Source organism: Vicugna pacos, chromosome X (genome assembly GCF_048564905.1).
Source record: "Vicugna pacos chromosome X, VicPac4, whole genome shotgun sequence".
NCBI classification, from domain to species: domain Eukaryota; kingdom Metazoa; phylum Chordata; class Mammalia; order Artiodactyla; family Camelidae; genus Vicugna; species Vicugna pacos.
This window is the reverse complement of record NC_133023.1, coordinates 85,747,863-86,324,578: the sequence shown is the minus strand read 5'-3', so window position 1 is coordinate 86,324,578 and position 576,716 is coordinate 85,747,863. Positions and strand designations below refer to the sequence as shown.

Genomic DNA, 576,716 nt, shown 5'->3' with positions numbered 1-576,716 from the left:
GCCAGAAAGTGGGAAAGTTTCCATGGAAGAGAGTTTGTCTATCTTTGAATGAGAATTCCCTAGGGCCAAGTGAAGTGATCTGGGAGGGAGAGATGCAGTGGGAATTTGGGTAGGTGAGGAAGTACAGAGCAGGTGGAGATGAAAGGAAGCGAGAGGATAGATGATCAGAAGGGCTTCGTCTTGGATGGTGGACAAGTGTGATAGGAAGGTATTAACGTTCCTCAAAGCTAAGGCAGGCTGGGGTCCTTGGCCATGGTAGGGAACTGGGATATTTGGAGTCATATGTTGAAACTCATCAGGGAGGGCTCTGGAGCTATCCAGGTAGGAAATTGGTGGTTACAGAGGTAAAATTGAAACCATCTGAGTGATTAACTTGGCAGGTAGAAAAGGCAGGGATAGGAAAGTGAGTAATGCCTTGAACAGGCTGAAGGGTGAAAGCCTCTTACACACTGGCTGACTCCAGGTGAAAAAGAAGTGTGTTCTCAGAAATCAATAGGTGCCCCACAAGAAGTGCTATATTCTTAACCTCACAGACCTTATTGGGCTCCTTCCTTGTCTTCTGATTTCAGTATCTCCTTGGATGACAGCTTTCTGAACTTTCTTGGCAGGCTTTTGGTGCTTCCTTTTAGACACCTCTTGTTGATCTGCATGGACTTCATTTAGGTCTGTGCTCCTTGAGACCATGGATTGACCATGTCTATCTCACAGATGCCCCTCTGTTTCTGTCTGCCCATTTGACATGCTTTCATAATTGGAGTAAAGGAAATGAAGCAGTTGAAGATCCAGAGAGACTTTGAGGTGAAGAAGAAGGAAATTGGGGAAGCTTATTTTGATGTCCTCATTCTTTTCTGTACAATGGAAAGCATGGTCATCAGCTGAAGGAAGGCATGGTCATTGGCTGAAGGCAAGGGGGGGATAATTCATACCTAATATGGTTGTTGTGAGCATTAAACAAGATAGTGGGTGTGAAGCACTTAGCACAGTGTGTGGCTCAATAAATCAGGGTTTTAAAAATCTCCCTGTGTGGAAGTCAAAGTCCTGGCTGGGCATGGCAGTAGTTAAGGCAAATGACAAAGGTTGGGCAAGGTTCAGCTCGAAGCAATGGACTAGTGAACAGACAGAAGCTGGGACCTGAGCAAGGAGAGACCAGCAAGCTACTAAAGCTCAAGGAATAAATTGAGGATCCATCACATCGTACAGCCTGAAGCAGTGAGTTTTAAGTGACGCGTGGATCCTGGCAAACCATCTGCTGGCCAGGGCCACCTTAGACCCAAAGGTTATACCTTTCCTGGGTTGGACTTCAAGGGCCATTCATTATGACTCATTAGGGTGGCTTGAGACCCTGACTTTGTACAGAATCCAGGCAATGTGATTTAGAGAGTTTCTTCAATAACACCTAGTAGGAAGGAAGAGGGAGTAGAGAAATTGGGACAGGGCAGGGGACTGGCAAAAGGAGACATGAATGGGAGAATTTAGGGTAGTAGAAGGCATATCGTTGGAGTGTTTGATAGTGGGATGAAGCAAAAAGAGGGAGAATGTTTTGTACGACAGCAAATAACTATAAAAAAGAAGGGAAGGGGATGGAATAAAACATTATATATCTGGTTTCCCTCCAACATATATATGTGGTATTTTTCTTTCTCTTTCTGGCTTACTTCACTTAGAATGACATTCTGCAGGTTCATCCATGTTGCTGCAAATGACATTATTTTATTAATTTTTATGGCTGACTAGGCTCTATCATATAGCACCGAGACCCAAATAAGCAATTGCTAGAAATTTAATTCTAAATAAGAACACAATAACCCTCAAAATATGAAGTGAATTTATTTATAAAAATGGATTAAAACTATACTATTAAAATTAATAAGATGAAAGAAAAAACCCCAGAGCAATCAGGATTGATGAAAGACATTTCCCTAGGAATTTTAAGAATTCGTTCCCTCTTAGAATAAAAGACTTTCTGTGCTTTAAATCAGTGGTAAATTTAAAAATTCACTTGTTATGCTGTAAAAACAATCTTGGTCCTATTTTAAATAGGTACCACTTAGCTAACATGCACTGGTAATATTTTAGCAGTGACAGTTGCTTGACAGATGTAGATGTTTGATGAAATCCAGTTGGCTAAATTACACTCACTTGTCCAAAGAGGAACATACTAAAGAAATTAAAAGAAATCCTGACATTTAGACAGCGTCTAACCAAAAAGAATTGGAAACAATGTGCATTAGTTTCCTATGGCTACTGTAACAAATTACCTGAAAGGAGTGGTTTTAAACAACAGACATTTATTATTCTCTGACAGTTTTGGAGGCTGAAAGTATGAAATCAGGGTGCTGGCAGAGCCATGCTCCCTCCAAAGGCTCTTGGGAAGAATCTTCCCATGGCTCTTCTTAACTTCTGGTGGTTGCCAGCATTCCTTGACTTGTTGATACATCATTCCAATCTCTGTCTGTCTTCACATGGCCTTCTTCCTCTCTGTGTGTTTCTGTGCGTCTGGATCCAAAATTTCCTCTTCTTATAAAGACACAAGTCATACTGGATTTGGGGTCTATCCTAATCCAGTATGACCTCATCTAAACTTGATTACCTCTGCAAAGACCCTATTTCTAAATGAAGTTACACTCACAGGTTTTGGATGGACATGAATTTAGGGGATCACCATTTAACCCAGTACACAGGGGAAATGTACTCTCTTGAAAGCTTGGAAACTATCACTGGGGATGGCACAGGTAGAGAAGGTGGCAGATGATAGAGAAGCTAGAGGAAAGGCAAAGAGTTCACGAGAGTGGTGGAAGGGAAGGTCCTCACTACGTGTTTGTTATCCAGGTTCCTTAGTCTATGGGCAGAGTGAATGTTTGGGAAGACACCCTGGCCCGCAGGCAAGTTGAAGCTGTTGATGTGACTGATGTAGGGAGAATCAAGTATCGTGTGTGAAAACCATAGTTGCTTCAGAATGGGCCTGCTCTATGGAGGAGTGGGTGATGCTATTCCAGCAGAAATTTAGGGTGCAGAAATGGGCAGCTTGCTGTACTGCTGGTGGGCTGTGTAGCACCCACCCAGACAGGGACCCATATCCTGCCACCACTCAGCATATTATAACATGGCCCCTTCCTGGAGCCGGGCCTATAGCTACACCACTGTTTAAAAAACCATGAGGCTGCCCCCACCCAAACTCAGACTAAGGCTGACACACACATAACACTGCTTAACTCTCTAGGATCAACTTTGCACTGTATCTCACGGCTAGTCAATACATTGCCAGGCAGCCCATGTGGTGTCGCTAGCACTACTCTGCAAACCTAAGTGAAAGGTCATGCACTGGCCACATATGTCACCTTTCACCACACGTGGGGATAACCATATCTTGTCAAAGCCTAAACCCACTCAACCCTCAATACACCTTGACAAAGTGTTGCTCAGATCGCCATTCACTGCTCAGACCCACACATTACTCAGCAAATCGGGAGCCAACTCTTACCTGAAAACCAGGCCTCCCCCTGCATATCTTCAAAGGTTTCCATGAAGTAGCCATCTCCCAAGCCAGAACCCATTCTCATACCAATGCGTAACACACCAGGGGACAGATTTGAACCCAAGCAAGAACAAGAGGCAGGTGGATGATACAGCCTCAGAGGGTGTGTAGGGCCAAGGCCACATGCCCCCATTTGGCAGGCTAGGAACCATCAGGACATGAGTCACATGGAAGCCGTTGCTCAGGATAGTCTGAGAAGGGCCTCCCCAATCAGACCTGGACATGGATCCCTGCCTGGCTCTCAGTAAACCGAGAGCCCCAGTCATGCCCCATGCCACCACTGGCTCAGCAGAACAGCACTGGCAGAAACAACTGCCTACAGGACTGGACCCTCCCCGGACCCTGACCCAACTAGGCACAGGACAATCCTGCTTAGCCCAGGCTCTGTGCACATGCCACCCCTCAGAAGAGGGGCACCGTGTTCTCAGCTGCTCGGGGTAACAAATGAGAGACTTGGTTCAGCCTGGGACCTCACCGTCAGCACCTTGCTGCCTGCCTGGCCCCAGCCCCCAGCCAGAACCCTCTGTTCTTTCTCTTCATTCCTCATCTGCTCCTTTTCTACTAGGTCCTTCCCAATATTCCCCTTATAACCTGTGACACCTCTTCCATCCCAGACACCAAAGCCAGTCCTTTCTACTCCTATTTCTATTCATATCAGAGCCAAGCTTTAGAAGAGCACTCTGCAGTTCCATCTCCACCTCCTTACCTGCCATTCACTCCTCTACCCCTGGAAGCTGGTCTCTGCCATCAGGCCTCTCCTGAGATCACCAGTTGCCACATCCAAAAGTTGCTTTTCCAGCCCGCATCCACTGGACCTGGTTGGGGGCTCAGACACTGGGTCTCAACTTCCTCCGTGAGGCGCTCTCTTCCCTTGAGTCCCTGGATTCTGCTCCTGCCTCTCCCTGCCTCTCTGCACACCCTTTGTGCCATCTCATGCCCCCCTACCCCCCACCGTGGATACTGTTCTCTGGGCCCCTGAAGACCGCCCCCTTCTCTGCACACCTCTCTGGTGCCCCCTCCCCAAGGAGCCCTGGCACACCCAGCCCTAGCCCAGTGTGACCTGCATTTGGGGCGATCACCTCTCCCCATCTAGATCTTAGGTCCTCACAAGCAGGAGCCCCCCAGTTTCTCATCTCTGGGTCCTCACGACAGGGCGGGGTGCCTGGCTCTGAGCCAGGGCGGAACAAAGCCAGGCACCTCTGGAGTGGAGGGCTGGTGTTTGGAAGCACAGGGAGCAGCGGGGACCTGCGCGGGCTTCCTGAGCTCCCAGGAGCAGGCAGGAGAGGAGCCTCCGCCGGCCTGCACGTGGCTGCGGGACGAGCTGCGGGGGTGGGAGGGGGGACTGTCAGAGCAGGCCAGCCCCCAGCGAGTGGCGGCGAGGGCCACCTCTAATCACTCCGCTAAGCGCTCAGTAAATGTGTGTTGAATCAGCTGAGAGGCGTCGGTGCAGACTCAGTCATCACGAGAGGCATGAAGGGCCCTTGAATTCCCGCTGTTAGTGAAGATAATTTGGCAGGCAGAAGAGCGCCAGGCTGCGTCGGCGGCTCGGCTGGGCTGGGCTGGGCTCGGCTGGGCTCGGCGGGAGAAGCGCCCAGCTGCAGCAGGATGAGCAGCAGTGGCCCTCCAGTTTCAGGTCCAGTGCGGGGCTCCGATGGCTTCTGGGCACGGAGAGGGGGAGCCAGGCCCCTCCCGCCTGCGGAGCCGGGCACGGGCCATCCTGGGGGTGAAGGCTGGCTTCCCAACTTCCCGGGACTGGACTGGGGGATTTCTCCAGAAGCCAGACTTCCCATTTTCAAATGGGGACAGAACCCTGGGCAAACCAGGACAGATGGTCACCCTCGGTGGCATTGGAGGGAGTGTCAGTCTCAAGCAGGGCTCCCTTCCCTTCTGCTGTTCAGAGCAGAGGAAATTTAGGGGGCCTTGGTCTGAGCTGCAGCCCCACCAAGATGTGCCCAGTGAGATCGTGGGTGTGCATCAGGGTGGGGGTGGGGGGCGCGGTGGTGGCGGGAGGGCTGCCTGTAGGTGGCACGGGTTGGGCCCCCTTCTGGAGGCCTTACCCTAAAGGAGTTGGGTCTCAGCTCTGGTTTGGGGGTCATTGTTCTTGGTAGATGGATTCAAAAGTGCTTGGAACTGAGCTGGGTCCGAGCTCTGTTTGGGGAACCATATGCCTGACAAGTGCACACATCACGTCCTGGGAGTAAGCTGAGACATTTTGCATTGTCTTAAGCTGGGGTCTGTGTCTGAGTATGGTCCGAGTCTGTTTTGAAAAATTCCTAATCTTGCACTGGGTTAGGCAAGGATGGGCTGAGTGGGGAGGTGTCCATATCCTGGTCTCAGCAAGGCCAGCGCCTTCAGTGGCAATCTGAGCATGTATCTGAGGGGCAGCCGTCTCACAGTATGTCTAGCTGGTGGTGGCCATAAACCCTGGTCTGAGCACAAACTGGTTTGGGAAGTGCTTCCTGTGGGGATGTACGTGGGTCCTGTCCTTGGCAGTGATGTTGTACCATGATGTCATCCTGGCCGATGATGTCTCCTGGATGCACTAGAGATAATGGTATGGACTTTGGCCATCCCCTGGCACACTGGGAAGTGGTAGTTTTCAAACTGGCCCTTTTTTAGACAGTGGCCTTCTCAGCTTGTGTCTGGCCTCTACCTAACTAATGACTGACTCATGCCATTATCTATAATAGAATTTGTGTGGATTCCCTGAGTTCTGGGCAGGTTTAAGTGTCCTAGTTAGTGCCTTTCTCTATCTCCTCAGTAAGGATGGAGAATTTTCTCAAGTAGCAAAAGATGTGGCTGAAGCTAGACTGTTTTTAGCTTCTTGATAGGGAACAAGTCCTGAGTCTTGGGGTAATTCAACTGGAAGGTCACAAGCAGAATCTACTTAGAAAGGCTGGAGATGTGGTCCCAACTTGTGTTATGGAAACATACTTTTCCTTTTTTTGAAAGGAGACAGAACAGGTTTTGTAAGGGTCTAACCAGGGTCTAGGAATGTGCACTTCTCTTCCCAAATAGCCTAGGCCATCCACCATTCTGAGAGATAAGTGAAGTGTTCAAGCATTTAAAATATTCTACAGAAAGAGTTGACACACTGCAGCCCACTACCTGTTTTTATGAATAAAGTTTTAGTGGAACACAGCCACACCCATTTGTTATATATTGTCTATGGCTGCTTTCTCACTACAACCCCAGAGTTGAGTGATTAAGATAGAGAGCATATGGCCCATGAAGCCTCAGATGTTTACTATCTGGCCCTTTACAGAGAAAGGTTGCCAATCCCTGTGCTAGAGAACTGTTGCCATTAGTTCAGCTTCTCTGGGAGAATAATAGCATAAAAATAGCATAAAATTCAGTCTGTGGCCATAGTCCTCTCAACAACCTCTTGACATAGGTTGACATTCTCATCCCATTTTACAGATGAAAAAACTAAGATATAGAGAGGTAAAGTGACAGAACCCGTAAGTGCCCAAACCAAGATGTGACCCCAGGCAGGCTGGCTCTGTCAGACTGGTCCTAACTATTACACGGAACTACCTCCCTTGGAGAGCAGAGCTAGGAATACAAACTTGATCGGGTCTCCAAACTACTAGTGTCACCATGATTCCAGAACCTTCATGAGGCCTCGGCCTGTGACTGGGATGAAGTAACATACTCCCAGAACACCACTGGGACCCTAGCAGACAGGTCATTGCACTATTTACGTCCTGTCTGCTTTCCTTGGTCACGTCTGTGGTGTAGGCCCCCCGTTCTCCTCTCCTCAACTGTACTCTCCAAACAAAGTACAAAGAATTTCATAATTAGCAATGCACCATTCACCATTAAATTCCAGCATCTTCTTATATTTGCTTCAGGATTTCAGGTATTCAGAAATCAGGGGTGAGGGTATAGCTCAAGTAGTAGAGCGTATGCTTAGCATGCACAAAGTCCTGGGTTCAATCCCCAGTACCTCCTCTAAAAAATAAATAAATAAACCTAATTTCCTATCCCCCAAAATAAATTTAAAAAATTAACAAGTTCATACTGTGTAGCACAGGGAACCATATTCAATATCTTGTAGTAACTTATGGTGAAAAGGAATATGAAAATGAATATATGTGTGTTCCTATATGACTGAAGTATTATGCTGTATATCAGAAATTGGCACAACATTATAAACTGACTATACTTCAATAAAAATATATAAAAAAAGAAATAAAATAGAGCCCCAGTTGGAGCTCCCTCTGTACCTCTGGATCTCTTTTCTTTCCCGCTCCAGAGGTAGCCACCACACTGCGATTGGAATTATCTTTCCCATACATGCCAGAATGCTTTATTAGCCTGCCTTTTAAAAAATGTCATCTTCCAGCATGGGCAAGAAATACTAGTTCTTCAAGTTCATATAGTCTTCCCCATCTCTCCTCATCCCACCTCTGATGAGGCATCCTTTGAACATTTGTTTGGAGTCCAGTGTCTTTGTTCTCAATGATCCTAATCTATTCAAGGGTGTGGTTGTCAGGCAAGAGCTGGGGTGGGTGTGTGGAGGTGAACAGAACTGAACTGATGACTGACTTATGAGTCTGACACAAATAAGTGCTTCCCGTCTCATCTGTCACATCCAGTCGCCACTCACTGGGCCGAAGCGCATGTAGTAGGGGCACTTGCTATGAGGACCTTTGCTCAGATAGTGGTCCAGCGTGTGTGCCAAACTGGGCAAGGTCATCCAGAGAGGATAAAAACTTCTCAGTTTAAGGGATGAGGGAGGAAGGGAAGCCGGAAATCACAAGAAAGAAGGGGTGACAAGTATTGGCTTCCAAAGATGATCTTCAGTTTTACATAAGAAAGGGGGGTTATGAGATGGTAAGGTCAGAAACTGGTCAGAAAATAAAATGTAACATAGGTTGAGGCAAACAGTTCAAGGCCTAGGCTGTGATTGGAAAAGAGTACTTAGGACCCACACTGCAAACCCTTTAAGGCTGTGCTCCCTGAGGTCCGCTCCCTGCTCTGCTCTGTACTGACCTGTATATAGACATTTGTGGGCTCCATTGCCTCTGGCTTCCAGTTGGGTTTGTCCAGTGGCAAGAAGTTGCAAGGATGGAGGAGAATGAAGTTGGGGTACTTATTTCTATGACTGTTTTTCAGACAAGTTTCTGGAGTCTCGCTGGCTGGCTCCTTCACCTGAAGGTCGTAGCTCTTCCTGTCAGGTAGCCCTCACCACGTGGCACTTGCTCTCCCTTCAACCCAAGTTCAACAAACCACTCCCTCCCATTGCTGCTTCAGGTATAAGAGTGTTAACAGCTTATACTAGCCTTGGGTTCTGGGTCCTTTACACCCTACCTAAATTTTGTAAACAGTTGCTTTCTTAAATGCTTTCAAAAAATTTGAGTGTGCCATCTGTTCCCACTGGATGTTAATTGACAGGCTTATTCATATATTACTGAGAAAATTCCCAAAGAAGGGGTTCCATTACTTCTATCAATGACAAGTCAACAACACTAACTTTCAATTCAAGGAGGCGATATATAGACTCTCTAAATGATAACTTTGTGAAACCACAGAATGTATACACCCAAACTTCCTAAAGAAGTCATTTCCAGGAACATTCAGCCTTAAGCCCAGGAATCTGTTATATCTTTTTTGAAATGTTGAATTTTGCAAAGGTAATCTCTGATGTGTTTACTTGTCTAATGTCTCCTACTGGACTGCAAACGCCATGACACCAGGATATTGTTTTGTTCACTGCTGTATCCTCAGTGACCAAGACAATACCCTTCAAATAGGAGATACTCAACAAATTTTTAATTTAATGAGTGATTGAATTTTGGATGCTTGAAAATAGTCAAAAGCAAATAGTAAAAACAATTAACCATCATGGAATACTGATGAGTCATTCTCTTAATTAGAGGCAGATGTAATGAGGCAGGTACATGTTTAGATAGTTTCCTCCGTGAATCATGTGACCTCTTTGGGGTTTACAATCACATCTTTTTGTGAAGGTGGTATGTGAGTATTCACAAATTTTTCAGGGTGCCTGCTCAATTGTACAGATAACAGGAAACGGTAAATTTCAACACAGCCTGCACAAAATTGTTTGGGCTTTACTTTAGGAAAGTCGCCACATATTCAGAACTGAGCAATCCAGAACACATGCTTTGCAGAGGGATGCCTGTAACTGAAACAAATCCCTGAAAGAAGGAGCCAATAACATGAAAAACCTATAAATGCTTCTGATAAGAGCACGGGCAGAGATTTCGTAACTTGCTTGACCCTCTAACACATCACCCAGGAGATAACCCTCATCAGTCACCCTTTGCACGGCATTTATTTGCGAATGTTTATGGTCAATCAACAAACATGCACAGCACACCTACTATTTGTCCTGATCTGTGAAGGCACCCTCCCTGGTGAGGATGAATCAGACTTAGTCCTCATTTGCCATTGCTCACAGACTAGTGGAGCCACAGTCACAATATCAAATGATAAGTACTCTGTTTAAACTTGTATTTGGAGATAATTTCAAACTTACAGCAAGAATGCTAGAATAAGAATAGTACAAAGGCCATCTATAAACCCTTTTGTTGGTTCAAAACCTCAAGAGTTCACCAAGTGAAATCCAAAACTGGCCCCTGTACTCAGAGGGCAAGGAGACATCAAATAAAGAGGCAGATCACCCCAGATTGGTAGGTGGTGGGCTCAGTAAGCAAGGGAACTTACATACGAGGCTTGTCTTGAGCGGCTGTGGGACAAGCAGATCTCTGAACCTGCCTGCCAGAATCTTAAATGTTTACATAGAGGCCTTAACTGGGTTCAGTCATGTATTCAGTCCAGGTTGTCTCAACACTTCACTCTCTCAGGGCCTTGAGTCGCCTCTGGCTATGGGAGCAGTGGGCAGAATGCACATTCCAAGGATCCAGGAGTGGGTGAGGAGCCACCCGTTGCCGGGTCCAGCCCCAAGGCCAAGCCGGTGGTTGATGACCTCCTCCAACACCTTTACACCAAATTCACTTAATGTTAACTTTTTAACCCAAGTGCTTTATCATTTGCATGCGCTATCTATCTACCTATTTTTCTATCTACCCATCTCCTGAACTATTTGAAAGAATTATATATCATTGCCCTTCACCCCTAAATATTTCAGTGCATATTGCCGAACTATAGTAATATTCTCTTACTTTAACCACAGCCCAGTTATCAACTTCAGAAATTGACTTTAATCTATCATCTCATATTCCAATTTTAGCAGTTGCTCTAATAATGTCCTTTACAGCATTTTCCCCCCCACCAGTACAGGATCCTGTCTAGGGTCAGATATTGCCTTTAGTTGTCATGTGGTGGAGGAGGTCACCAAGAAGATGTGACTGCTGGTTGACTGGCAAGCCTGTCAAGGTCAACCAGTGTCAGGACTAGGGTGAGTTGAGTAAGGCATCTGAGCCACAAAATTTAAGGAGACACCAGTGAGTTCCATCTCGAGGAGTTTGACAGGTGAATAGGAATGTACCTAGCAGAAAAGAGAGATGAAGTCATTTGGGACAAAGGGAATAGCAAGGGCAAAGGCAAGGAAGCACGAAAGAGCCTGGTGAGAAGTTCAATGTAATCGTAGTATAAGGATGTTTGTTAGGGAGGGCCTGGAGACGAGGCTGATAAAGTAGGTTGAGACCAGGTTGTAAATGGCCTTAGCGCTAAGAGCCTGGACTGGACTTTACCCTACAGGCAATAAAAACCCTTGAAGATTTTTTTCACATCCTGGATTGTTTAACTCACTAGGTCATCGAGTTACCATCAACTCCACTTCTACACTGGCTTCCCTTGAAGGGTTTTAATCAGAGGAATAACATGATTATAATTTCCTTGTCATGAGATGAAACTGGCAACATGGTATAAACTAGACTGGCAGGATGAGTGATAAGAAAGGTGGAACCTGAGGCAGGCAAGGAAACTCATCAGATGAGATGTGATAAAGAACTGAATTGAGAAAGCAGTAGCAGGAAGATTGAAAAGGAGGAGGGAAATGTTTATGAGAGGGAATTAGTAAGATTTGGGTACTGAGAAAGGGTTTCAATCTAAAATGGAACCAAAGGATAAGAAATGGAGAATGTCACAGATGTGCCCTCAGAAGAATAAAACTTAAGAACCAAGAGACTGATCTCCCATAAATGCTGATTTACAGAAGACAGAGACTTATCTCCTGACCGATGAACATCTCTCCCCATCCTCAAACCAGTGAACTTACTGCCTGGACTCTGGCTGGTGCACCCACCATCCTCCTCAATAAAGCACCTATCGAGAGTCTCATCCTTACTGTAGCTACCAGTGTCCATGGTCAAAGTATAATTTTTAGGAAGTTAAAAATACGACTTTATTTTTTAGAAAGTTAAAAAATAAAATAAAATAAATATTTTATTTAACACATTAATGAGAAAACAGCAGTATGGTAAGTTGGTTCCAAGGAGAATTTGAAAGAAAGGGCATATAGGCACACAAAGAAATAATTCTAGAATAAGATCACTAAGTTAGATTTAGATACAATACTGGTTAATGCCCTATAGGGAAATATAATTGTTTCCTTTAAGGCCATCTTTTCTACTGGACAGAATTATTTGCGTCTCCACAAGTAGACATCTGCAAGTTAACAGAGACCTCAGAGAGACTTGGCTTTAATCAATAGTAAATAGTAAGTTAAAAAAAATGTATTTCCCTAGAGAATTCAATAATCTTTGGGCAGGCCTGTTAAACAATGCTCCGATATGACATAGAAAGGCCATCTTTTTGCCTTATTTCCACGTTTTGCATAATTTTTCACCACAAAAACACCTGTGTCAAGAGTAGAGCCTCCTTAAATCACTGAAATTGCAAATCATTGAGGTGTCAGGAGAGTGCTCCCTCCCACGGTATCACACCTCTGCTGGGAGCCAGATCCATCGGCTTATGCCAGTAGCCTCTCTCTATATAGGGCTCAAATATGTGTCTCTGAGGCTGGGCAGGGAAATCAATACCCAAGAAAAATAAGGTACCATCTTCTTTATTTTCCTGTCTCCCCAGGTGCCCATGCAAACCTCCTTTACACAGGTGCCCTGTGCAATTTGATACTGATGCAAAAAATATCTTTGTGTTGCCTGCCCCTCCAGATATGCACAGACATGGTTGAATTCCGGCCATGGGAACAATTAATACAAACCAGGAGACCCACAACAGTCATCTTCTTAGCTGATTACTGTCATTCCCAGAGGTCATGAAGGATGCCATATACCTGGCTGGGGAACAGTGCAGGCAAAAAATAAATAAATAAATACCCAGTATTCACACTGCCCTACTAAGAACTAAGATGACATCTTGATTTATCACTCTCTCTGATTCAGATATGATTGTTTATTGCTATGAAGTCTGTGTTTGAGAGCATCTGACCACCGCCACCCCTACCCCACGAGACAAGCCAATGTGTAGGGGAAAGCAGGAATGGACAGTGATTCTGTACTGTCGTCTTTGTTTAGGGGCTGGTGGTCCTCACAAAGCCTTGCCTTCTTACCTCACTTTTTCACAAAGGTCCCGAGAGACTTATAAGAAAGAATAAATGTCTTTTGCACCCATGCTCCAGGCTTGTATTTGCCTATTTTTCTAGGACCCAAGCCCATGACTCTGACAAGTAATCTCACTTGATGGGGAGGAGAGCCCAGGCTCAATGCAAATGGCACTGTCCTGGCTCCAGTTCTACGGCAGCTCCTCACCCTGAAAGGAATTTCTTGTCCTGGCCAAAAACAGGTGACACACTCAAAGGATTTATCTGAGATGAGTTGAATGGAGATGTGGGCAAGAATAAAGGAAGCAATAAGGGATGCTTAAGTGCTCAGGGAGGAGCAACAGAGGGAAGTCATTGTCACCCCTCGACCAGAAGAGGTGGCCGTTGAGGAATGAGGCCCTTTCCAGAACCAGGGCCAGGCAGGGAGGGGACAGAGAGAATAAACTCCCTGACTTCTCTTTCTTCCCACCCTCCAATCTCATGTCAAGTGCCTGCCACTGGCCAAAACTAATCAGAAGCCAGAGGGCAAGGGAGCTCATGTGATACAGACCATGGAAGGGTTAGCCTCCTGGGGCCCAGGGCAAGGTAGAAAAATGTGGAGAATAGATTTAGAGGGTAAGGAGATCCATGGAAAATATCCATCATTTTCCTCTGGTGGACAAAGCTCTTGATTTTCTGTCTCACTGTCTGTAAGGTACTTGTGAGGTGGTCCATGCCCTTCCAGCAATGCTGCTGGCAGGAGGCTAAGATGAATCTTAGGGTCCAGTTTTTTCAAAACATTGTGAAGTAGTGGGTTAACTGAGGTTTCTTCCCAGGGCTGCAAGATGACAGCACAGACAACGGGAGAAACCCAACAGTAGATGAGGTGGGAAGGAGAGAAGGGAGGAAAGAAAGAAGAAGGGGGAGAGGGGATGGAGGGAAGGAAGGAAGGAGATAAGAAGAAGGATGAAAGAAGGAGGGAAAAGGAGAGGAAATAAGAAGGGAGAAGGGAAAGAAGAAAAAGAAAGAAAGGATGGGAAAGGGGAAGGAAAAAAGGAAAATAAATGAAAAAAGGGAAAGAAAGAAGCAAGGAAGAGAGAGAAGGCAAAAAGGAAGAGGGAGAAACTAAGGGCAGGTAGGGAGCAGGAGAGGGAAGGAGGACAGAGGGAGGAAGGAAAAAACATTCCAAACAAATCCCAAGAGAAAAAAAAGAGAAAGAGAGAGAGAGAAAGCTATAAAACAGGAAGACTTTCTTTGTGACAGGAATCTCTAGCAAAGAGAAAGAGAGGAACTACAGACAAGTGATCAAAATGTGGGCTGTGCTCGCTTCAGCAGCACATATACTAAAAGTGGTGATACAGAGATTAGCATGGCCCTTGCTCAAGGATGACCGCAAACTCATGAAGCATTCCAAAAGGAAAAACAAACAAACAAACAAAAAAAAGCATGAGCTTTGGAATCAGACAGCTCTTGGATCTCTCTCATGTCTAGATGTCTAGACGTCTCGTGTTTAGGTGGCACCTTACAGTTCTTTCATAATATGCTGGTATGGCTTCATTTTACAGTTCTCCCACTTCCAAAAATCTCCAGGCAAGAAGCAGCCACAACTCCCCCTACTTGAAGGTCCCAATAGTTAATAGGTCCCAGGGTTGGATTGCTAAAGAAGACTCAGAGGACCCAACACAACAACGCTTACAATTGTACGATTTACTGCAGGAGAAAAGTATAGTGGAGCAAGAAAGTAAGGATATGCATCACAGGCAAAGGCTGCTTCACAGAAAGGAATGTGGAGAGGCCAGGTGCAGTCTCCATTTAGCCTCTGTAAGGGTCAGGCAGGATGCACTTCCTCTCTCAGATCAGGGACCACAAGAAGTTCAGCCCTAGAGCCCTGGGTGGGAATAAGGTATGCAGCATCAAGACCGGGCGAAAATCATTAATCTCACTATAATGAAAACTAAATGCTCTAGTATCTACAATATATAAAGAACACTCACAATGCAACAATAAAAAGACAAATAATCCAATTAAAAATGGCCAAAGCACCTGAAAAAACATTTATCTAAAGAAGACAGACAAATGGACAATTAGCCATGAAAAAATGCTCAACATCACTATTATTAGGGAAATGCCAACCAAAGTCAGGAGATACTACTTCACAGCCACTAAGATGGTTGTAATTTTAAAACAAACAAAAAACAATGGAAAGTAAGTATTAGCAAGGACCTGGAGAAATGGGAACCCTCAGACATAGTGGTGAAAATGTAAAATAGTGCAGTTACTATGGAAAACAGTTTGGCAAACCCTTAAAAGAGTTAAATACAGAGTTGCCATATGACCCAGCAATTCCACTCCTAAGTATATACCCAAGGAAATGGAAAACATACGTTCACAGAAAAACTTGTACAGACACAACTCACTTAGTTGTGCTTTACCTTATTACACTCTGCAGAGACTGTGTTTTTAACAAATTGAATGTTTGTGGCAACGCTGTGTCCAGCAATTCTGTTGGCGCCATCTTTCCAACGGCACTTGCTCACTTCAAGTCAGAGTCACATTTTGGTAATTCTCGCAATATCCCAAACATTTTCATTACTATAATAATTGCTATGGTGACTTGCGAGTAGTGATCTTTGATGTTATTATTGCAAAAAAGATTATGACTCACTGAAGGTTCATATGATAGTTGGCATTTTTTAACAATAAAGTATTTTTAATTAAGGTTATATATATATAATTTTTTACATAATACTACTGCACACTTGACAGACTACAGTAGAATGTAAACATGACCTTTATGTGCACTGGGATACCAAAAAGTCATATGACTTGCTTCATTGTGATAACTGCTTTATTGCAACGCTCTGGAACTGAACCTGCAATATCGCTGAGGTGTGCCTGTACGTGAATGTTCATAGCAGCATTATTTATAATAAAAAGGAGGAACAATCAAATGTACATCAACCGATGAATGGATAGACAAAATATGGTATATCCCCAAATGGAATATTATTAAGCCATAAAAAGGAATGAAGTACTGACACATGCTACAACATGGAGAAACCTTGAAGGTGTTTTCCTAAGTGAAAGAAGCCAGTCACAAAGGTCACATACTGTATGATTCAACTTATGTATGAAACATCCAGAATAGGAAAATCCAGAGAGACAGAGAGGAGATCAATAGTTGCCAGGGTATGGAGGGAGAAGGAATTGGGGACCACAGGGTTTCTTTTTGGGGTGATGAAAATATTCTGAATTTAGATAGTGCTGTACAATATTGTGAATACACTAAAAGCCATTGAATTGTATATTTTAAAATGGCAAATTTCGTTACATGAAGTTATTCTCAATTAAAAATAAATAAAACAATGCTGGCAATGTAGTGCTCTAAAATTCCTGGGATCCATGGTCACAAAGCCACACTAGTAATTAGCCCTTTCAGGGTTACTACATGCATCACTGCCAAGGAAAGTGACCGCAAACCAGAGCTGAGACCCAACTCCTTTAGGGTAAGGCCTCCAGAAGGGGGCCCAACCCGTGCCACCTACAGGCAGCCCTCCCGCCACCACCGCGCCCCCCACCCCCACCCTGATGCACACCCACGATCTCACTGGGCACATCTTGGTGGGGCTGCAGCTCAGACCAAGGCCCCCTAAATTTCCTCTGCTCTGAACAGCAGAAGGGAAGGGAGCCCTGCTTGAGACTGACACTCCCTCCAATGCCACCGAGGGTGACCATCTGTCCTGGTTTGCCCAGGGTTCTGTCCCCATTTGAAAATGGGAAGTCTGGCTTCTGGAGAAATCCCCCAGTCCAGTCCCGGGAAGTTGGGAAGCCAGCCTTCACCCCCAGGATGGCCCGTGCCCGGCTCCGCAGGCGGGAGGGGCCTGGCTCCCCCTCTCCGTGCCCAGAAGCCATCGGAGCCCCGCACTGGACCTGAAACTGGAGGGCCACTGCTGCTCATCCTGCTGCAGCTGGGCGCTTCTCCCGCCGAGCCCAGCCGAGCCCAGCCCAGCCCAGCCGAGCCGCCGACGCAGCCTGGCGCTCTTCTGCCTGCCAAATTATCTTCACTAACAGCGGGAATTCAAGGGCCCTTCATGCCTCTCGTGATGACTGAGTCTGCACCGACGCCTCTCAGCTGATTCAACACACATTTACTGAGCGCTTAGCGGAGTGATTAGAGGTGGCCCTCGCCGCCACTCGCTGGGGGCTGGCCTGCTCTGACAGTCCCCCCTCCCACCCCCGCAGCTCGTCCCGCAGCCACGTGCAGGCCGGCGGAGGCTCCTCTCCTGCCTGCTCCTGGGAGCTCAGGAAGCCCGCGCAGGTCCCCGCTGCTCCCTGTGCTTCCAAACACCAGCCCTCCACTCCAGAGGTGCCTGGCTTTGTTCCGCCCTGGCTCAGAGCCAGGCACCCCGCCCTGTCGTGAGGACCCAGAGATGAGAAACTGGGGGGCTCCTGCTTGTGAGGACCTAAGATCTAGATGGGGAGAGGTGATCGCCCCAAATGCAGGTCACACTGGGCTAGGGCTGGGTGTGCCAGGGCTCCTTGGGGAGGGGGCACCAGAGAGGTGTGCAGAGAAGGGGGCGGTCTTCAGGGGCCCAGAGAACAGTATCCACGGTGGGGGGTAGGGGGGCATGAGATGGCACAAAGGGTGTGCAGAGAGGCAGGGAGAGGCAGGAGCAGAATCCAGGGACTCAAGGGAAGAGAGCGCCTCACGGAGGAAGTTGAGACCCAGTGTCTGAGCCCCCAACCAGGTCCAGTGGATGCGGGCTGGAAAAGCAACTTTTGGTGCTGAATAGAGGGCACTACGGAAGCCCGGTCCAAGTGCGGATTTCTTGTATGGTCAATGATGACATGATGATCCGTCTGCCTGGAGGTTATCACATTCTGTTCTGACTCCTGGCCTGTGAATGGTTCTCCTGTGGAACAGCAGCTTCCTTTTCACGTGCTGGGCAGTGGCTGTGCATGGTCTCTGTTCTCAGCCGTGGCTGCCGTGTAGTTTGTCACGTTACAATGAAGGTGTGTGTTTGGGCCTCAGGCCTGGTTTTCCCATGCTGTGCTTGGCATATGTATAGAAGGTGCAGGCCCAGTCTTGGGGAGAGGCTGTCTCCTGGTGGTGCTTGTGTTGGCCCTGATGCAAACCATGTAGACCCTGGCTGGCTCCTGTTTGCTGAGCCATGGGGTAAGAATAGGAGTTGGCCTGGTCATGTTGTAACTCCTTGTTTTTGGAGCGTTCTGTAGGCATGGGCTTAGATGTGAGTAGGGTCTGTCCCCTGGTTCACAGGCTGATGTGTGTTTGTTTATGAACCCTATTATAGGCAGAAGCTACACAGGAGTTTGCTACTATAGATACACCTGCTTAGAGATATAAATCCTCATTTGAGAGCTCCTCTCTTAGTGTGCTGAAGGCTGCTCTGCTCTGAGGTTTGCTGTGAAGCAGTGGAGAGTTGTCTTTGATTTTAGGTGCTTTCAAGGGAAAAAGAAACAATTTTAAAACAGGGTAGAAGCACACAGTGTTTTTTCCTATTCTTATTAATGGGACAAAACTCACCACTCCCAGCTGCTTGCATTGCCAAGAGAAACCAGGCATGTGGAGATTCCACTGATAACCCGTGGAAGCCAAAATGGCTGGGTTTGCAGGATTCAAGGGATTGAGGGAATGGGGACTTCATTATCCGGTGGTGAGAAGGCATATATCCTAAGGACAGAGGTGAGGGTAGGTTTGGGGGAATGACTGCTGAATTGGGAACAGCTTAAAAGGGGAGAGCTATGACCTGGAAAGAGGAAAGAAGGGAAGATTTAGGAAAGGGTTTCCTAAATTATGTGTCCCTGCACACAGGTATGCCCGTTCTGGCTTCTAGGGGTCCTGAGGTGTCGCCCTCCTGAGTCCTCAGGACGACCCTGCAAGGACTATTGTGGCAACGCCTTGAGGTTGATCATTTTTGGCCATGAACTGCCTATCCATTTACTACAGTGTGCCCTACAAATCAGTTTCTATGAGTAAGTTCCATGACAATAAAAAGATTGGGAAGCATCAAATTAGGAAATAAGGAGTGTCCAAGGGACCACTCCTGATCCTCCCACCAGCCTGACTTTGTACAGCTCTGAAACATGCACCTGAAACCTTAAGTCAAGAACTGCTTAAGGTCTTCCATGTCTGGTGAAGGCAGACTAGGTAATTCAGACCAACCCTCCTTCTGAAGACAAGTATAAAAGGTGGACAAAGCATATAAAAAGATATGTTTAAAACCATCAGCGAGCTACTAATGTAGTGAGCAATCAATTAGTTTAAGATCTAGAAGACATTTAGATAATAAAAGGATATCGTGACCAACTTTATATTGCACATTTTAACACTTAAATAAAATGGATAAATTATCTGAAAACACATTTTACCAAAACTGATACAGACAAATATTAGAAAACTCAAATAATATTAAAATTTCAGACACAGAGAGCTTCACAATTGAGTTCTACTAAATATTTGAAGAAGTAGTTCCAATCTCTTCCAGAGACTAGAGATAAGATATTGCCCAACTCATTTTATGAGGCTCCTATAACCTTGGTACCAGAACCCAACAAGGACAGTTTGAGAAATGCAAACGACAGGCCAATCTCATTCATGAACATAGATGCGAAAATCCTAAATCAAATTTTAGCAAACTAAGTCCAACAATATGTAGTGGAAAGGATAAAATATCTTGAATAAGTTGGGTTTATTTCCAGAAATGCAAAGATATTTTGATATCAGGGGATCAAGTGTTTTAATTGGTCATACTAACATATTAAAGGGGAAAATCATGTGCTAATCTCAGAAGATGCAGAAAAAACCATAAAATTCAATATCCATGCATGACAAAAACTAATAGCAAAATAATAGAAAGGAATGTCTTTTTAAAAACTTTTTTGGCTGTGGAAGATAATTAGGTTTATTTATTTTTAGAAGAGGTACTGGGGATTGAAGCCAGGACCTCATGCATGCTAAGCATGTGCACTACTGCTTGAGCTATACTCTCCCTGTGAAAAGAATGTCTTTGATAAGGATCTTGAAAAAAATGTATAGGCATCATCATATTTGAGGTGAGCAATTGAAGGCTTTTCCTTTGAGGTCATGAACATGATGAAGATGCCCACTATCATCACCATTTCTCTTTAACATTGTAGTGGAGGTCCTATGCAGTGCAGGAAAGGGAAGAATGATAGAAGGTTTTAAGTGGATAAACCAGAATTTTTATTCTTTGCATATGTCATGACTGTGTATGTAACCATTCCAAAAGTGTATAGAGATCAATGATTAGAATTAAAGAGACTGTTCAACAAGAATACTGGATAGAAGGTATATATATATATGAAATTAATTTTTTCCCACATAATGGCAACAAACAGAAAAGTGGAAATTAAAAAATAAAGATACAACCAGTAGCATCACAAAAGAGAGAAACACTTGGAAATAGTATGTTGAAGAATTTAGGGGTGAGTGTACTAATGTCTGTAATTTACTTCAAAATACACCCAAAATAACAGGACTTAATGGATGAATAGAAGGATAGAGAGATGAATAGATACACGATAAAGCAAATGTAGTGAAATGTTAATGGTAAAATCAAGGTGGTGTGTATTCACTGGAAAATTCTTTCCCCTTTTCTGTATTTTTGAAAAATTTCATAGTAGAATGTTGGGAAAATCTTAAAACAAGTATAACAGGAAAAGCTTACATACTCTATGAATAAAAATATAAAACCTTATTAAGAAGCATTAAAGAAGACCTAGACAAATGAAGAGATATATTGTGTTCAGGGATTAGAAGACTAAATATTTTTGGTGGAGGAGGTCTTTGAGGGGATGTGACCGTCAGCTGGACCCAGGCAATCAGATGCTCCTCAGCCCTACCCTGGTCCTTGGAATGTATGTTCTGCCCACCATTCTCACAGTAGGAGCTATTTTCAAGGGCATACCCTTGAGAGAGCACTGTGTTGTTGAGGCCATCTGGACCGGTATACGTGACTGAACCCAGTTGAACTTTTAAGATTCTGATGAGTGGATGCAAAGTCTACTTGTCTCACCCAAGACAAGTCTTCTATGTAGATTCCCTTATTTTCTAAAACTGCCACCACCAATCTGGGGTGGTCTGACTCTTTCCTCTGTCTCTCCTTACCTTCTGGGTACAGGGACTAGTTTTGAATTTCACCCAGGGTACTCCCCAGGTTGCAGACCAACAATAGTAAAAAAGTCAACTAATCCATAGATTCAATGCAATTACAGTTAAAGCCCCAGAAGGTTTTTTGCGGAACTTGACAAACTGATTAAAAGACTTATATGGAAATCCACAGGGCCAAAGATAGCCAAGGCACTCTTGAAGAACAGAGTGGGAGGGATTGCTTGACCAAATATCAAGACTTATTGTAAAGCTATGTTGATTAATAGTGTGATATTAATGCAAGGAAAGATACTTAAGTCACTGGAACAGAACAGAGAGCCCAGAAACAGACTGCTGCATATGTGCACATGTGCATAAAGATGGTGTTACAGAGCAGTGAGGAAAGGATGGCGTTTTCAACAGATTATGCTAGTACAATTGACTATCTGTATTGAAAAAAAAAAAAAGAAATTGGACCCCTACCTCATACCGTACACAAAAATCAATGCCAGTGGATTAAAGGTCTAAATGTAAATGACTAAACAATGAAGATTTCATAAGGTAATAAAAGAAAAATTGGGGAGCAAGGAAAGAGTTCTTTAAAAAGACATGTAAAACTAACCATAAAAGAAAGTATTGATGAGTCTGAGTGCTTTAAAATTAAATTCTCTTTCTCAGAAAATACCATAAGATGAAAAGACAAGTCTCCTACTGTATAGCACAGAGAACTATATTTAATGGCTTGTAGTAACCTGTATTGAAAAGGAATATGTAAAAGAATATATATATGTATACCTGAATCACTATGCTGTATACCAGAAACTAATACAACATTGTAAATCAATTACACTTCAATTAAAAAAAGTTTTTAAAAAAGACAAGTCACAGGGTGGGAGTAGATATTTGCAATAAATTTAGTAGAAAAAAAGCTATTTTCCAAAATAAATAAAGAACTATAAACAAGAAAAAAGATAGATAATACAATAGAAAAATAGGCTAGAAACTTAGTCACTCCAGAAAATTGTAAATCCAAATAGATAATAAACATACAAAAATTTGCTTAACCTCATTAGTAATTAGGGAAATGCAAATTAAAACCACAATACAATACCATTACATACCCACTTAACTGGTGAAAATTAAAAGCCTGACACTAATAATGGTTGGCAAGAACACGGAGCAACAGTGAGACTTTTAAACCATTGCAACCATTTTAGAAAATCGTGTACTATTATTTACTAAATTTGAAGATACACATTATTTCATGATTGAGCACTTCCACACAGATATATATCTTCAGAAATACACTCTTATGTACCCTGGGGTATATGTGTGTATTCATTCATTCATTTATTTATTTATAGAAGCTGTCCCTCAAGAGTGAATAGTTAAACATGCCATATTCATCCAGTTGAATACTATGTTTCAATAAAAATGAATAAACTATAGATATAAGCAAAAATGGTATGGAGAATTGAGTTGATTGTTCTTGCTTGGGCACTTACCTGGGTGAGATTTGTCTCATGGCTTACAAGGGCAGAGATAAAGTTAAGGCCATGGTCTGAGGGGCCTTCCCAAGTGTGCTTAATGGTGGTATGTGGCTAAGCTATTGACATATGTGTAAGCCAAGTGCTTAGGAAAGGGTATCCCATAATTGCTGAACAGTGGTAAAGATTCAGGCTTGGCTTTGGCCTAGGGCTGGTGTGCTAAGCTCTGGTATGTATATGGGTATGGACCCTACCCCGTCCTTGGTGAAAGCTGTCCCCTGTAGAGTCCTAGTGTGGATTTAGGCTCTTTGCTGAGAAGGTACTTAAAGGCACTTAATGTATGTTGAGAGGCTGTATAGCTATGAGCCTGGTCTAAGATGGGGCTGACTCTTGGCTTGCTAGATCTAGTTGCCGGTATGGTTAAGGGACTACCTGTCAGAGTGCTGTGGGGGCTACTTTAGCACAACGCCTGACATATAGTAGATGTTCAATAAATATAGATTTAATGAATGAAAAATGAGTGAATGATTGGCTGAAGTGGTATATACTTATATGAACCCTGTTCTTGGCACATGCTTGTCTCTTGATTTGATGACTAGTGGTATGCTCATGGTTTAGATTTGAATTCTAGTGTGCTTAACTATGGTTTTGGAATAACTGTTGTCTAGTGGGAATCATAGCATAGATTTAGACTTTCTGGTCCAGTGCTAGCTCCTGAGTGGGTCATGTGTGTTGAGCCCTGTAATGCGTAGGGACTATCCTTTGCTGAACAGTGGTATGGATATAAGCCTTAATCTGGACAGGGGAAATCCTACTGATACGGTATGTGTTGGAAGATTGTCTGCTCAGCGATTTGGGGAGTGGAGGTCTGCATAAGGGTCCTGAACTAGGCAGAGGGCCATCTCCCAGCTCACTGGGTACTGTGGTTAGAGAATGGGAGCTGTATGAGGGCTCCTTTGTGCTGGGCTCAGCCATGGTATAAAAAGGAATCCTAGACTGGGCAGGGACCATGCATGGTGCCGGGCTGTGGTATGTAGATAAGCTCTGCTCTTGATAGAAAGAGATGATTTGGTAGGAAAAAAAAGTCAGTCAAGAAAAAGAGATTGTTCAAAATAAATTTGATGAGGGGAGGATATAGCTCAAATGGTAAAGCACATGCTCAGCATGCATGAGGTCCTGGGTTCAATTCCCAGTACCTCCTCTAAAAAATAAATAATTTAATAAATAAACCTAATTACCCCCCAAAATAAATTAAAAATTAAAATAAAAAACTAAATTAAAAAATAAATTTGATGAAACATCACTTAAAAATATTGCTACAAAAACTCTGAGATACTAATAACAGACTGCCGTCATGCATTAACCATACCAAGTAGTATTCATTCGAGAAATGTGAAGATGCTTCAGTATGATGAAATATATTAATATTATAATATTTATTTTATTAATAGGTGAAAGGTAGAAAACATATGATCTTCTTGATATGTGCCCCAAAAGGCATTTGAGAGAATTCAGTGTTTCTTTATGATAATATTTGGTTAAACCTTAGTGAAACAGGGATAGATGGATATTGCCTTAACATGGTAAAAAATATTTTGACCTCGAACTAAAAGCCAGCATCCTCTTTCATATTTTTTTTCTGAACTACCTCCTGTCTGCTCTTTTATGGTTCGAGTATCAAGCGACTGAGTGAGCCCTAAAGCAAACTATTACAGCTTAGAATTTTAAAAACCTTTAAATTTCAACAACCTCCCAGAATAGAGAATAACCTTTCAATATCTGGCTCTGACTGAAGGCAGGGATGCTGCCCCTGCAGACGATTGTGTTGTGTAAAACTGTGTAAATAAAGCTGCCCTGGAAGCTCTTTGGCAGGCTGAATTGGAGCTGGATTCCCTGGCTAGAAGTGGGGCAGCTGGCTGAGCAGGAAGGTGAAGTATTTCTTTTTTGTGGGCTGAGAATGTGAGAGTGTCACCATAAGATTACAAAACATGGAATGGAGAAGTGTTATGTAATGAATGGTCTGGGCTGGTGGCTGTGTGTGCGTGTGTGCGTGTGTGTGTGAGAGAGAGAAAGAGAGAGAGAGAAGGGGAGGGAGAGAGAGAGGAGCATGAAGCCTATTTAATACTTGAAATATTCAAAATATACCACAAGACTCACAGCACGAAGAAGCCATACTGGAATAGCTAAGGATCTCAGCTTTCAGTCCCCGTTTTCCTTACCACCTAGGTTTCTACTATTTGGTTTGCTAATTTAAATGATATCCTTTGGCTCCCACCTATAACCTAGGTAGCAATCATTGAGCTTATTCTACATTTCCTCCTTTGCTCCCATTTTGAGTTGTATTTCTACTTTGTCAGCAAACGTTCTTCAATTCTCATCCTCATATTTGTCTTAGATGTATAATTAAACCTATCCAATCCTCACTATCTGTTCTCCTGCCAAAATTTTCCAATCATCTTTTAGTGGAATGAAACTTGACCCTTAGTGGAATCCTCAGAAAGAGTTCTTGCACACATTTAAAACTGAGATCCTTGGCTTCTACTTTTTTCTTTCTTTCTTTGTTTTTTAATATGGAACACTTCACAGATTTGCATGTCTTCCTTGTGCAGGGGCCATGCTAATCTTCTCTGCATCGTTCCAATTTTAGTATGTGTGCTGCCAAAGCGAGCACTTCCTACTTTTTTTTTAACTTAAATTTCTTTAAAATGTTTCTTCACTCTTGACTTCCTTTCTATAATCCTGGCAAGTAGTGTGTTGCCACCTGATTTCTTTTCTTGTAGGTCACTCATTTTTTGTTCATTTGTTTTTTGTTTTGCCTGTAGGCTCAAAGGAATTTTTTTTTATTATTAATGTCTGTTTTATTAGACTGTGTCTCAGAGTTGACAGTCAATTTTCCCAATTACACAATGAGCTCTAGAAATATGTAGAATCAGGTGTTGTTTTATTTATCTCCAGAAAGTTTTGTTACAATTACACTATTAAATATTGGTTCTGTTCCATTGTTGGCTTTTTCTTTTTAAGAAATTCCAGGTGTATCTGTCAGTTTCCTCTTTACCTCTTTATTTTGTTTTGGTTGACTTAGCTCTTTTTCACTCTCATTCTTTCTTTCCTATACTGAATGTTTCAATCTTCGATGCTTTGTAATTTAGTCTTCTGAGATGATTCTGTCTTTTTCTTCAATTTCTTTCCTGAGTTCAGTCAGCACTCACTTCACATCTTCCTGTTTGCTTGTTTCTATTCTGTTTTTAAATTTCTGATTCATAATATTCTTTCACATCTGTAATTGCTTGTTTAATATATTTAATTCATGCTTTTCTCTGCTTTGCAGTTGTTTTTATTGGGGAGTAATTATTTCTATCAGCTGAGAAGTTTTGATTCTTTTTTTTTTTTTAGAGTAGCTTTGTGCGGATGTTGGGTTCCTTTTCTAGTCATTATAAACTGTGCTAGAAGTTCCTAGTTCAGCAGTAACTGCTGATGCTATATGGAAAAAAAGGTTTGGATGCCTTGTTTGGTTTATTGGTTCAAGAGCACCCTCTTCTGTTGATACACGGAAGTACAATTTCTTTAATAAATGGTGCTTTTGTAGGGGCATGGTCATTGAATTTTTGATTCTATAATGCTATTCCTCCAATGGATACTTCTCCCTTCTCAGTTACTGTGTTCTTTCTTCTCAAGCCTTCTGTTGTGTGCAATTTTCAGGTCCCTTTCTTTTGACTTTTAGTGCTCTGATCACCAGGTCTCGAATCTGTTCTTAGTGTTTACTTAGTCAGGGTGGGACTCTCTCCTGAGTGTGAATTCTAAGTGATGTTAATCATGTTTTACCACTGCTGCTACCCTGCAGAAGCCCCTTGTCTTCCTCAAAATTCACGGAAATGCCTGACATTTCATATTAATGTAATAATATAATATGTGATCCTTTGTCACTGGCTTCTTTCACTTAGCAAAATGTCTTCAAGACTCATCCATGTTGTGGAAGGTATCAGTACTTTATTCCTTTTCATAGTGATTAATACCCCATTGTATGGATATACCATAGTTTGTTTTTCCATTATTCACTTGATGGACATGTGGGTTATTGCCACTTTTTGGCTATTATGAATAATGCTGCTATGAACATTCATGTACAGGTTTTTGTGTGAACATGTTTTCATTCCTCTTGGGTATATACCGAGGAGTGGAATTGCTAGAGCTTATGGGAACTCTCTGTTTAACACCTTGAGGAATGGTCAAATTGTTTTCCAAACTAGCTGTACCATTTTACATTCCCATCAGTAATGTATGAGAGTTTCCATTTCTCCACATTCTTGCCAAAACTTGTTATTGTCTTATATTTTAAAATTATAGTCATCCTAGTGGACGTGAAGTGATATCTCATCGTGGTTTTAGTTTGCATTTCCCTAATGATTAGCGATGTTGAGAATTTTTTCATGTCCTTATTGCCCATTTGTATAGTTTTTTTGCAGAAATGTCTATTCAAATAGCCTTTCCCCATTGGGCTATTTTTCTTTTTATTGTTGAGTTTTAAGATTCTTTATGTATTCTGGATACAAGTCCCTTGTATCCAGATATATGATTTGCAAATATCTTCACCCATTCTCTGGGTTGTCTTTTCACTTTCTTGGTGCTGATTTATGTTGCACAAAATTTTAAATTTTTGATAAAGTCCAACTTAGCTATTTCTTTCTTTTGTCATTTGTGTTTTTGATGTAGTGTCTATGAAACCATGGCCTAACAAGGTCACAAAGATTTACTCCTGTAATTCTTCTATAATTTATTTTTGAATACTCATTTTGTATCCAGCAACCTTGCTAAACTCTCTAATTATAGTAATTTACTGTATTTTCCTTTTGATCTTCTATGTACACATGAACATATCATTTGAAAATAATGACAGTTTGAATTTTTTCATTCCAATCTTTAAATCTTTTATTTCTTATTGTTGCTTTCTGCCCAGCATAATGTTGAATAGAAATAGTGATAGTGGATATCATTGTCTGATTCCTGATATATGAAGAGAAAGCTTTCAATATTTCTCCTTTAAGTTTGATGCTTGTTATAGGTATTTTTTAAGATTAAGGAAGTTCCATTCTATTACTATTTGCTTACAGTTTTTCTTTATCATGAATTTTGTCGAATGCTTTTTCTGCATCTATTGATATGATCATATAATTATTCTCCTTTCATCAGTTAATATGGAAAATTACATTGACTGATTTTTAATGTTAAATCAAGCTTACATTCTTGGGATAAACCCAATTTACTCATTACTCCTTTTTTATATTACAGTATTCAGTTTGCTCATATTTTGTCCAGGATTTTACCACAGTGTTCACGATACAAATTAACCTGTAGGTTGTCTTAAACTACTTTCTTGGGATTTGGTATCAAGATTATGCTAGACTCAAAATGAGTTGGAGAAGGCACCCTTCCCCCTCTTAACTATTCTCTGGAAGACTTTGCATGAATTGCGATGTTTTCTTCATTGACTATGTGGTAGAAATCACTTATGGTGCCATCTGGGTCTGAAATTTATGAGAAGCTTCTTAAAATTACTGATTTTATTTGTTTAATACTTACAGGTCCATTTACTTATCTATTTTTTCTTGAATTAGTTTTGGCAAGTTATTTTTTTCTAGGAAATTATCAACTTCATGCAAAACTTAAAGTTTATTGACATAAAGTTGCCTATAATATATTCTTCTTATCTTTTTAATATCTGCAACACTTATAGTTTTGGAATTTTGACTAAAGCTCAAAGCTGAGAACAATAGGCAATACATACCTCTACTTTCTAAAGAGTGGATCAAGGCTCTGTTAGGCACCATCTCCAGCACACACTAAAATATAGAATTGATTCTTCAAGCATCATTGCTACCACCGCACCAAGTCCATGTGAAGAGAAGACCAGAAATCTGAGGCAAATTCATTGAAATACAAATTAGATGCCAGATTGAACAACTGATAGCCTAAGGTGATGAATGCTACGGTTTCCCCCTTCAAATGCAGGGGGTCCAAGAGAACTCTTCCAAAACTAGGGTGGCTGCTGAGCTGTAGAAATTTGGAGACCATGTTGTTTGGGTCCTCTGGGTAGCAGATGCTGAGAGTGAGTTAGGAGTGTTAGAAGCTTACTGGGTAGGTAATACCTGCGAAAGATAAAAGGAGGGGAAGCAGAATTGGGCAGGGAAAGCTTCAGATGCTGATACAGATCTGACACCTGTGAAAAGAAATGGGGGGAATAGAATTGAGCAGGGAGAGCCTGCAGATTGTGATGCGGATATGACACCTATGAAAGGAAAGGGGGCTGAAAGTAGGGTTGAGCAGAAACAGGCTGAGACTACAGTGCAGATCTGACAGCATTTCAGCCAACCCAATTGTTAGCTCCAGAGGAAAGACTGCCTAGCAGAGGAATCACATGTTGAGCTGGGGGAAGACACTGATGGGTGTGGTTAGAAACAAAGCTGTTTTCTGTTTACACACCACCAGTTAAAAATATTTAATAAATCAATAACACATAGTAGATCTAAATATGCATTGGAGAAAGTCCGGGAAGATACATATTAAACTGTTATTCTTGGTTATTACTAAGGATTTAGAGGAAGTTAAAGGTGAAGCAAAATTTTACTTTTTCTTTATATGTTTCCTTATGAGTTTTGTTACAATGAGCATTAATTAGTTTTATAGGCAGATAGGGTAGGGGGGTCCCCCAGAGAAAGAGAACCAGGAATAATTTTCTTGACGTAAGGGAAGCCTTTTTTTTTTCTAAGCCATTTTGTGATCTCAGTCTGACCACAATGCTTACCCTTGAACAAGTCTCAGCAATAATAATCTTAAGGGAACAAAAGGACAATCAGGCAAGAGAGGTAATAATAGCAAAGATAACAAATCAGGTGTAAAGACTCCAACTTCTGTTTCAGTGGTAAAGACTAGCCTGAAGCAGTGTCTTAAGCTGTTTTGCATAATTTAAACCCTCCTCGGGTGCTCAACCACCAGATCCACTGGAACCTAAGGGATGATGATGTTGATCTCTTTTGGCCCACATGACTTCAATCAGCTAAAGTTTGGACTACGCCCAAGTCCCTTCATGAAAATACATGTACCCTTAGCTTAAAACTTCCCCAATATTGTTGTACAGAGAGAGACACTGCTTTGGAAAGAGTCCCAGTGTTCTCCCTACTTGGGGGGAGTAATAAATCCTTCCTTCTCCCCATCTTTGGCTTGGCTGTCTTTTGGCTCAACACCCACCAAGAGGCAGACCTAGTTTTCAGGTAACAGTTTTATAATTAACCAGACTAAGTTAAATGAAACAAGTTGTTTGAAAAGAACTAACAGAAAGGGATTTGATTTTAAAATATTTGAATTAATTTTGTACACATTCATGAAGCTCAATGAATCTCAAGTAGGATAAAAATAGAGAGCCACAAATAAGACACAGCATAGTAACAATGTTGAATATCAAAGAGGAGGAGAAAATCTTGAATGTATCAAGAGAAAACATGACTTGTTACTTATAAGGGAATCCCCCGAAGGTTCAATCAGTTGACTTCTCAGTAGAAACAATAAAGTCCAGAAGGCAGTGGGAGCACATATTCAAAGTGCTGAAAGAAAAAACTGTCAACAAAGAAGCCTATATCCCAGAAAGCTGTATTCCAAAAAGGATGTAACAAAGACTTCTTCAAATAAACAGAAACTGAAAGAATTTGTTGCTAGCAGACCTGCCTTATGAGAAATACTAAAGGAAGTTCTTTAGGCTGAAAGCAAGTGACCCCAGATGTTAATTTGAATCCACACACAAAAAACAAAGAGCATCAATAAAGGTAATTATTTATAAAGACATTCTAAATGCATATCTTTCTCTTTTCACCTCCTAACTGATTTGAAAAGCAATTGTATAAAATTATACATATAAAATAATAGAATATTTATTATGTATGTAATTTTATATAAATATAATTTTATATCCATATAAATCTATATATCTGTAAATCTATAAAGCTATCTGTATGTGTCTATATTATATGTAGATATAAAACATATCACTGGGCCTATAACATGTAGAACAGTAACATGTGTGCAGTATATTTGCCAATGACAGAGGAAGTGGGTGGGAGCAAAGCTGTATTGGGCTACAGAGGGGAAAGTAATAAGTATAACAATGTATCCTTGGGTTTGTAACATTAAGAGATGAAATATGTATCGTAACACAGGAAGGGGGGATGGGTGAGGGCATAGAATTATCTAGTTTATAGGAGTATCATTTCTATATATCACTAAAATTAAACTAGTATAAATCTGAAGCTGATTCTGATAAGTTGGTAAACCTTTTAAGAACCACCCTGTGCTTTGACCCTACAGCCTGGGGAAAGTATTTGCTCCCTGCTATTCTTAATCTCTGGGCTGCCCCTCATTGTTTCCTTTTGGGTTTTTCAGTTCTTCCATTACCAGTGTAATCCATTCCTTGTATTATTATATTCCCTGTATTTTAAATACTCAGAGCAGTTTCTATTTTCTGGTTGGACACTTACAAAGAAAAATAAACTAGGATTGGATTTTTCATCTATGACCCAGAAAGCTAGAAAAAACTGGGATACCATCTACGGAATATTGGGACAGGAGAACTGCTAGCTAAAAATGTTATACCCAGCTGTGACGGGCTGCTTCTAAAATGGCTCCCAGTGATCCTCATCTCCTGGTATTCACTCTTTCACGTAATTCCCTCCCTTCGTCTCTGTGTTGGTCCTAGTGACTTGTTTATAACAGACTATGGCAAAAGTGATGGGATGTCACTTTCCTAATTTGCTTATGAAAGACTATGACTTCTGTCTTGCTCACATTCTCTCTCTGGCTGTTTTTGTACTGTGATATAGACAGCCACCTGGCAAGGAACAACAGCCAACAAGGAACTGAATCCTGCCAACAACCATGTGAGTGAGCTTGGAGTGGGTCCTGCCCCAGCTGAGCCTTGAGATGAGACTGCAGCCCCAGCTGACACTTTGATTGCATCCCATGAGAGCCTCCATGTGGACAACACTGTAATTGCAATCTCATGATGGATTCTGAAGCAGATGAACCATTTAGGCCATGCCTGTATTCCTATGACCCACAGAGACTGTGACATCATAAATGTGTGTTGCTGAAGCCACTAAGGTTTTTTTTTAAGTGCAATTCAAGACTAAAAGCAAGAAATAAGACAAAAGGGGGCATACTTTTTCAGTCCTTGATGAAGGGATGAGCCATAAACATTTATGTACTAAGTTATTACAGCAGCTTAAGATTTAAAGCAAAAAACTCTTAGAAACACAAAAAGATTTTGATAAAAACCACAACATAATAGGAGTTTATAATATACTTCTTTCAGAATTTAAGTGGTCAAGTAGACAAAAAGATAGAGAATAGATGATTTGATTAATATAACTAACAAGTTCAATGTATATGTCCACATGCATCTAAAAATATAAATTATTTTCTAATGTCCATTGATTGTATGCTTCATCACAGAGGAGAAGCCTCATGAATTTAAGAGATTTTAGAGGCTACACTTTCTCATAACCCAGTAAAATTAGAAATAAATAATAAAAGATGGTCAAAATAACTTTACTACTTGGAAACTGAGAAACATTCATTTAGTCCTAGGTTAAAGAGAAAATCAAAATGGAAATTATAAATTTTTTAGGAAGTAATAAAAAGGTAAATGCTTTATACCAAAACCTGCGGGATCACCTAAAGCTTTATTTAGAAGAAGAAAAGTTATAGCTTTAAATCAGGATTCACAAATGTATTCAGGGCCTATGTATGTGATGTAGATGTAGGAAGCAGCTAGGTGTAAAATTGGAGGTGGGGCCTGTGCAGAATTAAAAGGTACACGACTGGCCTAAAAGCACTGAAGTCTACCCGTTTGCAACACCCATTTTAAATGCTTTTGATCTTAAAAAAGAAAGAAATGGAAAATATGTAAACTAAGCAACCTACTAAGAACAGAGGTGCAAAACGGTAAAATTATCTAAAAGAAAACATAAACAGGGAATTAGTAAAGACAATGCTCAAATTAGTGAAATAGAAAATAGTCACAGGTTGGGTTCTCTGGGAAACGGACACTGAGGGATTAAGGGTCCAAAAGCTTTACTGAGGAGTAAACATCTGTGAAGAAGGGGCGGGGAGTGTTGTCAGACTGCAATGCAGACCCGACGAAGCCCCTGCCCGCCCACTGGGGCACTCCATAGCAAAGACCACGCGTTAGAGGAGTCCTGCATTGGGCAGAAAAGGCTCTGCTCCAGTACCACCACCCTGCTAGGTCAGTAGCTGTGGGCGTCCGGGGAGGAGTGTGGCCCCCAGCTCAAAGTCTGAGGCAGACTCTGAAGGTATAACAGCTGGCAGGCCTCTTTGCAGCCAGACAGTTAGTTCTCCCTTGAAGTGGAGTCTGAGCGGCATCTCTCTACGTCTGCCACAAAAACAAACAAAAATTATATTAAAAAAATTCATAAAACCTCAAACCAAAAGCTGGCTTAAAAAAATTAGTTCAATTAATTAAAGGTTCCACCTTTTTCTCTGTGTGTGTAATTTGCAAAATTGTTCTGTAGTAGAATATATGTGCACGAATCTGCAAAGAGTGGACTTTTTGGATTTGTGAAATGATTTATCAGGCAAAAACAAGTAGCATTCAAAGAACTGTATTCCACGGTGGGGCCTTTAAATCACTCATCTTTTAATGTCAAACTTCAGATGCCAGCCTTCCTTTCACTGCCCCCGGAAACAAGGAAGCACTTTTTAATGACTTGAAATTAAGAAAGGGCTATTCATACTAGAAAACAGGAGAGAAAGGTCGAGGTTTCAGTATCCCTTGAGATCAGGAACAGTATCTTGGGGAGGACCAGGCTGGGTATGTGGGCATGCAGTGGCACCCTGGAAGACCCAGAGCTTTGGTCGACCCAGAATGCTCCAACTACCCAAGTCACTGAGATTTCCAGCCAGTTTCTACACTGGCCTGACTGGGTGTAATTCAAACAGGAAAAGCTCATAGTTGTTCCAATCTTCTAGAGCTCCATGATAATATTTAGTAACAGCTGATGGGATATATTCCACACACTGTGTTAAGGAATTTCTTCAAGGAATTGCCCAAGTATATGGGGTCCAATTTTTCTGTTAGTACTTCCACATGTTTTATCTAGATTAGATTCTAGATAGTCAAAGGATCCATAAATTGCCCCCGGAGATTCAGCAGACTGACTATTCAGAACCTTTGACCTAACGGCAGAAATAGAAGAAACTGCACCGTCCTGTATGGTTAGTACTAGTTACGTGTGACTTTCCAGCACCTGGAATGTGGCTAATCTGATTGGAAATGCTCTGGACCTGTAAATATGTGCATGATGTCAAAGACTTGGTATGAAAAAGAAATAAGAACGTGAGACACCTCATAATTTTCACACTGATAAATAGTGAAATATTTTGGATATATTAGAGGAAAGATACCGAGATTTATCTGATATGTTTCTTTAAACTTTTTAAATGTGGCTACTAGAGCATTTAAAATACATATTTAGCTTACATTTGTGGTTCACGTTATATTTCTATTGGACAGTGCTGCACTAGATATTTACTGTAGTTTCCTGAATTCCTATTCTTTTGACTCATTCCGAGTTCCAGGCAGCACAGGAATAATGGTAAACCCATTCTTATTGCTTGCTATGGCTTTAACAGTGTAAGACTAATGTATGTCAATACTGCGTTCACCTTCAGTTTTCTAGCAATCTTCTGATTAATAAGGAGGTCATATAGAGGTGTCCTGTGTCTATCCACAATGAAACGTGCACACAGGCAGAGGGGCACATGATAGGAAGGCCCTAAGCCCGGGCAGCAATAAAACCTGCAGTAAGTTATCCTGCGCCGGGTATGATAATGGCTCCAGCGTGTCTTTTTGTTGACCGACCCTGTGAAAGCCAACCTTCTAGCTGTGCATTCATCTGAGGTCCTGCGGCTGTGTACCACTGTGTACCGCTGCATCACTCGGTTGGACATATGGTGCAGGAGGACAAATTGAGCGGCGGCGGCGGCGGCGGCAGCAGGAGCGGCATCAGGGGCGGCATCAGGACGGACTAGGCACCGCGAGCCGGGAGGGGGAGGAGGAGAAGGACGAGAAGGAGGAGGAGGCGGCGACAAAGGAGGAGGAGATAGCATCCGGGGCGGCGACGCCGGAAGCGGGGGCTCGGGCGACTTCCCCAAACCCGGAAAACCCTAGTTCGGGTGCCCTGGTTGCACCGAGCCGGCCCCGTCGCCCTCTTCTCTCCGCTCCGAGTGAACCCCCGGTTCCCGGGCTCCGCGCTCGCCCAGCTCCCGCCCGTCCGCTCCCCAAAGCCGGGTTTTTGTTTTTTGTTTTTTGTTTTGAAAGAACCAATAAAATAAACTCCTGGCTAGCCAGACGAAGGTACGAAGGAAGAAAAGGAGGAAGGGAGGGAGGAAGGCGGGGTAAAATGTTAGTAATTTTAAAGTCAGTTAAAAAACCCGCACAGATACGTAGGATATTAAAAGACTTTTAAGAGAATATCGAATGTGAATGCATAGAAGGAATGATTGATTTCCTGGCAAACCATAAACTACCAGAATTGACGCAAGAAATAGAAACCTCGAAGAGAGCAGTAACTGTAGAAGAGAATGGAAAGTCAGCAGGTCCGGTCGTTTTTGCAACTAAATTCTAGCCAACCTTTAAAAAACAAATAATTTTAATTAATCTACCAGTGTTTTTCAAAATATCTGAATGAAGGACGAGTTTTTTTTTTTAATTTACAATTATTGTGGATATAGGCTTTTGTAAAATTCAATAAAAATAATTAGATAAACGAAATAATAAGCAAAGGAAGCCCAACTTTTCAATTTTTAAGCTCATCAAGAATAAATTACATTTTACATTTCAATAAATATAATCAAAACAAATTTAACACAGGGACAAAAGATAATTATAAAAACTGAATGCATTATTTATTGATGAGTCCACTGATCACTGCTTGGATGTCATAAGGCTGTCAAACTTCTATAAAGTTCTCTAAATCCTTTGTTTCTGTACTTATCTCTTCATGGATTGGTAGCAAGCAGTCTAGGGACTGGCACCAGTCCTCAGACCACAGAAAAGATGGAAAGATCCCAAATTCATTTTGTAAAGCTAGCATAGCCTTACATATGGTAATATGATATTTAAATATGATAATATTTATACAAAATATACACATAGACATTCCAAATAAAAGATTAATAAACGGAATCTAGCAGTGTGGCTAAAGAGTAACACACCATGACCAAGCAGGTCTATTTCAGAAGTACATAAATGACTCAACATTGGGAAGTCCTTCAACATAATTCATGACATGGAACAATTAAAAGAGAGAACCCATAGTATTGTGTCAATAGAAACTGAAAAGGCATTTAAAAATTCAGCAGCCTTTCCTAATAAATATTCAAAGTAAAATAGAAATTAAAAAGAAACTACTTAAATATGATAAAGATTACATACCAAAACTCAATAACAAACATGTTAAATGATAACTAAAAAGTCATTTTCATTAAAATCACAAATGAGAGAAGGATGCTATCATCACTATTATTCAGCATTGTTTTGGATGTTCTAACTAATCCAATAAAATAAGAAAATAAAGTAATATGTGTAGCAGATTGCTAATTATTTTCAAAAATCTGTTCTTTCTGAGAAATACAGTTTTAGCTAAGGACACGGCTGAGAGAGTACATTTCTGAGTTTCTCTTAAAGCTAAGTGCAGCCACTTGGTGTGTTTGCACCAGCAGAATATGCACAGACGTGGTGAGGTCAACGTACTCCTCAATTGCTTAAAAGGAAATTGCTTACTCTAGACTTCTCTTCCACCCTACTTCCCACAGGCTGGAATATAGAAATAACTGTCACTCCATGCCAACCATGCAGATGAGGACAACATCCCAGTAGATGTCAGGGCAGTAAGATGAAGGAACATGGGTCACTGAATAACCTGGAGGAGCAAGGGTGTTCCCCCAGCCTGGACTAGTCAACAACTGTGTAAGAAAACAAAATCAACTTCAATTTTATTTATACCACTGTATTTCTCTCTGTCCCTCTCTCTCTGTCCCTGTCTCTGTCTTACAAATGTGTTTAGCTTTTACCACAACTAAACCAGTAGAAATTCACGTTAGAAAAAACATGGCAAATTATTCTATTTTAAAAATTATATTCATAGAAAGCTTAATAGACTCTAGTATTACAAAAACTACCAGATGTAATACAGGTTTTTGGTAATTTAGCTATATGAAAATAAGCAAAAACCAGTAGTGATGGGAAAATACTTCATTCACAACACTGACAAAAATTTAAAATACCTACGAATGAATGGAAGAGGAAATGTACAGGATTTATATGAAAAACATTATAACTTCTTATCAAAGAACACAAAATAAGATCTGAACAAATGAAAAGGCAAAATATCATAAGAATATGAGTCTTCCCCAAATGATAAATATAATGCAATTCAAATAGTAATCCCTATAAAAGTCTAATTGAAATGGATAGAATAATTTTATATTTTAATTATTATAAAAATTCATATTTTATTTATTCTTTTCAATGAGTTAAATATTCATATGGTTCAGATTCAAAAGTTACCAAGAGGCATGCAGTGATAAAGCTCTCTTCCACCCCTTCCCTCAGCCACATAGGCAAGTTTGGTCACCAGTTTCTCCCATATACTTTCAGAGATATTTGAATCTTTTTTTTTACACATTTTATACACATTATTCTTCATATTACTTTGTCTTAACAATGTACCTTTGAGATGTACACAAAGAGCTTGCTTCATTGTTCCTTTGTGTATACAGAGCTTCACTTTATGGATATACCCTTGTTTAACTGCTCTGCTGTTAATGGACAAAATACTTTTTTTTGGACCAACTGTCTGCTGTTAAAAATAATGTTTCTATCTGATATTGGGGAAAACTTCCCTAAGCTCCATGACTTTCAGGCCAGATGTACCTAGATTACTCTCACCAAACACCATAAATCTCTGCTTCATGATACTTAAATAATAAAGCAATTTCACATTAAAAAATGTTTCAATGAATAACACTGTATACAATTTGTGTATTTCTAAGTATACGTAAGATATTTCTAGATAGAATTTCTGAGTCAAATAGCATGTACATTTAAAATTCTTATAGATATTGGCCAACTGCTCTCCATAAAAGTTGTAACAATTTACTCTCCCACCAGCAATGTATGAAAGTGCCTATTTTTCTAACTCTCACAAAAATAGCATTTTATTAAACTTTTTGATCTTTACTTATCTATGAGGTGAAAAAGGTATTTCAGTATGGTTTCATTCTGCCTTTTTCTAATTATGACTGAGTTTGAACATGTTTTCACAAGTTTAAGAGCCATTTGTATTTATGGTTTTATGAATTATATGCTCATCTTGTTTGCCTATTATTCTACTGGGTTGTTCATTTTCTTATTGATTTTATTGTAACTCTTTATATATTATGGAAATTTGTCCTTTGTGATATTAGTTGCAAATATATTTTACCAGATATTGAAAGTACCATAAAATATTCATAATCAAAACAGTATGGTATCAGTACAGGAATAAAACATAGACCAGTGAAGTACAATTGTTCAGAAACAAAACCCAAATATGCATAGTAAATTAATAGATAAAAAGCAGCAATTTAATTCAATGATTTGATAAATTGATGTTGGCACAACTAGCTATCCACATGAAAGAAAACACAGCCATGCTTATATATCATACCATATAAAAATATAATCTACATGACTGAACAACTTTTTAAATAAACTTATTTTTAAAATAATTTTAGATTTATAAAACAATTGTAAAGATAGTATAGTTTCCATATACCTGACACTCAGTTTCTTTTATTAACATCTTGCGTTAGTATAGATGGTATTTTTGTCATAATTTGTTCACAATTAATAAAGCAATATCATGCATTTTTGTTAACTAAAGTCCATACTTTATTCACATTTCCTTGGTTTTACCCTAATGTCCTTTTTCTGTTCCAGGATCCCATCCAGGATACCATATTATATCTAGTAGTCATATCTCACTGGACTCCTCTTGATTGTGACAGTTTCTCAGGCTTTCTTAATTTTTAATTACCTTGATGGTTTTAAGGCATATTGGTCAGGTATTTTGTAGAATGCTCCTCAACTGGGGTTTGTTTTCTCATCATTAGACTAGGGTTACAGATTTGGGGGAAGAAGACCACAGAAGCAACATTCCATTTCATCACATATCAAGAGGACATATTATCAATATAACTTTTCACTGTTGGTATTAAACTTTGATCATCTGTTTGAGGTAGTGTTTGTCAGGTTCCTGCCCTGAAAAATGACTACCCCTCTCCTTGACGTACTGTGATCTTCGGAAGAACATCACAACGCACAGTCCACACTTCAGTGGAGAGTTGTATGCACCTCCTTGATGGCAGAGTATCTACATAAATTATCCAGAATTCTTCTGAATGGGAGATTTGTCTCTTCTCCCCTATTTATTTATTTAATCGTTTCTTTTTTTTTTTAACATTTTTTATTGATTTATAATCATTTTACAATGTTGTGTCAAATTCCAGTGTTCAGCACAATTTTTCAGTCATACATGGACATATACACACTCATTGTCACATTTATTTCTCTGTGAGCTGCCATAACATTTTGTGTATATTTCCCTGTGCTATACAGTATAATCTTGTTTATCTATTCTACAATTTTGAAATCCCAGTCTATCCCTTCCCACCCTCCGCCCCCCTGGCAACCACAAGTAGGTATTCTCTGTCTCGCTTCTTTGTAACAGTATGATCCATGGATACTTATTTTATACTTTGCGTTATAATGCTACTTTGTTACCTAGGTTGTTTCAGCTTTGGCTGGTGGGAGCCTTTTCAGTTTGGCTCCTGTGTATCTTTGATATACCTTCATTGTTGTGAATTGTTTTGTTTTTTTGCTTTGTTTTGTTTTGGATCACTTTCTTACTTTGGGGCACTTCGGGCATATCTTGTATATTTCCTGCTCCAGTTTTAGAATCGGCCGTTTCTCCCTGGTTCCTTTTATTGGAGGATGGTATCAGAAACCAAGATCTGAGTGTTAGGTGTGCCCATTGCCTCTGGGATGTGGTTACTTCTAGGCCGTCTCAGCTGACAGAGCAAGGAGATACATGTGGGTATACAAACAAGAGTGTATACTCATATTTATAAATATTTTATATGTAATTATCCATATCTACATTAAGCTAAACATGGGTTTTTTTTACAGATGTCTCCAACTCTACTCCATTACTGCATGAATCATTCTAGCTTCTTCCCACTTTACTGATCTACAATGCTGGATGAACAATTTTACCAAAAGAAATTTAAAATATTTGATGAAAATTTGGAGAACATTTATTGGTTCTAGAAGAACATTTTGAGGGGGTCAGGGAACCTTTTTAAATGAGATGCAGAAGCCTTTAAAAAAGATAAACATGATTGACTATATAGATTTTTTTAGAGTTTTTATGTTTTGAAACAACATAAACAAAATCAAATGACACACTCTAGACTTAGAAAAAGTATTTGCAACACGTACAATCCATATAGGAGTGATATTCCTAATACACAACGAATTCTAGGAACCTAAAAGCCTAATTAAAAAAAAAGGTGAAAGATATGAATAAACAATTTGCGAAGAAAAAATCTAAACAGCTAGTGAATAAAAAGATGTTTAGCTTCCCAATTACAGTAACAATGAGCAACTCTTTCCATCCTTAAGATTTAAAAATTAAAGGAGTAACAGCATTGTTTGCCATCAAGGACTGGGGAAAGGGTCACTCTCAGCTTTCCTGGTGGGAATTGAGTTACTGGAACCCTCTTAGAGAGAAATCTGGAGGTAGATTTTAGAAGCAAAATACACCTACCTTTTGACCTAGCAGTCCTTAATTTCAGAGTCTGTCATATGTAAACAGAAGTACTGGTTCATTAGGTTGTATGTCCAAGAATGCTTATGGAGCATGGTTTGTGGAGGCAAATCTGGAAACTACCTGAATGTTTAGCAATAGGAGAATGGTATACCTATACTATGGAATATGACACGTCTATTAAAATATTAATTAGATATACAACTTATTGGCCTGGAAGAATTTCCATAAAGCATAAAATGAAAAAAGATTATTGCAGAATAGTGTGTATGACACGATCTTTTTTGGGGTAACAACCAGCAACAATGACAACAACGAAAACCCTTTATAGGTATATTTTTTTCAGGATAAACAGATGACAGAAAGAAGATGTGTTAGGTTGGATTCTCCCAGAATTAGACCCTGAGGTATGGATTTGAGTACAAATAATCTCTTTGGGAGGTGATTCTACGAAGCATCGATAGGGAAATGAAAAGTGGGGCAGGGAAGGATGGAAAACAGTGCAAGGTGCATTAGTGAGCGGGTATGGCTGTGGACAACTTGGGCTCAGACTTCCTGGGGATTTCTAGGTGACGGTGGAGCACACCTCAGAATGTCTTGCCTGAGCAGGAGGTGAGGAAACTGGCATTACTCACTGGCAGCCCGGTCAGGATGTGGCATCGCTTCTTATTTTGGCTGGGTGAGGGAGTTTCAGAAGCTTCCACTTAGCCATTTCTGTCCTAATGGCTTCTACTTGTTATGTGAGGGAATAATTTGAGGATTCTTCTAACTGCTCAATATGTCTCTTCCAAGAATACACTCAAGGACCAGAGAAATGACCACAGAATGGGTATGGATCCATTGGACTCACTGTGAAATTGGGCCAGGACTCCATTTCTGACTAGGCCTCCATCCATCCTGCTCTGATAGGGGGCCCTGAAGTATCAGTATTTGTCTTTCCCCACTATACAGTTACACTGATAAATAGCCTAAGTTCTCTTGAGGTAGAGTTGCTGGAATCATAACTATGTGTTTGCCGTGGCATTGCAGGGTCCCTCTTCAGGGTGACCCGGCCTTTTCTTTACTTGATCTGCTCTGGATCTGAGCACTTGATTGGGGATGGAAACTAGGCAAAGGATCATGATTTTTCCATTGTGGTAACTGACATCAGTTTACCATTCAACTATTCTTATTTTTTGCCCCCACCTTTATATGCACTATCCTTGTTGAGTTCTGTTAGGGGCTGAATTGTGCCCCTGCAAAATCCACATATTAAAGTCCTAACCCCCAGGACCTCAGAATGTGATATATTTTGAGATAGGGCCTTTAAAGAGGTAATTAAGGTAAAATGAGGTCATTTGGATAGGCCCAAATCCAACATGACTGGTGTCCTTAGAAGAAGAAGAAATTAGGACACAGACAATACACAGACTGAGGGGTGACCATTTGAGGACACAGTGAGAAGGCAGACATTTGCAAGCCAAGGAGAGAGGCTTCAGAAGAAGCTGACCCTGCCAACAACTTGATCTTGGACTTCTAGCCTCTAGAACTGTGGGAAAATAAGTGATGGTTGTTTAAGCTACTAAGTCTGCGGTATCTTGTTATGGTGGCCCTAGTGAACTAATACAGCTTGCCATCTGTGTCGTTCCTAGGAATGCCAGTTTTTTAGCCATCTCTACAGACCGCTACAGGGGGAAGCCCCATCTTTGCCATTCCAGACTTGCTGTCCATTATGGTTATTGCACTCACCTTGACTCTGATAGTTGACTCTTGCCATCTGACCTCTGCTAGTCTAGATTCCTATCATCCCCATTGACAGCAAGGAGCCAAGTTAACATAGCAGTCTACCCTATCATGAACCCCAACCAAAGACGACAGCCACCATGGAGCTTTCCAACATGGTAGGGAACACATTTCTTATTGCCTTAACAAAAGAAGTGTCCGCTGGGCCCTCCCAGGGGACACTGTCAACTGGCATGTTCTCTGGTCTTACATAACAAAGCCATTCCAGTTTGCCCACCTCTATGAGCTTTTGGCCCTTCTCTCAGTCAAGGCAGTTTCAACAACTCCACTTCATTTACTATATAGGCTTTGTTGTTTCCAAGTTTCAAGGAGCCATCCCAGCAGCATACTAGGACTGGCTCCAGGTGGCCTTGCCAGGACGTTAATCCTGAGTCATGGGAGAGTGTTCCAATATCAATAAACTCTCCCATATCCAGCTTTATAGTCCTCCCTGGCTCAGTACACTCAAGATCCGTTCCCAGGTTTATTCTCCCCATTCTTACAAACACATAGTCACCAAGTAAATAGTCTCTTTTCTCTCATAGCAGAAACATATTTCCCTGCTTCAGCCATGCTAAGCTTCCCACCAGCACCTGCCACTCTCTGCTTGAGGACTTTCTGCCACGGGAGTGTGCTCAGCCAGTGTACAGTGCAGGCCAGAAGGTTTCCATCTTTCAAGTGCTAGAGCTACTGCACAAACCAGTGCACTTCCTGCCATCTGTACACTATCCCAACCCAGCATGGGTGAGAGTCTCTCTCAGTCGTGAAGTGGGGGTTTTGGTAGTGCAGTCCCCTGATGCTGTACATACTGGGGATTTCCCCCCAAATAGGAAGAGGAATGGATGTTGAACAGAAAAAAGTTCCACAGCACACACCTTTTGTGCTCAGGTTAGGTCTTTGTGACATTGTCTCGTAGCCCCTTCTATTTTTACCTGCTTGTCACTCAGGGATGCTCGTGTCTGCACGAATCTCTGACTTTATTTTTCTCACAGAACTGGAAGGCAGGAGGTTAGGGGCTGCTGGCATTTATTCAGCAGCTCAACAATGTCACGGCTGATGGCTTTGCAGTTCTTGGGCCTTTTCCTTGATGTCACTAGATGATGTTTCCATCTCTGCATGCAAGGCAAACCTAAGGAAGACGAGGAAGGGACAACAGCTGTATCGGGAAAGAACCCATGCATTGGTTTCGTATGAGTGCTGTAACAAATCTCTGCAAATTCAGTGGCTTACAACAACACAAGTTCATTATCTTACAGTTCTGGATGTCAGAAAGCTGGAATGGGTCTCACTAGGCTAAAATTCAGTGTCAGCAAGGTTGCACTCCTTCTGGAGGCTCTAGGGGGAGTACCGGTTTCCTTGCCTTTTCCAGCTTCTGAAGGGTGTCCGTCTGTATTCCTTGGCTGGTGGCTCCCTGCCGTCTTTACAGCCAGTAATCACATCACTCTGACTTCTGCTTTTGTCACCATATCGCCTTCTCTGACTCTGGCCCACAGTCTGGGCACATTTAAGGATCTTTGTGATTACATTGGGCCCACCTGGATAACCCAGGCTGGGCTCTCTATTTTAAGGTCAACTGATTAACAAGGTTAATTCCATCTGCAACCTTAATTCCCCTACTGCCGCATAACTTAACATCTCCATGGGTTCTGGGGATTAGGACACGGTGTGTGTGTTGGGGGTGGGGTGGGGAGGGCCATCATTTGCTTACCACAAACCACTTTGGCTCATTGGCCAAAACTCTGGCTGAAGTGGGAGTTGGGTTAGCTGAACAATGGTGTCTGCCATATCTTGCTGGCCTGTCTCACAATTTGCAATTGCCTATTTGTTGTATGATTTTCTCCCCCCGAGTAGACCTTATATTCCATGAGAGCAAGAGCCATGTCTATTTTGTTCACCGTTGTATTTTCAGCATACAACACAATACCTAACACATAGTACCAGCTCAGTAAGTTTTTAGTGCTTAAAGGAATGCACGAACAAGTAGACACACACACACATATGAAGAAAACATACTACATCATTTTCTGGGTCATAGCCAAGAACTGGAAACAATCTACATGTTCATTTATAGAAAATTGGTGATACTACAAATCATTGATTTAAAAAAAGTAAATCCCTGATACATTTCTACAATGAAATATTCAGCCTTTGTAAACAATGAGGCTGATCTTAAATATTTTGACATGAAAGAATGTTCATGATTTATCATTATGGGAAAATGCAAGTTACAGAACAGCCTGTATTGTGTGACCCTGTTTGTGTGATAGAGAATAAACTGAAGCTTATTGCCCTGGGGAAGGAAGAACACAAAGAACCAGAAAGAACAGAGTCAAATTCTTGGCTTTAAATTGTTCCAGGAACACACATCAAGCACATTCCTGTCTCGTGGTCTTTGCACTGACTGTTCTTTCTGCCTGGAATACTCTTCCCTCACATTTTAACATAACATGAATGAACATGAATATTAACATATTAATAGCTTGCTCTCTCCTTTCATTAAGGTCTCTGTCCAATGCTGTCTTCTTAAAGAGGCCTGACTTGACCACCATGTCTTAAATAGCATGCCCTTTCACGCTCCATGCCCTTACTCTGCTTTATTTTATATGACATTATGTATCTGTTTTTTTATTATATCACTTTTCCACTCGAACGTAAGCCCCATGAGGCCAGGGATCTAGGTGATTCTGATGCAGATTACTGAAGTGCCTCAGCTTAGTAACCACTTCTAACTCTTAGGGCAGCAGTTCTCATAGTGTGGTCTCCAGACCAGCAAAATGACCATCACCTGGGAACTTGCTAGAAACGCAGATTCTCAAGTGTCACCCCAGACCTACTGGATCAAACAGCCTGGAGTAGGCAGTGGTCTGTATTTTTCACAAGCCCTCCAGGGGAGTCTGATGCATGCTAAAGTTTGAGACCCACTGACTTTGGTTTTCATTTTTAGTTAGCATTCCCCCAGCTCTCTTCCTAGCTATCTTTTCCAGGTAGAAAGACATCAGTTCTTTTCCTTAGTCTTTCCTCTGTGCTATGTCTAAGAATGTTCTGAATGAGCTAGGAATGTTGAAATGCTGTGTTTAACTTACCTTAATTTTAACTTAAAAAATTTTTTAAACTTTACTGTCTAGAAAAGGAGCTGACAGTAAGTGTTGTTGGCTTTGCAGGCTGCACAGTCTGAGGCAGCTACACAGCTCTGCCACTGTAGTGTGAAATCAGTCGTCGACTATATGTAAATGAATGAGTGTGGCTGCATCTTAATAAAACATTACCTATGGACACTGAAATTTGAATTGTTGGTAATCTGGTGGCATCATGTATATAGAATATGATGTTATTTTTGCATTGCTCTGATTACATTCATCTTGCCTCCTCTGTAAAATGCTGGCCCACTTCTTTTGCCCTTTTTCCTATCTGCCTTAGGGAAATCATTCCAGTGGGCAGCACCCTTGGCCATTCACTTTGTGTGGAGGAAGGGGAAGCCTGATATATGGACATACTGTGAATCCATAGAAGGAACAATGCTGGAATACCAGTGGCAGGAATCTGTGCAAGGGATATGTGGATAGACCTCTGGGAGTGGGCTCAAAGTGTGCAAGTTTTGTGTTTCATGTTAATATCCACCAAAGAGCATTCACTGCAGAGGATATTAAAAAGCAGCCAAGTGGATAAGCCAACATTTCGCCTTAGCCACTCATTTCTCCTGAGCCACTCAGTACTCACGCAATGGGCCCATGAGTGGGTGGTTATGACAGAGGGGAGGGAGGCTATGTCTGAGCCTAGCAGTGTGGGCTTCACCTTTTCAAGGCTGATGTAGCTACAGCTACTGCTGAGTTCCCAAGAAACCAACGGCAGAGACCAACGGTGAGTTCTTTATACAGTACCAGTGACTGAGGGGACACTAGCCAGCCACCTTATGGCAAGTTAATTATATTGGACCCCTTCCACCTTGGAGGGGACAGTGAGTTGTCCTTAATGGAATCAATACATACTTGGCATATGGGTTTGCCTTGCCTGCCTGTACTGCCTCTGCCTTGTTCTACCGCCTCCTCATTTCCTTTAGAGGTTTCACTCTTCAGTGAACCGTTTGCACGCCTAACTCGGTTTCAGCTTCTGTCTCCTAAAGAATGCAATCTGTGACAACCTCTTTTCTAAGGGAAATAGGACACTTGTAATGCGTGGCATGCACTGAATGATGATTACTCAAATTATCACCCACAGTGGCTTGAAATGAAATACAAGTGGAGGGCAAAGCTTTCGGAAATCAAGTGGCTAGAGCACTTAGTCCCTATGGTGACAATGACGATTGCAGTGGATGTGGCTAGGGCTAACTGCTTCTGATGCTCGTAGAGAGCTTACACAGAAAAGAGGACAAATGAAAAGCCTTGAATGTATAACTCAGATCATAGTGGAAAATCGAAGAGCCTGAATTCCACCATTAAAGTGGTCTTTATTCTCTTGGAGCTGCAGGACAGGTATGAAGATCATGCTCAGGGACTGATTACACATATTGCAGAGGTACAGCATCTGTTATGGTTATAGCCTTGCTAGGACTCCTAGGCTAAAGTTATGGGCACTCCTGGGGAAAGAATAGGATCCTAACACACTGGGTGAAAATATCTGGGCATAAACAGATGAAGCTGAGAAAAATGAAGACTCCAAGTTCTCTTGAACTTTCCTTGCCAGTAGAAGCAGTCCTATATCCCTTGTCTAACACTACCAGCCTTCCTCAACATAAAACTATCTAGTGACTTCCACTAGAGTGTTTGCCTTACAAGGAATGCTGATTCTCCTTAGGATCAACCCCCCAACACTTCATTGCCTCCACTCCCATAAGAATTGTTAAATTTTGGTGTAGCCTGTAATGCCCAAGGAGAAGGGAATGTTAAAGTGGATCTATTACATGTGACTGTCTCAGTGACCACTTCCAGACATGCATAGGACGACTGTGCACTAGAGTTTCCTGGGTTGTAGGATTTTCAGTTTTAAAACCATGACAGTCCCAGGAAAATTGGGACAAGTTGGTTACCCTACTGGGAGGATACTCTACAATGAGGCATGGAGAAACACATTGGTGAGAGGAGCACTAGCACTATTGAAAAGCTCTGCAGAATATCCTCTGCAGGCCAGAGACGATGGTGAGAGACGCTTCAAGAGAACTGGGCTCCCTGATTTCAGTAGGAATAATAGGGTCTAAATGGTAGAGTGCAAGCGATGGCACTTAACTGTCAGAACTAAGGTGGGTGCAATTAACGTAATAAAGCACAGGGATAGAGTGGTGTCAGAGTGTTTGGCCTCCATCTGTTGGAGTGGATGATTGTTTATGGAATTCCCTAGGTATAAAATAGATGTGACATGTAGAAGCAGAAAAATTCTAGGTCTGGTGGGCAGAAACTTTGCAGACGCCTGAACTCTTACTCTGTCCCCAGATCTACTAAGCCAGTTTGTAGACCTGGAGCCCCTTGATTAAGGGGGAGGCCAGATCTCTTTGAGAAAGGACCCTGCTGCAGTGGTATCACAGATATATTCTGCAAATTGTCCAAGTCCTTCCTCAGACTGTGACCTGTGGTCATTTACTAGGGGACCATGACCAGGGAAAAGGAAATATCCAGAACCTTCTGAAGGTTATCAGATTCTGGCTCTGAACTGATGCTAATTCTTAGAGACCCCATATGCCACTGTGATCCATCTCCAGGGTGGGGATGTATGGAGTCAGGTGACAAATTAAGTCTTGGCCTGAGTTCAATTCACTGGAAACTTGCAAAATTAGCACACTTTTTTTCTGACCCACTGATCCACGGAGAGCGGGCTCTTATTATAGGAAGGGTCAAGTAGCATCCCCTGGATCTGTACCTCCCTCTCTTTTCACCCTCTACTGCCAAGAAAGTAAACCAAAGTGATACCAAATTCCTGGTACAATTGAAAAGATTAGAGCCACCACCAAGGACTTGAAAATTGGAAGTATGATAATTCCAACCACATGCCTCTGTATAATTTACCTGTTTGGCCTATGGGAAAAACCATATAAGTTTTGTAGAATGCTTCCAGGTTAGTGTTAATTTAATCAGGCAGTGACACTGATCACAACTGTGGTTCCCACTATGGTATTTTTCCTAGAGCACATCAACACAGCTTCTGGCACCTATTGCCCTAGCAAATATTATCAGAAAAGATAATCAGAAATAGTTTGTTCTCACTCGTACCTCAGGGTTATCTTAAACTATGCTGTTTTCTGTCATAATCCACTCCAGAAGGAAGTTGATTGTCTTTTTATCCCACAGACATAATACTGGGCCAATACACTGGTGGCATTATGCTAATGAATCCGAGAGGCAGGAGGAATCAAGCACCCTAGATGCCTTATGGCCAGAAGATAGGAGATGAACCCCATGAAATTTCAGGGGCCTGCTATAGGGATGACATTTTTAGGGGTCCAGTGACCCAGGCAATGTCAGGATATCTCTTCTAAAGAGAGAAGTTGTTTTTAACTTGCACAATCCATCACAAAGAAAAAAACCAGTACTTGGTGGACCTCTTTGGATTTAGGAGGCAACCCATACCATATTTGGTCATGCTGCTCTGACCCATTTACTGAGCAACCTCTAAGGCTGCCAGTTTTGAGTGGGATCTGAAGCAAGAAAAGCTGCTGCAGCCAATCTGGGTTGCAGTACATTCTGCCTTTTACTTGGGCCTTAGGACTCTGCAGATCCAACGGTTTTGGAAGAGTTTGTGACAGAGATGTTCTATGAAGCCTCACTACCAGCGGCACAGCACAGTCCTTTGGGGTGCTGAAATGAGGCCGTGCTTTCCTTACTTGACAGTTATTCTCCATTTGAAAGATAATGCCTAGATGGCTACTAGGCCCTGGTAGTCACTGAGTTCCTGGCCGTAGGACACCAAGAGACTATCTGACTTGAACTGCCCATTATGAACTGTGTGTTTTCTAATCCACTCAACCGTCCAACAGCCGTGTGCAGCAGCATTCCATTGTTCAATGGAAATTGTGTATGAAATCAGATCCTAGCAGATAAAAGTTAAGTGAATGAGGAAGTGGCTCAGACTCTCATGCTGCTTGCTCCTGTGGCATCACTGCCTCTCCATCAGCCCACACATAGGGCCTCAAGGAGAGTTCTCTCTGATCATTTAACAGAGCAAGAAAATGCAGGCCTGTGGGTTTATAGATGGGTCTATGTGGTAAGCTGGCATCTGGTAGAAGTGGGTTGCAGTTGTCTGACCGCCTACTCAGAGATGGTCCCTGAAGACAGAGGCAAAGGAAGATCCTACCAAGTAGTATATTTGATTGTCTATTTGGTGAAAGTAGAAATGCCCTAATAAACTGATATAGACTGACCCAAGGGCAGAGACTAACAAGTTTGCTGGATGGTGCAGAGCGTGGAAAGAAAAAGATAGGAATTTGGTGTTAAGAATGCCTAGTAAAGAGGTAGGTGGATAAGATGAACCATTCTGTTGATGTTCAGCCAGCCTAGTGCCTGGTCTGTAGGCTCGTGTACAAAATGGCCATGGCAGCTGGGATGGGATGTATATATAGGGTCTTCCCTCACCAAAGCTGATGTATCTACTACCACTTTGAATTGGCAACCTGCTTATTGGCAAACCAAACACTAAGACATTAAAGTGGCAGCATACCCAAGGGGACCAGATAGTCACCTGGTGGCAGATTGGTTACATTAAAGCCCTTACATCACCAAGGAAGCACCCACTGTCTTCACAGGAATAGATGCATATTCTGAATATGAACTTGCTTTTCATGCTTGCAGTGCTTCTGCCAGCACCACCATGTGGACTCACAGAACGCCTGATTCATCACCATGGTATCCCGTTGAACGTTTGCTTCTAACAAAGGAACTCAGTTTAGCATAAGGGAAGTGTGGCAATAGGCTCATCCCCATGGAATTCACTGGTCTTCTCACGTGTCCCATCACCCAGAAACAACTGGCTTGGGAGAATGGTGCAATTTCCTGTTGAAGGCTCAGCTGTGGCACTATTGCCTGCAAGTTTGGGGGTACCGTCCTATGGAATCTAGTATATGCTTCAAACTAGGGCCAATATAACAAATCATCTCCCTTATAGTCAGAATGTGTGGGTCCAGGATTCAAGAGGTAGGGGTGGGAATGACCCCTGCATTTGAAGAAACATTTGCTTCCTATCCTTACATCTTGAACTTAGTGGGTTAAGAGGTTCTCATGCCCAGGGGAGAAATATTTCCTCCAGGGAACATGTCAGGATTCCGATGTTTTAGAAGCTGACTCCCCTCCCACCATTTTGTGCTAGTTATATTGTTGAACTGACAAGCAGACAAGGGGTCACTATACAGATCAGGGTGGCCTATCCTGATCACCAAAGGCAAATGAGGTTGCTGCTATACAATGGAGGCAAAGAGGACGAGGTCTAGAACCTAGGGGCTTCAGTGGAGTGCCTCATCATTCCCTTGTTTAATAGTACTGGTCAATAAAAACTTGTAACCTTGTCAAGATAAGATTATAAGAATTCAGATCTTGTGGGGTGAAGGTTTAGGTCACTCCACCAGGTAATGTGTCCTGTCCTACTGAGATGCTGACAGAGGGCAAGGGAAACATGGAGTGGGTGGCAGAAGAAGGAAGCTATGATAATCAACTTAGGGCTTGCTTCCAGCCACAGAAGCAGGGACTATGGCAACTGTTTTCCCTTCTGCTGTATATGAAAAGCATGCGTGGTGGCTGATATTTTGGATTTCACATAGGAGTGTGAATGAATCGACATCACCCTGCACTGATACAGTAGCTGATGGGAACTTCTACATTCTGTTTGAGGGCATGGGCTTTTAATCTGGACAATAGGCAAGAGGAGTGTGGAGGAGCACAAAGAATGAACAGGGCTAGAAATTCTGTCTTCCCTTTCAAGATCAACTTTCCATCCTTCTCGACCCTGCTCTGTGCCCTGACCCATTACTAACTGCGTTTTCCAGGCTCCCATGCATTATGGCTTCCAGCAGCCACCAGCCAATGGGAGGTATCATCAGGAGATAAAATGGCAGAAGGAAAGAAGGGTCAGGATATTTATTCCCCAGACTCCCTTTCTGTTGGCAGTGATTCTTCTACAGAAGGCCACAGTTCCTGTTGAATGTTCGTTTCCTTATTTCTTTATTTTACTTTTCTTTATTTCCTTAGTTTTTGGTAACCACTCCCGCCCTTTGCCCATTCAGGCTTAGGGGTGCTAATGTCTCCCAGTATTGCTAGAGCCCTGAGGTGCTTCTCCATTAGTTTTTTGGTTTCCCTTAATCCTGCCCACACTCTTGTGCATGATTTCTTTATTAGACTCTCTTTAATTATCCCCTTTGAGTATGTCACGTTTTCCTGTCATCAACCTAACTGACACAGTCCCTAATATTTATTTATATGTACTTTCTCTCTTCTTTTTTATAATCAGTCTTGCCAGAGGTTTGTTAGTTTTATTGAACTTTTCAACCAATTATGGGTTTTATTGTTTTTTATTGGATAGTTTATTTTTATTAATACTTTTTATTTAAAAGTGTCCTTCTTTCTGCTTTCTTTCATTTACTCTGTATTGTTTTTTTGTAACTTCTTAAATTGGACTCTTAGCTTTTTAATTTCTAGCCTTGTTTCTTTAATAATACAAAAGTTCAAGAACATAAATTTCTTTCTATGATGCTACTTTAGCTGCAATGCATCATTTTTCATTAGTTTTGATATGTGATATTTTCATTTTTGGTCTGTTCTAAGTATTTTCTAATTTTTCGTATGATTTTTTCCTCCACCTGTGATTTGTTTCAAAGTATGTTTTTACATTTTCAATCATAGATGTTTTCGTTATCTTCTTGTTAATGATTTCCAATTTAATTGCATTACAGTCAGAAAATATGAACTGTATGAGATTGATTCTTTGAAATTTGTTGACATTTGGTTTATAAAATCTAGTATATGATTAATTTTCATAAATGTTCCATGGGCTGGGCCACCACTAGATGACACATTTCCTTTATGTGAGCTAGGAAAACGTGCCCTTTCTTCCAGGTGGAAGCAGCAGCACACCTGAACATGTGGTTTGGCAAATGGAACATGGGATGGATTTTGACCCCTACTTGTCCCTTTGGCTAAGTGCTTTTGATCAGTGAATGATCTGTACATGGTGGCCTGTTCATGTGTTCTTCTAAAGGATGTTTATTTTCCAGTTGCTAGGTACCACCGTCTATGTGTATCTACTAGATCAAACAGGTTGATTTGATGTTCAAATTTTCTACATCTTTACTGATTTTTTTGTCTGCTTCATTTATCAATTTCTGAGAGAGATGAAGACCCTCACTGTGGTGGTAGATTTGTTTATTTCTCTTTGTAGTTCTGTTAATTTTTGTTTCACATACTTCAAAGTGGTTGAGCACATTCAAAATTAGGATTGTTACACTTTCTTGGTGAATTTTTATCAATATATAGAAGCCTTCTTTAAATCAGGTAATTATTTTTCCCTTAAAGTCTGTTTTGTTTGATATCAATCTAGCTATTTCAGCTTAATTTTTGTTGATCTTGGCATTTGCCTGGTCTATTTTTCCCATTGTTTTTACTTTCAAACTTTCTGTGTCCCTGTGTTTTAGGGATGTCTTTTAAAAATATCTAGACTTCTAAAAACCCAGACTGAAAATCTTTACTTTTAGCTGGAGCATTTAGTTTATTTACATTTTATGCAATTATTGATACATTTAAGCTTAAATTGGTAGATTTAAATTTCTTCCTCTATTCTTTCTGTTCTACTTCTCCAAAATATTTTCCCTCTTCTCTTGCCTTTTTGGGATTGATTGATTTTTTTCTCTTTCTCTTTCAACTTACCCGCTTTTGGTAGTTTGGAAGATACATAGTATCCTTATATGTTTTTAGTGGTTATCCTAGAAATGTAATATGTATATTTAATGTAACTAAGACTTTAGTTAACAAAAATCCATTACCAATACGCAGCATTCACCGGACAGTCCACAAAGGGTACAGCTTTTGCATTCATTCTTTGATTATTTTGTGTATTTTGTCTTATTTTGCTTTTATGTGCTTCCTTCTTGGTCCCGTTATTTGTTGTTACTGAGATTGTAACAAGATTGCTTGACCTTACAATTACCTAAAATCAATCACTTCATGCATCAGACTGTCAATATTGAGACTACCCAAACCTTAGCCTTCACCACAGACCTCAGTTCCTGCCTAGTTCATTGGTACCCATGAGCCAGGGAGATCACCAGGGAACTATACTCCCCAGCTGCTAAGACAATACCAGATGCTAATAGCAAAGGACATGCAAGCCAACAACAAAGATGCAAAAGATATGATTGCTTTGCAGTCTTATAGAGCAAAGGCCAATTAACTCTGAGCAATTCCTAAAGGAGTCATCATACCATGTAAAAATAGTTCTGCAGGCTCTGGGAGAAGGGAAAACCAAGGCCTCAAAGGGCACCACTGCAGTCAGGTCATACCACATTTGTGGCATACTGAGTAGTAGGCATTCTGTGTTTGGAAGAAGAAATCACTGTGATACAGTGGCAAGGTAAGCCACAACACAGCAGACTATTAGAGCTCAGTGGCTTTCAACAGGGGGCTATTTTACACTCCAGGAGACATTTAGCAATGTCTGGAGATACTGTTGTTAACAACTGGTGTGTGAGGGGGTGCTACTGACATCTAGTGGGTCAAGGCCAGGGATGTTGCTAAACATCCTACAATGCACAGGGTCCCTCCTGCCCTCTGCAAAGAATTATCTGATCCCAAATGTGGATAGTGCCCACTGCTGTAGATTATACAGTGAAGTATGCATAAGCAGCAGGATGGTGCTTCTTGTATCACAGAAGCCATCCTGTAATAATGATTTTAAAATTTATAGGGAGAATGATGGTACAATGAAGATTCACTATACCATTTTGTTCACTTTTGAAATATTCCATAATAATGAAAAATAGAAAGATTAGAGGGAACTTATACCTCTGAACCTCCTTGAAGTGGCAAAAGTTTCTTCTTGAGATGTCACTGAAACTAAACAGTGTATGTTTTCTAATGGGTGGCTTTAGAATTTCAGAATCAGATAGGACATTAGGAGACTAGATATAGCTGAATAACAAACAATGCAGCATTTCTCCAAAAATTATTCTGAATACAGCCTATTCCCTGAACAGATTTTCAATGCAAATAAACCTGGTCCATTTTGTAAAACTTGCCAAATTTAGAAGACACTAGTTCTAAAGTTCATACATTAATATATATGTGGTAGGATTTCTTCATTTGGTTTGTCTGTATTTACTAAATTTGCTGCAAAACAGGTATTTTAAAAACTTTTTTATTTTGAAAAGTTGCACAGATAGAACAGAGAATCCCTGTATGTCCTTCATCCAGATTCCTGAAATGTTAATATTTTACATTTACTTAATCATCCTATCTTTTTTCATGAAACATTTTAGAGTAAGTTGCAACATAATGCCCCATTAACTCGAAATACTTCATATTTTCTTAAACAAATACTTTCACACAACCACAGTACAAGTATTCAACTCAAGAAATTAACATTGATACAAATATTATTACTTAATATACAGATATTCAAATTTGGTAAATTGTCCCAATAATGCCCTTTTTAGCAAAATTTAAAATTTTTTTTTTCTGGCTGAGGATCAGTTGTTCTGTTGTTTTCATTATTCTGGACGAGTTCCTCAGTCTGTCTTTGTTTTTAGTGACCTTGATAATTTTTGAGGAGTGCAAGCCAGTAATTCTGTAAACTGTGCCTTAATATGGGCTTGTCTGACAATCTCTCACAATTAAATTTAGGTTATGCGAATTTTGGCATGATGAATACTACAAAATTGGTTATTGTTTTTAGCACCTCATCAGGAGGCGTATGACCCCTACTTACTTAATATCTACGGATGCTTATTTTCATCAGAATTAGGAGGGTGTCCGCCATGTTTTCCGAATGTAAAGTATTCATTTCGCCCTTTGAAATAGTATGTATCTAGCCGAGAGATACTTTGAGACTATGTGATGTAAACAAGTTGTTGCTCTTGGTACTTGCGCCCTCTAGTTTTGCCTAAGGTTACAATGACAGCGGCCGACACAGTAGGGTGTCAGCGATGGTAACTGCAAGTGTTTCCCGGGGCCGATTTCTCTCTTCCTCGTTAGATGGTAACCCCGGTATTAGCAAAATGCCTGGCATATAGGAATCGGTCGTCTTTTCCCCGATTAACTTGTTTGATCTCAGTTGTTAGCAGGGTGTATTGTAATTGATCAGCGTGTGTTTGTCTTCCCCACAGACTGTGAGCTCGTTGAGGGTAGGCATCTAGGTTTATTGTTTCTCTTTCCTCAGTGTCTAGCACACATTAGGTACTTTAAAAACACAAGTTTGAATGAGTGGTCTGGAGTAGATACTACGGAAGAAGATAAAGGCTACGAGTTGGCCTGGGGATGGCATTTTTCCTGTTCTAAAGGGAAGGAGGGCTAGGGTTGCAGAGGGGGCGGCCAGCGTAGTAACTCTGCGACGGGACCCACGGGTCCCAGCCACCTAGTTGGCCGCCGGGCCTCGGGCTTCCTCAGGGTGGGGTGGAAAGTGGGGCGGGAAATCGAAAACCGAACTCGCAGCTCCCGGCATTCCCCGTGGGCGGTGCTCCCCTTTGACCCCTCGCTCGCGTGCTACACATCCGGGCTTCTGCTACTAGTGAGAGGAAGATGGCGGCCGCAACTGTGGTGCTTCCCGTAGAGTGGATAAAGAACTGGGAGAAATCAGGGAGAGGCGAATTGTGAGTGTCCCAGTTGGAGGCGGGCGCACGGCCCGGCCGGGCTTGGGCGTCAACCGTGCTCTCACAATTGGGGGGAGGTGGGGGGGGAGATGTGTCCCCTCCCCCATCCGGGCGGCGGGTGTGGATGGTTGGCTAGGAGTTTTGAACTCGGGGAGGAGAGGTGCTGGTAGCCGCCGCCGACCTCCTGCTTTCCCCGGCCTCCCCGAAGTCCCCGCTGCACGCCGTAGCTTGCCTTTCTTTAGCCTCTTAGCAGAACTCCCGTTTTGTCCCTACGGGTCACTGCGCTCTTGCTCCGTCTCTTTTTGTCCCCCTCTTCGTTGAGCTCACTTGGCTCCTTTCTCTTTACGGGGCCGCGCCAGGGGAGGGTTCGGACTTTCCATCTCTCTGTCCCATTTCTTCACTCTGCACCCGTTCGACTCCGCAGTTTGGAGCCCGGCGCCTCCTCTGCCCGAAGTCCGAACCGTCCCGGACTCCCTCCCCTCCTCTCCGCCCGCCGCCGCGAAGCCCGGGGAGTCGGGAAGAACCCCGTTTGGCACCTCTCGTCCTCCCGGGGAGCGGTCTCTCGGACTGTCCCGGCCTCGCGCGGCGCCTCTGGCCGTGGGAAAAGCGTAGCAGGGATTGCCGCTTTCCCCGAAGACCTGCCGGCATTTCTTTGCTCCTCCGTCTTTTCACCTTAGAGGCATTTCGGGTTGGAGTCAACTTTTGTCATTAAATGTTTCCTAAACCCCATTTTGTCCTGGGACTGCAACTAATTTTGGCAACTCTCCACGGTTCTCGAGTACCTAGAATAACGCGTTTCCTTTGGTCGTAAAACTTGGGTGGTTCCCCCTCCCCGCCCCAGTAATACAGAAAACAGTAATTTGCCATACGCGCGGTTTCCTCGCCCCAATTTTCAGTTCTCTGTCTTGAGGAGGGGGGAATTCGTTTAAGCGGCGAAACAAACCCCAGATTTTAAAACAAAAAACTTCGAATTTCTTTCTCTGAATCGCTTTATTAGTTAAAGCTCAGTCCTGTATGAGATTAACTCTTGCTAGCCATTTTTGCTGTCGTTGCGCGCGCCCGCCGCCGCCAGTTAGTCAGTTTACGGTTGCTGGTGCGAAAGATAACGAATCTTTGGAACTTCGTTGCTTGAAACGAAACGCGGGGAACGCGCTGCCAGACCTTGCGCGTGTGATAGCGCCTGCCTAAACGGCCCTCCCCACCCCCCTTCCGCACTCGCGCTGCTTTACGAAGTCTTAATGTCCGCTCTGGAAATGGATTGACTGGGTAAGCGGCAGTCTTAGCCACTTAACTAGCTGAGTGACCTTCGGTAAGTTCCTTAACCACTTTGACCGTTTCCCCTTGAGTAAATTGGGAATAATAAGCACTCAAAGGATTGTTGTGAAGACTAAATAATGCCTCTAAAGCACTTGACTTATAGTAAGTGCTCAAGTGATAGATATTAAAAGTAATATTATTCCAATCTTTAGATATTTAAACTTCTCTGGACAGCTCTTGCACTTAGTCTGTACCACTCAGGTTATCAATTAATGAGTCCTCTGACTCTTTCATATGTAGTCTTGTACTCTAACGAATTGAGAGACCCTTGAAGAGTGGGGACTGTCAAATTTCTTCTGGTTCAGTCTTCCCGTCCCGCCCCCCCCCCAGCCTTTCTAGCATATGCTTAGAGAGCTTATTGGTTTATTAACTGACAGAGAAGTCTATTTGATAAACATTCATTTTTAACTGTTAGAAACATTTTCCAAATCCTTGTATGTGTTAACAAATAGCTATTAAGTCCCTTGTGTGCAGGGAAGGCAGGATAGGGAAGTTACCAAACCAAACCATCATTTTCATCTATATTAGATGAGGATAACCCCTCAGAACGGATAAATCAGTTCATTGTTGTTTACTTTTAAAGTCAACTTAGTTATTTAGGGGCTGTCATCTTCATAGATTGCTCGACTTCCTCCTTCCAGCTAACTGTTTTTGACAGTTTTACTATTACTTCCACCTTAGCATGAGTGGTATTAGAGCTAGGAGGTGAAGTTCTCCTTGGCTTCTCATTGGCAGTGGTTGGAGAAAAAGTGATGTAGGAGGTTGAAATATCTAGTTAAAATGGAATTTTGGACTCATTTTATGTATATTTACATGATCCATGCTACCCATCATAGTTCCTGTTTGAAGAGCTGCTTCAAAACTGTTATTAGGACTTCTGTGTATGTAGTTAATTGCATGGCTTGTGGAATGTAGTTTGAATTATAGTAGAGCCAAATCAGTATAATCAGTTTTATAACTGTATTCTATTACATGAAGAGAGTTTAAAGTTCTTAGTTGTATGACATAATGAAATATTTTAAATGGTCAAACACATCACCATCCAGTACTTAGTCTTCATTTATTTGACCTCTTTTCCCTCTTTAAAAACTTTGTTGCATATAGTCTAACAAGAGTTTTTGTATCTTGTTAAAGGTAAGAGTTAGCATTTTCATTTTATTGTTACATATCAAAAGATCCTTTCCTTTGTCTGAAAAACAACTTCTTACATATAAACCAACAAACTGGAAATGTTAAAAACCAAGCTAAGGTGCCACCAAATTATTAGTGAATCCATTTATAGATTTGGCTTTTAAGATATGACTGATATTTATATCTTGGGTGGAGTTTCCTTTTTAACGAGATTAATTAGATGAGCTTTAACTTGACTGAGAATTACCTTTTTAAAAAGAATTCATGATGTATTTCAAGAGGTTGTTAGTTCATTTCTTGTCTGTCACTTTTTAGTGGTATAAGTCTGTATTCTGGGAGTTGTAGTCAACTTCAGCATCATAGTGTTGTTAAAGCAACATATGAGATTTATGGGGCATTTTATAACTTTCAGAGAGGGTAAATTCTTAATTGTGTCTCACGAAAAGCAGCTGTCTATTAAGATGGAAAGTCTTGACTTTGAAGAATAAATTTTGTTAGGTAATTAAGGAGAAAAGGAAAATTGTATTTTGCCTGTCTAAATGGTCCATCACATACTTAGCTAACCTTTTGTTTCCAGAGATACTGATTATGTTTTTAATGGTAAAGTATAGAACTCTTAAAATGATCTTTTTTAAGAGATAGCAGAAGGACAAAGGACTACCAAAACATAACTGTCCTTTCCAGTAACACTCAGATCTACTCTTTTTTTTTTAACATTTTTTATTGATTTATAATCATTTTACAATGTTGTGTCAAATTCCAGTGTTACTCAGATCTACTCTTAAAGTTTTACATCTTAATACAGACTCTTTGAAAATCTCAGCATATGCAAGGTATGGATTTAATCTCTTTAATTTTGGAGTTAGAGGTTTAGTTTCTTGATGATTTCATATTAGCATAGGACTTGCCATGATTAACCTAATAAACTTGCATTTACTGATAGACCCAGTGGAGAATTTTGTTTTTAGTAGGAATTATTAACACAGTGAGCTCAGCATTTCTTTGTGTCACAAGTAACCCTAATGGAGGATTTATTTTCCAAGCTTTTAATCTGAAGATGTTAGCCTCATGTCAATACTTAGTCTAATTTTGAAATACTTAAATTTGTTGAATATCATCTATTTGTCTGTTTGAAGAACTTAATTCTTTTTCTTTTTAAAAATTTACATTATCAATTTGAAATTTTTTTGGGGGTCTTACCTTATTAGTTATTGGTAGTTATAAAGTTTTAAAATTTGATTGTCAAATGTTTTGGTTGCCGTTCTTTTTCTTCTGTTGCTACGAAATGATTTGACATATTCTAGAAGTATATTTGACCTGAATTTTTTGGAGGGAAGTAGAAGGACGGGAGTGTATGGCAAAATAATCATTCTAATAAATTTTAGTTTTGGTAATGAAGTCTTTTTTTCCCTTCAATAGGTGCTCTGAGTTCAGTTGAAGCTTTATCTGAGACCATTTCTTCATGTCTTAGTTTTTATTTGGCATTTATTTTCTCATTTTGACCGTGTTCACAAGTTAAGTATTTAAGTCTTGGTCTTTTTCCCTGGTAAGAGAAATGCAATCTTCTGAAAATATTGTAGCAATATCAGATTTTCCAAGCTACTGCTTCCTTTCTTAGAAAAATTAAATTAGTCTTTAATTGAGGTAGATTGAGTGCTATTAATGTACTTGTATGCAGGAACTTCTGTTGTCTTTTTAGACATTTCCTGTCCCCTTTCCTCCTCATAAGTGCATATCTTAATTTTCATAAATGCATATTTCAAGATAAAACTACATGTCCCAATATTCATTTTTGTGGGTTATATCTCTTTTCTCTCTGATAATAGAGGTAGCACTTCCCTTAATCAAATTTAGCCTTTAGCATAATCCTTCAGTCAGTTTTGTTGTTTTGTTTTTAAGAATTGTGACACAGATTGACGTCAGTTTTTTATATGTAGAGCCAACTTTGAGAAGTTGAACATAAATAGTTCAGGCTTGTGTTGTGTTTCTTTTCTTTTCTTTTCTTTTCTTTTCTTTTCTTTTCTTTTCTTTTCTTTTCTTTTCTTTCTTTCTTTCTTTCTTTCTTTCTTTCTTTTTTTTTTTCTGGAAAACAGGATCAAGTAAGGTAGAAAGCTAAATACTCATGTTAAGAAGTATTCACAAAATACTTAAGTTCTTGGAAGAATCTAAGACATTTTATTCAGTTTAAGTTTCACAGATCTTTGACAGAAATTGCATTCCTTGTTCTCAGGGACCTGAGATAGCATTTCTACATTAGCACCAGACTGCTATAAAAATGGAGAAAATGGTAAACTCTTATTTGGGGGTTACTAAGGGACTAAAATAATCATTTGAACTGGTACTGAGACAGAATATTTGATTATTTTAAAAGCCACATTAAAATGGGCAACTGTTGGAGGTAGTTCCCCTTATAGTTTAGAATTGAGTATTAGAGGTGAGTAACAGGTGTAGTAAGACATGCAGTATTCAGAGGCAAAATTGTTTCTTTAAGGATGCTTCATGATTTTCTGTTAGTGGATTACTAAGGGAGAAGAGCACGGACAAATCTGATTGGAGGAAAATTCTTAATGATTGCTTTTAGTATCCTACAACTAAGAAAGAACTGTTTTATATTAGGGAAATAAAAATATCTATTACACAAGCAGGTTGCCTTATCATAATAACCTATCAATAATTTCTTACACAATATGAACAAATATTTGAGATGCTAATTAAGCTCATGATGACATTATCTCCTGCATCCTGATGAATATGTTTATGGCCTTGTGACAGACAAGATGGAATTATATTTCAATTATTTCTTAAAATTATGTAACAATGACTACCATTAGATTAAGTGGGATTTGGAACACTGACATTCCCCCCCTACCCCCTGGAAGGATTATATCAAAAGACGTCTGCATTAAGCTTATTAAAACAAATAGAAAATGAAGCTATTGAATTGTGAATAAGCAAACACATTCACAATAAGAAGGAATATTTGACCTTGCTTTTTAGTAGCCTTGATACAAAGGGAAAGATGAGTTACTTGATTCCCTTGCATTCTTCCATCAAAGATGCAGTATTTCCCGCTACTGCATTCTAAAGGGAATTGAACTTATGGGGACAGTGAGAACCACAGGGGGACTTGTTTTAGTACCTGATAGCAAATTGAAGCAGTCTTGATGTATTTACCCTCAACAGAAAAGGAGCTAGATATCAGACATTTTTAGGTTATATTCTCTGATGCTAGCCTGAAGCAGATATTTTTGTGTTGCCTATTGGAAGGGAGATTGATTTTTGTTTTATATTTGAGATAAGCTTGTGGTAGGTTTAACTTATTTTGAGAAATTAGAAGCTTAACCACTGTTCTGAACACATTGGAAGGCCTGTGTGAGACCTAGAAGTGAATTGTTGACCAGAAGTTAATTGAATTTTAACAACCTTACCCTGCTCATCCTGATGATGGAGTATTGAAACAATTAAAAGACAGAGGTGAGGTGCAAGGGCATGCATAATCTGCAAAGTAGATAATCTGTCTGTGGATGATTGTAATGTGGCATATTTCACCTTAGATGTGATATATAAACATATTCTACAAGTCTCAAAGTTATTTTACTGACTATGGAAAAAGGATTTTTAGACATAAAAGAGTAAGAAACATACGCATTCATTGCATTAGAGGTTTGTGCAACTTGTAATAAGAATGTTTCTTTTTCTAAATTGTGAAATTAAAAAAAATATAGAAAAGTGCATAAAACCTAAATGCGGAGCTTAGAGAATCACTATAAGTTGCACACCCATGTAACTCATACCCAGGTCAAGACAACATAATCCCCCTTCTTGATTGTACCCTCTTTACCTCCCCTGTGGTAACTGACATTTGTGACTTTCTCTTCCTTGTTTTTATTTAGTTTTGCTACCCAAATAAGTTTGTTTGTTCTTCTTGAACTTTGTATAAATGGACTCATAGAGGGTGTGTTCTATTGTATCTGGCAATCTTACTCAACATTATGTCTTTAGGATCCATTCATGTTTTTGCAAATATTTGCAACTCTTTGATTTTCATAGTTAAAAGATGTTTCATTGTGTAACTATACCACAATTTGTTATCTCTTATGCTACTGATGAACAGTTACATTGTTTTCAGTTTTTGGCTGTTAACAGCAGTGCCAATAGAAACATTGTTTTTTTTTCTTCCTATATTTTTTAATTGAAGTATAGTCAGTTTACAATGCTATGTCAGTTTCTGGTGTACAGCATAATCCTTCAGTCATACATAAACATACATATGTTCAATAAAACATTCTTATGCAAATATCTTGGTGTATGCAGGCATGTGTTTTTGTGGGATATATACTGAACTGTAGAACCGCCCCCAATTTTTAATTGAAGTATAGTTGATTTACAATGTAATATTAGTTTCAGGTGTACAGCATAGTTTTTCAGTATTTTTGCAGATTATGCTCCATTAGAGGTGATTACGAGATAAGGACTACAATTCTCTGTACAAGGATATGTGGTATATCCTTGTTGCTTATCTATTTCATAGTCCGTTTTTATTTTTTTTTTAAGAATTAACTTTTTTTTTAACACAGATGTTTTAGGTTCACAGAAAAATTGAGAGGAAGGCACAGAGATTTCCCATTTACCTTCTGCCCCCACACATGCACAGCCTCCCCCATTATCAACATTCCCCACTGGAGTGGTACATTTGTTAGAATTGATGAACTTGTATTGATGCATAATGATCATCCAAAATTCGTAGTTTACCTTTGGCTTCACTCTTGGTGGTGTACATTCTTTGGGTTTGGACAAATGTATAATGATGTGCATCCATCATTATAGTATCAAACAGAGTATTTTCACTGTCCTAAAAATCCTTTGTGCTCTGCCTCTTCATCCCTCCTACCCTCAACCCCTGGCAACCACTGAACTTTTTACTATCTCCATAGTTTTGTCTTTTCTAGAATGTCATGTAGTTGGAAACATATACTATGTAGACTTTTCAGATTGGCTTCTTTCACCTAGTAATATGCATTTTAAAGTTCCTCCATGTCTTTTGATAGTTCATTTCTATTCAGTGCTAAGTAGTATTCCACACAATGAACAGAATATTCACACAGTGTGAATGTACCAGTTTGTTTATCCATTCACCTACTTGAAGGACATCCTGGTCGCTTCTGAGTTTTGGCAATTATGAGTAAAGCTGCTGTGAACATCCATGTGCAGGTTTTTGTGTGGATGTAAGTTTTCACCTCTCTTAGGTAAATATCAAGGAGTGGGATTGCTGGATTATAAGGCCAAGAGTATGTTTAATTTTGTAAGAAACCACCAAACGATTCCAATGTGGCTTTACCATTTTTCATTCCCACCAGCGATGATTGAGAGTTCCTGTTGCACCACATCCTTACCAGCAATTGGTGTTGGCAGTATTCCAGATTTCGGCCATTCTGATAGGTGTGTGTAGTGGTTTCTCTTTGTTATTTTAATTTCCATTTCCCTGGTGATATTTGATGTGGAGCATCTTTTCATATGCTTATTTGCCATCTGTCTATCTTCTTTGATGAAGTGTCAGTTAAGGTCTTTTGCTAATTTTTAAAATGGGTTGTTTTCTTATCGTTGAGTTTTAAGTTATTCATATATTTTGGATTATAGCCCTTTATCAGGTGTCATTACTGGTTTTTTTGTTTGAGTTTTTTTTTTTTTTATAATGACCATCCTTTCAGATGTGAGGTGATGTGGACCATCGTGGTTTTGATCTGTGTTGCTCTGATAAGTGATGTTGAGCATCTTTTCATACACTTAGTAGCCATTTGTATGTCTTCTTTGGAGAAATGTCTATTCATTTTCTTTGCTCATTTTTAAATTAAGCTTTTTTTGCTATTTAATTACAGATGTTTGTATATATATATTGGATATTAACCCCTTATCAATACATGGTTTGCAAATATTTTCTTCTATCCCGTAGGTTGCCTTTTATTCTGTTCGTTGTTTCTTTGCTGTGCACACAATTTTTAGTTTGAAGTAGTCCTACGTGTCTGTTTTTGCTTCGATGCCTGTTCTTTTGGTGTCATATTCAAGAAATCATTGCCAGGACCAATGTCATGAAGCTTTCCCCATGTTTTTCCTAGGGTTTTACAGTTTCAGGCCTTATTTTTATGTATTTGATCTATTTTGAGTTGATTTTTGTGTATGATGTAAGTAGTGTGCAGTTTCATTCTTTTGTATGTGACTATTCATAATGCTGTTGAACCTTTGTAGTGAAATTTTCAGTTTAGTTATTACATTCTTTAGTTCCAAAGTTTGTTTGTTTGGTTCTTTTTAAAATTTATTTTCTTTTGTTGAAATTCTCATTTTGTTCATCATTTTCCTGAGCTCATTGACCATCTTTATGATGGTTATTTTAAATTCTTTGTCACATAATTGATATACCTTTAATTCTTTAGGATCAGTTTCTGGAGACATTTTGTTCCTTTTATTGGGCCATTTTCCCTGTTTCTTGTAATTTTGTGTTGTGTCCTTGCATTTGAAAAAACACTCTTTTATCCCAGTCTTTATGGGCTGCTTTAGTTCAGGGAAAGGCCTTTACCACAGCTTGACTGTAGATTCTGGGGGCTTCTCAAACCTTTTCTCTGGGTGTGTCTACTCTGGATTTGTGTGTAGATTACAAATTAAAAGGATTTTCGTTTCTTTTTTTTTTCTCTCCAGAAACTTGCACTTTCTTGCATCCTCTGGTGTCCATCTGTTGTACCGTGGGTCTTCTGAAGCGGCAGCACACCACCCAGCTCTTTTTTGTTCTTAGTGGCTCCCAGGCAGCTAGAGAGTATGCAGGGTACCGTCAGCATCTTAAGTCAGGCTAGACAGAAACCAGTCCCTCAGGCAGTCCCCCCAAAAGCTAGAATATTGGACACACGCTCCAGTCTTTTTCCCCCGACGGGGAGATTGCCAAGCTACCCCTCAACCCCCAAGTCAGGATATTAGATGTAAAGTCCAGTCTTCTCTTTCCCTTCCCAGAGAATTTGGGAGCTGGAGTTCCCTTCCGCTTGTGTGGTGCTGTGCCAGGAGGAGGGACTATGGTGAAAGGGTGTCATAAATTTTCCTATGGGCTTTGCAGCTGGCTTAGTGTTTGCCTGGGGTGCAGGAGCCTCTTAACTGGTTTCTGAATTTCTCATAAAGGGAATTGGTACGTGTATTGTTGATTCCAGTTTCTATAGGAGGAAGGAAGGCCTGGGGCTTTCCTATTTTGCCATCTTGCTGATGTCACTCCCATCAAGGACATTCTTAAGTGAAACTGGCTTTTGTTAGTGAATAGTCATGAAAAATATAATGAAACAGTTTAATGACGTCTTGCATGAGACTGGCTTTATTCTTTGATTTCCATTTCTTGATCATGAAGAATTCAGTGAGACAGTTTGGTGCTACTACCTTGATATATGCTAAGGTGCCAGCAATTTTACTTTCCGTTGGTTTTGAACTATTAGTGCAAATGTCAATACATCAAAAGAAGGGGAATGAAGTCTTAGTATTATTATGAATATAGTTTTGACCTTGCAGAACTGTAGAAAATGTCTTGGGGTGCAGGGATTCAGTAACCACACTATCAGAACTGCTGCTTTATTAAATTATAACAGTTTTTTTTTCTATTCCTATTTTTCTAAAGGTCTTTTTAAAAAAAAATAGTGAATTGATGTTGAATTTTGTCAATATCTTTTAGGCATCTCTTGAACATTGAGTCTATAAAATATTCCAATTGACTCATAAATGTTAATTTTTAAAATATTTGTTTAAGACAGGATCCAAGTAAGGATTCATACATGTGATCCATCTCTCAAGCCTTTTTTACCCTGAGGATCCCCACCATCTTTTACTTTTCCTTGTAATGTATTTGTTGAAGAGGCTGACCATTGACCTAAAGAGTTTCTCGCAGTTTGAATTTAAGTTTATTCTCCCCACCCCTTTAAAGGCAACTTCACAGGTGGTGGTGTATTCTTTCATCAGGATCAGGAGGCACATAGTATCTGATAATCACTTCTTGTGATGTGAACAGCCATTGATAGATGCCTAGATCCTTTATTAGGAATCTTAAAATAGTAATGTTCTAATTCTGTTATTCCTTCTTTATTTGTTAACTGAAATACTAACAGAGGCATTTCTTATGAACTGTTGGTTCATATACAAAAGGCAGAATAAGTGTTTGGTTTTCATTCTTTTATTTGCCAGTTTTCAAAATAATGAATTGAAGGAGTTGGGTATAGCACAGTGGTAGAGAGCGTGCTTAGCATGCAGGAGGTCCTGGGTTCAATACCCAGTACCCCAGTTAAAAAAAAAAATAAACCTAATTACTGCCAGCCCCCAACCCCCCCCAAAGCCAAAATAATGAATTGATTCACTAGCATCCTCCAGTTCTGACCAGTTAGGGTTTTTAGGTTTGTTTTATTTAAATTCTAAACTAATGAATTTCAGAATATCTGATACATTTCCAAGTATTTTTAATTTTATTTTTTAATTTTATTTTTTCTAATTGAGTTACTGGGTATTAAACCCAGGATCTTCTGCATGCTAAGCTTACACTCTGCCACTGTGCTATACCCTTCTCCCCTCCTGCCCCAGTATTTTTAGTTGATAAAAGTATAATTTGCTCTGTAAGGATTATGTATATTAGGATTAGAAATTAATACACATTTGTTTTATTCTAGTTTACATTTATGCCGAATCCTCAGTGAAAATAAAAGCCATGATAGTTCAACTTATAGAGGTAAGACTTTATTATTTTTGGCTTGGTCAAAATTAATAAATATCCTGTTTTCCATTAAATTCTATGAATAAAAACAAAAACATGTATAAAGCTTTTATATGAATGTATTACAGTTGGGATTTAAACTATAGTTTTAGTAAAACTGTATATCTGTATATGGGTGTTTTTGACCAGTGTGATAGTACTATGATATTGCTTGGCTTTTATAACTGTAACATGGTATATTTGGCTAAATTTCAGCAGTTCCTCACAGTAGTAAAAATTAAACAGGCTAGGTAAAAGAGAAGAGCTACCATGGAAAGAAAAACTATTCTGATCTTGTTTGTACTAGGAAATTTCCGGAAACTGAGGTTCAGTGTTTTTACTAAAGCTGGTTATGTTTAGGTGGTATCTGGGGATCTTATTAAAGGCAGTTGTCATGGAAAACATTAAGAGCAAAGGAGTTGTTTACTATTGCATATTGCAAATATGTTTTATTAAGTAAAATGTTATGTAATTTAACAAGATGTAAAATTTCAGATTAAATTATTTGAATTGTAAAAGATTTTACTATTTAGTGTTCATTAATTGAAAATGAAATATGTGGATTTAGAAAAGGATGGGTGAAAACAAAAGCAATTAATGTCCAGTAAATTTAAAGTAATTTTCTTACGTAGCTTTCATTAAGGGCAGAACCCATAACATTTTTTTCAGTCTGGAAAAATAATGTATAATCAGTATCCTATTTTAAATAAAAGATTATTAGATAAAATTCATAATGGTTGTTTAAATCATGCCTTTGTGGATAGATTAAGAACCAAATTCTATAGATAAGTTTACTTTCTTTTATCAAAATTAAATATTAATATGAGAATTGTACTTTTTAAAGAACATTTGGATTTTTGAGTGGAAGGCATTTTTAAACAAATGAGTGAGCCTTTTTTCCTTTCGTTAGATAAGACTTGTTTTAAGACGTAACTTTCCTAGTCCACATCCCTAAAGTTATTTTCCAGTTCATCCTGCTTATAAAGCTGCGTAATCATTCATAAATGAGGTCGATATAATGCCTTCTTATTTGAATAAGTCAGTTAACTGTCAGAAGTGTAAGAAAGTAAAAAAAAGACTCCTTTTTAAAAGCATTTGGATACTTACTCCCCCCCTCAGTTAAAACAAGTTTTTAACTTCTCCATTAAGTTTGCTCTTGTTTGCGATTGAAACCTTAAGTGGATAAAATAAGAAAAAGGACTCTCAAAAAAGCTATAAATAGCATAACAGGGTGACTACTCTTTGGGTTTTAAATGGGAATGTGTGGATAATTAATAACTATCAGATTATTGTTAATTTGCACAGTCGTTCTGATTTGTGTATGAAACAAAAAATAGGAGTGTGGCCTCATTGGCTGAATTGCTGGTGCTTTCTTTTGCTAGCTCTTGCCTGCTTCCTTGACACATAAACTCTGGCTGGTATCTGCCAATAATCAAGCTTTGGTCTGAGGGCCCCAGTTGGTAATCCGTGCAGCAAACTGGCTGTCATTTCTTCAGAATTTCCTTTGTTCTATCTCAGGGGGATTGAGTTTGGGTAGTGTTCCTTCTGCCCTTTCCCTTTCTATCCCTCCCTCACATTGATTTCATTTCAGACAGGTAGTTTCCCTTGCACACACTTCTCCTTGTTCTTTTTATAAGTCCCTTCCCCCCAACAAAATGACATTGTAAGGAGAGCTGATAAACGTGAGTAGTCCTAGTGATATTCCACATAACCAAGAACTGGTGCCTAAAATGTTCAAATCCCACCAAGAATGTTTAGAGTCTCTAAAGTCTCTTTTACTTGGGGCTGTTCTTAAACCTGCTTTTTCTGAAATGTTAACATTAAGATAAAAATCTTTTATTTATTCTTTTGTGTGTGATAATAAGAGTTGTAAGTTTCCTCCCCATTGTAAATGTAAAGTTTTTCAACTTTAATATAGATTTTGCAGGGCTTTCTGGTATTAGCCTTGGTAGTCCTAAGGCACCACTTACTGTTTCTATGGATAAAATAAAACAGGAGTTCCTACCCACTTAAACGGACATTTAAGTAACATGTCAATTGGGACTATCTTTGCTATTTTGTAGATTACATTGTGATTGTTTTTATGTTACATAGTGTCAGCAAAATGACCTGGGCCATTTGTTCTCTACTTCAGTCTCCTTTGATTAAGATTAGAATTCCCTCAGCCCCCATGAGCCCGCATTCTAATGGGAATTTAGTTTATGATGCTCAGCTGTTTTGTCCTTCTAAGAGTGATTGCTTTTTAAAAAAATCTTAGTTATCTGGAGAACTTCAAATGAATATTATTTGTTGTAAAAGCACTTTATTAACAGAAATAGAAAGCATGAAATTGACTTCATATTCCTATCATACTAACAAATAGAATTTTTTTCCTTTGCATTTTAGCTTTTATGTAGTTTATAATAAGCATAATGAAGGGATATTTGTCAGAAAGGTAGCGTATATTTAATGAATCCTTCATAAGGAATTGGGATAATCTGGCTATATTTCTTTTGTGAATAATTTAATGGACAAATTCATTTCATTGTAAAATACTATTTTCATTGTTTAAAGAGGGATTGATCTAGGTTTGCTTTTTTGTTCCTTTTTTTGTGGCTAATAGTCAAACCAAAAGAGGAAATTTTTAAACACTTGATTTCTTACTTGCTATTTTGCCCTAAAAGATTTTTTTTGATTCTCTTTAAAAGGGGCTTATAAATTGACTATTTTACATTAATGTTTTTAGAGCTACTTGTGTCCTTACTTTTAATGAGAGGAAGGAGGTAAAGATTTTATTGTCTGGGACTAAGGAGAAAGATGACTGGAAGGAGGTGTTCACTTGACCATTAACTCCTCCCCCAACCCAGAATTCCTTCTCCAAGAAAGAGGTCTATGTTAATTAATAGTGAGTGAGACTACTGTACTTCTGGTTGACAGTTTTCATAGGACTGCTGTTTTATGTGTGTATGAACATATATAATTACAGTCTTCTCTCAGTATCCATAGGGGATTGGTTCCAGGGGCCCTCTTGGGTACCAGAATTCAAGGATCTTCAAGTCTCTTGTATAAAATGGCATAGTACAGCAAATAAAGTTGGCCCTCCATATCTGCAGTTGCAAAACCTGCAGATACAGTGGGCAGAATGTATTTTAGTTTGAATTCTGATGGAAATAGAAGAGAAAATGAAATTTAGGATATGGATAAAAGTTAAATTTTATATTTACTGCTATTCCTTACCTGTTGTCAATGCAGCCCTAAGATTAAATTGACTATAATCTGAATATAGCTAGAAAAATCTGTGAAATCTCCTGGTGAGAGAAATGGTTAATTTGGTTTATATTCACTTGTTGGCATTTTATGCAGTCATTTAATTTTGGAGACTTTTGTTGAGAAAATGCTTTTAAAAGTGTTTGTGGGGGAATCAGAATACCAGATGATGTGCATTGTGAATGCAAGTATGTAAAATATGTAGACATACAGAAAGAGGTTGGAAGAGAATGCTTAAGCAGTAGTTATAGTGGTGGAGTCAAGGTTAACTTTTTTCTACTCTTTAAGTACTGTGTTTTTGTGAAAATAAAAGAAAAAAGTCTGCTAGAGAAAAGCATTATTGATGTTTATAATAATTCTAAGAAGTAGGAGATAAACAAATCTTCCCCTAGAGGATCTACCTTCATTTCAAGAGACTGTGTCCTTATATGTTTTCTTTTATGTTCAACAGATTTCCAGCAAGCTCTTTATGAGTTATCATACCATGTCATTAAAGGAAATCTAAAGCATGAACAGGCGTCTAATGTTCTTAATGACATTAGTGTAAGTATATATATGTTTTTAAATTTAATAATTATTTTGTATTTCTTTTTGCCTTTGGTACAAGGATCTCTGAAGTGTATAACTTGCATTTTATTTTATTCAAAATTAGTGAATATTTTAAGGTAATATTGGTAAGCCATTGTTGCTAGTCAGAAATAAAGATATTTTAATCTTTTTGTCTGGTTGTGAGTAGAGCAGAAAATGTTAGGTAACCTTGGAGGGCAAAAGAAAGGCTACTATAAAAAATAATTTGACTAGAATATTCTCCTAATAAAGCATATGAAAGCATTTTCTTTTGTTTGTGGTTATGTTTAGAAATTAAATATACTTTAAAAATTGAAGATTAAATTATTTTAAATTGAAATTGCATATCTCTAACATTCACTTGATGCTAATTTTCATCTGTTTACTGTTTGTTTTAGAAAATAACTAGATTTTTTCCCCCTAACTTTTAAGTGGTTATTCTGTTTCACTCTTTTATTTATTAGGGAACTTAGATTCAGACCAGATACTTTTCATGATTGTTTGGTATTTAAATTGAAAGATAAGTTTTCAAATTGTAAGGATGTTTATTGTAAATCAGTAGTTAAGTTTCATTTTTTAGAAGTAATATGTTCTATTATTATTAGGCTGGGTTTTACACTTGTATAAATAACATTATCTGCCCAGTTGAGAACAGGTTTCATAATAAGCATTATTGAGGTGGGACCTAGAACTTCTTGATATCAGTATGAATTTCCCCTGTGCTGCTTTAAGCTTCTGTAGCCTTTTTCTGTTAGGGTTGGTAATCTCCTTTGTATGATTTTTACGCTTTCCTGAGGATAGTCTTAAGGAATTTCTGTGTTTAGCTGTTGTGATTTTTTTTCCCCGACATGTTGAGTTGTATTTGAGCAGTAGAGATTCAATGTGAGTTTTTCTTTTATCCCTAAACTGTCTCTATCTGATAGTAACAACATTAGTTCATGTTGGAGTAGTTTGTTTCTTAAACAACTAGTATTCCATGTTTGAAAACTCTTGTCTTGCTGTGTTGTTTCTGGTCTTCTAGTAGCCTGAGCACTTACATTCAAGAAGACATAGCCAGAGTTTGTAGCCCTTAAACTTGAGACTAAAGTCTGGTTGACAGTTAAGTTTGTTTTATTCTGTAAATTGGGCATCAGTATAGAGTTTAGTGTGTTAGTGGAATTTGATTCTAATCCTTTTCCCATTTATTGAAAATGAATAGTCCAAATGAACTTAATGTGTATTTAGTTCTTATTTAGCTTCCCTTTCTTTTGAGTCCTTAGTGATAGATGTATATACTTCTGCTGCTGGGTTGTCTTTCTCATGGCTAGATTCTCATAGTTCCATATCTCACTGTACCATGCTTTAGGCACAGAAACACATCTTGCATCTCTTACAGTTGCCAGTTTTTTCTTTAGAATTATACTTCTTTCCTTTAGTCTATGAAACTAGGCTAATTTTAGAGTTGCTATAGTGCCAGCAAACTAATTGTAATAATTGAACTATGATTCTTACTAATGGAAGATGGCTCTAAAATTGGGCGTAGGAGTGGAAAGTCAGGAGACAAATCTAAGATAAATGCTGAAATTTTCATCCAGAAATGAGGGGAAAGTTTTGGGTCAATTTCTCCAAAGGCTACAAACATCAGTGCATAAAGAAAATAAAGATCAAGTTTTGGCAATTATTTTTGTCTTCAGAGAATCTTGAGTTATGAGACAACAGCTTGTAAATGTTATTGTGTTTTTTAGATTTCTGTTCTTCCGATAACTCTGTGATTTTTGCTTTGATCAGTGTTGACTCAGGCATGAGGACAACATTAAAGTTTTAAAGTGTACCATTTTTAACAGTCTTGGTTTAAGTAGGTGTGAGGTACTCCAAATTCCGGTGGTTTCTAACATGAAATCTCATGGGAAAAATGTTACTCATTTGTGCTCTTTATTATTTCCTAAGGTGCTTGTTTAAGTTTCTATTTTTTATTGTTATTTCATGGTAGACATTTAAACATTTTTTTCCTAACCATTATCTCCCTCTTTTTGTTTACTCTATATTATGAAACTTGAAGAATTTTATTATTTGTTAACATAGTGGTATTAGGGTTTTGTTAGTTTTCAAGTTTTACTAAAGAGTGTTATTCTGAAACCATAATACTTGCTAGTGGCATTTACTATAAATAATTGTGGTTTTTTTAAATTAGGAGTTTCGTGAGGATATGCCCTCCATTCTTGCTGATGTATTCTGCATATTAGGTAGGTATTAATAAGCCTTTATTTCACCTGTAAAAGGTGTTGTTTGGTAAATTAATGTACTGTTTTATATAAAATGTTCTTCAAACTAAGGATTTTACAAATGTTTCTACAAATCTAGAATATATATATATTTATGTATGTATGTATGTATGTATGTATTTATTTATTGGGGAGGGGGGGTAATTAGGTTTTTATTTATTTTTAATGGAGGTACTGGAGATTGAACCCAGAACCTTGTGCATGCTAGTAGCCATGTGCTCTACCACTGAGCTATACCCTTCCCCCAAGAATATATGTATTTTTTTACTTATAGAGGAGATAGTATTATAAGTCATGTGAGTATAATCACTGTTTATAAACTAGCTTTAAATAGTTTTAGTTTGTAATTCAAATACTTTTGAGTTTTTCAGAATGTCTTTTTATATGAAATTGAGCTAAATTAAATCATTTCAAGTAAAAAAGGCAAGTTTTCTGAAGTTGTTAGTCTGAATTATTTGAGTTTTAGTAACTGCATAATTAATATTATTCAGTGTAGGTTATCAATGAATATCAGAATATCAAACTTAGGATACTCAAGAGATATTTACTTTGTTATTGTACTCTTTTGATTCTTCTTAATTTTAGAAAGAGCAAGAAGAGCCAAAGTAATCAAAAGTACTTTTGTTTTGAGGATGAGAAACCAGCTTTGGACATAGCAACTTCTCTATTTGTCCAGAATAAGTAAGAATTCATGCAAGATAAGAAAGGAATATTTCTTTGACTTAGAACAAAAGGTAGTGTCCCTCCATGGGAAGAATGGATTTAAAAAATAATGTATATTACAAATTTATATCTCTGATTTTAAATCTGAATTAAAGTATCTTTGAGCACAGTTTTCGTCATCAGTCTTATGCTTTCTATAACTTGGATCTAATAGAAAACATCACCAGACGTTATAATATTCACTTTAAAATAAGACATCCTCTGAGAGTTTGTCAAACTGGAATGAATTATTTTAGCTCACTAATCTTAATTCCTAGAATTAGTTAGATTACTTAAATGTCTTACTGAGAGTCCAGAATTTGATTGCAACAAATCTAAATACCTAGTGCTTGATCCTTCAGGACATTTAAGATTTTATAACAGCAGTAATGTTGGGAACAGGTCAAAATGTATATGGATTGTGAATGATAAATGAAAAGAGCAGACCATTGATGGGGTGACCATATGTCCCAGTTTTGTTTTTCCCTGGCGTAATTATTAATTGTGCCTTCTTTCAATCTTAAAACTGTCCTGGTTTGGATGATAATTTCTTCATGCTATCTATTGGATTGATTGATTTATGCCAACAACAATAAAAAGTCCTTTTATGCTTAATTGTTAGAGTAGACACTAAAGATATTACAGTATGTTACAAATAACTATAATATGAAACAAATTTCAATTTAAAAAATTGTTTGCTTTTACTATAAATTTGTAAGGCTGAAAGAGTGATTCGTAGGTACCATTTTGTGGAAGCTGTTGTTCCTTGATAGTGTCAGGAGTATATCTTGTCTTTCTTTGGGTAATGATCAATTATCAGCTTACTAGTAAGTTCTAGTAATTTCTTTTTTTTATTGACTTATTTTATTAGGATATATTTTCCCTTCAGAGTTATTTAGTAGTATGAATTATTGTTACAAGTCATTGCTTTTTACTAGTAACATGAATTCATGAAGATGTTTGGTTGTTCTTGGGAAATTTCTTTTAGCCTATCCAGTCCATTTTTACAATCAAGATTAGGACAGCAACCTTGGAAAGGGAATTTCCCTCACCTGCCCCCTCACTCACCCACCCCTACCCTTGGCAGGAAAAAAAATGATCCCAGGGTGACCCCAGACCAAGGTAGGAGAATAGAAGTAAGAACGTGGGCTATCTCTAATAATGATGATGATAACAGTAATAATAATGTAGGTGCTATTTTGGAGCACCATCTTATGTGTTAAGCATTTAATTTCATTTTAATCCTCATAGCAATTTCTGTAAGGTAGGTGTATGGATCAGAAAAATCAAAAAACTCAGAAAAGTGATTTTCAAGGCTGCACAATTAGTAAGGCAGGATTTGAACCTGGGTCCTTTTGGTTCTAGAGTCCATGATCTTTTTACTACATCATGTTGTCTTTCTAATATTTTAACAGTTTTGAGAAATAAGTACTGTACTTTCCTGGTTAAGATGATAATTTCCTTTAAAAGACTAATCATCTAAGCATGAGGGGGCCTGAGAGCTATATTAACTTGAAAGGAGAATCTGATGTAACTTGATACACTGATGGGACCTCTGAGCTGTGTTACGTGGTTGGTGATACTGGGTCTAGAGTTGGAAACGGCTGAGGGCTTTTTAGTAAAATCAGAGGAGAATAAAAGAGAACTTATTAGGTGCTGATTCAGGGTTGAGGAGTCAGGAATAATGAATGAATTTATTAGAATGGTTTCATGAGTTAGAACAAAAAGAATAAGGAAAACAGGGAAAGCATAATTGGAATAATAGAGTCCTATATTGATTATTGAGATAGTTCAGCTAAGAAATTTACTGAGGTCCCATTAAACATTTCCTAACATGGCCAGAACCCAGAGGGTGGTATCTTAAACAGGTCAGATGGCTAATAGGAGAGTAGACTTGATGTGAAGAGGATGAACCAGCTACCCAAATGCTCTGTCTGATCTTCGGGACCTTGGGGGTAGATCTTAGGGACTGTAGGGGCTTGGAGGGTAAATAGATGTTGATTAAAAGAATAGGCCCAATTTAGTCTTGACTCCTCAAAATTAGTATCCTTGAAGTTCTAGGCTGAGGAAGGACCTGAAGACCAGGTAACAGGGAGACAACTAGGAGTCCCTGGAAGGGATAGATGAGATGCACATGGATTAAAAGTTTTACTGAGAGATTGAGATTATACTGTAAAATACATTGCATGAGTTACACCCCGAAATTCCCTTAATACACTTGAGCTGACTGAGTGCTTAGCTATAGTGGCCAGGATATTGGGAAATGGCACCATCCAAGAAGGGAAAGTGGGGAAGGACCAGGAAAATGTGGATGTGTTTAATGATAAATCCTCTCCTGTTTTGATTCTCAGTGATGGCAATAGAAAGTAAAGGGAAGCAAAGCAGTAGTAGGATGTCTGTTTGGAGAGAACCCTAGAACTCTTAGGGGACAGTTTTTATTACATCACTAAAATCAGTGCCTTTTTCCATAGCACATTCTAAATGAGTTGACCTTAAAAATAGGATAATAGTGTGTAATCAGTTAACGCAATAGTCTTAGATCAGTTATGTAATCCTGCCAGTCCTGGTTGAAGTTTTTGATGCTTGGCATTTAGAACTAATTGTTTTATTTCCTCCATACTTTAGATCAGTAAATTGTTGACAAATTTTCTGAATAATTTACTGAAACTCAAAGAGGTCTCAGGTTTTTTTTTTTTTAGTATTTCATTAGGAAGAAAATGAAAATCTTGGCTGAGTTTTTATTTGCTGACTAGAATTGTAATTCAAAGTAGGTTGTTAAAAATGTCTTTTAATAGTGTCTTCATAAAGTTGATGGCCAGGTAGCTTAGTTAGAACATGGTGCATGGTACCAGGGTGGCCAAAGTCAAGGATTTGATCTTCATGATTAATAGTATCTTTAATGTTAGAAGAGAGCGCTGTTGTCACCCAGTTCAACTCTCCACCTAAGCATCTCTGCCATGTGGTCATTTAAAGCTTGCTTGAATGTTTCCATTTTTGAAAACAATAATTTTTGGAAGCTTTGTTGCTTCCAGTGCATAGTACGTAGCTCCTGTGTAATTGACTTACCATTTTGTGGATATGATATTGGTCACAAGGTCAGTCTCCAATATCAGGAGAAATTAATTCTAAGTATTCCTATGCATATGAAGGACAGCTTATGCTATTCATAGGTTAAAATTATTTCCCCCAAATTCAGATGAGGCATTTTAAAATTACCTAGTTTTGAAGAAAATAGGTATCTTACTGTAGTTCTGGAGTCCAGAAAAAACAATCAACTTTCATCTTTGTTTTTTCCTTCTTTATCACTGTAGATATTGAGACAAATTGTTTAGAAGAAAAAAGCAAGAGAGACTATTTTACACAATTGGTATTAGCATGTTTGGTAAGTTTTAAAAAATACTTTCTGATTATAAATTTTAGATGGCATGATTAATAATTAGTTAATCATGTTAATGGAGGAGGATCGTAACATTCAGTTGACTATTCGTTATAAGGTGAGATTTGGGGTTTGAGATGTAGTGCTTTGTAAAATTAGACATGCTAATTATTTCTGTGAAATAAACATGCTACCATATCACTTAAACTATCTGTACATATAAAACCTTTGGTGATATTCCTGACCTAGTAAGTTCCTAACTAAGGAAAAGGTAAAAGGTAAGCACCTATTAAATGAGTAGAAATGATGTGAAGAGTTTTTAAACTGAACAGTTTTTTGTAAACTATTAGGCAAGGAGAAAAAGAATGGAGGTAATTTAAAAATAATAAATTCTAGAACTTGTGATAATCATTGTCTAGTAAACGATTTTATGTTCATGAACTTAGAACCAAGGAGAAATGCCATTACTCAGACCTGGAGGAATGTCCTTGTCTTTGCTGCACTAGAATTTGACTTAAACAGTAGAAACCAAAGAAGATTGAAGTACTGTATTGCCGTAAAGAAAATTCAGTTGACAGACTCAGTTTTAATCAGAATTTCATCTGTTGTTCTTGTGTATAGCATTCATATAATTTTTAGTGAATGTTTTTTGAAGAGCTGTCTGTTAACATTTTTTCAATATCTGGAGTCATCATTTTGGTTAAATTGAAGTTCCAAGTCATTTTATAAATTATAAATTGTTGATTGTGTGTATAAAATGCATTTTTAATATTCTTATTTGGGAAAATTATTTTGAGTGTGTTTAAGATTGTGGATGCATAGTTGGAATGCTAAGGAATAAATGGCCTTTAATATTTTTTAATACAGTATTTAGTTTCAGACACAGTTCTAAAGGAACGCTTGGATCCAGAAACATTGGAATCGTTAGGGCTTATCAAACAATCACAGCAATTCAATCAAAAATCAGTTAAAATCAAGACAAAACTCTTGTAAGTACATGTATATTTATGTTGCAGATCAAGTATCTGAGTATGTTTTTTCATTCTCTTGTTGAATAATAGAAATTTCTAAAGGCCTTTTTGAAGATTATTTTGTTGCTATTAGCATGTGTCTTGTGTTTTTTCCTTTTAAGAGTAGCCTATGGTTATTGAGTCAGCAGTGAACTTTACCTGTTTGAATGTTAATATTTTTCCATATTAGAAGTTAAAAATAATATTTAATGCTTTTATTACTACCAATAAAATAATTTACAACTATGGCTTTACTCTAGGGTATATTCTTGTCAGTGATAGAAATAGGGGTATATTTTTTTCCTTGAGATTAGCAATATCCCTTCCTTGTGTAGCTGGTTTTCCCTGTATAATTAACATTGAGGTGTCTCTTATGAATCACTGTTATTTTCTATCCTAAAAGATTCACAAAGAGGTAAACTTTCAACAACTGTTCTTATGAATGTTTTATATAAGAGAGATAAGAAAATTCAATGAGAAGAATACATTACTCTTATGCAAGCTTGTTAATTGAAATTAATTTTATTTGCTTTATGATGTTTATCTAATTTCAGTTATAAACAGCAAAAATTCAATTTGTTAAGAGAAGAGAATGAAGGTTATGCCAAGCTGATTGCTGAATTGGGGCAAGATTTATCTGGAAATATTACTAGTGATTTAATTTTAGAAAATATCAAATCTTTAATAGGTAAGACATATTTATATATAGTGTGTATTAATAAGATAAGTTTTTTAAACTGTTGATGAATATCCATGAAGACAAAATTAGTGCATTACCTATAGGTTTTTTTTAAATTAGGAAATGAGAGCAGTGTCCAGCTTGTACTTGTAAGATTTTATCAGTAATAATAAAATTTAGGTTTATATTTATAAGAAATCTTTTTGTCACTATTATCTTTGTGTTTGTATTAATTTCTGCTCTCTATTATTTCTATCTTTAATTTTTGAGTATATCTCAATAATTTTATGGAGGGCAGAAAATAAGTAAATGTGAAACTTTAAAACTTTAAAAATCTTTGGTGAACTCTTGAAATGTGGAGATGTTTAGTTCTTTTGAACTTGATTTTAAAAATATCAACCAACTTTGATAACACATCTTATTTTATCTTTACAACAGTCTGTTAAGGTAAGTCCAGCAGATGTTATAAATGTGTAACAAATAGGAAAGTGTTATTTTCCCTACCTTTTAAATAGAATTTCTTTAGCATTATTCTTTTTATTTTTATTCAGCATTTGGACGAAATAGTTGGCTTCTATAGAAGGGAAGAATGAGTGGTAGATAGAGTACTCCTGATTTTTCAAGAATGGAAAGAACTTTTGCTCTTTGTTACGTGTACTGTCTCGGGGAAGATTTTACAACACCTAGATGCCTTAAGTTTTGAGACCTGCTGGAGAAGTCATATTTTCTGCTTCACTGGTTGTATTTTCAGGGATGCTTATGCTCAACTTTTTAGTTCTTCCTCTGTTTTTGAAATATATCTATGACTAAGAGAGAGAAAGTGTCCCAATCCTTATCCCCTTCCTCCAGTGCTATGTATAGGGACCCAGGTAAAACGAGGTTTACTACAATTATCTTTGTTTTTAGCTTATGCTTTTGGTGGCCGACAGGTATAGAGGTAAGGAGCTTTTAGTTTAAATGTACCCTTTTTTCTTTTTGAAGTAAGTCTAGTTCTGGCAGCTGATTTACTCTCTTTGCTACTTCCTCCCATTATCAGTTTAATACCAGACTGGCAGCCCCCTAAGCATGCAGGGCTGTTGCTTACCTGTGTGACTGTGACCTATTTAAAAAAAATCCTCCTGTAGGGTTTCCTTTCAGTTCTTTCCAGGGTAGGCGCTGCATTTTTCCTGCAGCATTTCTGATCTAGTTTGAGACGTTTGTCAGTACTGCCTTGCTATAGGTTTGTCTTTCCTTATATCCTGCCATGTGGTCTCAAGGTGGTGTTCCCCACATAAAAATTCTGCACTTTGTAAGGTTCTCAAATTTTTTTTAAAGTTTATCTGCCTATTTGTTGATATCTCTTCTCTGTCCTTATTCTATTTTTTTTGTCCTTGGGAGTTTATACCTTTTTAGTCCTTTGTTGTTTTGGGAATATTTCAAAGAGGAATTTTCTTGAAGGTATGATTTTACCTAACTGGGAAAAATACACAGTATGTACTTTCTTTTCTTGAACTTTGTCCCTATAGAGAACAGGTTATGTTACTGTCTCTGAAGAACAGTGTGGCAATCACAGTTGCAAGCTCATAACACACATGGATATTTCATGAGTGTAAACAATTTTATTTTTGGGGCTGAATCTCTATTCTAGTCCATCAGGTGTACTACAGAGTAACCTGGAAGCACTGAAATGTCATCTCTGCGATGCAGCCTTCCCTGGCAACCCCCCTCAACACTCCTATCATTCACTATTTTTCTTCTGAGCAGTTATCACTGTATAATATGCAGTGTATTTTATTATGCACCTCCACTGGAAAATAAGTAAATTCCATGAGGACAAAGGTTTTTGTCTAGTACTTCTAACCTCAGTTCCTGGTATGTAGGTGCTGAATAAATACTTGTTGAAAAATGAATGAATATTTCTCCCTTTCTTGTAGAATTTATAGTGATTCATAGGCTCTTTTGCCTGACACGGAGGATTTTAGAAAGTTCATCTCCCTGGCTCATTGTTTCTCTCTGGCTAGCTGACACCCTCCTCCGTTGTCTGAGAAAGGAATTTTTCATTGACATTAAAGTTGAGGTTAAGGCTTCAATTCCAGTGAGTACTCACTCTTTCAGTATTAGAATTTATTGGAATCCCCCTCAATGCAGACTTCACGCAGACCTTGTCTCATCTGGCCAGAGTGGTTCACTAACATAACATCTTGTTTTTCATGGCATCTTTGGATGAATTTCTTCTTGTTTATTCTCACTGTTTCCTCTTTAGGAGCAATCTGGACAGATAGTACCCCATCCAGAGGTATCTCAGGTCTGATCTCCTTCACCAGCCAGTGGCAGAACCAATATCTGGCTTGGGAGGCATGCATTTTAGAGACACTTTTATTTTAGGGTACTTGGTCTGAGCAGGAGAAATCCTTATTTATTATTCTGTAATTAGTAGATAGTCATTTATTCCCTAAAGATTCTGGCACATGAAAATGTTTATGTCCTAAATATAAGAAACAATATTTATATCCTGTCAGATAGCCTGGGGCTGTTTACTGCAAGCAAGTAAGCAAGCAAGGAAGAAGAACCATATGATTCTGCCTGGTGGTTGTGATGTCAAGTCGGACACTGAGTTTGAAAAACTTAATAGGCATGCATAGTGATTATTAGGCTCTTGAGCTGCCAATTCATAGACAACACACAAATGATCCCTGCATTGAGATGGCAAAAGGCATCTTTTAGAAATTAGAGGAAAAGATAATCAGAGATGGAGTCCTTTGATTGCTGAACCAAACTATAAGCACTCTACTCTTCTGAATGCCCTTCGAAGAAAGTAATAGCTAAGTGTTCTTTCCTTTCCTTTCTTAAAAATCAGTGGTCAGCAAACTTTTTCTGTAAAGAGTGAGAGAGTAAATATTTTTTTTCCTTTGTGGGTTATATGGTTTTTGTTACAACTAGTCAGTTTTGCCATTGTAGTGTGAAAGCAGCCATGGACAATATGTAAATAAACAAGTGTGTCTGTGTTGTAGTACAACTTTATTTATAAAAACCAAATGGATTTGACCCACGGGCCGTATTATGCTGATCCTTGCTCTAAATTGAAAGTTCTGGCTGAAAATTAGTCATAAAGCTAGCTTACTCGTCTTTAGTTCTGGAAAATGACAGTGCTTCTTCCTGCTTTTCGGGTTTAGTGGTCCAGGATCTTTTTGGCCTTGGCTCTCTGACCCTTTCCTTCTCACCCAGAATCAAAGCCCTCTTCAACAAACCTCAGGACCTTCACTTGTTGCCTGGTGTCCAAGGTCACAGATTTGGCTGGGGATGGTGAAGGGTGGGGTGAAAAGTCTTTCCTCCTTCCTGTCTCACAAATCCTCTTGGTTGCTTGTTAAGTGACCAGAGAAACATTAAAAACCAAATGAAACTCCAAGTCAGATGATCTTATTCTTGGACAGATGGTGGGACATTTAACCCCCTTGACTACATTATCTTGAGTGTACTTAGTGTTTTATCTTTGAATCAGTCTGGACATAAGAGCCCTTAAACCTTGGAGCATCTTATTGTGTCAGCTCTCTCCTATCTCTTGGAAGGGGAAGGCAGTTGATGGCTTCCTGTACCTAATGTTTTGCTTTTTTGAAGTTTTTTTTACTGTACACTAGTCAAGAAGTTGTTTATCTTTACTATGAAAAAGAAGATAGCAGTTGGTGTTCTTAAGCATAGGTTTTTGGGTTTTTTTTACAACTACACTTTTATTTTGTTGGGTGCATTTCTCTGCATCTTGGTTCTCTGGTGGTTCTTGTCTTGAGATGTACAGTTTTTTTGCGAATAGTCTAGCATAAGTTTTTATTAGCCCGTTTTAGTCCATTTGGGCTTCTATAACAAAATACCACAGACTGGAGGTTTATAAATAACAGAAATGTAATCCTCACATTTCTGGGGGCTAGAAATCCAAGATCAGGGTGCCAGTATAGTGGGTTCTCGTGAAGGCCCTTTTCCAGGTTGCAGACTGCTGACTTGCTATATCCTCACATGGTGGAAGGGGCAAGGGAGGTCTCAATTTTAAGGGCATTAATCTGATTCGTGAGAGCTCTGCTCATGACCTAGTCACCTCCTAATACCATCACATTGAGTATTAGAATTTCAACATGGATGGAGGGGGACAAAAAACATTTGGACCATATCATAGTCTGTTCCTAAAGTAATTCTACATGCTAGATCATGTCCTTTTATTCAAAACATGATTTTTCTCTTGCAAGGTTCATTCTTTAGGAACATGATTATGGAAGCTATCATTCTGTTTTCTGAATGTACAGGCTGAACATCTGTCCTGGTCATGTTTATAGTATTATCTTGGTCTTTTTTTTTTTTCTGAGAATCTCAAACCATTGTCACTTTAATCATATTTTTTGCCTCCAGTTGAAATCACTTACTCTAATATACTGGCCATCTTGAGTATCTTTGGGGAAACTTCAGTTACTTTTCAGTGCATTTCTTCAAAGATGTATCATCCAAAAAAAGTATGAACTCTCCTTAAGAGTAAGAAAGGCATTTTGTTAATCGCTGTATCACAAGCACCTAGCACATAGTGGATAGTTATTTAATGTTAATTTAATGAAAGAATGAATCCATGGCCATTACAGGTCTGCCATTTAAAAAATTTTCCACTTCAAATATGATTTACTGTTCCTCAAAAGGCATACGTGTGTATATATTCCTTAATGTAGCTGGTGGTAGAAGTACGGAGCTAGACTTATGATCTGTCTCAAGATCACATGAGTATCAGTGCTTGGACTGGACAAAAGCTTTTCTAAGATGTTCTGTCATGGGCTGCCATTAGGGAAAAAAGATATTTTGGACATTTCAAGCTTACTTTTACTAGAATTTCATTGTATATGAAATAGCTTAACTGTTATTTGGCAAATCTCTAAGGTTTTAAAAATGATTTTCTAAACCCTTGATTTGGTTACTTTTTCCACATTATGTAGCTAAGGTCATTCCAATTGATTGGACTAACTTATGACACCTGAGATATTTAATACAAAATTCATAAGCCAGCTTTTCTTTTGTGAAAGATGGAAAGGTTGTTATCTGTTATAAATAAAAGTGCATACGTCTTCTAGATTCCTACCTTAAATTGCCTCTAGAAAGAAATTGGTAGTTAGTTGATAGTACAAATCACTGATAAAATAGCCTTCATGGAGTAATGCTGTTAAACAGAACATGTCAGTGGTTCGTATTGTAACATATTAGAAATACAAACTTTTTAAAGCAATGTTAATGAAACACAGTATTTCCATGTAACATGTTGCTGTTCTAGTCCTTGTCACAAGTTTTCTGTATGTAGCTTAAGGGGTAATTATAAGCTAGCCATTTTTTTTTCAAAATTATATTCAATGTATCTTTTGTCCTCTCTGATAGAATAGAGCATTATTCATTTTTATTTAGTGATTCAGTTTTTTATTTTAAAATATAAATGTAGGAGCAGTTTTAAGGTTGAAAAATTCGCTAGACTGTAATTCCATAATCTATTATCAGTGTTACAGCAGTTTGGAGGCTTTTTTTTAAAGCTTTATTCAGGTATAATTGACATGCAGTAAAATGCGCATATTTAAAGTGTACAGTTGAGTTTTAATATATGTATACACCTGTGAAAACATCACCACCGTCTAGATAATGCACATCTCTGTCACTCCCCCCCAGATTTCCTCTTGCCCCCTTGTAGTTCATCCCCCTTCACTCCCACTCCCTCTTTCCTCCTCCCCAGGTAACCATTGATCTTTCTAAACTATAGATTATTTTGCATTTCCTATACTTCTTTTATAAATGGAATCATATAGTCAGTATTCTTTTTTGGTCTGGCTTGCTTCATTCAGCATAATTATTTTGTGGCTCATCAATGTTGTTGCTTGTATTAAAAGTTCTTTCCTTGTTATTGCTGAATAGTATTCCATTGTACATTCTACAGTTATACTATATTACAATTTGTTAATCCATTCATGTGTTGATGGATATTTGAGTGTTCTGTTATAAATAAAGCTGCTATGAATATTTGTATACAAGTCTTTGTGTGGACATAGACATTTATTTCTCCTGCAGTAAATACTTAGGAGTGAAATGGCTGGGTCATATGGTAGTTGTAAATTTAGCTTTTGAGGAAACTGCCAGTTTTACAAAGTAGTCGTACAGTTTTATATTTCCACCAGCAGCATTAAAAAATTCCAGTTGCTGTCTTGGAGTCACTTGTACATTCATAGGCCATACTTTTTGGGGGTACAAGGAGAGACAAAAATATTTAGAAGTTTTCTTCCTAGAACTTTGGGTAAACATCTCTGGAGAATTTGTAAAAGTCTGGAGCTCTTTTCAGTAAGAGATGATCACAGTGTTGGTCCTTTATTTTCTTAGTATGAGAAGTGGAAGAAAATGTGTTCTTAACTTTGGATTTCATAGAAGAAATACTTCTATATTTGGAGAGTCTGGTTTTCTAAGTGATTGCTAATATTCTACGAATTAGACATTAGTTTTATAGCATTTAATATACTTAAGTGTGGCAAATAATAAAATTAACTCTGGAAATCGCTAACAGGTTTTATAATAATTTTCTTTGAAAAATCCCCCGAGTCACCATAGGTATAATGTTTAGACCTAATGTTTCTACCTAAGTTCAACACAGTTCTTTTTTTCTCTAGCATTAGAAGAAATCAGTGTTTATTTACTTGCCCCAAATGAAGTGGTTAGCCTGCAGTTAGGGACCATGTCTAATGAAAAATATATAATTAAAAATACTAGAATTCCATTCAGCTTGATGCACAAGGCACAAGGGAACTGATACAAACTGAAGGAACAGCAGATTGATATGCTCACTCTGGGTCATAAGCATACACTGTATTTAGAGAATGATGAGTGGAATTGCCTACATCATTAAATTATTTCTCTTTTGTTTGTTTGCTCTGTGTAAATGGTTGCATTCTCATAAATGCACATATGGTGTGACTTGCTATAATATAATTATGGTAACAGCTGAAGCTGAGTGGAAATAGATGTAATAATAGGGTGGCTGATAGAAATGTTTATTAAATTCATGTCTGTTGGCCCTTTTTAACTTACCCTAGGAGATTAGCAAGGATAAGTAGCTATCAGCACCTATTCAGTGCTTCTTTCCCTTCCTGTTCCTGCTCTACCTAGATTATCTGTTTTCTTTCCTCTCTTTGCTTATGTTTTGTCCCCAACTCCTTGGTATTCTCTCATTTCTTTTCTATCAGTAGTATACCTGTTTTCCTTTAGAATGCTGCCAAAAACTAAATATAAATCAGTGGTACAATTATATTTTGTAGCTCTGTTGTATATGTAAGATAAACTAAAAAGCGATTCTAAAAATGATGGTCTACTTTCATGAACCTGAATTTTTAAGTTGTTTAACATTGCAACTATTTCTGCATAAATCAGTTTAAAAAAGCCCCTTTAGTTGCCCATCTTCTAAAATGCATTGATTGATTTTCAAATTTTGCTAAGAATTAAAAATGTGAAACTCTTTCACTAGCCTTGAGTAATCAAGAACTGATAAGATAGTGTGGCATAAAAGAAAGTTCGGTTGACTTAGTGTCACAGGTCCTGGGCTCCAGCCTGAGCCTTGTCATTAACCCATTTTGTAATCCTGAGCAGGTCACATTTCTCATTTGTAAAATGTGGGGAGTGGACTTGATGACCTTGAAAATTATGAAGATTTCCCTTTGGGGCAGGGGAAGCAAACTTGTAGAAGAAGTTGTTTCTGAAAACATTTTCATTTTGTTATGTAAGTTGTCCCTGAAAGTTAATGACTTTACTAGAAATGATGTATAATCACTTTTGAATTTGTGTATATCTCATTTGTCGCAGGATGCTTTAATCTGGATCCCAATAGAGTTCTGGATGTCATTTTAGAAGTGTTTGAATGCAGGCCGGAACACGATGACTTCTTTATATCTTTATTAGAATCTTACATGAGTATGTGTGAACCGCAAACACTGTGTCATATTCTTGGGTTCAAATTCAAGTTTTACCAGGTAAAAAAAAATGTGTATATATATATGTATGTGTATATAAATATATGTATATATAGGTTAATTTCATGATTTTAATTATATAATTTAATTTGAATTTTATTTGTAAATGATTGGTTTCAGCTCAGCCATTCTAGCAGAGGGGATAGATAAATAGATAACTAATAATGTGATGTGATAAGTACTATGTTAGTGGTATGAATGTTGTGATGTGAAAGCCTGGAAGAAAGCATAATAAATTTTTGCCTTGGGAGAGATGGAGTCTGGGAAGACTTTACAGATATAACCTTTTTTAAACCTTGTCCTTGAAGGATGAGTAGGAGTTTGTTGAGACTTGTCTGTGCAGAAGTAACAAATAGCTTGTGAGTGAAGACATGGCAGTATGCATGTTCATAACTGATTGAAGAAATGGTGCATAGTCTGATGTGGCTGGATTGTAAGATGTGGCAAAAAGAAGGGACAGAAAGTGAAGTTGGAAAGGTAGGCACACTTTAGATCGTCAAGGACCCGTCAAGGACCTTGAATACTGTGTTGAGTTAGACTTTAATAGATAGGTACCATTGAAATTTTTTATGGATGTGAATAAATTCTTGAGGCATATCTCACATCATTTTTCACTGAAATCACTACAGTAGTTACAAATCTATGCCACTCATTATTTCCTTTTTGATCTGTCTTTCATATTATTACTGCTGTTACATTCTAAACAAGATCTAATTGACACGTTGCTTAAAAACCTCTGCCTGCAAGATGAAATCCAAACTTCTCAATGTGACAGAAAAGGCTCTTCACAGTCTAGCCCCATTCTTTCTTTCCAGCCTCATCTTTAGTGATTTTTTCCCCTCAGACCTAATACTCTAGTCATATTAAATTATTAGCCTTTTCCTGAACTTAGGTATGGGCATTGCTATGTATAGACAGACCTCTGTTTACATGTTGCAGTTCCTTACAACTAGAAAACTGTTCTTACCTACCCCCTCTCACCTGTCCTTTCTTCGTCTTGTGAACTCCTGTTTATTCTTTTAAGAGCAGGTGCTACTTGCTCTGTAAAGTCTTGGCTGACACTTCACCCATGCAGAATTAGTCACTTCTTAAACTCTGTTCTTACAAAACTTGATGGAGACTTCTAGCACTTATCAGGTTGTATTAGAATAAACTGGCTTTCTCCTTTGCCAGATTGTGAGCCATTTAGGATAGGGTCTATGTTTTACTGATTTCTCTGGATTAATTTATTACTTAGCCTATAGTAAATGTTCACTAATTATTACAAATGAGTGATAATGCATTTTAGGAAGATATCTCTCTTGGTAGCATGGAGGCCTCTGTTGTCCTTTTGTTATAGCTTTCCTAATATGTCTACCTGCCTGGGATACTTGACTAGTAAAGAAATGCTCATTTATTGAGTTTTTATGGTATACTGCTGCTTTGATAGGCACTGGGGATACTTCTGGTAAAGAGTGTCTATTTCTGTCCTTTGGATAGTAAGACAGTTTCTTTTTAGGATTATCAAATATATACCACCTACTGCCTCTACTTATCTTCTGTTTTCCATTTCTCTGGAATGCTCCAGAAGAGGAATCAGATCAGACTAAAAGCTTATAGATTTTCAATACCAAACAAGATACACGGGAGAGTTTTGGGACAAGAACACTTCACCTTTGTTCAAAAATTAGTGATAACAGCTATTTCCATTCCTGCTGGCAGCCAAGGAGTCCACTCTTAGTTCAGAGAAAGAGAAGTTCAAGTAGTTCATCACATTTTAAGAGGCACCATGATTGTTTTGGGTTTGAGAACATGAAGCCAACTACTGAAGTAACAGGGTAGCTGAAATTTAACTTGGGCATGATTAATTAGAATATAGTTAGGGATTTGGAGACTGAGGGTTTCAGAGCATATTGCAGTGAATGATGATGACCTGCTGCATAATAGCAAATATTGTTGATATAGTTGAATATGAGTTTTAGAAGTAAATTTTTGTATGAAAATATTCCTCATAATGGTAGCTGAATTAAAATATCCCTAGGGGTTTGACCAATGTTAGCATGATCCCTTTTCTTATATAAGAAATACCCAACCAAGAAACATTTGACTTAGAAATAACCTATTGTTGGAAAGAGTAACCCTCGTATTGCTGTTATAACACCATCTTTTATTTCTATTGCGTGAGCCATCTTGTTTTGAGAACCTGCAGTCTTAACAACCACTGAGGGTAGGGGAAAAAAAGAAATGTCTGAGAGTTTAGATAATTGTGGTCTGGGGATGTAAAGTAAGGAAAGCCATGAAAATCAAGAACTGCTCAGGGCATGTAATTAGGGAATTGGCCCCTAGGCATGTATGGTTACCCTGTGTATTGCTCCCTTACTGAACTCCACCCTTCCCTCTTCGCATCACTACCTGAAAATGTTTACTCCCCTTGACCACAACCCATATTTTCACCAGTTGGGAATTATTTGGATTAACAGGCTTCTATTATTTTTTTTCCTTACTGCTGAGACTTCTAGGCAAAGCTAATTATTTCTGCTGTGAAATCAATGAGAGTAATTTTATTCTAGTTTCAACCTGTGATCAGCTGTACTGGGTGTTTTGACTTGGAAGACTGGTGGGGATGTAAACAGTTTTAGGATACATGACCGCTTTGGAAAATGGGGCAGGCATATCTGTTCAATTCCCCTTACAGGGATTGCTTCAGTAGAGGGTTTAGGGACAGCATGAAGGTCAGCACAAAGACAGGAAAAAAGTGGTACTAGACAGTGTGAGGTACCAAAAGACAAACTTGACTGGAGTTGTCTTGGCACCTTTATTTCTGGATTCAAAACACAGTAATAGTAGTAATAGTGGTGGTACCATAGTTAGGCACTATTATAACCCAAATTTATTCATTTAAGGAATATTGATTGAGCCCTTCTTATGTGCCAGATAGTTCTAGGTGCTGGGGCTACATCTGTAAACAAATAGAAATCTTTACCTTCATAATGCTTACATTCTAAGTAAATTATATGGTATACTAGAAGGTGATCAAAGATGGGGAAGATTGGGAGTGCCAGAGTGGTAAATGGAAATTTTAAATAGAGGACTAAGAGTGGACCTCATTGAAAAGGTGAGATTGTTTAAGCAAAGAAAGAAAAGATGTGAGGATGTAAACTGCAAACATATGTGGAAGAGCCTCCAGGCAAAAGAATAGGCAAAGAGAACAGGCAATGCAAAGGTATGAGCATGCTTGATTTGTTGAAGAACAACAGCAAGGAGGCCAGTGTGGCTGGATCAGAGCGATTGAGTGGGAGAGTGGTAGAGGATGAGGTCAGAGATGATGGACCAGATCATATAGAGCCAGTGCAAGGTTTTTGGCTTTGATGCTGGGTGAAGCCAGTGGAGGTTTTCAGTAGGAAAATGATATGATCTGACTTAGTTTTTTCATTTTATTTTTTACTTTTTAATTTTATTATGAACATTTTCAAACATATAGGAGAGTGAATTGTGTGAATACCCATAACCCCATCACCTAGGAGGATGTTCATTAACATGTTGGTATACTTTTTTGGAAGTATTAATGTATATTACAGATATCATTAACATTTACTTCTAAATACATTAGTTTGTACTTTTTAGAAGTAAGGACATTTCCTATACATCCGTGATACTAATTTCATACCTAATTAGATTGCTATCATATAATAATCTCAGATCATATTTAGATTTTTCCAAATTGTCCCCAAAGGCATTTTACACCTGGTTTGTTCAAATGATGACCCAGTCAAAGACCCCACATTGTATTTGATTATTAGGATTTGTCAGTCTCTTAATTTAGAATAATGTCCCCCACCCCTTCCTTTAATAGCACTGAGTTGTGGAAGAGACCATTCCCATAGGAGGCTCTATCTTTTGGATTTATCTAATTGCTTTTTTATGGTTGGTTTAATTTGTTCTTTGTCCCCTGTCTTTTTATATGCTTAGATTTAGGGCTAAACGTTTGACTATGTTCAGGTAAAATATTTAATGGCAAAAATACTTAATAGGTTGTGTTACACGTTTCATGTTGTATAGCATCTAGTATCTGCCTGACTTCTAATGTTCCGGTAAGTTGATGACAGTTTAATCCCTCTGTGACTTTTCCTTGCCTTGTCAGTAGCAAGTTATCTGCAGATTGATACTTTGGTACCATATTAATATCCAGTTTTTCATCCACTTTACATTAAGTGATTTAGAATACATAGATGATCCTTTCCTGAGTCACTTATTTTTTTCAGAGTTCCTAATTGTTGATTCACTAGTTTTATCATACCCTCTACATTTATTAGCCATCAGTTGTCCCTTACCAGCTTAGTTTGTTTGGTTATCCTGAAATATAGTTCCCACTGGAAAGGCAGACGAATACTTCAGTTTTTTTCCCCAGTAATTACTAACCATCAGAGTAAGGAATTCCTTTAGTAGCCACGTCTGAGGGTAATGATATGAGTAGTGTGTGTGTGTGTGTGTGTGTGTAAGTGTGTAAGAGACAAGAGAGAGAAAAAGTGTGCATGCACTTCTGACTTTGATTTTCAAAGGATCAATATGGTTATGGTAGTAGTGGGAGTTGATGAGGTTCTGAATACATTTTGAAGGTACAGCCAGTAGTATTTGCTGATTGATTAGATACAGAATGTGAGAAAGTAGAGTTAAGGGCTATCCTAAATTTTTTTTGGACTGAGCAGCTAAAAAGATGGTTTTATCATCAACTGAGATAGGGTAAATTTTAGGTAGAATGGGTTTGGATGCTGTGAGTAGGAGTCAGGAATTCAATTTTGGGCATGTTAAGTTTGTCTGTTAGAGATCCAGATATCCGAGTGGGGATGTTGGATATACGGATGTGGTTTTCAGCAGAAATGATAATGCTAGAAATAGAAATGTGGGTGTCAGAAGCACATAGATGATATTTAAAGTTGTGATACTGGATGAAACCACCAAGTTGGATATAAAGAAATAAGAGAAGGGAACCAAGGATTGAGCCTTGGGGTGTTCTGATGATAAAGGGCATGGGAGAAGAGGAAGAACCAGCAAAGGAGGTATAGAAAGAAGAGGTATATAAGGTAAGAGGAAAACAAAAAGAATATAGCATCTTGGAAGCTAATGGAGAAAGGAATGATCAGTTCTGTTAAATGTCCCTGATAGGTCATTTCAGATGAGGACTGAAAAATTGTCCCTGGGTTTATCAGCAGGGAGATCAAAACCAGCCATTTTGGTTTGAGTTGGGTTAGTGTTATGAGAGAATGGAGAGGGCAGAATTGGAGATAATGAGAACAGACAACTGTAAAAAGGAGTTGCTACAAAGAGGCACAGGCAGATGGAGTGGTAGCTGGAAGGGGAAGTGAGCTCACGAGAGTTTGTATTATGAAGATGGGAGAGAGAATATGTTTATATGCTGATGGGAATTATTGAATAGAAAGGAGGAAAACTCATAGGAGAGAGAGGAGAAGAATTATTGAGGTAGTGTTCCTAAGTAGGAAGTTTATGGTATAAGTGATGGATGACCTTTAAATAGGAGCATAGAGAGTTCATCTGTAACAACAGGTGGAAAGATAGCATATATAGGTACAGTTTTGTTGGTAGGTGGGTAGATCTGATGGTGAGAGTTTGTAGAAGTCCTATTGATTGCTCCAGTTTTCTTGCTGAAATAGAAAGTGAGGTTATCAGCTGAGAGAGAGGATGAGAGAGGAAATATTGGAACATAGGAGAGAAGGTAAGAAATAGTTGTATAGGAGAGTGGGAGCGTGAATGGACAAGAGAAATAGAGTATGATTGGCCAGCAGCATAAAGGACACAGTTGACAGTGGATATGTAAGATTGACACTTTGGAGGGATTCTAATATTAAAGTTTAGGATATGGAGTGAATGGCTGAGATAGGATAGAGGAGATCTTTGGAAGAGAGGAGTTCAAGGAACTGAGAGACCCGCATGATGGAAGTGTCACTATAACATGTATATGAAAATCTCCAAAAATTAAGAAAGGAATAAAGTTGGAGAGAGTGACAGTGAATCAGAAGCTAAGATCATCGCTGAATGAAAGGCAGTGACCCAGAAGTCCATAGATGGCAACAATAGGACATAACTGAAAATGACAGAGTAGAGAACTCCAGAGCTCTGTCCCTTCGTAAAAGCAACTAATAAACTGGCAAAAAACTGTCAGTCAACTTTTACAGAACTCTGGTGTTTAGTAAAAAACAAGACAAAACAAAACAAAAACTTTTGAACAACCAAGGAAAGACTTGGTGAAGAACGATGCTTCTGCTTTGGGTTAAGAGAGCACTGTGATATTTTAAATTGCCTTCCTACTGTCCCTCACACCCAGATTGATGGTGGCTGTGAAGATAGAAGCCTGTACTCCTAGTACAGTTTTCTAATGCCAGAGGATATAAAGAATTGTTCTCAAAGAATTTGGCCTGTATGGCTGCTCACTGAAGGACTGGTGCAAGGGCCTGTCTCTGTTTTGTCTGACTGGGAGCATCTGTATGGCTGGGGTAGCTTTTGCCAAAAGCATTTGAAGGCACAACTACTGGCTTTAGCAGCCTGGAGTAAGAGACAATAATTGGACAAGCAATATAGAGACTGAACGCCTGGGAAGAAAGAAGTTGGATAAGGAGATATACAGGGAAATAAAGGCTTTAAAAAAGCTGCACATACCACAGAATCAGGGAAAAAAAATGCCTAACACATGCCAGGACTGGATACATGCACAGAAAAGGAATGAGAAGACCCTAAGCTTTTTCCTCTGGCTGGCCTTCAAGTTCTTCATGAGCAGGAAGTGAAGACTAAGGAAGGGTTGTAAATGGCCTGGCTAAGTGTTGAAAAGTCCTCTAACATAGAACCAACGTGCAAAGATTGGAAGAGTATTTTTTTTTCCTTTTCTCTTCAAGCCTTTAAGAAATTCAAAACACTAGCTGATTACTAAGCTAATAGAACACAGATTTCAGTGGCAGCAAACAATAATACAGACTTTACAAAATGAGTTTAGAGAAGTCACTAAACAAGCAAACAGTAAACCCACAATAAGCAGCATCAACAGGCCCCAGAGAGGGGGCAGAATCTGATTTTCATAGTTGCCACATGATACTGAAAATACTCAATTTTCATCAAGGAATATGAGGTATGTAAAGAAACAAAGTAAGGCTCATTCATTAAAAAAAAAAAGAAAATTAATAGAAACTATCCCTGGGGAAGCCCAAGAGATGGACTTACTAGATAAATAATTTAAATTAACAGTCCTAAATATGCTTATGATCTATAGGAAACCATGAGAAAAGAATTAAAGGGAACTAGGAAAGCACTGTCTTGCCAGGCAGAGAATATCAGTTAAAAAAAAAAGAAATTATTTAAAAAGGAACGGAACAAATTCTGGAGCCAAAAAGTATGATAACAGAAATGAAAAATTTACTAGATGGGTACAACAGCAGATTTGAGAAGACTGAAGAAACAATAAAACAACTTGATAAATGAATTGAGGTTATTCAGTCTGAGGAGCAGAAACAGAAAAGAATGAAGAAAAATGAACAAAGCCTAAGAGACCTATAAGACACCATCAGATGTACCAATATGTGCATTATGGAGTCTCAGGCAGAGGAGAGAGAGGACAGAAAGCATATTTGAAAAAAAAAAAAAGGTCGAAAACTTCCCAAATTTGGGGAAAGATACGAGTCTACACAGCTTAAGAAGCTCCATGAACACCAGAAAGGATAAACTCAAGAGAAATCTACACTGAGACACATTATATAGTCAAATTGTTGAAAGAGAATCTTGAAAGCAACAAAACAGGCATGACCCATTATATACAAGAGATCCTCAGTAAGACTCGAGACTGACAGCTGATTTCCTTTCAGAAGGCAGTGGAATGGCACGTATAAAAATACTGAGAGAATTCTGTATCCAGCAAAACTATCTCTGAAAAATGAGAGGTTATGACATTCCAAGATAAACAAAAGCTGGAGGAGTTTGGCACTAGTAGACCTGCCCTACAAGAAATGCTAAAGGGAGTCCTTTGGGCTGAAATGATAGGACACTAGACAGTAACTTGAAGCCATATGAAGAAATAAAGAAAGGTAATGGTAACTACATAGGTAAATATAAAAGCCAATATTACTGTATTTTTTGGTTTTTAGCTCCTCCTTTTTTCTGGTATGATTTAAAAGACAAAGGAATAAAATAGTAATTATAAATCTAATTGGTGCACAATGTGTAACAATGTAAAAGGGGGAGGGATAGAGATGTATAGATGCAAAGTTTTTGTATAATATTGAAACTAAGTTGGTATTAATTCAAGCTAGGTTATTAAAAGTTCAAAATGTTACTTGTAATACTCAAGGTAGCCACTAAGAAAATACCTAAAAAATAAATGGAGAAGGAAAGAAGGGAATCAAAATGACACACTACAAAAAAAATCAGACACAAAAGAAGGCAGTAATGGAGGAAATGAGAAACAAAAAATGAGACATACAGAAAACAAATAGCAAAATGGCAGAAGTCATTCCTTGTCAGAAATTATTTAAATGTAAATGTTGAACTTTGTAATTAAAAGGCAGAGTTCGGCAGAATGTATAAAAAAGCATGCTCCAACTGTATGTTATCTATGAGACTTACTTTAGATCCAAAGATACAAATACGTTGAAAGTGAAAGTACGGAAATAGATATCCCATGCAAATAGTATCCAGGAGAGAGCTGAGGTGGCTTTTCTAATATCAGACAAAATAGACTTCAAAACTTGTAATAATAGATAACGAAAGACATTATATATTGATAAAAGGGTCAACTACCAAGAACATACAACAGTTATAAACATAAATGTGCACCAAACAGAGCCTCAAAATACATAAAGCAAACATTAACAAAACTGAAGGGAGAAATAGACCGTTTTACAATAATTGTTAGATATTTCCATACTCCACTCTCATTAATGGATAAAACGACTGGACAAAAGATCAGTAAGGAAATAGAGGGCTTGAACAACACTGTAAACCAATTAGACTTAATAGACATATGTAGAACATTCTACCCAACAATAGATAACATATTCTTCTCAAGTGCACGTGGAGCATTCTCCAGGATAGATCTTTATTAGACCACAAGACAAGTCTCAATAAATTTATAACATTGAAATCATACAGAATATCTTCTTTGACCACAGTGGAATGAAACTAGATCACAACAACAGTGAGGGATAAGAAATTCAAAGGTGGGTGGGCTTTAGGGAGCGTGGAGGGAGAATAGTCTGAAAACAAACACAGAAAGCAAAGATGATTCATATCCCACCTCCAGGCCTAGTAGCGTAAGGGGTCTGGGGGAAATAGTCACCAGTTGACTGGTTTATAGTGAGAGTGGTGTTCCTAGGGAGTGCTAGGCTCTGTTGAAGCATAAAGGTGAAGGGAACATTTAGTGAGAGGTTCAGGAAATAGGGGGTTTTGCTGAGGATGGATGATGAATTCCAGAGGATTCCATGGAAGGTTTTCAGGAATGCTGTTAAGTGGGATAGGACAGAATAGGGATTGTGCAGAATAGTATGAGGATCAGAGTACGGGAGTTGACTTTTGCCCTGAGAGTTGGAGGCTTCTTATGGTGACCCATTTAAACAGAGATAATGGGAATAATGAGAGTATTCCTGGTGGGTTCAAGTCAGGTAGTGAGCTTTTGTGGGTTTACTTTGAAACCTTGGCAACCATTTATTTTTCTGGGAAAATATTTTGCTACTAAATGACCATTTAAAAACATTTAAACTTGTTAAAGTTGAAGACTTAACTATTGTTAAGTTGAAAATTACAGTGAAACGATACTTTTTTGTATGATATCTGTTAGTTTGGTTAGCTTCATATGTTATGTGCATAACACCTATCACAATGTGGGGAAAGCCTTACTTTTTTAAAAGATCTCATTTTCAGTTATTTTGTAGAAGCAGAACTTAATGTATTGTCACTGTTTGCTTTTTATTTGCATTTTGCTGTTTAGTAATTGCCAGTTGTCCTCACTTTACTCTTCTATTCACCTAACCCTAAGCAGTTTAAAAATTAGGGAAGTCTTCTTGATAGCATTCATAGATCCTTCTGTTTCTGTGTAGAGTCCATAGGGCTAGCCTGGAATTGGCCGTTCCTTGTTTTGAAATGTTGATTTATCTGTGTGTAATAAGTATAGACACTTGTTTTGAAGGGGAAATCAGCTGACAAGCAGATATACTTAGCACAAAACCCAGGAAGTAAAAGAATAGGGAGAAAAGTGTAAAGCAGATACAGATGGTTCTGTACTTCCAAATTTGTCAGTCTTGTCTACCAGCATCTCCACTGAGAAGTACTTGAAAGAGCAAGAAAACACACATATAAACAGAAATCCAAAGTAAATATTATGCAGTATAAAATCTTATTCAAGTTTCAGATTTTAGCCAAATATTAGCATGTATTGTAAAATGTGTCCATTTTTGAAACTGCTTTCCTTGTGTTCATCAGGTGTTCCAATGTGAAAGGGATGTTCACACAATTATCTTTGCCCTAAATTCAGATATTATTTATGATCAGGAAGAGCAGCAAAATTTATTGTTGACCTAGAGTTATTTGATCTGATTGTTCTTAATTATTGATAGATAAAGGATATGATTTTAGTTGTACTTTATGCACTAAATAGAAATTTTTCTTTTGTTTTTCAAGGAACCAAATGGAGAGACTCCTTCATCTTTATACAGAGTTGCAGCAGTACTTCTACAGTTTAATCTTATTGATTTAGATGATCTATATGTACATGTAAGTTAAGTGGGCTGCTAAGAATATTATCCATCCCAGGGGTGGGGAAGAGGAGTAGGCAGCCATATAGCACTCCAGGGTTGGTTCTAGACTCTCAAGTCTTAATTTTTGAAGCCCTAATGCATTATTGCTTTGTGTTTACTTCATAAAGTGAATGAATTTAGTTCTTTGACAAACTGTGGAAATCCAGTATCTTGTCACTGTTTACAGAGTTCAAGGTTTGCTTTGGAGTTAAAGTTGTTAATTATGACCAAGGAGAGGGAGGCCAAGTTCTAATCAGTGTGATTTTAGACTTCTTTTTATACACAAATTATGGAAAATATGGGATTACCTAGATAGTTCTTCCTTCTCCCCCAAATATTAATTTTAGGCATTCAGGATGAATGGGAAGTTTTTGTGTACTTTTTCCCTTCTGTTTTTACTGGATAATAAATAACTAGTATTGTGCTTTTATTGCTGGATCAAGGATATAAGGGAGTGTGTATGTGATTGTGATTGATGACCTTTAGTTTAGCAACAGTGTAGCTTGTCAGTTTGAAAACACTAGGTTTGTAGTATAAAAATTCCTGTTTTCTTAGGTTGTGCATTAGGATATCTGAGAACATAAACCTTAATGTCCAAAGCTGACATCATCTTCACTGCGTTTGGAATCACTAATTTCCTTGCCTGTCATTACATATGGTGGTTACAGAGTTTAATAAAACTTGATCACTATCTTGGAAGCAGTCATAGTCTAGAAAGGGAGAAAACATTTTGTATTATATAAGAAATTCCAGGTATTCACAAAATGCTCTGAGGGCTCAGAATAGATAGTGACCATCTCTGTGTTGGGGGGACTTTGGAAAGCTTTCTCACACTACTCATGTTGAACTTGGAGCTTGATAGGTTAGTAGATGTTGGCCAGGCTTAAAAGGTGGGGAGCTTTGTAGGTAGAATTAACTGAATGTAAAGGCAGGAGGTTTGAAAAGGCTTCATTATCACCTTAGAGGAATATCAGGAAGCTCAGAGTGGTTAGAGCCTAGAGTGGTATGTAGGGGAAATGAAGATGGAGAAGGTTTGGGCTAAACTGTGAAGGACTGTTAAGTGCCATAGTAAAGAGTTTGAATTTCTTTCTTGTTGAGAGTAGGGAGCCATTCATTCAAGATTTCGAGTAGAGAAGGGATGTACAAACTGAGAACATGCAAAATTGGTCAGCATTTGAGAAGACATAGATATGAGTTTATAGGCAAGTGTAGGCTCGCAGGACAAATGGAAAGTACAAAGAATGATGTTAGATTTATTACTGATATTTTTGAGTTTAACAATAAATGCAAGCAGATTTAAGTGTTCCTTTTAAGATGACAAGGATTATCAGATGGGGTTAAAAATCAGTTTATTGTTTACATGAGACATCTAAAACCTATGGACAAAGAAAGGTTGGAAGTAAAAGGGTGAGAAAAATATACCAGGGAAATTATTATTGTTAAGCCAAGTATACTTTTTGGCAAAAAAGGCCAGTCACTTCATAATGGTAAAGTTTTGTTCACTAGGAAGATATAATTGTTGTAACTTTATATGCATCTAATAACATTCTCAAAATACACAAAACTAGAAATTGAGAGAACTGTGATTAGAAACTTACAGTTAACTCATTGTAATGGGAGATTTTTAGAGGCAATTGCAGTAGTCTAGGTAAAAGATGAGGGCCTATGGTAGACATGTAAGTAAAGCAGTAATGGGTTTGATTGCCAGTGGAGAGAATAAAGAATGAGAAAATCTCACTTACCTCCTTGCATTAGTCCACAGTGAGTTTTCTCCTGCTCCCCCTTTTTGACTAATGGGATAAAGTCTGTAATATGTAGTTTAATATTTCACTGTATCTCTTTTTATTATTTACTGATTGTTTACTTTGCATTAGACTTAGCTACTGAAATAGATTATATATTTCTAGGGGTAGGAGTGCTTCTTTTATAGCTCACCATGGTGCCTAGCAGAAGCTATTAAATAATGGTTTGTTGGCTGTATTTTTCTGCGTGTCTGGGTTATCCTATGAAATGTCTACATTAACCATCTTCCACTCATATAAGATGGCTGTACTTAAGATACTTGATCCTTTTTTCTTAATGGAGGCCCGATTATCCATATTACTTTTTCTTTTGTAGTAAACTAGAAACTAGTTTGTGACTTAAGTCATATAGGTATCTAGAAAATGAAAAGTGAGATGTCAAGCTGTGCATAATTTTTTAACTTGAAATTTTTCATTTAGAGGAATCAAATTTACCCCTTTATGTAAATCAATAGTTTACCTTTTCCAAATTGGATTCGTATGTAGTACTTATATTTAATTTGGAGTTTGGCCTTAAGAGGGGAAATCTGATTTTTTTAATGGAACAAGTATACATTTTCTTGGACAAACTAATAAATTCAATAGTAAGCATCATTGTTGTAGTATTGCATTAATTTAGGACCTCTAACAGACAGAAGAGATGAAACTTTGAACTGCTCCCTGATTTTAAAAGGTGTACAAAATTCAGGTACTTAACCCTGTAAGGTTATAGGAAAATAATGGAGAGAAACTTATTTAGAAGAGAAATTATGATCATGAATAGACCAGGCTTCTTATTTACAGTTTTATCAATTGAGAGGACATAGTGTTTGCTTTTTATATGTGCAAATAGTATTAGCTGTTTTATGAAATTTAATGAACCATTTTTAGCTTCTACCAGCTGATAATTGTATTATGGATGAACACAAACGAGAAATTGTGGAAGCTAAGCAAATTGTTAGAAAACTTACAATGGTTGTATTGTCTTCTGATAAAATTGACGAACGAGAGAAAGAAAAGGAAAAAGAAGAGGAGAAAGTGGAGAAGGTATGTAATTTATTCTAGTAACATTGTCTTCTAGATTTAGAATTATGTAGTTTAACTTGTAATGGTTAATCAGTTTATAGAAGATTAATTTCTTAATTTTGATTGTAGTGAAATCTGGTTTTTGGAATACTAATTTGCAAAGGTGCTTTTGGTTTTAATCTGATTGGCATTGCCCTGAAAGAGGCTGCTATGTTTTTTCTTACATAAATTTCAAAATATATTCTAAATAAAACCACAAATGTGTTGACTATATGTGTACTCTGCATACTAATGTCTTTTAAATTCTAAAGAGATTCTCAAAGATGAAGGAATTCTAGTTCTCTGTGGCACACTAAAACATTAAATAGAACCTAATTTAATTCCAAGTCTATAAACTGTCATGCTGTGTCTGCTAAATGAAAAAGCAGATCCTGTGCTCCTCACCCTCCTCCCCAGTAGCTAAAAATCCTGCTTGTACTTTCAGGAAAATACTATTGCATTTCCTGTGAATGACAGCTGTTGTTGACATAACATTGTTGTGTTTTTTAGCTTAATTTTTTAAATGAAAATATACAAAGATTTATTGGTGTCTGTTCTGAGTATCTTTGCTGTAATTGTTCTTTTTTAGCCACCTGACAACCAAAAACTTGGTTTGTTGGAAGCCTTGCTAAAGATTGGTGATTGGCAGCATGCACAGAACATTATGGATCAGATGCCTCCATACTATGCAGCTTCACATAAGCTAATAGCTCTTGCTATTTGCAAGCTTATTCATATAACTATTGAGCCTCTCTATCGAAGGTATGTTACTGTGCTTTACTAACCATTGAGGTAGAAATAGTTTAGGACTACCAGAGAAAATCTGCATATTTATCTTGTCTCCTCAAACCAAGCATATATTTCAGTATGTTCTATCAGATTAGTATGTTTTATCAGAAGATAAGGACTATTCACAGAGCACATCAGTCTAACAGGTATTAACCAGTGACTTATCTCCTCTATCATCTAGACCAGGTGTTACAGAATGTGTGATGCAATGTAGTTCAAAAACTGTAGGTTAGACTTCTAGGTTGGGTTTGCTCCATTCAGAGTGAAAACTCCATTCTTCTGTTTTTCATTTTTCTTCCTCTCTTGGGGGGCAGAGAATTCCTAAGGTTTTTACTTAGTGTAATTCTCCTCTGTCCTGGGTTGAGTGGCTCTGAGTGAGGACTTTGCCTCTCTGCTTGCCTCATCTCTTCTGGCATATAGGCTGCTGTTCTGGAAATTGCTAGTGCAGCCTCTCTCATCATCCCTAGTTACTGTGTCAACCAGTCCTCTAGCCCTCAGCCTACTTGCAGGATACTTAGAAGCAGTATTGGCAGCAGCTCTGGCTTCAGCCCCACAGATCAGAGCCTGCCTCAAAAGCCCCAGCCTTGTGACTCGTGCATAGCTGCTGGCTGCTGCCTTCAGTGCCACCTGGGCTGTGGACCATGAAGGCTTCTTCTCAGAGAGTGACCCCTGTGACTCCACAGCGGGACACCTGCTCAGCAGGTGAGAACTCTGGGCATGCTTTCCTTTTTAGTGTGACACCCTCTTTCATTATGCTGCTCACCTTCCCTACCACCACCTACCTCATACTCAGTCTAGGTAGTGGAACCCAGATTGAGAAATGTTTATTGACTTGAATCAGTGTTGTTATATCCATATTTTTCTGTTTCATCTTTCAGTGTCTCTGAGGTCCATCTCTTGTTCCCCATCCCCATATCCAAATTCCTGATACTGACCAAATTTAACTAAAAACAAATCATATGATGTGTGTTAAATGTTACTTGGAATCTGCATTTCTCACATTTCCTTTTCTTATGGGCTTAATTTGGAAGAGTCTCCTCTGAGCTCTAATTTTTTTGAAATGAGTATTGTTTTTGTCTTTTTCTACCAGTTAAATTATCTGGTATAATGAAGTTAGGCACAGTTGGAATATAGAAAGCAAATATGAGAAAGAAAAGTTTTACTTACTGATTAATATGACTGTGTTCACTTAAAGTGGGGTATTGTATAGTATACATATAAAGTTTTCTTCTTTTTGTAGAGTTGGCGTTCCTAAAGGTGCTAAAGGCTCACCTGTTAATGCTTTACAAAATAAGAGAGCACCAAAACAAGCAGAAAGCTTTGAAGATTTGAGGAGAGATGTCTTCAATATGTTCTGTTACCTGGGTCCTCACCTTTCTCATGATCCCATTTTATTCGCGAAAGTGGTGCGCATAGGCAAGTCATTTATGAAGGAGGTTAGTAAGATTTTCTTCTTCCAAGCAGAAAACTAAATTTTGGAATGAAAATGTTCTGAGTATATTTGTGTTTATGTGTATCTCTAGAAATAAAAAGAAAGTGAACTTAAAATGTTACGTTGAATAAGGTTTGAGGAAAGTCAATTATGTCCTAACTATTTATATATAAAATTTAAATCCAGCCAGATTAGTCACATCCCCCAAATAGGAAAAAGTGCTTTGGACAAGTGATTGCTTTTTGAATCCTCTTATAATTAGTAATTAATTCAACATTCTTTCCCCTTGCTGTTCTTCTGCTCAGTTATTTTCTTGGCTGCAGATTTGAATCATTGCTGTTATTTGTGTGAAGTCCCTTCAACCCATCCTCCTGTTGAGGATCGATCTATCTATCTATCTATCTATCTATCTATCTATCTATCTATCTATTTATTTATTTATTTATGTAAACTCTTTATTGAAATAAAACATAATACAGAAAGTACACAAACCATAATTGTATAGCTCAGTGACTTTTCCAAACTAAACACCCATGTGTCCACCACTCAGATCAAGAAATAGAAAAGTACTGGCACCCCAGAGTTCTCCTTGTATGTCCTAGTCATTACCCTAGGGGTAACTGTTTATGTTATTTTTTTGCTTTTAAAATCAGATTTGAGTTAAAATTTACATACAGTAAACTTCACCCATTTTAATTGTACAGTTTGGTGAGTTTTGACAAATGTACACAGCTGTGTGTCCACCATCACGCTCAGGTTATAGAATATTTTCATCATCCCGGCAAGTTCCCTCTTGTCCCTTTGCCATCAGTTCCTTCCCTTCGTTGCTAGTTCCTGGCAACCACTGGTAGGCTTTCTGTCACTATGGTTTTGCTTTTTCTAGATTTCATGTAAATGGAATTGTATAGAATGTACTCTTTTCTGTCTGGTTTCTTCCACTTAATGCTTTTGAGATTTCATCTCAGTTGTTGCACGTGTCAGTAGTTCCTTTATTGCTGTGTAGTATTTCATTATGTAGATGTAACACAGTTATCCATTTGCCAGTTGATGGGCATTTGGGTTGTTTCTAGTTGGGGGCTATTATAAATAAAGCTGCTGTGGATATTCTTGTACAAGTCTTTTTCGGGGGGGGGGGGCATATGTTTTTGTTTCCCCAGGAATGGGATTGCTGGGCCATATGGGTAAGTGTATGTTTAACTTTTTGTCAAACTTTTCCAACCTGTGTATTCCATTTTGCATTCCTGGGAGCAATGTATATGACTTTCAAGTGTTTCACATCCTCACCAACACTTGGTGTTGTCAGTCTTTTGAATTTTAGTCTCTTGTGCTTTTAATTTACATTTCCCTGATGATCTGTGATGTTGAGCATCTTTTCATGCCCTTAATTGCCATTTGTAATCATCTTTATTGAAATGTCTATTTAAATCTCTTGCCCATTTTAAATTCAGTTCTTTGTCTTTTATTCTCAGTCTGATTTGCCTTGTCATTTTGTTTACTGTCTTGAAAACCAAAAATTTAAAATTTTGATTAATTCCAATTTAACAGCAATTTTCTTTCATAGTTTGCTCTTTGTATTCTAAGAGATCTTTGCCTAACTAAGGTCTTAAAGCTGAAAAGAATACATAATTTCTTTTCAATTGTAAAACAACCAGAAGAATCTAGAAATTGTTATAAGCACAAATGCAGTTGTCTCCAGTGTTTGGTGATTGTGTCTAATTTTAATTTTTGACAACAGTGACTGCGTAGAAAATTTAACAGCGGTTGTATATTAATCCCTTGTCACCTGAAATATTTGACTTGGCTTTTAATACTTAGCTGGTAGATTTTTTTTAATGTTCACAAATTCATATTGTGTAAAAGTACTCTAAAGAAACCTGCTAAGTAGTTTATTACTATATATAACATTTATTATATAGCATATATTCATATAAAAAGGAAGTATAACAGTATTTCATTACCTTGATCCTTATAGTCTGAAAAGGATGAGTCATGTTAACTAGTGCCTATTCAAAGAACAAAGGGTTCTGTCTTTCCCAGAGCATCATACTGGGAAGAATGTGAAGTCAGTTTGTCCCATTACTAGTGATGTTAACACTGATCACTTGGTTAACGTGATGGCTCCCAGGTTTCTCCAGAGTACAGTTATTCGTTTTCCTTTTATTGTTAATATGTATCCTGGGGGGAGATACTGTGAGACAATGTAAATAGCCTCTTTCTCATTTTACTTCTACCCACTATTGCTATATTCTTTTTTCATTGAAAATCTTGATGTTCATATATCTTGTTTGAAATTCTTTTTTTTTTGGCTACAAGTATCATAAACTTGGAAGCAGGAGACCAAACATCTAACTTGTGAAGTCCCATACATAGACATATGTATAAACATACACAATATTGTTATCAAGATACACATGTGCTAGAGCTGTCATCCTTCCACTCCGCCATCTCCATTGCAGCCCTCCTATATCTTCGTTCTATCACAGTTGTATTTGGTGCTTGCCCCTAACTCCAGTCTCTATTTTTACAGAGGTAAAGGGCAGAAGGGAAGCGAAAAATGTTTATTTTGATCACAGTTTGGGAAGAAATCTGTCTTCTCTCATTGCTAAGGTTGTGGTAGGAAAAGTGAATCTTTCTAATGATATCATATAGAATTTTGGTTCTTTTTTTTTTTTACCCCAAAAATATTTCACTGTAATAAATCATTTGTGATGTGTTTTTAGGCTTAGGCTTTTGTTCCAAGCTAGGAATTTAACCAGATTTATAAGATTGCTTCTAAAGAGGGAATGTGACCTTAGTTCCAAATAATGTATTTAAAATTAACAAATCTTTAACAGATCTCTCATTTATAAGTTTTTGGTTGCTTATTATATAAATTATGCATATTTAAAAAAACAGCTTATATACTTATGCCAGGTATCACTTAACAGAATAGTCTTCCAGCCTACAGTTACTTGTAATGATTTATCTCTCTGTGTGTCTGTGTATGTATTTCTTAGACTTGAGGTATGTAGTATAGGACTGTCTAGTAAAATTTTGTATGGAGCAGTTTTACCAAGTTCATTGATGCGTTCTAGGAGGTTTCTGGTAGCGTCTTTCGAATTTTCTATGTATGGTATGTCATCTACAAATAGTGACAGATTTACTTCTTCTTTCCAGCTTGGGTTCCTTTTATTTATTTTTCTTCTCTGACTTCTGTGGCTAAGACTTCCAAAACTATGTTGAATAAAAGTAGCAAGAGTAGACGTCCTTGTCTTGTTCCTGATCTTAGAGGGAATGCTTTCATTATGATGTTAGCTGTGGGTTTGTCATAAATGGCCTTTATTATGTTGAGATATGTCCCCTCTATGCCCACTTTCTGAAGAGTTTTTATTGTAAATGGATGTTGAATTTTATCAAAAGCTTTTTCTTCATCTATTGAGATGGTAATATAATGTTTATTTTTCAGTTTGTTAATGTGATGTATCACATTGATTGATTTGTGGATCTTAAAAAACCCTTGTTTCCCTGGAATAAATCCCACTTGATCCTTTTAATGTGTTGTTGAAGTCGATTTGCTAGTATTTTATTGAGGATTTTTACATTCATGTTCATCAGTGATATTGGGCTGTAATTTTCTTTTCTTTTGATATTTTGGTATCAGGGTGATGGTGGCCTCATAGAATGAGTTTGGAAGTGTTCCTTCCTCTGCAATTTTTTGGAATAGTTCCTGAAGGCTAGGCATTAACTGTTCTCGAAATGTTTGGTAGAATTCACCTGTGAAGCCATCTGGTCCTGGACTTTTGTTTGTTGGGAGTTTTTAAATTACTGAATCGGGGGAGGGTGTAGCTCAAATGGTAGAGTGCGTACTTAGCATGCACAAGGTCCTGAGTTCAATCACCAGCACCTCCATTTAAAGAAAAAAGCTAATAATAAATTTAAAAAGTAAATTACTGACTCAGTTTCAGTACTGGTAATTGGTCTGTTCATATTTTCTGTTTCTTCCTGGCTGAGTCTTGGGAGATTATACTTTTCTAAGAATTTGTCCATTTCTTCTACCTTGTCCATTTTATTGGTGTATAGTTGCTCATAGTAGTCTGTTATGAGCCTATGTATTTCTGTGATGTTGGTTATAACTTCTCTCTTTTCCTTTCTGATTTTACTTATTTGGGCTCTCTTCCTTTTATTCTTTTTGTTTGTTTTTTACACATGTTTATTACTTTTAATAAATGTTTTATAACTTTCATTTTAAATATTAATATATATATAAACCCACATAAGCAGAAGGTCTTGAGACGAAAAAGACTGAGAACTGCTCCTTCCAGCAGATGTCCAGCATCCACGAACATTACTGCTAATAGGCATGACCACTTAGTTCCTTGGCACACTCAATGTATATTTCATTTTAACTATGATTCAATAGATCATGTGTAAAAAAAAGCTCCTTAAACTTATTTTCAGGCAAGGGGATTTAATCTGACAGTGAAATACTGAAGTCTAACCAATTTTAGTTAAAAATCTAAGATACAAAGCATGTTTTCCTGGGTGACATAATATGACAAATAATCCTTTAATATATAAACACGCTGACTGATATATGGAATAGAAAACCATACTTTACAGGATGCATTAAAAAATATTCATTAGTAATATGACAACACAAGCATTAAGTTCTCAGTGAGTGATGGCAAACAACCAGCCCACTCCAAATGTCAGCTAAGAACAAATCCCTAATTTCTGAAAGAAAATAAAATAGGGGATGAACTGGGGTTTCTAGAGAAAAAATAATTTTTAAAAGTTTATACGTTTCAAAAATGCTGAAATGTGGGTAGGCAGATTGATACTGACATTATACTAAGGTACACAAATTTATTCTTAATGAAAATACATCCCAGATACTGTTGCCAAATTAATATTTGAGTGTATCTTAACATTACAGAATGCAAATTGGGAATACTTTGAAGGTTTACGCATAGCTGTGGTGAAAGCAGTTCCTTCCAGCCTTTTGATTGTATATCAGATATAAAAAAATTATACTGATGTTTTTGACCTGCCATGTACAACTTTTTTTTAATGTATTGCTATTTAAAAAAATCTGAGACAGCTAACATTTAAATAAGTCACTGCTGCTTGGGAATAATGTTTGAATGAAAGATGCTGTGAACCTATTTGCTAATGTATACCCTATTAAGATTTTAAATGATATAGTTATTTAATATATCTTATATTGAATTATTGGTATTTGAAAATATGTGTATTTTTCTGGGTAGCTTTCTGGAAAAAGTTCACAGAATACAGTTTCCAGTCATAGTTTAAGTTCCTAACTTGCACTTATTTAAAAATCTTCTCATCAGGAGGGAGCTGAATAGTGCCAAGCCCAGCAAATCTGACTTTCCCCCATTTTGGTTTGCACGTCCACTTACAATCATTTCTCTGGAAACTCTCCACTTAGTGTATCAAAAACCAATGTTATGAACGTTCTTTAAAAGGTTCAGCAATTTTTTTGAGTCTCTGAATGATCACAGTATTCTGCAAAGCTGCTTCTTCCAGTGTGAGTGTTTCATCTAGCAATTTGAGAAAAGGAAGAGCTGTTGCCAGGGAAAAGGGAGGACTTCTTTGAGATCCTTGGTATTTTTCGATGAAGTCTTTGATGTGGCTTATCCTATGAGAAATGTTAAATTTCTGGACAGTCCTTTTCCCATTGGCTAACCAGATCTGTCCATTACTGATGGGTTCCAGATTGTTTAGTGGAACAGTAGACAACTTATTTTTATTCTCTACTTCATTACTCTTTGCTTTAGAAACAATTTTTGGTGTGGCACTTCCCAGTCTGTGACTCTGTCCTGAGAAGGGCTGGAACACAGGCTTCGTTGATATACATACTTCATTTTTCTTATCTTCAACTTCAATATCCACCTCCTCTTTATCAAAGACTCCCTGTAATTCTAAAGGTAATTCCCCTTTTTTGATGGAGTTCAGAAACTGCTGACTTGCACCATCAGAATAACTTCTGAAATCATCATTGACTGTGAATCTATTTTTCCATAATTTTATGCTTACATCCACCTGTTTCTTTTGTTCAGTGGGGGTCAAACATTTGGCACCAACCTTCTGAGCTTCCTCAGAAAGGCTGTCAACAAAATATTCACAATTTTTTTTTTGTCGATTATCAGTAAGATGTTGGTGGTCAGATCCTGTTTCACAAACCCATTCTTCTTTTCTACCTTCAAGATTATCTACTTCTTTCATTCTCTTCTGCCTTACTCCAGGTGCGAACGCTGGAGGGGGCCGCGCAGCGCCATCGCCTCGCGGCCTCATCCTCAAATCGTTCTGGGGCCGCGGGCGCCTCCACCGCCGGGCTGGAGCCCCTCAGAGGAGGCGCACCGCCACCTCCACACCCTCTCAGGCTTGGCCTCTTCCTTTTATTCTTGATGAGTCTGGCTAACGGTTTATCAATTCTGTTTATCTTTTCAAAGAACCAGTGTTTTAGTTTCATTGATCTTTTCTGTTGTATTTTAGCCCCTATTTCATTTATTTCTGCTCTCATCTTTAAGATTTTTTCCCTTTTGCTACTAACTTTGGGTTTTGTTTTTCTCTAGTTGCTTTAGGTATAAAGGTTAGGTTGTTTATTTGAGATTTTTCTTGTTACCTGAGGTAAGCATGTGTTGCTGTAAATTTCCCTCATAGAATTGCTTTTGCCTCATTCCATAGGTTTTCGGATTGTCGTGTTTTTGTTTTCATTTGTCTTTAGGTATTTTTTGATTTCGTCAGTGATCCGTTGGTTGTTTTACAGCATGTTGTTTAGCCTCCATGTGTTTGTGTTTTAAGAGTGAAGTCTCTATTTCTGCTAGTCCTGTGGAGCTCCTGCAGTCAAGCCCCGCTGGCCTTCAAAGCGAAATGCTCTGGGGGCTCCTCTTCCCAGTGCCAGACCCCCAGGCTGAAGACCTGACATGGGGCCCAGAATTCTCACTGCTTTGGGAGAACCTCTGTAATATAAATATTCTCCAGTTTGTAGGTTGCCCACCCAGGGAGTATAGGATTTTATAACATCACAAGTCCACCTATCTTACCCGTATTGTTGTGTTATGTCTTTGGCTGTAGAAAATCTTTTCTGGTGGGTTCCAGTCTTTTTCATCAGTAGTTGTCCTTTAGTTAGCAGTGATTTTGGTATACTTGTGAGAGGAGGTAAGCTTAAAGTCCTTCTACTCCACCATTTTGGTCCTGAGCTTTTCTTGTTTTATCGAGTTCATTCTTCATACTGTTTTCTATGACTGGGCAGAAACTTGTGGAAAATCTGTCTCTGACCTTTGTCTTCTACTTTCTCCCAGGCTAAGTTCATTTGTCTGTTACATGCTTTTTGGGGGACTATTTGTATTTCCATAGTAGCTAGTGTTTCTCTTTATCTTAACATGAACAGCTCTGCTCAACTTCTTTCTAATACAGTGTGACTGAATCCTCCCACCCTTCCCACCTTATTTATGACCAGTCCTTCTACCTGCCAAGCTATGGTTTGAGTATTGGGTTCTCTTTTCACAGTCTTGTCTGTAGTCTAGAGTAGAGGAGTGAATGAGCTTGGTGAGGCTGAGTATAGCCCTCATTTAGGGGACTTCTGCTTTCTCTTCTGAGATCCTATTACCCATCCTATACTAGGCATGCCCAGCCAAGTGGATATCTAACTCCCTTGGGCTTTGATTCCCTCACCCATCTGAGCCCAGTTCGTTTGAGAGAAAGCAAGCCTTGGCAGCTGGTTCTCCCTTTGACAGAGTCCTGTTGGGCTTCTACTCACAAGGGCTTTTCCTCAGGCTGCTTTCTTTGCAGGCCGTGTTGCCTAAAGGATTTTGGCAATTTACCTTCCTTGCTCAGTACTACTTCTGGGGATTGAGTTAAAGGCCGGAGCACATACCGCACAGTGTGTAGTACAGAATCTTGTGTGTATGTGTGTGTGTACATATGTGTTTATCCCCTTTAAGTTAATAGTATAGTTTCCTCTTTTCTTCCTTGGTCGGTGGTGAATTTGGGGCATTAAAAAACAGGAAAACATTGTTCATTGCATTAGGGATTGAGGGAGAGAAATTCTGTTTAAACTTCACTCTGTCATCTTAATTCATTTGTCTGGCTAGTCTCTTTATATGGCTATTTCTTATATTGACCTTTGGTAAAAAGCCAGAGTGCTCTAAATTGAGTCACAGGTAAAGCTTAGAGAAACCTAAAGTTAAAAAGGGTCAGAATGTACTTTAGATTGGGTATTAGATGATATTAGGGATAGTTGTGATAATGGTAATGTGGAAGAATGTCCTTATTCTTAGGAGATGCATACTGAATTATTTTGAGATGAAGTGTCATGTCTGCAATTTTTTTTGGTCAAAAAAAAGAATGTCAGTTGTTGAATCTACAAGGTAGATATATCGATATTTATGGATGTTATGCTATCCATTCAACTTTTATGTAAACCTCAAATTTTTGATAAAAATTTGGGTTGCTAGGGAGAGAATGTATTTTAGACCATTGATTCTGAAACTCTAATTTATGAACCAGCTACTTTAGAATTTTGGCTTTTTTTCTTTGGTCAGTTAGAGGAGGGAGAGTCTGTGATCCTGCTTCACTTTATTTGTTTCTTTTCAAAATTTAAGAACTAGCCTGGTTGTGTAGATTAGAGTTCAAAATTAATATTCCTTTGGGATGAAGGTACAGGGTTCAAGTACAGTGAAGTTACACCATACCTGTACTTAGTTTATGTGAGTGTGGCCAGACTTGTTCCATCAAAATACTCTGTGTATGCCTAGGAGTAAGGGTGAAATTGGAGAAATTTTTTCTTTCATTTTGGTTCAGTTTCTCAGGTCTCTTAGAGCATGTCTCACTTCATTCAGTTAGTCTAGTATTTAAACTAATGTGTTTTCATGTGATATGGCCCCTAAATGCAAGCCAGTCACTATCTTATTTTCATATGTTCATGAAACAGTGTTCACTTAATAGTGATTTCTCCTAGTACTAGACAAGGAAAACAGTCTTGAGTTGGACTTAAATGAAAGATAACATATATATGTACTTGATAGATGATTTAAGGAACTTTTTAGGGTAATTGTGAATGTATGTAATTTTCACTTTATGTATTGACTTTGGAACCTAACTTGAGCACAGATTCTTCATTTAAGCCTGTCCCCCAGAGTAATTAAAACATTAGCAATTGATCGTTAGGTTAACTAGTTTCATCAGGATGAGCTGCTAGCTACTTGCTAGTTATGTGACCTTAAGTTGGCCACTTATCTAAGCCAGAGAAAGGTGGTAATAATACTTGCCTTATCTAGCTCCTGGGGTTGCAATAAGGATCAAATGACATTAATTAGATACTAATAATTAGGTATTCAATTTTAGAGTGTTAAAAAAATACTTGTCATGAATTCCTAAGTTATCACTTATGTAAGTTATTACTACACTGGCTTTTGATGATTTGTTTTAAAGTATTAATATACTTTAATCTGTTTCTGTCTTTAAATATAAGATGCCACTTTAAAGTAGCAGCTTCATTTCCCTCAAGAGCATACTTGGTTTTATATAGGAATGCCTTTAGCTTCTTTATATGGTAGTGATAGTCAAAATTTTTTCCTCTTTTATTGTTGAAATTTGTTATGCATTAGTAACAAATACATCAAGGAATTTTTATCAAGTAAAGGAAATTTTGTTGCTAGGGTTTTGTGAGTGAACTAGTCAAGGGTAGTTATGGACATGTCTCCATTTTTAACTACAAACAAATTTTTAAAATATTTTAGACAGTCAGAACCTTGCATTGTAATTCTTACTGTCTATAAGTAGAAACAGACACTGCTATCATTGGTGCCACTTATTAAGCTTCCCTATGTACGTTTGCTATTATGAGACTTATACAAAGCAAATGAAGAATTCTAGAGTTGGAGACCAAGTTTCATCTACAGCACCCTTGCTGTTTAATGAGCCTTGAGCAGGGAAGAACTGTTAGGATGTTTATATTTGCACTTGTATTATCCCTATATAATTGGTTTGAACTCAGGGCACTTTAGCTATTATTGAATATATTCATGTGATAATTCTAATCAAGGTGTAGAATCATAGTTAAGGTAATAAATTACAATAGGATTTTAATTCTTCCCATTAGCTGTGCTTTTTACCTAAGAGGTATATAAACATACAAGGATAGGCAGATATTCAGTCTATTAATAGGCAAATGTAGGCTCTGTGCGGACTGTAATTTTAAAAAGTACATTTTATATGAGAAAGAAAAGTAGAAATTTTAGTATAGAACACATGCATGCTTTAAACAACTGATTCAACCCCTATACCTCCTCTCAAAGGCTGTTTCCTGAAATTGAACCTCATTGTTCATTTTCTTAAAAAGAAAAAAGTTCGAAGTTCGTTAAAGAGGTATCATTTAAGAATATTTGTGAAAACGCTCACCTCTTGGAGGTTTGGCCATTTGTCTATGCAGGGCATAGCAGATGCTATCAGATCCTACGCTTATTCCTTTGGCTGGCTCTTAGGCCAGGTCCTTACCATTTCAGTGTGTGCTGGCACAATTTTCAACTGCTGACACTTGTATCTCTTTTTATGAGGGCTTTTCTGGCCCTTAGGAGCCTGCACAGGTAGTACAGGAATTTGTAGCCTGGAATTGCTGGGGAACTGACTTGCCTTGTCCCCTCTCCTGAGCTCTCAACCAATGAAAAGACAGGAGTAGGTTTATAACTACCTTGTCCTCAAATGGAATAACTCTAAGATGTATTTCTACACAGACCCTCAGAGTCTCCAGTGGCATTAAGCTTTGGCTACCCACAGGAACAATTTCCTACTGGTGGTTCCTAAAATTATTTCCCAAATAAACTGTGCCTGCACTTGAATAGGGTCTGCTTCTGGAGGAATCTAAACTGAAACACAAGGGCATATTACATTAAATTCCGTATGAAAACCTTAATTTGCCTTAAAGATAGATTTACAGGACAATTTTCTGTTTTACAAAAGACTATTATGAGCTCCTTTTATAAAGAGAATTCATTTAAACAAACCACATACTCATTAAGTGCATTGAAAATACTCATTTTTTACATACAGCTTGTTAGAACCCTGCTTGTGTAAAAACAAAGCACACTTTTATAACATGACCAGTGTTTTAACCATAGTAATTCCTTTTGGGGTAGTGAATTTTAGGAAGTTGAGCATAGCTATTTAGCAGGTTGTTTTGTTTGATATATTTTAATATTTAAACCACTTCCGCAAGTTGTTTATTGTAATTTGAATGCTACCCATGTGGTAGTTAGGGAGACCACATACTTTATTGTCTAAACCAGAACTCTCAAGATCGAAAGGTTGTGCTGTTATTTACCCTGGGATAAAAAGTGTGTGTAGGTGACCATATTACTTGTTCTTTGGCATCTTAGTACAGATTTGTATTAACTGAAAATGAAATATGGTGGAAGGTAGTACTTTTCATTTATTATCTCTTCCTATGTTTTCATAAATGATACAGTATCAAAGTTGAGGTGATTTCTAAGTGTTTCACAAAGTCTTTTAAGTTTCTGACTGAAAGATAAAAAGGCTTTGAACCAAAACATTGGAAGTCGATTCATGTGTCTCTTCTCCAGGCTGTAAACTCAGGTTCCTGTAACTTTTAACACAGGTTATATTTTCCAGTCTCTAAGTTATTTTGCTCTTATTTAGATTCTTTATAGCAAAACTATTTTCCTCATAGAGTAGTTTTAAGACATGAATGTGAAATTCTTAGCCTATTATATGGCCCATAGCGTGTACTCAATAAATGGTAGTTAATAAGAACAAGAAAAATAGGTGAAAATAAATGCCATAATTCTTAGATGTAGCTTCAGGTTCCAATCCAATCTAGTCACAAGGCTTAAATATTTTTCTTTTCTGAGATAAAGTATAGTCTAAAGCAGCATTTGGAATGTTCATGGGTTAGAGGTACTAAAAATAGCACACTAATAACTAAAAAGTAATTAGTTATATCTACAGCTTTTCGCAGCCTTTATTTCTCGATTCCCCAAAAGCCCCCTCTTGATGGACACCCACCCTTTTGTGCTCAGTAGTGTTATGCTTGCCATCATTTATAACTGATGGCCTGTCTAGACATAATTGTGAGTGCTCAATTTTATTCAGACTTAAAAAATCCAGTTCCTAACAGTACATTGATAAGTGTAGTCTTGATCTTAAAGAGATCCTCAAAGTTAGGAACTCTGTCCTGTTCATCTTTGAATTCCCAGTTCCTGGCACATAGTGAATGAATGAATGTCTTTTGTCCCTCCCCTTCTTTTCTTCCTCCTATTTTTGCCTGGCAATTCAATAAAACTTTGAGTATTCTACTGTGGGAATGGAGAGTTTTATATGTGCTCTGAGTTAAAAAGCAAATTAAATTAAACTAAAAGAAAAAGAAAGCATTGAGGGAGGCAAATGTGTCTTTATATCTTACCAAGTAAAAGGAAATACTTTTACCTGTATGTTCCTCTTGATTTATTTTTTGTTCATCTTAGTTACAATTAGCCTTTGATAGAAAGGTTTTTACTGCTCTTCTAGATCTATTGTGCTTTCCATATTTGTTTTCTCTTTTTCAAATTTTCCTGCTTATGAAATCTAGAGAATTGACATATAGACATTAGAAATTAATATAAGTTTCTAGTAAGGGAATTGGGATAGCTTAGTAACTAGAAAATGTTTTATTTGTATGGAGAAAACGATGTGTAGCTTTATTAGTTTTGTTTGAATCACAGTATTACGGGGAAAGGACTTAACTGTCTTTATTTCCAGCTCATATAGTTCTTCCAATTATGACATATCCTATTTCTTATTTCATACCTAATATGCCACCAGAATTACCCACCTCCCCCAAACAAAACAAAACGAATCTAGTTTGTTTTCTGCCAGGCCACTCTGTAACCTGACTCCTTATTTGCTGACTAGGATATATGTTGACTTAATTGTTTCTGTGAAAGGGAACCCTATCTTTTTAACCTACAAATTAAAAAAATAGTGATTGTGTGTGTTTTCCCATCAAGGTAACATGGCAGTCCCTGAATTAGTCTTATGTGAAAATGTTGCACAGAAGTTAGACTTCCCTGTGGTAATATCCATTAAATTACTCAAGCATGAAAACATACATGCACAAAATACCCTTATCTACCAAGAAAATAAGAAGCCTGCTAGCTGCATATTATCTTTTCCCCTTCTCACACTTGGTATTCAGCTAAATCCTTTCCAGAAATCTAGATTGTCCTTGACTATCAGTGCTTCAATTGTCCTTTTGGCTTTTGCACACTCCCCCAACGCTCTACCTGCCTACACACACATAAATGTTGCAATTTCATTTTCAATGAATAGACAACGTTGTCAAGCATGGCACTTCGGCAGCCCACCTGCAAATCACTGATAAAATAATGACCCAGTTTTTTTTCATTCAGTCTGTCCAAGTTAGGCAGTGGTTTGCTCTTTGTCAGCAATGTTATTGATATTTTGGACTTATTTCTTAGTGAAGGCTTAAATAGTGATGAATTAAAACATAGCTTTAAGTTTCTTTAATTTTTGTTGTTGTTGCTTTAATGTTAGATTTTTACTAATTTTGTAGAGGGAAAACTAGAACATCTGGATAGAAAAATGCAAATGCATTATTACGAAATTGTGCTGCTACAGTTTTATAATAAATACTCAGATCAGTTTTAGGATGCTTTGGTTTGTGATAATGAAGTTGAGAAAAGACTTGGCTTATAAAACTGATATTTAAAATTCATGAATGTCACACATTATTTGTAGGTTAGAGATATAGATGAAAATTTAAAATGTTAATTGGTAATACTGGCTATATTTAAAATCTACATGTGTGTAAAAAGTAAGGAAATAATTCACAGCCATGTGCAAGTTAGTTTTTTTCAAATTTAGTAACTAAATTGTGACAGCATAATCTTAACCTTTTTGCATTTTATTTATAGTTGTTTTTTAATTTTAGTTTCAGTCTGATGGAAGCAAACAAGAAGATAAAGAGAAAACGGTAAGAGACTAGAAAAATCCAGTGTGTCCGGTGTTTGTCTAGGTACGATATACTGCAGATTTTACTGTGAACAAGCTTTAACCACCTGTGTGAATAATGATTTTATACTCTATATATGCTTTTGGCATATCATACAAAGTATCTTTTAAGATTGACAGCCTCCTGTTTTGGAGGATTACCATGTTGAGAAAGGAAAAGGGATAAAAGCCCCTCTTTCTTGCAACCTCTTTCCTTCCCTTGCCTCATTTGCTTTCTTATATGGAGAAACACAAATAACCATTGTGAGAAATACAGTGATAGTGTGGGGAATTAGAGATGGTGTGCTATGAAATCAAGGAATTGCAGTTTTTCCAAGGCTTACATAAAGTTTTTTGGGGGTGGGAGGGATTAAAATGGACCTCTTACTGAAATTATTATTTCTCTCTTCTTCTTAGGAAGTTATCCTTAGCTGTTTGCTTAGCATTACTGACCAGGTATTACTTCCATCTCTTTCTTTGATGGACTGCAATGCTTGTATGTCTGAGGAACTGTGGGGAATGTTTAAAACATTTCCATATCAGCATAGGTAAATACATAATATTTTTGTATTTTTAACTATTGTTCTAGTGCATTAACCTCTAAGTGTTTGACTTTTCCTAATTCTTCATCTCATCGTTTTTAAAGATATCGCCTGTATGGCCAGTGGAAGAATGAAACTTACAACAGTCACCCACTTTTAGTAAAAGTTAAAGCTCAAACAATAGACAGAGCCAAATATATCATGAAGTAAGTTTTAATTTATTTTTCTTCTTATTAATCTAAAATATATCTGGATTTAATTTACTTTCTTTCAACCAGCTTATGTCTGAGCCTCAATTTTGAGGAAGCCCAGGAGTGTTTGCTAATGGTATAGCTGATTATATACTGCAGATAGAATGACTATTTATTTTTGTGATTTTTAGCTCATTTTGACTACCAAGTTAGTTTTTGTAGTTGTCATGTTTGCATAGCTATAAATCCTAATAAAAATTCTCTTTAATGCATCATATTATAGGATTTTACAGGTTGAGTGTTTTTTTTTTTTTGTTTTTAAAGGGGAGCCTACTGTGGCCTTTGCTCAGTTTGCATAATACATTCTATGGCTTGTACAAGGCTGTTAAAGTTCTAGGAATTTCTTCTACTGAAAGTTATAATAAAATTTTTTTTTTCTTTTTGGAAAATCTAGTAGAATTATGCAGAACCATCTCCATAGAGAGTCAACTTTTGAAAAATTTCAATTTTTTATTTGTGTGTTTTATTTTCATGTCATTAAAAACATAAGAGTGATATTATCCTACTTCCTGGTAAACTGCTTGAAGTTTAATTATGAAAATTATATACTTCAGATTAGTATAGGTTTAGATACTGGATACACTGCTGTATTGCAAAGATTTTCAGCAAGGCTGTTTATTGGCATTTCTTTTACATTCATGCAGTGATATGATTGTTCTAACCAGAAGTAGTGTGTTCTCTAGTTTAACTAGATTTAACAGTAGGCAGTGATACTTTTCTTTGCCTAGTGATACTGTCCCAGGTCACTGTCTACCAGTGAAATAGGTGTGTGAACAATCACAATCTGGTTTAATAGGTGCTGTTATACAGTATGTATAAAGTTCTATGGGAGGATAGAGAAGGGGATGAATTATTTCACCCCATGGAAGTTGAGGAAGGCATGGAAAGAGATAATATTAGAACCGATCCTTCTTAGAGAGTTCTAGTCTTAAGAATTCCTCAAATAGGGTTTCTTGCTTAAAAGCAACTAATATTTATGGAGACATTACTATGTGTGCCGGGCACTAAACTGAGTGCTTTATGTGGATTATTTAATATTATTAAATCTCTTGAATCTGTCTTTTCCACTCTCTACCACCACTAAACTTAGTTCTTTTATCTGGAGTATTATAATGCTTTATATTATTCTCTTTCTTCAAAATCCTTTGGTGATTAACGATTGCTTGCAGGTTATATGTCAAACTGTACGACATGGTGATGAAAGAGAACCTCCATGATCTGTCTGTTCCTGTTTTACTATTCTCATTTCCTGCCAATTTTACCTGAGCCCACTTACATTTTCCTGAATATGCTGTGAACTCCTTTTCCTTTGCATTTAGTTTTTGTTTCTTTTGTTCACACAGGTTTTCCCTTACCTCTTTTTCCTTTCTCTGTCTGGTGACCTCATCCTTCTGAGGTGGCTCCAGTGTCACCTCTGTGAAGCCTTCCATAGCACATACCACCAAGCATAATTAATTGCTCTTTATTTGTGCCACCACTATCCCGTTGTTGCATATAATACTTTCATACCACTTAGATATATTGCTATGATTATTTTTCTTTTTTAAATTATCTAATGTTTTTCAATAGTTTATGCATTCACATGGTTTGCATTTTGGTAGATGTAAAAAGGTAGACAGTAAAAAGTCTTTCATCTTATCCACTCAATTCTCTCAAGGGGGGGAAAAAGTGGCCACTGTTTAGTTTCTTTTTCAAAAACCCTTCCAGGTATTTTTATGTATATGCAAGTGAATACAGATGTATTATTCCCTCCCCTTTTATACTTTTGATAGCATTTAATAAGTATTGTTCTGTAATTGGCTGTATTTGTTTAAGAATATAAAAATTTAAATAATGGTGTTAAATCTGTTTCCCCAGCTGGGCTGAGCTTGAGAGCAAGAGCTGTTATTCATCCTTGTATTCCAAGTGTTTAGCACTTTGCCTGTTATGGAAGACATTAATATGAATTAATTAATAAGTAAATTAATAAAAATGTTTATCACGGAAGAGTATGTGCAAAATTTTTAATATACTTTTATTTCTGTTATATTTGTAAGCTATAACTATTTCACCAGACTTAAACAATATGATTTTGTTATTGATTGATCTTTTTTATGTTGAGAATGGAATGTATTAATTTGTTATTTGAGAATTTCATAAGTTTTGATTACTGTTTAAAACACTCATTTGCTATAGGGCATCCAATAATTCATTCCACAAATGCTCATTGATTATGTTCCATATGCTAGACACCATGGTTACTTGAAGGGAAGACTTAAGAAGATTTTCCTTTTATTTTTGTTTGTTTTTCCCCACAGTGTGGTGGAGGCAGAAGGGAATGAGATGAAAAATATGCAGAGGAAGTGTTGGCTTTGGCAAGTAGGAGGGCCACCTGAAATAGTAAGATTAGAAGAGCAGGTGGTGGTAACCTTGAAAGCGGAATAGCGTTTAGCCAAAGTTTAAAACTGATGGGTCTCTCTTTTTCATGAGGGAAAAAAAGAAACTGGGCCATGGAAAATGGGAAAGGGAAGCAGTTGTTGATGAAATAATTTTGATTGATGGATCAGTTTTGTCATGAGATGCTTCTGAAGATTATATCAAGTTTGTCACTTCCAGAATGGTCACATTCCTTGAACTATCAACTGAATTCATTATTTGCTTCGTTATATTTTCATTCTAGAAAGCTTCCCGTCACTTGTAAGCTTTTCAAGTTTTAAGTGTCTAGACTTCTTATGTAATAATCTCATCAGAAGAGTTTAAGATCCTGTGTAATAATTGTTTTGAACTTGCAAGCATTTCATAGATACAAATTTCCAGAATGTTAGAGAATACCGATTAGAGGGAGAATTAAAGAGGAAGGAAAGTAGTAGAATTGAGTTTTCAAGAATTGTTTACTTTGACTATGAAAACCAGATAACTTCTTCTATCAAGGAGTTAGCTATTACTCTGTTAGGGTCACTGAGACAGATGGCATGAGACATTTCAGGGTATTACACCAAATTTGATATCTTAATCCCTAAACTGATAATGAGCCCTTCAAAATCTGAAATAATTATTCTCTATAAGAAGAGTTTTATGTACTTGAAGAGTACGTTAAGAGTTTTAATGCTTATTAGACTATTACTATAAGATGAAGATGTCTATACTATAAATGTTAAGCATTAATACAAAATCTTAATACCTTCTGGGAGAATGACTAATCAAAGTAGCCCAGTCCTACAGTAAAGTATATGATGAATGTTGTTGTTTACATGGATCCATTTTGGATATTTGGGAAATAATTTTTTTTTCATGATGTAACAAAGCTACCAACATTATGAGGGAAATTACTTAAGATGATCCCTGCCACCTTTTTCTCCCCTTGTAGGCGTCTAACCAAGGAAAATGTGAAGCCTTCTGGAAGACAAATTGGGAAGTTGAGCCACAGCAATCCAACCATTTTGTTTGATTATGTATGTTTTGAGGTTAATATTATTTTCAGGGATTTTTTCTTTTCATTGTCTTTAAATCAGCACAAGTGGAAATGGAATGATGTAGTTTTAAAAATACTTGGTAGTTTTAGGGGAAAAAAGCCTTTAGCAAATAAAACATTGTCTGGTTATTCTAGAAACAATTTAGTATGCAAACACTTAACACATTGATCTACTTTTCTAGTAATATGTAACAGTGCTACTGTTATAAACAGGCTATCTAACATTGCTTTGTGCACCACATTTTGAGTTATAGAAACATTAATAAAGAGATGTATTATTTGTTGATTTTATTTTTTAGAAACATTTGAACAGCATTTCATTGTGATTCAGATGTTACACTTCCATATTTAGAAAGTTCTAAAACACATTTGACATAAGACTAGCCTCTATAATTCCAAAATTATAGTTTGGATGCCCTGGAATTACTTCCTAATTGGAAAATGTAGCCTAAGAAAATATTTTCTAAGGAAATGATAGAATAGTAGTTTTTATATAAATACACAATGGAAGGAAACTAATTTTAAGCATTATTTCTTTTGAAAAATAAAAAGACTAGCCATTATTTAGTTAGCACAGTAGTTCTTTTTTGATTAGTTAATGCCTTTTATTCTTTGTTGCTGTCTTCCAGATCTTGTCACAAATACAGAAGTATGATAACTTAATAACACCTGTAGTAGATTCATTAAAATACCTCACATCGTTGAATTATGATGTCTTGGCCTGTATCCTTTCAAGTGAAATAATTCATAGATTTTACATTTCATAGATCTTAATGGTGAATGTTTTATTTTCATTCTAAGTTCCTTTAGTAACCATCTGAAGTTGATTCAGTTGGCTGATCTGAAGGTTGGCCAATTAGGGCTTTGTGTGTGTGTGTGTGTCTGTGTTGTATGTAGGGAGAGACAACGTTAAGTTTACTAAACATCTTTGATATAGGTAGAATGTATCTTGCTGAAAGATGGAAAGGAGGCTAAAAAAGATAAGTTGGTACTACAGTGAATGTATTTTTCAGTAATTTGTAGTAGCCTGAAACTAACAATTTTTTCCCAATGGGTGGCATTTTTTGTTGTTCTAGGGGTCTTTGTTAGAGACATACCAACTTAAAGTTTTTTCTTAATGTATGAAAGATTGTATCATTGAAGCTTTAGCTAATCCAGAAAAGGAGAGAATGAAACATGATGACACAACCATCTCAAGCTGGCTTCAGAGTAAGTATTTTTATTCTTCCAAGGATGAAATTTCCATCTGTTGTAACTGCCATGTTATGTATTTTGTTACCTATGGTAAGAGCCAGTTTGTCAAGAGTTCTCGAGAATATCTAGCCATTCAGCTTGTTCTACAGAGAGTCCAAGTCCTTGGCTGTTCAAGGATGTTCATGTGCTTACTGCTTTTCCAACTCAAGAGGCCATTATTGACTGTGATAGAATTTGGGCATGGATTACTGGGGAGATGAAAATTCCCATCCATTCTATTATGTTATAGGAATTAATCTTAAGGGAACTATTCCCCTTTCTCTCTTTTCCATCCTGAGGTTCTAGTCTTCTTAAAAGAACAAAAACTCGGTTGTTTAACAAAAAACCCTAGCTTTTTTTTTTTTCTGTTCCTTGTACCATGGATTTCTAACATCCAGTTCCCTTTTCTTTCAACCTGTTGTATCTCCGATAGCTGAATCTTGCAGTAGTTCCCCATTGCCCTTTGAAATCTGAAATAAATCATACAAGTAAGTTCTTTTGGAATCAGGTCCACCCTCATCTTTTGCCCCTCCTTAATATTTTAGGTTCCATTAATGCTGAACTTCTTCCACTTTCCATGGTCCTTTTACATGTTAATTCCTCTACTTGGGATACCCTCCCATGCCCACCCATCTCCTCTCACACGTTTTCTACTTATTCATTAGAGTTCAGCTTAGAGATGTGACCTGCAAAGCTTTCCCTGTTAACACTTCCACCCAAAAGTCAGAATAAGGTGCCCATCTTCTGTACTTCCATAGAACCTTTTATGCATCATAGTTATTTTAGTTTACTTTTCTGTCTCTCTCACTGGTCTGTAAGCTCCTTGAGGGCAGAATCTGTTTTGTCCATTATCGTTTAGGTGCTGAGCAAATAATTGTTAAAAAGGCTGCAGATAACTTGTTTTACTAGGACCTCCTCCTCTTGTCTTAACTGGGGTTTTCTCCCTACTCAAGATATGATAAGGACTGTTGACTAAAATTGGTCTTTTATTTGCTTCGTGGTCTGGCAGTGTTTCTTTGTCCCTCCACAACTAGTGACATGTTCCTAGATAAAAGATTTTTTTTTGTGACTCAAACATTTGAAAGGCAGGTGTTTTGTTGATCATTCAGGTTTACTGAGTGATCTGTAAGATTTTATTGTGGCTAATTAATGTCACAGGCTATAGAATTAGGCTTTGTAAATTTGAATCATTGTTCTACATCATACCAATTGTGTGACTGTGAGCAAGTTACATGATATATCTGTTCTGAATTTTCCTCATTGATAGGTTTATACCTACCTGAGATGATTATTGCAAAGATGAAATGAGATAATTACATAAAGTGCTTAATAGGGTGTTCAGCATATGTATGCTCAGTAAATATTAGCTATTATTAATTATAAAATTTCATTCAGTGGCATCAGCAATACAATTTTTCCCACCTCATTTTGTTTTGGAAATTGAGTTGAAGAAATGATACTTAATGTTGTGCCTTTTGTTTTATGAACTATTTTTTTAAAAGCCCTATTTTTTTTTTTTTATTTCATATAGGTCTGGCTAGTTTCTGTGGTGCAGTTTTTCGTAAATACCCAATTGATCTTGCTGGTCTTCTTCAATATGTGGCTAATCAGCTAAAGGCAGGCAAAAGGTATTCATAGCAAATGATATATAAATGAAATTCAATAATTAGAGTACTTCTGGTGGTATTGGGATATTGAGATTGTTGTTATCTTAAAAAACTACTTGTTGGTTGTAGGCTTAAGTACAATATTTTTTCACTTATTTATATGGAATTCTTTAATTAAAAGAAATTATAACTTAATATATAATACATTTTTGCAGAAAGAAATGTAATATTGGGGTATATATGTAATTCATTAAAAAGACTAACTCATTTTGACTACCTGTTAGGCTTTTGAAAAAATGGTTAATATGGTATATTGTGTCTCCTCTTATGGTAAAACATATTGCACTATTGATTATGCTACTAGACAGTAATTGGCCTTTACATGGAGCATTTGGTAGGAATGTGTTTATTTTGAGGGTGTATATAGTATCTTTAAAGCGTGATTATTTTTTGAATTTAAACTTTAGAGCTATGTAAAGCTAATTCACCTTTTGGACAGTGTCCTTTTCATACTGAATTTTTAAATTTTGTTCTGGACCAATATCAGAGGCTTAGAGTTTGAATTAGAATGTATATGAAACCCCATCAGCATAGACTAACTAGAATCAAAGAACTGGAAATTGTTTTCCAAAGCTTTCTGATAGAAGCGAACAGAACTTTGTAAAGCTATCGGGTGCCACAAACAAGTATTACCTAAGTAATTCTTGACAGATTATTTTGGTTTAGGGAAAACTTTAAAAAAAATAATAATTAGGTTTAGGCTTTTATCAGCATCTATCACTTGTGTTATACTCATCTATTGACCATTCCTATACATTTTACTCTTCTGTGTCTATATATGCCAGGAGAACATCACATTTATTTTTAAGTCTCTAGCTCAGTTTTCTGTATTGTGTTATATAGCTTTTGTGATCATCTAATTAAAAGATAGTTTAAAGAAAAAATAAAATACTTCACTGATACCTGCTGCAAACTGATTTGCCTGAAAGCCCTCTTATTTTCAAAAACTGTTTAGGGAAACAAGGCAAGTTGAGAGTAAGCACTCAATAAGAATCTTAGAAAGCTATTCCTTTGTCCATTAACTTGTGTCTTGGGTATTCCTAGCTTTATGTTTGGAAAAACATCTGTATTTGTTTTGTAGGAAAGAGTGTTTTCACTTTATCTTCATTACTTAACTAATAAAGGAAGATCTTGAAAGTTAGAAGGTGTTATTTCCATAGACAGTCCTAAACTTTGAGAATTCAAATGCATAACTGTTGGCACAGGAATAAATATGCTTAAGGCTGGCCAGTAAACTGTCATCTTAGACTCAAGTACCACAACTTGGAACTTGGATTCCCTTTCTTTTTTTTCTTTCTTCTCTTCTTCCCTCCATTCCTTCCAAGTGTGTGTGTGTGTGATTGTTTAGAGAGGTGACTCTATACCATCAAAAATATATATTGACCATCCTGCACTGGAGGACTAAAAAAATGCTGTGAAGGACATTATAGGGTTGGTTGGCTGATAAAAATGAAATATGACCTGTAGATTAAAGTATTGCATCAGTGTTTGGTTTACTAAAGTTGATAACTAAGCTGTGGTTATGTAAGATAAGAGAATAGCTGTATTCTTAGGAAATACATTCTTAGGAATTTTAGGGGTAATTAGGAATTTAGGTACCTCTAAAATGATGTTACTAAATAAGTTACTCTCAAATAGTTTAAAAAATTGTATGTGTGTGAAGATAGGGAGAGAGAGAAAACAAATGATTGAACAGGAGTAAAAATGTTAATACTATGTGAAGTAGTGGTAAAGGGTATGAGTGTGCTTTGTACTGCTTTTACCTTTGTATCTTATCTGTAAATTTGAAATTATTTCCAAGTGAAAAGTTAAAATAAACATACTACATCGCCAAATATTTCTCAGTATAGTTCTAAGAATGCAGTTTTTCCTTAGAAACCACTTCAGCCCCTTCTCTCCCGTATTTATATAGAAATGATTTAGGGATTCTCAGTACATTAATTATAGTTTATTTTTACTTTTATGTTTGAAGTTTCAACTATAGGCTGTTTCTTATTTTTCCTAAATAGTTTTGACCTTCTTATATTGAAAGAAGTGGTACAAAAAATGGCAGGAATAGAAATTACAGAGGAAATGACAATGGAGCAACTGGAGGCCATGACTGGTGGAGAGCAACTAAAAGCTGAGGTGAGAGTTGCTATTTTTGTTTATTGATTTTTAAAATTCAAAATGTATGCATGCTCATAGTAAAGAATTTAAACAGCACCTAAGTACATAAAGCTAAAGTCAAAGCCATACATACCCTCCTTAAAATCGCCCCTACCTCACTTTTTAAAATTGTGATATATTAGTTATTTAAACCTTTTAAAAAAGCTGAAACAAAGTATAAAAGACAGTAATACATCTGTAAGGGAAATAAGTATCAAATCTTCTGTGGTCCTTGATATTCTAACTGGCATGAATCTGAGCACATCTGTTGTTGAATCTGCTCCACACTGACTAAAGAATAATCCTTTATAAGGGACTGCAAGTTAGGAAATGGAAAATATGTAGAAATTTAAAGACAATTGACATTTATCTTTAAGCCAGTGGCAGTAATAGTGTCAGTACAATAAGTTTGTGAAGAGAAGGAAGGAATGTAGAGTGTATCTTCAGGATTGTAACTAAACTTTTTCTGTGTTGTTTTTCAAATCAGATGGCATGTGGTAGGCTGGTAAATTTATGTCTTGTCTTTTGCAGGGTGGTTATTTTGGCCAGATCAGAAACACTAAAAAGTCCTCCCAGAGATTAAAGGATGCACTATTAGACCATGACCTTGCTCTTCCTCTCTGTTTGCTTATGGCTCAACAGAGGAATGGGGTAATCTTTCAGGAAGGTGGAGAGAAACATTTGAAACTTGTGGGAAAGCTCTATGATCAGGCAAGTTAAAGTGGCCTTTGTGTTTCTGTGAAATTTTTAATCCTAATAATGGAAAGTATAGAATGTGGTGTAATTTGAATGTGTCATTTTTGCACATCATGTGAATACGAAACAGCCCTAATATAAAATAGACATTCTGGAAATAGAGGTTGTTTCTTTGCCAGTTATGATATATAAGAGATGGCTCTAGGAGATGTAATGATATGTATAAGGTTTTCAGTTAGGTAGATAGCTTCATGTTGTTTGCTCGTATCTTTTCTGGTCTCTGGAAATCTGGAATTTCAGTCACAACAAAGTAGATATGATCTGTATTTATAAAATATATTTTAAAATATTAAGCATCAAACCTAGGATTAACGTACAAAATGTGCTTAACTTTCACCAACTATATTACAAGGAAATAAAAAACATATATTTTATAAATAAAGTTTATTTTTTAAGGTAAGAGAATTGACTTGTAAATACATAAAATTTTTGTATGTGAGTTAGGTGACTATATTCTGCTACTAAAAGTCATGAATAATAGCTTGGAACTTGAGACCTTGGTTGACTATTAAGATCTTAGATTAGTCAACTTTTCAGGACCTTGGTGTCTTTTTTTGTAATATGACTATATGATTAAATTTGTAGATTGTCTCCAAAGTTCCTTCAAGTAGTAAAATTTGAATTCTTAATTGTTAATCAAAATATTGTTAAAATGACATGTTTCAATCATTTTGGAAAATGTTTTATTGCTTTTGTAAAGTGGTAGTACATTTGTATTTTTTTGTCTTATTTTTTCAATTTAGTGTCATGATACCCTGGTACAGTTTGGTGGGTTTTTAGCATCTAATCTAAGCACAGAAGATTATATAAAGCGAGTGCCTTCGATTGATGTGCTCTGTAATGAATTTCATACACCCCATGATGCAGCATTTTTCTTGTCTAGGCCAATGTATGCACACCATATTTCGGTAAGTATAAGTATCTTTGGCCATTCATGAATGATTCCACATTATTTCTTAGCTGTTTTATTTGTAAATATGTTTTAGTTTGACATCGATATAGATAATGTCTTTTAGAGAGTTACTCTTGTTAATACTCAGCTCTGAGCAGTGGACAATGAAAATACCCCTTTGAAAAAGTAAGTCTTACTAATTCTGTAATTTTACTGTTACTACACTACCAGTTGTCCAAGTTGATATCTTATGAGTTCTCTAGAACTGTAGTTCACAAGCATTAATTTAGGTCACCAGGGAATTACTAAAGAATCACCAGGGAAGCATCTTAGAAACTCAGCCTCACGTCCACAGATTCTAACTTAGTAACTTGAATGGTACCTGGGGATTTTTGTTTTGTTTTTGTTAGTGTGTTTGTTTTTTTTAATCAAGCACTAGGTGATTCTGATGCAGGCGAACATATGTCATTGTGAGAAACAGTCCTGTTGAATACAGAGAATCCTGTTTCCTCAGTGACAGTATCCCTGTCAGATACTTGACTTGCTCTTATGCGTACTGCCTTGAAAGAAAAAAAAAATAGACTGACAGAAAGACTTAACCACCCCCAAACGCTCTTGCACTCTCTGCTATATAACTTCTAGGAAAGGAATATTCACGTTTCTTGTTTTATTTCTCTCCACCGAATTGAAACAACTGAAAACAAACAACAACAACAAAAAGCAAACTAGAGCCTTCCTGAGCAGGTTATCTCATTAGTGACTGTACTGAAGTTCAAGTAAGGATGTGGGGGAAGAGGAGTCACTCTGCCTCCTCTATCTGCCACCTGGACTCTTCCCTGCAAAACAGTGACCTCTAATAGGAATTTACTTTAACTTTTCACCCAGGGCCATGGTCAGAGCTGTGATTGGAAATGATGGTACTTCCCCACTCTGACTGGAACCCCAGCATATTCTTCATTTTTGTGTAGGCTTCGATTCTAGCCCTTCTGTTTATTGTTGTTTTAAAGTCTGTTCTATGAAAGGCTTTCACTAAGATTTTGGGGGAAGATCTTGGTCCTTTCTCCTAAACTAGGATCCCTTCTTTGTTCCCAGTAGAGATATAGGGCTGTGTGGTAGAGGTGTGGAAAAAGGCGCTGAGAAATTTGGGGTCTAATTGATCATTTAATCAACCATCAGCTGTTAGTGTTTACATATCAGCTGCTGCAGTCTCACACTTACCTCTAACAACTAACCGTTAATTGATTCAGTTATCACTTTATTAGCATTATGCGGCAATACTGTGCTATACTCTCTAGAGCGAAAAAGGGACTAAGAGAGTAGGATTGGGCCTCTTTTACCCCCTTTAGAATCTCTCAATCCAGAAAATTGTTTTGCTCTCCTTGTGTAGTTATGTCTTGTGTTGTCGCCCCACCCCACAGTAGATCAGTCTCAGCTATATAACAGGGGACCTGATTTCTTGAAGGACTGAGGTGGGAGAATTGCTTCATCTCAGAAATTCTGACCTGCCCTGTGCTGTACTGAGAAGTGAACACACTAATAAGCGATACTGAACCCTAGCAAACAGGAACAGCTGGTTGCCTGAGGTTGGCTGAACTTTTCCAGGTCAGAAATGGAGCAGGCCATTCATACCAACAGCTCCCTTTTCTGTAGCCTATATAAAATATTGTCTTTATCATTTAAGAGGTAAAAATATCTAAATAAAGAAATATCATTTCACTCTCAGGGTTGGGGAGGAAAACAGAAAACTATACAGAGGTGGCTATACAACCAAGTCAGCAGTAGGCCACTGTCTGGAAAGGGAGTTCATTGGCAGCCTTGGTTACACAGGATTGGGCATCCAGGCTTCCCCAGGGATCCTTACTTTTGCTTCTTGGGTGAAAGCCTCTCAAAGAACCTTCAATGAGAGAGTATGAGTATTGGAGGGCTGCTCGGTCCCTTCTATAAATTGACTACCAGCAGGCTCTCATGGGAGCAATTAAGCCAACCAAACACTGCTCAGGTTATTAGGCCAACAGGAGCTTTTTGAACAGTAATTAGAAGTACAATACTAACAGTGGATATCAATTCTATAGATCTAGTTCCCCAGGTGTCTTGAGATGTAGACCTGTTATGGTTCTCCATTTGACTGAAGATGTGAGCTTGAAGAGGGGTTAAACTCACTTTAGACAAGGAAATATTTATCCTAGGCAAGTATGAAATGTAGCCATCTTTTCTGATCAAGCCTTTTTTTTTTCCCCCCAACCAGATAGGAATTATGGGTGTGCCTAGCAGTAGAAGTCACAGATTGAGAACCAAAGGATTGGGGAGATTGGGGCTATCATAAGACATTTTCATACCTATAATCTAATTTTCAGTTTTAGTTGTTGAGACCCACCTTGCAACACTGGTCTGAAAGAAAGGCTTTCCCCCCATTCATAGTCTAGATATTGCTCAAATCAGGTAGCTTAACTATCTTAAACAGGTAGTTTCAGCATTGTTTTATTCTGTTTCATTAGAACCTTAGCATTGTCATTCCGCTCACATAGATTCCTATTTATTGTTGTCAATAGGACCCATCCTCAAAATTTTAAGTCTTTCTTATTCCAGCTGCTATTCTCTCAGGTCTTTGGTGTAGTTGAATTGGAACCTCTCTCATAAGTAATATTTTTTGTAACTTGGTCACTGGTGTGATCTCAGTAGTAATCAGCATGCTCTCTAAAATGGTGATAACAAGAGATAAATTGTTCCACTTCTAAAATAATTTTTATGGTTCTCAGAGCCTGCTTGAGATACTCTGTGGGACAAAGAGTACTTGGTGTGCCTTCAGTCCAGTGAGCCTGTGGTATAGTGTCACTCAGGAGGGATGGCAGCTTGACTATAAGGACCCAAGACTCTTTTGCCTATCATGATTCAGAACTGGAAGTGGAACCTTTGACTTCTGACTTTCTAGTTCTGGGTTCCATGTTTAGCACAAACTGTGAATGATTTAATTGCTTTCCTAACATAAAGAAGCAGCTAATTTTAGATCTCCTCTTAGGTTCATGTTCAGGGATGATGCCTAACCCACATAATTTTCTGGATGAGTGCTTTCATCTTAAAGAAACTGAAAGACATTAGACAATTGTAGCATCTCCATTTTGTATTATTTTCTTTTTTACATTTCGCATACATTGTATGAAATAATATGTACTTCCTCCCATTGTGCTTTCTCCCATTAAGGGTATGGCATTCCTCAAACATTCCCCCAAATTAGGATGAACCAATCAGGCCAAAAGGGCTGTAGTAAGTCAGTTCCCACATGCTTTAAACTCCAGTATACCATAGCAATTCATAGAAAATCTTATTTAGCTTAGCAGTCGGGTGACCAATTGGTCCTGATTTGCCTGGGACATTCCCAATTTTAGCACTGCAGTCTTGCATCCTGGGAAACCCCTCGGTCACTGGCAAACCTAGACAGTTGGTCACCCTACTTAGCAGTCTTATGGTAATGGTCTCATAACCTTCCTTTATGTTGATCCAGCTTCTTAATTCACAAATCGTAATAGCTGATAGGAGCTCCATGTAGTGATAAAACATTCTGTCTTGGTTGACTGTTACTAGTTCCATTCTGCCCTTTACTAGTGTTAAGACCCTCTACCTGATTCCCTTGAATATCTCAAAAGCAGGAGTGGAAACTCTACATGTTCAATTCTTGATGCAGCAGTGAGAGAGAGTAGGGTGGGGGGAATGGAGAGGGGGCACGCACACACCCTATTCACTTACTCAACAGGTCAGATGCAATAAGAATCTTCTGAAAAGTTCCTAGTGAACACACAGGACTAAATATTGAAACAGCTTCCAGGGATGATTTATCTTAAAATATATGTTGTTGGTAGGAAGTTAGAATTCCTACAACAGGTTTGATTTGTCATCCTCTGATTCTTGGAAAAGGATCCTAGGTTTCTGTATGTACAATGAAAATAAGTGCTATAAATTATGTTGTGTGTGTGTTTTTTTTTTTACTTTTTATCTCCAGTCAAAGTATGATGAACTTAAAAAATCAGAGAAGGGAAGTAAACAGCAACATAAAGTTCATAAGTACATTACATCATGTGAAATGGTGATGGCTCCTGTCCATGAAGCGGTGGTTTCCTTACATGTTTCCAAGGTCTGGGATGACATCAGCCCTCAGTTCTATGCCACGTTCTGGTCATTGACAATGTATGACCTTGCAGTTCCGCATACCAGCTATGAACGGGAAGTCAATAAACTTAAAGTCCAGATGAAAGCAATTGATGACAATCAGGAAATGGTAGGTTTTTATTCTACTAGGTCAAGTACAACAACTTCATGGTATTCAGCATTATCCATACTTTGGAATTGTATTATCTTACGTTCCTATCTTGTTGCTATCTAATATTTTCCTAAGTGGGTTTGGAGGTGACCTCTCTCAATGGGTGGGGATAGCAGGCTTGGTGAGTACATGGAAGTTATGATCAATCAAAAGGTATTTGACCCTGTCTGTCCCAGGTATTTGAGTTTGCTTTTCTACTGAACGCTGTGTTAGCAACTTGAAATGATCTATGTGACTCCAATTGCAGGAGCAATAGGAGTTCCCAAAAGAATTCTTTGGGAGAAAGCTTTACTGAAGAGGCAAATCTTAGACTGGATAGGCCTTCAGAGTAAGTTAGGTTTGGAAATACGGAGGCAAATTGCCCACTCTAGAGCTTCAGCAAAGGTGTGACGTAGTCTAAGGTTAAAAAACCCCATTTTTACTGTAGTGAATCTGCTTAGTGATAAATTTGAGTGGTTAAAGAATGGGGCCAGATGATGTAGAGTAGTGATAGAAAAGAAGACTTGATGAAACTGAGAGCTATTTTAGATTCCTGAGTGGGGAAATGATAATGGTAAAAATTGGTACTTAAGAAAGATTACTCATAACAGTGGTATGAAGTATGTGTTCGATAGGGGAAGGGACTGGTATTAGGTTGGACACCAGCTGGGTGGCTTTTTGGGTAATTCATTGTGAAGTACGGAGAGCAGAGACTGGTAGAGGTAGCAGGACTGCAAAAGACTTGTAATTGGACTGTTGGGAAGGTGAAATAAAGATCAAAGATGACTCCATGCCTCAGACTAAAAGTACCAGTGTTGAGAAGGCAGCCGGTTTTGATAATGTATGAAGGCCATCTTTGTCTTAGATTTGTTGAATAGAGGTAAAAGCACATTCAAGTGGACTCCTAACCACCCTTGTTGAAGTAATTTGTTCAGAATGTCAGCATATGTCTCTTTGAATTTTTTAATGAAACGAAGGGGAGGTAATGTGCCTCTAGTTAGAAAAGTATCTAACTTATACTTTGTAGCCTCCAAATAAAAAGAAAAAAGAGAAGGAGCGGTGTACTGCCCTTCAGGATAAGCTTCTTGAAGAAGAAAAGAAACAGATGGAGCATGTACAGCGAGTTCTACAGAGACTGAAACTGGAAAAGGACAACTGGCTTTTAGCAAGTAAGTTGTTGGAATTGTTACATTCCTGCTGCTGCTCAGTTACAAAAGCAAACCTTTATAACTTTGGCAGGTGTTGAAGTGTATTATGTTGTATTTCAACTCAGTATTCACTATCCCATTCTTTGGTTATTCATCAATGCAGAGTTGGCTTCACATGTTCACTGAAGGAACTGATTTAATTTGCTGGTGAAATTAATTAACTTATAACTACAACATTGGCAGCTTATCATTCAACTTTTCTGTATAAAATCATATTTCTGGAGAAATTATAGGTAGAAAAATGTCCACAGAGTGAAAATGAAAGTCTTATCCCAGGCATGACCTTTTGGTTACAAACTATAAATAGTTTGTGGTTTTATAGCATTCTCTACACTAAAGTTTATGTTGTCATGTTTAGTGGCCTTGAGGCACTTGAGGAAGAAGTTTACCACTTAATATATTCTTCCCTTATTTTTAGAATCTACCAAAAATGAGACCATCACAAAATTTCTACAGCTGTGTATATTTCCTCGATGTATTTTTTCAGCAATTGATGCTGTTTACTGTGCTCGTTTTGTTGAATTGGTACATCAACAGAAAACTCCAAATTTTTCCACACTTCTTTGCTATGATCGAGTAAGTTCTTTTTATTGCAACCTTTAAAAAAGTCTCACACAAAGATAGCTAAACATTATAATCTGTAGAGGTATTATTGTGTGTGTGGTTAAAAGCATGAACTCAAGAGCCAAGTGCCTGAACTTGAATCCTAGCTCTGCTACTTTCTAGCTATATGATCTTTGGCAAGTTTTTTTTTAACCTCTCTGTGCCTCAGTTTTCTATCTGTAAAATGGGATGATAGTATCTGCTTCATAAGATTGTTTTGAGGATTAAATGAGTCACTACACACAAAAGCACTTTGAATAGTGCCTGATACATAATAAACACCCCTAGTTAATCCGTTAACTCAATGTTTGGGTTTATATGTTTGTGTAATAGATAGAACTCTCCTCTCCATTCTTAACCTTCACCCCCCTCAAAAAACAACAAAAAGCTTACACTTTCACACATATATAAAAGCAGGGATGCTTTTCAGTGTGGTCATTCACAGGTTTTTGCATCTGGCCTTTTTCTTAATAATGAATTTACTGCATTTTGTTGTTTAAAAATATAATATGTGTTACAGCCTATCAGCTGCCTATTTCTGGTTTCTGTCAGCCTCGCCTCTGCTTACTTTCCCCTTAACCCCAGTAATACCTATGGCTGAATCTTTGTTAAAGAAGTTATGATGTAATAATAATAATGTTAGTTTTTTCTTCTGTCATTATAAAGCAGCTTTCTTTATAAAAGTGTTTACTGTTGTTATTGTTGCTTTATGAATGTGCTGTTTCCTCACAAAAGCCAAAATCATTGAAGGTCTCTGGAATTGTGAATATAGAAAGGGAAGATGCATTTTGACTAAAGTTACTTGTTTAGTTGATTATGATTTGCTATAACATGATCTTTTAATGTTGAATTAATTTTGACCTTGATTTATTTTTATTTTTCAAACATTTTTTCTGTAGGTTTTCTCTGATATAATTTACACAGTCGCAAGCTGTACTGAAAATGAAGCTAGTCGATACGGGAGATTCCTTTGCTGCATGTTAGAGACTGTGACCAGGTGGCACAGTGATAGAGCCACATATGAAAAGGTATGACTAGTAAATACTTTTATATTTTGCCCATGTATATAATGACCACTTCCAGTAAGCTCTGGGTGGTTCAGTTTTAAAAGAGAAGCTGAGTTTAAGATTCAGTTGTAAAATAATGTTTAAAATTTAAGCACAATTTATTCATTTTTAAAAAGTGCTGTATTTTTTATCTATCTCAAACTAACATTCCAAATTAATATCCTTGAATAAGCTGAATCTTTCTGAGAAAACTACCTATCATTCAGATACATAACATGTTTTCACATGGCATCATTAATCTAGTCTAAAGTTTCAGCTTCTGGTATTTTGAAGGATGGAATTTTTCTTTAAAAGTGACAGCCTTCCCTCCCCTCCCTTAGGAATGTGGAAATTATCCAGGATTCCTTACTATATTACGGGCAACTGGATTTGATGGTGGAAATAAAGCTGATCAGTTAGACTATGAAAATTTTCGACATGTTGTACATAAATGGCATTACAAACTAACCAAGGTAAGAAAAAAGTTATATTTCTCAAAGATTTTTTTTCTCTTCATACTTACACTTTCATAATAACAAATCTTATGATGTTTGTTGTAGGCATCGGTACATTGCCTTGAAACAGGCGAATATACTCACATCAGGAATATCTTGATTGTATTAACAAAAATACTTCCTTGGTACCCAAAAGTTTTGAATCTGGGTCAGGCTTTGGAAAGAAGAGTGCATAAAATCTGCCAAGAGGAGAAAGAGAAGAGGCCAGATCTATATGCATTGGCTATGGGGTAACACAATTATACTTTAATGTGATTTATGAGATTAGATTACCGAAGGATTCTGAAGACTTTAAAATGTTTTACAGTGTTGAAGTTTATCTTCTGCCTTACTTCAGGAGATTATGGGAGATTATGCGATCATGTTCCCACAGGCTGGTGAGAGTTGTCACTTCTGCTTATCAGCTTCCGGTCTATACTGGATGATAGTTTCAAAAGTCATATATAATATGTCTTGGTTTGGAGAAAATATAATTTTATCATCAGTTGAGTTATCAGATCTTCAACAGTGAAAAAAAGGCATCTTAGTTGAAGGATTAGTTAACATTGAAGTTTTTGTTTTTAAGAAAGCATCTAGAGTTCTCTATAAAGCCCTTCAGGAAGTTACTGAAAATTAGTATGTTTTATTCTCTGGAACCATGTAGCAGTGTGAATAACTTGCTAATTTTATTCTTTTAAACCCCATGTTTGTGCTTTTTGATTTGTATTTGTATATTTAAACACTTTGTGCGACTTTCAGCTACTCTGGGCAGTTGAAAAGTAGGAAGTCATACATGATTCCTGAAAATGAGTTTCATCACAAAGACCCTCCTCCGAGGAATGCAATTGCCAGTGTACAAAATGGGCCTGGCGGTGGGCCTTCATCATCATCGATAGGAAGTGCATCTAAATCGGATGAAAGCAGTACTGAGGAGACTGGTATGCTTATTTGTAGAAATTTATAAATAATACATTTTGTTTCAACAAACTGAAATGTTTTGTATCACATGACAAGTAAAATGCTGGCTTAGTATTACTTTTTTATTCCATAAGTAAGAGTATGTAACTGTCAAGAAGTAATCAGCCCTTTGTTTCTAACTAATCTCTAATCATTTTGCTGTGAAATTGTTGTTTATTTACATCTAGGGGCTTGTCAAATAAAACCTTACCTTTATTTCAGATAAATCAAGGGAGAGATCTCAGTGTGGTGTGAAAGCTGTTAATAAAGCTTCTAGCGCCACACCGAAAGGGAATTCAAGCAATGGAAATAGTGGCTCTAACAGGTAGGAGCACCGTGCTATATATCAAAATCCTGGATTCTTACACAATTAAGCAGCCTCATTTGACATGAATGAAACAGGGTGATAGTTGAGCACTATGAAAGTCATTTATGTTGGACTTAGGAATTTTGTATGTACTGCTATTTTGATGCGCTTACCATCCTCATGTTTTACATGCTTTGTATAATGCTGAGACTGACTTTTTGTTTCCCTTGCTGGAATATGCAGGGAAAGGTAGAGGGTGAAGCTAAAAAATTTTTTTTAGGATTGAATGTTTGCTGTGGACAGTCTGGGTAAGGATAATTAACTTAAGAGTAGCCTACACTGATTTAGACCAGTGGTCTATTCAGCTAAGTAATCCAGTTCCTGACAGTCATAGCACCCTTGATTGGCTTATGAGATGATTTTGGTTGTTACTTTGTAATCCTGTATGATTATGACCACATACAGAAAACGGGCCTAACATCCCTTTAATCATTCTTTTTAATCTGCTGTTCATGAATTTGGTTATTATTTACTGGATAAAGAAGTACTTCCTTTTTACTTGTCTTAAAGTAGTTTCAAAGGGCTACTCTTAGTTCTAGAATTTTTGAAGTCAGTAAGAAACCCTGTATGATTTATAACATTGAATATATTTTTTGACCATTTGTCTTAAAGTCTCATGTTTGTATCTTTAGCAGCAAAGCTGTTAAAGAGAATGACAAAGAAAAAGGGAAAGAGAAAGAAAAAGAGAAAAAAGAAAAGACTCCAGCTACTACTCCAGAGGCCAGAGTACTTGGTAAAGATGGTAAAGAAAAACCGAAGGAAGAACGGCCAAATAAAGATGAAAAAGCAAGAGAGACGAAGGAAAGAACACCTAAATCTGACAAAGAGAAAGAAAAATTCAAGAAGGAAGAAAAAGCTAAAGATGAGAAATTCAAGACCACTGTGCCCAATGCAGAATCAAAGTCGACTCAAGAAAAGGAAAGAGAGAAGGAGCCATCCAGAGAAAGAGATATAGCAAAGGAAATGAAATCAAAGGAAAATGTTAAAGGAGGAGAGAAAACACCAGTTTCTGGGTCCTTGAAGTCACCTGTTCCCCGGTCAGATATTGCTGAGCCTGAAAGGGGCAAGTTTGTCTTTCTTTATATTTCTTTACCTTTGGTTGTTGTAATGTGTAGTTGGTTCTTGTCTTGTTCTAGCAAATTATCTAGGCACTTTACTAGGGGGAACTAATACTTGATCACCTTAGAAGTTGATGATTTTTTAAAAAGTGTTTGAAAAAAGTGGAAATAAACCTTATTGTGATTATTTCTTTTTGTCCCAACAGAACAAAAACGTCGCAAAATTGATACTCACCCTTCTCCATCACATTCCTCAACAGTAAAGGTTAGTATAGCCTGAGGAAGGCAGCGTCCATGTTAGGCTCACCTGTTTGGAATACGTGTCCTGACTTCCTTCAAGTCTTGTGCCAAGTATTCACTGGAGCCACTGGAGGTTTTATATTGCATTAGGAAATGAATCTTTTACATATTGGTGGACTGATATTTTTTCCTATTGAATATTTTTATTATAAAAATATTAAAACTTCAAGGACCTAGCACTAATTTTCTAGTGTTTGAAAGTGCAAGAGAAATTTTACCCAGAAGTGCCTCACTGCTTTACGCAGTCTTTTTTGGAGTGCAATGGTAGCTACAAGCAAATGAATCTTTTCAGCAGAATGAAGCCTATTTTTCAGCATAAATATTGAAGAATATATAGCACTGAAGACTTCCTGGATGATACAGGATAAACAAGATACCTCTGAATTCATCAAGCTTCTTGATGTGCATCATACCGATATGTGCCTTCTAAGAAGGAATCTTGAAAGGAGTTCCATCCTCCTTGGTGATCAGTTCTCCTGTAGTTGTGTATATTCAGTGAGCATGCAGCTTCTGTTGTATCTTCCCTTGGAGGTTTGTTTATACCCATTGGGTTCCCAACAAGTCGAACCTTGCGTTACGATAAAAGCAGATGTGGCATCCAATCCTACCACCCAGCAAAGAGAAACCCCAGGCATTCAACTGCAGCACAAAATCGTGGGTGTAGCCTTCTTGAAGACTCAGGGTAGCCATTCCTTGCTCCATATTTAATTTTAATTCTAAAGTCATCTAATTTCATGGAATCTTTGAATTTGCAGTACATTGAACTTTTAAAACTGTAAGTTAACTAATTCTTCATCAAGAGCACTGTGGTGGAATACCGTAATTGATTTTGTTTTTTTTCTTTTTTCAAGTGCTTTTTTTGTGGGAGGTATGAGATTCACCATTAGAGACACTACAAAAAAAAGTGATTGCTCTTTTATAGAATACGTTTTGTTCTCTTGTTAGTGTAATGCCACTGAGTTTTCTGGCTAGGATAAAATATGTGTATACTTATGGTAGTCACAAGTAAAGTAAAATTTAAAACCTCCCTATTAAAGAAAAACTATGAAAATACTTAGACGATGTTGTTCTTCCACAGTGATCTCCACTATTTTAAACTTTTTGTGAAGAAAAAGTTTTGCTTTCTTAAGCCGCTTTACATTACCTATAGCTTAACATTACCTATAGCTTAAGTACACTGTTATGAAAAATGTGGCATTGACATTTATTTTTAAATTCTAAGCAGGTAAAGATTTTTATTTGTTCCATTGAGTATATATAATTTAGTTTTTTTTAACATTACAATTCCATCACATAGTTTTGCTTTTCTTTTTTTTTAAATTGTTGATATTCATATGATGATGGCATCATGAAATTTATCCTCACAAGAAGTAGCTGGTTTATTTCCAGGTTACAGCCATACTTCCCAAAGTTCCTCTGGGTTCTGAGAACTATGCCAGCTCACCTGTCATCTCCATTCATTTTCTACAGGACAGTCTCATCGAACTCAAGGAGTCTTCAGCAAAGGTTTGAGTCTTTTAAAATCATCATGCCTAAGTGAAACAAAGAAAAATTCTTTACTTCATTTATTTAGTAGATAACCCTCACTCTAGTAAATTCAGTAAGCTAGGGGAATAACCTTTAAAGATACTTATCACAAACTGAAACAATGGATGACAATGGTCCCTTTAAATGAAATTGTTACAAAATGTGTGTAATGTGGCAAAATTTCTATAATCTCTCCTTGCTGTTATGCATTATCCTTTTATGTTTCAAAATCTGGAAATAAGTTTAAAGTTTGGGGAAGGAGTTGTTGGTTTGTTTTGGAGAGTAGGCTTACTTAATTTCTCCAAACAAATCTGTCAGGCTATTTTCTAACTTTTTAAGGTAACCCAAAAGACCAAAACATAAATCTGATGCATTCACATAACTGTTTTAAAAACTGAGCCCATCTCAATCCATAAAAGTCTTTATATCGTTTCTGCTTAAGCTGCCTTTTTGGTAGTTGTAGCACAATATCAATAAATATGGTTAATGTAAACTAATCATTCTCCTTGAGTGGAATACTTAACTTGATGGTTGTATTTACATGTCAGTATGAATTCTTGCCTACTAGTCTACTTTGAGTATTCTGCTACTAAAAATGTGCAGTTTGTGTATCTTATTACAGAGTTCATTTCATTATTATAGTTGAATTGTCCAATGTTCATGTTATTTTGTCTTTATTATTATAAAATTTGTACCCTACTTCACTTTGATTTTCTACTTTGCTTCCTCTTATATCTGCTAAATATGATTTCTTGCTGGTGGGCCAATACAAAATGAAATTTTGAAACAAAGCCATTTGACAGTACTAACTGCTTTTAGAACTATAGCTTTATAATGAAATGTCTTTGGGTATTGGGGAAGTAAACGCTATTTTTTTAACAGTTTAGATTAGCCAATGTGCCTGTGTCTTAAATTGTAGCATTGTTTTTAGGATACAATGTATTAATCAAAAGAGAATCAGCTGTACTGTGAATGCTTTCTTTTAAAGTAAAATTTTTATTGGCTAAATTAAATATGTACTCCAATATAGTAGGTTTTCATAACTAGTTTGGGATTGTGTATGTCAGTCCTAACCATCAGTGGCTTGTGTGGGCTATTTTTTAAATTAATGGGTTAACAGTGTTACCTTGTGAACATTTATTTCCTGAAACATATTTTGAAGCAGTTTGAAACCTGCTGTTATAGTTAACTGGATTTTATGGTCAATGATGAAAATTATGGTTCCTTACATTTGTGAAAGCCTTTTGAAAATGAAACTTATGAGATAAACATATGTTATCTCATTTCATACTCATAACAGTGCTGTGAGGTAGATAGGGCAGGTGGCAGTGTCTTTGACAAATAAGAGACAAAAAGTTCTTGATCTTTTCCCAGTAGCATGTAACTTGTTAGTATCAAAACTTGGACTAAAAATTAAAGTTTCTCAGGTGTTCTTACCACAATAAAAAAAAAATGGCAAAAAAATTTATGGTTCCTTGATTCTTAGCACCCATTTCAATGGTAGTTGAAAGGGTTCTTAACTCTTTTTGTGTGTTTGTCTTGTTTTTTAAATTATAGTGATTCAAGGTCAATCTCCCCACCCCACCCCCCCTTTTTAAAAATATGGTAATTTTGTAAGTCATTTAAAATACAATAGATTTATTCCATATTCAACCAGAAAAGTTTGAAAATGGCATATGAATACACTTCTAAAATTTGTGACTCATACCACATCCTTAGTGCTTAATATGGTACCTGTTAACATGACTAGGTATTCAGTAAATATTTGAAATTAATTCTTAGGCCTTTGGACTTGATAAAGCATCCACAGTTTACTGGTCTGCATAGTAGTTGATATTGATTTTTTATGTGCCTACTAAAGTTTAATAGCATATGAATGTCTTAGAAAAAAATTTTATTGGATTTTGAGTGATCTCTAAAATTAACGATCTATATGCAAACTTTTTAGAGGGTTTGAAAAACATGTCTGTTTTTTCAGGCTATTTTGTCACTCCGTACATATAAAATTGTTTCCCTGCTTTAGTTTAACATTTTGGGAATCCTCTTTTTTTATAAATTAGTTACTGTTTTTGCTTTGTAATCCATGGTTAAAAGTAATACATGGACTTTGCTTTCCAAGTGGAATTCATTGAAGGGAGAAAAATCTAGCTTAGTATTCAAATCTTTTCTGTCAGTTCACTTTCTGTTTCCAGTTGGCATATTTCTAGTTTTGGTCAGTTGTGTTCTCACCGAGCAGTCCTAAGCAGCTATATTTGATAAAGTGTGAAATGCATGTTCCTTTAAGCCAAGCTTCTTTGTAATTTAGGAGGGCAGCAACAACCACCTCAAAATAAAATTCAGCTTTTAATTCTGTTCATCATCTTAAAACAAAGATTTACAACCAAATCCAAGCCTACATGTGACACCATCTTTATATATTATAGCCTTAATAAAGTCAATATAGCAGTGGTCTCTTAAACAGATTTTGAAAATCAGTCAAATTGTTTTTTGGATCTAGTGATCCCAATGTCAAGAATAAAAGCAAATGAAAAAAAAAAACAAAATTTAACAACACTACATGCAGATCAGTTTAACAAATCATTAATTTTATTTGTCAAACATGTGTTGAGTATTCACTGTGTGTACAAGGCACTAGGAAGTGTATAAAAGTAGAATAGACGCATTAGCTCCCCTACCAACCTAGAAACTATGTTATGGACAAAAATAAATGACATGAAGTTAATTGGGAATACTTGTCACAAAAAAAAAGGTTAGTATAAAATAATACAAGAGTTCACCAGAAAGTGAGTTGCATAGTTGAGGCACTGTTGAAGTACTGGTGGCTTTTGAGCTGTCTTTGAAGGCTAAGTAAGAGTTTTTAAGAGATTAAGATGAAAGTGAGCAAGTGTTCTGGAGAAGAGAACTGCTGGGAAATATAGGATATTAGGGAGAAGTGGTAGGCATAGCTTAGAGCACATTGGGTTACTTCATAGTAGGATATAATTGTGCAAAGATTGTGAAGAGCTTGGAATACCCAAGCTAAGGAATATGCACTTTACTCTGTAGGCAGTGAGAGACTGTATGTCTTTGTGGAAAAGAGTATTATGATCAGAACTATTCTTAGAAGGGTAGAAAGAAGGAATAGAATTGGGTACATATCTAAACAAGAATCTCTAGATTTCTCAATCCCTTGCAATACAGAATTCAAGTTACATACAGTTAAAAACTTCACTCTTATGGAGAGGTGTTTGTGTGTATGTGTGTGTGTGTGCTTATTTGTGATCATAAACTTCAAAAAAATTTTACTGGAGAATTAAGCAATACTTCCCTAAGATAAATCTTGAGTATTGCAATAACATATTATTTCCTTTGTCTTACCAGTTTCATAAGTAATATTGACTTAAGATGTAAATAAACCTCACAATTAGAAAATAAAGTGTCATTTAGGGTATTATACCCAGCAAGAGTACCTTTTGGACAGGCACTTTTATGATTGTTTCTCATTCTCTTGCTCTTTGTTATTAATAAACATTTTGTCTATTTCAGTTGATCATCAACTTTTAAACATTGAAATTTAAAGAATCTACTTCTGCATTGCTATGGCAGTATTTCTGAGCCAACTGAATTGAAAATATTTGGCGGTGTTAAAAAAATAAGTGTTAATTTAATTCTCAAACTGATGGTTGTTTTTTTAATGTATTCCTTTGAATACCAAAGGATTTTCTTGTGTAAAAATATTTGACTTTTGACTCACTATTCTTTTCATTCCCAAGGTATATCTAGAATTGTGTAGTTACATAATGAGTTGTATTCAGTATTCTGCTGCCTCATACTTTTAATGTCTTAAACGCAAGCTCATAAGCTTGTAGTACAGTTACAGATGCCCTAAGGTTAGGCATCTGATTATTTCCTTAATATTTTCTTTTATAATGGATTTCAACATGTACAGCTTGCACATAAGTAAGGTTACCTCTTAATTATTTAGAGTTAGCACATCCTTGATCTTTGGCTGTTTTATTGCCTATGGCCTTTCATTGGAGAAAGAATAGACAAAGGAAAATATTGGCTGATCATTTTTCAGTCTTTAGGTTGTTTCATCATCCTCAACTGACTATTTGGCTTTCTGAGCTATTTAGAGCCAGTAAGACATATTTCACAGCCAGTCGTAATTATTTGCTAGAAATTGGAATGCATTCAGAAGCAGAGAATATACAGCCTTTACATCTGTAAAATAATTTAGGATACTTTATGCATGGTGTGCACTGAGACAGAAAAGACTTATTAGTAAAGTCATGGCTAGGTGGTTTTGTTTTATACTTTTGCTCACTGCCATCGATTGCCTATCAGTGGATGGTAAAACTATTCTAAATTAGCATGATTGTGTAGAGGGTTTTTTTTTAATAGTAGAAAAAGTCCAGTCATGTTATTCACATGTGGACTTCTGTAATAATGGTGGTTATAGGTCTTCACAATAGAGCTATAAAAGGAACTGTAGCTTGTGAATTTACTAATAAAAATCTCAGTTGAGGCAGGAATGAAGTGGTTGAGTTTAAATGATAATTTTTACAAGGCCAAGAATTGAAGTCTTTGCATGATTGTGCCATGCTTTTTTATTTTACCTCTCATAATCCGGACGGCTGACCAGTTTTGACTTTAGGTCTACTACCAGTTGTCTGTCATTAAATGACAAATGATGCCAATACTGGAAAACTAATAATCTTTAGTAATATTGCCTTAATTTAACAGCTCTACATTAATCATACTCCTCCACCACTGTCCAAGAGTAAGGAGAGAGAAATGGACAAGAAAGATTTGGACAAGTCGAGGGAAAGATCCAGAGAAAGAGAGAAAAAAGATGAAAAGGACAGGAAAGAGCGGAAAAGGGTTTGTAATTTTTTAAAAACTAGTTTGGAAAGCTCATTATCATGTACAGTAGCATGTTTGTTGCCTTTTTAAAAGCACTAGTTTGTTGCATGGCAGTCTGTTATTTAGTGTTTTAACTGGTATTTTCACCCTAGCGTGTCTTTGAATCTTCTACAGTAATAAGGCTCTTCAACATAATAATCTCTACCAGCTCTGCTTGTCTTTCAAGTCATTTTACCAAATATGTGAAACCGCTGCAGATATTCTCCAATGCTAGTTAGCTAGGCTCTTCTTGTATAATACTTTAAAACAAAAACAAAAACTCTTGATCAATGTAGTTCACAATTCTTGGTTCTAGGATCACTCAAACAATGACCGGGAAGTGCCACCAGACTTAACCAAGAGGCGGAAAGAGGAAAATGGAACAAGTAGGTAGACTTATTAATACTTTTCAAGCAATCATCAAACTGAATTGGAAAAAGCTTTCATGATTCTCTTTTATAATTTTAGTGGGGATTTCAAAACACAAAAGTGAAAGTCCGTGTGAGTCTCCTTATGCAAATGAGAAAGACAAGGAAAAAAATAAGTCAAAATCTTCAGGCAAAGAAAAAGGCAGCGACTCATTTAAATCTGAAAAAATGGATAAAATCTCTTCCGGTGGCAAAAAGGTAAATTAGGAAAACAAAAAGAACAGTATACCTTTTCTTGGAAAATCACCCATTAGAAAATTTAGCAAATACTGAGTTTTTTTTTAATAGCAAATAGTCTTTTCTTAATTCTTTGAGGGGGGAGAAGAGGAGTCATTGAGGGAGGGGAGATTATCTGGGGAATTTGAGCCAGTTCAATCCCAGATGACTGGGAGGGTAGAATTAGTTTACCTCTGAAATTCCTTTCCTCTCCATTCCACTCCCACCTACTTCTTTTCATTGAGTTTCAGCCTTTCTTTTTGTGTTTTTTTTTTCCACCAACAATTCTTTTAATTTCTCTTCATTCATGTGATTAAAATATGGTCGCATGAAAGTCTTTATTAATTGTGATTTTTGAACATATTTTTATAACATTTTCTCCTAATAAACTTATATGTTTGCAACTTATATGATTTTCAAATTAAATATAGTGTGCCTTCTCTTAGATACTAATAGGTGATACTCAGTACATCTTGTGCATCTGCCATAAAGTAAGCAAGTCATTATTAAAGTGTTTACAAAGAATAACTGATATATATTCAAAATATTTGCCACATATTCATAGTTCTTAAAAACAGTTCTGGAAAATTATAAGGTGATAGTTTTAAAATTTCTATATGCTTTAAAAGGGAGCCTGCTCCTTTTAGAGAAGTATTTTTTTAACTGAGGTAAAAGTCACATAAATTAAAATTAACCATTTTAAATTATACCATTCAGTGGCAGTTAGTATATTTACACTGTTTTGTAGTCATCATCTCTGTTGAGTTCTGAAACATTTTCATCACCCCAAAGAGATACCATGTACTTATTAAGCAGTCATTTCCGATTTCCCCTTCCCTTCTAACCCCTGCCAACTACTAGTCTGCTTTCTGTCTCTGTGGACTTAGCAGAATTTTTAATTATTTCATATAAATGGAACTGTATAATAATGGGGCCTTTTGTGTCTGAATTCTTTCACTTAGCATAATGTTTTTGGAGATTCTTCCATAGTGTAACCTGTATCAGTACTTCATTTCTTTTCATGGCTAAATAATATTCCACTGTATACATACACCACATTTGTTTATCCATTCGTGAGTTGATGGACTTTTGTATTGTTTTCCCTTTTGGCTGTTGTGAATTGTACTGCTATGAAGTATTTGTTTGAATACCTATTTTCAGTTCTCTTGTGTATATATAAACCCAGGAGTGGAATACCTGGGTCATATGGTGATGCTATCTTTAACTTTTTGAGGAACCACCAAACTGTTTTCCGCATTGGCTGCACAGTTTACATTTCTACCAGCATGTATGAGGGTGCCAGTTTCCCTACATCCTTGTCAACACTTGTTATTTTCTGTTTTTGTTTTTATTTTTATTTTTTATTGTAGCCATCCTACTGGGTGTGAAGTGGTATATCATTGTTGTTTTGATTTTGCATTTTCTTAATGACTAATGATATTGAGCATCTTTTCATGTGCTTGTTGGCCATTTGTATATCTTCTTTGGAGAAATCTATTCAGATGCTTTGGGCATTTTTAAAATTGGATTGTTTGTCTTTTTGTTGCTCAGTTGTAAGAATTCTTTATATCATCTTGATACTAGACCCTTATGAGATATGTGATGTGCAAATATTTTCTCCCATCCTGTAGGTTGTCTTTTCACTTTGTTGGTAGTGTTTTTTGATGCATGGAAGGTTTTACTTTTGATGAAGTCTAGTTTTTTCTTTTGCTGCTTGTGTTTTTGGTGTCATGTTATATAAGTTTTTGAAGAAAAATTGTGACTGATAGGTGATAAAAGGGATTTTGAGCTGTTATATTTGGTTTTCCCTTCACCAACTAATTCCACCATTCGTTATAGGAGTCCAGGCATGATAAAGAAAAGATAGAAAAGAAAGAGAAACGGGACAGTTCAGGAGGAAAGGAAGAGAAGAAACAATATCCTTTTCATCTTATTGTTTTTAATTAGTGTAATGAAAAGCTTTGATACTTGTCCTATTTATAATTGTACCCTTGTAGTATATAGTTACCTTTTAAATGGTCTCTACAGTTAACCCTCTCAAATGTATATAATGTGGAAATAGGAGACTTGATTTTTAAAAAATAAAACAAAAAACAAACAAAAAGACTTCTTTGGTGACTGTGTTTGTTTTATGCCACCAAGGGATTTAGAGTCTCTCTGGTTGTATTAATCACCAAGAGGAAGAAAGGGAACAGAGAATCCCTTGGGCTGGGGGCATGGGGAATAGGAGGGCAGGATGATGTGGCAGATGAGCAGAGCTGGTAGAGTTTGAGGCTACCGGGCTGCTCAGAGCCAATTAAACCTACAAGCTGAGGGGTTGTACTAAAAGATGAGACACAGTTCTTTTTTTCCCCCCCAAAGTTGTTTTCCCTTAATTTGTCATCTACTCATAAGTCCTCGGACAAGCACAGATAATGAAGACTTTCAGTCAAGGTGAGTATTCTCTCACCTCCTTTTCATTTAAAGCTAGAAATGTAAAATGAGGTCTGATAATGTTGAAGAAACTAGATCAATTTTTCAAGATGACAACTACAATTTTTCACCTGAATATAATGATCAGGTATTTGGGTTAAGATGCAAAACAGGATTCATGGTTAATTTTTAAACTGTTTTCATTTTAAGCTTGCTGATTAGCCACACTTTTTTTTTTTTTTTAGCACCAAGATGTGTTTAAAAACATCTGGTTTTCTCTTCACCGCTCATTCCCATCTTCTCTGGATAATTAATTACTTTTTTTTAAGTACCTGTATTGCCTTGTAGGTAGTGGTGGTATCCGCATTTTACAAGTGAAGAAACTCTGAGAGGTTAAGTTGAAGAGGGTGACAGAGATATTAGCTGACAAGCCAATACGCAAACGTAGGTCTTCTTGCCCTTTAGTGTTCTCTGATCTTCTTTTTGCCTTTCATGCAGAGATATTATCCAGAGATTTTTGTTTTTTGTGCCTCTCAAATACCACTGTCCATGTTTTGCAAAGCCAAAAATATGATCTGTGCTTTTAGTTCTGGAATTTAAAATATGAAGCTTTGTTTTCAAAGTAGTTACACTTTATGTGAGATTTTAAAAGTGTTTCATCCATCTTAAAAAAATTGTGTGTGGAGTGTTCACAGCCTTAATACAGTCTTTTCTGAGCACTCAGATCATGATTTGAATAGTTACTGTTCGGTGGCGCCTTAGGATTATTGAGGTATGTAGGATGATTTGCTCTTTGCTTTTAATGTTTCAAGATGGCTGTATTTGAACTTGTTGACTCTTTTATAGCCAATTTTCTTGCTTCCATATTAGCTGTCACTTTTTAATGACATTAAGTAGACTCGCTGTCTCTACCCTCTCCCTAATATTCACTGCTTCTAATCTTTTATGAAACCAGATAGATAGCAAAAGCTGTTTACAGTTGTTTAAGAATGAAAATGTCTGAGAGCCTGTTCTGTATAAAGGTATGAGCTTTATGGTATAGATTTTGTCATACTTATTTTGGCTGCAAAGCAGGGATTTGAGGTTGCCAGATAGGTAACTTTCTGTCAAATAGTGTGCTTTCTCTGCTTTGTTATTCTGTGCTTATTATCTAAGTAGTAGAGTAGATGAGAGTCATGAGAGAGCATTTAGAATTTAGTAGATTTTTTTAAATTAAAAAGATTATAAAAGAAATATTACCTATTTAAAAATTCTGGCCATCCCCTACCCCAACAACTAGCTGTCTTCCCTAGTGAACTATGAACTCTTAATCTTTTTTCATTCGTTACCATAACCTTCCTTTTCGTTTGGCATTTGGCTTTTTACTTCTCTCTTTCACATGGTCCCCTTATTAAAGAAAATAAACAAACAAAAAACCCTACCTCTTGTATCTTCATTAGAATGGGCCAACCATTGTCACTGACAGCTTTCACTGTGATTTCATACATTTACTTAGTACCTAAATATTATTCTTCATTTGTGAAGGTTATGCTACAGATTTCCTTGGGTTCTCATTCACACTGGCCATGGATTTGTATAATCTCTCAGGACCAAAGGCAGAAAAAGGTATTAGGTTGCTGGTCTTTGTAGCAACACTTCTCTATTCAGATATCTTTTGAAGATATAGTTAGCTTGATGTTCATCCTGTTCAGTTTTTTGTTATCAGCTATGTACTATACTCTCTTCTTGGGTAGACTCTTAATTTTGTGAGGAACTGGTTGATTTTTTTTCCTTTTTTCTGGCTGTCCTGGCTGCTTCCTTCTGTTGGATATATACTAGGGTTGATAAAATCTTTCTGTTGTACTTCCTTTTCATGTAGAGGTCTCATCATTTCTGATTGGCACCATTTACCTTTAAGCAAGTTCAAATCTGCTGCTTCTGCTCCCTCTCTTATTTATTTTATATTCTACAGAAAAGAGAGCAGCTACATATGTCACATTTCCATGATTCAAAGTTGTCATTAATTGTAAGATTCATTATTGGTTTCTAGAACTGTCTTCTGAGAAAGGTGGATAGAGAAATGACATTGGTTTGTATCACCCTGATTTCAGAAATATTAAAATGATCATGTTAGAGTTAAGAAAATACAGTATATAAATGACCTTGATTAAATTTCTTCCAATGTCTTCTGTCTTCTTTTCCTGTCTCATAATTTTTAGTTTCCAAATCCTTTCTGCTTATTCTCTGTATCTTTCTGTTACTTGTTATTGCTAAAGTCTTTGCCCAAATTCACCTTGTGTTTGATTTAGTCTCTTCAACGCTACTAGCTGCTTTGCCTTTAACCTTTTCTCCAATTCCTGTCTATGAAAAATTTCCATTTAGAACCATTCTTTAACTTCTCAATTTTAATTTGATATGTATGGCCCTCAATTCATGAGTTCAGCTAACTTTTGAGAGTCCTTTTGTGAACCAGATGCTGTGCTAAACTGAGACTTCCTTCTAGATTTTGAAAAGCTCAGTTTTCTTGCACTTTGGTTTTGGATTCTTGGTTCTTCATTTCAAAGAACATTAGCAGTTAGCTCTGTCCTGTCCATCTGTGTTTGTAGTATGCTATATTCCTATTCCAATCCTCCACTCCAACGAAGCCTAATATATTTTACATCTCTCACCTCTAGTCTTTTATGTGTAACCAATCTCTTTTATCGTTTAAACCCAAAGTTGCAAATTCTCAGCTCTTAGGCAGAACGTGGCTTTACCTTTATGGCCTCGTGTGCTATTAAACATTTAAAAAAATTGGTTGCCTTTAAAAAAATCAGAAGAGTTGACAGAAACTCAAATTTCATTTTGTTTTGAGGAATTGGAACTTCTGGCAACATTGTGTTCTGATTTTTGCATGGCACCTGCCTACGTGCCTGTCTCCCTTAAATAGAGAGTGGGTCTTTTTTAATAGTTTACCTCAGTCAGTTCCCACTGGAAAAAGCTCACTTCATTTGTTTTCATTATACACTAGCCCCTGAAAGAATTGATTTCGTCATTTCTATTCTGAGCCTTTTTTCTTCAGTCTGTGCTTGGAAGCTGATCTCATAAGCGCTCAGATTGCTTATTTTAGGAATGTGTTACCATGTTGAGGCACAGTCCTAGTTGCTGGTAATATGTGTTGGAGTAGGGAGTGTTCAGTTAAGTTTCTTTCTCAGGACTTGCCCATTGCTTATGCACGTGTGTTGGTCACAGTCACTGATTTCTATGTATATATGAGAGTGTGGCATTTCCCTCTCCTTAGACTGTGATCTTGTTGAAGGCAATAACTTCATCCGTTCCTTCTAATCAAACAACCAAGTATTTTTCTTTTTTTACCTGTTTCAGATACCCTGTTAACTTTACACAGAGGGCTATGTCCAGAAGTATTAAGTATATCTCTTTGGGATTGAGGAGAAACATCATTGACCTTTTTTGCCCTCAAAAAAAGAGGGTTCAGTTTATTTTTAGCATTTGCTAGTATACTGTTAAAGAAGTTGCTTTGTGTGCTGTGACATGTTTTTGAAGGGCAGGTTTATTATGGTTTCATCTGGGTCTGTACGTAGCAATCATTAAATGTGTACAAAAGTTTTGTTAGGAGATTGAAATGATAGATCCTAACTACTTTTCTCTCCATAATCATCCTTTAACACATGAGGTATGCGTTCTGTGCGTTGATATTCACAAGCACCAGTTGGAGAGAACAGGAGGAATTTTCTATTGCCTTTCTTCCACTTAAGGCAGACCAAATATTCACTCAGGTGCTGTGCTGTTCTTCACCTGGACATAGGCACGAGCACTTCCAAAAGGCTCCCATGCCACATGTACCCCTGAGTATGACTATTCCCTACACATTTATCCTGAGAGGCACCCCTGGATGTGCTAAGAGTCAGTTCAGCAGAATCCTAGTTTTAACTCTGTTCCATTTTTATCTACATGGATCACCTCAGTAAGTGTGTTTGTTATGATAAGGATTCCTGTGCAGCTGTATAAAGGTAAGTGAAGGAGTCAAGTGGAATTAGGGTAGGTGTCCCTATGTCTTTCTCCTGTGACTTCCTTCTTCCTTGTAAATGTTCATTGGACTTTTTAAGTGTCAACTTCATCCGTTTGTGCCTTTCTGCTTGAGGGGTGTGTGTGTGTGTGTGTGTACCTACTAGGATTAACCAAGAGTAATCTATAATTCAGTGGGCTTTATTTTATAGTTTCTCAAAATAAATTCTGTTGCCATCCAGAGGGCTCTTTTATGAGGAATCTATGAACTATTGAAATATTTCTTAGGACCTTTTTCATGAATTTGATCAAAAATTTGTGTGTGTGTGTATGTGTATGTATAAAGGCATACCTCTGATAATAAGGCTGATTTTCTCTTTGCCTTTCTTCTGTACTTTGATCACCAGTTTAGCTGCCCTTTTCTCCAGGTCACCTTACCTTTCAAACTTGCTTCTTCCTGTCACAGCTCTCTATGAAGCAACATCATTTAAAATCAGCTGCCTCAACTCAGACAGGGTGCTCTTTGAGGGCATTTCGTGCATTAGTTTTATGGTGCCCTGACAAATGAGGAGGGTATGGTGGAACATAGGAAAATGACAACCTTACTAATACAACAGGGCCTATTTCTGGCAAAAAGGAAAAAAAAAAAAGAAGAAGAAGAAAACCCGAGGATGTCTAGATAGTTCACAATAGAAAGTGATATTGACACTTGTAATCTTGTCTTAGCATAGTGGAAGGCCATCTTTTGTTGGAGTTTGTCCTGCAAACTTGGTATTACCAATGGAGTTTTACAGCACCAAGAAAGTAGAGATGTCTAGAATGGAGGATAGCCAGCTCTGAACTGAACCTGAAGTAGAAACCCTTTCAGAAACGTCAACAGTCCTAGGTGTGAAAAAGGTAGATCTGTGGGATCTCTTGCACTTAGAGCCTGTGCTTTCTTATTTACAATGGTTAAAGTTGCACGTATTGAAAAAAAATAGTTCATAAAAAAATAACCTTAGAAGAATATTTCAGGTAATGTGGTATAAACTTATTGTTAATGAGAAGAAAATATTACTCTGCTGGAAGACAGAATCCTGAAGTCTGAGTTTGGCACTGTTTCATCACTATGTGACTTTCTTCTTGATGGCAGTTCTTTATGAAGTTCACTGAACTCGGGGCGGTTTTCAAGTTTGTAATCCCAGAACTTCAGCGTTATTTTATAAATACGTTCTGGACACTGCTGAGAGACTGACGTCCAGTATCTTCTTTCCATTTGCTCTTGTGCTTGCTGATTTGTCATTCCAGGGTATGGACAGACCCCTAAGCTGAAGGTCTCCCAGAGGAGGATGCCAAAGCTCCATGCGTCACTCTCAGAACGGTATCTCCCATAATTAAGAGCTTCTGGTGCTGTCCATATAATGGGAATCTGCTTTAAATCAGAAGATGAATACACATCACCATCCTCTTGACGAGACATTCCAAAGTCACTGATTTTCAGAACATTATTTTCACCTCCAGGCAGTTTCTTGCAGCAAGGTCCCTGTGTATACAATTTTTACTCAAGATTCACCATCCAGAAGCAGCATCTAATGAAAATTTTACTAACTGTTTCAGTTCACCCTTCTTTCTCAGAAAGGAGAGGAAATCAACTCCTGGAACCAGTTCCTTAATTATGTAGATAGGCTGTATTTGTGTGCGAACTCTTATAAGTTTGACAATATTGGGATTATTATATTGCTTGAGGATTTTGGCATCTTGTAAAATTTTTAATTTCAGTTCCTGGGAGAGATCATCTTCACATGTTTTAACAGCAATAGCAGTTTTATCCTTTAATGTGTCCTTAAATACACCATCAGAATTTCCCTTGCCCAGTAATTGTGACATCTTCATGATTGAGAACCCATTTCTTATTCTAGTTATGGCCATACTGATATCATGGTACTCTTTACTGAAACATTGACCTTTTTTGCAGTTAAAAAAATTGAGGTAAAACTCACATAATGTAAAATTTGCCATTTTTTTCTGTTTTGTTTTTTGTTTTTTTTAAAGTATACTCATCATGTTGTAACCATCACCACTAATTCCAGAATATTTCCATCACCCCAAAAAGAGGCCCCACACCTGTTAGCAGTCACTCCCGATTCTCTCCTTCCCCTAGCCCCTTGAAATAACTGATGTATTTTCTGTCTCAATGAATTTACCTATTTTGAACATTTCGTAAGAATGAAATCATGCAATATGTAGCCTTTTGTGTCTGGCTTCTTTGATTTAGCATCATGTTTTCAAGGTTCATCCATGTTGTAACCTGTACCAGAACTTCATTTCTTTTTAGAACTGAATAATATTCCATTGTATGAATGTGTACCACATTTTGTTTATCCATTCATCAGTGATGAACAGGAACAATGATTTTTAAGTATTAAAATTGTAAGTTCAACATTAGTGTATCTATAATTATAATTGGTAATGTCAAGATGATACATGGTGTGAACAGAATGCTGTATAGAAACAATATGTAAATTATTTGTCAGCATATCATGCAAGTGTGATTATTTTCGAAGGCCCTTCTAGCTCTGGTTTTATGAAATATGTGAATGTACTATTTTCATCAATAAAGTCTAATGCGTTAAGCATTACTTTAAAATTTGAGAACAATGTTAGGCAGATATGAAGTTATTTGCCACATGTTGTAATGATCATGTTCTGAATTTATTTCAATATGCAGTATTTGAAAAAATGTCAATACATAAAGGAAATGAGTATAATTAAGTCAATATATTTTTAAAGCAATTTTTATAATTTAGCAGACATTGCATCTTAATATAAGTTACTATTAAAATCATGTCCTTGTGAAAAATGTGATGTCATTTTTCTCTTTTTTGTTGATCATGTAAAATTGGTTCCTTTTCATTGCTATGTGTTCTGTTTACTTTTGACAAGCTATTGCTTGTCCCTGTGGAATGTTTTACTTGTTTCTGTTTCATTTTTTTCCTCCCTCCACTCCCTCCCTTACCCCCTTCACCCCTCTCTCTCTCACAGACAAAATGTTCAGTGGTTTTTTTTTTTAAATCATCATAGTGTGCCTATCATTAATGGTTTCTAAGAGTGGGTAATAAGAAGTACACAAATATTTCATCTTTATCTAGGAACTTAATTCAAGTCTTTGTTATTGACAACTCATTGATTTTTCTTTCTTTCTTAAGTCTTCCTTCCTTCCTTCTTTCCTTCTTCCTTCATTCTTCCCTACTTCCTTCCGTCTCTCCTTCCTCCTTTCATTAGTCCCTCCTTCCCCCTTCCATCCCCCCACCACACTTCCTTCTTTTCTTCCTTACTTTCTTATCTGTCAATATAATCACTCTGTTTCTTTCAGGTGAGATTGGAATGAAATTGTTCAGCTGTGACCAGAAATTTATTTACCTGAGTAGATTGCCAAGAATTATGAATGAAGAGGGCCCATTTACATCTCCTTAAATTATTCAGTTAATCTGCTTTTTTGCTCCATGCCGAACACTTAAAATTGTTAGGTTGTGCATTACTGTATTTAACTTGTTGCTTAGTTTCTACATGTTTATTTTCAGTAAATGGCTGAAAGTGTTAACTGTTCCATATTTTTAGCACAATGTGCTGCATACAGTTTCCAACAAGCAAATAAGGTTACATATGTACAGAATTTCACTTTAGGTTAACTAAATATTGCCTGGGTTTAGTATTTGGTTTGGGTTTTTTTTTTTGTTTGTTTGTTTTTGTTTTTCAATTGGAAATGCTTCCTTTTTATTGTTTGAAACAAAATAAACAATTATTGAACCATTTTGAATTTACCTCATTTTACAACAGTTTTAATTCATTATTTGGCCTGTTTTTAGTATTAGTCAGTAAAAACAAAGTGGGAGAAATGTCTTATGCAATGCTTAGGAATCATTTTATATAGTATGTGTATGACATTAAAACCTGTTTAAAAAAGAAAAAGGTACCAGCACTCACTTGTCCCTTGCCATTTTTTCTTGTAATTATGTTAGAAAAATCTGGGGGGGCGGGGGGAAACAAAAAGTTAATTGTGTTTTAATTCTACAGCTGCAGGAGCTTTGTATTGCTGAACTTTCATCTGGAAAGGTTCACAGTGACATTTTTAAAAGAAAACTTTTTTATCTACTGAATTCTACAGTGTAACTTTTTTTCTAAATAAACGATAGTTTTCTCAAATCATTGTATATCATTGTGTATATTGTTGCTTATTCAAAATAACTTAGCAAAGATAATTCAGTAAGGTTCCTAGTCCTTCTCATTTCTGTCTTAGTCCATGGACTATAACGTTTCCAAATGACAGACATCCAATAATATGAAAAAATCCTATTTACTTACCTCTGTACCTGGTGTGAACAGTGGGCTGAAATGCCTAGAATTATCCATTTACTTTTTTCAGTTCCTTGGAACCAATGATACTTATGCCAATTAAATTTTTTTAGAGAATGAAAATAAAGGCTGTGATTTTAAAAAGAATTGATAAATGCTGAGCATATTTTAGAATTGGCAAAGAGATAATAAATCTTGATGCATTGTTTCAGGTAATTAAATTTGCAAAAATTGATGAGCACAGTGATTATTTGTGGTAGACTGATCCATTCAGTGACTTGAGCACCCACAGTGTGCCTGGCATACAAAGAAGTGATACATTGTTAGAATGATTTTGACATTGAGAAAATAAGGTTCACCTCAAAATCATTTGTTTGAAACATTTCAGGGAAGAGCTTTCCAGTTGTTGCACTCACATTTTAAAGATTACATAGTTGTGAAAAGTCACTAGTACTTAGCATAGGTATCTATTCTCTCTGTCCCCCAAATTACTGAACACAGGTAACCTTTTGCTTTTGGCCTTTTTGGCTAGAAATGCATTGAGGATGGAAAAATTAACTTTGAATTTAACTGTACAGAAATACTTTATGTTGAAAGGAAATCTGTGTTTGTGTAGCAATAGCTATTTTTAAGCATCTTTGTTCTGTATATAAAGGATTAAGACCTAATTCCTGTACCTAGGGTGCTTCTAGCCTAGCTTGAGAAATAAAGGCCAAATGAGTGCTGTTGAGGGTCAGCAAACTTTTTCTATAAAGAGTCAGAGAGTAAACAGTTGAGAGTTTGCAGATTTATATGGAACCTGTTGGAACTCCTCAGTTCTACCATTATAGTGTGAAAGCAGCCATAGGTGATATATGAATGAATGAGCATGACCGAATTTCAGTAAAATTTTATTTACAAAAACTTGCTATAGAGACTATAGAAGATTTATTCAAAAAATATTTGAGTGCCTCTTGTGCACCAGAGGTACAGCCTTGAGCATAACAAAGTTTCTGCTGTCATGGAACTTCCACTCTAGTTGATGGAGGCAAGTAGCAAGTATTTAATGTTAGGTAGAGGTAGGTCCTCTGAGGGAAGATAAACTCAGGTAGGAGGTTGGGTGAGGTGAGACTTACTCCTTATGGGGTGAAAATGTGGAGTGAAGATGTGCAAAGCAGGATATTTAGAGATGGTTACCACAGTATGAATATTTTACTAGCTAATGTGAGCAGGAGCCCTAATCCACTATCTGTCCATGAACCTTTTACATGAAAGTCATATAATATGCAGGATTTCTCAGGACCTAGGGTCTGAGCTGTAGTGGTTGGTGTCTAAGCTTGCCATTTTTCTAGAAAGGAGTTCCTTAGACTCATAAATGGACTTGAGGGATTTCAATGGAACCCCCAGAAATTGAATGCAAATTTGTGATGTGCATTTTCCTGGGTCTGTAGCTTTCACATGATTCTCTAAAAGATGAATCTAAGGTGACAAGTTTGTTTTTCTGGGCCTTGTTCTAAAGAACTCCAAAACCTTTATAATTAATCCTGAACCTGTCTTTCTCAAGCTGGTGATAAGTTGGAAGACTGTTGTTCATCTGTCTTGTCTTAAATGGTAGGGGCAAAAAAAAGTTAAAGCATCTTGCTCTGGCTTGTCAAATTATCTACAAGTAATTTGCAATTTAGTGTTGGAAAGTCACTGGTCTATGGTATAGGGCCATTTTCTGTTTCAAGAAAGCACTTTAGCCAAGTATGGGTGGAAATCCTAGTAGGCTTACTTTTTTCCCAACAATTATGTAATTGTTTTATTTCTACCCTACCATGTTCAAAACAGATTTATGAAAAAATTACAGTATTTTAAGAGAAAATGAGAAAATTTGATTTCTGGGTGAAACTAGTACCCCAAATGAGGTCACTACCCTCAAAATGTTGTGTACACCTGGGTCATGAATTGGTTCTGAAAAACCTGGCTGGCCACACAGAGAAGGTAATGTGGTCAGTTATTGGAAATTGCAGTGTCCATCAAAGAAAAAGCCAGTCATGGTGGAGAATAACATTTTCTGGCAGTGAATCCTAAAGAAACTTCTTAGCATTCTCATAAAGAAGTAGCCCTGTCTTTTCAGTAAATAAAACAGAGGGATATATCTTGTAATGGCCCTGAATGTTAGCTGATGGCCAACACCTCAGGTCATTCAAGTTAGGGATATTTCTAAATGACACCAAAATATGTGGTCCAGGCACCCAGGTCTCATGATTTGGTTCAATCCAGGAAAACATTTTTAAATATTGGGACCGAGTTCCTAAACTGGGATTTATGATGGCCTTACTTTTTATAAGCATGTTTGTAAAGATCAGAAAACTCATGCAACCATTGTTTGGTTCCCGTGATCCAAGTAACATAAGATCTCATTAAAAACTATGCCTGACGTTTGACTTTTTTCCCCCACTTTTATGGGCACTGATCTCTAAAGGCTACCTCTTAGGTAGAATGAAGCTTATAATATTACAGACATTTAGCATTCTATCTTATCACTTATAAGAAGCAGGTTTAAATGTTTAAGTTTTTAATTGAAATTTTAAATAACATTTCTAGAGATACTGTCAGGGCCAAAGATTTTATTGGGTCTAGAGTTGAGAATAAAAGGAGGAGCTCTTTAAAATATGCTAATTCATGCTGATTGAATACAGTTTTTGTTGTATTTATAAATGCAAATTGATATAACTAAGAATAACAATAGGAGGAATATTGGAAATAGTGACCAAAGGAAGTGTGGCAACCTGAGAAGATATACATTAATGTAAGAAGAACTGCTTTTTGTTTCTGACACTTAGGTTCTGTTTTAAGCTGTAATGACCATTTCTACATAGGCCAGGCTGACAAAGCTTAATTCCTTTGATGTGTTGTTAAATGGAGGTGTTAATGGAGGAAGAAGGAAAGGAGAAGATTTTGATTGAGCACAGGGCACTTAAACTTGCAAAATGCAGTATTGCATTTCAGAAATTGCTTTCCTTTCAACAATAGGAGCTAGAAAATGACCTGGTAGTTAAGCTCTAGCTTAGGTGACCTCTGGTTTTTGTCAGATGACTGCTAGATGTCCTTGGATTTGAGTATCAGACTGTTAAAGAGCTGTTACCCCACCCTCACAGAATTTTAACCTGAATGATGTTATGATATTATTGTACTATATTCAAGGCTTTCATGATCCTTATTTCAATGCAGTATGTGGTGGTACTTATCTCCTAGGGTTATATATATCATTATCAAAGAATATGAATGATAATTAGATATACCACTGCTAGGTACTGTTATGCAGGCACCTTTTGTGCTTTCCAGGATAATTGACCCAAGACGTCAATAATACAGACAAAAGATCATGCTTACAAGATGCAAGCAGGAAATGAAACGTAAAATGAGTAAGGTATTCATACCACATGCCAACCGGGGGCAGTTACACTTTAAGATGATGGTGAGTACTCAGGGTAAGAATGACCTCAGACTGTGATTTGGGAAGACTTCATGAAGGATTTAGATGTGCAGGAAGCCATTCTATTTCTACTCAAACCTAGAAGGCGTAGGTCTTTTTGGATCTGGTTTAACCCTGAGTTGGCACTGGAGGAGGCAGAATGTTGAACAGATGAGGAATTCTGGTATAGTACAGAATCCTTGAGGTCAATCTGTTTTTGTACTGGCCCAAGTTTGGGTCATACCTCTTTGTATACAGGTCCACGCTGCCTCTAAACTTTTTCCTTTTTTGGTCTTTTTTCATGACTAAGCCTGATATCACCAATCTTTTTATTGCCTTAGTCAGTGTTAATCACATTTTTCATGTCTTTACAGGTCATGGAAAAGTTATTGCCTCTATGTCAAGATGATTTTCTTTGTTTCCTGAGTGGAGATAAGCTCCACTTGTACTTCCTCACCTGGTCTTCACAATGCCCTTTTGTTCATGAATTAAATCTAACAATATATGTAAAGTGTGTAAATAGGACCTAGCACATGGCAGGTACTCAGTAATTGTTAGCAATTATTATTACTGTTAATACTTATACCAGTATGCAAACTAGGAATCGTCAGAATCAGAATTAACTGAACGTATTAGGCCCTTCACTCCAGATATACTGAGTCAGATTCTCTGGGGGTGCAGGCCTGGAGAAGTTTTAAAAACAGTTCCTCAGGTGATTCTAATGTAAGGACCATATTTGGGAATTAACAGCGTTTAATCAGCCTGCAATCCTGCCATCTCTATTCTTACCCCAGTTAGGGGCAGAACCCATCCAGAGGCTTCTTATTTATAGGGGGATAAGCGTATTAGGCCCCAGGGAAAAACCATCCTTAGCAAGAAACATTTTAAAATCAAGCCTCTGTCTTGGGATCAGAGTTCATCAACTCTGCTAGCAACGTGCTGCTCTGGTTCGCTCTGACCCCCCGCCTTCTCCAGCCTGCCTTCACTGACCTTCTTGCACCTAACCTCCTAGACCTGAATTAGCAGGAGGCATCTACTACCAAGGTAAGTAGTTTGGGGTTTGGAACTAGTTTTGATACCACTTATACCTTCTCCTTTAATTCTTACCTGCAGTGGTTCACTTTTCTATGATTGGAGTTGCATTCAGGGCTGGGTTTTGTCCTTCATTCCTTACTTTTCTTTGCATGAATATCCTTATGTTGGTGAGTGGGAGGCTGCATAAATATTTAATAATTCAATGCTGTAAGTTTCTCTAACCACTGCTGTAGCTGCATCTCACAAATTTAACGTGTGTGGTGTTTTCTTTTTCTTTATTTTATTGAAGTACAGTCAATTACACTGTGCCAATTTCTGGTGTACAGCACAGTGTCCCAGTCATGCATATACATACATATATTTGTTTTCATATTTAACGTGTGGTGTTTTCATTTCTACTCAGCTCAAAACATTTTCCAACTTCCTTTGTGATTTATTCTTTGACCCTTGTGTTTAGAAGTATGTTGCTTAGTTTCCAAATATTTGCAGATTTTCCAGATATCCTTCTGTTACTGATAATCCAGTTTTGTTCTGTTGTGGTCAAAGAACTTACTTTGAATTATTTAAATCCTCTTAAATTTACTGAAACTTGTTTTATGGCACAGCAGCTGGTCTACCATGGCGAATATTCCATATGCACTTGAAAAGAATGTGTATTCTGTTTTTGTTGGATGCAGTGTTCCATAAAAGCCAATTAGGTCAAGTTTGTTGGTGGTGTTCCAGATCTTCTGTATCCTTGCTGATTTTCTCTCTGCTTGGTCTGCCAATTACTGAGAGAGGTGTTTAAAAATTTACAAATATAACTGTGGGTTTGTTCTATTTCTTCTTTTAGTTGTGTCAGTTTTTGCTTCATGTATTTTGAAGCTTTGTGATTAGATGCCTGCACATTTAGGATTATATATTCTTGGTGAATTGACCCCTTTATCAAAAGGAAATATTTTTCTTTACCCTTGGTAATATTGCTCATTCTAAAATCTAGTTTAATATTAACATAGTTTCTCAAGCTTTCTTTTGATTATATTTGCATAGTATATTTTTTCAACTTTTTCCTTTATATTGAAAATGAGTTTTCCTGCATTTTAATCCAATTTGACAACCTCTGCCTTTTAATTGGGGTGTTTAGACAATACATTTAATGCCATTATTGAGTGGTTAAGTTTAAATCTGACATCTTGCTATTTGTTTTCTATTTGTCCTGTTGTCTCTTCCTTTTTCCCTTTTTTCCTGCCTTCTTTTAGATGGGTTCTGTCTCTTTTTCCTCATTTGTAAAGTGAGGCTAATCATGACAATCATTTCATAATGTAGTCCTAAGGATTAAATGAGATATTTGTACAATGGCGTCTGGCCATATTTATATATGGCTCTATAAATGTTTGTTTTTTTAAATCAGAGGACGGAGAACTCCTTGGGATATCAACTTTCCAGAGATTTTTGGTTCTAGACCTGTTATGTTCATATATAGGTGAGGGAGGTAGTGGTCTATAGGTGTAGTTTACGTGGACACTGAAAGGCCCTGGTTCCAAAATATCTTCCCTACTGGGTAGCTGTGGTGTGTGAAATAATCATAGTTAAGCACCTTACAAGCACTTCTGGAGATGTGCATATTCATTAAGCTAAGGCATTACGGGAGAGGGCAATCAATTCACTAGCACTGAAGCACAAATGATTTCTGGTGATACTGCTTCATGCTCCCATATTCGCTAGGAAAGCACTGAGAAGTTTTACCTAGGGAAAATCAGAGAAAGGGACATGGCCTGATCTTGGGAGAATGCCACAATGGGCAGCTCGGATAGCTGCTTGAAGCTGAAAGGAGAGATGGGCAATTTGCCAAAAAGGACCCGACCCACTTGGTGGTTTTACCTTGGGCTGATTTGTCAAGTTAAGCTTCTGGGTTTTGTATTTGCTTGCTTCCTCCAGTTTCATTGTGAGAATATGTCACAGTTGATATTTAACTGTTTGACTCTTGAAATAATTGACTTGGTCATACTTTACATTTCACTCACCTGCAAAACATAAGGTAGCTGGCTTGGAGGTCTAGGTGGTAGAGGGTTTGGAGCAATTGTGCTTTTCCCTCTTTTGCCTCTTCATTGAGGATTTGTTTTGTTCCTGTGAACTCTTCATCACTGATCTAGAATATAAGCTCCATGAGTGTAGGGTCTATTTAATACCAGCCCCTAACATAGTGCATGGCACAGTGTGGGTACAAAATAAATATTTCACTTATTTGTAATTTCCTCCAAATGAATAAAAACTTTTAAGTCAGATAAACAGATCATTATCACCTGCTTGACTCCCTGCCCTCATTGTTCTTCAGTCCATCTCACTTGGACCATTAAGGTCCTCTGGGCCCAATCCTATCCTTGGGCTAGAGGGGTATGAAAAGAGCTGGACAAGTGTTTCAGCAGCTCAGACATTAGCTTTACTGCTGGTTCTGCTTCAACCCTAAGAGCAGGTTTTGGTAACACGAGTTTTCTCTTGCCCCTTATGGCTAACCCCACCTATGTGCCCCAGATCCATGAATAGAGTCCTTTCTCTGTATCCCAGTTAGTCTAGAGTTGGTATCCATATCTCATATGTAAGACGTCATGGCTGAGTCCCTAATACCTGTTGCTCAGCCTGCTGTCCTCTCCCTCAACAAATGTGAAACTACAGCTTGTGTTAGCCTTGAGGTGTTCAAGAGAGGTTAAAGACATTGGGAGACGGTTACTAAGAGAACAGAGGGTACTATACAGAAACTTGGCCTTTTGGGAAAGTTTTCTTTAAATTGCTCTGCAACAGGAAGGGAAAAGGAGAGCCTTCCTCTCTTCTCTCCTTAGACTGATAGCAGTAGCTCCATGGTTGAGGTGGATTTACAATCTGTAGGCTTTTGTGAGCTGGTCTGGGACCCTAACTACCCTTTGTTCTTATGGTAAAATATGTTCTGAGTTTCAAACAGCTGACTTACAAATAAATTTTGGAGCACAACCCAATATTACATAATATATACAACAATGGGTGCTACTCCTTTTCTATAACTCTTGACAAATAGCAGAGAAGGTTTTTCTTTTCAAGGCTGATATAATTATTTTTGACAGAAGATGAGATAGCTAAAGAAAATTTGCTTTCTGGTTATTTTTACTTTGGTGGAGGTGGCCATTATTTTGGGAAGGATATTAGTTTAGAGCAACTTTTAAAAAAACATTGGAGTTCAAAATTTTCCAAACACATCTTCTTCTCTTTGTAATTAAAATAACACTCATTGAGGCAATTTACATGGCACAATTTCACAGGGACTCTTTAATTGTTCAATTCTGTTGGCAGACACAAAATGTAGATGTGTAACATCCCAGGAACAAGAATGGGCTAACCTTTAAAGAAAGAACATTATGGGTAATAGAAGATATCAGCCAGAGAGACCTTTCAGGCAGTCTTACTCCTAATCTCTTTAGAGCTAGTATGTTGAAAGATGAAATCATTAGGCATGTTTCAGGAGCCACATCTCACTGTTCCCTGCGGGATATGTCCAGGGAAATTCTGAGTGCTTACTAGTCTAAATAGAGCTTAAACTCTTTTTCAAAGTAAGAAATATATGTCCAACATGCATTCTCTGCCTTGGCAAAGCATTAAGTTGCTGAGGTATGAAATAAGTGATTTGCTTTTATGTTTAGTCAGAAAGCCTCCTTAGGACATTTTAACACCACCATTTAGTTAACAAAACGTCCACATTTGGAGAACACACTCAATGGCTTAACTGAGACACATGCTAAAGTTAAAGTGATGCATTTCCATTAAAATTCTGATTCATGTGGCTTAGTTAAATGTTAGCATTATTAACAATATGTCCTTTTTTGAGGAAGGATGGGAGGACACTTTGTTTTAGAGGGGGAGGAAGGGTTTCATCAGGGAGAAAGTGAAGTAAGATGGCAAGTATTAAAGGTGTTAAAATGAAGCATAGAAACATCATTCATTTCTCCCACCCCCTCTTTTTTAATTTATCCTAAGGCCTTTAGAGATAGAGAGCTGTTGGCCTGTAAGCTAAACTTGTTCATTATCCAGGCACTCCTGGGTATTCCTGGTTCACTTTACACAATAAATCTGTTTCTATAAAGTGCTTTAGAGCACACACTTGCATAAATCAAATAGTTTTCCCATTGATTCATATTTTCACTTCTGATCTTCATTTGTCAACAGATTCTAAAACAAACCCAGTCAGATAGTTATTAAGAAGCACTTAAACACAGGAGGAGATCCTATTGTTTCAAGAAACGCTAGTGAATTATTTAACGAAACAAAGAAGCGTTAGGAAAATGGATGTGTACTTTGTACCCTAAACTTGAATTTTACATATTGGCCTTTCTGAAAGTGAAGACGAGCTATGTTTTCTCACCTTAATTTTCTTCCATGGCTATTATGGCTATTGTGATATCTCCCCCTGAATTCTAAAGACCAAATTTTCTTGCTTCATTCATTTATTTTAATTATTTGTCATCAACTTGCTGCAATCACAGAGCAACATTCATTCCATAAATGTTGATTGACTATGTAGGATGTGGGAGACACTGTTCTTGGTCCTGGGGATCCAAGCAAGGCAAGGTCTATGCCAAGGTGCTCACAGTCTGATAAGGGAGGAAGATGAATCAATAGGCAATTCCTATGCAATGTGAATAGTGCTTTGACAGGAAAAGTACAGGTGCCGTGAGAGCACAGGTGATAGGTGAGAGGTTGGAAGGAGAAGGGTTCAGGGGAAATTGCTTGGAGTAGGTGATGTCTATAAAAGCACAAGTCTTAGACAAAGTAATCTGTTAGTTAGCACACAGCAGTGTTTTATTCCAGACAAGTAATGAAGGAATCAGCAGATAGACAAAAATGCTTGTTCAGAGAACATTTGAAAAACAGGGATTTATCTAGCCAGTTGGGAAAAGAATGCTAAAATAAAATGACTACATTAGATTCAAAATTGGTTAATGGTTTATAGTACTATAAACTGAAAAATTTGAGGTTATTCACTGAATCAAGCACCCTCCAAAAAGTGAATCACTTCTTAGTAGTTTTCTGCAAATTAACTTCTAACTTTACAAGACTGAAATTCTCTGGACTCTAATCAGTTGTGGATAGGTAAAGTTACAGACCTTGAGAGAATCAGGTGACCGAAAGGCTTATAAGAAAATATGCTGCCATGGTACTTGGAAAGTCATATAATCATCATTTTTTCTTATTTTGAAGTTTTAGATAACTTTGCCTATATAATCTTCTCTGTGACCTTGCACAATTTCTAAAGAATGGTCTTGCTCACAAAAACTAGCTGACCACATTGTATTTTTGTGTCAAGATAGTAATTGAATGTATTGCTTAGTTAATCATTTTCTATAATTCTTAGAGGTAATGGACATTAGACATAGAGTCAATAGGGTAGATGATATTGTTCACAGTTATTTACCCCCCACCTTTCCTGTAAGAGGATTATATATCCTTACCCATTGCCAGATGACTTGCCATGCCTCTTGTAGAAGGAGTACAGATTTGACTTTCAGTTTGACTGACATGCTTTGACAACAGAGTGTGAGTGGATATGACATATGCCACATCCAAGTAGAGGTTTAAGGTGATTATTTGGTTTAACAAAGCCTCTTGTTTTTACCCTCTGCTAAGAGAATAGTATAGTCCAGGTAAAGCCTCAGGCTGGGGCCCAGAATGAGAAGACATCTATGTCTACGGAGTAAAGCTAAAAAGAATCAAGCATGGTTGCAACAGACCCTCCATCGGCCCATGGCTTACATGTAATATGAGCAAAAAATGAAGGTTATAAGCCACTGAGCTTTGCCCCTAAGGTGAGGAACAAGACAAGAATGTTTACTCTTACTCTTCTAGTCAACATTTTACTGAAGTTCTAGCCAGGGCAAATAGACAAGCCAATGAAATTAAAGGCATTTAAAAGTGTAAAGGAAGGAGTAAAACTATACCTGTTTGCAGATGACATGATTTAGTATATAGAAAATTCTAAGGAATCCACTAAAAGCTATTAAAACTGCTAAACGAGTTCAGCAAAGTTGGAGGATTCAGAATTCATATGTGAAAATCAATTGTATTTCCATACAACAACAATGAACAAACTGAAAATGAAATTAGGAAAACAATTCGACTTATAATAGCATCAAAAAGATTAAAATATGCAGGGATAAAGTTAACAAAAGAAATACAAGCTTTATATTCTTCAGAATATAAAACATTATTGAAAGAAATTAAACGAGGTGTAAATAAATAGAAAAACGTCCTATATTCATGGAGTGGAAGACTTACTGTCATTAAGACAGCAGTACTTTCCCTATTAATCTATAGATTCACCCCAATCCTTATTAGAATTCCAGTTGGCTTCTTTGTAGAAATTGACAAAGTGGTCCTAAAATTCATATGGAAGTTCAAGGAAGCCAGGATAGCTAAAACAATGTTGAAAAAGAACAACAAAGTTGGAGACCTCACACATTCTGATTCAAAACTGTCGATGGTGCAAAAATAATCAAGACAATGAGGCACTGGCATAAGGATAAACATATAGATAAATGGAATGGAATTGAGGATCCAGAAATAAACCCTCACATTCATAGTCAGTTGATTTTCAACAAGAATATCAAAACAATTCAACGAGGAAAAAAATAGTCTCTTCAACAGATGGTGCTGGGACAACTGAATATCAACATGCAAAAAATGAAGTTGGACCCCTGCCTCGCCCAGTATACAACAATTGATTTGAAATGGATCAAAGACCTAAATGTAACAGATAAAAGTATAAAACTCTTAGAAGAAAACATAGAAATAAATCTTTGTGAACTTGGATTTGTCAGTGGTTTCTTAGATATGATACCACATGCATTAGCAAAAAAGGAAAAAAAATAGATAAATTGGACTTGATCAAAAGTAAAAACTTTTGTACTTCCAAAGGATACTATCAAAAAAAATGAAAAGACAACCACAGAATGGAAGAAAATATTTGTGAATCATATATCTGATAAGGGATTTGTATCTGAACTACCTAAAGAAATCTTACAGTTCAGTAATTAAAAAAAGACATAATCCAACTAAAAAATAGGTGAATGATCTGAAATGATTTCTCCAAAGAAAATAGAGAAATGGCCAATAAGCACACAAAACATCATTAACTATCAGGGAAATGCAAATCAAAACCACAATGAGATGCCACTTCACACCTAGCAGGATGGCTATGATTAAAAAAAAGGCAGGAAATAACAAACGATAACCAGAATTTTGAGAAATGAAAACCCTCATATACTGCTGGTGAGAATGTTAAATGGTATAGCCACTTTGGAAAAGAGTCTGGCTGTGCTTCAAATAGCTAAACATAGAGTTACTGTTGAACATACCAATTCTATTCTTAGATATACACCCAGGAGAAATGAAAACATTCCTCACTCAAAAACCTGTACAAATGTTCATGGCAGAATCATTCATAATATTCGAAAAGTGGAGTTGATCATCATCAATTTATGAATGAATGAACCAAATGTGGTATATCCATACTATGGAATATTATTTGGCCATAAAAAGGAATGAAGCTACAATATGCTAAATGAAAGAATCTAGTCTTGAAAGACCACATACTATAAGATTCAATTTATACAAAATATCCAGAATAGGCAAATGTAAAGATATTAAAAGTAGATTAGTGGTTGCCTTAGAGGGTAGGGTGATTATAGATAAATGGTATAGGGGTTTCTTCTTGGGATGATGAAATATTCTAAAATTGATTATGGTAATGATTGTAGAACTTTGTATATATACTAAAAATCATTGAACAGTACAATTTATATATGTGAATTATATGATATGTGAATTATATTTCAATAAAGCTGTTGGTCCCAAAAAGGTCACATTTTTGACAGTGCATATGAGCTTGATTATGCTAATGTCTATCCTGAGGAATATAATGGCTAAAATATGAATGGTAAAGTTGAAATGCCAGTATACAGAGCTCAAGGCCAGCAGGACAGCTGGTAATTAGGTGTGAAACCTTGGAGTCAAGGAAACCACAGAAAGGCTGAGCCTCATCTCTGTCCAAAATCTTAGCTGTGTCAAATTACACCGGCACACGGGAGACTCCACAGGGGGCCAGGCTAAAAATCTAAGTGGACAGCCACAAGAATAAAGCAGATATATCAGTTGCTGCATACCACAGGGACACAAAGTTTGCAGTTTCAGTTCAGGTAAGTTAACGCTCTACTAGAATAAAAAGTCAGTAATCCTAAGACTATATCAGAATCCAGAGTCAGTGCAACATATTTTCTATAATGTCTAATTTTCAACCCAAAATGCTAGCCATTGAAAAAAACAGAAAGTTAGACCCAGGCATAGGGGAAAAAGCAGTCAATAGAAACTGACTCTGAATGGGCCCAAATATCAGATTTAGCAGACAAGGACTTCAAAACATTTATCGTAAATGCGTTCAAAGAATTAAAGGAAAATTTTGGAAGAATTAAAGGAAAATGTGTTATCAATGAGTGAGAGCATTGCAACAGAGATATGGAAACTACAACAAAAAACAAATAAAAATTCTAGAGCTGAAAAATACAGTAACTGAAAGAAATTTACTAGATGGGCTCAACAATAAATAGAAGGTGGAAACTCATTTTGAAGAACAGAGAGAAAAATGAAGAGAGACATAGGAGAACATCAAGCAGTCCAACGAATGTGTAATTGACCTCTCAGAAGGGGAGGAGAAAGAAAAGGGCAGAAAAAAATTTAACGGCTGAAAAATTTAAAGCATATCGAACACACCTAATTATTTCTAGCATCTTCTTTGTTGTGAATACTTTGCAATAGGTTACCAAGTGGAGGAGCAGGCCTTTGGTATTACCTAGTGGTCATCTAGGAAGTGCTGCCAGTAATTTGGATATAAAAAGCCTTGATGATTTTATTACTTTGAATCTCTGTATTTGTGGCCCATCTCAGAGAAGAGCAACAGCAAGAGTTTCCAGCTAATAACATAGATGCCCCCAAAAGGAAATGGCCACAATCTTGTCTGTGCTATTAATGAGGGAAAAATACTTTATAATAGCTAAAAGAGAAAGTAACAAAAAGAAGATTACTAATTTTGACCACTTTGTAACTGTGGAAGCCATTATTATTCTGTTTAATTATACTCTTTTACAGCATGAAAACAAGAAAGTTAACAGACCCTTTTGAGTGACTGTATTTGGGTAGGGTAAGAAAAACAAACAAACTTTTGCCATCTGGGTACAATGTGTAGAAAGTAAATAATATTTTACACCTTCATGACTGAGAACAAACCACATAAAAGACCATTTTCCTTTCTCAGTTACCAATCCTCTACATAGCTTTTATTCTCAAAATCAAATAGTTTTAATAGACTTCAATATGTATACATCTGGATTCATGCATATACACTAAACAGTGATAGATGACCACCCTAAAGCTTTTTTTGGGTATATATATATTTTTTTATTGAAGTATAGTCAGTTTATAATGTTGTGCCAATTTCTGATGTACAGCATAATGCTTCAGTCATATATATAAACACATATATTCGCTTTCGTATTTTTTCACTATAAGTTACTACAAGATATTGAATATAGTTCCTTGTGCTATACAGTATAAACTTGTTGTTTATCTATTTTATATATAGTAGTATGTATCTGCAAATCTTGAACTCCCAATTTATCCCTTCCCACCCTCTCCCCACCCCAGTAACCATAACTTTGTTTTCTATGTCTGTGAGTCTGTTTCTGTTTTGTAAATAAGTTCGTTTGTCCTTTTTTTTTTTTTAGATTCCACATAAAAGTGATATCATATGGTATTTTTCTTTCTCTTTCTGGCTTACTTCACTTAGAATGATGATCTCCAGGAACATCCATGTTGCTGCAAATGGCGTTATGTTGTCGGTTTTTATGTCTGAGTAGTATTCCATTGTATAAATATCCCACAACTTCTTTATCCAGTCATCTGTAGATGGACATTTAGGCTGTTTCGATGTCTTGACTATTGTAAATAGTGCTGCTGTGAACATTGGGGTGCATGTGTCTTTTTAAGTTAGAGTTCCCTCTGGATATATGCCCAGGAGTGAGATTGCTGGATCATATAAGTCTATTTTTAGTTTTTTGAGGAATCTCCATACTGTTTTCCATAATGGCTGCACCAAACTACATTCCCACCAACAGTATAGGAGGGTTCCCTTTTCTCGACATCCTCTCCAGCATTTATCATTTGTGGACTTTTTAATCATGATCATTCTGACCAGTGTGAAGTGATACCTCATTGTAGTTTTGATTTACACTTTTCTGATAATTAGCGATATTGAGCATTTTTTCACTTGCCTATTGGCCATTTGTATGTCTTCTTTGGAGAATTGCTTGTTTAGATCTTCTACCCATTTTTGCATTGGTTTTTTTACTTTTTGTTATTAAGTTGTATGAGCTGTTTATATATGCTTGAAATTAAGACTTTTTTAGTCACGTCATTTGCAAATATTTTCTCCCATTCTGTAGGTTGTCATTTTGTTTTGCTTATGGTTTCCTTTGCTATGCAAAAGCTTGTAAGTTTGATTCGGTCCCATTTATTTATTTTTATTTTTATTTCTGTTGCCTGGATAGATGGCCTAGGAGAACATTGCTGAGATTTATGTCAGAGAATGTTTTGCCAATGTTTTCTTCTAAAAGGTTTATAGTGTCTTGTCTTATGTTTAAGTCTTTAAGCCATTTTGAGTTTACTACCATTATATTTTTGATATTCACCCATGGTAGTACTTGTAACTCTTCTTTCATTTTAACAACGATATACAATTACATGGTATGAATGTACACAATTTATTCTTTCACCTCTTCATGGGTACGTAAATTGTTTCCAGTTTTTCACTATTTCAAACAAAGCTGCAATGGGCATATTTTTTTGACCATATGTGTAAGAGTTTCTCTATGGCAGCAGTTCTCAAACTTTGTGCGTACTCTTAAAAATCATAGAGGACCCCAAAGAGCTTTTGTTTATGTGAGCTATGCCTATTTGTACTTATTGTATTAGAAATTAAAAGTGGAAAATTTTAAAATATTTAATTATGAATTCATTTAAAATGATAATATATCCATTACAAGTTAGCACAATTATTTAATTTATAAAAAGAACTATATTTTTCAAAACAACAAGACATTTGGTGAAAGAAGTAGCATTTAACATTTTTGCAAATCTCTTTACTGTCTGGTGTAATAGAAGAGAGCTGGATTCTCTTATCTGCTTCTGCATTTGCCCTGCTGTGATGAGTTTTTCTGGTTGAAATATAGGAAGAAAATCCTTTCTCACTCATATATGGAGTTGCAAAAGCCAGGAGAATCTTATTAGCCATTTCAGATAATTGTGGATATTTGATAATACACCAAAATTTGACAAGTGGTAGTTTCTTAGAGGTTACTTTCAATATGGAATCTGAAACTGTGTCATTGAATTTTTTGTGCTTTCATGCATGAAAAATCCATTAGTATATCCCCACTTTGAATAGATTTTTTTTTTACCCATGCATGACTTTGTAACATCATGCATTGATCATCTGAAAAATATTGCTTCACTGAGTTATGCAGATCTTCCAAATATTGACATATTTCATGATACAATATAAAAACATTACATTTGTTACTGTAACCATTGATCTCATCAGGAAAGTATTCATGTTTTGGAAAGCTGTCAAGCTCGTGGTGGCAGATACAAGTTTTCTAAAATTCTTATTTTTACTTAAGAACTTGAAATTTATAATTGGCAAAAAATGCTGTCAGTTGTTTTCCTTGAAGTGACAGGCTCACTTTGTTAATTTTAGAGAAACGTCTGCCAAGAACCAAAGTCTGAATAACCAAAGTTTGTTTGTCGGTAATTCTTTTATGTAAAAATGGTGTTTTATGAAAAAAAAAAGTTGCTTTTAAACTACACAAGTGTTTGTCTTTGAGGCAATTATTATAATTCAGGATGCAGAGAAAGTACTTTATGCATACCTCTCATTTTGTTATATAGAATATTAAAAACCCATGCACTCAAGGGTCAGTATTTATAACAATGACATTAATAATTTTCACTGCTCCATCAAAGACATTCCTAAGTGCAACTGACATTTAAAACAAAATAAAACTGCGTATAGTCGTGATGAACACAATGACTCTGCTAGTACAATTTGGTGCCACTTCCTAGTTTCCCAGGGCTGCTGTAACATGTTACTATGAATTTGGTGACTGAAAACAATACACCTTAATTCTCTTGCAGTTTTGTAGGTCAGAAGTCTGAAATCAGTTTTACTGGGCTGAAATGAAGGTGTTGGCTGGGCTACATTTTCTCCAAACTCTAGAGGAGAATCTGTTTTCTTGCCTTTTCCAGCTTCTACAGGTGCATTCCATCATCCCTTCCTTCACCTTCAAAGTCAGCAGTGTAGCATCTTGCTTTTGTCATGTTGCCCTCTTCTGTTCAAATCTCCCTCTGTGTCTGTTGTGACCATCCTATTACTTACAGGATGGAGGCTTTTCTCGGAAAAGCAGGGAGAGCCCCTCAAGCAGATCTGAAAATGACATGGGAGAGCAAGGAAAGGAGACTAGGTTGAGTTTCTTTTTTAAACAAACAAACAAACAAATGAAAAAATATATACAGTTGTTGTGGTTAGGGGATGGGTTGAGTGTGAGAGTTCCTGTGCAGAGGCAGCAGCTTATGTGTTTTGACTCTCCCATCAGTGCCGAGGGAGAGAGCACTCAGGCTTTCTTATCAGCTCGTCTAGATGTGAGGGAGAAGAGGGAAGACAAAGGGGTCAAGCTTAAAGGCTGTCAGCAGTCAAACATCAGAAAATGGAGTCAGACTCCTCATGATAACCTCCCTGTTACAAGGACACTGGTAATGACATTTAGGGCCCATCACAGATGATCCAGGAGAATCTATCTCAAGATTATTAACTTAATCACACCAGCAAAGTCCTTTTTGTCATATAAGATAACATTCACAGGCTGCAAGGAATTAGGAACCGGGTATCTTTGGGGACCATTATTCAGCCTACCTCAGCCCTCTATTGATTCTGCAGCATTAGTGCAGACAGCAACATAGTGAAAAAGACAACTTCTTAGTATTATGAAAACGGTTGTCGTGGACCCTTTAAGGATCTCAGAGACTCCTGGGGGTCCATGGGCCACACTTCTAGAACTGTAGCTCTTGGGTGGGTAATCAGACGTGGAATGGCTGAGTTTGTAGGGAAGAACATCTTCAGCTTTACTTCATACTGTCCAGTTGTTTTCCCTAAAGGTTGTGGATATCCATACTCCCATCACAAATGTATCAGGCGTCCTGTTTCCGAACACCCTCACCACCCTGGGTGTTACCAGATTTAAAATTCTTTGCCAATATGAGAGATATGACACAAATCTTCTTGTTTTACTTTGTACTCCTTTGATCTTAAGTGAAGTTGCACAAATTTTTTCATGTTACCTATTGTCCAGTTCAATTTCCTCTTTCTCCGCCTATACTTCTTTCTTTAAAACTGAAGTATAGTTGATATATAATATATGTTACATGTGTACAATATAAAGAACCATAGTCATTAAAGGTTATGCTCTGTTTATAGTTATTATAAAATATTGTCTATATTCCCTGTGGTACATAATATATCCTTGTAGCTAATTTATTTTATACAGAATAGTTTATAGCTCTTAATCCCCTCCCTCTATCTTGCCCCTCCCCCTTCTCTCTCCCCACTGGTAACCACTAGTTTGTTCTCTAAATCTGTGAGTCTGTTTCTTTTTTGTTATATTCACTAGTTTGCTGTATTTTTTAGACACCACATATAAGTGATATCACACAGTATTTTTTTTCTCTGTCTGACTTATTTCACTTACTATAATGCCCTCCAAGTCATCCATGTTTTTGCAAATGGCAAAATTTCATTCTGTTGATGGACACTTAGGTTACTTCCACATCTTGGCAATTATAAATAATGCTGCTATGAACATTGGGGTGCATGTAGCTTTTTGAATTAGTATTTTTGTTTCTTTTGGATATATACCCAGGAGTGGAATTGCTGGGTCATATGATAGTTCTGCTTTTAGTTTCTCTGAGACACTTCCATACTGTTTTCCAGTGGCTGCACCAATTTACATTCCCAACAACAGCGTACAAAACTTTCTTTTTCTCCACATCCTCAACAACATTTATTATTTGTGGTCTTTTTGTTGACGGTCATTCTGACAAGCGTGAGGTGATATTTCATTGTGGTTTTGATTTGCATTTCCCTGATGATTAGCAATGTTGAGCATCTTTTCATGTGCCTATTGTCCATCTGCATGTCCTCTTTGGAAAAATGTCTGTTCAGGTCTTATGCCCATTTTAAAATTGGGTTGTTTGTTTTTTTGATGTTGAGTTGTATGAGCTGTTAATATATTTTGAATATTAACCCTTATTGGTCATATCATTTGCAAATATCTTCTCCCATTCCTTAGTTTGTCTTTTCATTTTGTCGATGGTATCCTTTGCTGCACAAAAGCTTTTAAGTTTAATTAGATCCCATTTGTTTATTTTTGCTTTTATTTCCTTTGCTTTAGGAGACAGAGCCAAAAAAATATTGCTACAATTTATGTCAAAGAGTGTTCTGCCTACATTTTCCTTTAAGGGGTTTTATGGTTTCTGGTCCTACATTTAGGCCTTTAATCCATTTTGAGCTTATTTTTGTTTGTGGTGTTATAGGGTCATTGAAATTTGTTTTGTGTGACCGATACAAGATTTAGTTTTCTAATGGTCTCATTTTCAACCTTGAAAGACATTTATCCCATTACAACTTTTGGAATAATTTGGGATTTTTTTTTCACCACTGAATTGTAATCCCATCTCTTTCACATGCCAAACTCCTGTATATACATAGACAGTTTCTGACTTTCTAAGCTGTTTCAGTTGTCTGCTTGTGTATTGCTATACTAATACAACATTTAAAATATACTATTCTTTATAAGTCTTAAAATCTGGTAGGGCAAAATTCCTTGTTCTTGTCCAGGATCTTTATTTCTATTCCTGACCCTTTATTTTTAATTCCAGTTGGGATTTTTATTGGAATTTCAATGAATTAGTAAGTCAATTTGAGGAGAATTGACATCTATGTATAATTTCCATCTAGGAACGTGACATATTCATTTATCTAGGTCTTCTTTTATATCCTTCAATAGAGTTTTATTATCTTCTGAAAGATTTTACATAACTTTTACTATATTTACTCCTAGATACCATAGTGTTTTGAAATTTTTGGTGAATAATGTAAAAATTTTTTTAAATTAATTTTGCATTTTAAAAGTTGTTGCTACTAATAAATAAGAACATATATTATATCCAACAATCTTGCTAAACTCTCTTAGTTTCAGTAGTTTTTTAGCTTTTTGTGGGTTTTCTAACAGGTTATTTTCTCCAAAAACTATGATATTATATCTTCCTTTGCAATTCAATAGATATTAATTATTTCTCTTATTGTTTTGTCTATGGCCTTCAATACAGTGATAAATAATAGTGCTGATAGGAAATGCTTCTAAAATTTCACAATGATCTTTCATTTAGGTGTTTGGGAGAGACCCATTTTCACGTTTAAGTTCCCTTTTATTCCTGTTCCAAGCAGTACCTCATACTCTTAAGTCTATCTAGTTTGAGTTGCTATAAAAATATTTTCATCATTTATTGCATTTTTTAGGGCCTTTGAAGGTTACTGGCTGGTACCATTATAATAATAGACGACTTTAAAGTGCGAATTAGCATCAGTATAGCTAGTCGTTGAAAGAGAGGTTTTTGAATTATATTATCTGGATTTGAATTTAACTCTGCCATTTACTCTGGCCAGGTAACTTAACCTTTTTAAACCTCAAATTCTTCATCTGCACAGGGGATATAATAATAGTATCTGCTTTAGATTCATTCATTGAACAAATATTTATTGAGTCAGTCATATTTCAAGCACTTGGGGACATACCAGTGAATAAACAGTAAACATCCATGCCCTTATGAAGCTTATGAGGTTATAATAAGGATTGAAGGGAATAATGATGCATTCCCAGTCTTTGGCACAGTACTGGGCACATAATAAATCCTCAATAATTGTTACATATTGCTTTTATCATGGTTGTTATTACTCTCCTGGAGGATCTTACAGCATAAAGGACATAGGTTTGTTCATTGATTCGATAAATATTTATTTTGCACCTACATCATGCTAGGTATTTTGCTAAGAATTAGGGCTAAAGAATTTTGGCACTGTCTCCTCATGGCCCAAGTTCCATCAAACCAAAACATTAAAAGTGCTGCTTCAGAAGAAAATTGAGGATCTTTCCTTTTTGTTTGGAAGCATTTTTGGCCTCATCTGGCACTTGAAGCAGATTTTCTTTTTAATTAAAAAATTATTATTGAAATGCTCAAATATTTTCAAATATAGAGAAAATAATGTAATGAACATGCAGTGCCTATTGCTTAGCTTCAACAATTCTTAGTGATAGTCACTCTTGTTTCACATATAGATCTACCCACTCTCCCCCACTATTTTGAAGCAACTCCCAGACATTGTATCATTTCATCTGTAACTATTTCAGTGTATAGAAGCAGTTTTTTTAATCAGCCCTGCCCAGCCTTGCTATGACACTCATTCTCAGCCTAGGTTCCCATATAGCGGGCACAGTCTTCTAAATCAGCTACTAATAGGCTCTTTCTCCAGGAGGCGGTTCTGTAGTAGCTAAGATAGAAGTAAAACTCAGAGTTTTTGATGACCTCCAGGAAAGCAGAATTACAGCAAGTGTGAACAAATATGAATCATTTTAATTTCCAAGACAAGGGGTAAAAAAGTCTTGCCAGTGAAATGGACATAAAACTTTTTTTTTTCCAAAAAGAAGTTTAATTTAGAGAAAGAAATTGTGTTTTGTCTTTCCATGCTTTGTGATGTCTTTATGCTATCTCAGCTTCCTTTATATGCTTTAAAACAAGTCAGAAGTTTACCATTTCACTTTTGCCTCTCCTCCTTTCCTTCAGTCTCCCTGAAAACTCAGAGTAAGTGGCTAATTCAGTTAGACTAGGGGTCAGCACGCTTTTCCTGTGAAGGGCCAGATGTTAAATATTTTAGGCTTTGTGGGCTAAGGACAGACCTGAGTGACAAAAAATTATCTGACCAAAATGTGGATAATGCCAAAGGTAAACAACCCTGGTCTAGGGCAGGGCCTCGGCATTGATCTGCGTGACAAGCTTCCCAAGTGAGCTCCCAGGCGATGCTTGCTATCTATTCTCTCTCTGTGGTAAGAGGGTTCAGCAATAACTTGGATAATTCATACCAACAGACCATTGCAAATTTTCAAGAAAACATGATTCTAGCTCTTCACTAACAACTTTTTTCTTGAACTGCTAATAAGATGTTAAATAGATCAGTTTGAGGTCTTCCTTCTTTTTTTTTTAATCTCATCTACTCTGTGGAGTAGTGTTGAGGACACTAAAGGCTTTGAGAAGCCTTTCCTTGGTAACAGGGAGGTTTGCAAGAAACAGAGCTTATGTGTTTACTTGAAGAGCTCCTGCTATGAAACACTTAGGGATCTGATTGGCTTAGGGTCCACCTAATTGGTGCTTTCAAAGAAGACTGCTCATGTGTGAAGGCCTGAGAGCTATGAATCCGGAGAAGGAAAATGTAGAAAATGTAACTTCTTCCAGTTCAGACTAATGAGATGAGATGGGGCCCAGGGAATATTAGTGGAGGTTGCCTAGGGCATGCAGAAAGCACTCAGGAGAGATACTGAAAGGATTTATAAAGCAAGGATTCAAAACAACTGTACTGTAAGGGGAGAAAGAAAACATTGTGCGGGTCAGTGTTTCTCACGGTGTGGTCCTTGGATCATTTACAAAAGAACTGTCTGGGTTATTTGTGAAAATACAGATTTTTCAGGCCTTTTGTATCAAGACCAGCATGGGGCCCTGGAATCTGCACATTTAACAGGCTCTCTGAGTGCTTCTGACATATACCAAAGGTTGAGAAGCGCTGATGTGAGCAGAACTTTGGGTCTAAATAGAGGATGATCAAGATGACAGTGTAATGTGAAATAAAGATGTCCCTTGCCTTAGGAAACAATGTCTTCTTGAGAAGTTCTGTGTTAATAGAGGTTTTCTAAATTTACATTTATTGTAATTGCCCCAGTGGGACCATTATTATTCAAAAGAAGCCAAAGGTTTGGACTTTCCTAGTGTGAATGTTCACATTCAACTGATCTTTTCAAACGTTTGGGGGACTCTAATCTGTCATAATCAATATTAACTAGCTTTCTAAAACAAAATACAGGCATTTAAAAATATTCACGTTTATACCTATTTCTGTGACCCTTTAGCATTTTTGCCTTTCACAATAACGTTTTGTGTCAATTTTAAGCTTAGAAAATAGAGCAAATTAGATTTAATTAATTTTGACAACCATGATAACATGCCTGTTATAATTATATAAATGAGATTTTTGTGGCTTCCATATCTGTTGCATCTCGTGTTCAAACAAAGATCTCACATTGGAGCAGAAATATGCTGATTAGATGAGTGACATTAAGTACAAAATTGTATTACGCTGGGTGCGTTTGAATTTTACACAAAGAACAGACTCTGTGTCTGATTATCCCAGTCTCTGATTGCTTTGTCACTCACAGCTTTGATAAATGGTTTAATCATTTAATGAATTGACAATTTACTATTGAGTCAACAAAATATCAAATTGCAAACCTTACTTATGAAAATCTGAGGACTAGTTAGATTCTCACCTGTTGCATTATTTAATAGTGTATATATAATTGTTCTAAGTTTTTCTACTGTCCTTAATCACTTCCACTTGATTTGATAAGGCCCTCGCAGGCTCTCTGTACAATTTTCATTTTGGCAGGATGATGACAATACATGGCATGTTGAGAATTACAGCAACTCCAGTAGAGGAGAATAATGGCTTTATAGTGAGGAAACGTAGAGTCCCTATGTAGAAAATCAAATCGGTGGATAAATGAAATGTATTCCCAGCTTGTCTCCAAATTATCTGTTCAATGAGGCCCATGTCAATTCACAATGTTTTCGGTGTAAAGGAATCCATAAGAGTATAGAATTTCAAAATTAAAGACTGTTAGCGCTGATGGAACTTAGGATTTCTCAAACTCAAATGTCTGAAAGGGCTGGGCAAATAACAAAAATGAGTGAGGTGCTGTAAACTGCAATATAAAGGAAGGCCCCTTCCCCCTCTTGTCTGTGGAGATGAGGGCTCAGTGTGTCCAAGTATTCTGATTTTTCAAGAGATGCCAAAATCTGGTTTTCCCTGTTCATCCTTCTGCTGAGTAGCTACCAGGACCTGAGACACCCTCTTTTCAGTCACAGCTGATTGGACCAGAGACAGATGCCTGCCTTTGAGGGATGCTGCCCATCCATAGGTTGGCAGCTGACTTTTGTGACCCAGGCTTAAGATGAACAGGGACAGATTATCCCCTCAGGAAGTTGATTCATGACAGAAAGGAAATTTACCAGTTGGTAGTAGAGCAGAAAGAAATAGACACAGAGATTGGAGCCAAGTCATGTTAATTACAGAGCACTTGACACAAGGTCATATACTTCTAGAACTGAGGTCCTCAGAGTCGCTTAGATTCTAGACCCATTCACCACCTGGGTCCCTATGCTAGGTAATGTGTTTTATTTTAAATGTGATCTGAGCCTGAAGGGAATGGATATATTGTATTCAGAAATGTCTATGTGCTGAGTTGTGTTAATTGGGGACAATTGTACTTACCTTCCAGAGTGTTGTAAAAATTAAATGAGAACATGTGAAAGGGTCTACGTTAGTACCTGACACAGAGGAGACACTCTGTGATACCTTCCTGGCTCCCTTCCTCTCTGTTCCTCCACCACTCCTATACTTACATCTAGTGTTGCCTTCAGCCAAGGGGAGGATGCCAATGTCTATGATTCGGGCCAATGATGGGTAAAGAATTTTTCCCTGTATATTAGCTAGCTGTTACCTGAAAGTCCCCTGTCATTAACTGGTATTTTTCCAGACTCAGGTCTTGAGGGGAATTGGTAAAAGATCCTGGACCCTGATCCTGGCTGCCTGTATCTGTCAGGATTCGGTATAGGAAACAGAAACCACGCTAGGTATTTTCAGTAGAAAGGGATTTAATAAGGAAATTCCATATTAAAAAAATCCTTAGAAGTGTTGGAAGAGTGGGATCCAGTCTGGACCTAAAGGAATGGCTTCCAGAATCTTTTAGAATCAATCCACCAGTTGGCTACTACCTCTGAAGTCACCACTGAAATGCCTGAGTTCAAGAACATAGCACCATGGCTATGGCCCAGGGAGCAGAAGCTGGAGTCAGGAAATACAGTTGTCACTGATGTACTACCTCTTGACACCCAGGAAGCTGGAGACCAGATGCTGGTACACTGTTGCAGAACACTGTCATGTCTTCGTGCCCTTGATTACCAGGGTAGAGGAGCCCACAGGGGCAGGGAAGGTGGCCTTGTCTTCATTCCTGCCTTCCAGATCTCACATAAGTGCACATATTTGGTGGAAGCTGTTTCAAACCTAGAACTCAAGCTGTAAAAGAGTCTGTGAAATGTGGTTTTCAGTTTTTCAGTCTTTGCAGCACAGAAATCACACTAGAAGGAAGTGGGAATAAAGGATGGGTGAGCCAGTACCCAGTATCTACAAAACTGGCTGCCATATTGGCCAGCGATGCTCTCGGGATCTCCTTGTACTGGGCCCACCACATGGTACCATCTAAATTCTAAACTACAGTAAAAGCTAATAATGTTGCTAATTCTGATAAAACATATTTTGTTGTTCTGTGTCTGTCTTATAACTGTCCCCAGTTCTCATCTAGGCTAAGTTTCTTTATTTTCTGAAGGAATGGGGGTGGGTAGGGGAGGGATGGGCTTAGGCATGACTATCTTGTGATCATCTGGGACTTTCTCAGGTAAGTTCTCCTGGGTACTATAAGTTAAACAGATCTTTACTTTTGTGTTTCTTGAGCGTAGAGACCAACGGGAAAAATATGGCTGTTTGTTAATGTTGCAATACTGCGACCCTGCATTTTGTGTGATTAAGGTTTTTGGACCCCACTTAAAGCTTTTAAAATACTGTTCTATACTTGCTTCTTTGTGTGTGTGTGTGTAGAAGTCTTTGATATACTCTGGTGTTTGAGATAATGCCTTTAGTGCATTTAAGGGGGAAAGGGAAAAGGAATTATTATACCTGAGTCTAAGATCATTATTTCTGCCAGGGCCATAGTGCAACCTATATCCTTACGGATATGATGCCCTTCTAAAGGGGTATGTATCAGTCAAGGCCCAGTTAGAAATACTTGGCACAATCTGAGTAATTTGAGAAGAGTTTAACAGAGATATGGGCAGGCTTAGAGGAATCAAGGGTGGATAGTACAGGATTTCAGGGCTAGCAACAGTGGAGGAGTTGTTACATCTGATGCCTGAAGGGGCAAGCAGAGGAAGCCGTGAGTGGTGACCAGAACATGAGGAGGGTGGCCACGTGGAAAGCGCCTCTTGACAGAAGCTGTTGCCTTCATTAGGTCCCATAGGGAGAGCGCAGAGAGGAATAAATACTCTCTCACCATCCTCCCAACTCCAACTGGTTCTCCCCGCTGGCTGAACCCAAGCAGAAGCTTAAAGGCAAGGAAACCCACTGATTAAGTCCATACAAGTTATCCCTCTGGGGTACAAAGCATAGTAGAGAAAGTTGGAGATGGATGATATGGGCAGATGGAAGACACCCAGCACAGGGAGGATGGTAACCATTGTCTGACTGGGTCTCATTGAAGTGACACAGCCGTGGAGGTCCTCATTTTCCTCCTTGACTCCAAAGTTGCATCTTTGAGAATTCCCACCTTTCTCACTCTTATGCCTACATATGTGAGTATGTAAGTATGTTGGTGTACACATCTGCTGTGTCAGGTGGCACATGTCTCTTCTCTTGTGAAATGTCCAACTGCTACAAGTGAGAGATCAGCAGAACAGAATAAGAAGCCTAGAAACAGACACCATCAGAAATCAATGCTTTGACTGGGGCATTGTGCTGTATACCAGAAATTGACACATTGTAACTGGCTATACTTCAATTAAAAATGAATTAAAATTAGTTTAAAGGCAATGTTATATTCAGAGTTTTAAAAAATTCTACTTTGAACACAAATGAATTTATACTATTTTTAATTTTAATAAAAGCAGTAGCTAATTTAAAAAAAGAAATCAGTGCTTGATCATTGAAGGTAGCAAAAAAAAAGTTAAGGAGAAATTAATTCCCCCAGTTAACAATTGTGGCACCACTATTCAATAAACTTACAGCCTGACCTCACACTTCAACGAAATAAATTCCAGGTGGATTCAGTAGTTAAGTGTGATTAACAAAATAATAGAACCGGGGGAAAAACAAAAAGTATATGACTTAGGAGAAGGGAAGGCCTTTTTAAACAAGGCACCAAAGACAGAAACCATAATGGAAAAGATAAGTAGATTTGAATGTATAAAAGTCAAACTTCCATATGCCAAACAGAAAGATGACATCCTGAGAAAAGTTTATATGGTATGACAAAGGGTTAACTCATAAAGAGTGTTTACAAATCAATAAAGAAGAAAAATATTCCAATAGAAAAAAAAGGGCAAAAGACAAGGACAGGCAATTTACAAAGGAACAAATACAAATAGCCAGTGAAAAAATGAAAGCAGTTCAAATTCATTTATAATGAAACATAAAAAGTAAACAACAATGCCAAGCCATTTAAAAATTGTTTCCATTTTTTGCCTATCATTTGACACTGTCAAAGAAGAAAAGTAGTGATATTACCTACTGTTGACCTGGGCATGAGGAAATAAGCACTTTCAAATATAGCTATTAGGAGAATAAATTGGTATTATCTTTCTGGAGGGTTAATTTGGCAATATGTTGCAAAAGTATTAAATGTGACTGCTCTTTAGCTGAGTTGTTATAATCACAGGATCCGATGCCAAGGAAGTAATCAGATAGGTTATTTGTGAGGAAACTCCTACAATATTATTTTATAATTTGAAATCTAGAAACCATCTGAATGCTTTAACAATATGGAACTGGTTAACTAATACATCCATACGTCCATAAATGAATCGCAGTACAGCCATATGTTGGACTACTATTTGGCCATTGTGAATAATGTTATGGAAGAATGACATGGAAAAATGTCTGCAATATATCACTAAGTGCAGAAAGCAGGCAACGAAGGTGTCTGTATTGAGTGATAACATTCTATGATCCATAGAAAGACAGGAAGGAAATAAATTAAATGTTAATGACAGTTTTTCTGGGTGGTGAGGTTGTGAATGACTTTAACATTTTAAATTTTTATTCCCATTTTTTTTGCATTAAGGAAGTATTATCTAGGAAAAAAATTAAAAATTGGTATTACCATGTAAGCTTTTTAGGTTTGTTCTTTTGTGTATGGAGGCAACTGAATGACTTTAACATTTTAAATTTTTATTCCCATTTTTTTTGCATTAAGGAAGTATTATCTAGGAAAAAAATTAAAAATTGTTATTACCATATAAGCTTTTTAGGTTTGTTCTTTTGTGTATGGAGGCAACTGAATGAGGATAAATAGCTGGTGTTCAGTCATAGTCTTGAGCCGGGTCCAGCCTATTAGGCCTAAGCTGCAGTTCCATTAGCAATAGCAGGACTTGATCAGATTGTGCTGGTTTGAGTGGAAAAATTGCTGGGACCCCTGCCTTACTCCACCATGCAGCAAGTGCTTTTCCTGACACTTGTTTTTCAACCTCCAATGGCCACTGAATGTCACTGTGGTTCCAAGGAAATGCAGTGACGATAAGGCTTCTTTGGTCCTGGTAATGACTGTGGAGGCGAGGGCAGGGAAAATAAATAGGCGAATCAGCTCTGGAATTCTCTAGAGGCCTGCACACTGCCTACAGCCTCCTATTTCTGCTAACAATACATTTGGGCTGATAAATGAGCAATGAGAACAAAGTGTTTGAGTCAACACTTCTCAGCGTCTAAGACTGTCTAAGTCCCATGTAGTCAGAACCAAAAGCCTCTGGTTGTAATCCTGGTTCTGCCAAACCCTGGTCAAACTCCTTCAATGGACAGATGGGGAAACTGAGCGCAGGAGTGGAGGACAGTCTCAGCAGGTGGAAAGGTGTCACCCAATAGGCAGACTAAGCACCTGCTTAGGGCATCAACAAAGCAGAGGCTGTAGGACTCATCTCCATATCACTAGTGTGTGGTACAGGGTCTAGCACATAGTAGGTGCTCAGAAAAGTTGGAATGACATTCGTAACTACTACCCCTTCAGTCTGGATTAAGTGCCCCTCCTTTAAAAAATATTTTTATTGAAGCATAGTCAGTTTACAATGTTGTATCAATTTCTGGTGTACAGTCATATAGGAACATACATATATTCATTTTCATATTTTTTTACCATAAGTTACTGCAAGATATTGAATATATTTCCCTGTGCTACAGTATAAACTTGCTGTTTATCTATTTTATATATTAGATAGTATCTGCAAATCTTGAACCCCCAATTTATCCCTTCCCACCTCCTTCCCCAACTGGTAACCATAAGTTTGTTTTCTATGTGAATCTGTTTCTGTTTTGTAAATAAGTTCATTTGTCTTCTTTTTTTTTTTTTAGATTCCACATATAAATGATATCGTATGGTATTTTTCTTTCTGTTTCTGGTTTACTTCACTTAGAACAACATTCTCCTGTCCATCCATGTTGCTGCAAATGGCATTATTTCATTATTTTCTATGGCTGAGTAGTGTTCCATTGTATAAATACACCACCGCTTCTTTATCCAGTCACCTGTCGATGGACATTTAGGCTGTTTCCATGTCTTGGCTATTGTAAATAGTGCTGCTATAAACATTGGGGTGCATGTATCTTTTCGAATTAAGATTCCCTCTGGATATATACTCAGAAGTGGGACTGCTGGATCATATGGTAAGTCTATTTTTAATTTCTTGAGGAATCTCCATGCTGTTTTCCATAATGGCTGCACCAGCCTGCATTCCCACCAGCAGTGTAGGAAGGTTCCCCTTTCTCCACAGCCTCTCCAGCATTTGTCATTTTTGGATTTTTGAATGACGGCCATTCTGACTGGTGTGAGGTGATCCCTCATTGTAGTTTTGATTTGCATTTCTCTGATAATTAGCGATATTGAGCATTTTTCCATTTGTCTATTGGCCATTTGTGTATCATCACTTGAGAATTTCTTGTTTAGGTCTTCTGCCCATTTTTGGATTGGGTTGGTTGTTTTTTCTTATTAAATTGTATGAGCTAAGTGCCCCTCCTAAATCGTGCCATAGTACTTGTGCTTACTTCTGTCATAACACTATGACATTGAGTTACTGTGATCCATTTATAGGTTGGTTGGATGCTTGAGGCTAGGGATTGTGTCTTTTGATAGAGTCCTTAGCACTTAGTGTAAAAGAAAATGAATTTTTATAATTCCTCCCTGCTCGCCCTCAATCCACCATCCACCCAAGGGAGTAGATCATAGTAATTCAAAAAGCCTCCTTTTTTTTTTTTTTGCCAAAATGGACTGAGTTACAAGTTTGGAGAAGCTGGATTTGGGTTTGGAGCAAGAATGAGAGGTCCAAGTGTAGGGAAGGTTAATGAAGCAAAGCAGCTCTAAGTGGATGAAGGAAAAAATATCCCATTGGTTGGAGAGAGAGGCTGAGACTGAGACATGCCAAGAGAGGGCTGATGACGTTGTGTGTGGTGTAAATGTTTCTTCTATTCTCCCTCTGAAATCTTCACCATAATTTTCAATGGTTTGTCAGTAGCTTTTCTTTTGGGGGTGTGTGAAGCAATGTCAAGACTGGTGGCCAAAGTCAGGGCTGCTCATGGGGAACTGCTAATCTATGGGTCACATAGCCCATCACACATGCCTCTCAGTTCCGTGCTCTGTCCAGGAGAGATGATTTGTCTTATTTACATAGGCCTGTCATAATTATGTCATGATATCTGAGCACCTCTGAGATCAAATGCAACTCTGTGTAAAGTCAACCCGGAGTATTCACAGAGTGAGTGGCTACCACTGTGGTACTGACCACCTTCCCTTTAGCCTGTGACTTTACTTTCTCATTAGTCATTCTTTTTTGGGCAAGTGAAAAGTGGAAACTATATACAGAGAAAGAGTTACCCTGAACTGGGAATCCCATTGTTCCGTTCCTTAGTCACTCCCTTGTCTCTTCCCCAGATCATCCTGTTTCCTATCTGAACCATCCCTGCTCCGCCCTGTCTCCCATTTCCTTGGGGACCTGTTCTCTGTTAAGTCTCCAGGCCGTGACTTGTAGGCGTCCTCAACTCCTCGCCTTCATCCCATTCATCAGCAAATCCTTTGACTCTACTTCAAAGTACATCTAGAATCTGATCACCTCTACTGCTACCACCTTGGGTCAAGCCGTCATCTTCTCTCTCACAATACTGAGGAGGATAGATTGCCTTCTAAATGTTCTCACTGCTCCTACCCTTGCCTTCTACAGTCTACCTCAACATAGCAACCAGATGTCCTTTACAAAAACTTAAGTCAAATTCACATCCCTTCTCTGATTGAGTGCCCCAGTAGCTCCCCCTTTCTATCAGAGAAAAACCCAAAGTCCTTTTCAGGGATCTTTAAGCCTCTCCATGAGCTCATTGACTTCCTCTCCTGTTTCTCTCACCCATTATTAGTTACTGCACTCTAGTTACCGTGACCTCTTTGCCGTTCCTTGAAGGTTCCAGGCATGCTCCCACATCAGGGCCTTTGCTTACTATTTCCATTGCCTGCAGTGATCTTCCCCTAGATATGCAGGAACTCTCATCACCTAAGGCACCTGCTTAAACGCTGACCATGACAGCTTTTGTGCAAGTCCTTTCTTTGGGAATGTAATCTCTGGAAGCAGGAGCGAGGTACAAGGAAGAGCCCAACAGGGGAGGAGCAAGTGCCAGTGTAAAGATCAGCTATGGAATTGACCACAGTTATGGACGATTGTTTTCTCAATCCTGCTGGATACCTCAGAAGACTTATGGAAGGTGTCTCAGCACCATTTTCTGGGGGTTAGAAAAGGGAAAGCCTTTCTCCACCAGCTCTCCATCCCTCATACATTACTCAGCGCAAAATGAAAATGCAGGGCCCCTTGTCTTGGTTAGGCCAGAGGGTGAACTCAACAATGTTGGTAATCCTCTCTCTTCTCCCCTATAGCTCTTCTTTTCCATATTCCAAAGGCGCTAGGGTAAGGTGCAAGCACTCCCTAGTAGGAGCTGTATCCCCGTGGGTCACGGCATCAATATATTGGGGGATGAACAATGCAGTTTTTTATTCTCATTCTTCCTAGTGTCTGTGACTTTGCTTAGGTGGCTATCTTCCTTCCTCTAGTTTGTGGCTTTAGTTGGGTGATGGGTGTTGATTTGGAAAATGACATCCTATTATTAGAACTTGCCGGAGACGGCTCTTCTTCCCAGTGTAGTTTTGAGTATGCAAACAGCAAAATAGGGATGGTCTTGAATTTCGATCGGTGGCAAAGCCTGCTGGTTGATTACCAAAACGTGTTCTTCTCTTCTTCTTAGGAACATGGTGCATAGCTCTAACTGCTACAGTCCTTTGTGCAGTAGGTGTAGCCGTTTGACTAAATTCTTAGTAGAATGCAAATGGAAGTGATGTGTGCCATGTCCGGGCCTTAAGAGAGTAAATATGCCTCCTCCATGCTGCAACCCATGACAACCTAGCTTTAACCAAACATGTGATTTCTATGATTTGAGGGACAGAGGGGCAACTCCCTGAAAGAAAATCAAATCCCTAAATGATCATGGATCAGAGCTACCTTGCTTACCTGGAGCATGTACATATATCACAAATATTATGAGAGAGTTACATCAACTTCTTCTTTTTTTAAAATCACTGTATTGTTAGTACTATTTGTTATAGCAGCTCATCATTTTGCCTGCAAACACCGTAAATGTGCTCTCTATGGCCTCATACCAGAGCCCCCAAATTCAAGTTAGTACCTTTCTGCTGAGTTAAGTCTTGTGGAAGTAAAGGTGAAATTCATTACACCTGTAAAGAGAGCTCGACGTTCCCATGGTTGGAAATGTTTGCACAGATGCAGCCATAATGTCGCTTGTCCTTCTGGAGTGGAAAATGACCTGGCCAAGATCAGGGGTCAGACTGAAGTTGGAGTCAAGGGTAAAGTCTGCCTATGGAAAGCCCCAGTGGCCCACAGTGAGACTGAATTCATCAAGACCTTAGCCTCATTAACAATAAGCACAAATCAATTGAGTTAGTGATCTCTGGGAGAAAAAACCTGACAAGTTGATTTCTTGAAAAATCGTGAAACAAAACCTTTACAATTCTGATAAGAGACCCTAGACACAGAAGAGAAAAGTCACATTTTTTTTCCATTCTAACTTGATTCTACAGTTACTAGAGATTGTATTCTGTGGGAAATTTCACTGGAATGGCTTATTAGAGCTTCAGATTTTCTTGACCAAAGAAAAGTAGGGTTGTCAAAGAGTTGCCAAACCTCAAAGACACTTGATACAGGGTATTCTGAATCTTTATGGTACAGAAAAGCTATCCTTTCTTTAGGTGCCTGGAAATGGAATCTTTTGTCTTCCTAGAAAGCCAGAGAAGGCCTTTGTCGATTTCATGGAAGCAGAATTGTGGGTTTAAGAAACATCAGCTGTGTCACCTCCTTGAAGACACTGAGAAATGTACACCCTTTAATCATGAAAGAAGCAGAGTGTGAATTATTTTAGCTGGAAGTTTAAAGGGTGATCTTAGAAACATAATTCTTTAGCATGTAAGATTTACTCCTTTTTATAATTGGGGGAATAGGAGGTGAAACTGCACAAAGAATTAAGCCCATGTAAGAATTAAATATTTATTTGCCTTCTAAAGGAGACTGAAGCAATAAATCATAAAAAATTCTTTGAAAAAAGTCTTTGAAAATTATTTTTCATCTCTCTCCAGGGAGAGAAAAATCTACCACCTGTTTAGCACCGGGTGGTATTAAGTAGTTGATTGAAGTTTTTCAAATAGGCAGAATATATTTTGAATTAGTTGGGGGAATGTTTGTGTATATTTTTCTTGAAAATGAATGCTATTGTCTCAGGTATGGAGTAACCACCATTTGCATGCCATGAGCTTTCTGTTATTTTACGTCTTTGGAGCCTGGAGGAGCAGTATTGTCCATTCATAGTTCAGAGATGTCTCAGTTAGCTTGGCTTCATACCTAACCACCCCAAAACTTAGTGGCTTAAAGTCATAATCATTTTACTTGCTCACAATTCTGTTGATCAGTGATTTTGGCTGAGCAGTTATTTTGCTGGTCCTATCTGGGGTCATTTATGCAGTGAAGCAGGAGGGAAGGGTGAAACCATTCTGCATTTGGCTTCACCCTTCCCTCCTACTTCACTATCTCATAGGAGTGTCTTCCATTGGCAAAAGCTCCCCAGAACCTAGCTGGCAAGAGAGTCTTGGAAATATAGATTTTCTGGCTTCCAGCAGTACAGGGAAGATTATAGAAAGTCAGGTGTGGACTTAAAGATCCAAAAACAATATCTGACTTAAGTACCTACCTCATAGGAAGTTGAAATGATTAATGGGATATTATATACAAATTGCATAATATGGTGCCTGGCACATAGAAAATGCCAAAAAAGGTGGTAGTGCTGTGTGTATTTGTGGGTATCAATACATTTTCATAATAGTCACTTTAAATGTATCTACCTTGCCTCTGTAAAATAGGTCTTTCCAAACTAGAATGTTTTTCTTTCTTTTTTCTCCCTATCTTCTCTTGGACTACAGTAGGTGCTCCATATAGAATATTTTCTAATTTCTTTCAAAATATTTAGCTGACAGATGTAATTTTTTTTTCCTAGGAAGTGTCCTAAAAGTGTAAATGTAGCATGTCAGCAACTTCTAACAGATTTCATTTTGCTTCAATGGCTACAACATGGGAGGTGCCACTTGTCTACAGCTTAGTTGTTGAACTGTATTAAATATGAGTATCCCAGTGACTAATTTTCATTTCATTTCTATGAGGTTTTTTTTTTTTTTTTTACATTTTGTTGCTCAAATTTCTGAGCTTTAAAGTGTGATGAAGTTTGTGTTAATGTAAATCTTGGAGATGACAGTAGCATTTAAATTTCTCCATGAAAGCAGCTTCAGGTCTGAGATTGTCACACCATCAACCTTGGCTAACTTCTCAGACTTCCTTTCAGTAGCCACCAGATGGTCTCCTGTTTCTCTGAACTCAAGACAGTTTTTCCACTAAGGCCAGATTTTGAGGTCCATCCACAAAGGCAGATTCTGGCTAGAAGAGCCTTCTCTAAGCTTCGTGTTCCTGGGGGCATGCTCATCATTTGAATAATGCCACTGAATGGTAGGAAATGAATTGGAAAAGTGAGAATGAAATTAAAGAATGGAGAAAAATCCTGTAAGAGAAACCAGAAAGTAGTCCAACTCACCTTTGTCTAGACGGTTGTCAAACGTCAGATATGAGTTATGACAATGCAGTCTGCAGTAGACAACCCACCCTTCTGCTTTTATGCTCTGTCAGATACATACTGGTCAGTCTGCTTCCCTTGGCCTTACTCTACACGTGATTGTCTCACTTTATATTTGTCCAGGTACTTGAAGCGTTGTCAGGCAGAGATATTAAAAATAATTCACTGGTTCTTTTTGTCTTTATGATGAAACTTACTCCTTGCTGTGGTGGTCAAGGCCTTTCCTATTTGGCTCTTCACCACCTTTCCATCCAGCCTAAACTCCTGCTACTCCCCACCTCATATTGGATTTCACCCCCCACACCCATCCATAGCTCATCACCAAAAATCAACAACCACCAACCACACTCACCAGTCCTAACCGCCCCCATGAAGCCCTGCTTAGTACGTCTATCTGTTAGCTCCGCTCCACCTCCAGCCATACCCCAACAGCCCTGGCCACCACCACAATCCCTGCCCACCAGATACGTCTACAAGCAGCAGCCCTATTTACTCAGACTCCTTTTTAAAAAAATTTTATTTTACTGAGTTACAGTCAGTTTACAATGTTGTGTCAATTTCCAGTGTAGAGCACAATTTTTCAGTTATACATGAACATACACATATTCATTGTCACATTCTTTTTTACTGTAAGCTACCACAAGATCTTGTATATATTTCTCTGTGCTATACAGTATAAACTTGTTTATCTATTCTATATATACCTGTCAGTATCTACAAATTTTGAACTCCCAGTCTGTCCCTTCCCACCCCCTCCCCCTTGGCAACCACAAGTTTGTATTCTGTGTCTATGAGTCTGTTTCTGTTTTGTATTTATGTTCTACTTTTTTTTAGATTCCACATATGAGCGATCTCATATGGTATTTTTCTTTTTCTTTCTGGCTTACTTCACTTCTCCAGGGACATCCATGTTGCTCCAAATGGCATTATGTTGTCTTTTTATATGGGTGAATAGTATTCCATTGTATAAATATACCACAACTTCTTTATCTAGTCATCTGTTGATGGACATTTAGGCTGTTTCCATGTCTTGACTATTGTAAATAGTGCTGCTATGAACATTGGGGTGCAGGTGCTCTGACTCCTTCTTTCACGACCTTTTGGCTTTGTCTTGTTGATTCTCCTTAATATCTCATTAAATGTCTCATGCATCAGTCCCCTTCTCTCTAATTCTCCCACCTTGCTCTAGATCAGACCACCAATATCTCTCCCCTGAAATACTGTACTGGCCTCCTGACTAGGCTCCTTTCCTCCATTTAGCTGCCCTCCAATCCATCCCATACATGTGGTTAAAGTGATCTTTATGACATTTCAATATGACCATATCTGCCTCCTTAGGACAGACCGTGGTAGCCGTTAGACCTATCTACCCAACATATCTGGCTCTCCACTCTTCTAAGCACATGGTAGGATCCCATTTCCCCTCCCTCTTGAAGTTAGATGTGGACATGTCTTTAGCCAGTGAAGTGTGAGCAGAAGTGATGCATGACATGTTGGGGCACAAACCTTAAGCGCAAGTGAACAATTTTCCCTATTCTCGGTCCCTCTGGTTCCAGGTGGTGGCTGCTTTGTTGGTCTGGGTCCACGAGTGATGTGCCCATAGACTAACCAGGATAGATACGTGGCATGAGTAAGAAACAAACCTTGTGCTTTTAAGTCACTGACTTTGGAGTTTTTACTGCAGCACAATCTGGCGCAGTTAGAGTAATAAAAAGACTGAGGTAAAGCTCAAACTCCTTAGCAAAATCTTGATAATCCTTTGTAACCTGACCTGCGCCTTCCAACCTCATTTTAAACTATTCTTCTCCCCACATCCTACACTCAGACAGGCTGTTGTTCTTGGTATGTGCTCTTGTGCTTTCTTGCTTCACGTATCTTCTCTTCCACCTCTGCTTCCAACTCAGCGTGTCCAAAAGCTATTTCTCCCTCCTCGACCTCCTGTAGCATTTTATCTGGGTCATTTTCCTATTTGTATCAGAGTTTCTTATATGTGGGTCTTATCTACTCTGTTTGCCTGGAATCTCCTTCATGTGACCGTTTGTGTCTAAATCATCTTGCTATACATCTATGATATTGAGAACAATGTCCTTCATCATGTTAGTGCTTAAATATTTGTCAAATGAGGGTACTTTGTTCCTGAAAGACAGTACAATTATAATGCTTATCTTAACTTTTGTTCTAGGGATTTTTTAAAAGAACAGTTATATTGAGGTATCATTGATATACCAAAAAACTGCATGTGTTTCTTGTGTGCAATTGATGAGTTTGGATATATGCATACACCCATGATACTGTCACTACTATCAGGGTGATAAACATATCCATCACTTCCAAGAGTTTCTTTGGGGTTTTTTTGGTGTGTGTGTGTGTGTGTGTGTGTGTGTGTGTGTGTGTGTGATAAGAACATCTAACATGAGATTGACCCCTTAACAAAGTTTTAAGTGCACAACATCAGGTTATTAACTATAGTCACTGTTTTATGGAAGATCTCTGGAACTTGTTCACCTTGCATAAATGAAACTTTATACACATTGAGCAATCACTCCTTTTATTTCTCCCCCGGCCCTTAGCAGCCACCATTCTATTCTTTGATTCTATGAGTTTGACTACTTTAGATATCTCATATAAATGGAGTAATGTCCTCAAGGTTCATCCATGTTGTCTCAGATGATAGGATTTTCTTCCTTTCTAAGGCTGAAAAATATTCCATCACACACACACACACACACACACACACACACACACACACACACACACACTACATTCTCTTTATCCATTCATCCATTGATATACATTTGGGTTGTCTCCATATCTTGGCTATAGTGAATAATGGCAAAGTTTGTTTTGTGTGACTGGGGTGACTGGATGGGTTAGGGAGTAGCTGTGAGAAAGTATAGGGTAGCTCATTAGTAGGGTAGGATGGGGAAGAAAATAGGGGAGGAAACAATGGGGTTAGTGCATTGTTACCTGGCATCTACTTAAAACGTACACTGTGCTAAGCACTGTGAAGAATTTCTAGAAAGAAGACACTATTCTTGACCTCAATGAACTTACCATCTGGTTTGGTGACAAAGCATTATATACATGAAGCCATATAAAACCGATGGAAATTATAGTATAGACTTGAGTTACTAAAATCCTATTCCAGACAGTGAATTGTCAACTATTTCTGCAATGTGCTGTTGTTTGTATCTCTAAGGCTATTGCAAAAATTTTCAAGTGACGTTAGTGACAGTCTCAGTTAAAAACTGACCATAAATTTCAGTTTAGGGGGAGGGAACAATTCACAAAATTGTGACTGTTTTAAAACCAATCCATGACCAATGGCAGGCTGTTGTGAGTTTGAAAAACCTGGCTGAGTTGAAACTTGTTCCTACTAGGTTTTCTGTGATGGGATAGCATTTTTGATCTCCAAAGCTCTTTTTTTTAAACACTTTTTACTGATTTATAATCATTTTACAATGTTGTGTCAAATTCCAGTGTAGAGCACAATTTTTCAGTTATACATGAATATATATATATATATATATATATATATATATATATATATATATATCATTGTCACATTTTTTCTCTGTGAGCTACCATAAGATCTTGTATATATTTCCCTGTGCTATACAGTATAATCTTGTTTATCTATTCTACAATTTTGAAATCCCAGTCTATCCCTTCCCACCCTCCGCCCCCTTGGCAACCACAAGTTTGTATTCTATGTCTATGAGTCTGTTTCTGTTTTGTATTTATGCTTTGTGTTTTTTATTTTTTTTTAGTTTCCACATATGAGCGATCTCATATGGTATTTTTCTTTCTCTTTCTGGCTTACTTCACTTAGAATGACATTCTCCAGGAACATCCATGTTGCTGCAAGTGGTGTTATTTTGTCGGTTTTTAAGGCTGAGTAGTATTCCATTGTATAAATATACCACCTCTTCTTTATCCAGTCATCTGTTGATGGACATTTAGGCTGTTTCCATGTCTTGGCTATTGTATATAGTGCTGCTATGAACATTGGGGTGCAGGTGTCATTTTGAAGTAGGGTTCCTTCTGGATATATGCTCAGGAGCGGGATTCCTGGGTCATATGGTAAGTCTATTCCTAGTCTTTTGAGGAATCTCCGTACTGTTTTCCACAGTGGCTACACCAAACTGCATTCCCACCAGCAGTGCAGGAGGATTCCCCTTTCTCCACAGCCTGTCCAGCATTTGTCATTTGTTCTCCAAAGCTCTTTGAAGCAATTTGACATGATTTGAATGCACTATATGTGTGTGTATACGTGTGTGTGTGTGTGTGGTGTGGTGGTCACTGGTGATAAATGTTTAGTAATTATCCCAGGGGGTTGGGAGACCCTGATTTGTAGCATTTGCCAATTTCTATGGTGTAAATACTTCCACCATGGCCATTTTTAAACTACCAGTTCAACATCACTGAACATGGAGTTTGGCAGAGATGTGTACAATTAGCTCTCTAAAGCCCCTGCAAGCACTTTGTGTGAGGATGGGGGTGGTGAGGGGGGACACAGAATGAGGGATGAGGGTGGGCTGGGAGATAAATAAGCAAGGGAATGGCTTTATAAACTCAAAAGGAAGAAGCAAGGTCAGAGGTTTGGGTAATTTTGAACTACCTAAACAGTTTCCTGAAAAACGGAAAGTTATTATTAAGCAGCTCTGCTGAAGGTGCTAGACTTCTTTCTGAGCTACCTTGACAATTGTGGCAAACAACTTCAGTCTTCACTTTAGGAGATTTCTAAGTACCGAATTTACATTTTTAAGAAGTTGCTCACTTTGAAACTAATCTATGGTGAAACAAATCAGAACAGTGGTTACCTCTTGGGACGGGGCACAGGAAAGCTTTCTGGGGTGCTGAAAACTTTCCATGTTTTGATCTGGGTTATGCTTACTTGTATGTTCATTTTTATCTGAATAATAGATAAATCATAAAAAGTTGCCCATTTTGCTTGATCTCCAAAATATATAAGCAGCTCATACGACTCAATAAGAAAAAAATAAACAACCCAATCCAAAAATGGGCAGAAGACCTAAACAAGCAATTCTCCAAGGAAGACATACAAATGATCAAAAAGCACATGAAAAAATGCTCAATATCACTAATTATCAGAGAAATGCAAATCAAAACTGCAATGAGGTATCACCTCACGCCAGTCAGAATGGCCGTCATTCAAAAATCCAAAAATGACAAATGCTGGAGAGGCTGTGGAGAAAGGGGAACCCTCTACACTGCTGGTGGGAATGCAGTTTGGTGCAGCCACTATGGAAAACAGTGTGGAGATTCCTCAAAAGACTAGCAATAGACTTACCATATGACCCAGGAATCCCACTCCTGGGCTTGTATCCAGAAGGAAATCTACTTCAGGATGATACCTGCACTCCAATGTTCATAGCAGCACTATTTACAATAGCCAAAACATGGAAACAGCCTAAATGTCCATCAATAGGTGACTGGATAAAGAAGAGGTGGTATATTTATACAATGGAATACTACTCAGCCATAAAAACCGACAACATAACGCCATTTGCAGCAACATGGATGCTCCTAGAGAATGTCATTCTAAGTGAAGTAAGCCAGAAAGAGAAAGAAAAATACCATATGAGATCGCTCATATGTGGAATCTAAAGACTCATGGACAGAGAATACAGACTTGTGGTTACCAGGGGGGTAGAGGGTGGGAAGGGATAGACTGGGATTTCAAAATTGTAGAATAGATAAACAAGATTACACTGTATAGCACAGGGAAATACACACAAAATGTTATGATAAATCACAGAGAAAAAAATGTGACAATGAGTGTGTATATGTCCATGAATGACTGAAAAATTGTGCTGAACACCGGAATTTGACACAACATTGTAAAATGATTATAAAACAATAAAAAATGTTAAAAAAAAAGTTGCCCATTTTGGACATCCTGCACCCCCTTCCAAAATGTTTCTCCTACATATATGTTAGTTAGAAAACAGTGGGAAGGAAGTGGGATGCAGGAAGGAAATGCAAATTCTCTATTAGGTGATGTACATACCAATAACTGTACTATACATGATGTGTTTTTGCAGATTTGATACAGTGCATTATTCATAACACACACAGTGGTATTAGCTAGGAAATTGGGATCAGGTAAATAACACCAGGAAGTAATGACTGTTGACATTACATGTAGTAATCTGTTTCCTGGAACAAACTGAAAATGTATTCTGTTTGGAATTAATACAGTATTTTAAATTTTATCCATAAAAATGACTTATGAGATTGAATCCATTAGTTTAATAGAATATCACAATCATTATTCCAAACTTATTTATATTGCAATCAGTAGAATGGGATGTCTCTTCCGAGTAAGAAAATGAATGTGAATGCCAGAGATTTTCTCTTATTTAATTTTAATAATTGTAAATCATCATATGTGATATGTATTTTTCATATTTATGCCTGTAAGTAAATTCTACCAGAGAAAATGGAAGAGGAGAAAGCTGCATTAAAACTTGTTTCTCTCAGATGGTTTTAGGGCTTGATGTTTCCACAATGAATGATCGGCATTAAGGTGTGGTCCCTAATGAGTGTCAGGTACGGGCATGGTGCTCATTGCTGAAATCATTTCAGAGGAGCCTTGCATTTTCCCAGGATATTTGTCAAGACTAGAGCTTCCAATCAAGACTTTGGAAGATCCTGGAATGGCAATTCCTTTTGGAAACAGTGTTCAAAAAGTTTGGGTGGGATGTTGTTGGTTTCCTTGTTTCTAGGAATTAGCCAATCAGCAGGCTTGAAATTTTACAGTGACATTCACCCCTTTAGTTTGTATTATGACCTCTGGCGGGATAGCCCAATGAAAACAGTCTGCCACTTGCAAGTGCTGTTTGCTAGGTTTCTTAACCTGGCTGTGCCTCAGTTTCCTCATTTATAAAATGGAGAGAATAAGAGTACCTACAGCATAAGCTTGTAATGATTAAATGTGTAAATGGGCCTCTCACATCAAGGTATTGTTTGTATGATATATTGATTGTATGTATGATATATTGTCAAATCTCTCTCCCAAAGGCACCATTTCAGAGGCAACACCCAGCAAGAATGAAGTAAATCAGAGATCTCCATATGTGCTGTGTCCTCTATAGGAAGAATAGAGGGTTCAGGGAACAAGGAGAAAAATCAGGAATGGCCCCACTAACCATTACTCCCAATGACCTACTGGAGGACTTTGTGCTTCTTGTCCCTACAACTAAGCTTTACGGTGTGAGAGGCCCTGGTCCCAAAAGGGCTACACTCTCTCCAGGGGACATAAAAAGGATCCCATTGACCTACAAGCTACAACTGACACCTAGTCCCTTTGGGTGCCTTGTGTTCAATGATCAGTAGCCAAGAACACGCACCATCCTCTTAGGCATAATTGACCCTAAACAGCAAGAGACAGAGGGATAAGGTTGCATAATGAGAATAGAGAGGAGTATGTATGGGACTCAGATGACCCACCTGGGTGCCCCCGTGCTGTTCCCCAGTCCATTGTAGCTGTGAAGGAACACATGCAGCAACCCCAGTCTGAGAAGGATGTGATTTACCAGGGGCTCTGATGGCTCAGGAATGAGGGTTTGGGTTAAACAACCAGATAAGCTGCCAAAACCTGCCAAGGTAAAAGGTGAAGGTGAGTGTGATTTAGAATGAATAGTGGAAGAGGGAGGCATGGAATACCAGTTGCAGTCCGAGACCAGCTGAAGTGGGGGTTGGGAGGCTGTAGTTTATCCAACTAATCTCCCTCTTCTAAGGCCCACATAGCCCTGGATGGGCTTCTCCCTGGACATGTATGGGGAAGTAGATCATTGTGATACAGGGGTGGACCTAGACATGTGTTACTCAGATTCCTCTTCAGGTAACTGCCCAGCTGCTAGCATCTTCAGGCTTGGCCTCATCCTTTGAGCCAAGTTCATGCTCTCCTTGGCGAAGCCTCTGGCCAACAAATGAGCAAGGCAGTGGTACAAGGGCCTAGCCATTTTTGTCCAATGTAGGACTCCTTAAACGGGAATCTTTGCTTCAAAATTCCCCATTGGACTGGCAGAAATTTTCTCAGATCTGCATTGAGTCTGATGGTACCCCCTACCCCAATCCTGCTTCCTTCTTTTTCCTTCACAGATGTCACTCCCTGAGAAATCTCATGTTTGCTTCCTGACAACCCATCCTTCCTGCATTCTAGTTTTCTGTGAGTCCAGCTGCTTCTGGATAGTGTGGCTTATGATATGACCAATGAATCCCATGGTCAGGGACCCAGTCTCACACCTCCTTTGTTGTGAAGTGGGATGTTGGATGCCATGCTGTATGGAATTCCATACTTCTGGAGCAAGCATTCCATAAGCTCCTGGATAGTGGTCCAGGCTGAGGTTCTGCAGATTGGAAAGGCAAACCCATACCCCGAATAGGGTCTATCCTGTGAGAATGAACTGCTGGCCCTTCTAAGATGGATGTGGGCCCATTGAGTAGACTTGCTACCAAGTGGCTGTTTGATCTCCTTGAGGAGTGGTGCTCTGTTCTGTAGACCAGGACAGGTGACAGTGGAGATGGTCCCTTGATTTGTTGAAAGAAATGGGAATGATAGCCAACCCTCTCCACACCCCGGCAATAGAGTCCAGGGGATAGGGCTTAACCACTGGCAGCCAGGGGTTTGTAATTATTGTCACAACAGGTAAGATTAGAGTGGCAATCAGATGGGCCTGATCTGTAGGGAGCTAAATAGATGGTTAATAAAACACAAGATCCCTAGAGGCAACATAGATAGACAAACAGGGTATTGCTTAATGTATAGAATAAAATTTAAAAAGTAAGAATAAATGAGCTACCTTAACTACGAGTTTACACCAACCTCTGGGGTCCCTGCTAGGCTGTAAGTCCCATATCCTAAGAAAGTGCCTCCAAACCAACAAACTCTCCCTTGTCCATTCTTAAGATAGAACACCTCTTGATCACGTCCCTTCGGAACTCAGTCTCATGTGTGCTCTCCTGACTCCTGCTAGCACATGCTGGCTGAGTCTTCCCATTCCTTCAGGGTATAGTCCTTTTCCTTCCCTATCAGGTCCGGCATGTTCTTGGAAGGCTAATGCTGCTTACGGGCCCATGACTTTGAGAGGCACAGACTTTCGTATTGTCGTAGGCAGAGGAATACCACCTGTTATTAACGAAGGTTGGGCCACTTCTACAGGCTCTGAAGTTTTACAGAAGACTGGAGAGTCAAAATCTTTAGGAGCATCCACTTAGATGTCCCCATCCCATGTGTCAGGATGCTGATCTTTTGCAACTAGGACTCTGACTTGGCCTAATATATTTGTCTCAGCTGAGCATTCAATGATTCTTGAAGTTCAGACACCCCAGTGATCAAATCCTGGGTTAGAGCTTCTTTTTATGCTCACCATTGCGTGAAATGAGAGCTCCTTTGTAAGCTAAAGAGACTGTTGGATTCTTGTTTACAGTTTTTAGTTGTTATTTGCCCTCAGCTTTTTACTATCTGTTTTTAGGGCATCAATATCACTTAATAACAAGCACCAAATTCCATTTTCTTTGTATCTATAATTCTCCCATACATTTCATGATGCTTGAATCATTCCTAGCTGGTACATCCTCTCCACTGGCAAGCTCTTCCAAAACACCACAGGTAAAAGCTTAACAATTCAGTCACCTTGTACCAGGCAGGGACTGTCTGTGCCTGACCTTCCATCAGGAAGAGGGTCCTCATTACTAGTCAAGTGGTGAGGAATCTGGTCCCCGAACCCCATCTACAGCCTGCTTTCTTGGACCATTTCTGGTACTAAATGTTACAGATTGGACTTTCAGAGAGCAGGTGCTGAGGAGTTAGGAATGAAAAAGATTTATTAGATATATGGTCAGGCCACTCAAGATGGCTGTTCTCTTGCTCTTTGTCCATCCGCTGCTTGAACATCCCTGCTTCACCTACACCCTACTTACATGAACGTGCTTGTCCCCTGCCCCAGCTGGTGATTGTTCTAATCCTTAGGCCAGAATGGCTCCACCTGCTGGTTTACTAAAGGGAAACATCTGCCCTCGTGATGGCCTTTAACCTGAGGGGCTGTGAGGGGTGTGCCCAAGCTGCTGGTTTCCCTGGTAATTGATGAGCCAACCTGGCATCAATTTCCCCTAAAAATGGTCGCCTCGCTCTCCCTGAGTAGTGAAGAGTGCTGCCCTGTCCTGCCTGCTCTCTGCCGTACGCAGTGGGGGTGTTGCTCTGGGATGTTTTGCTTCAAACCTGTAAGAGTCCCTTTCTAGTAAACTGTTGATGTCTCTGTTGCTGCCTCCGGGCTCTTTCTTTGGTTTTGAGGCTGGGCAACCACAGGGCTTGCAGGCCTGCAGGGTGCAGTCCTCCTTTAGGGGATAATACATTCAAAGGGATAGGGACAAACAAGCAGGATTGAGCAGGGGGAGACGTCAGATTGTCAAGTGGCCCTGACAAAGCCCTTGCCAGCCCAAGGAGGGCTATCTGGAGCAGATTGCTCATTAGAGAAGTGCTATGTTGGGTGCAAATAGCTAGGCTCTTCTACTACTGCTTTGCTTGGTCATTAGCTGGGCGCTACCCTGAGAGAATGTGACTTTGACTACCACCACTTTGCCAGGTCATTGGCTGTGGGGTTCCCCAACAAGAGTGTGACCTCAGTTCAAAAGCTCAGGCAGATTCTGATGATGCTAACAGCTGAAGGCTGTCAGCTACCTGCAAGGAGGCAGCTGACAGCAAGTCCTTTCTTGAAGAGGGGTATGAGGGGTGCATAACTATGTCTGCTAATGAACTAGCCTAATACCATTGTGTATGAGCTAGATTTACCTGTTTGGACTAAAATATAAATTTTAGTTGGTTGAATCTCACAAAGGAAATTATATTTGCACATCTGAGTGTCCTGTGAGTGAATGTATAACCTTGATAGAGCACAGTAGCTGGGGGCATTGGTGAAGGAGGACACCATAGGAGTGGTGATGGTGACTAGTGCAGGAGATAACTAACTCCACATTCAAAGGAACCTGAGGGCTTGGCTGCCTGGCTGGTGGGGGATGAGGTAAGGCTTATTTTGGGAGGAGAGAGACATTGAAAAAATGGCAGGCTGTGGAGAATTGCGTTTGCTAATTATGTGGAGGGTGGACCTCTTTGGACAGAAAATTTGAGTGTTTTCATTTGTACAGTATGAAGTGGCCCCCTTTCTCTGTTCTCAACACTACCTCCTCAGTTATGCCTCTGGGTTTTTTTCCATTCCCACAACTCATTCATTTGTTCATCCATTTATTGGTCCAACAGATATTTACAACTCTTTGAGTTATGGAAATGACTGAGAGAGACCCAGCTCGTGTTCTCAGCCCATGACCTGGTAGGGAAGACAATATATATCACTGTAGTGCCGTGAAAGAGGTAAGTACTACTGAGATGGAAACACAGAGGTAGAGTCTCCAACCCAGTCTTGAGGGAAGAGGGCAGTCAGGGAAGGCTTCCCAGAGGAAACAGTGCCAACTTAGTCTTAAAGACAAAGTAGGAGTTAGTCAGGCATAAACGTGAGGGGAAGGAAATTCCAGGCAGGTGGAGAAGCATGATCAAAAACACGGAGGCCTAAAAAGACATGGCCAAGCAAGATTTTTTAAGTAGTTAACTACAACTGGGTCTTAGTGGACATTTGTGATGAAGTGGAGAAGTGCAGGCGAAGGGCAGGTAAACAAGAAGACTGAAGAAATAGGCAGGAGGCAGATTATAAAGGGTGTTTTATGATAAACTAAAGTGATTTATGCCAAAGGACTCTAGGGACCCATTGTTGCAGAAGTGTGATGAGATCAGAAAAATCATTCTGGTTGCAGTGTAGAGGGTGAACAGAATGGATTAAAAATTAGAAACAGGAGGAAAAACTAAAAAACTGAGACGTCATTGCATTAAGCCATATAGAAAGTATTACAAGCTCAAACTAAGGTAGAGATTTGTAAAAGTGGATTTCAGAGAGATCAAGGAGTAGAACGAGCAGGACTTGACTGAGAGTGAGGATGAGGATGGGAGTAGGTGAGGTTGATTACTAGGTTTCTGCATCGGCTGCTAGGCTTATGGTGGTGACCGACCCTCCTGTCCTACTGTCTTCTCTGTGATGATGACAAGGGTAAAGGAAAGAAACCTAAAGAATGGGCTGCTTAGAGTGCCCTGAATACTTATGCAAATAGACATGCTTGGATTTATGTAAACTGAATGCACCCCACCCCACCCCCGCTTCTTTCCTTGTTCTTTCTCTTGATTCCTTCCAGGTATGACCTGCTACCTCCCTCAGGGTGATCAGAACCATCTCCTATTATGTTTCAGGGAGTGGTTTGGGTAGCTTGTTTGGAGTCTGCATATTCCTTCTTTGGTGTTACTAGTTGGTTTTCTTCCACATGAACACAAACCATGTAGTAATTCTGGGATCCGAAAGATGAGAAGAATCATACTTTTCATGGCCCGTCTGTTTTTTCATTGACATTGTACTGTGGGTTCTGCTTTTGAGTGCAAGCCTGTTTTTTTTCCCCCAGGATTATAACATCTACCAATTTTAAAGTTGATTATATTTTAATTTTTCTCTCCATCCTCTTAGAGGGATCTCTGGTTTAGCAATGGGGTGAGGGTAAGAGCAGAGATGATAGTTTCTGTGTTGGAAATGTTGAGGTTGTGCTTGTGGGATGATCTAGGTGAGGAGGTGCATTAGACATGTGAACATACTGGTTCAGAGCTCAGGAGAGCATTCTGAGCTGGAAATGAAGCCTATGGAATGGTACCCTGGGAGAGTGTACAGAGTGAGAAGAGAGGAAAGAACATGGGAGAACTTGGGAGAATATTGACATTAAGAGGTAGAAAAGGGGAGCAGGAAGCAGAAGAGAAATTAGCAGCAGTGGGGTAGGAGGAAAACGAGGAGAGAGTGCTGTCACAGACATCAAAGGAATAGAGATTTCCAGGATGAGGGAGGTTAATAGCACCAAATTCTGGAAAGAAGTAAAATACGATAATGACTAACAAGTAGGGTAAAGTAGGAGTTTGCAAGCCTTTTCTGTAAAGAGCAAGTAAGTAAATATTTTAAATGTTGTGGGAAATACTCTTGTCTGCCATTGGAGGGTGAAGGCAGTCACAGATAGTATGTAAATACATGGATGTGGCTACATTCTAAAAACCATTACATTTATTGATGTATACTTGATTTACAATGTTTCAGGTGTATAGCAAAGTGATTCAGTTATACATACATATATATTCTTTTACAGATTCTTTTCTACTGTGGGTTATTACAAGATAGTGAATATAGGTCCCTGTGCTATACCATAGGCCCTTGTTGTTTACCTATGTTATATGTGCTATATACCTATTAATTCCAAACTCCTAAGTTATCCCCTCCTCTCATTCCCCTTTGGTAACCATAGTTTTCTATGTTGGTGAGTCTATTTCCTCCAATAAAACTTTATTAACCAAAACAAGTGATTTGGCCTGTGGGCCACAGTTTGCCATCCCTTGCAATAAAGTAGGAATACAGCTTATTGACCTTGGCAAGAACAGTTCCTCCAGAGTGGTGAGGCAGAAGCCATAGCACAGTGATCAAGGAAGAGGTGATGGGGGTGTAACAAGCTTTTCTGGATCTATGCTGTAAATGGGGGAAAATGTGGGCCTTAGAGGGCTTTACTAGGGTTCGAGAGGGTTGCCAGTCTTTCAGGAGAACTAGCACCCTCATGGGGGAAGGCTTCAATGTTGTTTGGAAATATTTGTAAAATTGTTTCCCCTGTCAGCCTGCATTCAAGCTTCTTGAGAGCTGCCGCCAGAGCTTTAATTGACTTGTTCAGGCTTAATGAATATTTATTAGGAAAAATTTAAATCAACCATTTTGCTATAGGATTGAAGCTCAATGAAACCACTGCAGGGATAATTTTGCCAACGCTGCTGACATGGGGAAAGGATTATTTTTTAGGCTGTCATTGTAACTTCTTTTATGCTTTTATAGCTAGGGCATCGTGAGTCAATAAATAAGCAAATACCTCCTGCTCAGAGGGCAGGCAGGTTGGCAGGAAAGTGGTCATTCTGAGCTGCTCAGCAGCTAGAGGCTTACAGGGGCCAGGATGACTCCTTAGTTCAAAAGCCTTATGGGTTTTGAAGCACAAAGATAAATTCAGTTAGGCTCCACCTGATTGTATGAGGAAGCATGAAGCCAAGTGAATGGACAGAGAAAAAGCTTTCATTTTGGGTTCCTCTTTGTCCTTTCTCTGAGCACAGCATTGGACATGAATGGATGTAGATTCTTTCTATTCATTACCTACCTTGCCACCAAGACTGCAAGCCCCGTGCTGCCCATCTGAGGGCAGGAGCCAAGTGTGCTTTCCCCATAGCCTGGTGAGGCAGGAAGAAAGTGCATGCCCTTCCCCAACTGTCTTGTCCAGGTGATTTTGGTTACAAGGACAATGGCTGTCAAAGAACTTGGGCGTCTTGCCTATTCAAATGAGCTTGTGAACGCTCGGTGTTGAGGAAGCTAAGAAAGTGGTAGTAGGTTTGGGACAATGACAGATCCTCCCTAATACCCTCCTGCATTCTCTCCTAATGACAGTGCCCTCCCAGGGAGCCTCTGGAGAAAGTCCAATTGCACCATCTTCACTGAATATGAATGGCTCGTCCGTGACTCTTAGTCTTAGATGTATAGGGGGGTCTCCTAGAACCTCAGTCTTTCAGTTCTGGAGGCAAGTTTCATTAATTCTCGGTACCACCCACCACTCTCTTCCAAGACCTTGCCTTCAGTTCAGTCCAGAATGATAGGGGTGAAACTGTAAGTCCTCTCAGTACTCCCAGATTCAAAAGAGATTTCCTGCTAGGACGCTGACTTCTGTGTGCTCCCACAACTGAATGCAGATATATTGCTGCTGAGTTTCATACCTACCGAGTGATCTAATAATAAATTGGTGCCCAGGAGGCCCAGTCCAACAGGGTGAGGGTAAGGGGGAGGGGTTGGGCCCAGAGTAGCTAAATAGCTGGCTCAGATTTTGAAAGTAACTCTCCAACTGGTAATAGGCTTTGGTGGTTTATGACTCTTATGAGATAGCATATCAGTGCCTCTTCTGCTTCACTGAGTCTGGATTCTGAGGAATAATGGTTTTGCTTTTTGCTTCTCGATTTGTTCTCCTCCTCCTCTCTGTTTATCTCCCCAAGTCACCATCAACCCTTATGCCCCAACCAATACCAGGAAGGTGATTTGCAGCCCTGTTTCTTCCACGATCCTACCGAGGTTTCCTTAAATACATTTGCCCTTCTTGTTTGAAGACTGTCCTGTAGACAGAGTGTGATCAGATGTGACTATTAGCAGGGCAAGAAAACCAGTGCAGAGACCAAGAGGCATTCTCCTCTTGTGCACAGGGGGAATGTGACATTTGAAGGTCAGAGACTTTTCTGCAGACTTTGTTGATGAGTCTGGTCCTATATTTAAGCAAGATACATAGATACCTATAGTCTAATTTGAGAAAGACTGAAAGCACCTCTTTTGCTTTCCCTTCCTCCAAAGAGAAAAACACTCAGACCCCACCTAAACCCAAATTGCACTCCACCATCATCTGCCACAGCACCTGGGATGAACTTCTCCTTTGAGGTAAGGAACTGGAGTTCCTGTTATAAGAGAACTCTATCATTTTGGAAGGTTTGGGGATAATATTTGATACTTGAATTGATTTCATCAACCACCAAGGGGACCATCACTCTAATCTGGTCATTGAATGTGCTCCCTGGAGAATCAGTTCTCTTCTGGTGGGACTGCTACAGGTGTCCTAATCAAAGAAAAGGAAAGCAGTTGAAGAGTTATAAAGTGTGAGTGGTTCACCGATAGATGGCATTTCAGAGGACAGTGAAAATGGTGGTAATATGATGAAGCCTACAGGCGAAATTGACCACAACAGGTTTATATCAGCCTACATTTCAGAATCTTCTGAGAGTTTGCCTTTCCTGCTCGATTTTTCTCTCTCCAGGGCCTTGTGTTCCTTGTTCCCTGTGTCCCTAACCCCAGATGGCCTTCCCTCTTTATCTCTCTAGCATCTCAGCTGCACTCTTTTTCCTTTCTCGCTTAGTTACAAATTATCCCCTTTCCCTTTCTCCTATCATTACTTGCTGTTATCTTCGGCAGTCATCATCTAAAACTAGTCTACATTTAAACACTTGCTTTATTTTATTGGATAAAACTATATTCCATGTTCAGGATATACAATTCAGACTAGACCATTAGCCTTTTGTTCCTCTCTCAGAAACATTCAGAGATCAGTATAGTCCTGAATTCGTTCTTTCTTTCTCCACTCTAGATCAGTGGCCTTTAGTGGAATAGATTTTCCCCTGAAACATTATTATCAGTAATTAAGGCAGTAGCACAAAATGGAGCCAATTAACTAAGACAGATACTTTGTGATAACCTGGGGAAGTAATTGGAACTGTTTCGGAAGATCATCAATTCTGAGTTTGGGCACTTCCTTGGGAGGTCAAGACCAATGTCTGAGGAGAGGGCGCCAAAGGGTGGAGGAAGTAACGAATAGGAATGAAGGCCCTGAAGTCAAATTTTTTCCTCCTTCACATGTGAACTGAAGTCCCGCTTCCTGTTGACATCATCTCACTGGTGGTGATCCTGACAGACCTAACCTAGTGTCTTGGTACAGTTCCATTTCGGTTGGGGGTCTGAACCTGACTGTGGTTGCATTTGGGGTGGGGAGAGGCATAATCCTTTGTGCAGATCACCTGTAAGGTGACTGTACGTCATTGGCAAAGCTTCTGGTGGGAAGTACACTGGTGAATAATAACTTCTTGGCATCTGCATCCAAGTAAAGTTTAAGCAGTCAAAGCCCAGAAACAGAATTCTTTCTTTACAATTTTATTTACAAAATGTATTAAAACTTTGTACAATACCTCATGGCAATGAGGCTCCGTAATTTATGCCCACACATGCAATTTACGCTTTTACAGCCATTAGTTTGCTTGGCAATGTTTCTGTTCACTGAAGTACAGCTTTAATGACAAAAAGAAAATAATTGGAAAAAATCTTCAAGTGACTACCGCCAAATTCCCATAGCTTGAAGTTAGTAGCAGAAATTTGAAGCAATCAATGTTTTTTTTAAACATGCAAGTTTTTAAAAAATAACAAACCAATTTACCTGCCTCTTCAATTCCAGTAAAGTTTCCTCTCTGAAAAGCTGATTTGAGTCAATAAACACACATTTCCCTTTACACAGTGCCTCTGAAAAGTTTGTGTGTAGGTTGGTTGGTTTGTTTTATACAACTTCATATTCGCACAGCATTAGCTTCCCGCGCTGGGACATTATAGCATTCAGAAGTTGAAAATCACAGTTTCAGGAAAACAAAACGGAACGAAAACACAACAGCTTTCTTTTTTTTTGTTCAAATACCATTGAAAATTTGACAGGTGAGTTATTTGCTTATGACACAATTTTTGGATGAAAGTTTATATTACACTTTTCCGGAAACGTTTCGTTGGAAACGAGACTTCTTCCTTTCTCTTCTGAAGACAAGAGCAAATATGCAGCGAGTCAACTAAAGCATCTAAGGGTCACACTTGGGAAATGAATTCGAGCTCCTAGTTTTTACAGTCTGGAAACTTCCCAATGCACGTCACTGATGAGAGCAAACTACTGAACTACAGAAAGCATACGTCGTTATGTAGGAGGTAATTAGTGAGCGGAAACTATTTCCTCTGACTGTTCTGATGATGCCAGTGGCAGGTATGCAATTAGTTACTTGATAGCCCATGGAGCAGTGGAGCGATCTTCTGCGTCAGTAGAGAGACTGCTCCAAGCAAGGACCTGGGAGTGGTGCTGAGGTCCTTGGTTTAGCAGTAGGTTTGGGAATGCATTTTAGTCTTTGCAAACTAGAAAAGGACACATGCAGTCTGATGGAGAGCCACGGGCAATAACAGGCAACAGCTGGTAAGACAGACCTAGCAAGAGGAAAGTCAGATTGAGAACTGTGGTCTGAACCCACTGGCCCGCCTTGCAACGTGGTCCTGTCTCCGTTGTGTACACTTCAAAGGCATACTTAGTAGAGAAAGCAGAGCTAAACACAGTGTTGTTTTTGAGAAAGATATTCTGAACACATTTGGGAGTGTAGGCAGCATTTCCCTCACCTCAATGCTAAATTCTCAGCTATCTTGACTTAAAATGCACACTGAAGCAAGAAAAACAGATCTGTGAGCTGAAATTCCAGGCCTCTCAAGGAAAGCCCCGGGATCCGTTTTAGGAAAGCACCGAGAGGTATGCCTGTAGTGCCCCGTCCCTTGCTACACACAAGTCAATTTCAAAAGCTCTGTTAATCCCTTCACCGAGTGGGAAGTTAGCAAAGCATTTTCACAAAACCATTTCAAAACACAGAAGTCACCGTTTAGTCCCTTTTCCAAAGTATTTGAATTTTCTTAAGTGTTGCATTTACATTCTAAAGATATACACATTTCGGCAACGTTGAAAGGAAATAGGGTGCACAGAACATCACCACCAACAGGAAATACCAAAAACATCTGGTCAGCAGATCCTAGAAGAAATGCCAGTCTGTCCTCCCAGACACAGGGAGTCAGATTTTTTTTTAAATCAGGAAGAATTAATTATTTTAGCTAAGATGGGCCTATTTGCTGAATTAGAATTTTAAATTTGTGTTGTATATTAAAGAACATGGTGTTTGTATACTGTGCAGTGGTATCAAAGAATGGCTTTTGTTGAATTGACTTTGTTTTTAAATAAGATTTGTTTTCGCATACTGGAATCTTGCATGTCCATTTTTTGTTGGTTTTATTTTAATTTTTTTTCAAGCAAAGCAAAAAGATTTCAATGATGGTTTGCATTGTCGCGAGTCTCAGAGTATTCCATAAGGCACTGAAGGAAAAAAAAATCAGTTTTTTCTATTGAAAGGTCATTGCACCATCAGCAATATTCGTGTCATGCCCGACACCAAGGAGAGTGAAATCTGGCTCAGGATCCTTGAAGCAGCCACGTTTTCGGTGATTCCTCTCGTCACATGCCTCCAGTGGGAAGGGATCTGCAAAGGCAAGGGGAAATTTAAATTTGAACAGGCTTCTACTGGGAATTGAGAAGTTCATTATGGCTCAGTCTATCTTGGATGAGAACCATGGCTGTTTCCTTAAACTGGCATCACTGAGGCTGCACCTGGTTTGACTGGCTTTAGGCAACAGGTCTGTTTAAAGCCTTTCACTTGAAGCAAATGCTTTGCAATAGGTTACGCTAGATTTTTTCTTTTTTTAAACTATGCACTGTACTAAGGAATACACGGGCATTGCATGAAGTCTAACTTAAAATGTTAATCACATGGGATGTAGGTATACCAGAAAGCCATAGTGGCATTTCAATACAGATACTCAGGACAGCTACATAGCACAGTGTATTCTGATTGCAGAATCTGTGACAGAGGACTGTTTATCTAGGCTTGCTCAATTGAAATCCATTTGACTGTGAGAAGAAAATTTGCTGCTTCTTGCCAGAAAGGTGACAGCTTGTTTCTCTTAATACTTATAACCTTAGTTATTAAAGTTTGAAAATAGCACATGGACTTAAAAGAGACAGCACATTCTAAGAAGAAGCCAGAACAGGGATACCCATGAAGGGGCTTGGCATCCATGGGATCTTTGCCCTGATTTTATGGGCCTAATTGAGATGCTGATGCTGCCCTCATTTTGGAGGCATTAACTAGTGCGGGGTATTCATTTGATCCCAACACTGAAACTTTAAGGCCACTTGCCTGCCTCCTCTTCAAGCTCACATCCCTCCTCTCCATCTTTTCCCAATACACTAATGGGAGCCTTATTTTTCTCCTGAGCTAACACTGAATTTTATCCCAAAGGAATGCAGGATCACTATCTACCACTGGCTCTGAAATAAAAGTATTTGTGAGAAGAGTATCAAAAATGCATCTGAAGCTCGCTTTGGCAGCACGTATACTAAAAGATGCATCTGAAGGCCCAAAGAGGGCAGAATAAGATTAACATGGAAGTGGGTAAACCTCTTCCTTGGAATCCCTATGGTCCAGGGTCATACCTATCTCAGAAGTTTGGAGAAATTTTGTATCTATGGCAGAAAGATCAAACACCCCTCCTCCCTCCCCATTTGCTATGGGATGTCACTACCTCACTGCATAACTTTGGGAAAGTCACCTAATCTTTCAGTGCCTCTGTGTCCTGCTTTTAAATGGTGGTAGATGAAGTATTAGCACTGAAGTAAAAGTCCTCTGGGGACAAAGAACATCACCACCTCAGTTATCTAGAATATGTTTTCCACTTGACATAAGATGAACTCTTTAAAGCAGGACCACTTCCCTGATGAGAATGTCTATGCATGGGCTGCGATGGAAAATTCATCACTTTGAAATGGACAGCATGAACAAAGTTGATATTTTTAAGGAAGACTAAACAGAACTGTTTTAGAGGAAAAATAGAAATCTTTGTCCTTAACTTCTTGTGTTTTGAAGTCTTTGAAATGAGAAGGATTTCAAAATATTGAAGAAACCAAAGAAGCCCAAAGTAGTTCTGAACAGCAATGAAGAAATCAGAAAGAATTTCTTAAAACAATTAGCAGTCAACCCTAGGGAGCAGTGAATCTGGAAGGCTTGGTGGTTGGTCACCTGCCCAGACATGCTGGGGGCCACACCTCCAGTGGTTGGTCAGTAACCCAGACAGGCAGGCGGTAGTCAAGAGGTTGCCTGCTCCCAAGTGGGTGCCGGATCAGAGGTGTGTGTTCCTATAATGAGTTCAGTAATCCTGACTTGACTCTCACCCATGGAAAATTAGAGATGACTCCCTCCTCTTTCAAGGAGGTCTTTTTATTAGGCAGATTTCACCTGGATCATATTCTTGTTTGATTTGCCCTTGAGTCATTCTTCCTGAAGAATTACTCGTACCATAAACTCCCAAGGCTGGCTCTGATAATTAGCAATAAAAGTAAAATCTCAGGGTGCCTCTCCATCTCCGTGCCCCTGCACAGACCCTGACAGATCTAGGCCAACTCAGAGAACCGGAAGCCAATAGCTAGGTAACAAATTAGAAGTCACTTGGAGATATCCCAGAACTTCTTGGGCAACAAAAGATCAATGGATGAAGAGCCCATTCTTCATTTAGTCAACATTTCCCTAATGTTATGTCCCCAGACTGGCTGGGGACAGCAGAAAGGTTTTTATTTCCTGCTCAGCCTGCTTGGTGCCTCAACTGACACATGTCAGGATTTTTTTTTCTGGCATCCTCTGAGGCTTTTCCTTCTTGCCTGTGGACTTCACACAGCCTTGGAGGACAGATTTCTTTGCAGAGGCTTTTCCCAGGTTTTTTTTCACCCTAGGTATGACTGCCAAGGTGCTAGCTAACTGGGCTGTAACCACATTGGCATCAATGTCTATTCAGATGTGATTTTTGCCTCAATTAGCCTGAATCATGCTTCACAAAATGGATCAACCAAGATGGCTAAAGGAAAGGCAGAGCAGCAGAAGTTGTGGTAAGTTCATTTCTGAGGCTCTTCCCCCAGGTTTGATGTTCTGGGCCTCCACATCACGACTGCAGCATTCTGCCCAAAGGTTTGCTGATCTCAGTTTTTTCTTTTCCCCCCTTCTCTCTCTCTCTCCTCTATCTCTGTCTCTTTCTTTTTCTCACTCTTCTTCCGTCTTTCCCCCTTCCCTTCCTTCCTTCCCTTAAGTGACACCCTCTGAGAGAATTCTCTCTGGAATCTTACTACTCCCTGGCTCGGCAGAGCAACATGACCTACGAGCATGTGAGAAATGCAGAATTTCAGGCCCCACCCCAGACCTACTGAGTTGGGCTCTGCAGTTTCCTGAGATCCCCAGGTGATTCACACGCATGCTGCCGTTTGAGAAGCACTGCTCTGAGACTGGAATCAGGGACTGAGGCTCTAGTAGCTGGGGAGTGGGGACAGCAATTCACAGATGGAATGGCTGATGATAAAGAGGGTCTGCAGGCTGCGTGACCCTAAGCCCTGAGACCCTTCTGTTTCAGATTCCTTTGGGGGGAAAGTAGGAGTGATTGACGATACACCCTCATGTCGAGTGCGTCAGAAGTAGGGCACGTGGAGGTTTGGTGAGGTCCCTCAAGATATTTTTGTAAACAAGTGAGTCAGAGACCTAGGGTCTGCTCTCCATCTGAAAGGATTCCATTGGGGTTTCAAGGTTTCTGGAGACCACCGGGCCATGGCTGGTTAGTGGTGACATGGTTTAGTAAAGAATACAGCTACAGGAGGAAAAAGAGCTGGCTTCTAGCCCCAGAACTGCCACGGCCCATTGTGTTGCGTCATTTGTTGTGGCTGGCGCTTAGCTACCTGAAAGGGAAAATCTGTTTTGACCCATTACCTCAAATGAGGCAATAGATGTGTGAGAGTACTTGGAAAACTGTTATGCAGATTTCTTTGGATGCCAGTCTCTCAGAATTTGGAATAATTAAGCTAGGCTGAAATCACCCATATACTATCCTATGAGAAAGCAAATAATGTGCCCCAAATTGTAATGGGCCTATATAATCTACTCAAGAGTAAGCTATTTTAAGCATACCAGGACATTGAACGCTTGCATGCAAACAATGCTAATTACAGATGAATCCATGTACTGTACATTCAGCAATGCGATGGGAACACTTGGTTAGTGGGTTAGTTCAGTGTACTGAATACGCTGTGGTAAAAGGCTGCAGTCTGCAGCAGGAAAGGACAGCCAGCAGCTTCATCAAACAAGGCGAGGACAAATGATGTTTTGGATGAAATATTATTTAAAAATTGGCTGAACTTAGATGCACACCATGAAACATAAGGAGGTCAAAACACAAATGCATCTGTAGAAATTCAAGCCCATTGACCATGACTCCTAAGGTCAAAAATCTCCCACCAAAAAAAAAGGGCTATGAAGTTGCTAACTGCACTGTTCCACTTCAGATAGGTGTGTTAGTGATGACAGATGCACTTGAAGGTAACAAAGCTATATTCTCTTAAACGCTTCCAGAATGGAGATGTTATCTTAATTCAAGCTTGCCTTTGAACGTGTCTGAGTTATTGGTGAGTTTTGGCTGTAGCTGCCAGAGTCAAGGTGTCATCAGTCAGGTTCATTTAAGTATGAATTTGGGGACAGCCAGGAGCAGGGAATCTAGACTGTCCTTTGGGAAACACTTACCTGAATATCAGTTCCAAGAAAGAAACAACACAGGAACTCAAGGATTAAAGAAATTCCCAGGCTTACATTTAAGAGAACCATCACTCCCCTACAGAAAGACTACATTTCTCAAGGTGGCCGTGCCCCCCTTCCACTCCTCATTTTAACAGCAGTTCCATAGAGCTGCTTTTTCTAGAGCTGCACTGTCCAGTACGGTAGTCACCAGCCACATGTGACTCTTGAACACTCGCTATGTGGCTAGTATGAGTTGAGATGTGTCATAAGCATAAGACACACCTCCAGTTTCTAAGACTTAGTATGAAGAAAAGAATGTAAAATATCTCATTCAGTTTTTATATTGATAACATGCTGAAATGATAATATTTTGGATATGTTGATTTAAACAAAATATATCATTCAATTAATTTCACTTGTGTTACTTTTGAAACTGTGGCCAAGAGAGCGCTTAAAATTACACATGGGGTTCACATATGTGGCTTGCAAATATTCCCATTGAACAGTGTTGCTCTAAAGAATTGTTCTTTTTTTCCTTTTGGGTCACAGGCCACAATTTAACTACAACCCTGGTATTAGAAAACTCTACTGTCTGACAAGAAAGCACAACCATTGTTTTCAAAGAATTAAGTGGTTGCAAAGAATAGACAATGCTTGAAATAATAAACCAAACTGAGAAACAAAGAAAGAGGGGAAAAAAAGAGATTAACATACAGTAACGCAAACTGATTAGTTTACTAGACCTTAACCGTACCCCTAGATCTTAACACTCTCTGTTCCATACACGTTGTAGCCTTCTCTGTATGTAGCGTAATTCTGAGTGTTGGTGGCAGGAGCAGGCTTAAAGTTTTGGGTGTTCTTTGTGAGTTTCATGCGTTTGGACTCTGCCCGGGATTTGTAACAGAATTCTATCAAGGCCACCATCATGGCCAGCCCCAGACCTCCGACAAGTATATAGAAAACGCCTGCCACATTGCTCAGGCTCAGAGCGCTGGTCTTGTCCTAAGAGAAATGAACAACGTGATTAGTTCTTGGGGAAAACAAAGGCAATGGGACATTATAATACATTACAACAGTATAGGATATTTCTAAGTTGTAAAATAACTAAACATTGATGTAAGTGTTATGACTCAACTCTGGCATCTGGCTGACGTGTCACAATGGCCAGCAAGATGGTACATTGTGCTTCTGCTGACAGTCATGGTCCTTACCTAAATGTTCTTTTATTTCGACTCTGTAAATCCTTTAGTACCTCAAAATGGTGTCAAAACGAAATAAAACAGCACTTGGCCATGGGAGCAAAAATGTAAACACAAGCACAATTTATTCTTCTGCTAGCTTCCAGAAACACCATTTGCCAGAGTCGAGCTGTGACATATCTCTATAAATGTAACACTCTTTTCATTTGGGAACTTGAAGCACTCTTTCCCCTCTCTGCCCCGCAACACTCCTTTCTCCCTTGTTCTCCCTGTGACAAACTTGTCAACAACTAGTCTTTAAGATACCAGGTGAGAATAGTAGACTTTCCTGATAGTCACATCTGGGGAGTTTGCAAGGGTTTGCTTAAAAAGGATTAATTCTCCCCTCTCATCCGGTGGCTGACAAATTGCTCCCTTTAGGGACTGGTTGCTAAGTTCTCCTCCTCAGGGCGGCAAGTCTTTGTGCTGCTGGAACAAGGGCACAGCACAAAGCACTGGCTCCTTCCCCTCTTCCTGAGAGTTTAAGGAAAACTCTCAAGAGGACCCCCACTGGGTCCTGAATTGGCTCCATACAAATCAGAAAGCTTTTCCAAGAGGCTGATGATTAAAACAAAATTCAGCTCATTTTTAGCTTTTACTCCAGGGAATGTAAAGAATAATTAGGGGGAAAAAAAAAAAACCTACACTTATCTGCTTTCTATTTAAAATGGGGGTGGAAATCGAGGAAGCCGGTCAGTGACTTTCAGGTCAAACTGTGCAAATCTGGACTAAGCTATCTGCCTGTATGAAAAAGCAAAAACTGTACTGCTGAACAATGGAAAGAAAACAGTTGGTGCCTTGAGTCCTACCTTGAGGTAGGACACACCAAGAGCCAGGAGCCTTTCTTTGAAAAAAAATAAAATAAAATAGCATTTTGTAGTCTTTTTAGAGGGAATGTAACCATTTTGCTGCTGAATACAATAGAATGGAAAACCCAAATTGCTAAGCCAGTGAATTGAGTATCTTATTCAAATGATAGCACAGTGAGCAGATGATGGCCACTGCTGACAGTTAACACTCAGCCAGTCCTGGTATCATCACTTAAAGAATTAAATGTAAAGACGATATGGCCATGTCCTGACTCTGTTTTCATAGGAGCCAGTCCTGTACTGGTTTACCTTCATAAAAAGGCCAATTGGAATTGAATCACATCATCAGGAAGGGGATGTGGACATGCTTCATGTCTACAACAACCTTGCAAATAGTCACTCTCCTAGGATGAATGACAGCTAGAAAAGTGGTAGGAATTTCTGTCACTTATGAAACAATGGATCATCTCCTTAAGGAGGCTGGTGAAGCTATCTGCAAGGATGTTCCACGGTCCATCAGGAAATGGACCAATTTCTGGTAACCCTCCCTCTCCTATTAGATTTTTATATGTATGCAGTTTTTGATGGGGAAAACGTGTCCTTTACATAATCCATCTAAGCTGTAGCAACAAACAGTTTCAAGTTCCATGTACTTAAGTTTCACAAAATTCCCTGTTGTGGGATGTAGAAAACCAGTAGCAAAATGGTTCACTGCACAAGGAAAATGAGTGGCACTTCATGAAATGAATTAACTGATACCACAATATTAGTTCAAAAAAAGGAAAGGCAAAAATTGAAACTAAAAAAGAACTTTCTTAGGGGAGCAAAAGGGGGCAGGAAGGAGGCGGGGAAGAGTGTTTCATGCTTATCAATGTGATGTTATCCTGACAATGTATACCCGTAAGGAGCATGCGACTGAATTGTAAAAGTATTACGTACAGAGATTCAAATGACACCTTTGGAAGAGAGAAGTGTGACAGACTTAATGAGATTTGAGATCCAAATAGATGCTGAACTCAATACGACAGCAGCTGAGAGGAGGCTAATCATTCTGCTTACAGAGACCAGTCTTTGTGATTTCTTTCTTTGACTGTTTTCAGGTGGGATCGACATAATGCTATTAATAACCAAAGGCATTTACAAGTACAAAGTCTCTGACACTGTAAGAGGTTAAGAAAAAGTACTGTCACAACTGGATCTTTTTTGTTTTTGTCTTTTGGCTGTTGTTGTTCTATTTTCTCTTTGAACTTTCGAAATGTGAAATACAGTAAAACCCCCTTATAACACAGCTCGTGATATTACTGCTTTGGAAACGTGGTGGGCCAGACTGAGATTCCTCATAACCATAGCTCTATGCAGTCGACGATTGATGGCACGTGGCAGGCCTCTGAGGCCGGTGTTCGCCTTATTCCTTTAGCGCTGGTGTTATAAAGGGGTCCCACTGTGTCAGGGAGTGTGTGTTGGGAAGGAAAGCCATTTTAGGGTAGAAAATAAACAGTGGTTCAAAATGTGATTGCTAATCAGTACAAAAAGACCTTCAGCGACTGACCTTACTCCCGGAGTCCTTGGCTCCACATTCCCCCTTATCGTACCACCATTTGTTTTTCAGCTTGTCTAAGATGCCTTGTTCACTGAGTTTCAATACTGCAAGGTTTACAGGCGTTCTTCACGTGGGAAATAACATAAATAACATTATATTATGTTATTTTATGTTATTCAAGCTTCAAACTACTTTAAAACTATAGAAAGCGATAAAGCAGGGGGCCCTGGCCACAGAGTAATTTTAGACACTGCAGGCAACCTGAGCATTACCTTATAAAAAGTTAACACTACAGCAACGCTATATTTACCAGGGCCTGCCCATATCGCTTTGAGTAATCGGCACACACTGTTAAATAATGAGGATAGAAAAAAGGCACTCCTCAGATAGGCTGTGTGTGGTGAGGAGGGTCTCCCCTCAAGTGACAATCGTCAGCGGCAGCTTGCAGTAGCTTTGTGGCGGAGGTGTGTTAGGTTTGATCTAACCGGGTGTCTTGTTGTACTTCCAGACAGAAAGCAAGTTTTATGGAGGCGTGAGAAAGGGAACGGGGCCAGAAGGGGAAGCGTTTCCACACGTGGAGGCAAAAGGATGCATCTGAACAGAGCAGAAAATAGATTCTACATGAATAACATGCCTTCTGATTAGTTGTCCTTCATTACACGACTCTGTCACCCAGCTGGACATGATCTCTAAAGAACTGTACTGCATACATGGCTGCACTCCACAAACTGAATTCTTATGCGCATACTGGTCTTAGTATGAATGGTATAATGTGGACCTCTGAGTTTGGGATAAGAGTACTTTCAGCAATGGGAGAACTGGTCTACGGATTGTTTTTGAGTTACTGATCAGCTGTCTCTCTGAAGTGGTCATACATCTGCAGGCAACTCAGATCGCCAGAAGGTGAAGCAGATTGTTTAAAAACAGATTATTAATATGGCATGGCCTAAAATGGCAAACTGACTCTGCCATTGTGGGTAGCGCTGCAGAGGAAGTTTAGATACGCTGTTCTAGTAAGATGAGACCTCCTCAGCTGAGAGGCTAACACACCCCCAGGAGGCCAGGCCACTGCTCGCTCATCCTCCACCCCCTAGAGTAAAAGAACTGCACTCAGAGCCAACGCAGGAAACCCCACTAGTCCTAGGATAACGATTTTCTCTCTTAGAAATTCCTTCAGCTGTAAAATGGGAATAAAGGCCTTTACTCTGTCTTCTTTCTAGAGCTAATGAATCTTAATGAAGTATCTTTAATAACTTTAGATTTAAAATGCATTATATATAGAGGGTGGCATATTTCTGTTATGAGGCGATGAACTACAGTGTGTTCAGATTCATGTGAACAATATTGCCAATACTAGTGCATGTTCTTCTGAATGCCACCAATTTACAAGGAGGAAAATAGATACATTTATGTTACTATGAACATTCCATAGAATTTCTTAGCTCATTTGAGTAACTTGGACCTACCAACATATACAGTCATTGGCAAGATTTCCCATAGTCAGAGATCTGGCCTGTATCAGACCAAGTCCCCAAAGCCTATTTCCTTTCTTCCCTCCTTTGCTGTTGAGAGCAGAGGGACCATCTCATCTTGAGATACTCTGAGAAATGCATCATCATTTAAAAACAATAGGCAATTTCAGAGGACTTGGGATTTGAAAAAGTGTAAACCTTGAGTGTCAGGGAGGTGACACTTTCTTGGTTCGTTCAGGGCTTGGCAGCCAGAATATCTATCTCCGTTTTGTATCTGACCAGGAAATTGAGGTCCTTTTATATTTTAAACAAGTTCCTCCAATCAGTGCTCAGAAGCTTAGGCTTCTCAAATGCTAGCCAGGGTTGCTTGGAATGCAAAGCAACAAAAAAATACTCAAAAATTTGAGCCTCTTTAGGATATTATTGGCAGTGAAAGTTAAGTCTTAGACTTTTAAAGGACAGACAGGTCATCTATGGCCCTGAGATCAGTGTTGGAACTGCCTTCTCCCTTAACCCCACGGCCTGGCCTCCTCCCCTCTCCTTTCCCCCTATTATTTTCAGCTGTATCACCACCAGGTCTTCCCCAGTGCTGAGCCTGAGGCTAGGCACTGACACCCAGGCTCAGGATTATGGCAGTTGGCTCGGGTGGCAGGGGAGATGCTTTCCAACGGCATATGGCTCACTGATTCCATCAGGACCGCAGGAAAAAGGATAAAGCAGTTTTCTTTCTTTCTGTGCTTCCTCTTTTCTTATTGCAAAGGGCCCAGTGTCTTCACACTGCTCTGTGACTCTGCCCTTACTAGGCCCTGACCTCCCTCAAGCTACTGTATTCTTCAAATTATTTCATTCAATTTCTTCAGTACAGCTGCTCTTACTAGATCTTAGGAACAGAGCAGTCTGATTAAAGACACTCATGCTAATGTCCAAATAGAGGTCTCTCCCTAGAGATTCTGGATTAAAAAAAAATGTGTCAACCCTTAAGTGAGCTAGGTTGATAAAAGTGTCACATGTTAGTTTAGAGCAATGGTTCTCAAAGCCAGTGGTCCAAGGACCCCTGAAGGATCCCTGAAACCTTTTCATCAGAGGGTCTGTGAGGTCAGAACTATTTTTGTAATAACACTAAGGCATTTCTTGCCTTTCTCACTCATTCCCTCATGATGTACAGTGGAGTTTCCTGGAGGCTACATGACGTGTAATATCACAACACGCTGTATGAAGAAGCAGCAATGAGAATCCTATTCTCCTATATTAAGCCAGATATTAAGGATATCTGCAAAACATAGGACAATGCCATTCCTCACTAGTTTTTTTAAAGAATAGTTATTTTTCGTAAAAATTATGTTATTTATGTGAATATACATTGGTTTATTTTAAAATGAATTAATATATTCTTTGAAAAATCTTCAGTTTTCATTTCTGATATGGTAAATATTGATAGACACAGCACACATGAACAAAATCTTTTGGGGATTCATTGTAATTTTTAAGTGTGTAAAGGGGTCCTGGGACAAAAAACGTTTGAGAAGCACTGGCTTTAGAGGACGGAAGGCTTTTCTGCTGCTGGGGCCCAGTCTGGGCTGCCACCCTCCACTCTTGCCAAAACCCAGGCTGAGTGTGTCAACAATTTAGCGTCCTATTTTGACAAGTGGCCATTGAATGGCTTCCACAGAATGGTTGGTAACAGCTCTCTACTCCCATGGCTTCCACAGTTATCGTGGAGGTTACCTTAGAGCAATCGTTCTCAATCAGGAGTCATTTTGTCCTCCAGGGGACATTTCTAGAGTCATTTTTCATTGTCACAACTGGGGTGGGGGAGGAATGCTTCAGGCATCTAGTAGGTAGAGGCCAGGGATGCTGTTAAACACCCTACTATGCACACCCACAACAAAGCCCCAGATGTCAACAGTGCTGAGGCTGAGAAACCCTGCCTTAGAGCATCCAGACCTCATCTGATGCCCTAGGACTTTGGAGAAATCTTACAAATGATATACCCTTAGAAGGTTAGTCTTTGATTGGAAAAAAAATCACAGGGCTTATGAAATCTGGCAGGGAACCAATGTGCATTTGGGAACTTCTAAATAAAAATGAAGGAGAAAAACAAACATTTCAAGCAGCAGCACAGCCAAGGAGCATAAAAGCTGTAATCAGAAATCACAGATAATATTGCTGAACCAGGTTAGGATAGCTGCCAAGAAAAGAAAGTACTTTAAAGGCCAAATCTCCTAGAAATGTATGTTGCTGTGGGGTGGAATAAATTCCCAAGATGGCAGAGAAAAACTGCTTTTGTCCACATAATTTTCTCTCTTACTGTACCTTACTGGATGTATTGCCAAACCCAATCCAAATCAGCCAAATGTATTGAGAGACGTCCCCCAATACAAACACACACACATACACACACACACACAATTTGGTATTTTAAAGGAAGAGGATTTATGTGGGCATTTGGTCACTGTAAATGTCACTTCCTTCAGGAAGCCATTTTTGTTCCTCACTCCAATATTTTCTCTCCCCTCCTTCATCTTCTATCTTGCCTTATTATTTGTGTCCATGTCTTAGGTCTCCCTCTAAACTGTGGTTTTCAAGAGCAGGGACCATGGCTTATGTATTTGTATTCTCAATTAGAACAAGTCTCTCAATAAATACTTGAATAGAAAACTCTCTTTCAGCATTTTGTTTTTCAGCCCAGTACTTCATACATAATAATTACAATGACTATTATTATCGGTCAAGTTTAATCAGTCTAAGAAGGTAGATTTATGGTCACAATAAGGAAAGAAATCGAGGCACCGATAAGTTAAGTAACCTGCTCAAGGCTGCACAGCAAATTATGGGCCAGGCCAGAAGGCAAATTAATATACGTCCAAGGCTGCACTGTGCTTTCTCCAATGGAACACACAAAAAGGTAGCAGCCCTCATTGTTTTTGTTCTTAGGGCTTAGATGTCCATAAAGAATTTTTCCTTTAGGGACCACCATTCTCAAAATAACTATCAGCCTAGTAAGGACATATCTAGCAGCTGAGGTCTTTCACTGTGGGGCAGTAATATGTCTCCCAGGGGAAAGTTTCAGAGCAATTACTGCAGGCCCTTAACTGGTACCTAAGAGAATTATCAGTCAGAAATATTTATTGTACTCACTTCAATAGAGAACAGAAAGAATTAAACAAAGTAGGTCAGATTCCTATCGTGGAAATTAGTCAGGCATTCTTCCTTCTGAAGGGCTTGCTATGAATGCTCTGCTGAGTAGAGCCCTCTTAAGACAAAAACAAGGGTCGGCAAGCTTAGGGAGAGAACAGCAGAAGTTTGTGATGTCATTTCAGGAGGTCTGGGAACATCCCCCCGTCTGCAAACATTTTCCTCGCTAGTAGCTGAAATTCTGTCATGAGGATTTCACACCTTTAAGTTTGGGCAACACTCCTTGTTAAAATACAAAGCTTCCTGAGAAATGGGGAAGGAAGCAAAGTAACTATTTACAAACTCCAACGCTTTGTCCCATTTTGTTTAAAAAATGTTTGGGGGAAGCGAGGAGAGTGTAAACTTCCCCACGTAATGGCTGTAAACTGCACCTATGTCAGAAAAATGTGTATGGAATGTTGGCCGGATGGAGAGGGCGAGAACAAGTGTGAATTAGACAGTTAACTAGACAGTTAACAGTACAGTGCTCATCTGTGGCAGGATGATGATTCCCGGGTGTGGGGAACAGTCATGGAGTTGCATCTTTTTTTTTAAATTGAGGTAATAATGTAATTCATAATGCTTTGAAAACGAGTTCTATTTTTGAAGAAAACACAACTGGCCAATTCAAATTTCTGCTTATTGGTGCCATCCACACCTGGCAACAACTCAGCGAAAAAGCACTGTGCTCATTAAGCCATGGCATCCAGCCCCAGAGGGCGGTTGTCGAGGTTCCCAGCTGGTTCCTTAGAGGTACGAACCAGCCATTACAAAGTTCTGTTATCTTCGTGATGGCCAATGTGACATATGGAGACAGTTTTAGGATAAGAAGACCATTTTTTCTCCATGAAAGTAGAAACTGCTGATTTAAAAAAAACAAAGTAACAAAAAATTTTGATACATTTTGAAAGAACTGTCCAACTTATTTTTCAGTTTTGATTCCAGGAAATATCTAAAATAGGTAGTTTGGAGCCATGTTGGACTCTTTCTTATGAAGAAAGAAATGTGGAGAGCATGCTGTGAAGGTGCTGAGTTTTCCCATAGTGGAAGAGAAGGAAAAATGGCCTTGTGAATGAATGACCAAGTTGATTCTTCCATATGGTGATTCTGGAAGGATTGACATGAAAATTTGTACTATGGATATGGATCTGGGCCTGAAAAATATAGGAATCCAGGGTGTAGAACGATTTATCTATCTGAGAGACTGTGGCATATATCCTGCTCTAAATGACTTCACTTCTCCTTTCTAAGCAGGGACACCTAAAGAGCAAGTGTCTATTTAATTAATGATGCCAGAAGATCTTCAATGGTGCCCTTAGGAGGGATAGGTCTATGTACAAATACGTAGGTCATGGAGAAAGACAAGGAGATCACAGGGAAGTAAAAGAAATATATGAGCAAGGATGGTGTATTTGCATAGTTAATTAAAACCTGCTCTAACAACACAGTATCTGAATGATGAAGACGACAACTTATCACAACCTGAGCTGGAAGCCCTCCCCTCACCCTACGCCTCATCCAAAGGTCACTCCAAATTACTGCATCTGATTTTTTGGAACAATTTCTAAAAATTTCTTTGACTGAGTGGAGGAAGGACAGCCATCCTCTCTTTCACTGGCTTTTCTACTGAAGATATTTCAGGTTTTCATGGTCACAAGTCACCTTTCCCAGTTGTTCACTTGCTTCCCTAGACTTTTCTGGAGAACTCCCAGCATCACTCAGGAAATCACAGGCATGGACGGGAAGGCAGTTACAGACATCTCTGCCCAGGTAGGACTTGGTTTATTAAGTTGAAGCCAATTGATGGCCAAGCAAGAGAAGGTTCTTTGTTGAATGAAAGGATTTACTCTGTGGTCCTTTATATTCTTTTCCATAAGTTACCTTGGGGTATGTGTAGTGAAGGGATTGACCACTCCACAGAGTAGCTGTTAGAGGCCATGGCCATTCAAAATATGTCTTACACTACTCTAGTTTTTGGAGCCCCTTTAAAGAAGCTCTATTTTTTTCATAGGGGTTTCTGGCTGCAGGATTCTAGGAGAATTAGCATTTAAGTTTTTTTTTTAATCCTTGTACCCTTGGATCAGCCTGAGCTTTCTTCACAACCTGGGAGCACGCACATATGACAGCCGGCATTACTGGACTCTGGCTGCCCAAGTGACCCTCATTCCAGAGACGCAGCTCCAATGATTTGCAGAGTTATGCAGTACTTAGCTGCTAGGAGCTCCCTCTGAGACAGTATTTATATCTATGTAGTTCACAGATGTAGCTCAAACCTATTTAACTCCTTGCTAATGAGATCATAATTTAATATAAGTGCAAAGAGCAAATTCAATAATGCATACATGTAACATTAGAAGTTGGAAGCTGTGAATCATTTTACTAAGGGCCCAATAGTGCTAGTGATTGAAACCTATTGATGAGCATCTATACTAGAGAAGTAGCCCAAAAGTCACGTGGAGATATGTGGATAAAGCCAGGGCATTTCCAAATGATAACGTCTCAAGTTCAAAGTGATAGACCCTCTTGATTCCATAAGTTGTGAATTTCACTGATGGATTTCTGCCAAACTGGGCCTTTGTCCAGCCTCTCCCTCTTGAACAGGAATCATAACCAATTATTGGTTGTGGACTATCTCACATAACCTAATTTGGCCAGGAAGACTTCTAATTCAATTTGTTCCTGACAGAGAGAAGAGGCTCAGGGAAGATGCTAAGTGTCTGGAAAAGCCAGTTTTTTTTTTAAGTTAAAAAGATAACGGGTTTAATTTTTCATATGTCAGTGAAATTATGAGGTATACATACGATGGTATACACACCATATGTTTGCCAGTCTTATCTGGCCCACATCTTATGCAAGGAGGTTGAATTATTCCACACCTGCCCCTGCTTGTCTAAAATAGTAGCTGGTCAGGATCACATTTTCTATTTTGGCTGAGCACTTCTATAGTCCTCCTCAATTCCAGCACAGTTCCTTTGCAGGGGTTTACCTGGCTGTGCTCAAGTGTGCTCCCACTTCTCTCTAGTCAAGCAAGAAAAAAGAAATGCTATCCATTCAGCACGGCCTGAAAAATACATAGCCCAAATGGTCATTGAATTGTCCAGTTATATAAAACACCCAGGCATCTGCACTGAGCCCTGGGAACAGTGCCAGTGTCTCTAATAGAGGAATATGGAGAAGCCAGTTTTGTTTAAAATGTGGCCACAGATACTTTCTCATGTACTTAATTGATATGATTTACTTGAAAACTCTGTCTTAAGATCCATTAAAAATTCCAACTGTCACACTTGGTTGGGTTTTATTACATATAAGGGTATTTTCTTTAGTTCATGCAATGGCACTGAGAAAGGGAGGCATAGACTGAGAAGACAGAAACTGGTCTTTACCAAAAACTCACATGACAAGTGTTTCTGAAGACATCTAGTTCCTTCCCCTGATTCTAAGCAAACTATTCAATCTGATCAGTGCCAGCATCCTCTTTTGTTCCCCAATATCCCTCCCTTGACCATGATCAATAGAATAATAATTAGTCTCAGCTTATGCTCCAATAGAGTGCAATGAATGATGTCTATGTATCAGATGTGAAAGCTGACTATTGGTTGCCCTGCCGGGGCACATACCACCCTCTCCCAGCTTGCGTTCTAGCATCCACTTCTCGGCATTTCCAGCAGTGATGCCAGACAGGACACACTAGCAGAGCCAGTCTCTCTCTCTCATTTTATCTATATCTTTTTTTTTAATGTAATGTATGCTATTGTCTTAGGTCTGTATTTTGAGAAATATTTGCTTCAAGGCCAGATGAGATGAAGCTTTATGGTGGATCTAATACTTGGACCACACTTTTGCCACCTCTGACCAATGGAGTTTGCCTCCTGTGCCAAGGGCCAAATGCTATACCGCTCTCTAGAAAGTCAAAAGAGAATGGATTTCAATTGTTCTCCATAAAAGAACTCTGCCCCCACCCTGTTCCACCAACCTCAATTCCCACCCTCATCCAATGTATTTTAATCGCTTCAAATCTTTCGTGTTTCTTTTCGATGGCTGTCCTACCTTTCAGAGGGTGTAGTTCTATAATCTTCTCTCCAAATGAAAGGAAACCAAATGATTTGGTCTTAGAGGGGCAGAAAGGGCATAGACATACACCATTTCACTCTGCCACCACGGCGGTGTCTTTCTTCTTGGCAATTGTATAACAGCATTCTTACCTTCAGGCTTTTCAGTCCTGCTGCTCTTTCTGTAGCTCTGGTGTTGGACATTTGGTTATTATTTGTCAATAAGAAACACATTCAAGTTATCAGTATAACACCAAAGGCAAATAATCACATCCTAATCATAGAAACCATGTTAAGGCCACACAGTCAATTTCAAAAAAGAATCACTAAAATGGACTAATTTTTTAAAAATGTTTTCTTTCTGGATTACAATTTTTTCCGGTGGTAGAATTTATTCTTTAATACCATCTGGTAAAATCAATGGTTTTGGTAGTCACTGGACTGTTTCAGTTCTTAAGGCAAAAAGGTCCCTTGTTTGAAGCAGCCACTTGAGAGAGTGAGGGTTTGCTCTTGGGAGGAAGACCTGAGTAAGTTCAAGGAGCAAATTTAGTCACTACCAGGAAAGAAAACTGTCAGTGTCTTCATACTTCCAGGAGGCAGCACCAGCACAGAGACATGCAAACCAACGAAGAGCATAATATACTCACCCTACTTCTTGATCCCAAACCAGTCTTGGTGATTCACAGGAACTTCTTCTAAGACCCAGGAAGTGCCACCGATCTGTAATGATTCTTGACTACACACATAACAGTGTCAACAGAGTCATTGGGATCCAGCTTAGCCCTGGGTATCCAAAATGTCTACCTTTAGGGATGGCTCCTGCCAATAAAAGGTCCATCTTGTTGCAGTAAAAGGCAGATGCAGATTCACATCCGTTACCCAAGGCCCAAGAATGTCAAAGAGTTCTGGGTGTGGAAGAGAAGTGGTTAAGAGACGGTGGCAGAGGAGAGGAGGATTGTAGACATACATGGAAGAAGAAATACACACAAAACTGAGGATCTCATTTATACATATAGGAAACACAGTACCATCTCATTCATCTATGTACCACAAAATAGAAGCCGAGGGCATTTGGAAATGGGCTTTCCTAAAGTAGAACTTTTTACTATATTTGAATAGAAGACTTGCTAAGCAAATGCATGGGATAAAAAAGAAAGATTGCTAGTGATAGGGAGGAGGAACATGTTTGAATTTCTTAAGAGAACAAATTCTTTTGTGGCACTTTAAAAGCACCCATGTGGAAGGAAACACACCTAATTTAAATTGTAAGCCATTTTTGGAATTTATTAAAACAAGTTCCTTAAGTTCTTTTCTAGCATCACATTGGTGAGTTTATTCTATCCCTATATATTTATGAAGATGATAAAACTATTTCTGTATTGATATTCTATAAATCATAATGGTCATTGAACTATTTATTAAGTGACGGGAGTTTAAGTGCATATCCCATCCTCATCCCTTATTTCCCTATATGCCTTACAAGTTAAGGTGCCTATTGTACAACTCTCATAGCAGTCAAGAGGTTCAGAATGGTCTCATTTAAACATTCTGTTCCAGTGTTCCCCAAAGCACACAAGATATGCTGATTTTTCTGCTTGGAAGAGATGTGCACTGGAAGTCTATTTAAAATCCCTGTATGGAAATAAAGTGGGGATGATTCTAGGGTGAGCTGGGGCAGGGTTTATAGTGCCTTGTCACCCCAGTCACAAATAGATTGTTTCGCTGACCAGACCCCCTCTAGTGAGATAAATGGACCCGGGGGAGCTCAGCTGGTGCCCTTTTCCCAAGATTAAGAGAATGAAGTAGGGTGGGGGATTGGAAGAATTTGAAAGTTTGAGGTGACAAGCAGCTGTGGAGGGAGGCTGATGTGGTAATTCAGCAGCAAAATCCCCATTCTGCTGTGATTTACAGCGGCCGACTTTCACCGGCTGTGTCACAAACCCCTGGCGATCTGGGTTTATCGCTGAAACAACCTACTGGCTCGTAATTACTGCATTTGCACACACAGTGTAATAAAGCACTAACACAAAAGGGTGATTTGCAGGTTAAAAATTCCCAAACCACAGCTCTAAGTTCCACGATCCTTGCCTGTGCATTTATAGTCCGTCAAGGAAGGATCCAGTCTGATTTGTTTAGGCCCTATTAGCCCAGGTTTAGGAAATTGGTAAAAACCAAGCAATATTTTAGTTCTAGCCTGTAGATCTGGTTCAGGGGCTACCTTGGTGACTGATCTTAATTCCTTGTATTCAGAAAATTTAAAAAATCTATTAGTTTCAGCATGTTCACATTTACAACAGCCTGATCATTGCTGATTACTTCCATAGAATAGTAACTTTTTGAGAATAGGCTTAGAATGTGTAATGCCTCTTGTCAGGGTGGAAAAGTCAACAATTTAACATAATTGCCCATTTACCATCATTTAAAGGTTCCAGGGGAGAGACAGAGAGATAAGTAATATATGTTTTTCTCCCTCTCCTGGTTGCAGAGATAATAGGTGCAGAAGTGTTTTTGAAAAACTAAAAGCACTCATAAATGTCAGGTTTTGTGATTACTGTCATTTTTAGTAATCAGTACTGAGGGCTAGAATGGCTTAAATATGCTATTTGCCTTGTAACCAAGGTAGTTGAGAATGAACCTGATTTTTATGGAAATATATCACATGCAATCAGATTCACATTGTTCATTGGCTGGGTAGATGTGATAAATTGCTGTCTGCAATATTATCACAAGAGGTGACCCTGAAAGTCAGCAGAGATTTGTGACAGCATTAGCTGTGTGACCTTCTCAAAGTCACCACCATCTCTGGGTCTCATGTCCTTTATGAAATGATGGTATATTCGTCAATTGTCATGTTAACTGGGAATGGGATACAATAAAGAGATGTAATTCTCAAGCCATTTTACTAATACAGTTAAAACTCACTGATTTGGACTAACAGAAGGAAAGGATTATCTGAATGAGAAAGTCCTGAATTACCAAATAGGCTTGAAGGATGACAGTTTCATTACTTTAAGTCTATTTTGTAATTCAAACTCACTATAAAATATTGCCTTAGTGGAGGTCCTCTTGAGAAATACTTTAGCAGATAAATTTGCAATGAATATGATTATATCTAAAAAAATGCTTCCAACATTTGAAAAAGGTTTGTTCTCTTAAGGAAAACTTCAAGTGACAATCTAGTCTAAACTTTTCATTTGCTTAACAAACCTCTCTTGGCCTCATCCCTGATAAAGTCAGACTGTAGACTGGTCCCTGTCCAGTTTATCACAGATTATAAATTAGAGGGCTCCAAATCAATGAGGTTTCACTGCCTTTTCTACCTTCTTCTCCATTGATTTATTTTTGGCATTACCACTAAATAGTGGTAAAATAGATTCAAGTTCATCTCTCGCCCTTCCCTTGCTCACTCTCAGAAAACAGCAGGTAGCAAGAAGGAAGAGGATAAAGGCAGGCTCCTTGGTAATCCAGAATGGAATGAGCAATCGTTGGATTTGCAGCACTGATCATACTATTATCCAGAGTTGAGAAAGGGATCGACTTATTTCAAAAGGTTGGCTGGAGGAATGACCAAAAAAAGTGATTTGAAAGATGCCTGGTGGTAGCACTATGGTCAAAGAAGTTGGAAACATTTAGGATCTACTGAAATAGTTTTCTATTTGCATATCAAAAATCAGATAATCTGGAAATCGTGGGCTGGCAAGAAAGTTACTTGATAACTTTGTAGCAGTATCAGCTGAGGAACTATCTGGGTGAAAAGTAAAAATTCAGCCAAGTACTGAAGGTTTTTTTTTTGTTTGGTTTGTTTATGTCACATCAAACATCTGGTTATTTGCAAACTTCTGGGCACTTGGCATCGTGTGGATGTTTTAGAGTCATCTTGATACAGTCCATGGCTCCTTTTTAACCATGCTGGGTATGAATGATGAATTCGTGACAGCAATGTATCCAATCCAGCTCAGTTTTCCCTCTGCAGCTCACTTGAATGATATAATTAGGTTCTCCGTGGCCTGATAATAACATGAGAAAAAGACCAGGAAGAAGGCGCTATATACTCTAGGCATCAGGTGAGCCACTGCAAAACTCAAATGAGCCAAAAACTTGGCTAAACTGTCAATGTCATCAGTTCACACTGGTGGGAAAGGAAGTTACTGCTTTTTGACACATAGTAAAACCTTGATTAATTGGAATCCATAAGGGATGAATGGAATTTTCAGTAAGAATACTCATTTTGTTTCATTCTTGGCTAATAATCTTCCCCCTTTTCCCCCCTCAGAATGCTTGCATCCACTTTCCTGCCTTGGGCAAGCAGCCTTTAATGTTTGAGGGTCAATCCAGATGGAGAGAAGATAGAGGAGACAGAGCTGAATATGACCTAACCGTAGGTCGTCTCTTGGCAAGTGATTGAAAAAAATCAATTCCTTGCAGTCTTCTTTTTTGGTACTATTGCTGCTTTCTCATCAATGTGGAGGACTGAGAAGGGGTAATTCAGTTAGTTGGGGTACTGGTTAGGTGAGTTATGGTTAATCAAGGTTTTACAAAAAAAGACCTTGCCAATGCTTGGTAAAATTATGTGCTGAAGAAAGTTGTTTTTAGCTTTATTTCTTTGAAAGTGCTCTGTATCAGTGTTTCCAAACCCATATTATACTGCAGACTGGCAAACTAACTTTTCCGTCAGGGTCCTGAGGGATGGAGAGAGAAAGAGAGGAGCAGAGGTGTAATCATCGTCTCTGAAGGAGAAAAATTTTGGCTTGCCTGTCTGTTGGTCTGTGATTGAGAAACAGTGTTCTTCACCTTAAGATGCCCATGGTATCTTGGTCGTACAAGAGCCGATCTTATATGCTTCAGTATAATTCTCATGCCCTTTGGGCCACGGAAGATTCTGTTTTCAGGTCCTCTCCTGTACTTACCCAGTGTGTCTGTCTTTCCATCACTTAGTATTGTGGCTTCTGAGCTTGTTCCTCTTTCTTGTTGCTTGGATGAAGGCTATTCATTCTTTCTAGCCCCAAGGAGCATTAAGGAGCCAAAGGAAGGCACAGAAAGATGGGTTTTCTCACGACGGCAGCCTGGATAATGATTAGACCTACCTGAACCAAGAACATGGCTAAGGAGAAGCCAAATCAGGGATTCATACACATAGAGTATCAGTTAGGCGACGCGCTTGTTTAAATATACAAAATTTCTTTGCAAAGTCTATATATGTGGTAGCCTATTGAAGAAAGACCCCATTTAACTTGAAACCGAACTTGTTCTTTGGCTTTCAAGTTAAGTGGGGCCAGCTTAAATAGGCCATCACATATAGAGAACCACATCTCATCATTCATACACGTAACTGAAGAAGCCAACTCTAATCAGCCAGCCAACCACTGTGAGCGACCATCATGCCTTAGGGAAAAAAAAAAAGGCTGTACCTGACTTTTCAGATCTGATTTCTCACACCACTTATTTGAGGCAGGCGGGGACTGTCCTTAAGGAAAGCCTCAGGCTCTTGAAAGCCTTGGGCATTGAAACCCACACCATGGCCTTCATAAGGCAAGCAGTCTGGTGTGTGAGGGGAAGGGAGGGGTGTGGACGGGGAGCCTCTGTCTGGGAGTTTAAGAAGGGACCCAAGTTAGATCAAAAATGTGGGCAGTGCCCTGAAGTCTTTCTAGTTCCCCAAGCTGCCAGGCAGGGGAATAACCTGGTCATTCCACTTTATGTGTGAGTCTTGTGCTCTTTCCTCAATAATAAGATAACAGTCTTGCCGATTACTCGTCACTAAGGGTACCCGGTTGTGGTGACATTGAGGCTGACCTTGGAGTCACCGCCCCCGCTGCCGCACTCTCCTTTGTCGTACCACCATTTGTTTTTCAATTTGTCCAAGAGGCCTTGCTCATTCAGTTTTAATACTGCCAGGTTAACAGCATTTCTTGAAACGATAAAACATAACTTGTAAGAAAATGCACAAATGCTTAGGAAATCGTTAACGTATAAAAAGGAGCACAAGAGGACAAATTGGCTAAATTTCACAGAACGTGGAGCTATAAAAATGTCTGTACAGCAAATACAGGGTTAAATATTGGAAGGTGGCATGGAGGATAACATTTGCTCAAAACTGAAGTGTGCGGGATGGGGAAATTGTCTTTGAGAAAAAAAGTAACAAGAACACCACATCCATGCAATTAACATTCGTCACATATGGCACCGTAACTTGGCTTTTACCATTTAAATTGAAAAAGCCGTTGAACTGTAAAATTAAAACAGCAACAAACAGTCAGAGAGGACAACACAGAGAGAGAACATTAAAAGAAAAATGGATGCATTAAATAGATGAAACCATAATTTACCGTCTTATTTAACTCCATGGAATATTGTAGATTTTAAACTTTTAAAGTTACCTCAAAATCCACAGGAAAGAAAATGACAACAAAATGCATCAGGGTAGGTGGAATACTATAACAACACAGATATTGTTATATTATTCCACCCACCTTAATGCTGAGCCTTTAGGGGTTGCCACACCATAGCCTTTGGAATCCAGATTTCCACCAACTTTCATCGTATCGCACGGTTTTCTCTGCTCAATGTACTCATTCATGGTTGACTCCAGCAGGAAGGCGAACTTTCCCTTGGACTTGCGCACTCGGGCCACTCCATCTGCTGTCGTTTTGGTAAACACGGATGGCTCTGCTGATTTCATGTAAGACCACATTTTTTCATAGACAGCAATTTTGGATCTCTGCAACAGAGATAAGAATTCTTAGAGCTACTGGAGAGTAGAACCGGAAAAGGCGTCCTTGCCATGGTTTTCAAACATTTTGGATTGCCATCCGCAGCAAGGAAAGCATGTTACACTGCCACCCAGTAAATATATTCACACATCTGTAAACATGTTTCCAAAATAGGGTTCTCAAAACCGCACTCATCTTTGCTATGTGCAATGCTCTCTGATATTTTCTATTCTATTTGAATTCACTTAGAAAAATGATGAGCAGGACCCACTAAATCGAGTTCATGGATTGCAATTTAGTTTAATAATCACTTTCTTAGTTCAGTCTTCCTCTCAATTCAGAAATCACCCCAACAGTACCCTGCTATGTCATTACCCTTTACCTACCTGAAAAAAAGAAAGGCCGTTGGATTGGAGTGTATAATCCTTTTAGTTAGCCCACTCCAGCACGGAGCATGAACTGTTGTAGAAAGTACTTCCTTAGTCTTAGCAGAAATTTGTTCCTAACGCCCATCCTTGACTGCTATCTGCTAGAGCTATGCAAAGCAATTCTGTGCCTTCTTCCACGTGATGGGCCTTCAGATACTGCAGGGCTGTTGCTATGCCCCCTCTTCATCGCTTCCTCAGGTTAAAGTCCAATGATGTCTAATTCTATTCTCAGAACGCTCACAGTTTTGGTCTTTCTTCCATGGGATTCTAGTTAGTGGGGTCTCTCTTAAATAAGGGTATCTAGAAATAAACATGGCACCCCTGATATATGACAAGGACAGAATGAAAAGAAAAACTGCTTCCTATCATTGGAGCATTATTTTCTATTAACACTGCCTGAGTTTCCATTCACATATGTAGCCTTTCATCCATCCTTCCAACAAATACTTATCGAGTGCCTGCTGTATACAAAGCGCTCTCCTGGGTGTGTGAAGACTATAAGAGAGTCCCTCCCTCAGCTCATGTTGAGGCCAAACCAAAACTGTTAGTTCTTTCTACTAAGCCAAGTTTCCCTCATCTTTACTTTTCCAAATTTAATTCCATTAAATTTCATCGCAATTCAGGTGGTGTTTAGAACATGTGCTGAATACTTCCAGCTGTATGTTAGGCCTTTTGGAGAATATAAAGGAAGTGTGATTTCAATGACCCCATGACTTACAGTTGAGTTGGGAGCTAGATCCTTAGGAATGAAAACCCTAGAGAAAAGTTCTAGAGCAATCTTTGACCAGATGTGAGATAGCATGGTGGAAACTATGAAGGTATGCCATGTTTTCAAGTCTCCTTTTATGGGGTTTTCTGACCCCTACCTCAGCTTTTTAAATTGTTTATTTAGCTGCTCTCCTTTGGACTTTGGCCAGCTGCGCTGCATCTTTCTTGAGACTTGCTTGGACCTACTCAAATAATTCCAGAATTATTTGAACTCCCAGAACTATCACCATGGAAACTAAGCATTGTGTTTATGGCAATCAGAGCCTCACTGAGACCGTCACTGAGTCACTGAAATGATTCACTGAGATGGAATATACTTGGTTTGCATAAAGAACAGAAAAAAACCCCCAATATGGCTGAAGCCAAATGAACAAAAGGGAGAATGAGAGGAAAAGAGCTTAGAAAGATAATCAGAGGTTAGATCTCGTAGGGCCCTGTAGGTCATGGTAAAAAGTTTGGATTTGTTCTACACATGATAGGAAACTATTGGAGGATTTTGAGGAGGGGTGTAATAAGATGTGATTTAAAATTTGAAAGCATTACTCCAGCTACTGTATGGAGAGTAGACTATGAGGCGGGCCAGAGTGGAAGCAAGGAGATTGGTTAGGAGGCTATTCTAATGATCCATGGTTTGTTTGCTTGTTTGTTTTTTGCCACTTAGCCTGCCTTTGATGTCCATGCCAGTAACTTTACCCTAATAATCAAGACCTTCTAACATTGAAATATCATCCATTGACATTTATGTTCATTTCATGTCACATTATTCTCAGCTGATACATGAAACAATATCTAAGCACCATAATGAAATATTCTAAATGACTTTATTTCAGTAGGACTTTCCTAGTCAATTGCTCAAAGAATTTTTTAAAGTAGTAAATAATTTAGAGGCACAGTGAGATATAAAAATTATGTAAGAATACCTGCGTACCTGCCATAAAACTTAAGAAATAAAATATGAAGTTAGTTCTGCTATATATATAATACTATATATGAAAGAGATAAATAACAAGGATCTATGGTATAGCACAGGGAACTAGACTCAATATCTTGTAATAACCTATAATGAAAAAGAATCTGACAAAGATTACATATATATAATATATATATATATAATATACACACACACACACACACACACACGTAACCAAATCACTTTACTATACACCTGAAACATTGTAAGTCAACTATACCTCAATAAAAATAAAAATTAAAAAATAATAACATAGTTGCATTAAAAAAAAGTTGGTTGAATTCTACCTATGTATCTCTCCCTACTTGCATACCCCTCCCTCCAGGCCAAAGTAACCACTATACTGAACTTGACCTTCATCATTTCCTTGCAGCTCTTTGCACTTTTACAAGAATAAACTCATCTCCATTGTAATGGCTGCATAGCATTTTAGTCTATGGATATGCCATACTTTATTTACCCAATCCCCTACTGGAGGACTCTTAGGTCAGGTACAATTTTTTTGCTATTATAGACAACACTGTGGTGGGTATGTACCTTTGTTCACTTACAAAGAGGTATTTTGTGTTCTTCATCTTGGCCCAATCAAACTTGAGTGAAAGGGAGAGGGGTTTAGAACAATTTGTCTCTTACACAATTTGCAAACAGGCCATTGCTTCCAAAGATTATAAGCCGAGAGCAAAGGGGTCCATGAATTTTGATCTGAGTGTACTATAATTTGGACTCATTTACTTCATCATTTACTTGAGCTCTTTGGTTGCTGATACAGGTTAAAAGGTTTATTCCTTTAGGTAATGATGCATTTCTAGGAGGATAAATGGCAGTGGGTACTTTAAAGGTGTGTGGTGTACATGCAGCAGATATTAATGAATGCAGTAAATGAAAAGTTAGTTAGTGGCTAATGATTGGGTCCTGGTTGATGACTGAATTCTGAAGGAGGTTAGAAGGGGGGAAAAGAAATGGCTCATAAGTGAGAAAAATTAAGCTGAAATGTTTATCTTCCTAACTAGTGTTTGAGACAGTATAACATTCAGAACTAAAAGAATAAAAAAAATCACTAGCATTTTTTTGCAGTCTGTCTTATTTTGGCTGAAATATTGAAGGCAATAAATGGGATTGGATCTTAGCTCAATCATCTGGGAGAAATTTTAAAAATCACGGACAGGACGTGTTAGGGCAAGCTCATTTTTCTCCAGCCCTCCACGATTCATTTACTTCATCCCACAGAGCACCATTTTGTACCTAAGAAGGAATAAACAATGCCTATGTAGAGAGGCCAGAAGAATTTCTCTTAGCACTGCAAGATAATTAGCAAATAAAATCCAAAAAAGAGAACTATGTGAACGGAGGAGAAGCAGATTAACCCAAAACAGGAAAGTAATGTTCTAGCATTCGTGGATTCAACAGTCACTGTTTCCACTACTTGTAATAGATCATGAAGGTTAATGATATAGAGAAATTTAGTTTTTTGCCGAGGTGAGAATTTGAATCTTGGGCCCTTTGTGTGTGGAAATAAGTGATTAATGAGGACACTCAGCCCTTAGATCTCTTTGCAATGCTGTTGGTCACTCCCTATCACTGTGCATAAAAAGTATTCCTCTGTAGACCCAGGTCAGCACAAGGTAACTGTAGAGTGCAGTGGCTAAAAGTGTGGAGTCACACTACTTGTGTTATAATCCCACTTGCCTAGTACACCAATGATTGGGCCCCCGTGTGCCTCAGTTTCCTCATCCATAAAATGGGATGATTTTTAAGAAAGTGCCCACTTCAAAGGTTTATTGGGAGAAATTATATGAGTTAATACATGCATCTGACTTAGAACAGAGCCTGACACACAGGAAGTGCTGGAAAGCATGACATATTTTTAGAGGACAGAAAGCATAATTTGTTTCAGTGGAAGAATTTAACAGCATCATAAATTACTTCAGCCACATATTTACAGAAGCATTACTTCACTTTATGGAGGAAATCACATGCTCAAGTCTTATTCACACATTTGTATCTCCCTGGTGACATATCCCTGGTGAATGCCCATGGTCTGCCATCGACAAAAATCATGATCATTTGATTTGGATTTTAAAAATTTTGTTGGTGGAGGAAAAATGGGTAGGATGGCAAATTTCCTTTAAAATTTTTGTTTTGTAGTTTGAGATTCATACATTAAAATCCTCATTAACCAGAACACTGCCACTGAGGAGACCTGGTAAATGAAATTTTCTGCTTCCCTGAGAGTTAAACTAAAATAGAATATCCACTTGATCAATAGAACATCCAGCTGTAGTCAGTAGAGTAAGAGACTTTTAGAGATAGACAAGACCTTAAAAACCATCTGGTTCAGGGGGGAGGGTATAGCTCAAGCAGTAGAGTGCATGCCTAGCATGCACAAGATACTGGGTTCAATCCTCAGTACCTTCTCCAAAAATAAATAAACCTAATTACCCCACCCCTAGCCAAAAAATAATAATACTTTAAAACAAACAAAAAACCCCCAAACCATCTAGTTCAGCCTCTCACCCAGAGTAGAAATGGCTTCTCTGCTCAAATGCCTCTAGTGCTGAGGCACTCCCTAGCTCAGAGGAGGCTCAGGAAGTAGTTTACTCCATGGTGGGACAGTTGAAGTTGATAGGAAGTTCTTTTTGTTGGGCTGCCATCTCTCATGAGAGCTTCTCTCTCCTCCAATCTCACTTTGGCCTTTTGCTTGAATTGATCAGTTTCTCCTCTCTGCTTCCATTTCTCCATTGTAGGTAGCACCGATTTTACTGCTTTGTAATGGCCATCCCCAGTGGACTTGGAGTTTTGTAGAAGTAGGGATTGCATCTTTCTGTCCCTGCATTCCCAGTGTCCAGCATAACGCCTGGCATGTAGGAAACTCCCACTACGTATGTGTAGAATTAATGAATGTGACAATTGTAGTTTTACCTGCTGGTCCTAATTATGGCCTCTGCAGTGATAGTGAATGTACATAGATGATGTACAACTTGAAGACTATCACCATGATATCACCTTTTTATTGTCTCTTTTATAAGCCAAACATTTTAAGGAGCTTCAGTTGGTTGCTTGTCCCCTTCCCTTTCTGGTCACTATCTCCCAGATAATTTTAAAAATTTGTCAAAAAGTTCCTCATAAAATGTGGCTCCCGGGATTGACCACAAAGGTGTGGTATGGTGGCACTGGCGCAGAGGACAGTGAGACCATCTCTTCCCATGATCTGGACATGAGCACAATTTTTCAGGATTTCAGCACAATTTTGACAGGATGCAACAGGCATATTTAGATACATTGACTGTTGAGAATTAACTGCATTAACAAAGCAGAACAGTAAATTGAAAGTATAATTGTCAACAGAGGTATAATCTGCTAGTTCACGTATGGTATTAATTTGCTGTCAGCTTGCAGGCAAAGTATTACATAATTTGCCAACAGAGTATTGGCGTTTGTGACCTCTCTGGGCCCCTAAACTGTACAGTGTGTTCTGAGTGAATAATTCGAGAGGATAGAATGAAGGAAAGGTAAGGGGGAGATACTTTTAGGTACTCTGTGTCCCATTACTCCTCAAAGGGGAATGGTCTAGTGTTATGTATTTATTATTTTTTGCCCACTGTTGCCATTATGCCTATATTGTCCATTTCCATCACTGTATATATAAGACTAGCCTCATACAGACATGTCAAAGAGAGGCTAGATTTGACTTCAGATTCTCAGCCTCTACCTGTTCCCCACTGATTTCACTATCTTCCTCCCTTACCCACCCTGTACGCCTTTTTTGGCATCAGTAGTCTTGGTCCTCATGGAGGTGTTCACTGATATTATGAGGGCTTCTGTTACCCTTGAGCAAGGGATAATTGTTATTTGTACAGGGTATTCATATCCTCAGAAGGAGAGTGGGTTTCCTGGCATTGTATAATGTGCCTTCTAGGGGCTGCAGGCCAGCCCTGTGAACAGGACATGTAGAAAGGGGAAAATGGCAAGAGTTTCAAACAAAAATGTCTTCCCTTCACTCATTTTTGCCATCTCTAATTTTATTATGGACTATGTATTGCTTAACGATTTGGTCAATTTCTTCTCTAGGTTGGACCTAATTAAAAACTGAAACTGCTTTTTCTTCTGAACTGTTTAGCTCCCTCTGAAATCTCCGCTTTTAATAAAGGTTCAAGTGGCATTGCTAGTTGGTCCAAATTTAAAAAGGTGGCTTTGGGTCTCTCTCTGCAGATTCTAGTTTGTATTGTGCACAGTTGCGAGGTTAAGAGGGGCCACAGAGGGCTTTTAGCCTACTTGCTCATTTGCATCAATCCATCCCAAAGTCACTGCAAACACACAAGTCTGAGAAGAACTGTGTGCTTGCTATGCAAACATAGTTTCCAGATAGATCCCAATCAGAATGCTACCCTGAATGGCCTCCTATGTAGAAATTCGGAGATTGCCCCAGGTCACATAGATAATGAGGAACAAGGCCGAGACCCCATCCAAGTCTACTTAGTTCAAGGCTACAGACAGGTTTTTTTTTTCCCCACTGCAAGCCCAGCCTCTTCAGCTGTAACACTGACCATATCCTTTCTGGTAAAAGACACGATTTACCTTCAAAAACGTTTCTTATTTCTTGTTCAAGTTTTTTTTTTTAAGTCAGGGCAAGTTGTAAATTAACCCCTATCTCTTCCCACCGAGGCACTGGAATAAGTGAACATTCTTGTCGCACACTGTAACCCTGTTATGGGCGCCAGGTGTCCCACCCTTCACCGCCTGAAGGGATCAGAGCAATTTGGGGCAGACAAGGAAGAGCACTCTGGCTTGCCAAATACATCCGACACATATTTGGAAGAAATAAGTGGCTCTGATGAGGTGCATTTGGGAAAAGGATTCACTGATTTTTACAAAAATTTTCCCTAAAGCAAAAGAAATGGTTGACGTGGAGCAAGGCACACAGGAAATGACTTCATTTCTAAAGCATGACCAAAACCCCAGTTTCATTGTCTTTCTTCCCTTCTCTTTGGTTCGCATATTTCTAAACGTTCAGACAAGTATTGTTTCTTGGTTTCCTTTTGCCTCAGCTGGACAGGGGTGGCGGTGTGACTGGGTATTGGTAAAATCAGGGGGAGGAAGGGGAATGGGATATTGGTTTCTGTTCTGTTTTTCTCTTGGCGTGTTATGATTGTGGCTGAGTTACTTTGGGGGCTGGGCTTTTAGATTACTGTGCAGGGGAGGTCACCTTTTGCCGAGACATTTAGCTTTGCTCATAAACGTCAAGTACACATTCCAAGTGCCTTTGCCTGACATTTTCACACTGTGCTCTAAAGTCCAGGGACATGTTTCCTTCTACCTCAAGGAGTACTATTTCAGATGTCTCTTTTCCAAAGGTGCAGGTGACAACTTAGATCAGTTTCCAGTGAGCTTCCTAGGGTCCCTCCCTGGCTTGCAAGATCAGGTTCCTATTCTGATTTGTCTCCTGCTTCTCTTATAAGGTCAGGCTAAGAATAGCCCAGTGGGTTGAAAGTAGCATCAGTGGCTATATGACTTTGAAAGCAAGAGTCAACAAACTCTTGGAGAAAGTGACTCTAAGATCCTGTTGCTCTATTCTGAGGGAGTAGAGGAAGGGACACAGTATCCTCTACCCCTGTGGCTCTCAATCAGCAATGATTTTGCCTCCCAGGAGACATTTGGCAACATCTGGAGAGCTTTTTTAATTGTCACAACTTGAGGAGAGGAGGTGCGGCTGGTATCTAGTGGATAGAAGCCAAGGATGCTGCTAAACATCCTACAGTGCACAAGACACCCCACAACTGACGATCAGTGATCAACCAGCAACACCGCGAATGTCAGTAGTGCGAGGATCGAGAAACCCTGCTTTATGGGCTCTCCTGGAGACACCACTAAGTGGGCAAAACAATAATAATTAACATTTAATTGAGCCCATACTTTGTTTTAGGCTCTGTTTTAGGTGTTTTACATGTGTTAACTCATGACAACCCTATGAAATAGATTGTATTATAATGCCATTTTAAAGTGTAGAAACAGAGGCACAGGGAAGTTAAGTAACTTGTCCAAGGTCACAGAGCTAGTAGGTAGAAGAGCTGGCAACTCACTCATGCAGGCTCCAGAGTCTGTGCTCACAAACAGTGCACAGTGCCCAGGTGGGTTAGGTGATGATTATAAATCATGTGCCAGGACTGGACCAAGTCCACATAAATTCTGCTTGAAATGGTACCTATACTTTTGCTTAGCTTAAAGGGGCATGATATTTCTATTCTTCCCTCCCTGAAATGGGAGATTGGAGATCAGGATGTCTCGTCCTTAACCTACAGGAAAACCCTGCTTTTTAAAAGAAGTCAACAAATTATTTTTTCTTTTTGTTTTGAGGATGAAAACACATAAATACAGACCATGAGGGCTGTTAATCAAGCAAGATAGGATCAACTTTTATAGTTTCTGATACTCTTCATTTGTCATTCCCCCCGACCTGGGCAGTACCATCTCTTTCCAAATTGCCTTACCAGGTACAAGATGCCCTCCCCTCACCTGACCCTGCTCACAGGAAAGGATTCAAGACATTCCCACTGAGGAATAAATGAAGGAAAACAACCTAAAGTGTGATCCCCTTGCAAGAGAACTTGCATTTCAGCAAACATCAAAACACAGCTAAAGGAATAATAGCCTAATGGTGGACACATCACTTCAACTGGTTAAGGGAGCGGTGTGTGAGTGTTTGAAAAGCTGACTTTGCTAAGTTCACACCCTCACCTTTAGATGGCAAAATCTGTGCCTACAGAGAAAGCGTGCCTGCCATACCTTTTCACTGCTAATTAGAGCAAAGCCTCAAATTCCCTGACTCCGAAGCAATGGATCGGCTCTAGGGCTGCCATCACTGTTGAACGCTCCAGAGTCATTTCCCGCAGCTTGCTAGAGTTCTACTTGTCAGTGACATTGCAGCTTCAGCAATCCAGAGCCTATTACCCTTGACCAGTTGGATTTCACTTTCCAACTATATTTTTATTTTCCAGGACTAAGATATTTAAAAGAGAAGTTCAAGACTGATTATTCTTGAATCAATTAAATTGTAATGCGGAGGCCAAAGCTGACAATGCAGGGCCTATGAGAGGAACAAATACTCTTCTATTAAGGAGAAAAATCGATCCTGGAATTGCAATATTTTGAATTTCCACAGTGGCTGTTTCTTCCAGGTCCTTCGAGTTAGAATTATTTTCATACTAAGGGGACACAAAGCAATGGAAAAGAAAAAAGTAGTTTTGCTCAGGGATATCAAGGAAAGCCCAAATTTTCCTCTTGGTGTTTTTTCTCCCCTTGGGAGAGTTAGTTTCCCAAAAGGTAAGCTGGAACTAATCAGAAGCGTTCTTTTCAAGCCAGCTCATTCGTTCTCTATCTGTAGGTAAGAGGTACCTGGGAAGCTACTGATCACTGGTTCTGATTTAATTGACTTGAAGTGGGGCCAACATTGAAAAACAAAAAGCTTCGTAAATGATTCTAATATTCAATCTGGGTTTAGGATAAGCAACAAAGATTCTGCAATAGCAACAAGTAGCTACATGTACCAGGAGTGATGCTCCACACTTTACATACATTATTGTGAATCTATAAAATGACCTTGTGAAACAAATATTGTCCCCATTTTATTGATGAGGTAACTGATGCTTCTAGAAGTTAATTTACTGGTTCTAGATGATACAGCTGGTAAACTTTCTAGTGCTGACCTCTTTAAACTCCAGGCTCTATCCAGCGGTCTACCTGACAATCCCCACTTGGATATCTCATAGGCATGTTCAACTTAGCATGGCCAAAATACAGCTCTTGATTCTCCCCCACCCCCACTTGCTACTCCTCCAGTGTGCTCCATCAGAAAAAAAAAATGGTACCACCATCCAATTCTTCCAGCTGTGCAGGCCAAAATCTTTGCAGTCATTCTTGACTTTTCTCTTTGGTCATACATTCCACACCCTGTCAGTGCAATCTTCAAAATATATTTGAAATCCAAACACTTCTTACCACCTTCATCCAAGCCAATCATTTTTCACCTGAAATATTGCACTTGTTTCTTAAGTGGTGTCCCTGCTCCCCAACTTTCACCCTCGCCTAGAAGTCTGCATGATCCTTTCGCACAGAATTTGGTTCACGTTAATCCTCTGCTCAAAGCCCTCAAAATGACTTTCTAGCAAACCTAGAATAAATTCCAAAGTCCTCACCAGAGTTTCAAATCCCAGCACAGCAGGCTCTGGTTTGTCTTTGCTGCGCTCATCTCTCACCACTCTTTCCCTCTCTCACGTCATTCCTGCCACATGGGCCTTTATCCTCAAACCAACCAAGCACATTCCCACGTCAGGCCTTTGCTCATGCTGTTACCTCTGAAGGCACCTCCCCCCACCCCACTCCACCCCGTGTTTGTGTGGCCTGCTCCCTCACTTCATTCAGGTGTCTGGTCAACTGTCACCTCAGCAGAGAGGCCTTCTTCATCAGCTGAGATGAGATAGCACTCCCAACATTTTGCCTCCTTACCTGCTTTTTTTTCTTTTTACTTAACATCTACTGAAACATGTTATTTACATATATATATATGTATGTATATATATATTTTTGGAGGGGTCTCATCCACTGCAATGAGCACAAGGACTTTGTTTCATTTCAGCACTTAGAGCAAGGGCTGTCACACAGAATATACTTGATAAATATTAACTGAATGAATAAATGATCTGAAAATATTAACTGGAGTAGCTGAGATTTAAACCCAGATCATTTGACACCAAAGTCTATATTCTTTTTTTAAACATTTTTTTATTGAGTTATAGTCATTTTACAATGTTGTGTCAAATTCCAGTGTAGAGCACAATTTTTCATTTATACATGGACATATATATATTCATTGTCACATTTTTTTTGCTGTGCAAACTGTATATTCTTAATTACATTGTCATCATTGATCTCCCTGCCCCCAATGGCCTTTCACAGCTTAGAGAGGTTGAGTGGTAATTCTATTCTTTTAACTTATTTTTTTTTAAAGCAGTCTAGTTTTATTTTATTTTTTTGGTGGGGTAGTAATTAGGTTTATTTATTTATTTATTTAAGGGAGGTGCTGGGGATTGAACCCAGGACCTCATGCATGCTAGGCATGCGCTCTACCACTGAGCTATACCCTCTTCTCCCCAGTGGTAATTCTAAGGTTGCATAGATGCCAAGTGACAGAATTAGTGCTCAAATCTAGGTCTGTTGTCTTCCAAACCTATGCTTTTTCTGCTACTCCATACTGCCTCCCAGTGGAGAAATTGCTGGGACAACATGAACCAAAATGCCAGTGAATTGAGGTTTACTTCTTTGGCCTGTCATTTTGATATGATTTTATAGAGCCTTAATCTTCTTTGGTTCAACTTGGAAGGCTGTGCAATATGCTATGAAGTAAAAGGCACCTATATAATACCCCACCAGCCTGTCACAAGGCCCTTAATCCTACCATTAGAGATCATGCCTTCTGTTTGACTTGATTACTTAAATTTCTCTAAGACTCTAATAATTATCTCTGAAATAGATATAGACTATTAAATGGGATGATTTATATAAAGCTCTCACCACAGTACCTGGCATGTAGTAAATCCTCAATAAATTAGAATATGCTATCATGTGGAATGGAAGGGTCACACAGCCCATTACCGCAACCTTTGTATGATTTGGTTTGTTAGAGAATTCGTGCCAGAGGAATACTGGAGGGAAGGAGAACCAAGACAGGTCTTGGGGAGGGCAGGCAAGATGAGGTGCCACCCTGATAAGTCAGGGTGAAGATGAGGGCATGGGCACATGTGGATGGGCAGAAGAATGGTGCCAGGTTATATGCTGTCAGTGGGACTTGGGCACAGACTACAATCAAAGCTAATTCACTATGTACATAGCAGAGAATCCCTCATAATGCCCAGTGGGGCTACTAAAATGTTCAATTTCAATATAATTGCATTTCACCTTCTCCTGTGGCTCTCAATTGAACAGTTGGGTTTAGATTTAAGTCTTTTCCTTCTTGCTATGTTAGGAGCGTTCCAGTAAGTATTATTTCTAAAGGCACTATGCTGATTAAAAATCGTGGCTGGTTGGGATTTGTCTGGCAAACATACTGACTGTGAAAGCTGCAGGAAAATTGATTTTCTGGCATTTACATGTCCTGGCACAAACTCTGGGGCATGGAAGCTCAAGTTACAGAACCTTCTGGTAAGTGCAGCATGTGGAGGTAATTTCACAAAATGGTTAGGTTTCACTTATCTTCACCCTTTTGGACCAAGGCAATGGTTCCCATATGCAAAATGGCAGATCAAACTACTAGTTTGCTATTATTTAATTTAGAGAAGTAGTCAGATAATCACTTAATTTGATACCTACACTCAAACACAAATCAACATACTCCTTTCCATCCCCATTCCGCATGCTCAGGCCTGGATCCCAGCCTGTCTTTATTCTGCCTTGGGCAGCATGAGTGCTATGGAGGAGCCACCCAGTCACCACTTGTTCTGCAAGAGGCTTGGTTGTCCACAGTGAAATTTGCAGAGATGGGTTTTCTTTTGGTGCACTGAGCAGTGGTTAAGAGCATAGGTCCTGAAATTATAAAGACTTGGCTTTGGTACTTATTAGCTGTGTGCCTTTGGGCCAATCATTTAACCTCACTGAGTCTCAGTTTCCTCATCTGAAAATTGAGGACGGTAATAGGACCCACCTCATAGTGTTCTCATAATGATGAAATGAGAGATTGCTTATAATGAATTTAGCATAGCTCTTGATGACATAGTAAATACTTAGTTCCTTAGTTAAGAAACTTGAGTTAGAAACTTACTTAAGTTTCTTCCCCATTCAATAGTTGTATCAGGCACTGTGGAAGACTGCTGTAGGAGATGGTCCTTATGCCCAAGAAGCTAAAGGAACTAACAGTTGGAAAGACCATCCAATAGCATTTTCTGAAATATTCTATGTCTGTGTTGTCCTATATGGTAGCTTCTAGCCATGCACGTCTGTTGAATATTTGGAATGTGGCTAGTGCCACCAAGCAACAGAATTCTAAATTTAATTTTAATTAATTTAAATTTAAATAGTCACCTGTGGGTATTGGGCACCGTATTGGATAGTATGTGTCTACAGCTTAAGTAAAGAAGAAGGCAGAGAGATACTAAAAGGCAGCAAAGGGGCACAAAGTACTTTGTCTACTTCACAATATTTTTCTTGTTTGCCCTGATGATGGAAGTGATCACTGCATTAAATGGAAGTCCTGCCTGCACCAGTTGGAGGGGTTGGCTATAGACTACAGTGAGGGGCAGGGGAGGAGGGGGCATAACTCCTGCCCTATTCAGGGCTAATATGTACTTCTGGAATCATTTACTCAGCCTGTGTCTATGGAAGGCCTTTCTAGAGAAAGGTAAGCTATATTATTTGCGTCGGCAAAAATCCCTTGGGGGTACGCAGGAAGTGTTTCCTTTAAATTTACCCTATTTGTGTAAAATTGAAAACAAATGAACTCCTGGGTCTAGGTATACCATGAAAGAATGTACTTGTTACCGCTATTTGAGAACCATACTTTTCTTCAAAAGAGCAGATCATTATGCAAGGAAATATTTGTGAAAAAAAAATGTACTCCTTAAATTTCCACCCAGCCTGATTTTTCTCTTTCTGGCTCTATGAGTTGCCACATTAAATTGTTTGGACCCCCTTTCTCTGATTCTCTTTTCCAAGGGAAGAATTCCAACAGAGGTGGGCAGGCAGGTGACAATATTCACAATTTCCCTCAGTTTTTGAAAAACAGTATTTCCCTGTATCAGCTCTGATAGATGGGTGGAAGGATTGAGTATAATCAAAATTGAAAGTGGTAGGATCTCCAGAGATGCTTTCCTCTAAAAATTCCAAATAACTTCGTTATGTACTCATTCCAAATGCCTTTGCCTAGCATTTTCAAACTGTGTTATATTTACATGAAGGTCACAGCTGTAAATTTGCCTCTTCCAAGTCACCAAAAGAAAGATGGGACCAGCACTTGGTATGGAGGTAAGATTGGGGGAATTAGGTTGAATGTTACAGACATTCAGCTTGGTTACTGTCATACAGTGATCAGGGGCTTGAACCAAGCTATACCAAAAGCCCCATACTGAAGCCAGTGCTGCCAAATTGCAGATTTGTAAATCAAACCTCATTAGAAATCAAAACACAGGAAACAGAATCATGAGCTGCAGCAAAGTTGTTATTGCTGTTTTTAAAAAGTCATCTAGAAAACTAGGTTGTTTTATTTTCAGGCCTGTGTATTTACTGCCACCATTGCACAGATACAAAACCGAATTATGAAAACTCTCTAAAGTAAACCTAATCAACCATTATTTCATTTGACTTGAGTTTCTGATAGTTATCACCTCTATTTAGTAAAGATCAATAGTCAAACTCCAGGAGGAAGCCATGGTGAATCCTAAAGGATTTAAAAGAATAAAGGGAAATGGAAAGCCTAGGTTGCATTTCCAAATTTCATGTATTTTCTAAGACCTGTGAAATCTGTGGTCTGTGGGATAACTTATTAGTAGCATTAGTTTGAAATGCATTTCTCTTAAGTCCCCATTTCTGTGCCAGGCCCTTATCACAAAAGAAATATAGTAACTTGAAAAACAAACCCTCTATATCTCAAGCAAGACTCTTATTATCTGTTGCTATTTCAGAAAATACAAGTAGGCCAATAATACTTTTTAAAAAAAAGTTATGTATTTTCCTTGAAAATGAAAACACTCATTTGAAAAGATACATGCACCTCAATATTCATAGTAGCACTATTTACGGTTGTCAAGAGATGGAAGCAACCCAAGTGTCCATTAACAGATGACTGGATAAAGATGTGGTACACACACACACACACACACACACACACACACACACACACACACGGGAATACTACCCAGCCATTAAAAAGAATGAAATTCTGCCATCTTTAGCAGCATGGATGGACCTAGAGAACATTATGCTTAGTGAAGTAAGTCAGACAGAAAGACGAATGCTGTGTGATATCACTTATATGTGAAATCTAAAGAATAATACAAGTGAATGTATATGCAAAACAGAAACAGACTCACAGAGACAGAGAACAAAGTAGTGTTTACCAGTGGGGAGAGGGAAGAGGGGATGGAAAAGATGGGGGGATAGGATTGAGAGAAACAGACTACTATGTATAAGCTAGATAAGCAACAAGAATAAGCTCAGGGAGTCATAGCCATTATCTTGTAATAACTGTTAATGGAGTGTAATCAGTAAAATACTGAATCACTATGCTGTATACCTAAAACTAATATAATATTGTAAATCAACTATACTTCAGTTTAAAAAAAAGAAAGAAAAAATATTTCCAGGTTAAAAAAGTTATGTACTTTCCTTTCAGACTCTCCTACTTGTCTCCTATTGCAACTCTGATGGCAGACCTTTGCCAATTACAATGCTTACTGTCCACCACTTCCTGCTCTCCATCCTCACCGGTAGTTACCTCAACAAATTAAGAATGCTTATGCAGACCTGTAGTTTTTCAGAGCCTCTTAGGATAATCTGTGGCTAAGAGTTATCTGGTTTTCTTCTTTATAATTAAATAGCTTATTTCTATTAACCCAAGATTTTAAAAGTCATTTGCAGATTTTAATTTCTATCAGAATGACTTTTCCGTCACAGTCCTACATGTAAAGACAACAGAATATTTAATTAAGAACCCTCCTAGACAGCTATCACTCTTTGAAGCCTGCTTTCTTTAGCTTCTGCCTTGAAATTGCTTGTTGGTTTGGTGGACAAAGCGGATTTCCCGCCCCCTTCTCCACCTAACGGCAATCTGCATTTCTACTGATTTCTATCCAGGTCATTCATTATCCACTCATGGAGAAGTATGTTATTAATGAGAAGCAGGTAGGAGTCATGCTGTCCTCCCCAGGTTTAAATGAATCTTTAAGATGGGGCAATCAAACGGATATGCAAAATAGGCTATTAATGCAACATCAAGGTTACAATTTTAAACACAAAATCAGGGAATGCAGAACTTTTAAGATACGTCATCTCAGTCTTGGCAATGTGGGAAATGTGGAATATGTAGTACAGTGTTAGGAAGACATGGACCCAGAATATTGAAAAAATGACTGATGTTTGTAAGAGAGACTCCAAGATTAGCTACCAGACTTCTGGAATGCTGTAACCATACCTATGTAGATTGGCTAAACCTCAATAAATAAGTTTTCTGATGCCTCTGAACTTTCCTTTCCCTGGTTTGTGCTGCTTTGCCTACATAAGAGCATGCCTTCCATTATGTATCAGATAAATTCCTAGAAAAAGCTATGTCACGAATTAGATTCATTTTTGAAAATCAAATTTTATTTCTCTATTGATGCTTGGATTGTTTTATGTTTATTTCTGAAAGCCCTCCTCTTAGGTTTCTCTGACAAGCAGTTAATGATCTGTAAACACCAAAATGCACTAGGGGATCTCTGTTTTCCAGGGAAGACTATGTTTCTGATGTGAGTAATTACTATTTATTGCTTTTATCAGTTGTGAATTTTCTGATATATGGATTACTTAAGGTAGGGTCCAGCTGTGTTTTGTAGCCAAGGGTTTTGAAATAAAAGGGAAGCCTTAAAGATAACAAATGGTTTTAACTAGTCCTTGTTAATCTCTGGACTGGCAGAAGGGCAAGGGCAATGATTGCCTGGGAAGACAAAAAAGCCAGTACCAAGTGATTCAAGGTGGGAGGTCCTGATAATGTGTTACATCCCCTAAGTGCCACTGGCCACTGGAAGAGGTATCCATGGTAACAGCAAGGGTCCCAGTGGAACAGAGTGGAAAAATATTGGACACTAGCCTTACCAAAAGTGATCTGGTCTCCATAAAAGAGAGAGAAATTACTCTTCAGCAAGGGGGAGGGTAGAGTTCTCTTTTCTGTAGCAATCAGGATCCACACTTCTGTTTGAGAGATGATCACACCCCACAGGAGGTTAGAAAAAAAGGAACGGTTCCTCTTGTCCTCGTCAGCATGGTAAACAGTTTGTGGTGGGAATGTGCTACCTAGCTTGTTGACAGTTCCCCACGCTAGCTTACCCCTGTATGAGTCTTAGCAATGCCCATGGCTCACACTGATTAGAAAATTGACCAACTGCCCCCCAACTGATGATGTGGATGAAGGCAGGGCAATCTGGCCTCTGGGCTGGGAAGCATTTTTCTCCTGCTCGGGAATCAGAACACTCCTACTACCACCCTAGTACATCACATTTCTGTTTACCTAATGCCCATAGCATGTAAACATGGCAATGACATTGTCGAATTAACTAAAGGGAGGGAGGGAGAAAAGATCACAGCAATCTCACTTCTTTAAGCCCTAAAGAGCCTGCATTTCAGTCTGGTTATAAATATCTACTCTAACACCCTTTTCTTTTTTTCTTTTATAAGATAAGCCCTCACTAATCCTCCCTGGTAGAGATACTAAAAGGAGGGGTCCAGTTCAAATTCCCCTCACCCATCACCTCCACTTACTCCCAGGAGGCATCCCCCTGCCATACGGGTACTTGGGGCTGGCCATGCAGCAAGTCTCCTACGTGGGGAAGGTTGAACCCCTGGTCTCCCTAATGCCTTGGTAAGAAATGAATGCAATTGCATTGGTTGCCCAATGCCTGGTCCCCGCCGGTAAAATAGGACAAGGGAACAGGGTAAGGAGTAGGGAGTGGTCCATTAGAAAAGCACTTCCTGATGAAGGGCACACGTTTCCTGACTAATGGTTCGTCTTTTCCTTCTGTATCAGTTTTAAAATATTTTCCTCTTCTCGATAACATGTATGTCCTCTTCATTTTGAGCCCTTCCTGGTGACCAGGTTCATGTCTACCCAGCTAAGGTCCTCGAGGTTGGGAACTTGGAGGTGTGAGGATCCCTGAAGCCTCTGAAATACAGTAACATAGTAGAGCTGCCTCATAATAAAAGGTATGGAAAAGGACCAAGAGGGAAGGAAGTGAGGGGTAATGTGATAGTTAGGACAGAGCTTTGGTTAATGGCCAAGAGTTCAAAGCTCTTGTTGCAATTTCTAACTCTGCCCCTTCTCGTTTTAAAGGACATTTCTCTTGCCCATAGCTTCCAACCATATCTTAATATTTGAACTTCCCCACATGAAGGCCAGCTCTTCTGTTTGTCTACCCACTGTCCTCTAGACTGGGGGATTTTGAAGCTTGGGATTCCCTGAAGCCTCTGTAAGAACACTGACCACTTGAGACCCTGCAGGTTAAATGGGGGAAAGTTGGGGGAAGGGCTGGTAGGCTAGCTTCTGTCACTTGGAAATCTCTGCCTTCTTTCCCATTGTTTTCCTTCTCTTTATGAAATTTCTTGTGCCCCTATTTCTTTCCAGATTCCATTGCTTTTGTTTTCCCATGCTGACTAGCACCTAGGGATGTTCACCTAAATTCTTTCGGGTAGGGACATTCAAGGGAAGAGGTTCTCTGAAGCTTCTGTAAAAACACATATAATATAGCAGCCCTGACCACCCAATACCCAGCAGGTAAAAGAAGGAAAGAGAAAAGGAGGTAAGGGCAGTTAAAGGAAAGTGGGAGAGAGCGTCTCTCTAAAGGGTAGGCGTTTCCAGCTCCTAGCCTACTACTTTTGTCCCATTTTTTTTCCCTAAGAAATTCTTCTTACCCACAACCTAGGTCATACTGATTGAAAATCTCCACTGATAACCAACACTTGGACCTTGCCACCTCCAGTCCTCTAGGGTAGGAAGTTCGAATCTTGGGGCTTACTGAAGGGTCCATAAAGACATTAACACCACAGTCTTAGTTACCTAGCCCCATCCAGTAAATGAGCAATGGAAAAGAAAGGGTGTCATGTGGATCATAGGAGAAAAAGTTAGGTCAAAATGGTGAACATTTCAAGGCTTCTGGGTGTGATTCCCCTGCAGTCTCATTTCACTCTCACTTTTAGTTTTCATGGACTTTTACTGACCCTCATCTCCAGCCTGATACCGTTGCTCGAGCTTCCCTGCACTTGGGCACCCTCAAGCCTCCGTGCCAGCTCGACCTCAGATTCCAGCCTCTGAAACAGTCATCTCCCGCTGGTCCCTGTTGATCAGAGGAAAGTTTCTCCTTTCTCTCCCACGCTGACAGGAACACTCAGAGGAGGGGGCTACAACTCCGTCGGTCAGCTGTGATCCCTCTCAAGCTACTGCTTCCTGCCAGGCAAGTCCCAGCTACCTCTACTGACACTCCTCTGTCCCACAGGCCCAGCCTCCGGCCTCTTCCCTGCATCTTTCACATAGGACTAACAGAAAAAAAGCAAATCCAAATCACCAAAGCAGAAATTCTCTTATATGTTATACAGTCAGATTGTCCTTCAAAGAGTGGCTCTTAGTCATCTGTGTTGGGATCACTTGGGTGCCAATTTAAAAATGCAGATGACTGGAACCTATGGAATAAACATCATAGAGGGGGAGGTGTGAGGACCAATAATCTCTGTTTTAAAGTAGCTCCCCAAATGGTGTTATATGCAACCAGTGGTGGAAAACACTGGTCTAGTGTAGTCGTTCATCAGATTATTGAGTCCCCTATTCACCATCTCTGACAAGTGGCCATTAGCCTATTCTTGGCCCATAGCCCTTCAAAGATGAACAGCTCACTATCCATGGAGACAGCCTAATCTATTTTTGGATTCCTTTATTAGAATGTTCTTTTGACAATGAGCTGAAACCTCTATCCCTGTAATAGCCACGCTTGGATTTTTGTTCTGTCCCTCAGGGCCCCACAGAACAAGTACTGTTCACTTTTAAAATGTCTACCATTCAAATATTTGAAGACAATCCTAATATATTTCACTCCTGCATGTTTTCTTCAGGTTAGCTAGTCTCAATTCTTGTGATGTGGGAAATAATCTTGAAAAAAATGTAGACCATTCCCTGTAGGTCAGTTCTTTGGGCAGTTTCAGATAGAAATGTTTTAAGACGAGACCAATAGCGAACTATGAGAAGGCATGGTTGTCTGGATGCCAATTCTTAAAATCTGGAGATGTCCCTTACCTTAACAACTATCTATGGCTCCATATGGCATGAAATGATCCAAGCCTCCTTGAATTTATTTATATTTCTCCTCAAGCATTGACCATGCTATTCTCAGCCTTTTTGTTTGTACAACTGGCTAACACCCCAGGCTGAGAAAATAAAGCAAAATTGTTCTTCAGCATCTGGCCTACAGAGCAGCTTACTCCTCAATGCTTTCATATATAATAAATTTTAATTATTCGCTAATCACAGCTATCCAAGTTGTGGGGTATGTGTGTGTGTCTGTGTGTGCGCGCACATGCATGTCTACATGTGTGTATGTGTGTCTGGTGTAAAGGGGCAGGATACAAATATTTTTAAACCAAACTTCAAAATTCTGTGTAAAAGGGCTTTAATATGATTATCTTCATGATTACCCTACTAATACTATCACATTCAGGAAAGGGGCTGTTTATTTCGGCTGAAATAATGTCCAATATAGTGAGGTTGTTTTTAAACATGAAAGGTTCTTTCATTTCAGCTTGATGTTATTTGCCAAAGCATTAGATGGATTTTGCTTTTCAGCATTGGTTCCTCAAACTCATTTAAGAGAAAGCAAAATATTCTTTGGAGAAAGCGTTCTTGGCAGTTCTTTTTAATGAACCTCATCTTCACGTGCAAGATGTGAATTATGAAACTAGAAATAAGAGTGCTCTGAGTATCTTGGTCTCAAGCAATGATTTCCAATTTACCCTTGGCAGTCTATTGATTTCTACTATGATATTCTTGTTTCAAGGCAATTTTTTTTTCTTGAGAACTGTTTTTCCCATCACAAATTCCCTCCTCCCAAATATATATACATACATTACTTTGTGCAAACAAATCTTAGTGTGAACACTAGAGAGAACTAACTGTTCTTCAGTCAATAGTGGCCACAGTCTGACTGATATAAAGCCATGGTCTGTCTTGTTGTTGTTGTTTTGGTCACAAATATATTTTTTCATATCTCTTGAACTATTTTTGAATTCTCTTTTCTCTCCAAATATTTTTAAGATGCCTCCTTTTCTGGAAACCTTTCCTGATTAAGTCACCTGCCTCCTTTGTTGTCTGCATACTGAACTCAGGGGTCTGGAAGGCATGTCCTATTCATTCCCAGAGTGTCTAAGACAGAGTTCTTTACCTAGTGAGTTGGAAAAATCAATATTACTGAATGATACAAGAAATAGTCTGTAACCCAGACCAGAGACTCAAAGGAAAAAAAATTGAGAATTTGATAAATCAGGCTGTGAACACATATGAATTTTGATAAAATTGGGAAGTAATAATTAATTCTGGAATGCAGATTCCTCTAGGTATAGCAGCTAACGACTTTCAGGAATATCTTTTTAAAAAATAAATTTTTGGTGTACTATATGGGCATTTATTTATTTATTTATTTATTTATTTATTTAAATAGAAGCAGTGGGGATTGAACCCAGGACCTGGGGCATGCTCAGCATGCACTCTACCACTCAGCTACACCCACCACCCCAGGAATTTCTTTATCAGGGCACTAGGGAGTGTGCAGATAGGAGATCAGTTTTGAGGATAACATACAGACAAATAGCTGCAATCAAAACTGGAAAGAAATTCAATTGATTATATCTATCCAAGCCCCTCCCTTCAGACACGTAACATTCTAAACCATTTAGAACAGGAGGGTGATGAATTCCATTCTACCATACATCATCTGCATTCTAGTGCAATCTTTCTTAGGCATCGGAACTGCAGCTCAAGCACAGAAAAGAGGAAGCATGCTTTCCTAAGATATTGTTACAAGCTGAAATCACTAGCTAAAATATGCAGGACCCTCTGTACGTATGTGTGGTGTATGGTATACACAGGACTTTAGGTCTTTTCCAACACATACATGCATATGCACACCTTCCCCTCAACTTCAGTCATATATCAAGATAAAACTTCGTGATATTAACTAAATTTCTCCCCCTAGCACTAGGTACCCAGTGACCCCCTTCCTATTGGAGTAGAGGCATCAGTGATCTAAGAGGAGATTAGGATTGTCTGAGCAGGAACAGGAAGAAAATAGAACAGAAAATGCTCTCATCTTTTGTTTCAAAATATATTTTTAAAAAGTTACATCAGAAAAAAATAGAACTGGTATATGATCCAGCAATTCCATTCCTAGGCATATACCAAAAGGAACTGAAAGCAGGAACTTAAACAGATGTTTGCACATCAATGTTCACTGCAGCATTATTTACAATAGCCAAGAGGTGTAAACAACCTGTGTCCATTAAAAGATGAATGAATAAGCGAAATGTGGTATAGATAGATAGATAAATTCAGTCATAAAAAGGAATGAAGTCCTTTCATATGCTACATGGATGAACCCTGAAGATATTGTGCTAAGTAAAATAAGCCAGACACAAAAAGACAAATATTGTATGATTTCATACAGATTCATAGAAATGGACAGTAGAATAGTGGTTTCTGGGGGCTGAGGGCGTGGAGGGGATGGGAAGCTTTAATGCATGGTTACAGAGTTTCTTTTTGAGGTGAGCAAAGTGTTTTGGAAACTGGCAGTGGCTGGTTGCAAAACATTGCGGATGTAATTAATGTCACTGAATTGCATATTTAAAATGGTTAAATGGAAAATTTTATGTTATATATATTTTATTATAATTTTTAAAAATTAATAATGTAATATACCAAAACTCATTGAACTGTACATTTTAAATGGGTGAATTATATCTTAATTAAACTATTTTAAAAAGTTATAGCAGAGACAACACTATCTTGAAAGTCAAGTTTTAGATTAGTAAGAACCTTGATAAAAAAGAAAGGTTTTTGAATTTTCAAATTCTAAGGCCTAAAGGGAAATATGAAGTTGATGCCATGCTCAATACATCAGAAAGCAGATGGACCAAGAGCCAGACTAACCATCCTTGGAGGCCAGGTAAGATCTGAGGCAGAGAGTAGTACAAGAGAAGTCAGACTGGGCTATACATCTCTGAGAAAGGTCTCTGTGCCCTATTCCACCCCACCACCCCCACCACTGCTCTCCAAATGAGGGAGGGATGATGGGACTCCGAGGGCAAAAGTAATGAGGCCTCATTTCCCAGGGTGTAGCGTATGGATGATACATTGAAGAGAACAACCCACGTCTAGCTTGTGCTGGTGTTGTGGAAGAGCAATGGCCACGTGAGGTCTCCAGTAGGAAAGAGCTGTCTCCAGACTGGGGGAAAGAGAGAAAGAGACTATTCCAGTAACCCTACAACAATGCAGGGAGAGAGAGAGAGGGAGAGAGAGAGAGAGGTTGAGATTAGATAGCAGAGCTGAAAGCAGTGCAGGGTTATGTAGGTCTGCAGAGGTCTTGTGGCCGGGATGATGGCAAGCAAACTGAGTGCTACAGCTCAGTGGATGCCTGGAAGTGATCCTGATGATCTGGGATTAGATGGCTGCCCCTGATGCCATGACGCCCTGTAAACTCCCTGGGACTTGGATGTCCTTCCAAGAATGTGACAGTGAAAAATCCTGAAATGACTAGGAAATCACTAAGTTTGCCTGAATTTATCTGGGTGTATCTTTTCTGCCATGTGGCAAAAATGAGGTGCCAGTAACAGGAATATAAAGAAAGTTATGTTTTTGCAAAATGGAGTTAGTCATCTGTGAAAATATATACCTCTACCATAAAACCATCTTCTAAGAAGACTGCAATAAGAGATAGTAAAGGCATGAGTCATTTGGGGCTTCTGGACTTCTAAAAGCTTTTGATGATTAACCTTAAGATTTCTTATTTTTCCACTTTGAAAAATTTCCTAATCCATCCTAGTGTAAGTATACCTTTTCAGCCCTTGTTACTATAGTTTAGTTTATTTTGTTACTACAGTTTACAATTACTACAAGTATCCTTGGGTCATTTAAAGAATATAGGACTTACAGATTTCATTAGTGATCACTGAAAAGTAAAGCCAAAAATCTGAGCTCTTCCACTTTGCTCACAAATTTACTCACAATCCATATGCAAATTCTGTGTCTCAATCTCCAAATTATCTCCTAAACCTGACCACTTTACACAATCTCCATCACTATAACTCTGGCGTGGAATTCCATTCTTTAGCCACATTGGTCTTCCTGTCCCTTAAACATGTCAGGATTTCTCCTGCCCCAGGACTTTTGCACATGTTATTCTTTCTGTTTGGAATGCCCTTCCATCACATTTTTACATGGCTAACTCTTATCTTTCAGGTCTTTAATTAAATATTACCTTTTTAAAGAGGCTTTGCCTGAACCTCCTTCCCCCCAAGCTCCCGGTTAAAACAGTCCTCTCTAAGTCATTGTCCATCATAAGACCACAGAGCACTTATTGGTACCTGAAATGACTTTATACATCTATTTACTTACATGCTTACTATTTGTCTCTTTCCAACAGAATGTGAACTCCCTGAGGGTAGGGATTCTGTCATGTTTCCCCTACTGTATCTCTGGTACCTAACTTGGTACTGTAGACACTTAATATTTCTTTACTCACTGGTTACAAATGTAGAGGATGCTGAAGACTGGAATGAAACTGACCACAGGGCATCACCTAGTAGACTTTTTGAAAAAAAGTTCGTATCAAGGTTTTGTTTCTGTGAGTTTCCTTTTCCTTTCAAAAGTGGAATGCATCCAAACATTCCAGTTAATTGAATGTTTGTGTTAGTTGAGATTCAGTAAGTTGAAATTTTAGTTGATCCTTATGGTCAAGTATTTACACTTCTCATGAGAATGGAGGGGAATTGTAAATAGTCAACCTGCGCAGACTTGCCAGGTGAGCTTGAGGAAAGACTAATTGAACAGATGGGCCCCTGTCTAACTCCAACTGGAAGGCTATTAGGTGATTTGAGTTTGTCAGATAAGAAAGTGAGGTCCTGAAATGAGTTCCTCAAGGGAAGAGACTTTCAGAGTTCTCACAAAGATTTAGGAGTCCTGTGTGATGTTAATTATCCTGATGTGGCCAGAGAGAGTTGGCAGCCTCAAAGAGAAGGGAGACTTAACCACTCCCACCCCCTGACCCAGGTGTTCTGAACTGTGAAATGCTCTCAAAAGCAAGTAGGTTACCTGGGAAGACTCACAGAGATGGGCTAATGAAATCCATATGGTTGGTTACTTTGGGCAGATGGCCTGCATGCCACCTTGGACGCACCTGAAGTTTCTAGGTGGTCTTCAAGGGCAGCTTTAAATTACACATGCTGAAGTTGTTGAATCTGCGGACCACAAAGGTATGGCTGAAGACAGACTGACTAAGAGATGAGGTCAGTAGTCATATTTTATTATAGGGGTGGGAATGGGATCAGGAGGATGGGGGAAGGATATAAATGAGCTTTCTCTCTCCTCCCAAAGCCAGAAAAAAAAAACAAACCCTCACCGCTCTTCCATCGAGCAAGCAGAGGTTATTTTATTTTATTTTCAAGAAGTACCCTTCCCTCCCATCTCCACAGAGCCTTGTTTGGACAATCTTTATGCTTCAGTTGCCCTATTGCTGGGTCCTTTTCCTAAAGTCTCTTGGGATTCGTAGAACCTTTCATACAGTTAAAGAGCGTTTTGTGAGATCCTCTTACCAACCCCATAAAGAAGGTAGAGCAGGGAGTAATCCCCCTGATAGATGAGGAAACTGAGCCCAAATGCCCCTTACCCAAAGGAAAACAAGAAAGTCATCAGTGGACGTGGAGCTAGAAATCATTTTCATCTTCTCTCTTGTTCTTTCCCATTTTTGTCACATCATGACGTAACCCTTGTCATATCGGAAGCTACAATGGGCCATGAATGTGAGAGGTTTGCTGCGTTTGTGACATTCATCCTTGTTTTCTGGATGTCTTCCTTTTCTTTGCTTTCTTACCTTGGATCCCTTTGAAATTGTCAGGGCATGGGAAAAAGTCATATAAAAGTATGTATAGGTTTCCTTTTCTAATTGATCCATCAGGGGACTAAAAGAAAGATCAACCAGGAGATGATACAGAAGCCTTAACATGTGCTACCCTGGAGGCTTGACTCATGTGTAACATCCCATGTTTCTATGAACACTCACACCAAAAAGGCACCGAGATGGAATGCTCAGAGGACCCAATCTGGACTCAGAGCATCAATCTGGACTCAGAATTCTAGCTCATGCCCACTGAACTGAGTGACTTTCAGCAAGTCACAGCGTCATCCTGCCTCTCAGGTCTTTCCTCTCTGAAGTAGGTGTAATGATATCTGTTGTGGTTGCAGGGCAGGATTGTTGTGTGACTAGAAGATGGGAATGTATGTGAACATGTGTTGAAAATCAACTGCCTACTAGATTGTGAGCTCCCAGAAGGTAGAGGCCATTTCTGTTTTATTCATCACCCAGCTGAGCTTCCTACTGAGGTTATAGAGAATCATTAACTGGACTGTTATTTACCACGGAGCATACCTAGAGATTAGCACATGCTGGGAAGTAGCTCCGTAGAGATAAACCCCATCAGCTGCCCTGGAGAGATAATCATCTAGTTCTGTGAGATGCTTATATTTTAAGTCAATCTGTTCCCCCAGATAACTTCCAAATATAGTGAAAAAGCCTATTTAGTTATTTTCATGTGATTTGGCAAAAGGCAGAAATTTAATTTTGTTTATAGAGATGGATCTTCAGTGCTTAGCCTGGAGCTTGGCACAGGGGGAATGTGCTAAAAACAAAAAAGTTATTGAAAGAATGATGAATAAGTATTAGAATCTAGGGCATTATTATTAGCTTGTCTTTTTTGCCTCATTTTCTCCTTTCTCTTGGGGACAGATATTAGGTGTCTTGTGTGCATAGTTGTCAGGCCAACTTCTACTTCCTTGGAGAGTGTCCTTTCCACACAGCTTGAGACTTGCCTGCAAGGAAACCCAGGGAACCACAGATCCCTGGCTGCTGAGGGATGGGAAAAGCCAACAGCTGTCTGAAGGCATCATTCCCTTTTTCAGAGGCCCATTTGGCCAGGCCACAGCATCCTCACATTGTACATGCTGCTCCACCTCCAGTCTTGACCTATAAGGTCTATGAGTTTTGCTGTGTAATATATTATGTGACACAGGAAAATAAGATTTTTGGGGGGATAAGGCAGCATCAAAACAGCCACACCAACATTAAAAAACAAATTTTCTTTTCAAAAATTGCCAAGTAGCATATACAATAAATGTCTCTGATCTACCGTTCCTTGTTGTTCAACTCATCTCCTGTTGTTGCTGTTATGTGCTTCCTAGTGTGTAGTTTGTGGTCCTCAAACATTTGGTCACATCCTATATGTCTTCAAATAAATTACATTTGGTTGCAGCTGTTAGGTACATTGCCAAGATCTCAGATTCATCACAGTATTTGGTGAGAACACTTTTAACAAAGGAATTTTTACATTTTGATGTGCTTCCTAAGGCAAGGGGATATGTTAAGGGGTAAGGGAGGTCTGTTGTGTACATAACTCAGTTGTAATAATAATTAATGGTCTGTTTTCTGGATATGCATACTCAGCAGCGGTGCATTTGTGGAGAGATTGTTTTTCTTTCCCCCTATGCTTCAAAAGCCCTATAACAGATAACCAATAAATGTTGAAACGTGGACTCCAATTTAAAAATGCTTGTGTGTGTGTGTGTGTGTGTGTGTGTATGTGTGAGAGAGAGAGAGAGCTTCTGAACATGTAAGCGGAATATAAGTAGCCTTAGAGGAATTATTTCCCCATCAGTTTGGTAGGGCTCTTCTTTTTGCCACCTGCACTTCAAAAAAATTAAAAATTAAAATGACCAATGACAACAGTTACAGAGTCTAATGTTGAGACAAAACATTCTCCATGAGTAATTCAACTGTGCTTTGTGGGGCTTACAATGTCTGCAGCTCAGAAGCCAGGGCAGTTCCCTCGGTGGTCTCCAGATAAAAGTTCAATTCTTTTGCCCTGCCTGGGGCATCGGAGCAAGTCACGTCTCTCCTCATTCCTCTCTACTTATATTTTTTCCTTAAAGGGATTTAAATTAGTATTAAACACTTCATTTAAAAAACCAACCTCCTTTTATCTCCTGAACTATCTTCAGTGGGGATACGGCCAAGTATCTGGACAAGAAACCAAGCATTGTAGTTGTCTGCTAATAATTCTAGGGCTCTGATGGCAGAGAGAATTTTGGAATCGCTTTTTCTCCCAGTGCTACTTTTTAACATGAATCTGTATCAGGTTAAAATTTCAAAGCCCGGTGGAGAATGATCATTTCGGTGCAGCTTTCCAAATCATAGTGGCATCTCTCTGGGCAATGACAGTGAAGCTGTCGACTTGTTTTTTTTAGCATGGGTGCCTCCGCCTCTGGTTGGGACATTTAGTTTTGGAGCTGCTGTCTAAGGAAATCTGTTTTCAAGTCAAGAGGGTTGATGGTAATATTTCAGATGTCTCTTCCAGCTGCATGCATTTTGCTCAGTCCCTCCCTGCCTTTCCTGATGGAACAGGTCCCTCTGTGCCAGTGACTTTAAGTGATTGTGAGATAATAGCTGAGGATGGCTCAGAAAAATGAGAGAAACAAAAGAAATCATTTTATGAAATCATCATTTTAATGGCAGCCTTACCCAGGACAAGTAAAAATGTCTGCAGGGCAATTAGAAAGGAATTTTATTTTATTTATTTTTCTCTTAGTGGAAGCACTAGAGGGCTGCCCCCAGGCTGTTCTATGGTATTACTATTTGGTCCCTGTGGTTTTAATATGGAGTGAGAATGCAAAGAAACTAGCTAATGTTATGTTTGTAAATGTTGCATGTGGTCTTGTTTTAGCCTCTAAAGTTCACAAGGCATACTATCAGGGGTCCTCCATTTTTGTGTGTGTGTGGAGTAGTCACTGTTCTTAAAATTGACTTGAGATCATGGATGGTGGAGGGGAAGTGACATGCTATGGCATTTAAGTCCCTGAGTAAGAGACGATGTGTTCTTACTGGCTACCTTCTCTGATCTATGGGGTTCAAGGAGGGGTAGAGTAGAAGACAAATGGCTTAAAGATCAATTGGTTGGGGTCCCCTGTATTATATGAATACCATGCATTCCCTTTGTTAGGTTTACATAACATCTTCAGTCCAAGCAGGCTAAGAGTTGATTGTCCTATACTGCTCAGTTTCACTCTTAGGTCAACTTGTGTGTGCTGTCCTAAAGAACTTCCCCACAGAGTCCTGAATGCTGTAACCAGCGACCAACTGAGGAAAAAGAAAATGTGGTATGCAGGAATTAGAAAATGATTTGCACTTCCTTATGCCTGGAAATATGCAGCTCCTTTTCTAATCAGATTTTTAAAACAGCTCTATTTCCATAGGAATTACTCGTTGGCTATAAAGGTCACCAGGAATTGGTGAGCATTAGGAACCGCAAACCAATTAGAATGTGGCAACGGCTTTGCTCAGAATCAAATGTGGATTCAAATTGGCTCTGGTAATAAGATGGTTTATAATGAAACCACCATTGTATGCATTAATAGATGCTTTCCTGGTTTTTGAGAAAGACACAAAATGTAGCGGGGAATGGGGTCTGGGCATGGGAACAAGGACTATTTGGTCACGCTTTCAAGCCTTTGCGCTAATCAGTCCTCCCAGAGAGCCTCCTTTGCCTGCAATATGGATGAATGGCTTTTGGAAGGTTAATGGGAATTGATGCCGTCGATCGATTACCATTTAAAGCACGACTTCCCAATTTCTAAAAGTCGTTGAAGGGAAAATGCTTTCTGGTAGAACAAGTATCCTTTATCAGAGGATCCAAGTGTGGGGTCTTGGTAGCTTAAGGGGTCAATTACTGCATATAGCAACTTGATGCTTATTGGGATGTTGAACATAAGCTGTGCTGAAGGTTGATACCAAACCAGATTTCCATGGAGCCAATTATGTGCTGACTACTCAGCAGATGGAAATCCCTGGCTTCCTGCCCTGAAACGTGAGAGTGATTTCACGAGGGCAGAGGATTATTCCCAGATAAGCTTCTGGAACTACCATCATAAGTAAGGGTCAAGGCCAGGTTAGTTCCGGAGGATCTTCATATCATTTTGATGCTTCTAGCACTGGACCCCTCTCCCTGGCTGGGGATTATGAACTGTTCCATAAACAGTGGTAGAGGTGAGACAGGGATATCCTGAGCCAGTGAGAATTCTTGAAAGGGCCTCAGAACTAACCATTTCTCCTTTAGGCAATGAAAACAGTTTTCAGTTAACTGCTATAATTTCAAGAAACACACTCCTCCTGGTTTCCCATGAAACAATTGGACAAATCCCATGATAATATATGGAGAAATATATTCCTTACTGATTTCTCAAGACAAGCTGGTTTAGAATTAACATTTGTTTACTGTGGATCTTTGATGAAAAGTCAGTAATTATACCTGCCATCCAATAACTTGATTATCGGTTGGAGAGAATGACTAAAACTTTTCCTCTTTACCTACCATTCACGTGGCTTTTGGATCATTGTTAGAACCAGTGACAGGGGTTACAGTAGCAGGGAGTGGTATGTAACGAATGGGTCCATTTTCTCATTGAAACCACCATATTTTCCTGGTTAAGCCAACTGAAAAAACACTTGAGTTCTTAAACACTCCATTGGTAGCCTTTCTTATAGACCAGTTGCTACAGAACAAAGAGCTTGATAGTTTATGTAAAAGTGGTTTTTCCATCATATTATCCTTCTATAATTTTCTGCTTTGATCTCCTTTAATCTTTCTCCTTGACACTACTTATGCTTTACTAATTTTTGCTAGTGAACAACTTGCTGTTTCCCTACTAAGATTTGGCCTACGTGGAGGTGGACGGGGGGAGATACATCTACTCAAGAAATTAAAACAATTATTGGCTTCCCTGAAAATGGAATTATCAATATATACATGAATACTTGAAACAACTGTAATACATTTCAATAGAAAACCAATGTCTAAAATAGAATATGTAATTTTATAGTCCATCACTCCTCAGATTCTTAGTCAGAATCAATTACCTAACTTCTGTGAACTGCTGAGACATAAGATCACTGCTTTTGTAAAAGCTATAAAGGAGAATAGGTATTATTTAGTTCAATCCCGTCATCATTCAAGTAAGGGGACCAAGGCCGACAGAAGTTAAATGACTTGCCCAGGAACAAACAATCACTTTGTGGCAGGGTTGGGATTCAAACCTGTGGTTCAAACTTTCTGTTCTTGATATGCCACGTGTTATGTCAAACACAACTCTTAGAGCCAAAGGACAATGAATTAGGTCATCAAGCAAGTGGCTTGGTGTATTTAAGATGCTCTGCTTTGATAACATTCCCCCCACCCTTCCCCAACCCTCCTTTAAAACACTGTGAATTTGCCTTTGTGAGCAGATGATAAAATAAAAACCAGCAGGCCCAATTAATTGTAAAGCACTTACTCTGAAAAATTCTTTTGTTGAGCCAGAGTCCAGGGTCCCATATGCAATTTCAGTCTGCTTAGCCAAGTCTTCAGCACTCTCTATGGGAGAAACCATCCTCTCCACAGTCAGGAAAGCAGCGAGATTGGCAGTATAGGAAGAAATTATGATCAGGGTGAAGAACCACCAAACCCCTCCAACAATGCGCCCGGAGAGTGATCTACAAAACAAAACAAAGACCAGTCCAGACCCAGAGTGGCCAGATTTCAGTTTAAGAAATCCTTATCTTTATTTTTGGAAAGAGGCATGGTTTCAGGGTAGCTGATGAAAGAGGGACGTATATGATGTCAGGGAATTAACACATCAAACAAAAGGAACAAGTTGACAGCAGCACCCATGTCATGATGGCATGTGATGATGGTACAGGCATAGCACTCTTCAGGCCTATGTGGGTTTTCAAAGCAGGCTTGTTGATTTCATCACAGGTTAAAAATATCTGCTTTGTACCAGCTCCTTCTTAGATGTAGTAATTGTCCTCTGATTCTCTTCCTGTGCATTTTGCTGGGCACAACTGTGGAACCCTGCTCTATTTCCTTTAGGGCAAGTGGCTCTTAGTCCTTTCTGTACATCAGAATCACCTGGGATCTTTAAAAAAATCTCTCATGCTCAGGCCTACCCAAGACCAATGAAATCAGAACCTGAGAGATGGGACCCAGACATGTATTTTTTAAATCTCTCCAGGTGATTACCATGTGCAGTCAAGGTTGGAAACACTGATGTAAGGTGATGTCATGGGAGAAACACAGACTCAAAAACCTTTCCATATTTGAAGAGAGATGGATAGATGTTAGTAAATAAGCACTATTCACTCTGGATTTCATGAACTTAATATAGACATTGCCATTTTGTGGAGCTGGTCACCCAAGAGGCAAGGCGCCATAAAATAATATTTATTATTGTCTTCATGTAAATAAATGGCTGGTGAGGCTCAGAAGTTTAGATCCAGGGATTCAAAGTCTTCCCTTTTACAAACTAAGACTCAACACACAAGACAGGCCTCAAGTAAAGTAGAAAACTACCTGTGTAATAGGATTTGAGAGGCACTAAAATGTCTCTTCTGTACTACCCTCCCCTTCCCCAAATAACCAAAATGAATAAAACCACCCTCACTGGCCTGCCATAGAAATTCTTACGAGTGAAATCATCTCTGAGTTTTCTTCAGGAGGCTCGGTCAAAATGCAACCCTTTACTGCAATGGCACCCATTATCCTGTTCTCCTGGACTAGTCAATCCAATTAGTGGAGAATGGGACAGAAGATGGGTAAGTTTCAATAAGGAAAAATTTTATTCTTTAGTATAACTATGCATTGGGGGTGTTTGTTACAATGCAGATTCAGAATATCTGAGCACTCAAAAATCTGTGCTTCTTAAGCACCACTGGTTATTGCAGTGGTCTGCAGATCAAACTGGAAAATACCATTCTCCTTCTACATCAGTGATTCTCAACTCTGCCTGCACATCAATGTCATCTGGGGAGCTTGAGACAAAATAAAACAAAACAAAACAACCCTCAAAATGCCTAGGCTCCACCCCAGGCCAATTAAAGCAGCATCTCTGGGGGTAGGGTCTAAGCAGCAGGATTGGGAGTCACGTTCCTACGTGATGAGTGCTACTCACGGAGAGGGTCTGTGGGAAGTGAAGGGGCAGTATGAGGGCGCTGAATGTTCAGTAATGGGTAATGGCTTGTATGGAGGAAACTTCATCTCCTTCATGATGCTGCTGAAGGCTGGCTCTGTCTGCAGACATGAAATCTGGTCCCTAGGTTTTATAAAGCATTGTCACATTATCTCTAGGATAGTCCTGCTCTGTGGCAGCGCTCCATCCTGGTGAGGCTATGTTCTCTCATGCCCAGAAAAGCTAACAGGAAAAGAACCCACTCTGTCATAGAGACAAGAATAGGCATAGGAGTCTGGCACGTCCTCAGGCTCTGGGGGAAGAGGGCAGTTCTGGGCTGAAAGCTGGCAAATCAAGCTCTTCCCTGTCTGTACTCGCATTTTTACCGCTTTGAAGCCAATTTAAATTCCTGCATCCCAAGGTAACCTTTTTATTAGCCTCTGGAAAATTCAGTTGGTTTAGATTTTACACTCTGATCAAATAATTTTGGCAGGTGTTTTGATAAATAATATTCTTTATTGATTAACTATAAACAAAACTACTTGGTTTTTTAAAGCCTGTAATTCCCCTTGGTCTCCAGATGCTTAAAACGAGCCTTACTTATTTACTTCTGAACATTTAGCCTTTCAGATGTGAAAATCTGCTTTGCAAAAGATTTTTTTCTAACTAGTAGTTATACTCTCTCAGGATTTCACCTGGAAACATTTCCCTTTTAATCAGAAGACATAAAAATATCTGGATGAGTCAGAATGTGTCACATTTCCAAACGCTAAAAGTATACAGAACATTTCAATTATGAATTTGAACCTTTCATAGTCTTTCTTCATTGTTGCCATATACATTTCATTTATTCTGGGCTGATCTGACTCTGGAAATAATTTCACTGTATAAAAGATGAATGCTCAAAGTAGCAGTTGTAGTAATAGGGTAATAAAAATGATAACAATAGCTAACACTTAAGGAGGACTTCTATACACGACTCTGTTCTAATTGTTTACATGTGTCAACTCTTTTAATCCTCCATCCTTAATATTTTATGGCTGAGAGAATGGAGGCATTCTACAGATAAAGAAACAGAAGCAGAAAGAGGAGAAATAGGAAATAAATCATCTCTACTTATACAATAGGAAAGATATATCCAAATTCTTGTAGTGTAAAATACTCATATTTGTATAAGAAAATCCAGAATGATATGTAAATTATAGAAGGAGCAATTTTCCTACAAACACTGAGAAATATAGTTGTAGGAAAGCCAAACATGTTTGGATAATTATTGTTTATTATCTGTTGTTCATTTGGAATGGAACTGTGAATGTCATCCTCATTTGGAATGATGAGGTTTTACTGAGACCAAGGGGAAAAACTGCTTTTTGGAGTATTTACAGAATCCTGGTTTGGTATGGAAAAGGGTGTATTCTGCTGCTGTGAATACTAATGGTAGTTTATGTATTGTCTACTTGAAATGTAGAGGAGAATACAGTAATTTATGGAAATTATACTTGTGCCATTCTATTGAGGCTAATGGACTATGGCTATGTCTGTGTGATCTAAAATCAAGCCTGCACATCATAATCTGGTAATTTTGGCCACCTTAATAGCTGACTCAGATAATCATGTAGTTGATTTGTATGACTCAGCTGAGGTTGGCTGTTGACATGACTGAAAATAAACTTAAATGCAAAATGGTCATTTTCATGGCCCCTTGTTGACATGACTATTGATTTTGGCAGTTGTGTAGTTAATATCGTGATAGACCTATGAGAATGGAGAATTTTGGTGAACATCCACATAGAAGTGGTAAAATAGTATCTACAAGCATCAGTGTAGATGGAAAAAGGAGCTTCCTTGGAATCAGTGTCGAATGCACAACCTTGCATTCAACATTCTCCCCTCAAGACAGTAGTAGCTTTAACAAGAGTCTTGGTGAAGTTTCTACCATTTTCTTTCCTTGTATGGCATGGATGCCTAAATCCTTCCACTGAGAAAATGTGCAACAGAACTCATAGAGAAGAAGCTCTTATAAGAATTTTCACATTTCCCTTTTCTCATTAGTGAGACTATAGCCATTTAAAGCCACATTTCACATGGAGGCTATATAAAAAGTGACTGATGGGTCAGCCCCATCACATTTTTAAAAGGATCTATTAAAACAAGACAAGACTTTATAGTTGACTTAGAAAAGACCTGTCATTTTCCAGTATCTTTCCTTCCATTAATGCAGCTTCAGAATGTTTAACATTCATTTCAAACAGTTTTGTTGCACAAGGCAGATTTTGAGGTTAGCATAATGAAATGGCTGTGAGATGCTGTACATTTAGTATTTATAAAAATGCATTAAAGGAACTGATCATAAGTTTTGAAGAAATGTAAGAGGAAGCATGAAGTTAATGAAAGTAAATTAGCAACAAGAGAAGAACAGACATAAACGCATTGCAAAATAATATACAATGCTCATGTTATCTGTGCTCATAAGAAACTAGAGTTTCTGAGTTAATAATAAAATGGATTTTACGGCCTCTGAAATGATAATAAAAGTGAGCTATGTGCTGTAACCTTCATCCTGTAAGTAAATTTTGAAATCTGCACTTTACTAGCTTCACAAGATGAAGGGCTGGAACTGCAAACCACTCCTCCTTTGCACAAACTCTTTATCATTCCTTCTTCCCCTTCTTCTTTCTTCCAAAGTATGCATCATTTCTACACTCCATTCAATGCTGTATCTATGACAGATTTTTTAAAAATGTGTGGAATCAGTCTTTGGCTCTTATAGTCTTCTCTGATGGGAATAACTAACCATCTCTCAGAGACTGAAAACTATGGCTTTCAGCCAGAAAAGTCATGAAATTGTTGTAATAAAAATCCTGCTATTACAATTAATTTACTACCACCTCACTACCGCTTTGAAGTGAATTTGCAGTAGGATGAAGACACTGGTCATACATCAGCGAAGGAAAGGATATTGCTTTAAATAGAGCCCCAAACTCCTGTTGTCTTTGATCCCATTCATTTTATATCCTTTGTGTATTTTATTCTTCTGTGCATACTTTCCATTTTAAAGGAAGATCTATGTGTCTACTAACCTGGACAGATCCCCTGCCTGCTTCTCCCAAGTATTTGATATCTTGAAAACTTAACGGGAGAATGGTGCCCTTGGAATAATCTGTATGCAATAATCAGGTTCAAGTTAGTGTGTTCTTTCCATTTCTTTGTTATAACTCCCTCGACCCTCATGTCTGCAACTTGGCTAGCCCTCAGATGTCCCTGCAGCTTCAGAGAAAGTCAGCAGGGGGAGCATTTGTCTGGAAGGACTTGGATTCTGGGCTGCTTAGCAGTTCCATGAATGTTTTACAAAGGAAATAAATTTCAGATTAAAAAATTACAACCTCCTGTCGATATCAGCAAGACATTGCGGAATAATACAATCAAAATATTTGCAAGTGGTATAATCCTTAAAGTACTTTATGTGTTCAGAAAGGAAGGCTGTCAGTTATTTCTCATCAGAAATCAGCTATTTGGCACTGACTAAAATGTCAACTGTATTCCTAAGGAGTATTAGGAACAAAAACGCAAATGCAATATTAACTATTAGTATTTGTGAAGCCAGGATGGTCAAGAGTAGCCAGTTTCAAAATGGTAACAGCGAACCTGTATTGCGAGCTTACTACATGTCAGGTGCTGTGCTTTGCATTTTACAGATGAGGAACTGAGGCTTAGCAAGGTTTACCAACTCACACCACATTACACAACAGCTAAGCAGAGTGCGAATCTAGTGAGAGTAACTCCAGCACCCGCATACTTAACCACCATGCTTCCTCCATCTGGCTACACCCACTGGCTATCTCCTCACCCCCACAATCAGGGGGAAGAGGGTTGAGTGTGGTCTCCTCATACTTTCTCCTGACTCCCCCTGACAGATTAGTTCGTGTATGGATATAGCCTCAGCTTCTTCCACTGATTGCTCTCTCTATGGGTGATTCAGTCTCCACCGGAACTGGTCACTCTGAGGGAGCTGAAAACATCAAACCTAATACTGACATGGACTCTTTCAGCTTCTCGGTTATTGGTAATAGCTTTATTTGATGGAGATGGAATCATGTTCAGTTTTCCTCATGATGGCTCATTGCTGATTTCCCAGTCTTTTTGAGTGAACACGTGTTCAGCAGCATTTTTAAATGCTCACTGCCTGCTCTCTTTAACAGCCAGGGCAAAGGCACTGTTTCATCAGAGGTTGGGAGACTGGAAAACAGCTCTTGTGCATGAGCATGAGGAAAAAAGGAAACAAACACTGCAGCTTTAGGTCGGTAGTGGCAGGCAGTGTGTGGCAGCGGAAATAATCATACTGCTGGCTCTTCGAGCCTCCACGACCTTGGCTTCCCTCACATTGTCTCTCCGGGCACTGTTCCTTTGTCTATGGGATGAGAAGAGCAGGACAGAGTGGAAAGAGCATGGGTTTTGGAATTGGTGTTAAGTTTGAATACTGGCTTTATTATTAACTGTGTGGATGGGCAAATTATTTAACCTGAGCATCACCTCCAACTTAAAAATAAGTCTAATGCCCACCCTCTGGTAGTGTTTTGAGGATTAAAATTCCTATGATAATGCAGATAAAGTGCCCAGATGCAGTGGGACCACAGAGAAGGTTGTTCCTCTGCCCTCAGTTAAACGGAAGCAGCTAGATCAATTTCTCTCTGACGTCTCCTCCTCCTATAATATTTGATAATTCTACTTTAACAGGTGGTCTCATAATTTCTTGAATTGCCTCAATTCTGAGAAAAGTCAGAGGGTACAAATGCATGCTCCCATTCTGGGCTTTCTGCAGAGTTTACATTCCAAGAATGGCCATTGAACAGAAATAAAGTGTGATGCTAGCATTTGCAGTGAAGGCAACTGTGAATCTCAAAGCGCAACAATGTTATTAGCGGGAATTTCTAAATCTATTAAAAGAGAAGCACGTTACAGTGGGGTTTGTTGCTATCCAACTGAGCACAAATATATAATCAATAAAGCTCTCAAGACGAGGAGAAACATGTTTTCTCCTTACTTGTATATAATAAATATGCAAAGTATAACATTTTATTGTGAGACTTAAATATATAATTTTTTCTGAAGGACCCAAAAGACAGTATTGGAGGAGAGATCACTCATATGGTAGAAAAAATAATAATTTATTATTCAAAAGCACAGTAAGGAGAATACCTGTTACTCTAGACCTGTGTTGTTCCATAGGCTGTGTGCCCCATTGCTGGGTTGAGTTGCAATCAGTGGTTTTTAAACAATGAAACAGAATGGAGAATATCAGAGTGCATGGCATACTGTAAGGGTGATAATGTCAGGTGAAGCTTTTGTTATGTACATATATGTATACTGAGCTGTGATGGAAAATGTATTTCTTACTGAGGGCCATGGTCAAAATATTTGAAAGCCATTGCTCTATCAGACAGTGTCTAGTGCACTATAATAAAACCCGTAGCTTGAAAAAACCATTTGATATATTTCAGTGCTACAGAAGAGCCACAGCTTAAATTCTGCTACCAAAAAAAAAAAAAAAAGAATCTTTCCAGCTTGTCATTTTCAGGTCATCATATTTAAGTTATTACTTAATTAGGCAATATGCATAAATACTTCCAAAAACAAATGGCCTTTTAAGAGTCCTATTTGGGTATGCACAGTAGTACGCAGCATGCCGGTGCGGGTATCACAAATTTAGTTCTGAAAATTCACTTACAGAAACCAATAAAATCTCCAGCCTTAATAACTCTTTAGCATTGTCTCAACACAGATTACCAGCCATGTTAAAAACCATTCAATTACGGGATCATTCAAAAACCCTCGTCTCTTGAAGTGAACATTTGAAAAAATAAGAGAAGAAAGAAACTAGTAGATTGAACTCCCAGATGATATCACAAAATGATAGATTCACATTCGAGGCCCAAAAGGAACAGGGAGAGAAATAATTCGGAGAATCTGACCAAGCAGAATGAGGGTGGCAAAAAAAGAATGACTTAGACAAATGGGCTTGCCTCACAAATGTTATACTGAAAAGCTGCCGAAGATGGTTACCAGTGAGTTTTACTGCAGAACTTCATTTTAAATGTTTTGTCCTCCAAGTGGATAATCTCAAAATGAAGTACACTGTAAAAACATGGTAGGGACCTTCTAAGTCCTTATATTCTAAAGGAAAATCCCTGTATATTTATATAATTGACTCTGGTCAGTATTTGGATTAATGTTTGATTTTGCCAAAGCTACAGCTTTTTCAGAAAAAAACAATTTTTTTTCTGATTATAAAGATGTTACGTTTGCTTACAATATTTTGTGATGATGAGTTCATGACCATTTTGGTTTAGATGAGTTAACACTCTAAGTGGGTGAGGTTTAGGACATTCACATTCAATATTTTCAATAGCTTCACTGAGATAAAATTTGCATACCATAAAATCCACCAATGTAAGTGTACAATGAATGATTTTAGTAAATTTAGAGTTGTGTAACCATCACCACAACCCAGTTCTGGAACATTGCCATCACTCTGAAAAGTTCCCTAGTGCCCATTGTGGTTAATCCTGATAGAGACGGGACCAGGGTGAGGCGAGTGAGGCATTTGCCCCACACACAAAAGTTAAGGGGGGGTGCCAAAATCTAATCAAGAAAAATAGCATTTAATGCAATATTTAAAAAAAAATTAATGTAAAAAGTCCATGATGAACAAAATAGCAAATTTTTAAATAAAGACTGGACCTGACCCCTGTACTTGCTCTACTCAGCCTCACTTGCCTCCCCCTAACCCTGGTCCCAATTAGCCCCTCTCTGCTCCCTCCAAGCTCCTGGAAACCACTAATGTACTTTCTGTCTCTATGGATTTGCCTATTCTGGGCAAATGGAATAATACAATATGGGATAGTCAATAAATGGAATTCAAGAAATGAAATCATATGGCATGTGGCATTTTGTGTCTGGCTTCTTTCATTTAGCATCATGTTTTCAAAGTTCACGTAGTAGCATGTATCAGTAGTCTTTTAAGTTGCTGAATAGTTTTCCATTCCAAATACGGTATGGATATAACACATTTTGTTTATCCATTTATCTGTTGATGGACATTTGGGTTGTTTCAACTTTTTGGCTATATCAAATAAAGTTCCTGTGAACGTGAACATTTATGTATAAAGCTTTATGTGGATGTATGTTTTCTGTTAGGTAAATAACTAAGAGTAGAATTGCTGTGTCGTATTTTAAGTGTATATGTAATTATAAGAAACTGCCAAGCCATTTTCCAATTTGGCTGTCGCAGTTTGCATTCACACTGCTAATGAATGAAAGCTATAGCCATTTCACATCCTCATCACCACTTGGTATTATCTGGCTTTTTGATTATAGACATTCTAGAGTATGTGTAGAGGTATCTCACTGTGATTTTAATTTGCATTTCCCTAATAACTAATGGGGTTGAGCATCTTTTCATATGATTATTAGCCATTTGTATATCTTCTTTGGGAAAATGTCTATTCAAATCTTTCATCCATTTTTAGAACTGGGTTGTTTATTTTCTTTTTACTGAGTTGCAAGAGATCTTTCTATATTCTGGATATAAGTCCTTTATCAGATGTATGATTTGCTAATATTTTCTCCCACTGAGGCTTGTCTTTTCATTTTCCTAATGATGTGTTTTGAAATGTAACAGTTTTGAACTTTGATGAAGTCCAGTTTATCAGTTTTTACAGTGGATTGTGCTTTTTGTGTTCTGAAAATTCTCTGTTCAATATAAGGTCACACAGAATTCCTTCCATGGTTTCTTTTAGAAGTTTTATAGTTTTAGTTTTAAAACTTGGGTGAGATACTACAGTGAAATAGTTTTAGGCACTCTGAGAGCAAAATGAAAAATGGAGGACACAGAAAGGAGAAGATAGGAGGGTTTTTAAAATTTTAAAAATCTTTTAAAAATGTTAAAGAAGAGTTCTATCTTCTTTTAAATTTTTTCTAGAGCTAATCTCTGGACAAATGAGAAAATGTTCTAGCTCAATTAATGAGGAAAACATGCTTATTTGCTCTGATCAAGATTTAGTATTAGCTTTATCTGAATAATATCAAAATTAGCCTACAATTTTGCCTTTACTCAGAGTTCAAATGTTTGCTCTAAAGTGTATAAATATATGATACCATAGAAATGCATAAAAAACATTCAAAGCAACACCAGGAACACACTCACTTCATGGACATAAGCAAATAAAATGGCTCGATGATAAGTTGCCATTGGATAGAATGTTAAATGAAAGATATCTGGACTTGAAATGGGTGAATATCAGATGTGCACGAATGGATGATGGCCATAAAATGCAAGGAGGCTTTGGGTGTGACATGGAAACAAACCTTGGAGAAATATCACATCCTTGCTGCATAAAGGCACCCAAGGAAAACCAAAGACTGTTAAATATTCCAAATTCATTTGGAGGATCAGGAGGGCTTTGTGGGTCACGAGGTTCTTCATTGTTGTCTTCCAAGTGCCATTCGTAAGGGCTGAATCTGCTGACCAGGAAAAGAACTACACTGACTCCAATGTAAGCGAAGACGATGCACATCCAGATTTCATAAGCCAAGGGATCCAGAAATGAGAATACGCCTGGTTTTGATTTCTGAGGCTTCTTTATCATGATGGAGATGCCCAGGCTCATAAAGGGCTTTGAGAAATCTATGACTTCTTCACGGACCAGCGTTATAGTCAGAGGAGCAACGGCTATATCAGCCCTCTGGAAGCAAAACAAAACAAAACATTTTTTGACTTTTAGAGACAGTATTTCCATTAGTCATTTGCCACTTAATATATCTCTTTGGTGGAAATATAAAGTCTAAGTCACTGCAACCAACTGATTTGTCAATGCTTTGGTTAGACAAGTAGTAGCATTCAATGGGTCCTAAAATGCTTGATTTGACAGTAAGTAAAGGAAAGGACACTGGCTGGCTTTTTGTCCTCTGACGCATATTGGCTTGGGGCAACTGATTCAGTTTTTTCTTTCTAAAAATTATTTTGCTACCTTGCAACTCAACTTGTACTCCCTTGTGACATATCACTATTTAACTCTTCTTATTTTAATTTTTATGCTCTTATGTCTTATCTCTCTTACCTGACTAGAAATTCTTGTGGGGCAAGGATAAATAGTCTATACTTTTTGTATGTGCCTCGCTCCCCACCATGAGGTGCCACACAGGACTACAGTACCCAGCTTAACACTTGTGTGCTTGCCATTATTCTTGAATTATTTGTTTGAGAGTATTGCTAGTAGAACATAGGTTCTTTGAAGGCAGGGACTCAATCTTCAATTTTTGTATCTATCACTGCAACAGATACTAAACTAAAGCAACTGTAGATGCCTAAAAAATAAGCTGCTGATCACTGATATAGGTAAACATGAAAGAATTCTGCATGGACAATAACAAGGCTAAGGCAGTTATTAGAATACATGTTAATTTATACAGTAAGCCATCATTTCTAGTGACACATATCAGTGTAGCCCTGACATGTGTTGGATCAATAAAATAAATGTATCAGTAGTGCCCTGCATAGTCAGCTCAGGCAAAGGCAGACAATGTTTTTATATTAGTGCCATGAAAATAGGCACTAGGAACTTCTGCATTTACTTCTTTTGTCTTCCACAGTTGTTCCTTTATGGCAGTAGTAGGTTTTATCTGGAGCCCGGCCTTCAAATGCATACTTAGAAAAACGCTTCTGACTAAGGAAGGATTTTGGATGATATATCAGATATAAAGTGAAAACAATTTTGATGATCATTTTTTCTATGTTAAATAGAGTTATGCTTCAATGTCCCTACCCATGGGGAGAGGTGAGGGAAGAATGATGAGGTCTGAGATAGGGTTTGTTTTTTAAAAGATGATGTTTTACTACTTTGATTTACACATGGTGACTCAAACTGGTTAAGAGACACTCCTCAATTAATTTAAGGGGAAATGCAGTAATAAACAGCCAGCTAACATTGACTCTGCTTACTCTGTGTGAGACACTGTGCTAAGCACCTTATATATGTATTATGTCATTTAATCCTCACAGCAACCTTGTGGTTGGTACTTGATCATGCCCATGTTAGAGAAAGTGAGGCACTGAGAGGCTGGGATTGAAACCCTGGTCTTCAGATTCCGGAACTCACTCTTAACCATCAAAAAATTCTAACTCCATAGATATTTGCAGGTTTCTAGTGTGTATTACTTTTACATATAATTATCAACCTCAGCCAATGCCTCTCAGGTCCATTCTAGTGTGTATTTAAGTGCCCATTCTGTGCCAAGCACTGTTCTTGGTGCCAGGGATGAAGCAGCGAGCAAGACGGACAAAAGAGACAAAAATATGCTGCAGAAAGTATGCAGTTATTGATACCAACAGCCTACTGACCAAATCTACCTTGAAGGCTGATCACCACCATAAACTCACCATTTCTAAAATTAAATCCACCATCTATCACCGTAAGGTTGATTCTCCTTTAAGTCTGTGAATTATGCTTATTCCAAACTTTTCCCGGTCTCTAATCCCTACCAATCCTACCCTCTCTGCAGATGGTCTTGTCTCTTCCTTTACTGAGAAGATGGAAGCCATCTGCTCTGAGCTCCATCACCTCAGTGTCCTTTTCTCCTTCTCAACATATTGCTGTATCTTCATCCATCCCTTCTGTCATTCCCATCTCATAGAAAGCAAACTCTTTCTTTCCAAGATTTAATCTACTTACTCCGTGCATCTCATATTCTTCTGCCTCTTCTTAAAACTCAGCTCTATTTATTCTCTTTCACTGTTTCTCCTTCTCAGCCTATTCCAGTGGTTCTCAAATTGTGATTCCCCAGACTAGCAGCATCAGAGTCACCTGGGAACTCGTTAGAAATGCCAATTCTCAGGCTCTACTCCATGTTTATGAAATAAGAAACTTAGGAGTAGGGGGTGCTCAGGTGGCCCTCCAGGTGATTCTAATGCTTGCTGTAAACTGAAAACCATTTACAGCTCTTATTCATTTAATAATTACCTCCTACTCAGGTAATTCTGTTTACTGACAAAGAAAAATGAAACAAAACCCACTTCTCCCACCTTTTTTTGATCCTACTACCCTTTTAATCATATGAAATTCTTCCCTGTCACCACTAATTTTCTTGAAAAAAATGCACCTTTATCATCTCTTGATTTTAACCCAACTTTTTCCTTATACACCTGTGATCTAACTTCCACCCCCCCCCACCTTCCAATTTACTGAAATTGCTTCTTGAGCTATATACTTGATTACCAAATTCAAAGACCTTTCCGCAGACATCAACTGCTCATGTGACTGCACTGGCCTTCGGTGGTATATCCCCCTATATGTCCCCTCTTTCCTCGGCTCTCTGACACTCATGACTATGGGTTCTCCTCCTACCTCTCCGAATGTTCCTTCTCTGCCTTTTCTCCCTAGTTTTGCTCTCTCAATCAAGGTGTACCTCTGTACCCCCAGGGTCAATCCATAGGGCCTGGTTTAGGAGATAATGAATGAGGGTTTGTGGAATAAGCAAGACTCCTTTAAGGTTCTGTTCCTCATTTTTTCCCCTTAGTGTTATTACCTATGGCTTCAACTCTTCCCTCATTGCAGCTAACTCCTGAATCACCAAGTTCCACATTTCTAACTGAAGGGAAGCCCAAAACAAATTTTAATCTATTTCACCTTTTTGCCTGGGGCCAGATCTGGTCATAGAAAGAAAAGCTACTGAGGAGCATGGAATTGGCCAGAAAGCTAGTGGGTTTTTGGCAGAGAGAGTCTGAATCAGCTAGAAAGAGCCTTGTCATGCCAAGAGAACTCACAGACAAAGCCACCTTCTGTCCCTGCCAACATATTTCTACCTCCTGCTTAGAACATGCAAATACCCCACTAGTATCATTGCCCGTTTGATCTCATTGGATTTAATTACTTAATGTAACTAGTTTTTGATCTCTATAGTCAAAGTAATGGATAGTTTGCAGAGAGATTGCCATTTCTTTGTTTTGGAAGGATGAAATATGGGATATTTGTGTGAGAAAAATCACTTTGAATTGAGTTTAGGGGAACTGGGTTCTTTTGCAAGCAGGTAACGAAAGGAGTTGGAGAATCCTGACACCCTTTAAGAGAAAAAAACTAACTCAATAACTGAAACACCCATCAGATGATAAGCACAGCTAAATGCTAACAAGATGCGGCTGGACAAAGCGGGACTTGTCTGGTTCCCAGGAACATGCAGCAAACAAACAGATTCCCAAAGAAACCCATTCGTAATTTGAAGGACTTTTGAAGTCACACAAGGCAACAGGAAGAACCTGCTCCCCTCAGGCATTTGTCTTTTCTCCTCAGCCTGGCTTTTCTGCCTTTACTGAATTGTTTCTTTCTAAGGAACTCTTCCAAAGATGGCAGAGTTTGCTTTTTCAGAGGGTGCGTCTTCAATGAAGAACAGTATTTAAATCTGTGCTCAATTAAGCCTCTTGCATATGGACCTGGCTCCAAAATGCTGAACCTTAAAAAGAACCTATACAGACAGAAAAAGACAAAGGGATAGCAGAAAGCAGGTGGAAGAAGGCTCAACCGATAAAGAGGCAGGCAGCTACTGATGAAGCCTCAAGGACAGTCAACTCGGTAGGAGACTTAGCAACCCCTCCCACCTCCTGCATGCTTGGTGAGACCAATGCAGCAGAACTGTCATATCAGCTCACAGCCAGCCTTGGAGGAGCCCTTTCCCTCTGCCACCACTACCCTCTCCTCCATATGAAAAGGCTCTTGTGATAGTTGCTTGTTTCAAAGATAAAAGCCTGCTTAGCATAATGTCTGTGGAGCCATCAACATGCTTAGTAGAGGAAATGGACAGGAGCAGGTAACTAGTGTCAGAAAATACCCATTTAGCTCTCTTGGGACTGCCGTAGCATGCAGATGAGTGGGAAGGTCATTTTCAAGGCATGTTAAAGATTTAGGAGGCCAATATTGGTGAAAAAGGGAAAAAGGCAACTTCCCAAATGGCCTTCCTTTCCTGGTTTCTGCTCCTTATGAAAGCCAGCTGTGACTGGGAGAGAGCGTTAATAATTATCAGTGGGGCTGGGGAGGAGCTGAAATTCTTAGTCAGTAGTGAAGTACCTCCAGTCCAGCGGCCTTCTGTCCTCAAGCCTCTGCCTGTGCTAGAAATAGCTGTCAGCAGGCCATTTTCAGAAACCGAGGTGGGTAAGTACGTGGTGTGAGGGTGCTTTGGGCGATGGACAAAAAACAGCGAATGGAAGGAGTTCAGGGTAAGAATTTGCTAGTGCTTTTGCTTGCATCTTGACTACTTAAAGGATTTTAATCAAGCAGCTTAAGAGTGGCTGTGTGGGCTCAGTAAACACACCAAATTAGGTTTGATTTTTCTACTCACCAGTGGCAAACTCAGAGCAACTGCATTATTGGAGGGGATTTAGCCTGAGGGGATTTATAATCCTTTTCATAGGTGGGTTGCCAAAGTCATCAATTTCATAAAACTTAAAACCCAACAAACTCATATGTAAATGGATGATGCACTTAAGAGTCTGACAGGTTTAAGACAGAAATGACTCTTCATTTAAATGTCATTTAAAACATTTTTTCTTGAGCTGAAGGGATTATGTTATAGCTTAACCACCTGATGATCTGATACAAAACCTGCAACTCACTTGGAGACTATGCGTGAGTGGGAGCTTGTCAGCTGCCATTTTAAAGCACTTACTCTAGAAAGGGGGAGGATGAGGAAGGGGGTAGGCGATGTATTGGCGTGTAGCACATGAGATGTTATACGTTATCTGAGAGAAGAGGGAGACATGACCTGATCCCTCATCCACGTACCAGCCATGGGGTTCTAGTAGCCTTTGGCAGACAGTTCCTTTGGAAAGTTTAAATGTGTTGGAGAGAGGAGTAGGGCAGAGTCAGCCTAGACAATAGGAATATAATTGCTTCCTGTTGAGGGACAGGACTTAAACTACTTTATTGGCTGTGCTCTCTGGGATATTTACTGTCTGCAATTGTTTGGATCTGGGGAAAGGGATGAGGTCTATTTAAATCTGTGCAACAACAAGCAGTGTCACAACAGGACCTCCTCGTTTCTTTACCCAGAACAGATGTCCCAGTCTGGATCTATTGGTTAGGGCTCCTTGTTCTTGGGGAGCTGAGAGAGTTAAAGACAGAGGGAAAATAAGGGGTATCCCTGGAGCTCGGTAAAGGCCTCAGGAGATTAAATTTGGTTGGAAATATCTCCCCACCCTCTCTGCTCAGAATGGCAGGCTTCCACATGTCATTAATGCTCCTTCTGGAGTTCATATGCCTCATTTGAAAGAGAGGGGCACTTTTATCAAACCATCAGCCCTTCTGCCAAAGCCCAGTGTAATCGCCTGAAGAAGAGAAGAGAATATTTGGCATCTGTTACAGCACCCTTGCTTCTCTGCCTTTTAGCTGGAAGGACAGATTGACTTTCTGTCTTCCTTAATGGAAAATGAATCTATCTTAGGAGAGTGACAACCTAGGAGATAATTTCTTCTAGGTAGAGAAATGTCAGGGTGAATAGCATCTATAAAATTGCCATTTGTCCCGGGAGTGTGAAGGAGTCTGAGGATGCCCAGGGGATGTGACTTGGAGTTAACTGTCGCCCAGCCCCATCTCCATCCCTAAGCTCTGCTCTCTTCTAAGGCAGAGGTGCCAATCTGGATGGTAGTTCATCTGGCCTTTCCCAGGGCAACTCCCTGACCTCCTCCCCACCTTTATCCTGAGTTCTACGTGCTAGGAACGTAAGGAACATGGCAGCTGCCCACTGGGAGGTGTCCTTTTGTCAATTAGGACCTCAGTTTCCTTCCAGCCCTTTTTCTGAGTCTCTTTTTCTGTTAGATCATGTCTCAAAGGGCAGAAACCCCCAGCTGTCTACCTGGATTTTCAAATATTTCAAGTGAAAGCTAGAGATGTCTATTACATTATCCTGGAGGCCACAGATAAACAGGAGGGGTATCTCAGATGGAAAAGCTCAGAATCCAACTAGATTGTAAGCCCCTTGAGGGAAGGTGGGCTTATCTTCCCATAATCTGACAAGCTTAGTAAACTGAGCCAGTATGACCCAGTGGACAGAGCACTGGACCAGGAGTCATGAAACTTGAGTTACAGACTAAGCTCCACCAAGCTGTGTGATTTTGTGACCTTGTCACAATCCCTGCTGCTATTCCTGTCATCCCTGTCCTATATCAGGCCTTGGTTTCCTGGTTCACTCAGTGGGTAGTTCTAGTGGTCAGTCCTGGCTGGTCTCCACATTTCTGTGTAACGTGAATGAAAAGGGGAGCTAAAGGATATCTAAGAGCCCTGCTAGCAACAGAATGTTTTAAATGTCCTCTTAAACACATGCTATTTGGGAGTCATAAAAACTTGGGGTCTGTAAGCCATGATTGAGCTGGGGACACTTACCATGTTGGTGATATTATAGACATCCAGCTCAAAATCAAAACTTCTAAAAGCAGGTGGACACTTTCAAGTCCATGATGTTCTGACATGCTTACATAATGGAGGCACATTGTGTCCCACTGACTTTTTGTTTTTTTCAAAAATAGCCTTCTTAGTGATACAAGGTGGCCCAAACATCAACCTTGATTTGATTTCTTTAGAGGGGAACAAAACCATTTAGGAATCATATGAAAAGAGACTGATTAGCTTCTTTCTTCTTTAACAAGTTTAATTCATTTTGACTCTTTCTTGGGACTTTCTGGCAGATACTGAAATCTCCTTTGCAGAGCTTTTTTCATCTCTGCCTTTCTTCATTTTTTTCTACTCTGATCTGTTGTACATACTAAAAGCATAAGAGAAAATGCCCTAAAGATAAAGCAGTGCCTATCTGTGTACTTTTCATGTTACTGCAAGAAATCATTCCATGTTCTCCATTCTTTTACTTATTAAGCACTTAGGGAAGTCACTGGAGAGTGGGAGGGGGGTTCTGCCCTTCTTTTTCTTAAGCAATTTGGAAACCACAAGAGGCCAGGCCTGCCAGAAATGAGTGCCTATTTTTACTTTTCTCCATTTCTATCCATGATAGAGAAGTTGCAAACTTCCCAATGCTGAAAGATGAAAACTTCTAAATGAAGATGAAGATGTACTTAGCTTAGGACATCATCCTTCCTAATGGAGAGCTCTCACTCCAAGCATGAGAAGAATGTCCACTTTTTATAGCCGCAGGTCTTAGAGGAAACTGGGATTTGGCAGTCCACTCAAATAGCTTGGTTTGCTATCAGTTCCGCCAAATCACCTTGTGTTACAATCCCAGGAAGCACAAGACGCCTGTTCGAGGTCGAGGAAGGAGGTTGGACATTTCTGTAAGAGCCAAACTATTGATTTTGTCTTTAGTAGAAAAAACTGGAGGAAAAAGATGGGTAGCCTCCTCCAGGAGAATTTTTACCTACTCAGCAGTAGAAAGTTGGTTTCTAAAATACAGACAAGTAAGGGACTCACTAATTCTTAAGCTCCCTCACTCATACAGACACAAACCAGAAAGAGGAGGAGAATGTGGAGATTAAATGGATGCAGTACAGGGAACGTGGCAGAGGAGAAACCAAAATCCAGTGAGAAAGCTAGTCTTTGTCTGAACAATGTCAAGAAATCTTCCTTGCTCTCCATCACCGTTTAGTGGCCTGCACAATGCCAGGAGGGCACTGAGCTATTTACAGAGTGTGGCAGTCTTTCTTTCGAGACACGAGAGCTCTGGCAATTGAGCCATGATGGGCTGGTAGAGCTCATGCCAGTTACTCTGCACTAGTAGAAACAGACCTCAATTCCTTGCCAGGCTTCTGTGGCCAAACACTTTTGCCACCAGAATGGCTAAGGCACCAAGGGCCTTTGCAATACATTTCAACACTTTTAGGACGGGATGGGTCTGCAACATTTGGCTGTTAGGCAGAATGAGGCAATGGTTAAAGAACACAAACTTCACAGTCAAGAGACCTGGGTTCAAATCACTGTGTCAGTATAAGCTGTTTGGTCTTGGCAAGAAACGTCATTTCCCTAGGCTTCAATTGTTCTCATCTGTAGAATAATGTTAATGTTTTGAGGATTAAGTTAACATGATGCTTGTAAAGCACTTCACAAAATTTCTCACAACCAGTAAATATGCCACAAATGGTAGCTGATAATAATAATAAAACTCTTATAGGATTACCTCCCACTGTGAACTCAGTTGAATGAATATTGGCTGGGCAGTGTTACATGCCAGGCATTCATTCATTAAAGCAAAAAGTGAGCATCTCTTATGTATCCAGTCATGTGCTAAGAGCAGGGAAGAGCTGTGAGCAAGACAGGACCTCTTGGAGCCTGAATGTTGGGGAGATGAAGGCCAGGAAATAGAAGACTTGATTACCAACTTGTAAAGTAAGAGCGTAGAGCTGTGTCAAGATATTTCAGCTTAGGGTCCTCAGAAAGCATGATGGGTGCCCTGTCCTTTCTTCAGCCCCTCTCTCTGGTCTTAGACGTTTTCTTTCTCATAACTGGGTTCACCTGAATCTCATCTGCAACTCAGCCCTGCCCCAGTTCCCAGGGCCAGGCTTGACCCAAAACAGGAGATACCTGGCTCCAGCCCCTTTGCTAGGGCTAAGTTTCAAATTGCCTTGCAGCTTGCCTGACTGGAGGATGGTGCCCTAGTTTTGATACTTGAGGTCCACTCTCATTTAAGCCTTAATTCCTTTTCCATGCCCTTATTTTTAGAAATGAGCTTCTGCCTTTGTGCTTGTTCCTGAGGACCTGTTCCAAAAACTTATTTAGTGACCCCAGTACTATCTTATGATTGGAGAGCGATGCTTGATTCTTGCTGATTCCTATCTCAAGCGCTAGAGTCCTTATCCTAAACCTCATTCCAACAGCTAACTTGGATATTTGCTTCTTGTCAGATTCTTCTCAATATATTCACCCCTTAGATTCCTCTGCCTTCCCCTAACCTGTTGTCTAGACAGGGACTGGTCATTGCAAGTAATCTTTGTCTGTTAAAACTAAACCTCTGCCGCCCTTGCCTGCACTTGGGTTAGTTTCATAGTGACTGACTCACCCAGTGGACGGTTCTTCTGCCCAGTTTTGCTTGTTTCCATATGTCTCACTGGGCAGCCCAAGATCTGACATTCCCAATCAGAGGTCAAAACCTTTTGAAGCTAAGATCCTGAGGAGCTTAGAAGATACTACTGTACCCCTTTTAAAAACCCTAACTATTAGTAAAATTCTTTTGTACTTGGCCGATGGGCAAGCCCTTGGCAGAGCGATTCCATTCATTCATTCAATACATATTTATTGAACTTGTGTTCTATGCCAGGCCATGGGATATTGAAATTGGTCAGATATGTCTCTGTCTTCAAGGAATTCATAGCTTAGCTCGGATAGCTGAGCTTGTAAACAGATCATTATAATACAGATTCAAAAGTACTATGAGAATGGGGGGAGGGTATAGCTCAAGTGGTAGAGCACATGCTTAGCATGCATGAGGTCCTGGGTTCAGTCCTGGTACCTCCTCTAAAAATTAAAGAAAGAAATAGACCTAATTACTGCCCCCCCACCAAATACTATGAGAAAGCAAAAAAATATTATAAGGAAGCAGAAAACAGGGGCAGCAAACCAGACTGTAGACGGGTAGATAGGATTAGGGCAGGCTTCCTGAAAAAGGCGATACCTCTGAGTTCTGAAAGACTGGTAGGTGGTGCTAGCAGAAGAGAGGTGAAGGCACTTCCAGGTATGCCTTCAGGGTCAGGGAACAACACATATTTTGCTGTAGCTGGGACATTGGGTGTGAAGGAGAAAGGGTACAAGATGGAGCTGGAAAGGGAGGCGGGGGCCAAATTATGAAGTGCCCTTATTTGCCATGCTAAGGAATTTAAATTTTACCCTAATTTCTAAAGTGAGAATTTACAATAATGTGGATCTGATTTGCCAGGGTAAGAGCAGAGGCAGGGAAACCAAGTAAAGGCTGTCATTGGTAAGAACCGTAACTAAGATGATTATGGTGGGAAGAAAGAGTGTACCTGGAGTTGAAAGACAGAGGAGTAGGATTGATAGGACATGGTGACTGACTAGATATGAGGGGAGCAATGAGAAGATGACCTGGTTGCTTAGGCAACTAGGTAGGTGGTGACTCTGCTGCCTGAGACGGGGAACACAGAAGGAAGAGATTTTCAGTAGAGGGCAGGCTGTACTTAATGTTGCCAAATAAAGTTCCCCAATTCTATTTTCCTTTTAGTAAAATAATCCTGTTGCCGAAAGGCTGCTATTCACAAGCTACCTTTACAGAATGCAACTGTAAAATAAAATTTTTTTCATATAGACCATATGAAAACTATACAATTGGCTAAGTATTACACTTGAAAAGTAAATCCTCTATTTTCTTTGTTAATTGGAAGGCATAGAAGTAAATAGAGTTGAAAAAACTTACCCCATAGACAAGCTCCCCAACCATGCCGTTCCATATTTTAGTCTCCGGATCCCTTGCACCATATTTCCCGTCTCCGACAATGGACAATTTGTATTTGATCCTTACGTGTTTGGCTATTTCATAGGCTAAGTCTACACAATAGCCTTCATATCGTTCATTTCCTTCCAATTGCTCATGGTTTTTCTTATACATTACGTATGGTGATTCCTTTGGGACCAGAAGGGAGATGAAAGGATTACTCCCATTATTTTTCTAAGAGATAATACATGTAATAATGAAGTTTTTCCCCCCTGTGGCTATTGAGGTTTGGTGTGTTAAGAAAGCCTTTAAAAATGTTTGCTTAATAAGCAGAAGAGCCTCAATCGAATATTCATGGGGTACATATTCCTTGGAGTCCTTAATTGATGATTTCAGAAAGTAGAGAAGGATTTTAGTTGTTTTTGAAAGTTTGAAAGAAGAACCAGTTTCCACCTGTAAAGTCTTGATTTAGTCAAATTGGGCAACGGTATTTCCCTCAGTTACATGATGGTGAACTGCCTTTGATTTCTTGGGATTTGCCATGTAGGAACCACAGCCAGCCCAGGCAAGGCCCAGGGAAGCACTGTGACTTTTGTGAGGTCAGGGTCTGTGGCTTATTCATTTTTATATTCTCAGGGCCAAGTACAGCACCTAGGACAAAGTGAATATTTCACATGTATGTTTAAATGAAAGTAAACTTCAGCTGAATCTCCATTCAATTAACCACAATTTTAGACCTAGTGGCATACTCATTTTTAGCCCAGGTTTGTACTTCATTCAGCAAAGAAACATACAAGTTTTTAGAAAGACATCAAAATAAATGAAAATACTATTTCACATCTTAGTAGTGCTTTGAATTTTTCAGAAAAGCTTTACATGGTGAATATTGCCTTGAAATGTCTTATGACATAGGCAGAAGGTTATTATTATGCCCACTCCATAAATTAAACAATAACACAAACTGGGGGGAGGGTATAGCTCAAGTGGTAGAGCACATGCTTAGCATGCATGAGGTCCTGGGTTCAATCCCCAGCACCTCCTCTAAAATAAACCTAATTACCTCCCTCTCCCCACCAAAATAAAAGAATTAAATAATACAATAATAAATAAATAAAATATTAAAAAATAACACAAACTGAGGCTTAGAGAAGTTGTGACTTGTACTGTTAAACCCAGGTTAGTGGCAGACCTAGTGTTAGAACGCTCATCTGCTCTGTCCTCCATACAATGCTATCTCCCCCGGCAATGAAGAATTAGATTTCAAGTCCAGATGAAGCATCCGTCCATGGTATGGGGGTGGTAAGGAGGATAATAATAGCTAAAACCGCTCCAACTTCCTATTCTTTTTAAATGACATTCTGTTCATCATCATGGCAAGATACTTCAAAAGGTTCCTAAGCTGACTTGTTGGAAGTTTCCACTGTTTGAACTTGAGGTCTTTCCTACTGGCTGAATAATCCTTTTCAGAAAACAGAAGTCTTGCTATAGAGAAAGGCCACGTACCTTCTCTCCATACTTACCAGAATGGTAGTCACCACTATGGTCCGGTTCTCTGCGGATGCACTGTCATTGCTGATTTGCTGATCTGAGAAAGGTACAAACCTTTCATACTCATTCCAGTAGCCAGCCTAGAAAGAGCAGACATTTGGCCTGGTTGCTTATTTTTCACTCAAAAAGTGCTGCATGAAATCTGAGTGCTGTTGTGGATTGAAACTTTTTTTTTAGTTGCTTGAGCTTTACAGGGATTGAGGTCCTCTCTCCCTTTGTCTTGCCACCTCTACCAGGACCCCAAAACTGACACACACACAGATACACTAGTCTTTCATCTTGGGGGTTCCCATCCCCCCCGCGCCTTTATTGATGTTTGGTAAAGTAAGTTAGCCCACTGTAGGATGATCAGCCTTTTTGTTTCTTTAAACTCAGATAGCAAAAAAAAAAAAAAAAAAAACCCAAAAAACCCCAAAAACCTTTGCATTGAACTGTAGGAGAGCTGGGATGTGAGGGTGGGAAACCAGTTGAGTATCATGTAGAAATGGTACAAGATATTTCTGTTCTAAGATTTTATCAAATAGCTACTACATTCCCACTTCATGACTGACTCAACTATTAGTATGATAGAAGCAAAGTGGTCATTATGAAACTTAGTTGCAGAGAACAGTATTTGGTCCAGAGTCCTTTTGCTGGGCGAGTTGACAAAATGGGGAGATACCTACTTTCCAATTTTTTTGCTAAAATTGTGTGTATCTTGGCAGCTTCTGCTTAAATAACATGCTATAAAATTTGTAATTCCTTCCCTGTGTTATAGGAAGCTATTAATAACTCTTGAGTCTACCACTTTTATAGGATCAGCCTCAGAAGGAAATACGCCTTTTAAAATGTGTAGATGGAACACTGTGATTACAAAACAGCTCTGCATCATATCTACACTACTAACCAAATGGAAAGGCAAAAACAGTGTGTGGGAATTTGCTTTGTGTGTGTTTCCTAACACCTGTTTTCTTGCATCTGAGGGCTGTCACCTTCTGAGAGACTATCTATTTTGGTTACTTACTTTCCGAGAGCCAGTGACTTTCATTTCATACACATCGATGGTATAGTTTGTCCTACGTCCGTAAGTGTCAAATTGGATGTTTCCAGTCATTCCTTGTACTTGCACCTGATAGAAAGGGAAAATGTAAAAATGTAAAATAGCACCACATTACTGCCTTCTAGATCCCTGTGATAAGGTCTGCTGACAGACCTTGGAATCTTGGGGAGCTTCTACCTTGAGCCATTGAGCTACATCGGCCAGATCAGTTCTGTACAGATCTTCATTTCCTCCCCAGTATTTTCTAAGTATGCCTTTCAGTTAATGAAGCTTTGAGTGGGTATGATAGGCAGTTACTTATATGTTACAGTAAGAGCCACTACTTTTTCAAGGACCTGAAATTTCTACCAATTAAGTCTCTTCTTAAGGGAGTAGCTTAAACAGTATTCTTAACTAGGATAATGCGTTCTTCTGAACTGTGAGTTCCTTGAGGGCTGTGGCTGTGTCTTAGTATTCCCTGTATCCAAGCATAAGCTGGCTTTAGTAGCGTGGGCTCTGGATCCACACCCTAGCGTCATCACTTACTAACTGCATGACCCTGCGTATGCTCCTTAATGCTTTTGTACCTCAGTGTCCTGATCTGTAAAGCGGGAAGTCCTAGCAGTGCCTATCCCACAGAGTTGTTGGGAGGATGAAATGAGTTAAACACATGGAATGTTTAGATCAGGCATGTAGTAAGCATTGCAATACATGTTAGCTATATTATTATTATTATTAATGAAAATAAATTTAGTTCTGTTTCTTGAGAGGGTTACACATGTACCAGCTACCATAGTAACAGGGGTGAGTTTTTGCTCTTCTTTAACGTATACCCAGCTACAGACGGGTAGTGGAGAGCCAGGCCACGGAGGGATAATCCACAGACTGATGAACTTTGTTAAGTCTAGGGAACCAGGAGTATGGAGTACCACATAAGAAAGGCAGGGGTACTGGAATAGCCTGGACACGTGGTTGGGATGCCAAATGGAGGTGTATGTATGGCACAACTTGTCCTGCATCTAGGCCCAGTGCTATGAACTATCAAGAGGCCATCTCTCCTGGGTGGAGAGATTTCCTTACCTATTTTATAGTTCAAGGACACTGGATGAAAGACCCTTTATGAATACGTCATTATTGTTACCAACTTGAATTACTTATTTGGTGAGTATGGGTCAAGGAATTTGCTTCAAAGAAAACCAATCTGTCTTATTTTCCCAGGATGAAAGGATGGAATTCTTTGTTGTCACTTATAGAAAAGTGACAAGCTGTTTGTTAGACACGTCAGAAGTGGTGGGAAGGGGCTTGTGCTGCAGAAGAGAAAACTGATGGCAAATATTAAGGAGCATCTTTTTAAAGGGAAGGGGGCTTGTTTACCACCAGTAGGAGACCATGGAGTATCTGTTGAAGCAGAAAGGCTCCAGTGTGACTTCCCAAGGAAAAATGATTGTCCTACTCTCCCAAAAAACCTAAGCACTATTGTCAGCTTAGGCTTGCGGAGAAGGGGGTGTCACACTTCTCATTAAATAAAGATCCTTCGTTGAGGGAGAAATGACTTATCCAGTAGGATGGGTCTGATGCATACTGGGATGCACGAGGGATTCTTTACACACTATTTTGAGCATTGAATTCTAGGAAAGGAGACAGACAGGGTAGAGACACTGGCAGAGGAACTTATTAAGGAAATTCTTCATGACTGAAAATAGCAAGGGCTTCAAATCTTACCGAGAATTGTATATTTCTAAAGATTCAGCCTCTCTGATCATGATCTGCAAACTGGACAACAGCCTAGTCTGACTAGAACTTTTGGTGAGTAGAAGTAGAATTGGACTAACACTCAGAGAGAAGTCTATTTTTAAGGATGTGAATGTCAGTGACAGTTTCCCACCATCCCATCTGGGATCTCTTCTTTAATCCTCTCCACCCTCTACCCCAGTCTATATTAGGTGCTTCTCCTCTGGGTTCCCATAGCACTCTGTGTGGAACTTCACCGTAACATTTTAATCATCTATTTATTTCCATCTCCCCTGCTAGATTGGGAGCATCTCAAGATGAAAGACGTTCTTTTTCTGTGTTCTCAGCAATTAACACAGAGCCTGGGATAGTGCAGGTGCCCAATAAATGTTTACCGAACAAGTGAACAAGTTTCAATGACTTAGAATTGTGACTTATTTCAGTAGATCAGGCTGAGGTTAATCTTTGCACCATCGATAGATGGTGAGGATAATGATTGCTCAATCTGCAAGTGGCTTTAAGTTTTTTTAAAAGTGTTTGTTTACATATTAACAAATTAAATATGAGCTCCCCTCATCTTATTTCGTGTTTGCATATTAACCAGGAGCCTGATACATAGTCTTTGGTGTTCAATAAATATTTGCTAAATGAATGGTGTGATTATTTATTCATTAGAACAGGCCCCTTAGGAGCCTGTATCGGGCAGTGATTTTGTTTGCCAGACTTCTTTGAAGGAAGAAAATGACTGACTGAGCAACAACTAAATGCTAGTCACAATGAGGGAAGCTTTTACATCATGCACTCTCACTTTTAATTAACTCAAACAAAATGGGATTTCTTTTAATGTGGTAAAATCTTTAGCACTTCAGACCATCCTCCCTTGCAGTCCTCTGAATAGTGGCATTTCACTGAGCATTTATCACAAGGCAACATGTACTTTGGGAAGAGGTTGATACTTTCCAGCCTCTCTCAGGCCTTAGGAAGAGGCTGGCCTGTGGAAAGAGGTAAAGCATCCTTTCAGCTGAGTGTTCGCTCATGAGGGCCTGGGGAAGAAGGTACTTACCTGGCTTATAGCTTGAGCTTTATTAGTGAGTTAGATAAGCAGGAACTCTTTGTACAATAATATGATCGATCTAATTTTTTTCTAGCCAAATTAATTTCTCGTCCTTCACTCTGGTAGCCAGTTTTGTATTGGGGGAAGAGAGTCTTTTGTGTCATGAATGGGGAGTCAACTGGAGATGCTGGCACTTGCCCCTTGAGGTTTTGTTGATGAAAACTCTTTTTGATTCACTCTGAGGGAGTTTTATATTTCACTCATCATTATGTTTCACCTGACAACACAAATCTTGTAGCTGCTATGAAGGTTGAATTTAATTAACTGCTCTTCAAAATTGTGCAGTGCTACCTCCATAAAACTACACTTAGGGCATTTGTTAGGGAACTGACATAATGACATAAAAATCTGCATGATGGGAGAATGAGTCATATCTCTTTCTTGGAGAGAGACACAGGGGCTACTAACCCCTTTTGATTGAATGCTTCCAACTTGGCAAATTTAAGACAGCAGTAAGAGAGCCAACTACACAAAATGAGGTGCGTTCTGAGGCCATTACAAGTTCTTTGTTTCTGGGTTGTGCACAGAATTACCTTACCATGGCCTATCTCTTTGTTGATTTGGATGTTCCAAACATCAGGACAATTAAATAAGTAGAAATAAGAGAGTCTTGTACTCTGGAAGGCTCATTTTAATGCATGCAGGCGCATGTAGCATAAAACAAAATATTCAGGAAAGAGCTCTTGCTTGGAAAGCTGCAATGAATGGGTGATGCTGCTCCTAGTGTAAATAATGGAATCTGTTCAAAGGATGCTGCTCGCAGCCTTAAATGATCTCCCACCCAGTAAGTACTAAAAACAAGTGACCTATTTGACTGTCTAGCCATTGATTCCTTGTACTTTTATTTAGGCTTTTTCTCTAGAGCATTGGGGAAAAGCTTCTTAAGTAGGCCTAGAAATGTACCAGGTTCCTGCATTTCACCATGTAGAATAGTATAAAGGTTGTTTTCGACAACAGAAGTACTATCACACTGGCTCAGTTGCACAGTCCATCCAGGCTAATAATTTGCCAGTGAGCCAGAGGATGCTCTTGTCCTTGGTAATGTCTACCATGAAGTTCAGTGCTTCCTACAGAATATCCGAGTCCCCCTAAGTAACATCATACTTCTGGAAAGTCTGAAGTTTTGGAAGACATTTACGTGTTCAACCTGTAACTTTTGAAGGCACTGAGCTTGGTTTACTACCCACACTGTAGTATAGAACTAAATATTCATTTGCCCTAAATTTACCATCTACCAAGCTTCAAGAAGAACTTTCTAATTTTAGATTTCTAGATTTTTGATGAAGAAATATCTATGCCAGTCTTTCTGTACACTTTGAACATTCTATAGATTCTGATCCTATTCCTTTTAGTATGCCTTTTCTCAAGACTGAGGTCTTACTTTTTTTGTGTCTTCATAAGTCACCTCCACCCCAATAATCCATTGTGGTCATTACCATTTTCAGAGCTCTCTCGATATCAATTCCTTGACTCCAGGGCACAGCAGGGTTTGCTAAGCAATCTCCAGCACTGCCTCTCCGGGACACATCCACTCGCTGCCTCCTCAGATAGCGGAAAGCTTCGGCTATGACCAGTATTGCATCGTGTGTCAATGCAGACGTATACTGAAATGGATGTAAGGAAAACAAGATATTATGACAAACGATGCCCTCAAAACTTGCTTTGTTCCTTATAATTTTCATTCATCTCCAACTCTTGCTCTACGAAGTCACCTTCTTAATTGTTTGAATCTGGAGATTTCTCTGCACAAGGCTGACTTTGATCCATTCTAGAATGATGCATCTTACCTCATGGCTGCACATGTTAAGATTATTAAGATCAAATGGCTCAAGGGAATCTCTCTCTTGCTCTAAATACTGTGTTTCATATTGAGTGAGTGACTACTAAAAGGCTGGGTCCTTTATAGAGAAAGAAAGAAATGTGAAGTTAAAGGATGGCATATGTAGATTGGAGAGGAAACAGCATATCCTAAAGCAAGACTGGGTTATTGCTGTTTATAATAGAAAATTCAGATTTGGTGTTTACTTAGGGGAAAATGGAAATAGCTAAGTTAGACAGCTTGAAATTAATTTCGAGGGAGACATTAATCATTCCTGTCTGGGCCACATTTCTGGTGAACTAGGACCTCTGGCCAGCAATAAATCAGTTTTTGTTTCCTGGGGGGAGCAAAATCCAAACCTGGTTTTCCATTGTAGAAAATTACAATTGTTTCTGAGCTTTAAATCTGATAACATTGACAATTCACATGCAGTACTTCATGATACTACCCTTCTCTGGCAAAAACATTGACTTTCTATTCCTTGGATGTACTGTACTGATACGCTTTACTAAGGCTGAGGCTAGCCACTTACTTCGAGGGATTTGATCGTCTGCAGTTGGACATGGTGGATAGTTTTCATTAAATGAATCAACAAAGTATGGTTAAAATAAGCTGGCCTCTGTTTTGCAGGGGTGACAGATACTGGTATAGAATTCTGTTGATTAAAAAAAAAATGAAGCAAAATGCCCTAGGGGGAGTTTTCTCTCTATACAGTATGTCCCAATACAATTGTGATTGAATACATTGTCATTTTTACAACTATCAGTTTACTTTTCTGACTTTTCTCATGTTATTTTTCTTTCAGGGCCAAATCATCAAGTATGACTGTAACAGGGGGCATATGTTCTTTCATGGAAAAAAAACTTTGTGTCCTCCCATCCTAGCACTACATAAAGCCAACGTGGTGGTGATTTTTCCCCAGCTGACTACATAAATTGTCAGCAATCTTAATGTAGTCCCTTCTAAGCCATGCCAAAAGAGCTATTTAATTTTCTACTTTTTCAGCTTCTACTTACCAGTATGTAAACATATAAAAAAAAAAGCCCCAGAAGGAAATGTTCATAAAATATAGAATAAATTAAGCATCAGGATTTAAATTGCTAGACAATTTTATTTCCTAATCAAAATATTGTACATCATTTTTTAAAGTGGGCTTTTTGTCTGATTGATATAGAGCAAGGTTCCATAATGACTAGTACTAAGCCAAAGTAATCTGAAATTTGTAACCATCTATTTAAATATTCCATTTTCTTAAGTTATTTGAAGGGTTTGGCTTATAAGCCTGAACAGTTATTTTCAGTAAGTTCTGAGACCGTTAAGTTGTACATAATGGGTTACCAATGAATAATCCAGAACTGAGATTGTCATCCCTCTCTTTTGTACAGCCTCTGTAACGTCTGAGCAGGCATAAACTACTCTGTAGTAACTTTTGGATACTTTTACTCTTGTCCATTTTTTGTGCCTAACATAATGCCTGACACATTGTAGATACCCCATAAAATATTGATTTCTCCTGTTACCTGCTAAATCTAAGGATGGCAAAGCAGTGAATAGGCAGTGGTATGAAAAAATAAATTTGTATAAGCTCCTCTAAAGTGTGCAGATTTAGTCCATAAAAAAGATTTAAATCATTAGGGAAATGCAAATCAAAACCACAGTGAGATATTACCTCACATCTGTTAGGATGACTATTATCAAAAAGACAAATATCAAGTGTTGGCGAGGATGTAGAGAAAAGGGAGCCCTCGTGCACTGTTGGTAGGAATGTAAATTGGTACAGCTGCCAGAGAAACAGTATGGAGGTTCCTTAAAAAATTAAAAATGGAACTACCCTATGATCCAGCAATTCCACTTCTGGGTATTTATCTGAAGGAAATGAAGTCTCTGTCTCAAAGAGATATCTGCACCCTCATGTTCACTACAAAATTATTTACAATAGCCAACACATGGAACAAGTCTAAGTGTCCATCAAATGATGAACAGATAAAGAAGATGTGATATATATAGTCACATGACAATTTCAATTATATATATATATATACATATACAGATATGTACATAGTGGAATATTACTCAGCCATAAAAAGAAAGAAATCCTACCATTTGTGACACACAGATGGACCAAGAGGGCATTATGCTAAGTGAAATAAGTTAAACAGAAAAAGACAAATACCGTATGACCTCACTTATATGTGGAATCTAAAAAAAATAAGTGAACTCATAGAAACAATGAATAGACTGGTAGTTGCCAGAGGTGGGGGCTGAGAAATATGGAAAATAAATAAAAGTGGTCAAAAGGTATAAATGTCCAATTATAAGGCAGATGAGTCCTGGGAAGGTAATGTATATCATGGTGATTATAGTTAACAATACTGCATTGTATTTTTGAAAGTTGCAAAGAGAGTAGATCTTAAAAGTTCTCATCATAAGAAAAAAAACTTGTAGCTATGGTGCTGATGATAGATGTTAACTGAACTTATTGTGGTGATCATTTCATAATATATACATACATCAAATCATTATGTTGGATACTTAAAAATTAATATAATGTCATATGTCAATTCCATCTTAAGAAAAAATAAAATGATAATCCTAAAAAAAAAAGATTTGACTACAAAGCATTTGTCATAGGAATTGTGACCATATGTACAGAAAGATATGAGGACATCTGGAAACCTGGCATGTATAATGTAATCTCTACAGCTACAGAGGGCTGCTTAGCTAGTGAGCGGCTTAAATCGATAAAAAAAAATGTTCAATTCACAACTTTTCTAGAACATACCAATTGCATAAAGTAAGGTCCCACTTGTATTATGTTGATGTGACCCATTCAGGGTAGACCTGCATAGGTGATTCACAATGTATCTCTTCTCTGGTCTTCCTTATTCTATTCTTGTCAGGGAGGAAGGGTGTGAGGATGGGTAGCTTGAAACCCTGAGAAAGGAAATGTCCCCTCCCCTCTCCCTGTGTAGGGGAGGGCCTTGAGCCTTGACTCTACTTTGACCCCTCATCTTGGTCACAAGGATCCCACAGCCATGGTGCACACATACTCTCACTGTATCAGGAAGGAAGAATTTAAAGTTTGTTTCATATTTGAATCAATGCACTAAGGGAATAGGTTACTTAAAAAAATACATGGGAAGGATCCTTTGTGTAACATAAGTAACTTTCCCCTAATTTATCTAATTCCTGATTTTTAAATAATAGAATTTCTAGCCATAGGGGAACACATATGAAATATGTGCACTTTAAGCATGATTTTCTGCTTTTAATATTCTTATCTTGATTTCATGAAAATGAGCAACTTAGGTAATCTAATTAAAGATACTTTTGCAGGCAGGAAAACATTTCCATTCAATATATGTATAGGCAACACACACTTTATTAGAGCCTAATTCACTTGGGTGTACTGAGGTTCACGAAACTTATTAACACAAAGCAATCACATAAATAATGTAAAATCTAATTTTCTGTTTCGGACTATCAATCTTCCTTACCTATTCCCACTGCCCCCACCCTTTGCCCAACTCAGGTTCTTATAATAGTGTAAATTGTGAGCGTATTACAAATGAAATTCATTAAAAAATTAAGTTAACATTCCCAAACACTAGGTTTTAAAAGACTTCCTTCTCAACAGCTTCTTTATTTGGGAGTTTAGTTTTCAAATGCAACAGCATCACCTGTGGTTGTGTTTTCAGCATCCTTGAAACACTTATGAAGGATGACCACTTGATCACCAGATGGCTGTAAATATATAAAGGCCATACTGAGATGCTTTGAAAAGCTGGCCTAAGGTTTCTATATGCCGTGGAACATTACCTTTAGTGGTGCATTCTTGGCTTCAGGGAATTCCCTTTCATCCAGCCTCACCCAGCGCTGGATGAACTGCTGAACCATAGGGTTTTCGTTGTTGACAATCTGGAATCCTGTAATGTTGGCTCCCCCATGCATGACTCTTTCTAGCAAAATATCAGTAAAACCCTAGAAAGAGATTGAAGAGAATCATGATTGTGGAAGTTCGTGTGTTCTTACTCACTGTATGTATTGGTTAGAGTGTTGGGGAGGAAATGAGAGTACCCTCCCCAGGATCATTCCTTAGCAATTAGGAAAACCTTGGACACATTCTCATATGTCAGTTATATATCAATAAAAAACAAAACCATAACAAACAACCCTGATATGGACTAATTCTTAGGGCACTCTGGCTCCAAAACTGCAGGCGTGATGGAGAAAATATACACTCTTCCACTTCAGTGCCTTTATTTAGTGCAGCTGCCACAAGTACAGAGGCACCAACTTCAAGCAAGTGTTTTTGTTTCATTTACCTATATTTTTAGTCTTTCTTCATTAAATGAAAATACAATGATTAATATAAGTGGGAAATGTTGAAAAAGTTGACCTGAGCTAGAGATATAAAAAACTTTTCTTCAGCTTGACATTCCAAACACAACAGACTGCTTCAGATTCTAATGATGAGTACTTTCAACATTCGTAATTTACAGAAATGCCAAAGAGCGAAACTGACAGCTTGGTTGCATACGACGGTACAAACCCCAGGGTATGTCTCACATGCATCCATGAATGAGTTTTGACATCTACTGAATAGCATCCACCATTTTCTTCTTCTTCTGCTCTGGTTACCATGTGGTGTCTCTGCCACCTAAGCCTACTGACGGAATCTTTTCAGCTTCACACCAAGTCATCTTCACCTGGCCACCACCAGTTCCACTGGGCGTTGTTATCTTCTGGGACACTTCTCCCAGGAATCCCTGCTATTTCTGCTGGATAGCTGTCTCTTGCTAGTTGGTGCTGATGCATTTGGGTTCTCAGTGGGCTGAGCCAACATTTATATTCATAAAGAAATGGGAAGACTTCTTTCTCTTTCCTTCTGATTCTCCTCCCCAACATTTAAATATAAAAATTTTCAAATATTACAGAAAAGTTGAAAGAATTGTACAGTGAACAACCAGTCACTATTCAGACTTTACAATTAATATTTTTCTATCCATCAATTGATTTCATTTTTGGGGTATCTTGCAAAGTAAATTGCAGGCATTAATATACTTCACACCAAAAGACTTAAGCATACATGTCATTAACTAGAGTTCAGTGTTTACAGTTTCCTTCCTCCCTCCCTCCTTCTTTTCTTCCTTCTTCCTTTCAGTAAGATTTATATCCAATAAAATGCACAAAGCTTAAGTGTACCATTCAATGAGTTGATAAATGCATACACTGTATTACTCAAATCCCTACTAGCTCTCTAAATTTTTCTCTTTTTTGCATTCTAAGTTTTCATTGAAGTATAATAATCATATAGAAAAGTTCACATATCTTTAAGTAGAGCCTAATGACTTTTCATAACCTGAACACAGGAATGTAACCAATATCCAGAAGCCCCTCTCTTGTATGCTACTCTAGTCACCATCTCGACTCCTGCTTCTTTTATTTCTACATTTCTTTACATGGGCAACAAGGCACTTAGAGAAAATATTTTAGTGAAGCAGATTTTTCAGTTCTTGCTCACAGCTCCATTCCTCTTTCTTTCATAAGTGGGATGTGAGTCATTGGAGGTGGGTCAGAGAACCAAATAGTGCACATCACTGAGAATCATTCCTCCTTTCCAATGACCGCAAAGTGTTTTCAAAATTAACATTAAATTGTTAGGATGAGTTTTCTCCCAAAGGCCTCCTTCATGAAAGAAACTTAGACTGAGTATTTTCTCCCATTCGCTCCCCTCTGCGTTACAATCAGCAGAGAGGTTTGCTTGTGTGTAAAGCCGAGCAGAGGCTCCAGCTTGAGCTTCAGCCTAAACTGTTACCCAACTCCCACCCCCAACCCCCTAAACATACATACAAATAAAGAGCCGAGGATGCAACTTTAACAAATGGCTTTAATTCACGTAGTGTACCACACCATATTTGCCAGTTGGCAAGTATTATACAAGAGCAGTGACCAACTGCCCATCTGTCTGCTGGTGGGGGTGAAGAGCAGGCCCTCTGGTGCTCTCCTGTGTCTTAAAAGCCTAGGCTGGAAGGTGGAGCCCCTTCCTTGAAAGAGAGGGATTGAGAGCGCTTCTGCCACCATCTTGGTTCCAGGGTCAGTGCTATCTGTACTTCAATAAATATCACACTCCTGTTTACATCAGACCCATAGCATGTAAAAATGGCAACACAGGATTAACAAAAGGGAAGGAGAGAGAAAGGGTCCCAGAAATCTTATGTCTGTCTTAAGGAATAAGAGCTAGCACTTCAGTCTGGTTACTCACCAAACCATTCCTTTCCAGAAACATTTTGCTTCACTGCCTTTTTCTTAGCAGGGATACTAAAGGAGGGGCCCAACTCAAATTTACCTCACCAGTCGCCTCCACTTACTCCTAGGACGCTTCACTCTGCCACACAGGCCAGACACATATCCCTACTTGGGTGTCTTCCTCTCCAATGCATAATACTGTAGTTCAGAAGCATCTTCATAGGCACCTCTGTGCTCAACTCTCTACCACACAGCGACCATACCACTGAGAACCTAGAAGTTTCTCAGTCAACCCATGCTTTATGACAGCCATATCTGGGAATGTGTTCTGACATATCTGAGACTAGAATCAGCCTGGCTGTCCTCATGGGATGAAATGTGTCCACAGAATCACAAATCAAGTCAGGGGAAGGTCACCTCAAATGGCTCTTCTTATGGCAAGACTTCTGCAACACTACCTCCTACCGACTGCCCTGAAGACTTATCCATTCACATGGGCAGAAAGTACTAACACAGCCCCATGGACAAAATGGAGAGAGCAGAGGTGTGGTAGAAATAAAAGGAGGTGAGAGGCATTTAGGGAGATGAAAGGAGAGATCTTGTTGCTAAAGGGTAAGAGCTGGCTGGCTGCTGGTCCTAATTCTCCCTCTGTACTATTTGTGTACATTTCGCTTGTTTGTAATCTCGAATCAGATTCTATGGCTTGATGTTGCCCTGGTGCCCAGCATTTAGATACAGCAAGTCACAGTTCTCAAGGTTGAGGTAATCAAGGCTGGATTCTCCCTAATCCCTCTGGAAAAACACTAATGCAGCAGACCTGACCAACAAATATCAAGGACATAGACGGGCAAAAGACAAAGGAGTTGAATAGGAGAGGAAGGGTTATAAAAAAGAAAGCTGTTCTGGTTAAAAGGCAGGAGTTGGTTGACTTGATCATCCTATTTCTGATACCTTTTAAAAAAAGAATTTTCTTTTTGTATCAAATATTGCTAAATTCCATGGTTCAAGTGGCACTGACAGTCCATAAGATTGTAAAAATTAAATCTTGATTCTCTCCATAGCCCCTTCAGAGATACTAATGCAGCAGAGCTGACGTCCAACAGGTAGAAGGGAAAAGGAGGTGAGAGAGGGAAGGATCATGGCAATTCAGAGAGAGGTTCAGTTTAAGGGTAGATTTGATTGGATTCTGGTCTTCCTTCTCCTCCGATCCCAACATTTTAAGGCATTACAGTATCCCATAATAATATTTCATGAGTTTTTATGAATATGACACCTATAACCCAAAAGGCAGGCTGAAGATCCCCCCAAACCTCTGTAAAGACACTAACACAGCACAGGTGATGATACAGCATCCAGAAGGGAAAATGGAGTAACTGAGGAATAGGGTCAATGGTGGGAAGATGGAAGTTAAGAGTGAAGGATGGAGTAAGGCGCAGGAGCCTGCTCCTGATCCTCCTTCTCCTACTATCCCATTGTTGTAAAGCATTTCACCCATTCATAACCTCTGCTTAGATCTCCTCCTGGGGCTGGTGAACCACAGTCTTCAAAGGTGGTAAAATCGAGACTGAGTCTCCTAAAACCTCTCAAAAGACATTAACACGAAAGAGATGATCACCAAACATATGGATGGTAAAGGGGGAGAATAAAAGGGTAGAGGTCAGTGGCAGAAAGACGGAAGTGAGGAGAGAGAAGATGGCTAAGAAGGGAGATTTTGCTAGTTCCTGGTCTACCTCCTATATCTATCCCACTGTTTTTTATTTCTAGAAAAAATTGCTAGAGTCTATTATTGTGTATCACCACAGTTACGAAAGTTGTGAGCTGGGGCCTGAGTCGACCCACAGCATCAGTGAAATAACTAATGCAACCAAGCTGACCAGCAAACAAACAACAGAAGGAACTGATAGTGTAAAAGATGGATTCTGGCTAAAAAGTAAGAGGTATCAGGCTCCTGGTCCTCCTTCTCTGATATGTAAATGTAAGACATTACACTCTTCTAGAAAACGTTGCTAGATGTTAGTCCTTGGGCTGGGTGCTCTCCCTCACAGTGTTCATATTGAAGCCATGTATCTGTGAAACCAATGTAAACAGAACAGGAAAAGAAAACATGTAGAGTGTATAAAAAGGGAAATAAAATGATGGTGTAGAATGATGAAAGTTAGGAGAAATGTCTTGATTCAGGGGAGAAGTTGGCTGGCTCCTGGTTCACTTTGTCTACCTGTCTGATTATTTTAAGATACCTCACTTGTCCATCCTTCTTGCTAGAATTCACTTCTTGAGTTGGCTACGTAGAGACCCTGAGGTGGGAATATGTCTGTCGAGAAACTCTGAGCGCACACAATGCAACAGAAATGACCTCCAACCATCTGAATGATATAGGGGAGACTAAAAGATGAAAGTCAGTTATAGAAGTTCTGGCTAAGGGGCAGGAGCTGGCAGGCTGGTCATCTGGTCCATATTCCCTTCTTATTTTAAGACACTGCACTTGTCCATACTCTTGCTACATTTCTCTTGAAGAATTGGTCACAAGAGGGCCTCAGGTTGAGAAAACAGACTGAGATCTCTCTAAAATCTCTGTAGATACACTAGCACAACAAAAATGAATGCTAAACATCTGGGTGATAAAGGGGAAAATTAAGAGGGGGAGGTCAGTGGCAGAAAGATGAAAGTCTGGAGACAGGTGCTGATAAAAGCCAGGAGTCTCCTGAATACTGCTGTGAGCAGAAGTTGTGTGGTGACCAGACAGCAATACATGTGACTACAGATGGATTTTTTTTTATTATCACAAAATTCCTGTCTTTAGAAAAAGTATAAATTTGCCTACTAGTCTAAATATGTGATAAGTAAGTTTACAAGTTTTTACTGTTTAACTCATACCCTTGGGTCAGAACAAAATAAAGCTCTTTAAATCTTTTTAGTTAGTTTCACTTTTGTTTCAGGATTTCAGTGCCTGACCCAGGCACTTGTTCCAATAGCAACTGCTTAAAAATGGACAGAAAACCCACAGCTTTTTACTTAATATGTGTATTTAAACATGTCTGACTTCAAAGGAAATTTCTCTGTCATGAAATGATAATCATGAAATCTCTATTTCTCTATCTACCATTTCCTCGCTGAGCTACATCTGCTATTAAAATTTATATAATTTAAAATAATATATTTTGACCAAAGACAAAATGTGTTCCAGTAGATTTCTTTGATATTTTTGTGGGAAAGGATGGCTCATTTTGTTTTATAGTCACTGCTCTATCCCTTCACTGAATCATAGCAGTTCATTTGTTGCTTCAAAACCAGTTTCTTCTCCTGGCATCTCCAAATCATCCTCATCTAACCAAAGGTATTAGAATTTCTTCTTTTTTTCTCTTGCCTTTTCTCCATTAAAACTTTTGAGTGTTGCAGGGGTAGTAGATAGTCATGGTTTCTCATATAGATGGACTCTGAGAATCAACTTTTTCAAGAGGGTAAACTTTATGATCCATATTATCTCAGCCAATGAATTTGTTACATTTTGAGAACTTAGAGTCTATAGAACAGGTTAATTTCTTGTTTTCTTTTGGGATTTTCAACTCGAATTCACTTTGAATGAGACACAAATGAGTTTCCAATTAGAGACTCTCTTTTTTCCTAGAATTCCCTTTTCTAACTGCCCACCAACTAAATTAACTTCCTTATTCCCTGTGCGTCTTAAAAAGAATGTGCCCCAGGGCAAAGTTGTTATATTTCCTTAAAATCTCTTCCTCTTCCTGTAGGCCTTCTTTCAATTAGTGGCACTTTAAGCCTATTGGGTCACTGAGGATGGGGTCCAAAAACCTGTTTTTTTTTTTAAATAAGCTGAACAGATGACTCTGAAGCACAAGCATGTTTGAGAACCATTGGCCTAGGTTATCATCCTAGCTTCCTAGTTGGTGCTCTGACTTCCAGTTCTTTACCTCTCCAGTTTATTCTTTGCATAACAAATTTATCTTCCTAAAATATCAGTTACAGCATACTACTCCTTTCCCTAAATCACTACAATGATTCCTCACTTTCTATAGACATATTAACAGCTAAATATCTTGACTTGACCTTCCAGGATTTCCATTATCTGTTATCTTTTGCCCTCTGGCCTTATCCATACCTTTTCCTCCAAGAGACCCCATGCTCTATCCACATCATGCCCTTTTTAACCTGGGGACCTTTGTTTTGTTTCCTTTGTCTAGAAAGGATCCTTACTTCAGCTCCGGAGGTCTACTGAAATTTCATTCTTCAAGAAGCATTTCAATTAGTAAAATAATGATCAGGAAACAGCTATATCAAATTTGTCTCTGTATTCTCTACCAGGTAGTAAGAGGGCCAATTGTGCCCCCTTTTGCCAGTTGTTACATAGACTCTTGCACACTGTTGATGCTTATGGACTCTTGCCCTCCTTCTTTATCACATGCCTTCTGTGTAATAAATTTATGCATACACCACAATATCACTGTTAAGTGGCTCCAAGATTCCAAATTCCCAGCAGTACTAAGTGGAATTTCTGTTGAGCCCATTTTATTATTTCATAGGGATTTAATAACTAGAAGTGATGATCAGATACTCCATGATTTTTGTGTGTTTATATATCAAACTTGAGTGCTACCTGCATTTCACCAATTCTGTTTGGTTGAAATTATGTTTTATTTGTTTAATTTTGGTTTTTGTTTTTCACTCACTGCCATGGTTGTCTCCTTTCCGTTGGTTGGTCCAGTAAACTGTGCAGGGGGAGAGATTAAAAGAGATGAGAGAAAGCAGAGAAAGACTGGAGGCAATCCTACTGCTCACAGATAGGGTGGGTTGAAACTCTACTTTCTCATTTTCTATGTTCTAAGTATCTGTACACTTGACTATTTGCCTCTGAGCAACAATGGCAACATTGGTTGGAAATATGAATATATTATCCGGAAGTTATTCATTTGAGAGGGAGACTATTTGTTTGGATTTGTAAGTTCTGCTATATTTCATCAATTTCATCAATTGTGACTGCTTGTCAATCACATCATATCTGTTTGAACTGGTGCACTGTTGCTCATATCTGAATTCAACAGTATTAAACCAATCATGACCTCTGTGCCTAATGCAGGGCCTTGTCAGCTGCCTTTGATTAATTCTCCAAGGCCATCTTTTACACAGACACTAATTACACAAGTGGCACCCAAACACTAATTGTCCCTGATTTGAGAATAGTCAGACAACTCAGTCTTCCAAAGATTCAAATGACCTTGGTATTATCCTGTCTCCCTTGATTTAGACACACAACACTGCAATTCTGTTCCCTTTTGGTAGTGTGAATAATTCAGAGTTGGAAATCAGTGTATTCAAGGCTTACTTCTAGAACACTTATTTTTAAGATATTACGTGGAGATTTCCTTCATGTAAAACTATTCTTAGGGTACATTTTGTACAGAGAGGAAAACAGAGACAAGATAAGTTGGGTGACTTTCGTGGAGTTGATGGTAGATTACGGGTGAGAAATGAGAAAGGTGGCTTGCCTATAGGGAAGATAAGAGCAGTAGAATGAGAGGTGGAAGGCTGCCAAAGACAAGTGTCTTTCTCACAATTTGGATGAAGGCTGGCCCTGCCTTTAGTGCCATCTGAGTTGTTCATCGGAGTGATGCTGTGATAAGGAAATGCACAGTAATTGTGGTGACTCAAGTTATCAGATTGCTAATGAGAGACATAGTCTTTTTCTAGAAGCAGGTCTATCCTCCTGGGAGGGTGTAATGTGCAAAGTTAAAGACTACACCATATAAATTAGCACTTGATTATGGATTGCATGTATTGTTCACTCACTGTTTTATTTTCTAATCTAATCAACAAGCATACTTTGAAACCTTCTAAGTGCTGTCTGCTCGTACAATGGTGAACTGTATCAAACTTGGTCCCTGACCTCATGGCACTTTAGTCCAGTGGGAATTACAAATAATTACAAGTTGATCTAAGTACTATTTGGGAAAAATAGCCACTGATCTGTTTTTCATTAACACTTGCATTGAGGTATAATTTAAATACCATATGATCCATCCATTTGACATTGATTTTTTAAAAGCCAAAATCAGATCATGTCTCTCCCCTGCTTAAAGTTCTTCAATGGCTTTCTGTTGGAAAAAGTTAAAACTTGACCTTAAATAATCTGAATCTTGTCACTCACTCTGCTGTAGCCAAAAGTACCTTCTAACAATTCAGAGAAGATATCAAGCCCTTTTCTGCCTCAGGACCTTGGCATGTGTTGTTCCCTATGTGTATGAACTTTCCCTGATTCTTTACATAATTGGACCTTTCTCACCGTTGAGATCATTGTTTCAAAGTCACCTTTTCTGAAAGCCCTTCTCTGGCCGTGCTATGCAGAGTTTTGAGTCTCCACACTCTGCCTTCCCTTCATTCCCTGTCCCAGCACCTGTTCTATGTTCATGCCAATAATCATAAGTTGTGCAAGTTTGGTCTGTCCAATTTGTTTATACGGTTCTTAAAGAGACCACCTTCTGTCTTCCTTGCAGTGGAGTGAGCAAGGTATTGGGCATATAAATAGTAGAGAGGAAAAAGAACTTGTTATGAAGATCTTTAGAGTAGCACTACCCAGAGTGCGTGTGAACTGGTGCTCGTCTGCTGTTTGTTACCAGTCCGAGATGATGCAAGGAAAGGAATTGAGTGTAAGCCTTCATAAACCTTCACAGCAATCTGATAGGATAATATGGCTGTTGAATCTAATACTAAGAAAAATTGGGCTTGTATTTGATTTATCTTGTTTTGTTTATTTCATGTTTTCTTAGTCCTTTATTTTTGTTGTGCCTTTATTATATGAATATTCAGGGAAAAAACTGGCCCTTCTTCACAGATAGTTTGAGCAGCACCGTTTTAGAGGATATGATGTGAGGGGCCAAGGGGAGAAAATAGAATTTTTTCAATTCATCTTGTTAGAACATTGGGTAGGAAGTGATCTTTTCTTGTTAATTTCAGATGGGATTTTTTATTTTTCCACAGAGAGAGAGAGAGAGGCAGGGAGGGGGGCAGAGGAAGGGATGGTTGACTATAATGGAGATTTTTTTGGACAAGGGGAACGAGAATCTTAAAGTTGGCTACTTTTAAGCTGAAAACTGCCTGTGGCTTTCTAAATGCATGGTAGGATGTTGGACCCCTGCCCAGTCCCCGCTCCTCATTCCGTTGGTATGCTGCTGTATCCTATCTCCATTTGGAGAAGAAAGTGAATCGTGAGCTGCCAAAGAAGCTGTGTACCCAAGGGAGGTGACTGGGCTCCTGGCATTGGGGACCAGTGGGAGTTTCTCCCTTCAAGCCCACCTCCTTTGCCTGCTAGGCCAGGCTCTAGCCCAGTGAGCTCTGTGTTTACATGCAGTCTGCTAAGGTGTCAGTGATCACAACATGTGACATTGAGCATTTTGAATTTTTTATTTAGAACATTAAAAATGGGAGGGAATGAGTAGAGAACAGAACAAGAATACCTGGAACAGGAAGGGAGCAGAACGGAACAGTTGTTACTGGCAAGCAAAACAGCATGACTCATTCTTATTTAAACTATTTTCTCTCTAAACCAAGTGGGCCCCTGTTTCAGGTACATCCTCAGGTCTGGTAAGCGGCAAAGTTCACTTCTTCAAGCTTAGGTTACTCCTGGCTGCCTCTTTTGGAGTCTATTTTTTGAATAATGCTTTTGTTTTAGTAAAATTTTAGAAAAATCAGGTATAATCTAGTTATTTCCTGGCATACTAATAATATGAATGGGGCAGATGAGGAGAGAAAGAGAGAAAAGAGAGCAAGAGAAAGAAGGGGGACAAAAGAGCAGGGAGAGAAGTGAATGTGTTTGTGTGTGTGTGTTGAGGAGGGGGAGAGCATGAATGAATGAATATGAGTGTGGCTGGGGGGAAGAGAGTGATGCAGATGTAATTGGTACCTGCTCAGATACATTTCATATTGGCCCTTTGGAGGGGTTTCAAATTTAGAGTCACAAAGCTTTCCTTGTTTTTCCAAACTTTTTCTCTCTGATTACTTCACCCTCATGAATTTCTAGTTCATACATTCTTCACAGACATTTATCTCTTTGCAAATGCTCTTATGTGACTTCGGGGCTGGCCTTCTGTCTCACTGAGATGCTTGAGTAAAATGAGAAGAGCAAGGTACTCTCGGTTAAGAGTCTCACCAACCTGGACTGGAAACCAAGCTTGGCTATGGATTAGCTGTGAGACTTTGGACAAGTCTTGTATCTTTTCTGAGCTAATCTCCTGATCTCTAAAAAGCCCGGGGAAGTGGGTAGGTAAGAATTCTTTCCTCATCAGCGTTCGGAGACAATGAAAGGAGAAGTCTAAAGAAAACAGCCAATCGAAATTGTAGAATAGATAAACAAGATGATACTGTATAGCACAGGGAAATATATACAAGATCTTATGGTGGCTCACAGAGAAAAAAAATGTGACAATGAATATATATATGTTCATGTATAACTGAAAAACTGTGCTCTACACTGGAATTTGACACAACATTGTAAAATGATTATAAATCAATAAAAAATGTTAAAAAACAAACAAACAAACAAACAAACAAAAACCAGCCAGCACAGCGGGGGGGAGGCTCAGACGGTCAGATTCCTTCCCCTTTCCTCCCCTAGCATGACGGCCTGCTAAATTGCCTGCTCCTGCGCCCTTGACTGCTGGCAGCAGACATGACCTAACTTCCACGTGCAGGGCCCACAACTGTCCCCAGTCCTGGGGTCAGTATCAGCCTAGGCAAGGGAACTGTCAGGTCTTCTAAAGCAGAGGCTAGCTGATGCAGCACTGAATGAGTCCTACTGTGGCTCACAATCTCCCATGGGCACCTCAAAGGCTTGGAGTTTTGGGGTCCTATTTTGGGTGCTGGGTACTGAACATCTGTTGTTGGACCATCTCAACCCAGATCCAATTTCTTTTGTGTCAACTGTTAGATGCTTTTGATTGATCCTTCAGCTCCTCAGCTCTGGTGAAAACTTAGTGAAGGGCACTCAGCACTCTCTTGGCTTTTGCCCACCTGGACTGATTTGAAGTCTGCCCTATGACTTTATATCCGCAAGGATCACAAGGCTCCGGTTGTATTCCCCCACCTACATCCTCACTGTCATTCCTGGCCTTCCCTGGTTCAAACTGACCCTCCATGAGAGAAGAAATGTAGAGCTGGAAGTGACCTTGGAGTGTTTCCCAAATTTTAGTCATTCATATACCACCTTTACAGGCTTTTGTAACATGGGTGGATCCTCTGAACTATAATTTACCTAATATTTTTCTTTACATTGACCAAGTTTTTAAACCTAAATATCTACTTTAGTCTCATAGAATTGATGGGACGGTTATCTTTTTCTAATACACATTTAATATAATTCAAGACTAATCAGTTTAGAAGTTTTGTCATGTACTACCTAAAACATTCTCATGTACAAATAGCACACTTTGGAAACAGCAGTCTGGTCTGACTCTCCATTTTACGGATTAGGAAGCAGGTTCAGAGGGGTTTGGTTTGTCACAGGCTACTTAGATGAAGTCTTGGGATTCAAACCTGTGTCCTCACTCCTGGTCTAGTGCTTTTTGTTTTTTATTATGCCTAGGGTGAGCTTAGGGTTCTGCACACCATTACTGGCATGTATGAAAAAGAATTAAATCACAGTACACGACAAGCCTGGGCCTGCAGTGTAAGGGACCCTGATCCAGGGCCTTATCACGAAAGAATGAGAGGTTGCTTGACTGACAAATTATATACATGCTGGTTACCTCTGGTACTAAAGGACAGAAACATGACCACCTTAGAGAATGTTCTGGGAGAGGAAATAACAATCGTGGAACAACCCTGAAAAAGAAATGACACCGCCAACTGATACAGAATTTGTAGGAGACTTACTCTTTCATTATTGGTATATCCACTTCTGGCCTGACCAGATCACATCTCTGGCCTGTTCTCCTGATGGAATCTTTTGTTTCTTCCAGGGATTTCAACAACTTTGAACTTTCTGCAGCTTGTTATCCACTCTGAAATGTATGCCCTGACCTGTGAAAGGCCTTCATTGAAGCACTCACAGAAGATCCAGGCCTTCTCACTTTAGGATTGCTGCCGGGGGAGGTCCATGTAGAAGCACATGGGAGTCTTTGCCAGATAGATGGAACTCAGTAGCAAAGGGACACTTCGGGCTCTGGTGCAGGTGGTTCCAGAAAGCTTAGATAGGCAATGTGAGTGTTTTTGACTTTGCATTTGTAGAAGAAGGTGATGGTTCTGTGCTGTGGTTACACCAAGATTCAGATTAGAACTTCTTCCGTTATATATACGTCCTCAGCTTTTGTCCAGCTGGCTCATCTTGAAAGGAAGTATCTTCTTAGCTCCACTTGCCCTTTTTTGATTGTCTAAATGACTTCTAAATAGTCTTGGTTTGTTAGGTGTATATGTGTATGTGTGTCTTTGGTGGAAGTGTCTGGGAGTATTTTTATCTGCTTGAAAAAATCTGGTAACCACAGAAAGGATAATGTACCTCATTATTTTATCAAAGATTAGCAACAGTTCCTATCTGTATTGCCCATACACAATTTGGTCTAGAGTACAGGGACTTACAGCAACACATGTTTGGGTTCAAATGAAAGGAAGGTCACTAGGGGAAGAGGAGAGGTGGCAGCTCAGAGCACGATAAATGAGTCCATGTTTTCATTATCCAGATTGACTTGACAGTATATATTGCATTCTTTCTGAAGGAACAGACTTTGCTTGAGCTTGTAGTAGGCATCTTTCCAAGGTTTCGTAATTCTGAGTTCTGTGTTAGGCATCCAGTTTACCATTCTTCCTCAACCTTGTCCCAGTGATTCTCTCTTGCATTTCTGTCAGTCCACATGCTTTCATTTTAGACAGGTCTGGGTCTCAAAACTGAGGCCAAAGCTCTGAAGGATTGTCAGTAAGATTAGGGAGGCCCACTTAGAAATCCAGAATGGAAAAGATCTTTATAGATCATCTGGTCATCTTAGGTACCAACTGAGACCACCATTGATGTGCACGGCTCAGGCTCAGATCTTCCTTTAATATAGATGGAGTGGGGTTGGCTGACAGTCTCCAGCTTCAGGTGCCTTCAGGATTTGCCTTGGCTTTCAAATGGGAGGTGGGTGCTTCCTGAGCAGCTGCCGGCCAATGGCTGAGCAAGGTAGGGGTACAATGGCTCACCATGTTGGGGCAGCATGGGGGTCTTCCACATGCAGTCTTTGCACTGGAGCTCCCAGTTGTCTGAAGCTTTCTTATCAAACTTTCTTTCTTTCTCCCTCCTTTGCTGCTATCAGACCTGTATCATGGTCTGAAACTCCCTTTCTACTTGTGTCCCTCTCCCTTTTAGTTTTTCATAGGTATTACTCCCAATAAAGGCCTTGCACTTTTATTTATATCTCAGTAACAAAGGACTCAACCAATACATCGGTGAGCTCCCCATTTCCATCTGAGTTTTATAGTAAGGAAGCCGAGGTCCTCAAAGTTGAAGTGACCTACCCAAGGTCCCATAGCTAGCTAGTAGCAAAATCAGTATGACAGCCCAAACTTTCTGACCCCCAATTCAATGTTCTTTCCCAAACTTCAGTCATCCATATACCACCACAACTTCATATACAAAAAGCAGATTTTGCTGTATCTGTTTATCCCCCGTGCTGTTGTTAAGTTGACACATTAAAAATTATTTCATTTGTTGTTAAATCTCTACTTTAGTCCTGCATGAAGTAATAAAATCCATAAAATTTGAATTTTGATGTGCTAGTTTGATATTTTTCTAATACATTGTAAATAAATACAAGTACCATTATAGTAAAATAAAAGTGTGTGTGTACTACCTAAAGTCATCTCATGTGCCATCAGTGATGAGTGAACCCTAGGACAGGTAAGGCAGAGGGGAAGAAAAAGTGGGAGGGAAGAATGAAGGAATGAAGGAAGGAACGAAGGAAGGAAGGGAGGGAGGAAGGAGAGCAAAATAATTATTGGTGAGGAAGGAATGGTAGAAGTCCATCAATAATTGCCTCAGGTACCCTGCTGTGACCTCCCTGTTTCCTTCCAAGCCCTGGTCTAACCTCCAGTGAGTCAACAAACATCCTTTACTAATCAGTTGCCTAAAAACAAATTGAATGTGCTCAAATGTAAATTAAGAATCAAGATTTCTTCTCCTAAAAGAGTTGATTCATTTTTCCCTAAAAGAGTAAACTGAAGTGCTCCACTTTGAGCAATTTATTGGAGAAAATGCACACAACATTTCAAAGCAGTAGCTCAAATCCTCATCTTGTAAAGTGTTTGTGCGCACTTCCTAAGAATGAGATTTAAGTAACATTTACTTTCTCATTTAAAAATATTCATTATTAAAACAAAATAAGGTATTTTTCTTTGATCTAAGAAATCTAAGAATATAATTACAATAATCTTTCACCTTTGTTGCTATTCTTTTGGTTTAAGAGTGCTATAATAATTATGATTCTCTTGTGCTAATGAAATAAAATTGGGGCTAGAACTCATGTTATGTAATAATTTAATAGACTCTTAGTGTCGTAGTGATAATTTAACATTCCTCTTTCATTCCACAGAGATAGTATTATTCAGAACCTCTGCCAAACAGATATTAGTGATTTAGAAGCCATTTTGTTAATTCCTAAACCAAATGCCCTTTTAGAGAAAGAAGAACTATAAACCAACCTTAATGAAATATTAGCTTCTAGAATGTCACAAATTTTAAAGGCACTGGGAAGCTTGAAGGTAAAGATGCAAGTTGTGTTTTATTACAAATAGAAAGGTGACTATAGAATCACTTAATGTTCCATAGTCAAACCTACTTCTGGCATCTGATTTGAAAAGGTGATGTACGCATACACTTGGATTAATTAGGGGAAGAGTCAGTATCCTGTGTCCCCTGCCCCTTGTTTTACAATTCAAACCTGGTTAAAATGGTTGACATTTCAAATCCAAATTAAATCTCAGAATAATCAGTGAGGAATCATATCAGATTATTATTTTTTAAATGAGGAGAGAATATAAGTTTCATAGCTAAAACAGAGACAGCATAATTGAAAACCAGGGCTACTGCATTCAGGTTTTAGTATTTACCGACTCATTTCTCCAAGCGTCCAGAGAACACGTTAGGTTCTCTGTGTATTTTATTTTGGGGATAATTACAGGTGACACAAACCAAATAGAATATATTGCCCTGGGAAACTTAAACTCTGCTTGTTCTTACCAGGTTAGCAAGCATGTAGTGATAACCTCTTGAATGTTTCCCCAGGATGACAACCTGCAGAAATAAAAAAGCAAGAAATATTGCTTATTCAAGAGGATATTTTCAATTGCACAGAGAATGGGATGGCTAGAGCAAATTACTTTTAAATGATCAGCAAAGTGTTAGGTCTTTTATAAACAGTAAATCAGACTTAATTGGGCCAGATTTCTTTTTGTTGCATTTTACTTTCAGACAGAGGATACAGGAAGAATTGCTAATATGAAAGTTAAAAATGTCAACAACAAGGGACAAAAAGCTCTCTAAACTTCCAGGTCAGTAGCATCACTGTCACTTAAAATAGACAGCAAAAGTGGTGAAGCTGATGACCTCTCACCCATGAACTGAATTTCTGTGCTTAGCTGTTGAGCCAGAACATGGTCTGAACTTTGCATACCAATTAGAAAATAGAATGTACGGCACATTTTTCCCTTTATCTGGAATGCTCAGGGGATAGAACGCACAAGGAATGGGGTTAATGGGATTTGCAGGCTAATCGAGGTTGCTTTGGCTTATTGTAAACTTTTCTAGCAGAAGTGAGTTTAGGGGAAAAAAAACCTCTCTAAAATGCTTGCCTTCCTTTTCCTATGTTAATATGAAAGACTCGTGACCATCTGTACATCTTTTGGTGGTAAGTGTGATGCCTTCATGGAGTGGGGGAGGGGACATTTAACAATGCCTGGAGACATTATGGATGTCAGTCTGAGAGGAGTGACTAAAATCTAGTGGGTAGAGGCCAGGGATGCTGCTGAACGTCCTACAGTGCGCAGGACAGCACCCGAAACAGTTATCCAACCCAAAATGTCAGTGGTGTCAAAGCTGAGAAGTCTTGCCTTAGCGTCATCACACTTACCATAGTTTTCATGAGTAACACTGCATGAGCACTAAGCTTTACAGTTAAGAAGTGCATTTTTGGAACTGTCTTGTCCAAAGTTATGTACTCTCCCTGGGGGCGGCCTGTGTCCAATGGCTGGCCACATGGGATTATAAAGGCCTAGCCCTCCAGCCCCAGATAGGACAACTCTGAAGTGTCCCAGCCTCAGAGCTCCTTGCAGGGCAAGCCGCGGCTTTCTTTGAGACTGCACCACAGTCCCACTTCTCCCTCTGTCCAATCCTGCTTCATTTCCTTTCCTTCTACTCGTGCTGATCCCAAGAGTACTCCCTAATGAACTGACTGCATGATAAAAAAGTGCATTTTTATTGTCTCAAAACATATAAGTGCACTGAATATTTTCCAACTAAATGTATTGGTTGGCAGTTGGAAGTTTCTGATGAAATGCCTGACATCAGCTAGTTCGCCTATAGTTAAGTCCAGCCAAAATGCTTGTTAACTGAGGATTTTGTAAAATGTCATTTTGAGTACTGACTGCGTGCAAAGTAGTGTGCTAGCTTCTAGGAGTTGGGACAAGGAGGGGATAACAGAGAGGTTAAAGACACAACCAGAGGCACAACCAAGTTTTGCACAGGCCCGAAGCTAATACCACTTTAAGAGGCCTCTTTAAGAAAAATAATACGAAATTATGAATACAGTATTTGGAATAAGGACTCAGAAAGAACTTCTGCAAGTAAGGGACCATCCACCTTAAACTTCATGATAACTTCCTCTATGGACACAGCCATCAAGGGCTTAAAAACAACTTGAGAAAACAACACTGCACAGCTATCAGAGCAGAACTTCATCTAAGAGGCCACAATGATGATATTAAAAACAACTGCCCTTATTTGAGTGCCTAGTATATGCCAGACAGTGTGCTAGATGCCTTTTGTGTATTTAATCACTAGAATAATTTAACAGATTAAGTATCATTAGTTCCATTTTACAGATGAGAAATCACAACCAAAGAGAGTTTAAGTAATTTGCCCAAAGCCACACAGCTAAGAAATGGTAAAGCTGGAATTAGAACCTGGGTCTGCCTGCCTCTAGAACCCACACTCTTGGCAGTACATTACATGGTTTCTTAATATGTGCTGAATGTCAAATCTCAGTAATTGCTCTGGGTTCTTGGAGAAGAGGAAGAGATGTCCAAGACCTGCTGGGATGAACAGGGAAGGCTTCCTGGAGGAAATGAGGTTTAAGCTGGCTTGGAGGAGTGGAACCACATGTTTAAATATAATGCTTATCATGTTGGCATTAGAAGCCATTTCAAGTATAGAGAGAGAGACAGAGCGCTTAGCTGTTTTCAATTAATTTAAAATATGAGCCACGTATCTGACTGATTATTTATGGAGGAAATGAAAGGTTACTGACTGTCTTGCGGAGGTGATTTCTCACATGCCGTGACACAAAATGAGCTGTTAGATATCTGCTGGGAGGTATTCTTCAGTGTCCGCTCGTGAGAAACATCCTTACTGGTGACATTTGTTAACTTTTGATGGCAAGTTGGGACCATACATTTGTTGAATTTTTAATTCACTGAGAACCCTCAACATAATAAAATCAGAGGGTTTTGAGTTCTGCTAGAAAAATGAGCAGGGTTCCTAAGGACATCTGGCAGAGCTCAGAGAGAAATAAAGAAACAAGCCCAGAAGAAATGGCATAAGTCTGTCTCACCAGAGGCAGGGTTTAGTGTCTTTCTGAGCATAAGAAAGGCAACAGGGAGCCACAGAAAACATACGTATTGTTAGAAGAACCCCAAAAGGGAATCCAGGAGCCCAGCCTAGTCATGTACTCAGTTTGATTATGGGCAAATCACTCAACTCTCTCCAGCCTCCATTTCCCTATCTGTAACGTGGGACAATGAGCCTGGCCTTTTCCTATCTCGGCAGTGTCGCCGGGGTCAAACTGAGTAACACCTACAAAAGCGCGTGAGATGTGCATGATGAAATTCTGTGAGGTTAAATAACTTTGGAGAGGGGTCGTTCAATAAAATACTGTTTTTCAGGTTCAGAAAGACTTGAAAGTATCGTAATATCTGCTTTCATCCAGGCCCAGATGGTCTGTGTGGAGCAAACTCACTTATTTGAAGGTAACTCTCTCACCATACGACCCTTTCAAAATTCAGCTTAAACTGGAAGAGACGGGAAAGTTATCTAAAGATAGGAACCTTTAGGTGTCACAGAGCTGCTGCCTTGAAGGCTGTAATTATTTCCTCATCCTCACTTTCAGTGCCTTCTTAACTCTTAACACACCGTTCTTACGAATCTTGGCTTTCCAGTTCACAGTAAATGAAAAGCTACAAATTAGAAGGGGTGTACATGGAGGGAGCGGGTGATATTAGTAAGAAGTACATTAGCAGCAGAGGAAGTGACAGACTGACTTAAAGGGGAAGGAGGAGTCCAAAGGAAAAAAAAAAAGCAGACGACAACGTTGTACTACCGCACAGTATAATCACGGATGTGCATTGTGAATGCCTGAGTCATCGGGGCATGGCTTATTGCGTTCAGTCATTTCTGCTGAAGAGCCTGGGGAAATTATCATACATTTTAGGGAATGTTTCCATTGGAAATGCTCAAATTCCCAATTCTTAAGAGAGTACACTTGAATTATCTTGAAATCTTACATGGGCAGCAATGATCCTACTGATGTGAGCTAAGTGAGGCCTCACTGCAAAAAGTGTCATGTTTTACTCTGTCGTTCCCCTTTTAAAATTTCAGTGCAGGGCTCGTGGGAGTAAGGATGGGATGGGAGGCTTGTGCGTAATACGGTGCACAAAGGAACTAGTTAACGGGAGCGGTTCTTGTTCAGTAAGTCTTAAATCTTTATTCTTTCCATCTGTTACAGATGAACAAGGCATAAATTGTACCCTCAGTTATTTAATGACTCTGGTAACCAAGAGAATATTCAACTTTGCTTTTACAGTAATTAGAATAGCTCTTTCTGAATTAGTTTCAGAACTTCAAGTATAAAAGCTGTTTTATTGTCTACTGTGAAATTTCAGGAGGAAATACCAAGTTCCCAAATCCATGTTCTGTATTCACTGTGCCTTTGTAAGATTTGTTGGCAATGATACATGGCTTGATATGATGGCAGATATGATAAATGTAATCAGGGGCATGTGTGAAATATAGATGAAATTCATTGTTTTAAGGAGATTTATTTTTATGCCCACAAATAGGACCTGAAAGAAAAAAATGCCCCAATCCTCATTCGCTGAAACTTACAACAACGGTTTCATTCACGGAAGAAAAAGCTCTTACATACAAACTCACTGAACCGTGCATACAGCAGAGCATTCAATTATTTGTTAAAGAAGTCAGTGAATCATAGTCTACCCATTTGGGGGAGACCTCCCCTTCTTGGCTCCCCAACCTATTTATCTGGGAAATTGGGGGCTGGGAATCACCGAGTGGTTAAAAATAATTCAGAAAATGTTCAGTTGGTTTTCTATGTACGAGGCCTTTTCTTTTCCAATTTAAAGCTTACTCTAGACATTTTCATAATTTTAGAAATTTGAAGTTAAATTGCTCCACAAGACTACTCGAGAGAGGCCCACAGACCCTTTGGGAGCAAAAGCATCTGTTTTTCTATGCTCACATTTAAAAAAATATGTGTGCAGAAAAGTGTCTATGTTTTTTTCCCCTTGGATCCATCTGGTATGCAGATTAGGTTATTTGCAGAGTTAAGTATCTCCGTGTTTGGATTTTCTACATCGGTGCCAAAAAAGGTCTATGTAGAAAGATTGATCTTGCTTTGAGTACAGAACATGCCTTGCCGTTCACCTTAATCTGTTTCTCTTTGATTTAGGTACTCTGAGAATGTTTGGAGGGCTGGGGAGAGAGCTGAGGGAGGTTTCTGGTGTTAATTCACCAGATTTACCTGTTGTAGAGGTGTTCTCTCTTTAAGAAAAAGCTATTAGACAACACTTTTTTTGTGTGTTCCAAGAGAAGACATTTTTTTCAGGCACCCCGCCTTTCCTGCTTCCTCAGTGACAAATAGATACTGTTGTCCTGTGGCAACGTGTCTAATTTCAGCTGTGTTGGGCCTTCCATGGTGGTATGCCACAGAGATCAGCCTCAGAATATGCCACACTTCCCAGAAGAAATCTTCCACCAGATGTGATAAAGGACATTCATTTTCTTGAATGAAAACCCTTAGCTAGTAAATTGCTTTAGTCTTAGTAAACATATATCAGAAGTCAATTTCTTTAGAATTATTTTCTAATAATCTCAGTGTGTGCACACACACTCTCCCGCAACTGAAGGACAGTGCTTCATGTTGCAGTCATCTGACTTGAAATAAACGCATGGGGTTAGTGCAGCAGAGAAGAGCCAACACCCATACCAAAGTCAGCCCAATGGCAGAGGGGGTCAGGGGTGCAATGGAGAAAGAAAGGCTGAAGCTTTTCATAAAGAAGGCAAATGGGCGTATAAGTGGGGAATCTCATCATGCTTATACTGTCTAGAGGGGAAGCTTATGCAGAAAGAAGGCAATTGAATAAGGCATCAAATAAAATGCTAGGATGTGAGGATTAGAGGACAAGGATTTCACCAAAGAACATGTCTTTGAAAGTTTCACCTCCCAGACTTCAATATCACATTCACTATGACTGAATGAAATTTGTGGAAGATTTAATGCCAAACAGCAGAAGAGGCAAAGAGAACATACAAATCAGAGGCAATAAAAGGCCACAAGTAAGTTAAAGGAGCAACAGATTATTCTTGCTCCTAGGAATAAGGGGCCATTTCAATGCATGTTGATCTTGCATGATCTTGTGGGAACACATCATTGTATGAACCCTAAAACATGATTTCTCAAATTTCATTCCCTCACAAACTTCCTTAAAACGTTGTGATCTATCTACACACCACAATACTATTATTTATTTAATATATATCTTTATAGCTACTCCTTTACTTAAATTGAGTGGCATCCAAAGGCACAATATCCATGAAACTGCATACAAGAAAATAGATACAACTGTATGAAAATAAAATCCACTCATCCAGGTGTCACTGAAAATCTCCTGCTGTACGATCAGGAGTAGTGGTGGGTAATATTGCCTCAACTCAGTTGTGTCCTTAGGGGAGAGAATACAGATCATGTCTTCCTGTCCAGATCAAATAAGGTTAATTTGCCTTATGGTTCAGAACTTAAGAGTATCCCTCTACTTTCATCAGTCTTGTAAGGGAGTAAAATGATGGGCAGAGTTTGAGAGAGAGCAAACAATGCTTGGGACTGGGAAAGAATGACAAATCTGGAAACTTACAAAGCCTTTCCTAGGGGAATTTACACAGACTACCCCACCCAGGAAGCCCAGCAGCTTTGATCACGTAGAGTCTTTGGTCATGGGGCCAATAATAAATACTTAAAACACCTGGACCTTTTCATCAGCGAACCTGCAAAATGATGCATTTCTTAACACTGTGACTTTTCTTGGAGTACTTCATCTAGAAGACCTTTCATAGCACACTACTTATATTTGGAAATATCCTAGACACTTTTTTTCAGGGAAGTGAGGTTGGGGTGATTTTAACTAGTATTCAACCTCGAATAATACAGCAAAAAGACAGTAGTTTCTCTTCGACATAGCCGTATATGTCACTTCTGCAGTCTTTGCATTTTTTATTAACTATCTCCCCAAATTAGTGATAATTTATTTTGAACAGTACATTTTAAATAACTGCGTGCTCATGCATTCTCTTATGAAATTTCCTGTCAAATGTTTTATAGTCATACTTACAGCAATTTTTGTTTTAATATTTACAACTTTAATCTAAATCTCAAGTTGTATCTTTCTTCTTTTCTCGGTAGATTTTTAAAAATCATTTGGGCCCAAAGTACTCTGATTCTGAATTTCTGCCTAAGACCTACTGGAAGGACTGTGTGGGTGGTGAGTAGAAGGTTTGGCAGGGCTAGTGGACTCATTACTTGGATTAAAAGAAAAAAGAATGGCAACATCTGGCATAAGCCTGAATAGTCACTCAGACATGTTTTTTCCAGCCACAACCACTTGAGGATAGGTGGGATATTGCAAGACTTCTTGCACTGGCCCAGGAGTCACACCTTCCCATCTTTAGATACTTACCAGGATCAACGACTCTAGTATCACACCTAAAATGACACTTTATAGATTTTAAACTTGTGAGAGTCTAGAAGTCTTTAGAGATTTCTGAATTACTCTTAAAGCTTTGAACAAAGAGGTATTTTAAAAAGGTGATGTACTAGAAAGAGCCATGAACCTTGAAGTCAGATGGTTCTGGATTCAAATCCTGCCGTTTACTTATTAGCACTGTCACTGTGTGCAAAACTGAACCATGAATGGTTGGGTAGAGTATTCGAGACCAAGGTCCAGCCCAGGAGGATGAGGCCTTCAAGTCGGGAGGGGAGAGGAAGAGATGTGTGTTGTGGGGATGTGTACAATGAGACATTCTCCTTTGAACTCCCAGATGATGCCTCTCTGAATGCATTTTCTGTCTGAGCGATGCTTCTAGCATTTGACACCCTAATCTGTGAAATTTTCTGATTGCTGAATGAAGCAAGTGAAAATGTTTTTATTTTCAAATAAAAGCAAATATCTCTTAGAAACCCAGTGTGTTTTGGGGACCTTTGGTTTTCAGGATAGTTGCTTACTTGGCAGGTTTCTCCCTCTTCTGGGAGCCATGTCATTTAAGTTTATCTCGATTCGCAAACGGATGACAGACAATAGAGGCTTAGTTCATTGGGGGTAAAACAGATTCTCCTCATTCACAGACGTTTGGTTTGGTTTGGTTTGGTCTTTCACTCTTGCCATTCGAATTTCCATTATCTTCCTCATCTGATGGCTCATGGACCTTTGTGGTTATCCTGACACGATAAACCATTGGTAGCTTGAATCAGCCACAGTGGGAATATTGATCCCACGGAGATCAGCAGCACTACAAGTTGAGGCTTTTTTTCCTCACCTTGCTAGCCAGTTTACTTGCACGGCACTGGACTCAGAAGGAATAGGGATTGAAGTCTTTTGTGGATGCAAGGGTTGCTTCTCTTAACTACATTTTATTTGTCTCTTCTTTCAGTGAACATTTGTTGAGTGCCTGCTCTGTACTAATCCTGGGGCCAGACACTAGGGAGACAGAGGTCATCAAAACCTGGTCCCTAGCCTAGAGGATCTCAGCACTACAGTAGGAAAGACTGTCAAGTTAACAGACAACTATAACCCAGCAGGAGAAGTGTGAGAACAGAAATATGGACAACATACTGAGGCGAGAATGATTAACTCATAGCCTGCTAGAGGTAGAAAGTACTTTGTCTCCAACTAAAGACCTAAAAATTTTTTTCCCTGTGGTTTTTATAAGTGGGAGCCTGACAAACAGGTAACTTAAAGAGAATACTATTTTGAAAACAAAGAGAGATGTATTTCAGAGGGCTATTTCTCTTGATTTCAGGAGAGCCTCGCTGTGTTACTATGCTTACACATTTGAGGAAAGCTTTTTGTTTGGACCAACTGTAGGCATTTGTTGTGATGGCAAGCCAGGGCTGGCTCCCTAAGAAATTGTGACTGAAATGATTGATTGGAAAAGCTAAGTTAGAAGGGTTATAAATGGCTATATAGAAAATAGAAGGGGATCTGCTAAGGGCAATGCATCCCTGCTTTGCAAATTACAAACTGTGTAATCTTAGGCAAGTTACATAACCTCTCAGTTTCAGTTTTCCATCTGTAAATCAGGGAACATAATCATTGAGACGCAGTGAAGTGAGAGTGTAGGCTAGACTGCCTGAGTTTGGGTCCCTACTTTGTCCTTTAATAGCTGTGTAACTTTGGACAATTAACTTAAACCCTCTGTGTTTCAGAATCCTCGTCTTTAAAATGGGTCTGTCATTAGTACCTACTTCATAGAACTGCAGTGAGGAACAAATGAAATAATGTTTCTATAGCCTTAACCCAGTGCCTGATACTTATCCTATATTAGTTATATTTTCCTTTCCTCATTCCTATTGCAATGCTCCTTCCCTCTACCCTTCCCTGCAGCAATCACACCTATCCTTCAAGGCCCAGCTCATATGCAGCCTCCTCCACGAGGCCTTCCCTGATTCTGTGTTATCACTCTCAAAATGTAGAGAAGTAGTTCCCTGCTGCTATGGGGTGAGGAAGATGGAGTGGCCTCAGAGCCCAGCGCAGAGGGTTACTGGGGCCACTGGTTAGGATAGCACTGGGTTGGAGGTACAGGGAAGGAGCTGCTGTTTACACTTGGAGTTCAGAGGGTAAGCTGAACTGGGGGCGAACCAAGAAAGTAATTCACACTGCCACCCTCCATTGCCCTCTCCTCTCCTGCCTCCAGCATGGATCAGAACCATGAATTCAAATCACACAGAAACCGTGGTTAGGAGGAAGATGTATGTGTGACTTGGGGGCAGGTGGAGGTAGGGGGTGGTTCCGCCTAGAGACAAAGGAGGACAGGCCATAACCTAATTTCTCATGTGTGGTCATCACAATGTTTCTACCACAGGAAAGAATGGGGGCTGGGAGCGGGTGGTGAGAGAGGCGAGAGCAGAAATTTGGCAGAGTCAGTGAGGTGGAGTTCTCCTCTGCATTGTACGCTGTCGCTCAGGCGTCTTGGGCCGTCCCCACTCTGACAGTAACAACTGGACCTTGGCTTACCCACGCTTCATTTCAGGAGCAAGGAGGCATAGCTATTCTGGGCTTTCTCACTTGAATCCACAGAGGCCTTGGTGGTAGAGACAACCTTAAGGAACATGATCCACCATCCTTGGAGGCCCAGCCCCAGGAATGCCTTAGGACACTATTTCTCAAAGTGTGTGCTATGTGGATCACCTGGAGTAGCTGTGAAGATGCAGGTGCCTGGGCACCTCTCCGGAGGGTCTGATTCACAAAGTCTGGGTTACGGCCAGGGAGTTTGCATTTGAACACTCAGATGATTCTGATGCACGCTGACATTGCAGAACTACCTTTCCCTGTGATAATAAAGGCACTCTGAAAAGCTCAATGATGGGTTCTCATGAAAGGGGGTGGGAAGGGAGACACTGAGCTTATGGGGTGCTCCCTTGGGGAACTCCCATGAGAAGCCCTGGGCAGGCAGGGAGGGGGCTGCCTGAGGACACTCACCCAGACTCCTGGGAAAGATGCAAAGGAAGAATTTCTGAAAGATTCTAGTTTTAAGGCAGGACTGCACCACAGGCAGACCCGGAGACAGAGATTTGATGGCCCGTAGTTTAATTGGGAGTTGATTCCAGGAAGCACTAGTTGGGGAGAGAGGATATGAAGCAGCAAAGGGAAAGCAGCCTGCCCAGGGGCATGAATGAGCGGGGGAGCTCTGAGTGCCCCGGGAGTGCGCTTGCCCACCGGAAGGGCCAGGAAGCGGAAGTCTGTGTCTTTCAATTCCCATTCACCATTGACTCAACGGCTTCTGTAGGGAGCATTCATTCCTCCCTAACACTTCTGACTTGTCTCACTCTCAGGCTGAGAGAAAGTCTTCAAATGGAGAATAGCACATGCTTACAATAGAATCCTGTTGGCACATATGAAAAAGGCTAGCGCCAAACATGGATAGGACACCAACAGCATCTGCTGTAACTGCAGTGTCCTTATGTCACATATATTGCACTTTCCGGTTGACACATTGCCTTGATATGCATCACTGCAATTGATAAAAAAAAAAGATGAGGTGGGCGGGAAAGCATAATGGTGATGGGAGTACACTCTGGAGTCAGACCGACCTAGAACATCAGTTCTTCCTCTTTGCAGCTGAGTAACTTCGGACAAGTTATTTTCCCTTGCTGAACCTCACTTTCCACATCTGTAAAGTGGGGATCATTATTCTGATGGTCCCACCTACTTCTTAAGGTTTTTGTGAGGCCTAAATGCAGAAATGCAGAATTCCTAGCAGAGTGCCTGAGATATAAGGGGATCCGACCAATATCGCTGCCTTTTCTGCCATCCCTATCTCTTTACTCATCTGCACAGCACACAGCCCTAGTGGATGGCACCAAGGTGGTGCTCAATAAATGTATCTAACACGAAGACTTGGCTACACCCTGGAGAAAAGTCCCCATTGCTTATGAAGCAGTAGATGAAGGTGTCATATATATTAAAATAATATAAAATCTAGAAAAGTGGACTGAGGGGATGAGCATTGAACAAGTTCAGATTCAGGGAAGACCTTCCCCCTGGAGAGGAAGATGTCTTTTAGACTAGATTTTGAATGATGGATAGGGGGTGACTGTTTTTGGAAGAGAGAAGGGAAGGAGGATTCCAGGTGGGAAGACGCCCTGGACAAAGGCCTGGTAGTGGTACGTAACAGAAGACAAACATAAGCTAACATTTGTTGAGAACTTAGTGTGTACAAGGCACTCTGTAAAGTGATTTTTTTTAAGTATTTTATGCCATCAAAGTCAACCCTTTAAGGTGGGCACTATTCTTAATTTTATCTTCCATGTGAAGTAACTAAAGCACAGAGAAGTTGAATAACTTGCCTGAGGCCTCACAGGCAGAAAATGATGGAGCCTGGAGTCAAAATCAGATGTGTCTGACCCCAACCCCGGTCCCTTAGTATTAGCAGCTATGATAATAATTAGTAATCAAAAGAACTATCATTATTTCTGGGACTCAGCTCCCACCATAAAGTCAATTCAACAAAGACTGGCTACCTACCCGTTATTATGCATTGCTACCTAAGTAAGGAGCAGTTATAGCCTGAATCTTTGAAAATTCTCCTTTCTTGTGGAGCATCTTGGGAATTTCTCTTTGGTTTCCCCTAATTATTTCTCAGAGCCTTGGGCTTGGTTCATATGATTATGACTCCAATTTTCGATTACTTATCAGCATATGACATGAGTTGTCATTGTTTAATCACAAGCTGCACTTGTGATGAATGTTGGATAATCAGAACAAAAGCACAGGAAAAATAATTAGAGGGAACCAAAGGGAAGAGGCTCCCAGCCTTGAACAAGAGACTGTGTGAAGGCTTCTAGGAACTTGGTCCCTGAAGCTCTGACAATGTATTTTGATCCTTGTCTGCATGCAAATGAATGACTCCATCAAATCATAGGCAGTTTGTCACAGTGCAGGTTATTTAGCTAGTTAATTAAAAGTCTGAGTGAGCTGGTGCCTCTCTGCACTGGGCTCTGAAGATAACCAAACCTGTGTTCTGACCAGGCAAGTTAATTTAAAATAAGTGACCTCAATTGGGTAATGGCTGCAAGTTCAAATTCAAGAATCGCTATAATTAGTCCCAGATGGATCTTAATTGTTCTTTCAGGAAACAGAGTGGGGAAGGGGGAAAGAGAAGTGCCCAAGCCCAAAGAAAAGGTTATTAGCCATATCTTTCAAAAGCAGGGGAGCTGACTGGAGCAGGGCATGGTTAATGTGGGATAACAAGAGCTCTGCTGCTGCTGTCCAAATTCATCCTTCTGGACGTAAAGTGAGAACTAGAATTCAGCGCTCCTAACCATGTGGTCTCCGGCAAGTTATTTCATCTTCTTATGTCTGTTTCTCATCTACATAATGGAGAAGACACTATTAACCCTACCACCCTCAGAGGATTGAAGGAGATACTTTGCAGAAAAGCTTTGAAAAAAATATGTAACGTTCTACAAGGCTGTATTCATTCCTACTTTAATCCAGGAAAGTTTCCTAATCAAAGACTTTTGATTTTAGAGTATAAGGCTACTCTAGGTGCGTGCCTCTTTTTATTGTTTCATTCTACTCTGCCATAAACCAGGTACCTTCTGAACTACCCCTCTTGAAAGGGGAAAGGATCACAGCAGGCAGTATGTTCAGCGCTATATCTGTGTGGTGGTACACGATGTTCTAATTTCTTAGGAGGTGTGCCCACAGAGCTGAAAATGATTTTGGCTTTGTGGGCTTTTGGAAGAAGTCAGAGAGCACACACATTTAGCAATTTTTTTTATTACAAAATCGGATCCTTCTCCATTCATGTTAATAGAAATCTTTGACTTGAAATTACATGCTGGCACAGCACTGTGGTACTGTGAGGTTAGTGTGAGTCACGGTGAGAACAGGATGGCTTTATCTTCACTTATCTTTTTATGTGAATACTTGGATTTCCCTTCAGTCTTGTGATACATTCTAATTACCCATATCTTCCCAAGCTCTGGAAGCCAAGTGTAATAAGAATTTGTACAATGGTAAAAATAAAATAAGTGAAAAAAATTATAACCCAGTACAAAGCCTTGGGAGACCAAGAACTTGACCATTTGGAGATGCACGAATGACTGCTTTTGAAGCTGCTTTTCTTTCCCAATTCCACTGTTTTGAAGAGAATTGTATTGTGATGCCCATTTGAGTCCCCCTTAATGGAATCTAAGCATCTAAGACAGAGATTTACAACCTATACCTACTGACAGTAATCACAACTGTTTATCCTTCAAGCCTAACCAAAACTCATTAAAGGAGCTTGCTTTTAAATCAGAATCTGCGTTCTGCCTTGTTAGATGAGCCAAGCAAATAATGGAGTCGTGTCTCCCAGAATTGCATTGCTATCGGAGGGCTGTGCCTTTTGCTGAAAAGAGCTTGAAGTCCTAATGAACAAATAAACAGACAAAAAGCCCTGGTGCCGCATTACCCTTCATCACTGGGAAATACCCCTCCACGGCAGGGAGCAGCAGAGGACACAGTTCTGCGAGGATGTTGCAAAGGTTTAAGCCAGGGGCTGAGCAATTGTTTCTACAAGTCTCCCTGGGGAGTTTGTGTGATGGACCATGAGTAAAAGCCACAATATGCAGTGCACACAGGACAGGGAATTGTTTTCCAATTGATAAACGTCGGGACTTTTTTTTTTCCTCTGAAAAATATCAAGAAGCTATTTATTTAATTCAACAAATATTTACTGAGCACGTACTAGGTTCCAAACTGTTTTAGGCATTGGGGATATGGCAATAAACAAAACACAAAGCACCTTGTCCTCATGAAGCCTCCATTCTAGTGCCATTGTCTAGTGATCGCTCCCTCCTGTGAATTCCTATAAGGTTTCTACCTCTCATCTTTCCCTCAGACTACTAATTGTTTACCCAAACTAGGCATGGGTTCTGCCATCCCCATGAGACTCTAAGTCCTAGAGGGCAGGGCCCCAGTTTAAAACCACTAGTGTGTACATCACTCAGCACATCATTCAGCATAACTGTAGGCAGGGATTCAGTCAATGTTTGTGGATGATGAAAAAGGTGAGGACTCCAAATATAGAGAAGAAGGATGGGAAGTTATATTAACTTCAAAGATGATCTTTCTGGTGTAGTATATTTTCTTACGAATAGACTCTTAACCTCGACACCAATTCCAGGCAGTTGGGTGGGAAGTGGGATGGCGGTGAGAAGGCAGTTGGCCTTTTCAGGGGAGCCCAGGTGTAGTTACCTATTTGGTCCATGTATTGGCATAATCTTGGATGGTGTGGCACAAAGAAGGTGGACATTGGAGCCAGATCTGGGTTTAAATCCTTGCTCTTTCTCTCCCTACTTGTGTGGCCATTATGTATTAGTCCCTCTCTCAGCATGTCAGTTTCTTCAGTGTTGTGTGACGGGGTAGTTTAATCCCTAAGCAGAAACTCCTCACTTGAGTACCATGTTGCTGTATTTTCTAATGGAAATAATTGTGTTTATTGCAGATCAAAAGGTCATGATGAAAGAGAGAGTTGTGTTCTGGCCGATATAGCCTGTGTTCTTCTTGGTAGCAAGTTTCCACCATTCTGCTTTATGACATGTGGGTTATTCTCAACTTCCTAATTGGCACTGCTTATTAGCATTCACTGTGACAAGTAAGTGGGGCTTGTCATACCTGTGCAAATATACATTTCCACCCCCTTCCACCAAACTGGATGAACTATTGGCCCTTGAAGACTCAGTTCAACAAACTATCAGGAGAAAGCCTCTCTGATCCCCAAGTCAGGCTGAGGTTGGCATGTGTCTTCTGTATTTCCCATTAGACTCTGTGTTCTCCTCTGTCACTGTACTGACCACTCTAGACTGTGATCATCTGTTTACCTGGCTGCCTCCCTTCTAAACCATGAGCTTCTGGAGAGCTGGACCCACGTCTTATTTGGTTTTCACTTTTTCTTGAAGCTTATTACTAATTCTCATCCAGGACGACAGACGCAGGCAGCATGAATAGGAATGTCTTGCTTTCAAAGACAGCTTGAAACCATTTCTTTACCTTTCAACAGTTGTATTGGAAAGGACTGTGCATAAGAGCCTTCTGTTTCCTTTTTTTTTCCCATGTAGTTAAGATAAAACCATTCACTTGTTTCTCCCACTTCAAATATTATTCCTATTTATGTAGATTCTGTGAAGAGGACACTTGAATAAGGGGTCCTTTCCAGTTTCTACAAAGAATTGAGCCTGAACTAGTCCTCTTCATGCAAAAAAGTCTTTGTTAGATGTGTTGGGTTCTGTTGCAGAGATTGCAGATAAAACCATCCCCATCTTCCTCTGGAGTACAGTAAAGGGAAATTCATCTCCATCTGACGACTTTTTAGCTAAGCTCTCTGAGCAAAGCAAATAATATGCAACTCATGAAAACAGTCTGCTGGCTGAATCTATATTTGGAGAAACCATACCATTTTCTCTTGCTCATAAATCCTCCAGTACCTGGACCATTATTAACATCTTTCTTTTTCTTTAAAAAACATAGTTTGATGGCAAGATTATCATGCATACATTCTTGACATGAGTTAAGAAAGTTAAGAGAAAGAGTTGTAGGTCACTGAGTGGTAAGGACCATAAAAGAAAGTGGATAGGATGTCCTGAATTTTATGTGTATTGTCTTTTAGAGGTTTGAGCTCACTGGCTGTCGTTCAGCATGCAAGGTGCTGTGGTGGAGGCTCCGGTGGACAGAGTCACTGGGGAAGTAGCCTACTGGGAAGTTTTCTCAGGCAAAAATGATCCTCCTACTCAGTTTCAATATTTCACACTTAGTGCTTGATCTTCAACAGGTTGGGTGTGAGAAGCAGCCCATCACTCTCCTGGGGAGGAGACATGAACAACACTACCCCTCCCTAATGGAAGCAAATGCCCGAGGTTTCGGGGATGGTCTGCTGCCACCTGTTATCAATGCAGCTAATACAGAAGAGCTGATGGCTCTGTTGGGAAATGCACTTTCCTGCCACTCGTTGCAACTCTCTCTGAGTGGCATGGTGGTGGTTGCCATGGACACCAACTAGTCAAGGGGCTAGGGTCAGAGTTTGAAGGATTGCGCTGTGCTTGAGTGGGTGAGACTGAAATTAAGTTAATGTGTGTACAAATAAGGTGCGTTTCTTTCCTTTGCGCCTTTGAGAAAACTGCAACAAAGCAGTCTGTCAAGCAACAATTGATTTTATATTGGCCAGGGAAGAGGGAGGAGAAGCAATTTATTGAGTAGGAGGTTCTCAAGTTAAGCACAGGCAGTAGTTTGAAATAGGTCAAGAGAAGTGAAAAGGACTCTCAGAGCTCTTGAAGAGATAGTAATGATGGAAAGGCACTTAAGAATGGCTATTAAGAAGCTTTCTCTAGTACTTTCTTTTACTGCCTGGTCCATTGCTTCAGTGTCCCTGGATCCTCATTTCTTAATCTAAGATGCAGCATTACTGAGATTTCACTCCACTTTGGTTCTTCCCTCTTATTTACTCCTGCAAGTGCAGGCGTGCATATGTGTGCGTGTGCGTGTGCGTGTGCGTGCATCTTTTAGATAGCATTGTTTCAGATCGGTTCATCCAGTTTTCCCTCTTCTGGGTCCTCATTCTTAAGATTAGTGGGCACATTTTCTGCCAATGCTGAGCTCTGAAAGAGACTGCACCCTTCCTGACCCTGTCCTCAATAATGATCCAGTTTATAGCTAGAGCCAAAATTTCCACTGTTGGGGCAATTAAAAGCATGAAAATAATTTAAGTTAAACCACATAAGTCTGAGTACAGTACCCTTGTTTACAACCAATGAACCCAGCTATGGTAGGACAGTCCTGTTGGGCTCACAAAACCATAACCAAAACACTCGTCATTCTCTTGGATGAATCTCTTGCTTACAAATCCAGACCTTTAAGATGATCATGGGAAAGTAACAGCACACTGTCAAAGGCAAATATGAAGACTCCAAATATCTGGGGAACATGTTCTAACCACCAAACTCTTGCCTCCTCTCTGACTCTACCACATCAGTCTCCTTCTCTTGAGACCTGCCTCAGATTATAGAAGGAGCTTAAATGCTCTTTGAGTTCTCAGGCTCAGTGACCACACATTCCTTTCCTTATTCACTGTCTCCTCCTTAAGAAATGAGGTGCAGTGACTCTTAATTATAATGCTCGATATTTGAAGACTTGCCCTCTCTGGGAATCTTAGAATACCTTAGAGAAATTGTCTGATTCATCTTAATGTTGTTCTGGTAAGGCAGGGAAAGAGTTTTCTATTTTATGATGAAGATGATGAAAGGCAAGGTGGCTGTACAAGATCACACAGTGATCTTAAGATAGAACTCAGCCAACTTTCTAGTCTTTGGCCCAGGGCAGGATGACTTCAGAAGATATTTGTCAATCAGTCAATTGCTATTCTTTTACAGAGTAGGGCGTTGGTGGTCCATGTACATTTGGGAGGCTGTTTGGTAGTTAAATATATATTTAAAAATGTTGGAGGGAGAAAAGTGGTGTCTGGCTACTAATCTCTTTCACTTTAGCTCTACTTCTAGTGACGTGACACTTCATTGTCACAATCTTCCCAAGCCCTGGCCCGCTGAATAGTGCCCCTTGCTCGTCAGTTTGTTATAACCTTTGGGCAGAGACAGTTTGACCCTGTCAAATCTGGGTGGAAAGAAAGCTGCCCCAAGAAGGATGGGATTAATTTGACTGAGAGGGCCAGGTGGGTGGTTGGTAACACTGGCATCAAACTGATCAAGGGCTCTTTCCCACACTCAGTCTCATCAAAGTCCAGACGTCAGTGTGGGTCAGTCAATGGCCTTTGCCCTTCAGGGTTAGTGCGGTAAAGAACCTGAGTCTGCACATTTTATTTTATTTTTTGTTACTGCACTTACTTCGCATTTCTCAGTGTCTCTCTGTAAGGGAGTCTAGAGGTCTAAATAATTTGAAATATAAAATGAAAAAAGAATTAAAAAGTTAACATAAGGGCCCTGTGGCAGTGTGAGCATAAACAATATGTAGCTTTTGCATCACTGTTGTCAACTGTGGTTCTTGCAGCCCTTGTGAAACTGTTTGTTACAGCATCTGTTAGAATCTAGGACAAGGCTCCTGTAATCATGCAGCTGTGTGAGAAATCTTTTAATTGCTATATTTTTGTTGCTCTTAATCTAGAAAAAATTTCCTGATAAAGTTGGATGATGATTCCAAAAAAATTTTATTAATGTTTACAAGTAATTCAAATCCATAGGACCTTGTCAATCTCTCAGTGCCTACAATAGCTTAACTGGGACGTTCACAGTACAAACCACACAAAGGAATGGTGTCAGGGTGTCTTCCCCTCATGCCAAGTGAAACATGTTCATTGTCTGTGGATGGATAAAATAGCTATATATGGTTAATGTTTCCTTCCTTTCCTTTTTTTTTTTAAAGAATAGATCTGAGGTCTCATTTGATTTAAGTGATGGCATTAACTCAGAACAAAGTAGAGTATTTGTATATTATTTTCCATTTGAATTGGTTCATATTTTTATAATTTTAGAATAAGGTACCAGCCTTGATCCTAAAATGCTGGTGTTAATGGATGGGAGAGACGGTCTTTGGATTTAATAAATTGTTACTGCAATCTACTATCTGTTTCTATGTGCAAAGGGCATCCGAGCAGGAGTATAACAGTAGATACGGAGATAATGGGGAAGTTATGATAGGCTTGTGATGAACAAACAAACCTCAATTTATCAGAATCCAACTGCCAAGAATTTCTAAATAATAGGAATTTCCCTTGAGGCATTTTCCAGGTATTATAAGGACTAAGACGATATTTATATATACATATATGGCACAGCTTTGATCAACCAGAAACTTATTAATGGAGACATTTGTGGTTCTGTACTCTAAGGATAGAGGTAAATGATAAACCTCCAGGCTGTGTCCTGGCCTTGGAACATATTACCTTTCTCCCTCTTCATCTGTGTCTCCAAGTCTAAGCAAAGCTCACTGACGTTGAGGCTTGCAAGATTCTCAGTCAGCAAAAAAAAGCATTCAGTGATGGTCAGTAGCCCAGAAATCGGAGAAAGCAGGAAAGCCGACTCATACATTTTAAGATATTTATCATACTCTGCCTTCCAGAACTATCGTGTTGCCTCATCACCCCTATTACTGTAGCATGGAAGACATGTCCTTTCCCCGACCCACCATATCTAGTACTCGGTATGGTTAAATGGGTCAGGACTCAATCAATAGTTCTTGAATTGAATTTCCTACCTTGTTTTTCATAGTGCTGGCAATCACAGCCTGTTGGAATTGGAAGGGGCCATCATATTCAGCACATTCATTTTACAGTTTATGAAATGGAGGCACAGAGTGATAAAGTGACTTTTTGAAGTTGTACAGCTTGAGACTAGAACCTAGGTCTCCTGCCCCAAGGCCTCTGTGCTCTGCTTTATAAAACTTCAGGATGTTTCCAGTCATCCCAAGGACTCTCATGAGGTTCCCTAATGAAAATTAATTTCAATTTGTGTTTATTTTTAAAATAAAACTCCAAACCTCATAGGAAATAATCAAGCGAATAACGAGGTATCACAATTTTTAAAAATGGGGGGGAGGGAAGTGTTGGTTGAACAGGAGTATTTTCATTTTGAGACCAAAGCTTCTATCATCTGAAATAAACAAGAGTCTTGCTGTTTCAAAGTAATGATCTTGAATGAGTTTTTTCTCTTTATTTTCCCAGAGGGGATTTGCTTCTAAATATTCATGAAGCCAGTCTAGCCAGTCTAGTGTGAAGTATGACCAGAGAATCAGATCATCTTTTTTAATAAGCCAAAGATAAAAATCTCTAAATATAGAATACTGATGTCCGCTACTAACTCTTAGGATAAATACCTCTGCATTTTAGGGAACAAGTTTATTTAAGGCTGCCAGTGAGAGCTAAAATCACCTAACACGTTGAAGGTTTTTACTGCAAGTACAGAGTCCCACTCACTTAGAGCCTAAAGGATGGGAGGCTGGACTTAAGAGAACATCTTTTAGAAATCCAACCATAGGTTTTGATTCTAAGACACTGTTCTGCAATTTTGGGGTGCATTTTGCTTCAATAGGTGGCAAGGTAGTCTAATATATGTTAAGTAATAGGATTAAATCACCATGACATTAGGGTAAGAAATAAAGACCACTGGACACCATGACTGAGGTAACAAAAAGGGTCCCTGAAAAGGATGAATGAGGCAGCCAATTTATACAGAGAAACCTGGAATAGGTTGGAGGTGGGGAAAGAGATGGTACATCTAGTAAGATACAGTAAGAGCTGAAGGAAGGCCAATGGGTATGCTTGGCTATGTATGCATCTATGCTTGGAAGCATGCTCATTAGCAGATTGGGGAGCAGAAGAAACAAAGAGGAATGGGATCTCTTTTTTTTTATATATGGGCCTTAACTTGTGCCTGGGAGAAGAAGATGGAGAGGCATAGTGTTAGAAACACTTTGACCTTATGTTTTATGGTGAGTTTACTCATATACAAAAATACGCTGCAGGCATTTCTAATTCTTTTTATTCTACCAGCACATATGTACCTAGCCTTCATTATATGATTTTACATTTGTTGAGATGCTGCTATCTAACTTGATTCACATGGCTAGGGGCTATTACAAATTTTAAAAAGGAAAGAAAGAAAGAGAACCTTTGTTTCTCCCAGTCGTGCCTAGTGTGGTACTCTGAATATAAGCCCTTGTGTGATGTTAACCTCAGAACAGTTGCCTGGCCCTTGTGTGGGAAATTTTCCATGTCAATTACAATGCCTGTTCTAGAGGTCTGATACCTTTGCCTTCCTTCTTCTTCCTGAGTTGCCTCTTGATTATGCAGTGATTTCTTAGGTAGCTAAGCAAGTTTATCCACACCAGGAGGTCCCATTCTGTGTGGCATCTTGTTTCTCTGTCATGGGGGTATGGCTTCAGATTGCCCTTTGAAATCCAGGTAACACCTGACAAATCCCTTATTGTCTTTGTCTTTCGAAGATTCTGAAAGGCTTCTCATTCCGTCCACCTATAGATGCAGGCTGAGAAATAAATGGCATCCTGCTTTGGTTCAAGGGTCTCCAATATAGCTGTACTGTCTCCTATCTAATACTCAGCCCACCATATAATCTGAATGTCATGGAGGACATAGAGCTAAATGTGAAGTATAGAACCACTAATATGTGGTGATGGAACTCTCAGCTTATAATCATGCCTCTGAAAGCAGGTGTCTAGAAGAACTTTGGAATTCTAAGTAGAGAGTCTTTCTTAGAAAACCTCTAGTGTTGAAAAGGATCTGACATAGAATGGATTGTGGCAGTGGGCATGGAAAGGGGGAGGAGAAATTTATTTACCTATCACTGCTCCTCCAGACCTATAATTTATCCTAATCATGCCTCCTGACCATCTTCGTTTTTTTTTTTTTTTTTGGACTTTGGACAGGGTAAAAGGGAATGTCTGCAGAATAAAGCAAAAAATGCAAGAGTATCAGAAAGATCCCTGGAGTAAGCAGTACCCACCACTGAGAGGTAGACGTAGGATAAAAAAATCTTTCAAAAGAATAATGGGACCATCACTCTCTATCCCAGTTCTGCCAGATACTTGGTGAAGCCTTTAAGCTAGTCAGGAAGAGACTCCGGTACTGTGCAGAAGCTCCCTCCTCAACCCCGCTTCCCCAGGCAGGTATCGCGATAGGTGATTGGAAGAGCTACAGTCACACTGCATGAGACCGGAGTGTTTAGAAAAAAACCTACTTTCCAGGAATAAACAGGACATTTTGACAGGGGCATTTATATTTCTAGGCCATGAGAGAAGCAAGCTCACTCCTAACATTTCGGAGCCCACGGCCAGAGTACAAATGGAGGACGACATACCGTATATGTAATGTTACAAAGTCCAAAAACAAGGTATGCCTTGGCCTGGTCTCTGTATCCACCTGTCAGCCTAAATAAAGAGAGAAACTGAGGCACGTTCAAACTACCAGGTATTGCATTTGTTCAAAAGTAGCAGAGAAATTGCAATCCAGGAAATGCAAACTACAGGTGAGTCCCTTTGAAGGTCTGGGGCAGGCTGTATTTATGGAAAGGACTGCAAAAAGGGGGAGGTCCAGCCAGAGTCCAGGCAGTAAGTTCACTGGCTTGAGGCTGGGGGAGATTCTTGGCAGATATTCAGGAGATAAGTCTTGGACTTCTGTAAATTAGGCATTTATGAGAAATCAGTCTTTCAGGTATCTTTTTTTTAAGCAGGAGATAGAGGTAATTTGGTCTGTTTGTTTATTTATAGAGGAGGTACTGGGGATTGAACCCAGGACCTGGTACATACTAAGCATGCACTCTACCACTTGAGCTCTACCCTCCCCCCAGTCTTTGAGTTCTTAAGTTTTATTCTCCTGAGGGTGCAACGTATGAGAGTCTCTATTTCATCTCCTCTGGTTCCATTTTAGGCGGAAATCCTTTCACACACCCAAGACCCTGTAGCCCACTCTCTTGAAAGACGCCAGGAAGCTGAAGGACTCAGGCTCGCTCTCAGACTCACCCTACTACCCGTGAGACCCAGACACCCCGTTGGGGCCGGGCAGGGCAGGTGGGGAGGAATCTGGGCCCAGGGCTCAGAACTCCTGGGTGGAGGCTGAATCTATCTGAAGCCAGGATGGAGTGGACCTGAGAAGTTCTCCAAGAAGCCGAGCAGAGTTAATTCCCCACCCCTGTGGCTCACTCTTCTGACTTGGGGTTGCCGAGCAATTCTGCATGTCTTCCAAAGCTACATCATTCCAGTAGTGTCAAAGGAGGGAGTTCAGATATCGATAGAAACTTTTCTGTCAAACCCCTTCACTGAGACTGATTTGGGGAGGCCAATTTGAAACAAAATTCATCATTTTCTCTGGTTTCCTATGGCATGAGTTGTCATTTTTTTCTTTCACTGTCCCTGTCCTTGACTCCACGTGCCTTTGTGCTCTGATCCAAGGAGCCCAGTTTGGCTTTTGTGTCCTTTTCCTTTCCATCCCCTGATGTTCAACCAGCTACTAACTTTTCAAAAATTTTTAGGGCCAAAAAGAAAAAAAGCCTTTGTTTTCTAGTGTTTATGGTATGAGGAACCCTCGAGAGCTCGGAGCTCAAGGCAGTGGCCCTTCTCACCAGGGTTTAAGGGTGGTACCGGCTGGGAGGAAGGCGCACACCCCCTGGGGCACTGTTGCTCAAGTCTAGTAGCCCAGAAAAGCTGAGCATCCACCCCAAATACTTACCCAATGGGCATTTATGCTTTCCCAGAGCCAGCCTTATTTTATGCTTGATTTTCCAGAGGTTAATGCAGGGAAGGGGAGTTGTACCTTCCAGACTTTGCCAGTTACATTCAACTTATTCCCTATTAAAGGAGGAGAAAATGGGCAACCCCTAGGGCAGTTTTTGGTAAAATAATGAAGATTGTGTTTCTTTATCTGAGAATAAATGCACACAGATGGGAATTCTAGTTGTACTTACGTACCACTCGGAGAAAGTACCCCTCACAATTGATTCCTACTCTTGTGGAGCCCTCTGCCTAGTTAGATTGTTGGCACCACAAGTGAATGACCCTGTTCATCATAAATGAGTTCTTCACCAAAGGGTAGGTTTAAAGGGCATATTTTCAGTTCTGTGTGTTAATGGAATATGGATCCTCGTCAAGTAGAGAAAATATCTGTGAGATGCTTGTTGTTCAACAATGCTTGTTGTAAACAGAGCTGCTGCTCCCGGCTTCATTAGGATGCTCATCTCATAACCTCTGGTTGAATCTACTCTGATTGAAAACGTCAGTCAGATGCAGGGCTGATTAGCGCAGTGATTAACAGCATTTGGAACCAGACTCCCTGGGTTCGAACTCTGGCTCCACCAATTATTAGCTGTATGACCTCTAAGTCTCAATTCCCACATCTGTTAAATGGAGATAATATTTCCACCTACCTTATAGGGCTAATATGAGGATTAACTCACATGAGGTGGATAAATGCACACATCTCCACCCACATTGATGAAAATAGTATCTGGAACATTGTAAGCACTTAATACTTATTTGTTATTAAAAATGCCCAGTTGTCATACATAGCTCAAGGCTTTAGTGCCTTTAATTACTTTAAGTGATGTTGAAAAATCCAGTTAATTCTCCAGTAGTCCCTGAGCTTATCAATCTTTGTGTGTTACCCAATGTTACATTGGAGAAAAAGCAGAGAGGTTGTCTAGCATGCTAAACTCATATTAGTGAGAACTGAACATAGCTAAGTCTCAGACTCTGTTCTCATGGTAAGACCTTAGATTGAACTGATATCTTGGAAAATCCATGGGACACTGTCCTTGAGCAGCAGTCCCTAAATAACTCATTTCCATAAGCACAAAAACCTACCACTCATGAGCAAATAACTATGGTTACTGGTCACTGAGAGCCTACTGGGTGCCAAGCACTGGACCCGGTGCTCCACATACTACTTTGTGTAATCCTCACAACACATGAGGATCCCGTGAAAGGAACGTAGTGGAATAGTCTTTCAAGATGAGAAAATTGAGCCTCAGAAAATTAAGTCATTTTCTTCAGTGTCATGCAACAGGGAAGTGAAGGTGCTGGGATTTGAAATCACATCTGTTTGAGTCCCAAGTTTGTGTTTATTCAACTCTACCAGGCGATGCTACCCGCAAACTGTCTTCTGGACTGGCAAGTCAGCGCAATGCTGTAGTAGGATCACTGAGATTAAGGGTGGAACAAAGAGGGAGCAAAAAAAGGAGAGAGATTGGACAGTACCAGTATGTGCTGAGTAAAGGGTGAAGCAAAGGACAGATATAAAGCTATAACATTTTTACTTCACTTGACACAAGTCTAGCCATTGACAACAGTGCTCTATGTGACCCCAATTGCTAGACATATTTTGGAGTGAGTGAGCACTGTCTCCTTTGTGTTACACCCTCATACTTTACAAGAGCCCCTAGTAACATTCATCTTGTTTAAACCATTATCTTTAGGAAAGACTTACTAACTTGGAAGTTTCATTTCTTAAAATGACTGTTTTTGAAGTCACAGAGTCAAATGAAAGGAACATAAGGGACTGACTTGCCTCAGGATTCTGTCCTGAAGAAGCACTACTTTCCATGAGGAGGTGATTTTAGCTTGGAATATTTCCAGGGGAAAGCAGACATTCTATATTTTCCTGCACAGCACATTGAAACATTGGTTTGGGCTCCACTAAGTCTGTATATGCTACAATTCAGGCAGGGACTATGCTGAGATTTACCTTTGAATTATCTACAGAAAAATAAAAATATGGTGAAAACTGAAAGGGGGATATTTAAATTTCTTTAAGGAGACAACCTTTTCAATATCCAATAAAGAGGCAATTAAGAAATATTCTTACCTACTCATTAAAATAAGCCTTCTATAAGGATATTTATTTGTCATAACACAGGATTAACTTGGAATATTTGTATATTCCTGAAAACAATCTTAAAACTATTCTAGACCTGACTTTTCACTAATTCACAATGGCCTCACCTTCATATAGCCCCCGCTGGTGAGATTTTACTTTCCTCCAGTTTCCTCTCTCCCTGTAATGAGTCCTTGCTAATGCGGCCTCTCTCTCTGGTCTAGTTAAGCTCATTTGCTCTGGTACTGTCCTTAGGCACACAGAACAGTTGGTCAGTGTCCTCTTTACGATAACGCCATATACCTGAGGATGGTGATTAAGCTGCCTCTTGGCTCTCTTCCACCAGGCTAAACAACCCCAACTCATTTAGCCTTTCCTCATAGGCCCTATTTTCTAACGCTTTCATCATTTTTTGCAATGCTTCTCTGGACCTTCTCCAATTACTTTGCAATTGTTTTAAGCTGTTTTAAACTGATGAGCAGGCCTAATCTAGGGTTTGGCATGGGCTAAATACTTAATAAATGACTTAGAAATTAAGGAAGGTGGTTCAGTGCAGGAGTAAGAGCTGGACTAGGAGTCAGAAGACTTGTGTCCTTGCTCTGCCACTTACTAGGATTGGGCAGAGAGCCACATTTGGACAAATCATCTAAATGTCTCTAAGCGACAATTTATCATCTGTAAATCTGGGATAAACACATCTGCCCTGCCTGCCTCCCATAGTGAGGCTCAAATGAGATAATCTACGTGAAAACATTTTGTTTAGCATCAAAGCACTATACAAACACTGTGTGCCAGGAACTTTTCTAAATGCTTTGCATATATTAACTCCTTAAGTTACTGTTGTCATTTCCATTTTATAACCATGAAACGGAGGCACAGAGAGTTAAGTAACTCGCCCTAGGTCACGCAGCTAGTTAGTGACAGAATCCAGGCAGATTGGCCCCAGAGTCCACACTTGGAAACTCTATGCTATGCTGCCTCTCCAAATAAACATCAAACATCCAACAGAGCCATTCCTTTTACGGTGTCTGACCTTCAAAAGCAGCCCACAGGTAGACACTATTGCGATGGAGCATCTGTTCAGTCATGGGTAGATAACTCTATGAGGGGCAACTTTTTTGAAAGTTAATGTTTAGATTGGTCATTGAATTAAGGCAGCTGTCCACTGGTGGGGAAGGCCTCAGGAACACATTACAGCAATGGGAGAGCTCCATCAGTGCAGGTCAATGGCACATTCTTCCTAGTACACCTAAATCTTCCTATGGAAAGTGCTCTTAATTCTTGGGTTCAGGATCTACAGTTTCTAAATATTCTCTGTGTGTTCTGACAACCCTTCATGGTTTCAACTGTCTATAGTTCTGTCCTTTGGTATGTTAATTCTTGTAGCCAGAAATTTGGAATTGTTTCCTTAAAGATTAACTGTTAAGGAGCAATATTAAAGACAGATTGGTACCTAATTAAATCTTTTTTCCTGCTGTAGTCTGAAAGGTTGAAAGAGATAAAAGAGAGCTTTGGAAAGAAATGTTGGAAGAGTTTTGATTTACCCCATAAGTGTTTAAACATTCATAGGGAAAATTAGAACCTGTATCATGGAATGGGGATGTTATGCTATATAGTGACATATTGAAGACCTGCTTATATTTGAAAAATTGAACCATATTGAGGTCTTTTCATTACCACCCTTTGGATATAGAATACAATATGAATTTACCTTATGCCAAAATCTGATCTATAAGGAATACAGTTGTAGTTGTGTAATGGGCTCTTTTACCTCAAATAGTGGCATGAGGTGTAATTTTATGGGAGACTATAGAAGTTTCCTTCCATGCAAATACACTCAAACAAAGTTGAAAATACCTTTGGAGGATGGGAGGATTTGGGGGGGGGAGGATTTGATACTATTTGAGTTATAAATGGTATCATTCTAACTAGAATTTATATAATGAATTATGATAAGTTTGTCAAGAAGAGTTGGAAACCAATGAGAAAAGTGATATCTCTGTATCTTAGTAATCAATTTTTTTAAAAAGTCTTCTCTATAGAAAGAGTGTGTTGAATTTATTGCTTAATTTAAATAATTTGTTTAATGAGAAATCTATATCTAAAGAAATAAATTTTGGTAAATTCATGGTATCAGAATAGGCTTGAGCTGAGAGCTCCTATCTTAAACCTTTGAGAAACCATGTACTTTAATAATCACATCATATGGCTGCAGGCACTGTTTTGCCTCTTGATGGAAGTATAGCAAAATCCCAGTGGAACTTATTGAAATGTGCTTGTTCAATATTTGCCCATCTATCTATTCATCCACCCATCCATCTATCCATCTAACACTACGTCCCAGGTACTCTGTGGGACACTGAATATACAACAGTGAACAAGACAAACCTGATTCCTACCTCACAGTACTTAATGACCTAGTAGAAATTCCTTAAATGATAAAGAAAATAATCACGAGTTGATAGTTTTATGATAATTTTTTGAAAGCAGGAAAAAGAGTAAGTGAAATGAACTCCCTAGCCTTACCTGGATGTTGTTAAAACTTTATTTTGAACAATGTGCCCTCAAAAATTGTATAGAAAGTGTTTTGAGGGATGCTGTGAATGCACATATAGAAGAAAGGAAGATAGAACGTCAGACATTAGAAGAGAGAACAGGGTTTTGGAATAATGTTAGTTTACTTTTCCTGAAAATGTTTAGTAATAATGACTATTTTTTTCTATGGTCTTTTATGCCTTTCAAAGCAATTATACCAACCATGTGAGGAAGAGAAAATTTAATTTTCCCCATTATGTAGGTGAGATAACTGAGGCATAGATTTTTAAGCACCTAAGATCCCACAGCTATATAGAATTCACAGCTCTACCCACTGCTTTTTCTATTACATCATGCTGAAAAATCCCAGACTCCAGTATAAGGTCCGATAAAACCCAAAAGACTTATCAGAATGCAAAATATTCAAGAAGCCAAAGTCACTAGTACAAAAGAAGGAAAACAAAGTACGACAAGGAGGATGTTCCTCTCTTTCGGCTATTAAGTAGGTCACCCACTAAAAGGCTATTTTGGTATAAAATTTTAGAGGGCATGTAGTACATACACCAGCATCACTGACCTGATTCTTCACTTTCAAGATCTAAGAAAATCAAAGGCAGTTTTTTTTCTTTTGGAAGGGAGGGGTAGATCATTTGGGTAGCTCAAGAGAATGTTAGTTGGGAAATTTGATTTAGCCAGGCTAGTGCTCTAGATTGTGAGGCTGATTCACTAGAGATGATGGTGTTCTTAAGAAGGGGACAGCTTTGCATCTCTATGATGCAGTCAGCCCTTCCTTCCTTCCTTCCTCCCTCCCTCCTCTTTTCTCCCCACCCCTCCCCTCCCGCCCCTTCCCACCTGTCCCTCCCTTTTCCTTACTGATTTTCTTTTTTTGCATTCTCTTCTTGTGGGGGCATATCTGACAAATTGTTAATATTTAATTTGCTATAAAATAGCTCTCCCAGGCAATGGCTGCTCACTATAATTTCAATCTCTGAAGCTGTTTTGGCCCCTAGGTACACTGCGATCGAATTAGAATGGAAATGTTTCCCTTACAGTTTGGTTTATGGCAGCACAGATACTTTGTTATTAACTGGCAAATTGAGACTTCTTAGGAAAATAATAAACTTTCACCACATTTCGATTTGACTCTTTACTCCAAACAGAATATCCATCTGGCTTAGGGTGAAACATTTCTTCTAATATTTTTAGTCTTAAATTTAAATATCCAAGATTAATAATAAATATCATTTGGCCCATTGAATTATATCTTTCCCCCAGTCTAATTCTTTTTCAGTTTCTTCACATTTTAAAAGCCATAAACTTTTTCTCATAAGACATCTTTAAAAATGGCCTTCAATTATATATACACGTATTCTCATTAATTCACGCTCTCTCTCTCTATTCCTTTCTCAAACCAGAGGAATATTCTGCAAAAATATCCACAAATTCAAACCTAGTGAATAGTACTCTGACACTTTGCAACTAGGCCCCTGAAACAAAACCCCTATCCTTCTGCCCTGCCTAATCCCTTGTCTGTTCCTTGCCAAGAGGAAGGTATAGGGATTATTTTGAAATAGTCAGCTATCTATGGAACAGAGGTGTGGAAGGTTATGTTTGTCTGATAGCATTAAATTGCAGAGACTACCAGATTAATATGGTAGGCAATTTTTAACAGCTTAGGTTTTCTTTTATTTCTTTCAATCTCTCTCTCTTTTTTTCCTGCAGCCACTGGGGAGGAAAAAAGGATTAGAGAGATGATCAGAATATGTTGGCACATTTAGTCTGTTGGCTACTTAATTTATTAGCAGATATGGGAACTGCTGCAGGTTGATGATTTAACAGGTTGGCTGGGGGTGGAATAAATCTTAAATGTACCTGTTCCAAAATTGTGTTAATCCTTTCGACTTCGCAGTCGATCAAGTATCGTTTTTCCTGCCTCCTGTCCATTTCTTCAATTATGCGCCTGAATTCTTGGACGTCCTTTATGTTTCCCACAGACCTTGCTGTCACTTGCCAGTTGTTTTGCACTGCTGCTTCCATAATCGCTTGGAGAATAGAAAATCCTGAAAGAAGGAAAAACAGCTACATTGATCATTTTTTCTTTTAAAAATCTTTCTGTAGGTATTAAAGGTTCTACAGAGTTTTTCTTCATAGTCCATGGGGCTCCATTGAACCTCATCCATTGTGGACAGCAGGCTTACTCAGAACCTCTGCTTAACTTTTCAGATAGTTGGTATCTCTATCTTGTTTTAAAGGAAAGAAGATTCTACAATGTGTGGGCACCAGGCTAGGTGTTTATCAAACTGTACTTAAGCAATCACAGCTGAATTACCGTACCTAATTGTTTTTATTGACATGTATTATCATATTAAAGTATCTATGGAATGAATGCCAGTAGCTTCTTTCTTATTTCTGGCTACAATCTTCCCTATTGCAATTTGAAGCTCACTTCTTTCATCTTATACTTAGGTAGTGACTAATGGGGATGGGTACTGGGGATGATTTTCAAGGCCAAAATGATCTGTGCCCAAACAATTTAGATGTTGGAGGGGTTGAGAATGGGGACGATTGTCCTGCCTTTTGAACACATTCCAGATTCTGGGCCGCCTCCGGCTCCCCCTGTAGTGTTAAGCAGGTTACGGTTGGATATCTTTTTCACTGCACCATAGAAAATGGTACTGACATTTGGAGAGCATGCTTCAGGGAGATGGCAGTGGTGACTCAGTTGGTCATTACGACTCCTTTGTGTGCTGGGTGTACGCAGGAAGAAGGTCACAAACGAGACCCAAGCACTTGGTAATTTCCAAATGAGCAATTTCAGCACAGGAGCTCAAAATTACAGATCAGAGTAAATTACCATTGCTTTAAATGTTAATTCTTACTCTTTTTAAACCAACCACGCATATTTATTTCTCAGATTTACATTTTCGTGTGGGTTTTCAATGTGCTCCTTGCTTCAGTGGGAGTTGAGGGCACATGGTGGGCCAAGGCATGAGATTAAGAAATAACCAGGAAGAAAAAGATTAAAGTATTTGAAAATATTTCTTCAGAAATGTACAATAAAGCCTCATTATTTTGAATCCCACTAATTAAGAATTTATGAAAATTCAGCAAGGACTAGGTTGAATTTTACTTCTGTGCTATTTATGAAGAAAGTGTTGGCTGAATAATAATGGTAATAAAATTACACAGGGCATCTTCGATATATCTAAACTTAAAAAAATGCCCTTTAGCAAAATACAAGTATTTTTGTCTGTTGAGTCAAACCCTACATTCCTGTAATCTCTAATTGTTAGTCTTACTCTGCCATTTTGGAACCAAAGGGACAAATTTAATCCCTTTTCCATGTGATAGTCCTTCAAATTTTAAAGAACAGCAGATGCATATGACCCATTACCTTTCTTTTCAGGCTAAAGATGTCCCAATCCTTCAACAATTACTTTCATGACAGGACAATAGGTTCCCTCACTGTTCTGTCTCTGTCCTATGAACATTTGTCAATATTTTATTGATCCTGATAGTTCAGATGTGACCAGTGTGGATTATTGCTTGCTTTGATAGGAACTGTTGTTTCAGTACCTAGGATTTTCAAATAGTCACATTATATTGTTAATTGATATTAAGCTTGGATTCAACTAAAGCATATGAGTTTTCTCCATAAAACCTTTGCTCTGTAACAACTCACCATTCATGTATCAGGACTTATTCCATTCCAACCTGCTTTAATCTTCCTTTCTTTAATCCTTCACCCCATCCCAGTCCCCATTTCTTCCCAGTTTTCATGTCCACTTAAATCTGGAAGATGGTCTTGCCCACTTACACAGTGCTCTCCTTGTTGCCTACTGAAGGCAATTGCACCTGTCTGTCCTTTTTCCTGACATCCTATGCTACCTATAGACCTTTGTGGGTGACTCTCTTCCTCCATGAAGCTCCCCTTACCGACTACTCATTCATTTCTCCAGAGATGAGTAGATTTAAATTAGTTACAAGTAGTGGAGAAACCAATTTGAAGAACTGTCTGACAGAAATTTTAAAATTCAAAGTAAAACTGGATAAATAAATTATAGTTCGTGCACATGGAAAACCATGCGGTTAAAAAGAAAGCTCAATCGCTATATAATAAAAGGAAAGATTTCTGCAAAATACTCTTACTTAGAAAAAAAGCAGCAAAGTAGCATTTACAGTGTAATACCATATTTGTAAAGAAAATTCCATATCTGTACGTGTATAGAAAACATTTGAAGGAACTGGCAGTAGTTATCTCAGAGGTATAGGATTACCAGGAACTTCTACTTGCACTGTCATTTATTGATGTAAGGTTTGACTTCTTTACAAAAAGCAGGTATTATTCTCTGTAAGTACAAAAACAGTAAAGATTAAAAAGTACAACCTATGCTGTCCTCTAAGAGCATGAGCTCCTGGAAGAGATGGATGACAAATGAGAGCCGCTCTATATGCCACCTGCTGCCACAAATGCGAGGCCTCTTAATAAACACTGATTTTATAGATCATTTTATACCTTTGTTCTTTGAACCATGTGAATGTGTGACCTATTCAAAAATTAAATAGAAAAAGCACACTGATTTCTTAATGGGCTCGGGTGCGGGGCCTCCTGGGCTGTAAGCGTTGCTCACATTTCTGACCGAGTAAGAACTGTCGCTTAACACTGCAGTATCTTTTCACCACGCAGAGTCTCCTTGTGTCTGCTTGAGCGTGTGGCCGTGTACTCGAGAACCCTGGGGGGGACGGTCACCTCAAGTCAGTACCTGTCAGTGAGCGATCCAAAAAAAAGCTTTCATTTGTTTTTGTACCTAATTTATTATAGTTTGACTGTTTCCTGTTACAACTGACTAAAGAGAGTAAATATGAGTTGGAGGGAGGGAAAACAAAGTAAAACAGAAAAGTTTGTAGCTGGAGGCAGAATAAAAGCCAGCGTTGGTGCTGGTAGGAGGTGAGGTGCATAACAAAGCCTTGGCTTTGTAAAAATAAGCCTGCTGTTTTAGCAGCTTCAGAATTGTCCTCCGCTGGTGTGAGCTTTAATGTGCCCAACTCTGCAATACTGAAAGCAACTTTTATTTGAGCAGCAAATTCTCTCAACCCGATTCCAAACTACTGTCCACCTTCTGTTTCTTCTTGTTTTAAAGAATGGGAGTTCCCACATAGGTAACTGGGTGAATGCTAGATTGTCACCTGCATTCAACCAAGATAACATAGGAGCATGACAAATAGAGGAGAGGCAAGGTGATTGTGAACAAAGAACTGGGCCGCAGCCATGACCAAGCCAATCCTGCTGGGTTGATTTTTGGGCTACTCTTGCTAAGCCAGGAGGCCCTCTTGGTCAAGGCTAGTGTTGGGATGCTGTGCTGTACCACCCAGATCCCCCTTCAACACCAAAGGACCTATTCCTTCAACTTCTGGGAAAGTTGTTGGCTGAAGAGAGCTGCCTAGCTTAGGGTAATACTCCCTTCCCAGGGCTGCCTGCTTCCAGTGACTTGCTGTGATGGGGAATCAAGGCACAACCCCTTTGCTTCAAATGAGGTAACTCTAATGGGCCACCACAACTTCAGAGCTACCTGAAGGGCAAGTTGAGGCCTTGCTATGGCTGCATCACAGCCCATCTTCTTCTGCCCAAACCTGTTTCCTTCTTTTCTTCCTACAAGTGTTTTTAATGAGAATGCTCCCCCATAAAATTTTGTATGCCAATCTCCATCTCAGAATCTGCTCCCAGGGAATTCAATCTTTGACTATTAGGTTGACCTCATGACAGCAGATACCAAAAAATCTCAAATCTACAATTGTCAAAATCATTTTCACAGGGAGAAGGAAGGCAAGTATTTCATTCAATGTACAAACGATATGAAAGCTGCTCGACGCTGAACAAACTTGGTATTTGATCTGAAAACAAAGAAGAATAAGAAATAGGATATTGACACATGGCGATGAAGACACTCAAAGAAATACAGTTGAGGATAATTTTCTCCTTCTTGCTTTATATATTCCAGCAGGACCTCACATCACTTGTTGTTGCTGTTGAACCTCTACCAGTTCTCTTTGAGCCACACCATTTGTACTTCTGACATGGTTGCTAGCAGTCCCCCAAATGATGGGGCTCTCTGATATGGACAAATGGGCTTCATATGAATGTTGACATTGATAGCATTCTATGCCTGGCTAGGATTCTCAGGGAATTTTCCATAAAGTCCCAAAAGGGATTGCTGATCCTCTAGAAATGTTCTAGAGATACAAATTGATCTTTCCCAGAGAGTAATGCAATATTTGTCCCATTGGCTTGTGTAGAAAAATGCCTTTTCAGTATCTGCAGATTGAAAAAGAGAGGCTCAAACTGGCCCATGAAAATTCTTGTGGTCTGCACTTTTCAGTCATGGAACCCCAGAATTAGAGGCTAGAAGGACTCTTACAGATGACTGAGAGCAGTCAGATAGAATTTTTAAAGCTCTCAAACTCCTATTTCAAAATAAATTTTCATGGAAGGTAAAAGTGGAGCTGTTCTGGTTTGGAGGGTAGTTGTTAGAGAGAAACAGTGACTTGCCCCAAATCACACAGCTAGTTTAGAGTCAGAAGAAAGAGTAGAACCTAAGTAAGCAGGACCAGGATGAGGGTGAAGCAAGAGAAGCAGTTAGGGTGCAGTTTTTTGGCTTGTCTTTTTTTTTTTCCAAATGTATTGAGGTATAATTGGCACATAGAAATTATATATATTTAAGATGTACAACTTGATGTTTTGATTTACATATACAATGTGAAATGATCAGCACAATTAAGCTCATGAATATATCCATCACCTCACAGAGTGGCCATTTTTGCACTTTCTGTGTGTGTGCTGTGAAAACTTACTATTTACCCTCTTAGCAAATGTCAAGAATACAACACAGTATTGTTTCCTGTATCATCAGAGTGTTAACTGTCATTAATGGCCACCATGCTGGACATTAGATCTCCAGAACTGATTCATCTTGCATAACTGAAACTTTGTACCCTGTGACCAGCATCTCCTCACTCCCACTTGCCTCCCCTAAGAAGGCACTTAGGGCTGTGCAAGTGTAGCCACATTGCCTCACCCTAGTCCTGGCCCCAGAAGCAAGTCTCTCCACTTCCAATTTTGTGCTCTTTCAAGTACGTTCTGCTGCTAAGCCAACTTCACAGGTCTTGTTTCAGGATGCCCTTCGGCAACATTATGAAGTGGCAGAGCTTGTCTCTCTGTGTGCCCTTTCATCTTCTTGATGCCACACAGGATCCTGATGTTCCCCGTCTACCCAGTACCCCAACTAGACCTATCAGCACCACTTCTGGCTTTTTCTTACCTCTTTCTCCACATCAAAACTTGCCTGTCCTCTGCCCCACTCTCTCAGCATTCTGTCCTTTTCTAGGTGCCATCAAAAGAATGGCTCATGGCTTAATGTGTCATCCCTCCAGCTAATACAGTTGCCTTTTAGCAGTGGCCTTAACACAAGAGTTTGGAAGGAAAGGAAGAGAGAATGTTGAACATTGTTTTGGGGTCTATCCACTTCCCGGGGTCATTCAGATACTGAATGTGGAAGTTGGTGGTGTGCTTTATGATCTTTAGGCCGTGGTATTTGACAAAGGTATAGCTGGTAGCTGGTGGAAAAGGTCCTCAGAGGGTCGGTGTCAGTCTGGCCTATCTTACTCAACTGAATTTAGCTGAGGAAAGCAATCCTCTGTTTTCCTGTATCTTCACTTACCTCTCTGCTCCTCGACTCTGGTTATATATTATAATCACCTTGGGAGCTTTAAAAAATTGATGTCTAAGCCTCACCCTGGACCAATTAAATCCAAATCACTGGAAGTGATTTCTGCTTTGTTTTGTTTTAAACTCCCTGGGTGATTCTCATGTACAAGCAGAATTGAGAACCACTGACCTATTGTAATGGCTACCCAATGCAAATGAGGTTTATGGAAGCAAGTCTCTTTTCTTAGATGTCCTTCATGACTGGCAGAAAGGTTCTGCGTAAGAAAAGCAAGATCCAGAAGGGCTCTGTACCATCCAGAAATAAGCAGACAAAGGCACAAAGCTAGAGGAGAAGGCTCAGGCCACGGTTACAAATCACTTCTTCCTGTGGTAGATGAGGAACCTTGGAACACTGTGTGGGGAGCAGACACTAATGGACTCAAATCACTTTAACAAATGTCTTTCTTCTCCTGATGTAGCATCTGTGTTTTTCTTTCTAGGTATAAAATTAATATGTGCTCATTTTGGACACTTGAGCAGACACAAAAAATGAAAAAAAAAGTAAAAGTGTGGGTGACTCTTCCTCCAGGATAACCACTCTTAGTATTTGATGTAGTTCTTTCCATTCTATTTTATGTAAATATACTGCATGTTTTATTTTAGTAAAATAGATTGTACAATTTGTGTCCTATCATTTAAAAACACCTAACATTATATCTTGGACATTTTCTTACGTTAATAACAGAACATTTAATAAATGTTTTCAAACATGGTTTTAATAGCTACATAATATTCCATCTTTTAGGCATACTGTAATTTATTTAACCATTCCCCAACATGAACATTTCAACTGTTTCCAGTCTCTACTTACTGTAAATAATTCTATGATGGCAACACTCATAGAACATCTCTAATTATTTCCAGGGGTAGGAATATCAAGCCAAACATTTATGAACATTTTCAAGGCTTTTGATACACATTGTCAACTTGCCCTCCACTTTATGTTCCCATCAACAGAATATGAGAGTACTTGTCCCCTACCCCTTTGTTAGCACTGAATAATATATTTTCCCATTTGATAGGGGAATATAAAAGATTCTCTTTTTTGTTAGCATCTTTGATTATTAGCAGTTAGAGACTTTTCTCATCTTTGTGTCTATCTCTATATCTTATTTTGAGAATTTCCCATTTATTTCCTTTGTTCAGGTTTCTCTTGTGATGTTAATGTCTTTCTTATTTATTTATAAGAGCCTTTATATATTAATGATTTTAAGTATCTGCAATCTATGTCACATATGTTTTAACTCAGTTTATTTGACATCTAATATTGTTTGTGTTATATTTCAATTAACAGATGTTTGACATTTTATGAAATTAATATTTTTATTCATCAAAAAATTATGTGAAATGGAAGAAGGCAAATTAAGATTACTCTTCTGTTCTTATTCTAGGGCTCACCTGGGCTTTGAACCCAAATCTTATGCAAACCACTCTCTCCATTTCTTAAAACTTCCTTAGTCTCCATGGAATTTCAGATACATTTATTTTGTATATTGTGGCAAAGTAAGTGAATGGGAGAAGCTATGTATGGAATCTGAAGGTGTTTGCTGAGATACAGATGAAGAGTAGAAAACGAGACAGAGAAAAGACAGAGATGATGAGCCCAATTCAGTTATTTCGACTTATATTTGCCATATCTAAGGAACCTAATATTAAAAAATCTGAGCCCAAATCCAATACTTCAGGGTGTGATTATTCATATAACAAAATGTACTTTTCTTTAAAAAGAATTCATGGAAAGATTCCCATAACACATATGAATCCACATTTTGTCGTTTGTTGTCGTTTGTTTTTGTTTTAACTTGATTTCAACACATTTGGTTTCCACCAAAATCAGTATAGTGATTGTCTAAATCTGAGATGCTAGTGCAGAGACTTTTCTGTGTGTGAGGAGTCGGAGATGGGGAGATCAAGAACCCCTCTGTGTTTGCATATGGATGTCAGTCTGTGGATTTTATGGAACAGGAGAAAAACAAATATTCACCCACACCCAGCCCAGCTTACCCATGGCAAATTAAAATTTCCCTGAGGTCTTCATTCCTCATAATTGTGTTTAAGTTTCCCTTTAATTAAGAGCTGACCCTCTGCAAATCTTCTCTTCCTTGCAGCTGCATTATTAGGATGGGACTTTAGCTAATTTGTACAGTCAGGAAACAGAAGGTGCCCTCCAGTGTCCCAGTTCTGTGTCCTTTTCCTCTCCCCCAATACAAATCCTCCCTCATTCCAAATCAAACCCTTTAGTCATACTAGACTGTCCATGACTGATTAGATCTTCAATTGTGATCCCCTCCATGGAGGATTTATGTTTTAAATTAGAATCAAAGCTTTAAAGCAAAGGGGCAACTGTAATGGAGGAACTGTAGTAGACAACAGTAAGTGGGAGAGTGTTATTTGGCAGCTTCAGGTATTCCTGATACTCAATATCCCACCGAGGAGGCAACTACCAGCTACTTGTCAAGTTTAAAGTTGGCCCTGAAGCTAGCAGTGCATGGAATCCTGCCTTTTCCATTTTTTCTCTTTCATCTAGTTCTTCATTATGAACTTAGTCTCTCTGCTGGTGAATTACTTAGCCTCATTCTCCACACCATAAGCTGAGAAAGTATGCCCAAATAGTTATGTCAGTTTCACTGAGTGAAAGTAAACTTGCTTTGCATTGTCAGCTGAAAGGAAATTTAGAAGACCATCTGGAATAGATTTACTTATGGTCTGGGAAAAGCAGAATAGACAAGCATTCTGATTGTCAACTGCACAAGGTCTGATGTATAAAAAAAGTAAACAATAAACACAACTGAGATCACCTGGAGTTTGGATGAAAGGGGATACTATAGCGCTTGGGCATAGTTCCTTTATGTTTCTGTTTGGTACCTAGATAAATGTCCTGGGATAAACTGCCTGCAATGCAAAGTCACAGAGGGTACGAGTCATCTGAAAGTGGCTCTGTAGACTACTTGCACACTTCATAGATGTCATGGGATGATTGATCAGGCCCATGAATAGGGTTTCTTACATAACATTTCCTCACTTGGCTTTTAATCCCCTTGAAATCAATAATTTCCAGCATTGATCACATGATTGAATCTGCCAACCATGCAAATATTGAGCAGTCTCGGGGTTAGCAGGCACTTACTTTATGGGCACCTGGGGAAGAGAGCTGACTGTAGATGTCAACCAAAGAATGCATTTGCCAGCTCTGGTGGCATGGTAGGGGGAAGGCTTTACACATGATTAAAAAGGGTGGGGGAAAAAGGCTACCAATCAGCCACATTTCATCTTCTTCCCAGGTCCAGTTTATTCCAAATAGAACCTAGGGGCCTCAAGTATGAAGATAGCCCCTCACCCTGCCACCTGGCTTCCAGCAGGGGAAAACTTTGAGTCAGTTCCTGGAAGTGGATATATTTTGCATTGAGCTTTCACATCCCGGGCTTCCCTTTGTACACAGTGGTATACACTGTGGCCTGTGTCTATGGAGTAGTAAAGTGAATTGACTCAGCTGGGACTTGAGCTCAGAAAATACGTCCTTGTTTTCCATTAAGCAAAAGACTTCACATTAGGAAAGTGACTTATCTGGAAACCTTCTTCAGCATTCTCAATTTTGAGAAAGCAAGGCCAAACCAGACCTCTTAACATTTCTGAGCTTTGGATGAGGGGAGGAGCATGGATGATGGCTATCAGTGAGGAGGAAAGGAGGTAGAAAGTGGGGGTGAATTTATATCAAAGATGTAAGGGGTCTGGACCCAACTGCAAAGGGCTGTGGCTTATCCTGTCTGCTGGAGGGCAGAGACTTCTTGATCCTGATACTGTTGGAAGGCTGTCAAAGGTGCTATTAGGGGCAAGCTTTTGCCTAGAGGGCACAGAGGGGTGAAATATACAGTCCTGAGGATGGTGGGAACACGCTTTTCCCTTGAGGGAAAAAGGTTTCCTTTGACTTAATACTGTGGTCTAGAAACTGTTTAGGAAACAGCCAAAGTGGGATGTACAAAACTTACAAGGTAAATGAGAATGTTCATGTGCTCCCCTCGCATACTAAGAAGGGAAACACACATATAAAAAACATCACCAAGATCAACTCATTTCAATTAGTTGTTTTCTTTCAATTGTGTTTTCCCAATGGGGAGTTGAGAGTGAATTAAGAAGTATGGGGGAGGCTTACAGGCTAATGTTTCATCTTGTGTAGGCCTTGAGCTCCAGGAAGAGTGACTGAATCTTGCCTGAGATGCAGAGAAGTTAGGTGGTCTGAGGTGTCCAGAATTCTCAAATATGAGAGTGAATTTAGTGATGGTCCCAGTCTCTTTATTGTACAAATGAGAAACTGAAGTCTGGGGAGAAGAAATGGTTTACCCAGTGGTAGATGCCAACATGAACATAACCACAACTCTCTTCCGGTTTTAACTTTCAATATTAATGTAAAATAATGTTTCTGTTGTGTTTTCTGGATAAAGATTCATTTTGGTAATGAGTAAAAGTTAAAATCCAACAGGAAAATCATTATGAATATCCCTCAGAGCTTTGCCTTTGCATGGAGGAGCCTGAGATTTCACCAGTAAGTTTGTGTGTTCAAGCATATCTATCTCCACAAATCTAGTTGGGACTCCCATTTGCTACCGGGGCTCAGTCTAATCTACACAGGCTTCAAAGCCCATGGCTTAGCTCATCCTGCCTAAGCACACAGTGCAGGGCACAGCCTTCTCCAGCATCTTCAATCTCTAGTGATTAACTCTGGCTGCCCTTGACACCTAGAAAAGCCTCCCTCTCAACACATAAACCTCTCATTCATTAAGACTCAGCTCAAAACATATCTCACCAAACAGATCACCTGGTTGAGATGGAGGGAAATGAAGGTTCAAGCTCTCATACCCATCCTCTGTTAGCTTGAGAAACTTAGGCTACGGAGGGTGACCACTGTCTCTCAGGGGCTATGGTTGAATGCCACCTTCAAATCATTGTTGGAATAATAGATTTTTTTGTACTGTTATATGTAAATCTTTCACTCTCATTCCTCAGATTTTTAATTAAATTGCTTTCCCTTTCACTGTCAAGTTTGGGATAGGAGTATAAACTAACATTTATTGAATGCCTACTTTGGGCTGGGCACTGTGCTAAGGATTTATGCACATTATTACCTTTAATCCCCTCAACAACCCTAAGTATTGGTAGTGATTCCCAATTAACAGATGAGGAAATTGCATCTCAGAGAGGGACAGGGTTATGAATAAAAGCACATAACTAGTAAATTTTGGGGCCAGGATCTACACCCAGGTTTGGCTTTCAAGCTCATACTCTTCTTCTTCCTCATCAGTGGCTGAAATTACTCTGATATGTGCAGTTGCCCAGGAAAGATGAAATCATACATTTTTCTAAGCGTTTCTCCATGACAGAGAACTAAGAACACATTGTTGTGTAACTACCTGAAGACACCCCAGGATTTTTCAGGCCCTATAGGATGCAGGCCTTGCAATCAACTGTAAGTGAATGCTTAACAGAAACACAGTCAGAGTTCTGTGGATAATGGCATATCTCCCATCAGTTAATCACCACCTTTGGAGCTGAGCTGGAGTTACTAGACTGAGCAGGTTTTTATCATTGCTGGTGTCCTTATTTATTTCTCACTCTGTCTCAGGTGCCCCCTGCCTCCAAAGTAGCTATTTTTTTTTAACTGACTTCCCTATTTGTGTCAAATTTCCTAGTTTTCAAATCTGAGCATTCTCTTTGTCTCTTTCATTGCCCCAGGCAAACATGAAGTCAAATTAATTCACCCTTTCTGTATCTTCTCCTTTCTTTACATTCCCATGACTACTAGTTATTTTGAAGTTATTACTGCTATTTGCTTGGGCTACTGCAACAGTCCTTCCCCTTTACATCCAAGCTGTTCACAAAGACCAGCTTTAACCTTGTCATTCTTTTGATTATGTAATAGCCATGCTCATTCTCACAAATCTTCAAAAGTTTTCGTTTGCCCATAGGATAAAGTTCACAGGAGGTATTATAAGTGTTTCAACCTGCTTGCAATCTACAATTTATCTTCTAAGAAAGTCTTGAGAGGCCTATTAAACTGGGTGAGCATGTTCCTTTCCCAATCTGGGACTCAATTCTTCAGTATTCTATTTTGAGCGGCCCCTAAGGATTGTATAAATAGGTGCTGTCAGACACTTTGGAGGGTGGATCAAGAAAATTCTATTCTGATAATAGGCAAATGAAGGCTAGGGTTTAGAGAAAAGGAAAGATAATCTGAAAGAGGGACAGATAGAGGAAACATCTTTCTAAAAATTCTGCTCACTTACTCTCTTTGTTCCTAATTAGTGCTTCACTTGGAAATTGACACTTTGGCTAGAGCTATGAGCATAAAGCAAAGAGATGTAAACAAAGTCAATCCCACTAAGCCTAGCCTCCTTTGTCACCAATGGTACAAACTACTAAGAACACTGGCTGGCCAAGATGGAGGAAAAAGGCTAGACCTGTGGACTAGGAGGAAGCGGATTGGCCCTAATAGCCATCAAAGTCACGTCCTTGGCTTCATTTAGCCAGAAGATCCACCCAACTGAGTTAACTAGTTGCAAAGGACAAACAAGCATATGGCTATGACTGAATTTAGGAGTGCTTCAGCAGACTAGACTTTAGAAGGCTTACAGACGGGGAGAGCCACGAATCACTTAGAGTAAAGATGTTGGCTCCAGTGATAAAATGTTGGGAAACTGCACTGGCTAAAATTTATTTGAATAAAATGAATCTAATTAGGAACCATGTAGCTAGCCACCATAATGATTGGGTTAGTGGAGGGACTAGTCAACCATGCCCAGAAAGCTTCTGTGCTCATTTAGGCAAAGTGCTCAGTGACAGAACTTAACAAAATGGCTAAGTGAGTTCCGCTTGGCTGGAAATTTTATCCCACTGGCTAGTGTGCTAGGTCTTATATATCATTTGGAAGGAAAAGTGCAGTTGTAGGGTCCTATGCAGATCAAAGTATTTATTAAACTCTCCAGGAGAGACAAGTAACCAACTTAGGAGGGCAGTGGCAGTGGACAAGAGGGAAATAGTTAATAATAAATATTTCTTTAGCTTGCAGACCCCACCAGAGCCAGCAACAGGCCAGTCCAGCAAGACTTGTGTCCAAGTACATGTATCTACACAGAATGGTGTGGGACCATTCTGGATCCTCAAGTAGGCCTGCTTTTAAAACCATCTTAAATTTGCCAGTGTGTTTTAAAACACTGTTTGACAACCCCCTTAGGCCACAAAACACATTTATAGTTTGGATCAAAACCACATAATCACAATGCTCTGGAATCTTCTTAGGGGAGTCTTCCCATCTGTAGTGTTTAACTCTACAAATATCAGTGTAACAGAGCATCCTCTGAACCAAATACAAACGTTCTTTAAGGTTTATTTTGAGCAAAGAACACAATCAGCAGCAATGCTAAAGAGGAAAGGATTCAGGAATTACTCTGGGACGGGGAGAAACAAGGCAGTCAATTTTTCCAGCAAATTTATGTTTTATCAACCCCAGGACTTATACACCTTGTGCCCCAGAGGAGAAATGGACTTGCTCTGTCCAGCATGGCACCGATGCACTAATGACATCTGGAGCCTCCTCAAGGGGTACACTGCTCTCCAGTGAGGAGCTAAATAGTACAAAAGGCATATTTCCCACAACCTCAAAGCTATGGCAACTGCCCAGTTTAGCTGGCCCCACTTAGATAGGAGATTGTTTTTTCCAGCATGAAATAAATGGATTGTGCCTTGGATGATGTAGCTGCTTCCGTTGTCTTAACCACTGATGCAGATCACAGCATGAGTGATGTGGCAGTCACAGCCATCCAGAGCCACCGTGAAAGTGGATGCGATGAATGGAGTGGCTGGACCCAAAATGAGTTTGGACTGCATAACTGGCTTCAGGAAGCAGGGCAGGTGCCCAGGAAGGCTTATTCAAGTACTCTAGGTCCCAAGAAAAATAGGCTATGCCAAGGTCCACATTTGCCACACCCTCTGCACAGCTCTGGTTACACTAAAGGATTATTTTAGCCTCAGTATAAAAGGATGCTATTGTTAACTGCTAAGAAGAGAGTCACAATCCTTTACTCAAAACAGCACAGAATGGGTTTAACTCATTCCGAAGATGGTATATGTTCTTGCTACTTCAATTGTGGCCCCTGGTTCAGCATATCAATTATAGAAGACGATCCTAAAGATGCCGTCCTGACACCTTTGCTGCCTAAAGCATGGTCCATGGATAGCAACACTTGGTATCACCAAGGCTGCTTGTTAAAGATGCAGACTCTCAGGTCCCACCCTAGACTTAATTGAATTCAAACCTGCATTTTAACAAGGTCCCCGGGTGATCTGTCAGCACATCACAATTTAAGAAGCACTAGTTTTGTCCTTATTATGTATCTGCTGAGAACCACACTTTGGACAGTTTCCACAGATGGGTGATTCAGGAGGAAAAGCCCAGGCTTTGGTAGAGGTAATGGATGGAAGTGAACAGTGTAGGGCTAGGAGGGGACAAGGGCATGAACTAACAAAGGTTGGAGATTGGCTCACTTACTCAACCTAGGCCCAGGGTAAGCCTGCTGACAACATGCTGAGAAATTTATGCTGATGTCTTTCTATGACATACTGAGGAGCAAGTAGGGTTCTCATCTACTGGGAAGACCCAGGGAAAAGCCTAGCATTACTGTGCTGGAAGGAACTCTTTAGTACTCAGTCCAAATGGGCAGCCTCATCTCATCTGTTACTCTGCTGTCTTCCCTTCCTCATCAGCCCTGGTGGCTCATAAGGGCTGCAGCCAAAGAGTTTTGGGAAGGGAGACTCTAGAGCATAGTGGATTCCCATACAGGTCTGAAGGGCTGCATGTAGGGACTTGGACTGAATCCTGTAGTAAGGAGGAACAAAAGATCCAGAGGACTGTGCCCAGTCCCATCTGTCTAGGCAGCATGGAGGCTGGAGATACCTGATGGGAAACTCAAACTTGCTCAGAGGTGGGGAATGGGGAGTTAAAGCCACCAGAGGGAGAACTGCAGTATTGTTACCCTTCAGTTATGTCTCTATTCTATGTGAGATGCCACTATTTGATTCCACTTTTTGAAATGATCCTGAAGTTCCGCCTCAGCGCTGGTTGCCAGACCACAAATTCCATAAATCCCACATCAAATCCTACCAACTTGAGCCATTCAGTTTTTGTCTTCCTTGAACCAACCATAAAACACCTACATAATGATACAAAGAGAAATGCTATCTCCTATTAGCATCTCTCTTACCCCAGCCCCAATTTAGTCAACAAACGCTATGGAGCTGTGCAAAATTGTATAGCTAATGGGATATTTACATTGACAAAAGTTTTGAAAGTGGCCCTCCAGGCATCCCAAGGTTGTTTCAAGAGTGAAGATGCTGTGAGGGCTTTGTCCTGACTTTGCCTTGATGGTAGCTGCTTGGAGAGGAAAGGCTTGTAAACTGTTTCCTGTCCCTAGAGCCTGACAGTCCCTTGTGCCATTTTAATTTGAGCTTTTTGGACTGGAATAGAATGAACGAGCAGGGAAGGTTAATTATCCTAATTAGAAAAGAAGCGAAGTCATGGCCCTTCTAGGTCAGGCACTTGGACAAACCTCCCGTGGCTCCAGGCTTTGGGCATTAGCTCGTCACTTGAATGCCAGAGGATGCACAAAGCATCCTCCCCAATCTTCTGCCAGAGTCCCCAGAATAAGAGAGAGGAGAATTCTTTTCAGGAAATGGTGTGTGATCAGCCTGTGCCCCAGGGCCTGAGAGAGGGTTATCCAGAGGTGGCAGACATGTGGGCACAGAAGGATGGGTACAGGTGTTGGTTCAGTGCCAGGCTTCCTGTCTCTGTAGTGCCAAGCAAACTCAATGCAACTTGCTTGAAATGCAATCATTTCCAAACATATGCATCTTCCCCTGAGACTGCTGATATCCTATCTTCAGCTGGCTGAGGATCTTGATATCTTTCTGGAAGGTAAACTTCTCTGGTACTCTGGTGGTACTTCTTGGATCAGTATTTTGTAGTTGCATTTATTGATTCCCAGATGCAACATCTTCCTCTTCCTCCATTCTCCAAAGAACCATCTGTTCTCAGAATAGGTCAAGCTGGCTCTGAATATAGAACTTGCACTAGATGATATATGTGAAAGTTCCTAGCACAGTGCCTGGCACATAGTAGGTCTCATTAAATATTACTTTACTCCCTTTCTTCCTACAGAGAAGAGCATGTCATATGGGACACAGCCCCAATAGTCACCTGTTCTGCACTCTGAGCCTTGTATTTGATGTATGATATTTAGTCAATTTGTGATCTGGTGACAAAGGGAAGCACACAGCCTTGAATAAACCCAGAGAGGAGTGACTGTATAATATTAAAGATCAAACTGGCCAATTAGGCAGACATGCTCAACAGATATGTCTGGTACTTGCCTTTGAATTATCCACATACCCAAGGGATGCATAAAAAAGAACTTAAGCTCCATCTTTCAAAATAGGCCTCAGATTGTTGAATGATCAATCTGTAGATCTATTACAATTTGCCTTATTCATACAGAATAGTCCAAGAACATTAACATCAATGACTCCTAACAGAATGACAGAGCAAGTGGAGGTCTCAATAGACCATTTAGTCTACCCAACCCTGCCTCCCCTGGCCTCCCATCTCCAGCCATCCTGTCTACCTACTCTTTAAAATCTACTCCTCTTGATCATTTGCAGTAGGGACAGGGAATCTAAAGTGTGAATAGTACCGAATAGTGAATACACCTAAATTCACTTATATTTAATTTTAGGATCTTTTTTTATACTTTGTAATTGAATATGTGTCTGCATGATATGGGAGTAAATTTAAATACAAAGGAAATGGGAAACCTTCCCAGTTTCTTATAGTACCTATTGCTTGAGTGTTTTGTACTCACAGCTCTCTCCATGCTCATCTCTCAGACTTTATAAGATACTCACCTATGTAGAATTGCCCTCCCCCAAATCTTCCCTAGTGTGGAAGGAGTGGCTATTGGTTTTAAAAGATAAATGGAAAGTAAATAGAAGATGTTTGAGGTATTGGGGAAAACAGAAATTAAAAATGGATGCTAATGGTCACACTCAAAAGTTGTATTGGTATTGTGGATAACTATCCACTATAATTGGGCAAGGATGATACAGGAAACCAGTCTTCTAAAGTCTCGATGTTAATTCTTGGCATGAGATGTATCTTTTGGATCTGTGTGGAAAATCTGTATGTTGGGATATATAAATTACACAGATAATATTGTACTCATGCAGTCATTTTTCTGATTTCTCGGTTTTGTTTATTTTTACTCTGTTTTATTAGTTTCTAAGTCTTGGCATCACACTCTTTAGTAAGTGGAACAAGTCACCGTCCAGCAGCCAGAATTGGCAGCAGAGTTTTACTTTGTGTTTGGGTGGGCATGAGTTCAAAATTAGGTCATCGGGCAGAAACTTCATTTGAAAGAAAGTTTTTCTTAGCCTCCTAGAAGCCCAAGTTCTAAGTTTGATGACTGTGGCTTGGGCAAGGTTTTAAGAGCAAGTTTTTCTTGTGGGAGGAAGAATCCAGGTGCTAGATTTATTTGGGGGGTGAGTTATGTCTTCAGAAATATTTAACATTCTAGAACTTTCAAGATTCTCTTTTTTTGTCATTGAAGCTTTATACTATCACCATTTAAGGCAGAGAGGACCAGAAGCGCATTTTGAGCCTGCTGAGAGTTGGCAGAGAAAAATCTTAAGAAGATAAGGCATTTGCGTTAAGACTGCCACCAAATCCCAAGACTGCCTGTGGCATTGTTGAAAGTAAGTGAAATCTTCTCTTTATTTATTTTATCTGATTTATTCTAAGACTCTCGTCTTGCTTTTCAATTAATAATACAAACTTAATTTCAAACTAGCTCCAGGCCAGTATACCCTCTTGGAAGCAGTTGCCAAACTTTCCTTTATTTAATTCTTTATTTAATATTTCTATGCTTGTCAGATGGATTTCTATTCTTACATGGGAGTTGGCCTCATCAGCCCTCTTAAGGGATAGTCATCAAAGGGTCTCTGATAGAATTCCTCAGATGGGATCAGCAAAACCTCTGCCCTTAGTCACCTTGGGCTGATAGTCCTGAGACTGTCTCCCTGGCCTTTAGTACATCAAAGACACTGAATGAAAGAGAGAGCCTCAGAGGAACTATTTTCCTTTGAGGTAGGCCTTGCTAGAATCATCCATATAGCCCAATGTATAGAGGCCATGCAAAAGATCACAGAGGTGACATAATCATGGAGCATCAGAATGGACAGGGACTTCAGCTATCATCTAATCAAAGCCTTTTATTTTACAGATGTACACACTAAGGGCTAGGGGGAAATGTGGCATACTCAGAGATGTGTAAAGGGAGGCGGAGGGGAAAAGTGACTTCCACTAACTTATATAGAATTTTCTGGGTACCTGAGTGCTTGACAGAAAGTCCTTGTTATTGTTATTGAAATGCTATTGAAATGTCTCTGATGCATGTAGGTCCACTTTTCTTCTTTAATAAATACAACCAAGTGAATACTGCAGAATCTTTCTTGGTGCCCAAGAGTCTTGCAATATGTCAGAGTCGTCATTTTGAACATAGATATTCATTGCCTAAGACTGTGGAAGTCAAAAGTGGAAGCAGTTGACTAAATGTGTGCCAACCCTGGAGAAGCCCAAGGAAATTGTCACTTTTACTAAATCTCTGATATCACCTGCTCTTTTTTTTTTTCTTTAAATCACTTGTTTTTTTCCTAAAAACTCTGGGCAGAAATTCTGGCTGTTTGGAGTTTCTGACCCATCAGACTCTGGTTGATCAGATTTTACTATAAAAAGATAGCTAAATGTTATTTTGGAACCTGAAATTAGAGCAGATACAGGACATGTATTCATTGGATTCTCTTTGGGTTTAGCACTAAAACTGGGGCCTTTTGGGTTATGGGAGATCCTCCCCCCAGAGGAATTGCCTGAAGCAAGCTAGAATGCTCCTGGGGCATGGCATTTGGAAGTCGAGATAGAGTGATCAAGACTGTGGGGCCAAAGAACCATGGTCTTACTGTAAAGAGTGGCACCAGACCAGTACTGACCCTGCCTGAAATCAGTCATGCAAAGCGTTAAGCATAGATGGAACTTCAGGGAAAGAGGTGGCCCTTTTAACCACCGTGCCTTCCCAGATATACGTTTCCGTAAAATGTTTAAATAGTAAAGCATATGACTCTGATAAATGGATGACAGACCATTCCCAGCAGATGTGCCAGTGGATGAGTTATACATTTTAATTCAATTTAATATCTTTTCCCGTATACAGCACATTGTCACCCAAATTATGGTGACAAATACTCCTTAGAAGTGTCCTTTCATTTCTCTGGGTAGTCCCTGACCAGGGAGAACTAAGCCTTCCTACCTGGACCAAAGCACTTCTCTGAAAACAAGTGAGTGATTTTATGATGTGTTTGGTTGGTCAAATGACAAACCTGCATCCTGCCCACTACTGAGAAATTGTGCTTCCCCACAGGTTGGTCAGGAGCCTGGACACACCCTTGCTAGATCCCGTAGCTTACCTTTCTGTCAAAGTGCCACAGGGCATATCTGAATAAAATCTAAATGCACTAAAATTAATTTGATTTTAAATAAATTGTACAGTGATCCTTAAAAATAATAGGAGACCCTTCAAGGGTGAGAAAATGGTGAAAGGATTGACAAATGAAATCTTATGTTCCCAAACCTGAACTTGAAACAGTCCCTGGGCACCCAGGCCAGCGGAAAGAAATCCTACTGCAGGTGTGTAATATTGGACACTTGTCCTTTTAGGCTTAGACAGAGGATGGAATCGCCATGACTTTTGAAATAGTTATTTCCCCAGCCTTTCTCTGACCTTTTCAAAAGATTAAACCTCAATGGAAACTTCTAGCTTATAGGAAAAGATTTCAGTATCAGGAGAACAGACTTGGCCAGTGTTACTGTTGACTTCTCTTAGCACTCCAAAGTGGTTCAGTGCAAACGGAGTAATAGACCCATATACCAATCCTCAGAAAGTCATGGAGAGACCTGAGTCAATAAACCAAGTGCCTTCTACTACATAAACCCACCAGTAACCCTGTGAAGTGGGAATATTATTATCTCTAAGAGGAAACTGAGGTCCCAGAGAGGAGCATGTTTTGGCCAAGTTCACCCTGCTTCTAAGCGTTGGGGGAGTAAGGAAGCAATCCTAGGTCTATCGGGTTCCAAAGCTTGTGCACTTTCCATCTCAGAAGAGACTGGGGAGGAGAAAACTGGTGTGGATGAAACATGCTTTCAAAATGGTAAAGAATATATTGGAGTTGGAAAGAATTTAAAGGCCATCCAATCAATCTTCATTTAAGATTTGGAAACTAACGTCCAGAGAAGGATACTGATTGACTCGAGATCACACAGAACGGAGCTTAGCCAAAATTTTAACACCGAATTCATCTTATCTGAACAAGAACCTGGAATAAAAAGAAGCAAAATCTATTCTCTAATCCAGTGCCATCTTTCAGGACTTAAATATGATTCCAAACCATCCTGAATACTTTTTCTTTCTTTTTTTAAATTGTTTTTTAAAAATGACTTTTAAAAAAGCAGTCTAGTTTTATTTATTTATTTTGGTGGGGGGAGGTAATTAGGTTTATTTATCTATTTATTTATTTAATGGAGGTGCTGGGGATTGAACCCAGGACCTCATAAATGCTACGCATGTGCTCTACCACTGGGCTACACCCTCCCCCTGAACATTTTCAATCTGTCTTTTAAGGGTGTGGTTTATACAGAAACACTGTTACTTATACAATGAGCTCATCAGGGCCCAATACCTTTATTCTGGGCCTTGGGTACAGCCCGTGCTCCTTTCTCTTGTCAGCAATCTAGGAAGTCCCTGTCACTGGTCATGAAGTTATCCAGGAACAAGAGTGTGAATTGTTGGGTGAAGCCATACCCACTCCTCAAAAAACAAAATATTTATGAGCTTTGTTTCAAACAGTGAAATCTGCTTGAAACCTTATATGAAGGCATTACAACAAACATTTTCAGCTAATAGTCTAAGTCTTGTGTAGGCCCAGCATCCATGGCAGGATTTGGCTCACAGTCACCTCAGAAGTTTGGATTTAGAATGGCTGTCCCCTTCTCCCTCCAGGGGCACATTTTAAGGTACGTAACAGAGTTAAGAGTATGGGCTCTGTAGTCACACAAAGCAGTGTTCAAGTTCTAGCTCTACCACTTACCAGCTGTGTAATTTTGGAAAAGTTATTTAACTTCTCTGTGCATCAATTTCCCCATTCATAACATTAAAATCGTAATACCTGACATTTATTGGATGGTTACTATGTGCTGGGCATTGTTCGAAGTGTTTCATGCATATCAACTCCTTTAATCTTCATAAGTAGCTAGTCTCTGAGATAAGTACTACTTTTTTCTCCATTTTATAGCTAAGGAAATTAAGGCACAGAGAGTTTAAATATTTTGCCCATGATCACACAGCTAGTAAATAGCAAAGGCGGGATTCAAACCTAGACCATCTGATTTCAGAGCTGGCACACTTAGCCACTATACTTTACCTAAGTCATTGGGTTAACGTAAGGATTAAATGGGATCATATATTAAAAATTGAAACCTAGGGCCTTGACAAATAGAAATACTTGATAAACAGTAGCTATTGTTACCAGTTTTCCCTACTTTCCAAAATACTGATTGGTGATCTGTGAAAACTACATTTTTTAAAAGAAAATTGAGGCACTGGGGATTGATCCCAGGACCTTGTGTGTGCTAAGCATGCTCTCTACCACCGAGCTATTTCCCTCCCCTCTGAAAATTCTATTTCTAAAAAGCCTTCCCTAAATAATCCAACCCACCAGATCTTCCCTATGACAGCATTATTGGGATATAAAGCACACAATTTAGGACTAGATTATATATTGTCCTGAGTAAAAACCATGCCATTTCCTTCTTCTATATTCTCTATAGCATCTAATAAACCCATAGGAGCTCAAGAAGAATTTGTGGACCAGAATATGCGGTGTGACTGTTGGTGTGTAGTGACAAGGCTGACAACTTTTGTCATAATGCAGTGCTTCCCAAGCCTTCATGTGCACATGAATCATATGAATCACATGGGAATCTTGTGAAGTGGATTCTGATGCCATAGGTGTGTAGTGGGGCCTGAGACGCTGACATTTCTGATGAGCTCCCAGATGATGCTGATGCTTCTGGTCTCTGAACCACACTTCACATTAGCAAGGCTATAGGCTACAGCATCTCTAGGGTCTTCTCCATAAGTGGTATGTTTTGGTAGCGCCATGCTTGAATCCATTTAATAAACTAAGGTATATAAGCACTTGTATTACATATAACAATATAAATATGGTGAAGTCACGTGTTTTTTTCTCGTGGAATGAACAATAATACAGACATTTGAGGCTGATCATGAGCAGTCATTCATTTAAGAAGCCCTTATTCAAAACCTTACTCCGTGCATTGCTTTGTGCAAATGGTTACTGTGGACAATGTAAAGATGAGTTTAAGGCATAGGCTACCTGGTGCCATGTGGATGGTCAACTTTGGTAAGGGCTTCTGCTTTCTGCTCCAGTGAACTAAGTGGACTTTGCATGTCCAAACTGAAATTTGGAAGAAAAGTAGTGTAACTATCCATTTGTGTGCAGAAATTAGTAATGCCAATTAAGGCCATTGCGATTTGCTGATTGTACTTAACATTGTATTTTCCACTGTTTATTATTGGAGTAACTGTGTCAAAGTAATTTCTGAGGGAACATAGTATAATTTTATCTCAAGTCCCAGTTAGATGATCTGGATGTTCTAGCCTCTTGCCCAGTAGCAGGAGACATGAGCTTTTAAATGGTGTGTGAAGGTGGGGTGGAAGATGGGGAGGGTGCTGGTAGCAGGACAGAAGTGCACCAGTTTGATTCATGAGCATAGGGTAAGAAAACAACATCTTAGACATTTATTTACATACTTTTCTCAAAGTAGATTAACAAGGGCAGCACAGGCTCTAGATAGCACAGTTCAATAGGAAGACCACTGGGCCAGAAGTCATTAGACCTACAAGTCAGTCTGCCCTCTATATTGATTTAGTGTGGAAACTTGCTTAAGTTGCCTCACCTCTCCAAGCCTGTCAAGGTAGAGTTAATCATACCAGCCTTAGTGGTCAGATACACAGGCATTTCCTGAGGATAAAAAGTTGCCAGGTAAAAGTGATATAAAAAGTCAGGTACCATTAGCAATTATTGTGTACACATTTAAATTAAAAAATTATTCTTCAAACTTCCTACATATATGATGGAAAAGCAAAGATCCTTCTCCCTTTACTCCAAGGTGGGAATAGAGAAATACTGTTTCACTTACAGAATACCTTTTATGCCAGAGAAGGAAAGCGTTTCTACCCACAAATCATTTATCTTAGTGACACATTCCAACATTTTTAAGGATGGAGATAGAAAAGAGGTTTAGGAGATTAGACCCTCTCCCGTGCTTCCACCAAATATGTCCTTGATCCAAAAAAGTAATATGTGTGTGTGTGTTTGTGTGTGTGTGTGTGTGTGTGATTTGCCTCTTACGTCTAAGAATTAGAGTATGCCCCAAACCCAATCAGAACTAACAAATGTTTCTGATCAATCTGCTCCTAGCCAACTTGGGTTTCTCTGGAACAATTATTTGTTCCCTTTCTTATAGATCCTAATTCTGACTCAGTGAGCGTCTGGCTCCAGCTATGGACCATGACACTTAAATCATAATGTACTTTGGATGATGCCCCTCTCGTGGGGCGACTATAACTCAGAACACTTCCTGGGTATGCTATTTAAATATCCAACTCAGCATCCTGTGATATAAAGAACCCCTTCATGCCATTTGTTATGATAGGTGCTGTGAGGCACGACTCTGATTCCGGGGACTCAAATGTACAATAAATCTGACTACACTCTGCTGGCAGTGCACATAATTATAAAATATGCAGAATGCTTGTTATTAACTAGTCTCATGGAGAAGATCTACCGTGCCACGAAGGATATATTTTGGAACAGAGCTACAAACAGTGATTGATTTTTTAAAATTCACGTCTCTCCTATCCTTTTAATCATTCAACCTCTAAGAACTAGCAAACATTTATAGACATTTAATGAATGGGAAGCAAGGCCCATTTGCAAAGGCTGATAAAAATTATTGTTTGACTCTTAAGTGAAGATTAAGTTCCAGTTTTGTTTTTAATATGATATTATTTAATACAGCATTTTTTATGGTGTCTATGCAGAAATAGAGACCAAAATATAAATCAGCTGGAAATTATCAAGGGAGCCTCCTAATAGTTATAAAAACAATGAAAGTCGTTCATAATCTTTAACTGTTTAAACCCCAATTAGGGATAGGCTATCATTCTTTGGCCAATATTTATTCCCGGAAGACAGGGTTTCATGTACATTAAAAATAAAACAACAAAATCACTAAAAACATACACACAATTCTTTCTGCAGTGAAGCTGCAGCAATTAATTATATGTAAGACCCTTGTAGATGAGGGAATGCTCTTAGGGGTTGACCTAAAGTCCTAAAGATGATGCCTGACTCCATTGTAGTGAGAGGCCGCAGGCCCGTAAGAACAGAGATAGGCTTTGATCAATGGATGCTGGCTCCTGACCCTCAGCATGGTCTTCCCAGGTCTTCCCTGCTACTGGTCTCCCATTCCAGGAAGTCTTCCAGGCCACAGCTACAGAGATACATGCCTTCATCATGCGTTCTTCCTTTTCCTGTTTAGAAGGGAGTCTCTTTGGGCACAGGAAATTCTAGAGCTAGCTTCAGTTAGTGCTAAGGAATTCCTTCCTGGAGAGTCAAGGCTACAAGACGTCAGAAATAAGTGTCTTAAGATTAAAGACCCTCCAAACACATGCTCACCTGAGGAGCAGCTGATTTCTTGGAAGTGTGAAAGAGTGTCTATAACTTTATCGGGTTATTCATTAAAGGGAACACTTGGAATTCAGCTGCCTTCAGTTTCTGCTATTCACTGCTGATTGGTGAAATTCTCTTCTTCTGTCTCTTTGTCTACCAAAGATTGGTAGTGTTGTTACCAGCAGAGTCTGGAGTCAGACCACAGAAGTTTATGTCCCAGCTCTGCTACCTATTAACTGCATGACTCTGTGTAAGTTACTTAACGTCTCTGTGCTTCAGCTTCTTCATTTTCATAATGAGGATAATAATAACAGTACTTAACCCATTGGATTGTCAGGATTAAATAAAATAATGTATATAAAACACCTAAGCCAGTGTCTTGTCCATGATAAGCAGCCAATAGATGTTGGTTTCTTTAATTAGTATTAGTAAGGGCTCTTTGGTTGCAAAAGACAGAAATCTGACTTAAACTGACTTTTTAAAAAGGTATTATTGGCTTAAGTAGCTGAAAAGTCTAAAGATCAAATATCAGCCTCTTTATCACTTGTATTCTGCTTTATAAATATCAAATCTTGACTCAAACTCTCTGTGCCTCCATATCCTAGTCTATAAAATGGGATGATAATAATAATAAATCTACTTCATAAGATGATTGGAAAAATTAAATGAGTTAATGCATGTGAGGTGCTTCCAATAGGTACACATAGCAGGTTTCATAAAAGTGTTGGCTTTTATTAGTGTTACCGTCATTATTATTATTTTAATATCCCATGTCTGTGATTTCCCTTTACCTCTTTTTAAATAAATTCCATAAATAAAATATTATAATTCATAAATAGTGGGTCACAGAGAAAATTAAAACAAAATAAAATATAAGTTAATTTGGCAAAATAAAAATAATAAAATGGAAATTTATGAGAAGAGGAGATAGGCAGATATATAATCTCATGATATAAAAATAATTATTAATTATAGAAAGTTAAAAGAAAAAAATGGGAAAACTTTGAGCACACATGCAATACAAATTATGTATATCTTAAGAATATAAATAATATCAACCGTCAAATTCCCTTTCCTTTTTGACATCCCTTCTCCCTTTTGCTTCCACCTCCACCTGCTTCTTTTATTCTCCTTCCTATGGCTCTTCTCTAGCCATTTTATTTCTCCTACTCCACAAGTTATCTTCACCCTCCCCACCCACCAATTCCAATGCGACTCCATAGAGATGTTTTGTTAGGTGGGATTTCATATCAGATATGGGGAAAGCACAGGGGATGCACTGGATGGCACAGAGTAGGAATGAACACTTTGATTTATTCCACTGAGGTTCTTCTGCCCTTCCATGAACCATATCCTCCCCTTCAAACTTCTTCATGCAACCTTTCATGGTCTGGATTTATTAGACACTTTCTGTAAGTGTCTATAAGACACCACGCTGGCTGCTTTACTACATTCTGCTTCCTTGAAGGAAGGGCCTAAAGACAGTATGGCTAGTCTTCTCTGATTCAAACAGAAGCTTTACAAGGACAAGTGCCATGACTGCCTACTCACCCCAGGGCCCTGCCACTCTCCTGTTCCTCTCTCAGCACCCTCTCTCCCCAGGAGCCCAGGGCCCACCCGCTCTTCCTTGCCTTCCCTAGACTTCCTCCTAACAACTCACTGAGTTCTGCCTGGGTCCTAAATTACAGACCATCTCTTTTCTATCCCTCAAAAAAAGAAAAAGCGCCCATTTTATGTTCCTTAACTTTGGAGCCCTGATCTCATCTGGGTGACAATGGGCCAACCAGATAAACTAACCCCAGATAACATTACCCTTCCCTGAAAACAGAATGCACCTGTCACCAGAAGGCCCTTAGGAAACAACATTAATGGGACTTCCACTTTGACAGGCCACGGAAAATGAAACTTGTGGGCAAGAAGTTCCTTCTCAAACCACATTGTGTAGGTAGTTTTGCCAACCGGCCAAAAGGTTGATTTGGTAGAGTCTATGCAATGTGACCCTACTGGACGCTCCCAGACATCCCCAAAGTCCTTTTCCATTCTGCCTTTACTAAACACAAAATGTTACTGAGCTCAAGGATTATCTGGTTGGCCCTCCCCGCATCAAAGCAGCAAAGATCGTTTCTTTCCTAAGAGCCATTTATTCATCTTTCCTTGGAGAGAGAATCCCCAGAAACAAACCCTTAATTGAAATCATTCTAGAGCTCTTAATCATTTTGCCTTTGCTTTTTTGAGGGGCAGAGGTCTTCAAAGCTCGTTTTCAGGTTATAAGAAGTCCTTTGTACTGACCCATTAGCAAGTAGGATGAGATTGGAGGCTGCATGGCTAAACGTAGGGAGGTGAGCTGGCACCTGAGGCGCCTGTGCCATTGTACTGCTGTCCAGAGCTGGAACCTATTCTGCAGTCCATCTTCAAAAGCAATTTGCAGTGCATCCAGGCACAAATCCAATTAAAAAGCAGAAAGGGATTTGCATGCATAAAATAACTGATGCACCAGTTTAAAAAATGACCCTGGTAGCTCAAATTCAAAGGCCTTTCTTTGTGAAGGTCCATATCTGGAGCAGGTTAGCTGGTGTTTGAGTCTCTGCCCCAAAGTATCTGAGAGATTAGATGAAATTACATTCTCAAAGCTCAGCACAGCTTGGTGCCTGGGAACAAAATAAAGCTTGACGTGCAGCTAGACGTTCGTTTTGGTCATTTACCCCCGTGAAGAAGCTTCATTCTTTGAATTCTGGATAGCCTGAGGCAAAAGCCAGATGTCACAGCACATGGCATAGTGTTTGGCACCTAGTAGGTGCCCAGTGAGTATTAGCTGAACTAAATGAGAGAAGCCAAAGCTCTCCTTCGGTCTTTGGCAGGCACTGTTTGTTGTCTACCCAGGATCAATTTCCCTCTTCTTTGCTAGCATAATCCTGGTTTTGTTTAAGGTGGCAGTGCGCCCAGCTAAATACTCCCTTTCCCAGTCTCCCTTGCAACTGGTGTTAGATGGGTGGGGCATGGAATATAGTTCTAGCCAAGGAGATTTAAATGGAAGTCTATTGGGGGTTTCTGGCAAAGATTTTGTTTTCCTGATAAAAGGTGATGGATGTGGTTGATACTGCTCTTTCCTCATCTTCCTGCCTCTTAGGAGCACTGATGTCATGGCGATCTTGTGACCACGAGGTAACAATCATGAAGGTGAAAGCCAGTGTGCCAAGGATGGTGAAGCAGAAAGGAAAGCGTAGGTCTTTGATGGCATTCTTGAACAGTGGAACCCATGCTTACAACTATCTACCTGGAGGCTTCTGTTATATATTTTTAAAATTCCTATTTGTTTAAACCACTGATAGGATTTTGTTACTTGCAGCCTAATATGATCCTAATAGATACATAGCTCCCCACCACCAGAATTCCAGGACCTTAAAGTTAGTTCCTGGCTACTCCGTGTGCCTCACTAGTGCCCTTCACCCAGGTCAGCCTGCTGCGCCAGTGTGCCCAGCTTCGGGTCATTCCTGACCTCCATTGACTGCCGCCAATAAAAACCAAAGCTTAACCTGTTCTGTGTCCTATTTCCTCAGGGTCTTGAGAAGTGATAGAATCAAACAGTTGCCTATGTGTTAAAGCTTTACCTTATAACACAGTTCTCCAACGTGTTAGCCTCAAAGGGTGGCTCCTTCCATTCTAACAACTGGGTCTTGATAGTTGTGGTAGGGACATCAAAGGACACATTTTGGGTCAGGGAAAGATTTTGGGTGTCCAAAGACCCCATGTTGGAAGTGGTCACCTTCAAAATTGGAAATTCCGATTTACTAGGTCTGCAGTGGGTCCTGTAATTTCCATCTGGCTCCATTTGCAACTATAGTGGGGATGACTTTTTATTCCTTTCACAGATTTTACTTAGTAGTCAATGACACTTGTATGCTCCTGAAAGTAATTCAAAAAAGAGAACTGGATCTGACTCTGCAGACTTGTAAAAGTTACTGTGCTGTATAAACTGAGAACATGGTTATGATGTCTAATGCAAATACATTTTTCAAACATGCACTCTCTTTGCCACACACACACACACACACACATCTTGAGATGGAGCAAGAGAAACAGAATTTAGAAGCTTATTAAAGCTGAGTATTGATGAATTGCATGTGGTCAGTCCCCCCTCCCATATAAAGGACTCACTTGTTTGGTTCTGTGTCTCTGTGTCCTAGCAACCTATGCCCCCATTGACCTTCATTAGTTACTCTGTGTCCCACTGTGTGTGGAATTGTATTGTGAAAACCATAATGAAAAAAACATAAGTTATACAGTGACTAGCTCTAGAGACACAAGACATATACTTGCTCTAACTAAACAATGAACCAAAAAGCAAACACACTGACAAACGTATAGCTACCAAAGCAAGTGAAAGGATGCATTTGACCCCCAAACTTCCAAGTCTTCCCCATTCTAGAAAGATAGGAAGAGGAGCATGCCAACTAATGAACTGACGATAGTTTAGTGCTCTAGAAGGAGAGTTCCAACCCTTGCATCAGACTATCTTTCTAATCAATGTTGTTCCCAGTTATTTTCTTCCCCACTTTCCTTTCTCTCTCCCCCTCTCGTTCTCACTCTCTTTTTCTCTCGTATCTCATTGCATCATTTCAATAATAAGCAATGGCATTCCTCAGAACATTAAAAAAGACTAAAGTCGGTATGGACTATAAATAGCTTTGAAACATCTCCAGAATGTGTCATAAAGAAGGAGAGATAAAAATTTAAAGAGAGAGATGGTATAAACATAAAAGAAAATAAAAGCATCTTAAAAAGAAGAAAGGAGTCTTTTCCTCCCTCAGCAGAATTTGTCAGGGATTTAGGTGTGGTGCTTTAGCTACCTGAGAAACATCCCAGGCAAGTTGATTCATGTGGGTTGGGGAGGGGGTCATGTGGAAGGGTAAAGGAGGGAGGGGCTGGTGTCACTCTCAGTCTCAGGAGGCTTCTTAGGGGGACATGGAGGTCCAGGAGAGCGGTAATGGTGGTCAGTTAAGAGAAATGAGACTTTTTATAATGGTCCTTGTCCAAACCTAACACTGGGTGAATCCTCCTTCTAGGTTTCTCCAACTTTAGTGTACATCAGAAATGCCAATAACCTGAAGCCCTTAGACTTCACATTCCCCAGTCTCACATCTGGAAATTCCAACTTACTAGGTCTGCAGTGGGTCCTGTAATTTCAATTCTTAATAAATACCCCAGGCAATTCTGCCACTGTTCATCAGACGTTGAGAGGCACTGCCTTATGCAGTGGAGAGAGAGATGATTCTCTCTGCCACCTCCTTCTGGACTCCAAAGCAGAGGGCTTCTCTATTTCTTGAGAAAACAGGCCATGAAGAAAGCAAATGTTTCCACCTGAAATGGTGCTAGCCAGGGCATTTGTGTTAAAAAAAAATGGGATTTTCTTTCTGGGGTCAGGAAGATTTCCTTCTGTGACAGAGGTACGCAGAGGCGTAGCCCTGTGTTGGTAGGTGAAGAGAAAGATGAGGAGGACACCAGGAAACCCTAAGAAAGCCATCAGATTTAAAAGGATGCCTAAGCTAGTGGTTCCCAAAGTGTGATCTTTGGACTAGCGGCATCAGCATCACCTGGGAAATTCGTTAAAAATGCAGATTCTGGGTCTCTGCCTCTAAACCTATTAAGGCAGAAACTCTGCGGCTGGGACCCAGTGACTGGTGTTTTAACAGGCTCTTCAGGTGATTCTGATGCTTGGTAGAGTGCCAGAACCATTGACCTAGCAACCAACTACCTGATAAACTCTCCAAGGCCAGTCTGAGTCCTGTGCATTTTGTGTGTCCCCATTCCAACTCCACCTCTGACATGGGATATGGTGCTGATCAGAGGATAATCATGAAATTGTTGCTCTAAGCAGCTGCTGTCCTCTAGTATCTTAATTCTTTCATTTTTAGTAATAAAATTAAAATTACATCTGTTGGTCTTGAATAATCATCTTATGAGGTTGATAGGACAGGCAATTTTACAAATTAATCAATCAGTTGATTGATCGATTAATAGCTCTTCATTTTGAGTCTTATCCCTGGAAATTCTGATTCAGTATGTTCGGGATGGAGCTGGGAAAGGTGTATTTGTAACAAGCTCCCAGGGCATTCTGATGATGAGTGACCTTTAGTGAGCACTATAGGGGAAAGGTATGTGCAGCTGAGTTTAGGGTACCATGACAACCTAGCTGAACCTCAGGACCCACTCTGTAAAATGGGACCATGATACTCTGCTCTACCAACTTCATAAAATTACTATAAAGATCAATGGAGATGGTTTACTTTTGTTACTTAAAGGACATACAAGGAATCTCAGATCACACATTCTCTCTTCTTTTCAAATAATAACATTCTCTGGCCATTTAGAAGTCCAGTGGTGTATCTTTGGAGACACAAAAACCTTTCCAAAAATAATGTAGCCCCACAGACAGTGATACCACAGACAAGTAATGTATCCTTAATACAAGGGTGTAAATAGTATTTAATATGCCAGGATCATATTATGCAAAATAAATAGCTCTCAACTAGCCACGACTTTCCCCTAAGCTATTCTGAGTGCTACAAAAGTTGAGCACACATTCAGATATTTCTCCAACTGTGGTGGGATTAGCTGAGCCCAATGTGGCCTGATTGGGAGGAAGTCAATACAAATATAGTAAAAGTATAATTGACATGGATATATCACAGTGTGATGTGTTGAAAAGAACGCTTGAATGAGACTTCAGATGCTTGATTAACCAATCTTAGCCTTGGGCAAGCCCCGTAGCCTCTCTAGGCCTCAGTTTATAAAATGAGGAATTTGCCTCCCTGAGAGTGTAATGAGAATCAAATGAGAACCAGGCGTGAAAATATATAGAAAAGTTGAAAGCATTGTTACATTAATTTTGTTTAACCAGAACCTTCAATTTACAGGATTTTCCTCTTCCCATGCCCTTGACTTAAAAGAGGGAATAGATAATAAACCTTTGAAATTGGAAATTTCATCACAGCAGTGTCCTGAGCTCAGTATATGTTGTCGCTGTATCTATCTTCATTTCTCCTCCTGGATATTGAAAACAGGTGTACAAAATGATAACCCCAAAGCCCTGCAAGGGCCTCAGATACCAAAGATTCAAGAATGTCTTTAAGGCAGGTAGATGAAAGCAGGCCTCTCAGAAAATGTGCCAAAATTAGACCCAACTAAATGGATTGCTTCAACATTTATTTAATTTCAGCCAAACAGTTTTTCAGAAGATTCTGTTAATTAGAACAGTCCATTCCCTGAGAATTTTGATTAACTAATCCTCAGCTGCCTTATTTTTAACAAAACAAAAGTGAATGTATATAACTTGCCTTTCTGCCATAGAACTGGTTCGATAGCCAAACCCTGAAGTGCCACAAAGATGAAATGTTTTCCATATAGTTTAGGGGCAACAGTTAAACAAGAAATCAGGCAGAATATAGTGGTAAGAAGAAAGATCTGCAGGATCCGTTTTGGTTTTGGTGTTCAGAACCTTGGGGTGTCTTTTCACGACTGACTCAGTTGTGTGGCTATGACAGATGACCGAGGCAGTGATGATGGGTTTGCCCTGGGAGCCCGTTTTGGAGCTAAGACATTTGCTTGTGAAGTGAGAGCCACGAATCTCCATTTAATTCTTTTCTTCTGGTTGCAAGATGGAATTGCAAACACACAGACTCCTACAAATTTTGTTTTATGTAGTTGGGAATGGACGCCATGATTCATTAGACCTTCTAGTTTAACAGAGTGCTTCCCTAGTCACCCTTTAGGAATTTCTGATTTTCAAAGCGTGACTATAAAGCAAAGTATCATTAATAATGTTGTGTCAGGTTGAGTGTAGTTTTATCTTTCTTTAGTAATTTAAGTAGGCACTTTAAGGCCTTGAAGGGTTCCTGAGCCATGAGGTGGGATGTCGGGTCTCCACATGTTGTTGATGTGCAGAAGGGCTGGCGGACAGAGAGGTCTTTGGAGGATTAAAGTGCTAGGAAATCAGCTTTTGCTGTGCTCTTCTACTGGGACGCTGTAATATGCTATTTGAATTAGTTAGACTAGTCCCCTCCCACTTCTCCCTCCCTCTGCCAGCTTCTCTCAGCTGTCTTCACCTAGCATACCTCTGGACTTCCACTTGCCTGCTGTTTTGAAACTTCCATGTCCTTGAAGTAAAGTGAGTCTATGTGACAGGAGAAACCTTTGAACCAACATTCAAAGTCTAAATTCACTGGCACTGTTTAATGACTCATTCTGAGGACAATAAAAATGCGTGGTGGTATAGTCCTGGTCTGGAGGTTCTGGGTGCATCTGTCAATGGATGGAGACAAATTCTGCCAAGAAGCCAACACCAAACCTGCACTTTCATCAAAGATGCTGTTTCACTTGGAAATCTGGGCTCTCCATGATGGCTGCAACACAGATGGCTTGCGAAGCCTACAGCCTGCTAGGGGGACGTTGGTAATGGTTTTGTCCAAACTGACTTCTGACCTTTCTTACTATGGTCAAGACTTGAAGTTCAAAGCTGGAAGGGACCTCAAAGATCATGTAGTTCAGTGATTTTCAACCATGGCTAATTCCTTAAAATCATATGAAAGGGTTTAAAGCCCAGGTCCTACCCCAGACCACTAGCTCACTTTCCTCATTATCTTAATTGATAGCCACACAAGTCTGGAGAATAGGTATTATTGGCTCTGCTTTACAGAGAGGCAAACAGAAGCTCAATGATGGTAAGTGGCAGTGCCCTATATTACACACTCATAAGCAGCAGTACTGTGATTTGAGCACAGGTCCTTGACTCCATTTCGAATGTGAGCTCTTTCTCTTTTCTGTAAGCATTGGAACCCTTCCTGTCACTGCTGGGGAGCACCCAGTCAACAGGGTGACATGCTCTTCCAACTTCTCTGGTTATTTAGTCAGGCTTCCTGAAAGAGACGATTTTGAGTCAGGTCTCAATGTGCACTGGCTTGATCTGTTCTTAGGAAGGAAGTCCACCGTGTCCTACAGGCTGAGGCCTCGCTTCCTTGCAGTGGCATAGTGGGCGCTCCATCCTCAGGCTCCTGTTCCTTTCTCCAGCCTCGGTTCTTCCTCCTCACTTTCTGCCTTTCTGCTGAAAAGTTGGTATAGGCCAGATGGCAGAACATTTGAAATACCAGGAAGAAGTGTTCAAATCTTAGTCTCTAGAACAGTGCTGTCCGATAGATCTTTTTGGAATGATGGAAATATTCTCTCTTGGTGCTGACCATATAGTAGCCACTTTCTGCATGTGGCTTTTGAGCACTTGAACTGTGATTAATGGGAGTGAAGAACTGCATTTTAAATTTTATTTAAATTAACTTAAAGGTATATTTAAACAGCTACATATGTCTAGTATCCTCCATGTTGGACAGTAAATGTCTAGAGGCAGTAGGGAAGGACATAATAATGACATAGCTTAAGAAAAGTACTCTGGCAGCAGTATGTCAGATGTTCCAAAGGGGATCTCATAAAGACTAAGAGCATGGACATTATAGTCAGACTGCCTAGATTCAAATTCTATTGTGTCACTTACTAGCCGGGTAACCTTGGGATCAGCACTTAAGCTCTCTGAACTTCAGGATCCTCACCTGCAAAATGGGACCAATAATAGTGCCTACATGATAGAGTTACTGTGAGGATACAGTAAAATTCATGCATTGTTTTAGTACAGTGTCTGGCACACAGGAGGCACATCTCAGTAGAATTTTAGAATTTTCATCTGCTAATGGCTGCATGAAGGAGGAGAGGTGGAAGGGTCCTGTGTTGCTCAGCTGTGGTACAGGACCCAGCTGCATTTCTGTCTACTAAAAAAATCGACTATGCAGAACTCATCATCTAGATATGGGAGTTCATGGAGAGGATGGAAAAGTGATCCTAAGGTAGAGGAGTAGGTGGGGGGAGAGGAAACAGTGACGGTTTTCCAAAAGAACTTCAAAAGCATGGAACCAGCAGATTCTGAAAGTAAGAGAAAATATACTAGAAGAACAAGAATGTAGAGGAGGAGTCATTGCCTAGACCAGTGTCATGAAGCTTTTCCTCTATATCTTCTTCAAGGAGTTTTATAGTTTCAGATCTTACATTTACATCTTTAATCCATTTTGAGTTGATTTTCAAGTATGGTGTAAAATAAGGGTCCAATTGCATTCTTCTGTGTGTGAATATTCAGTTTTCCCAACAAACACCATTTGTTGAAGGAACTGTCCTTTCTCCATTATGTATTCTTGGCACCCTTATAGAAGATCCGTTGACTGTAAATGCCTGGGTTTATTTCTGGGCTCTCTATTCTGTTCCATCAGTCTATATGTCTGTTTTTATGCCAGTACCATACTGGTTTTAATTACTGTGGTTTTGTAATAGATATATTTTTGAAATCAGGAAGTGTGATGCCTATAGTTTTGTCCTTCTTTCTCAAGATTGCTTTGGCTATTTGGAGTCTTTCATAGTTCCATATGAATTTTAGAATTTTTAATATTTCTGTAAAAAGTAGGGATTGATGAAGATTGCACTGAATCTGTAAATCCTAGGCAATGATTTCCTAGATATGACATGAAAAGCACGAACAACAAAAGTAAAAATAGACAAGTGGGGCTGCATCAAACTAAAAAAAAACTTCTGTACAGCAAAAGGAAACAATCAACAGAGTAAAAAGACAACCTACAGAATGAGTGAAAATATTTGCAAACCATTCTTCTGGTAAAAACCAAATAACCCGATTATAAAATGGACAAAGGACTTGAATAGATATACAGATGCCCAACAGGTATTATCACTAATCCTCAGGGAAATACAAATCCATGCCACAATGATATTGCCACCTCACACCTTTAGGGTGGCTTTTATCAAAGCAAAAACCAAAACAGAAAATAAAGATACCAAGTGCTGGTGAGGATGTGGAGAAATTTTGGGACGCTTGTACACTGTTGCTGAGACTTTAAAATGGTGCAAATGTCATGGAAAATGGTATGGAGTTTCCTCAAAAAATTAAAAATAGGACTACCATATGCTCTGGTAATCCCACTTGTGGGTATATATCCAAAGGAATGGAAAGCAGGATTGTGAAGAGATATCTGTACTCCCACATTCATTGAGGCATTATTTACAACAGCCAAGATACAGCTAAATGTCCATTGACAGGTGAACGGATAAGAAAATATGGTTTGCACTTACAGTGGAATATTATTCAGCTTTAAAAAAGCAGGAAATTGTGCCATATGTGACAACATGGATGAACCCAGATGACATTATGCTAAGTGAAATAAGCCAATCTTAGAAGGACGAATAGTGCATGATCCCACTTCAAAAGAGATGTTCAAAAGAGTGAAAATCATAGAAACAGAGTAGAATGGTGGTTGCCAGGGTCTCGAGAAAGGAGAGTTGCTGTTCAATGGTATAAAATTTCAGTTATACGAGACAAATAAATTCCAGAGATCTGCTGTTCAACACCATGTTAACAAAATTTTATTGTGCACTTAATAATTTTTAAGAGGATAGATGCTAAGTATCTTAATAAAAACAAAGCAAAACTAAACTAAAAGCATCAGAAAAAAGAATGTGAAGGAGAAAAACTGAACCAGTTCAGAATCTCCAGAAAAGCATCCTTGAACAGTGGATGGAGCACTGGAATGGGAGTCAGGAGACAGCCACTGACCTGCTGTGTGACCTTAGGTAGGTCACTTCCCCTCTCTGGGCCTTTGTCTTCTCTTCTGAGAAGACGACTTAGGCTAACTTTCTTTGTTTAAAACATATGACGTGTATGTTTGGGGAAATGTATACTTTAAAGGTTTGTTATTATATTCATTATCATCATCATTATTATTATTTCCACTCAAAGGCTTAATTTCTGGAGTTTGCATTCCTTAGCCACTATTACTGTCTTGGAAATGAGTCAGCCCACTGTTCTTGCTCTCATTTGGTCCTTTTTCTCAATTTGAATGTCTTAGTAGGTGCCTTAGCCACTGGACTTGGCCAATTAGCAAGAGCCTAGCGCCACCCTCTCCCGGGGCCCAGTTCAGCTTGCCTGGTGTCAGTCCACAAAGCTGCCTGACACGAGCAAGAATTTTAACTCTGGAGTTGTGCAAATTGCTAATTAGGCTTGTAAACAGTCTCCACTTCACTTCCCTGATATTTTTTGGTCATGGAACTCTTCCCACTGTTACTCGTGGGGTCTGCGCCTGGTACTTAATTACATCTGAGCAGCCCTACTGTCTGTGCAGTGGCCCAGCCATGCCCCCAGCCCGCCTTGCTCTTTGCTTGCAATATGCCTTCTGAGGCCCAGATCGCTCTCAGAGAACACGAGGCTTGGCATTTGCCAAAACTTGTTCCTTTTTCATTTATCAAAGAGCAGAATAGAATCAAGCAGACTAGCAGAGCAGATGGGTGTAGCGGGAGGAGTTGGTGATGAGAGGCAAATAGGACTAGTTCTATTTTCTAAAAAGGCCTAGGAACATTACTTTTATGTCACGTACAAGTGACTAAGACCAGTCTCATGATGGGCTGGATGGTATAAGTTTCTCCCACAGCTGCCTTCTCTCTTTCTCCATCACAGCCTCCCGCCCCTCCAGCACAGTGTTACCTGCTCTGGGATCAATTACAACCAAGTGTCACAAGCAAGCAGATGCCCAACAGGCACTTTTTTTAAAAAATTGAATTATAGTCAATTTACAATGTTGTGTTAGTTTCTGGTGTACAGCATAGTGATTCAGTTATATATATGTGTGTGTGTATATATATATACATATATATTCCTTTTCTTATTCTTTTTCATTTTAGGCTATCATAAGATATTGAATACAGTTTCCTGTGCTGTATAGTAGGACCTTGTTGTTTATCTGTTTTATACAGTAGTTTGTATTTGCTAATCCCAAACTCCCATTTTATCCCTTCCTACTCCCTCTCCCCTCTGGTAACTGTAAGTTTGTTCTCTATGTCTGTGAGTCTGTTTCTGTTTTGTAAATAAGTTCATTTATGTCAATTTTTTTTTTAGTTCCACATATGAGTGATCTCATATGATATTTTTCTTTCTCTTTCTGGCTTACTTCACTTAGTATGATAATCTCTAGGTCCACCCATGTTGCCGCAAATGGCATTATTTCATTCTTTTTATGGCTGAGTAGTATTCCATTATATATATACCACATCTTCTTTATCCAGTCATCTGTTGATAGACATTTAGGTTGTTTCCGTGTCTTGGCTATGGTAAGTAGTGCTGCTATGAACATTGGGTTGCCTGTAGCTTTTCAAATGAGAGTTTTCTTGGGACATATGCCCAAGGATCATAGGGTAAGTCTATTTTTAGTCTTTTGAGGAATCTCCATACTGTTTTCCATAATGGCTGCACGAAACTGCCTTCCCACCAACAGTGTAGGAGGGTTCTCTTTTCTCCACACCCTCTCCAGTATTTATCATTCGTGGACTTTTTAATCATGATCATTCTGACCAGTGTGAGGTCATACCTCATTGTAGTTTTGATTTGCATTTCTCTGATAATTAGCGATACTGAGCATTTTTTCATGTGCCTATTGGGCATTTGTATGTCTTCATTGGAAAATTGTTTGTTTAGGTCTTCTGATCCCAGTTGGCACTTTTTGATGGTAACTCTCAGTGGACCAGGTCTTACAATTAAGCCAGGGTTGCCAGACTTAGCAAATAAAAAATCAGGAAGCCTAGCAAACTTGAATTTCAAATAAACAATGAATAACCGTCAATGTAAACATGTCCCATGCAATATTTGGGACATACCTATACTACAAAAATTATTTATCTGAAAATAGTATTTAACTGGACATCTTGCATTTTAGCTGGTAACCCTAAATTAAGTAGAATAGTCATTTAGGTAGCACAAGTTAGAGACCTGAGAAGTCCATTTGTCCAATGATATTGCCTCACTGCCCTGACTCATTGCTTGAAATCCTTGCATATACAGTGTCCTTGAGTTAAGGCATTAGATGCATCTGTCAGAATGTGTGTATGACCCAGGAAAGGTTGTACATTGAGCCATTAACCAATATTAATTCCCTAGCCCCACTTAGTTCTACAGATGAATTCACTGATCATCTAATGAAGTTTCCATAAAATGAGGTACAAACAGGTGAATATAATTTGGGAGAGAGGAAGCTGGGACAGGACTAGAGCCAGGGTGGTGCCCAAGAATAGGCACCAGAATGGAGAACCCAGAGTTAACCTCACACACAGAAAGTCACCTATATTATAGGATTAAAGAAGTATTGGGTACAGTTACAGGCATCCCCCAATATTTCCCCCACCTACTGCCAAATACCTGAAAGGTCACCATTAGCTTTCCCTTTAGGTAGATGTTGCTTTCTCTCCAGGCATCCTCCCAGATGAGAGGCAGCCTTGCATAATGAAAAGATCCCAGATCTGAGAGTCAGACTGGAGTTCGAGTCTTAACTCTGCAACAACTAGCTGTGTGACTGAGGTTGGACAAGCAGAGTGTCCTCTCTTTTATCTCTTCATCTCTAAGACTCAAAAAGTGATGCTTGCCTCAGAAGTCTCGTAGGATTGTTGTCAGGAGCAAATGAAACGTTGTATGTATACATGCTTTGAAAATCAGCACTGACAAAATGCTTTAGCAGGATTAAAACGCATATCCTCCCAGGATGGGTAGCACATCCTGGTTACCTTGTGTATCACGTAACTATCGTCCCTGAGGGGGAGAGATGGACCCACAGGCAGGATAGGGATGGTGAGGGTGGTTGCTGCTGTGGGCTGGCATCGTGAGGAGGAAGGGCCTCGGCAAAGAAAGCTGTGACTGCCTCCCCCACCCCCAAAGAAACTTGGCTCTAGCATTTTGCCAATGACTGATCCTATGGCATGAGCTCAGAGCAGGAAGGCAGGCCTGGAGGGAGGAGGTACGGAAGACTGCCTTGAAATACTGCGGGTGGCATTCACCAGCTCTCAAGGAAGAGCTCCAAGTTTAGGGGGCAGGTGGCCAGCGGAGGTTTTGAATCTACCAGAGGAAATCATCCTCCCTCTGTGTGCCCAGGATAAGATCTCAGCGCCAGGGAATGTTTGTAAATGGACTCTCTCATTTAAATAAATCCCACTTAAATATTTATCAGATCATGAATATGCATGTTTCTCTCTCAGCGCTGGAAAGAGAAGGGGCATGTAATTTTTAGATGGCACATAAATAATGTAAGGGGGGAAAAAGGGATCTTTGTTCTGTGTTGACTGTGTATTTACAGCATCACAAGAGGTCTTGAAATAATGAACTGATTTTTCCCTTTCCCAGTCTAAATGTGCACGTGGAGCTTCACCTTTCCTGTCTTTGGGGGTGATTTGCATTCATTTGTATCCTCAGGGAAGGATTCTGGAGGCAAGAAAGTGAGGATGGTCGTTTCAATTATTAGTGAGTGAATTAGCCATAGCAACCCACTCCCCATTCCCCTCTTAAATGGCTATCCCCACCTCGGATTGGGCAGTGAGAAGAGCTGGTCCTGCACCCCTCAATTCAGATGCTCAAAGGTGAAGGTCTAAAAGGCACTTTAAAAAGCAAATGTTGCTGGATTGTGCGACCATGGTCCTCCCTAGCCATGAGAACTTGGACTTGGCTTCAGGCATCTAGCAGAGTTCTAGGGAAAAGGGAACAGGGCAATTCTGATGATGACATAGAATAGAGTGGAACATGATCAGGGCCCCTGCTCCCTGAGGAAGGGAGCTACAGACTGACTACTCCTACTTCACCCTTCTATTTGGCTGAGAACCAGCTGTGTCTGGAGCCCAGTGCATGAGCAGGTCAGAGATGTACTTCCCCCCTTGAGTTCTCTCTGCTGGATTCCGTGTCCCTAACTATCCCTCTACAGCTGCACAGTCACGGCTTTGGGATTAGGCATGATTTGCCTGCTTTTTCTACTTCTCTATCAGTCTGAGGAATTGAGAGAGAACTGGCTTATCTTTTTGCCCTAAAGCATCTTTAAAGATAACATCCTTTCCTTGTTAATAAGCAAGCTGAAAGTTCCTGTCTGTGTTGAGTAGTAGAAAGAACGCTTTACAGGGAGTTAGGAAATGGAGTGTCTAGGATGAGCTCCACCACTTACTAGGAGTGTGACGTTGAGCAGATCACTTAACCTTCCTCTACTTCCTCATCTGTTAAATGAGGATCATGATAGCACCTCCCTTGTAAGATTGTTGTGAAGATGAAAGGAGATAATGCATTAAAAGGCTTAGCACACAGCCTGGCACTGAGCGGGTGCTCAGTCAAGGGAGGATATCAGTCTGAGGAACTGATTACTCATTAGTCCCCATACTTCCCCCCAAAGTCTGAATCTTTCATAGTCAATAAGGAAATAATCCCTTGACCTAAACTCATGCAATAGTCTGGTGGAGGGGAAAGATAGTTGGACTCAGTGTTAGGAAACGGGCTTTAGTCCTGCTTTCACTGTTCATTAGCTTTGTGACCTTGGGTGAATCACCTCCCCTTTCTGGGAATGTAGACTTTTTCTTTTGTAAAGCAGCAATGATACACCTGTACTGCCCTCCTGACTGGTTATGAATGACGATAAAAGACATGGGGAAAGTGCGTGGGAGTGTAAAGTGGTAGGTTTTCTTTTGAACAATATTAATTAGAACAGCTGTTTTTCCATTTCGCAGGGTTCCAGTTAAGCAATAATTTGGAGATCTTGATGACATATTAGGTGAGATCATGAAGGCAAAGAGTTTATGGGAATATTTATCTATTTTCAAGTTGGAAAATTCAGAGAGCAGAAAGGATGGGGGGCTGGAAGCCGCAGTCAGAGCCAGAGCTCTAAATAGCTTAGCCACAGCTATAAGGAATTATGGGGTGAGTGAGAAGGTTGCTTTTGCCTCCTATTTTTGTCTTCTTCCCATCTCTTCTTCTAAGATGCCTTATTCAACTGAAGAGGAAGAAATACCTGTAGATACAGTGATAAAAGATCCGAGATTTCCTGGAGAAACCCAAATTTCACATATCTTCCTTCTTTTCTAAAAGGTGATTCCTAAAGTTAGGAACTAAATGTGATCTCATGCTGATGCTTTTGTAAAATTTTAATCATTATCATAAGTAATAATAGCTACCATTTATTGAGTACATTTCTGTTTCTCAGACACTGTGCTAAGTCCTTTAACCATATCTCATTTAGTTTTCATAACAGTCCTGTTAGGTAGATACTATAACCATTGCCGTCTCACAGATACTCAGGTTTTGGCCCAAGGTCACATGGCTGACTGATGTCAGAGCTGAGATAGAAATCCTCAGGCCTGCCTTGGAATAAACCAGAAAGAAAAGAAAACACATTGCCGGACCACGTGTCCTGTTTCTCTGTTCAGAAGATGTGGCCACTGTACCATAGACTCTTGAACAGCGGCTTGGTGGAGACAGCCCTGAAGACAAAGTGATGAGGCTGCTGCTGGAGTTTGGGGGATGTTGACCTGAGATTTTTGAAGACTGTTAGTGGGGGTAGTTGTTATATCTTATCTGTTTGTCTGGAAGGCTGCAAAAGGATCCTTCCCATGATCTCTGACTTAATGATCAGAGGTCTCCCCATGCTCCCAACTCTGATCCTTTGCTTTCTTTTCACAGCCCTCCTAGTTGGTGAGGCACTCAAATGACTGGGGCCATCCAGTCATATGATGCAGTGGCTGCAGGGAATGTGCCTGCAGGTAAAGGGAGAGACTGGAAGGGAACTAGAGACACGGCCATCCCCCCATTTTATTATTTGTCAGCTTAAGCCAAACCAATATAAGACCATAAGCTGAGCTTTGCTTCATAATTCTAGGATTCAGTATGTATACTATGAATTCAAGGAAACCCAAAATGTGTCAGAAAAGACATATGCTCTGCTTTCTGTCAGCTCATTAAAAATGAAAATATAGATATATTTTTGGTGGAGTCACTGGCTTGAAGATTTTCCAGAGGTTGTCTGTTCAGCTTAAGTTGCCTTTAGGCATTTCCATTTGCTTGTGAATGAAGAAAATAACATTTTCTATTTTATTATTCTCTGGAACAGGTACCCAGTAAAACCACAAAAATGCATTGGTCCAGCTTTTCTGATTGCTCCCTTCTCTTCAGCCATGAGCCTGAGCTGAGCAATATACGGGACAGACAAAGGGCGGGCTGTGAAGTTAGGACTGCAGGAAACTGATAAGACCCCTCCCCCATTACCAGTATTGCAATTCCAAAAGCAAGGCTTCCTTCTTTTGGCCGGAGGCTTTCTGTAGTTGACTAAAACACAGAGATGTTGTGAGTGAGATTGTGCATCAGCCATTTCTACTTCTGTGTAAGGTAAATAAATTTCCCAGCTCCTTTCCTGGGAGCTGGTTCTGATTTTGATAGAAGAGGACCAAAATTAGCACATTGGAGAGATGAGCAGGGTGGCCCCAAGGCACAGACAAGACCAGACAGGGCAGCTAAGGATCTTCATTCTGTGTCTCAGTGGTCACTCCTTTCCTGTGACCCTAGGAAGCACATCATAATAATGGCTAACACTTATGCTAAGAAGGTGCCAGGAACTGTTTTAGATGCCTTTCACAGATGTAAACTACACAATAGTCTTATGAGTTAGTTAGGTACAATGATTACCTCACTGTAAGGGTGAAGAAATGAACATGCAGCCAAAACCTATGGCCATTCTATGGCCCGGGGAGTATATCGTAGGAATCACTGGTCTGATTAGCATTTGTGCACTATTCCCATTTAATGCGATGACTTGACTTGCTAATCAGTGCAAGGAATGGATAGAGCTGGCTGGATCCTCTGGGTGGGTGAGCACACCAGCAATGTGGAAAGGCACATAAACTCTTTCAGTTCTGTTGGGTAAAGTCTTACAGGAAGGACTATGACTCTGGGCACAGTAGGATGAACCTGTCTTCTTGCATCTTAACCACTCATCTGCAGAGCAGTTTTTTTTTGTTTTTTTGTTTTTTGTCTGTTTTTTACTTTTTAGTGGTAGGCAATTGCCCAGGCACACCTGGCATTTGACTTTTGCTTACATCATTGTGCCAGTCCTCTTTATTCCTGCGAATAGGGTGCAAAGTATTTTACTACCATTATGTAGACAAAAAAATTGAGACAGAGTAGAAAAGACTTAATATGATAAATCTGTCGCTAGTCTTTAGATGTTTGGAATCCCACATTTCAAATAGAATTACAGATTAGAAAATTCACCAAATCAACAATATCTGGAGCCAATCCATTTTTGGGAGGCTGAAACCTCAGACTTAAGAATTTTAAAGACCTTTCCAGCTTGACATGTTTAAGATATTTTTCTTAAACTACTATTCAGCACTGTGCTAGGTAGATAAAAGTGGTGAGATGGAGGGTATAGCTCAGTGGTAGAGGTGGTGCTCAGCATGTACAAGGTCCTGGGTTCAATCTCCAGTACCTCCATTAAAATAAATAAATAAATAAACCTAACTACCCCACCCCCTACAAAAAAAGTGGTGAGATAAAAAAATCACTTAGATAAGCCTTAGCCCCTACTCTTGAAAGCTACCACCTCATTGACGAAACATAACACATTTATACTTTAGAAAAAGTTAGGAAATGGAAGACAATGAGTAGTTTTGATAAATAACATTGCGCCACTTCCTGCCCCACTGTACCAAATAGAAACCAGTTATTCCCTCTCCAGGATTTTCAGGAGGAATACACCTCCGCCAAGAGCTTCCCAAGAGAGGAAGAGACCTGACTAATCTTTAGAAGCTCTTTCTCAGGCTCTCAGGGGTATAAAATGCTTCTGTGTAATAATTCTGTAGTTTGCTTGTTGGAACCTGAAAATTTTACAGCTGATGCAATTCTTTTGAATTTCAAGCAATAAAAATTTTAAGCACTATAAAGCCCCACGTCAAATCTCTTTAGCAAAAATTAGCAGGCTTATGATGTTTGTTGTGGATTATCTTTGTTCCTGATACAGATGTCAGTAATTGCCTGACATAATTTCAGTAATTTCAGGCACAGGGCTGGTCATTATAAGATCAGCCAAGTTAGTTTTGGGGTCTTGAAACCACCCTTTTTCTCCCTGGATTCAGGGTCCTACTCTTTTCTTCTATGTCCCCCTCACCCACTTCTGTTTCTCCACACAACTGTTTTGTATCTTAGTCCTGCTTGTTCCTCAAAAGGGTACCTCCTGTCTTTTGGGAATTCGTAATTGAAGGGACATCTCTAAAGATCCCTTTCCCTGGGGCACCTCCCTTTATTCCCATGCTCAGCCATGCCTATGTAGAATAGAAGCAAGAAGGCTAATCTGTTAAGAAAAGGCCCTATTTCTTGCCCAACAGAAATGCCCTTTGGATTATCTGCATGTGGCTGGTACAGATAACTGAGTGCACCAGCTCTCACATCACTTTTTATCTTTGTTACATTGCCTACACAAACAATTTGAAATGATTTGCCTTATTTACTTTTTCACTGGGACCTGTGGAAATTAGCATCGTGCTGCTCTTGTTGCAGAGAATGCATGTGGATCTGCAAATACTGTTGGTTGGGATGAAATAGCGCATTATCTACGTCCTAGCTCATGAAGGTCCTCATGTGTTAATGACTCTGTATTGACCGAGATTCAGGGGCCATCTAGTGCACTGCAGGTTTATCCTTTAGCCAGGAACCCATAACTAAAGTTCCCAGCACCAAAATGTTTGTTCTGCTTCCAAGTTGGTTGGATCAGGAAGGTGATATCTTTGGTAAGGAAGATAGGTCATAGAAGAACTCAAAATCAGAGTTAGTGCAGTATATAGGAGGTCATTGAGCCCCTTCTGTGTGATCTGAGAACATAATATACCCGAATCCATATCCTTCATCTGTTTCTCAAGGTCCCTGCGATCTCCCATTTTGTTTTTAGTTAAGGTCTGTCATTTGCTCATTCATTTGTTCAATTTACAAACAATAATAATTCAGGCACTGTGTTGTACTCAGCACTTAGCACAGTGCTGGCAGAGGTGAATAAGACAACAATCTTGTCTTTAAGAAGTTCACAGTCTTGTGAGGAAGATAAAGACATAAACAGATAATAATAATACCACGGTATTATTATACAGTATAATCAGTGCTATAATAGAGGTGGACACAGGGAAGGCAGGAGTGGACACCTAGGGCTGGGGAAGTGAATATTTGAGCAGAGTTTTGAATCACATGTCATTTACCACATAGATTGCGTATGTGTATGTCTCTCTCTCTCTCTCTCTCTCTCTCTCTCTGTGTGTGTGTGTGTGTGTGTGTGTGTGTGTGTGTGAAGTGGAGTGAGGGGGCTGAGTGCCAGGAAGTTGGAACAGTATGTGCAAAGGCATGGAGGCAAAAAAAAAAAACAACAAATTAGGGTGCTGTACATGTTGCTTATTGAAAGTGGCATAGTTCCATATGGCTAGAGTATAGAGAACTAGGGGGTAGGGGCTGGGAGGAGATGAAGCTAGGAAAATGGGTCAGAGTTTACCTGGATCATGAGAGGCCTTCTGCGCCATGCTAAGAAACTAGGCCATGACCCTAGGAGTAACGGGAAGCCACTGAAAGCTTTTAGTCAGGGGAGTGATGTGATGGGAAGACTGCTGTCCAGTGGCAGTGGAGGGGTTAAGATCAAGGAGCTCAGTTAGGAGGATGGTGCAGGAGGTCACAACAGCCGGAATCAGTGGTAGTGGGACTGCAGAAGAGGGTCTTTGAGGATGAGATATGAGGGATGATGAAAAGGGAGGATTCAAGGACGAGGTTTCTGCTTCGGGCAACTGGGCAGTGCCATTCATTGAGCCAGGGAACGTAGGTGAAACAGAGGGTTTTCTGGGAAGATGATAAATTCAGAGTTCATCATGTTGAGCTTGAGGTACTGGTGGAGCATCAAGGAAAAGGTTTTAGGGGAAAAACTAGACATATGGGTCTAGACTTGGGGAGAGGCTCTGGAAAGCCCATGTAGAACTGTAACTGCCTTGCCTAGGGGAGCATTTTGAATCTAGAGGAATTGGACATAATGGAAAAACAAAACTGCATTATCTATTATCCTAGATATTCACATCATTTTTGGTAGGAAACCATCTGTTCATTTTACAGAAGCCTTGAGATTGCAAATGGCTGCATGGGGACGTTTTAAGACCTTGAAGGGTGTTAGCTTAAAGATGTTGAATGGAGGGGAGGGCGCTGTTGAGAGGCCCAGCACACCGTGTGAAGTGCGGTGTGGCAGTCCCTAACTTGGAGATCTGCCAGGAAAGGTTTTAGGATCGACTGGAATATCCTAATCTACTCACTAAGCGTTGTTTCCTTTTCTCCTCTACCAAGCGGGGTCCGGGAATGGCTAAAGGCTGAGCACTAAGGGTGAGCCAGAAAAAACGAGTGTGTGCTGAGGGTCTCTGGCTAATTTCCAAAGCTAATGTGGGTGATTATTCGTGTCTCCATAGCCCTCCCAAAGAGTGGTCATTTGGAAAAGAGTTCAGGCTTCATTATAAATGGAAGTGCTATAATAGCTCACAAAATTTTAGAACCTAAAAGAATCACTCTAGATCCTACTTACTAGTTAACATGTCTGTGCTCCCTTCTAAAGTGAGCTTATTAAGGGCAGGCCCTCTGTTGCATTCACTTCCATAATCCCAGTAATGTTCCTGACACAGCATCCCTGCACTCAGCAATTATGAGTTGAAGAATGAATGAGTCCTCTCCCTCATTTTATAGTTGTGGAATCTGAGAACCAAAAAGGGTATATGACTTGCCCAAGATCACACAGCTACTTAGTGGAAGAGCCGGGCATGGAACTGAACTTATGGTTTGATGATGCTTTTCTTTAACATCCTTAACTGAGCCAATCACCTCTCACAACAGGATGTTCTTGATCTTTTCTCTTTAAATGGAGGTACTGGGGATTCAACCCACGACCTCATGCATGCTAAGCATGTACTCTACCACTGAGCTATACCCCCACCCCCTTTTTTAAGATTGCATAACAGACTCTTGAGATTATCTTTAAAAATTCAAGGCATAGAATGCCAGCACTCTGTGTGACCATTTGCTTAGGAGGAGGCAAATATGGCCCCTTAAATCTGCTATGCAATTTGTGTCAACCTCAGTTTAGAGAAATCTCCAAACATCTCTTTCCCTTAATAACTTACTATGGGTCTGTCATCCATGAATCCATGAATTCATCTAAGCCTTTATTTGGGGGGAGAGGGAAGCTATTTATATTTTCAGTCTAATCCGCCACGTGGTGTAATGAGTTCCATATGTTTCCTCCATTTTCTACCTGCTGTGAGAAGTAGGGCTTCCTTTATCTGTCCTAAACTCACCTCTGTGGGCTATATGCTGGTAAGACACACACACTCTCTCTCTCTCACTCACACACACAAACACACACACATACACATGATTTAGGAGGGAAATGACCCCACTATTAATTGTTATCTTTGTTTACAAGCATATTAAAAATTCAAATGAAAGGAAGCTGAAATAATGCAATTGAAAGTGAACACAGTGGCAGCTAATTACCCCCAAGGAGAAAGATGTAAATCCTTGACAAAACGGAGGCCCGTTGATGCAGGAATGGGTGGAAATAAATGAGAGGCCTGCAACAGAATCGGTGACTGGCCAAGCACTGCCCGCCTTCGGGGAAACTGAAGTATCCTCTAAAAGTTCTAAAAGTGTGGCCCAGGAACATAACCTGTCAGCCTCCTCGCCTGACATGGTCTTAATTAGCCTCTGTTCTACTGCCGAGAAAGCCCGCTGAGGCAGTTAGCACTGGAGAATTAATCAGATCGTTTGCGGAGTCGACAAAGCAGGACAGCAACCGACACTGGCAGCTTATTGATTGGAAGGGATCCAGGAAGACCGGGAGTGATTTGCCTCTGTTTGGGCCCCTCCTCTCCCCCTGAATGAGGGTGCTCCACAGAGACTCGGAGGGGGAGGCTGTGGAGGGTGGGATGAACTGTGCTTCACCTTAACCTCTGCCCCCTCCTCCTTTCCAATCATAGTCTCTCTTCCTAGCTTCTGTACACTTTGCCGCTAAGGCAGCATGTGTAGCTGTGCTGATGCCAAACAATGTGACTGCAAGAGAGGGAGAGAGCACTGTTGATTTTGTTGCAAATTGCACTTTTGCTATAGGCTTAGTTGGGAGAATGGAATTTTGCCAGTATTTCCCTCCCTCATTTTGTTTACTGCCTATTTTCAACAGCTCTGTAATTGCTTTCCATTTAGTAAAAGGAACATTGTTCCTTTTTTGGTTTTTCTTTTAATTGTATTTCTTGCCCTAAGCTCTGACGTTTGGGAGCATTGATGGGAATGCCATGTTGTTTTGGTTCCAGATACCAACTTGGCCTTAGCAATCAAAGCAAGGGCATTGCCAGGGAAGGCAGTTGGGTGGTGGACTCAGAAACATGTATAACTCCTTCCATGGAGCCTTCCCTGATAGGTCCACCTTGTTTATTGACAACTCTTTCTTATTTGGATTCCAATGCTGCTTCAAACCTGTGCTAATCAATCTAACTCTTGTATATGCTGTTTTGTACTTATCTTTGCCTCATGGCATTAATCTTATCCTGTCTCTCTGACCATAATGTTAAGCTCTTCAAAGCCACAGACTACACCTACTATTGAATACAGTGCTTAACACCAATCTAGTTACAGTATGAGACATTCAATAAATGCAACCCCTTGAGGAATTATTGCAACCATCTGTCCCTTGACCCTGATGCCACCTTGGCACTACTGATATTTTGGTCCAGATAATTCTTTGGAGATACAGTGTTCTGTGCCCTGTAGGATGTTTCCTACAGCATTCCTGGCCTCTACCCACTACTAAAAATGTCTCCAGACATTGCCAAATGTCCCCTGCAGGGGGCAAAATCACCCTTCCTCCCCACTGTTCTGTAATGATAGCAAAATAAAAAGAGGTAATACTTACTGCACACGTGACCACATTCAGCTTGGTGCCAAAGATATTACATGCAGTCTTTTGCTTCACTTCCACAGCAACCCTGCCCGGGCTTTAACTGTTGTCTAAAGGGGCTCCAGGGGAGGAACCTCAAAGTCACAGTTGTAGATCTACACCACAGTCTGTCTCTTCCCCAAGGATCATTTAGAAGAGCCTTCTCAAAGACCCCACAGGCTCAGTCCTGAATTTATTGGACACATCAGCTGCCCCTTAATTGTGTGAGGACCACCCATTCATTGAAAACTAGATATTCAGCTTAGTGAGGGTTAATTCCTCAAGGAGCGTGATGAAAAGCAACGGAAGGTCAGAGCAAAAGCAACCCTGCCAGCTGTCACCTCCTTTTTTCAGAGATGTGAATACCACTGCAAACAGCTAATGCATGGTAGGGGGGCTGGAGATCTATTTCTTACACTCATACGGTGGCATTTAGCTCAGGAAGCAGAATTTCTAGCTAGCCCACTGAAGTGTCATTCCGACCCTAAATCCTGACCAGCTGTCTTGCAAACAATGCAATCGGTCACAAGAGACACAGGGCAAAAGAAGGTGGGTAAACCAGTACAAATGTGTCCTTCTGTGGGGGAGGGGATGACTCAAAGCACCATTCCCGAATATGAAGGACAACCCAAGAGAGAAAATTTGACATTTTGGTTTAATGTGTCTCTGGAGAGGAATGTATATCTGGCTGTGAAGTCAATTCAACCTCAAAATCACTGCCACCAAGGAGTTAACGCTACATTAAAATTAGTCATGTCATTTGATGGAGAAATATTCTACTTATGGAAAATACCTTTATAGGAAAACTGCCTTTCTGAGTCTGAGCTGGAAATATTACAGTAAACAGGATCTAATCACAGTGAAGCCTTTTTTCAGCTTTGCATGACAGCTGTAAAATATGACAGTATTTATTAATAGTCGCTGCAGTCTAATGTGCAGCATTGGAGAGATACAGCGAAATATGTTAAGCTACTGAGAGAACAATTTCCACAGTAACTAATATTCAGCTTTTGAAAGGGTAGTTTAATGTCTTACGTTTTTTTTTTTTTCCCCTACTGATGGTCCAACCCCAGGAACAAGCTACTAAGCTAATAACCTTTGTGGAGAGGAAGTGTTTAAATGATAATTTATTTCAAGAGCTGACAACAAATTGCTTGGCACTTTCTCTTTTTATGCCCCAAAGCAGTCAAGGATGTGCAAATCGAAGTATTAAAAAATACGACAGCTTTAGTATTTTCATTTTCAATGAAATTCTCATTATAGACATATGTACAGTCTTTTATTCATGATCCAGTCCAAATAGTCATTCACTATTATTATGGTGCCGGCTGTCAAGATGCTTTCATAGTTGAAGCCTCATCACGATAGATTAGGCAGGATGCAGAAACTACATGTCTCGGGTACCGTCAGCCCTGATTATTGCAGTGTAAACAGGGGAATTTAGTGTCTGTCTCTCCCAGGATAATGTACTCTCTGGGCCTTCCTAATGTATTCAAATGTAAAAAGTAGCTTGAATTTCAATAAAACTCTTTTGGCTTCGCTTTTCCCAGAAGGCAAATGGACATGACTATAATGGGAGCCATCTGTTACCTTCACACATCCTTTAATCAGTTCTTAAAGTGGAAGAGAAAAAAAAATTCATGATAATCTTTTTTTTTTTTTTTAAATCAAGGTACCTGCTACTTTCTTTAAACTTCCTGCCAAGTCGCTGTGGCAGAACCTAACGTCAGTCTCTCCTTGGCTTTCTTCATCTCCAAACAAAACAGTCCCTCAGTGACGAGGACCTTCAAGTTTGATCTTCCTGGGCTCTGGAAGTGGCCTTTGCCCCAGAGAGGAATTTATGAGTTCCCTTCACCTCAGGGTCGGGTCCCCACCACAGCCCTCCGCGAGAGTGCACCATGGGCAAACCCCGGGTCTGGCTGCATTGACTACTTTTGCTACCCATCTGCCCCTTCACCTGGATGTTTTACCCACTGCCAATCTGGATTCCTGGGACTCTGGGACCATAGACTCTTGTGTTCATTTGTGGACACCGGGTTTTAAGAAGGAAATTGACAACTGGAGTGCATCCATGGGAGGGCAACTAGGACAGGGAGCGTCTAGGTGCCAGGTCCTCTGAAGAATGGCTCAAGGGGAAGAGGTAATGGAAGTTTTCAAATGTTAAATGTTTGGGAGGCGGCATGGCTGGGTGAACAGCACACACAGACTGTGGAATGTGGCAGGCCTTGGTCCACATCCTGGATTTCATTACTTTGGCACATGAAGCTGTGTGACCCTAGAAGCCGTCATTTAATCTCTTTATGCCTTGGTTTCCTTGTGTGGTAAAGATGCAGGGATGTCATGAGGATTAAATGTGATAATTCATCAACTCAGGGTCTAATCCATAAGTGCTTAAAAATGGCAGGCACTCTTATCAAACTAAGATAAGAAAATGATGACCTTAACAGGGGTTCATTGATTTGTACCACTGATGGGTACTGGGCTGTGTGTGTGTGTGTGTGTGTGTGTGTGTGTGCGCGCGCCCGCGCATGTGTGGAAAGGCAGAGGGAGAGAGGAGCTGGGAGGAAGTGAGAGAGACAGATAGACAGAGACAGACACAGAGAGAGTTTCTGTGCCTTCTTTGGGACCGTGAGACTGGATGGGAGGGAAGAAGCTCGGCTATGTAGGGAGGCGGTAAATGACGACATGCAGGAAGGTGTCGGGGGATGCGGCTCTGCTTGCTTCCCAGTAGAGTTAGAATCCAGCCAATCTGAAAATGTTTTCTGAGGAAAGGCTTGTTTCTCCTTGTCTTGGGGAGTCTCTTTATCCCTTTAAGCCCTTTGGGATCTTTCAACATCTTCCCACCTTCCTAGCTATCTGGGAACACTTTCATCTTTCCACAAGGTGCCTGTTCTAATGAATGCAAGTGTCATTGGTGGATGGGGGAACAGTTAGGTTAAAAATTAAATTTTTCCAGGTCCCTGAGATACATCACCATCTCAGCAACAGGAATATCAACCCCCCGCCCCAAGGCAGGACCCGAATTCTGCTTAAACACTGCCAGTGGCCCTGCACAAGCCAGAGCTAGGAAACGCCCACTCATCGCTTGTTGACTATTCGTTGTCATGGCCTGGGTTCCGGCCACAACCTTCGAGAGCAAATAGCAAGGTCTGTTAGAAGGCTGGTGACTTCCTGAGAGTTACCTGGGAACTGAGTAGGGAGTTTCAGATTGAGAATGGAAATCAGCGGGAGTTTATTGAACACTGAGAGAAGGTAGGGACTAGTTGCCTCAAAGGGCACTTGGAGCTATTATCTCATTATTGAAGCTGAGCGCAGGAGCCTGGGCAGATTCTTTCATCTCTGTGGGTTGTGCCCATTGAAGCCCAGGAGCGCTGTCAGGTGCACGAGAGAGTCTGGCTGCAGCTCTTAAGTATGTTGCTGTTCTGGGGGAAAGGTGCACCCCACAGAGAGCTAGGTCCTTTGCAACCAAAAGATAGGTCTTATTGCAAAGTGGAGGAGTTTTTAGGGAGGTGTCAAGGCAGGTTAGGACAGAGATGTCAAGCCTTTGCTCCTCCTAGGGGGGGCAGATGTGACCGTGCCACCGTGAACGGCCCTGGGTAAATAAAAACGGGATTGAGGAAGAGAAGGTACAAAGGAAGCAGATATCACACTTAGTAAACCTCATCACTTTCCCAAGAGCTGACTTTTGATGTGTACAGCACCAACAGCAGAAATTGCAACTGTATTAACAAACAAGGTGGTATTTTAGTAACTAAGCAAAGTAATGATCTGCAAACCACACAATCAGACCTTTCTCTGCAGATAGAAATCAAAGCATGGCCAGTAAAGCCTTTGAAATCCACTCACTGTTTCATAATTTCAGAGAGCCTATTACCCTGATTGTGCTACCAACCTTTTAAATGACCTCAAATGTTTAACCCATTTCTCGGCTCCTTACTCATCCCTGCCCTTACACAGTGGAGTCACATCATTTGTATATTTAGCTTATTTGAATGTAATTATAGGTGCTCCCTTCTGTCTTTCTCTGTCTTCCATTTCTCTCTTACGTAACTTAAAATATTCTAAAATTATACTTTGAAGTTGTAATTTCTCCCCATAATTTTTATTACTAAAGCAATAGATGATCATTGTGGAAAAAGAGAAAATAAAGAATAGATGCATATTGAATGTTTTAAAGAACATAGGTTGATTAATAAATTGGATTTTCTTTTTCCTTCCTTCCTTCCCTCCCCTGCCTTCCTCTCCCATTCCATCCCCTTCCCTCACCCCTCCCCCCCTTCCCGCTCCCTTCCATTCCCTTTCCTTTCATTCCCTTCCCTTCCTTCCCTCTCTTCCTCCCTCCCTTCTTTGTTTCTCTCTCTTTATTTCAGTCCAACATTGAAAAAAAAAGGCATGGGCTTATGCTGGCTAAATCACTAACGGAGTTGGGAAAACACTAAGTATGTGCCTAGGCTGTGCTAGGAACCAAGGAGAGGCACAAAGTGTAAGTCAAGGGGCTAACCAATTGTTTACTATCACAACGGAGAGAAGAGTTTGGGAAGGTAAACAGCCGCCCCAGTGAAATAACAACAGAAAGCAGGTGAGTGCCAAGTGAAGGACAAAAGTGTTCAGTGGGCTTCAGAGGTGGGCAAGGTCTCTGCTCCTTGAAACTGGTTCTCTTCCTGCCCAGTCACCTCAGTAAATAGCATCACCATCTTACCCAGTCCCTCAAGCCAAACGCTTAGTAGTCATCCACGAATCCTCCCTTTCCCTCACGTCCCACAGTCAATCTGTCCCCAAGTTCTGTTGATTCTGTGTCCAAAATGTATTTCAACTCCACCTCCTTTTCTCCATCTCCAGCCTAGTCGAAGCCACCATCATGTCTCATCTAGATGACCTCAGTGGGCTTTTAATTGGTTTCCCTTCCTTCACTCTTGCACCATACTACATTCTCTACAAAAACTTAAGTGAGATCAGGTGACTCCTCTGCTCAGAATTCTCCAATGACTTCCCATTGCAGTTGGAGTAAAATTCATATTCCTTATCCTGGCTCCTGTCTGTACTTCATGGCTATGATCTGGCTTCTGTCTACCTTTACAGTCTCATCTCAGGCCACTCACCACCTCTTGCCCTTTAGTCACACTTGCCTTTCAGTTCCTCAAACATACCAAGCTTTTCCCTGCTACAGGCCCTTTGCCCTTGCTGTTTCCACTGCCTGAAACTCTTTTCCTCTATTCTCTCTCTTTTTTTTAATTGAAGTATAGTTGATTTACAATATTGTGTTAGTTTCTGGTGTACAGCATAGAGATTCAATCATATATAGATTTTTTTTCATTATGGATTATTACAAGATATTGAATATAGTTCCCTGTGCTATACAGTTAAGACCATATTATTTATGTAGTTTATATATAGTAGTTTGTATCTGCTAATCCCAAACTCCAAATTTCTCCCTCCCTCCCCTTTCCCCCTTGGTAACCATAACTTTGTTTCCTATGTCTGTGAGTCTGTTTCTGTTTTGTAAATACATTCATTTGTCTCACTTTTTCAGATTCCATATAAAAGTGATACCAAAAAAGGGCAGAAAACCTAAATAGACATTTCTCTAATGGAGACATACAGATGGCCAACAGGCACATGAAAAGACGCTCAACATCACTAATTATCAGAGAAATGCAAATGAAAACTACAATGAGGTATCACCTCACACCAGTCAGAATGGCCATCATTAAGAAGTCTACAAAGGATAAATGCTGCAGAGGGTGTGGAGAAAAGGAACCCTCCTACACTGTTGGTGAGAATGTAGTTTGGTGCAGCCACTATGGAAAACAGTATGGATATTCCTCAAAAAAAAAAAAAAACTAAAAATAGAGCTACCAGATGATCCAGGAATCCCACTCCTGGACATATATCTGGAGAAAGCTCTAATTTGAAAATATACATGCACCCCAATGTTCATAGAAGCACTATATACAATAGCCAAGACATGGAAATAACCTAAATGTCCATTAACAGATGACTGGATAAAGAAGTTGTGATAGTTTTATATAATGGAATACTACTCGGCCACGAAAAAGGAAATAATACCATATGCAGCAACATGGATGGACCTAGAGATGATCAAATTAACTGAAGTAAAACAGACAAAGACAAATATCACATGATATCATTTCCTCTATTCTTCATATGGCTGTCTCCTAATTCTTTAGTTCTCAGCTTAGATGCCTCTTCTCAGTAAGATTGTCACTGAGAATCCTATTAAAATTAGGTTCTATCCATTAGTATCTGTTTCTTTGTTTCTTTCATAGAACCTTGTCTAAATTTATAATTATTTTGTTGATTTACCTGTTTTTTTCCTATTTCCCTCATTTGAATGTAAACTTTATGACAATAGGAACCATGTCTACCTTATTCATCATTGTAACCCTACCACCTATTGAATAAATGAATGAATGATTGTGCACTAGAGTAGTCAGGGAAGGCTACCTTGGGGAGGTTGAGTTTGAAGTGGGTTTAGAAAAATGGAAGGGTAGGCAGATTTTCATAATCTAGGTGAAAGAGAGAATTCCAGGTAACAGAAGAAAGGCAGTTACTGAGGCAAGCATGCTTCTGGCACATTTGGGCAGCAGTGGAAAAGGGGAGCTGCCTTCAGTGGAAGGTTCTCATTAGGAAACATAGGGACAACAGGTTTGTTAGTGGTTGAGGCATAATTATGTCAAGACTTCAGGAATAGACTTCTTTTATTTTTCAATGTGCATGATAGAAGCCATTGAAAATTTTGGAACGGGGTCATGGTGTGCAGTGTGTTAAGAAGGTTTTCCAAGGGGGAAATTAGTACAAAACTTTATGGAAAGTATTTCTTAAGCAGAGAAGATTAGTCCCACCAGCTAAATGGCTGTAGAGGGAAAAATATGAACATGCATAAGTCAGAAAGGTTTCTTTCGGCTCCAAGACCATAGAATTGTACGAATAATTGAGTGAGACAATTTGAGAAAAAAATCAAGAATAAGAAATAGACATAAATGGACTTTTGCTTCATTTCCTCTAATGGAGAGCTAATGAGCAAAGGACGGTCATGGGAGGTGAGGAAGGTGAGGAGAGAATACATTAACTGTATCTCCTGTTTTTCAATAGATCAGAGTTTACAGTATTAGTAGAACTGATTATTTAGTTTTTAAAAAGCTTTCAGGAGAGAAGCTGTCTAATTTGCAAACTTCAGTTCTGAAAATTCGACTGTGATGTTCTAGATTACACTATATATAGCACATGGAAATCAGCTAATTCATCCTTGGTGTTTGAAATAAATGAAATGCATTAAAATTTAGCAAATTATGAATTAGAAAGTCCAAACTATTTCGGTACCCTAGCCAGGCAAAGCTCGGCAGGAGCACACAACACTCCTTCCTGATTCTGCTTTTTGTTCATGTTCTTTTCCTCTTCCCCAACCCCCCATCTCCCTTTTCTCTTACAATCCACAACTTACATACCCTTCAAGGCCTAGCTCCCCTAAGCCAGCCTTCTCTGAAAACTACTTTCCTGGAGTGCTACCTTTTCAAAATTCTCATAGCAATCACAGTCTGTAGTGTACCACTCAGTTTGATAGTGTTCTATGTTGTTCATTAATTGTTTCATGAATGTCCTGTTCTGTCTACCACCTTGGAACTGTATTATATAAGCATCTACCACAAGATTTCAATACACCATTGAGAGTTGATAACAGCTTGTAGAACTGGTTGACTGATTAACTTCTAACATGTAAGTTAGGACTAGTAGTAAGATACAGAGTGTCCTGTGTCTGGTATAATATCTCAAAATAATCATAGAATATTACATTAAGAAGGGATAGAGCTTTGGGGAGGAGACCAAAGCTAAGAGAGCGTCCATGAGTTGGTCAAGGTCAGAGAGCTAATTAGTGGCAGAGTTTGCACTGTAACTCTGATCTCCTGCTTTAGGCTCATGAAATTTGATATGATTTTATAGGTAAGTACCATAAGCAAATACAGGCCTTAGTATTTCCTGACAGGGTTTGATGATGCATCAACATGAGAATGAAGTGAAAAGCACTCTGGGCTCCTAAAAACAAAATGGCCCTTCAAGTGAAGTTACCTATAAGGATGTCATTATCAGGGACCCTTAGGCAGACAGGCCTTCCATTTACTTCTTCTTACTCTGAATCAGAAAACCCTGAGTCAGAGAGAGCCATTCCGAGCATATAATCAGGGTTACAAGCAAACAAGTGATAAAGTAACATTGTCTTCTGGATCTCATGGTGATAGGATCCCCTAGTTTTACTGAGGGACCCCTCAAAGATAACTGGGTTTTAGAGGAGTCTGTTTAGCTGAATTATGATATGTAAACCTAACTGTATACTATTTAAGATCAGAGCCTTAATTTCGGAGACTGTTTCAATATAATATGTCATCAATAGATTATCTCACTATGAGAAAAAAAATGCATCCCCAGAGCCCAGGTTAGCCAGTCTCCGCTCATCATTTCTATCAGATAACTGCTGAGGCCCTGTAATCTGAAGACCTAATGTGACCTGGTGGAACAAGCTCAGGAAGCCAGAGACACCGACACCAGTGCCAGCTCCGTGGTTAAACTACTGTGAGAAAAAGCACTTTCCCTCTTTGGGCTTCAGCTTTTTCATCTCTGAAATGAAGATAATTATAGTCTCTGAAAGGATTAATTCTCCCCAAACTTTCCAGCTTAGGCCTTTCTCTATTTTAAACTAAGCAGCTTTCGCTTTGTGTATTTTAGACCAGATAAATTTTTTGGGAGGTGGGGGAGGGTTCCTTTTAAACAACAGTGAATCAACCAGAAGGATATCCCAAAACCCTTTTCAAAGCCAGGGGTGGGAGGACATACATAACTTGAAAAATTAGATTCTAAAATTACTGTTGCTTTGATTTTTTTGCTCTTACTCTTCAATTCATTTCGAATATTAATTACAATGTTAAAAGGGTATTAAATTTTATTTATTAGAAGAGAAGGGAACAAACACAAGTTGAGAAAGACTGAACACCACTGTTAAACATGAATATTCAAAGAGGAGAGCAGATGCCTCTTCTTACCTCTTTCTGTGTCGTAGAGGTACACAAACTTCTCCCACTTGTAGTGGCCCAGAAGACTCAGAATAGCGCCCTTCAAGGCTGGGCGCATCTGGATGACAAACTGCACATCTGCATCAGTGGGGAAGCTGGGCGTGACAAAGGACGTGTGCAGGGCCCCACAGAAAGAGGTCAGAGTGTTCATTGACATCTGGTCATAGAATCCAAAGATGGCGTACACCCCTCTCGAGAACTGGGAGCAGACTGCAATGAGAAAAAGGAAAAGAAATGTCAGTAGCTCCATGAGCCCTTCCTGTAGCTTGTAGGGTTGGAAAGACAATGTATCGTTAAGCTCTCAGTGACACACCTCAAAAGAAAACCAAGATCTCTGAAATCTCTAGAAGCCCTTGCAAGTCCAGTTGCCCAGCAGGAAAAGAGTAAGAAGGGGAAGACTTTATCTGATACAGTTGTATGTTCTCTATGTCTACCATGAGCAACCCTCCCAGCTCACCCCCAAGACACTCGGTGCTCTTGTACTTCTACCATAGCTGCCCAGCGGCCTCTTAGCACCCAGGCCCCATCAAAGTACAACTGTCTTATGTCCCACCCCTTCGGTGCTTTTTCTCCTAGATGACAATAGTGACTGAGGATTTAGTCAGATGAACTGCTAACGCATCTTTTAGGAAATGTGTTACTCCTCTTAGATTACATAATGCTTTAACCATAGTTATGTTTATGATTAAGACCCTTTATGTAAGCTATTAATGAAAAGGATTTCAGATTCTGGGCAGGCCATTGGGAAGACTGGCCTTTCAGTGCCCAGGGGGTAGGTGGATATTCTGCCCATGTGTAATTGGCAAAGTTCTCTCTGATCCTTTTGAATTGATCTTCTAGATCTACTAACCCACACATAGAACATTCATGTCACCACCTCATGATCGTGGTCAGCTTTCCTTCATTTTAAAGTGGGTCACATCACCACTGCTTCCCTCTTCTGGCCCAGATGAGCTAAAAGATGTGAATGAATTTCAATATTAGCTTAAGTAGAACATAATTAGCAAAGCAAATCAGCTACAACAACACCATGCGGTGCATCCCCAAACCAAGTGGAAATGATCTTGAGATTATTTGCACTACTGCTCCCTTCCATTCATGTGAAGCAGACAGAACAGGCAGCTGATAATGTGGTGTGATTTAAGGGGTCTTGCATGGTCACCCTTATCTGCTAGAAAGCCAGTGTTAGGCTTACTTTTTCCAGTTTAGAGTTTTGGCAAAAAAAGTCTGTGGCTTGGAAGGGGGATTAAATAGAATCATTTTTAGCCATTAGTATGTCTGATTAGATGCCAGGACAAGTGGGAAAGTGGATGGGTAAGTTTTGATGGGGATGGGTGAGTCGGAGAAGAGAGTGCAAAGAGGCTACCCCTTTTTATCAGCCAAACTCAGTAGTCATTGGCTTGAGGGTAGAGCATCCAAGCATCTTCTTCAGGGAAGACAATAGCCTCCAACTTGAGGAATTTTAAGTGACCTCCAAACACATGCACAAAAAGCCTTTATATTAAAAGGAGAAAGCTAATTAGAGAATGAATCTGGGGCATTTCATGACAGAGGCCAAGTGGAGTATTCAGAAACAAAAGGAAGTTGCTAGATGTCACTCTGCCTTGGTGATCACCAAGGGAGACACTAAGGAGAGTCCCATTCCCAAATTAATCCTGTCAATGTAGAATTTTGCAGTAGAAGGTCAAATGTTGCCTGGTGCACATAATGTTCTGTATAAAATTGACAATGATAATGTTAACAGCCATTGAGTGCTTGGTAGGTACCAGACACTGTGTTAATTACTATACAAATATTATTTCATTTAATATTCCCAACAACCTCATGAGGTGTTGCTATCATCTCTATTTAATAGATAAGAATTCTGAGACCCCCCCACCCCAAAATGTTCTATCTCTTGAGTGGAGGAGCCAGGATTTGAACCTGAGTCCAACTCCAAAAGTCACACTCCCTGGGATACAAAACCAACAATGACATTGGAGAGGATTCATTGACTTGAGTGAGATCGGGTTTCCAGATTTAGCAAATAAAAATATAGAATGTCCAATTAAATTTGAATTTCAGATAAAGAACAAATTGTTTTTACTATAAGTATGCCTCAAATTCATACATACACTAAAAAAATTATGTGTTCTTTATTTGAAATTCAGATTTAACTGAAGATCCTGAATTTTATCTGTCAACCCTAGGAAGAACCCATCCTTATTCATGGTCTTGGGGCTGGAAGGCTGGAATAAGCAATCCTGGCCTTTCACCACCAAAATTCAGCAGGTAGTCGATAATTCTTTGATCTGTATCACCTAGCAGGCAACATATTTTTCAACAAGGAAATTCCAACCTGACTAAATTATGAACAATGGAGAGAGAAATAAACTCAGAGAGAGGCAAACCTATAGCTATGATCCACATAGAGTTTCAAAAAGCCCCTTGGTATATTGGAAGGAAAGGGAAAATTTAAAGCATGTTATAGTGTTAAGATTCTGGTTAATTAAAAAAAAACCCTTGCATTACTCTTATAATCAATGCTTTTGAACCTCGGGGGTACAGAGTTAGTCATTACTAGTTCACATATGGACCTTTCATATTTATTTAACTAAATAAATTAGTTTATAATACAATGAACACTCATAAAATCATCACCCAACCTAAGAACTATGCCATTACTAATAACTTAGGTTTACCTATGTCTTCCTCCTGTATTCTATCTCCCCGATTTGATCCCTCCCTTCCTCTGAGGTAACCACAATTCTGACTTTTGCATTTATCATCAATTTGGCTTTTTTGTTTGCTTGGTTTTTAAAAAATATACAAACACACACACCTAAACAACTGAATGTTATTTTTGCTTGTTTTAAGCCTTTGTAAGAAGGGAGTCATAATGTATATGTGAAACCCAGACTCCAGGAAGGAGCATCCAGTGAAATCTTGAAGCCTAATGCGTGATGACAAGCAGAGTGAGACTCAGGAAGACCATATAAAAATGAGCGGGTGAGCAGGTGTGAGGGGGCCCAGTGAAAATAAAAAATTCCTAACTAAGCTTACAGCTTTGGTCGCGGCTCAGGCAAGGGACTTAGGAGTGTTAGAGATCAGCGGCAGCCTTCGGGGAACACAAGGCGACTGCGGTCGCACAGGCAGACACGGGGCGGCGGACAGCAACAAGAAGACGGCGAGGAGAGAATCAGTGAATGTTCTACTCCCTTCATATAAAGCAGAGTGCCGCTGCCCTGCAAATACTGCTGTGTGTGGCTACCTTGGCTCTGTCTCAACATATACGAGTAACATGAGCAGAAGGCCCGATGGAGAAGCCAGCTGCCACGTGAGGACTGGAGTCATAGCCTCTGAGCGAAGCTGGAGCCTAGGACACCGAGCACAGCCTCTCCCGGCGGGTCCCCGGGCCCGCAGCAGGTCGGGCTGAACAGAACACTGAGCTGACCCAAAGGACAGCGTCTATGTTTCGGGGTTCCTGGAGTGTTTGAGTTAGAAGGAACTTCAATGCTATTTCATTCAGTGGTTTTTTTCAAGCAGAGTTTTTTACTGTAGAATCCTTTCTCCACATGAAATTTTACGTGGAAAAGTCTAATACCTAAGAGAGAAAGCGGAGCTCTTCGGATTCAGCACAGAGTTCCACTGACGCCTCCCCGGCATCAGGAAACTGTGACACAAAGAGAGGAAGTGTCTTGCACAAGGTCACACCATGAATTATGAATCAGTCTCTCAGTAACGCTGTATCAGCATCTCCACCCATCCCCACTCCAGAGCTACCTGGGACAGCATGGGTCAGGATGTGCCTGGCATGAAAGTGACTTACCCTCAATGCCTAGCGCTCAGCAGAGATGGTCCACCAGGGCTTCCCCATGACTCATCTGCCGGCTGCTTCTCTCAGTTCCCTCCAGCCTCAAAGATCAACACTGAGAGCAGGTGGCAGATTGGTGCGTGATCTTTTGGGACTCGAGATTCTTTTGAGCAACGTGTGCTATCTTTATCTGAATCCTTAATGAACCACACCTACTGTTTATCTCAGGAGACTAGCCACTGGTAAAATGATGATGGAAGAAACAGTTGTCCTGGCAAACTTATGAATCCATGGAGTTCAAAGGAAAGGGCAACAGCTTCTGAGACAGGCTGACCTTGTTTCCAGTCAAATTTCTGCCAGTCTTAAGCTGTGTGGCTTTGTGCCAATTACTTGACCTCTCTGGGCCTCAGTATAGGATACTGATTACAAAGGCAGGTTGTGGAGTTAGGCTGTATAGGTTGAAATCCTGAATCCACTACTTATTAGGCAAGTTACTTAACATCTCTGTGTCTCTGACTCAGTTTCTTCATTTGTAAAACTAGGATAATAGTGCCTGTCTCAGCATTGGTTGTAAAAGCTAAAATGAGTTCATTTGTGGGAAACATCTATCTATAAGAGTGCCTGGCACATAATAGATACTCAATTACTGTCAGCTATTTACTCATGCAACAAACATTTATTGCGGATCTACTTCGTGCTGACACTGTTCTAAGTAGCGGGAGATACAGAAGAGACAAAGGATCCTGTTCTCTTGGAACTTACAGACAAGTGGGGGGAAAAGACAGTAACCAATAAGATAAGTATAATAAATATAAAGCATGTCTTAGCTATACACATGGCTTTTGCTTATTGTCATGGGCTGAGGAGTCAATGAAATGGTACCTGGAAAATACTTAGCACAGTGCCTAACATATAACTTGGCAACCAAGTTATAATTCTTCCCTTATTTCTTTCCTCTTGCCAGCTTTTTAGCACACTTTGCCCTCTGCTGACCCCATCAAGTTCCGCTCCCCACAGCAACCATTGCCCTTGACTTCCCGCGGAGTCCCAGCTAGCACAGCTTGCCCTCCCTTTCACCTTCCTTATGCACTTCTTCAGTGCTCTTTCCTACCCTCACTCCTAGGTCACTCCTGGGTAGTAATGAGTTAAGGCAGAAACCCTGCTAATTTGACTTTGTCCTCTGACTCTTCCCCTCCCTATATAATGCCTTCGTTCTGGTAAAATGCTGTCTCCCCCTGGGGCCTCTGTGCCTTCCCAGTATGAGATATCATGGTTGTCTGCTTCCTAAGAGTGCCTGTCTCCATCTCTTCCCACTAGCAAAACACCAAATTCTTCTAGTTGAAGATGTTGTTTCTGACTATATTCTGGATTCCTGGGGATTCTAGTGTAGCTCCCTAGCTGTGTTCCCTTCAACGGTGAGTGACAAGCAAGGCTGGAGCCAGCTGTCACGCTTTTATTTATAGTCCCCAAGTCTGTAGGGTCGGGACAGGTATTGTTAACGCACACTGTGGCAGCTAATTAGACCACCCATATTCCAAAAGGCATCATTACAAAAATGTCAAACAACTTGATTACCCCAAAGATCTGAATAACAGTATTGCATATCATTTATAGAACACTTTTCACAGCCTTTTGAATTGGGGGAAAAAAGGAAACTGAAGTCTCTTGCTGACTTAATGATCACATTTGAAACAAGCAGGAAGAAGGAAAATATAGCTATGGAGGAACCGGTAGAGATGTATCACAAGAAGGTTCTCCAGGTAACACGCAGCACAGGGAATCCCAGGGGATCAAAGAAGCTTAGAGGTGAGAGATCATGTAGTTCAATGCTTTCTAAAGCTGTGATGTTGGTCCATGGTGAAGTTTCCAGTCTGGTGAAATATGCATGTATGTGTGTGTGTCTGTGTGCGCGCGCGCGTGTGTGTGCGTGTATGTGTGTGTGTTTGTGTTGGGGTAAGGCTGACAACTGTTCTTTTTTAGGAAAGACAGTCCTTTTCTCTATATCATTTCTATTTTCCGGTGTTGTAGATAGAGTCCTTCCACTTCTGAAATGATGATGATGTTGATACCATTCATATATATCACTGTCTGTGGTAGACCAAATAATGGCCTCCCAAAAGATGTCCATGTCTTAATCCCCCCAAATCTGTGAATTAGGTTACATGGTAAAGGGGAATTAAGGCTGCAGATAGAATTAAGATTGTTAATCAGTTGACCTTAAAATGGATTATCCTGGATAATCTGGGTGGCCCAATGTAATCACAGAGGTCCTTAAATGTGGAAGATAGAGGTTAAAAAAAAAGTCAGTATCAAAGTGATGTGTTATGAGAAAGACTTGACCAGCCATTGCTATGAAGGAAGGTGGAGGGGGCTGTAAGTTAAGGAAAGTGGGTGACCTCTAGAAGCTGGGAAAGGCAAGAAAATGAATCCTCCCTTAGAGCCTCCAGACAGGAATGCAGCCCTTGCTGATACCTTGATTTGAGCCCAGTGAGACTCCGACCAACAACTTGGGCTGTTGTGAGCCACTAAATTTGTGGTTATTTGCTACAGTAGTAAATAGAAAACTAATACACTTAACACAGCAAAATTTAAAAGTTGTTAACTCTCTAGATCAATCCATCTACTTAGTTTTTTTCCTATCTATTTAGTTTCATAGGAAGCTCAAAAATATAATTGACATACTCAGAAAATACACAATGGCAATGAGTTATTCAAGTGTGTGCCTTTAGTCTCTCTACGCTGCTTTCTTCCTGTCAGGCTAAAAATTGGCTAGAAAGATTCTACCTCCCCCTGAATCCCTGCCACCTCCATGAGCTATCATTCTAATTCCTTCTTTATCCTCATCACTCATGATGGGATGATGAGGACCTTGCAGCCCTCTGCATCTGCAACCTAGTGTCTGCTCCCATCACTTTACTGAACCTGCTCTCTAAGGTTGGATGACGACCTGCCCACTGCCAAATCCAACTCTATTCACAGACATCATTCAACTTGACTGCTGAGCAGCATTTGATATTATTGGCCAAATCCTCCTACTTGAAACTGCTCAGTCTTGTTTCAAGAGCACTAAACTCTGCTGGCTGTGCCTTCCTGATGCCTCCTTTTAAGTTGCCTCTTGGTCCACTCGCTCAATGAAGATGTGTCCAAAGATGTTTGTCCTTGGCCATTTTTCCTTCTTACTCTAAACGGTTGTTTTTTTCATTCAACATATATTTATGGAGTTTCTGGTATGGGCCAAGTAGGGGATCTCATCTCACTACCTCCACGTGGATGAATTCCAAGCAGATACCTCTACCTTCAGACACACTCTAGAACTCCAGATCCACATTCCTAACTGCTCATAAAACAGCCTCACCTGGAGGCCTTCATGGCATCACACACTCAGCACATAATTTCTCCCCTCCCACCTGCCACCTGCAGATCTGCTCCTCTGGTCACTATTTCTCCTGATGCATCATTCTTCTTCCAGTCACCCGAGCTAGAGTCCTAAGGGTCACCTTCGCCTCATTCTTTTATGATGCTTCATCAGTTCTACCTCTACAGCATGTAGGGTAGCCATTTTCTGTTCATCTCTGGTCAGATTCTCAGTCCTTCTCTCTCAGGGTATGAGAGCAGGTCACCTGCTTCAAGTCTTTTCTCCAATCTGTCGTTGGCACTGCTATCAGCTTACTCATCCTCCTTTCTGTTCCAACTGTTTGATCAAAATACACCTATTCCAACTCCCATTTTTGCAAGAATCTGCTCTGTGCATGAGTTGTTTATGGACTAATAAGTGAATCTTTGCAAATGAGTCAGTTCAGGGTTTCTCAACCTTGGCGCTATTGATATTTTGGGCTGGATAATACTTTGTTGTGAAGGACTGTCCTGTGCATTGTAGGATGTTTAGCAGCATCCCTGGATCATACCCATTAGATGCCAGTAGCACCACTACCACCCGCCAATTGTGACAACCCCAAATGCCTGAAAACATGGCAAATATTCCCGGGGCGGGGGGCAACATTACTCCCTGCCCCTGTCTCCCTGCCCCTGTTTGATAACCACAGAGTTGGCTTATGACTTCCTCTCCACAGAGAACAAGCCCTTAACCTAGTGAAAATGCATACATATCTACGTAATCCCAAAAGAGTTATTTCAGTGATGGAAAGTTAGGAAGGGTGGACTCTTCAAAGCCCACCGTATAGGCAAATACCTCCCTGGTCTGGCCCTTAAATTGGCTATTTGTGTTTAACCTGGGATGTAGGAGAGGAAGAATTAGATAAAGGATGGATGTGGCGGGGTGGGTGTAGGGTAGAAATTAGGTCATACCTTCCCTGGGTTCATATGGATCAGCCTCCCCGTCCCGTTGAACACCCTTTGATCTTGGATTCTAGTAACCACAGTGTGTGCTTATAGGTTCCAGAGTCAGAACAAGGTGTCAGTCCCATTCTCCAGCTGATGATTCCATGGTTTAATTACCATCTTTGGGTTAATTCCCTGGAACATTTTGTTCTGCTCTCAGGAGTAGTACTGCCTTCCGACAGTCTAACTAGTTATTTTTGCAATTACATGTCATGTATCTAAATGCTGGCAAAGAAAACACTCATTATCAACATTTGATCCTACTTGAATATAATGGCTTGCAAATGCAGGCATTAATATATGAACATGTGTATTTTGGAAAATTCCTTTCTGCAACTGTAAGTGCAAACCACCCCTCCACAGAAGCACTGAGATGGGTTGAGGGTAAGGGGGTGCTTTTTAGACCCTTTTATATCAAGACATATGGTTAAGGATTGGCCTCAGGGGTTTAAATTTTTTGCTTATTCATTTTTTAATTTATTCATTCATCAAAAAAAGGTTTTTTTAAATTGAAGTATAGTCAGTTATAATGTGTCAATTTCTGGTGTACAGCATAATGTCCTAGTCATGCATATATATACATATATTCATTTTCATAAATTTGGGAGTTTGAGATTTGCAAATGTTAACCACTATATATAAAAATAGATTAAAAAACAAATTTCTTTGTATAGCACAGGGAACTATATTCAATATCTTGTAATAACCTTTAGTGAAAAAGAATATGAAATAAATAAAGCTTTGAGTTCCTACCGTGTGACAAACACTGTTTTGGTGCTGGGATACAGCAGTGAGCAAAACAGATACGATCTCTGTCCTCATAGCACTTAACAGTCTAGTACTGGTGGCAAATATTAATAAAAGAATCATACCGATGTGTGACTGCCATGTTCTAAGTACTAAGAAGGGAAGGTATTGGGGTGCTATGAGACTATGTGACAAGGGGACTTTAACTGAGATTAGATCAGGGAAAGTTTATCTGAGGATGTGACAGTTGGACTGATGCCTAAGAGTAGAAGAGCACCCCATGCAGAGGGAATAGCACTTGCTGAGGCGCAGACGGAGGGCAGCACTTGATATATCTGAGGCACTGAAAGAAGACTAGCCTGGCTGGAGTGTGGCCAGTAAGGAGGAGGGTGCAGGATGAGTCTGGTAGGAGGCAGGGACACAGCTGCAGAGGACCTTGCAGGATGCTGGAAAGGAATTGCATTTTATTCTAAGGACCATAGGAGGAAATCTTGGAAGGAGTTTGATCGTGGTTATTCCATGAGCCGATTTATATTTTTAAAAGATCCATCTGGCTGGTTATGAACAATAGATTGAAGAGGGCATCAGTGAAAGCAGGGAGCACATTCGGGATGCTTTCCTGCAATCCAGGTGAGAGACAATAGTAGTTTGGATTTGAGTTGTGGCAATGGAGGTGGAAAAATTTGGATTTTATCTTTGAGATCAAATGACTGACCTTGGGTTGGTTACTTAAACTCTCTAAACCTCATTTCTGTATCTATAAACACTGGGATAACAGTACCTACCCCATAGCACTATCGTGTGGATTAAATTGATATGTGCAAAGTATTTGACTCCATAGAAGTCTCTGCTCAATTGATAAATGATATTTGCTATAAATATTATTTAAAAAATTATTTTTCAGTGCTTTTATACTGCAGTGGGTTTTTATATGGTTCAGTCCCGAATCTGCTGTGTGGTCTCAGGCCAGTTATCTCAATGGGCTTCAGGTCTGTCATTTGTCAGCCAGCAGAACTAACACTGGCCCTGCCCACGTCACAGGGATGTGCTGACATTACATGAAAATAACAGCTGAAACTCTCCTTTGAAAAATTACTAAAGCCACAATATAAGTGTCATTGAGGAAGTGCTATTAGTTCTTGACTCCCAGTAGTCACCGTAACAAATAACTCAACAGAATCCTCATTCTTCCCAGCCTCCATCTCTGCCATTCACCCACGTATCTCCATCAATCATCTAAAGCTGTTAGGGGCCTGTCTTGTCTTGCGACTCATTTTACGTGAGATTTTAGCACAACTCTTAATTGAAAAACTAATTGATCCAGTGATCCAGTCACAGTCAATGAAACAATTTCTAAAGCTGGGCAGGAAAGTGATGAACTCTTATGATGCCTTTGAAGCAGACCTAAGACTTGTCATGCACCGACAAGAGCTTCAAGTTCAGTGTTGTGTCATATAGCACTTGAAAGCCATTTTCTTTAATTTTGCAGCCCATGCTGGAATTGGGGGAGGGTGAGCTGGGCCCCTAAACAAATTCTTATTAAAAGCTAATTAATGCTTATCTGTTATTTTATGTATGCTGGAAATACTTCACTATTAAAACCAAAACCATATAAACATAATAAAATGTTTAGGTCCACTGCCAGTCAGGAAGACATACTTTCATTTCCCACTCTGTTTGAATTCCTGAGCCTCTCATTCTTCATGATGGGAGTAATGGCCTAGGCCACCCCCTCCTAAACAATGCACAAATCCCCTCTGTAATTTGATTGACAGGTCACCGCTCCATCTCCTCTGAACACTTCTGATGATGGGGAACTCACCACTTTCCAAAGTAGTGCATTCTGCTTTTGGGCAGCTCTAATTATTAGAAATGTCTTTATTATATTGAGCACATATCTGCCTCTCTGTAACTTTCACCACCTATGGTGCCTTCTTTTTGTTTGAGGCTCACTGAAATATCTACTCTCTCTTCGAATGGTAGGCCTTCAAACATCTGAAGATATATAGCCCACCTCTTGGTGCCGTCTCTCGTTCAGGCTAATCACTCCTAGCACTTCAGGTGTATGTCACAGATCCCAGGCCTTCACCACTCTGGCCATCTTCCTTTTGACATGTTTCAGTTTGTTAAATGTCAGTCGTAGGTCTGATGTCTGGGACTCAGCACTACACTGCAGGTGAGGTCGAATCCATCCAGGAGACAGCAAACTGATGCTCCCCCACTGCCCATTTTGGACCAGACATCATGTATTTATCAGTGCTGCCTAGGATGGCATTGCTTTCTTGTTTTTTGTTTTTACCTGTCCACTCTAGAATTCTATGGCACCAACTCTTACATAGTGGCCTTGAATTTATATCCCAAGTATCTTGTTTAGGAACTTCTGCCTCGCCAGACTTCCCCCGACCCTGAATATGTGCTGTTAATTTTTTTGCACCTTTTCCCCTTTAACAGTGTCCTCCTGATTTGGACCCAGTCTTTTAAATCTTGATTTGGTTAACAAGTTTATTAGTTGTCACTCCCAGTTAGGTGTCATCTACAAATTTGATCGACCTGTTTTCGGTAGCATTATCCAAGTGTTATTGACAAAAATGCTGAAGAAGACAGGGTCAAGGAGAGAATCAATTGCCAGGCTACTTCATTCTCCACCCCTACACTTTCCAGGATGACAACAATCAGGTAATAAACACACTGGCTAGAATTCTTTAGTCTGTTTCAAATGGATCTTTAATACACTTGCAGTTTAGATAATACAAATAACTCTTAATACTGAGATCTGTTCTTCAGACACGGTCACAGGTCTGAATTTCAGGAAAAAAATAACTGGAATGATTTTCTTCTTTCCTGGTCTCATCATCTCTGATCATGTACATTTACTATTTATTATTGAGTTTATGAGGAGCAAGTGAAAAAAGAAGAGGATGCTGAGAGGAGACAGAGAAGTACTTTCTGGTAAAGAACAGGGGACTAGAATAATTGGGAAACTGCTCCTTTCTACCCTTTCACTGAAGCAGTGTGTCATTACTTAGCCAAAAGACTGATTCATTGCCCTTTGTTGCCCTTTATTATTTTACAAGTAGAATAACTGATGTCTGATCACTTCCTGGGGTCTATGGTCCTTAACATCCTTGCCTAACAGTTGACTTTAAACAAATTGCAAACAGCCTTATAAAATTTCCCAAATGCAATCCTGATGGGAAGCAACTCTTGAAAAGCCATCTTCACAATACGCAGAATTGGTGGTTATACAAATCAGTTCACCTTTGTGTTGCGTTAAAAATCTATACAGCCTCGGTTCCCTCAAATATGTTCCAACAGCCTGAAGAACAAAGAACCCATTTTTCCTCCAGGAAAAAAGGCAAATTTAAATTAACGGTACTGTTTCTAACTTGAATTCACTGGTTGGATTTTTTTAACAGCTATTCCCCGGTCTTGGTTTGGGAGGACATTCTGGGCCTGTGCAGAGCTCTGTGCCACAGAGGTCTAGTCAGAGGTGCCTGTCCATTCAGAAAAACCTCAGTGGCCCTTGCAGGACATTATAGGGTCCAGCTACTCTCTATTCTAAAGGCACTTTGATTGGGAACTATTGGTACTCTAGCTCGAATCTGAGAAAAACAACCCTCAGAAACCAGCTCCCATAAGTCTCCCCATACTCCTTTGTTCTAAAAAAAAAAAAAAGACATCTCTTGGAAGAGAGACAGAGAGAGAGAGGAATTTCAGGTCTCGGGGCTAATTTAGAAAAAGACCCAGCTGTTCAAAAAGGGCACTAATGAGAGACAGGCACTTGCTCAAAATGTGTTTCCTGTGTCTGGCGATGGTCTCGACCTGCGTTGTCTGATCTAGTAGCCACTAGCCACATGTGGCTATTTGAATTTAAATTGTTTGAAATTAAATAAAATTAAAGGTTCTGTTTCTCAGTTACACCAGCCACACCACTTCAAGCACTCCATAGCTCCAGGTATTGGACAGGGCAACACGGTATACTTCCATCATCACAGACAGTGCTGCTCTCGTGGGTCCTACTAAAGGTACCTACTGTGCCTACCCAACTAAATGCTTTAGATTCTAATTTAACCAGCATTTATTCATTACTCTCTCTGTTCTAGGCCTCGGACTAGCAACTCGCATACTTTTCTGGGAGGGGGGCATTGTTTAATGGTTAATGGAAACTGCCAATGTGTAGGCAGACTAGGTAGTTGCCTTACAGTGTGGTTTGAGGGCCCCTAGAAAGTCTTCCTGCTTCAATTGTCTTCTCCATTGACTACTGCAAGGTTTGAAACACCCACCTCTATAAATTAGGATGGTGAAATTCCCTGTTAAATGACCAATGTGGCCTGGGAGGGAAACACACAATCTTGCCCATGACTACTTCAGTATGGACTGGATTAGCAGATTAATTCTGAGAAGCAGGCACTGAAGAAACAGGACACAGGTCAGGAAAATTCTGAGGCCTGGTAGTAGGACTCAGGAAGGATCTGTCTTCGTTACCTCCCATGAGAGTGCCTCTCCATGCGGGGGCACCATGTGTGGGGGCCTCTTTGCCATCTGAATGCAGCGCTGGATGCTCTTAGGGCAGAGTCAAACGGGGAGGGGTAAAGCTGCTAACAACAAACCTTGTCCATACTGCTATTTGCCTAAGGTAGGTTCTGATCTTCACTGTGTTGTAACCAGACATGAATGTTTAAACAGCCTCTAACTTATGTGTATCAATTCAGCAGGTATTTTTCATTATATTGAACAGTACCAAGTACAGTGCCAGGTGCTGGAGACATGGAGCTGGAAGCTCAAGTTCCGTTTTGTATGACCTCATTTTAGGGCATTCGCAGCTGGCCTAGTGACAGCAAGATCTCACTGTTCTCCCCAACTTTTCTCTTCTCCCTGTGTATGACCTGGAACCCACCTTCACCACTCTAATCCCAGTCCTCATTTTTTCAACCTCACTTCTGAGTTGTTCCAGGCCACAGTCTACGACTGATCAGGGAGAAAGCGAAAGATAAAGGAAAACCAATCTTCCTCTCTTTTCCCTATAGCAGTGTTTTGCAAATTGCAGGGCACAACCCACTAATGGGTTATGAAATCAAAGTAGTAAGTGATGACCTAGCCTTTGAAAAATTAAAGACATAAAATAGAAAAATGCCAAAGTGTATCCAGGTAGCAAGGGTAAATATTGTTTCATCAAGCTTTTGTTTTGGTTAGCAAATATATGCATGTGTGTTGTGGGTCATTAAATAAAATGTATTTCTTTACCACCTCACACCACTGTACCTCCATGCCCTGTCCCAAGCTTAGCACTGGTTTGATCTACAGCATTTGTGTCCTTATTATTTATCGCCTCCTCTAGTAGTCCCACCTTATTTCATCTCCTGTTTTCCCAGTCCATCCCTCCTCCTTAGACTCTCCAATGCTCCATCTGAACTCATCCTCCCCCATCCAGCTGGAGTCCCATTGAACTGACACCTGGGGGTGGAGCTGGTGGACTCTCTGTTCCCACTATCTCAGGTGGGAGTGATTAGGGAACATGTGTCACTGAACTTCTGAGTTAGGACCGTAAATGCATCTTCCCACAGAAACATGAGCATCTTCTGGGGTTAGGTTCAGTGCTGGCCAGTCCTTCTGTTCCAGCCTGGAGCCTATGTGCTTTAATGGACAGTTCTGGTACCCAGGCTGCCTGTATGCCGACCATGTCTTCTTTTAGAACTTAGTCCATGTGTCAGCTGAGAAGAGAAACTACTGGTGCGGAGTGCCATTCAAATGGGACCCTACTTCAACTTCTTGCAGCAACACAGAACACCTGAGTCCTCTTCACAGACCCTGCAGATGCTCCTTCAGTGCTTTGAAAGCAAGACTGTGTCTCCCAAAGTGCCTAACTTGCTCCCTGGGGAAGGATCTGACTAAAAATAGCTAGAAATAGCTAGAATGAAGTAAACACATGTAACTTGTAGACTGTTTCAGCTGTAGACAGAGTAAGGAGCCCCCTCTAGCGCTCTGCTGCTCACTCATGTATTAAACTTGTGACTTTCACGTGCTGCCGATGAATACATCGGACCGTGTCAGAGTTGTCCGTTTGCTCCAAGAAGAAGAGGAATTAGGCCTCTGTAATTCTCTTTGTGCAATGCCATGCAAAATTAAAGACTTCATATTTTCAATTTACAATGGCATTGCCCGAGAGAAGCTGCATATTTAGTCATAAAAACACACCAGGATGTCCTCAGGGGTTGGCCAAGCACATGAGAGTGAGGTAATGGTGAACACTCTCATTTTAGGTATTGGGACCCAGTGACTGGGCCCGTGGCTCCCTGTTGCCTGTCAGATAAAGTCTGAACCCTTGAGCCTGGAATTTACATTAGAAAAACATGACACACAGAGCTGTACATAGTAGGTGCTCAGTAAATAGTGCATATTTGTTTTCTACCCCATGGCTCTCCATCATTAGGGCTCATGATCTATCCAAAATTGTCTCCCCCAATTCTGCAGTAGGAACTGTCTGCCCCAGCCTAGTTGGTCCTTCTATTCCTGACATACTTCTTACCTGTCCCTGCTGCTGAGCATTCATTCATGCTGTGTCCCCATCGTGGAATGTCAGTTCCCAAATCTCTACCATTCCAATTCTGGCCCACCTTGCCAAACCTGCCAAAGCTTCCTCCTTCATGGAACTTTTGATGCCCATTTCCTCCCTCAAGGAACCTATTCCTTCTCTGCATGCCAGCCACACTTGGGCTGAAGCCCCCGTATTGGCGCTCGATCCTAGCACGACTCAATCAAGCTGTGGCCTGTTGGCCTCACGTATGTGAACATGAATGTCTACCAATGGCCGAGAAGCTTTTGGAGAGCCAGGAAACACACAACGTGTGTCTCGATGGTTTTGTGTCAGGCTTAGTATGTAGGGTTCATATTATAAGCATTTAATGAGTTGATGACATACATTGGTACTGAAAAGCAGAATTTTCCAGTTCTGTTTCCTAAGTTGCTGCTGACTCAGCCTGTGACCTCCACTCTTTACCTTCTTCTGAGCTCTTGCTCCTCTCCAGCACACTGGCAAGGACACTATTTATATACTCCAAAGAGATGTTTTGTGGATTAACCATAATGAATATAAAACATGTAAAAATATGAAGATCTGTAGGAACCCTATTATTATAGGAATAATAATAATTACAGCTGCACTGGGTTCAATGCTCCAGAAATCATATAGAAGACGCCTTCTCCAGGGGGAAAAGCAGCCAACTGTACCCGCAATTAGTCAATTACGAGTATTTAATTTTATTGTATTGCTTGGGATTTTTGTTTCAGTGCACAATCGGCCTGCGTGGCCTCTTTTGCCTTTGAAATGAAACGTCTGGTGAAGTCGGTTAAAGATCTGTCTTTGCGGGGCCGAGGCTGCGCAAAGCAATGCTCCTGACTCAGTGACTCTAGGATTATGTTTTGCTCTCCTTCACCCTGGGGGCTCCCACTTTGGCCAATGTTCCTCTTCCCATGTTAGTTTTCATCTGTCCCTAAGGAGTCAGCTCCAGAGTGCTGTGGGTGGTGCTGAACCTGTGTGTTGGCCAGGCAGCTGTGGCTTTTGACAGGTGCCTGGGAGAAACATGGAGGAAACAAAACATGCATTCCCTTAGCTGTGAAAGGATCTTTTGGTTTGTAAGAGGCTTGAAAAAAACTAGGAGAGGCCCTTAGAAAAATTGAAGAATCTTTCTCTGTGGGAAGCAAATGCACTTGATTTATTCAGGAAGGCTTCCATCTGTTCTTGGTTGGAGGCAGAGGGATGACCTCTAGGTAGTTCCGCCTTCACTAGGAACCTTCAATTGTAAGACATTTTTAAGGAAGTGTTCTTTGGGACTCATTCTGTTTCCCTACCTTTTTCCTTATTTATCTGAACACCTGAATCATTCTACACAATGAATTTCTATAAAGTGTTCTGAGATTTCTAAGTCAAAATTCTTTTGTGCATAATTAATAATTTTTCTGAGTAGAGCATGCGAATATATTTGCTGCCAAAAATAACTGAATGATAACACAGTTTCCCTTCTCTTTCATCTATCCAGCAAATACAGAAAAGTATTATCAACGTGCTGTCACTCATTAAACAAATATGTATGTGTCTGGCCATCAAAATGAGAAATCAGGAGGGAGATGGTTTTTTTTTTTTAAATTTACTGCGCTTCATGTATCATGAGGTTTTTGTTGTACTTTTGCTCTGAAGATCTCAACATGAGCAGCTTTGGGAGGATTACAGGCACTGTACTTTAAAAGACATTCTGAGTACCACAAAACATTCCTTTTCAGGAGGACTGCTTTTGCTTTCAAAGTTTTGTGAATTCCTCTTTGGTGGAGAGTCACCTACTTTCTGGCCCTGCCCCGCCCCATCCCTTCCTCTCCTTCTCCGGGGCCACCCCAATGTCAAGCTGCCTCTGCTTTTGAAGAACTGTGGGGCCACTTAGTGCCCCTCAGCTTTCAGGAGCAGAAGTGACCGCTCTGGAGTCTGCTACCCAATCAGGAGATATGACTTGGAACTGCGTTATTTTCCTAGGTTGTTTTTCTACACTGTTCAGAATTTTGGATTTTTCTGCTTTTGCTTTTTCCCCCTTTTAAAAAAAATTGGTTTTAGTGCTTCAGATTTCTGATTATGTATTCAGTACACACCACAGGATGCCAATTTAATTTTATTGGCCCATTAAAAGGGCAAATAAACCCTTGTTTTTATAAGGAGAAGATAAAGGACCAATTATCCTGGCCCTCAATGCATATTTGCTATTTGCGCTCACAATCCAGTTATGCGTCTCTGGAAGAGGTGTTGCCATTTGCACCCTCTTGCCTTATTTACTGATATACTGTTGCTGTGACATAACACATTTGCCAGTGAATACCTTCTGCCTTAATGAATGGAATTATTATTTTATTAGCTACTGTTGCTTTATTTATGTTCTGAGCTCCCACTCAGAGTGGGCCAAGCATTGAAGGGGCTGTTCCATTCCTGAATTGAAGGGTCTCCTGATCCCAATATATTGCCACAATGTATGAAATGATCAGATACATGTTGTAACCGATTGTCACCCAATCAACTTCAGGGAGCTAGATGGCACTGCTTTGCACCTGCTTGGAATGTAATTTCCTCTAGGAAATTCACCTGAACTAGCCCATCCCGCAGATTATTACTGTCTCTGCGTGTCTTTGTCACTCCAGTTATAATACCACCAGTATTCCAGAGTCAGAAACATTTGTGGATTGGATTCCAGGAGCGAAAATACAAATCCTTTCAGCACAGAAGCCTTGAGGAGTAGCGTGAAGACCAGGAAGGTGTTTATTGCAGGGATGGTTCTTTCTGTTTGTGGAAGTGATGGGCTCAGAGACAATGAGGGAAGTGGCTGGAAATTCCCTGCCGTGCTGAGGCCAAGGTCACAGGCCACTTTGTAAGGGGACCAGATGGATTTGACCACGCGGTAGACCTTGGGAACCCAGGTGATAGCACCTGTGAGAGTGACTGCTCACAAGAAGAGCCTGGGACAACAGTAGTATTTTCATCCACAAGAACAGCGCTCTTTTTATAGGGCCCCGTAGCGTTCCTCATGAAAATGGAAGGGAGCAAGAAGAAAATGAGTGGAATATTTCTGGCTATAAAACAGGGGCTGTTATTTTCCTAATTTTAGTGTAGTCTTTCCTTTCAGAAAAGGAAAACATGAAAAAAGGTAAGTATGTAGGAATTATTCATAGGACTGCTTCCAGCTCCTATCAACAAGCTAACGGCTTTATATAGCTAATACTTCTCCTCAAATACTTACTATTCATGGCTTGAACCTCTGATCATCAAATTCCCTGGCAGAAGACATCCTGCTCATTCGTACATTTCTAGATCTTAAGCATAAAAAGACTTAGATAGGGATAAAGGCAGAAATAGTAGGAATGACTCTTCAATAGAGGTAAGAAATCATTGAATTCTGTGTATTTAGTAAATGTAGGCAGATTTCTTAGTAACTGAAGAAGGTCCAGCAAATTCTCAAGGCACCAGACCTATTTGGCAGGACTTTGGCAAGGGGAGGTAAGGCATGAGGGGTGGGACAGCTGGAGATCTGGGGTACCAGTGTGTTAGCTCTGAGGCCTTGAGAGCTGGAAGAGACCTGGGAGATAAACAAGAAACTGGGGTTCAGAGAAGGTAAGCAATTTCCCAAGTGATTCCCCATTTCACAGATAAAAGAAACTGAGGTTCAGAGAAGTACCATAACTTGACCAGTATCACACAGTAGAATATGTCAAAGCTAGGAGGTAAACATGGAACTATCTTAAATGCCATCATGGTGACTAAGCCAGGGACCTATGACATCCAGAAGGCTGTTCATAAGGGGTGTCCCTTAGCTTAAATGTTATGGGAGGAAGAGTTACAAAACTTGGGAAACCCAGGAATGGCAGTGAAGACGAGCAGTTAGGAGCACACTGTTGTTTCCAGATAAGGGACGGTGAGGACTCAGATGGATAAAGACTGAAAGGATAGAGTTCTTGGAAGCAGTGTGTTCAGTGGGTAAGTAGAATCTAGAAGAAGACTGCTTTGGTTGGGGTCTGACTCCACCAAGTATTTTCTGAGCGCTCGTTCTATAGCCATCACTGTTCTTGATGCTGGGGATATGGCAGTGAGCACGGTGGACACAAATCCATTCCCCAGTGGTGGTGATATTCTTGTGGGGGGAGATTTGCTATCTGTGTGACCTTGGCCAAATCGGTCAGCTTCTCAGGGACTCAGATTGCTCACCTGCGAAATAGCAAGAATGGAGCCCAGGTCAAAAGGCTGCTGGGAGGATTCAATGATATCATGCATATAAAACATATAGTGCCTGAAACAGTAGCTTTGATTATTGTGCTGCGTATGGCTGGGCATAGTGGAATATTAATATTAATATTAATTTTAACCTGAGTTGAAATTGGCTGGGTTGGGGTGGGGCTTGATTGCGGACACATTCAAGGTGACATGGCAGAAACTGGGACCTCTGAGAGCATCGGTATTGTCCTTCCACATCTGGGATGTAGGATTCCAAACCCCTTGAGAGGTTAGCACCTGCTGCATAGTTTTAGCTGCTTGCTCTTGTGGACAGGGCACTTCCAGTGAGAGCTGGAAGGGGTTAAGATCTGGGTTCTGTCTGCTGACATATTGCTATGTAGATCTCTTTCTGCATCCATATGTGAAAATGCCACCAGTCCTCATTTCTACATCAAACTGTGGACTTGTTTTCAATGAGCATCACTTAAAATCTACTCTTTGAACATAGGTTTTTTTTTTTTAAATTTTCAGGTGCCATGCAAAAAGATGGGGATGTGACCTTTTCAGAAGCTTGAAACACTGATTATCGGCCTTGGTGTGTGGTATCAGTAAGTAAAAATAATTGTTTAATCAAAGTAGTGATTTAATAATTATTTTCAGAGGTCCAGATGGCTCCGATGGCTTTCTCTCCACTATACTCATATTTCTGATGAAGTAAAATAGAGTGGAGATTCTGTTGCTTTATAAAAATAAGTCAGGATGTCTAGACTCTTAGAGAGGCAGCATGGGGGAGCTAGGAAAGCTTTGGGCTAACTGCACTTTTCCATATGCTGTCTAGAATGTTCTCTCCCCTCACATCTCCACCCGCCAACCACATGGACAATTTTTACCTCACTGATGGACTCACTCTCGTCTTCTATTTCTTAGCTTAAACCACGATTTCCCCAGGGAGACTTTTACTCCCTCAACAAGGCTGGATCACTCACATAGCATCCTGTACTTATCCTTCACAGCATGGATCATATTCATAAATAATTAATAAGTCATTTGTTAAATGTCTCCCCAAGCTTTGTAAGGACAGGGATAGAAGTCACTTGTATAGCCCCCACCCCTCTAAACTTAGCATAATGCCTAGCACATAGTAGGTGATCAATAAACTTCGTTGACTGACTAGCTGACTAGGTGAAGGAGTGAGTAGCATTCAAGAGCTCTGGATTCTGGGCCCAGCCCTGCCATTTTCTGGATGTGCAGGTGTAGGTATGTCTCCTGGTTTCTTTGAGCCTTAGTCTCCTCACCTGAAAATATGAGGATTCGGTGATCTCTAAGGTTCTTTCTACTTTGAATAGTTTACCATTCCATTGAAGTCAGGATTTTGATTCTTACCAGCAGGGGTTGTGTGTGTGTGTGGGGGGGAATATTCCAGTTAAACCACCTGGAATTTGCTGCCTCTTATTTCCAGGGATCTCCAGTGTGCTAATGCTTTGAATTGTCATGGTAAAAGCAGGTTTAATTAGTGGATTCCTCCTCAAAGGACTTGTAGTGGGGACAATGTTGCTTTGTTTGGGGAAAGACTAGCAATTTGCCCACTGCAGACCTCACTTCTCTGATCAATTGCTCTTTGTTTAGTTTCACCTCTAAGATTAGATGCTTTCACATGGAGATCTTCATCTTTGTGTTAGAAACAAAAGGAAGTATTTATACTAGTGAGGGCAGTCTTTGATGGTAAATGGTTATAAGCAAACAGCTGCCGGGCTTTTTCTGCTGTTTTATTTTCTCTGTCAATCAAATGAACAGCTCTAAGTTTTGTCAGGGGCCCCAGCTGGACCGCAGATCTAGGAGCCTGAAGATGTGTCATAGCCATCCTTGTATCCACAGCAGTCAGCACAGTGCCAGATTCAGAGGAGGTGTTCAAAAGTGTTTACAGAATTAGATAAGGTGACAGCTGGTAGGACCTACACATAGGTTGAGTAGGCAATTGCCCCTATTTTTGTTATTTTGATCATTTGTACCCAGTTGACTTTCCAGACTGATCTGAAGCAGAGCTGCCTACATGGTATGGTTTGAAGACTGAAATATGCTCCTCTATGCCCCTGAGTCACTCCCCCTACCAGCTTACTCAGGTGCCAGAAACTTCTACCAAGTTGCTTTAGGTTGGCATGGCAGGGTTCATTAAAATGAACGTATTACATCACGATCAGCTGGGATAAATGAGGATAAGTGATCATTAACACCGCAGAATGAATTAGCTTTTGTATTAGCTAATGCCAGCGTCCTGCGGCCATAGGACAAGGATGGGTTCGTTTTAACTAGTACTATAGGAGTGAATTAAGAAAACTGTAGAACATGGAGTGCTCTTCAGATTAGGAGAGCAGCACAAGAAGCATCCCTCAAGTAGCTCATGTCCAGCCTGAGGACACTAGCCGCCCCGGATTGGGCGCGGCGCCACAAGTCCCGTGGGGTGCCGCAAACCATCTGGGACTACTCCCTGCTGCTGAGAGAGACCTTGCGTTGGGTCTTCAGAAAACTTGAGCACCTCAGGTGAACATGTTGATAAGATGTCCTTGAGCATACGAACTGGGAATTCTTCAGTTTTTTTCCCTAACCCCCACCAACTTCATGCATTTAGCAAAGACTCCTGCATGTTAGCATCCCTCCTTCCCTCTCAGCATCTGATTACCGATTGAGACCCCCTGGGAAGCTTCAGTCCTATGGCACATATTTCTGCTTATAATAATAGTCATACTGAGTACTGTTTGTACTCACTATTTGCCAGACACCATGCTAGACCCCTACAAAGGTTATCTCAATTGTCGGGCCCATTTAAGTACAAAATAGATGATCTTTCTGTTCAGCTGTAATGACTCATCTTACTAATCCCATGGCCTTCTCTTCTGTCTCCAGTAGAGAGTCATAGACTGGGGACCGCTGTGACCAACCAATCAGCAGTTATGGAAATTACTGTGTGCCACATACTGTGCTGCGTGCTACAGAGGAAACAGAAAGAGGAAATATAGTTCCAAACACCTTGCTCTGAAAGCTGGCCTCTGTCCTTTACTCCCAGTTTCCTTTCTCTAGTTTTTGGGTGGAGATGTGGATCCCTGAAAAAAGCCAGGAGATGGATGATGAGGGAATGAGCATATTTCAGTTTCTAACACAAGATGTAATCTGGCAGGGTTAGGGAATAGGTTATTCAGATGAATTCAAAGTTGTTGAGTTCTTATAGATACAAAAGTGCAGAAAAGTAAATGCAATGGAATTCATGGCACACCAGGCATTGAAGGAACAGATTATGATTTTCTCTAATAATTCAGAAGTTACCTCAGAATCTTCTACAGTTTCAGGGTCATCACAATGAATGAATTATAAGAGTGAGAGGAAGGATGGTATAATACAAAGTGCATCCATTTGGGGCATCAGAGGACCTGAGTTGTAGTCCTAGCAATGCAACCTTAGGTTCACCCCTGGGCCTCAGTTTCTCCATCTGCAAAGAGGAGAGGCCCATCTCTAATCTCTAAGGAATCTTTCGGCTCTCAGATTTTTCCACTGCTAATTTTCACTACCCAGCATGGAGATGGGCAAGGTCCTAGTGGGTTGACTGCCTGAATATACAGTTTTCAGCATTTCACCCTCAGTGAGGCGCTCTTCCTCTTGAATTAAGCAAGTATGTTGCCTGTGGTGATCAGGCTTTAATAAAGCGTGTGCCCCAATTCATAACACGTGTTATATAATCAAACCAACTGCTTTGCTGACCTCTGTGTTGAACAGTCCTCCTTCTCTGGCAACCCTAACTTCCTTCCATCAGCGACATCCTGATTTTCCCAGGTCTCTGGCAGTCAAAAGGAGCGTTCCCTCCTTCCCCAGCCCTGCGAGAACAATTGCCTGATTTGTGCACTTGGACTGGATCTATTTTACATGTGCTTGCCTAAGTGCTGAGGGGTGGGAGTGAAAGTAAATGATGTTGGACATGGTGAGGCACTGCCATAAAACCTCAGATTCAGACATCTGCTTTTGAATGGAGCCTTAATACCAGAAGGCATCACCAAGGCCAGGCAGTGAACTCAGTGGTGTTATTAAATCTCCCCATAAAAAAAATTCATTTTTGGCTCACCTGCCAAGTGCTTCTACTCTAAAACATTGTCCATACTAGCCCCTAACCAAATTCCCAACCACCAAAGTCACTGGACCCATTAGCTAGCCTGGGACACTACCCTAGCACAGTGGTGTTTCAAGCTACTGGTTGGAAATGCTCCCTTGGCCCTTCGAGGCCCTCCCAGACACCCTAGAACTCAAATGTACAATAATACAATTTACTGTAATGTCCTTTCCCTTTTCAAGCAACCCAGCTGTCTGTGAGCTCCAAGTCCCAGCTCACTATATTTGATGGAGGGTATATTTAAAACGAACAGCTGAAATGGCCCCATAAAATGTTTCCTGCATGTCCTTTTTTATCCCCTCATTGACAAGCACAGGACAGCTCCATGGGGTTGACTGCTGAAAGGCTGGCAATGTTAGGGCAACAAGCCCATGCTATTATGACAATTTCCATTCTTCTTTTTTGTGCTCTGTTATTGTTATTGGAGTAAATTTTTCCTAAGTGGTGCCAGAGGGACAGCAGGAGAAGCCGAAAGGCTCCAGTCTCTACAATGGAAGCAAAGGCTTAACAGGGAAAGTACAAAGGCCGTGACTGCAACTCCTCCCGCACATCCTATATCTGTACCTGTTAGTCATTGGCCAGTTGGCTTCAGCCACTTCTCTGGAACCCAAAATGTTTCTCCAACTTATGTTCCCATTGGCTGAAAGGGAGGATGATAGAGCAAGGAAGAAGCCACCGCACATTCCAATACTTGAACCATCCAACTCAAGACAAGAATAGAATGCAAAAGGCAGCAATAGTCTGCCTCCCAAATTAGTTCACCTCATGTAGCAGAGAAAAAAACTGACCATGCTGCACATGGACAACAATGACAAAAAGTCTGGCGATTGGGCAGTTGTGTTCCATTTTGTGACTTATACACAGCTGATTTCCAGTTTGAGGCCTACTTTCTCTTGTTTCCCCAGAATATCTGTGTCTGCGAGATCATAGGTGCTCAATAAGTAATTGTTGACTGACTAAATGCTTTCAGGCCATCCTTCTTGCTGGCAGGTGCTCTGAGATCCATTAATCAGCTAGGTAACATTTCTTGGGTGCTGTCTGTTCATTTCTTCATTCATGAATCTGTTCATTTGTTTCTTCATTCAGTGTCTACTTTATCGAGCATCTCCACTATCAGTTATTGCAATAAGTGCTGGGGAGACAAAGGTGAGCCAGGCAGGGGTTCAATCTGCACGGCAAGGACCACAGCAGGTAGAAAGGAAGTACTAGGTATGAACTGTCACATAACTCATGATCTAGTTAAGGAGGCAAGTCTTAAACACATTAAATGATTCAAGAACAACATGAAATATGAGATCCAGCATGAAAACATGTAGCCTAGACAAATGGGGAAAAGGCTTCAGAGGAGGCGGAATTTGGGTGGGTTTCGGGAGGTGTGGAAGAGTTAATGAAGACAGCTCAGTTGGAGATACAAAGGGAAGAAGGCCCTAAACCTAGGCTTTCACTAATTCCAACATCAGGTTTTCATGAACAAACAAACGTAATCTAAAACAAATTGTGTGTGTGTGTGTGTGTGTGTGTGCGCACGCGCGCACATGTGAGAGGGAGGAACAGGAAGCTAAAAGTTGCAGATCCATATCATTTAATACACCCCAAAGCATCAGCTTTTTTCTGTTTTAATGAATGATCAATGATTAGCAGCACACAAGAATGCCTATTTGCATATTTTATTATTCTTTTCGGATTGGAATGGAATTTTTCACTATTCTCTGCCTTTTAATTTTTATTTTTTAATATCATGAAGATTGAAGTCATTGTCATTAGGGAATCGTCTTCTCTCCTCATCCCATTTCTCTTTCAAATTGAAATAAAAGGGCTAGTCCCAGCCTTTGTCTGAGTTGGCAACGGGCATAGTTGGTCATCAGAGAGACACCAACGATCAGCTCATTAGCTGATCCCCAAAATCTTATTTTGGGATTGGTGGTTTGTGTGCACAGAGATAAATCTTTTGTAGATTTGGGACATTCTGCCATCTGTACTCACAGAGTGTATTTCTCTGAAAAACTGAAGCCATGGGGGAAACCTTCTAGGCAGTCGTAGAATTAGAATCATAGTTTTTCTGAAGCTCTTAAAATCTCTTTAGTATACCTGGGATGCTTGGGAAGCAAGCTTTGAAAAAATTCAGGAAAGTGAAAAATAATGGAAAAAATAAAATATATATATACAAAAATAATTCTAGTTGTATGTGAATAGTGGAGTTTTGGGTGAACCTTTACCCTCATTTTCCAAAGTTCCTGTGCTGTTCTTATATTGTCTTTGTCATAATCATAATGACATTATCCAAATGTTACTCATTTACAATAGACCTGATGTAAGTGTTTACCTCTGAACCTTTTCTAGGACCAAATAAAGGGAAACAGTATATAGTGTTTGTTGTTCCCCAAAGAATAGGGCTTCCTTGAAAACATGCCAGAATTTGGAATTTTTGAAGGATATTCTTTATCAAGGGATATTAAACAGATTATTCTGGGTTGAAAATGAAAGGTAATCTGTTAGGATTTCATGACTAAAGCAGAGGTCAAGAGATTAAGATGGATTATAGGTGAAAGGGGGCAAGAATCAGAGATTGCATTAATTTGAATTTTTATTGGTAGAGGAGTTTGGAATGAATTAAACCTCTGTGGTCCCAACTTCAAGATACGTTGCTGAACCTGACTCAGAGAATAGTATTTTCAAGCATGCTGGGCTCAATTACCATTACATCTTAAAAGTTATTGCTTGCTGTATTAAATAATTATCACATTAATTGAATCATCCTATTTGTCAAATGTTAAAGTAGAAAAAGAAGTCTTTGGATTTATCTGGGAAAAGAAGTTTGAAATGCCACTTCAAAATTTGTATTTGCTGGGAATAAAGATGTAATAGGTTCTGGTTCAAAAGATAAAATGTACCTACAAAGCTTTTGGTTTCCCCGATTGCTACTGTAATGATCTGACTACAGAGAGAGAAATTCATTATATAATCCAATTTTTTTTTTTTGCCTCGGACAGAAATCCCAAGATCCAACAAAGGAAGAAACTGTCCATTTAGGAAATGTTCTTATGTCTTCCATGCTCTGATTAATTTATTCAGTAGTCACTTATTGAGTACTTGCTTTCTGCAAGATCGTATACCAGGCACAGCCCCCAAACAGTAAGAGCTAACAGTTATTGAGGGCTTATTCTATGTCAGGTACTATAAGGGCTTAATATGCATTATCTCATTTATTCTTCCTGAAACACTATCACTACCTCAGTTTTGCAGATGAGAACACGGAAACTTAGAGACATTAGTTAACTTGTCCAAGATCACCAAGTAAGTACCAGAGCTGATGCTCCAATCCAGGTCCATATGATTCCAGCATCTGACGTATTAAACGTGAAGGCTGAGGTAGGACCCCAGCCCTTAAAGAACTCTCACATACCTAATTGTAAAACAGTGCGCCCAAGTGCTAGAGTCATGGTCTGCAGCAAGTTCAGAGTTCGGAGAAGACCACCATTAGTTCTGCCTGGAGGTTTTACACAGATGACATTACAGTTGGACAAGGTGATATTTTTAAAATATGAGTTGGAAATGGAAGGAGAGAAGATTCTTCCAGCTAGAGGATGTAGTATGAACCCAGACATAGAGACTTGAGCTAGCAAAGCATATTTAAGGAGCAGTAGAGCATAGGGTAGGTGGGATTGAGGTGTTGGAGAGTGGTAGGAATGCCAGAAGTAAAACCAGAAACGTTAAACAGGCCCAGATCATTGGATACTTTGAATATTATGGGGTATTAGATTGAGTCCACAAGTAAAGGGAATCCTAAAAGTTTTTAAACAGACAATATTGGATATGCCTGTGTGTTTTCAAGAGAAAAGTCTGGAGACAATGAGGAGGATAGAGCAGAGGCAAAAAGAGACTGGAGATGGGGAGACCAATTAGAAAGTTATAGTAACAACTGAAACAATAGAAGAGGAAGAGCAGACTGGGAGTGGAGATGACTGTCGACTGAACTTCCTGGTGAAGGTGTCCAAAAGGGTTGACGCTATGGGTTTGGGGTTTGGAAGAATGACTGGGACAAGAGATAAAGATCTGAGAGTCACAGAAGTCACAGAATGGGAACATTTATAAAATGAGAAGAGAAAAGGGCCAGGAAAAATGTCTATCACCTAAGGGATGGAAACAGGAAGATGAGACTAAGAAGGCAAGTAGAAATAAAAGTAGAGAAGTAGGAGGAGAATCTGGAAAAAGACTGTGTCACAAAGGTCAAAGAAGGAAAGAATGGCCAACAGTGTAAAGGACATAAAGGTGTTGATCCAAATGAGGCTGGAGAGCTGCCCACGGGAGTTGGCCAGTAGGGGATCACTGATGTCTCAGTGAGAGCAGTTTTAGCAGATTGGTGAATCTAGGAGGCAAACTTGAAGAAGGAATGGAAAACGAAGAAGTAGAGACAAGGTAAACAGATGCCTACTCTTCCAAGGCATTTGGCAATGAAGGAAGAACGATCCCAGGGACTTCTGGCCACTTGACCAAAGGTCAACAACAAAGCACCTGTGCACATAAGCTGTGTATCACTAAAAGGCCATGCCAGATTCCAATTTTTTCAACCCAGTATTTTAGGATCCTGGTAGTTTGGGAATTTTTTATTCAGATTTGTACTCAATGTTTCCTTCTGCCCTTATCCTAACACATTTGCAGCCTCAGTCTATACACAGAGCAGGCAAAAGTTTCCTTCTAGAATAAAGCTGTCTTGTGACCTTGTGGGACCCTCTGTTCCCTGGATAGGGTTCACACTGTTCATCTGAGAGAAGGCCTTCCTTTAGATGCCCTATGTTCTGGAAAAGCATTGGTGATAGAATGTTAGTGGTTAAAAAGGCTCATGCCTTTTTGAAAATAGCCCATAATATTTTAATTCGACATTTCTAAATCCTTGGCATGTCTGCTCTTCAGCAAGCCCCGAGCTCAGGAATGTTTTGACAGGTTAAGAAAATGTTAGGATGTCACTCTATTGGTTTTCCTGGCCGATGAGGCATTGGTTCTTGCTGTAGCCTTCAAAGGCCATTATGTGGTTTGTATGTTAAATCGATACCTTATAAAACTCCTGCGTAACTGTTGGCTTATTATTTAAAGCAAAGGAAGAACAAATCAATTCCATAAGTGTCAAGAACATTCTTGACAAAGGGCTGGATGGAATGGGCAGGCTCAGTGCCATGAAAAAGTCCAGTGAAATGGAAAGTTGTGCACTGTGCTTATGGATTCCTTCCAGATCGGGGAGAGCACCTCCAGGCTGCTCATGTTTGCTTGCTTGGGCTTTCCCAGCCTGGAAGCAGGGCAGGCTGGCTAGAGCTTTAGCGATACATCCCGGGACCAGGGAACTAACTTCTTTGATGGCAGAATAACCCATATAACATTAAGGAGCTGATCTCAATAGCAGTGCGGAGGAGTCCCAAGAGTACACACAAAGTTTTAAGTCAAAATGGGGTGAAGCAAGATGATAGGCTATGGAATAGTTCAGTAGATACATCTTGTGATGTGTAGGGTAGAGAGGAAAGTGGGGAACAAGTCAGCGCAGCCCTGATAGCTAGAGAGACCCAGCTGTATTCAGCATGTCGATGTTTAGAGTAAGAGACTTCAGCGGCCATCTTGCCCAGTAGGTCTCAATCCTGGAAATAGATCAGACTCACTGGTGAGCTTTTTAAACATACTGATGCTTAGGCCTTAACCCACATCAATTAAATCAGAAACCCTGGGGAGAGGATTTAGTATCAGTAATTCTGAAGCTCCCCAGGTGATTCTAGCGTGAAGTCACAGATGAAAACCACTGATTTGGCTCGCCATTGTTAATTTAAAGATGGGCAATCTGAGGCTTTTAAAGAGGGGAGGTGATTTCTTCGAGTTCTTCTGGCTAGTGAGGCCAGATGTGAGGTGTGTAACACTACAAGTGTCACTGGTTAGTGATCGAGGAAGAGGAGAATTCTGAAGTTTTACTTCATCTTTTTTTGGTGTTTAACCTGATGATAAAATTTCCAGATTCTAATACAATTAAGATGTTTACAACATACTCTTGTCATTGCACATGGTAGGAGCATGATTTACATTCATTCACCAAGTATTTGGAGTGTCTGCTATGTGTCAAATACTGTGCTGGATGCTACGGGGTCTACTTAGAATGCTTCAGAGGGGGTCTTGGCCTTCAAGCATCTCTGTGCCTGGGAGGCTGAGCAAAGAGGGAGGAGAGATTTAGCCACGGGCATCTGACCCCCTGGGAGAGTCAATTAGCTTTGTTAAAGGAGGACAGCTGTTTCTTGGTCACACATGCTACTCCCTTTGAACAGGGAAACAGCGATGTTTAGTACTTGTAGGAATGCTTGCAGAAGTCAGTCACGTATGACCAGTGGCTTAGGTTAGAAAGGACCAGGGGCAGTCTCTCACTATCACCCAAGAGTCTGGCACCATTTCTGAGAGAGGGCATGTGGTTTGGGGAAGTGATGCCTTTTCTTGGAAAAGACATGGGTACGGGAAGGTTATAGACACTTTGGTTTGAATTCCAGTTTCCTCAATTATTAGCTGCATGCCTGGGAAAACAATTCTCTGAGCCCCATTCTCATTGTCTAAGATGAGGATAAAAATGTTGACAATCCTCACCTTCCTGATCCCTACTCTCTGGGGTCTCATCCCTCCTTTGCTTGCTGTAAGGAACGAGGTTCAGCTAACAGCAGTCGCCTGTCACTGGTCAGGGGAGAGACGACAGGTCTGCAGTGCCCTGGACATTCTCGCGCGTGTGTGTTTGTATTTTTACATTTATATAAATCAACTCTTCTTTCTCTGTCCCCTCACCCCAACCTTGATCTCCACCTGGGTTTCCACAGTACCTCCCTCAAGGTGGTCTGTATGCTGCCCTGGGAGGCTGCACACTAGTGCTACTTTCCACTAGAAGTTTGTATTTCTATTTCTGTATTTTATGTCATTTTAACATGGGGAGTTGTTTAGATTTATCGGTCTAACTTTTGAGCAACTCTGCATTCCTTCCAGGGTGAGAATCCTTACCCAAAATGTGTCCCCAGTTTCTGCAAACCATATTACATTTCCGTGATATAAATTATGGAAAATATCACACGTTTACTTCCAATTTCATCTTCAAGATGCAAGTTGATACTAAACTGACCTATTGTATCACTGCCATTTGTACTTTGGATTCTATTTTGGTGCATGTGTACAAGTTGTTTTTAAGATCAAATCTACTTGTTTCTATAAAAAAATCAGAATTAGAACATCCTGCTATATTTTAGTGTCATTTTTATCCCTTATCATTTTACATGCGACAACTAATATCCACTTCCCAGGACTATTGTCAGGATAAATGAAAGGGATGCGAAAGTGCTAGGCACAGAGTAGCTGTTTGATTAGTGCTGGTTTCCAGGTACCCCTTGAGCATTTCTGAAGACAGTCATATTTCCTTACACGTTTGGAGGGCACTGGAATGTTCAAATAGTTTTCTTACCTATAATATTTTCTTCCTATGCCGACCCATGAGGCCGGTAGTAGCATCATTCCTATTTTATAAATGAGGAAATAAAACCAGACTATGCCTCCGTTAAGGTTACCAAGGAAGTTAGCAGAGTCAACACTAGAACTCAGACCTTACATATTCAGACATGGGGCTCTTCCTACTTTCATTTAGCACAAGTTAGCTTCCTGCAGTTGTAATGACGTACGACACTCATCTCGTTAGTTAGTGCGCAACAATCAGAATTAATTGGAAGCCGATCATTTGTATTAGTGTAAGGTTAACAGTAGCCACGGTACATTGGGAGAAAGAGTGAGCTTTTCTCTGAGGCGGAATGAATGAGATCCTTCTTGAATGACACACACAGACAGCAAGCAGAAGCTCAGTGTATAGTTACCTCGATCACAAGGCGACCACAAGTGTAGGTCTCCAGGACAGCTGATTAAAGAGAAACCTACCACTATCATCCTTCTTCCTCACCTCCATGCATTAGTATCCTTCCAAGGCAATTCCTCACACTATCAATAAATAATGAGTATGAAAGTTTTGGCCAGCCTTTCCCATAGGTTGCGGCAGCTCAAGTTAACCCTGTGGTGGGTTGTTTGTTCTCCCTTTCTTTTCCCTCCCCACTTGGTAGCTGACTCATCCTATGACCTTGAATGAAGGCTTTTGTTCTAAACTCAGCACTTGAAGCATGAGGCTAAGAATATAGACCTGCTCCCAGCGCGCTCAGGTGGACTAGATAATTTCTGCTTTTCAAATGTAAAGGATTTTCTAGTGAGTCCCATGGGGCTGAGGATCCCCTGAGGTGATGTGACAGGGGGCTGGCCCGTCATGCCCACAGTCTGTGTCTGCTGTCCCCGTCCGAGTCTAGGCTGCCTGCCAAGTGCTATTTTGGAAACGGCTCAAATTGTCCGTCTTTTGAAGGTCGTGGACATTCTGCTCCATGGGAATGCGTGTGGCGGAGGAGACTGAGACAAACCTCAGTGTCACTACTAGAGCTTTAAGCAAAGTGATCGTCGTCTACCTTCAGGGTCAACCCCACTACCTGGTACACGTAGTTTCGATATTGCGGATGCTATACACATAGCGAGGCACAGGGAGCAAATCAGCTCTAGACCTGGAGCGAGGACCTGGAGTCCCTCTGCTGTGCCAGGCATTACCTGTCAGTTGCTGGAGCTTGTGGAAGTCTGGGGATCTCGGAGTAGGGTCTGAAGCGGTCAAGGTAAGGGGTAGTGGCTATTTACCGACTGGTAAGGGGTTATGTACTACTTTAACAACAGGTGCGCCATGCTGGTCAGTCAGACCAAAGATAAGTGTAGTGCTTTTTTTATTAAATGAATGGATCGAGTCATTCGGAATTCTTTACGTTACAGACTGATTCAATGAGGTGTGCCTCTGGCATTGCCATTCCTATATACACCTCTTTACAGTAGCGCAGTTATTGGGTAAAATTAGATCTACCTCTAGAGCCTTAAAAGAAGCTGGGCAATGTTTTAAAACATTAGTAAAGAGGACAACCTTTTAGATGATCTAGGAAAAAATGCAAAACCAATCTAGCATCTTCACTTTGTCTCAGGTAGACTCTTGTTTTAAGGCAGAAGTACAAAAGACAAAGCAAAAATCACGGGTAAAATATACAGCCTATTAGGGATGGACACCTTCCTGTGAATGGATTCTTGGCATCATTAATAGGTTATTTGTGAATTAAGCTGATTACTTTCATCCCCTAAACTAGCCAAGGCACCCTCCTCTCTCCTATGTTTAGGGCAAAGAAGGCGGCCATTTCCACCAGGGAGGTGTGCCAGTTGGTACCCTATCTCCAAGTATCATCTCCACCAGCCTGTGATGAGCCTGAAATGCTGTCATTAGAAATTCATCCCTTGTCAATCAGCTTCTTGTAATCAGAAGGGGCAAAAATTTAACTCATTATCAGCTATGACCATTTTAACGCATAATAGCTCATTAGCCTCCAGATGTCTCTTTTGAAAGTAGGCAACTAGGCCCTCAGAGGAGGGACTGGGATAGAACCTTGGGATGGGAGACAGGAGGGAGAGAATCTACTAGAGACTGTGGGGGCATCATGAGAAGGCTGGACTGGGTATCATCATGGTGGGGCGGGGCGAAGCAACCAGGAAGAAGTGGTTCCCAGCGGTAGGGGCAAAGTGAGCTGTGGGAAAGTGGGGAACAGGAAGCCAAACGCAAGCTTTGTCCATTTGCTGGGACTGCTCAGGTAAGTGCACTTACAACATGTGATCTGAGCTCACGGCATTCTTCGGTCAAAGAAGTTTCATTATTAGACAGTAATGCTCACTTGGAATCAGCATCACTAGATGCTTTCTTAGATACTCGGGAACTCAGAATTCTTTCCGAGATGCTTTTATTCTGAAAACTCAGCGGTAACTCAGCACAGTATGCTAGGAAGTCAGACCCAGCATCACAAGTCAAATGGTGTTCTCAATAGTCTATAGCATTTGATAAGCTGGATAACCTAAATGCCAGGTGTTTATCTCATGCTTAATCATCTTACAAAGGCCTCTACTGCCAACCATGGCCCGCTTCCTTCCAGCAAAGCCCCTGCCCCTCACTCCAGGGTGCCAGGCACGCAAGTTGATGCTGCAGGCAGACTTTCCAGATTCCACACTCTCTCATTTAGAAGCTTGGTGCAATGTAAGATTTCAAACACTTCTAAGTGGGTGATTTTTTTGTTGCTTTAAATTTTTCCTTCCTCACAGTTTGATACTAGGGCCCGTTCTCTTAACTCCTGTGTTTGCTTTTCCCCCCCAAGCAATGATATCACAAATTAGCAGTTTGCAATCTGTTGAAAATAGTTTAGATGAAGTTCTTGTATCCTGGGGCCCACAGAGGGAGGTCTGTTGGTATTCTGGGCCCTAATTTGGTTTAGGATTTTGAGCAGGTGGCTATCATCTGTTGGGCTGGCTTATGTTTAAATAAGGAGGTAGGTCAGTATTCCTTCACATGGAATTGTGTGTGCGGCCCTCCAGGGTCTCTCCGTCTGAGGTCCCCCTTCATTGGAAATTCTTTCACTACATATATCCTTTGGAGTGAAGGTATTCTGTTGCTAAGAGACAGCTGTTTAATTGCCAATAAGTGACCCTCGGGGGGCCACACTAACTCACAAATAGCCATTGGTGCATTGGTCCAGATCAGTTATCATGAAGCAAGTCAGAGCAGTGCTGAGGGAACAAGACACTGCTCTGACAAACAGTGGGATGATGGGGAGGCCTGAGGGTGGTGGGAAACGCCTGGTCAGCTGGCATCAGCGCGGGGGCTCAGGTGCTTCGGGAAGGGAGAGGACACTGAAAGTGGGATAAGGACACATCAGGGATAAATCTGGCCTGCTCCCTTCTTTTGCGGATGCTGAAGACAGGGAGTTTTGTCTTTCTGTTGCTTTTTTACTCCACCCTCTCCCCATTATCAGGGTGTTCCAGGTTCTTACAAAGCTTTTTCTTTGGCTGCCTTACGGGAGGCCTGACTCCGGGGACTGGCTGGGCTTTCTTAATTCTCCTGACTCATCCTGCAGACTCACTGTCCTCTCTAGCGACCTTCTGAGGGCCCTGAGCTTACAGCCTTGACTTTGCTAGCTCAGGGAGGTCTCTGATGAGGGGGAGTTTGCAGTGGACCTAGGCTGCGGCTTTGTTGGCTTTGCAAGATCTGAACACTATCTGTTCTGCTGGGGGTTAAAGGCATTGCAGAAATGTCCAAGGTCCCTGTCAGCACCTTTCGCCCTTTAGCAGCGTCAGTCAGGGCCGAAAGGCTGAGGAGCAAGATGTTCGGAATGAAGCGCAGCTGTCCAGGGGATTCTAGGCTGAGCAGCTGAGGCCAGACCAGCTGAGACTCGAACATGACTTCCGCTCTCCTTTGGGACGGCTGACGTAGTTTAGTCTAAGTATTTATTCAGATATGGCTCTTCAACGTAGTCTCTTCTTACACACATTTCCGGAAGAAAATCAAGGGAAAAATATTGGCTCAACATAATCCCTTCCCCCATCACTCATTTTCCTGTTTAGAAGCAACACCTGTGCTATTCATAGAGCCTTCTTTAATTACGGTATGCGGAGCCTCCGTGTCGGGGGAGGGGCTTGGCATAGGGTTAAACGGAAGGTGCAAGAGATGGCTGGCCAAGTCTGCCCTTCGTCCTCGAGTCCTGCCTCTCCACGCATGGCCCCCCCATCCCCCATCTCTGAGGTGCCAACCTTGTTAATCCTGAAAGCCCCGCTAGATCTCAAAGAGATGGAAGCAGAGAGGGGCACTGCAGCAGCTGTCTGCAGTTGGTCCCACTGACCAAAGAAGCTTAAGGACCAGATAGGAGCCTTGATAGGAAAGGAAATACTTTCACCTCTCTCTCCTCCCTCCCTCCCCCCCACCCCACACACACACAGCACAGAGAATTGCTAAAAGGAGGAAGCCATATTCCAATGAGTCTGACCACTGCTTGTCATGCAGTTTCGGTGGAATCAATGTTTAAAAAAATAACCCAAGAGTTTCCAACTCTCTTGACGGATTGCAGAGGTAGGGCTGGCTGGGGACCTGAGGCGCACTTACTTTGGTCTCATCTAAGCTCTTCTATCTTAGAGAAAAATGAACAAGAATCTGAGAAGAGAATGATGTGAGCGAATGTGGTATTTATCTGTTTGCTCGGTGCTAACTTTTCGATTATTTTCACGGGCTCTAGAGGTTTGTCTTCATCACTGTTTTCCTTCCGAGAGGGCAAGGGTCACCTCTGCATTACTGGCTTTGTCCTATATGTAGTACAGCGGCAGGCACAAAGCACCAAGCAGCCTGTGACTGGGTTTGTGCTGGCTGCTGGAACCGAGCCCTGGAACTGCAGCCCTGGTTTAGGGCGGCGCTTGGGTTTTCTGGGTAGATAAAGATGACATTGGGTGTCCTTGGACTCTTGGATTTAACTCAGCCATAATGCGGTTCACATTAGTTTGGCTTGCCTCTGTGACCAGCCGCACTCCTCTCTCTAGCCCCCAGTAAAAGAGTTCCCATTTTCTGCCCCAGCAGGCACACGAGCTATTTTCACCACTGTGCCACGAGCAACTTGAGGGCAGGACTTGTCTCATCTCTGAGTACCCAGTGCGTGTTGACTCCTAGTGAGCTGAATTGAGTGGGTACTTCAGTACCTTGCGCTTGACCTTGTATCACTGGCATAAGGGCTCATGAAAGAAAACTACCCATGGAAGAACGGAGCTACTCCAAAACCAACAGTCAAATTTCCTGCCCCCACTACACTAATTAAGCTGCCACCAGAGGAAGAGGGGACAGAAGGGAGGGGAGAAAGGAACTAACATTTTTTAAGCTTTCAGTTTGTAACAGAAATTTTACTCATCCTGCCTGGTTTAGTTCTCACAGTGGCTCTCTGAGGTGGGGACAATCACTCTCACTTCCCAGATGAGGAAACTGAGAGTCAGAGAGGTAAAGTAACTTCCCTAAAACCTGACAGCTTAGCAGGTGTTCTCCTAGCAGACCCTGAAGTGGCAGCAGAGTTGGGGGGGACATTTAGTTGGGCTTGTTCTGAGCACGGTTTCCAGGCTTCTGTTACTTCAGGCCAAGGATCTCTCCCTGTAAAGAGCCCAATGTTTTGGACTGGTCAGGTGATGAAATATCAAGCATCAAAATGTGGTCACCTCAGAGTTTGTTTTCAGAATTTAACTTTCAGTCAGCCTTTCCAGTGTAGCTATAAAGATTTCCCTCAGTTGTCACCTTTGGAGCAACCACGGATTCTTCTGGTATAGTCCAGAGTATTGTAATGCAGATTTCTTATTACCACTGCCCCCACCCCCAACAGAGATGGATTCTACAGGTCTGAGGTAGGGCCTGCGATTTTGCATCTTGACATCCTTGGCGGTGCTTGGAGAGACACCGGTGCATAGTAGCACATCCTCATAAGGCGAACACCAAGTGATAGCCTCATAAAAGGGGCATGTGGCCAAACAGGTTTCAGTAACTCTGAGTTAAGAAAAAAAGACTGATTTCTTTCCTAAAGGCCTTCTTGGAGCTCTTAAGTTTCACATGCATTGTGAATTCTCAAGAGGTTACAGCAGGCAAAGCGACCTCATGACGGAATCTTTTCATCCAGTACTATTTCATATCTGTAATAGTGCCTGGCCCACAATATGCACTCAACTAACTGTTAGTTAGTATTACAAGAGGCTTCTATTCTTGCTTTAGACCTGATCTCAGTTGTGAGAAGAGAATATAGTTCAATTTCATTATTTGGGGCTAAACTGAAGATCGGTCTTAATGAGGGTCTGAGTTATGGAATGTTCCTAAGTGAATAATGAACTTTACATGAGGACCTTCAGAGGCTAAAGAAGGGCCACTAAGGTAATTTGCATGGACAATGTTTCGGATTCTCTGTCCTGTTACAATGAATAGATGGAAGGATCTGGACTAATCTTAACCCTCTGTTTGCCAATAAGCGCTTCTAAAGTACTTTAACAGCTTATGTTAAGTTAGCTGGTTAATATGAGTTTAACTCAAAGGGATCATTCCCTCTTTGTAGAGGGTGAAAATAAATTCAGCTCATCTGTGTCTGAGCAGCCTAAATTTGGAACTAGTAAGGCCTGAGACAGGAGAGTTTTATTACTTGGCACAGCGATTCTCAAACTTTGCTGGATAAACAAGGGATCTGGGGCATTTGCTAACAGGCACATTCCTAGGTCCTGCTCTCAGTGGTTGGGCTTGGGTCTCTGCATTTTTAACAATCACTCTAAGAGATTCCTTTAAGAAATACTGATGGAGTGTTTCTGTTTGGAGAGGCTGTTAAAGCTTTCAGGACACTGAGGGCAGAGGGACTGGCTTCTTGTTACGGAGGGGTAGCTCTGATGGCACGGAAGAGTTAATTCATCATCTGAGAGGAAGCTGTCCTATTGCATATGAATAAATTTAGATTATTTTACTTTTGGTGCTTATTTTTTTCTTTATTTAGCCTGAAGTAATTCTGGAAAATGGCCTCAACCTGTTCCCACTCACTGCTCTGAAAGCTAAAAGTGATGGGGATTCTGTTACCCTGTGTTCCATAGGATTAAAAAGCGCCGTGTACAGGAGAAATGGAGTTACTGTGGGCATTGAGTTTGGGATTGGCTTTCATGACTAAGGTTTTAGTTTCAAGGAAATAGACCATGGAATTCATTACTAAATGAAAGGTATTTTCTCTCTTTCGCTGGTTTGATTTTCACTTCATAGTGGAAAGCGCACGACCTTCAGGATTGAACCTATCTCAATGAACATCCAAGTGCGGCCCTTGCTAGTAGCATGACGCTGGGAAATTTCTTAACTTCTTTGAACTTCTCTTCCCTTTGTCTGTAAAATGTTTTTTAAAATAACAGCCTCATAAGGTTGATGGCAGTATTAAATGAGGCAACTTATGGAAAGCACTTGCCCAGTTCCTGGCACCTGGTAGATATTAAATATTAACGCTCCTTCATAGGAAACAACCAATGCAATTCTAAATGTGTTTCTGCACCCACATCATTTGAGCAAAAACAGCCTGTAGACACCCCTACTTCTCTTGACTTCAGTTGCCTTATTTGTAAAATGGAGCTAACAAAAGTAACTGTATCATAGGTTTGTTGTATGGATTTAAATAACATAATGCATGTAAAAGTATTTAGCAAATGCCTGGCACAGAGTAAGAAGTTAATGTTAGTACCTATTATTACTAGTATTATTACTCCATCACTCTCTCCTTGACGCTGCAAAAACTCCCCAAACTAATAGAACAAATGATGTTGATGCTTCAGATGGAAGACTGTGGGGATGAGCTCTTATTTTTATAAAATGCTGTAAGTAATTATTAATTTGTGCCAGAAACCTAAATATAACTTTTGGCACATAACAGCAAACTCTTTGTCACTGGCACCAAACCACCTGGAGCTCTTGATAAATTGGCATTTTGTCAAACCTTTTTAAGCCTGAAGTTATGACAATGCAACACAATACAAATGACCTCTAAGGGTAATATCTTAAAGGCCTAAAAGATGAAGATTGTTGCTAGAGAAGTAAAAATTTGAAGTTGCAAAATGAGATACCACATTATTCCTTTCAAGAGCAGAACAGTGGAATTTATTTGAAAATAAAGACAGGATGGTTTGTAATATCAAGGTAGGATTATTTTGTGCTTTAGATAACAATTCTGGCAATGTTTACTCACTTTCAAAATAATCTAGGTTGTTTTACCTAGAACAGACTGGCGTGGTCCTGTTATTCCAAAGACCGTCCCTTCCACTTAACAATATGAAGTCCTGATAGGGCAGTGCTGAATCATCAATGAAAGATAACTTTCTGTGCAGGATATTTGTAGTCATGAGTAAACTTTTTTTCTTCTAACTCTTCAAAATTGGTAAACCTTACATGGTGCATTTAGTAGTTCTTTAGTAACTGGAATACCCAAGTCTATTAATTGTAATATTCTAGTCCCTGACAAAGCTCGATTACAAAACTCTATGACACCATAAACATAAGCCCATTAAGCAGAATTTTGAGAAGCACTGAGGTGGTATGTTGTGTCTGTGTGTGAATGAGAGGAGAGGGAGGGAGGGGAAGAAGAGCAAGAGACCAGGAGGAAAAGTGGCAGCCAGTGTGGTCAAATTGTGTGTAAACTGACAGTTTTTGAATTTTGGACAGAAATTTGGGGACCTATTCACTCACCCACTGACTCTTAGACTTTGGGCATGTCACTGAATTTCTCCTGTGAAAGGAGAGGCAGTGGTATATCTTGCCTTGTTGAGGCACTGACCGGTTTACGTTTCAGGGATCAAAAGAACTCCCTTGTGGGCAAGGTCTTTCAGATTCATGTACTCTTTGGTGATAAACAAACCACAACCTCAGCTGCCTTTATTAATGTGGCTTGCACTGGGAGCCGCTGGAGGACCCTTATCCCTACTCTTGACCGGCTCCCTTAGCAGGGACAGGCATTTTCTACTTTGTACACTCAAAGTTTGCTTTTTTTTGGTTGTGGGGAGGACCTTCTCATCACCGATGCGTATTTACTGTGTTCCCCTTGGATTCAGGCAATACATTACTGCCTTTTAATTGGGATAAGGGAAACTTCTTATTCAGAGGATTTGTGGAGATTGCTTTTAAGGCATGGATTGCCAATCTCTTGCTCTGGGGTCTCAGGCAACTCTCTTGAAGGTGTCATGTAGAGCATCTAAAGTGTGTGTGAAGGAAAAAGTATCAGTAGAAATTGTACTGCAATATTATATCCTCTTGAATGTCTTCAAGTGATGTTACGTGGAGACTCACAAAGTTCATCACACCCCTACAGTCTATCTTTGTGTAACACATAAATTCAGTATTAAGCTGTCATATATTATTTGTGACTCTTTGTTGATGACGTTGGTGAACTCTGGCACTTACAGTTGGTCATAATGCCTTCACTTGGCTTAAAGAATTATTGTTTCATTTTCTAAATATCCAAATTAAATGCAACAAGGTGAATGATTTCTGACGTGCAGACATTTTTCAAAGATTAATATTAAGCATAAGCAATAGGATATTGTTCTGGAATGTACCTTGTATCTATTTTCAATAAAGGTACAGTGTAATATCCAGGCACTTCAAACATATTCTTAGATAAAGATGGAAAGCAAACAAAGACTAAATGTGTGTAAGTCAGCAGAGACCCAGTTTTATGAAGTCTGTACACTCATATCAATTACTGGAACACTAAAGTAGGCAGAAGTTAGCTACAAAACCTTCAATATTAAAAACATTACAATGGGTTTAAGCCAAAGGATCTCAGGTATATCTCACTGATTCTCAGAGCCATAGAATGTTAGATATGGAAGGCACTTTAGATATTATCCTGTTTAAACCCCTATGTAAAGATGTAATCATGGACAGACACATCAAAGGCCATGAAGAAACTCAAGCCCAGAAGGGAGAAGTGACTTTCCTAATGCTGCAAAGGGAATAGGTAGAAAATCAGAGGAGAATCCAGAAAGCGCAGTGTCAGCAGGAAGTAAAGAAAGAACTTCAGTGCATCATCGCAAAGAGACTGAGGATGAACAACTGAAACACTGCCCTTGGATTTGGCAGGAAGGACCTCACTGGTGAACTCAAAAGGGAAATGTTGGTAGATGAGTGAGAATAGAAGCAGATTGTGGGATAGAAGTGGAGGCAGATTGTGGGATAGAAAATGGAGGCAATTCAGATTAGAAGGGAGGAAACAAAAGGAGGAAAATGGTCAAACACACAGCAGCTTGCAAGAGTGATTTTTTTTGAGAGAGAGTTTTGAACTCTCTATAAAAGGGAAAAAAAGAGTCCTGAGCCCCAAATGTATCGTATTTCTATGATAGAAAATAATAAATTATAATCAGCCCCTCCAAACCAGCACCATCTCCCAAATTAAAAAATACAGTAAGACTCAACCCCAAACAGGACAGCATTCAAGCTAATCATGTCGAAGGAAGGGCACAGGCCAGTAGTCAAGCTATAGAGACTTCAAGATTATCCAGCAGTATGACCAGAGGCCAACCCCCAACCTTCCTGGTACCTGCCCCTACACCTAAAACTCATGCTGAAACCATACAGTATTTCATTTGTTAACTTTCTTCTTTCACAGTAAAGTTAAAATATACATCGGGGACATTTTTCAAGAAAGCCACTGAGTACATTTACTCCTGGTTGGAGCTAATTAATAAGGGAAACCACTTTGAATTCCTATTAACAGGGCTAAGTTGGGTAGGCTTGAAAACTATGGCTCCCCTCAAATTCTGAGCACAGAACTAGTCTCTTTGCCGTTGTAAATCTTGATCAAGGTCTAAGTTGGCATTTCAGTTGCTTAACCATTGCTATTCTGGCTGGTGCTTGAATCAGATATTCAGTCATCTCCATGGATGGTTAAGACAGCTGATAGTAGTACTGGTGGCTGCAGACCGGAGCATCAGCAACATTCATACCTGTGAGTGCTGCAGAGGCGTAATCAAGGACAGATGCATCCCAGGCCATCAGTCTATGACAACACTGTGGATTTAGTGCTAAAAGTGTATTGAAATCAAATATGCCACAATTATGCCTTTGCACGGTTATCTCACTTAATTCTCAACAACGGCTATGTGTAGCAGATATTATTATTCCCATATTACAGTTTGGAAAACTAAGACTCGGGGAGGTTGAGAGACTTGCACGTGGTAATACAGCAGGTAAGTGGCAGAGTTGAGATGTAAACCCAAGTCCGGCTCTAAGTTGCTACACATTCCACCAGGCTACCACTTGAGGTTCTCCGCCCCTCCCTCCATTCCTGTTCTATATAACTTTTCCCTGCCACTGAAATCTGTTTCACTCTCTTCAAGAATTCTGTGTCTTTCGGTTCTCTTTACTACTGAAATCTGCTTTCATGATAGGATCTGCTATGTGAGTTACGTGCATCATGATATGAATTTAGATAGTGCCAGCTCTTCCAAAGGGATTTGTATCTTATATATTTTCAGTGTAGAATAAAAGTCTAGGCCCTCGGTTAAAGGGGCTTTTGGCATCAGTGAGCAGGAGGAAGAACTACTTGGGGGTGAAGGCCAGAGGGCCCATGCCAGCACTTGTGATATCCGGTCAGGTAAGCAGCATCTCTTCTGCTGATGTACAAAGCTGGCACTGGTCCTATGCTTAGACTGGCTGTGTTTGGACAAAGGGGAGCCCTGGAGGGAGATGGGAAAAGCTGACCTTTAAGGTCCTTTCCATCCTAGAGGTTCAATGAGCCTATGATTTGATGAGTCAGTGGAGTGAGCAATTATCCAGCAATATCAACTGAAAGAGATCAGGCCCAAAAGGAATCTACTTTCTGACTCCAGTGGTCTGAGTTGGTTGCTCAGAAACACCCCAAAATAGCTCAAATCTCTGCATCATTTGGTCAAATCACCCTCTGAGTATCCTTCTGTGTCTAGGGAGAATCATCTTTCATTAAAAAGGAGGGGGCATAATTAAATGGACAATCTTTAATGTTGGAAAAGCCCTCATAGCCTATTCACTCTAACCGTTTCATTTCACAAAGGGTCTGAGACCCAGAGAGGTCATGGTTGCTTAGAGACAGAGCTGGAGCTAGAACCCAGGACTCCTGGCTCCCAGTCCAGAGTTTTAACACACCCTTCTGTTTAGTAATATCCTCTTCCAAGCTCATATTTTCATCTTGTCCCTGGTAAGGCCAGAAAAATACAACTACAAAGGTGAGGCTTAGCAAGGGAAACAACTCTCTACACAGTCTCTGCACAATCCCTTCCCACTAGGGGCTTTTTCTTTTGAACGACTTGATACCCCTGTAAATCCCTAGGCCTGGAATGCATGTATTTAATTAGAGAGAACCAGGTATTATTGTTTGCTTTTCCAGCCAAATCGGCTTCTGAGCAACAGAGGAAAAGCTGGACTTCAATGGTGCTTGGTTTTGTGTGATGGCTCTGCCTAGAGGTAGAGGGGCGAGCTGAGCCGGAAGCTGGGTGACCACAAGCTGTGTCGCAGCAGAGTCCTGACCTGGTCAACTGGTGCAGATGGGGGCTTTGTGGGCTGTACCCGCTTTTGGCCTTTTCTTGTGAGGGCTGTTGGGTGGACTAGTGCACAGCGCTGAGAGGACTGATCTAATGCCTAGCATCCCAGTCTCCCACCCGAGAAGCCAGGCTTTCCTCCTGCGTGCCTGCTGCCTCGGCTTGATTTGCCTGACTCACCTCAGTCTTAACGACAATGACACATGCAAACAGCACATGCATTTAGCAAGGAGCAAGCCCCACTGAAGTAGAAGCCTAATTCTAAGTTGCACAGCAGTTTGAGCAAAGAAAACCTCCTACGGATCTGAAAGAAAACAATAGCTTACTTCCAAGGAGACTGGAATTTGTGGCTCTTCCAGCACAGAATAGCATGATATTGTGCTTACAAGCGAAGGCTCAGGCTCGGGGGCCAGGCTGACTGTGTTCCTCTCCAGCTGTCACTTACTAGTTGTGTCGCCTTGGGCGACTTACTTCTCTACGCCTCAATTTCCTCACCTGTGAAATAGACCTAAATCATAGGAGGTTTTTTTGATGATTGAAAGAGTAAATATAAATCATTTAGAAAGATGCCTGGTATGTAGGAGGCACTATGTGAACTCTTACTGTTCCCAGGACTCCTCCTAGCAGTATCTGCAAGGGAGTCATAGGAAGAACAAATGAAGGTGCAGTCTCCTGCAGCTGTTTGAAACACCTGTTCTTTGGGTTTCCAGAAATTGGGACAAATTCCAATATTGAGGTGATTTCCTGTCAACCAGATGTGTTAACATCATCGTGATCCCTTCTTCTCTAAATGGAAGTTGAAAATTTGTCTTGCATAGCTAAATCATGCAGACACATGCATTCTCTCCGAGGAGGGGAGTGGTCCTGTTGCTGCAGCAGAAATGAATACTGAACTGAGTACACAGAGTGAAGGGCCCTTGTAAATAAAGTAGCAAATTAGCAATGATTTTGCCAGCAGTTTTAAAACAACTGGATTGAAAGCGATTTCAATAACTACATGCCTAACTTAGAGCTGCACTCGAAGCATTTAGTAAACATGTCATTCCAGTATTGAAAACAGCATCTAATCAAAGCATGTTTATAATTAGACATCACATATAATATCTCTCAAAATTATCTTCCACCAGGTGAGATGCCATTCCGTCGAATGCTGGAATTGACTGTTAGGCCTTTGTTGTTATTAAAAAGAACAGGTTGGGGGTACCAAGAGAGACTCAGATAAATGAAAGTGCTTAATTTTAATTAGAGAGAGAGGGAAAAAACCCAACATGGGTAGCTTGTACGGAGAACCTTGTGCCAGTAAAATCTGCCTCAAAAGGTATGACTCTATATTAATTTAAATCAGACAGACATTGGCACTGCGTTCTTTTATTTTTCATTAACATTTTGATTTAGAACAACAGATTGCTGCAGTGAGGGGACAAGAACGGCAGCCAGTGAGCCATCTGCCGAGCATCTCGCTGACGACTCCACTAGCAAAAGAAGCCAGTGACTCTGGAATGTATGCAAGAGGGATACACACCATTAGCTAAGTGACAGAATGAAAGATGGGAAACTTTGCCGGGTCAGAGGAGACAGAGATGGAGAAGGCAAAGCAGAACCCATTCTGATTGGAAACTGAAAAGATCCAAGTAATTGCAGCAGGCCAATAGGATGGCTGTCTGTAGTGGGGTTCCTTGTAGGGCTTTTTTTTTTTTTAATTGAAATTACAGGTGAGACGTGGAAAGGAAAGTGACAGGCTAACCACACAGTAATTTGCCAGGCATCTCACATGGGATCCATTTTCCAGATAAGTGAAGATTTGCCCCTTTAGACACACCAACCAACTCTTGAGCCATTTGAAATGGGCATCTTTCTAAAATGGAAACCCCCCTGCCTGTCTTTTTAAACACAGGAGAGCAGAGGCACACCAAGGTGGGGGTGGCGGGAGTGGTCTGCCCAGGATACAAACAATAAGAGGGTGCATTATATGTAGAGAATTTAAAGACTAATGAATTGTCTAAAAGTACCGTTTTCTTTTTTTTTTTAACAGAGGTACTGGGGATTGAACCCAGGACCTCATGCATGCTAAGCACGCGCTCTACCACTGAGCCACACCCATACCACCTAAAAGTTCCTTTTCTTATCACTATGAACAGGCAATTCTAAACACTGTCAGTGAAAAAGAAATACTTCTCCCAGCTGGGATGGACCTCTCCCATCCTCTTTTCCCCATGGTACCCCAGTACAATAGAATCAACACAATTTTGTATTGATGATTCTGGATCTTTATCGGGAGCTCCAGTTCCAGCGCTGGCTGTGTTGGCCATGAGACTATGTGGCCTCTTAGGCCCACTGGTCCCTGCACTAAATAGCCCCAGGCTGCTGTACCTTTATAGCTGGTTATTTTGCATTCTGTTCCCTCACTGTCAATGGTCACATTTCAGTACACCTGCTTCTAGGAGCACCCCATTTCTAATGTGTTATCTTCAGTCACCTAGGAAGTATTGAACACTGTCAGCCTCACAGTGAGAGAAGAGATAGGAGGCTATGAAAATAGACGATTAAAAGCACAGTAATCTGTATCCTCTGCATAATAAGGCATGGAGGTGTGGGATGCATTATAGAAAGTTTTTCTTTAAAAATCGTTAAAATAAAAGTAGCACTTGCACTGCTGAAAGATGTATACTTCAATTATCTGGAAAAATAGCTCCGATGGAACCGCTCATTCGTTTACAATGCAAGGTAAATGGAGATAGTGCAGTGAACGGGTAGAGCACAGGATTAGGAGACAGATTTGGGTCCTGCCCCTATCTCTGACTGGGAGCAACACTTTAAGTTCTCTGAGCCTCAGTTTCTTTAACTATGAAATGGGGATAGTCATAATATCTACCTTGTCTACCTTACTGTAAAGTGGATTTTTCCACCAGCATCCCATACCTCCAGTTCAGAATGCCCCTGTTGAATTGTAAACATGCCATTATAGGGACCAAAATTTGGGGGGAGGGGGCTCTGAAAAGCCGAATAATTTGCCATCACTTAAAAGTTATGGTCTTGATTATTAGCTCAATATTGATTGATTTACTGCTTTTGATTTTTAGCTCAGCATCTGTTTAGCAGAGAGTGGAGAAGTATGCTCACTGGTGGCAGCTCTTACTATGTGCTGGGCATTGTGCTGAGCATTTGCTGTGAATTCTCTCATTTGATCCTGACAGTCACTCTAGCAGGGAGGTAGTATTGCAACTCACAGAGGGTTTAGGTACCTTGCTGACAGTCACACAGCTGGAAGCGGCAGAACCAGAATTCTAACCCAGGTCAGCTCTAGCTTTAAAGCCCATGCAATATTGTCTCTAATATTTGGAGCCCAAACTTGCCTACTGGACTGAACCAAACCAAAGCCTTAGAAAGGACCAGTTCTATCTCCTTACCAGGCAGCTGGGGGTTTGAGAAGTGGGGGAAACCAGGAGATATATAAATTCCAGGGAATAGACCTCTGCTGTGAATGCCAGTCCCGAGTGAGACATCTTGGTGGAGTCTGGGGCCTGAGCTCCTGAGCAAAGGAGGGCAAGGAAAGGTGCTGAGCCCCTCCGAAACTCCCCCAGGGAACCTTGTGGTATCATCTGAATTAAATGTATTTGAAGCTGGAAGAGACCTTCAGGGTCACCTAGTCTAATGCCCTTATTTTCCAAATGGGAAAAGGTGAGGAGGCCCAGAGAGGTGCAATCATATCGATAGTTAGTAGTGACAGGGCAAGAGTGAGGGCTTTTCTTCCACAACATACTGCCTCCCTTATACGTGTGGAAGAATTTAACTCTGAACAAACCAGAGATTTTAGCAACTCATTTTGAGCCCACCAACCCTAAATATCACCTTTTATCCCCCTAGCTTAATTGGAAAACACAGTGACAATTCTGAGGCCGTAACTTCCCTGTGGCTGGCAGAGAACCTGGTCATCCTCACTGATTTTGAGCTCAGAGATGAAAGATGTCCCTAAGCAGCATGAACGTATTGAACCTTCTCTGACTGTATGCTTAGTTTCAGCTGGCATCAACTCTGGGCTAAGGGTGCCCGTATGTTTACTTTCCATTGGGTAAAGTCGACCTGCCTCTGACTTGCCTGAAATTTGTTCCTTTCCAGTTTTCAGGGGGTGCCCCTCGCTTGGTGAGCAAGGTCATTTGACCCTTCCCTCCATCTTGCTGATTTCAGACTATGGCCACTTCCTCCAGACACAAGAGGCCCGATTTGGGCTGGCCTTCGCCTGTGAACATTTTACCTGCAGCAGCCAGTGATCCCTGCGGCATGATAGAGGGCTTTTCGAAGCTTTCGCCTCCCTCCCCTCAGTGCTTCCTGGCCAAGGCAGGGAGGCCCTCTCTGTGGGAGCTGTGTGGAGGACCAGGCGAGGGTCGGCTGCCTCTGGAAGTAGGGAGGATGGGCTGCACTTCAGGATGAGGGTCGGGGGCAAACCTTGATGGACTCTGTCCGGGCCACAGCGGCAGCTGGGGAAGGCAGCCAAAATTCTGCAGCTAAGAATAGTGAGACCTCATTTGGGTTTATCGTATTAACACATTTCACACTACATTTCTTAACGGACTGCCTTGTTGGATGGCATTTTTAGTCACCTTTGGCGCCTGCTCTTGAAAAACTCCTTTCTTGTTTCTTTTTAAAATAACCTTCTGCAGTGTTGAACTTGAAAAGGTTGTCAGATGGAAGTGTTTATGTGCTCTCATCTCAGTTAAAATAGCGTAAAGATGAAAGTATCCAACACGTATTTACCGAGTACCTGGAGGGATATAATTCAGGGGATGCAGCGATATCTGAGCTGCCATCAGTGCCACAGCTCTTGCCTGACATCGGCTGTATGCATGCCAGGGCGAAATGAATCGTCCTCTGGCTGTAATCAATTTACTTCATTCAAACAATTGGCAATTGTATTTTCAAGCAACTGGCAATTTCATCTGCTTTACCAAGTTTTCCAAAAACACAACTGAGGACTGACTGCAAAGATAAATATTAACAGTCAAAGAAAGGCCATCTGCTGTAGCGGTCATTCTGGGGACAACGCAAGTCCCTTGGGAATCTGGCCAAGTCTGAGGGCACACACCCACCTGACTGAGACCCCCCCTTCTCCCATCACTTTCTGGCCCCCTTACTCTCCCTTACCTGGGATAAAGCTGGCACTTAAAAATACAGTAGAGCTATGTTATATGTGGTTTGTCCTTGCAATAAAATGCCAATTAATCAGGTCCTACCTACAGGAATTCCACAGATAACTGGATTTTTTTCCTTACTTTTTAGACAAAGGTCAATAAATCAGGAGCTACAGTGACTGCTTTAGGACTCTGCTCAGGAAATCAGGAGTCCTGAGTTCTCATCCCATTTCTCTGACTGGCTCTGTGACCTCAAGCTCTCTCCTCTCTGAATCTTTTCTTATTATAACATTAAGATGTTGGGTGAGATGGTCTATAAGTTCCCTTCTCTCTACAACAGCCGCTATTTCCCACATTAGGGGTACAATTTCAGAAACTCTTTCTAGGCTCAGGCTGTTCAGCCTAGTCTCCTGCACCTTCTGCATCTCTAATCCTGCTGACGACAACCACACATTACATCTAATTTTACATCCCTAGCAATCATACTTCACAGTGTTCAAAGCACCTTCACATTCATTCTCTCATTTGATCTTCATAAAATCCCCATAAATACATAGCTCAGGCATTATTATTCCCATTTTGCAGATGAAGAAACTAAGACAAGTAAAAGAACTCATGCAAGGTTATTGGGTCTGAAAATAGCAGAGAGGGAATGAGAAGCCAGGTATTCTTACTCCAAGTCGGGTGCTTTATTCCCTTGACAAGGAATAGAATATATGATATTTTATATTTTATGATGTGAATAATGGCAACTCATATTTGTTGAGTGCTCACTATACACCAAGCACTTTCCACATATTTTATCATTTAATTTTTACCACAACCTTATGAGGTGGGCACTACCATTTTCCCCATTTGTCAGAGAGAATAACTGAGGCGTGGCGGGGTTAAGTTCCTCACCTTTTGCTATATCACTAGAAAGTGATGGATCCAGGCTTTGCGGCCAGAAAGTCTGACTTCTGAGCATAACCACCAATGCTGTATTGCCTGTCTTGAGTTATATAACATGTACCTTAAAGAGGCTGGATGGTCAAGTTCTCACTTTGGTTGCCCTATCTGGTGGAAGAATGATGATCATTCCAGAAAGGTCAAGGCAACTAATCAGTCAGCAAGTATTTATTAAATATTTCCTAGGATGCAGATATTACAGGAGGTTGTGGCATACTTATAAACCTCAGTGAATTGGGAATCCACCGAAATGCATAAAACTGGGTAACGGTTATATAAATCATGGCATCTATATGTCATAAAATGACACTATGTGATACAGTAATTTATAGACATTCAAAAAATCAAATTCTCAAAGAACATTTAAGAGGTCCAGAAAAATGTACCCTATATAATATAAAATAAAAAGGCAGGATACAAATTGGTACATATAGTAAAACTCAAAACTCAATTTTGGGTGATTTTTTTTTTTTACTGTACTTGGATGATTTTTCTTATCTATGTTTTTAAAGGTTTTTTTTGTTTGTATGTTTTGTTTTTTTTACAATAAGCATGAATGAATTTTACATTGTAACTTCTATAATCATAAAAAAATGTCCAACATGTAAAAAATTCAGTTGGGGTAATGTGACTTATGTACATGAAACAATCAGAGAAAAAAAGCTACCAGTAAATGGTAACATCATAAAATTTGTGATGTTGCTTTAGTACAACACTGCTGGTCATCTTACAGAACACGGTGGAGAAGACCCTGCTCTGGGAATCTGGCAGTCTAGATTCTCATCTTGCTTCTGCCATTCGGGAGATGCATCACCTTTGGCAAATCTCTTCTCCTTTCTTGGCCTCACTTTCCTCATCCACAAAATGAGGTAGTTGGACTAAAACTACTTGATCCATCGCCAATAGTCTGTAATCTATAACAGGACTTTCAAGACTTTGTTTTGCTCATTCCTGACTATAAATCAGAGGATGGTAAAATGACAGGTTAATATTGGAGGCACTAAATGGAAGGTACCATTAACCGTGATGCCTGAAACTCATGCTTTACTGCATTTCTAATTCACTTGCTATGGATTTATTCTTCCCCTCTGCCACCTATTTGAAAAAGACAGGGCTGTCATTATTTTCATATGTAATATCATTATGTAGCAGTGAAAGTTAAAAGAAAAAGGCTTATGTTGGGAAGACATCTTAGAGAAGTGCCAAGAGTTAGAAGACCTGAATCAGAATCTTGGCTTAGCCATCCACTGGCTGTGTGACCTTGGGCAAATTATTTAGCCTCTCTGTTCCTTAGTTTCCTCACCTGAGAGGAAAAAGAAAAGATTAGTGATCCCATGAGGGCACACAAAAGTGGGCTTGGCTAGGAAATGAGAAGAGGAGGTGATGCAGGTGGAACAAGGGCCCCCTGGGATAGAGAGGAAAACTTGCTTTTGGTCATCACCCAGGTTTGGGCCTGCTGGAGACAGCATGCTGGAAGATCAGCCCAGAATACAGAGGAGAGGGTAGGAAAAAGACAGCACTGCCTAGTGGCCCTCAGCTGGTTCCTTTCTAGTGAGTCTGTGCTTGTGGCATCGGATAGTTAACCTTTGCTCTGGAGAGAATGGAGACTGAAATGCTGGAAAATCACATTAGCAAAATTTCTCTTTTAACCTTTTCTATATCTCCTTCCTTTGCTATTTTTGGTCTGACTTAGGCAAGCAACATCAACAGAAGAAAATCCATCCACTCAAACTGATATGCTCTAAACTTCCAACCACACATCATCCTTAATTAAAAGAACTCAGAAAAATCCTGGCTGGGAGAGCTCAACTGGCACCACATTTTCCCTTGTCTAAGTGAGGATTCCAGGACCCACTTTTCTACTCTCCCACTTTCAACCACATTAAAATAGACTTTACATTTGAAGAAAGGTTGTGTTTTCCTTCAAGATAGCAAGTGCCAAGGTTATCATATCCGTGCTGCTTTATCCCAAGCATATCTAGTTCAGATAAAAAAAAATCAGAGGAGATCATGACCTTCTAGACAATTTCACTCAGTGGTGGCATGAGTAAATGTACTGGTGTATATTCCCTGACTTTTGGGGGCATCAAGCCAATTCTTTCTCCTTTGCTTTGCCCCAAAGGAAATCCCTTATCCCCGAGGCAGCGTTGCGAGTACTGAGAGATGTCCCCATCTGGCCTGGTTCCAGCTACAGAGTCACAGACGGTACAAATTAGTCTGCAGGGCTTTAGGGATGGCCATCAATGGGAAGAATCTGTTCCACAGTTTGATTTTGACTGATTCTATTCCTCTCTGCCACTTACCAACCACCTCAGTACTCTGTGTTAATAATAGTTACCATTTATTGAACACTTACTACACGCCAGGCATCATGGTCAATAGTTTACATGAATAATCTCATTTAATCTTCACAGCAACTTTATGAGGTAGTTACTATTATAGTCACCTTCATTTCACAAATGAGGAGACTGAGGCTCAGAGATGTTAAGTAATTTGCCCAAGGTCACATAGTGAATAAGAGACAGAGCCAAATGCAGGCGGTCCAAATTGGAGCCATTCTTTGCCCTCTGGTCGCTCCAAACAAATTAGGAGAAATAGCTTTCTGCTAGGCCAGGGCCAAAGAGCAACCCATTTCTCCAGAGAGTTAGGTGCCAAACCCAGGAGCCAGGAGAGACTGTATGCTCTGGTTCTCTTTACCCAGGAGAAAGCTCAGCTTTCCTCATTGCTTCCTTCTCCTCATGTTCTATCCATCTAGAGGCAGTAGAGGGAAGAATTGGGGACAGTAAGAGTGGGGACTGACAGAAACCAGGAGATCAAAGGACACTCTTAGCAACTCTTGCACAAAGTTCACTGAACTCTTGTAAGAGGCTGTGATATTTAGTCAAAGGGGTAACTAGATTCAGAGATGTGCCAGAAGTGGGTTTCTGTTGAGCTGTCATCATCTGGATGGCAAGAGACTGAAATGATTGTCTAATGTGAAGTGTTACCAGGAAGTCGGAAGGACCAGGGGAAGATGGATGCAGTGTGTAAGTGCCAGGACAATGCCTGCTCCAGAGGAGGACAGGCAGTGTGGAGTGCCTCTCCCCTCAGCTCCCTGGGCTCTTGACTCCAGGACCCATGGAGAAATCCCTCTCTCCAATGGTCCTGCAGTCCCAGTCCTCCGGTGAGGCCTCAGGCAGTTCCTTGTTGCTCTTCCTGTGTCCCTCAGTGGACAGTCCCATTTCTAAGAGAAGCTCCAGGGTCTGGCTGCAGAGCCAGTCAGTCCCCCGGGTGCTTGGCCCAAGTGTTTTCTTCCGAATTAACCATGAGAAAACATGTGGACCCCTCCTGGGCCTATCGGAAGTCAGGGGGACTACATGTGTATTGTTTGGATAATGGATTGTCATAAAAGAACAGAAAGGATGACTCATTTTGTGATTGGAAGCAGATGGGGTTAGAGATGAAGACAGCTTATTTGAACCTGCAGTTCTTGGATTATGTAGAAAAATGAATCTGAGTTTTTGATCACAGAATGTCTGAGCTGTCGCTCACAAGAGGCAAGCTGGGTGGGCAAATTTGGATGCAGGGGTGAGAGATGTAGGGGGTCACCGTGGTGGGCTAGTGATCTGAGAGGGTGCTGTGATGGCGTTCTTGGCCGAAAAAATAATCTTGGGTTTGGGGACGAGCTGAGAACTATAGAAAGGCTCAGAGGGCAGCTGCTCAGGAAGGAAATCTGATCCCTGAAGTGACAAGAGATTTTACTTTTCAAATGAAACTAGGTTTCTGTTTTTAGGGCAAAAAGCTCAAAGGATTTTAAACTAATGATTATGCTGATAATAATAATATCCAGTATGTGCCAGGCACTGTTCTAAGTATTTCACGTGGATTTGAGAATTAAAACGCCTAATAACCTCAGGAGGCGAGGGCTATCATTACCCCCACTTTCTAACTGGGAAATCTGAGGCACAGTCAAGTTAAGTGACTTGCCCCAAGGTTTCACAGCTAGTAAGTAGAAGAGCTAGGGTGCAGGCAGGGATGAGCCCCAGCTGACTGGAAGCACTGCCCACTGGTTTCAAGGATTCAATAGTTTCATCATAGTCTTATAAAGGCAGAGACTAGATGAATATGAAGAGAAGTTTCTAGATGTAGTAGAAGAATCCGAGGTGCTTCATTTTGGATGATCTTTCCTCTGTAAGCAATGAAGTGAGATTATTACCAGAAGGGGAGATTGTAGGAATTGGACAAGACTGAATGGCTGGATGTGAAAAATGGCAGCCTCCTCAGACATCATCCAGAAGAGCCTCCCCATTTTACAGTAAGCAATGACACACACACACACATATTCACATACACAATAGGTGTGTATGTGTACATAACACAAATGAAAAATGATAAAAACTAGAAGCAGAGAATGGAGTGGCTTGGCCAAGGTCATCAAGGCAGTAGGTGGCAGAGTTGAGAGTGGACCTCAGATCTCCTAATTCTTGCTCCGTTGTTCATTCCACTGGACTCCATATCCCCCTACAGCTTTTACTGTTTCCCAAGGCCATAAGAAACATGGTATCTCAAATGTTATATTTTCTGTAATTTACTGTATAAGACTTCAGCATAAATTGGGTGATATATATATGGCTTATTCAGTCTGAATCTACACCCTTGGGGTGGTCAGTTACCCCTATTGGGAAATACACAGTGCAGGAGTGGTTATCCAGCATTTAATAATTCTAATCAAGAAGTGGTTCTACAAGCACTTCAGGTATCTCTGAACACCAGAGGCTTTGTTAATTAACATTAAATTTCTCATTGGTGAAATCAGCAGTGTTTAACATATGTGGATTGGCTAGAAATATGGTAGAGGTGTTCCCCAACTAGCAGGAAGGAGATAGAAGGCTCTAGCAAGCTCTATAGTGTTATCCCTTAGAATGGCACCCGATGCTTAATTTGTAAATAGTCCTGTGCGCAGCCACTGTTGAGGATTCTTGGTTAGCTGCATCCTGCCACTAGGGTATTGTTTTCTCTGCCTCAAGTGAACCTTCATGCAAGGTGCTGTTGGTGTACCTAAAAGGAAAGGGAGCTGGACTTGACTGAGCCTACTGAACAGGCAGTCCAATTATTTTTATGCCTGCTTGCCATTATTTTAATGAGAAAAAGAATTTTGTCTGAGGCTTACTTTTACACCTGGTATTGAGGTTATGGGGAAGAAGACCCATAGCCCTCCTTCTAATGAAGGTAGGCTACTGATATCCAACAAAACCCGCCTGATGATTGTGAATGACCAGTTGGCTTAGGTCAGTTTATAACTCCAGGCAACTTATGTTAAGTCTCTATTTTGGACCCGTCTAAAGTTGGTGAGCCTCTGTCTTGGGGTGTCCCCCTGGGTAAATGTTGAAAGAACCTTACCTGACCCAGCAGCCTCCCAGTTGTGGGCCTGCGATTTGCGTGTACCAGAATCTAAGTCATTTCCCCTATAGCACCCCCTGGAAGTACCTCTTTTGACCTGCTGAGCACTTGTGAATGAGTCTGTGCCAGCGTTCTGACCTTGCTGCAGGCCTCAGCATTGCCTGGGAGAAGATTAGTCAGAGTTGAGCTGGCACTCAACCGTGAAAGGCCACTGGATATACAATGTCTGCATGTAGGGCCATAAGGACAACAGAAAGTTCCGCTATATTGAGTTAGCTTGATGGAACACTAAGAAGGGAAAGTCAAGACAGGTCTTTGTTTGTTTGTTTGCTTACCAAGGAGAGATTTTTCTGTTTTTCTCAGTACTTATAACTACCAGTTAACAGAGCTTCCCTCAACCAGTAACTTAGCTGTGAGAGGGAGATGGATAGGGGAACACAGAGGTCAGAGACTGGTACCTTCCACCTCCCACCACCCCAAGTCCTGTTGCAGATGTTTGTCCCACAGTGGTTTGGATTTGAATGTCTTCAGGTAGCAACACAGACCCTCCAGACTGCCACAGGCCCCACCACTCCATACCTAGCCCAACTTCCACATTTATGTGATCCACCTGGCCCCCGTAATCAATTGCGATTTCAACCCCTAGAGGCACGAAGATCTCAGGTAGAATCCTGGCTTCACTAATTAGCCAGCTGTGTGACTTTGAGCTAGTCGTTTATATATATTGTGAACCACCTCCGATTCCTCTTTTTAAAAATGGGGATGAGAGTAGCTCCTTTCCAGCAAGGTTGTGATGACTCCATGAGCTAAGGTATGTAAAATGCTTAATGCAATGTCTTCCACATGGCATGGGTTCAGTGAATGGGAGTTATTATTATTATTTCAGCCCTGGTTTTAAATTTGTTGATAGCAAGGATGGCCACAATGAATGCTATATAAACTGATTGCAATGCATCTATTTTTAACAAATGGGTTGGCATTTACCATGACATCTCCTTTATAGCATGGCTAAGGACTGGTCATTAGCTAACAAGCAAAGAAGGGAAGAAGCATTGTCAAAATGTAAATCAGTTCCTTGTCTCTATTTACCATCTCAAAGAACATTTTTGCTTTGCTCATGTCAGAGACTGTGACTTGAGGCTAGTCTCTTAGTGCTTGCAAGTCTTGAATTTTCCAATCTGAGAGCCAAACTCACTAATGCTTGCATGGGCCAACAGCACCTCACAGAAGAACCATGTGCGAAAGTGCCTGGTACAATGTCTAGTGCTCAGTGCGTGCTTGACAAATATTCAGTCTGAATCCATAGATCTCTGTTTGCAGTACCAAGGCTAATTAAACTAGTGATTCCCAAATTGAGTGTGCATAAGAATCACCCATAGAGCTTGTTAAAAAGTCCTGTCCTTATATCTTCTGACTTAATATGTCTGGAGTGTGACCTAAGAATTCATATGTTTAACAAGCATCTCTGGTGATTCTGCTACAAGTGGTCCAATTCAAGAAACAATGTTTTCAACTAACCAACAAGTAGCCTTGGAAATAGTAATAAGATGTAAGAATATTTGAGAATCTATAACAGGTTCTGACTGACTGGATATTCATGGCCTTACTATCTTAAATGTACAAAGCTGTTCATCCACACAGAAACCCACATCCACCCAATTATTCTTCTGTGGGCTGGGTCCTGATCTCTTCCTGTCTCATCCATTATTGGTAGCTGGATCCCTTTCTGGGCAGCTGCAAGTATGAGGGCCCTGATTGCAATGAGTAATTGGCAAGGTAGATCAATCAATCATAGTTAACTGACAGGGAACTGTTTTTGATTGAAACATTTTTTAAAAGGTTAAAAAAAAATCCTCACCACCCCCTATCACGATCTGATTATACTTCTGAAAATATCCCACAGTAATTGTGGGGAATCCAGAGGCTACGATCACCCATCACAACAAACAACCATGCACGGAAGAGAGAGCAGACCCACTACCATCAGAAAGGTGTGACTTGAAGTGTCAAAAGCAACTAAAACCTTAGCAAATAAACTATCAGAATTTATCTATGGAGAGGGTCAATTGTTGCAAACTAGATGATGTGTATCTGAGGGACGCTTCCTCATCTTCAAGAATCTCCCTGTCTTCCCTGAATGCCCACCATCCATTTGGCACCCCATTTCTTGGGCAGGCGCCTTCTTCTAGGTCACTTACCTGTCTTGGTAAACCTCGGAGGAGGAGCCTGCAAGGTAACAGGTGGTGATCTGAGCAAAGAATTCTGGTTGAAATATGGATGGCTGATAAGGATTAAACTCATCCCCTTCCAGATAGCATGCTGGCATTTTAGCACAGGCCTTCAGTGCAGGAACACAAATAAATTTTTGTGGATTTCCAGACTAATGGCAGACTGTTGGGGGGCAATATTTTGGGTAAGAGGGTGCCATTTGGTAGTCCTCAAAAGACACTGGTTGAGCTTTTCATGACTTCCCTGGAGCAGTCCTCAGCTCAAATATGTCAGAAAGTGACACTACTTGCCCCCGCCCCCCCCCATCCTCTGTCTCACAATGAGTGCCTGGCACTGGCCTTGAAAATGGAGTCAATTTTTCAGGCTCTTAGGGAAGCAGACAGAATTTGCGTTGTGTTGTACTTCATGTTTCTAACCCTGTTGAAGGGAAGTCAGACAGCTGAGGAGCAGATGCTACATGCCCCCTTCTGGCATGCCTTGACCCAGAGAAGCAAAGTGGAAAGGTAGTTGGAACTGCATGCCAACCTTAGCTCTCTTGGGCAGGTTGTTTCTAAAAGGGACACTTTGGGATATGGCAAGGAGCCAAGATACTGTCATACTTGCTCATGAGCTACCTCCTCTCTCAGCCTGCCTTCCAGTCCCCATTTCAAATCCCTACAAAAAGCAACTTGAAGTAGATGCTCTCATCAGACATCTAGTCATGCAACCTCCAGATGTGGCTGAAATGAACACAGGGTTGTTGGGAATGTGATAGGGACATATTTTAGTCAGAATGGGCCAAATATGTCTCTCATAGAACCTTCTCTGGAAGGCAAGAAGGTACAGATGTGGGTAAGAGGTGGTCTGGGAGAGACTTTTTCTTTGGTAATCACAGCCTCAGTGCCCTGGACTCTTCTTATGCAAAGTGTAGTTTAAGTACCAGCAGGATTGGCATCAACTGGGAGCTTGCTAGAAATGCAAATTCTTGGACACTGAAGACCAACTGAGTCAGAATCTTCATTTTAACAAGATCCCCAGGTGGCTGGTGTGCATGTAAAATGCTGAGAAGTGCTGTTCTAGACTGAATTGTGCCCTGTAGGGTTAAGGGGTCATGGCCAGCTGTGTTTCCTCTCCTCTCCCCTTACTCTGGTTCTCATGTCCCCTCCAAATAAGGACAAATGATGGTTATATTGAGGACAAGTGCTAAAGAAGCCAATGGCAGTCAGGAACTGAAGGGAAGGGAAGTTCAGACAGAGGGCTATAAGCATGTCTCTGGCCAAGGCTCAAACAGAATTCTAGAAGAGAGTATTCTGGTTATTTCCATTGGGAAGGGCCAGAGTGTACACTTGAGAAAAGGCAAGGAAGGGATGGAGGGAGCAGGGAGGAGACACTGCTCAGCTCGCCTTCCGAGTTTCTCCAGAGGTAGATGCCGCCTCATAATCACTGCATTCTACATGCCATCCTAGGGAGAGGAGGCTTTCATTCTGAGAGCCAGCTTCCTCCCCACCTTTGTCCCCTCCTGTGATGGCTCTCCATGCCAGCGCATCTCCTGCTAATGCCCACATAGGCACCTTCAGATTCTACCCCAACCTTTTTTTTTTAACATTTTTTTATTGAGTTATAGCAGTACCTTTAAAAAGTTTATACTTTTAAAGAAACCAGTTTATTGAGGCATGATTGACATACAAAAAGCTGTATCCATTTACTTCCTTAATAAAATGAATCCCTGTGAACTTTGGCTGCTTCCCAAATTACCACAAAGGCTTTTTTTTTTATAAGAAAAAATTCAACATGGTCAAGCTGCACCTGCCCTAAGTCTTGGGTGTCCTTATATCGAACCCACCACACGCAGGCAGCTTTTGACTTTGGCCTGGAGAAGTCTTCCAAGACCAGGGTCAGCTGATCTCTGGCTTGGGTAGCATGAACAGCTAGCTACTCTGTACCTCATGTCCAGAACACCCCCATTTGAGTATCCTTCCTTAGAATTGAGGCATTATGGTTCCCAGAGTCCCTAGTTTTAAAGCAAATACTCCCCAGTTAGATATATTAACCCCTTATCAGCCAATTTCAGCTTATATTCTTATATTCGATAAAAAGCTGTCACCCCCCAAAGTAGAGGACAGGTCCTGAGGAGGAGGGACCAAGAACAGAGACATCCTGATGGAGAAGCAGCGTTAGGTCTGGGAAAGTCCAGAACGGGAAACAGTTCCTATGTAAGTTTACTGTGGATGGGATATCAGAATCAGGGGCCAGTCAGACCAGCAGAAAGGCCTGGGCTGGGCAGGCAGAGCAGGACGGGAAAATACTGGCAAGAGAAGAGGGAGAAGTGTGAGCAGACAGATTCTGCTCATGATAACCTTTGGCCAAGTAATGGCCCCTTTGGGGGGCTGCTGCCCAAGCTCAAGGCGCAGCCACACCCAGGCTGAAGCTATCGGTAAATCTTTGACTGGAGTGCAGACAACTCCTAAGCAAGGAGGGACTTCCTCTTGTGTCTGCACAACTCCCACACTCCGGCTGGAAAACACCCAGAGTCCCCACCTAGGATTTTCATTGCACCCTCCTGTGGACATTTCATCCACTGAGACCCGAAGTGTCAAAGCCAAAGGAACAAGTCAAAACTTGTTTCTTTTTAATGGGCCAGGTAAAGTAAGCAAATCATTTTCCTGACCTTCAGAGAAGAGAGAAAGTTTTATGACAGGTCCTTCAAATATATTTGCTGTCTCAGTCTAAGTTCAAAGTTAAATCATCTGAATTAGCCTGTGTGTCCCCCTCCCCTGAAGTTATAAATGCTACCTTCGAAAATTCCGGCCCTCTCTTAAAATCCATGCTGTCTTTTAATCCTTTAAATCTCTTACCCACAAAGGAAGACTAATAGCGATGCCTCAGAAGCTTCATTTAGTTTTCAATCTGTTCAACTGAAACCAGCCAATCACCTCTGACTCCTTGTAATCTGGAAACTTCAAAATATATCAGGAACCAAAAATATATCATAAAAATCTCAACCAACCCCCAGTATTCTCAGTCTTGGGGAGTAGGGAGGGAAATACAGAATTAAGGAAGTGCAGAAGTGGGGGATGTGAGAAACTAGTTGCATTTTAAGGAAAATAATTAAATTGGTGAGAGAAAAAAAAGACATGGCTCACTTTATAGTAGGCATAGATGGACAGCAAAGTCGTTTTTTTTTTTCGTTCCTACCCCTCAACCTCTTCTTGCCACCCGCCCACCCCCTCAGTAGATCAGCAGGAAGCTGCCTTCTAGGGGAGGTAGTACAATTTGCTGGAAGCTCACCTTTCCAGCCTGCTGATTGCCATCTATTTTTATGGCCCAAATGAACAGCATCACCTTCCTCCCTCCTCGCCACATAAAAAATAGATTAAAGAAAAACCATAATAAACCTTGTGAGAAGGTGACTTAAATCTTTGACTGGCACCATGGAAGGCGACCTCTTTGTGCTTCACTGGGCTAAGCCAGCTGGCCAGAGGGGCTGAGAAGTGAGCTCAGCCAGCGAGCCTGTTGAAGACTGGCCAGCAAAGAAAGAGCCAGAGAACAGCAGAGGAGCAAAGATGGGGGAGTTGAGAGTGGGAGGTGGAGGTGGAGCTGATGCAGTTGATATTGGTTAGTGTGTGAAGATCTGTTTGAAGGCAGGAGTGGTGAGACCGCGGGGCTTCACCCTGGTTCCAAACATTACATGAAAAGAACAAACAAAACCAAACCTACCAAAGAGCAGAGAATAGGATCAGGGGAGACATTTCTTTCCCAAATGGACTTAAACAGTTAAATGGATCCTGGCAATTAGAATAATTATATAATTAGATTGTGACTCTGTGGGCAAGAGACGGAAACCCGTCTCAGCTAAGTACACTTGGTAGCGAAACACTCTCAGTTATAAAAGGAGCGTGCTCTCAGTTAGCAGGTGTATTTCAAATGGCTCGAAAAAAGATTTAATGGAATAAAAATTTGCAGCTGATGAGTTAGATTTAGCCAGCAAAAGGGATTCTGCCTGGGGCTCCATTAGAGCCTGCACTCTTAAGTCCCACTCTCAGTTCCACCATCACTACTGTGCCTCCATCAACAAACAGATTTTTATTTAAGCCAATGCGTTAAGAGCACAATTCCGTGGTGAATAACCTTTGTTACATTTGCCTTTTCCTTGCTTCTTGCAAACAGTGCGTAATCCACGAGCACATTTGTTGGCTGTAAAGGTGTACAACAGCAATTTTTGCAATGACAGTGCGGAGAGGGAATATGAGATCTGTGTGCTAATGAGCTGACACTGCAGAGGCTGGGGCGATGTAGTGTGGAATGCACTACAAGTGCACAGCAGCAAGACACAAGAGGGGACTTCAAGGGAATCGGAGGCATTTCCTGAGGAACCAGGGCAGCAAAGCCATGCCAGGGGGACCCAGCAGTCCCTGGTGTTTCCATGTCCCCCAGAGCCCTAGGATGATCAAATCTGTCTTTTAAAGAACAGACATGTGTGTACATCTCTTTTGATATATATGGATTATGTGTCTATGGGTGCCTCTGCATATGTAAGAATGTATGTGTCCTGAAATCATAATATTCACACCATCTTTCTTCCTGTGGCTACCTAGCCAAATTGAAAAATAAGGCGACAAACTCAATTAATCCCTATAAAATAGGAACATGTGCTCCAAATCAGATGAGTCTCTTGGATAAACTTCAATTCACCTCTGAGCTGAGATCCCCAATGAACCACCTTTCAAAGCCAAAGATGCTTTTATTGGCTTCTTAAGACGGGGAATGAAGTTGGAGTCTGTCTTAAGCAAACCTTTTGGGAGTTGTGCAAAAAAAAAAATACCAACGGTTTCTGGTGAAGAAGAGTCTTTAAATAACGGATGCCTGGGGATTCATTGTAAGGAAACCTTCCGAATACATTGGGGGAGGGAGCGCAGAGAGCAGGGACACATACAGAAGGTACTACCTTTTATTTATTCTTTGGGTATTTGTTTACCTGCATATCTATGTCCTCAAAAGTGTGTGCCTGCTGCAAGATTGAGAATGCAGGAAAGATCATGGGAAGAAATCAATGCTAGTGTCAGGGGAAGCTGAAACTAGGAATTTGGAATAGGAACAGGGGAAAGTTGCTTTAATTTTTGCCATCCTATTCCATATTGAACCCGATAGGAGAGATGGGTGACAAGATCTGGACTTATCTGGGGTTACTCAAATTCTCCTTAGGTCTCCAAGGAAGGGCAGGCCAGAAGATCCAGGGCTTTTTCTCCTCAGTGGAGTAGTGCAATCAACTGTAAGAATGGAACCTGGGGTCACCTGCCAGACTTTAGTGCTGAAGTAGTATTATATGCCAACATCTGTGTATGTGATCTTCACTGCCATGAGAAAGAGAACATTCAAAGCCAGTGAATGAAATGAGATAGAACTGCAGGGCTTCCCTGGCCTCATCAAATGACTGTTTTCTGCATTCAGAGACTATCAGACTGTGGTTGGACTAGTCATTTTTCTCATACTAAGATCCTAGGCAGCAGCTGCCAGGAGACAGCTTTGAGATCTGGCCCCCATTCAATGATTGTGACATTCAGAGAGGACTGTTTTGGGGACCAGAGAAGATGACAGCTTTCCTCCTCTGTCTTCGGAGCTGCTAAGTCTGAGTGTGCAACAGGCAGCTGGGTACACATCACTGGTTTCTGGAAATTTCTCCTGTGTGTGTGCATATGTGTGTATTTGGTAGAACTAAAGGCAAGGTCATCTTTTTGTGTTGTCTTTCCTGTTGCCGAGTGAGTCACACCCCTTATCCCACACTTCCAAACCGCAGCCATAACCCAGCTTTGTAAGCTTGTGAGCTGAAGTGCTGTGGATTGGGGGAGGGGGTTGATCAATTTCTTTTCCTTTCATGGCTGTTCCTTCATTGCCCTGAGAGGTAAGGCATTAAGGCAACTCAACACCCATATGGATGACTTACTGCCTGTTCTCAAACCTGAGCTTTTCACATGGCAAGGATCATTTCCTAGCTACTCCTTGAGTAGGTTTTGATGGCCCTGAGCGGGCAAGTGTCAATCTGATTTGACCACAAAATACAAGACCAAAAACCTTGGAAATCAATCATTCCTGAGAAGTTAATTAGCACTCTTATCTCAGTCCTCATCAGTGGAAAGACACTAAAGTGGGTTGAAATAAATATCATTCATTATTAATAATAATAAATCTGGGTAGTTTCATGTATTTGGTTTTAAACCTGTTCTAATTGATACTTAGGAAGCTGCATTTGAAATCCAGCCTCTTGACAAGATCACAGCACTGCAGGATTAAGAGTCAGATGTGTGTTGTAAGTGTGCTATAGAGACAGGCTGGGATTACCGAAATAAGATGCAAAGTATAGACAGACATTTTGTAACTTTCACACTTAGCTGGAATTAATAAGTTCCTATTTTTGTCAATGTCGGAAAGCCAAAGAATGTCAAATACAGAGAATCTCAGAACATGTTCATATAAGGATCTGTACTTTCAGCTAAATTTTTCTTAAAGCTGATAACTGTCACAATTTCTTGCAAAGTACTTCACCTCCATCCCCTTGACCTATGTTTTCAAATCCAGGGAGCCTGTGCCCTTGGAGGCCCTTTGAACAGTTTTTGGAAATCACACACATATCCTTTGAGGCAGAAGAATTTGAAGAAAGTCATATACAAAGTTTCACCAACCAAACAGAAGAAATATCATTTTTTTCCCTGAAGGAAAACCAAAAACCAAAAATTCCAGACTACACCAATCATAAAAGCAAAACATATTAATACCATCATCAGCCTCATTGCTGTGAAAACTTTTAGTGAAATACGCTTAGATGAAGAATAATCCGTCTTTCTCATAAAACCTTCTATTCAAGAAAAACCTGTGTCCAACAGGCTGTCATTCGGGTTCTCGTGGTTTTACTTCTCAAAATGTCCCCTTTCCACAGGAACAATCATGGTACACAACTAGCAGTTTCAGAACCAGCTTTGGGGCTGACGAAATTCCTCCCTTTTGATATTCAGTTTTCCTGCTGCAAGCCTCCCCCTTCCACCCTCTGCTCTAAGTTAAGAACTGTGGTGTCCTTAACAATGATGGGGGCGAACAGCGCTAGGGGAGACAGAACAGAAGTAGCTTTCCAAATAGTCACCGGAGCACTTTCTCCCTTCCCCTCAGTTTGCCAGGCATTCATCACTTGTAATCAGTTTGTAGTCTTATCAGTTTGTATCAGAGCTCTCTCGGTAAGAAAGGTGATATTCTAGGACACAAAGAGGCCAGGGAACCCAGCCTGATCTGCCTCTCAAGGTCACTTGTTTGCAGATATTCTCATATTTGGCTCCTTCATATTAGGTAATTGTCAAATTCAGCTCATTCCTAAAGCCAGGCGCTAGCTTTAACAGTCAAGTAGTGTACATCCTGAATTGACTCAATCAAGAGGCTTCTTTTTTTAAAACCCCATCTTAAGAAATTTCCCTGAACAACCATGCTATTTTTTCCCCAGCCCCTCAAAAGGCGGGGGGTGGGTGGAGGGATTGTGGAGGAGGGAACACCAGTTTAACACAGAGGAAAATGAAACTTTTGCATCAAACATTATTCACGACAGAGTTTTGTGCACTGCCTTAAGTCCCTCCCTCAGCCGGATCCTCCGGGAGCTGATTTATGTCGCATGAAACCTGGACTGACTAGAGCCCCTAAAATATCTACTGAGGCAATCGCCCCCGACAGCACATACTCCAAGTCCCACAAGCAAAATGCAAATGACGTCCCCGGGTCCCAAAAGAAGGAAAAGCAGATCTACTTACAAGCGTTAGTCACGGAAAAACTATTAGAAGAATCCAAGTGATCTACGTGGTAATTCAAATGGAAGGGCTTCTCGGTGGTGTTCTGGTTGGTGTTGTATAACTGCACGGCAAAGCGGAAAGCGCTATGCTCCTGCACCGTGTTTCTCATGAAAAGTCCACCTATAAGCAAAGGGAACCGAGATTTGGCTTGTGTCCCCCCAGGAGCAGTTAGAAATTGAGGAGCACTAGAGATACGAGATAACCTCAGTGGTCCTGGGATGCACGATAACGATTGATTTTCAACCTGTGTGTCTCTGAAGACTCTTTTGAGCTCAAATTTTGGCCAAGAGAAACCTGGTTTCCTTCTAGACTAAAGAGGAAGAGGAGAGTCTGGAGAGAAGGGGGAAGGCGAAAGAGGAGAGAAGGCTGCTCTGGGGTAGGACGATGGAACCAAGAGTGGGACTTGGCTCTTTCTCAGGCAGCAGCTTCCTCTCCCCTCTTGTCGCCCCCCGCCCCCCCCCCCCCGCATCTCCACAAGCCGGTTCATCTTTTCCTGGCGCAAAGGGAAAGGTTGCGAAGGAAAACAGTTTCATTCCCCGCGCTGCCCCATTCTGTTCTCCATAGCCTCCCCCACCGCCCATGACAATACAGGGGCTGCGTTTTGTAACGGCAACAATTCTAACTTCTCGACTTGTAAATATAGGCAGAAGCCGAGAGAACTCCGTCCCAGCGCCCAGGAGTCGGGCTCCAGACAGACACAGCGGCAATTCATGAATTCGTGGTCTGCGTGACTTCGCCGCTCGCTGGCTCAGCTCCTAGTCTCACCCCCGCCTCCTACCCCCTCCGCCACCGACCTCGGCTGCCGCCCGGGTCTGGGGGATCCTGAGTGGGCTCCCATCTCCCCCAGCACTAGCTCGTCTCCGGGGACCCGGAGACGCGGGATGGGGCGCCCCGGGCCAGGTTACGCGCCCTGGCGCGGCCAGACAGGCGGCATCACCCTGGGACAACTTCCAGCAGTGGCACGCACGCCATGGCAAAGTCCAGAGCAGCGAGCCGAAAAGCCGCGACTCTTCGCCGGGATGCAGGCTCCCAGCCCCCTGCGTGCCTTCCCTGCTCCGCTCAGCTCGGAAAACCGGGCAGTCCACCCGCCCCCAGCCCCATGAGACCCCTCTCTTGTTCCCAGTGCTCCCCACACCAGTCAACTCTCTAGGGCTCAGATCCCTGCAATTCCTGCCCGATCGCCGTCCCCAGTCCCTTCGCAGGCCATGCAGGACAGGGACCCGCGACCGCAGTAGCCACGCCAGGGCAGTGGTCTCTGGTGCAGGAGAGCCCGGCCCGACCCGCTGGCTCGGTCGCGCTTACCTATGCTGATGGTGTTGGGGAATCCTCCATGAGAATGACCCAAAAGCCCCAGGACTAAAAAGAAGACCGCCCGGAGCACGCTTTGCCCCATTTTCTTCTGCCTGGCCATGCTACGCCTAGAACGAAGCTGACAAGAGCATGGGCGCAACTCGGGAGTCGTCAAAATAATAATAGAAAAAGAAAAAGAATTCTCCGGCTCTTACACCCCCTCCCCTCAACTTGCTCTCGCTCACTCTTCCTTTCCACCCCACACTAGTCCTCCTCCTCCACCACCTCCTCTCTCTCTCTTGCTCTCTCTCGCTCTCTCACGCTCGCGCGCTCTCTCTCTCTCTCTCTCTCTAGCTCTCTCTCTTGCTCCCTCTCGCTCCCAGGCTCTCTCACACCCCCTCCCCGCCCCCCACCTCACTTCTGTCTTCACACCAATCTGGAAGGCGGGTTCATTCGTTGCAAGCTCGGTTCACCAAATCAATCTCTCCCCCTATCACTGGGAGAAAGAGAGAGAGAGAGAGAGAGGGAATAAAAACCAAAAAGAAACAAAAAAGGACAAAACACCGAAAAACAAAACAAAACAAAAAACAAACAAAAATCCCCCAAAAAGAATGAGAGAGAGAGAGAGAAAGTAAGAAATTAAAAAGAAAATCCGAGACTTTTCTCCCCCAGAAGATGGTGGGTCTAAAGAGGGGAAAAAAGAAGGAAAGAGCGAAAGGCTCAGCGGCGGTGGATTGGGCTCTTCCAATTGGGCCGGTAGGGGGATATTGATCAAAGTTGATCTGACGTGGAATTAAAGCCGCACACCGCTTAGCTCCACTGCAAACTGCAGCCGCGGACTGCAAAGCCTCGGCGCTGGCGTTTGTCAACACGGGAGATGGGATCAATAGAAATACACTTGTCCCCACGTGAGCCAGCCTTTCAAGCTGCAACCAGCTTTTTAAAGAAAAAGAGAACGAAAAGCGGCATTGTCTGTGCGTTTGTGTCTCTGTCTTAAAGAAGAGGGTCTTGAGAGGGGCGGTTAGTGGTTACTCCGGAGTCTTTGTAGACTAGACTCGAAGAAGCAGTTCCCATCACAATGCGCCCGAAGATGCTGCGCATGCCCGGGCCGTGCCGCTCAGTTTTTACAGCGGAGATCCGAGGGTCAGTGAAGAACCCCCACCCCCACAGCTCTGAGAGGCGAGGACCTACCCTGACCCAGGCGCAGAGCCGGACTCATGGGGGAAGGGCGAGAGGGCAGTGATGTGCAGCGTGGGGCTGATTGCATTGGAGGGCGTAGAAAAGTATGTGCGTGGAGGTGGTAACTAAAAGGTTAATGAAAAGGACGCTCAGTCCCAACAACGAAGGAGGAGAGAGGTGTAGAAATGATCTGGGGTTAGGGTGGGGGCTGAAAGTTAAGATTGGAGGAAACTGTCCCTAGCCGCCTTGCTCCCTTGCTGTTGCCTTTGGACATAGCAGCCTAGGTCCCTGACTAATGACCCCAAGAGGCCATCAATTCTGCCCCACTCCTCTTTCACTCTCTTGTCTAAGGGGAGGAAAGAACCTTCGAAGTAGGCAGTGCAGCCTGGATCTCAGTTGAGGGGCGATGGTCCCCTCCACAACATGCTGTGGAGGAAACTTTGTGGCTGTAGATGCCTCCCCCAGCCCCTTTCTCCAGTGGTGAGAAAAAAGAAGCCTCTTTATCTCCCAAGTCTTTCATGCCTATCCCAGCTACTCCGAAAGAGATGGATTTTATCCCTCCCCACACCAGCTGTTCTTTTTTCATATTCTCTCTTCCTGGTCTAAGTGGAAAATAAAGCTTCCTGCCAGTGTACAGCAAACACATGGGGTGGGGGTTACCAAGGCAGGAGCCCCTGGGGACCAATTGGTACACCAATTACGCTGGAACTTTGGATTTGGCATGACATAGGTTGGAGCCTGGCACAGAAACTCTCCAGACCCCTGGGCAACCAGAAAAATGGTTCTAGGCTCTTCCCAAATTTCTATTCATTCTGATAATGCAAAATGTCTTCCTACCCACCAGCCATGGAAATCTTTTGTCTCCAGTGGGATAGTCCGTGGCAAGCAGTGAGAGAGAGACCTGAGAGTCACAGAAGACCAAATTTGCAAGTGGTTGGAGCATTAAGGCAAAAGGGGTAGCAGAGACTAGGTTGGCCACCCCTTGACAATTGTGGAGAGTGAGCTAGCACGGTTCAGGAACATAGGCTTAGGAAAAAGGTCTAGGTTCAAATCTATATTCCATGATATAGAGGCAGAATGTGACCTCGAGTGACTCTTAATCTGAACCCCAGTTTTTTCACCTGCAAAATGGGAATATTAATATTTCTTTCCTGATAAAGTGGTTGTGGATTAAATAGGATAATGGATGTGAATGCATCTAATTCTGTGCCTGACTCACAGAAGAATCCGTAAGTATTCATTTCTAAACTCTCTTCCCTCTCTCTCACCTTTTGAAAGTGCCCTTTTCTCCCCCAAAGCTCCTCACGCTGTCAGCCTCCCCTTTCTCCATCATCCCCCAAACCTCAGACTCTGCTACCAAATCTTTGCCAGTGTTCCACGGCAGGCTTCCCATTGTAGCTCCTCAAGAGCCCTAGGAGACAGGAGAGAATCTGGTAGATGAATCTTTATTAATGTTCTAATGGCAGGCAGTGACAATTTACTATTAAGAATGACACATTTACAGAACCTGTCCTCTGTGCCAGGCACTACATGTTCCTTCTTTTAGATAACATAGTTGCCTTTTAATAGGAGTCTTCAATGCCTTGACCCAAAGGAATAACTAATGAGGAGTTTCAGTTTTGAATTCAGGTGAATGGACAACATATTTTGGATGGAGGGTGGTGGCTTTCAGCACACCTCACTTCACTCCTGAAGACATCCGGGTCCCCACCCGTGCTTGGCTAACAATAAGCAGTGGATGAAAAGGTTTGTGGCCATCTTCAGTCATTTGGCTTGAAGAGTAAAGGCATGGGTCAGTAACGAAAATGAGAAGAAAGACATTTCAGTGCCTCTGCACTTGAAAATCCTCCATTGAATTCATCGCTGTAAATGGCACCCATCCCTTCCATTTTCAGTCTCCCCTGCCTAGTACCTTTTTTCCTCTCTTTCATCTGATGCCACTCTTTCAACTTTTAGCTGTCAGTGGCAGCTGCTGGCAGAATTGGACTTGTCCCATCCGAGTCAGCAGGGACACAGTGGTGGACTAAGCATATTGCTGATGGTTGAAAAGTCTGCTTAATATGTGCGAATTCTTTTGCAATTGACCCCTCACCCAAGAAAGCAGTGAGACGCTCTTTGAACTTCATCACTGGTTTTCCAATGAGGAGCTAGAGATTGTACCAGCAGCATCATAGCCACCAGATGTTGCCAGCAAAGCCCCAAATCTAGCGCTCTCTCTGTGGTTAAGAGATATGCCTGCTCCGTTCAGGATTATCTGCTGATCTTAGGGCCCATGGTTGGCACTTTTCAATGAACTCTATGGTGCAGTTGAAGCAGCAAGAAAATAACTTGTTGCAGTTCTTATTAAGAAGTTGTTTTATATTCTTTCATGAGATGATTAGGTGCAGTCACAAAAGGGGACACAGGAGAGGCACAGGAAAGCAAAGTTTATTATACTCACAGGTCCTAAAGAAACAGTCACATATACCACAAAGTGGGGCCACATGAGGGGTAGGGCAATGAGGGAGTGGGCTCAACCAAGCAAGTGGAGAGATAAGAGAGACAGATAGAGACAGAGAGACAGAGAGAGAGACAGAGAAACAGAGAGAGACAGAGACCCAGGGGCAAGTGCCTTTACTGGGGGATGGAATACACAAGCAACAGGCATGAGGGGGATTCACTGGTACATTTGAATGGCATGAGGTCATAGTCAACGGAAAGCAAGAAGGGGATCTTGCGGCTAGGGCCAGCCTTGTCACACTGATGCACCTGGTCACCTGGCAGGGTGCCCACAGCCTGTCTGTGGGAATGTTGAGGTAGCAAAAAAAAAGTAAATTTTTTAAATTTACAATTCCAAAGTGAAAACAGTACTTCTCTTTTGAGGTTTCTGTTTGTTTCGGGCTCAGAATGGAGCACTTGGGTAAGCAAAAAGAAACATCAGCCAGCAGAATTTGGAGATGGGGTCCATACCGCATTGAGCCTCATACTTGCTAACTTGATACTTTGCAAAGAGAGAAAATAACAATGGGAACCATTCGGATTCGTTGGAGGGAAACTGCTCTACCCGTTAAAGTTAATGAAACCAAGATACTAGATCCTCTGCCTAGTGGAAAGATAACTTTCTCACCATTTGACTCGAAACTTTGATTTCTTCAATAAATGTTTGACTACCTGCTGTATGACAGACTGCTAGGCACCAGGGATATAAGGAAGCAAGACAGTTTCTGCTTTCAATGAATTTCAAGTTCAGAGAGGAGAGGAGGTATTAATTTTCCATGACAATATAACATGGTAAGCGCTGTGAAGACAGTGAGCACCAGCTACCGTGGCAGTGTAGAGGAAGGTGTTTAAATGTCTGAAACGAAGTACTTCCCTTATCCCAGATTCAACCCTATGCCACTAAAAAGATACAGCAAAGTGATTTCTAAGGACCCTTCCTGCTCTCATGTTCTATGGCCCTGTGATTCCATGAGGCAGGATTATCTTAGCGTCAGAAAAACTGTCCAAACATCAGCCCACACTCTAATCAAGGAATTAATCTAGGTACTACTGATTCTTGATGGCTGTCTTCTGCACTTCCATTCTTGGATTCTTTGGGAAGAATAAAGTCCAGCTATATTTGGAGACTCAGGTTGGGTGTGATATCTAGGAAAGACTGGGTCCTTCATGTTATTTCTCTATCTTCCAATCTTCTCCATTACACCACCTCCTCCAGAAAGCTCTGTAGAAATCCTCTATGTAGGTATCAACCTTGATGTTGCTGAATAAATCCACAGCCCCAAGGAGCTGAAATTCCAGGCATGAGCTTAGTTGGATCTGCTTTTGGTGGGAGTATATGCATGGGTCAGAAGAGAAGCCTTATGAACTTGGGTTTAATATGCCCATAAATGAGTCCACAGCAACTTCCAGGAGATAGTCACACCAAGTGAGCAGTGATCATGAAAGCAATTGTTTATCTCAAATGGTTTTCAGATTGGTTTGATTTTTATAGATGGTGAGGGTGTTTAGAATTCATTATTTTTTGCCCTGAAGACATCTCCAGGAGCTGTTTTGGGGCACGATTACTTGGAAGTGATCTTTCACTTTTAGTAGCCCTCTTCCAACCTTTCCTCTCTGGACTAAACACTTTCACATTGCCTCCTTTAATCACCCTCAGGACTAGTGAGCATGCTCTTGAGCTCTTCAGTTAGGAGACTGAATTACTAAAGTAACAGAAGGATCTCATCATTGAGCAGTCTACCTCTAATGGACCAAAGACAAGACCATTTATCTGAAACATGAAGCATCCTCATCTTCAGATAAAGACACAACCCACTAAAACTGGCACAAATGGTAAGAGAGATGCATCGGCTCATGTAACTGGAAGGGACAGAGGTAGGAATGGCTTGAGATTTGATTGGATTCAGTAGTTCAAAAATTTTATCAAAGACCAAATTTCTTTTCCTCTCTCCTTTCTGCTTCCCCCACAATGGCAAAATATCTGTAGCATTTCTTGATTTCACATCTGCATCATATCTTTTTATATCATTGGTTCAAAATGAATCACATGACCATTCATGATCTAATCCTGTGGCCTAACAATATCATGCTTAGACCTGAATTACCTGAACCAATTGCCATGACATGGTGGATTATATCCCAACCATAGAGCTGAGAGTAGGGAGTAGAGTCAGTCCCCCACTCCCCTCACCAAACCACGTGACTGACACACAGTGGGAGGAAGGAGATATGGAAGATGGGAAACAACCACAAAACCCACTAAAATCCCTATCTTGCCAAATGTCAATTCCTGAGAATTGTGAGTGGTGATCATTTTGCTCTTGAAATGTCTACAGGCTCCTGGTGACTTGTTGAAATGGTCTTGTCTTTGGTCCACTAGAGGTAGATTGCTCAATGGTAAGATCCTTCTGTTACTTTAGTAATTCAGTCCCCTAAATTCAGTTCATGATGCACTTGCCTGATATTTAATTCTGCTCTTAAGAGAATCATGTTATATTGAGTGTTCAAGGTGAGAAACTATTATAGAAATAATTTCTTTTCCTAGGGGTAGAGGCAAATAGTCTTCCAGATCTTTTCACATAGGGATCTAGTGACTCATCCCCATATCCATCTCAGGGTAAGCAGAGGTCTAGGGTGTTACTCCATAGACTATGAATCTGGGGATGTTTAATGAACAGCCCAAGGTCACACAGTCAAGTGGAAGGGGATAGAGTTTCTTAGCCCTCTAGGGCTTTATCCACCAGACCAGAATTCCCTTCATGCTGAGAGGGAATTGAATCATAACAAATATATTCTGCTGGGATGGGTACATCTTAGCAAGTAATTATCCCCTAGTGGGCTCTGAATGGACTTGAAACCTATAGATGGAAATCACATGGCTTTAGGACTCTCACTTCTCACAAAGTGACATTCCTGTAAGCTGCAATGTCTCTCTGATGGGAAGTGTTAATTTATTGTGAATTATTCCAGGTTACCTCCAAAATATGATATTGTTGACATTTTTATTAATGTATACTTTTTTTTTTACCCCTCTGGGAAGGTTAGAAACTGTCACTGTGAAATAGCACAGGCAAGTCAGGGGAAATTAACCCCTAACCTAAAACTGTCTCTGCATCCCAGTCCTAGCTGGGAAAGGGTAGCTTATTTGAGCAGATTTGAGAAGTTTATTGAGGAATTTTGGGTGCCAATTGGTTGAAGAGTTATGCTACTATATTCAACTGGAAAAGTTTCCATTTTTTGGAGTAGTTATGAAAATTAGAAACTGACTCCAGATTCTGAAACTCACATAACTTTGTGTCAGGAACTGAGTCAGCATTATGCCATTTCATATGAAGGCAAATAGGCTTTTCCCCATCCTTTTTAAGGTGTATGTCTGTGTGTGGGTGGTGGTAATGAGGTTGGGATGGGTGAAGCATGTATTAGATTGAATGAGTGGTCCAATGAGTCCCTCCTTCCTGCATCCCTGCCTTTCTTATGGCCTTATTGTGGGCAATTTAGTTCTCTACCCTTTGACTTTGGATTTGGCCACATGACTTGCTTTGGCTAATGGCACATGGGTAAGGAGTGAGAATATACCTTTTCTAGCCTATGTCTTAAACTCATGCAGTTCTGCTTGTCATCTTCGCCTCTGTCAGTGCCAGGAGAAGAACATGTACCAGCGAGTTTGCTGGTCCAAGAAGGATGAAAGACATGTGGAGTGGAACTGCCTCAGGTGACTCACAGAACGGAAGTAAGAAACAGAACCGTCTCATCTACTACAATCTGTAAAAGGGCTGCCCAGCTGAGCTCACACTATATCAGCTGGGTCACAGACAACCTACAGATGAGTGATAAGTGATAAATGATTGTTTTTTTTTTTAAGTCACTAAGATTTGGGGACTAATACAACACGCATCTGGCCATGGTGTATTTGTACGAGTGATCTAAGTCTAGGGTGACCATGCATCCTGGTTTGTCCAGGAAAATTCAGTTTATGCCATTGTCCTGGCACAGTTATTACTAATGTGCCCTTTCACTCTCGAAAATATCCCAGTTTGGATGATAAACTCTATGATCCATCTCGCTGAGGCAATGTGTGGCTTACGGGGTTGCTCTAAGGGCCAGATGAGACTTACTCTTTGCTTGCCACTTCCCCGTCTTAATTTCTGTTTCCTAATCTGTCAACTGGGGATTTGACTCTAGACACCTTGAGGTATTTTTAATACTCCTTTAGATATAGGAAATTCTGGGTTTCCTGCTTTAAAAACAAATTCAGCATACTTAGAGGAATGAAGAGATAACTTGAAACAGTGGAATTTTAGGGTGCTTGTTTGTAGCTAATTCTTAAAGAGGAATTTCTGGGTTTCCTAAAATTGAATCTGTTTAATCTGTGTGCTGTGAGCATATTCTATGGAATCTTTATGAAATCACTTCCATGAACATCATACTATTTTGCGGGAAAAGAAAGCATATGAACCATTTCATGTTTTTCTAGATGATAAGCCACACAACCAAAATCATTGCTTTTCTCCTTTGAAAATAAGATGTCTCCTACTTTTAAGAAAATCCAGTATGTGGATATACAAATTTAGAGAGAGTTCAGTGGTTTACTAAAGGATTCACCAAAAATTTCCTTTAAATAATGAACTGTTCTTGCGCAGTGGTTATCAGTTGGATGTGGTTTTGCCCCCCAGGGGACAGGTGGAAATGTCTGGAGACTTTTAATTGTCATACCCAGCAGGAGGTGCTATGGCGTTTAGTGAGTAAAGGCCAGGGATGCTGCTCAACCACCTGTAATGTACAGGACAGCCCTTGACAACAAACTATTATCCAGTCACAAAAGTCAATAGTGTCAATGTTGAGAAACCATACTCCTATGTATTGAGAATAGGAGTTTAATAAAAACCAGGTTTACGCATACCTTTTCAGATACGTGGTCCAATAACCACGTATCTGAAAACCTGGATTCTAATTGCATTTCTGCCCAAATCACACTTTGTGAGTTTCAATGTTTTTAATCTGTGAATTGGGAATACATCTTGTCTACCTCTCCTTACAAGCTAAGAGAGAGAGGTGTCCACATAATATTGTAGCATGCAGGTTGGTAAAGCTGATTATCTCAAGTTATAGAAATAAGGAAATGTGAACTTTCTGAGAGTATTTCTAACTGCTTTTACTTTTCTAGACATTCTATAGTAATAGCTCACTGGTGAAAAAACTGGGGCAGGATAGAATGTTTGTCACTTCCCCAAATCTGACACAGAATCCAAGGCGTTCTGACTTCCTTGGCTGTCTCATTTGTCTTAATACACTGCAAGGTACCTACAGTGCTTGTTACTAGTCATCAGTGCTTCAAGGAATATTATTATTATTATTATTATTATTATTATTATTATTACTCTCTCTTATTTTTAGTTTAGACAGAACGTTAAAGGAGAGGAAGCAGCAGTTATGAAAATATCTCTGAAGTGATCTCAGAGTGCAGGGTTAGGCAAAAAGCTAGTTTCTACTGAGACACCGTCGCTTGTGGGACTCAAGGGTGGGGAGTGAGATGGACTCTACGAAGTGGCAGCAGGAAGGAGGGAGATTAAGAGCAAAGCGCACTCAGTATTTAGAAACTCTCCAGGGCAGAGACTGGCTGTGTAATTTGTGGGGTCCAATGCAAAAGGAAAATGCTGGGCTCTTTTTCAAACATTGTTAAGAATTTCAAGACAAAGAGAGCAGAGCATCACGGCAAGCACAGGGGCCTTTCTAGCAAGGGCCCCTTGTATGCCCGCACCTGTCACAGTTCGGAAGCCTGCCTGGAGGGCAGAGCCTGCTCTGGTGGAGGAGAATGGGCAGTGTGGAGCGCCTCCCTCCTCAATTCCCTGGCCTCTTGACTCTGGGCCCCGGGAGAAAACTCATTCACTAAGGGTGCCATAGGCCCAAGGGAAATGAAGGACCTTCCTCTAGGGAGGCCACAAACAGTTCCTCAGCTGCTTCTCCAGGCCTCCCTCAGTGCGTTGCCCCAGTCTCAAGAGAAGTTCCATGTTACAAAGGGAGAGAAAAATCACTTAAAATCACTGTATCTTGGCAGGAGGCCAGTCGAAGAGTGGTCTTACAGTCTTACCTACCCTGTTATCTAAACTCAAATTGAGTTCCCTACGGGGAAGATCATTCTATATCCAGAGGCACCACACTGAGAAAGTCCTTGCACGGCAATGCCTTTAAATTCAGAACAAAACAAAGCAAAACAAAACAAATATCCCCTCCCCTTTAAGAGTTTAGAACATTGTCACATTTCACTAATAAAGGGAAAGCAGTGACTCCTCCCCAATTCTGAATTGCCTTTACTCAAATTTCTGGTATATACAGATTCATTTGGTGTTTTATCCTGATGCTAATGCTGATGACAATGACAATAGTGAAGCTAATGATCATGAGGATGATGACAATGATGATGATAACTAACATATATTTCTTACCCCATGCCAGGTACTCTGCTAAATGATTTACCTGAATCGTTGAATACTTACAGCAGTTCTTTGAGGTTAAGTACTATTATTATTTCCATGTTGAATGCAAACCAAAATTAGGAACATTTCATACAAACTTTAGAGGAAAGAGACCTTGAGAAGCATCTGTCAAACAAGGGATGGTAAATGGAAAGTAATTGCGTAGTTCCCATTATTAACAAGTTTGAATAATGTGAAAATTGTCATTGCTTCTCTCTTTTATTTACGCTGCTTCCTTTATTGTGTATTTTGTGAACATAAAGTTTATTTTAAAATGCTTTTCATGGTGCTTAGTCCCCAGAAGCTTCTCAATAAAGGTGTGCTGAATGAATTAATAAATGAAGGCTTTCATGGGCTTCCTCAAGATCTCAACAGTCTTAGAAGTTTAATGAAAACATCCTAAGCTCTTTAATCATGAATTCTGCCACAAGAGAAACAGAATTTTGTGGTTGCAGAAATATACTGTACTTTCATTCCAGGGAAATCATACCTATAATACCAGCCTGCCCTGATGATACGGTTATAAACGAAGGGATCATTACCGCCAGCTTGTGGATGTTTCCAATAATTGCAGACAAATTACCTAAACAGAAAACCAGAGTTGTCATGACTATTGAAACAGACTTCTCCAGCACATTACTTTTGCTTTAGTTAGATTTATGGGTAATAAATTAAAACAATAAATTTCTAAGTATTTTATTGTAGAATACTTCAAAAATGTTTTTGGAATTAAGCAGTATGATTAATAAGTACATGAATGAATGGAATGCTTACATTTCCAAACTAATCAACTTTTGTAAGTTATAAACACTTTATTGTCCTAACCAGAATGAAGCTTGAGGGAACCAATTTCTTTTGTATTGGAATACAATGTAACTCTGTATTTAACTCTAACTAGATATTTTACTGATTTAGCTTGTTTAGGATTGTTAGCTTTATGAGCACAGGGATATTTTTTTTGGTCTATTTTGTTTATTGCTATAATCCCAGTACCCAGAACAATGCCTCAAATATCATTGATGCCAAATAATATTTGTCAAAATATTATTACATATACATGGATTAACAAAAAGCTAGATCCGATGGTGCTCTGTTTAATGTTATAGTTCATGAGTCAGGAGGAATACAAAGGAGAAATCCATCTGATTTCATGGATGGACTTTTTAAGAAGAGACCAAATGCCCTTTTCTCTGAGTGGTTAGATTTGGCAAACTCTTAGAGAGCCCTGGCCATATGTTACGCTTAGGACAAGGCTCCTTGAAGTGCAGAGCACAGTGGACAAGAGTAGAGGGTGGGTCTGGTGGAAGAAAAGGAGAATAACCTTTCTCTTCTTGCCTCCTCATGTTCAAAACTTACCCATTCTTCCATCTTCTTTTTAGAATTCTGTTAGATAAGTGGTTAGATATATTCCACAAGGTACTTGGTGGAAAGCAGTCCTTGTGTTACCATTCAGGATCGAATGGCAGTTGAGAAGAATGAAAGGTCTGAGTCAGTATAACATTTCCTATTTCTTAAGAACGTGAAAATTGGCTGACTATGTCTGTAGCTGGCCACAGCATGATAAGAGGCTGGGTGGCAAATGCCAGCAAAGTGGAAATGGACATCAGCAATTTGCTTATAATATACCTTATAATACGGCAAATCTTGGTTTATGCAATGGGCATGCATCAAAACTTTTTGTGGAAAATGAAGTTGGGTAAATTGAATCCTATTTTAAAGCCAGGACAGGTGCCACTTAAAGGAACTCTGAAGCAAATAATTCTTTTTTCAAGTGAAAAAAATTGGCTATTTTCTCATTTTTGTGGTTTCCTACATGTACTGAAAAAGCACAGTCCCCTATAATTTAGAGGACAGACTCCTTTGGATAAAAATATGTAGTTTGGGGCTGTTTATTTTTCAAACCTTCTCTGTTGCCAAAGTTTAAATCAGGAAATATCTGGCTTTCTCAAAACCCCAGAATTCCAATCTGGTATCTTTTCATAGTATACTTCCGGAGCAGGGTTAGAAATTTGCCAGATTATCTGGAACCAAGCCAAAGTGTTAATGAAATGTAGATAGTACTGCTCTCCCCTGACTCAAATTACCACTGTTTACTTCTTCACTAAAACCTTGGATATATAACATAACCTATAAATTTCATGTCAATGGGAAGGGAATTATAATCTGAGTTATTATTTATCAAGTACTTACTATGTGCCCAGCTAGCTCATCTAACCCTCCTAGCCCCTTAGGAAGTAGGCACTATTATTATTGCAATTTTACAGCTAAGGAAACCGAGACACAGAGAGTAAATGACTTGCCCAAGGTCATGTAGCTCTAAATTGCGGAGGCAAAATTGAATCCAGGAAGTCTCTATGCCACTCTGCCTGCACATCACACTGTGTGTGTGTGTGTGTGTGTGTGTGTGTGTGTGTGTGTGTGTTCTGACATCCCTACTAGTTTGTGTGTTTTCAAAGGGGAGGGAACAGATAGCCACCCCTGAGCCATACAAACTCAGTGACCATTTGACCAGTGCTGCAGACTGACTGGGGCAAACAAAGACTTGGGAAAGAGTTTTATTTTGTTTTATAATTTTCCCTCTTTACCTTAGCTAAAGCAGATTTCTTTTTTTCAGAGTATGAAAGGAATATTATTTATGTATCCTAGAAAATAATTATCTACTGAATGGTGATCAATCACATGCCCTGGAAGGGTTAACTTTATAACCTGAGAGGGGCTGAGGTAACGTGTTTAGTGGTATACTAATCTTCCATCAAAACCACGGAGAGTGGTTCCGGCAAGGAAGCGCAGTCTCCCTGAGTTCAAAAGCCTCCATCCACAACTACTATTAGGGTGATTTGACTTCCTTGGGTCTCTCTGTCCTCATCAGTACAATGGGGCTGATAATAGTAGCACATACCCCACAAGACTAGTGTGAGGATTGCATGAGATAATTGAAGTGCATAGAATGATGCCTGGAACGTAATAAATGCTCAGTTATGTTAGCTATTATTGTTATTAGCTCCAGGCCCATCGGCATATTTTAGCACAGTTCCCTATGAGCTTCTTTTGGTTCTGGGGGCTCTGAGAGAGTCCATTTTGCTGAGTTGGAGAAAGCAGGGAAGGGTTGTGCATTTGCAGAATCTGTCAGCCTTTGAGTTTGTTTCACCCTGGCAAGAAATGGCTCCCTGCTTTGAGAACAAAGAAAAAAATGTATTTTTTAAAGTGAAGAAACACCTTTTAAAAATACTCAGAATACTTATTAGACAGAAAACAGCTTTTACAGAGCAGCATTGTGATGATTGAGGGAAAAACATTGTCAAGTGTATGAATCAGATTGCTTTTAATGGAGAAGCAGAGTTGAGCATGGCAGAGACGGCTGGGATGGTGGAGTGGGGAGAGGGGGAGAGCAGGGGGGTGCACAAGGGTTGCCAACGAGCCATGGAGATTGGATTGTGTCAGTCCAGAAACCACTTGCCAAATGAAAGCTGCAGTCGCTCTTACCCACTGCCGCTCTGCGGTAATGAATGCATTTTTGATTAGCTTTGCTGATTACCTGCTCTCTATGCACGCAGCAGAAGATAGAATAGCCGAGTCTGGGGCTCTTGGTGAGGACTTTAGAGGCAAGGAGGGGCAGCGAGAGAGCTTTGATTATCTTTTATATTTTTCTCTCCTCACCTGCTCCTCAGTGTACATTGAGATAACGATGACTTTTCCTGGGAGCAGCCAAGAGGCCAGAACCTTGGGGTTTTTTCCACACATTGGTGCTGTTGCAGAGTAATAAAACTAATGCCACAGGGGCAAGGAGCTACACAGAAGCCCCCATCCGCTCTCCTCTGATTTCTTTGTAGCGTTTAACTCATCCCCTCCACCACAGGAGATGAATGTCTTTGCATATATTGAAAAGGAAATTATGTCTTTGATTTCCTAGATACATTACAACTATTTACCAAGAGATGAGAATTAGGTGGGGAAATAGGTTTTAGGCTCAGAAGGCAATGTCTCTAAAGATTTAGTGCAATTTGAATGGGAACACGAACTTTGGGAAGGAAAAGCACAAGTTATCAATTTTGGAACAATTTCCTCTCTGGTGCTGTGAGATGAGAACTGAAATCCAATGTTTATAATCAAATGGTTCTTTTTTTCCACATCAGATGGAGCAGATTTTTTTGTATTGTATTTTCTCTGTGAATGGGCTATTAATTTTTTTTTTTTTGGTCATTGTGATTGCTGTTCTGGACTTGGTATTGCATGAGTACCGATTACCAATCCATTTGTAACAAGTTGAGGGCTAAGTAAACGGCCAGATCCACCTATGATTGTAAGCCCAGCCCAGGGATGAGGGATCCTGTCTAGAACAAGTGTTATTACCTTTACAGTTGAGACTAGAAGGCTTGACAACCGTTTGGATCCAGAAATCAGGTCCAGCCCTATGCTTAGATAGTGCTTCCTTTGATTATGATTTGAGGGGCTTCTATGCTTCCATTTCATCCTTCCTCACCACTGGCCTTGTGTTTTCTGAAATTCCCATTTTCACCTGAGATCCTTTGGGAAGCCCTCTGTTACAATGGCAGTGCTGCCTGCACTTGATACACACTTCCCAACAGTTCTCCATCATGGAACACAGGCAGCTCCTCAGAACTGGAGTCAACAAGTTGCCAGACTCTGGCCACTCCAGGCCTTGAGAGCTGAAGGCGATTAGTAATGTATCCACGTAATACCATCAGCAGTCTTGCATAAGGGCAAGCATATCATTTCTTATCTAACCTTGGACACTTGTGAGAGTGGAAGGGGACACTATTAATAATTAAACCAAGACATCGAGCAACCTGTATATTCTAGGAAATTTGGTCACTCTAGTCAATCACACCTTAACCCGGGCTAGTTTTCCAGACCAGCTCTCCTGATATCAGACCTCTGAAATGTGTATTTTTCTAGTTTGTTTCCTCCATTAGTCCATTTCTTTATCTGCCTTTCTGTTTATACAGCTGCTATCACCTACTGTCATTATGTTTTTCTTCAGCCTCCATTTTACAGATGAAGAGACAGATAAGAGACTAAATGATGTTTTTTTCCACTTAGGTTTTTATCAGAAGTGAGCAACCGTGTAGCACGAGGGTCATGTGGGACCCCGGGGCAAGTCGTGCTGTTAGAGTCTTTACTAGCTTTCTGTTTGGTGTTTTTCACGTCCCCTTTACCATGTGTCTTTCGCTAGCTTCCCAGTGCCTATGTTCCCTCCTATGTCCAGAATTTCCTTTCCTTTCTCACATCCACTACATCTTAACTATTCTCTGCAGTATTCTATTCCCTCAGGGTTTTGCCCTCTGTTCAAAAGTGAATGCTGAGAAATTAACCTTATTAGCTGCTCTAGGTAGTATATTCACATTTAAATAGGGGACTTCTGGAGACCTAACTGTATTAGTCCAGTAAAGCAGTGATAATGGTGGGAATCAGGAACCTTAGCAAACTGGGGTTATTTTTGGTTAGAAGATACAGTCTCTCAGTATGACCTGACTCATGCTACATAAGGCCTGCCTTGGTCAGGGCTTTCAAAGTTGGGTACGCTATAATGCCTCTGGACAAGACTTCTGCCATCATCTAGATGACATGCTCTATGGGATTGTGCTATCATCTTAGATTTACTTGAATTTGTGAAAAGGCAATAAAAATGCTTTTCATAACAGTCAAAATTGATAAAAGAGTAAGGAAGTAAAATAATACAAGTTATGTGCCTGATCTGCTCCAGGTGGGAACATGAACTCACTTTAGTGTGGTAGACGTTTGGAAATGATTCTCTTTTGTCTTTTATTTTCTTATGATGAGACATAGATTGAGTGGAGGATGGATGAGAGGTCTTAGAGCTAAAATTTCCAGCCCTCCATTTTAGTGTCTTCCCCATCTGCACCCCTTTAAAACTAAAGTTTAAAACAACAGGCATCAGGATTCTTTGGGAAATTATTTTCAAACAATTATAATGTGTTTCTTAGTGCTTGTATATACTGTCTACCTACCAAATACTATCTAAACCAATTAGTTGGTTCTCCCCATAGGTGTGACATTTGGTTATTTATTTGACAAATATTTCTTAAACACCTACTGTGTGCCAGATACTATGGTAAAGACTGGTGAACATGACAGATATAGACTCTGCTCTCATGGAAGTTAAGCAAACAAGTAACAAGTATAGTAAGAAGCCATTTTTATTTGTTCAAAAAATAAAACCAATAGGATGCTGCAATAGAGGCTAGAAGATGAAGACCAACTTTTGACTGCTAGTAATGGAAAGCCCATCTGAAATTAGGTCAAATAATATGGGCTATGTTATCTCACTGAATAAGAAGTCTGAAGGTTGGGCGATCCAGAGTCAATTCAGATACACAATGTAATTATTACGAGGGATCTTGGTGCATTTCTTCTTTCTATTCTCCCATCCTTAGAGCGGGGGGAATGCTTCACTCATGGATGCAAGATGTCTTCCACAGTTGGAGGCATCATGTGCAGACACACAAAAACCAGTTAAAGGAGATAGGTGTTCTCTCTCTCTCTCTTTTTCTCAGCAATGATCTTTCCAAAGCAGACTTCCCTTTATGTCACATTGGTCAGATTTGGGTCATGTGCTCATCTAAACAAGTCACTTCCAAAGGGCAAGATATGATCATGATTATCTAAGACTAACTATGATCCACCTTTTGAGACTGGGAAGGGCCCAGCCTCCCCTGACCACACGGTAAACATATCCTTGAACAAAATAACCATTGTACTAGCAAAGAAGAAGATAGATGGGGGTTGTTGTTGTGGGGGCACTCAGTGTTTTCTACCTTAGATAGGGTGGTCAAGAAAGGCCCACTGGATAGACTGACATGTTAAGTGAGACATGAAGGACGAGACAGATTCAGTCAAACGAAGCTGGGGTAGGGGGAGGTAGGGCTTTTCAAGCAGAGGGAAGAGCCTGTGCAAAGTACCTGAGATTGAAAGAATTTGGCATCTTTGAGGACCTGAAAGAGGACCAGTGTGGCTAAAATGCAGCAAGTGAGGAGAGAATTCCATGAAATAAAATTTGGGAGCAAGACGGGCTGGAATAATTACAACTTTGTAGAGCAAGGTATAGATTTAAGATTTGTTCTAAGTGCAGTAGGCAGCCACTGAAGGGTTTTAAATAGGTGTTGGACATGACCTACATCTTAGGACACTCTTGCTGCTATGTAGAGAATGAGTTGAACATTGGACAGGAGTACAGTTTGGAGACCAATTAGGAAATTTTTGCAATGGTTTAGGCAACAAGTGTGGGAGCTTGGAATAGAGAGGTAGAAATGTAAGTGGATAGAAGCAGATAGGTAACTTTTATAGGTTGAACTGACATAGTTAATGGCTTAGATGTAGGGAGGGCATGAACAGCAGGGGGAGCAAAGACATTTCCTAGGCTTTTGCCTTCACAGATTGGGTAAATGGTACCCTCCTCCTCATCTTCCACCTTCATCATCGCCACCTAATCCACCCCCTTCTCTTCTTCCTCTTTCTTTCCCTTGTTTTTAACTGAGACAAGAAAGTCTAGGTGAGGAAAAGGCTTTTGCAGAAGTGGCAGTGTTGATCCAAGAGTTCTGCTTAGACATGTTAAGTTTGAGATGTTCCAAGTGGAATGATCAAGTAGGTAGTTGCATAGGAGATTCTAGCACAAAGGAAAGTTCTGGGCCAGAGATACATATTTGGAAGTCAGCTGTGTGTAAATGGCACTCAAAGCCATAAGATTAGATGAGCTCACTTAGGGAAAAGGAGTAGAGAGAGAAGAGAAGACGGTTTAGTACCATGCCCTAAAGAGCATGAACATTGAAACATTGGGGAGATAGGAGTCTGCAAAGGAAATTGTGAAGTAGATGCCATTGAGGTAAGAGGAAAACCAAAAGAAGCTACGGTCATTCCAGGTCCCTCATGGATATCAAAATCTGAGGATGCTCAAGTCCTTTACATAAAATGGCATAGTATTTATGTATAACCTACACACATCCTCCCTTATACTTGAAATCATCTCTAGATTACTTATTATACCTAATACAATGTAAATGCTATGTAAATAGTTTAGAATACAATGTAAAAACTGTGTAAATGGTTGCCAGTGTACAACATATTCAAGTTTTGATTTTTGGAAATTTTCTGGAATTTTTTTCAAATATTTTCAATTAGTAGTTGGTTGAATCCTCGGATATGGAAGGCCAACAGTACATGATTCCTCTAGGGCTACATAGGGAACCTCTACCTTGAGGACATAGAATATTTCTCTCTCTTAAGGGCACAAGAGAAGTTTTTGAAGGGACAAAGTAGATAGGAAAATGAGGAGGTAATTTTACACACATTAAAAAACATTGCTTTCTTAATATGAAAATTATACATACAGTCGGCCCTCTGTATATGTGGGTGTGCATCTGCAGATTCAACCAACCTTGAATCAAAAATATTCAAAAAAATTTTCAGAAAGTTCCAGAAAGCAAAACTTGAACTTGCAGCACAGCAGCAACTATTTACATAAAATTTACATTTATTTACAACTATTTACAGAGCATTGACATTATATTAAATATTAGAAATAATCTAGAGGTGATTTAAAATATACAGGAGGATTGCATAGGTTACATGCAATACTATGGCTTTTATATAAGGGACTTATAAAATAAGCATCTGCAGATTTTGGTGGATGGGACTGGGGTGTCCTGGAACCAGTCCCCTGTGGATAAAGGGGGACAGTCTCTATTGATTATTGAACATTTAGAAGAGACATAAAAATATGAAGATGAAAAGCACCCATTTATTATATTTTCATGTATAACTATATAGTCTTTCTCCTTCCTCCGCTCTCTCCCCCCCCACCCCCCCCCCACAGTATGAACAACGATGAGCTAGGCTATGTTGTGATAACAAACACCCCCCAAATCTCTGTGGCTTCATGCAATAAAAGCTTTTCATATATCCAGCATATATGGGCAGGGAGCCTCTGCACATCATAGTTGTTTAGAGACAAGGCTGATAGAAGACCCTTTCAACACAGACTTCCATGATTTTCAAGGTAGGAAGAGGGGCACCTGGCAAATTGATCCCTGACTCTTAAATGTTCCACTCACATTTCACTTGTCCAGTTGAGTCACATGGCCACGCCTAACATCAAAGGGATTGGGAACCATCATCATACTATGTGTCTTAAAGGAGAACATGAAGATATTTATCAATAGTCCTAATGATTTATATCATTATAAATGTTTTGCAACCAGCTTTTTAGCTCAATAAATTTTTAAAAATAGTATATTTAAACCTTTTCCCATGCTATTAAATCTTCTTATATAATGTGTTTTTTAATAGCCACATATACAGATATAAAATAATTTATTTAATAAATCTCTTACTATTGTCTATTTAAGCTGTTTCCAATATTTCACTATGGCAAATTATGCTGTAATGAAGCCCAATTAATGTGTATCTTTGTTCTCATTTTGATTTGTGATTCTTTCTATAGCATAAATTTCTACATATGGTGTTACAGAGTCAAAAGATATGCAGAATGTTAAGACTTGTAGTACTTATTTTTTTTTATTGTCACATTTTTTTCTCTGTGATTTATCATAACATTTTGTGTATATTTCCCTGTGCTATACAGTGTAATCTTGTTTATCTATTCTACAATTTTGAAATCCCAGTCTATCCCTTCCCACCCTCCATCCCCCTGGTAACCACAAGTCTGTATTCTCTGTCCATGAGTCTACTTCTGTCCTGTATTTATGCTTTGTAGTACTTATTTTTAAATTTTCCTTCAGGAAAAATTTTTATCAATTTAGGCTCCTACAAGCAATGTGTAAGAGTGGATATTTCCCTGGATCTCACCAATTCTGGCTATTATCCATTTTTTTAAACATTTACTAATTTTCTCGATTAAAAAATCACATCGATTTTATTTGTGTTTTCCATGGATTAATGGTGAGATTAGATCATTTTTACATGCTTTTTGGTCATTCTTATTTTGTGAGTTGCTTATTTGTGTTTTCTGCACTTGTTTTTGGAGAGACACACCTCTTGCACAGTCCCTACTCATAAACATTCTTCTTTTCTCTCTTTCCCTTTTGAACTTAAAATGCTTAATAGTAACTGAGGCAACAAAACATGCTAGGTGGTTAGACTCCAAAATAGTAGCAGTAATAATCCTGAAACCTTCAACAGTAGCTTTTATTAACTGTGTATAGTCGAAACAAAATTGTATTGTACATTCTGAGTGTCTAGCAGGGATACAGAGGCATTTTTCATGAGTGCTTTTCTAGGCATATAGAGTCCCTATCCTGAGGGCAGGGCTGCTACATTCTATGCGAATGGTGCCACCTGGAGTTGTGCAATATGTTTGCCTTGCTGCAGGCCTGCAGGTCTGAGTATGTGGGTCATGTTCATAATCACTATGCTGTACACCCAAAATTCACATTGTAAACCGACTATTCTTCACTTTAAAAATGTTACTAGCTCTGATTCTAATACTGCCACTTTCTACTTCCTTTCCTCTCTTTCTCTTCAATTCTAACCATCAAGTGAATATTTTTCATCAGAAGGGGCACTGTAAGTTAGCATGGGTAAATGACTGCTTATTCTTAAGGAAAAAAAAACAGTAGCACAATAATTGATTCAAGTAAAATCTGACGCAAAACCTCAATATGTAAAATGGATGAATGTAAAGATGCTCTGCCTGGCCTCCCCATCATGCTCCATATACCATTCAAGATTTCCATGAAACACAGTTTAAAACCTATTGGTCTAATGGAAAGGGCACTGGCCCAGGAATGAGAAGTGGAACTAACTGGAGGTAGGAACTTAGATGTGTTGCTTAACATCTCTGAGCCTTACTTTCTGAATCTATAAAATGGAGAAAATGTAAAATTGATAGTTATGTATTGAGTACTTACTTTGTATAAAATCACCCTACTGGATATTAGGGAGGATTCAAATAATATAAAAGTCTTTGCCCTTAAGAGGTTTATAATTCACTTAATACCTAGTCTACTGATCTTCTAAGATACATATGAGATCCAGTAAAATAGCAGGTACAAAAAAGAATGACAATGTAAAAATGCTTGGAAGAAGTGAACAATCATACAAATGCAAAATAATATTATACGTATTAAACTATCAATATTTTATTGAGTGTATCAGAAGGTCAATGGTTCCTTAAAATTTTGCTTGAAGCTGCTTTATAGAGCATGAGCCAGTCAGCTGAGAAGTGGTAGTTGCCATTCTGTCTCCTGCCCACTTCCCCAGAGCTTACCAGTATTTCAGAATCAAGAGGAGTGCTTCCCATTTGGGAACCATTGTCAACTCCTGAGACCTGGCATGAAACCCACCTACTGGGAAAGGACAGTCACTGAGGAAACTTTCCAGGATTAAGAGGCTGGACTTGGCTTGGAGGTACAACTATCTTAGTTGGTTTCAAGCAACAGTCAACATCAGAGCGTGTGTTACATCAGTGTTAGACAGGTAGACCACAACACGTGGCGGTAGGTCTTCAGGGCTCAGCAAGCAGACAGGTGCATTTGGGAGATCTGTCTCTTGATAGCAGAATTCTAATCAATGGATGAAGAGCCAGGGTTGGGAGCTGAGCCTAGCAGGAATATTGGGGCCCTAATTAGGAGAGCCTGGAAGAATTCAGAAGTAGGAAACAGACCAGAAGCTCAGGCTAGTTGTTGGAGACCTTTGGATTCTTAGGGTCTTTCAGGTTATAAACTTACACAGGGTGAACAGAATGCAAAAAGGATTTTTTCTACTGCAGTACTTATGCGGTGGTAGCGAAAGCAGAGAGAGAATACATGGGGCATGGTTGCTAGAAGAATTCGCTAGAAAGAAACTCTTTCAAACCATACCCCTGTCCCCCAAAGGATACCTCCTTGGGAAGAATTTAAAATGCATTTTATTGTTAATTTTCCTGTGCTCAGTGGCACAAGATACAATGTATTAAGGGAAAGGGATTTATGACTCAAAATGCTTCCCAGATACTAAAGCTGTTGTTATTTTTAATAACAAAAGGCAATTGAATTCTTTAGGCTGTGATTATGATAATACTGCATTGTTTTCTGGCTGATCAAGAGCGATTAAGGCAAAAGCTTTTCAAACTGACAACTCTCTTTGCTTTCACAATGCAGGGCAGAGGATGAATTAAGATGGGCTAGAGTTGATACGGAGAAACTAGTCAGGTTAGAGAATATTGTAGCAATCTGAGTGAGAGATGCTGGTGATTTGCCAGAGAGTGATGGTAATGGAAATAATGAAAATAGATAGATCGGAGATATATTTTCATTATAAAATCAACAAAACTTGGTGATAGGTTGAGTCTGTGTGGAATGTGGGAAAGGTGCACGGTGGGAAAATGACATGAGAGAGAGAGAGGTGTCACAGATAAATCCTGGGCTTCTGACTCATATCTAGATGTATGATGGTGTCATTAACGAGGAAACGGGACACTGAAAGCAGTTAGGTTATGGGATTGAAACTCTGAGTTCAGTTTTGGACATACTGAATTTGCAGTGCCTTTAAGCCTTTAACAGGAAATGTTGAGTGGGAAGTCTGAAGTTCAAGGGAGAGGTCTATGCTGGAGACATAAATTAGGTGAGTCACTTATGAGTCACACTATACATATTATTCTATAATTTGCTTTTATCTTTAATATGTCCTGCACATCTTCAATTCAATATATATCGATTAATCTCACTTAATAGACATATAATATTCTATAGTATGAACAAATGCACTAGACTTTATTCAACCATTCTCTTATCATGGGCATTTTGGTTGGCTCCAGTATTTTTAAAAGTATTACAAATGCTGCAATAAACAAACTTACACATATATCTTGATGTACTAATGCTTTTATGTCTGGTGGATAAATTCTCGGAAGTGGGATTGCTGGATCAAAATCTATGTACGGTTTAATTTTAATAAAAATTTCCAGGTTGAGGACATGAGCTCCAGAATAAAAGGGTCAGGCTTCAAATCTTGACTCCACCACTTACCAGCTTTAGAACCACGGACAAGTTAGTTAATCTCCTCTGCCTTACTCAGTTTCTTCTGTAATTCAAAAGTATCTATCTTATATGGTGGTTGTGAGGATTAAATGACATGATAGATTCATATGAACAGCTTAGAAATTTTGAGACACTCAATGAACTCAATAAATGTTATTTTTGTCATTATTTTAAAAAAATTGTTATTTATTTATAGTTCCACCTGCAATGTTGGAAAATACCTATTTCCCTTACAAACTCAGTAGCACAGTATGTTATCAATTAAAAAATATTGCTATGACTTCAAGTTCTGATCATGACAGAGTAGCTGGTATCAGGCTACCCTCCTGTCATGAGTGACTATGAAAATTTGACAAAATACATAAAATAACTATTTACAGGCATTTGACAGCAATCAAAGAAGGTCCACAATCTTTGAGAGACAGAGGAAGTATGTAATTCAGGCCCAACATTCACCGAGGTGTTCTCCATGGTATATTTCCCAGAGTGGCAGAACCCAAGCAGAGAGTGGTGGTCTCATTGGGCAGGAGAGGCAGGACTTATAGTTTTGGACCTATTAAAATGGTTGGGGTTTGTGAGCAGGTTGCCAGAGAGATTGGAGCCATGGGGAGGTAACTCCAGAAGGCTGCATGTTGTCATAATAATTCCTAGCATGTGCCAGGCAGTGGCTTTTCACTTTAATTTATTTCTCAAAATAATCCAATGAACAAGGTTGATTAGTAGTAGGCTTATTATTACCCCTATTTTATACATGTACATTTCTTATTGCTCCTTTTGATAGACAAAGGAAAAATTAAGGTACAGAGAAGTTAAGTAATTTTTTCCAAGACACACAGCTTACACTGGTGAGCTTGTATTTGAATCCAGGCAATTCCTATACCATACTGCCTTTCTGAAGAGTAAGTACTGGTCTAAGTGTCTTAACATATATTGACTCATAAAAGGACTATCATCATCATTCCCACTTTAAAGGTAGCTTCCAGCTAGGAATTGCTGGAACTGAGATTCAAACCCAGGTATTTAGGTTCTAATGTTTTTGCTCTTAAACACCACGTCACCTCTATTTTATTCTTTGGATTTTTTATCTGGAATTGTTGTAGAACTTAATATCTTTAAGTTATTATTTGTTGGCATAATTGTATGGATTTTCTCTTTTTAATTTTTAAATGCAAATTATGTGCTTAGATTATGTCTTTCATAAACTGCTGGATTTTTTGCTGTCTTATTTAGAATTTTTACATTTGTATCATGAATGATTTTTCTTTTTGAATGTTCGTAAAATTTTGGCTTTAGGTTATAAAAACTTTGTACAATAAATTGAGAACTGTTCCACCTTTTATACATATCCCATGTTTTTTTTAATGTTCTTTTTTCTTTTGCTTTTTTATTGTGCTAAAATACACATACAATTTACTGTTGTAACCATTTTTAAGTGTACACTTCATTGGTATTAAATATATCCGTATCATTGTACAACCATCACCACCATCCATCTCCAGAACTCTTTTCATCTTGCAAAACTGAAAACCTGTGCTCATTTAACAATAGCTCTCCATTCACCTCTCCTAGCCTCTGGCAACTACCATTCAACTGTCTGAGTATATATATTTGACTGTTCTATGTACTTCATAAAAGTGGACTTACACAGTATTTGTCTTCATAACTGGCTTACTTCACTTAGCAAAATGTTTTCAAGGTTCATCTGTGTTGCAGTACCTGTCAGAATTCCCTTCCTTTTTAAGCCTGAATAATATTCCATTGCATGTTAATACCTCATTTTCTTTATCCACTTATCTGTTGTTGGACACTTGGCTTGTTTCTACTTTTTGGCTACTGTTAATATTGTTACTGTGAACATGGTTGTAGAAATATCTCTTCAAAATCTTGCCTTCAATTCTTTTTGATTGTATATTCAGAAGTGGATTTGCTGGATCATATGGTAATTCTAATTTTAATTTTTTGAGGAATAGCTATACTTTTGTCTACAATGGCTATACCATTTTGCATTCCCATCAATAGTGCATGAGATTTCCAATTTCTCCACATCCTCACTGACACTTGTTATTTTCTGTGGTTTTTTTTTGATAGTAGCCATATATTTTTATGTGATTATTGGCCATTCTTATATCTTCTTGGGAGAAATCTATTCAACTCCTTTGTCCATTTTTGAATTGGGCTGTTTTTTTTCTATTGAGCTTTAGGAGTTCTCTATGTATTCTGAATATTAATTCCTTTTTAGGCACAAGATTTACAAATATTTTCTCCCATTCCATAGGTTGCCTTTTTACTCTGTTGATAGTTTCTTTTGATGCACAAAAATGTTTAATGTCTATGAAATCCAATTTGTCTCTTTTTTGCTTTTGTTGCCTGTGCCTTTGGTGTCATATCCAAGAAATTATTGCCAAATCCAATGTCTTGAAGCTTTTGCCCTATGTTTTTTCCTAAGAGTTTTATAGTTTTAGCTCTTACATTTAGGCTTTTGATCCATTTTGAAGTAATTTTTGTATACGGTGTTAAGTCGAATTTCTTCCATCTTATACATGGATATCCTGTTTTCCTAGCACCATTTGTTAAAAAGACTGTCCTTTCCCCATTGAATGGTCTTAGAATCCTTGCCAACAAATCATTTGACCATACATGTGAAAATTTATTTCTAGGTGTTCTATTCTATTTCATTGGTTTATGTCTGTCTTTGTGCCAATACCATACTATTTTGTTTATCATAGGTTTGTAGTTAATTTTGAAATCAGGAAGTTTGAGTTTCTCAGCTTTGTTCTTTTTCAAGATTGCTTTAACTATTCCAGGTACCTTGAGATTCCTTGTCAATTTTAGGAAGGATTTCTCTATTTCTGCAAAATATGTCATTGGGATTTTGACAGAGATTGCACTGAATCTGTAGATCACTCTTGGTAGTATTAAAATCTTCACAATATTAATTTTTCCAGTACATGATCATGGGACATCTTTCCATTTATTTATGTCTTATTTAATTTCTTTCAGCAATGTTTTATAATTTTCATAATACAAGCCTTTCACCTCCTTGATTAAGTTAATTTCTAAGTATTTTAATTTTTTTGATGCTATTATAAATGGAATTGTTTACTTAATTTCATTTTCAGAGTGTTCACTGTTAGTGCATAGATACATAACTGATTTTTGTGTGTTGACATTGTGTTTGGCTACTTTGATAAATTCATTTAGTAGTTCTAATCATTTTGTGTGTATGTGTGGAATCAGTAGGGTTTTCTACATATAACATCATATCATTTAAAAACAGATAATTTTACGTTTTCCTTCCTAATTTAGATGCCTCTTATTTCTTTTCTAATAAGAAATAATAGCCTAATTGGCCTAATAGCCTAATAATTTCTAGTAGCTTAACTATCCTGGCTAGGACTATAGTATTATGTCGAATAGAAGTGGTGAATGTGTGCATCCTTGCCTTATTCCTGATTTTAGAGGAGGAGCTTTCAGTCTGTCACCATTGTTGTATGTGATGTTTGCTGTGAGTTTTTCATATAAGACTTTTATTATGTTGATGTAGTTTCCTTCCATTCCTAGTTTGCCCATAGCTTTTATCCAAGCATTTATCATTTTCCAGATGACCAAGATATTGTTATAGTTTTATTATTGATTTCTAATTTTTTGTACTATTGTTAGGTAATATGGCTTTTTAAAACTCTACAAATATATTAAAGTTCCTTTGTGTCCTGCGCAAGATTGATTTTTATAAATGTTCCATATGGAAAATGTATATTCTTTCTTTGACGGGAGCAGACATTTTTGATTGAATGTCTCCCATTCTCTATTTTTCCCTTCATGATTTGTCATATTCTGAAAGACATTATTAACATTCTTCACTATGCATAGTTATACTGCTTTCTCTTTCTAATTCTGGGAGCTTTTGCTGTTATATTGTTTGGTGCATAAATATTTGTGATGGCTGTATCTTCTTAGTATCTTTTACCATTATACCAGCTTTAAGTCCTTTCTCAAATGTTACCTTTTCAGATAGGCTTCTCCCACCCTGTCTGAGGCATTCCCCACTATTATCTCCTGCATTTTTTTTCTCCATAGCATTTATCTTATTGTGATATACCAAATGATTTACTTTTTTGTTTAATATCTGTCTTCTGGTACTATAATGCAAAGTCTACAGGAGCAGTTCTTTTATTCTGTTTGGACATTGTTTTTTGCTTGTACCTCCCTAGATGCCTGACACATAGTAGGTACTCAGTGAATAAATCAATTACAAATTGTTCCTTTTTGTGCCATTTAATACTTTTCACTTTGATTTTCATTTCCTGATACCAATATATCACCACTCTGGCTTTCTTTTTGTTAATATTTACCTGTTATATTTTTGCCTATTTATTTTCAACACTTATTTCTTAATTCAATCTGGGATGCTTTTGGTATTTTTATAGGGAATTCAGTCCATTCACATTTGTTGGGATAACTGATATATTTGTATTCTTTCTGTTTTGTTATTTATGTTTATTACTTATTATACCTGTTATTATTTGCTCATTTACCCTTTATTATATGTGCTATATTTCTCAGAGTGAGAAAAATTTCCTTTAGTCTTCCATTAACTCATAAAATCTCTTTCTTCTAGTGATACATGCCTACATTTTTGTAGTACTTAAAGCTATATATACTCCTCTATCAAAATACCAAAATTAAATAAGTTACGCATTCCAATCCCCAAAATGTTTCACTACTATGTTTAAACAAATTTCTTACCAAAATGAGAAATTTACAAAGCTTTAAATGCCTCACTCCCTCTTTTCTCTGCCAAATTCTGAACTTTGTTAAAATAGAACTTCATTTCCAGTATATTACCATGTTATTTCTTTATAAAATATAAGTTATAGTTCAATACACTGTTTTAACATTTATGTTACAGTTTATGTTCTTATTATTATTAATTTAGATTTTTAACTATACCTTTACAAGAAGCACTGCTCACCACTCTTTTGTATACATTTCTTCTTCCCTTATCTTGAGTTCTTTGACCTGCTATAATTTTTATTTGGAAATATTCTTTCTTTGAGTGATTTACTTATAAGAGTACATGAGAGGTATACTTTCTGAACTCACTCATGTTCACAAATATTATTTTACTGTCACATATGAATATTACTTTGATTAAATCCTTTTCCATATATATATTACAATTTCATATATGATATGTGTGTGTGTATATATATTTCCAATGTTCTCCAACTTTCAATGTTGAAGAAATTTCATGCTAGTTTAATTCTCCTTGTTATAAACAACCTGCTTTATCTATCCAGGAATCTATAAGATTTTCCCTTTTTTGTAGCTTAGAGGTTTCAGTAAGCTTTCCAAATATGATTCTTTTTTCATTAATGGTTCATGAGATTTGGGGATCACTTTTACTCTGAAAACTGAAGTTTTTTTTCCAGTTTAGGGCCCTTTTTCTTTTATTGTTTCTTTGATTATTGATTTCCATTTATTTTTTCTCTTTCTGTACAACTATTGTTTAGTTATTAGTTTTCTGGACCTGCTCTCAATATATCTTATCTTTTCATTAATAAATCACATTTCAATGTATTTTTCTCTATGTTTAAAAATATTACTTTTATTTGATCTTCCAATTTTCATCATTGTCCATTCTTTTTGCCATTTTTACTACTGAATTTTTAAATTGTGAAAAAAAAGGTTTTGGTCCTCCCCCTATTTTTGCATCTCTTTGTTTCTTTAAGGGTCCTCACTATTTTCATTTAAAGTTTTCCTCTTTCCCTTACAATTAGTCCTGCCCCAATTACAGTCATGAATTCTGGTTGTTCAGCCTGGTTGTTCCTTCAAGTTACTGAATCTTCTTGGCTGGATTGTGAATTTTCAATGCTTGCTTATGGGTGGGTTCACTTATCATACATTATAGTTCAGGTTGTTAGGGGTCTCTATGGCAATAGTGAACCAGAAGGTGTTGGAAGACAGAGTAAGAATTTTTATTCCAGTAGTCCCTTAGCAAGTCAAAGAAAAAATGGAACTTCTCTCTAGTGTGTATGTGCATGTGTGTATGTGGCCTTTCTGTTCTCAGTCTTCCTTAGGTGCAAATTGAAAAGTACATGAAACTGGATCAATGCAGCTATTGCCCTCCAGGCATGCCTGGGGTCAGCATAATGAATTATCTTCATTGGCCTACTCTGGAGAGAATTGGTCAATAACATTCATCTTCTCCTTCACCCCTCCTTTGTTATTCTGAAAAATGACATCATGCACTAGTTATGTCTTCTGGAGACATGGCATTCTCAGATGCAATTAAGATTATCTCTAGGTTTTTTTCACCATCAAACCATACTTATTTAAACTAAGTAGCCCTCAAACATAATTAGATATTAGAATCACCTTGGGGCATTTAAAAAAGTACTATCTGCCTCCCAGGACAATTGGATCAGAATTTTTGGTGGTGGAACCTGGGCACTAAGGATACCATTTTCTTAATTATTTGCTGGATAGTTTCTTCTACTAGATATCTTGTTACTTATTCTACCCTTAGGCAAGAGGTCAATAAGGGTTTGCTAAATGAATCAATGAATGCAACGTAATTTTAAAAAATTATAATAATTGCTCATTTGAATATGTAGTAAGTACTTGCACATTATATAAAACCCTAAAGCCCCCAAATATATACAGCAAGTCTCCCTCACAGCCCTGTTTCTTAGTCTTCCAGTTCCTCTCCCTAGTGGAAACCACTGTTGCTAGTTTCTTGTATATTCCTCCAGAGACATTCTGTGCACATTTAAGCATATAGTACCAACCAGTCTCCTGTTAATGGACCTTTAGATGGTTTCCAGTGTGCTGCTATTACAAACAATGCTGTAATGAATAAATACTTTTCCTACCTGAATCTCTTCTTGTGTGTTTATCTGTATGATTCCTACAAATGAAATTATTAGATAAAAGAATATTAAATGTCCTTCTATTCCCAGAATTAGTCCCACTTAGTTATGATAGTTTATTCTTTTAATATACTATAGTATCCTGTCTAATAATATTTAATTTAGGGTTTTTGCATAACTTTAACATAGCGATTCATAACTGAGACCCATGTGTCTTGTGCCCCAATTTCCTGTGTTTTTAAAATTTATTATTAGATGAAACTCTAGTAAGGATCGATGAAGTATTAATGCGTTACTCTCTCATAAGTAACATATTGGTATTCAAACCGAAGCTTTCTGTTCTAGTTTGCTATTTTTCCAATACTTTTTGCTGTGCATTTGAATCACTTGTAGAACTTTAAAAAATATATGGGTGTCCAGGCCTTGCTCGAGAATAGGGGTCAGCAAATTGTGGCCTGTGGGCCAAATCCAAGTTGCCACCCATTTTTGTAAGTAAAAATTTATTGGAACACAGACATACCCTCTCATTTATATATAGTCTATGGCTGCTTTCACACTACAATGCAGAATTGGGTAGTTGTGACAGACTCCACATGGCCAAGAAACTCTAAAACATTTACTGTCTGAACCTTTATAGAACACGTGTGCTGACCCTTGCTCTATCCCCATGGAATCATAATCTGGTACTGAGGCCTTGATGTATGTACTATGAAAAACATTCATCAAAGCTGGTCCTTATTTGCGCTAAAGTTTGAGAACCAATATTTTAAGACAAAGTTAAGTAACTAGGTAATTGCCATTTTCTTCCCATGCCAGAGTTTCCTTTCTACCTCCTTGTCTACTTTGTCCTGCCTTTGAACTTCCAACCCTTTGGTTGGGACTCTATAAATTTCCACCAGCTCTCCCTGCCATTGTGTTCCCCTTACCAGCCCCTAATCAAAGCCATAGTAACTAATGAGTAAATGTTTATAGAATAAATGACTTGCCCATTCCAATTTTGAGTACTCCTGTAGCCTGTATTTTGTTGCAAATACACTTACAGTTATGCAGACATGAATCTCAGTCCACAAATTCATGTATACAGGACATGGAACTGTCTTTTCTAATAAATTTCCATTCAAAATCTTTAATCCAACAGAGCTTGGAAACTTAATTGTAGTTAGTTTGGGGATTTCACACTTCTTTCCTTTGGGTTGTGTCTAAGTTACTGAGGGGTAGGTGGAGAAATCACATAGTGCCAAGATATCAGGAGATGATCTTTTATATCTTTATTACGCCTATGAAGGTAACTGCCGAGATGCCCATGGCCCCATCTGAGTCTAAGTCAATGGCCCATAGACACCACTAGGAGAGATGATCCTTACTCTTATCTTCAGGGCTCCATTAGGCTATCTGTCTTTTTCCTACTTCGATGTCACTCTTGTAATCGCAGAAAGCACTTAGCTCTTTCTACACCATGACGACGTGGAATAAAGCTCTGTGAGGCTAAGTCCCCTTCTGCCTGGACACATTTAAGAGCCAGTTGACCCTGTGTATCTTACTGTCTCCCAAAGATTTTATCTTAAAATGGGGACTGAATTCCCTATCTTGTGGCAACTAAAAACCTGTGTGGCTTTTTATTTCTTTGGAACATTTGACATCTATATTCTCATTGCTTCCTTTCCATCTTTTCTTAGTTCTCTTATCTTAAGAAATCTTTTCTTGGTCTGATGGGGGATGATTGGGGTAATTTTTGCTTTTTTACAATTATTCTTTGTCCATGTTGTGAGCCCTTTGCTAGACTTTTGAAACCCAAATGCCAGGATGAGATGACTTTTGCTCCCCACTGCTTTATGCTGTTTCTGCTGTCTGTTGTCTGCCAAAGCAAATGAGCACAGAACTATTTAGCTGTACAATGAGGGAAAGGGCCAGAAGAAAAACTGAATTGTCAGGAAGAAATGGTTGATATTTTAAAAATATCCTTCCCAAAAGGGACATCGCTACCACTTAATGACCATGAATTAGCATACATGTGCCTTGTCATTGTTTTTTCTTTTCTGATATATTCCTTTGTCTCTCCCAGTTAGGTCCCTAAAAAACCTAAAGAACTCTCATTCAACTTACCAAGAGCTATTTATTAATCCCCCATTCTAGGCTTAGCCATGCTTCCTTGAAGTGACTCAGACAATGAATAAATGTGAAATCCCATTTATTTGCTTCTGTGGCTTTTCAGATACTTAATTTTCTTGAAATGGTCGATAATCATAAAAGGTTGAGTCCCTGGTGGGTAGAAATGTAAATCTGGGTAAGCAGTAGAAGACAAATCAACTATCCATAAATAAGTAGAAAAGTTATTCCTTTAGGTCCCTAGGTTAAGTATTCCATAGAGACAGTAGGTGAAGTTTATATCTTACTTTCAGAATTTAATATGCTGCATTTCATATTGTATTAGTCTATTATGTTTATATGCAAAATACAGTCAGTGAGTTAAGGACTGTATAGAAAAGTCTCGCCTCCAGAATTCATGTTTGTTTTTCCTTCATCCTGAGCCAGAGCCTTTTGCATGGGTTTGATGTACTGTAGTTACTTGGGGTTTAATCTTGTATAATAATTAACTTCAATTGATCCACTGCAGTGTGTTAGCAAAGTGCCCGAGCCTATTAAATCCGACTAAGAATACTCCATTGCTTTCCTAATTTCCAGCATCATTATGCTGCCGGGAAAGCTGATTAATGTAAAGGCATTCCGAATTGGGGCTTTTGCCTGATGAAATTTTGGAAAAGGTGCACACTACCCATTTTATAATATTGCATCTAATAAATACCAACATAAAAGATCTTCATTCTTTGGAGAGCCCTGGATCTATGAGTGAGGTTTCTATTCTTCTTTATAACAGAACTCTTCTGTTGAAGGAAGAAGCCAGAATCATCAGAGCTTTTTAATGAGGGAACATATGGTTGATTTAAAACCAAGTAGAAAAATGGAACGTTACTGAAAGCGTGCCATACTTAATGGGACTCTGAAAAAGAAAACAAAAGGCTGCCAACGAGGAAGAGAGGACAAGAGGAAGAAACTACAACAAAAAAAAGTTGAGATAAATTTAAATGAAGCTGTTAAATTGACTATTCACAGCAGACATTTTCAGCCTTTGAGGAAATTTTATTTTTATTTATATTTATTTATTTACTTATTTATTTTTATTGAGGTATAGTCACTTTACAATGTTGTGTCAATTTCTGGTATATAACACGATGCTTCAGTCATACATGAATATACATATATTCATTTTTATATTCTTTTTCACCACAAGCAACTACAAGATATTGAATATATTTCCCTGTGCTATACACTATAAACTTGTTTATCTATTTTGTATGTATCATTCAGCATCTGCAAATCTCGAACTCCCAATTTATCCCTTCCCACCCTCCTACCCCCTAGCAACCGCAAGTCTGTGTTCTATGTCTGTGATTCTTTATCTGTTTTATATATAAGTTCATTTGTCTTGTTTTTTTTTAAGATTCCACATATGAGTAATATCATATGGTATTTTTCTTTCTCTTTCTGGCTTACTTCACTTAGACTGACATTCTCCAGGGTCATCCATGTTGCTGCAAATGGCATTATATTGTCATTTTTATGGCCGAGTAGTATTCTATTGTATAAATATACCACCACTTCTGTATCCAGTCATCTGTCAATGGACATTTAGGCTGTTTCCATGTCTTGGCTATTGTAAATAATGCTGCTATGAACATTGGGGTGCAGATGTCTTTTTAAATTAAGATTCCCTCTGGATATATGCCCAGAAGGAGGATTCCTGGGTCATAATGTAAGTCTATTTCTAGTCTTTTAAGGAATCTCCATACTGTTTTCCACAATGGCTGCACCAAACTGCATTCCCACCAACAGCGTAGGAGGGTTCTCTTTTCTCCACACCCTCTCCAGCATTTATTGTTTGTGGACTTTTGAATGATGGCCATTCTGACTGGTGTGAGGTGATACCTCATTGTAGTTTTGATTTACATTTCTCTGATAATTAGTGATATTGAGCATTTTTTCATGTGCCTATTGGTCATTCATATGTCTTCCTCGGAGAATTCCTTGTTTAGGTCTTCTGCCCATTTTTTGGATTGGGTTGTTTGTATTTTTCTTATTAAGTCATATGAGCTGTTTATATATTCTGGAAATCAAGCCCTTGTCAGTCTCATCTTTTGCAAATATTTTCTCCCATTCTGTAGGTTGTCTTTTTGTTTTACTTATGGTTTCCTCTGCTGTGCAGAAGCTTGTAAGTTTCATTAGGTCCCATTTGTTTATTCTTGCTTTTATTTCTATTGCTTGGGTAGACTGTCCTAGGAGAACATTTTTGAGATGTATGTCAGATAATGTTTTGCCTATATTTTCCTCTAGGAGGTTTATTGTATCTTGTCTTATGTTTAAGTCTTTGATCCATTTTGAGTTGATTTTTGTGTATGGTGTAAGGAAATGTTCTAGCTTCACTGATTTACATGCTGCTGTCCAGTTTTCCCAATACCATTTTCTGAAAAGACCGTCTTTATTCCATTGTATGTTCTTGCCTCCTTTGTCAAAGATGAGTTGACCAAAAGTTTGTGGGTTCATTTCTGGGCTCTCTATTCTGTTCCATTGATCCATATGTCTGTTTTTTATACCAATACCATGCTGTTTTGATTACTGTAGCTCTATAGTATTGTCTGAAGTCTAGGAGAGTTATTCCTCCAGCCTCTTTCTTTCTCTTCAATAATGCTTTGGCAATTCTAGGTCTTTTGTGAATCCATATAAATTTTAATATGATTTGTTCTACTTCTGTGAAATATGTCCTGGGTAATTTGATGGAGATTGCATTAAATCTATAGATTACCTTGGGCAGTCTGGCCATTTTAACAATATTGATTCTTCCAATTCAGGAGCATGGGCTATCTTTCCATTTCTTTAAGTCTTCTTTAATTTCCTTAATTAATGTTTTGTAATTCTCCATGTGTAAGTCTTTCATCTCCTTGGTTAGATTTATTTGTAGGTATTTTACTACTTTGGGTGCTATTTTAAAGGGGACTGTTTCTGTACTTTCTTTTCCTGTTGATTCATTGTTATTGTAGAGAAATGCAACTGATTTTTATACATTAATCTGGTATCCTGCTACCTTGCCAAATTCTTTTATTAGTTCTAGTAGTTTTTTTGTGGAGCTTTTAGGATTTTCTATATATAGTATCATGTTGTCTGCATATAGTGACAATTTTACCTCTTCTTTTCCAATTTGGATCCCTTTTATTTCTTTCTCTTGCCTGATTGCTGTGGCTAAGACTTCCAAGACTATGTTGAATATAAGTGGTGAGAGTGGACAGCCTTGTCTTGTCCCAGATTTTAGTGGGAAGATTTTCAGTTTTTCACTGTTGAGTACTATGCTGGCTGTAGGTTTGTCATAAATAGCTTTTATTATGTTGAGATATGTTTCCTTTATATCCACTTTGGTAAGGGTTTTTATCATAAATGCATGTTGAATTTTATCAAATGCTTTTTCTGTATCTATCGAGATGATCATGTGGTTTTTGTCCTTTCTCTTGTTGATGTGGTGTATCACATTGATTGATTTGGGTATGTTGAACCATCCTTGTGTTCCTGGGTTGAACCCAACTTGATCATGGTGTATAATCTTTTTTATGTGATGTTGGATTCTGTTTGCTAATGTTTTGTTGAGTATTTTTGCATCTATGTTCATCAGTGATATTGGTCTGTAATTTTCTTTTTTCACAGTGTCTTTATCTGGTTTTGGTATCAGAGTGATGGTGGCTTCATAGAATGAGTTTGGGAGTATTTCTTTACCCTTAACACTGGCCATCCTGATTATAATATGTCTTGGTGTGGGTCTATTTGGGTTCTTCTTGTTTGAGATCCTCTGTGCTTCCTGTACTTAGATACCTGATTCCTTCTTTAGGTTCAGAAAGTTTTCAGTCTTGATTTCTTCAAATACCTTTTCAATCCCCTTTGCTCTTTCTTCTCCTTCTGGGACCTCTATTATGTGTAGGTTGGCACACTTTATATTATCCCACAGGTCCCTTATATTGTTTTCTCTCTCAGCTGTTCTGATTGGGTGACTTCTGTTGTCCTGTCTTCTAAGTCACTTATTTGTACCTCTGCATTATCTAGCCTACTTTTTACAGCTTTTAGCTCAGCTCTTATCTCAGCAAATGGGTTTACTAATTCTACTTGGTTCTTCTTTATAGCTTCTATTTCAGTTTTGACCTATTTTATATCTCTAAACACTATTTCTTTTACTTCCTTCAATACTTTGATCAGTCCTTTTTTGAAATCATGATCTAGTAGGCTATCAAGGTCTATTTCATTGATTGTTCTTTCATGGGATTTCTCTTGCTCTTTTAATTGGGAGTGGTTCCTCTGCCTCTTCATTTTACTTATATCTCTCTGGCACTATGGATTATTGAGTATCAGTTATCTACTGTGGTCCTTAAGGGGTTTGTTTGTTTGTTTATCTAAAGTGGATGTGGAAGGTACAGTCATCAAGACAGCATGGTATTGGTACAACAACAGACATATAGACCAATGGAACAGAATAGAGAGCCCAGAAATGAACCCACAAACTTTTGGTCAACTCATCTTTGACAAAGGAGGCAAGAATATACAATGGAATAAAGACAGTCTCTTCAGCAAATGGTGTTGGGAAAACTGGACAGCAGCATGTAAATCAGTGAAGCTAGAACACTTCCTTACACTATACACAAAAATCAACTCAAAATGGGTCAAAGACTTAAACATAAGACAAGATACAATAAACCTCCTAGAGGAAAATATAGGCAAAACATTATCTGACATACATCTCAAAAATTTTCTCCTAGAAGAAATAAAAGCAAGAATAAACAAATGGGACCTAATGAAACTTACAAGCTTCTGCACAGCAGAGGAAACCATAAGTAAAACAAAAAGACAACCTACGGAATGGGAAAAAATTTTTGCAAATGAAACCGACAAAGGCTTGATCTCCAGAATATATAAGCAGCTCATACGACTCAATAAGAAGAAAATAAACAAGCCAATCCAAAAATGGGTAGAAGACCTAAACAAGCAATTCTCCAAGGAAGACATACAAATGATCAATAGACACGTGAAAAAATGCTCAATATCACTAATTATCAGAGAAATGTAAATCAAAACTACAATGAGGTATCACCTCACACCAGTCAGAATGGCCATCATTCAAAAGTCCACAAACAATAAATGCTGGAGAGGCTGTGGAGAAAAGGGAACCTCCTACACTGTTGGTGGGAATGCAGTTTGGTGCAGCCATTGTGGAAAACAGTATGGAGATTCCTTAAAAGACTAGAAATAGACTTACATTATGACCCAGGAATCCTCCTTCTGGGCATATATCCAGAGGGAATCTTAATTTAAAAAGACATCTGCACCCCAATGTTCATAGCAGCATTATTTACAATAGCCAAGACATGGAAACAGCCTAAATGTCCATTGACAGATGACTGGATAGAGAAGTGGTGGTATATTTATACAATAGAATACTACTCGGCCATAAAAATGACAATATAATGCCATTTGCAGCAACATGGATGACCCTGGAGAATGTCAGTCTAAGTGAAGTGAGCCAGAAAGAGAAAGAAAAATACCATATGAGATTGCTCATATGTGGAATCTAAAACAAACAAAAAACCCACCATAAATACAGAACAGAAATAGACTCATAGACATAGAATACAGACTTGTGGTTGCCAAGGGGGTGGCGGGTGGGAAGAGATAGACTGGGATTTCAAAATTGTAGAATAGATAAACAAGATTATACTGTATAGCACAGGGAAATATATACAAGATTTTATGGTAGCTCACAGAGAAAGGAATGTGACAATGAATATATATATGTTCATGTATAACTGAAAAATTGTGCTCTACACTGGAATTTGACACAACATTGTAAAATGATTATAAATCAATAAAAATGTTAAAAAATAAAGTGGATGTGGAAATAAAACTTAAAAAACAAGAAGTTTAAAAGAAAAATTGAAAACAATATAATCAATAACAGAAGAGGAAAACAAAGGGAAATTAAAATCAAATTGAGACAAATTTAAAAGAAAAAAGACAAATTTTAAGATTCTAAAAATTTTAAAAGAAAATTTTAAAGGAGATTAAAAGTTAAAAATTAAAAATTAAAAAATTAAAAATTAAAAAAGAAAAAGAAAAAAGAAAAGATTAAAAAAAAAGTGGATGTGTTCCAGTAGAGACTGCGCACTCTTAATAATTTTGCGGAGAGTTCCTTGTTAAATATGGGTGGTTGCCAAGTCTTCCTTCCATGCCTTTTGTCTGTTATTCCTCTGGTTGGTGGTGTGGCCGGCGTCGTGGTGGCCAGAGCCTGGCCTGGCTACAGAGCCGGGCCTCCCTTTCTGTGGCTGTGGCAGCTCGCGTCCTCACCCTGCTGGGCGAACGCTCCTGGCTGGGTCCAGAGGCGCTCCGGTTGCGCACCAGCGCTGGTAGGCGGGTGGGTCACACCCCCTCCCAACGCCGCGTCCCGGCAACGTGCTCGTGCCCGGTAGGCGGGCGGGTCGTGCCCCCTCCCAACGCCGCGTCCCGGCAACGTGCTCGTGCCCGGTAGGCGGGTGGGTCGCGCCCCTTCCTGATGTTGTGTTCCGGTGTGGCGCCTGTGCACTGGTAGGTGGGCACGTCGCTCCGCGGTTCAGTGCTGCTCCCTGAGGTGCGTAGGGTCCGCACTCGCGAGGTGGGCTCTGAGAAAACGGCCGCACAGCCCTCGCCCCCGGTGTGTGCCAGAACTCCACTCCTTGTTCGTCTTAGAGGTGTGTGTTCACAGAGGCACCGGGGCAGAACGGTCCCCTCTGCCTGGGGCTGTAAATAAAACTCAGTCCTGCCTCTGAGGTTGCGGAGCCCCTGGGTACGGATTCAGGTTTCTACCCCGCTTCCGCCTGGAGGATATGGTGGCTGTCGCTGCGCCCCGCCTCGCTTCTTCCTAGAACGCGCCGGTAATGGCGCCGCAGGTCTGAGGAGAAAAGGCTACGGCACCCCTCCCCCCAGGGCACACAGCCATGTTGGTTTGCCTTTTTTTTTTTCATATTTCATGGAGGACCCAGGTTGTTCTGCTCTATATCCCCTTCCAGCCACGGCGCGTAGCTCCCTGCTGTCTCCTAGGTCTGCCTCCGTGCAGCCGCCCCAGTCCTCCGCCCGGCTCGGGCAGCCTGTCCCGGCCCCTGGCTGCTGGCCCGTGTCTCGGGCTGGGTGTCATGGGGACCCTTTGTGCCTGTTTAACTTAGTTCTGTCAGTCAAGGGGTGCTCCGGGTAGATCTGAGCCTCAGAGGCTCCCCTTCCATCCCGCTGGCCTCTCCACTGGAGAGGGGAGACCCAGCAAACGAGCGCCAGTCCTCTTTTGCTGCTCCCTCCCCGCAGGACCGGTCCCACACTGTTTTGCTTTTTCTTCTTTCTTTTCTCCTTTTCTCCTACCGGATTTTTGGCGTATTTTGTCTTTTGAAGAAGGGGATGTTCTGTCAAAGTTCAGCAGGTGCTCTGATTGGCTGCGTGGGTTAGTGGCTGTCAGTCTTGGTGTATTCATGGAAGAGGGTGAGCTACTAGCATCCTTCTACTCTGCCATGTGGCTCTTCTCTGAGGAAATTTTAAGTGAAACATTCAAATTGATCTATTGGAAAGCTCTGGGTAGGGGATTTCTAGTGAGTTAATCCATTTGGAAAACTTCACTGAGATTCTACTGTATATCAAGGTAGACAAAGAAGATTAAGACTTGGTCACTGTCTTTGAGACGCTTACACTTTTTTTTTTAAATAGTCTGTCTTGATTGCCCTGGTGAAGTGAAATCGTATTTTGTTTTTCCTCATGTTCTTAGAAATTTTTAAATTTGAGTCTACTTCCCTGCTTAGCAAGTAGAATCTAATCAACATGTTTACTTTTACAGATTCATAGGCTCATCATCTCTAGAATCAGTGATCATTCTCCAAGAATGGATGGAACAGATGTTGAGTGTGAGGCTGAGTATCTACCAAGACCAAGATACTCCCGAAAGGTAATTACAAATTAAATTAGCTTTTTTTTTTGGTTTGTTTTGCCTCATTATCTTAAAAATTGTATGCAAAAAAAAAAGAATTCTACTTAATTAAAGGTTTTGGTTAGTTTGGTTTCAAATAGATTTTTCATTGTAAATGATTATATTACTCTCCATTTTATCATTAGGAGATAAAGCAATTATCTTGATGGTTTAATTAAAGTTACCAAGACTATCAGAGGTACTGAAACTTGGACTTCTTAGGAATATATTTCTTTCTAACTGATGGATTGCAGGCCCATTGATGTTTTCTTTATTTCCTATTATGGTGCAATCGGAATCCAAAGGATAGAGGCCACTGAGGTCTGCAGTTGTTGGGGAAAACTGTATGGACAAGGTGGGATTTGAGTTAGACATTAAGGAGAGGTAGATATTCTATTGTGGGGGAAAAGAGGAAGGATATTTCCAGTTGAGGGAATGGCATGAGCAAAACTGTGTGGGTGGTAGCGAGCATGATGTAGAAGGAGGATAATGATGAAACTTATTTAACTTGAGGGCCCATGTTTGCTCATATGGGCAAATAAATTTTGGTTGAGAGTGGGTTGAAGATGAAAGTATTTGATGACAATTTGAATACTGAACTTGAGGAGTCTGAATTTGAACCAATTAGGATGTAAATGCAGATATTACAAATATTGAACAAAAAGACTAAGAACTAAAGTTTTATGGAGAAATCTGTACCAATTATTGGATATTATAAAAATTAACATTTTTAGGCTTTTGCCCTATTGTCTGTTGCCACATATTGACTAAACTGAATCTTCCAGAACAATTAATTGAATGAGTTTGATGATAGCCAGGGACACCAGACAATGCTACATCTTAAACAAGGTAGAAAAATTATTTTAAAGCTTTTGGAGAACTTGGAAACTGTCAAAAATAATTTTGGAAAATGTCCTCATAATACAATTAATACAAATAATTTTATGGTAGAGAAGTAGTATTAGGTAATCAGTGGACTGGAATAGGATTTGGAGTTAAAGTTTGGGTCCTGGTTTTACCACTAATTGGCTCTCTGTGACATTAGGTAAGTCATTTAACTTCTCTGAGCTTTAGTTTCCTTAACTCTAAAATGAGAATAATGATATTGTCACATTGTAAGAAATAAATGAAACATTGTGTCTTAGGAACTTTAAAGAGCTACTCAAGAATAAATGATGCTGATGATGAATTTCCATCAAGTAATTATAGGAAATTATAATCTGAATAATGAAGCGATCCAAAATATATCATATTATATAGGTTATATATATCATATGATATAGAGGGTCTCAGTAGAAGTTTGTCAGAAGGTATACAGCAGTAAGCTGGGAATTGGAAATAGGACTCAGCCTAATGGGCACTGAACCTATTGGACCTGGCCCCAGAAAATGGTGGCTAGTAGTATAAGTAGAATATTCCAGGAGAGGTGGCAAAATCCTGTTTAGTCTCAGTAGCTACCCATACCAAAAGGCATGATATGAGAAGTGGGAATTCAAACCCTCATGCATTTCCTGTGGAAATGTAAAATTGTTCAGCCATTTGGGAAAACAGTTTGATAGTTTCTCACAATATTAAACAAAGAGTTGCCATATGAGCCAACAATTCTACTCCTAGGTATAGATCCAAGAAAAATGAAAACACATGTCCACTCAAAAACTTATACTCAACTATATGCAGCAGCATTATTCTTTTTAGCTCCAAATTCATTTAACTTCTCTGAGCCAAAGTGGAACCAATCCAAATGTACATCAGGTGATAAATGACATTGGTATATCTATGCAATGGAATATTATTTGGCAATAAAAAGGAATGAAGTTCTGATACATGCTATAACAAACACATATGGATCTTGAAAACATTATGCTAAATGAAAGAAGCCAGATGCAAAAGGCCACATATTGTTTGATTTCATTTATATAAAATGTTCAGAATAGGCAAGTCCATACAGATAGAAAATGAATTAATGGTTGCCAGGGGCTAAGGGTGGGGGAGATGGAGAGTGAATGCCAGTGTGAATGGGTTTTCTTTCTGGAGTCATGAAAGTGTTCCAGAATTAGGTGATGGTGACAGCTGCAAAAGTTTGTGAATGTATTATAAACCACTGATTTGTATATTTTACAAGGGTGAACCTACTGTATAGCACAGGGAACTAGATTCAATTTCTTGTAATAACGTATAATGGAAAAGAATCTGAAAAGAAAAAAATACATATGCATGTATAACTGAATCACTTTGCTGTACACCTGAAAATAACGTTGTAAGTCAACTACATGTCAATAAAAAACTTAAGAGTGAATATTATGGCACATGAATTATCCCTCAATTTAAAAAATAAATAATAGTAAAAGATCAGTATAAAGTGTAATCAGAACCAAGTATCACCAAAATAGAATAAACTTGTGGTATACATAAGCATAAGTATAAAGTTTCTCCCCAGAATTAATTTTTATAGTTTTATTTTATACATTTGGTAGTCAGATAAAATGTTTGATATTGTAGTGTAGAAATAATAATTTCTTGTTACTGTCTGATGCTTGGTTACTCCTGGAGTCATTCTGCTGCACACTGGTGATCCTAAATGGATGATCATTTTAAACTGAGGTTTATGAAAGAGTAGGATACTTATACAGTAACACTTTTTTTTCTCTAAGACTTTCTTCTTTATTCTTACTCTGTATTCTTTATTCTGTCTGGATCAAAATGATTTATCATGGAGGTTTTGTATGTGATTTTGGAGTTTTTTTTCCCTCATGAAATTTTGAGATGGCAAAAGTGGCATTCTGTTTTTTATTTGTTCTCATAAATGTGCATAATGCCTAATTTATTAATTTTTCTTGGAATAAATGGAATTAAATAACTGTAAATCAAATAGAGGCTTTAAATATCATTTTATTTAGCTAGTACACCAAGTAATTTTATCATGATTAAAATTATAATAAAATATAATATCCATTATTCAGCTTTTATAATTATTATATTTATAGTTGTTATATAATTATTTGCCTTTATAATGATAAATATTTATAAACATTTGGTAGCTCAAAATATGTAATATTCTTCCTAATTTATCTGGCTAAGGCAGATAAATTAATATTTTATGATATCTTAAGATATCTTAATATTTGTATTAATTGTCAGTGTTTCCCAATTGATTTAACCATTTGGGAATCTTTAAAAACTGCTTTGATATAATAGTTTTCACAATCTTCATTAGTTATTATAACACTTTATTATTGCAATAATACATATATATTTATACTTCAACTGGTTAATGAGTTTCAACATATAAAGCACAGGTGAAGATTTTTACTCCAAATTTCAACAAGAATGCTCACCTATTTTGTAAGTGAACATTCAGATATTGAAAATAAATCCAAATGGTGTGCTTCATTTCTATTGCTGACATTGGTGTGCCAATTAGAGGTGATGATAACTTCATAGATTCATGTTTAATGACCTTATACAAGTTCAAAGATGCTGAATATAATGTTGAAGTATGTAGCTGGCTACTTGGCCTTGTGAAGGCTGGGGTTGAAGCTCAAGTCAAATGGAATTTGCTTGAATATTGATAGTGAGGCTGGACTTTGGCAGTTCTAATATGTGGGTTCTTGAGGCTCATCCAAAGTATACTAAATACTAGGTTTTAGGTAGGCTCATTTCATACTTCTGCCCTTTGTATGGTAGGAACTCCTCATCTGTTTATAGGATTGGTTCTCAGTACAGGTGGCGTAATTATCCTCCTTGCTTCCCTTTCTTCTTTTTCCTTCAGATATCCCAGGCCCTTTAATGTCATGCTACCCTGATCTACTAACTGCTAACCTCCTTGTGATCCTCCAAACCAGTCACTTCCTTTCATTCAGTAAACACTTTAGTACTTGGTTCACTTATTTCCTCTCCCTCCCTAATTCTGGTAACATTCTTGGTGACTTCAACATTCACATGGAAGATTCATCAAAATCCTCTGGCTCTTCACTTCTTTGACCTTCTCATCTCCAAGGATCTTTTTCTTTTTTTTTTTTTTTTTACATTTTTATTGATTCATAATCATTTTACAGTGTTGTGTCAAATTCCAGTGTTCAGTACAATTTTTCAGTCATACATGGACATATACACACTCATTGTCACATTTTTTTCTCTGTGATTTATCATAACATTTTGTGTATATTTCCCTGTGCTATACAGTGTAATCTTGTTTATCTGTTCTACAATTTTGAAATCCCAGTCTATCCCTTCCCACCCTCTACCCCGCCCCCCCCCCCCGCCGGTAACCACAAGTCTGTATTCTCTGTCCATGAGTCCATTTCTGTCCTGTATTTATGCTTTGTTTTTGTTTGTTTGTTTGTTTTTGTTTTTTAGATTCCACATATGAGCAATCTCATATGGTATTTTTCTTTCTCTTTCTGGCTTACTTCACTTAGAATGACATTCTCTAGGAGCATCCATGTTGCTGCAAATGGCATTATGTTGTCGGTTTTTATGGCTGAGTAGTATTCCATTGTATAAATATACCACATCTTCTTTATCCAGTCACCTGTTGATGGACATTTAGGTTGTTTCCATGTTTTGGCTATTGTAAATAGTGCTGCTATGAACATTGGGGTGCAGGTGTCATCCTGAAGTAGATTTCCTTCTGGGTACAAGCCCAGGAGTGGGATTCCTGGGTCATATGGTAAGTCTATTCCTAGTCTTTTGAGGAATCGCCACACTGTTTTCCATAGTGGCTGCACCAAACTCCTATCCAATTACCCAGGACATATTTCACAGAACTAGAACAAATCATAATAAAATTTATATGGAACCATCAAAGACCTAGAATTGCTAAAGCATTACTGAAGAGAAAGAATGAGGCTGGAGGAATAACTCTCCCAGACTTCAGACAATACTATAGAGCTACAGTCATCAAGACAGCATGGTATTGGTACCAAAACAGACATATAGACCAATGGAACAGAATAGAGAGCCCAGAAATGAACCCACAAACTTTTGGTCAACTCATCTTCGACAAAGGAGGCAAGAATATACAATGGAATAAAGACAGTCTCTTCAGCAAATGGTGTTGGGAAAACTGGACAGCAGCATGTAAAACAATGAAGCTAGAACACACCCTTACACCATATACAAAAATCAACTCAAAATGGATTAAAGACTTAAACATAAGACAAGATACAATAAACCTCCTAGAGGAAAACATAGGCAAAACATTATCTGACATACATTTCAAAAATTTTCTCCTAGAAGAAATAAAAGCAAGAATAAACAAATGGGACCTAATGAAACTTACAAGCTTCTGCAGAGCAAAGGAAACCAGAGATAAAACAAGAAGAAAACCTACGGAATGGGAGAAAATTTTTGCAAGTGAAACTGACAAAGGCTTGATCTCCAAAATATATAAGCAGCTCATACGACTCAATAAGAAAAAAATAAACAACCCAATCCAAAAATGGGCAGAAGACCTAAACAAGCAATTCGCCAAGGAAGACATACAAATGATCAAAAAATACATGAAAAAATGTTCAATATCACTAATTATCAGAGAAATGCAAATCAAAACTACAATGAGGTATCACCTCACACCAGTCAGAATGGCCGTCATTCAAAAATCCAAAAATGACAAATGCTGGAGAGGCTGTGGAGAAAGGGGAACCCTCCTACACTGCTGGTGGGAATGCAGTTTGGTGCAGCCACTATGGAAAACAGTGTGGCGATTCCTCAAGGATCTTTTTCTTTATCCTGCCTGATCAACCCAATCTCAGGGTCCTATCCTTCAAATGTTCTTACCAAACACAGAGCCACCTCCAAAAACATGATTTTAATGATCATTAGAGTCATTTCCTTGCATGCCCCTTCAGCTTTTGCCCATCTCTCCCTCAGCTGTCCTTTGCTTACAAAACCCAAACTCTGTTAATATCCCACTCTCTGCCTATTCCAGGCCTGCACACGAGCAGCTGGACGCTACTGGGAAAAATACACAATCTTTCTGTGCTCTGCAGAAAAATGGCCCTTCAAAGATATCTGTGCCCTAATCTCAATAACCTGTGAATGTTACTTTACGTGGCAAAAGGGCTGTGCAGGTGTGATACATCTCGCAAGATGGGGAAGTTAACCTGGATCATCCAGGTGGGCCCAATCTTACTCCACAAGTCCTTAAAAGTGGAGAACCGCTCTCAGCTGTTGTTAGAGAGAAACGCCAACATGGAAGAAGAGTAGAGAAATGCAACATCATGAGGGACTCTTGCTGTTGCTGGATTTGAAGGTGGAGGAAGAGGGCTGAATGAAGGAATGTCAGTGGCCCGAGGAATTCTGGAAAAGGTAAGGAAACGATTCTCCCCTAGAACCTCCGGAAAGGAAAGCAGTCTGCTGATACCTTGACTTTAACCCAGTGAGACCCAGGTTGGATTTCTGATTTACAAGCTGTGAGAGAAATTTGTGTTGTTTTAAACCATTAACTTTGTAGTAATTTGTTAACAGTATCAGTAGAAAACAAATCCACATGCTGATGGTTTTCATTTTAAATTCACGTCCTCAAACTGAACAACTGCCAGATCTTTGCACGTTTTTGCACGTTTATTTTTCTGCTCTTTGAAATAATCATTTCATTCATTTTCTTCTGCTGAAACTTCTGAAACACTCCACCCACAGCAAGAAACACACTGTTACATGGGAGTTCCCTCACCTTTATACTATGAAATCTGTCTAACTTGTATATTCTTTGTTTCTATCAAAAGCAATCCTTGCACTTAACGCTCTGGATCTGCTCTGCTCTTGATTTCTCAAGGACTTTTCACCTGATGTCTTCTCACTGCTCTGCATTATCTGTTCTCCTTTTATTGTGGGATAGTCTCTCTGTCTGTATAAACATGTTCCTGTATTTCCCTTGATTTCACATCCCTTCCTCTTGATACCACCCCATTTTTCTTATCCCCTTCATTACAAAACTTTCTTTAAAAGATTTGTTCATATTTCTTGGCTCCATTTTCTTATGACCCATTCTCTCTCTTCAGCCTACCACGATCAAGCTTCCATCTTTAATACTGTAATAACTTTTCTGTTTGCAAATCCAGTGGTCATTTTAAAGCTCCTCCTCTTAATAGACATCTCATAAACATCGGACACAATTGACCACTACCTTATTCTTGAAACAACTTCTTTTTTTGGTTTCTAGGACACCATATTTCTTTCATAACGAGTAGCTGTTCATTCTTAATCTGCTTTGCTGGCTCCTTTCCTCTGCCCTATTTCTAAATGTAGAAATGCCCCAGGACTCAGCCCTGGCCCACCTTTTCTTCTCTGTGCTCTCCCTCTAAGTGATTTTATCTCGTCCCATGATTTTCAGTACTGCCTATATGCCAGTGACCCCCAAATCTGTATCTCCAATGACCCCTAGATTTGCATCTCCAACTCTGACTTCTCTAAACTCAAAATTTTTAACTGTTAAGTGGGAATCTCCATCTTAATATCTAATAGGCACCTCAAACTTCACATATTCAAAATACTTATTTTTAAGAAAGAGGTGCATTTGCTATGAGCCATCCATAATTTCCTACCCCATGAAGTATATTTGCAAGACTCTTGGACTGGATAAGAGCTCTAGTCTGAGTTATTAGCCAATTTCCTAAGAATCCCTGATTTTTCTTAGTCTTGTTAATATTGTGTTTGAAAGCTCTTTTGATTGCTAACTCAAGTAAAGGGAGGGTGATTTCAGGGATAAAGGACGGTGTCACTCAAATCCAAATAAAGAAAATGAAATGTAGCCTGGCCTCATTGGAACTGGTAACTAAACTAAAATACCATCCAGAAAGGAGGATTCATTCTTAGGCAAGGGTTGTCTCTCATTATTTCTCTGCCTCTCCATGAATCTGGTCTATTTTCTCCTCGTTTCTGGCATCTTCTGCTTACTCATCTTACTAATTACTTTGGTTGGTCCCACTGTCCAAATCTTCCCTAATGGCTAGAAGTGGCTTTCCTATCAAAAGGCTAATGCAGTAATATACTGGTAAATGTTTAATAAGTAGCTCTTGGGATGGAGGAGAGGGAAGTTGTCCTGGTTTGTCACATTTGCCAATTTCTCAGGTGTGAATGTTCCCACCACGGCTGATTTCAAGCTACCAATATGACATCAATGAGCTTGCAAAATTCCTGAAAAATTTAACACCGGTCTTTTACAAATGGGTATAGATTGCCCCTAGTACATCACTACTTAAAGAGCTTAAGCTTCATGGCTCCTCAGTCCCTTCCAAGGCCTTCTGCCTAGTTTTAAATTTCATGTTCTTTTTCTTCAAGTTCTTCTGCCCCACCCCAATAGTATGCTTGCTTATATGCTACACAAAACCTAGATCTGCCTTGTTAATAACCTTTAAGCTCAGTTCCTATATCTAACTTGCAATTTCCCACCATGACTTAAAAAAAAAAACACCAAGAAAGGAAATTATTGGTGTAGCTCGCCTCTTTTAGGGCTGATCTCTTTATGCCTGGTCAGACCATAGGTCAGTTATAAGTCTATGGCTGAACTGCCCTAGACTTTTGGTGTCCATCTCTAAATAATTACAGCTAGGAAGGTGAAATCATGTGTTTCACTGTCAACTTCACAAGGGTTGTGTCTGTGCCAATTTCCCTTAGAAGAATCTGTCAGTGAAACATGTTTTACCTAGAAATGTCAAACTTCCTGAGTATCCTAACCATCAACACAAATAAGACCTCTAGAACAATAGAGCACAGTCTGTCTTTTATGTAATAGTTGAAAGCCAGAATGATCAGCCTGCCTTCTAAGTAAAACCATGAGGAGAATCTTCTAATCCAGAGATTAGTCACTTACTACTTTTTGATCTAGACTACTCCAAGAGTTATTAAAATAAGTAAGCAGATAATGATACTAAGATTTATGGTGTTGATCAAAATTTACAAATGACCATATGGGAATTCCAAGTGAGGATGGTAGACATGTTAGCATCTGTATAAACTGAGTCTCATTGTATTTGTATGACCCAACTCACAGGATGGGTCTGCAGAAATGAAGACATGGCAAGTGATTACCCTTGAGGATTCTTTCATGCCATTACCACTGTGATGAGCTGCTCTCTGTAAGTGAGCCCTTTTCACAAGAATATTCCCACTTCCAACTGTCAATAATTTATAATAGGCAAATTCCTGAGTTGCCCCAAACCCTCTGAAAAAGATTCTTGCAGGCAGGGGGTGCTCTGGAACCTGTCTTTTTAGCACAACCCTGAAAACTGTATTTTATTAAATAATTCTGATACACACTGAAGTTTGAGAACAATGTGCCAAACTATCTGGGACCATTCACCACTGTATCTCCAGCACCTAGAATAAGTCTTGATATTGAGCAGATACTTACTAAAGATGGTTGAATGACTGAATGAATAAATATGTCCCTTGGGGTCTGGGAATTTTGTCACCTTACATCTTTAGAAATCATAGGGAACAGGACATGGAGATGTGTACTACATGGTTTTTGATTAATGGAAACACCACCCTGTTTTGGATGGCATTCAGGACATATGTATAGAAAACAATCATTTTTATTTACCTCCTTCACCCAGCTAATCATCTAAATCTCTGCCTTATTTAGCCCACTTAGCTCTGTAGGCTGTCTTGCTCAAGGGATTCACTCTAATTGCTCACACCATAAGGGTGGCACTTCTCAACTTGTCATTGTCACCAGGGGTGATAGTCAAAATATTTAACAAATATAGTACAAGAACCAACCAATCAGTACAGTTTATGGCTGTGAACATCTGGTAGGGCCATACTAGTGCATAATGGCCAAAGATCAGCCTTGACCATTAGCTTTGTGTAGAAGACTGTGTTCCTAGGCCTTTGGCTCTGTGGGTCCTTACCAAAAGTGATCTATACAAGGGTGAGGCTTCCTGAGTTGGGTCATAGCTCACATTATCCTGTGAGATGATAGGCCAGAATAATGGCCCCTTAAATATACCCACACCCTATTTTCTGAAACCTGTAAATGTTACCTTAGATGGCAAAGGGGACTTTGCTGATGTGATTAAGTTAAGGATCTTGAGTTGGGAGATTATCCTGGATTATATGGGTGGGCCCATTACATATAATGTAATCAAGAGAATTCTTATAAGGGAAACAGGAATATGGAGAGTCAGTCAAAAAGAGACATGTGATGATGGAAGGAGAGGAGAGAAGAGAGTTGAAGGTGCTTTGCTGCTGGAAGCTGCAGGAAGAAGCTATGAGCCAGGGACCAAAACTGGTCTCTAGAATCTGAACAAGCCAAGCAAGCAGATTCTTTTCCAGAATAGCCCTGTTGACACCTTGATTTTAGAACTTCTGACTTCCAGAACTATAAGATGATAAATTTGTGTTATTTTAAGCCAGGAAATTTGTGGGGATTTACTACAGCAGCAATAGAGAACTAATACACACTGTAGGTATGATTTTCATAGTCCAATTTAAATTTGGAAAGATGTGATTCTCCTCCCCTCCAGTATTGTTTGAAGCCCATATTCTATTCAGTCTCAGAAATCTTATTGTTGACAATTGAAGTTACTCTTAGTCAAATTTGTGATTTTTTTTCAAGTAAAAACTCAGTACAAATCAAGGTTTTCCTCTTCTCCCTTCTTATTCTATGGGGTAGCATCTAAGTACCAAAGTATAAGGCAGGGTATTTTGTCCACGATCCTTTTCTGCTTGTTTTTGGTGTCTGAGGGAGGGGGGTTTAGCTCCTATTCTGTTTGGGCTATTGGTCTTTACCCCTACTGCAATGTCTCCTAATATCCACAGTCCTACAGACCTACCTATTGCACTGTTGAGGTAGAATTCATTGTTATTGTTTCCTTGTTAAAATTATGAGGCCTCTACACATCTCTCAGCCATTTGTAGTCCTCTTGAAGGCACAGATAACTTTGGCATATCTTCCCATCACCTTCTGGGATCTTAGATTAGGAAGACTTACTGGTCCTCTCTATCTAGATGTGTCTAGACACCATTTTTGCAAGGCTTGCTGCCTTCTTGAGCTTCATCAGGGAAGTGAAGCACAGCTCTCTATTCTCAATATTCCTCCAAAATTTCTTGGGTTTCCATCACCCCTCTTCCCAGAAACTAGTCTGAACTCTCTTCCCTTCCTCAGTCAATATAACTTAATTTCATCTTGGATGGGGAAAATACGCTCTTCTTTCATCATAAATTCTTCCCAGTGCTCTTGTTTATAAGATAACCTTTGTGCTCTAAGTCTTTAAACTTTTGAAACTCAAAACACTTTTCTCTCTCAAAAATCTTGGATTTTGTAATCCACAGCTTTATCTATTGAGACAGTGGCTCTGCCAAGTGTTTCTGAGGTCTAATTTCAGAGTAAACCCCAAGAATGTGACTCTTTGTTTTATGCATTGGGCCCTTGCCTAAGGTAATAAGTCTTGGCCTCAAGGTCCAATTTTAATGGGAAATGTTGAGCGGTAATGAGGGATAAAAAGAAAATGAAAACCCATCCGTTAATACTCCAAGATATTATGCCTTTACATTTTTTTCCCTGGTAAATCATTGCATTTGGACTCCTCAACATAGGTGTTTTTCCCACTGCTACTCCCTCCTACCCGCAACCAAATCATGTAAGGCCATTGTAAGACTCATCTAAGCTCTGTGGAGGTTCTGCTTTTGTTGTGGCAGAATTCAGAGGGGAAACTAAGTCTCTTACCAGAATCTGTGCATCCATAAACTGCTCCCATGTTTAAGGATTAAGAATTTATAGAGATAGTTATTAGGATAAGCTCTAAAAATGAAGGTGGTAAATTTTTAGCCCTTGAGTTAAAAAAAAAACCCAGAAAACAAACAAAAAAACAAAGCAAACAAAAAAACCCCACTGGTTTAAGTATAATTGAGAAAAAGGAAGAATACAAGATCAATCTGAACAGGTTTTCTCCTGCCTTTTCAGACTGCCTCATGCCCATCACATGCAACACGTGTGCATGTGCTGTGCACACACAACAAAATACATTCTAAACAGGGAATGGTAAGAGCAGGGGGCTTTGGGAAGGTAGGAAGAGAATGACACATGTATCTGAAGGTCTTTGCATTCTGTCCCCCATTCTGTTGAGGAAATCAAAGGAAGAAGGATTTAAGCTTTATATCCTAGGTGGGGACCAGTGAGCTGGGAAGCCTGGTTGAGAAATCTACTTCCTTTCAATCCAATGCAGCAGTCTTACAGTAGAGCTGTACTGTGTGGCAGGCTAGACAAGAAAAGATCAAAGGTAAGTCTCCATTACACTTACCACCTGTCAATCCCCAACCCCTAAGTCTTCTGAACCATCCAGGGACATGGGATACCATATGAAAAGGTCCTATGGTTTCCTGAATTGAATGGGGAAGTTATCTGAGAGAAAGAGAACCAATGTGTTTCTAAGATGCTTTTATCCTGGATGAGAGGATTCTGTGTATGATTTGAACAGTCTCTGCTGTGAGTTGGGCTATGTAATTCCTCTCAATGGCTTTTCAGTACAGGAGAGCTAAGTGGGGGCTAAATATCCATAAGAAAAGAAGCAGTTTCATGGTAGGTTGATGCAGCTACGATTTCTAACTTATCCATGATTTCTTGTTTCTGTACTCTTTGATAGTACCCTGTGCATTGACTCTAGGCTTGGCCATGTTGCTTGATTTGGCCAATGAGTCAACATGAGATGTGACGGCAAGTAGAAGCTTGAAGGAGGGCTTATGTATTGGGGTTTGCCTTCTCTTGCTTCTATTGGAACTCCTGATCACTCTGTGGCCAGTCTGTTGGGTTATGAAAGACATGTGATCCAGCTCCTCTCTCATCCCATCTGCCAGCCTGCCAATCTCCAGACATGTGAATGAGGTCCTTGACTGCCAGCTGACTGTAGATGCATGAATGAGTCCAGCTGAGTCCAGCCCAAATTGCTTACCCACAGAGTTGTGAGCTAAATTAACGTTTGTTATTTTAAGCTACTAAGTTTTGAGGTAGCTTGTTAAACAGCAAACATTAACTGATGAACGTTTCAAGGAAATGTTCTGCAAAATGTGCACCCAGGAGCAGATGGGATGAGTTACATCTGGAGCAGTAGGAAAGCAAGGCCAACACAGTGGCATTCCCTTTAGCTGCCTCCCTACCCCCAAACATACCCAGAGCTGCTCATTGATCCTGAGGAAGGAGTGAAACAAAGGGAAAAATTGTGATTACGACTGAGGATTCAACTTGAACTAACAGAGATTACTGAACTTACCTGGACGTAACTGGCTTAAGTTCTCTGCATTAGGCAGAATGCTGGCTCAGAGGAAGATATTTTTTTTTTCTAAAGCACATTTGAAACTGTGACTAGGGATATCCATGCTTGCTATATATACCTGGTATTTCTGTATTAATGCCCTACACTGAACCTGATATATTTCAATGATTAAGTCTAGAGCCATGCATTATACTCATGTACAAATACGAAGACTTGAGTCAACATCTGTTTTGAGTTACTTTCCAAGGTGCAGGTGCTTTGCTGTGAATTGGCAAAACATGAGGAAATGGACATGTGTAATTGGTTCTCATTAAGCCTTTAGTTTTGCTATAATGGAGAGCAAATACAAAGGGGAAAGACAACATCTTCCATAGGTCAAATTTATTAATATTGATATTTAACATCTAACATTAGATTGAAGACTTAGCAGTGTGCTAAACTCTTTATATCCATTGCCTCATTTAGTTTTCACAACCACCTATGAGGCAATATATTATTTTTCCCATTTTATAGGTGAACAAACTGAGACTCAGATTAAATTACCTTTAGGTCATGCAGTGAATAAAATGGCTGAAATCTGGAACTATCTGACTCCAAAGAATTTGATTTCATTTTGGCAAAACATTGCTTTTTAAATGCATGGTAGCATTTTGAAATTTATTGCTAGCAATGATTTTCCTTGCAAGAGAAAACAAGTATTCTGTAGGACTGGAGAGTAAAATTAAGTGCTGAAGGACCAGTTACAATTTCACTGGGGGACTCAGAACACTGAGCAGAGCAGAGATGAGAGAGGGGCCACTTTGTGGCTTTTCGATGGATGATCTTGCTCAAGGGGCTTCACTAGACTAAAGATGATGGCAATGATGTGTATTGAATTTGGCCTGGGGAAGGAAAAGCCAAGTTTTTCTCTTTAAAGTAATAGTGCTTTGCAATGAATTATCCTGATAATAGCTTTCTTGTAAGGAAAATAAAGAAGATACATAATCAGAGGAAGGACAATTGGTCTTTAGTCCTCCCTGAATATCCAGGTAAGTACTGTTTCCCAGCATTTGGAATTGGTGTGTTTGATAAAATGTGTCTTGTTTGTGATTTTCTGCATAGGATAACTAATTTTAACAAACTCATTTATGAGACAGAAGAAGAGTCACAGACATAGAAAACAAACTTATGGTTACCAAAAGGGAAACGGGGAGGGGGAGGAGTAAATTAGGAGTTTGGGATTAGCAGATACAAACTACTATATATATAAAATAGATAAATGACAAGGTCCTACTGTACAGCACAGGGAACTACATTCAATATCTTGTAATAACCTATAATGAAAAATAATATATTAGATATATATGACTGAATCACGATGCTGTACGCCAGAAACTAATACAACACTGTAAATCAACTGTATTTCAATAATTTTTTTTAAATGCAGTATTTACAGGCAAAGAGGATTCTCATCTGAAATAACTTGCTATGTATCATAGTCATTACATCTCTCAATCACCACTCCCAGATTCCAGCAGAGGCCTTAGAAGATAGACAGCTCCTTGCTCTCTATCCGTTCTATCTTGGGGTGTCATCAGCGTGGCACCACGATTTGGCAGGGCTGTTTGACTCTGCTATTCTGACATTCTTCCAGTCTGTGCTAGAGATCAATGTGACTTTGCCTTGCAGCAATGATCATTTTTGGTCATGAGGTCACTGATGCCCCAGCTACCCCAACTGTTGCCAGGCGTAAATCCATCCTTGCACACCAATCAATACACAGTCACAATGGACTGGCTACACGCGACCCCCAGTTTTTTTATACCAAAGTAAAATGTGTTCATTAGGAAATATCTTTTCTGGAAGCAGGAAACAAAATGATTGGGTTGAATGTGTGATATGAAAATAATCTTTAGACTAAAAAGAGATCATGTATGTGGAAGTACCTAAATGGGAGACACTTACTAAACAATTTTTTCCTTCCCTTTTCCATTTCATGATGTGGGGAATAAACAAGGGTACACTTTTCTATGACAAACTGAGCTATTTTGAAGATTGTGAGTTAACAATCTAGTTAAAAAATTTCTTTCAATGAAATCTCCACAGTTTTGTGAAATGTTTGCCCTTTGATTAGGCTAGAGGTTGTCAACGTTCATAAAAACCACTTTCAATATCTTTTTTCAAGTACATTCGATTTTGCTTTTTAATACTAGACAGAATACATGATTCTATATGAGATACTGCATCCCTTTAGAATATAGTTTCTGAAATCTTAGAAATTACATTTTAACTCCAGACAACCAAGTTGTTAGTTCCTCATTGCTAAGGAAACCATTGTGTATAAATCTCCAGTAAATACCATAGATGGTAGTTAGACTCTGATTTGGTGGGGGGCAAATGCCTCTCCTTAGAGATTAGAAAATTATTACCTTTTGATTGGAAAGAAAAAGTCATGTGAGTTTAGGCTATTGCTTTAGAGAAGCACGCCTGCAAGCCTGTCATTTTTTTCTTTCTGGTTTAGTCATGGATGAATAGGCAGGGAACCTAGGGGTAGCTTTTAGAAAGAACTGGCAGACAAGCGACACTGTCTTTCTCCTTCCTTGCCAATGTCCCACTCCTAATACTGAGAGGCAGAGATCCTTCACCAGTGTCTCTCAGATTGATTCCTTCCTTTCTTTTTGACCTGTATCACTCTGATCCACCCCTAATCATCTTGAACTGAGACTTTAAATAACCTCCAAATTGGTCTCCCTATGTCCAGACTCTTTTTCCTACATCTCATCCTTTACACTACTTGTCAGATTAATTTCTGAGCCATACTGCTTGTGTTCAAATCCCAGCTCTGCCACTTACAAACTGTGTGAGCTTTGTGCAAGTTACTTAATCTTTGTCTCAACGGAGATAATAGTATCTATCTCATAAGGTTGCTGTGCTGAATAAATAAGTTAATTCATATAAAGCACTTATTACAATGTCTGACATGTAGTAAGCACTCAGTTAGAGTTAGCTCTTATTAGCTTCCCTGGAACATTACTTTCCATTTCAGGACTTTCTCTTCCCAATTCAAATACTTCAATGATTCTCTATTATACTCCTTGCACTGACATTTAGAGCCTTCTCTGAATCTCAGTGTATAGTAATACATAACGCAATAAATGGCAATATATAGTCAATTCTTTATTTCCAAATGCATCTAAGTAGCCCTGGGATGTGGCCATGTGTAGTGGCAGGAATACTGGCTTGGGAGTAATTAACAGCTGAGGTTGAATTTCAACTCAATTACTGTATCATCTTAAACTATTTGGTTTTCAGTTTCCTCTTCTATAAAATTCAAATAATAAGCGCCAATCTTATGAGAGTGCTTTTGAGAATTAAACAATAAAACCTTTATAGAAGCACCTAGTGTAGAATCTCTGATAGCAGGTGCTTAACAAGCATTGTTTTCCTACCCCATTCCCTCACCTCCACCTCAGTCATGCTGATTGTTATGGGCTGAACTTTGCCCTCTCACATTCATATAGAGAAGCCCTAATCTCCTGTACCTCAGAATATGACTATGCTTGGAGGAGTCCCTTTAAAGAGGGAATTAAGTTAAAATGAAGATATTATGGTTGGTCCTAATCCAATCTGACTGTTCTTATAAAAAGAGGAAATTTGGACACATGGAGAAAAACCAAGGATGTTCACACACAGAGGAAAGACCATGTGAGGACACAGAAAGCATCCATCTGCAAGCCAAGGAGAGGAGTTCAGAAGAAACCAAACCTGCTATTAACCTTGATTTTGGACTCCTAGACTCTAGAACTGTGAGAAAATAACTATCTGCTGTTTAAGCCACCTAGTCTGTGGTATTTTGTTATAGCAGCCCTAGCAAACTAATACACAGATCTACTCATTATTTCTCAAACATGTGTAAATTGCCACCTTTTATCTACAGCTTGGTAGATAGACCATGGAAGGTGGGACCACATATACTACTCCCCATGAGAAGTCATTTACGTGGCTCCTTCTGAGAACTTCCCCATGGATCACTACCATACTTTATGCCAAAATACCCTATTATTCCAGCCATAACTAATCAGGCCTTATCCAAACTCAGTCATCCAGACAGGTCCATGATCTATCGGTGGCTTAGCATAGAAACTCTCCCAAAAGTGATGCTCTAACCTTGATAGTGACAGCCCAGCCCATTTAGATTCTCTGTGTTGTGGCACATGTACGAAAAACATGCAGAGTATTAGTAGATGGTGGACTGGGCAAGAAACTAGAGACACACAGGATGTTAGAATAATCAGAAGCTACAAATAAGCAGAGAGATAGTTGAAAGAGAGAGACTATCAAGACATTTGCAGAAGAGTAGGAACATAGAAAGATGCAAGTTGAGAGAAAAACAGAGACAAGGTGAAAATAGTTGAAGGTGTGAAGTAATGATTAGAGTTGAAAGTAATGCCGACTTGTCTGGTTGCTTGGACTCTTTAGAGTTGCTATTCAGTTACTAAAACTGCACATCCTAAAAGATACTTAAGGACCACACAAGGCTATGGAGCAGCTGAGACCTTTTTTTTTTTGGATATTTCCTACTTCCCCAAGTTGTCTTACACTGGAAGTTACTTCTCATTGAAGTAAACTGAGCCTTTGTTCCTTGAACTGAAAGGGACTGATGCACTTAGAAAATCATCGCCTTTCTACTTTTAGAAGTCCTGTCCTTCCCTTGTAGCTTAACTCAAGTCCTGCTATTCTAATAAAGCCCTCTTCAACTGCTTCAGGATTCAAAAACACCTCTTGCACTTACTGGCTTAGCTATGTATTTGTCCCTTAGTAATTAATTTAAAATATTTATTTCTACATTAAAGAACCCATGGAAGGATCCCTTGCTTATGGACTCCTGAGTCATTGGATATATTTGAATGTTCTAAAGCTCTGTAGATTCATAAATATAGAATTTAAACTTATACTAATAAACAGTGGTCTTTTCCATGTTATTCAAATTAGTGAGGTAAGATTGTGTCAGCCCAACCTTACATCTGGTCTTCCTTGTTATCAAGAGAAGTCCTGATTAGGCTTTACTTGGCACCCAACCTTAACAGCTGTGGCACTCAGAAGAGGCCTGATGTCACATGAACTGTATCAAGACACCAGATGTATCTGCTAAGCCATTCTCTAAAGACCAAAGGTCAATATTATGCCCTGGGATGTTTCTGTTGTGTGTCTTTAATAACTAGTCATCAAAAATCTTGTCCATTTCCCCCATGCTGCCCATTTGGATGGACCTCCCTGGGGTGGCATGAGGGTGCACTGACAATTGTGAGTGCCTAGCTGTCTAATGTAATAAAGGTGATGGCCACAGCCAGCCCCTCAGCTACTGTCGAAAAATTACAATTTGCTCTTCTGGGAATTAAGCCCTGGAGGATTCAACTAGCTGTCCTAATAGTGACCTAATGAACAAAGGTGTCTCTAAGTTAATGTCTGACCCTTTCTATCCCCTGCCCTTTAGATGTAGTAATGTCCAAAGGTTTGGATGGGTATGTTTGAAAATGTCTGGAGTAGCTATTCAGAGAGGGTTAGGCCCTTGTGCAATATGTGACAAAAGTAGGAGAGATGTGCTGTTATCACTCTGAGGAAGACAGCCTAGATATTTCCTGAGCTCTAAAATAAGAATGAATTTGTCATGGAATGACTTTACTCTAAGCTCAGGACCCTTCCTCTACTGTCCCTTTTTGCTATAGTTCTTAGGTGTTGATTAGTGTCACTAAATGCCTTTGGGAAAGGATTCCACAGACCAGGAAATGTTGAACTGCCACCTACTCTGGATAAATTGAAGGCATCCAAAGCTAGCAGAGTCTCTGGAGTAGGAGATGGAGCCATGTTGCAATCCTGGTTAATAGCCTCCTAGGACATATTTGGTCCTAACATATTGGGCTTTTGGTTCCTTTATCATGATCATTGGTTAACTGCAAGGGTGGAATCAAAGCAGAAAACCATTGAGATCTAGAACTAGGAAGTTGTTTTGGCAAAAAGCAGAGATGAGGAAGGGAGGGATAGAGTCAAGATACTGAAGACCTTCTCTGTACCAGGTATTCTATTGATATTCTAATTTCTCAGGATGGGGAAACTGAAGCACAAAGGGGTTAAATGATTTGTTCAAGGTTGCACAGCTTAGAAAAGTGGCAGAGCTTTGATCAGAAACCATATTTATTTTACTCCAGAGATGACATTTTAAACCACAAAGCCAATATATCTTGATATATTTTTATGTTACTGTTAGGCCTTAAATGCTCACTAACCCACCTGATTGGTTTATCAGATTAGCTAGCATGCATCTTGCATAGACCTGACTTAATGGTATACAGGGCAGAGGAGTTTTAAAGGCTGGTTAAAAGAAAAGAGAAGCATAGTCCAAAGCAGGGATCTAAGCCCCATTTATCTAACTGGTGGGAAGTTAGGACTTTTTCAACAAGGGACTTCTGCAGGGGTAAGAGGAATAACCTCAACAAAGAGATCACCATCTACCAGCAGATTTTGAAATCTTCCCTGGTAGGTCTCCAAGTTACTTGTCACTGTCTTACCTACTTTTCCACCAAAACTTGCTCTCCTGACAAGATCAGTTAGTTACATCTTAGTGCTTAGTGCTGACAAGGTTCTAACATGGCAAGGATGCTAAATAGTTGTAACACTTAGATTCATTTTATTATATATATTGTATTTATTATTGCATTTTACCATCTTCACGAAGATAATTCTGATGCATGGCAGGGCTAACTGATTGGGAACTGAATAATCCATGTGGACAATGACTATATTTACTAGAGTCAACTTTTGGCTAACCCCAAGGACAAATCTTTCTAAGTCCTTACTGACATTGTCTACCTAGTCTGCTGATTTAAGCCTTTTGTTGACAGAAAGAAGATCATTATTTATTCTAGCTCAGCAGGAATGCAAACAGTTCTCTCCCCTCCCCTTCTCCACCCCTCCTTTTGCCTGCAGGCTGACTTCCTTATCACATATTAGAATTATGAAATAGAGCTTATATCGACTGGTCATAGAATCTTAGCATTATTGGGAACTTTAGAAATCATTGGCTAGCACCATCATTTATGACGCATAGATGTAAAACTGAAACAAAGAGCAATGATGAGACCTGCACAGTTATTCAGTGAGTTATTTAGTTAATGCTACAGTGAAAAATCCTGTGATGTCTAATTCAGCGCTCATATTCTATGTGTCTTCTTTTTCTTTTTTTAAATCCACGTGTTATAGTAGAAACTCTCCTTCTCCTACCTTTATTATTATTATTAATAATAATATTATTCACAAAATATTTTCAGCTTTTGAAAACAAATGCCTTCTGTGAGTTTTGATCTTGGTTTCTTGATGTAACTTTCCTGACTTTGGGAATTTATCCCTCTGCTGGAGAGTTGGGGATTGAAAGGAGAGGTGCAAAGGAAGAACAAATAGTTTTAAAAGGTTCTCTGTTGCTGCAGATTGCATTTCCCTCACCAGTATTTTCTGCTGCAGTCACCATTCCTCTATGTCTGGCTTAAATGTCAGTGGTAGCTCAAAGTCTCACAATTTTCGAGTCCCTCAGGACGGAATTTCCTAAGTGGCAGTCTAGGCGATTGAAACACAAATTCCCTTTCATGATCAACATCTCAAATTACAAATAATGCCTGAGGCTTAAATATTCCCTCTGTCTCAGTCTTTGCATTTTTATTTTCTGAAAAGGCTAGCAAAGGTTTTCCAAAATTCCTTTGCTGAAATATTCATGCTTGGTCTATGAGGCTGGAGTTCACATTTATAAGACAGAGCCCTCTCTAACATAAACAGGAGGCTTTGGGCCCAGCTGGTGTTTGACAGTGGGGATATTTATCTTCAGTTAGCCTTTTGTTGAGGGACTTTCTTCCATCACAAAAGCCCCCTTTTAGTATTCACTAGTAGAATTCATTAACTCCTTTGGATCTGGACCATTGCTATTACCCACCGATAATCTTCAGGGAAATCAGTATATCAGGACATATCAGACATCAAAGTCTGGCAAGAGCATAGCTTATTTGGTAAAATAGGACACAGGTCTGGTCTGCAAGTGAAAATTTTGAAATGACCATATGGGAAGGAAAAGTTTTATTCCTCTCAAAGGGAATATTAAAAATGAGCACAGATGAAAATATAAGCAAAATTTTTCTGCATTACTAAATTTTATCTTAGAAACAAAGGGCTCTTAGTATACAGCTTTTAGTTCTGGGTGGACCCAGGCATTTGGGGGAAAAATGAATTTCTTGAGTCCTTGGAACTAAGGAAAAAAATGAACATGTATTGAGTGCTGCTTTGTACAGGGCACTCTGTCAGGCACTTTACATATACTCTCTAAGTTATCGCAGTGGTCCAGGGAGATAGGTAGTATTGTTCCTACTTTATAGAAAGGGAACTGAGTGTGTCAATTCTGGATCTGTTTGCCCTCAGATCCATTCCTTGCCTTTCCCCTACCCTGCCAATTGCTGCAGACTATATTTCTCAGGGTCCCTTGGTGACTAGCTTCTGTGTGTGTTCAGCTAAAGGGAGATGCAAGTAGGAGGTCGAAGGGCAGGGGAAGGATGAGGCCAGCCTTGTCCACTCTCCAGCCTGGGGCAGCACCTTTAGAAGCAGTTGCCTTTCCTCTGTGGCTCCAGCTCCCACCAGATAGTCCTGCTGTGGTTCTAGGTTCTCCTGGGTGACTCTGGGCTCTGGAAACACCATCTCCTCTCCTCACCCTTCCAGTCGTAGGGGTGGTTGTGGCCTTCTGCTATTGGGTTGCCCCTGTTTCCTCTATTTGACTTCTTAGCTCCTCCATCAACTGTGTAATGCATTTCTTGTCTTAAATACCCTCTATTTCAAAGACGCTAAGTTTCTGATTTCCCCGGTTGGGCCCTGACTATTATACTGAGCCTTTACCCTAAATCATGTGGTCAGGAAGTGATTAGGACCCAAAAGTGTATACTCTTTCCTCTTGCTTTGAAAATAGATTTAAGTTTTGATGGATTAGGGCAAATGGCTAGTTGAGTTTTTCAAGTCATATTTAAGAATATGGGGACTTGTGATGACAGAACATGAAGGTAGTAGTTGTCATTTTTTTCTTTGTTAACTGAATGTTGTCTTTTTTTTTCTCATGAACTGAGACAGTTTTCTAAACAAAGACACCACCTCGTGTAAATGATACATCTCACTCTAAAAGAACTTGCCATTGTTAAAGAACAAATTAGCAGAAAGCCAACCAGGCCTTCATCCCAGGAAAGTAGTTGAGATTGGCTTGATTTGTTCAAATTCTTTTTGTCTACGTTTATGGAAATTAAGTACCACCTCCCTCACTCCCTATCCATAGTTAGGGAAAATTTTATTTGGGGGCTGATATTTGGGTGGGTATGGTGATTTGTGGAAGTTTTGTAAGATACCTGGCTCAGCTGGATTCTGCTAGACTTACATTGGAGACTGTCATTCTTGCCAGCTGACACGTGATGTGGCAGAAGCTTGGTATAAAATATAGCACAAACTCTTTTTCAGTTCTTTTGGAGATTTATTACTGACTTCTAAACAGGCAGCAGGTGAAGTCACTGAAATAGCATTTTTAGGGATAGCCTAGTAGAGGGAGCCCTCAAGCCTAAGGCAGGGGCTTTGGGAAGTTTGTCAACAACTCTTTACTGGCATCTGGACTAGACTCAGGAGGACTGGGCAGTCAATGACCTTTTTCTTGAATAACCCCTCCACTTTCAGTCACTCTTCCTTTCTTCCTCTCGACCTTTTTTTAATTTATTCATCCTTCCGACAATAGTCTCTCTCTCTCTCTCTCTCTCTCTTTCCCCTCCCTCCCCCTCCCTCTCTTGAATCTCAGGACACCCTTTCCAGAAAGTAAACAAGACTCTTCCTTTGCTCATCATGATGTCTAGGCACTGGGTCTTTTCCCTCAGGGATGACTCCCCTGCACAATCTAATATGGGATCTAAAATCGTATTTTTGAAATATCTACAAGTGTCTTAATGCTGTCCCTTTCTCAAGCATTTGGCATTTAATAGGGGTCTTCAGTTCACAAAGACAAAGGAGTAGGGAAGCTGGTGATCTGCAAGTTGTGCAGGGAGTTTTGTCTCTTTTTTTTCTTTTCAAATTCTCCTTAAATCAGGTCTGTCTTAGGGCTTTGGGAATGGTACAAAAGTCTCTTTTCCACCAGTCCAATGTCTGACATTGCAAGAAGACTTGAAGTCTGTACCCAAATGGAAGCCAGTGTTAGAAAAATCTCATCGCTTTTATCAGCAAAAGTGCTTGCTTTGCTCTTTTCTTTGGTGAAGACTTGCAAGTTCCTCCAGTCAGTTATTCAACATTAAAATGTGGGAGGGATTCTCAATTAGATAGTTTGCAGCTATCACTATTTAAAGTGCATCTTAGAAACTCAACTCTGAGTCAGTCACTTTCATTGTCTGACATGTCCCCATTAGTGACATCCCTTTGGGCTAAAGCAGACAAATTTACTAGGTAATATATTTGCTGTATACTGATTACTAAATCATTGGCATTGGAAAACATGTTGGGGGCAAGGAAATTGGACCCATGACACAGTTTCAACCCCAATTAATGCTGCAGCCCTGGGCATAGTGGGGCTGATGGACACTGGAAACTGGAGTGAGGGAGTGCTGGAAGGAGGGGGCTGGTTAAAGATGAAGGGGAATGGCGAGAGCTGACCTTGTCGAGGGGAGAAGTGACAGAAGGAACCTGTACCCTATTCTGCTCTTGGCTGTTGATTCAGGTCGTTCTGTATTGCACCGTTTGATTTCTTAACTGTTGAACAATCATTAACTTGTTATTACTTATTCAAAATAAGTATTTTTTTTTTGCTTATGGAGGGTGAAGCGTTCATTTAGACAACTGTTTTGACCATTTCTGTTTCTTGAATTTGACTTTCTTTCTCTGTCGAATTGTTTGAAATTACCTATTTCTCCATAATGTGTGTCATTCCAATTTTCTCTCTTTCCAGGCAAATCATGCATCTGTCCTGGGGCTTTGGGGGTTCTTTTCCTGAAAGCTGACATAGTCTGGCTGATTTCTATAGGGGGAATGGTAACAGGTGGGAAGGAATATTCTTGATATATTCGCTTTGCTATTATTCAACCCAGATCAAATTCTGAAAGTTATTCAGACTGGTCTGCCGATCCACAGGGAATCCTAGTCTCTCTCCATAATCCTCATTACTGTACCCACCTCTGGAATGATGACACAGTTATTTTTCTCATTTGGAGAGAAGTGAATGAAGAAGCCATTCAGAAACTAAGTACCAAAGGGCTATGCATATTGATATGATAGCTTAGTTTCTCAGAGTAATTTGATCTTGAGTTTCAGTCCATACTCTGGCAAATATATTTATAAGCATTAATTTTAGATGTAGTTGTAAGGCAATGAGCAACAATTTTCCAGAGTATTTCTTCCTAGTCCATTCTATCTGCAGTATGCCTGTAATTCAGTTGTCTACTGTCAGAAGTGTTTCTTTGTGGCTTGGGTCTGCGGTGAGGAGAATTAACTCCTACACGTAAAGCAGCCTAATAAATTTTGTGCATGTTTCAATCTATGCTTACCCAGAGCCCATCCTTCTCAGTAACATTGGTGGAAACTGAGACAGCTTAATAATTTCAAAAGTAGGTGCTGTGATTAAATTTCTGTTCTGTACTAGGAAGGACATAGGACTTTGAGGTAAAAGACCTGGGCTTAACTTCTGGTTCTATCACTTATTAATCATGTGATGTTTAGGTGAGCTATTAAACCTTTCTTCACCTACTTCTCATTTTTCAAATAGGAATAATAACACCTGGGCCTTGCACAACTTCTGGGAGGATTAAATGAGTTAACATTAAAAGCTTAATACAGTGCCTCAGTGCCTGAAATGCAGGTAGAAGCTCAGATGAATTAATTCCTTACTGGAACACAAATAATGAAAACCTTCCAGTCTTATGATGCTAACAGACCCCTGGGATGTATTTCCGATTTATGCAGATTCAGTACAACCAGACTGTCATTCACTTCACATAGTCATACCTCATATCCTTTGAGCCATTCATCATCATTTGCCTTCTTTCCATATTAGAGAATATTTGTCTTTGTGGAGTAGCTGTGTGCATATGTACTGTTTATTGGCCCCTCAAAAAGCAAGGTAACTAATTTGCTAGCAAGAATTTGGTGTCCATACTGAATTTTTTGAAGACAGTTTCCTATACTTTCCTGTAACTTAGGCTGAATAATATATTATTAGTCTTCCACATGTGAGAAATGAACAAATTAAGTGCTAGGTTCCAAGCCCCTTTTGATTGGGCCCATTAGAATAGGAAACAACTATTCCTGCCCTCCATTTTTTTTTGGTCTATTGTTTGTTGTGTGGCCCTTGTGCCCACCCACTAGCAAGTATATCTTCTCTGCCATCATTTTTTGGGGGAAAAGCATAGGAAATTCCATTCCAGGTCTTTCAAGGATTTTCTCTTCACTTTCTTCTTTGAGTGCTTGTTCTATACTTTGGAGCTATGTGACCTTGACTAACTGCTTGACTTTTAAGTCTTAGTTTTCCCACTTGCAAGATCTGGGTAATACTAAGTACTTGGCAGGACTGTTGTGAGGATTGTTAAAAAATAATTAAAATACTGACTGCACTAGAAAACACTGTACACACATAATCTTAGTAAAGAATTGAAGAAAAACTTGAACGTGAGCTGTGATAGGCATGTTTCGAGACTGGTGAGTGTGGCTAGATCTTAGAGCCCCTTGAGCTCCTCTTCTGTCCATCCTCCCACTTCACTTGACTCTCTCTCTCTTCACACCTAAGAGTCATCAGTGTTGGGGAATCTGGGCAAAGTTGGGTAGAGGTGAAAGAGAACTGAACCATGCTAATTCAGCTCTCACTACCATCCTATATCTCTGGCAAGCTTGCCACCCTAGCCCCTAAACTGATCCTTTGGTCTCCCAAATATGTCCATACTCTAATCCCCAGAACCTGTGACTGTTACCATATAGAGGCTTTGCAAACGCAATCAAGTTAAGGATCTGAAGATGGGCAGATGATCCTGGATTATTTAGGAGGGCCCAATGTGAGCACAAAGACTTTACTAGAGAGATGTAGGAGGAGCCAGAGTTAGACAAATGGCAGTAAGAAGATAAAAGTAGAGAAACTTGAAGATGCTGCACTGCTGGCTTTAAAGCTGGAAGAAGGGACCACAAGCCAAGGCACATAAGCAATGCAGCTCTAGAAGCTGGAGAAAGCAAGGAAATGAATCCTGCCTAGAATCTCTGGAGGGAGGGTAGCCCTGCTGCAACCTTGATTTCAGCCCAGTGATAACCCATTTCTGACTTTTGTCTTCTAGAATTGTAAGTTGATAAATCTGTGTTGTTTCAAGCCAGTAAATTGTGGTATTTTGTTATAGCAGTAATAGGAAACAAATGCACTAGGAGTAGTAATCGAACAATATTTAGAGATTTTAGGGATGACTATATTAAGTGTGCCTCACGTCTTTAAATCCACCTGACTTGATTAACTACTGCCCAGGGCTAACCATCACAGTTTACCCTGTCTTAGCACTGCAAGTCCTACCTTCCACAAAACCCCTCAATGCCATGCAAAGAGGGATAGTTGGTCACCCTACATTTTCCCAATTTTCCAGACTTTTATTAGTCTTGGTTATGGTTCTCTGTCTCTAAGGCCTCTTCTGTTGTGTATGTTCTTAATTTGTTACCCATTTTTTGGTTCCAATTCAAGCACCAACTCAGCTTGACAGAGGTGGCTTCTGTTCATGATTCCAACACTGGTCTTGGGCCTGGCCTCACTCTGGGTCACTTAGCTCTCCTTCATGTTCCAAATGGATGTTACAGCTACTTCTCTGATGGCATCTTCTCCAATCCCCATGCTCCCTGGTCTCAGTCTTTCTGTTGCCTGTGTTGCTCTGGGTTTGAAAGACCTTGGTTTGCTTTCAAGCATCTATGAATTTGTCCTCGAAGTTGTGTCACTCTTGCTTGGACTCTGAGGCAGTAAAAGTAACCTTGAATCACTGCCCTCTAAATGTCGCCTCCTGAGCCTGGCAGTGTAGGGCATGTTGGACTCTCATGCCATGCCTCAGTTCAACATTACCTCTCCTCCTGAAAGGTTCCCACTTTAAGGGGATCTAATACACAAATTACAAACATAATCAGGGGGGAAGTTATTCACATAATGTGAGAGATTCTCAACTTTACAAAAGGTTTAACTTCATGGTTTACTTAAATAGCAAGTCCCCACAGTGGATATAAAGTGATTTGGTTTTGAAAAGAGAAATGTACAGTTTTCAAGGACATTTATGACAATAAATGCTAGAAGCTTGCATTAACTCTGGAAATGCTATGACTAAATGAAGGTATGGTATTTGAATTCTCTTTATTAAGTTGATGATACGCTTCTGATCTGAAAAAGTACTGCACTCCAAGGAAAGAAGGCGTTTTGTAGCTATCTCACCTGTTCTCACATCCCTGTAAGAGACACGTTACCAGCCAGTCAGTCATCCACATGGACCTGATGCTAACTGGTGAGCTTTTGCATCCCTCTTTTCTTTCCTGTGGTGGCTGTCTTCTTCCCTCTCCCACTTTCATCAGGGCACCATTCATTTTGACTCTAGGCTGTTTCCCTGTCGGATTCTTTCAGCAGTTCCAGACCAATATTCTCGTACTCATCCTCAATTCTCTTTATTGCCAGGCTAGCCCTGACCTTTCCCTTCCATTCTGATAATTGGCCAACTGTTTTATTCGGAGAGCCAGTCCTTACTTTGTATCTTGGCTCTGATTAATGTCTTGTTTCCTGTGCTTGAGACCTTACCTTGGTAGCCTGCCCAACATTCTCATTCCCCCAAGATTGACCCCTGTCTTGATTTTGTCAGCACTACTGCCCCTCCCACCACATTGTGAAAACTCCCTGAATTCCAGACCAGTGTCTGGGTCCTACTAGCTGCTAACATGTCAATTAAAAGCCAGCTTCAAGGAATATCCAAATACCAGCCTTTCTTGGATTTTCTGTTGCCATTTTCCATCTTAAAAAATTTGAGGACAAGAACTATGTCTCAGTCACCTCAATTTTCCAAGTTTGTACAATAGGTGAACAATTGAATAAATGATGAATGAATAAGTGAATTAATAAATGAAATACCAATCAGGAGACAGCTGTCACTTTGGTATTGGGCCCTCTGATACCAACTTGTTGATGTGGATTACTGCTCATTACCTATTGCCCATCCTTTAGATATCCTGCTTGGTCTGCCACATTGAATTTCAGGGTATATGCCCTGAAGTCTCTGCCCAACCTTAACATGTAGATTTATTATCTGATATTGGCTTTACCCATCCCTTGTCCTCAAGCTGTTTATGTTCCACTGGGGCATTCAAGACAACTGTAAATCAGCACAGAGAGGTGTGATTAAATGGTAAGGATTTTCTGGATTCATTTGAGGAGATTCATTCATTAATTTATAAATATTTTTGGAGCACCTGTATTTTTGTCAGGGTCCCATGGAGAAGAGAGGGCATATATATATTAGGATAATTTGAGGAGGGTTTATTTACAAAGGGACTAACTAAAAGGTGTGGACGGGGTGTATGGAACCGTAAGGGCTCGTCAGCAAGGAGGGATTAGTAGTTGTAGAGTTGTTGCCACTCTTAGGCCCAAAAGCCGAGAGGGAGGAGTATGTACTGGAACCTGAAGGAGAGAGAGGAGTAGAGGAGGCCATGCTGAGAGGAACAGTGACCTTCTGTTGAGGGACACAACCAGGCCAAGGTGACCCAGCAGGGAGGGAGCCAGGGGAATAAATGCTGAAAGCCAGAGGGTGAGGACCCCTCCTGTTTCAGAGGGCAAAGTGGAGAAGCATAGAGAGTGGCTTTGGAGGGGTAAGAAGATATCTAACTTGCTGTGTTGGATAACTTTGAGCTAAGTGCTGAGAGTCTTCTAAGAGGCATTGAGTTTTCATCAGAATGTTGAATCAATTATGTGACAGGAAAGAAGATACGTTAATGTTGTTTTGTAGAGAGTTTTAATTAACTCAAAATAAGACATTTACATGAATAAGATAATTCAAGACTACAGCTTGTCTCACGTATTTTCAAGCCCAGTACCCCTTTTTGTTAGTTTAAAGTTCTCCTTATGCTCAGATTACTTCTCTGAATCTCCCCTGAGTACCAAATGTGAGTGTGACTTTTGATTTACTCTCTTTGCCTGACTCTCTGTGGCTGCTCAAGTTAAGTGTTCCAACCATCAATGGTTCTTACCTTGACCTTGCCCCCTAAAACTGATGATTGGGGCATACCAGTCTTCCTGGTGTTGCCTGACATCTGGTATGTGACTCTGGCCTGGGTGGACTCCTAATAATAATATGCTCATTAGTTTTCTTAGGAGATCTGTTTCATTCATTGCTTTCTTCTGCTTACTATGTGTTGAAATATAGGGAGGCATTGAGCAATGAAGACCAATAGCAATAGGAACATGGAGCCCATGGGGATGAAATCACTGGGGTTTAGTTTAGTTAGAAGGTTCTGTGATTGCCCTGAGGCTACATTAGGAATGAGACTGCGACAAAGTCTGTAGTCAGAGTAACCAACAGCAAAGTAGCCAGCATCAGGCCCTGGTAAAATAAAATACTGGGCTAATAGATAAGGTGATGTTGGATGTTGGCTGGCTCTACTATAGGAAGTTGTGGCAACTGTACAGACCAGAGAGCACCTATCCATAGAAGAGTGTTCACAAACACAGTTTAGAACAATACTGTGCAGAATAAACAAACATATCTGAGGACAGCACTTGACCTTAATTTTTATCAGAACTACATTTTATGACTTCTGAATTCCACCTAACTGATAACCGTGAGGGTGATTAGTGGCTAAGTTTAAGAGTAGGGTAAGTGTAATAAGATGCTACACTGTGGATAGCTGAAAGGTGGGGAGTGGTTCTTAATACTCATTTGAAGAAAGACTCAGGAAACAATTCTCAGAGAAGATGTCTGGTGTGTTATCAAGGGGTTCTGATGCTAACCTGGGGCCAGTCTATAGTTCCTTGCTTACTGCTGGTCTTCTGGGAACAGTTTATTAATGAACAATATACACTTCTCTCACTGACTCTCACATGGGAGAGATTTGGGGGCACTGGGCCTAACCAAGCCAAAGAGAGCTTTAGCTGTTTTCATGACTGTTATTTTGAAAATCCATACAAATTCTTAGAGAATATAACTTGAGAGTTAGGTATTAGTATTACATTAAAATTTAGTGCAATATTTATTCTTCTAAGCTGCCTTTATGTTAGTAAATCATGATAAGATTAGTATTAATCTGACAGTAATATATTGAGCCATCCAATTCTCTGTTAATTCTGTTAGGCCAAATTTTTTACTTCATTCTTTAATATGCTCTCTTTGATGACCAAATGTATACTTACCTACCCACCCCCACAATACATTTATGAGGTGTAATCTATTCTGAAAACCCTTGGAATTGTTTTGGAGTTATAGTAGTTTAAAGAATATGAATATAGAAGAAACCAGGATAGGATTGTCAGAATTTGGAACTGGGGCTGACCAGGAGAGACTTAGATGCTGAGAATAGCCAAATAGTAGAGGCTGACAGGTATCATAAATCAATGGAGAAATAAGATCAAGTCCAGAAAGGCCAACTTAAGCCATGGAGTAAGCAGGCAAATTCCACAGTCTAGGGGTCATCTAACAATATAAATGGTTGTATGTATTAGAGACTGATGGCACTGTGCTATCTGAAAGCATTTGTAAATCCATAGAGCTGATTGGATAGTCAAAGGTCTCTAGATCAAAAGCAGAGGTACTGGGATCACTAGATAATTTTCACACCTGGTTTCCTACTATATATGTCTGAGATAATACCATGGACAACCCAGAATAAAAACCTGGCTACCTATAGACAGTTATTCCAAAAGGGACCTGGGACAGCTTTATGTGCAGACATAAATTGGCTAATGTTGATGTCTTCCCAGAAATGAAGAAAGTTTACCCAATTTAGGCAGTGACATTGAGTGAGCTTCTTATAGGCATTCCAGAACATGATTATTGGTAATTATCCAGTTGTCATGGAATCTTGCCATTGGTTCTGAAGGAATCAGCAGGCATTCAAAGTTCCTATATATTTTAATAGTTTTCTATGGGAATAGAAGTAAACTTACATATTAGAGAATCCAAATGACATACTCCGGTTTTATTTTTCCACTGAATTCAACTGTTTTAATTCTTTTTACCTAGTTTAATCACACAGATTTGATTTGCTTACTTTGTACAGGTATGGAAGGAAAAAAAGAACCCTAACATCTATTGAGCATTTAAAAGTGCTAGGCTATGTACTGTTTACCTACATCATTGCTTCAGCAACCTAGTTGGGTATGAATTCTTATTTTCATTTTAGAGATAAGGCAGCTGAGGCTCAGAGAGGCTAAGTAACTTGTCTAAAGTCACACAGCTAGTAAATGGCAGAGCGAAGATTGGAACTCAAGTGTGTCTGTCTCCGAGGTCCACATTCTTTTCGTCATGAGATGTATCCTTAAGCAGATTTTGTTATATGCAGACAATTTAAATCCCATGTAATGATATTAGAAGTGCAACTCATTTTGTAGAAGGGTACTTACTATACATGCAATAGATGCATGATAAATGTTTCTTGCATTAGTAAAAAGCTGAATACTTGAAAATATAGTGATTTAACAATAATACATTTGACATCTTTTGTGTAGAACTATGAGTAAAATAAAACGTTCCTGATTTTTAGTGTGAAATTTCACCTCCTCGATTTTAATTACTGTATTTTTCATTACCCGATGGTGCTTCTGCATTTTAATAATCATCAGCTTTCAGTAACGAATACCAGTGTGTATCAGTAATAAGCTTTGCTTTATGAATGAATTAATGAATGTATCGGCCATCTTTTCCCCAAAGGAGATGTTAATGACATTTCCTGAAATCCAATGAGGCTAGTGAGTCTTCGACATGTAAAATTTTAAATCTGAGATTTTAATCTGGAGATTGTGCATTTCATCTCACTCTGGGGGGAACCCCAGTGTTGCTTTGTTGTTATTTTCTTAGTTGTTTCTTTTGAATCTCAAGATTCAAGTAATGCTTTGGAAAATATGAGAAGCTAAATGCCACATTTACAATTGTTTTTGAAAGATTTAACCTTTATTAAAGTAACTGAGTAAATACAATTCAAAAGGGTTTACTTCTCTTGTAAATTAAATGGTATGTTTGTAGACTGAAAGGTCAGTTTTCAGCAGTCTGGTTTTCAAAAACTATCACTTTTTGTCTGTGATAAATCAAGAAAGCTAATTTGTTTTACACGTCTGATACATAAGCCATAATGCTGTTTGTCTGATTTCAAGCTCAGTTACTTGTGGCACAAAAGTACTTTTTATGGTGAAGTGTAAATGTTGGCTTCTGAAGACAGGTGTGAAGAGCTTTGGACTGAAGTATTTGGCTCCCTATACTCAAAAGAACTGAATTCATCTTCTGAGATTCGTAACCCAATCATGTTCTACATGTCACTTTGGGTCTGTTGAGTCATTTCATACCTTGCTACAGAAAATAATATTTTTCCTCTTTTCATTAGAGAGAAAAATCACCTTTTCCTTTTCATTATTCAAAAAATTCATTAAAAATTATGAACCACTTTAAAAACTCACACACTTTCACAGGCGTGCAGAGTGATTCCTTCTCTGGCTTTGATTGCAGATACTTGTTTTGGCTCTGGAATCAGTGTTAAAACCCTATTACTTAAAGAAGAAATGCGTGAGGGAAATCAGGCTTTGAGACTGCTGGCTTTGAGAAGAGCCTGCCCAGAGAAAATTTAATTGAGAGGTGGAGTCTTAGGCCTGATTCATTCCTTGGGTTTTAAGGGTTTTGGTTGGTTTTACACAAATGAACAGGTAGCCATCTATAAAATGATGGAGCCACATGAATAATAATGGCAGATACTAAATGTTAAGTAAATGCCAAATACAAAGAATAGTAAACACTTGTTCCAGCAAAGGTATTTGAACAATTGTTTCTCTTAATATGCTTTAGTTTTTGTCAGTGTAGGAGTTCAGCTTAGTTTAACACATTAATTAAGTACTTATGTGATAGACTTCGTGCTCAGGACTGGGAGTTCTGAAAATATGAATAAGGCACCAGCTGTTCCTTCCTTTCCCTTTCTTTTTTATTTTTCTTTTCAGACTTCACGTTCCCTTTCTTCTTAATTCAGTTTTCTTGGCCACAGAAACTCCTTTCCTTCCCTTCTCTTCCCTTCTTTCAAGACAGCAAAAATTTGTGAAAACTTCTGTTCTCGAATCTTAGGTTGGGAGATTGTTCGCATTATTTTTTTTTCAGTTTTTTTACACTCACAGGCTTGCCTTGAGAACAGATAAGTATGTGGCAAGTTCTTATCATGGCCCTGTGGATAACTACAAGTCAGAGGTGGGACATCATTTTACTTCTCTGAACTTGTCTTAGATTAGCTTCTTATTTTTTTTACAGTTCTCACCTTGCTTTATTGACCCAAGATATTTGATGTAGGCTCCTTGTAATTTAGCCTAACAATATGTTTGTTGCAACAGCAATGGATTTAATTTAATTGAACCAATATTGCTTAATTTTACAAAAGCATTCTGCTTGGCCCTGTGGGTAATACGAGTAAGATCAAGTCCTTTCCTTTGGGCTCTCCCGACATTGGCTGGGGAGAAGATAATTATACAAGTAATTATAATAAGGTAAGATATGAGGAATGCTATAATAGAGAAATGAACAAAATGGTATAGTGATTTGAAGGAGGAAGAGCGCACATGTAACTGGGAACATCAGAGAAGGTTTTCTGGAGGTTGTGGTGCTTGAGATGGGCTTTGGAGAGTAGGTGTGATTTAATACGCAAGGATGCACCGAATGTCCTCTAAGCAAATGGAGTAAGAGCAAAAACCTGTGATGGAAACACACAGGGGCTGTTTGTCTGTAATGCAGGGTTCCTGTAGGGAGTGGTGGGACATAAGACTGTAAAGAGAATTTGGAATCATATGAGGAGGGACTTCCGTGCCAAACTGAGGCATTTGTATTTAACTCTGTAGGCAGTGTTGGGATGGCACTGAAGATTTTTGAAACATTTATTTATTTGTTTATTTAACAGAGTGTGACATGATTTTTCAGGGAGACTCATCTAACAGCTTGTGTAGACTGGACTGAAAGGGGAAAGCCAATGTGAAATAACTAATTAAACCCTTTCCTTCTGATTACGGTGCTAATGCAAGCTCATTATAGAAACTCCAGAACATAAAGAGAGGCACAAAGGAAAAAAATCACCTGCAATTTCATCATCTAGTCTTCTTACTGACATTTTAATATATCTTTTGCACTCAGTTTTTCATGGTATTGTCTTTCATCTACTTGTTCTGCTTCTTCATATGCCAGGAACAATTATCAGGGCCATTGAAGTGAATTGAAAATTATGTTTTAAAAAGGTACATTGTGTTATTTGTAAGAAGAAACAGTACGTTTATAATGTCATCAAGTAGAAATCCTGCTAAGCCTACTTTAATAAATATAAGAATTACTTATAAATAGAATGCCAATTATTTGATTACAGTTAGTGCTGCTGTGGTGTATAATTTTTATAAGTCAGTTCAACATGCTACTCTGTCCTATTTCTTCCGTAGTTAGCTCACGAATATGTTTTAAAATTACTATGATATCAATATATAACTTTATTTCTGCCCAGCTTCTCAAGAATTCCAAGTTAGTGTATTCCAAATCGACGATTATGTTTTTTAGTATTAGCAAGTTTACTTTGGAAGATAATTTTTCATCACTCTTTGTGTTTTTTTTTTCTTTTTAGTGGTCACTGAATTGATCTTTTTCTGGTTGGTTTCCCTCTATTGTTGATGCTTCAGTTATTTGGAGGGACTATTCTGCTATTCCAACTGAATTTTAAAACTCCTGACACAATGACACAATTTTTTTTAATTGCACTTACTTATCAGAAAAATGTAGCTGTTAAGGAGTCCGAGCGCCTTCACTATTATCGATATCCTATTTTTTCAATGAGATTTGTTTTCTAATGTTTTATTATCTGATCAAAGGTCTAAAAAAATCACTTCACCATCCCTCTTTTGGTCATTAACGATTTAAATTCATTTTTAGTGCCCTCCCCCATACAGGTCATGACAATGTCTCAGTTGTATAAATTAGTGTCTTTTCTGTCATGGACTTTCAATTAATGTGATATTTCAGTGCTGCTTTCTCAGTTTAGCTTGTTGGCAGCCTTCCCCAGACCCCCATCTTCTTTATAGCCCTGTATTTCATAATCAGAATGTGGTTCCACCAGGCTCTTACGGATGATACTATAAACTGTGTTGTAATGGCTCATAGGATTAGAGAGAGGCTATTATACATCTAGCCTGGAGTGCTAATGTCTAAAATTAGGCATGGATTTTGTAAACTGTAATGAAATGGAAAGAAATGACTTTCAAATGTATTTTGGCTCTGTGCTCTGCAATCACAATCCTAATGTATTAGGGAATCTTGTCCATCTCCCCCCCTCATGATTAAATGCTGTACTCTTCCTTAACTAGACCATTGAATTGTGTGTGTAAATCTTGGTGTCCCTTAAGTATTATTAATGCCATAAAGCTGGGATGCTCTAATTACCAATATTTATCCCTTCTTTAGTTGTTTGCCCTTTCTGGGCTGTCTCTGTGACTTTAGTACATTAGTGGCTGACCTTATCTCAGACCTATAGCCTTTCCCCCTCATATAGTGGGTTTTTGTTTAAAGAGGTGGTAAGAATGCATTTAGAACATTTTCCTTAAATTACAGGGTTGAGAAAATGGAGTCATTTCTGTTTAAAAAGTCTCTCTGAAAGAGAAGAGTTTTTAAATTGTTAGGCAGGATAACCCTTTATGCAGGATTTAAAGAAAGTGCAACTTGTCTGAACATAGAAATGTATGAATATAGAAAGCATATAATTTAAGTGATTGATTACTACCTCACAAGAGGAATTTTCATTTTGCAAAGGAACTTACCACAAGGTTCTTAAAAATGGGGGCACTTCTTGGGGCATATAAGTTTTTATTGACAAATTACTGCCTGTTTGGTAAAAATGTGGACAGAAACTAAGAGCAAGTTAGTGTAGGGATTACTGCCTGTGGAAGGTCTACCTGCATGAGTCATCCTGTTTCTAAAATTAGAGAATAAGCCAGTGGGAAAAAGAGTGAGTCATTATACTTCTATTTCTTGAGCACTTACTATGTTCCAGGCACTTTACACATGTTATCTCGTCTAAATATCACAGCAGCTTTATGAAGTGTAAACCAGCTTTCCAGACAAAGAGATTGAAGCTTGCTCAGCGTTCTATAGCGTAAGTGGTGAAACTGGTTCAAGTTCATTTCTGTCTTCTAGGGTTGTACTCTTTATACATGATAAGCTAATGGAATTGCTTTAGAAAATGTCCATGTATGTGCATTTTTTCCAGACTCAGAACTAATAATATATACAGTAAAGGACACATGCATGGATAAATTTGGTTTTAAATCCTTGAACATCATTCAGTAAATAGTCTAAGATTCTTTCCCTTGCTGTTCATTCAGTAGGGACTCCAAGAACTTCCTTTAGTATAGGACGGTACACCTCCTTTGACAGTGATCTTAAAAAAAGAAGCACTTCAAACAGAAAAGATTTCTAAATTTGTCTCTGATTGGGACAATCTATGTTAGAGCTTTCTTCCATTAGAGTGACTGACTGTATCACATATATAACTTCAGGTTTTGAGGTTTCTTTTCTTCTTCCAGTTTCATTGAGATATAACTGACATACAGCACTATATAAGTCAAAAGTGTACAGTATAATTATTTAGATACATCATGAAATGATTTCTATAGTAAGTTTAGTGGACATCCATCATCTCATAGATAAAAAATTAAAGAAATAGAAAAAATATTTTGTGATAAGAACTCAGGATTTTCTCTTAACAACTTTCATGTATAACATACAGTAGTATTAATTATATTTATCATGTTGTACATTACATCCCTAGTACTTAGTTATTGTATACCTGGAAGTTTGTATCTTTTGACCACATTCATCCAATTCTCCCTCCCACTCTACCTCTGGTAACCACAAATCTGATCTCTTTTTCTATGAGTTTGATTTTTTTATTTGTTCGTTGGTTTTCAAAATATAATTGACCTGCAGCACTGTTAGTTTCTATTATACTACATAGTGATTTGATATTTCTATACATTTCAAGCTGATCGCCATAAGTCTAATTACCATCTGTCACTGTAAAGTTACTTCATAGTTATTGACTATATTCTCCACACTGTGCATTCCATACCTATAACTCATTTATTTTGCAAATGGAAGTTTGTACCTCTTAATCTCCCTCACTTATTTCTTTCTGGTTTTGAGGTTTTTTTGACAAGTCCAATTAAGGTGCATTTATTAAGATAGCGTGGTATGGTAAAAGGAACGTGGACATTAGTGTTAAGCAAGACTAAGACTAAGATTCTAATTCTTCTTTGCCCAGTCATTGGTTGTAAAACCTTGCTGAAATCACTTAACCACTCTAGGCCTCAATTTCCTCATCTGTTTACCATTTTCTATTAAAAAAGAATGTCAAATTTCCATAGGTAGAGTCACTTTCCTTCTGCTTTTACTCCCAATCATATTAGAATGTCAGCCAATCATACTCCTAATCACATGGATGGGTTCTTGGGTAGATAGATAATCAGATTAATGAGAGTCATACCCAAGTCTTTTGAGGAAGAGAAACTGTTTTCCACTGGATGTGAAGCTGAGGTCATATGAGTCTGGAGCTGCTGTGGTCGTTTTATGATTGTAAGGAGAGAGACTGTCTCAGAATAAACCCAACTGAAACCAAGAGTCTGAGAGAATCAGGTCCTGGTAATGTCATTTGAGTCCCTACATCAAGCTCTGCCCTGGAGTTTTTCATTTATATGAATCATAAGTCCCTTTCCCTTTAAAACATTCTCTTTTTTTTAAAGATGAGTTTGAGTTAGCTTTTCTATCCATTGAAATCAAGATAGTCCTAATTGTTATACAACCTATTAAGGGTGAGATTGTAAGGATTAAGTGAAGTATTGTTTGAAGAAATGCTTGGTACAGAACCTAACGCTTAAGGGTCTAAGAAGTTTATCCTTTCCCTTGGCTTCAAAAGTATCCCTAGGGTCTGGACCCAAGAGGAGCCTACTGTTTAATTCCAGTGATATCATTTGTGTCTCTTTGTGACTTAGCAAACCTTTGCATGGGAAGAGATGAGGGTCATTCAGCAATTAGCAGCAGCTGAGTTCTACCACATTCTCTCACTAATCTTTGTACATGGGCCATAGACCATTTCAGTGAATCCTTATTAATGCCCAAGTGCTGAAGTGGACCTTTATTTCTCTTTATACAGAAGCTGTATAAACAGAGGTCCACTTCAAGTCCTAGGCATTGATGGAATGATTGATGGCTTGTATGTACTAGGATCAGGGAGAAGAAACATAGCTCAGCTCCTGATCACTGCCAGTGAGGTTCTGTAGTCAGACTTGGGTAATTCTATTCTTTATTCATTTTCAATGTTTTTATATAAAATATTATTTTTGGATATAAACTATTATTATTTCCACAACTTAACTGGACTGGTATGACTAGTGGAAGGAGATCATGTCACTTCTCTATTTAAAACCCTTTAACTTCCCATTACTTTCAGAATAAAATTCAAGCATCTTACTATTATATATAAAGCCCTTCTTGAATTGACTTCTGTCTACTTCTCCAGCTTTATATCTTGCTATTTTCCAATACAAACCACATGCTTCAGCCAGGCCAAACCACTGGCAATTCCTTGAGTATCTCTGGCTTTCACACAAGCTGTTTCTGCTGCCCGGAATGACCTTTCCTCACCTTTTTCATCCTGCCAACTCCCACGTACCATTTAAAACTCAACTCAAGTTAGTGTCTCTGTGAAAATTTTCCCGGCACCCTTTCTCCGTATCTGGTTTAGATGCACTCTGCACTTACCCCTATCAGCCTGTAGCACCATCATGTCTGATTTATTTCTCCATCCCCTTCTCTAGAACATGAACGCCTTTGAGGGCAGGGAATACATCTTATTCATTTGGGTTCCTAGCACCTAGTATAGTGCTCAGAACAGAGTAGGTATTCAAAACATGTTTAATGCTGCAACATCATTTAACATGTAGTCAGTAGCAGAATTCTAATGATTGTACTACAAGCCCTCATGGATAAAAGTGTTGTTTTGTGTTAATAATAAAAGTGAATGACTATTATATAGTAGGAAAATAGGATATTTCAGATGAAGTTGAAAAAAAATCGTAGTTGAGATCTTGCTTTGTTTAAAGAAGATATAAGAATTTCATGACAGAGTGATATTAGTACAAGGATAGTCAGATTGAAGAGAATAATAAAAAGAAAAGAAAGCGGTTCAAGATTATGTAAGAATTTAGTATTTCTTAAAGCTTGCATTAAGAATGCTTATTCAGCAAATGATGTTGGGACAATTGACTAACCACTTAGGAAAAAAAAGTTTCATAGTATGTACCAAAGATTTGGAAATAAATTCAAGATCTAAATGTAAAAATTAAATAGTAACATTTTAAAGACCATATAGATTGAAGTTAAGAATGCCTGAATTCAAACTCTGACTCCATCAGATACTAGTTCTGTGACCTTGGCCAAGTCACCCAATCTCTTCATGCCTTAGGTTCCTCATCTATAAAATGGGGATAATAAAAGTACTTATTTGGTAGGGTTATTGTGAGTTAATGCACATAAAGCAATTAGAAGTGTGTCTGGCGCATAGTAAAAACTATATAAATGTTGTATATTGTTATTGCTAGAAAAAACAGGCAAATCATTATAGCATCTTGAGGTGAGGAAAGGCTGTCAAGGGATAATAAACAACAAAGGCACACTTGAAAAAGGTTGGAGTGATATATTTGATTACACAGAAAAGAACTTTTCCTCACTCAGTACCTGCTTCAACTTCACTCATTCTCAGGCTTAGCTCACACATTCTTCCTTCAGAGGGGTCTTCCTTGACATTCCAAGTTAAATCATGTGTCCTTACCCATTTTTCTTTCTCATAGCACCCTATTTTTTTTGCCTTCAAAGTGCTCATCACAATAAATTTTTATATATATATGGGCTTGTTTATATGTTTAATGCTTCCCTAGACATCTTCCTCTAGCAGACTCTAAGAACCATGAGATAAGGAATCATACTTATTCAATCAAAGATGTTTTCTTACCGTCTTTTTTTTTTGGCCAATGTCGGGCATAGTATCTGGTATATAATAAACACTTTGTACATTTTACTGAATTATTGAACTTAATGTTGTAAAATCTTGATCATGAGCATGCTCAAGTTTGTGTGCCAGATGAGTCTGATCATGTGTTTTTCAAGAGAGCTTTTTTAAGAGACAGTATAGTGTAGTGGTGAAGACTATAGGCAGTAGAGCCAGGTATCTTGAGTTCAGAGCTAGGTTTTGCCCTTTAATAGCTGTATAGCCTTTAGGCAAATTACTTCACTCGCCCTCAGTTTTCTCATCTATAAATTGGGGCTAATATTAATGATTTATATCCAGGTCTAGGGATGAACATGGAGGAAGAAAAGGAAACTGTGTAAGGGGTAGACATAATGTCCCTTCAACTCAGAAAATTATACCGGAGTGTATTTTCTTTTTAAACTAAGTCCTGGATTTCTGCTTGCTTTATTCTGAGTGATATTGCATTGATGATTGAATGACCAAATGAATGAAAGAATGAATGGTTTGGATCTAATAAAACATCTCATTGATCCCCTTTTAAAAAGAAATTGGCTAATTTTATCCCTTTATTTTTACAGATAAACATTATAATCATTCTGCAACAAGTTCCAAAAAGAATTTTATTGAGAATTTTAATTGGAATTTTCTTCAGCTTATAGACTTAATTTGAGAATGAATTGACATCTATACGCTACTGAGTCTTTTCATTCAGGAACATGGAATGGATCTCCATTTAGTAAAATCTTCTTTTCAGTCCCTGAATAAATTTAAGAAGTTTTTAAAAAAAACATTCATTCTGTAAATTTTACAAAGTTCATTGCTACTATTAATCATATCTTTTTGATAGTTTCTAACTGGTCATTTTACATTTGTATATAAGGAAGATACAGATTTTTAAGTAATCATTTTATAACTAGCCATCCTACTTTATTATTAGCTCTAATAAAATTTCAGTTGACTTTCCAGGTAAGCAGTAGTATCTATAATAAAGTTTTTGTTTCTTCTTTTCCAATACTTCTCTCTACCTCATTGCAATATCTAGAATTTCTTGAAAGAATATTATATGATGATAGTAACATTGTCCATATTGCCTTCATCCTTATTGTTATGGCAATACTTCTAGATTTTCATGGTCAAATATATTATTTTTTATCCTGTTGAGATAATATATGCATAGTCTGTATTTATCAAGAGCTTCTTTTATTTAGGGTTGGATGTTGAATTTCTATCAAATTTTTTTCCTCTTTGACCTATTGATAGACTGAAATATATTTATCACACATTAGCAAAATGGCACATTATTGATAAGAAATATATAGATTTTAAATCATTGATGAATTCTTGGGAAAAGGCCAACTTCGCAATAAGTACTACTCTTTTGTAATGTACTAATTGAATTTAAAAGAACTTTACTTAGTAGTTTTACATTTATAATGATAAATGAATTTGATCTTTCAGTTTTTTCTTGTGCTTTCATTTGACAATCATTTGTTGAGTGTCTATTTTATTTCAGATACTATGCTAGGCATGGGGTGCTTTTTTTTTTCTTTTACTTTTCAAGCCACAGACCTCTCATATGTGTTAAGGGGATGTAAAAATACCACATAGTGTTGGGATTATTATTAGTTTATAAAGTGAATTAGAACATTTTATATCCTTTCCAATGATTTGCAGCAATTTAAATAACATAGGAATTATCTTCACTTTGGATGTATGAAATAATATACTTGTAAAATCACCAAGTTTTTTTTTTAAGTAAATATTTAACCTTTTACCAACTTTTTTCTTTTTTTTTGGCTGTAATTTTGGGGCGTTATTCTTAACATAAAAATTTGGTAGGTTAGTCACATTTTACTTGACAATCAGCTATATTTTGAGGATTATTTTGATAATGCAGACCCCTCCATATGAAAGGGAACATTAGGAGAGGGGAGGAACATTCCTCTTCCCAATAATATAGGTTCCTTTTTTTCTTTTAATTTTTTGTTTACATTTTCTAATATTTTCTACAACAGAGTTTTAATACAAGGAAAGTTAAAGACTTTAAAATTTTAAAAAATAATTCAAAATGTTGAAGAAATCAGATATTCTATTGATTCAACCAGATGATAAACTTTAAGAGTACTGGCTAGCTAGATAACTTTAAATATAGCAGCAATTAGATTCATCTGAGAGAAGAAAAAAATAAATACAGAGAAAGATTCTGTGAAGATTATGCCATGCATTCTGATTTGATAAATAGAAACCCTGAACATTTGACATTTATTATGACTTTTCAAGGGAGAAAAGGGCCAAATAACATGCCTTTGAGGGAAATAGTAACTCAGGATAAAACATGTCATTTTCAGCCTGAGCTGGAAAGACTGTCATGGCAAAACCAGCTTTTTAAAGTCCTTGAAAGTCCAACAAGACTAAACAACATGTAAGGACTGGTTGGTGTGCTTCTGTTACCTATAGTCATCTAGAGAGTCGAGCATTCAGCTTGGATAATGACATAGTGATCATGGAGCAAGGGAAGAGGATGAAGGGACTTGGGGAATTGTAATGTAACTTACATGTATTTTCTCACTTATGATATGTACATACCCAACCTTATGAGTCAAGCACTGTTATGGTTGTTTCTTTAAAATGAGGAAATAATATCTCAAAAGGTCAAGTAACTTGCTCAAGGTCAGACAACTAGAAATTGGCAGCATCAAGTCTTGAACCTAGGCTGTCTGACTTCATATTCTGAGCACATAAATCTCCAGGTTTCCCTTGGTGTGAACAGGGCTCAGGGTAACGTGAGTGGACATTGCTGATGTGGTCAGCTCTATCTGGCATATTTCTCTCCGTATTTTTGTAGCCCCAAATTAGTGTATGGAGGGTAGTTGCTCCCTTGTCTAACAGGGTAGACTTTTCCAGTAACTTCTTCCCTCCTCCCCATTGGCAACTGCCACACTGGCAGAGTATAGCCAGCTGTAAAGTCCTATCAGCAGAAGCCAAAAGAGGATTTAGCTGGCAGAGCAGTTGTTAAGGAGTATCAGGGGAACAAATAAATGGTTTTCAAAAATGCCACTAAAACTCTGTCCTCTGACCAGCTGTTTAGAGCATTCACTGTTGGCCGTAGTCCTCTGGAGCCCCCTGCTCCAAGATGAGGGGAATTTACCCAGGGTAATTGTGATCCATACGATCATTGCAAAATCCACACCAGTCATTGATATTGATCAATTTGTGACTTGCTTTATGAATATGAACAGAAAAGGAAGAATCACTAGACATATGGATAGAATCCACAGTTTGATAGAGGGTGATTAAGCTGAACAATCAGCACATTTGGCCCCACTAAAACAGAGTTAATGTAGGAAACAGGAAATAACTTTGCGAAAATTGCAATCTAGTTTCTTAATGACATCTGAGAGGTTATTTCATCAATAAAATAAGAACAAGCTGCCATGACAGAGAAGAATTGGGGAATAAAAATTACTTTCTCTGGTCCACCACCTACCCTCTGCTAAACTTGACCTTTGTACCTTATTTTTATTCTTCCTAGCAGTTAGTAAATTTTGCAAACATTTTATTTATTTTTCTGTTTACTTTTCTTCTATCTCCTGCCCATATTCTGCTAAAATACATTTCTATGAGAACGGTGATAAGATCGGTTTTGTTCAACTTTTTTATCCCCATCTCAGTTTTACATTGTGCAGTGCTTGATACGAAGTAAGCAATCAGTAAATATTTGCTGGATGAGTTAGAATTTAAAAACTCTATTACTAATATAAAATAAACAAAATGACTCAGTAGAGGCAGCAAATAGAAGAAAGAACACTGCTGAAACCTTAAGTATTGAATTATAACACCCACCCAACAGCTCTCCCCATAAAACTGGGATAGGGATAAAACAACAGAAAAGATAGTCTTGGAAATTATGGGTTTTAAACAACTCATCAGGTTGTGAGGAGGTAGTAGATAATGTTTAAATGTTGCTATTAATAAAGAGATACAGGTTAAAAATGAATGTTTTGAAATGTAAAGAGAAAGAAGACATGAAACAAAAGTATATATTGATTTATATTGTTGAGTACATAAAAATCAAAACTTCTATGTGACTAAAATTACACAACAAACAAAAGTAAAAATAGAATAAATGAAAACTGGGAAAACATTTATAACATATAAGACAGATAATGGGTTAATTTCCTTAATTTACAAAAAGTATGAATCAGTAAGACAGTGATAAACAACCCAATATAGAAATGCATAGAAGATATAGTTTACCAAAGAAGAGAAATGAAAATGACCAATAAATATGTTATAATTCTCAACATTATACATAATCAAAGAAATAAAGTTCAAAACCTGAGTGTTCCTTTTTATTTATCAGATCAGCAAAAACTAAAATGTTAGCTAAAACCTAGTGTTGGTGAAGATGTTGGGAAATGAGCAATTTGCACATTGTTGATTAGAGAGCAAATTTATGCGAACTTTCTGGAAAATAATTTACAGCAGCTATAACAAACAGCTTTAGATTCTGATTCAACAAATTGGTTTTTGGCAAAATTTTAAGAAAGATTCTTACAAATGTTAGGCTAATTGTTCATTGTAGCATTTGTGTGCATGTGTGTGCTTGTACATGTGTGGCAGCACATAACAAAAAAGTGAAAACAGCTGAAATGTACAGTCTTAGGTAACTGGTTAAATAAACTGATTGATTCATATGGAAAGATACTATGTATTGTTGAAAGAATTAGGTAGCTCTGAAAGTGCACATATAGAAAAGTTCTGAGATCTATTGCTAACTGAAAAAGGCAAGCAAGGTTTAGTATTACCTCATAAAATATGTGTAAATAAATATATATGTGGGCATATAGGATTTTTTATTGAAGGAATCACAAGAAATTGTAGTTACCAGGTATAGGGTTGGATGAGAGAGACTTGTCAATTTTCATTTTGTGCCCTTCAATACTATTTGATTTCCAAAACATACTGTGTATTACTTTTATTTAAAAATTATTAATATGGGTTATTAAGGTGGGGGAGATTCTGAGATTCTTTTTATTTTTGTCTTCTTATTTCTCTGCACTTAAAAAACATGTTTTATTAAAAAGTAAAAGAACTTATTAGTACAGTGGACCTATAGAATAGCATTTCTAAATAACTAGAGAGATATGAAAGCACAGTACACTCGATCAATTCAGCAAAGTCAGGAATACATTTAAAAAATGTGCAATTACAGTAGGAAATTTTAACATTTCACTTGAAACTTTGGTAGTTCAAATAGACAAAAATAAAGAATAATAGATCTAAATAGTATTATTAATAAGTTCAGTTTTATATAGATATACTTGTACTATACACAATATTTTAGACTAGCCATAGATAATTTACAACAATTTAACATATACTAGATCACAAAGAATAAATGGAGGGACACTCTCACATTCCTTGGGAGGAATTGGATGGAAAGACTCAATGTTTTTAAAATGTCAGTTATCCTCATATAATTCCAAATGAATTTCAAATAAAATATTTCAAAGATTTTTGGGAAATTTGACAAATTTAAATTCTAGTTTATCTTGAGAAGTAAAACAGATAATGTACCCAAGACAATTGGAAAAAAACTAATTGTGTGGGAGGGGAATTGTCCTACCAGATGTCAAAACAACCTATAAAATAAAGTAATTAAAGTGTGCAACTGGCATAGGAACAGCCAGGTAGATCAATGCAGTTGAATAGAGAGGGTCCACAGACTAATAAATATTTATCTAATAACTTACTGATCTAGTATATATTAATGCATTTCAGGAGACTGGATTATTTTGTAAAGGATTTGGGGACAATTAAATGGCAACGTGTGAAAAATTATATATCTGCTGACAACTCACAAAAAGATTTTCCAGAAGGATTAAATATTTAAATAATAGTATTAGAAGAAAATGTAAATGAATGTTTACATAATCCTGAAGGCTGATAAAGATTTTCTATGCATGAAATCAAAGCCAGGGAGGAAAAATGAAAGAAATGATTTGAATCATTATTAAAACACACACACACACACACACACACCCTTCCCTACATATATGTTTTTTGTATCAAAGGCCAACATAATAATGCTGAAAGAGAAACAAATAGGGAAAACTATTTGCAACATTTATGACAGACAAAAATGTAGTATTCTTAATATATTAAAGAACTATTGCAGATTGCATCAGGCAGAATACTTCCAGTTGTAAGAGGCAGAAATCAACCCAAGTGGAAAAGAAGAGGGGAAGATGAGCAAAGGAAGGAAACAGGAAGCTCAAGCCAGTAGTCATAGGAAAAGATACTCAAGTCTACCAGTAATTGACAGTACAGTGGTTTGAAAGGATTAGGACAATTTATAAATGCTAATGTGGATAAATGTCCATGTTGTAAAGAGAAAAAAGTTATGAAGGTATGAATAGTATGTTTCCATTTATGTGAAGCAACAAATATACAAATATATTATATATACAAAAATCTGAAAGGATACACTGCAAACCTGTCTTGTCCAATATGGAAGCCACAAACTACTCTGGCTCTTGAGCAACTTGTGGGCTGGTCTGAATTGAGATGTGCTCTCCGTATAAGGTACATACTAGATTTTGAAGATTCAGTACAAAAAGTATGTAAAATATTTCATTAATAATTTTACATTGATTACATGTTCAAACGATAATATTTTGGATATATTAGACTAAGTGAATATTATTAAATTTACTTTCCTCTTTTTAAAATTGTTTTTGCTTTACATTTCTGTGTGGCTGATAGAAAATTTAAAATTATGTATAATGATGCCTCAGGAGCTGCCAAGGGAGGGAGAAAAGGGAGCTGAGTATGTGGGGTCTAGGTCTTTCAGATTACTCCTCTCTCTCTCTCTCTCTCTCTCTCTCTCTCTCTCTCTCTCTATATATATATATATATATGTATGTATGTATGTATATACATCAATTGATCGATTTATAGAGTCTGAAGTTTGAAAATCACTGGAGTAGATGATTTCCAAAACTCCGTCTAGCTTTGAGAGATTCTGTTATTTAGACTTTTCACAAATTCCCGAAAGACGTCTCCTGAATTGATCTAAATTTATGAAGTTTTATATTAAATTTGGGATAACATACTTAGTGCCAAGAAATAGACTCTTCTTACCCTGCTTGCCTACAAGGCTGTGTGCAGTGTTGCGGGCCTAGGACTGGGCAGTCAGTAGAATGGCTTAGCCTGGTTCTGTATGGGACTGGAAAGCTAATCAGCAGAGAAGATTTCCCTGATGGTCAAGGGCTCCTTTCAAGCCTGGTACAGTATTTTGAAGCAGTTGTAAGATGATGTCTCTAATGACCCATGGCAAGAAATCTACATATTTTCTTGAGAAGGAGAGGCAAATGAATTGTTTCTCAGTTTTAAGTATTGAACAGTCGGATGGGAGGTAGAGAGCATGTACTTTTGTGACTCCCCTCTTTGTTTCATGAACCTTATGTGGTTGTATGCCTTGCTGGTGTGGAAGCGGGAACTGAGTAGTGAAGTACTTAGTGGGAGAAAAGCAATTGTAGCATCTAGTTTACATCCCTTCTCAACATCTGTCCTCATAGACAAGAGTTCTCAAGAGTGGGTGGGACTCCTGTGCTTCAAAAGGTAGGGAAATATAACAGTACAGCTACTGATTGAAGTGTTGGTGACAAGGGTTGGCATCTGAAGGCAAAACTAGTTTTTGACTGTTAACCTAAAGATTTTATGGGGACTCGGCCTACTCAAAATGAAAAAGGAAGTAAAGTTGTCTCTGGAACACAACTTCTATTTATGTACCTTTTCTGTAGCCTTGCACCCTATTCTTCCTCTTCCTAAATCCTAGATAATCTCATATTTTCCTGGTCTCATCTTACTCCCTTGATTATAGACCACAATTGCTGATATATTCATTCTCTAATAAGTTGCAAGTGACTGATTATATAATCACACCCCCATAATTAAAAAAAAAAGACCATAGATACCATTAAATCAGACGAATAAGTCCACAATGGTAGAATTTTAGATAGCATTGAGTGCATGGAGAGAGTTTCTTGAGGAAGGAACCCAGCCTGGTACTCCATTCTACATAGTCAAGAGGCTATAAATCCTATTCCTTGGGTAGCCATTTAATCACAGGCCTGAGCCTGTTCTTGTTTTTTCTAAATATGTGTTTGTTGTGATAATTAGTAAAAGTGTGAAAGTATAAAAATTAGGTACTCATTAGCCTTGGTGATAACGACTGCCTTCTAGGGGGCCCAGCAAAGGAAAATCTCTGGAAAAGCAACCTCTGTCCTTAGGGATAAAGGGGTTAGGAGATAAAATAAATAAACAAACCCATGAAAGTAATGCAGGGGACCGAAGGAGTTCTGTTAGGGAGTTAGAAGAAAATTGCATGCAGTCTGTTGCCACTGTTTTGAGTGGTAGTCAAGATTTATCAGAGGTGTTTAATCTTAGCACAAAAGAGAAGAAAAAAATAGTTTAAAAATAAACCAGAAATTTAGGGAAAAAAAAAAGCTGGTGAGCCTGGTTTAATCTCAGGCATAAACATACGAATTTCCCAAGTTCGATAGAACAAAAAGGGCTGAGGGTACTGGGGAACAAGCTTGAACACTACCAACTAATGAATTTTTAGGTCTATTTGTCACTAGCATTTCTAAAGGCCTCATAGTGGGCTGGATGGTGGGGGTAGATAGGTAGTTCATACAAATGAAATAGAAAACCTATTTCATACCTACCATTAGGATTTAAATTTATGTGGAAAAATTCTTTTCTCCCTCCCACCTCCTCACACAAATTCAAACACCTATAGCAAAATAGTTGCAAAATGAATTAGAGCAAAGTAGGATCAATTCAGAAAGGCTTTAGACTGAAAGGAAGTATCCTTTGTGAGTGATAATTGACATACAGAATGGCAGTGATTTCCAAAGGACGCTGCCCGTCAGAATCATCAGGAGTACTAAAAAAAAAAGTACAAATTCCTGGGTTCCACTTCAGAGGTTATGATTCAGTGGTCTGGAGTGGAGTCTGGGAATGTGGATTTTTAACAAACTTCCCAAGTGATTTGGAAACACAGCCAAGTTAGGGGAACACTGACTTGAGGAAGAACAGAAAGTGCCTGACAGAGGGGATGACTTGTCGAAGGAAATTAAAGAAAAACATGGGCAGAGAAGCATGGAGAGAAGGACCATTTATTCACTTGGCAAACATTTCCTGAATGCCTAATGGCTAGAGCCAAGAATGGGACAGATTTGGCCCCCTTCTTAAAAGAAGTTCCCAGTCTGTGCCAGTGCTTCTAGGCCCTCATTGTGGGTCAGATCACCTGGGGGACATTTCACACGTAGGCTGCCGGTGCCTTCCCCAGCATTTTAATTTCAGTTGGTGAATGTGGGGCCCAGTCACAGTGGTTTTCAGAGTTGCTCAGGTGACTTTAAAGGGCAACCAGGTTTGAGGCAGTTAGGTGAGTAGACATGCTTCTACAGTTCAGAGAGGTAAATGCTGCCAGGGTCCCTTAGAGGCTGAGAGAGACCTAAGCGTCTTGCCTGTTTTGAGGTACCTTGTATATTAAAAAAAAAAAAAAAAAGAAATGCCAAAACAGGATTTAAAATGTTGATTTAAATTTAACAAATGAATCCTTTTTATATACACAAAGAATACAATATAATATAATTATGCTATTCATAAGATAATTACACAGAATTTATGAATTTATTATTTCGCAGTACACCACAGGCAGTATAGTCTGGTAATTAGCTACTATTGAAAGTTCTGTGAAGAATTTTGTTTTCTTCAGACTTGCAGTATATCTCTGTGACTATGCATTGTCTCATTTGAGGCCCCTCTGGGTGCTGGGAGCCCTGAGGGACATTTGACCCAGCTTTTGAGGATCGAGAAAGGCTTTTTAGAATTAGTGCTAACTCTCTTTCACATGTTTGGGGATTACATGGCTATGGAATTGTTGTTTTGTCAAATTATAATGGGAAAACTTTTACAAGACTCCTTTGCAGTGTGAGGGAGGAAGCACTGCATGGGTCATCACAGAATGCCCCTGAGGTGGATGGTGGTGTTGAGAGGAGTCAGGAAGGCTAGATCTGTTTGGGGCTCAGGGAGGCCTGTCAGTGCAGCCTTCCCTGCAGCTTGAAATTAGATCACGGCCCTCAGGCTGAAAGTCAGAGAAGGATTGTGTGTGGGTGAGGCAGGTTTGGAAAAGATTTAGCTTGAGTTTTCCTTTTTTTTTTTTTTTTTGTGGCTTTGGCTTTGGTTTTAATTTTTAAATGAGATGACACACTTCCCCTGGGGACGAGAATTGGTTCTCAAAGGGAACGAAAGGAAGAAAAAACTTAGGAAGGAGCAAAAACTCAGTGGAAATGGTTTGGTGGTCTATGAGAACAGTTCTCCATTACCCACTGGAGATTTTCTTCCAGAACTTCTATGCTCTCTAGAGAATATTTTACTTGTTTCTGGGTGCAAATCCTTAAGGAAGGCAAAGGAGTTGATTTGCCTGGAGCACAGAGTCCATTTTGGGAAATCCAACAAGACATGAGGCACTTGGCGGAGTATCCTGAGCTTATTGTCAGAGAGTTAGCTCCTGAGATGACTGATAACATAGTAATCCTCTGCAGGCCCGACAGCCTGAAATGCCTGAAGATGAGCAGGCTTTGCCTACTGCCAACTCTATTTATCCCCACCAACAGGAAAGGTCTAGAATACCTCAGGCTGCCTTACATACCTGGACAGCCAGCACATTTGACGTGCGTCCTGGGCGCATGCATGGCTGCGGAATTGCAGCACTTCTTTCCTCCCACGCTTAAGATGCTCCGCTGGGTTTTTCTCTCAGTTTTCTATTAAGTACTACAGTTCCCTGCTGAAACTAGAGCCTTGCCCTGATTTTCAGCCTACTTTCACAGGCCCCTGAGTCTCTCTCTGGTTCTTGCCACCCCGTCCCTTGAACTTAGTTTTCTCATCTGTAAAACGAGGTTATGTAAAATAGGGAATAATGAAAACATATTTTTATAGGCTTCTAATGATGATAAAAATAAATGGTCAAGTGCTAGCATGAAGCCTGGAACAGCTGGTAGGGGCTTTCATTGTTATCATGATTGTTATTAATACTACCTAAATTTGTACTTTTAGTTCCCAGTCACAATGGGATCCTGGTTCCTAATATATGGATCCTTCAGTCCTAAGATGTCACCTTTGGTGCCTGTTCTTGTCCTTTCCCACCTGTGGGCCTCCAGGGGATGAATATTGGACCGCATAAACCCCGAATTGGTCATGCCCCTTTGGATAGCATTTATTAGATGTATTAATTGTATTAATTAATATTAATATTAATTAATTTCCTGTATTAATTTCCTGTTGCTACTGTACCCAAAGACCACCAACTTCATGGCTGTAAACGGCACAGATTTATGGTCTTGCAGTTTTGGAGGTGGTAAGTTCCAAGGAGGTCTTGCCGAGCTCAAGTCAAAGTGTCAGCAGGGGTTGTATTTGTTTTGGAGGCTCCAGGGGAACACCCATTCCCTTGCCTTTTCCAGTTTCTAGAAGTTGCCTGCATTTTTTGGCTCATGAGCACTTTCCATCTTTAAAGCCAGCAATCACATTACTGCCACCTCTGCTGGCATCATCGCATCTCCTTCTCTGACTGACTCTCCTGCCTCTCTCTTTCACATATAAGGACCCTTGTGATTACATTGAGTCCATCCAGATAATTCAGGACACTTTCCTCATTTCTCGTCCTTTTTAACATGTGAAGTAACACATTCATAGCATCTAGGTATTAGGACTTGGAAATCTTTGGGGACCACTATTCTGCCTACTGTACTGCCTCAATTAAAACTCACATCCTAGTGGCTGAATCAAATGGAAATAGAAAGTCAGATCCATGTGTAAAGTTGTTTTGGAATCTCAGCCTTCAGGAGAAATCTTTACTACCACCATTTGTAGCTCGAAGACGTAGGGATCATCTGCTTCACCTCACCTGGTTCTGTATTCACACGGTACTCACAGTCTCTTCTGGACCTTTGCACACACCTTGAATTCACTATGTGTTCCTTTCTGCCAATTCAGATTCTACTCATTCCTCATGTTTTAGCTCCAGGCCAACTTCTACAGGAGTCTTCCCTTTCTATTCTTCTTTTAATAATAACCATCAACCCTATGCATCTTACCTGACATTTTACTTCTTCTGTCTCTCTGCTGCCTACTTTTGAAGGGGTGCATGGAAGACTGACTGGCATTCCCTAGGAAGTGGACATTTCAACTGTCATTTCAAAGTAAGGGAGAGAAAGAGTAGGAGACTATTTTGCATCTAAGTTCCTTAGCATCTTTGACAGCAGAGAAGCTGCCAAATCTAGTCCATTGCTTCAAATCTGATAATCCTTTGAGGCTGAGCATTTGCTCTTGGTTACTATAACTACGGGTTTGTAGGCGGACATTAGAACACGAAAAGATGTGAGTCTTTTGGCTAGTTTAATGAAATCTGGAAATTAAATCTCCCTGAAAGCTAGACCTTAGGACTAATCATGTCAACTGGTTATAATAATTGTGCCAGTCTATGCCTAGGGGATCTTCTTTCAGGATGGGCATCAACCAACTGAGAAATTTGTTAGAAAATATGTGTCAAAACCGTTGCTTGACTAAATTAAGAAGTTCAGAGTTCAGTCAAGGAGTCTAGAAGTGTCACCTTCTAAATTAATGACTGACTAATAAATGTCTGATAAATAATATTCAAGGTATATAATAGTATATCTTAAAAAAAAAAAGCTTACTGAATTGTTGTTGGTTCACCTGCCAGAAATCTCCTGGAGATGTTTCAAGTATCTACAAGTATTTCTGAACAGGCCATAGGCAAATTGAATTAAAATGAGAAAAACCATGAAGCATCCAGATCTTCTAGACACCACCATGTTCAAATATATAAATGATTGCTTGGCTTTTCTACTTTCCTTTTGGATGTCCCTTGGCTTAGAGATACAGTTTAGATCTCAAAGTAGCTGGTGGGCTGCATGGGTCAGGCCGTTTTCTGGTTATTTTGATTACTTCTAAATGTCTGGATTTGGGGGCTGAAATAAGGCAAAGTAAAACTCATTCCAGCAAGGATGAAATTATAACAATGGGAGTTAAACTAATACATGCAAGAAGCTGATTAAAAAGATGTGCTAAAGCATATGCTTCACTGATTCTATTTCTAATTTTTTGTGCACAAGTTTCAGCAGAAAACAAATTTTTACAGGGAGCTTAATGTATTGATGTTAAAAAAAATTCTTTCTCTTCTTGGCCTGTTGCCATTTGAATGGCACTCAATCTGCATCAGAGGTAATATTTCCATTTGAAAATATTAATATTTTATGAAAGAAGATTTGAGATAAAGGCACACTGTAGCCTTTCTGATCCTTTGGTTTGAATTATCACTTATATTTATGTTCTCTCCTTCATCACTTTTCTTAGAATTGTTGTGTCTTAGGCTGTATCCACATATCACCAAAAGCGAGAAATCCAGTCTCTAAACCAAGATTTATTTTGGTTGGTGTGTTGAAACAAATACACCAATTTGACAAAGACAGCAGCCAAATCAGATGGAACAATTAGGCATTCATTGTGAACATAAAACCCCAGAGAAAGACATGCCAATTTTACTATCCTCAAAATATAGTTCAAATATACTCGTTTCTGTCCCACTCCACTGCTACCATCCTATTTTAAACCTCTTTCACCTGGACTATTGCAATACTCTCCTGTTTGGCTTCTTAATTTCCCCTCGTGCTCAATGCAAGACAGGCTGGCATTAGATACTGTGAAACCAGGCATCAGTGCAAGGTTCAAGAAGTATAAATTTTAAGGCTATGTGGCTGACTGAAGGTTCAGGAGCTCCATAGGACAGTTGCCAGAGCCAAGCTCAAAGGGTTGTGGTTGTTGCATTCTCTGGAACCCGTCTGAGTAGCAGCCAGGAGAGGTCTAAGGCCATAGAAGTCGTGATAGCTGTCTTAAAGTTTCTGTAGTCTTTTTTTTTTTTTTAACATTTCTTATTTAAGTATAGTTGATTCACAATGTTGTGTTAGTTTCTGGTATACAGCATAGTTATTCAGTTATACACATATCTTTACCTATATCTATATCTAGATATAAAAGAATAAGAAAACTTTTCTTTTATTATTTTTCATTATAGATTAGCACAAAATATTGAATTCTGTAATCTTTTATGCGAGAGCAACTACACCTCATGGCTCCACCTCTATTCCTCCTGGCTAACCCCTCTGGGTTTCTTTCTCTGGTTTTTGGTTGGGTTCCCTCATTACCAGTCTCCTAAATAAGATTATGCTTAATAATCACTTAGCACAGGGCCTGGCATAGAGTAAGTGCTCAATAAATACTATCTATAAAATATTATAATAGGAACATAATATATATTATGTAAATTGTATAAATATTACCTATAGAAGTATTATCTATATATTATCTTCTCTGGCTACATAAAGAAGCCCAGAAAGGTGTATGAATGCTCTGGGGCCCAGACTATCACCATCATTAATTGTGGTCACCCTTTGAGGTCTGATCAGAGAGTCTAAAACTGGCTGCATTTTCTTTAGAGCATAGTATAGCAAGAATATTCTGGAAATTTGAAGTTTGTATTTATAGAGTCCTGGTTAATCACTATTTTACTGGGTGTTACTGAAAGCACTGGAGAAAAATCTAGTCCCCATTTTGCCTCCTGCAAAGAGTTTGGTTCACGTTTAATGTAGAAATGTCATAGGTATTTTTTCTCCCCCAAACGATTCTTATGAAATATATCTCCAGTTCTCTCCCGCCTAGATTATGAGGAGTTGAATTGTATGGTATTTCCAAGTGTTTCCGAAGGTAGCTTCTCTCACTTGCAGTATCAGCAGAGGCTCCTTGGAAACAGAGGTTTTTTAAAAATTAAACTCCTTTTCTGGAGCATTTATTGAGGATTCTGATTTGTTTATATTCCTCTCTGACTTTTGGTGAGCATATTAGAAATCACTTTACAGTGATGTTATAATAAACCACTCTGGCCCTGGACAAGGGGAGAGCAATAAAAAAGGTAAATAAGAAATTTTTTTTCCATAGTTTTATATGGAGTTGATTTTGCTAAGAGCAATAGTTGCAGGAGTCTCAGGTTTTCTGCCCTGTGGCTATTGCAGAATGATTATAATTTTAAAGTAGAATTATAGAGTCTTAGAGCCGACTCCCTCATTTTGAGGATGGAGAATCCTAGACCCAGAGAGGTCAAGTTGCTTGGTCATGGTCACACAGTAAGTGAGATTCTAGAGATCCACAGAATCTCAATATGAAAGGAATTCAGAGGTTATGTTGGCTTTTTCTTATACATCCTGCTGGCTTCTTTGTTCATTGGAATATGCAATCCTAAAAATGAATGTAGATTCTTACTTTGAGGTAGGTAAAACAACATCAGATAATCATTTCAGATCAATGAGAGAGTCAACATTAGGCTAGGTGTACACTGTGATGACACAATCAGCCAAATAGGAATAATTTTTTGACAACTTTTTTTTGGTCTGTGCTGCTTAAATGTCACTGGGTTGAATGGACGGTTTTGTTTTGCTTTAGTTCATACTGGTTTTACTAAATTGACTTTTTATAAAAATTGTATGACCCAAATCAGCTGTTGAAATAGCCTTAGGTGGTTTTGTTTGTTTGTTTGTTTGTTTTGCCTGGCTGAGGTTTCCATTTGTAATTTAACACAAGTGTACCTCATTATGGAATAAACAATAATGGTTGTTAGAAAAATAATAATGGCTACCATTAATTGAAGATTTTCAACTTATCAGGCACTGTGATAAATAGATACTTCACACGTTTCTTCACTCTTCCCAACAACCTTCAGGAGGTAGGTTTTTACTAAATCCGTTTTGTACATAAAGAAGTGAAAGCTCAGTGGGATTTGAATCCAGGGCTGTCTGATGCCGAAGCCCATGTACTCTACAACACCATGCTACTGACAAAATCATTAAGAAAATTTTTAATTAAATAAAATAAAAACTAATATAAAGTGCCAGTTACAAAAGGTGGACCTCATGAGGAGCCTGACATTTACCAAATACTTTCCCATTCTTATCTCATGTAATCCTCCCAATGGCCCTCTGCAGTAAGCATTGATATTACGCCCATTTTATATATGAGGAAACTGGGCCATCTTATCTAACCTTTTTGAACCTCAGGCTTGCACACACAAAAGTGGCAGAGTGGAAAGTGAAAGAGTGGGGATTTAAATTCCTCATCTTCAAAGCCTATACTCTTTCCACCATCCCAAACAGTATTATTACCTAGAACTTTCATTTAAGTAAGACAGTTATAAATATTATGCTGTTTTCAAAGCACTAGGGATATTCACTATCTGAGCACATCTTATTGTAAATCTGTTTGAAAAACAATGAAAATAGATTTTTTGTTTCTTTTTTAAACTTTTTTTGGGAAGCAAATAACCACTCACTTTTAAATTGGTCTTAGCAATGAATTGGAATATTTTGTGTATTGCCTTAACTTAATCAGAGCACATCTGTGATAGCAAATGCTTTCTCATTTGATGTTAGAGGGCACTGAATCTTGAACACGACACTAAAACTGCTAAACAGTACTACTTCTGGTTTGTCTCAGTCTCATCGTATATCAGATGAGAGGCAACTGAGCTCAATGCGGCCAAAGATTGAAACCCTACTACCAGAGTCAGAGGAATGTTGCAATATCTGAATATAAAACAATCAGGTCTTGCAGGAGTGTTGGCTGCCATTATGTTATAAAAGAGTGCCATAGTCTCTGTGTAGGTGAGACAACAGCACCTGATTGATCAATAATATTTGAGGGAGCATATTTGTGTGTTGGGCTCTGTGGTGGGGGAAACCCATACACTGGGTTTCATTTGTTGTCTAAATGTTCATGCAACTATTTTTCTATTTTGCTTCATCTCTTCATTGACCACTGATACTGTAAAGGGGGGAAATGAAAGTTCTGGGCCACTGGGGAAAAGAGCAAATGCACAGAATTCTTGCTCAGATTTTTTTCCCTAATTGTAGAATGACTGGAAGTTTGATTTTGTCAGTTTGGTCCAACCTGAGTGGTAACATACATGATGAGAGATAGGCAATGGCAGACCATAAAGGACCTTGTAAACTATGTTCAAAAGTTTGAACTTTACCCTAAGGGAAATGGGAAACTATTGAAGGATTTTAAGCATTTGGTTTGAAACTATCACCTGATGGTTTTGGACAGTTATAGTGGAGTCTGGGAAAATTTTGTGCTTGCAAAGAAGATACTGCATTTATCATTTATTCCCATGTTTCTTACCTATTTCATATCTCATTGTCTTTCCTACAATCGAAAGAATATCTGGTTGCAAAGAGTACCACAATTATGGTGCCCAGAGGAACCATTTCTGCTGTAAGCATCACTGGTGTACTGGCCTTAGTATCCTAATCTTCCTATAGGTCCAATCTTCTCTCACTCTATTTCTCAACAGTGGCTCCTCTGGAACTGCTGGTCTGTTCCTGTGCTCTGAAGTTGTTCCTTTTCACATCCTTTCTTTTGATGATGCTATATTATCCATCTTGAAATGCCATCCCTTTTTCTCTTTGCCAATTCAAATCTTACCCATCCTTCATGGCACAGCTCTGGTCTCACCTTCTCTGGGAAGACTTTCCTGATCACTGCTGCCTCATTAATCCTTTTATTCTCTAATTTCCTGGAGCATTTTGATTCTCTCTTCAAAGAATTATGCATCAAAAATTGTCTCCATCAAAAACTGATCTAGCACTTCTTTATGCACCCTTTTGCGTTGCCTCTCATTTAGTGGGTTCCAAGATGAACTGATTATCAGAATGATTGGAAGAGCTTTTTAAAAATATAGATTTCTGATCACCCCCACCAGAGATTTTGATTCAGTAAGTTGGTGGTGAGCCCAGGAATCTGAATTTTTTAAAAGCCCAAATTAATTCTGGAAATTACCTGCTCTACATGTAGATTCATGTTTCATGTAGATTCATCTTTCCTCTGGATCTAAATGGAAGTTCCTTGAGAGCAGGATTCATCTTCAAAGTCCTTTTTACTTCCCCTTCCACTGCCAATCCTTTGAGGAGCTGACAGTAAATACTTGTTGACTTGATTCCCTCATTATTTATTCTGTTATTTGTTGGTGTTCAGTTATAATTTACTCTCCTTTCCCATTTCTACTTGTAAAAATGTAGCATTCAGTAAATATGCCAACAATTTGAGTGTGTGTATGTTTGGAGTTGGGGTCACCAAAATTCAATCTCAAGGAATTCTTAAACCTTCTTGCTGAACTATGAGACCATACTGCCTCCTTAGATCCCTTTGTATTTTGCAAAATTCCCAGTAATATTGCAATAATCATTATACACCTATCCAAAGAGAACTGTGAAATACCTTTTGTATTGGGATATTGGGAGTTTCTTTTTAATGTAATTTAGAAAAAGAAACAGTAGTTTTTGAAGGGAATTATGTTGTTATGACCCAGGAGGGTTTTCCCAGTGTGAGTTATTGCAAATAAGACTCTCCAAGGTTGAAATACGAAAACTGCTCTTCTGTTGCTGAAGATGGTAGGTGTGTGTAACATCAAATGCATCTATCTCAATACTTCTGGAACGTCAAACTAAGCCTTTTGAAGATATATCATTTTTGTGACCAATCTTTGTGCATGGAAAATGTGCTTTAGATTTTTATGAATTCTAGGATATCAGAGGTAAAAAAATTTTTAGAGGTCTCTCTCACACATCTATGTTTGTGCGTAAGTATGTATGTGTGTATCTATTTATAATATAAAGAAGCAGCAAAAACTTAGTTTGAAAAATAAAACACACACACAAACACAGAATACACAAAACAGTGAGACTTAGATTTTGAAATACAGCCTTAATATAGACTGGCTAACTCACTGTATTCTAACTTAGATGCTTGGTTGGTTATGGTGATGATCTTGATTTTTCTTCTAGATTTTCTCATTCTCCCCTGATGATTTTTGAGTGGCTTGAAGGTGATGGTAAGAGGGCAGGTGCATGGGGCATATGCGCACATACACGTGTGCCTGTATGTTAGAATGTATTTGAGAGATGTCTGATGGGTGGGATAAAGAAAATTTCTTGCATCAAATAATGAGTCCTAGTAGAATTAAAGGTATGTGAAAGTTTGAACAATAAGGGGAAACTTTGCACAATCTATTTCTGATATATGTGCCACAGATATAAGTAGTTTAGGGCACACTATTTTCTCCCCTTCATTATTTTTCTTATTTTTCATTGTTCAAATAAAATATATGAATGTATACTTATTATTTAAAAAAATCATCGAAGATGTCCTAAATATACAGTGAAAGATGAAAGTTCGCTTTCAACCCCTTTCCCAACCCTACTCCCCTCTATAAAATAAACATTTTAAACTACTGTTTTTATTTCCCATTATGTTTTTAAGTGAATTTCCAAGTACAGGGAAAGGAGGAGGACACTCCTTGCCAATTCAATATGTCATGACGTTTCGCTTTTAGATTCTGTACTTAGGCTTCTGGAATGAGAAATCCTTTTCCTTTTGTGAGGGGTGTGTGTGTGAGAGTGAGTGCGTGTGTGTGCACTTGTGAACACTTGTGCATTTTGGGTAAAAGTGTGCCTAATGATGTTTTTGAAAGGTAGTTATACACGCATTTTCCAAACACATGTTAATGGATGGAGTTAAGTCTTCATGGGGTGGGGACAGGGATAGGCAGGTTGCAACTATTTCACTTGCAGTCACTATAAACAATTGTCATGTAGTCCAGGGGTTTAATGGCTAGTTATTGTTATATTTTGACATCTCTTCTTTTAAAGAAGACTCCAGGAATCCCACAGCTGCCCTTTGTTCTTCAGGATCTGTTCAGTGGTTCCAGGGTGATCTTTTGAGAGAGGCAATCATCACAACAACAGGTTTCTTCTAACTTCTTTTTACCATCCTTGAGCAGAATACTGACTTAGGTTTTTTTTTTTCCTTTAACAGTAGTAGTATATATTTCAAAGCCCCCTGAGAACTCTTTTCTGAATATCAATGCAATGTGGTAAAATGAAAGTCTCTGGTTTGACATGTGGGTTGGTGACTCAATTCATCATGAAATCCATTCTACTTGCAAGAATGGATTTGCCTAAATAGGGAAGTTTCTAAGTAGTTAGTGGTTAAAAATGGTTGTGTCACTGCTGCCTCTTTTGAAATTAAAATAATTTAAAATGCCAATTGAGTCATGGCAAAGAGCTTTGTGTCTGCCAAATCATCATAAATAACTCTATAAATGGGGGATGGATTAAGGAGCTCAGAAAAAGATCTAAAAAAAGGAAACTAATGAAAATCATGCTTTGTGTCCCAAGAACAAGGAAGCCTGGGGTGGGGAATAATAAAAGTTTGCTTGCATCTAAGTAGGTTCTCCTATGAAAAAGTTTGTCCTCAGTAAGGGCTAACGTGATTAGTGTACAAGACTAAGGTTATGGCTAAGGATTTCTTTCCCAACTGGACCAGTTAGCTATACCTTGTTTTCCTTTTTTTGTCCATTATCTATTTATAATATAGACACACCATCTGGTAAATGTAAGCTATCAGCCACTAACAAAGAAGGTCCAGACAACAGATTCTGTGTACTCCGTGCAAATCCATGCCCACACACAAACATAAATTCCACCATCTTTCTGAGTCTTTACTCTTTGCCAGGCAGTTTGCTGGAGACTGGAAAGTGTGAAATGAATATGAAATGAGTTCTAGTTCCAAGGAGGTATGTAAGTATGTGTGTGTGTATGTGTATGCACATGGCTGAACTCACAGGTGTGTTCACTAGTGATTGTGACATATAAACACAGTGTTAGAATATCTTGGAATCTCTATAGAGGTTGGTAAACAAGACCATGAGAATGACTATACCTAGTGATGCTGGGATGGCTTCTCAAGGATAAGTGGTAAATGATGAGTAGAGAAGGAGGGGAAAATGGGAGACAGAGCAGGTGTGAAGGTGAACAGGCCTGGAAGTGCCTAGCTTGTTTGAGGGGTGGAAAGTATTTCAGGGTGTTAGGAGTGAAGTATTTTCTGGTAGGTTTGGGGGAATGGCAGCAGATGAGGCTGTAAATGTAGGAAGAAGCAAGATTGCGAAGGACCCTATATATTGTAAGAAGGACTCCATCCTGAAGTATGTTGGGAGCCACTGAAGTTTTTTTCTTTTTTTAAGCAAGGGGAGTTATGGTGCATCATTAGTGCCATTTGCTGATACGTCATTTCAAAATACAGCTTTTGTTTCAGCCAATAAAAACTTTTAAGTGAGGCCAACACTGCCCACAATTTGTCTTGAAACTACTGCTTTTAAACAGAAGGGTTAGTTTCAGTTGTTGCATATGGCACAGTTGTTTTCTGTAAGCCAGTTAGAACATCCAAGAATTTGGGCTTCATGTCCACTACTATTGCAATAGGAAAAGGCTGCTCATAAAAGTTTTTATAGAACTCTTGGACCTTTGGGATACTAGGATTTTTTTTTTACAGTGGTTGCTTTGAAATCTCTTTTTCTCTGTCTCTGTGAGAAAAAGAGCTAATAATAAATTGAGTTTTAGTTGTTTTACAATGTTGTGTCAAATTCCAGTGTACAGCACAATTTTTCAGTTATACATGAACATATATATTCATTGTCAAATTTTTTTTCACTGTGAGCTACCACAAGATCTTGTATGTATTTCCCTGTTCTATACGGTATAATCTTGTTTATCTATTCTGCATATGCCTGTCAGTGTCTACAAATTTTGAACTTCCAGTCTGTCCCTTCCCACCCCCCGCCCCCTTGGCAACCACAAGTTTGTATTCTATGTCTATGAGTCTGTTTCTGTTTTGTATTTATGTTCTTTTTTTTTAATTCCACATGTAAGCGATCTAATATGGCTTTTTCTTTCTCCTTCTGGCTTACTTAACTTAGAATAACATTTTCCAGGGATATCCATGTTGCTTCAAATGGCATTATGTTGTCATTTTTATGGCTGAATAGTATTCCATTGTATAAATATACCACCACTTCTTTATCCAGACATCTGTTGATGAACATTTATGGAAACAGCCTGTCTTGGCTATTGTAAATAGCGCTACTGTGAACATTGGGGTGCAGGTGTCATTTTGAAGTAGGGTTCCTTCTGGATATATACCGAGGAGCGGAATTCCTAGGTCATACGGTAAGTCTATTTCTAGTCTTTTGAGGAATCTCCATACTGTTTTCCATAGTGGCTGCACCAAACTGCATTCCCACCAGCAGTGTAGGAGGGTTCCCTTTTCTCCACAGCCTCTCCAGCATTTGTCCTTTGTGGATTTTTGAATGACGGCCATTCTGACTGGTGTGAGGTGATACCTCATCATAGCTTTGATTTGCATTTCTCTGATAATTAGTGATACTGAGCATTTTTTCATGTGCCTATTGATCATTTGTATTTCTTCCTTGGAGAATTGCTTGTTTAGGTCTTCTGCCCATTTTTGGATGGGGATGTTTGTTTTTTTCTTATTAAGTCATATGAGCTGCTTATATATTCTAGAGATCAAGCCTTTGTCGGTTTCATTATTTGCAAAAATCTTCTCCCATTCTGTAGGTTGTCATTTTGTTTTACTTATGATTTCCTCTGCTGTGCAGAAGCTTGTAAGTTTCATTAGGTCCCATTTGTTTATTCTTGCTTTTATTTCTATTGCTTGGGTAGACTGCCCTAGGGGAAGATTTTTGAGATGTATGTGAGATAATGTTTTGCCTATGTTTTCTTCTAGGAGGTTTATTGTGTCTTGTCTTATGTTTAAGTCTTTAATCCATTTTGAGTTGATTTTTGTATATGGTGTAAGGGTGTGTTCTAGCTTCATTGATTTACATGCTGCTGTCCAGTTTTCCCAACACCATTTGCTGAAGAGACTATCTTTCTTCCATTGTATATTCTTGCCTCCTTTGTCAAAGATGAGTTGACCAAAAGTTTGTGGGTTCATTTCTGGGCTCTCTATTCTGTTCCATTGGCCCATATGTCTGTTGTTGTACCAATACCATGCTGTCTTGATGACTGTAGCTCTGTAGTATTGTCTGAAGTCTGGGAGAGTTATTCCTTCTCTCCAACTTTTTACCTCTTCTCTTTTGCATTCTTTAATCTTGACAAGAGAAGATTTTATATATAATCATCATCATCATCTTCATCATCAAGTCCTTTTTAAGACTTCTTTCAAAGACTTGTGACTATAACCACAGAGATTTTATTTATTGTCTCTCTGATCAAAGTTACTGAAATAGTCTGTGAACTAAAGGAAGGGACTGTTTGCATACTGACTTGAAATAATTGTCAATAGATCGTTTATAAAAAGCATGCAGTCTGGCTAGTACTCTGTAGTTTGTGCTTCCTCTTCACCATATAAATGTGTTGCTGAGGCTCTGGGTAACCAAACTTAAATCAGTGGGATGCCTGCCTAGCAGAAAATGCAATGATCTATAGCACTCCATGATGCTGTAGTTTCAGATATTATAGCTAAAGCTACAAGCAAATCAGGAATTCTTTTGTGAGAGAATCCTAGGCTTGATGGAAAATATCACAGTCAGGCTAATTTCATGTTGGCTTATAATACCCATTAGAACTTAGGTTTGGGAGTGGGGATGCCCCAAACCAATTAACTTGAGATTGTCTCATTAATGATAATCATGTGAAATTTCCCAGGATTTAGATGCCTTAGAAGGTTCAGTTCATCACACTTAGATCACTCATAGCAGTGGAGAGTGTTTAGTAGGCCTATAGCAGCCTCTATTAAATGATACATTAGTCAGAGCTGATGGTGAGAGTGTTCCATGTAAAGAGCTTTTAGTGAGTCTATGTGAGTGTTCAAAGCCTTGGACGTGTCTTAGCAGCTGATTCAAGATTAGCTCAGGTGGGTGTGGAGCTACAGATGCTCATGGCTCTGAGAGCCAAGATTTTTCTGAATCAAAGCTGGAAATCAGCACAAAGTCTCCCCACTCCTTACATGTTCTGCAAAGAGAAGAAATGTGCAGATCTATTCTGGTCATTCAGTCTCATTGAATATTTATGGAAATTCTGAAGCGAGTGAAATATTCCCAGATATCTCTTGAAGCTGAAACAGGCAGCTTGGAAACAGATAACCAGCAGTACTGGGGTTGTCTGTGTAGGGCAGCATAAATTAAAAAAAAAATCACACAGTAATTGTGAAATGTGCCATATCTTGGTGATTTACCATAAAAATTTGTTAATTTTTCTGAAATCTAACAGAGTAGGAGGGAAAAAAAGCAAAGCAAAATTAAAAAGAAAAAGAGGCATCTTTAAACAACTATTTGTCAGTGTTTTAATGATGCAAGCACTTGATTTAGTTGACCAACAGGATGGAAGTTTCTGTTTTAGTCCAATTTCTTATCATTTTGTACCACACCAGATATTTGGTTTTTCCTAAATTACTTCCACTAAATTTAGGACTCTTGATTGCAAAGAAAGTTCAGGTAAAGAGGATTTGTTATAAGGACACTATAGCCAGTGTTACAGATCTAGGAACCAGAGTACAGTCACAATTCTTGAGAAGTGGAGTTGGGAAGATGCTAAGCCAAAGCCATTCTCTTTTTCTCAGGGACCATGGAATATTGATTGTATTATGGTTCTAATTAATTTTCTTCCTCTAGCCTCATCCAGTGCCCTGTAACTTTGAAACCTCCTCCCACTCTGACTTGAGGCTCGGCCATTTGACTTCCATTGCCCAGTGGGATATCAGCATATATGATGTAAGCAGAGACTTAAAAAATGTCCATACAATTCCTGCCTTACTCCTCTGGCTTTGCCATGAGAACATGCCCAGGATAGCCTGTGGGACAGTGATACACATGGAGCAGAGCCATGTCAGCTCAGTTGTCCTAGCTGAAGCTCTAAACACATGTGAAAGTCTAGCTAATATTAGCAAAACTACCCAGCCAATGCACAGTTGGCCACAGATGTATGAGTGATCCCATGGAGCCTAGGTTGGATCAAAAGAATTGCCTAGCTGACACAGAGACTAAAGAGCAAAAATAGATGTTTATTGTCATATGCTACTAATATTTTCTGGTTGTTTATTATGCAGCCATATTGTGGCAAATAGATATTGAAAACAAGGGCTACACTGTCTCTTTCATTTCTGTTTCTTCCCCCTCCCTCCCTGCAACCCAGTTCCCAGCTTGTATACTGCCCAGTGGCACTGCCAGACCTTTGTCTGCCTAACCTTACAGGTCCAGTGCATATCACCAACTATCATCTTTGTGTCTCTTGATTCAAATTCTTGACATAGGAAAATTTCTGATTAGTCTGTGGAAAGCCAGTGAATTGGTTTGTTTGGGGTCAGGTGTTGACCTGGTCTAATCAGCCATGGTTCAGGTGGTGATAATGTGAAAGAACAATGTCACATGGTCTGGGGGCAGTTCTAAGAGGGCGTTTCTTCTCAGAAGTGGACTGTGGCCAGAAAACCACTGTAATTTATATCTCTAATTGAAGAGCAAGACTAGAAAGTAGCAATATGCACAGCAAATTTGCTTTGTGGATCAGTACACCATCTTGAAATAAAATGCTATATATATATATTTAGGGCAGAGAAAGAGAGAGAGAGAGAGAGAGCGCTCCCCCAAATCTCTATAAATTATCAGATAGAATTCTTGCCAAATTCCCTAAAAAGTTTAGGGGATCAGATCATATGACATTAAATTAATACTTTGATAAAGATTGAACAAGTGGCTTACTTGGCCAGGTAAATTTCCCCATAAAAGTTGTATTTTGTTACAGGGATTTTTCTATATTAAAACCACCTATATTGGCTTTTAGTAGATGACTTCATTCATTCAATACATATGTCTTAAAGTCCTACCCTATACTAGATACTTGGTTAGGTCATCATAAGCTCAAAGAACTTACGGCTTAGTGTGGCTATATTAGATATGCACTTATATAAATACAGAACAATGCAGTATAAGATAGATGCCACATGGGCAATATAAATGATGTGTCAGGGAAGAGAGCCTGACCTAGACCTCATAGTTTAGTTATCAAAGGGGAAAGAGAGCTTAGATAGAGAGAATACCATAATCAAAGTCATAGAAACAACAAGGCACAGGCATTTGGGTAAACAGTAAGTAGGAATTTTTGATTGGAGCTTATGATTCATGTTGGGGATTGATGAAAATAAGACTAGAAAGGTAATCAAGGCTCCACTACAGGAAACTTAAAAGCCAAGTAAAGTAGTTTACCTTTTAATTTGTACTTGGTTGAGACGTATATAAAGCTTGAATGGAGTTATAATAAGATTAAACAAGTGGGCATTTGCTGGATGATTTAGGGAGGAGATTCTGGAGGCAGGCAGTTTCACTAGGAGTCTGAAGCAGTCTGGCCATGAGAGGCTGGGGCCTAAACTACAGAGATGACATTGAAAATGCCAGGGAAGGGAATGCAAAAAGAAAAATTATATGTAAATAGCCAACTGACAGGTTGAGGCAACTGACTCGATACTGGAGAGAAATGTAATGAAGAATCCACAATTGTTGAGATTTTAAGTCTAGGTGACATATGGTACTCTCAACATAAATAAGAAATTATTAGGCTGGTGGAAGAAATAGTGAGTTAATTTGTTTAGTTTGAAGTTTATACAAAATCCAGGTAGAGATGTCCAGTAGATTAGGGAGATACATAATTTTAGAGCTTAATGGAATGGTTGGACTTAGAGATAAGGATGATACTGATCTTCATAAAAGTGATAACTAAGCCAAGGGAGTGGGAAAACTTTTCAAGAGAGAGAATATACAGAGAGAGATGAGCTAAACCTTGGGGAAGGGAAACAGCCAAGGGGCAGTAATCAAGGTAAAAGTAGAATCGAAAGAACGAACAGAAGGCAGTGAAGAATCAAGTGATTGGTCGAGAATGCCAAATGCAGAAGAGAAGCAACCTTCCTAGTTGTTCTGGGATGGATGATTGATCTGCTACAAACTAGTCCATTAATAGCTAGAAGTGGAAGTCTTTTATTTTTTAGTTGACTATTGCAAAGTACTTCCACCTAGGAGCATGTAATTCATACTTAAAAATAACTTTATTATGATTGTATAATAATACATGCTTTTTGTAAAAATTGGAAAAAATCTAACAGTATAAATGATTTAAATAAAAATTTCCCATAATACTAACATCTAGGAATAACCAATTTATTGTTTGTATTTCTTCCTATTAATTTTCCTGTGTTTATCATAAAATTGGGGTCAACATATGTGCACTTGGCAGCATTCTTCATGAGTCAGCCATGAGAATGTGATTCTCTAAAGCATCTGCTTTTATCACTAAAATCATTTGATGAGCTCTCCATGTTTATTTTTGTAGACACTATTTTTAATGACTAAATAATATTCTATTTAGAGATATATCAGAATGTATTAATTCATTAATAGAAATTTGTTTCCAAATCTTTCCCTTATAAAATAATTTCTATCAACCTTTTTTATACTTTGGTTTATATCCTTAGGAATGAGTTTACTAGGTTAAAAGCTATGCACATCATTTTAAAGGCTTTTGACACATTTACTGAATGACTTTCCCTTAAAGTTGTTGCAGTTTGCTTTTTTCCCTTGTAGATAGGATATTCCATAGTTAATGAGCAAAGTGACTCCTGCATTAACTGAAGGTTGTCTTTAGTTCTCTGTCTCCCTGGGCTACCATTTTCCCACAAAACATTTTAACGAGCATAATTAAGTGATATTACCAATCAGTGTACATGGCAGTAGTGTGTAACAATGTAGATTTAGGTGGTCCTGCACTGCTTTTACCTTTTTCAATCATAAATTGTAGAAAATTAATCTAATAAAAATCCCATACATATTCCTATCAAATGTTAAGGCCATTAACTAGTTTTTACCTGAAAAGGTCTGTAAAGCCTTTCAATGTGGATGATAAAAGATATTTAAATTCACTTAACAAGAGCTGATGAAATTGGCCCAGTCATATCTATCTTTTATTCATTTTTCTTTACTCATCTCTAGGTTTCCATTCTTTTGAATCAGCTTCTCATGCTTGGCTCATATAAAACTTTGATAATACATTATTTAATTTAAAATAAAATTTAACATTAAAAAGAATACCATCTTTTGTATAAAAAGGGAGGTGTAATAATATATATCCATATTCCTTTTTAAATACATAAAAACACTCTGGAAGAATATACAAGTAATTACTAAGAGTAACTATCTAGGGATATGGGTGAAGTGGTTGCTGGGTGGTTGATGGATGGAGTGGAAGGGACTTTTGAGCCATGTTAATGTCTTACTTAAAAAACTGAATTAAAAAATAAGATCATGATTTTATGACTTTTTAAAAAGCAAAGAAACATGTAAAAGAGTATCTACGGCAGTATCATTTTTGTGAACAAAAAATTGGGAAAACCTAAATATTAAGTAGAGAAGGAATAACAAATAATAGATAAAAAATTTAATAAATTATAGTGTAGCAAAAGGATTGATAGGATTTGGTAACCACTTGAACGGAAGATATGTCAAGCAGATTTCTAGCTTGAGTGGGTGCTGTTACCAAAGGGAGTAGAGGAGGTGTGGTTGTGAGTTTAGTTTGTTTTTTTTCAGTTA

The 576,716-nt window shown here is 39.5% G+C and overlaps 2 protein-coding genes, 1 non-coding gene and 3 pseudogenes across 12 annotated transcripts; 2 read left to right on the top strand and 4 right to left on the bottom strand.

Annotated features, from left to right (window-relative positions):
• Window positions 1-14,326: 14,326 nt before the first annotated feature.
• Window positions 14,327-14,427, top strand: LOC116277297 (U6 spliceosomal RNA; annotated as a pseudogene).
• Window positions 14,428-25,189: 10,762 nt separating this feature from the next.
• On the bottom strand, window positions 25,190-25,296 carry LOC116277303 (U6 spliceosomal RNA). Its single transcript, XR_004186780.1, has one exon. It is a non-coding gene; the product is annotated as a U6 spliceosomal RNA (small nuclear RNA).
• Window positions 25,297-56,004: 30,708 nt separating this feature from the next.
• THOC2 (THO complex subunit 2) lies at window positions 56,005-155,822 on the top strand. 9 transcript variants are annotated; one of them, XM_072956836.1, is made up of 39 exons: window positions 56,005-56,087; window positions 67,214-67,272; window positions 70,994-71,085; window positions 73,280-73,331; window positions 77,384-77,454; window positions 78,316-78,437; window positions 79,013-79,146; window positions 86,965-87,131; window positions 97,782-97,874; window positions 100,570-100,725; window positions 101,333-101,505; window positions 102,773-102,968; window positions 116,913-116,954; window positions 117,389-117,519; window positions 117,618-117,719; window positions 121,111-121,195; window positions 121,845-121,938; window positions 122,344-122,424; window positions 123,980-124,076; window positions 126,125-126,242; window positions 126,795-126,974; window positions 127,763-127,927; window positions 131,906-132,181; window positions 133,230-133,371; window positions 133,829-133,986; window positions 134,913-135,041; window positions 135,401-135,532; window positions 135,620-135,804; window positions 136,313-136,491; window positions 136,733-136,835; window positions 137,510-137,940; window positions 138,142-138,200; window positions 139,625-139,741; window positions 144,488-144,625; window positions 144,963-145,032; window positions 145,115-145,272; window positions 147,130-147,206; window positions 147,684-147,723; window positions 152,974-155,822. In XM_072956836.1, the coding sequence occupies exons 1-38, from the start codon at window positions 56,017-56,019 to the stop codon at window positions 147,703-147,705; spliced, it is 4,857 nt and encodes a 1,618-aa protein (XP_072812937.1). In that variant the 5' UTR covers window positions 56,005-56,016; the 3' UTR covers window positions 147,706-147,723; window positions 152,974-155,822. The 9 variants fall into 9 exon arrangements, 8 of the variants coding, with proteins under 8 accessions (XP_072812937.1, XP_015094388.1, XP_072812936.1 ...); XM_015238902.3 differs by having other exon boundaries at window positions 137,513-137,940; window positions 139,706-139,741; window positions 147,678-147,723; window positions 152,974-155,821; XM_072956835.1 differs by having other exon boundaries at window positions 137,513-137,940; window positions 147,678-147,723; window positions 152,974-155,821.
• Window positions 107,940-109,347, bottom strand: LOC102528433 (UBX domain-containing protein 2A pseudogene; annotated as a pseudogene). The gene has a single exon (XR_012067615.1). The product of XR_012067615.1 is annotated as a UBX domain-containing protein 2A pseudogene (transcript).
• LOC102532519 (tyrosine-protein kinase Fer-like) lies at window positions 152,723-162,415 on the bottom strand (annotated as a pseudogene).
• Window positions 162,416-207,926: 45,511 nt separating this feature from the next.
• On the bottom strand, window positions 207,927-467,812 carry GRIA3 (glutamate ionotropic receptor AMPA type subunit 3). Its single transcript, XM_006215906.2, has 16 exons — window positions 467,519-467,812; window positions 466,178-466,336; window positions 400,963-401,202; window positions 342,248-342,435; window positions 312,434-312,487; window positions 296,794-296,955; window positions 292,592-292,759; window positions 288,296-288,400; window positions 287,265-287,372; window positions 285,727-285,933; window positions 274,684-275,060; window positions 264,667-264,865; window positions 232,908-233,155; window positions 232,231-232,345; window positions 214,913-215,160; window positions 207,927-210,036 (listed from the first exon to the last, which is right to left on the bottom strand). Exons 1-15 carry the CDS (start codon window positions 467,625-467,627, stop codon window positions 214,915-214,917), a joined length of 2,685 nt encoding a protein of 894 aa, XP_006215968.1. The 5' UTR covers window positions 467,628-467,812; the 3' UTR covers window positions 207,927-210,036; window positions 214,913-214,914.
• Between the last annotated feature and the right edge of the window lie 108,904 nt (window positions 467,813-576,716).

Excerpts from the sequence above, each read along its gene's own strand:
- THOC2 (XM_031671368.2), top strand. The coding sequence starts at position 56,017 with ATGGCGGCCGCAACTGTGGTGCTTCCCGTAGAGTGGATAAAGAACTGG. Across the intron at positions 97,875-100,569 it reads TAGATGATCTATATGTACAT|CTTCTACCAGCTGATAATTG; the intron begins GTAAGTTAAGTG and ends AACCATTTTTAG. Across the intron at positions 135,533-135,619 it reads GGCATTACAAACTAACCAAG|GCATCGGTACATTGCCTTGA; the intron begins GTAAGAAAAAAG and ends TGTTTGTTGTAG.
- GRIA3 (XM_006215906.2), bottom strand. The coding sequence starts at position 467,627 with ATGGCCAGGCAGAAGAAAATGGGGCAAAGCGTGCTCCGGGCGGTCTTC. Across the intron at positions 288,401-292,591 it reads TCGAGAGAGCTCTGAAAATG|GTGCAAGTACAAGGAATGAC; the intron begins GTAATGACCACA and ends CCTTTCTATCAG. Across the intron at positions 285,934-287,264 it reads TAGTGGTGACTACCATTCTG|GAATCACCATACGTAATGTA; the intron begins GTAAGTATGGAG and ends CTGGTCCCAAAG.